Source organism: Drosophila kikkawai, chromosome 3L, assembly GCF_030179895.1.
Source record: "Drosophila kikkawai strain 14028-0561.14 chromosome 3L, DkikHiC1v2, whole genome shotgun sequence".
NCBI lineage: Eukaryota > Metazoa > Arthropoda > Insecta > Diptera > Drosophilidae > Drosophila > Drosophila kikkawai.
In genome coordinates this window covers 2,682,032-3,220,049 of record NC_091730.1, presented here as the reverse complement: position 1 = coordinate 3,220,049, position 538,018 = coordinate 2,682,032, and the positions used below count along the sequence as shown (strand labels likewise).

The window sequence follows — 538,018 nt, the reverse complement described above, 5'->3', positions numbered from 1 at the left end:
AATGTAGAAAAACAGGGAAAACTGTTTGAAGGCAAACTTGGGCCAAAGTCGAGCCGGAAACTTTCTGTCGCACTTGGCGAAAAGTAAGCGAAAACTTAATAAAGATCGCAGGAGCAAGGCGAGAAAGGAATGGAGGACTCCCAGAGGCAGGACGCTCGACTGGGCGACGTTGACAGCTTTTTTGGTCAATGGAGAAGGCAGCGCGCGACCGCAGCCTGTCGAAATTAAACCAAACTGAATTTGCACTTACACTTTGGCCAGACGGGCGTCCTTTTCCTCCGAGGACGAGGACGAGGACTGACTGCCGCCTCCTCCCGGCTGAATCCTGTCGAAATTGTCACTCTCTGGCAATTCCCTCAATGGCTGACGCGGCCAGGACAATGGCGGGCAGCCTGGCGTCAAGAAGCGCGTAAGTGACATTTATGCATCTTAGAACTCCTGCAACTCCGCGCTAGAAACTTTCGCCTCCAAGGCCAATAAGGATTCGGCCCAAGTTTGTTTTAATAAATACCTTCATTGTCTTTGCCACCTGCCAGGGAAATGGGGCAGCAGTCGTGGCGGCTTCCCTGAACTTTTCAACAAATTTTCTCGCTCTCCTCAATCGACAGAAGAACTTCTGGTTCTTCAGGACAATGGAGGCAGTCACCAGGAAGCAATCAGCAGCAGCCACAGAATGCAAAACGAGACTCGCCAAGAATTACTCATTTTTTTTGTGAACCACGATTGTTGCAATTAACCAAAGTTTACTTTGGGCCATGAGCTTGGGCCAGGCTTGGTTCTAGGAGATACTGGGAATTGTGAAAGGATTGGCCAAGGAAAAGGCTTGCCTTTTGGGATTTCTTTCACTTTCTTTGATGACTTTTCATGGTTTTATGTTTTAGTAGAATTTATAAATAATATTTCTAATTAAAACAGATTATTTTAAGTCGTTAGAAAGGTATAAATTGAAATTAGAGTAGAAATTATCATCAGATCCTGGGAATTGCCAAAGGCTTAACCAAGGAAATGGCTTTCAATTTTTTATTTTCTTATTTTCTGTGATACATTTTTATGGTTTTATGTTTTATTATATTGTATAAACATATATTTAATTAACAAAGTACCATTTTAGGTTATGGGAATTCAGAATATAAAAGAAATTAATAGACAAAAGGTAATTTTGGCCCTGGGATTCTGAGTTTTGCTTAGAAGAAGCCTTTCTAATTGGAAATTCTCAGCTTCCTTGAGAAAATATTTCAGTTTTATATTTTAAAAATATTAAATAAATATATATATCACTTTAAAAATATTATTTTTAACTCCATTTCTACCTAAAATTAAACAGAGAGTATAGGCTTAAGAGCATAGCACACATTAAAAGCCAAAAGATAATCTTGCCCTGCGGGATTTCCCTTAACAGTCTGCTGAACTTTGAGGAAAGTTCTGACTTGTCAGGGAAAGGGGAAGCCCCATCTCATATCTCCTTGAACCCCAGCTCACCTCTGTGGCTGATGGGCCTCATTTAGCGTAGATTTCTTATCACAAAACCGGATGTCAGCAGAACTACCTTGACTATTAATAAAATCTTCTCATTTTTGGGGGACCAACTAACACATCTGGCGGCCACACTGGACGTTGCCAGAGGGCAATAGCACCTCCCCACAAAAAAAACCCCAACTCCCCTGCTCAGCTTTCCCCTCGTAATTTTCGAGCTATGGGCAAAGTTAATTAGTTGTGATTTTTCAAAGAACATTCAAAATCGAAGCCAGGAGCCGAAAACACAAACAAATATTGTCAGCCCGAGGCAGGAAGGGCGAAGGGGGAAGGGAACAAACTGCAGCCAGGCGTGGCACATGTTGAGTGTATAAAATTTTGATGAATGTTTTGTTTACAGCAGCCCAGCAGCGAAGGGGTGGATATTATGTGCTGCATCTGACGCGACGCGGAGCATCTGGGAGCCGCGACACACACAAACACACACAACACACTCGCATATGTGGCCCCAGGGTTCGTGGCCGCAGATTGAAAATGGAAATTGAATGTGAATTATATCGAATATCCCAGCAACAAGACAGGCGAGGCCAGGTCCTGACCCTCACGCCCCTGTGAACTTTACACAGAAGGAAAGTTAGAGCTGCAGAAATTATGAGTGATTGATATTCCATGGAGAGGGGGTTTGTAGTTAAAAAAAAAATTATAACAAATAAATATGGTAATAAAAACATAGTTTAAAAAAAGAAATAAATATAGGGATATTCTTAAAATATTTAAATATTTTTACTAAACTAAGAAAGATTTTCTTTGACTTAAAATACAACTTTATTATGGGTAAACGTATTCTAGTTCGTTGCTAGATCATTGATATTTTCTATAGTGTATAGTGATATTTTCTATAGTATATTTTTCTCTCAGTGTCCTATTGCACGGGCCATTGCCTGGAGAAAGAAAGGCGGAACACATGCCATAAATTACACAGCATAAACAGACTGCAACTAATTAACAAGAAAACGCATCATCTGCAGCTCAAAATTCCCAAAAAATCTTGTTTTTTGTTTTCCCTTTTTTATTATTTTCTTTTTTTGGGGGGATTTACGACTTCCGATTTTCTCACACAGCTCAGGTGTGTGTGCCTGTGTGTGTATGAGGTAAATTGGCTCAAATTGGAATGGCATGTTAAGTCCCCGGGGTAGCATTTATTTTCCTAATCAAATTTGCCTTTCTTCGGCAAAGACGAAAATAATAATTTAAATATTATGCCCAAAGGCAACCGGCAAGCGGCAGGCGGCAGGAAATGCCATTTTGAGAGCAGCAACAACTGGCTAACAAGCTGGGCTATATAGCTATATAGGAACAAGGAAAAACTGGAGTAAAACCCTCTTCGGCAACAATGGGGAAAATGGGAAAAACTTAACTCTGCCGCGAGCCACAAACACACACAAACATAAACGATACAAAAGAAGCCGAAATCCCGGGAAGAAATTAGTTTCGTCTGCTCACCTCCCCTTCTCTAGTCCTGCTCTGGCCTCTAGCCTCGAGGTCCTTGCAGTTCTGTGCTGCTTGTAGCTGCTGCTCCTGCTGCTCCTGCTGGTGTCCTTGTTGTGGGCAGCACACAAAATTGGCAAATACAAGCGAGTGGGGCGCAAAAAACAAAAAGCGGCAAATTCCAGAGGGGAAAGCGACAAAACACACAGAAAAATGTTGGCAATGCAACAACTTGTATCGTCGTCGCAAAAGGGCGCAAAAATGCAGGCCGCAGACAGACGCTGCAAAAACATCCCACAAGAACTGGGTGAAAACCTGGGGCTATCCTCGAGGCTGAGGGGAAAGAAGGAAGGCTGAAGGACCCCACCAACTCCAAAAGGCAGTAGGCACACACTCTCTCCACAGATAATTGGAATCGGCGTGGTCCCGACAGCTATTTAACCGACTGCCAAGACATTCCCTTTATGAAACAAAGGGCTTTGTGCATTTTTGATGGCCTAAAAAAATAAGGAAACCTTAAAAAAAATATGAGGAAAGAATTTGTTAGTAAATACAGGGGGTTTTTAAAATTATAGGAAATGAATTTGGATTCTAAAGAAACAAATAAGTTGCGGGAGAAATTTTAAAAATTATTTCTAATTGACTTAAAATAAAAGGAAACTCTCTCATATTTTCCCTCTTTAAATTAAACTTCATTAAGCTTTCTTAGAAAAAAAAACTATACATTTCAAAACTTCTTTTTGTAGACCTCCCACTGTTCCTCTGCCTCCTGCTCCTCCACCTTTTACCCTAGAAACATAAGCCAAGCTCGAGCTACTTTGTTATTCCTGAGTCTAGCCAATGTTATCATAGCTCCTACAAGCGTAAATATGGAATACAACCGAAACCGAAACTAGACGAAGGGAGCCAAAAAAAAGTCCACGTGGAGCCATCGAAGAGGCAAATAAAAATAAAATACGCCAAGATGATGAAATTCCAGCAATGCCTGCGGCTGTCCCAACCATTTCCGCTGGCCAAGTCGTTAGCCAGAAGTTTTGGCCCACCAAAAAAACCAGGTGGGACTAGGACAGGGGACCAGGTGTCGTCTTGGGTCGCACACGCCAAAATTTTCAATAGCTCAGCGAAAGTTTCATTGACTTGACAGGTGGTGGTGGTGGTGGTGGGTCCTTGCCAGTGCCTCCTGTAATTGTTACCGTTTAAATTCCCATTAAATGCGGCTCGTTCTAGGCAAAATGGTTCTCCTTTGGCCGCCGGGAATAAGAAAAAAAAAAAACTGGCCAGCAGGAGCCGGAGCCCAAGCATCCTGCGAAATATGTCACAGCATTTAAGCCACAACTTGGGAGACAACAACAGACAACAACGCAGAAAGCCCAAGGATCGTGGCTGCTTTTGAAGAGGCCGCCCGCTATTAACAAACCATAAAGTAATTTCTTGCTTTCCTGCTCGGAAATTAGACATTTTGTCAAGGGAACACTCACCCTCACCGCGCCAAAGCCCACCATCGTCGATGTTGCGCCTCCGGGCCCAAAGTCGGCACAACAATACCAAGAACAATAACCAGAGAAGAGCCAGGGAAAATTGTGGCACTCTAAGAAAAGTGGGGTTTATAAATAAATAAAATATTTAGAAAGCTGATATATATTTTTTTAATTTTGAGAGACTTTAAGAATCTTTAGACATTTATAAATATTTTTAAAATGCCTAAAAATAAACCTTTCTTAAGACCTTCTCTAAGTTATTTCTCCCCGTGTAGCTGTAACAGCTCAGAGGCTTATCAAGGTCCTGGACGGCCACTCTCTCCGGCAAGTTGAAAGTGAAAATATTATAATGAAGTATGTTGTTAGCTGCTTCGAGATTTCCAAATGTATCCATCAGATACAAGGGGAGGGGCAAGTGGGGGGTAAAGCGTAGCCCAGGAACACATTTTGTAAGTAAACAAGCAGCAGCAGCAGCAGTAGCAGCAGCAGCAGCAGCAGCGGCGGCGGCAACAAAAGTTTGTCTATTTAAAAAGTTTTCGTGCTGCACAAAAGTTATAAAACATGAAAATATTTCTTAATTATTTTTATAAACAAGCTGAGCAGCGGCAGCAGCAGCCCCCTGGGGGCGTGGCACAGCCTTGCCCTTGCCCTTGGAAGGCGGCAACCCTACCCACACACACACACACAGAGAGAGAGAAAGAGTCTGGGTCCCGGATTTGTTTGTCTTGCTGATTTCAAGGCGTATTCCGCCCGAGGTCAGGATTCTGTTTGATTAGCATAAATATGAGTACAGGCCAGGATCTAAAAAAAAAAGGCTGCTTCTGTCTGCAAAATTAATTACGTGGCCCCGAAACAAATCGGTTAAAGAATCCCTAACGTTATAAGCCCTTTTGCCTTAACCGCTCTCCAGGAAATTCCTGTTCGACTGGCCACCAGCAGGAATAGTGGTCAGCAGGAGGAGGAGAAGGTCCTTACCGTAGAGATATAAATATTTTGTTAATTAATTGCCTCGTTGTTTGCCTTGGAGAATTATTGAAATATTTTTATTCGATATTTTCCTTCCATTTGAATGAAAGTGGGAGGGGAACCCCATCATCGCTCCTCCCCTCTCGCTGTTCTCAGTAAATTTGATTGCCGTTATCTGCATTTTATTATGCTTTTGCCACCGCAAAAGCAACGCACAGCCATTTTGAAATGGTTTTTGATATACGAGCTTGAATATGAAAATGGTTGCCATAAAATCATCCCAAATGGATGAGTGTGGCGGCTGAATATATCTGAATATCGTTCCTATTTTTCGGTGGCTTCTACTGTCCACAACTTGAAATATAAACTAAGCCAATGATTTATAGTGTTCTGCTGCTACTGCTGCTGCGAGCTAGCAAACACAAATTTTCTATTCCAAAATGAAATTGTCAATACTTTTTAAGATGGGTTGGTGGAGAGAGGCGCAAATATTTGCCTGAAATTTTGATTACTCAATTAGCTGAAATTTTAAATTTAAGATGACTAAAACAGATGGGAAAATTATATATATTTGAAGTAGGTTTATTATTTAATTATAGATGATAATTTCAATATTTAAATAAGTTAAATAACATACATTTAATTATATTAAAACTGTTTCACTATTTCTGGCATTTAGTTTGTTGAAAATATAAAAAAGAAAATTATAATAAAATTTTAACAGCAGTTACTAGCTTGATTTTGAATAAATAAACTTAAAGAAAAACAATTAAGCAACCAAGAATTATTTAGTTTACTGAATTACATACTTATAGACTCTGAAAAGTTGTTATATAATTTTTTAAAATATTTATAAAAATCTAAGACTATTTCTATAATAATCTTTATAATTTTTAAGTAAAGAATAAATTTCTATCCAAGCTAAAAACCATCTAAACTAATTTATGTAAATATTTCCAAGTGTATTTCAAGTGAAAATTAAAGTTCTTCTCAAACTTTAATAGATCTATAATTTTTTTCTTACTTCTAACCATATTTAAACTACCAATTAACTAAGATTATATTCTTTTAATTTCCTCAGACTTTAAATAAAATTATTTTCACCTGTAAAAACCCATTTGATCCCCCCAAATTTAACCCTCTTTCTCCTTTTATTAAAACTTTCCCTTTGCAACTATCTCCCCTATCAAATTATACCAATCCCCAGCATTACTCGCTTTCATTTTGGACCTGTTAAATATTTATTTGTTGACCAAATTGAATGTGACGCATTTTAAAGTACACACCATTTTCGGCCATCCATCGCAAATGGCGGTGGTATCAACACGCAGCCAGCGTAACATTTCAATTTGCTGCAACAAATGCTCATAATTTATAAATTTTAAATCTATTTCAACCCGCACAGGGTGGGCGAGGCGACCTGAGAGCGTGCTTTGGAGCAGAATGGAGCAATATACCATAGTGGAGGTCGGGAGTTGGGGAATGTATTGTTGCTGATTTATCGCGAACCGCAGTCAACGTAGCCATTGTCTGCGTTTTTGGCACTGTTAACCCGATTTTCCACTTTTCATGCGACAACGATGTGCACTGGGAGAAGAGGGGGGTGTTTACTGGAATTTATATAATTTAAAATAAAATTTTTGTTTAGTTTATAGCAGAATTTATTAGGTTATTTTTTAAGCAAAGTAAGGATAAAGTAAATAGATAATGTTTTTAGTAAAAATGCATTTCAAAATAGGTTAAAAAGCATATAAATTATAAGAATTACATTATATTTTATAGAAAAATTATATATTTAATTTAAAAATATATTTATTCAAATTTTTAATATTTTAACAATGGATTTTCGAATTTAAAAAATGGGTTTACACTTTGTTTTTTGTAAGAAACTTTTACTTAAGTCGTAAAGATATTTAATACTGATGAACTATATGTTTACATTTGTGTACTTTTTAATTAAATAAATTAGGAAAACATCATAATAAATATTTTATAATATTTTTATATTTTTAAACAACAAATTCCTTCACCTTCCAGTCTCCTTTTCCATTCCCAGTGCAAGTTAGAATGTCGCAGGATGGGAGACTCGCTCGGTTTGGATGCTTCAGAGTCTGGTGGTTGGTGCGGTGCAAGGCGATGATTATGTTTACGTTGCGCCACCGCGCTAGGAGATGCCGCTAATGTGGAGCACGTCCCGGCCAAGTCACGTCACCTAGGCGACGCGGGCAAATCCGGGGATTCTATGGAGGCCAAGACAATGACAGCAGAACGCATCGGGAAACGAGATCACGTCTGGGGACCGTGCGAGATTTCTTGCAATTTCATATGGCTTGCTATCGAGGAACTATCTTTCAATTAAATTCCAATGCAGAAGGACTGCTCCTCTTTTACCTACTCTTTGTGCTCCACCTCCTCCTGCTCCTCCTCCCGCTCCCCTTTTTCCAATCAAACCCGGAAAACTAATTTCCCCCTGGGGAAAACACTCGCTTTGTTTAAACTTTGGCAATAATAACTGCTGAAATATTGCAGAGCAGAAGAGCTGGGCACCTTAATTTGATTACAAAATTGCCAAGCATCATGAGCTGGGAAATATTTTCATTGCATTTTTGCGCTTGTCGCGTATCATTTTAAGCTCTTTTACATAAATTTTCCCCGCCATAAACAAATATTTTGCCGGTTTTTGGGGATGATGATGCTGCTGCCAGCTTTGTCGCAGTTTTCAACTTCATTTAATTTAATTTATTTTTCAGCAGTTCGGCGCTGGGGGGAAATTTATGTAGCAACTTTTTGGCTGCCGTTGTTATTTGAAACTAATTTGCATAAAACGAACGTCAAGTGTTTTCGCTTACCTGACACACATATGTATGTATTGTCCTGCTGCGAGGGGGGTCCTTTTGAGCAACAGGATCGGTCAACTTGCCATAAATTGCCCCTTGATGACTCTCTTTTCTAAAAGGGCACAAAGCCCAGAGACTGCGAATCGCAATTCGATTTCATTTTTATGGCGCATAAATTATTCAGAGTTTGTCTATAGTCTATAAAATGTTGAGCTTCGTTGAGCCAGCACTAAACAGGACATCATTCTGACCTAGCAAGGACCAACGACTGACCTTGTATCCTAACCCATCCTATCCTATCCCTTTTCTCTCTGTTTTTTTTTCTAAATAGACAATTTGCCCATCTTTACGCACTATTGTTTTGTATTCTCGGGGCGATGCTTTCCCTCGTTTCTTTTCTTTTGGCTGGCATAAAAATCAGTTTAGTCCTGCGACAGCGCCTCGATTTATGCCCGAGTCCTTTGTGTATCCCTATTTCTTCTTGTTGCTTTCTTGTGCTTGTGTTTTTTGTGTGCTGCCAACATTTTTACGACTAAATCGAGAGAGAGCCACAAAACGTTACGGCAAATCACTTTTCAGCTTCAACTTTTTCCTCCAAGCTCCAAGAACATGTATGGGCATCGTTTAAAAACAATTGGAGCTTAAAGCGACCATCGACTACAATGTTGTTGATTGTCTTTAAGGAGTCGCACAATGAATAGTAAAATCCTAAGCATGTGGTGTGAGAGAAAAGAATCCTTCTTCTTGGATAAATTCAATTTCATTTCCATTGGTTTTTAATCCATTTAAGATGCTCTCTCTCACTGACGACTTATTGAAACTGCAGCCTCATTGTTTGCCCTCCGAGCATTGCACAAAAACAAATAGCAATGATATTGCACTTTTCGGTATTATTTGCCAAAAAGCAAAAAAGGATAAACAAGTCGGAGAAAGAAAAGTGATTGAGTGGCTCCAATTAGTAGTTGCTTTCTAAACTGAAGAATTTTTATCATAAGCAGTGAGATTTTGAGGGAGAAAAATACATAATAGCATAAAATAATAATACAAACTCGAGTTAATTGGAGATTTAGAAACGTTGAACTAGATTTTGGCACAATATTTAGTTTAGTAAACAAAGGATTTATTATTAAAATAAATATTTTGGCCACAAAAACTGCACTTTAATACAACAAAATGTATTGAAACTCAAGAAGTTAACACATAAAATTCCAAATTCTTCTTTTCAATTTAAAAAACAACCAATTTAATATCAAAAATTTCAGCAAACGATGGACAGGCAGCATTAGTACCATAATGTATGAATAAATAAAATTTAATTTTACATAAAAACTGACAACAGTCCCCAGTTAGTTGTATGCCAGACAAAATGGAGGACCAAAAGCAAGGATAAATTCCCGGGGAAAGTAAGTAGAAGGACACTTGGCAGGCTGGCAGGGAAAGAAAACAGTTTTGTTTGTTTGCCTGCTCGTCGTGTGGCATATTTGAGCGTATTTGCACAAAATACGTGAAATTACGCGAAAAGTTTAGTCTGCCAACTGTCCTTCGTCCTTGGGCCTTCGTCTCCCAAACACCTCTCCCCCAAATAAAAGTGAGAAAGAAAAGTTGACTGGAACTAAGTGCCTGCGAAAAAAGATGACTGGGGTTGCTTTGCATTTAATTTCGATGTCAAACGATGGCTTAATCTCCAGGGGACCACCGGGCGTATGCGCAATATTTTCATGCAAACTTGTCCTTTGTTTAATCTTCGGCCTCGCAAGCATTGAGTGTTTCCCTTTGTCATTTTACTTTATAAGCGAATTATTAATGAGCTCCTTGCCATATAAGTTAATAATCCGCTGAGCGTTAAAAACACAAAAAACAGGCACGAACACTTTATGCCCGAGTCGAAGCGGAAATCTCATTTGTCATGCTGCTGCCTGGCCATTTATCAGTTGGCATTTAAAAAGCCATTAAAACCGAATCCGGCACAAGAGAAATTGAAAAAAATAAAAGTAAAAAAAAGAACTGTATGCAAAAAAGGAATCCTGCCATCAACGAACCTTGAAGTCGAGTTCTGCGAGCCGGCGAACCTGTTCCAGTTCCAATTCGATTCATAATTTAAAACCCGGCCAGCCGACCGAGTCAGACCAATAAATTAATATAAAAATTCCTCACGCCCAGCCAATAAGTGAACATTGAAGCGTTTTATCGCCCCGGCCAGACTCTCGCAGGATAACTGCCAGGAGACATGGACAGGACGAGCCCACGCAGCAACGGCGGTGGTGGAGGTGGAGGCGACTTCTTGAGATCGTGAGATGTCTAAGATGCCGACACACTCGAGCCGTTTGCTTTGGACTTGGAAATTGGAACTTGGAACTACGGGAAAGAGGAACCTGGGAACGCAGTAGCAGGACCTGACTCCTTCGGGGCCATTGTCGGCCACTTGGCCAGACATTTGTGGTATGCGCAAATAGAACATGGCATAAAACGGTCGAGGAAGGACGCCCATACAAAACCATTAAACATTTATGGCCACGCGGAGGTGGTCGAGGCTCGAGGAAAGCCTAGGATCCTTTGGTTATTTCATTGTCTGGAAATAAATGTAACAAGTCAAATAGCTACGCATACCAATTGCCAGAGCTATGGCTATGGCTATGGCTTTGGCTTTGGTAAATTGTTAACCGACTTCATTTGAATTTAACCATGGTCCTTCGAAGTTTGTTTTGCTTTTTAGAGTTTGATTCAAGGAAGAGATTCTTGACTTGGCAAGCAAGAATAGTCAAGGATGCTAGGGTTTCGTTTGGTTTTATTTATTTCTTTAGCTTCTTCTTTTATTCAATATTTAAAATATCCGTTCAATATCCTCAACCTTTTTGTAATTAAAAACAAAACTTAAATCGTTTAGCCGCAGACACTTAAATCTGTGGACCCTTCCCCCTTTCTACGTTAAAAAGTCAAGGAAGTTTTTAGCATATGACCGGGAAAAAGTGCACAAAGTCCGGAGAGGTAACCTGCTGCGGTAACCGGCAACTTTGTTAATGGTTTTGTCATAAATTTTAATTCGATTGCATCAGAGCAGACGCCGGGGCTGCCATTCAAACTGGGCATGAAAAATGCATTAGTCGGTGCAGTTTCCAGGACTTCAGGACGACGAGGAGCCAGAGGCAAAAGTTTTTGATGGTGCGGTTGCCCACGGAGACTGGCTCCACACACACACACATACAAGGCAAACCGCAGACACAGTCTGTTGTTTGAAGACTCAATTAATTTATGCAGTGTGAAGTAAAGTTTTCGGCCTTAAAATTGCATTTAAGAGAAACGAAAGGAAAGGAACGAAATAAAGGAGCTGAGCTGCCCTCAATTACAGTGCAGGAAATGCGCTCAATTAATGAATTTTAAATGCATTCTCATTGTCACTTCCGCACAGGCAGGCCTCAGCCTGGTCTTGGTTCTGGTCCTGGCACACGCTGCGTATGCGTAACGCGTTATTTGCCAGTCAACCGCCAAGTCAGTCGTCAAGGCGGGGGCCCAGGACGTGGTAATCCGCGGCTGATGAAGGATAAAGGACACTGCGGCACCATTATCTCCGCCGTTGAGGCCTTCAGCCACACGAACAGTGGAACTGGAACTCGAGGTGTACTTTATTTCAGTGGAAAAAAATGTTGAAACATAAATTTATGGTTAATTTTCTGAACTACTACTTCTTTTTATCCTTTTCAGCTTTGGACTTGGCTTTCTTGTCATCTTTGGCCTTCTTAGTCTTGTCTTCCTTCTTGCCTTTATCTTTCTTTTCTTTAACTTCCTTCTTGTCTTTAACTCCACTCTTGGACTTGGCCTCCTTTTCTGGCTCCTCTACCTTCTCATCGTCTTTTATTTCCTTGTCTTTGTACTCGGGTCTTTAGTTAATGATTTAATTAATCAATTAAAAAGTCTTAACAAACTTGAAAACTTACAAATCGTATATGGAAATGGGATCAATATCCAGATCAGGCAATTTGAATTTGGGAAATGCTAGAAGATCGACTCCTTCGCCACCACCATAGCGCAGGGCCAGCTTCTCGATGGACTCCTTTAGTTCCTCCTCGTATTCCGGGGTAGGATCTACGGGCTTGCCCGTGGGACTCTTCAGGCGGTATTCACGCACCTTATCCAGAAAGGTCTGGTAAACGGGATCCTTGGAAATTCCCGGTGCCTTGTCACAGAAACCACGACGCCAGATGCGACTGGATTTAAGGATTCGAGGTAACATTTTCTATTGGGGTGTTGGGGGAACTCTCGATTTGTTTGATTTTCAAAGAGTGTTTTATCTATGGGTACTAGCTACTTATTTATTATGAATTTATTTCATATTTATAAACCTAAGAAATGTATGGTTAATTCTAGGATTTTTAAAGACATAAATTATTAATTTTAACAGGTAAATTCCCTTCTATTCTTTTAAAAAATATCCCTATTTCCTTTTAACCAAATTATAATCAAAGTTAAACCACTGTGGCCCATGGAAAGGTAAATGCGTGCAGTCCCTGTAAAAGCCAGGAGGCGCCCACATTAACTACAAGGATAATGTCGCCCCGGCTTCAGTCCACCCGCTGGCTGCGGCATGAAAAAATAACAAGAAAATGCCTGGCATCGTTCATTACGATGCCTGATGCCTGGGCTTCAGCCCTTTAGCCAGGTGCGTGGCCAGGACGGGAAAGGACGAGAAGCAGCAGCAGCAGCAGCAGGATGACGAAGAGCAGGCGCAGGACCAGCGGAGACGAGCGACAAGACAAGACATCCGAAATGTTTTATTGTTGTAACTGTCGCCCGGCGGCATAATATATAGTCTGGGACATATCCTGGAGCGCGATATCCTTCGCCGCTGACACAAATCACATGCAACCTTTGGCGCCCCTTTTGGCTCCAGGACTCCAGGACTCCAGAGCTCCATGAATGAAATGGGACGAGTGCTGGGGATTTTTCGGTGGTGGTCGTACGTGTCCTGCCTGTGGACTTGCGGCATGCTCCTCCAAATTATGTAAGCTTAAAGGGCGGTGAGTGTCCTGAGTGTCCTTTGTCTGCGTTTGTCGTCTTCCGTTTTAGCAAATGTTTTGTTAGTCACTCCTCTCTTCCTCTTGAGGAGCTTGCAAAAATCATGCGGAAACGGAAGCGACAGAAGGAAAACCACAATTTGAGGGTGTCCTGTATCCTGGGCGAGTGTGTATGTGTGTGTGGCACGTGTCTCATATGGCTATATATCCACCTGACCACTTTGTCATCGGCTTGAATTAGGACTATTCAATTTTCATTATTAAATAATGCCTCGGCATTGATGCGGACGTGCCCGGGTGCCTGCCGAAAATTAAATGCACATCGGAATTTATGAGCCTCCGAGACCGAATGACAAATAGTGCGTGTCCTTTGCCAGGGCTACCCATTACCCACCTCCTTCAAGATGAAACTGTAATTAAATTTGTCCAAATTCAGTTGCACATCCTGGCCCATAAATCTAAGCCTAATCTATGCCAGCGCCAACATGAAATCCAGAATACGCCGCCTCCCAAAAACTGAACTCCTTGCGTTGCAGCGATAAATCAAAACCAAATTCACATAATTTTTATCGTTTTGCACAATTTTGCATATAAACATTCGAGTTCGAGTGTGTGTGTGTGAGTGTGTGGAGTTGGCTCGATTCGGTTTTTCCAGTTAAACGTTTCAATAAAGTCGAGCACCTGTCAATAAATCGAAATTGCCTCTCGTATTATTTTTATCGGCTACGTTTCGTTTACATTGCACAAGATGCTTCACTTTCAGCATTGCCAGCGGCCACGCCTTACACATGGAGACGTTATATATCCAAGAAAGCACTGAGAAAAATATCTTTTAAAATTTGAAAATGTAATAAGAATTTAAAGTCCCACAAAACCAGCTTTAAAAATATTTTTAAAGGTTAAAAACTCAGGTAAGATTATTATTTTACCCAATAATCAATTCTTACTCTTTGAATTTCTATTTCTCCCAGTGTAACTCTTAGCTCTAGCCCACAGACATATGTCTGTATATACATATGTACATATATCCAAGTGAAGAAAAAGCGGAAAGGCGACCTTAGCTATCTCTCACCGCCTCGCCATCGTCCTCGTCATCGCCATCATCTTCTTCCAGTTGAGCGGGTCCTGCGGGTCTCCTCCCCCTCCTCCTCCATACCTCCTGCAATCTCTCCTGTGGTTTCCAGTTCTCTGCTTTGCCAGGTCTTGTGCCCTTCTCAGCTTTGTCTCAGCACACTTGTCGTCTTATTTCTTTGTGGATGGATGGATGGTCGAGTTCCGTTTTAATTCAGTTTTCGGCAATCGAATTGTGGACAGTTTTCATGGCTTTAATTACAGTCAGAGGGATCTTTCTGGTCTTTGAAGTTCCGCCTTTAATTTTAATCCACTTGCGCTTAAAAGCGACCGACTTTTACCAAGTACCAAGTATTTTTACGAGCTTCGCCTGCCTTATGAAAATTTAATAAGCCCGGGAATGAGGCAGGCGCTCCTGCTCTGGGCTCCTCTGAAGAAAACGCATAATGAGAGTGGCAGCCAAAAAAAAAAATACAGAAAATCGGGACATGCCAGGGCATTCGTTCTCTGCCTTTCATCCAAGATTCCCAGCTCAGAATCCGACTCCTTGGACACCCACTACCCCTGTCCCCCTGAAACCCATCCACATATGTCATGTAAAAAGATTGTTTAACAAGCAGAGAGTACAAGAGGGGGGTGGCAAGGGGGTTGACAAAGGTGGGTGGAGAGGGGGACGAAAGCTTAAAAATGAAATGCGTTTCTCGTTTTCACATGGCTGCCATCGGATAGGTCACAGTGGGGTCAAAAAGTCATAATTATAATTAATGAGCCTTCGGTGTAAAAGGAATTTCAAAGTGATTAAGGCTCTGTGTAAACTACTTAATTTTCTTTAATATTAATTGTAATTTCTACTTTAATTTATTAATAAAAAATATTCAGTTCCTTGCTAAATTAGTGAAAAATATTTTCTATAATTTCCTTTGTCTTTTGGAGTATTTAAAAATATTAAAAATGACAAAAATCCTTCTCAAACTATATTTTAGGAGTTTTTTTTTAATCCACGTTATTAAAAATATATTTAAAAATATTTACTATAATATTAATGAGGTTTTTGAGTATTTAAAAATATTTAAAATGGTTTCAAGGCAAAAATCCTTTTTCAAACTATATTTCAGGATTTTTTTTTTAATCCACGTTATTAAAAATATATTAACAAATATTTTCTATAATATTTATTAGTTTTGTAAGTATTTAAAAATATTAAAAATGGTTTCAAAGCAAAGATCCTTCTTCAAACCATATTTCAGGTGATCCTTTTTCAATCCCCTTCAATAATAATAAATCCCAAGCTTTCAGAAAACTTTTAAAAATAATTCTAAAAAAGCTTTATCCACCAATAAAAAATCCTTAAAAAATAATCCATCAATTTTTCAGCCCACTGTCTCCTCCTGTATCGTCCTTGTGCGAGACGTTGCTCTCTCTCTGGTTGGTGCCGAGCCAACAAACAAGCGAAATATTATTTACGAGCTGTCAAATCCCAGTTAACATGCCTTATACAAGGACCAAGGACGCGTCTTCAATGCGTACGTACGTATCTGTGTGCGTGCCTGTACACACGTATTTGTTTGCTGCGGTCGCATAGTTCGCTAAGAGACAGCTGAAGATGCGCCGCCACAGTTACAGATACAGATACAGATTAACAGGCACAGATACAGGAAACACTGAGAGAAAATATAAAATATATATAAATGGGTTATTACCCACTGGCTTAACAAAGGAAATTATTACAGAAAAAATATAAATTTTTAAGGCCAAATATTGGTCCAAAAACTTTATAGTAAAATCTTCTCATTTTTTAAAAATTTCTACATTCTTTCAGTGTACAGATACCGCCGCACTTTGAAGATACTCTTGGCGGCTCGACGCTGCACAAATAAAAAAAAGAAAAAAGTGTGCCAGTCCGTCTCGCCGTAGTCAAATGCCGGATCCTTGGATCCTTGAATCCTGGCATCCTTGTTTCCTTGCAACGGACTCGAGCATAATAAAATAAAAAGCATAAATGAAAGCGAGGCCGGGGCCACGAAAATAATTTAAATTTATGTACTTGTGCGCGTATTTATTTGTGCGTTTGGCTTTTATTTCCTTCTCGTCTCTTGATTTGTTTTTGCCTCGCTCGCACTCCCGCTCTCTGGTCTGTCTGCTGTTCCCCGCCCGCTTTCCCGCTTTCCCGCAGCAGAAAGCATTAAATTCAATTTGCTTATGTGAGTATCTGTGTGTGCCTGCCACTCAGCGTCAGTTACAGCCAGGAGGAGCAGGGGGGAGGAGGCTAAGGCGGAGGAGGTTGGGGGCAAGGCCATGCCAATGCCGGCGACCTGTTGTGTTGTTTAAGGAATTACTTAACATGGTAAAAGCCTGACTGTGTGTGTGTGTGTGTCCTGATTATGCATGTATGTGCTTAATAAATATTTCGGTGAGTCCTTTTTTTGATTATTCCCTGGAAAAGTCACACAAATGGGTAGCAAAGAGAAAAAGGAAGCCAGAAAATTAATATAGAATCCATAAATTCCCCGAAAGTTGTTTATTTGTTAACAAAAATTAAGAATTAAATTGAAATAAATTAACTAAGTAACCTGACGTAAAATATACTATTTATTTATTATTTTTTACAACTTTTAAATTTTTTTTTTTTGATAAGATAAATAAATTATATCAATTAAAAAATATGTTGAAAGTGTTTTCATATATTTCCCATTTCAAAAAAATTGTTAAATATCTTTTAAAATAAAAATAGTAATAAAAAAATTCAAACCTAAACAAAAAACAATTATGTAAGTTGAAAGAAGTGTCTTTAAAATAATTCAAGATCAAAAAGCTCTTGAAAATACTCCAGAAAAATATATATAATTCAGGTACTCCAAAGGTTTATCATTCGCTAAATTTCAGCTATCACTTCACCAGCTTTTCTTTCTCTCATCACAAATTTTTCACGCACTGTTGCTGCCCCATTGTTGAACCGAAAAAGCGTGTAAGATGTGATTGTGTGCCACTGACAATTCATGTCTGTGTGTCATGACAAGTTTTTCTCAAAAAGCGAGACAAGTGGAAATCCGTTAAAGAAATATATAAAGAAGATGCTGCTGCTGCTGCTGCACATATAAATATTCCCGTGTGTGTTTGGTGTGGACAAAGAAATGTCGTCGGCAGCAAATAAAAATTAATTGAAAAATGTTTATCAAGGACTTTGGCTGGTGAAAAATTTTAAATGCAAAGAGACAGACAAGGAGAGAGGGAGTTGGCGGGCAAAAGTCTAAAAATTGATGAGAAGACATAGCGGTGAGAATTATAATTTAAATAAAAATTTATTAAGTTAGAGATGAAGGGTTGGGAATGTATTAAAAAAAAAAGGAATAAACTATTTAAAATCTTTCTAAAAAACCTGAGATTATTAAATAAGAAAAGGTATCTATAAGATACGCTGTTATAAAACCTTTAACAACTTAATTACATCAATTAAACTTAGCTATAAAAACCTTTAATAATTAATAATAATTACCTTCTTAAATACTTTCACTTTTCATCTAATAACTTTCCCCAAAAACAAAGATAAAACTATCTGGGGAAAAGTACAAATAGTCAGCACTGCTACTAAGCCGCCACAGTTAGCATAGCATGCCGCATGCCACATGCAGCTCATTTCAAATGCAGCTCTCTCTCTCTCTCCCTTCACCCTTTCCCCTTACCCCCTTTCGAATTAAAATATATATTTTGTGCAAAATATTCTCGCCAAACTAAAAATTATGCAACGCATTAAAAATTTAACAAGCGCTTATCCGCTTAGTGCAACGCCTGCTGCAACGCGCTATCCCTATCCCCCGTGACGATGATGGGGGAGGTGTTTTTCCTGCTGCGCAAACGTCACTTTCAATATTTAAATTTTGACATTTTCAGCAAGTGGCGGCGGGTGAGAGGGGATTGGGGATACTAGGGGACAATATTGCATCAATGCAAATTGGGCAGAAATAATATGCAAACATTGGCACAAACAGAATGGCAACCTAATTGGCAGCAATAACAAAGTTGTCAGGCATTAGCGACCGAGACAGAGAATTCTCAAATTACGTGTTTTGAATTTCTGCCTAAAATATGAGTTAAATGTGGGGATATAATTTAAGGAAAAAAATATAATTTAAAAGAAGGAAAAACATAAAATTAAATCTATAGAAGTGACTCTTAACTTGGTATAAAAATATATTTCCATAACTCTTACTATAATTTATCTATTAATAAAAATTACCCTTAATTTCTAAAATACTGAACCTTTTATAACATATTTCACCAAACAATTTCAACTTTTCCACAATGAAAATGGAAATTGAAATTTAAAATTTACTCTCACCAAAAGACATGCTTGCTTGCAGCAGCACATGTATCTCAATCTTAATTCCAGCTGCCGTTTTATCCGGGGGATTAAGCAGTTGTGGCCACGCCCCCGCCATTAAAGTAGTTCCCCTAACTTGGTTTGAATTAATATTTAGCTGTGCGCAACTTTATTTGCAGTTGCCGTTGCCTTGCCTTAACCTCCCCCCAGGAAGCCCAACAAAGTGAGCAAAGTATCTGCGGTTGCAGCCGCTCCTTGTATCTATATCTGTAGCTGTATTCGTGGGTGTATGTGTGTGTGTATGTGTTGGTGTGCGTGTTTTAAAATGCAACAGATGCGCCAAATTAATGCGACCATTAAATTGTATTAGCGTGTGCAAAATGTAAAGCGCATTTGCTGGCAGATTGCTTCAGCCAAGTGGTAGAGAGAATCCTGTATCTGCGTCTGCCTTTTGTATTGAAAACACTGAGAGAAAATATTTATAAATATTTTAAGACTATATAAGATTTAATGTAATACTAATACAAATTATTTTTAAAATTTTAAAAAGTTTTTACTAGTTTTAATTTTATTTTTCAACAAATTTTACCAATATCCCTCTTTATCTTGTATCTAAAAAATCTTTAAAACCCAATTTTAAGATTTTCTAAGTAAATTTCCTTAAATTGTTTATATTTAAATATTTAGCTATCTTACAAAATATATTTTTCAACTCTAAAACATGTTATTTAACCTTTGAAATTAGAAATTATATTTTCCTAAAAGCTTAAAGAAATTCCCAGAAACCTTTTTTGTTTACAAAAATTCCCTAAAAATAACAGAAGACTTTTGCTTTAATATCATAATTTTTTTCAGTGCATTTCTCAGTGTGTATGTGTGCTGCTAGAGTGCAAATGCATCCGCCAGCACCACCGCAGTTGTGCTGTGCGTTGGTTGTGCGTTGCTGTATTTGCTGCAAATTTGTGTGTGAATAAACATGAGAGAGTCGTTGCATTAATGCGCATACAAAAGCCAACAGCGCCGAGTCCTTGCCAACGGATCCTACTCGATTCCCTTTTTCCCGGGCAACAAGGATTTAAATATCCCTGCGGGATGCGGAGAGCGAGAGAGAGCTGCTCAATGCTAAAATATCACACAGCAGCAGCGGCGTCAAGTTTATGTGGCATGCCACAAAGTACACAGATACATAGAGGCTGCCAGGAGGCTGGCAAAAGGAAAGAGTGAAGAGGGGGAAGTGAAGAGGGGGACTGAAGAGGGGGAAGTGGTTCGGGAAGATACAAAACTGCATTTGCCGCCTTTTTGCGTGTGTTTGCACTTTTCGCTGCCTTCTTATTAGTGCAGCTCCAACGCCAACAATGCGGCAACAAATGCGAATGAAACTACATTTTTTTCAACATTTACTTTTTTGTATAATGGGTAAAATGTGTACATTGGTCTCAAATATCACAAAAAAATAAACATTAAAAAAATTGTAAAGTAATTATTTTGAAAGCATGAAACGGAATGCCGAAAAGTTGGGATTACATGCGTATAATTCTACGGTTTTGTGATATATTAACAGATTGAGTTTCCTTTTTTATTTATTCAATTATTTTTAATAACAATATAAAAGAAATAAACTAAAAGGCATATTATTTGTTATATTTATAATGTGTTTTACGAGTTGTTGATTTAGGCAGTTTGGGAAAAATGTAAACAGTAGGGAAATTTTTGTAAACTTTTTCAGAATTTTAACCACGAATTTCTGCTTTTATTCAAATTTTTTCAATTATTATAATTAATTTTCTTACATTTTTTTATGATAAGTATTTTAAATTAACCAATAAATGTAGACTTGACATTTTATTCCATTTTTATTTTAATTTATATTAATCCCAAAATTTCTTTAGAAATATTTTTGTTCTAAAAAAAAATTATATTAAAATAGGAAAACTATCAAAATTAATATATAAATTTTTTTTAAGACTCCAAAAATACTTTTCATTAACTGAAACTCAAAGGCTGCCAACTGCCAGAGAAGAAGGCAATGTAATTCCTACTCCACCACTCACAAATACATATTTATTCATTAGCCATTTGGCTTAATTTGTTGCTTCGCTTTCGGCGCTACCCGGAATCGTGTTGCAATAATTGCAGCAACAATGCAACAAGCAACTCCCAAGGGGAGGCAAAGGAAGGCTTTTGCCCAGCACTAATAGGCTTCTAATTGGGCCGAGTTTTTTGTTTACAGTTATCTATCTGTACTTGTTTCTGTGTGTGTTTTCTGGTCCGCCATTATTCGCCATTTCGGTATTCCAATTAAAATGCATCTGCTGGTGATGTATCCGCACTTAGGCCGCCGGCGGTTTGCTAGTAATTTTAGCCACATATTGGCAAAGTGCCGCAAATACAAGCAGCACTAGAGTTGCCCTTAAGCCGCACGCAGAGCTCATTAGAGTGAACCAAATCTGTGCTTAGTAGGGGGTGAGCAATAGAGTGGGCCATGCCCGAAGGGTGGCATGGCACGGCAGGCATGGGTATTAGATCCATTAACAGTCTGTACCTGCTTGATTATACATTTTGGGGGACCTACCCCCCCGGGAGGAAGTGATGATGCTGCTGCAGATGCCAGGCACAGGACGAAAATACTTGAATGATTTTGAGGGGGAAATACACGAACTAGTATTAAAAATATTAATATAATATAGTATTAAAAAGTATCAATTAAGATAAAGTAAATTGCTTCAAAATCTTTCTAACACTTTACTATATTTCCTTTTTTTATTATTTAACTTCTACTTTTACCCCAAAATTCTAGATTTTCTAACTAAATAAACTTCAAAATTCCCAATTCTTTAAACATATTTCCTCTCTGTGTTCTCCTGTTGATCTGCATTATCGGCTTACAATATACTTTGACGATTTCTGTGCAAAAAGAACTCAGCCGGAACGGAGTATCTAATGCATACAGTTTTTGGCTTTGGGTTTGGGGTCGTGTTTATGCCCCACGCCTGTTGCGGTCATAATTATATTAATGAACACACTGCTGCATCACGTGCCCTCTAACCCCACACACACAGAGATGTGATGCACACTCCCACATACATATGTATAGACAGGCAGCCAGTCAGTCAGGCGGATTGTATCTCACAGATACAGAACAAAGCACTGTGCATATATTTGCATAGGAATATTAATGCCATAATTATTTGCCACATGGACACAATGCACAAGATGTATGCAATATTTAGCATGTCAGTTGGCTGGGTTATTGCACTGGGAAAAATTGGGTATTAAATACAACTAGATATTGTGTTTAAATCAATTATTTATAGATTTTAGAGGAATTATTACAACTTACTTAGGAAATAGAAAATTGCTTTTGAATTAGACCTCTTTTGATTGTAATTTATTCTTACCTGTAAAGAAAAATATTAAAAGTGTTAAGTTAAATATAATATTTAATTAATTTCTTGTAAAATTATATAAGAATAGATCAAGAATTAGTGTAATATTTTTTATATTTTAAACACATATAAAATATCTTACTTTCGGCTTTAAAAAGTTTCTTGATAAACTAAGGTTCATATCTTTTTTTACTATAATTTCTCTCCTTCTTTATACTTCTCTCAGTGTACTTGTCTCAGTGTTTATCTGTGTGATGGCCTCACTACTGCCTGTCCTCTCTGCGGCTGCCGTTGTAATTCCAATTGCATTTCGCTCATTGGAGCAGCTCGGGCGGCTGCGAAATATTTCGGCTTCACTTGCCAACTGATGCATTGTTGCAAGTTGTTGCAGTAGTTCTTGTTGTTGTTGCTACTGTCATTACTGGTGGCCAGCTATTTTGGGGTTTTGTGTCGACACACACACTACACACACATTCAGAGATACAAACGCACTAATGCATAATGTAACTCAATTAATTTGGCCCAACAATTATTTCAAGTAAATATTCGGAAGAAGAATTTCAGCCGCATTCATGCAGCAGTCAACCTGTCAATTTTCCCTTTACCCTTCGAAAACAAATTTCCTTATACCAGCAGCCACAATTATGGTCAGTGACTGCTGAACTATACGTTTTATATATATATTTATTAATCTGTAATTTCTGCTAATTATAAGCTAGATGAAATATTTACACTCGGTTGAAGCTGTGTGAGTTTTTGGGGGAATTGTTGGAGTACAAACTACTACTATGAATAGAAATATCTTTACATTCCAATGAATTTTTATAAATATTTATTAAATATTATAATACCAGCAGAAACTTTATTAATCTATATTTATTTGCAGCATTCTTTATCATAAATTCCTGGCACAAGGATATTCAATTAATATGCTATGGATACTCGTGGGGGTTGGCCTTAAAGTGGTGACTCCCTAACCCATTTAGCTGTTTGGCCATTAGGCCTATTGGAATGACCCTCTAACTCTGGAAACTCCCCCTCGATTGGTCGATGATGGCCACTTCTACCGACTGAATTCCATTGTTCCCGGATATAGATTATATAGAGAACCTTTTTGCCACCCCTGCAAAAACACAAAAAGACGAACCAGAGTGGGAGAGGCATCATGCCGTGAAATAAACAAGACCAGAAATAAACAAGCAGCCAGGAACAGAGGCTTATGGAAAAGGGGGTCTAAAAACTCTTAACGAAATTTATTACAACGATTTTTGTATTCAAACCTTAATCAGTAACCATTATTGAATGATTTTTTAGAACTCTAGCTTCAAAATTCGACCTTAAAAAATAATTATTTATATTCCAAATAATTTAAACAATTATTTTTCTTAAAATTCCTTTCAAAAATAGAAAATCCTTTTTATTCAAATCTCTTCAAAGCTTTAAATTTGGCCTCAAATCTATTATTTTTATATTTTCTTTCTGAAATATTTTTAAAAAATAGAAAAACCCCCCTTATTCAAATCCCCTCCTACGCCCCTGTCCACTTGGCAATGTGGTGCATAATGAATGGAGTGCATTTGTGCAGCGGTGGTTGAATGTTGCGGGGGCGATGGCGGTACTTGGGCTGCCATCTGTGAGATACTCACTAAGTGCGGATTAAAGGTGAAATAACGCAGTTCTCGAATCCAAAAAGGAGCAACCACCAAAGGCAAACACAATCCTTGGGTAGACGAGGTAGGAGAAGAGGGTAAAATGCGACTGCGGATTGCGAACGATCCAAAAGCATAATGCCTTGCATTAGCGTGCAATTTGCTCATTTCCAGTCGTAGTTTACGATGGCTGCTGGCCGGGGGAAGCCCCCGCCGCGGAGTACTTAACGCTAATCCAAAGCAGGTTTCCACTTTCCCTCTCCTACAGTATTCCCCTGGCTGTCATTTGTTTATCAAACAATTCCAATATGCTTGTGGAACTTAATATTCAATCTATCTTTTGGAGTGCAGAGAAGAAAAGTTAGGCTTTAGTTTTGATTTAAAATGGGAATTAGGTACAAGGGAACTAATTTAAGTATTAAGATGAGTTTGTTAATTGTTAAAGCAAAAGTAAATACCTTTAAGTATCTAATATACACATCTTCTTTAGGTTTATACCATCCATAATTCAATAATTTTGTTTTAAAATCTGTATAACTATTAACTTTTCGTTTAAGTTTATTTTAGATCCTTTTTTATCTTTATTTACAAATAAATTCATTATAAAAATGTATTTATTTATTTTACATATATATTTACATTTATTTTATATTTATTTCTTTTATTAAATCATTTTTAATCTTGATTTAATATATTTTTTCCCTGTGCACCACAAACACCCCTTCTCCCTTGGCTTTGTTTTATTGCATAATGGGTGAAGTGTCTGTTCTGCCGAGTTCCGTTTTCCCCCCTGTTTGTTTAGGATTAGAGAGTGAACCCAGGGCCAGGCCTGGATGGATTTAACAACTTGCATCTTTTGTGCGTGTGTGAGGGCGACCCTTGACCCTGAGCTCTAATTTGAGTTTGACATTTATGTCAATATTTGGTCAGTCATTGTTCGCCGGCTCACACACAGCACACACAGTACACACAACACACAGGGGTTGGCCTTTATTATATTGTTACGCTCGGTGTCCTCATTGTCTCTCTCTTTTTCAGAGTCTCTTTTTGCGGTTGGCCACATGCGGGTGGTGGCCTGTCCCCGTCTCATCCACTAATATAAATTTATTGCACACACTAAAATACAATTAAATAAATTATGAGATTTACTCATTTTCTTTCAAAAGACCTAAGCCTAGTGGCTTCTGTCCCCGGGTAATTACCATGAGACCGAACAGGGGATAATCAGCAGGGAGGCAGGCTGGGCAGGCCATGCAGGCCAGGTGAGCCAGGGAATATCCTCCAGCAAGGATTTCTATTAAAAGCCACAACAAAGTAGCACAAAGTAAGACAAAGTAGACACTTCCCCTTCTGCGCCAGTAAAAGCGCAACATGTTGCCTCAAGTAGATACAGAGATACCAGGAAGAAGCCCAGGTTGGCTACGGATACGGATGGAGGATACGTCCGACGCCGCGGAAGGTACGTACAAATGGCCGGAGCACACCGACTTCTTTGCCTACTTTGTCTGCCGGGGCGATGCCACCTCATCTACATGGTAACGAAACACACACACCCGCCCCGAAAAACCCCCCTGTAAATTATGGAGCTGTGCACGTCTGGTCATTAAGCCAAATAAAACCGGCACAAGATTTATACACGCGCCAAGGAATGGATCCTTCTTTGCAGGGGGTAAGGAGTACACTAAACAAAAATGGGGAAAAATTTAGCAGCGGTATAATTTTTTAAGAGAAAAGTGTAGATTTTGAATCTAGCATTTAATAATTAAATTTAGGCTTTCAAATATTTAAAGAGAAATAGTTAAAAGTATAGAATTAATCATTGTATGTTGCTCAACATGTTCCTAGCAACATTAGCCTTTGAGTGTTTAGCAACATGCTCCCAGCAACATTTATGTTCCTAGAAACATTTTACTTTCATTTGGCAACATTTACTTATATTTACTTTTATTTATTTATTCATCTATTTAACTTAATTATATATTTAATTTTGAATATCTCTTTCCTTCATTATTTTTCTCTGCATGCATTAAGGAAATAACTGGCAACAGAAGGCTTCCTGGCAACAGGCAACTTTCAAATGAACTCGGACTAGTCTCGATTTTTTGGGTGCGGTTGCGAGTTGCGTTAACTTTTTGATATAAATTTGCAGCTGCTTGTGCTCACGGCTGCGGCACTTAATTTTGCAGGTGCCCCACACCATTCTTTGGACTCCATTCCAGGTTGGACTCTACCTGGGGTCCCATTTTCCTCTATCTCCATTGAGTGTCTGACTTCGCGACACGTGCAGCCTGCTACCCAGGTGCTACTGCTTCTCCTCTTACTCCACCTCCTACTCCTGCTCACTCTCCTCTACCTGCAGCAACAGTTAATCTTAGTTACGTTTAGTCGGCTGGAAATAAAGCCACATTTGGACCCTGTCTCGCGAATGGGGACATCTATTTGGAATGGCCTAGTCAGAGTCAGAGAGACACAGACGCTTTTAATAAGATCACGTAATTTATTTAATTTGACTCGGTTCGCGTGTGCATGGCATTGGGTATTCCTTGGGCAGGAATAAAGGGATCAATACATGCGATATTAATGGGGTTACTGGGAATAGGATTATTTGGAAAACCTCTATTACTGAGAGAGAGAAAGGGGAAAATATAAGGTATTCTATAGTATTTTAGCGGCATTAATGGGAATATGATTACTAGTGAAACCTCCAAGTTATAGTTTTTAAACAACTAATTTATATACCCTTTAAATCTGGTTGGGTATTTCTTCCCCAAAATAAATTCTAATAAATCCCTTTTCCCCTTCAAACCCTTTATTCCCTTAGACAGCACTTTAAAGTTTCATAAACTTTATCAACTGCTTTCAAAATCAAGTTCCACTCGGCGGCGATACAGCTGCGAGCTGTACCGATCTTCATTTCGATAACTTTTGTGTGGGCACAGGACGAGGCAAGGATTCAGAGGAATTGCCTGGGAGTTAAGCACACATTTTGGTCTGGCAAGTCAACAAAGTGGCGCCGAAACTTTATCTAACACTTTGCAGCTTGGCCAGATACAGAGGGCCGCCTGGAGGGGATTCCCATTGCCGAATCTCGGGTTTCAAGTGCAGCCGGAATGCGTCACGCACTGGTTGGTGATGGTGATGGTGGTGGTGGTGTTCGTCCTCAGCCCATCCCGAAAAACGAAACCAAATCCCAGCCAGCACTTGGCCCCATTGTTTTCAGAGTGGAGGATCTGGTTGGATGAAAACTTTCTTTCTCGCACACTTGGTGCAGTCATAAAAGGAGAACACAACTTACTAGTAACCGGCAACAAAATCCGTATCAAAGGCCCGGAAAATGGCCAAAAGCCCAAAACTAACTGCTAAATGGTTTGCTGCGGACTTTTTACCCAAATGCGCTCTAAAAATTGCCGCACACACACTTTTCCAGGGGCCACGCAACTTGGCTCGTAAAGTCCTGCCTGCGAATTGCCATTTTATTTAGCAGCAGGACCTTTAAGACTTCGACAAGATGCTTAAAAGTTGGCCAAAAGAGAAAAGCTCGCAAAATCTTATACAAAATGTGGCACCTTTTTCTGGTTGACACTTGGAGAAAATAATTTGGCAATTTATCAAGTAATTAGTTAGAGTGGAAAAAGTATTTTGAAGGCTTTAGGTCAAGGAGGGTTTTAGTGAATGAAAAAAATCTTAAAAAAAGATTTTATAATTATAATAAGACAAGGATATTTTCCCCCCATTTCCCTCACTGCACCCCATAACTGTGCCAGCTAAGACATCCTTAAACTTCCACAATTCGCATTCAAACTTAAAAGTTGAACTGCAGGGTATCCGCATTGTCCTCACCCCACCAGTTTCGCAGGCTCTTTCTGACTATTGTTTGTTGCCATTGTTTTTGTCCTTTGTTCAATTTGCTTTTAATTTTCAGCGAGTGTTTCGGCGAGTGCAGCTGGAGTTGCCGCTGCTAAGCATTGCTTTTTTGGCGCCGCCGTCAAGTTGCAATTTCCAATTTGCAATTTACCCCCGAGGGCGCCATAATTATTTTGTTGCAATTAAAAGTCTTGACACTGCCAGGCCAGGCAAGGAAGAAAATGAATTTTGCCAATTTATTTCAAGAGAAAAACAATTGAAAACTTTAGCCTTTTTTTTTGGTAATTATTTGTGAAAAGTTGAACTCAAAACCAGACTCTCAATGAGTGATTAGCTTACTCCAGGAATCACACAAATCAAATATCAAATGTTGAATGGCCATAAAATTTCAATTTGCCCTATTAATTCAGCACAATGCATAATGCCAAAATATAATATTTCACAGAGTCATTCTGGTCCTGGTCCTGGTCCTGGTCCTTGTCCTGCTCCTTTTCCTACTCCTCCTTCTCCCCCTCTGCTGTTCTAAGCCATGGCGAAAAATTTTACATAGAACGAAATTAATTTTAAATTATGCATGACCTGCTAGCGATGCGAAACGAAGCGGAGCGCCAAACCGCCGGAGATTTCGAAAATTTCCACCTGCCAACATTAACCCAGAAAGGAGTGGAGGGGCATGGGTGTCCGTATCCGTGTCCGTGTCTTCGCAGCGGAAAGGAGCTCGCTTCTCCCCCATCCCAGTGTAATTTAAACCCTGCTCCCAGTTCGCAGGAACTTAAAGACGAGCTGGGGGAAGTGCAGCAGCGCAGCAGCATCCGAGATCGTGGAGAGAGAAATGGTTTTTCCTTTACGAGTGGCGAGTTTTTGCATTTATTGAGTAATAAAATCGTAAATTTTCCACGCCATGTTGCAAGTGAACGAGTTCTCTCCCTCCCTTCCCATCAAAAAAACCCGCAGGCCCTGCAATTGCTGGACATTCAACAAGCTCTCATTCAACGCTGACTGACTCCCAGAAATGGTTAAACTGTGAAAAAAGAGGGGTTTTTGTTGGGTTTAAAAATTTTTAAAAATATTTATAACATTTTTAGAAGCCTGAAATATTTTTTAATAATTTTTTTAAATGTAAACCCCCAGAAAAATGCCTTTACTTTTAGTGCCTAAAAGTAACCAGGCCATAGGTATTCTTTCTTGTTGATTTTTAAAACTATAAGAAGGTTTTTTTAATGTTAAAAAATATTTAAAAAATTGTTAAAAGCTAATAATTTTATTTTAATAATTATATTTCAAGTAAACTTATTTACTTTCAGTGCATAAAAGTAACCAGGCCACAGGTACCCCGGCGGACGCTCGCTTGCCTCCTAACGAGCCGTGGCCTGGCCAGGCCAACCACCGATAGCCACCCACTCCGCACAACCCACTTTCTGAACCACCCACCGAAACACACCCATCCCCCTCACGCCCAGGAAACCCCCCAGGAAGGCTGTCTTTTGCCGCTGCTGCTGCTGCTGCTGATGCGGCGCGATTCCTTTGTGTGCCATTGTCGAAAATTGAATTTCAAATTATTTTCACAGCTCTCTGGCCTAGTGGTGCTCCAGCTTCAGCTTCAGCTCCCGCTCCCGCTCCACCTGCTGTTCCTGCTCCTCCTCCCCATTCCCTTTCCTTTTCCCACTGACTGACATTGAGTCGCGGCTGTCTCGGCGGTCTCAGCGGTCTCTCTGGTCTCCGTATAATCGCAGCTTTATTAATTTTTTATCGCCTACTTGTGCGGCGATTTTTTGAATTTTTATTGGAAATTAAAAATGCTAATGTCTTGGAGTGGCAGGGCCAGAGCAGGCACCACTGCTGGGCATTGCGGCTTTGGGGCTTTGTCTTGGCTCTGGCTCTGGCTGCCTTAATGCCTTTCTAATTCGCTTTGGCCAAGATATTGTATCTTGAATGACCTGTCAGAGCATATTAGGCACTTTGATCTTGTGGTGTCTCTCTTCCTGACCCCGCCGAAAAACGCTAATGATGTGGCAAATTATTATGGCAGCTGACAATTGACTACGAGAAGAGTCCCGCCTCTCGTCCTGCTTCTGCCTTCAACAATACGAAAAAGAAAGTTTGCTAAAATGCATTCAACTTGAATGGCCATTGATTTGAGTCCTGGGCTTCACTCTTGATTGGCTTTGGCTTTGACTTTGTTTGGGGGGGGCGGTTCTTCCTCTCCTGCATTTATTGAAAACTTTTCACTTTGGGAAAAGGGAAGAAAATGGGAAAGGGGAGCCGCCGGGCTGGCATCCTGTGGGCGTCACAATTGTCGAGCACATAAATTTTTAGGCCACATGTCTGGGTCGTAACATTTAGCTTAGATGCCAAACAATTTGCCAAATTGGCCCTGGCATTATTTTTTCTGGCTAAAGGCTTTTAAATTAATAAGGCGGTGTGGGCCTGTCCTGGGTCCAGACAAAGTTTTGACAGAACAAAGCCCTGAATACTCTCGCCGGGATTGGGTTTCAGGGTAAATGCTCAGGGGGCTTACTTGGCGGTTTTTCTTAAATTTTTTACACAGAGAAATGTAAATAATTTGAAGGTTAATAGATTGAAAAAGGAAGTAATTGAATATTTTGAGTAAAATTAAAATATTTAAAATAATAAATAACAAAAAAATATCAATTTTAGTTAATTATCTAGCTTTCTACCTTGATTTTCTAGCTTCTTTAAGGAAATAAAATATTTAAAATAAAATTTAGAGCTTTTCTTCTTTATTTTTGTATTGTTTAAAATAATTATTTCAATGGCAAACAGATTAAATTTAATTTGTCATTTATTTTCCTGTGTAATATTAAGCGATTCATGTTTTGGCTTCGCGTGCCACCTGGGGGTTTATAATTCCTTAACAAAGGTGCATATGATTTGCTCAGCCGCTAAGCGCGGCCAGTCACGTGCCAAAAGGAACCGAAAACGCCAAAAAGAAAAACCCCTCCGCCATATAGTATATATATATATTTATAGGAGGGGACTACATGGGAGAAAGAAAGTCAAATGTCATGTTTATGTCATGTTACCATTTCGCTGGGCTCCTTTCCACCATTTTCTCCACTCTTCTCTCAGGGTTTTGTACGCTTTATTTCACTCGGTATTGTTTGTCTGCTCAGTGCGCGTTTTTGCGGCACATTTCATTTAATTTGTTTGGAAATATTTCACTTACTCTGACATCCCGCCAGCGACTACGACGAAGCTGATAAACTTGGAGAAAACGAAATGAAATGGGACGAAAGTCTGTGCCACACAGACGAGCCGACGCCAGGTCACGCACACCCACTTGTGCACTGAGCGGAAAATGCCTTAACTTTGATAACTAAATTTTTAAGAAATATTTTTAGCAGTTTTGGTAATTAAATGAAGAAGGTAAATCGAGTGATATTATAATCTAGACCCAGAAATTTCTTTAAAATTTAAAATCCACTTTAAAAAAATTTATTAATTATTTTTATGGCACCCCTGAATGAATTTTAATAAATATAAATAGCAAAATATTTGAAATCCAATTACTAAAAATGCCAAAAATAAATTCTATAAAATATTTAAGGTAACCAAAAAATATAATTATGCTTTTAAATAAAATTTTATAGCATACTTTTGTGCTTATTTTAAAGTAAATTTTAAATATACAGCGATTTCTGAGGTATTCCTTTACTTTAAAATATATTTTTATGTGTCGGAAAGGTAGAAAAATATTTATAAAATAAAAAGAAATACTACATTTTCCCTGTGCACCCCGCCAGCCCACTTCAGCGCCTGGAACGGGATCAGCATTCCATCTGGCATCTTGGAGGCGAACGCACAACCCACATCGCTTTATGACATTTACCTTTATGACAGCTGCTTGGTGCGTGTGCTCGCCCAACTAAAATATTAATTTCCCCCTTTCGCGACTCTTTGGTTTTATGGCTTAAACACACACACACACACACATTTACGCTGAGAAAGCGGCTCATGATTTATGGCCAGCATCGCGAATGTGCAACAGGAGGCCAAAAAGGGTTTCGAGGATTATTTCCCCCGAGAATTCTATTTAGCATATGGCCAAAAAGTTGCCTTGTCTTTAATCAACCATCGAAGCCGAATCTAAAGCTGAGGCTGCTGGGGAAAATTTTCCAAAAAAGAAAACCGAGAGAGGAAAATAAAGCAAAAAAAATAAAGAAAAAATTTAAAGATTAAACTAAACGCCTGGCTGCGCATTTCGAGCCATAGATAAGTAGCAGGAACAGGAGCTGGCAGCGCGAGCAGCGCAGTAAAAGGAATTAATTCAGTTAAAAGTTTCACATTAAAAGCAAAAAAAAAAAGGAAGAGAAAAAAAAAATACAAGGAAAAGAAGCGTTTTAAAGGAAGAGCAGCCATCGGATGCGGAAGGCAGAGGGAAAAAGTCGAGACTCGAGTCGAGTCGGGCAACAATAAAAATGAGAAATAAAAAATAAAATAAAAATAAGTAAAAAGGAAGAGTAGCAAAGTTGAAAAACAAAAGTTTTTAAATATGCTCGTCTGCTGGTTGGCTTTGCCTTTAACTCCTTTGGCCGTTTTGTTTTTCCAGCTCCTCCGCTAACTCTCCCTTTTCTTTTCTCTTTTATATTATACTCCTTTTTTTATTTTGGAAAGAACTGTGGGTGAAGGGAGAGGGGAGGTGACTGCAGCAAAACAAATTGCAAATTAAGAACTAATTGGCTTACACAACCTAAAGCAGCCATTAAAAGGGCTGAGACTAAGGCTGAGACCAGGGCCAAAGGTAGCGCCAAGCATTCACTTTAAACTTCTTAGCCAAAAGTTTCTGCTGCTCACAGATCACAAGTTAACCTAAGGAAAGAAAAACTCGGGGAAAGCGTAAAAGAAAATCAAATAAGCAAGTAACACCAGCGAAAGGAGAGTGTCCAGCTGCCAGGACCTGTTGTTCTACATAATTAAAAGTGAAACAGCACCTTGACGTTTCTTTTTTATACCTTTTCCATTATTTAGATAATTATTTTTCGAAGATAGGGTGAAAGAAAGGCTTACCTTTCACCTGCCCGAATCAATTATCACCTGTAGATTACATTACGCAGTCGCTGCGGCACTTCACGCACTCCAAGTTTTTCCACCGAGTACATGCATTTTCACTTAATTTATGCAATTAATTTACACTCTGCCATGTCAGGCACACAGTCACGCCCCTTCCCTTTCCCCACTCTTATCCTTGTCATATTATGACCAGCAAACAAACAACATGATAAAAAAAAAGGGGTGGGAAAAAGCAAACCAAGCAACTTGCAGTGACAAGCTCTGTCACCGGATTGTGTCCCTGCTGCAATCAATGCAAACAGCAGCGTAATCGCATTGACCAGGCCAACGCCTGACATTAACTGAACAATATTGCTGCTGACAGTAACAGCAGCAGCAGCAACAGCAGCAGCACCAGCAACTACTGCTGCTGCTGCAACATCAACAATAATAAGAATAATGCATCGGCATAAATAAACATCATGAAGCACGCTTCAAGATGAATTGCCTTCGAAACAAAAGCTTAAAATGCATTTAAATTTTCTGCCATTGCCAGAGAGTTTCAGAGAAAGTTCCAAAAGGTCCTCACAAATGTCAGTTCTCAAGATAATGGCTTAAACATATAGATTTCAAACTGAAATGAGTAAATACTTGAAGCTTTCCTAGAGAATCTTAATTGTTTTGCTTGGGTAATTTAATTAGGAGAGTTTTCATTTATTTTAAAATTATTTTCTTTGGTATTTTCTCTAGTTTAAAGTTTATTTAAGAATATTTATTCACTTAAATTGTTTGGAAATAAAGAAGAAAGTTTTATTTTTTATATTAAAGTTGGAAAATTAACAGTTTGGGGTTTGGGTTTGTTTTCGTTAATCAATTTGTTGCTAATTTGAATTTAAAAATATTTTATATTTAGTCGTCTTTTTTTTTAAATGTAAATAAATAGTATGACGTTACTCATCTTGTTTTTTAAGTGTTCAAAATTAGAATAAAGTTGCTCATGTTTCCTAATAATAAATTATTTTTTTTAGAAACCTTTGCCACTTAAAATTCCAACTCTTAAATAAAAATAAAACAAAAAATCCTCCCTGTGATGAGTTGTTGAGTTAAAAAACAACTTAAAAAAAGGGCATTTAAATTTTTTAGAAATTTCCGGAGAGACTCTCCCAGCTGAAAGTTGGCCAGCAGCCGGGTTCATTGAGCCAACCAAAAAAGCCCGGCCAGAACCTAAGCAGCCGAAACGAAACGCATTAAAAGTGCAACAGTTTTTGAGCAAAGTTATTCCCGTTTGACCGCTGGCCATACGCCGTAACGCAAAATAACTAAAAAATAGAGCAAAAAAATATACAAAAAATAAAAAAAGGCGTTGGGAAATGGTAGCTTTTTTCGCTTCTCCCGGCAGCTGGAAAGTAATCACAGCAATGGGTTTTGTGTTATTTCCATTTGCTCTGAGTTTTTGAGCCGGACTCCTTCTCTGCTTGTTTTGTTTTCTTGTTTTTTTTTTCTCCAGGCGGTTTTTAAAAATTAACACATAACAACACAGAGGCGAGAGCAATCACTGCACTCACTAGCTGCCAGCACTTCCGCTCCGAGAGAGAGCTGCAGCCAAACATTTGAAAACTTTTCACATTTACATCAAGCGTTTGCTGTTAGAGCGTTTTATTAAATTATTACGCGAACACACACACTCTCGGTGGAGAGTGGAGAGTGTGGAAAATTCATAGACCGAAAGTTGGAGCTTTATGAGCTGCTGCTCCCAGTTTGGCCTGTTGGGTCGCATAAATTTCCGTTTCCGGAGACTGCAAATGAGCCACAAGCGGCCGCAGTCACCCAGTTTGGGGTCAGTCGGTGCTCCGGTGGCGGGAGCAGCAGGAGCAGAAGGAGCACAGGGTCTAGTAGCTCTACTAAAATTTGTGGTCCTTTCGCGGCACGCATTACACAGAGGAAAATATGTATTTAAAAGTGGTTTAAAAAATTATACACAAATTAGATAACATTTATCCTCAATGAAAGATTAGTTTAGGATTAAGGAATACATTTTTCAAGCGTAAATTAAATTTGTAATTATTAAAAAAACTCTAATGAAGCCCAAATATATGTTTTATAAATACACGTACAGAAAAATATGTTTCTAAATATTATTATATTTTTTTTCATTTACCATTCAAGCGAAAAAAAGTGTTAAATTAAGAAAAAACGTTTTCTCAAGGTTAAAAATAATTCTAAAAATAATTTGATATATATTTTTAAAAATCTATAACAAGTCTACCTTTGAAAATATTTTTTATAATTTAAATAACTTACAAATTTATTTTTCAACCTTAATTTACTGGCTTCACGACACCCTTCCTGGAAATTCCTATAATAACCCCTGCTATTTCATATTTAATTTTCTAATAAATTAAAAAAAACAACTTGTCATAATTTTAAACCCTAAAATAAACCTTATTCTGTTTCAGGAATGTAGGCTTTGCCGCTAAATTTGTGGCCCTTTCGCGGCACGCATTACAATGTGGAGCCAAAAGGGAGAAGGTCTGGCCAGCAGGAGGCCAGCCAAGGGACCCAAGCAGGACATCAGTCAAGCCGCCGAGCTTAATTAATTATGTCGTCTTTCAGTTTAAAGGCGTTTAAGATGCCCATGGCAAGAGAGAGGAAAAGCGGAAAGGCGGCGGCGGTGGCGGCAAAGGGATTGAAAAATGCGGCTGCCGCATGCCGACAATGAAAAACGCGACCGCAGCAGCAAACAGCAACAATGCAGCTGACTAACTGCCGCCAAGTGACCCAAATTATTCACGACGACGAGAGCGATGACGATGACGAGGACGATGGTGATGGTGATGAGAGGGAGCTGGCTGAGTGGGGTTTTTGGGCAAGGACGTGGCAGAGTCCACTCTACAGCCGGCATGAATTATTTTATTCTTTCCCCCTTTTTGCTACTTTCACTGCGGCGCTCATTTTCCTGACAGCAGCAGAGAAAAGCAGTCAAAAGGGCGTGCCCCATTGTGACGAAAAGTGTTAAGAATCCGCGTTCCGGTTATCTTTTTCGCCAGGGGAGTTTCAGAAGAAGTGTCACCAAGAGGAAATTTCAAAGGAGGTCAAAGAATGTATTTTAATATATTAATTCATAATCAATTTAATCATTTAATATTAAATTTTTATATTAAAAGTTCACAATTTTGTCTCAAAATAAGAGCATTATATTTTAATTATATATAAGCGAAGTCTATTTTATTTGGTAATATTTTAAAACATTTTTTAATCAACCAAATCAAAGACAAATTAACAAATCAACAAGTTATAATCAGATAAAATGCCACAATTTATGAACTATTAAACATAAAAAATGGTTTTCTCCCACCAATAAATATATAAACATTTTTTTTAACAGCTAATAACAATAATATAATTTAAATTCCACCACAAAAAATAAAACCAAATGCTTTTCCCACAAGCAATATGGTTAAATTGATCCTTTAAGTTGGCTAAAAGGTGAGGAATATGAAAATGATGCCTTTGTCAATCAGCAATCTTTGGGAAATCAGTTTCGGCGATTCACGCCGCCATGGAAATCGTTTAGCATTAATAAAACGCAAATAAAAACTCTGTCAAAAGCGCGCGCCAGGATCTGTGAATGGGGCACAAAGCGGCGTATACTTGATACGGGCTTAGCTGTGTGTTTGAGAGTGTGAGTGAGCCAGTACGACTTGGTGTGTGTGTGTGTGTACGGCACGCAAAGCATTTTTGATTAGGCGACGCTCTGAAGCGCGCTACGTTTTTTGACTTTGCCACACGGCGTATACGCAATGTGAACTTTTGCCCCCCAGCCCCGGCTTGGCTTGGCTTATTTAAGCGCTGCCATCAATCCTTTGACTAACCTCTCTCTTTCCCTCCCTTTTCCTTTTCCCTCTGCCTGCTGCCGGCTTTTCTTTTACGCGCTTTGACATTTTAAAAGCATTTTTATGTAGGAGCCTTGTATGTATATGTATGTAAGTATGAGTGACTTTTTGCGGTTTGCATTTGTGCCGGTATGAAAATGTATGTTTGCTTTTGAATAGCCTGCATTTTCCTTTCCCTCTTCTCCCTCTCTCTTTAACCCTGCTTTACCTTGCCATAAATTTTACTATTTATTTTTGCAGCTGGCTTGCTAAGAGTACACAATTATTTTTCCCCTTATTTATTTGGTCTTTTTAATCATTTGCAGTTATTTAAACCATTTAATAGCTATTATTTGTATGTTAATTATGGGAGGAGGAGGGGTAACCACCAACAATGAGGCGTTTATTAACAACTAATTGCCGCTGGCAATGCGTAGAAAAAGTCTGTCATAGCACGTTTCAATTTTTTTCATTTGTTCTGCAGTTACTGTTATTTAATTTAATGAAAATTGATGATAATTGTTTGCTAAATTAATTGAATATTGTTCATTTTGTGTGGTTTTGCGCATAGAAATTGCCGCAGGGCAAAGAATTTTGAATGCAGCAGCAAAAACATTGATATCATCGGCAGCAACAATTACGATTAATATTAACAACTCGGCGGTAAATGGGGGCACGATTGGCATCGAGGGTTATTAGTTGGCCAATTGTGTGTGGCTTGGGTTAACTCCTTCTGATTTCTCATCTTTAATAAAATATAAAGAAAAATAAAGTGGAATATGTGTAAAAGGAACTCCAATTTCTCAACTGGCAAACGTAGATTTCATGCATCCAATTAGGAACTCAAAAAAATTTAATTGGTGAAAGTTACCGCGGTAGACACTTGATAGCCTGTGTATCTACACAGAAAATATTATTTAAGCACTTTCAATTAAGCAAAAATATAATTTTTATACTTTTCATTTAGTAAAATTACTATTTTTACGCTTAAAATTTAGTTATATTACTTTAAATGTATTAAATATACTTTTTTTCTTTTCCAATATAAGTTTAAATATTATTTTTGCACCCTAAAAATATTTTACAACTTAAAAATTTAATCATAACATTATTTAAACGATTTAAATTAACTAAAAATATTATTTTTGCATTTTAAATATATTAAAACTTCAGTTAATTCACTTTAAATTTATTTAAACTACTATTTGTACACTTAAAATTTAGTAAAATTTTGTATTTGTACACTTACAAACTAAAAAATTATATTATTTGCTCAATTTGAATTAAATTGAATATTATTTAACCACTTAAAATTAAATTAAAATATATTTTTACTATTTTCCCCTTTCTAAAAGTGAAATTTGCTCGCTGAAAACTCTTTTAAAAGTCCGAAAATTAACTTTCAACTTAAAGTTAGCTAACTAGAAAAGCTAGTGATAAGATTTTCCTCCATGTGCAGCATCTCGATTCGAAACGATCTGCCATCTGTTCATTCATCGGAGTGTAAACATCTTCCTCCTCCATTTTAGCCAAGTTTTTCTTGTGGCCACCTTTGCCTCTGCCATTCTCTATCTCTCTCACCTCATCAGCTTCGCACAGATTCCATTTCGTTTGCATTTTCCTAAGGGTGAGCCACGCCACGCCCCCCCTCTAGCCCTGGGAACCACCTACACAACGCCCACGTGGCAGCTGGGAAAGCGCATGCCATTTATTAAGAGGCAACTATCAGTTTCGCCCTGGCAAACGGCGACCGTGTAAAATACTTTTTCGAAAGTTTTCCTAAGCTAACGGGACAGGAGAAGGATCCGAGGGGGAGGAGGGGGGAAAGGAAAACCCTAGTACCGGAAAAGTGGACGGGGTCAGTTGCGTCTTGCGCTCAACTTTCGCTTGCATGCACTTTGCTCACTTTCCACTTTTCGCTCGCTCCGCCGTTTGACGGTCAAAAGTCAACTCGAAGTCGAGTTCACTTCAAGTTGAATTTGTTTGCCGGGCCAAGTGGGGCCAACTATGGGGATCGGAATGGGGATGCCCTACCTCTAAATATATATATATAGTGCTTTTTATATAGAGACTATGGCCAGAGTGATTCATTACTTTGATTCTTTGACTTCCATTCACTTAGTTGTCCTAGTTGCGTGCCATTTTCGCTTTTTAGCCCACACAGCTATGCTCCTCCCTCTCTGTTTAAGTTTTTAAACTGTCCCCGAGACAAATAATGACTCAATTTTTTAGGTATTTTTATTGCACGTTCTGTTGCTGAGCAAAATATGTTTTAATAAAAGTTTACCAAAACCACTGGAACCACTGGAAAACTCTCTTGCTGGCGGCCAGGAATGTCACATAACCACGCGTCCGGAGGTTGCTTGGCTAAAAGTTTTACCAGTTTTGCCAGTCTAATAATATTAAGCGTATAGCATAAATATTTAAATTTCATTGTCACTCGCTTTCAACGATGGGGTAGGGATAATGGCGCCCCGCATTTTTATGCAAATACTTGGTAGCCAAAATTTATACGCCTTTGTCACGCCAAAAAAAAAACAGAAAAAACTAAAGCTAAAGCCAAAGATACACATGATTCGGTTGAGGAGTTTTGGCAACATGCGGTGGCCCACGGCAAGACATAATGGCCATCAACTCTGGCCAGTCGGAAATATTACCAGTTGTAATAATATTTGATACACTGGGGAGGAGGTTTTTTGGGGGGTATTTTGAACAGGGAATCAGGATTAGAAAGGAATATTAAGAACTATTAAATGAAAGCTAGATCTTATGTTACTTTTTCGGTTATTTATATGTTTATATTATATTTATATATTATATTTTCTTTTTAGAAATAATAATTATAGTATTTTTTATATATTATTAATAATTTCGCTTACTTATTTCTTATAAATTATTTCTTACAAAATAATTCTCATATATTTTATAGTATTTAAAATAAACTTAATTCCCTAAAGAGTTAAGAAAAACATTTTTAAATTCCCCAACTTCTTTAAGCTTTAACTAAACCCCTAGCCACAAATGACCTTGTCTCATTTTATTTAAAAATAACCAAAAAACCTTAAGGTAATTTCAGATAAAACCCTTTTTTTAAGGCTCTTCTTAAGCCCCAAAAAAACACAGGACTGACATCGCCTTTAGTTTAACTTTTTTTTTTATGGGGGAGGCATAAGACAAAGGCAGTTGACTCAACTTGAATTGAGTTGAGAGCGTTGGTCGATGGGTGGCGGCCAAATGAAAACATCAAATGGCTTGTTTGCCTTCTGCCAGGTCGGCCAGGTGGGTCGTGTCGTCGAAAACGCTGTCGTTGTCGTAGTCTGGTTGATAACTTGGCAACTTCCAGGGCTGAAATTATGCCGCCAGACGCTGTGGACGGAGGACGACGACCGCCAAATGACGGTCGGGACAAACAAATTCCAAACACACGAAGAAAAGTCAAGTAATAAATGAAGAAATATGGCTATTTTAAATTTAAGAAATTTGTATCTTATATTTTTTAATGTTTTGTAAAAAACACGTTCAAGTCTAAGAACGTGTTTTTTACAAAATTTCTTACGTTGGTTTGTTGAATAAAATGTTCAAATTTATAAAAATGATAAGAAAACTATATAATTATTATTTTAAAAATTTGATTTACACATTATTTAAATATTTTGAGTTATTAAAATATATATTTAGATTTTCCTAAAGATGTTAAATCCAATTTATATTTGATTTTCATGTTTTTAGGAGTTTTAAAAGCCCAAATAATTATTTTAAAAATATTGAATCTGTGCCTAAGTGATAATAAATTTTTATTTTTAATTACAAAAATATATTTTTAATGTAAAATAAAACAAATATAACAAAAAGATAAGCTATACAAGCTTAAACCTTTGAAAATAATATTAATAAAATAATAATAATATATATTTTCTTTAAGTGTAACAAATTCTGGCACAGACAGGACGCAAACAAGGACAATTGCCGAACGTGAGCGTCGCGACATGCCAAAATCGAAAGTAGGCAACATCAACATCAATAGTGGGCGGCGGGGGCCACGCCCACTCTCACCCACACTAATACACCCACACGGCACCCGCAGTGGAAATGGCGGCAAAAAGAAATGAACTGAAATAAATTGTACGTTTCCTGAGCAATTTCCATGGCCTGGCCGCCGTCCTGCAGAATCGAGGACCCGGACGGACCTCCCCCCGAACCCAGGCCTGGGTCCTTTTCCACGTTTTTCGCCACTGCTGCTGCTGCTGCTGGCAGGGCATTAAATAAAACGTCAGCCAGCTCCAACAATGCTAAAAGTGCCGGCAATCAAATAAATTCAAACGTGACCAAAAATATCCACATATTCGTATTATCCTCATGGACGTGGACGAGAACGAGAACGAGGACGAGAACGTGGTGTGGATGCGGACTGTGTGTACTCTGTGACTACCGACTATGGTTGCATTGTGCAGATTTGCGTCGCGCCATAAATTTCCGAGAATGTCCACCATTGACCAGCTTAGGCCACATCATCAACAACAATCGAGGCAGCGTCTAGACCGTCCAACAATAATTCCACAGACTAGGTAATCATAATGGAAATATTGCTGCCAAAAACTGTTACACTGAATCACAGTTGGAATCGCTGGCTAAATGTGGCCACAAAAATGTCTGAGGGTTTGCTAGGAACTAAAGCAAACTTTGGCGTAATCGATGAGTTACAATGTTGTTTATCAGACACGGAAAGAAAATGGGTGTAGTGAAATTATACAAAAAAAAAATAGAAAAAGGGTTGCTAAGGATACCCAAAAATATGGATATATCGATACTGTATAGATAAAATATAGATTTATCGATTTTAAAAGATAAAATATCAATTAATCGATACATTATAAATACATTTATATTTTAATGTTTCAATAAATCGATGAACTGTATGATACAATAAAATTTTCAAACATTTTACAACCAAATTTAATATTTAATATTAATCCTTTTAAGCCTCCACTTAAAATAATTTAAAAAAATATATTAAAAAAAAAGAATACAACATTTTCCTTTGTGCAAAATAATTCACAAAAGTTCAACAAGTACACATTCTAACTTTTTGTGATAAAAACCCAAACGCATGCAACTTTTTTCCATACCAAATTACCATTAAGATTACTTCACTTTTGCAGATAATCTCCCAGAAAAAAAAAAACTTGCATCAATTTGAGCACCTCTACAAATGGAATTCATTCTACATTTTGCGGCCCTTCAAGTGCTTAATTATTTAAATCTGAAAATGTAATTAACCATCAATATGCGATTGACAAAATATATTTACATTTTTTCCACTTGATAAAGGGATTTTTTTGTGTCAGAGGGTAGAATATATACGATTTTATCCCCGGCAAGCAGAACAAAGCGATTGACATTAAATAAAGAACAAAATACAAAAAATACAAGTGAAAACAAGGCAACAAAAAGAATATTAAAAAAAACTGGACCATGACACAATTAATACGAGTACATGTGTGTGTGTGTGTATATGCATAGGCAAATGGCTTTATTAACACGGCCAACAGATATTGATATTGTACCCCGAAAAATATGCAACCCAAGTTGGGGGTGCAAAAAGGTAAAAGGCAAACACACACAACGGTGGTGGCTACGTGACGTGCAGCTGAATCCGTGCATTTTAATTGAATAAAATAATATTTGCAGTGCTAATGGCTCCATTGCACCCCCCCGTCTAAGGCAGCCCCGACAATTACCGCGCTTTTTAGTGAAGAGAATACTTCAAATCTGATTCCGTCGTGCCGGCATTCACTCTGCGCGGCTTTATCCCTTACAATAACAACAACATAGCTTTAGGGATCCGGCCAGGACACGGCCAGGACAGGGACATTGTCCGGACAGGAGCTGCAACCGCAGGGTCCGCAGGTTGAGTAAAACGAACCGAACGGAAAACCGAAAACCGTCGACCAAAAACCAAAACCGGACCCCCCGTGCTGCGGTCCTGCTCCCGCTTTTCCTCTTCCCCCCACTCCCTCCCCCCCCCCCTTGGTCCTTTTGCCCTGATAAAACGGATTAAGCGCTAAAAGCAAGGATTTAATCTCTATAAATGTCATTCCACTTGGCACACGACGAAGACACGCCCAGAGTTGCAAGCCGAGGCCTTTAATTTTGTACAGGGAAAGAATTAGTTTTAAGGAGATTAATTATTTGTTTAATTTATAATATAATTTTATTTAAATATTTAATTAAATATTAGGGAATAAAAATATAGAAAATTTACAATTACATTTACAATTTAACATTATTTGGTTTTTTTTAGAGACCTTTAGAAACCCAAAGAAATGTCTACAATCTCTAAAAATACCTTAAACTTTACAGAATGTTTTTTGAATATTATATAAACTCAAATATATCTCCCTGTGTATTCATTAGTAGCCAAGAGTATGGAAATTAGGGTAGAATGGCTTCCAAGCTGGTGTAGTGGGTGGCAGGTGCCTTGACTCTCAGCAAATTATATTTTGTATCTATGATAAAAATCATTTAATGACAAGACGCGCGCCCGTCTACACAATTAAGCCATTTAATTTAAATGAGATTAATCATAATTACTAGACACGAACCGAAGGCCACGCAAAGTGTGGGCCCTTGGGCTTGCCTTGGCTGTTTTGAATCTCTCTCCCCGGTGGGAGGGAGGTCTTCTCCTGCTATTAAGTGGCTTTGGCTACGGCAGAGTCTTGGTTTTTTTATGACTGTTTAGCCTTGGCTGCGGTCAGAGGGCTCCCTGGCTGGGCTGACGATGTTGATGACACTGATTGACAGCAGCTGCTGCTGTGGTTTTCACGTGTGTAAAGCCTGCTCGACACCTTGAGAGTGCAGCAAGAGTTAATTTAAACACAAGCCGCAGCAAATTAAGCTAATGCCAGTCGCGGCTCTTGGCGTTTTGCATTAAAATAAAGTGGTTGCCGGTTGCCAAGTGGCAAGTTTAACCCTTCGGCCGAGTGTGTATAAAAGAAACTACCAATTGAAAAAATCCCAGCCACACTCTGTGCTCCTGCTGCTGCTGCTGCTACTCCTTGGTGCAATGCAATTTATGAAAAATAATTTAAATATCAAAAGGCTTTCGTTTTAATTACGCGCAAGACAAAAGCCAAAAGGAGAAGTCAGAACCAAAAAGGAAACGTCAGTTGTCGGTGGTAGTGCGGGCTCGCGAACCCAGTTCCTACTTCCAATATTTTGCTGCTTAAACACTGAGAGAAATAGATTTAAAAGCTATTTTTTTAAGAATTTTTAAAGGGAAATCTAAGTCTTCAATCAAGTTTGTTGGTTAAAATTAAGCACTAATATGTTTGATGCCTTTCTAATGTCAAAGTTTTTCTAAAATTGCCTGTAAAAATGCATTTTTTTTTTCGAATTTTAATTTAAATTAATTTTATTTAATTTTTTCCAGTGTATTTGCCAGCTTGGCTCTCCATTGCTGCTGCTTTAATTCCAGGCGACGACGCCATTTCCATGCCCGCTGCGTTTAAATAATTAATTAAGATTGATGCAGACTCATTTGTCTTGCTGCGCCAAGGACGATCCTGCCAGGATACCGCCTCCTCCAGGCTCCTCCCCCCCTCCCTCATTGCTATTTCCCTGGTTTCCCTGCTCTCCCTGTTTTCCCACGCTTTCCTCTCGTTTCCCCCCTGCTTCCCGTTCACTTTGCATTTTGCTTTTCAATTTATTTTGTTGATGTTGCTGCCAGCCGTCGTTCCTGTTGCTGCGTTGCCGTGTTTTATATCGAAAGATTTTGCATTAGTTTGCATTAAAATTTCACTTTGTTGTTTCGCCGCCTTTAAAATGGGCCAAAAAACCGTGGCACAGAGTGCTCGGCAGGCAGCAACTCTGGCTTTTACATAAATTTTCCCAGACCCAGACAAAGTTGCATTCGCTGTAATTACATTGTAATGCTCGATCCGGCCCATTGCGCCGCCATATACTCCTCCTCCTCCACCTTCTCCTCCTGCTCCTCATTGTACTCGTTCCTGTTCGTCCTGGCATTTCGCTTAGTAAGCACGCATCGGAGTCGCTTGCCAAATAGGCGGATTACAATGCAGAAATGAGTTTATAAACAAGCCCCCAGACCACACAGATAAAAAATAATTGCAATTGCCGGGGCGGACGGCGAAGCTCAATCGGATTGGAGGATTTACCCACTAGGCCATAAATCTTGGTGTCCATTTGAGTGGTTCTCAGTGTTGGTCGGTTTCTTAAATATCTTAAATACAAATCAAATTTAAGCGGAAGATGTGGCTAATTCTGGTTCTTTAAAATTTATAAAAATAGGATAGAGTTTTTCCAAGAAAAGTATTTATTTAAAAATATTTATGGGGGTGTTAGAGAAATCATTTAGGGTCCTTACAACTTTTAAAAACGGTGGTTAAAAGTATGTTAAATAAGAATAACAAATAATAATAATAATTTATAATAATAATTAATAATAATAAATAATAGTTAATAGTAAACAACAAATGTACACTGAATTTCTTGCATAAAAAATAGTTTTGCTTGGCTTTAGGAGTTTTAAAAGCAATTTTATTTTAAACATGTGTAGAACCCTGCTTAAATAATTTTAAAAATATTTAACTCAAACTATTTTGAATTTAATTAAAATATATATAATATATAATTTAAAAAAATTTATTTATCTTAAACCAAAATAAACATTTGGAAAATAATACTATAACAATGTTTCTCCACTTCTTTTAACCAACTTTCTCCCTTTCATTGTCAAGCTTCCCCTGTATTTGTTTTGACATATTTAGTATTTATTCTTTACACATTAATTTCTCTGAGTGTACTCGGTTAAATGTCCCTTTTGTTTTATTTGCCAGATGCAATTATATTATCCCTATTTGGAAATGCAAATTTTTGTTTGCTGCTGCTCATGTGTGGCTATTTTATTTTATATATATTTCTTTTTTAATGACGCAATACGGGCTAACTTCTTGATTTTTACCATGCATTTATTTATTTAAATAATTCCATTTGGTTGGCACCGGCTGGCGGCGTATCAAAATTTAAATTTAAATAATAATTAGTGGCGCGAAAATCGCTTTCAATGAATCGAAGCCCCAGCGCAAATTGGCAAATAAAAACATAAAAATTAAAAAACAAAAAGCCTCTTTTGCTGCTACTGTTGCTAATGAAAACGAAATTAATTAATTTAAAACAACAATTGGAAGGTCTGCTGGCCGGGCCATTACGTGTTGGAGGCGAATGGCAGAAAGGGCAGCCAGCCGGGGCGTATACGTAATTTCACTAGCACCCACTGCGAACCTGACTTTCATGCAGATATATATACATATATATATAGATGTAGCTATATATATAGTACTGTGTGTGTGCTTGGGTATATTGCTAGCGATTGAAAACGCCCACACTTTGACTGGGCTGTCATGCATATGTAATTATTTCATAGCAAGCAAAACGATTCGCACGGCAAATGTTTGGGCCGTGCAAACAAGCTTTGAGAGGACGCCACTCGCTGGGGGGGGTGAGAGTCGCCCTTCGCCCTCTTTTTTCAGGACCAGCCACGCCCCCCAGTTTCGGTTGCTGGCATATTAAAAAAATAGTAAAAAAAAAAGGCAGAAGAGGAAGTAAATCTGTACAGTTAAAGGCGGCCGCTTTGGTTTGTATTTTGTAAATTAAATTCAATTTTTAAAAAATATATAAAATTTGAGTTACATTTATATTTTATATTTTAATAATAATTTATGTTTTACTTTTTGTAAATAGAATTTTTTTTAAATAAATTTTTCTATAAATGTTGAATTTGTTATAAAATTAAATTGACCAAATATCCTAATTAATTTTAATCTATTTTATTTTCTATTTATATTCTTATTAAAAAGTCCAGAAATCTGCAAAATATATTCTAAAATCTATTTAAAATATTTTATTAACCCTTCAAAATTTCCTTAAATTTCTCCAAGTGCCTCAAAAGTTGCGCCAACAGCGTTGAGCAGGCAAAAATTGTTGCATATTTTTTCGGGTAAAAGCAACGCCAGAACCTGAACCAAAAGCAAAAGCAGAGACAGAGCCATTGCCATCGCTGGCATCGCTGGCAGGTAAAAGACCAAAAGCACCAAAAGACCACGTACTTAGCCTGATTTACACGTTGCCATGCCGTTCCCGTGGAGGAGCAGCCGGCGAATTTGCATCACAAATGTGTCTTTTTCAGGTTGCTTGACTTTGCATAACCCCTTTTTGCCAGGCTCACACCAATTGGGACATGGGTGGCGTTTTTCGGGGGGAGGGGGATGACTCAAAGTAATAGAGCAGCGGGGGCGGCAGCACGACTTCATTTCATATTTTTCTCGGGCATCATTTGCGTGCGATTTGCATTACAAAGAGATAGAGACCTGTGTTCCTTTTCAACCTTTTTCAGCCTGCATAAAATATCTAATGTCGCCTCCTTCATAACCACTCATCTCTCTCGAGTCGACTAATTAACAAACATTTCTAATCTTTGCCGAGGGCCTAAGTTAGTTAAGTGCTTTTTGAGTAACTCTGACAGCCTCATTTCGATAGAATCTCTCATTTTCCGGCCTTGTAATATTTTTCAATTCGGAAAATTGGCATTTTTGGTACTGCGTTTCTCTGATTCGGTTATGTTTGGTTCAGTTTGCATGGGTTTGTTGTTTACTAAATTTGTTTGCAATTTGTAAAATCAATTGAAAACTACAAACCCAACTGGACGGCAGAAACATTCATCAACGCACCCAGGACCCACATGAAAAGCATACACAAAAGGATATCCAGGGGGGGCTGGGAGGCTTGAGGGAAAAATGCGGGAGAAACAAAAAGGCTCTCGACTTGAAAGTGATTTATGGGAATGCATATTGATATTGCCATATTGCAATCAAACTCGAATGAATATTCCAAATTACAAAACCCTTAAAATGTGTCAAACAGAACTTACCTCAAAATATTGTATGTACGTGTGTGTTTGTTTGTCTTGTGGGACTTGTCGAAATCTGCAATGAAAATTAAGGTAATGAAAACTGTAGTAAACATTTTTTGATTTTGCAGTTAAAGTATGTATATGAAGTGTTATTGATAGATCTCTTGTGGGATTTTTGTGGGTATTTTAAACAGAGATATTGTGAATGAGAGAATACATATTGTTAATCGATATCTTGAATAGATTATACGATTATTTTTTTAAAACATATTTTTAAGAGTCATTATAAATAAGTGCTTAAAAATTTATAGTCTATAATATTTTGTATAATGATTTAATAGCTGTACACCCTTAAAAAAAATAGCAAGAACAATCTATCCTTTAAATTTTAATCGAAATAATCGATTGTATTATTTGTTTTATCATAAACCAATTCACCAATTTAAAAATTAAATTAAATTATGAAAAATGTTTCCGAATTATAAACTAAATTTAATTTGACAAAATTTTAAAACCAAATTTCTGTAGATAAGAATCAATATCAATTAATATCTTGATTGATTATCGAACTCATCGATAAATCCATAGATTATTATTCTAGAATGTAACTAAAAGTTAGCGCCTATCAAAGCTTTGCATATTTTAGTTAATAATACAACTTATAATATAAATCTTTAAAAAAAACATTTCCTATACTCCAAAAACAAGACCTATCGATACTTCAACTTATTATCGAAAACCAAACAATTTAATTATTCAACAAACTATGCCAAGTCGATGTTTGGATGCTTTCTAACATTTGCTTTGTCAGCTTGTCCAGAATGTCCTTTCTTTGTATTTGCATTTTCCGTGTTTTCCTATTTGTTTAACGCTCAGACACCGCCACACATACTCACCTCCACATACACACAAATACTTAACACACAACACAACACACTCGCACACATTTCATTTGTTTAGACGGTGTCCAATGGTCTATGAAAATTTTCCAACATGGCGTCGCGCGAGCTGAAAGTTGGCCAAAATGCCGGAATCGGGGGCCATCGAATATATAATGGTGTCATCGGCAATGGGAAATTGGTGAAAAAGGGGGAGTGGGAAAGGGGGTAAAGGGGAACTACAAAAACAGCGACCACTACACACTTGCAAGTGGATCAATAAGTGAGCTTATCGTCTGTTTTACACAAATACTTTTGTCCACTGGACATTGCAAATTTGACGGCATTTAACGAACAAGCCCCAGCCTCCCCGGTTCAGCCTCTCAACCGCTTTTATTTTTTGCTCTCGTATTTGTACGACTCCGTTTGACATTTAATTCCAATTGCTTTTACCTGCAAATTGATGTTTAATGCTAGGTATATACATATGTATGTACATATATACCTATCCTATATATTTGTTTGTGTAGCATTCCCAAAATCAATTTCCTCTGATAAGTGACATTATAAATGAGCCGAAAAGAAGCAGTTTCGAGTGAAATTGGTGGACGGTTTCGATTTATGGAACACATAAAGCAATTGCCTTCATGTCATTTCAATTTCTTTGGCTCTGGTTGTTATAAAAAATAGAGCACACAGGCTACATGCTTGGCCAATGTATATTTTGCATTTGATGTATTACCTTTTTAATTGCCATAAAGCATTTTCATGTTGCTAAAAGCCTGTCCAGCTCTCTGTCTCTCTCTCCCTCTCTTTATCTCTCTACCATCTATCTCTTTCTTTGTACCTGCAAGTGTGTAGTACTACACCTGTCCATGGGCTTATGCATTGTGAACATGCGAGCTAATAGCTGCAGAGCAACTTGTAACTTGGATTGCTGATTTGCCGTAATTAAAACCTTCTCCGGAGGATTGTAACTCCAATATAGTATATATAAGTTTTTTTATTGTTATTTTTTCTGCTTTCCAGAGACTTGATTAAGTTCATTAACATTAGTGGCCAGGCCATAATCATATTAACTAATATTGATTGACTGTTGTGACATGGTCTATTTACTCATCAGTGTGTCCAGGGGGGAATTTTACACAGAAATAAAATTTTAAAAAAATTACAAATAAATAAAATAAAACTAAAAAGGATTATCCTATTGAAAATAGTCAAAAAAAATGTAACTAAATTCTTATCAACGAATTTTTAAGTATTAACAGTAGGAACACATTTCCAATTAAGCAAATTATTAAACATTCTTTTATTTCCTAACCAAAATAAATATAAATAGTATCTAAAATTATTTTATAAAATTCGTTTTCAGTGCATTTCGAAGCGTATAATTTGCTCTAACAATAAGTACGAATGTTTACAAGCTATAAAACTACCCATACAATTCCCCAAACCCACCGACTCATAATGATATATAGACCGCAAACGCAGCACACATTTACAGGACGACAAGAGCGTGCCACTGACACACACACACACTCACACACAAAAGCTTTAATTGTTATTTTAATGATAAAAATGGAGACAAATTACAATTTCCCCTCAACCGAAAAATGGGAATAATTGTGGGCGGAGTGGAGCGGTGCCAGTGGCCATAACAATGCCAGGAACAGGCAGCAACAACAGCAGCAGCAGCAGCAACAGCGAAAGCGACAGCACCAGCCATAAAAACTAATAACAAACAATAGCAACAGTTCATTACCGCCGTCTGACTGCGTCCCACATTAGGCCCCATTTGGAGAGGCTCCCAGGATACGCCACTCCACTCCACACACAGACGTCCTGGCACATATCCTGCGCCCATGTTGTATATACCTACAAATCGACTCATTCGGCAGATTTATCTGTTTGCATTAGCGGCAAAGGAAATCGATAAAGCACCGCTGGGGATTAATGAGCACACAGTATAAAGGATAAGTAAGACAGGCAGTTAAAGGATTCTAGGGGATTTTATATTAAAGTAAGGTTTACAAAAGTCAAGAAAATAAGTAAAAATCATATCCTTGAAATATATAAAATATATATTTAAGTTTACAAAAGTCAAAGCTGCTTTTAAAGAACCCAGAAATATATATAAAATATTCCTTCCTTTCCAACAACTTCATAAATTCTTAAATTTATGTCTGTTATGTCTTGGCTGGGCGTGGCCTTCGCTTGCATGTCAAATGTTCATTTGACAAAATCAAAATAGAATAATTTAACTTTTAATTGGCAAGTAGCTGAAAGTTCACGTTCTTGTTATATGTAAATATATGGCAAAATGCCTTCTCCTTCTGCCCAAAATAGAACTCAAGAGTTGCTTTTTAAGATCCCCATTGATCCCACCACTTTAAAACTAGTTCCTCGGCCTTTTCTAGTTCTCTAGCAACGAATCGCTGGCCATAAATTCCTTGGCCCAAATGGGAACCAGCGAACATTCGCTTGCCCCCTGCCACTTACGAATTCATTTCACTGCCGCACTTTATCACCAAAAACCGGGAATGTGGGTCGGGTTGGGTTTGTTCTCCCCTCAAAAGCAACAAAAAAAAAAGAAGAAATTGAATAAAAATGCAGTCTACTAGCTACTACGTGTATTTCAAGTGCATATTTTGTTTGATAAATTGTTTGCCACGTTCCGAGTCGAAACAAAAAGGCGGCGAAGGACGAACTGAGGGTTACCGAAGAGGGTATATCCCCCGGAATGGCCGCCCGGGGAGACACAAATATGGCAGCGATGGCCTGGCAAAAGTGTATAAACGTGCGGGCTTTCAGGGGATTCCAGGGTTCCAAAGGGGATCCCCAAGATCCCATTCCTAGCTCGACCATTCGCTGAGCTACTAAGGCTATATGCAATGTAAAAGTCGGGCCCCGAGGCGGTAAACAACCTGGCGACGACGACGACGACGAAATATGAAAGTGTTAAATGGCCCAGAGAGTGGGGCAGCATCAGGAACAGGAGCAGCAGGAGCAGGATTTGGAGCAGTTGGAGTCATGTGGGGCTGACTAGCACTTTGGCCCTTAGCCTGCCGACTATTGCCACCGCTTTTTTAGCCAATGCCACTGCCAGGGATTCCTGGGAAAGAGTCACTGAGAAAAATCCTCTAAGAAGTAACCAGATCTTTAAGGGTTTTCTAATAGGATATCCTTATAGGAAAATATATAGAGAGAGGCTTAAAATAATCTAGAATCTAATAAATATTATTTTAAGAGTTTGTTTTTAAAGATAATTCATAAATTTATGTACAGAAAACAGCTCTTATTTCTCTTCTCATTTTTAAGTTTAAAAAATCCCTCTTTATGCATTTTTTCTCAGTGCCCTTACCCTCGGAGCAGTGAGCTCATATCTTTGACTCGTGTCTATGATATTTTGTTGACAGAATTAGGTCATTGCCTGCGAGCAGCGCCCACAAGCGTTGGCCAAAGATTAACATGCAAAGCAGTCTTAAGAGCGGCCAAGTGTGGCAAGTAAAAAGCCAAAAAAAAAAAATGTGAACTTTAACTCAGTGAACATGGCAACAACGGAGGAAAATTCAACACCTACATATATATATAACATAAACTACCCAATGTCCGAACAAAATCTCTGTGAATCCATGAATTTTAATTGCAAACTTTTAGAGCCACACTTGTAGCCACAAGAGAAACCCTCGAAATTAGCCAACAAAAACCGCATGGCCACAATTATATGGGCCAGCCAAATATTTGGAGTGTCACACGTTTGGCTCACATCTGTGCAGAGGGGGGAATAGCGCGGGGCAGTTGTAAAAATATTGTGGCAATAGTGTGTGTTGTCAATTTGAGCTTGGTGCTTTTTTTTTTGCTTTGCTAACAACCAACCAACCAGGCAACACACACATCTAGTGTACTGCATATCAAAATATTTGCGGAATTCGGTGACAGCTGTCCATATGGTTGGTCTGGAACACCGAAAACTTCCTGGGCGGCGTCTGCTGGTGACACCCGCATTGCAGAAATGGGTTAGAATGGAAGAGGATGAGGGTGTTACTCCTCTCTGGCATCTGAGCTGAGGTCTCTCCTTTTAATGAGACGCATTTCATAATCAGCGCCTGTGCATGGCCCCTGCAATTGACGCCGTCATCCGGCTCGCATTTCCGTGTTTGCCATAAATTCGCATCCCAAGCGTTGCCACTTGAAGGCAACTAGAGCTGTCCCGCAGCCTGCACTGGCAGAAAAAATTAGGGAAAAATTCGAGTGGGTTAGGAAAATATCATGTGAAATTTCCAAGTCATATCTGTGTGACATTTCAGACAATATCTCTGCATTTTAATAATATTTTTGATTTATTCAATTGATAAAAAATATCAAAAACCTTTTTTAAAGCCAAGAAAACATATAAAATATATTTTAAGATGATATATTCAACAGAAAATATTTTATTTAAGCCAAGAAATTTGTTATTTAAAGTTCAAAATTACTTTTAAAATATATTTCAAGCCTTTTAGACATTTAAATATATTTTTTAAATGCAACACTTTTAAAGTTTCACTTATTAACTTTAAAGAAAAATTAAAAATTAGCTTTCTTTTGATTTTCACATCACTTTTCATACAACTTTTCTCTCTCTGCAGTGTCATTGTCGTTGTTACCACCAGAGCTCATGTGAACAGTGTGCCGGCGCGTTGACAGCAAGGCGTAGCCAGCTCATATTAGTAATGTGTTGGCCTGGATCCCCAGGATAACCATGATTTCCCCCGGTTCCGGGTATCCCTTTGGCTTCCCCTTGGTTTCCCTGGGAGTTGCATTTCAACTATGTATGTTATGTTTATGCTATATATATCTATGTATGTATGTGCTGGAAAAATGAATTTAAAAAATCAGCAAAATGCGGGACGACTGTTGACTTCATTTGTTACGATTGCTTTGACAATGTTGCTGCGTCATTTGATGCCCATTTGCTGTGCTCGCTTGAACACAGCAACATCACGCATACGCAACGTTAGCCGATAGGTCTGGCTCTGGATTCTGTGTGTGTGTGTGTGTGTGTGTGCTTTTGGTTCAAGTGGATTGCGGATTTTGCATTTTCCAAGCTGAGATTTGATTTTTCAACTGGGATAACAAACAAAGGGCTTGTGGGTAAGCAAATGAGCATTGCAACAGGGAAAGGTAGGAAACAGAGCCTGTTGCAGTAAAGGAATTAAAATGTTCCCTAACTACAGGTAGTTTAAATAATTTTCAGTCAAAGTTAATTTAAAATAAAACATTTTAAGCCTTTGCATGTAGTTGTATCCCCTTTAATTATAATCTTTATTATCGAAATGAACTAGTTTTCATTCCATCTCATTAAACCTGCTTAATTTTTACGGCCAACGCCCACAAATCGATGATGGCAATCAACTGGCGCAAATACCAACACAAAAGAAGACACAAAGGAAGGGAAAACAGCAACAACAACAAACAAAAAATCAGGGATTTCAGGGCCTGTAATTTGGCCAAATTGAATATTACGCATACGCCCCGTTAACCAATCAAACGACACTTAAAACCCAACAAGATGGCCCAAACAAAGAGCAACAACAACAGCAAGGGGGCGGAGCGCCTAATCAGACACACTCGCACACAAACACACACTCAGACACACACACACAAGACAAACACACCCACATACAGCCAGAACGAGGGGTGGGTGGTGTAGCCTAAGGGGGACTTGGGCTGGGGGTTCCCTGGGACTGAAAGCGGCACAAAAGCAATGCCGCCGACGCCGCCGCTTACCGTTTACCAAAGGCATTCGAAGGCGCTGCGTATGTCCAAGATACCTGGGGCACATTATCCACTCTATTAACGCGATTAGTTACACAAATACAAGGGCACAAAAGCCGCACTCACACTCATACTCGCACTCCCAGACTTTGGGGAGAGAGACACGCATGGCCGGAAGTAGGAAGCAGGAAGTAGGAAGCGGGAAATGGCGAAAGGAAACAAAACATTGCCATCACCAGCACCCATCTACCCCCGGCCTGGGATAACCGGTTGTCCGCCTCGAGGGCGAACTTACTTAGCAAATAAACATTGATTAATTTGTTGACAATCCGCACTCAGACACACACGTATTTGCCCGGGTGTTTGTTGCACTGAGAGAAAAATATTAAAGAAGTTGAGAAAAGAAAAATTTCAACAAGTTTCAGAAGCTATTCAATAGTTTTCCTAAAGCCAACAGTGTTGAAAAAATATCTAAAAAATTGTATGACTAAACTTCTCCTTTAAAAAACTTCGGCTTTAAAATATGAATTTCCCTTTCTTCAAACTTAAATTCTTTCCCCCAGTGTATGTATTTGTGTGAAGGAATTGAACGCTTGTCTCCTCGACCATTGAGTAATGGGTGTGCGCCGTCCAACGCATACCAAATGAAAGCCCCAGGAATTGGATCAGACCTCAATAAACTTCAATAAATGTTAAAAGGTTATGTACACCCCCATAACCAATACCCAGATCCAAAGGGATCTGGACTTAATGGATGTGCGCCGCATCGAGGCACATAAATCTTGGGACAACGAGACGGCCAACTTTCGGTTCTTTTGCTGACAGGTGTCACCCGGTGGGGGATTATGCTGATCAACAGTTTGCCTCCTTGACAATTATGGCTCGATTGGTCAACTGGTTGCGGCGCCGTCTGATTTGTGGCAAGGATTAATCCAACAAGGACCGCTCTGACATTTATCATCGGTCGTTGGCCGTTGGCCGTTGCGTGCCGGTTGTCCCTCATTTGTTGGCACGCAGAGCTAAAGCATAAGCATGTCCTTTTTAACATTTGAGTTTATTCCTAATAACTTATTTTGAGTCACATAAAAAGGACATTAAATCAAAAGCATAAGAGTATTCAATTTTAGTCAGTAGAGATTTGAAAACTCTTATTTAAAGCAGGCAAAGATTTATGGAAAGGAAAGTATTTACTATATAAGAAAGGAGTACAAGTTATTTAATTGGTGAAACTTATCTAAGATCTTAATGGATTTGAAATCAATTGAAACGATGCCCAAAAGCAGGCTACAAAATATAACAATGTATTTAATAGCTTTAATGCAACATTGCCTACTTTTAGACATCTTTAAAAGCGAATTTAAATTCTTAAATAATTTTTCATGAAATTATCGAAATTAGTTAACCAACTTGAAAGACTATTAAGACAACTTGATGGTGGTATTGATCTACTGGCCATCTCTTGAGCGGAACAGAGTTAATTTGTTAATGGCATTGCTTAGTGCACTTCATGTTTAAGCCCAAGAGAGCGAAGCAGAGCAGCCATGGTGGCATTTTCGATGCCTTTATGGACAATTGCTGGCACCGCAAACCTCATTCAAAAGCAATTTAAATGCTCATTACGGCTTTAAGCAGCAGCGGAAATTAATTGAATTGCCGTTTTTCAACCGCACACAGCACACACATACATATACAGGGCCATTTCCTTTACACTTACACTTACACACACTCACAAATACGAAGGCATTCAAGCCAAGCCGCAGCCGCAACCGATACGACACTTGAACAAATACACACACAGTCACAGATATAGCCCCAGGGGTGTGCAGAAGGGGTCTGTAAAAGGGGTTAACTTACAGCAACGACGACGACGAACAACAATCACATCGATTACTCTGCTTATTTCATTAAGCAAAACTTTTCTGTGCAATGCAAATTAAGGGAAAAGAACAATACTAAACAAAGATAAAGCCGTGGCGCAGACAAAGGCTAAAGACAAAAGCAAATAGAGAGCCTTGGCAAAAAGCGCAGCGAAGCGCAGACACACCAAAGGCAACAACTAAAACAAAAACAATCAACTTTTACTCACACTCGAACTATTCACGAATTGATCCGCTTAGCGTTGATTGCTTGAATTTCATTTAAAGAAAAAAATATATAGCGGGAAAACTGTGAAAAAAGAAAGCTAAGCTATGAACTTGAAATACTTTTTGAGGTGTCTAAAAGTATGCAATGATAGTTTGTGAGGAAATTTTTAAAAGAAACTAAACTATAGTATAGAAGTTTCTATAAAAATATAGTTTACTTAATTAAGTAAACCTTTTAAATAAAATTTCAGCTTAAGAAAATTCTAAATGAATATTTTTATTTTTTAATAATATCCCTAATTAAATTTCTCTTTAAATGCTTTATTTCCCCAAGTGCATAAGGGATTTACACGCTTGTTTCGTCGGTTTCGTTTGATGTGTCCATCGGCATTAACCCATTGAAGCCCGACACCAAAATCGTAGCCATCACCTTGGGTTTCATTGAATGCTCTTCAGCCAAGTAAATGTTTGTCGGCGGTTTAATGTTAACTGCAATTGGAGTTAAGTTTGCCTGCTCAGAGCTCTGCTCTGACCCTCTTTCCAACCACAAAGCCACTCAATTATTGGGTTCGATTTTGCCATTTGCTTTGAATCAGCACATCCCTCGACCCACCTTATCCTTGAGGCAGACGGCAGGTGCCTGCCTTAATTTATGTACACAAACTGGCACAAACGTCGAACGACATCTGCGATAAATTTAAATACTCATATCCTGTCAGTGCGAAAGGGAGCAGACGATAAGAGAGCTCCATCCAAGCCAGGAGTCCTCCTCCATCACATGGCACAATCATGGAGGAGCCTGCTGCTTCTGCTTGGGGCTGCCAATGCACGCAGAATATTTATTAGGAAATTATTAAGGGTAGTGATTTAATTTTTAAGTCATTAAGGAAGAGAATTTTAGTCAATCTGTATTTTATATAAAATTAATTTTACTTTAAATGTTTTAGTATTTAATATATTCGTTAAAGTTTAAAGGAAAATATGAAGAAAAATGTTTTATAAATTTGGAATACTTAAAAACTCTTCTAAATAAAAAAAGAAAATAATTTTAAATTCTAAAAATAGCTTAAAATAAACAGGGTAATTGGAGGTTGTGTTAAAGTTAAGCTTACAAATTTTGAATCAAGAAGAATTTAGTAATTTGTAATTTCTAATAATTTTTAGAGCATCCTAAAACATTTCTCATATTTTTGTATTTAATTCTTTTATATTTCCAAATCATAAAATAGAACATTTTTTTCTAAATTCTTTACTTTTTCAAAGTGTTTTCCCAGTGACTAAAGATGCAAACGCCTCCATCGTCTGGCTCAAAGTGGAAATTACTTTGGGAAAACCACTCGAAACGCTGCGCTGCGCTGCGTTTATTTAATGGCCTTGCACAGCCACCCCTCCTCATCCGCCCTCTAGATTTTGGCCTGGTCAACTGGCTGGCAGTTCCCCCTCCCTTCTCCCTTTTCTGGCGTTGCCAAAAATCTTTCTGGGCGTTGGGTAAATATTTGAGCGCCCAGGTTTATTTGGCCGCCTTTGATAACCAATTAAAAGCAGCATCACAGTCGGCTGCCCCTGCTGCACCCTTTGACACTTTCCCAAAGAGTGCAGCAGGGGGGGGAGGGGGAGGTGAGGTCTGAGATTTATGGCGCAAGCCGTGACACTAAACAGCTTCCGCCATTAAACACGAACACGAGCCCCATATATGGGATATCTCGTTGGATATGGCCACAGCAGAGGTTAAGTAATTATAGTTTTGGGTTTTAATTATTTTTTAATTTTTTAAAATATGAGAAATAAATATGGGAACTTTTTTTATAAAATATAGAATATTTAAATATTTTTATTTTCATTTAAAATACAAATATTTTGAAAACTTAAAATGGAAAACAAATATCTAAGCTTTTTCTTTGAAAGATAACCCTCTTGTATTATTTATTTTTATTATTAATTAATAAATTATTTATTAGTAAAAACTTATTATAATATTACGTATTTTTAAAAGGTTTTTAAAATAAAAAGGAATTGTAAAACCTTTAAAAATTTATATTAAAATGAAAAAATATTTCAACCGAAACTTTGCATTCTAAGGAAATTAAAATAATATTTTTTTAATAAAATAAAAACTCCTATATATGCTCTTAATCTGCCTTTGACTGTAATATTTATCTGCCTGGATATATGCTACGTTCTTGGCCATAAAACAGCGCGTTGTTGTTATTGCCTTTTGGTTGCTCCGCTTGGCGACATACTAAACTCAACTTAAATATAAATTATGAGCATCTTAAAAAGCCACAGCGAAAGGATAATTTTCATAAATATTCCAGCCGTGATGCAGCAGTCATGGTGTGAGTGTGTGAGTGAGTATCCCCCTCACTCCTCATATATATATATCTCTTGGTGTTTATGCCATAATTCTGAGGCAGCTGAGCGCTTTTTGGCTAGCAACCAACGAGACAACGATCCAAACCTCTGACTCCTGTTTGGCTTCCGCTCCTTAAATGCTTCTCCTTATTTCTCCCGGGCTCACTGTGCATAAACACACAATTAAAAATAATATTTTCAACGCGGTGGCAATTAATTAGGCGCCACACACACACACAGATGCAAAAATGGAGACTGTGCACATGTGGCGCTTTAGAGGAAAAACCAGAGAAAAAGCCAAAAGGGGGAGGCGTGGCCCAAACCCCCCACCGATTATCGCGGCCACTTTTTTACTCCAATTTAGTCGGGGCTGAGGAGATAGATATATATATATAAGTTTATATGTATACGCGAAATAAATGGATGCTATTAGCTGCGGTTATGGCGGCCTCCCTGATAATGGAAATGGCTGCCAGCGGGTATAAAAAATTAAGGGGAGCAGAAGAAGTCACAGAAAAGTTATGAGACAACCATGCCTAAAAGAGATCATAATTTATTTTCATTTGGGAAAATCAAACATGGTTTTGGGGTATTAATTTAAATTGTCTTAAAGCACTTTCCTTTCTTAAATTTAATTAAATTATTTAAAACACTTTCCTATCATATAAAATTATATTTTATCTTCAGCTTTTCTTGTACCTTACACAATTCCTAAACAAAACCAAATCCAAAGCTCAACCAATTGATCACCGAGAGAAAAAAAAGGGAAGAACATAACCGCCAGAAGAAAAGGAAACCGCAAACAAAGCTCGTAAGTCGTGTGAAGCAGTCATGTCTGGGCGAAGCTTTTCTGGTTTTCTGTTTGGTTTTCCTAGCTCTTTTTTGTTATTTATGTCGCCATGTGCAGCATGGAACTAGCCCAAGTCTCTGCACCTTCAACGTCTGCTATTTATTTCTATTTTGTACTGGAAACACTGAGAGAAATATATGCAGTTTAGTTGTTTAAATTTAAAGAATATATAAAAATATATTTAGTGAAATTTTGTAAGTAATATTTGATTAGAAAAGATAAACAAGACACTTTTTAAAATTATTATTTCAAGATTACTTTAAATTATACAAAATTCAATCATTTTTTTTTTTATAAAAACTTAAAAATTTGTTTTAAGAATAAAATTTAAAATTTTTATAAATAAAAAACTGTACTGTGAAATCTTTAACAAAAAAAATTTAGTTTAAATTCCTGTTATTTTACAGTAAAGGCTTGCATTAAATAGCAACTTACAACACTGCTTTAGTAAAAGTTTTCCAATACTGTTTAAAATTTTTCCAAAATTATATTATTTTTGTATGTAGACAATACCGGCCTAAATTTTATTTTTAAGCCATTTTAGGTGTACATAAAATCTTCGCAATACTATTCTGTGTAATACCCAATCTTAAAACACTGTTTTTGGCAATTTTCCTGATCAAGTTCGGTTTCTTGTTTGGATTAAATAGAAACTTGGATCACTGATATTTCAGTACTACTTTTTTTTTTTTTTATAATCTACTATTTTCAGTTTATATAAAATATTTGTCACATTTTTTCGAGTTCAAAACTCAACTTTTCAACACTGTTTTCCCCTTAGTAATTTCTCTTGATGCATCTCAAAAATTTGAAAGCGCGAAAGTCGGGCAAGGAAGCTTGCGAGTAAATCTCGTATGGTTCCTGCCCGACTTTCCTGTATTCCTGCCTGCCTTGGCCACCGTGTGTGGGCGGGAGTGCTTAGCTCTGATATATCACTTACTGCTGTTACTTCCTGCTCGCAATGTCCTTGTTGTTTCCACGGCGGCAGCGGCGGCCTTGTTGCTTTTGGCAATGCTCACATTAAAAGTTCATTGCTTGCGCATAAAGTACATCAAAAGCTTTGCGTACTAAATAACCGCAGTTTGAGTTTTGTCGCTTGTCGTTGCAGCCATTAAATTCATACACCCTGAGAGACACACACACAACCATTTTAGGGGGGTACTGGGTATATTTGTATATTATGCAAATCCAAGTTTTGTTTTGGTCGAGCGCTCGCTCGTAAAAACTTTTTGGTGTCCGCACGTTTGTCCGCTCGGTTTGATAGTGATTCTCTACCCTCTCCCATTCCATTACGTTGCCATTATTGTTGCTATTTTTCGTCCTGCCGGAGCCAGATCGAATTTAGCATTTTCCGGGGGGTAACGAAAAACATTAGCGCATAAATAATGACATCTACGGGCATTTAAATTGTCTGTCATTGGTGAAAACTGAAACGGGCCATTAAAATGGAACTAAGGGTATGAAAATGGCTTACTTTGCCTTTTCTATTCAATGCAAAACTTTGGAAAACTGTATAATCAGGAATGTTTTTGGGGGAAATTTTATATTTATAGCAGCAAATAGGAAGGCAGTTTTTGTTTATTTAAAAGAATTTTAGAAACAATTTTTAAAAAGATATTTACGATTGTATATTTTAGGCTAACAAAAATTGAGTTAAAAAAATCTAAATATATTTTAACGGGAAATTTTTAAATTGAAAATCAATACCCCTTAAATTCCTTAATATTCTATACAGTTTTTAAAAATTTACCCCAAAAACTCCTTGAAAAATCCTTTAAAAATTCTAGTCCATAAACTAAGCCAAACTATATATTTCCACTTTAATAGTCACCTCAATTTCCACCTTAATTACCACCTCTATAACTTATATAGCCTGGCCCAAACACGATTTACGAATTTACCCATATATTGCCCTACTTGCACATTAGTTTTGTTGGTTTTTTTTTGAAAAGCAGAGCTCTTTCCCTAATTGCTTTATGGCTAACCGTAAATTGTTTTAGGGCCCTTCGCTCAAATCGCTTGCCAGCCGTACAATTAGCCAACTTCATTATGCCGGCTGCTACTAATTGCAATAACAAAACACAAGTCTACGCAAATGTGTAAGCCATAAATGATAACCAGAGCAGGGCAGCCGCAACAACAGTAACCGAAAATTGCCGCCAAAAAGGTTGGTTGGGTTGGCTGCCAGGGGCGATGGGCGATGGAGATCCTCTCCAGCCACATCCTTTCCAAAAACCTCGTACCCCGTGCAAATTGGGCAAAGCCGCTTATAAAGGTAAACGCAGGGCAACACACTTTCTGGCCCAGAAAGTAGCACACAAAGTGGCATAAAAAAAAAGAGTGTAAAATCCACCAAAAAAAAAAAAGCAGCACTCTTAAACCAACAAAAAAAAGCGAAATACAAGGCACCCAACAAGTTGTGAAAAAGTGGCACACACACACAAAATATACATATATTTATAAACGAGAAACCGAAAAAGAGTTGAGTCAGGTGTTCTATGCCTAGAGGAGCTACTATGTTGGTTGCCTTATTTCAATTATGACGATGATGACAAAATTAAAATTTCCCAAAAACTTTCCAACCAGACAGCTAGGAAGAGGAGGAGTAGGAGGAAGAGGAGGCTTGCTAATTAAAAGGCCTGAAAGCTGGGCTATATCTAGGAGCGTATAAGCCAAAAGTCCAAAGTCACCATGGAGCAGGGAGCAGGAGCAACTGCCTGCCGTGTTGTTGATAACCCAAACAGGTCCTTGAGCACACAAATCACATAAATTCCAATTGAGTGCATATTCAACGAGTAAATGTGGAAAATACAAAATTTACTGTGCAGTCAGTAGGAGTCGTTGAATGGGCGAAGGCCTCTTAACCATCCTTTTCATCCCGCACACAGTGCGTATGATTAATTTGCTTAATTTTCTATATGTGTTTGCTCGAAGACGAATAACCATTTAAACGCCTCAGACACACACACACACCAAAAAAAAGGGAAGGAAGGATAAAATCAGGGAACAAGTTTCAGCAAATTCATGAATTAAACAAATTAAGCTAATGGCTGCGGCTTGACGGCAGCCAAGCAAAAAGTGTTGCCGTTGCCACGGAAAAACTCTTCAAGGAAGAGCAGCAGCAGCAGCAGCAACCATAATGATTCAACAGAAAAGGAAAATCTCTTTGGAAAACTGCAAAATTTAAATGAAAAAAAAAATATATATACTCAAAGAAAGTCATGGGGAAATATTTATTTGCTTTGGCTGCAGGGCAAAACCCGAAAGATCCATTAAAAATATGAATAAATTGGTAAGAAAATAAATTGAACATGGCTGCTGTTTATTGACAGGCAACACCAGGCCTAATTTCACTTTGGAGTTTTAAAAATAGAAGCCAGTTTATTAAGACAAACTGAGGATTTTATTTTATATAAAATGTGGAACTCCCTGGGGACTAGAGACTTTCATATTTGGCCAAAGGCCAACTTAAAGAATACACACAGGCTAAGATTATATTGAAGAGAAATTAAAAATGGTACTAATTTGTATTTTTAGAGTTTTAAAACATATTTTAGACTTCAAAAAACATTCATTTACTCTGCCAAAAAAATGTCCTTGTAATTCTACACTTTTATTTGCTAAATAAAACACCAGAATATACACAATTTTTACAAGCCTTATCGCACTCTTTTGAAGTACTCTCCATTAACAGGAAGGATCCTTTTGAAAAGTTTAAGCGTCACTGGCAGCAAATCACCCCGTATTAAATGTTGACTATTGAGCCTTCTGTTCCGGATACCCCGGAGCTTCTCGCTCAAGAGTGTATCCTTTTGTCTTTAAATGGCATTTAACTTCAAGTGCCTGATGCCGGCTCAAACTTTTGCCAGTCAAATTTGTGAAATTAATGCGATTTTACCCACTCCCCAAGCACTCACTCTGTTCCCCCTTCTTCCCAACATTGTGTCCCAGTGGCAGTTGTCGTCTATTGAGTGCGGTGTTGCGGTTGCCCCCAAAGTTGCTTAAAGTTTTTGCACCCAGCTTCGCAGGGGGGAAAGGCAGCTTTTACCAGCCTTCCCAGCTCATCCAGCTCCCCGGACAAACTTATGTCATGCATGCATAAATATATTTATAGTTACGAGCAGAAAAATGTGCCAAGCGCGCTCGCTGGCTTGCCGGAAGGAGGCGAAGCGCTTTTCCAACTGCGTGCCAAAGATTTATTGTGGTGATTTATTTGCCGGCCTCCCCTCTCAGCACCAAGTGCTCCTTGAGCTCCTCCTGTTAGGCTCCTTCCACTCATCTCTCAGCTCGAAGCTTATTTATTTATTCATTTTCTAATTTATTGATGTTTGTCTGACCCAAAGCGCTCTGACCCCTCAAATAGCTCCTGCTCCTCTTGGCCAGCAGCTGTTGTGCTGATTAGCCCAGGACCTCATTGAGTTCCGGGGCACTTAAGCTAACAGAAATTCCACAACTTCTAATTCCTGACCAATTTAAATCTGAACATCTTCTAATTTTCTCAAAATTCCTGAACTCATTCATGGAAAAGTTCACTCAAAACTTGTTGCTTATTAAGTTGTTTCCCTTTGACGCTTTTTTGACTTCTTTTCTCAGACTTGGGCTAGTTGCTTTTTTTATAGGAATTATCTGGGTTGCTTAATATGTTTGTTCATCAAATGCATATAGTATTACTCACTCTGATTTCCATTCTCCTTTTGATGAAATTCTTTTATTTGACGAACGTTATATTTCGATTATGAATTTTACTTCACAAATTTACCTATCTAATGGCCTTTAAAGCATTTGTTTTGTTTGGTAACCCAAAATTTAGACTTTTTCAAATAAATATAATTTTTTTTTAATTAAACAAACAATTTTATACTTTTATTAATTGATTTTTAAATTAAACAAACAATTTTATACTTTTATTAATTGATTTAAAAGCCTCTTAGTTACTTAGGAAACATTTTCTTAAGAAAAAACCAAAATTAATTATGAAGTCTTTTGAATTTCTCTAATAAAAACATATATCATTATTTTCTCTTTCCTTCGATTGACAAGCGTAATATTTATTGGGTTTATAAATTGTACATTAAGCCACTTAAGGGTTGTTTTTACATATTAAATTCCATCACGGCAATTTAAAATATTTTATTACTTAACTTGTTAGTTTCAAAGCATTTTATAGAATTTTTAAATAAATACAAATAATTTAATACGATTTTCATTGATTTTAAACACTATTAATTGTTTCAGTGTATTTATCACAAGGAATACTATAATTTTATATATTTATTGAATACATTTAATAATATTTAAGTTCCAACTTTTACTAGGATGACCTTAACTTTTCCACACACACTTTAAATAATAAGTTCCTTACATTTTATTGTTTTTACGCGACGCGTGTCCGATGTATTAATTTTGATCGCCGGCCATAGACTATTTTTATAGTACAGAGACAGTTTTCTTATCGAGCCTTTCCTCTGCCGACAATGACGTAGGATGGATGCAGCCGTGAGAGGCTGAAAAAATTAGGCCTCTTTATAGATGCTCTCATTCAGTCTGTAAGTTAAGCCTAAGTTTAAGAGAGAGAAGTGGAAGGAGGGGGAGAGCAAAAGAGTTAGACAGTGAGAGCGCGTATAACGGAACCATTCATGTTGTTCTCTCAGTTGCTTCAGCACAGTCTCCACAATAAAACTATTATTTAAGGTAAGTATTCAACGAAAAATTAAGAATATTCCACAGTTCCCACTAATTCCACGTTATATTTTCCTATTATTTTTAACTTGTTCTTGTATTTTTGCAGCAGCAGATCCAGAAATTTCCATTTCGCACAGACACAGAGCGCAGAACGGGGGAAAACCGGGAGAATAACATGGATTTTTGATAAACTCCCGCCATTGCTCCATTGCTCCATTTGGCGGGGGCTTTGTTTTTTAGCAGCCACTGTGTGTGCCGCATTTCGTTTATTTGCCTCCACTTGCCTCTACTGTGTGGTATTTTTTTATGCATTTGCATAAATGCGAAATGTATTTCTATGGCTCCTCTCCCGGGACAGGGGATAGACTGCTTTTATTGCACGTTTCCCTTTTTGGCCATTACCGCACACAGTTGCATTTTAATGAGCGCCAGCCAGCCATCTAGCGATGGGCACCTGTGCGCACGTGTGCAGACTTCTTTCAATCACTGTCTGCCTCGGCCCTCAGTGGGTGTTTGGCTGTTTGTTTGTTTGTTTGTCTTGCCAGCGATTTGTTTGTAGACTAGCGTCTAGCCCCCACCAACGCCTGGCATCATTATAATGCGGCTGCAACTTGAGCTGCCCTGACGCCTTGCCCTCGTCCTGTCACTTAATTAAAAGGTTGGAAAATCAACACAAGCAGCTGAAAAAAAAAAAATTAGAAAAAATATACGACTCACAAGAGGCGAGTTCAGACTAAAGCGGACTCCTTCGAGTGGTTCGGGCAGTGGCGCAGGTTGTTTTTTTTCCAAGGGGGTTTTTAAGAGAAGAGTTTTTTATGGAGTTTTTGTGAAGGGTTATTTTAAGGTCTATTTGTAACAGTTTGAAGAGATTTTAGAGAGTCTTAAATGAAAGTATTTTAAGAAGATGCGTTTTATGAGTTTCCCTGTCTAATTCTCGGTTTTTAATGAAAAATATATATATTTTTAATAATTTAATTTAAAATATATTTTAAAAATTCTATGGGACTATCGCACAGTTATGTTCAACGTAATTAATTTTGTACTAAACCTTCTGATTTAAAATCTCTTAAAATATTTGAAAACCTATTTTCTCTATTAGAATCTCTATCTGTGCAACCCCCTATTCCGTGAGCCCCTGCTTTTTCCCAGAGGTCTGAGTTCGAGGGGTCGCTGATTTTATCGCGCTCGCCTTTGGGCTGATTGTGCCAATTATGCAGCGAAATGCGCCGCTGCGCTCCGAATCCAAATCCAAAGCCGAATCGCCCTCAAGTGGTTTATGCACTTTCAAATCATAATAATAAATCCGGAGGGGCGGGGCACCAACAATGGAAAGGCTGGGCCGAGGCTAAGAGCTTCAAGCCAAGAGCCTGAGCAAGTGCCATTTGGGTTTCTGCCTGGATGGGAATCATTTAAATTTATTGTGAGCTGCATTTCACGCCCCTGCACTCTCTCTTAATCAGCCGGCGTCGTTTTGGGGCATTATCCGTGGCCCATTTTCCAACGCCACTTGGCCAGAAAACTTTCCGAAACGGGAATATTGAATTTTCTTCCTCTCTCTCTCTATTTTTCATTATTATTATTATTATTATTACTTTTAAGCTTACCCGTAGGAGTGAACTTTCCCAAGTAGAGAACCTGCAAAGAGGTAGAAATGCGGAATTTTAGTTTGCACCAGTTTAAAGTTTAATAAAGTAATAGAACAAACAATTTATATTGAGTGCATATCATCCACCCCACTTAATCCCAGCCACTCGGAGGTAATTTTCACATTTGGTATTTACTTTATTTATACATAATTATTTAACCATAACTCATTTGACCAGCGTGCAGTCAACAATAATTCATTGCCCTAATCAGAGCTCAGCGAAATGTTATTTTAATTCCCCTGCAATTTGCAATGCAGATTGCGATTTTTTACGAAAATTTCAAGCTTATATAAGCCATACATATTATATATACAGTTATGCATGTATGTACTATATAGATTCATATGGCTGTCATAAGTGATGTGATTGATTGATGATGTCATTTAAAGCGGCTCACGAAATGAAACAGCAGGAACAACAGCTAACGTGCAAACGTGTAAATAAATAAATAAATCAAATAAAAAAATTATTGAATCAACAACGTAAAATAATTAAATCAACATGAATGATTTAACGCTCCAAATGTGTTGAAACAAAACTCATCTGACACAACATCTCTCTCTCTCTTTCTCTTTCCACACTTTAACCCGCCACAAAGCATCCAATCACCCACGAAACACACACACCTGTGCGGATTGGTGTGAGCCGTGCACCTTTTTGCGTTGACAACTGCTGACAGGACGAACAGAAACAACATGTATAAAAAGGATTCGGCACAGCGACAGCTACAAAACGTGTCTATGAAATGCCGTACTATATATTTGTATATGTATAGATAAAGCAAATATAAAAAATTCACAGGAAACCCAACTAAAGTTAGGGTAAAACCAGCTCTGAGAGGGGTTTATTGGTTTAACCGAATTAGGGTTTTGCTTTAGTTTTTATTATAGAAACATTTCCCTAACAATTTAAACTAATTTGTTTTCAATTAGAATAGGTTATAGAATTTACTAAATATTCAACAAATTAGCAATTAATTAACACTTAATTATAACTCAATTATACATTTTTTAAAAAATTTTAAATAAATTCCCTGAAATACTTGAATAAAAAAAATATTTATAAATAGATTCTCTGAAATACTTAAATTATAAAAAAATATTTATAAATAAATTCACTGAAATACTTAAATTGTAAAAAAGGTCTTAATACCTTTAACAATCATCTCTTAATTATTCGGCTTAAATCAGCTCTAATAAAAGATTTAAAAGCTTAACCTTAAATATATTTATAAAAATTCCTTAATTTTATATTAATTCAACCATAAAATTTCCAATAAAAAATATCCCATTATCCAAGATTAACAAAAAACCTTAAAAAAAACCTAAGCCAGCCAGAAATAATCTGCAAATTGTTCTATATTTTTTTTAACTTAACAATGGCTGCCTTAATTAACCGATTTAAGCTTGGTTAAATAATCCTTTTATTAAAAGAAATGCTTTCAATTCATCACACACACACACTGCATACAAAAGATATATTTTATACAACATTTTTTCCCCACAATTTCTTTTTCTATTCAACAAAAATATGCATTTCCCTAACCCACAAAATTCAGCTTTTGGTTTAAAAATATAAAACCTAAAAAAAGATATTTAAAAAAAGCAAACACAGTGCAGCAATTGTTTGAAATCGTTTTATTTTCGAGCAGAAGCTGCTCATATTTGGTAGCTTCCCAAAAATGCATTTAAAACGCGCAAGCGAGTCTGGGGACGAGGGTGGTAATAAAATGCCATGACAAACGTTACGCATACGCCGCGTGGTCTGCGTTTCGGAAATGGCCGCAAAACGGGATACAAGGAAGACAAAAAAAAAGTAGAAAAAAAAGAAAAGCGAAGCGAAGCGACACGAGCAACTTTAATCAATATTGAAGCAGTTTTTGAGGCCAATAAATCATTTCATAATCAATTTTGCCGCTGACATGTTTATGTGTGTGTGTGAAAGAGAGGGAAATGCAAAAAGGGAGCCAGGAAAAGAATACAAAAGAAGCAAGGACAAACACAAAAACTTTTGAGCCACGTGTGTATGTGTGTGTGTGATAAACAAGCCACTCTCCTACACTGCACATAAAAAACAAACGAGAGAAACGCCAAAATAATCAACAGATGTTGCCGCCAAACAAAAACAACAACGAGAAGATGGTGGCCCAGGTCAGGGGTCAAATGCGTACCCCCCACTCGGTGTGTGTGTGTGTGTCTGCGTGTAAATGAAAAGCGGATGTTGAAAGTTCAGCGCAACTGACATTGCCAAGCACAGGGCTGCATCAACAATGACAGGAGCAGCAGTAGCAGCAGGAGCGGCAGCAGCAGTGGCAAGCCCCAAAAAGTATGCTACGACTGCGAGCGGAAATTAAGTGTGACCTCTTCGCAGGGAGAGAGAAAGAGAAGTGTAGAAAGAGACGGGTAGTGGCAAGAAGAGAAAAGGAGAAACAGATGTGAAGACCAGAGTCAAGTCGAAATATGTTTTTGGGGTAGTTTACCGACTTTATGATACCTAGTACTCAAATGAAAGATCTAAAAAATATCTTAAATATTACTACAAAATATTTAAATAAATCTTAAAGAAATCTAAAAAACATTTTAATATTTTGTAGTAATATTTAAGATATTTTTTAGATTTTATAAAGATTTGTAGTAATATTTAAGATATTTTTTAGTAATATTCCTAATTTTATTAAGATTTGCAAGGCCTTAAAAATCAATAAAAACTATATAAAGTTCTACAAACTAATTTGTTTGATTTCTAAATATTTGTAAAAAGGTTTAAACACCTTTTAAAACGAAGCAAATATTTAAGAAAAATACAAAAAATAACCTCACAATTTTGTATAATTTTGCCTTGCCTTAAAATTATAAGAACTTATTCTTAATTGTAGAAAAACGTTCATAGTCTTACGTTGATTTCTCTTAAATCCATAGAAATATTTTTATGAATTTACACATCCAGCATACCCAACTCATACCTCGTGAAAAAAAACCGCGACGCATATCAATGGCCAGTTGTAAGGACAGCCAACAGACGCGGATGGACGGACGATGGCCAAGTGCTGCTCCGACACTCCATTTTCTGTTGTATCCTAGCCAGCGCCAGGATGCGTACATTCCAGGCCAGCCCCCCGAGAACCCCTTTCAACTCCCAGAAGCATACCCATTCACCCTCGAGGAGGACCCTCTGCCCTGCCCCGCCCATTTGTGATTGTGTTTGCGTGTTGTGATGCGTTCAAAATTGTATTTGCCTAGAATTGTTCAATGGGACGAGGACGAGGACGAGGGGAGCTTGGAGCGGGTAAAACCCATTCGCGGATGCAACTCCAATTGGGTTCTCCCGGATTTTTTCATTGCATTTGATGAGTGCCTCCTGCGTACTCCCGAGTTCATGGCCCCCGAAATGGTTCTGTTATCAAACGATTTTGTTTGGCAAACAACCAACAACCGGCTATTGAAGTGTGTGCTACCCCGCCGATATAGTATATCCTACGGAGTATCTATATAGGAATTCACGTGTAATAAAGCCGCTCCATTGAAGCCAATAGCCACGCCTTCAAATACAATAAACTGGCCAGCCGCAGGGGCCAAAGGCGGAGCCAATTGAATTTCGCAGGCAATCAAAAAATATTCCGAATTTAGCTACTTCCTGTAAGCCAGGGCTAAGCTCGACCTTTAAACTTGATGGATTGGCCACCTCCGTATCGAAATTATCTCATAGTCCCTGGCAAACAGGCAAAGGACACGCACACGTGTCCTACGACTCCAGACTAGACTCAACAACAACAACAAAGGTAAAATAAACTACGATAAAGTGCTATTACAAAGCGCAAAGTGCAATGATTAATCAGATTTATTTGTCAGTTTTATTTCGTGCTAAAAGTGTCAAAGAGAATATTTATAAAAGTTTATTAACACTAAGTACTTTGGCACACTGGCAGCTCCAGGAGTAAGCGAAGCACATTAGAACTGACCATAAAACACAAGCAAAACAGTTGCCAAGACCAACAAACAACAAGGACATTGAGCGAGGCCAAGACGGGCGGGCAAGTTGAATGCCCGCCAGCGATTCCCCAGAAGCTTCATCTTTGCTTCTCAGCCTCAAGTGCTACCAGAAACAATACCAACAACAGCAGCAGCAACAACAAAAAAACCAAGAACACCAACACAACCCCAACAGCAACAAGGAGCAGCTGCTGTGCGTGGGCGTAAGAGGGGTTATTTGGGTGATTTGATGCAGAGAGGGAATTATATGGTGAAATAAGTTAGGAAAAATTAAAAAAATATATATATTTAAAAATTTTTAAAATATATTTTTGAAGATTTAAAAGTTTGGAGAATCAAAGAAACATATGTTGAGTGGTTCTAATGTCTTTTTTCTTCTTAAAAAGTCACTATTTCACTAATAGATCATGTTTGCCTCAAGGTAAATAGGGTTAAATAAAGACTTGAGAATATATAAGATCCTAGAGTCCTGTTTCACCTTAACTAATTACTATTTTTCCAAGAAATAAAGTTTCTATCAACCAAAATGCAGTTTACTACAAGACTAAACTTTTCACAATCTATTAACCATAAACTAAATACTCTTTCAACAATTTCTATTCAAATTATAATTATTTATGAATTTATTTTTATTAAAACTTTTAGCTTAATCCCCAATTTTAAATTAAAATATAATTAAAACCCCAAACATTTTCCTCTCTGCATTCAAAGAATAAGAACTGGCACAGTGCGAAGTGCACAGAAAGTACTTAGGATGTCTTTAAGTTCAACATAAAAAACATTGGCGCTTACAACTTGGCCCCCAACCATAAATCCGGCCAGCACACAGCATACACATATACACACACAGCACACATAGTCACTCGCACAGTCACACAATCGCACTCGACATCTCCCGGCACCGACAACACATCGCACATATTAAGACGGATTTTGGCCAGAGGCGGCCATCTCAGCCAACTCAGCTGGCCTGACCAGCATATTTAGGCGGATATTTATGGCCCGGAGTGGCTGCTCATGGCAACACATGTATACATTATCTGTGGGATGTGTGTTTCCTAGCTGCAAAAGTTTCAATAGCCAAATGCCTATTGACGGCAAAAGAGGCAAGAGCAAGCGACCCCAAAGCGAACTTGACGGGAAATGAGATGCTGCTTGCTGCTGCTGGCTTGGCAGTGGAAAAATACAAATAAAAGCAGAAAAAAACAGGGAAGAAAAAAATATATCCCTACTGACAAGTGGCAAATGCTCAACGAAGGACACACAATCTTACATAAATCTGGGGACAGTGGGGAGGAGTAAGTAAGGGAAAATCTCAATTGCTAAGGGAATGCATAGTTAAGAAATGGTTAAATCATTAATAAAAACATAAAAAACTAAGTATATTACATATTCTTATATTTATTATTTAATTTTTATATATTTTCTTATTTCTTTAATTTTAATAGGTTTTTTATTTTCCATTTATATATATATATTGTTATTTTCAGAATTTGCCAAGTTCTTTAGATATCCAAAAAAATATCCTAATTTTCTTATTTCCTTTATTTAAGTATATATTTTATTTCCCAGAAAACCCAAGCTTCCCATTCCATGTTGGCCTCTTAAGCTCTTGACAACCCAAAGGAAATTTTTGTGTTTCGATGGCTACCGCCGAATGGCAAACATTTATATGATGCCCGAACCCGGGGGAAGCTGCTACTCCTGTCGGAATGCTGAGGCTCAGTGGCCATTGAGGAGCACGAACAGAAGCAGGAGGAGCCAGAGCAGGAGCAGCAGTTGTCACATGCTGTTGCGGTTGGGCTCGCCGTATGAGTAACTTAATAAATTTGACAACAATGCCGCACAAAGGCAAACACAAATGCAGCTAACGTCCAATCCCGACCAGAGAGCTGTCACCAATTTGTGCAGCTCAGTGCTATTGTTGTAGAGTGACCTCTCACCCCTCCCCCCCAACTGGTTGTTATTGTTCGTGTTTCGGGGGGGGGGCGTAGTCGTAGTCGGTGCATTTTCAATTTGTTTTCGTGCTCTGCGGCGTGGCTTGTAAACAAAATCCGGCGGAAAATGCGAACAAGCGGCGCTTACGAAAAGTCAAGCGGCCCAAAAAGTGCAGAAGGAAATGCCATTTTGTCCCCCCTTCACACCCTGGGAAAATCCAGTCCAAAGTCCAGAGCCCCGCCACCTCCCGGCGGTATCGTTTGGTCAACGTTGACAAGCGTGTGTTAAAGTCAACACTCGTTGTAGCAGTGGAACCCCAAATATGTACAAATTGCCCACTGTTGTTTGTTTGCTTGTCGGTTTTACTACTGTCGGAACTGAAACTGTAGCTGGAGATGGGGCGTTAAAAACTGTGCTCGACTTATTCTCGAAATGAATTCCATTTGAAATGGCCACCCAGGGCATGTTTTTAATAAATATTCCAGAGCAGAGACCACAAAACGCACTTTGGCTTATTGAAATTGCAATTGCAAATTGCAGTTGCACAAATTGCTTCCATAAATGTTTTTCGTTTGCCAAAAGAAAACCCAAAAAAGTGTATAGAAAACGCATTTACTGACTCTGCATGACAGCAAATTGATATGCCAGTGGTCAGAATGCATTAGCCAGGATGTAGCTTAGCTCAGTAGCCCCAATTAGCACGGAACCGGGGCAGTATCCTTATGCTCAAAACACATCCTCCACATCCACCCAGGCAGAACTACTCGACAGCGTCGCCTCATTAGCGGATCTCGTCAAACAATCCGCGAGTGTGAGCCCCAAGGCGCTCAGTCATCTGTCATTTCCACATTTCCACATTTATGGGTGGGGGTTGCCAGGGGTTTTCTAGTTGGAAAATGGTACTAAGATTTTAAAATTTCAGCTTTTAATATCATTATGGCTTTAAAATATATTAAATTTAAACTTCAGCAACCTTTAAACCTTATCAGAAAATCCGTTAATACCCTTCTATAAACATGTTCTTTTTAAAAAAATCTCTTAATTATAAACTTTTCATTCTATATCCTTTGAATCAAATTTAATTTATATTAAATCCTAAAGAAAAAACTTCCTTATGCCAACTTTGCTGTCCATTGAAAATATATCTCTAATGGAAAATTCAGCACTACTGTTGGCCAGTGGAAAACACACGCTCCTTTTTTACCTGTATTCTTTTAGTATTTGCCCAGTGCCTCCTCAGGTCTCAGTCTCACAAAAGCCACCTTACACATGCTATTAATGACAGAGCCCCACCTCGCTCTGCACAGCCACTCTGTGTGTATAACTAAACATTTACATTTCATTAAAACTAAAAACAACACACAAAGCAGTAAGCACGACACGAAAAGCGAAAAACGAAAAGCGAAAAATAAAAAAACGTAAAACGAATACGCAAACTAAGCAAATACATATGCAGTATGAGAAACTGAGACTGAGACTACAAGCCATGTTAGTGAATGCACTGGGAGAAAAATTATAATAAAAAGGTCAACGCGCTTAAGTTAAAATTAAAGAATTGCCAAAGATCTAACCTAGAACTTACATGGCTTAAAAGTTACAAAAACACTTTTTTTTAATTATTAAAATCTTCAATTTCACTAAATTATGTTGTAATATAGATTATAGAGATAATAGATAATAGATATATAGAGATAATAGAGAGAAAAATCGGTGGTGAAAGAATAGTTGGAATACGAATAAGTTTTTAAAAAATCTTTGCATACTTTTAGACACCTATTAAAATGATTTCAAACAAAAGATTCTAAATTTAAAGTGTTCTAAAATATAAAAATATTTAAAATATCGAAAATATAAAGGACACTAAAATTTGTGGTAAAGGAAAAGTTGGAATACTAATATTTTAACAATTTTTCAACAATCATAAATTCAACAATTAAAGCATAGTTTCTTAACTATTCCAAATAACACTTTTTCTTATTAAATGCAAGCTAAGCTTTACTTACAAAATTTTTACCGTGGATTTATATATGTTATAGCCATAGTTTTGGGCAAGGTAATGCGGCACAAGTTGAGTGGGTGGCCAGGCGGCTGGGTAGTTGGTGCTTCTTCACCTGTCCGCCGCTCGCGATGAGTGCCACTCGAGGAGCTGCCGAGCTGAGCCAGCGAGCAGCTCAGGGATATATGGCCAGGAATGAGGATGTGCCTTAGCACCGGCTTCTACTTTTGCATCTGCATCTATGTATCTCTGTATCTGTGGCACTGTTGCATCGAATCGCTTTTTAAATACACACACACACACATACAGAGAGAGTCCTGGGCTAGGACATACACATACTTAACTCGACGTTTTTCACTCAACGAGCTTTTTTACATAACAGCCAACAAAAGTGTAGAAGTGCAACACCAACAACAATGGCCTGCATTCCACCTGCTTCCTTCACGCAAAAGTTGGCCCAACATCAGAATGGAATGTGGTTCATTTGGGGCAAAAGCCCAGCAGCAGCAGTTCCTCCTCGGTGTGGCAGCGGCAGAGGCAGCAGCAACGTTCAGTAGCGAAATAAATAGTATATTTTACCCGAGTGCCACTCATGAAAATTGCAAAAAAACAACAAGTACAGGCCGGGTCGAGTCCCGTGTGTGGGTCTCGGAGTCTCCGAGTGTATAGGATACACTGAGAAGAAATTATGGGGTTTCCTTATGGATAATATATCGCATTATAAAAATATTGATTTATATATCTACTTTTGACTCAAAAATTGAATAGTATCAAGAGTTATATCTCTGTTTTCTGCAATTCCTCCAACTTTCTCATAAAAACCAGAAGTTAGACTCTATAAAATATTTCCCAAAAATACACCCACTATTTCTCCAAGTGCACTTCCTGTGCCTACTGCTTGCCGAGTGCCAGTCAAATATGAATTGGTAGTTGGCTGGCCCCGGTCCCGGGTTGACTTGGCCTGGCTTGCTTCTGACTCTTGCAGCATAATAACAAGAAGTTATTGTGCCACTGTCTACATGCAACTGCAGCAGCAATGCAACACAAAGCCGGCCACTCCGTCGCTCCGTCGCCCCGCCCTTTTGACCCTTAACCCCACCTGGGCCAAAAAGGGGACTGCGGCGCGCCCCTCTTAGCCCATTGTTTTCGGCGGTGCTGCAGCAATTTCAGGGAATTCAGGTGGCCTCCAGTGAGCGGGAAAACGGAGAAAAATGAAGCCTAATTACGGCTCATGTTTAGTCGCTCCTCCATTCAATTAAATGGAATGCACGTGCCCCAAACCCCAGAGAACCAGGGAATCCAGAAAACCCATGGCTAACCCAGTGCAGCCCGAAAAGCCAACAGAAACGGAAAATACAACAAGAGCAAAAAAAAAAATGCAATAATCATGGCGCACAATGTATGTATGCTCAGGGAGCATTTCATAAATTGCCCGGACTGTAAACTGTGTGTGTGTGTGTGTGTGTGTGTGATGCATTTGGGAGCCGCAGATTCTGCTGCTCTCGCAAATGTTTAATTAAAAATTAAAGCAGCTACTACAACTACTAGTAGTGTTTGCCCGCGCTCTGTTTGCCTTTGAGCTGCAGCGCCGGAAAACAAAATGCAATTCGTTTTAGTTTTTGGGCAACAGACCCCTTTAGTTACCCTCACCCTTACCCTTATCCTCCCCCTGGCACTTTTGTTACTGCAGCAGTAAGTTTGGTATATATATTACATTTTCTATTTATTATTTTTATCTGTGTAAGCATTTGACATTGGATTTGTTTCGGTTGGTAAAACTGGAAAGGGTTCTTGTGATGCTCTTGGCGAATATTTTGGGGGTATTTGTTTTGATAAGTAAATGGGGGTTACATCAATAAAAATGTGAATTTTGGTTAATTAACATAAAAATAAATAATTAAAAATATTTTTGTAACAATTTGTAATAGTTTACCTATGCAGGAAATGCTTATTTCAGGGAGTTAACATGAACTTCAAATTATTTATATTATTTATAGCCTAAGTAACCTATAAATAATCTTAAAAAGACAAGAATAATTGTGTTCAAAAATTTAAATTTGTTTAATTTATAAAAGGTTTAGTGTTATTTAGTAAAATGTTAAAGAAAAATATTTTATTTATAAAAAGTAAATAAAAATACATTTTAAAAAACCACTACAACCTTTAATTTGGCTTCTAAATTACGGAAACAATTTTACAATTTACAAAGAAAATATTTTAAATTATAAAACAATATATTTACTTATTTTATTAAATGTATAAACCAAAAAAAATGTCTTATAAAAATTATTTTCTTCTTTAAAATCTGAATAAAATTCCGTAAATTTTTAAGCTTTATTTAAGATAAGCAGAAATGGCACAAAAAATTAAATATATATTTTATTAATTAAATATAACAAAAATAAAATGCAGACAATTTTTAAGCTTGACTTACGATAACCCAAAATAGCTATAAAAAAACGTTACATATTATTAAAATGAAATAAAACCAGAATATATTTTAAAATTAAAAATAAACCTAATTTATACCCTTCAAATTCATTATTTTCTTCTCTAAACTCTTAAAAAAAATTCAAATTAATTTTTAAGCTTGACTTAAGATAACCTAAAATGGCTAAAAAAATTCCTTTTATATTTTAAAAATTAATTATCAAGAAAATAATGTTCTATTATAAAAAAGATAAAAATTCCTAATTTATACCCTTAAAAAATATCATTAGCTACTGTTCTTTCAAAGGGTATCAAAAGAAAAGTGTCAAGCCTTGCACTGGCAGCCACTTAGCAGCCAATAAATTGTAATTCGACGCCCCAGACGACGACGACACATGCAGTGTCGCTCACTCCTTTTCGCTGTGCAAATGGAAAATTAATTTTCCAACGATTTCGTTTGTCGACGGCTTCGCTGCGCTTTTCCTTTTCCTTGTTCCCGCATTTTCTTGAAGCTGCCAGGCAAGAGTGTCGCCTTCCACTCTTTTATATACATATATTCTTATATATATTATATAGCTGGCAGTTTCATTTATTTTGTTTTATTCGCTGAGCAGAGCTGAGCGGAGCGGATCGCATGCCACGCCCCCGCTGCCAGCATACAAGTGGCAAATAAATTCATTAGTGGCGCAAATTAGTCGCATGCAACGGAGCGGAGCGGAGCGGGTCGGGTCGGGTCGGGTTCCCAGGCTCTCCAGGCTACACAGCTCCCCTGTTCCGAGACCAGGGGCCGAGAGAGTCAGGGCAAAAGGACACAAAAGTGCTTTCAATTTCAATTAAATTCGCCACTCGCTTGGTCCTTGGCCCTGCCTGCCACCCTCCTCCAGCCATCCCGGAAAATGCAGCTGCAGCGTGCAACTTGCAGCTCGTGTGATTCCCCACTCCCTCTCGCTCTCGCCCATTGTGTGCGCCTGCTGACTCAGGGGCACATTTAAAGCTCGTTTAAGCGCCCGTTCCGCTTCATCTCCTGGCCTTATCCGTATCCTGGCAGTCCTGATTAAGTAATCAAAGCATTTGTCAGCCACTTAATCTATCGTCAGCCACTTGGCCACCGCTGCGTATGCGTAACTTGGCTTCAAACAATACGAGAAAGGAGCCTTTTCAAAGGACGAACGAGCTGTGATTGCCCAATGAAAATACGAAAAAGGACTCAAGAAAGGTAACTAATTGGCTTAAGCGTTGACTTTTAGGTTTTAACTTGGTTTAAACAAAAAGATTAAATAGAAAAATAGTTAAGTTCCTTGAAAGTTATGAATATGTTTTAAAAATAAACTTTTAAACAGCATGGAAAAATATTCTTATAACAATTAAGTAAGCTTTTTTGTTTTTCTCTATCTGTTTTTTCTATATTAAATAATTTAAATATTTTGTAACTTACTTTTAAGCTCTGAGAAAATACTAAAATTAACTTTTTCTTACTTAGACTTTCCACATTAAATTTAACAACTTTTTGTTGAATAAAAAATAGCCACTGTCCCCGTCAGAGTTGTACATCAATTGTTGAAAACAACTGCTCAGCAAATTGGCTCGAATTCGTGTGTGTTGGCCAACTCTAGAGGCTCGAAAAGGTTTTGTTGGCAATCAGCGGCACCTAGCGACATGCGAGGGCGGCCAACAATCAACAGGGATGTTATAAACATGTGTACGCAGCCTCATAACCTACCCTGGCACCCTTCTACCCTCCCACCCTTATACCCTCAGGAGCAAGGACACACTCTGCCTGCCCCCTAAGAACCACTCCCTCGCACACAGCCACTTCCGGCTCCGTGTTTCCGTGTGACCCCGAGCAAAACAAGCGAAAAACATAGCAAAATGTTTTATATACACACATTCACATGCATATATATTTGCGAAAAACCCGAAAATATGTTGCAAAAATATGTCGGAGGGCGAGTCATGCGTGCCTTCTGCTGTTAAATGTACTTTAAAAATCACTTAACGCGTTTAGCATTGATTTTCTAGGCCTGACTGGGCCGTTTTATCTCCTTACGCCATATTTATTTTGCATATTTTCATCAGGGATTATGATGGCTGCACCCTAAGCATTTCCTCATTTCCTCATTTTCCCAGTTGCCCCATTTGCCATTTCATTTCCCTCATACGACATACGGCGGGAGCGTCGGTCTTTTGAGCCAAAAAGTGAAACCATTAGAAAACTGATATTAAATTCAATTCAATTTGGCGAAATTTCTGCCGCTCTTTTTGTTTTTATATGTATGGCTAAATGAAATTTCAAATTTTAATGAGCAATCAACAGAAAAGAAAAACCGGAAAATAATAAACGTAAATGGAACCCACGCAGGAAACACCGGCGATGGCGGAGAGCACTGAAAAACAAAGCAAACAAAGCCCCAAAATGCTTAAAGTAAATTCAAATTTAATTAGGATTTTTTTTTTCTGTTTCATATCATTTTGGGACGAGAACGTGGTCGGGGGGGCGGCACCACGCCCCAGTGGACTAAATGTAAATGAAAATTGACGCACGGCAAGTTTATTAAAATGCGATTTGCATAAGCATGTGGAAGGAGCGAAGGTGAGAGAGCAATGAATGTATTTTCAGGGGACGCAGGACACTCACTGGAGTTCCGGAATGAAAAGTGGCAATGAAAATGTCACAAAAGTCAAACTGGCCGCATTAATTTTCTCCCATTTTTCAGCTTTCCCACCACCCACAATGCCTCCCCAGCAGAGGGCACATTGGAAAACCCAATTAAAAGTGGCAGGTGACACTAATGGGAGTCCATTCGCTGGGGTAACCAGGTGGGCAGGTTTATTTATATATTAATTTGAATTAGTTAATTAAAAAGTAAACTTGAAGTATAAAAGGTTATTTATGGAGTTTAAGCTGGGATTTTATTTAAAACAAATAAATACAAATAAAGAATATAAGAAATTCTAAGAATATATAAATAAAATATTTTATGCACAAGAAACAACTTTTATAAATTAATTATTATACTTTAAATATTACAAATTTTTATTAATATTCACCAAAAAGTATTTTTAAAATATTTTGTACACATAAAAATAAATCTAATTAAATAAAACCCATTCTAAAATTATAAATATACTCTAAATATATTTTAGGAAATGTTTTCTATTCTTTTTTCTAATTATTAAAAAACTATTAGCAATACTTATTAATTTTCTTATATGTTTTTTAACAATTTTATACAAATAATCATTGAAAAACTAAGAAAAAGTTTTGGGAATATTACGGAAATATCAATTAAAAATATTTTAAATATTTTAAACACTATATTAAAGTCTTAATAGTTAAACTTTAAATATTTATTTTTTATTTACAACTAATTTAATTATTTATAACATTTTCTTGCTATCTTTTATACCAAATCCTTATAGAGCATCCTAGAAAACACTCCCACCTAAGTTTTGCAGCTTATTTTGGTTTCTTTTTAAATTCTTTGTTGCTTTTTTTGTTTTGTTTTGAGAATAAATTACTCAAGTTTCGCATCTTATTTTGCTGCAAAAGTCCCAATGCCTTGACTTAAGCTCTCAAGGCAGCTGCCAGACAACGGAAAAATTATTATTGCAGGAGAGCTCTATGAATTCCTAGGAAATTAAGCTTGCCACAAAGCGAATCAGCTCAATTAATTTCAATTTTCCCCACACACACACATACACACAGGTATTGTGGCCTTTGTTCCTTTGGAAAACTGCGGAAAAGGGTGAGAGAAAAGCTTGGAATAAAAGTTCAATAAAAAAAAAAGCGAGCCACACACACATGCCATGATGATGGCATGCAATCAATGCACTTTTTTAATTGCTTAGCGACGGGGAAGTGCATCCTTTCACTGCTGGCTGCTTCCGGTATCAGTTTTGAGTTGAAAATCGATGCTGCAATGTGGCCAAAAAGACGGCGTAATTGACGTTGATCCACCTAACAAAGAACCACTCCCTGTCTCTCTCTCTCAGCCCAGGAGCCAAGTAAGTCACACAAATTGAAAATTGTTGTCAACGTAAATTGAGAATAATTATTTTTAATTGTATGCAGTTTGTGTGTGCGGTGAGCGAATTGCATGTGAAATATACAAGTGCCTCACGGCAGTAGCTATCATTTGTGGGGTTTCCTTTTTTTATTTGGGCCTGGTCATTAAGTATACGCCATGTGGAAGGCACTTGGAAAAATAATATAAAATTTGGGGGATTCTAGGGTTTAGTTTCGCATTTTTATAGTTAATATTTAGAGTATAAAATAAAGAATAAAATTATAATTTAATCATTTTCTAGGGTTCTTAAATGTTTTATTTACAATTTATTGACCTGTATCCCTTTTTAATATATTTTAAAAATTATTTAAGAAATATTTATTAACTAATAATTATAAGAAAATGTTAGTTTGTATAGATTTTCTTTAAAAATATATCTTTTTTACCCAATACAGCCATTCCTTATTTAATTTAAGCCATAAACTAAGATCCCCTACATCCAAAATATTTTTAACCTATTTTTCCAAGTGCACCTATGAGAAATGCAAGTGCATAAAAATTGCATTAAGCAAACAACATTAAAATTAACTTAAATGGAAATATATATACATATATAGAGGAAAGCCAAATGCATTTGACACATTTACTTAATCGCATTTCACCGAAATGACTCTGCGAAATGACAAACGAAAACCCAACGTAAATGCAATAAAAGAAATGCATATATTCGTGTGTTTGATGTTCGCATTACAAATTAATTACATTGGGCAGAAAGAGAACGATTTTAATTAATATTTGTCATAGCATTTTTGTAATTTTTCAACGTAGTAGAATACTACTTAATGCTGAAATGTATATTGCGTTTTGCTTAGATAAATATTTGTTTGCAAACAGAATGCGGAATTAATTGGAATTGTTTCTAGTTACAACGGATTTTAGCAGGTTATTTGATAGGCCAAAGCCCAAAGCAAACAAAGCCAAATATAATTCCCCTTTTCCCCCTTGAAGCATCAAACGGAATTAATTTCCGCAAAAGCAACAAAAAATAATAATCATTTGAATCATTTCTCCACCCTCTATAATGGGCATTCGATATGCAAGAGAGATCAAATTTAAATTTAAATTTAAATTAATGTATACGAGTGCAGCGGGTGCATGTCGAGGGGGGTTTTGATGATAAGTTGCAGCTGCAAAATTGCCTGATTTGCATATTGCCAAAGAAAGGCAAATGTGTATACATATATATCTATCTCAAAATCTATCTAGAAATGTCTTAACTAATAACTAATATTAACAATTCAAGGGGCTGCCTGTCACTGCTCATTAGGTTTAAGTCCAAGCCTGTCCCAATGTTCGACATGTTCCAGAATGTCGATTTTTGTGCTTGGTAAAAAGGACATTTGTTCGCCCAACTTCCGTTTTTGGAAATTCCGCAAATATTTGACAATGCAATGCACAAATTGCCTTGGTTTGCAAATGCCACAGCACAATATACACCCTCTTGAATTTGTATTTTCGGCGAGAGGGAAATTTATATTGAACGCAATTTGTTTGTTTTGACGGAAAGGGAGATGGAATCGATTTTGTTCCTTAAACAAGGAGCTTGACAACTGAAAGGGAACATTGTTGCAGTTTTAGGATACAGGTTTTTAAATTGAAAATGCATCAAAGTATGAATTTCTGTGACAGTTTCTTTTAAGGATTTAACTAAGTAGTTTTTTGCTTGTTATGCTAAAGTTTGTAAAATGCATTTTATAGTAAAAAAAAAATTTAGAATATTATTTATAAAATATACAAATATTGAAAGAAATTGTTAAAATTAAATCTTTATTAAACAAAGTTATTTTTACACTTTTATAGAAAGGTTTTATGTATGGCAAAATGCTAAACATTATTTGAAACCTATATATTCCCTTAAATACCTAGACTAAATATCCTTATATACTTATAAAATTACTTTAATAAATTTGTTTTTGAGCTTAAAACTTTCTTCAGCGTTTTATCTTAACTTTAATAGCCCCTAAATTAACTCTTTTATAAACCCAACTAAATTGAAAACCACTTTAACCTAATGAAACCTACTTAAGCTCAACCTAATCAACCCCTTAAATAAATGAAATGAACTCCTTAAACAACAAACCGAAATGCCCCATTTTACTGGCTTCGTGATTTATAAAATTCCCATGTGAAACTTGAAACTTTTCAAGTTCCCACTTGGAGATGAACTTCGAACTTCGATCAGTGTCACTTACCCCACAAAAAAACAGAAACTTGCCACGTTTCCAGCTCGCTTTCGGTGCAAATTAGTTTTTCTTTGGCGGCTAATTTAGCTGAGTTTTCTTTTATTTTCTTAAAATTTTTTTTTTGTTTTACACAGTCAATAAATTAACCGAAAATACTCTAGGTTTTCTGCTTGCTTTTCTTTTGTTTATATAGTTCTATGTCCTATGTCCTTTTTCTATCTTTGGCACACACACACAAACACAATCAGGAAGCGCGGCAGAGTATTAAAAACTCATTAAGCGACCGACGAGCAGGAGCCTGTGTGTTCTCTATGCTTCCTTATTTCCCCTTTTCTTTAATTTATGCAAATATCGACCGCACACACATATGCAAAAAGCAGGACGAAGATGAGGCTAAGGCTAAGGCTGAGCCTGAGCCTGAGGATGATGCCTTTCGGTAGCTGCCAAAAAAAGTCTGCGGGAAGTGTTCTTCCGTGTTTTTTTTTTTGTCCGGTAACTCGGCGAAAGTAAATCGAATGTCAACCGCACACATGCAAGGCGAACACTTAATCAAAAGCACACACCACACACTCGAAAAGTCGACAGAGAGAAAGGAGGAGACAGGAGGTCCTGCAGAGGACTCTGCCTTCTGTCAGAAACACGTGCGATACGTGACCTAGGCCAAGCGTTAAATTCACGCGCCAATGTTCCCGATTTTTACTCTGCTTTCTTGCTTCTCTTTTTTTTTTTTTTTTGGGTTTTTTCTTGTGTTAAATTTTCGATGTCGAAGAAGGATCCTCCTGCTGTGCCTGAATCTCAACCAATATATATATAACCATACACATATATCGACCAAATCCGCTTAGGACAAACTGACGACTGATTCTGCAAGTTGGGCAAAAACTTTGGCATTGGCAACGACGCTCCGCTGCCTCATCCTTATCATCCTTCGGCTGTTGCCGTCGTCGTCGTCGTCGTGGTCCTGCTCGGCAGCTCCCCGGGTTCGATGTGTCCACGACCTGCCGCACGTGCAAAGAGAGTGCCTAAGAGAAAACTCTCTGTTCCATTTCCCAGTTTGTTTCGCCAAGGAAAGCGCAACTAGTTTTGCCAGCCAGCCACTGGAAGAGGAAAAAGCGTACGGAAAATGTGTGGCATTGGAAGTGCCTCGATTTTCCACCTTCCACCCATCCTAACTCCTAACTCCCTGTAAATATACCGGCACGACGGCCCGTTTTGTTTGCCCAATTAAATGCCACATATGTCATAAGCATAATAATCTCTGCTCTGGAGCTGGAGCTCCCCTCTATTTCATCGCTGAAAGCACTTTTTTTTAATTAATCATTAATAAGAGCCACGCTTGGTTGGCGACTAAAGCAGATAAAGGCTGCCCCACAATCCGCTGAGTCCTCTGTCCCGCAGAATCCCAAATTGCAGTTGCACTCCGGCACCGGGCAATGCCGGCATTGGGGGGCCTTTGATATGTCCGCTTTAGCAGTCGGTGGAGTTGGTGAGGGGAGAGGGGACAGGGGACAGGGGAAGCGGCCTCCACGGCTCCAGCCGCAATTAGCAAGCGGCGGAAAAGTGACTCGGGCGGTGGCACCCTAACCCCGGCTCAATTGGAGCACGGAAAAAAAAGAAAATAATAACAAATGGACATAGCTAAAAATAATATATTATGCTAAGTCAGCTTTATAAAAATAAATAAATATTTAATAAAAATTGCCTTTCCAAAAACCAATAATAAACTAATAATAATAATATTTAATAGAGATTTTTAAGGATAAATCTGTATTACTGATATGATTTTAAAACTTTTAAATTAGTAATTAGTTTAATGATTTAATAATTAAATCTTTTTTAAGGCTTCATATTCATATCTTTATTCTTAATTAATGAATTTTTAATTATTTAATTGTATTAAAAATATATTCTCCTGGAAAGTTTTAATATTCTTTGTTATAAATATAAATTTATAAATATTAAAATAGATAATAATTTTTTTACATTTTTTTTTTTTAAATTTATTTATTATTAGTTTTATTTTTTATTTTCTAAAAAACAAAAATAAATATTACTTCTTAGGCAATTTGTATAAAATATCTAGGTTTTTATTATGTTAAAACAACTTAGAAAGATGTAAATATTCTTTTTAAAGATAATTTTAATATATTTTCTTATTATAAATTTCGTAAATTTTTTATTGTTATTGTTTTATAATTAATACCTTGTTTTTCAGTGCTGTTCCTAGATCCCCCAGTCCGATTTCCAGATGCGGCAGAGAAACAGAACCAGATCACGTACTCTGTTTCCCAGGGGGTCGCGGGAAAGACTTTGACTCTCCGCTGGTGAAATTGCAAAGAAATCTAAAAATAAATAGGGAAAGAGAAAACTTGTTCTCAGACTTTAAAATGCTCTCAATTAAAATATTTTTAAAAATCAAAAAAATATATAAAATAATAATAAAATAATAAATGAATAATAATAAATAATTAAGACGTTAAAAATCAGATATATACCATTTAAAAAATAATATAATATATATATTTTTATATATATTTCTATTACTAAAATCTATTAAACGATTTTATTTTTAATTGGCATAAATATAAAATAAAATTATTATTTATAAATCATATTATTCATATTAAAACAAATATTCATATTTTTCAATAATTATTTTGTTTTTCTGAAGAATTTATAAATTTTACCAACTAAAAAACCATATTTTCATGAACAAAAAAACTTTTACCTTCTTATTTCTTATTTTACTATTTATAACCAGAGTTAGATACAGAATAAATTATTTAAAAAACATTTTAAGAAGCGGATTTAACCATGCACTTTTTAAAAATAAAAATAAAAAAATTTATATTTATAAATTTTTAAAATAAACTTATTTTCTCCTATTTTAAATGTGTTTTTTATATTTTATTGACCCTTTCTCTGACCTTATACTAAATTTACAAAAAGTATTTAATATAAATTTCATCCAAATATAATCTCAAAATATTTTAATTAAGAATGGATAACAGCTCCTCTCTTGGCATACTCCACCTAGTGCAGGGCAATCCCAAACCAGACACCACACACCCAACAACCACAACATTCGGCCACTTGGATGTCGTCTCCTCCTCCTGCTGTGGAATCGATTGTGTAGGCATGAGGAGCTACTAGTATATTCCCCAAGTCCCCAGTTGCTCCGGGTTCCCTGATCTCCCTCCCCTTTCGCTCCGGGCAATTGACCCGCGGGTCGAGTCCTCCTCCTGCTGGGCCTCAACTGCTTCCATATGCTCGCCGGGTGATGTGCGGTAGTAAATACAATTTACTCCACTCGGTCGCACACACATTCCGATGGCGCATAATTTTATTGGCTTGCCGGCGACCGGGATGCACTGGGATGCGTTCCATTGCGTTCTGCGTTGACTTCGATGACAGCCAACAGAATGAACAGAGTCCCTAGGTGGCACCCTCGCTAACATAACCCATCCTAAATGACCCTCCTCCTCCTTCTCATCCACCTCCTCCTGTTGCAGTATCTCCGCATTCTAATGAGATATGGCCCCGGAGTCACTATGCATTTTTCTAGGCCCAACATTTGCAAACAGCACGCGGATGGGACAGGACAGGAGGGGGGGCAGGACAACCATCTGCCAACGGCAACGCCATGGGTCATATCCATGAGATGGCCCCTCTTGTTCTGGCACTGGAAAAATATATGTATCTTAGAATAAATAAGAAATTGAAGGAAGATTTAATGTTTTTAAATATAATAAATGTAAATAAATAATGAATATAAATATTAAATATATAAAATATTTTTTAGCCCTAAATTAAAGCATATAATGTGCAAAATAGAATGCTAATCCTTTAAAAATAATCTAAAGAAATTACATTTTTGGTATTTAAACACTTATTTTTCAGCTTATCCTTAAAATAATTATTCTTCTTAAAAGAATTATTCCAAAATAAACAGAAATACAAATTTTCACAAGTCCCTGAATATGATTTTCTTTAATTATATATTTTATACATATTTTATATATTTTTTCCATCTCCTAAAATACATTTTCTTTGAGTAATTTACATGCCTATCTTTGAATATATTTTCCAACTCCTTTACGTGTATCTTTTTATACTTTAATGTAATATACTTATATGATATAATATTCAAAATTTTTGTTCTTACAAATATCCATAAAATTCTAGAGTATGTATAAGGCCCCACTTTTGTTCACAGTGCACCGGCACTTATGGTCTGCATATGAAATCGCGCCCATAATCAGCTAGGGACACGGCGAACTCTGGGCTCGCATTGTGACTCTCTGGGATCCCCCTTTGGCCGCTGGCAGAAATGCTAATTAGGCGTAATTCACATAAAATTCGCAAACATTTGCTGTCACCGGGAGTAGCGAGACGTTGCAGTCATGGCTGTGCTTTGGTGTAGCTTTTGATTTACGAGTTCCAGGACGCGGACAAGGACCCAAGGCTGCCAATCTGACCAATCCGACCTATCAACGGCTCATCAATGGCCGCTAGGAGAACCACCTTCCAATCAGCGGTCCATTCGTCATCATCTGTCCCTCATCCTCTGATTAATTACTAAGTGTGTGGGTGTGTGTAAGCCGATATGATTCAGTTTATTATGGGTTTTGGTTTTTGGTTTTGGAATTAGGAAGTTAGGAAAGTTCAAATTTTCACGGATTTAAAGGTATTAAACTGTTATAAAACGGGGTAGTTAAAGCAAGAAAGTTTGGGAAATTTATATATTTACTATATTTAATTTAATAACTCATTTATGTATTTATTTATATACTATATACTTTTAAAATATTATTTTTATTTTTAATGCAGTATTAGGGAATTTATTTAAAAGAAAAATTACTTAATAGTATTTAGGGAGACACCAATATTAAATTAAATCAAAATCCTCCCCAACTTGCAGTTTCGCCCATCTAAATTGAGTAAATCTCCCCAGACAGATTGAAAATTGATAAAAGCCATTGGCAGTTGTTTGTGTTAATTAAACGGCCAAGTTGTTGGATCAGGACTCACGATTCCCATCGAGTTTGGCATAGTTTCCTTGGACGGATATTATACACTTAGCTCTTAGGACTTGGCATACCCAACACCGCGGGGACAGGGGGGTGGCCAACTATTGTCGTGCCGCCTCCATTGTAGCATCCTCTTGAAAGGATTTCAATGTCACACCGCAACTGTTCCCAGTCCCCTCGGTACATTACATTAACCCACGGGGAAGCATCAAGTTTACCGCGACCACAAAAGCGACGAAAATGAAAATTCATGAAAGTTTATCGCATCCAGGCGGAGAGATCCGGCTGTAGCCGTAGCCATCCATTCGCTCCACTTTTGTGGTCAATTAACGGCCCTCGGCCAGCCTCGAGAGTTTGTTTTTGTGTAATGAATTTAAATGACCCACTGCGCCGGCTCATCAAGTGCTGCAAAGTGTTTTCCAACAGGACGCGGAAGGACAGCAGTCTGAAGGCCTGCCTCAGCAGTCTAAGCCCGCCCAGATACCGCCCGCACTCCCCCCTGTGACAGCACCTGTCGCCGAAAAATTTCCCAACAATTTGGCTAATGACTTCTATGGTGGTTAGGAGGCGGACGGACAGAGTTGTCAAGTAAATACTAATTATGAGTTGGCTATTTTATATTCTAAATATAAATATGGGTTATATTTTTATTTTTTAGTTTTATTACGATTAGAAAAAGAATCCTTTTTCTCTCTAAATTACTACTTAGTGATGCCAAAGAAAACGCTTAAGATTGAAAATCTTTTTTGAAATGCATTCAAAAGTTTGCCAAAAAAATTTACCACCCTCAAAAGAATGTCATTTTGGGTCTTTAAATATTTTTTTAATAAACTTTTGACAATTTTACATCTAGTACAAATTTTATATACTTATTTTTAACGAATAAAATAAGCTGGACACTTTAAGACATTTTTATGGGTTTTAAATAACTAAAGGTTTTTTATTGTAAAATATTTACTTAAGATATAGCAAACCCTTTTTTTTTAATTCATTCACAAATATATATATTATTTTTTTAACCTAAACTTGGCTTGAAAAAAGCCAAGGTAACACTCTACTTGGATGCGGCCTGGAGTTGAGTGTAAATACCAAATTAATTATATTCCATGCAGAGAAATTAATCAAGCGTAGCGTTGGCCAAACCAAAACCAACTACACGCTCCCAATGAACTCTATTTAACCCCAAAAACAAGCCACGCCCCCACAGCCGCCCCCCACGGCACAGGTGTGAGCCGGAGTTGTGCCCAGCTTGCGGCCATTTCATTAATCACACTCAACACTTTGGAGGAGTCTGGGGCCAGGACTTGGACTCTGGCCTCGGGTTTGGGTCTGGCTCTGGGTCTGGCTCTGTTGCTGCAGCTTTGGTTTTTGTGGGTGGGGGCAGAAGGTAAGCCTGCCCGTGGCCAATGTCAAATGGTTTCTTGGGGGCCCTGTCTGGGCCAACTTCCGATTATTTATTATTGTGCATATTCAAAGCGTTTGGAGTATACTTAAAATTAAATGAAAATAGTCTTTTTTACATTTTTTTTTTTATGAAAATCAGAAATAAACGCTGCATATATGAACTAAATAAATAAATGCATAAAATAAAATATATATTAACAATATTCTTAAGAGCTTTATTTAATTTTTAATTTTATTATATTTTTTATTCAACAAATTAACTAAATTTTTGATCATAAATCGGGGTTTTGACTTTAAATTTTTATTAAAAATCGGGAAAAAATTATAATATAAAAATTAGCACACAAACACACAGCTGCCATCTATTGAAATATATTTTTCAGTTTCTTAATTTCACCGGAATGGTGAAAAAAGCGTTTAATTTATAGCATGGACAGAAAAATGTTTATAGCAATTTAAACTTGGTTTCTAAAACTTGGTTTTTAAAAGCTCGGAGCTTGTTTTTTATAGCTAGAAGCTTTCACTCAATTTTTATGAGAACAAATTTAATTTATAACTACTATTAAATTATTTTTTAATTGTAAAAAAAAAATTTAAGCGTTTTGGAAAAGATTATGTACTAAAAATACTTTTTAAAAAAGCTTTCGAGTATACAAATATAAGCAAAGCACGTATTTGTTGTTTTTTCAGCCTGAGAAATCGGGGAATCCCGAAAAAGGGAAGCGTTTATGTCGTTATATTTTAATCAAATAAAATAAAAATAAATATTAAAATATTTCGAGTATACAATTAACAGCAAAGCACGAATCCCTTTTCTTTGAATTTGTTTTTGTTTCAGCCTGAGAAAACGGGGAATCCCGAAAAATAAAAGCATTTATGGTATATGCAAGTGAAAAATATAATTTTAATATAATTTTTAAAGCCCGGTATTATTTAGCTCTAAGCCCGCGGTCACACTGAAGTCCTCAGCTTCTTTTGAAGTTTCTGGTGAATATTGCAGTTCTAGCAATTTCTTAAGGGGGTCTTCTCATTCAAAAGCCGTTTTTTGGACCCTTTTTAAAAAAATTCTTATTTGAAAACGCAAAGAATAATTGAAAGCTTTTTTTATTTATTGTATTCAAAAATGTTCAAAGTAACTAAAAAAGTTGTTCTTGCCTCGATACGAGGGTTGTTCAAAGAGTAATGAAACTTCAAACTTGATGGTCGAAAAAAAAGGTGTCGTCCTGGCGGCCACGATTCAGGGTCTCCAGAGCGTCCGAAATGAAAAATAAAAACGGGGTTATAATCAGAATTGATGTCATTTTCGGGTGACGGAACAGATTTTTTTTTTAATTTTTTTAAACAAAATGGCGGCCATTCAAAAAAAAAAATTTCGATTTCGGGCTTTTTTTTTGTAGTTTAGTGTAAAAAAAAATAGAAAAAAAAATTTTAAAAAAAATCTGTTCCGTCACCCGAGAATGGTGACAATTCTGCGTCGACTCCACTTTGTTTCATGAAAATCGGTTCTGTTGAACTGGAGATATCATGGCCGCCAGTTCGAAAAACGTGTTTTCGAGATAAACGCGTTTGAAGTTTGAAAAAAGCTCATTTTGCGAAGAACTTGCTTCACAAAAAAGGCTGTATCTTCTAAAGTATTTTGAATTTCTAAAAATCCTTTTGGGGACATATACACACCATCCCAAGCTATAAATAAATGCAAAAAAAAAAAAATCGAAAAAAAAAAGTTGCCCAATGAGAAGACCCCCTTAAAACGCACAAAATGAATTCTGAGCAGTGTTTAAATGATATTTACAAAATATTAACGGACTCCAAGCAAAATACTGGGTGCTGGGAAAATGCGCTGGCCGAGTTAAAATATTCGATTACAGGCAATGGCTGTAAGTTTTTAAAAAAAAAGTACCAACAATATATATATATAAATCTATGATAAATAAACAAATTCTTTTTAGCCTACGTTGTACTCTTCGACTTTGTACATTTTTCCGAAATAATACCCATACAGAGAGAAGGCGGACTTTTAAATTTAAAAGTACCATCTGAGGAGAGTGAGGCATATCGGGCGATCGTATCCCCCGAAGGCTATATGCTCTCTAAAAATGTTGACAAATATCTAAGCAATTTGTTTACTATTAACGGGTGTCGGTATTCAAACTCTGATACTTATCAGTTTAAATATAAAAGTGGAGTATTAAGCGTTGAAAGAAATTATTCTCTAAATGAACTTCCTAAAATATCAAAAGCAACATATTTGGTAGAACCAGCCTTTAAGTTGCCATTGTCAAAATGGCCTTTCTCTGATCCGCTAGTTCCAGCCCGTGTGCGCAACAAATTTCCTTGGTATTTTGCCATTCCATGGAGGAATCCAAAAAAAAATGACGATCGCAGTTTTTCGGTATTTGCCCCAGAATGGGAAAGCGAATTACTCAAGCAGCAGCCGAAGTCTTGGAAGATTATTTATTTAATGAATCACCTACGCTGGCTCCATTTGAAAAGTTTGCCAAAATTAACAAGCTACATGCTGGTGACGGTGGTGCTCCATCAACTTTCCGTTATAAACTGGCAAAGGGACTGGGTCAGTCTCCTCAGCGAATTCTGGACCCGACTCTCGGACAATTTACGTGCTGGAAGAATCGACTCGATTCTGGTTGATGGATGCAATCTTCTTGATTGTATGACATCAGAAGAACTGGAGCAGTGTGTGGATGCCACTCGGAAGATTCTGTTTCAAATTCTCGAGGCTCGTTACAATAATACCCGCGAGGATGCGGAGAAACTTTTTGAAGTTGATCTCAAGTGAGGAGTTCTTAAACATTAAAAATTACTTATTGGCTTATTAATATAAGAAAATGTTAAGGAAAAATAATGATGAAATGATTTTCTATTAATTTGTGTTTAAAACAAACTATTTAGTACAAGAAAACATAAAATTAAATAATGAAGAAAGAATTTTGTATTAATTTTTGTTTAAAGCAATATAAACTTTTGTTAAAGAAAGGGAATTCATGTGAAAAAAGTAAACATTTTGTATTAATTTTTTAATTTTTTAAATAAAATGTTTTGTTAAAGCAAAGAAACATAAGAAAAATTAGTGAAGATCGCATTTTTTAAGGAACTGTAATCCCAAAAATAAATAATTAATTCACCAAATTTATATTCCAAGAGTTTTATATATATTTTTTTACATCTAAACATAAATATCAATGAATGGCATCACATAATTGAAGAGTTGTTCATCTCTCACAAAAAAACAAATAATATCATTTAGGGGGGATTCCCCTTGCAAATATCCCTTACCAAACATCCGCAGGGATCTATTAGGTGCGCCTCTTGATGATTGCCATGTTGGCCAGTTGAAGGATTCGATTGAAATCGACCTTGACATGGGCGCGCCAATATTTACAGCGTCCCCAGATGACGGCCGGATAGTTGGGACTGCTAATCCCATGAAAAATGCGAGCAATATTCCTGCCACTGAACGTATTGTCCGGATACATGTTGATCAGCGAGTGCACATCATCCGTGATGCTCTCATCCGGCACATTGCTTGGCTAATAAATAAAATTCAATACAAAAAATATTTGAAATAAATAAAATAATCATACAAATTAACATTAATCACCTCCACTTCCAGCTCTAGATCCTGCGGATAATCATTAAGGAAATAATTACGCACTATAGCCTTTAGCTGCTCGCCGCGATCCTGCGGAAAATCAGCACTGCAGCACTGGCTGCAGGAGCTATAGGCCACCGCCGCCAAGCCATGGGCCACATACTGCAACTGGATGAGCTGTGTGCGTTCCTGCTTCACGGAACGCGTGTACAGCGTATCCAAAGCCCCATCAATCTCCGTTTCCGTGAAGTCACCCGGCACCTTGATGCGGAAGCCCAGATCGTAGAAGCTAACCGTGATGGGCGATCGCTTGGGAAAGCCATTAACTTGATTAAAATTCAAAAGGTTTTGTGAAATTAAAAACCGATTCAGAAAGAGGCAAAAGCAAACTTACTTTTCACCCATTCCAGATCCTTTAGTTGGTACTTGACCACGCCGCTGTTCCAGCCAATGCCGGCGGCTATATCAGTCACCGAAAACTCTATTATGTTGGCGTCCTCCTTGAAGGTCTTGTTGCGGATCTGCAAGGCAATGGCCATGGCCAGAGGGGGGCATTCCTTGGCTGCGTGCCTGGGGATAGGGAATTTTATAGGTTGAGCTTTTCTTAGGTTAATTTTTCTGTGCAAAAGAAGGTACTTTTCAACTAATTTTTGTGGTGAAACGGCTAAAGTTGGCTTATTGAAATAAATACCTTAAAATAACACAACATTTAAATCATTTTATGTGAATTTTTGTATCAAAAAATATTTAGAGGTATAGAAGTTATAGAGCATCTCCCGAGTCCCCTCAAAATCACCCTTTAACCTTACCCCCCCCTTAACCCACTTTATTTAACAACTCACTTGAGGTACTTGGGTCCACCGTAGGATATCACCTTGGCCATCACATACGCCGAGCTGAGCACGCTAATGCACCAGCGAGGATCCAGCTCCATGTAGCAGAGCAGCGTGGATATATTCTCCGCCGGAATGTCTAGCATCTCCACGGTTTTCTCCACAGAGAAACCAATCTCATGACCAGGACACACATGTTCCCTGGGACCCTCGCCCTCGGGCACCACCACAGAAACTGTTTCCTTGTTGCAACTGCAGGGCACAAAGACCTTTTGCAGCAGCTTGCGAATCACATGACGATCAATGGAATTGGAGTAGACATGACGACGCAGCTCACTCTGGTCACCGCCCTTGGAGTCCAAAAAGAGATGGCAATGTGAGGTGAGGCCATCGCGTCCTGCACGTCCTATCTCCTGGACATAGCTCTCGAAATTACGCGGCATATTGTAGTGGATAACGGCACGTATATCAGGCTTATTAATGCCCATGCCAAAGGCAATGGTGGCCACCACAATGCGCAGCTCATTGCCCATAAAGGCTTTTTGTACGGTGCGTCGTCTGGAGGCGGGCATGCCCGCATGGTAAGGTTCTGCCTGCCAATTGACACGCTTGCGCTTTTTGCCCTGCTCCTGGGCGGGCTGCCGGCGATCCTGCACGCAGGTCCTGATAAAGCCAGCTATCCTTTCGCACTCATCACGTCGCGTGCAGTAGATAATGATGGATTGGCAGGGCTCAAAGCTGAAAGGGATTAGGAAGGTGAAGGATTAAAGAGACAAGCATAAGCCTCCTCTTACCGTTCACTGTTCAACAGCATCAGCAGGGCCGCATCTCGATTCTCATCCTTGGACACAGACAACACCAGGTTATCCGGCAGTGGGGTATCACTGATCACTCCCCGCTCCCCGTCAGCAATGCCCAAATGGCTGATGATGCTCACCCGCGTGGGCAGCGTAGCGGTGGCCGTGAGTCCCAGCACCGTGTGCACGCCCAGATTCTTGCGCAGCACCTTGCAGATCATCAGATAGCTGGGCCGAAAATTGTGACTCCACTGGGACACGCAATGCGCCTCATCAATGCAGGCAAAGGCAATGGGCGGCAGTTGCCTCAAAATGGCACCAAAACCCGTGGCCCGCTCGCCGGAAACCACAGCCTCCGGCGAGACCAACAGGATGTCAATCTCTCCATCTGCTATCATTTGCTGAATCTTCATTCGCTGTTGCGGCGTCTGGTTCGTGTGTAGGCAGTGGGCGCGCAGGAAGTGTGGCACACCGGTGACCTGGTCCTCCATCAGGGACACCAACGGTGATATGACCAGCGTGATGGCTCCCAATTTGCGGCTGTAGAGGTAGGCAGGCAGCTGATAACACAAAGACTTGCCGCTGCCCGTGCTGAGGGTCACCAGCGAGGAGAAACCGGAGAGAGTGCGCATGATGGCCCGATCCTGACCCTTCCTAAAGTTGCTGTGCCCGAACATGTGCAGGGTCTCCAGCACCTCGGGTGTGGTGTCCTGGACAGTGCCATCTGGCAGGAGATCGTATAGAGGCCTAACACCGCCATGCTGGCTGCGATTGGATGAGGCAGCGGTGGTGTCTAGGCCAGCCTGCTTGAGGAACTCCTCGGGAATCTTGTGGCCCACATAGGTTTTAATGGGAGACACTGGCTGGGCTGGCTTTTCCTGAAGCGAGGCTTCCACGGCAGCATCCAGAGCCTCGAAATCAATGTCAGAACCATCGCTGGACCAGTCAGGATCCGGATGCTGCTGCTGATCCTCCTCATCATCCTCATCCTCCACCTCCTCCTCATCCGTTTCCTTTTCTTTTTCCAAAATGGCTTTATTAGCCGCCTCGGGCAGCCTAGAAATGTTCCGACTGTGTGCAATTATGGCACCCTGGCTGGCCATCTCCTGGACCTCAGCCAACGTGGGAAAGGGCGAGGGATCCTCCTCCAGTTGAGCGGATAGCGGCAGTAAACTGTCGCCCTTAACCTTACACTGCTGGGCAAAGTGTCCCACGCCGCCGCATTGGAAGCAGGTGAGAACGCCGCCATCACAGCCGCCCATGTCCATGTCGGGGCCACTCAGGGCAGCCACTCGCTTCTTGTGCCGCCACTGCTGTTTCTTGTACTTGCTGAAGTTCACCGTCTTCTTGCCGCGGGAAAATTTCTTCTTTTGAATGTTTATTGTCACGAAATTCTCATTCAATTTCCCAGCAGCTATGCGCTCCTCCATTTTCTTACGGGCAGCCAATCGCTTTTCGTCCACTTGCATGGAGGAACCTCCTCCACTTGTTCCTGCCAAAGGAGCCGTCGTAAAGGTGTTTATATAACGCTGAGCGGTGGCATCGGCTTTCTCTAGTTCCTGCGAATTAATGCGTGGCACGGAGGTGATGTCGCCCGCCTCAAGAGCTAGAACATACTTGAGATCTTCGGGATTTAAGGGTTGTGCTTGGTCCTCTTCATCTTCGGGGGGTTCTGAAGCGGTTTGAGCAGAAGCAGAGGTCTTCTTGGTGTTCCTGGGCTTCTTCTCCGCTTTGATTTTGGGTTTCTTTTCCGCTTTCTCTTTGGGTTTCTTCTGAGGATTGACTTCCGCCTTGGGCTTGGCTGTTTGCCTCTTTCCTGCCGCCTGTTTGCGCTTGGCCTTTTCCTTTTTCACCTTTGGTGGCGCGTAGGTGGCATCATCAGCCTCCTCATCGGCGGAGAAATCTAAATCTTCGGGGGGCACTGTCTCAGGTTTGGGTTCAGCTACTACTTCTGTGGCTTCTCCTGGGACTGTGGGTAGAATCCTGCGTCGCTTGGCCAGCTGACGGTACTCCTGTGGCTCCGGTTCCTCTTCGCTTTCAGCCACTACAGAATCGGAGTCGGAATCGGTGGGCTGCTCAACAGGAGGAGTATTTCGGCTAATGGGAGTGGGTGTAGGAACAGATGCCATCATTGGCTCCACCTTCTTCTCCTCCACCTTCCTCTCCTCCTCCTTGACAGTGGGTTGCAGTTTGCTCAAATCCAGATTGGCCAGCCCAAAGTTGGTCTTCTTGGGAGCAGCAGCAGCATTGTTGTTAGGTTCCGCTGATGTGGTGGTGGTCACCGCCTCTAAAGCGTTTTCCTTGGTGTTGCGCTGCAGCCAGCCTTCGTCCACCTGCGTTTTGATGGCCTCCTTGGGCAAAGGATTGCTGGCCATTAATAGCTCCTTCTCCTTGTATTCCTGGGCTTTTCTCAGCAATATGGTTTCGAAATCGGGCAGCTCCTCGGCCATATCTTTGTCCTTCACCTGGTTGAGGGAGGAGTTGGAAGTGCTAGAGGCATTGAGGGAGCTATGCGAGAGCGGCTTGCGGGGATTACGCTTGGCAAATCCTCGCGTGGACTGGAAGAGCTTGGCACTCAAACTGGGCTTGAGACTGGCGGCGGCGGTGGCGGCACCAGCCTTCAGCAGCGGAGCGGAGAGGGAAGCCTCCAGTGGTTGTGCTGGCTTCAAGCTCACATTGGCTCCCCAGGCCTTACGGTTGATGGGCAGCTCCTCCACCGCCTCAAACTGGCGGATAACATGGTTCTCGTCCCGATTGGCCAGATTGGTAAGTGCCTGAGCATTGGGTAGATCCTGGAGATTGGAGAAGACACCGCCCGCCTGTGGCTCCACCAGCGCAGCTATGTCCAGCGGCAGTTGGGGGCCACCATTCACACTGAGGTCCTGGTTCTGGTCCTGATCCAGCAGGCTTACGCCCAGCTCGCTGGCCTGCGACATCTCCAGAACGTCGTAGCCATCCTCGTCACAGAGCACATCGTTGAGCGTCTCCTCCAGAAAGGAGGTTTTCAGCTTGTAGTACATCTTGTACGAGTCCCGAATCTCCTGGCTGGCCTCCCGTATATCATACTGCGCTCCCCCCGCAAAAGGATCAGGTTTTATTATGCATTCTTTATGGGTTTCCTCTGAAGGTCTCACCTTTGAGGGCACTCGTCCGTTTTTCTTCTTGAAATCCTTTTCCCACAACTTGACGCGGAGCTTGTACTTTTGGTATTTCTGCTTGAACACATCCTCCATGGTGGCGGCGATCGCTTCCTGGGAAAGTTATTGACATTTAAAAGACGAAAAACATTTGCAAAACAAAGTTCCCGAGAAAAACTAATACAAACGCAGCTGTTTTCGCTGAGCGCGCGTTTTTTGGTCAGCGTTGCCAGACCACTATGGGTGTCGGGAGTTGCCAGACCACGGACTAAACTACAGTAAATATCGGTTAGAAATGACAGTTAATCATATATTAAAAAAATATTTAAAATATATAAATATTTATATATAAGATATACAATTTAAAGAATTTCAATAATTCATAAATCGAAAATAAACTCTTAATTGTAAATAGTTGAGATATAGTATAAGCTAGATAAGGTAACACTAAGAACTATCATATGTAAATATCGATAAGAACATAAGGACTCGATATATTGTTATCGACCATGTACGATCGAAAGGAGAACGATCACTGAAAAAAACGAGTGCAACTAAGAGAGGTCATGAAAATAAGAAAATTAAGTTTTATAAAATAATAAACAGGAAATTAAATTATCAGCTCCAGAAGAGGGCATAATTTTTTCCAAGTTCTTAAATATAACACAGGCCGAAAAAAATTGATAAAATTGAAGAGCCGGAAATAAGTTTTGATGGCCCGAACTCAAGACCACAAAATCAGAAAATGTAATTGAATTGAACAAATCTTAATGGAAACCGAGATACCGTCTTTTGAATATGTTAAAATTCGACACATTCAGAAAAATCTTTGAACTCCGATAGTTTTTAGTTGTAATCGGTTTTAAGTTTTTTTCAAAGCCTTGGTTAACTTTCTTATGCTGTTAAGAGTTGGCCACACTGAGCAATAAGTTTTCATTCTGAAGTTCAGAATCTGAACTGCGCCATTTAGAAAAGGGGGAATCCCAAGAGTCTACCAGAACATTGTGCAAAGTTGTACTTTAATAAAAGAGAATCATGAGTTTCGCTGGAAATTTAAAGCATATTTTAAGCAAATTGGATTTCTCCGATAAGGATCGCGTTGAATATACTAAGGATGCTGTAGAAATTCAGAATTTTGTGGTCCAGCAGCTACAAGAGAACGACGAAACTTTTCGCCGTGTCTTTGCTGGATTTAGCCTGGGAGGTGAGTCATCTTGAGACAACGCCTCCGAGTTATGAAAATTTCCTGTCAAAATCGTAATTAATTTAATTTTTTCTTTTTTATCAGGAAGCTACTTGGATCGCGTGAAGCTGGTGACTCCGGATGAGTTTGACCTTCATATGAAGCTCAAGTTTCCATACGAAATCACTCCGAAAAGAGACGAAAAAGGATTTGTCTTCCTTTATGCACCGAACGGATATGCACCGGGCGTGGCTACCGATAACTATATCCATCGGGATTTTCTCCAAAACTGGTTGCGAGGTGCCTTTGAGAGGGTATTTAGTTCGTCGGTGCGTGTTCGTGCCACTTACGGTGTCTACACCTTGAAGTACACTTTGGCAGGGTATGCCTGTGCCCACACCATTGAGGCAGTGAGCGGAAACCGTGAAATATCTTTCGATCTGGTACCGGCTTTCGAATTCGACTCATCGCTTTTTCCGTTTTATATTCCTCCGTTCATAAAAAATGGATCTAGCCAATATCCATGGTTCGCCGTTCCACAAAAAAAATCGGGCAGCAATGATGAGCGCACCTTTATCGTTTGTGCCCCGCATTGGGAGCGCGAAATGATGAAGAATTCTTACAACTTCAAGAACGTGCTGCGCCTCATGAAGGGACTAAAGGATAAGGCTGGGAGGGACTCTTTGCCCCACTTGACCAGTTACATGCTGAAGACCGTTATGCTACATAAACACAACTCTGTGAACTGGCACCAAGATGAGGGAACGCTTTTAGTGGAGATGTGGAGAAGCCTGGTGGAGCATCTTCGTTCGGGGCGGCTGGACTTTATCCTTGCCGAGAATCACAACATATTTGACCGCATGACTTATAATGAGCGCAGCACCTGTTTTGCTAATGCTAAGGAAATTTTGAACAAACTATGCAATAGTTATTATCGGAACAACTTGCAAGCATTGTCCCAGCTTTTTCCTTAAACAATGAGAAATGTATCGCTTAATATCAGCAAGAATAAATAAATTGCTTTGAATATGCTAAATGTATCGCTTAATATCAGCAAGAATAAATAAATTTCTTTGAATATGCTAACCCCATCAGAATTTTGTTTTTAATTACAATTTGAATGCCTTGGCTAACATTCCGTTTCGGTCGCTGCGATCATTTCGTTTAAGACTACCCAGCAGACAAAAACTTCGTAAAAAATATTAAGAACGGAAGTTTTACGGATCTCAGGCAGACAAAACGTCAGATTTAAGGCTCAAGAATTACCTGTCCTGGGTTTTGTGGCAGCAAAAGCTATCATTTTCGGAATCCAAATAAGATTTCGATTGCGGACCTTTTACGATATCATTATCGGGTATAATCCTGAGAATTCGCGTTACTCGTCCGCTATTCATCCGTTTGCCCGTCCGTTTTTGAGCATTTAGCGAAACTAATGCGGAAAATCAGAATCTTTGTCCGTCTTTAATATTTTTAGCGGACATTTTCGGATCCATCCTCACAGAGTCCGCTGTTTGTCTGCTGGGTAATTATTTGTATACCCTTGCTGGGTATTATAATTTCAGTCGGAAGTTTGCAACGCAGTGAAGGAGACCTTTCCGACGCCATAAACCATATATATTCTTGATCAGCATCAACAGGGGAATCTTTCTAGATATGTCCGTAAGAAATCGATTTTTTGGTCATTTTTGCAAAATTTTATAAGGGGTTACAACATTAAAATTTTTGATTTTGATAAAAAATTGAATTTTTAAATGAAGTATGCAGATTTATTAACTGTAGAAAATCTTGCACAGAGCAGTTTTCCGATTTAAAATTAATGCTCTTTTGGCCGAGTTATGTTTAGCTTTCTTTCTTGTTTTATATGATAACTTTTGACAAAATTAAATCTTTAAAATTAAATAATTAAGTCAAAAATTATTTTAATAATATATAAACTAATATATTTTATATATTACTTAAGAAAAAAAAATAAAATAGTATATTTTTAACACAAGTGAAATAAATCCCATTAAAATTGACAAATTTTGTGTTTGTTTTGTTTTTTATTTGTAGTAAAAAATATCCAAGCTTGGCCGTTGCAAAATGCAGTTCTCACAATGATGCTACATAGGTAAATGTGACTCGCAAGGGGCTTCCCTCGCCAGAAAAACAACTCAAGAATACAAAAAAATACGAGGCGAAAGGTCGAAGAGAACAAAGCGATGAAGTCGGAGCAGGGATCGGGAAAGGCAGGACGAAAGGAAGGGCGAGAATGTCAACAGTGGTGCTGCGGGGGGGAGGAGAAAGGACAAAGAACGCCTACATGAGTATCAGGGCAATCTCCTCCGGCTGCATCGATGGGCAGCGCCAGTTGTATAGATAGTACTGCAGGTTACCGTCACCGGCGCCAAACTTGAGAGGCGCAAAGTACTTCTTGTTCTCCATGAGGTCGAGGGCATTGTACACGTCCATCTGGACATTTCGAGCCGAGATCAGGGCATCGTTCATCAGGTCCAGCCACGGGGTCTTCGTGGACACATTGTAGAAGGAGTAGGCGGCGCGTACCGTCTTGTGCACCGGATGGTGCATCACCGAAGATGGCAGACAATAGTAGCTGGTCAGGTCCGTAATGTTACCCTTCTCGTCCGCCACCACAAAGCAATCGATGATGCCCTCCTTGGGCGTGAACCAGTGGCGGAACTCCTCCTTGCTAAACACCGGACAGAGCTGAAACCGCTTCAGATAGTCCTCCAGCAGCTTGTGCGCTTTGTCCATGTCCTTGGCCGTGATCCGGCGATAGCCCTTGGTCTTGGGCTGATCGGGCAGTTTGTATAGCTTCATCGTGCGCTGCATGGTCATGTTGCGGGCCAGGTGCGAGAAGCGCACATCCACCAGCTTTTTGGGGTTCAGCGAACGGTGCCAATAGCGACAGGTGGCCACGGGCGTTGGCAGCACCACACCGGCTGTGTAAGCGGCCTGGAATATACCCGTCAGATTGACCCGGCGTGTGATCTCACGGATGAGTACCGGCGCCACACGCTTGCTACGCAGTTTCTTATGCACGCACAGGAAATTGATGTCCACCACCTTGAGCACCTTGTCGTAGGCCTTCAGCTTGCTGGGTATGGCCGAAATGAAGCCGACCAGCTTGCTGGACTTCTCCACGCGAACGCCGACATGCCAGTCGCGTTTCCAGCCCGGCGGCTGCAGCGACCACTTGAGAAACTCCGGCTGATAGTCGAAACGGAACATGGCATCGTCATCCTCCACATAATTCTCGTTCAGCAGCGTATACAGCTCCTTGAGGTCGTTGGCATCGTTTAGGTCGAGGGTCACCCACTTGAAGCCGCCGGGCAGGGTATATGGCTCCGCACGGATTTCACTAACCTCCTTGTTCGGCTCGATGCACTCGTTGGTGGTCACCTGCTCGTCCAGCTTGGGCACCGGCTGTGTGGACCAAAAGGCAAACTTTTTGGCCATCTGGCGGGTGCTGGCCATCGCCTCGGAGACGGCCTGTAGCAAGGCCTGCTTGCCTAGGAAACGAACAGCAGGAAAAGTATTGATTTTAATTCAAACCATAATGGCTACTCCTCCTCCACCTCCTAAATAATTGTTTCAACTCGAACTACTCCATGAAAATCGGCAAGCAACCACCCTGGTTATGTATATGGACATTCCCATTTTCCATTACATTAAACTAGTTTTCTTTAATTAACAAAAACAACTAGAAACAACAGTCTACATAGAGTGTGATGCCTAAATGGGGTGCTTGAACATGATATCCAAGGTTGACTGTAAGTTCAGCATAAGTGGGAAAATCATTGTAAGATTTTGGATATTTTTAAAAGGATTTTATTTTAAAAAAAGTTAACTTTAAGGAGTTTAAGGCTATTTTAATAGGTAAAAATTACAAAATCTTTTTTAAAAATATTATTTTAAGTAAAAAGAAGTAAACTTTAAGGATCTTAAAGCTGTGTAATAAGGCAAAACTTACTTAAAACGTTATAAAAATATTATTTTATTTAAAATAAAATGAACTTAAAGGACTTTAAGGCTATTTAATTGGGTAAAAATTACTAAAAGTGGTTTAAAAATATTCTTTTAATTAAATATAAGTTAACTTTAAGGAGTTTAAGGTTATATTATAAAGTAAATATCCTAAAAATGGTTTAAAAATATTCTTTTATTTAAAAATAAGTTAACTTTTTTCAAGGCTTTGTAATCAGTTAAAAATTAATACAAATGATAAAAAAAAAAGATTTTCTTTGAAGTAAACAAAAAAATCAATAGTATAACCTGCAATAAAAGTTTAATATTTCCTAAAAAAATAAACTAATTCATTTAAAACTAAAAATCCCTAAAAATCACAGCCAATCCCCTCCCAAAAATTCTCAATTAACAAAGTTCTCTAAAGTCAAGTTTTACTGTAGTTCCCTAGCCGAACCTAACCTCATTTTTGGACCGCCCCAAAGAGACGACACGGCTGCCCATAAAGAAAAGGGTTGTGTCCAGCCTACGGCTCACTGAACTTACTTGCATCTGCTGAGATTGAGGCCTCGTTCTTGGCCTGCTCGTCCCCAGGCTCTGAGTCCTCGTTTTCGGCCAAATCCAATGCCGATCCCGGTTCGGAGACCTTTAAGCCGGCAACAGCCTTTTCCAGCATCTCCTCTGTGGCGGCGGCCATCTCCTTGGCCTTCTGCTTCAACTCCTGGCCAGGCTGGTCCTCCGCATTGTCGTTAGGCATGTTCCGGCACCGGGATAAGCTGTCTTTAAATAGTTTTGGTAAATTAAAAAAACTTCAATGAAATTGCAAAACGACAAGGGCAGCAGCTGACTCAAAAAGCAGTGTGACCAAAGGCGGGGCAAGGACAAGAGCTCAAAAAAAATTAGACAAAATGGATTGGTTGTTAATTTAAATAATTTTAAAATCCTTTACTATTGAAACTAAGCTACACTTAATCTATCTTAAATTATTTATTTTACAAACCTAAATTTTTCTTTCTATTAATTTTTTGTAGATACAAAATTATTTACTTTATTTTATTTATTTTTTATCTTTTTGGAGTTTCTGAATACCCGCCATCTGGCCACACTGATTTTGATAACATTGTTCGGCGTATTGTTTGGATTAGTTTCGTATTAGTTTATATAGAGCCCGACGTAGCATGCAATGTGGCGATTTCAGTCGCTGATAAGCACTGGGACCCCGCATCACTCAACCTCCGGCAGCTGCGACACCGACTCCCTCCCTCTGCGATGACTGCCACCAAGAAGCGCCTGAAGATCGTGGCCGCCGCCGTTTTGGCTCTGCTCCTTCTGGTCTATTTGTACAGGGCTGTTAGCGTTTCGGCTGGCGGAATGCCTTCCTTTTCGGCTGGCGAGGAAGTGCAGGCCCGCTGGCCGCCCACCGAGAGTCCACTGCATCGTAGCCTGCAGATGGCCTACGAAGAGCAGAGCTCCCTGATCCGTGAGCAAAAGGAGGAGCTGCAGCGCACCCGGGAACACTTGGCCCAGTTGGAGGAACAAATCCGTAGTCTACAGACCAGCACGCCGCGCAAATACCAGAAGGTCAAGTACCTTAACTACAAGAACAGAAAGCGAATCCTCATCACCGGCGGAGCTGGTTTCGTGGGCTCTCACCTAGTCGATGATCTGATGGTTCAGGGTCACGAGGTCATTGTGGTGGATAACTTCTTTACGGGACGTAAGCGGAATGTGGAGCACTGGCTGGGACATGAGAACTTTGAGCTGATCCATCACGACATTGTGAATCCGTTGTTCATCGAGATCGATGAGATTTACCATTTGGCATCGCCAGCCTCGCCGCCCCACTACATGTACAATCCGGTCAAGACCATCAAGACCAACACCATGGGCACCATCAATGTGCTGGGCCTGGCCAAGCGGGTGATGGCCAAGGTATTGATTGCCAGCACCTCAGAGGTGTATGGAGATCCCACAGTGCATCCACAGCCGGAGACCTATTGGGGTCACGTGAATCCCATCGGTCCGAGGGCCTGCTATGACGAGGGCAAGCGCGTCTCCGAAACTCTGAGCTATGCCTATGCCAAGCAGGTGAGATGTAATGTTCTTTATATGTATGTACATAACTGTGTCATAATGACTTTTACAAAGCCATTAAGTCTGTGATTCCCTGGCCATATTATCAGTGGGTGACTGTTGCTTGTTGGAATTTCATCACCTTCATGTTTTGTGGCCCAGAAATGGGTTTCTAATCTTGAAAAATCCCAAAGTTGGCACCTAAAATGAAATACTAATAATTTCCGAAGAATTTTTCTTTTAAACGAAAAATAGTTATTAAATTTCCTGTAAAAAACGAGGTTACATTCCATACAATAATGCAAATCACACCATCAAATAAAGAAAACCAACTGATATCCAGAACCATAGCAGTTCTTTCCTGATTCCATCTGCAGTCAGGCATTAAATGATCTCAATTGGAATGCCATTAATTGATGGGCTCTCCGCTTGAACGAACACTTTTGCTTGTCACGAGATAAGATTTCCAATCTCCCAGCCGCTGACCACAAACCAATCGAACTAATAGCTTTTTCTGTTCTGCTTTCTTTGCTCTCCTCTCCTAGGAAAAGGTTCAAGTGCGTGTGGCGCGCATCTTCAACACGTATGGACCCAGGATGCATATGAACGATGGCCGTGTGGTGTCCAACTTTATACTCCAGGCCCTGAGAAACGAGACCATCACGGTTTATGGGAATGGCAAGCAAACCCGCTCCTTCCAGTACGTCTCGGATTTGGTGGACGGACTTATAGCCTTGATGAGTTCCAACTACACGCAGCCGGTGAATTTGGGGAATCCCGTGGAGCAAACCATTGGCGAGTTTGCGCAGATAATCAAAAAACAGGTCGGCGGACCAAGTGTAATAAGGCAAACGAAGGCCATGGAGGATGATCCGCAGCGTAGGAAGCCGGACATAACGCGTGCCCGCCAGTATTTGCAGTGGGAACCCAAGGTACCGCTGGAGACGGGCCTCCAAAGGACCATAGCCTATTTCCGCAACGAGCTGGCGCGCAGCGATCGCTTCCAAGAGAGCTCCAACAAGTACTTTGATACGCCTTAAGTGGGTTTATATAGCTTTGATGCAATGTCTCTAGTCTGCAAAATGTAAATATGACCAACGATAGCACTAATTGTAAGCCTAGTAAGGACCACGTGAAATCTGAAATCTTTAAAAGTTTTAGGTTTAAGTTTAGGGTTCAATGTTAACGCACTGCAAACTGTATATTACTTTATTTTAGTTTTTTTACGCAAGCTAAATTGTAATTTAAATAGTCACAGAAACTTTATTTCACAAACCAAGACCACAAATTAAGAAATACTTGCCCACAAACAAAGAAAAACAAATTATTAGTACAGAAATTTATTTTTTTATACAACTGCAGTGCTATTGCTTTGACCAGGAGGTAAATAACACTGGGAGTGGGACTGGAATTAAGTTAATGTGTAACTAACAATCCTTTCTATAGAAAAGTTACTACTACTAAGACCTTAAGGGTAGTTATCCAGTTACCCCCCAGATTCTAGGTATAAGTAGGGTTCGGTTTTTCAGTTTCTGTGTAGCTTTGTAGACCCATTAAAAAAACCAGAGGTTCTTCTCTGCCAACTAATCTTAGGCCCCACCAGTATTTTTACTATCTATGTACATGGCTTATCCCTACGCTTAATCTAAGCTATGACTATATTTGCACCTATTTGCTTATCAGCTAGATCTGTTTTCTGTTTTTTCACCTGGCCAGCGGCTCGAGCATCTCCAGAAACAGTTTCTTCATGGTGATGACCTCGTCACGAGCAATTCCTCGCCAGAAACGTCGGAGTATATCGTCTGCCTGCCTAAGCGACGGCAGCAGCAGTAGCAACTGTTGCTGATGCGACACAGCCGAAGAATGACGCAGCAGGTAGACCACATCGTTCAGAGAATTGAGAATCGTGTCACGGAAGGCGCGCAGCGAGCTCTGATCATCCAGCAGAATGTCACAATTGGCCAGCAACAGAGCCTTTAGCAGAAAGTATTCCTCCCTGCGCGGCGATATCCTCTCCATGCGTTGAGCTATCTGCACGCAGTGGTAGTAAAACTCCGTGTAGCCACACTCTTTGGCCAGCAGCTCGTCCATCCAGACGTCCGTGGCAAAGCAGAGTTTGCCGTTGAACGGCAGCGAACGAAATGTCAGTTGCAGCGTCAATATCTCCGCCCACGACACCTGCAGAAGCTTCATCTGATCGTTGAGGGGTAAATCAATGAAGCCGGGTATCTGCTTGGCCCAGCCAATCACGCTGACTAGCTCCTTGTCGTAGATGTCGCTCAGCACGCTCAAGATCTCATTGGGATCGTTGTGGTTATTGTTTTGGAAAATGCAAGTCCCATTGGTTGGTGTGACAGCCGAGACACTGCTAGACTCTAGCTTGATGCTGCCCGACGAGGAGGAGGCCTCATCATTCCCACTGGTCGTCGTTGTCGACGTTGTTGTCGTGTGCACCTGCTGTTGCTGCGGCGTCTGAACGCTCAAAGCATCCGGCTCGTACGAGTTGAGCACTTCCAGTATTTTCACATCGCACAGCGAGGTGGTGTTGGACTGGTAGAGCAACTGCATCGTCTGGTACGAATTGGATACGGGATTCCGCCGGTACTTTTGCCTACCTCCTCGTACTCTATCCAAGCGCACACCCTCCTGTAAAAGTAAGTAAGTAAAGTCAGTAAATTGAAGCAAAGGTGGGTCTCTCGGTGTCACCTTGAGCATGCCCATGAGCAGACACTTTTGGAAGCGACACGCCTGGCAGGCCTTGCGCCTTCGCTTGTTTATCTCGCACTCGTTGTTCGCCGGGCAGGTGTACTCAATGTTGCCCTGGATGGTGCGCTTAAAGAAGGCCTTGCAGGCCTCACAGCTGGCCACGCCATAGTGGAAACCGCTGGCCACATCGCCACACACCAGGCACAGGCGGCGCAGCTCATCCCGCACAGAGCCGGATCCAGTTCCGGCGCTGGTATTAGTGGCATTACCTCCATTGGCACTATTTACAACTCCTCCGCCGCCGCTGGTGCCACTGCCCGTTCCGCCACCCTTAAGACTATCACCATCATTGCTCAGCGAGACATTGTGCAGATCACAGGATAGGGAAGTGGTGGAGCTGCAGAGCTGCCGCTCCGGTGAAACAGAAGGCGAGGACTTCATGCCATTGCTGCTGCTTTGCGTGGTTGTTGTGGGCTTGGAACTGGGACTAAAGCAGGAGGCTCCGCCGCCAGCGGAGGAAGTGTCCACCTCCTGCTTGATGTGCAAGATGCTGACGCCGTCAGACATATTCGAGCGTTGGCTGTGGGGAGAAAGAGGAGATTGTTATTTTAAAAAACACTTGAAAATATGGAAAAGTAATTGGAAAATTTTAAAATTTAAATTTTTATCATATTATTACGCCAAGAATTGTTAATAATTCAAAAAACCAAGCAATTAAAGGGTTGCTTCTGTGGGAAACACTTAAAAAAATTGTCAAATCACTGAGCAATAGATAGCATTTAGCTAAAAGTCAAATAGTACGCGCTGCCTAACAGTGGTTCAAGTTGCTCCAAACCGGGGGACACTGCGAATTCTAACTGTGCTTATCGGTGATAGCTGGAGATTTGCCTACTGTGCGGACTTGGCGCACGGAAAGCTGGTCACCGGAATGCCTAATGAATGCAAAATGTAATTGTAATTGTAATTAAGCTGGGCAAACGGCGCACATAGTGCAATGGGTTCTCCAAATCCCTCTCTTCTCGTACCCTTCTCCTTCGTAAAACTTCATCGTTGGGGCGATGGAAAAGTACGGAACAGAACTGGAAGTGAACAGCGCACACGGAGTGCGATAACGGTACTGTGCGTGGAGTACCTACCGGGCTAACGGTACTACAAATCACGACGCATGGAGCTGACGCTGATAGCAAAACGGTCACAACAACAAACTTAAAAGGGAAAAATAAGTGTGGATATCGAAAAGCAAATACCCTTCCAAGGTGTTTATCATATAATGAAATATCTTTTCAGAAATTAAAAGAAATGATTTTAAAAAGAAAGGGTATTTTTAAAAGAAATTTAAAAAGGTTTATAAATAAATTTATATAAATAATATAATTTATACATTATAAATTTATTTAATACCCAGTAAATAATTTAATACTTTCCAGCTACATATTTAAAAAAATTAAATACAAAAAAATGTAAATTAAATCCCATTTAAAAGGCAACCCATTACAGAGCTCCCCAAAAAATCACAGCACCCCCCGAGTAAGGGTATAAAACGCGCGCTGGCAAAGACAATGGGGGGCAGTAGTTGTGTGTAGAGTAGCAGACAGCGGACTACTACGTCGGCCAGGTTGCAGATGAAAGATAAGCGCACTGTCTGCTTATCAGCCGCCAGGCGATTAAGGCCCAAGGTGGGCCTGTCCGTATCTGTTTACATACTTACATAAAGTATTTTTGAGGATCTTTGTGTAATCAGCAGCGATTGGCAACATCAATACATATTGGTGTGTGTGTGTGTGTTGGCCTCCGCGGTTGTCTGTGTGTGTGTGGTATTTTGGTTCTATTCGAGCACTTTGTTATTGCTTTTGTTGTCTGTCTGCATCTTTCGAAACTAGAGTTTTGGAACTAATCTTCCACGCGCTGGAGTTTATTTTTAATAAACTGATTATTCTTTTTAGCTTTTATTGCTTTCGGTTGGCGATTTATTTAATGCATTTTCCATAAGATTGGGCGATGCAGACAGCATCTGCATCGATTTTGTGCGTCCAGACTGGGAGTTAGCACTCGGAAAGGCACGAAATGTACTTCGATTGCGTTCACGTCACATGCCTTGCGGTTGTTTTTATTGTCTCCAGCCTGTTTTCGCCGGAATTTGGGGGTATATTTGCATATTAGAAAGATTAAAATGTAATTTTATTTTTTTATTGTGAACCAGGGCTGGCACGCACGGACTTGGGTATGTGACAGGTCTATCGATATATCGATATCTTCAGAAACAGTCTGGCAGCCTGAAAGTCGAACGATTTCAGTATGACCAGCTGCCGCTTAAGGAAATTCGATTTTCTGGCTTATTTTAGGAATTCAGAAAGGACCACACTGCACATTGTAAAAGACAAAAATTGCAATTTTAACAAATTGTGGGCTTTACTCGGGAAATGTGCAACTAAGAGGCGTTAGGTGGACGGGCAATCGACGCAGGTCACCACACACAGCAGCGGCAGGCAACCCCACACAGGCGGGTGGGTGGAAACAAAGGGGCGAATCAAAACAAAAACAATTGCGCGACAGAAAAAAAAACACCAAAATATTATTAAATATTACGTAGCTGCAGTAAGTAAATCAACAAGAACTCGTGTGCGGTGTCCTGCAAATAGTTAAACGGTCGAACTAGAGGCGACAGCGCAACAAAGAGGTAAAAATAAACGATTCCCAGTCACGTAGAATTCGCCAGTATGCGTGTACCTCTGTGTGATTGTGTGTGTGTTTGTTTGTTGTTGTTGCTTTTATCAGCAGCCCAAATAGTGTACACACATTCGCACACCCACACAGACACGCACACTCGTGCAAAGTTTGTTATTGTATTTATTAACATATTTATTTGCTCGTCGCTCGCCCCACGCTTTGTTTGCGCCATTCGCCATTCCGTAATGCGCAATCCGCGTTCCCGTGCGGATCGGTGTTGCAATATCACAGAAACACAATCGAAAGTTTAATATTTGTATCCTCCAATCTGTTGCAGGATATTCAGCTTCAGCCCCTCCCCATCCGACACCCACACTCACGCACGCACGCACACACACACGGCCACCATGATGAGCCTGCTCGGGCGCACCGACGTGGATGCGGGGGAAGTGTTTGTCAACTTTAACCAGAACATAACGTAAGCAAAGGGGACATATTGTGGATATAGGACTAAAAGGGAGCTCAAATAAAGGATGTTTAAAGGAAATGGAAGTGTTAAGGCAGCAGTTAAAGCGCTCCTGGAGACTGGAGAGTTCTGTATAAATTTTGTGGAGACTTTGAAGCCTCTATTAGAGGAGAAACTACGAAATAATTTCGAAAACCACGTAATTTATTTCATTTTAATTTATTTCTTAAAAAATATTACTAAGTATGAAATCAAAAGGATATAGTTTACCGATTTTAAAAGATTTAAAAGTAATTCAAATTAAAAACACACTTTAGGCTACTTCTTTATGGAGAGTTTTTAAAAATAAAATGATCTTTTTAAAAATCTCTACCTTTTCCCTTTAAAAACTTGATGGCTTAACCTTGGTTTCCCTTGAGATTTATCCATTATTGTTGAATTCTTCCTAATTATTTTATTATTTTAACCCTCCTTCAGATCTTTGGCCGTAGCTACGAGCGGCGGCTACAGCCTGTACAGCCTGGGCTCTGTGGACTCCACGCTGGACAAGATCTACCACACAAAGAGCGATGAGCTGCTACTCATTGAGCGACTCTTCGAGAGCTCCCTGGTGGCCATCGTTTCGCAGCGTGCTCCCCGCAAGCTGAAGGTGTGCCACTTCAAGAAGCAGAGCGAGATTTGCAACTATTCGTATGCCAACTCTATACTGGCGGTGAAACTGAATCGTGAGCGTTTGATTGTCTGCCTGGAGGAGTCACTGTACATCCACAATATCCAGGACATGAAGGTGGTGCACACCATCCGGGATACTCCATGCAATCCGCAGGGTCTGTGCGCCCTCTCCTCATCCTCGGAACACTGCTATCTGGCCTATCCGGGCAGCGTGACTGCCGGCGAGGTCCAGATCTTCGATGCCATCAACTTGCATGCCAAGACCATGATTCCCGCCCACGATACACCACTGGCGGCATTGGCCTTCAGTCCCTCGGGCACGGAAATAGCCACGGCCAGCGAGCGCGGCACTGTGATTCGGGTGTTTAGCTCCCAGGATGGCAGTCGACTCTTTGAGCTGCGGCGTGGCCTCAAGCGGTGTGTGTCCATTGTTTCGCTGTCGTTCAGCACGTGCGCCGAGTATCTGGTATCCAGCTCCAATACGGAGACGGTGCACATCTTCCGGCTGGATCGAAGCGCCACAGAGACGGCCGAGGGCCATGGCGGCAAGCAAACGAGCGATGATTGGATGGGGTAAGCGGTGTTGGATTCTAGTCTCTACTTTTGTTTCTGCTTCTGTTTTTTTTTTGTAGTTAGTTTTTGTATATTTACTGTGCGGTTAAGGCCAAAGGTCAATGTTAAAGGTGTGGGGTGTACACAATCGCTGTTTACTTTTAAATCATTCATTCAATCAAAGAGTTATCATTTATGTGGGGGGGCCTTATTCCAAGGTTACATCTATTCACAGTTTGATGTATTTATAAACCGAATTATACATTTATTTTTAATTATTTGTTTCATTTGTCGTAACTTTCTTGTTAAATTAAACTCATCCAAAATAAAAGCATTTACATTCAAAATACTTTAAAAATTCAACATAAAAATATAAACAAAATTTATATAGAATTTATATTATAACTATTGTTTTTTCATTTTAACATTTAAATTCATAAAGAAAACTTGAATTTAAAAAAAAAATCTGAAGGCAACATAAAGAAATATAGGATAAAATTATATTAGACAAGCAAAAAATTAAGAAAAAATCTGGAAAATCTCACTTCTGAGGCCGGATTCGTGTTAAGCGTATCAAAAACCTTTGGAAAAATATATAAATATATTAAAAAATAATGTTTTATACTTAGTAAATTGCATGGAATTGTTAAGCAAACTAGGGGGATTCCTTTTTTTAATCTTTAATTGAAAATTTTGTAGGAATTTAAATTTTCTTTTCTTTTGTTTCCCGTCGTGTTTTGGCATTTTGACATTTATCTATTTTTCTTTTCTTTCATTTTGCGAAACACCACCCGAAAAACACGAAACAACCACCTCAACAACAACAACCACAACTCGAACCACTCACCAAAATCTACTCTCTCATGCAAGTTACTCGTTTTTTAGATTCTTGAGCAAAACGGTCACCAGCTACCTGCCCACGCAGGTGACCGACGTGTTTAGCCAGGGACGGGCGTTCGCATCGGTTACCCTTGCGGAGGCGGGAGTACGCAGGATGTGCGCCATCACCACGATACAGAAGCAGTTAAGGTAAGTCCTTGGAATACCTTTTATACCAGACTAATTCCTTGAAATTTCCTTGACCTTTGCAGACTGCTAATTGCCTCGCAGGATGGATACCTGTATGTGTATTCCATACCCGCTGTGGAGGGCGCAGAGTGCCAGCTAATTAAGAGGCACGACCTGCGGATGGAGGATCACTATGCCATGGATATCAAAGGTGCTTAAACAGACTCGCTCTTCCCGCAAAAACACACCTCCACCACACACTCACCCACACACACACACACACAAAATCCCGAAACCAAAAACCCCACACCAACCGAAAACAAATTCTCTAGTTGATTCACCTCAAACTCTAGGCCTTAACAGTGGCGTAAGCATTGGCGGAGCAGCAGGCGTTCCGCCGGGCGGAGGAGCAGGCAATGCCGGAGGTAGCAACGATGGCAAGTCAGTAGCAGCGGCGGCGCCGTCTTCCGGCGGTGACAAGCCCGGTGGCTCCTATGCGTCGGCCGTGAAGGGGGACGAGCCAGCCGGCGGCGCCTCCTCCAACTCCGCCTAGAAGGAGCAAGAGAGGCAGAGAAGATGTTGATGAACGAAACTCACTCCTCAAAGTACTAAGGACGATGATGCTAAAGTGATTGCGATGATGCTTGGCGACGATATAGTGATGATTTAGCGACGACAACGGTGGTTCTGTGTGGCGTCAAGCGTATTTAAGTAAATAAAAATAGGTCATAGACTTAATTTAGATCTTAACGTTGTCAGCGACGATTCTTCCTCGTTTTTTGTAACAGCAACAATTCCTTTGTATCCATCTACCCCCCAAAGCAATTTTTTATAGTTTTAAGCCTCCTCCTCCCTCCTCCGTTTGGATTAGGAAAATGCTTTTTGTCATTACACTCCTAAGTTAGTTGTTAATTAATTTAAAACGATTTATATTTCTTTGATATTTTCAGTTGCCTGCCTTTTTATATCAAAATAAACAAATGGCCTTTGCAAATTAATTGAAAATTTACAGCTTTCATGTATTTATTTATTTTATTTTTTAAATTTATTATTTTTATTCATCCCTTGACAATCCACCACCGAATCCATTGATCTCGCCTGGCTATTTGTTTTCAAATCAAAACATATTTAATCTTCAATTAGAAATCAAACATTCAGCAAAACGACAGACAAGAGTGAAAAAAACACACACACCCAAAATTCGAAAATATCGGCGAGTGCGCGCAATGGAGGAACAATTTTCGGCATATATGATATAGGATATATTTTGTACAAAGTCAAATATTTTAGAACATAATATATTATATATAAATAAATACAAAACAGAAAAGAAAACACGTTTACAAACGAAACTCATACGCTACTTTATTGTATTCAATAAATTATTTGAATTAAAACAAAATTGAAATCTTTTTCAAGTGGGTTCAAGGGGAATTTTATATATTTTTGAAATATTTTTAATAGTTTAATAGTTATAAAAATAAGGGTTAGCTAAGGAACAAGTTGGGGATCTTATTTAAACATTTAATGTTTTTTATATTAATTCAAGAATTTTATTAGAAAATTCAAAAAATTAATAATTAAATGTTCCCTGCCTTAACAAAAACTGTAAGAAAAATTAAAACAATTTGTTATTTAGTCTAGAATAATCAAAATACAGCACACAGTCCTGAGAAACATGCAGATGCCTGCAGCTTTTGGGTTGCTTTGTTTGCTATTTCCGGTTGGGTTTTCCTGCCGGTCTCCAAGACAAGTCACAGCAGTCGTTGTCCCAACGCTCAACACCTCACATCACACAAATTCACTGCAAAATTTTCCAGTCAAGCTGAAAGTTACAAAGATTGTGCCGCCTAACAAAAAGTTGTAAAAACACAGTGCAAAATATCTGAACAAAAAATTATAGTTTTCGGCACTCAAAATCGAATTTAAGCTGATTTCGTTTAACTTTATCGGTAAGCAAATATCAAACATGGCCAAGCATTTAGTTTCAAAGTCAAATGTTGATTTCTAGAATCTAGACAAAGCATTCGAATCAGTCGGTCAAACCAGAACGTATATCGAATTGATCTTTTTGAATATATTTTAAATATTGATGAGCTTCAAGTCGCTAAGAATCTAAAAATTTAAATAACATTGAAATATTCTTTAGATACACCTAGTAATATTAAGCTATATTTTTGTATACGCGCTGCCAAAGACTGGTTTTAGTTATCAAAGTATTCTTTACCCAGGGTAAGTGGAAAACTCAAGCTTCTTCTTCAAGAAAAACAAATTGAGCTTTGCTTAAAGACCATCTAGGAAAGGTTGATAGGTTTTTGGAAAGTTGCCCTCAAGCCTTGATCCTTGTGTGAGTCCTAGAGCACTGATAAAGCTGAGAAGGTGATCTTAAAGATGATGTGTTTCTGCAAAAACATCACCCAATGAAATTGAATGTCTGGTATCGAAGATGCCACTGAAGATTAAAGATCTTTGGAAGTTTTCTGACAAGTAAAATACTTGTGCAAACCTTCCGGTGTGAACTTGAGAGTATATCTTCCAAAATTATAGGATTTTGAGAAATCCCTGAAAAAATTCTCCCTCAGAAATTCTTGGACGACCGATACAGGTCGCACTTGGGCAATTTGAAGACTTGTGAGGGCTGTAAACCATATCAATATCAAATATTTTGCCCATTTCCGGTTTACTTAACACCCTATACTTTCAACAAAAGGACTTAGGACTCATGACTTACAGAACAATATTTTCGGTTTTACATGAGAACTGATTAAGTGGTCTCTGCTCCGAATATTCCTCTAATTAAATTCTTTTATATAAATTAGTTAAATATTCGAATTAAGCGCCAATTTTTGTTTTAATCGATACATCGATGTATCGATACATCGCCGATGTTTTTTTTTCTAGCTCTATAGGGTAGTTTTCTTTCTGAAAGGCGGCCACACTGTCTATTGTCAAAGAAATATCTACCCCGAAAAAATATTTAAAAGCAAATCGACGACAGCAGAAGCAAGTACAAGCAGGAAAAAATCCAGCGACTTAAGCCAGAAAATATTACATATTTCATCAGTTTGTGTTTAAAATAAAATAAGGAAGTTACAAATACGAACGTTGCACCAAAAGTAAGTAGATAATTTTTGTGTTAAAACGCAGTGAAAAAATAGTGCAAAACGTTAGTTCAAGGTCTTTGTTCGGGTTTTTTCTCTTATTCAACCTTCAGCGTAATACGAAAATTAGAAATTGGCACGCAATAGCATTTCCCATTGATTTTTCCTCAAAACAAAAACAAATTTATAAATAAAACTTGCGTGTTTTTTGTTTTTTCGCCAAGATTTATTGGCAATTGTGAAATACGCATTGACGCCATTTGAAAATTCGAGAAGTTTTACACGCACACACTTGCATATCGACTTCGGAGTATTTTGCATTGGTGAGTCAGTGCAGTTTAACTAAAAGCAAATAGTTATTAACTAAAATCATATAGTTATTAACTAAATCATGCAGTTAAAGAAAAAAAAACGCAATTAGGGCCACGTAGGAAAATTTTCAAATTGCATTTGCTGTGACGTCAGCAGTGGATACATACTAAAAATGGGTATGTACAGCTGCGGCAAAAAAAATAGCACTATGACATATATTTTTCTTCATTGATTATTTGTTTTATAACTATTCATATATTTAACTTGTTTAAGGCTTTTATTTTTACTTTAGGCTCTAATTTATCGAAATACACTGCAAGTGTCGTCGATAATAACATGAAATTGAAATATTTACATTAAGAATGTGAACGTTGAACATTTTAGGCGGCAACAAAAATAGCACTATTTCAAAAATAACTTAAGAAAACGAAAAAAAACGAAAAAAAATACTGGAAGTTCTGGAATATTTGTATTCATTTGTATTCCTTATCGATATAGTGTATTAATATTTCGTTGTAAAAGCTTTGGCAGCAATGACAGCAGCACAACGTCTCGGCATAGAATTGACCAAGTTTTGACACCTTTCCCGTGGAATACTGCTCCATGATTCTTGAATGGTGGCCCAGAGCTCCTGATTAATCCTTGGTTTTGCATTGGAAACATATTTTTTTACATCAGACCAAAGATTCTCTATCGGGTTTAAGTCTGGAGACTGAGCAGGCCAATCCATTAGGTGAAGGGATCTGTCTTGAAACCACTTAGGAGCTTTCTTGCTGGTATGTTTAGGGTCGTTATCCTGTTGGAAGACCCACAACAACGGTATTTCGTATTCTGCATAAGACAGCATCACTGTTAGCAAAATATCGCAATAGACATGTTGATCCATAATACCTTTTATCCAATGTATTGGACCCACTCCGTAATAAGAAAAGCATGCCCAAACCATGATACTCGTTCCACCGTGTTTTATGGTCTTGCAGGTGAAACTTGGGCGGTATTCCGAATTGGGGGGTCGCCGTACATAGGATCGAGATCCTCTTCCTCCAAATAGCACGATTTTGCTTTCATCCGACCATAGGATGTTTGGGCATGCTTTTCTTATTACGGAGTGGGTCCAATACATTGGATAAAAGGTATTATGGATCAACATGTCTATTGCGATATTTTGCTAACAGTGATGCTGTCTTATGCAGAATACGAAATACCGTTGTTGTGGGTCTTCCAACAGGATAACGACCCTAAACATACCAGCAAGAAAGCTCCTAAGTGGTTTCAAGACAGATCCCTTCACCTAATGGATTGGCCTGCTCAGTCTCCAGACTTAAACCCGATAGAGAATCTTTGGTCTGATGTAAAAAAATATGTTTCCAATGCAAAACCAAGGATTAATCAGGAGCTCTGGGCCACCATTCAAGAATCATGGAGCAGTATTCCACGGGAAAGGTGTCAAAACTTGGTCAATTCTATGCCGAGACGTTGTGCTGCTGTCATTGCTGCCAAAGCTTTTACAACGAAATATTAATACACTATATCGATAAGGAATACAAATGAATACAAATATTCCAGAACTTCCCGTATTTTTTTTCGTTTTTTTTCGTTTTCTTAAGTTATTTTTGAAATAGTGCTATTTTTGTTGCCGCCTAAAATGTTCAACGTTCACATTCTTAATGTAAATATTTCAATTTCATGTTATTATCGACGACACTTGCAGTGTATTTCGATAAATTAGAGCCTAAAGTAAAAATAAAAGCCTTAAACAAGTTAAATATATGAATAGTTATAAAACAATTAATCAATAATGAAAAATATATGTCATGGTGCTATTTTTTTTGCCGCAACTGTATGTATGCGATGTATGCATACACACACATAGACACAAAGAAGTGACAAAGCAACGGAACAAAGGTTTCTCAGTTTCCCTTGTTTCTTCGTTTCTCCATTTCTCTTTGTTCGTTGAATCGAAAATGGGAGAGAACCTGAAACGAAAGCACTTTGACCCCTTGCAGGCAGCAGGCTTTGACAACTACGTTTCCACCCCTGGGTCTCCCGTCGAATAGAGTCGGCCTGAAAATTCAGTAATTGTGTAATTTTCTCCCAGGCTGAGCTCTGTGATCTGATCTGCTTTCTTACTAATTTTCCAACTTTAACTTTTTACTCGCAGAATAATTCGAAATGCAGATCTTTGTGAAAACCTTGACTGGAAAGACCATCACCTTGGAGGTTGAACCTTCGGACACCATTGAGAATGTGAAGGCCAAGATCCAGGACAAGGAGGGAATCCCTCCAGATCAGCAGCGTTTGATCTTCGCCGGCAAGCAGCTGGAGGACGGACGCACCCTCTCCGACTACAACATCCAGAAGGAGTCCACCCTCCACTTGGTGCTCCGTCTCCGAGGTGGAATGCAGATCTTCGTGAAGACTCTTACCGGAAAGACCATCACTCTGGAAGTGGAGCCATCCGACACCATTGAGAATGTAAAGGCCAAGATCCAGGACAAGGAGGGAATCCCTCCAGATCAGCAGCGTCTCATTTTCGCCGGCAAGCAGCTGGAGGATGGCCGCACTCTCTCCGACTACAACATCCAGAAGGAGTCCACCCTCCACTTGGTGCTCCGTCTGCGCGGAGGAATGCAGATCTTTGTGAAGACTCTTACCGGAAAGACCATCACCTTGGAGGTGGAGCCATCAGACACCATTGAGAATGTGAAGGCCAAGATCCAGGACAAGGAGGGAATCCCTCCAGATCAGCAGCGTTTGATCTTCGCCGGCAAGCAGCTGGAGGACGGACGCACCCTCTCCGACTACAACATCCAGAAGGAGTCCACCCTCCACTTGGTGCTCCGTCTGCGCGGAGGAATGCAGATCTTTGTGAAGACTCTTACCGGAAAGACCATCACCTTGGAGGTGGAGCCATCAGACACCATTGAGAATGTGAAGGCCAAGATCCAGGACAAGGAGGGAATCCCTCCAGATCAGCAGCGTTTGATCTTCGCCGGCAAGCAGCTGGAGGATGGCCGCACCCTCTCTGACTACAACATTCAGAAGGAGTCGACTTTGCATTTGGTGCTTCGTCTCCGTGGAGGAATGCAGATCTTCGTGAAGACCCTGACTGGAAAGACCATCACCTTGGAGGTGGAGCCATCCGACACCATTGAGAATGTGAAGGCCAAGATCCAGGACAAGGAGGGAATCCCTCCAGATCAGCAGCGTCTCATTTTCGCCGGCAAGCAGCTGGAGGATGGCCGCACCCTCTCCGACTACAACATCCAGAAGGAGTCCACCCTCCACTTGGTGCTCCGTCTGCGCGGAGGAATGCAGATCTTTGTGAAGACTCTTACTGGAAAGACCATCACTCTGGAAGTGGAGCCATCCGACACCATTGAGAATGTGAAGGCCAAGATCCAGGACAAGGAGGGAATCCCTCCAGATCAGCAGCGTCTCATTTTCGCCGGCAAGCAGCTGGAGGATGGCCGCACCCTCTCAGACTACAACATCCAGAAGGAGTCAACTCTCCACTTGGTGCTCCGTCTGCGCGGAGGAATGCAGATCTTTGTGAAGACTCTTACCGGAAAGACCATCACCTTGGAGGTGGAGCCATCCGACACCATTGAGAATGTGAAGGCCAAGATCCAGGACAAGGAGGGAATCCCTCCAGATCAGCAGCGTTTGATCTTCGCTGGCAAGCAGCTGGAAGACGGACGCACCCTCTCCGACTACAACATCCAGAAGGAGTCCACCCTCCACTTGGTGCTCCGTCTGCGCGGAGGAATGCAGATCTTTGTCAAGACGCTGACCGGAAAGACCATCACTCTGGAAGTGGAGCCATCCGACACCATTGAGAATGTGAAGGCCAAGATCCAGGACAAGGAGGGAATCCCTCCAGATCAGCAGCGTTTGATCTTCGCCGGCAAGCAGCTGGAGGACGGACGCACCCTCTCCGACTACAACATCCAGAAGGAGTCAACTCTCCACTTGGTGCTCCGTCTCCGAGGTGGAATGCAGATCTTCGTGAAGACTCTTACCGGAAAGACCATCACCCTCGAAGTGGAGCCATCCGACACCATTGAGAATGTGAAGGCCAAGATCCAGGACAAGGAGGGAATCCCTCCAGATCAGCAGCGTCTCATTTTTGCCGGCAAACAGCTTGAGGACGGACGCACCCTGTCCGACTACAACATTCAGAAGGAGTCCACTCTCCACTTGGTGCTCCGTCTGCGCGGAGGAATGCAGATCTTCGTGAAGACCCTGACTGGAAAGACCATCACCTTGGAGGTGGAGCCATCCGACACCATTGAGAATGTGAAGGCCAAGATCCAGGACAAGGAGGGCATCCCCCCAGATCAGCAGCGTCTCATCTTCGCCGGCAAGCAGCTGGAGGATGGCCGCACCCTCTCCGACTACAACATACAGAAGGAGTCCACCCTCCACTTGGTGCTCCGTCTCCGCGGAGGAATGCAGATCTTCGTGAAGACCCTGACTGGAAAGACCATCACCTTGGAGGTGGAGCCATCCGACACCATTGAGAATGTGAAGGCCAAGATCCAGGACAAGGAGGGCATCCCCCCAGATCAGCAGCGTCTCATCTTCGCCGGCAAGCAGCTGGAGGACGGACGCACCCTGTCCGACTACAACATCCAGAAGGAGTCCACCCTGCATTTGGTGCTCCGTCTGCGCGGAGGAATGCAGATCTTTGTGAAGACCCTGACTGGAAAGACCATCACTCTGGAAGTGGAGCCATCCGACACCATTGAGAATGTGAAGGCCAAAATCCAAGACAAGGAGGGAATACCCCCAGATCAGCAGCGTTTGATCTTCGCCGGCAAGCAGCTGGAGGACGGACGCACCCTCTCCGACTACAACATCCAGAAGGAGTCAACTCTCCACTTGGTGCTCCGTCTCCGCGGAGGAATCCAGGCTTAAGCTGAACACATTTCCAAATAAACACGAGATTCTATGCACTAACTTTTCACGACTCACTATCAAGGCAAGCAATTGACGACGGATTCGGAGGGAGGCCATTATAAATTCGAAATTCCAGTACAGGCCACGATTACTTTAGTTAATGCTTTTCCTTATATATATATCTAAATTCACCTTTCAAATCACAAATACACACAATTAAAATAAAAAGCATTTGTTGATTAATTAATTTATTGTTTTTTAATGGCAGTATTTTTTTCGCGATTTAAATGTTGCGGGAAAAAATAAGCATAAAAATACCAAAATAGACCATTTTTATTTTGATGCGACAACCCTGGCTTGGGAACAGCGAGGCGTTAGTGCTTTTTCTCTATTTACGTTTTGCCCGAAATAAATGTTTTTGTTTGCACATTAAATTTTTAATTATGGCGAAATTACTGCAGCGCGTGGAAGTCACATTGCGTAGCCTTTACGTATTCAACTCCAGCTTCGGGGAGCGTGAAGGCGAGGTGGGTGTAGTGGTTTCCTTTGGCCAGAAACGCCCCTAAATGAGTAATATTTTGCAGGAACATAAGAAAATTTTGTTCTATCATCCGAATGACATTGAACTGAACACAAAAATCAAGGATGTGGGTCTTAGCGAGGCCATCATACGCTTTACAGGGTATTTAATGGACTTTAAACTGCCCCGGGAAGTGAGTTATTATGAAGATTACGTCTGCTTGCAGGACTTTCACCTCGGAGGACGATTGCCAGGCGTTGCACACCCAGAAAACCACTCAACTCTTTTACCAGCCAGAACCAGGATATTGGATGGTCATGATGCTCAATGTGCCCAAGGAAGTGCGCCTGAAGGAGGGCGTGGAGGTGAATGACTACCGGGGAGCAGAGATCTCGGACAGGATCTACAGAGCAATCCTAAGGCAATGCTATCGAATGTTTTGCCTGCAGCACGGTACCTTCACAGCCCACGGAGTCCTAGAAACGGATGCCGAGCGGCGAAGGGAACTGCTGGGACAGGAACTGCTCGGTTTCTACGAGAAGTACCTCGCCAGGGACCTAAAGGATCTGGCCCACTGTGATATCATCGACATGCTGCATTCCATACAGTATATGCCACTGGACAAGTCCCTCTTTCTGCGGGCCCAGAATTTTGGAATGCTTGCCGAAACCTTTCCGGTTATTAAGGAGACGGTGATGCTCTACCAGGAGCAGATCCTTTGCGGGGGAAAGCTACAGCCGGAGGATCTCTATAGCCTGCATTCGTATCTAGTGCAAAATGTACTGAAAGTGGAGGCGAGCAGCTCTAACCTGGCGGTGAGTCCCTCGCTCAAGCGGAGCATCAGCGAGAGTCAGTTGCCAGGATTTGTGAGGCAACTAGAAGAGGAAGGGGAGGATAAGCCCCTGAAGGTCTATGTGAATGTGGAGAAGCAAACCAAGACGTATTACCTGCTCATCTATCGTGCTCTCCACATAACGCTTTGTTTGTTCCTGGAAGGTGAGTTTGATGCCATTTTCTTTTTACTTTTAATAACCTTTCCTTACTTCCCTTTCCAGCTGATCAGCCTGCACCCAAACAGGAGCTCTACGATGAACTAAACCTTTATTTAAGTGGCCAATTGACCTCGCTGGCCCGCGACATAGCCAGCGAGCTGAACAAGGAGGCGGTGGGCTCAGCAGACAGCAACACAAATGACAGCGAAACGGCAGCCAAGTACTTGTTCATCAACGAACAGAGCCTGCAGCATCACACCAACATGCAGCGACACCTGCCCCAGGGGGGAATCCCTCGCAATGTACTAAGCATCATTGCGGATCTGGCTAATTCCAGTGGGAAATCCGAAAACCTGGAAGACAGTGCCCCCGCCGAGGAGCTGCAGGTGAAGACCACCAACGATTACTGGATTGTGAAGAGGCGCTGCAACTTCCGGCAGTATTATGTGATCCTTTGCAACAGCAAGTTCACCCTGCTGGACGTTACCCAGGAAGCAAGACGCATTTTCGAACAGGAGCTTACAGATGATGTATTCTTTGACAAATAAAAAGGAGAATCAAGTACAGAATGGGTGTGCGCCAATTGTGGGTTCTGGGTGGTAGATTGCCACCCCGTTGCCAGCAGAAACGGCAAGTGGGGGGCGGTCGAACATCCGAGTTTGGGTTTCAAGCCAGCACCGCTCCAGCACTGTCGGAGGCATCGTTATACACGCTGTTCGAGGAGGAGGAGCTGGCCGTGGCGGTGGTGGTATTGCCACCATTCTGGCTGCCGCTGATCTTAACGATGTATATCCTGCGGTTGGACATGCAGATGCTGTAGTAGTACTCCTCGTAGTCGATGGTGATCCTTTCGCAGCTGCTATTCGGCATAAAGGACTCGTCGATGCTGAAATGTTTTGTTTAAACAAATGAATCATTCTGATAATCAGACTTAAGGCCCCCACCTCTCGGTGAGATTGAGCAGGCCCATTATCACATTGGCGCTGTGCTCATCATTCTTGAGCTCCCCGCCGGATTCCAGGACTGCGCCATCGTCCTTTAGCACCAGGTAGCCAATTTGATTGGGCACAATTGATTTTTCCTTGTCCATTGGCACGGAAATATTCTATTTATTTATTTATTTATCTTTTTCTCACGCCCTGGCTAAGTGTGGCCAGTTGGAGTTGGACGAAAAATACTGAGCGGAAAAAACGAGCCTGGCCACACCGATATTTTAAGGCGGATAATTTGAAATTGTATTTTTACTGGGCTGAAAAGATGTTCAAAAAGGGGCAATATTACAACTTTTTCTATTAATTTTTCGAAAATGACACACCGTTTTTACTTCTAATAATTTTCCAAATTTACCTATGGCAAAAATAATACAACTTCCCCCAAAATTCAATAAAAACCCTTTTTTATACCCTTGCAGGGTATTATAATTTCAGTCAGAAGTTTGCAACGCAGTGAAGGAGACGTTTCCGACCCTATAAAGTATATATATTCTTGATCAGCATCAACAAGCGAATCTTTCTAGACATGTCCGGAAGAAATCGATTTTTTGGCCATTTTTGCGAAATTTGATAAGGGGTTACATCATTAAAATTAGCAAAAATACCCAAAAATTTTGATATCTTAAAATTTTAAATTTGGTATGCAGTTTTTTTAAATTAATAAAAACTAACACAAAACTGCTTTCCGAATCGAAATTAATGCATTTTTGGCTTAGTTATGATATATTTTAATTGTTACCTGCAAGGGTATACAAACTTTGGCTGGCCAAAGTTAGCTTTCTTTCTTGTTTTTGTTTAAAAACTGTTATATTCCCTCAAAACTTAATTAAAAACTCGTTTTTTTGTTTGTTTAAAAACTGTTATATTCCTCCAAAATTCAATAAAAAACCTCGTTTTTTGTTTAAAAACTGTTATATTCCCTCAAAATGCAATAAAATACCCATTTAAAAACTGTTATACATATTCCCCCAAAAATTCAATAAAAAACCCCTTTTTTTTTGGTTTAAAAACTGTTATATTCTTATACTGTTTTACATTTAGCATAGAATTTCAAACACACATACACACTGAAACTGATGCCGACTGAATTACAATGCATTTTAATTTATTTCATTTATTTTTTTCTTGTTTATTTAGCTTAAATAATTAAGAATTTCTCGCCTGCTTGTTTCCTACTAATTGTTCTCCCTCTTGTTTTTATTTTTAAGTTTATTTTGCTTGTATTTTTTTATTTTTTTGTAATTTCATATTTTGATCACATTTTGATTTCGCATGCCCAAAGTGAATTTGGTTTGTGTTCCGAATGATTCGCCTGAATGTGTAAACCTACAACTCTCTCTCACTGTCCGTCCGATAAATCAAAAATATATATGTGTATATATATATATGCTTTACTTGTATGTTTAGGGATTTATGCAAGCCTCTCTGCTCCTCCTGGTGTATATATGCTAATATTCAGTCAATATTATATTATATGTTGGCCGCTTTGCTCGGGAAGAGAGCTCGGGGGCCTTCAGTGGAGGATCGATCGAAAACCTGAAGATCTGTGTCTGTGTTTCTGCTCTCTAATGGGAAGAGTATATGTTAGTTTATGAATTATCCTTCAAATGTCGTATATAAAGTATGTACAAGTTATTATTTTGGGAGTTTTCGATGTATGTTGCATTAGTTTTTTAGTTTTGTTTGAAAATCAAAAACAAGAGACTTGATCTTGGTATTATATGCGAGCGATCTCAACTAAATAACAGTACTAACTTCGTATCGGAGCTGTAACATGGTTAAGGCATATGGAGGATTTAATGTAAAATGTTGGAATAATGCTTGGTTTATGTGTAGATATAGCCTAACTCTCATCTTTCACATGTTTTCACACTTTAAGTATTGCTTAAAAATGTTTAAACATATGCCAAAATGTTTGTTAATTAGGCTATAAAAAAACTATTGTTTGCAAGAATTGTTGTAATTTGTTTTCTGTAATTTATTTGATATACCCTAAAAATTTGTTTACAACTAAATACTAATGCGTATGCTTAAAATTGTTTAAAAAATATAGTATTATTTATATATATAATATATTTATATGGGTTTTTTAGTCACTAAAAAGAAATTGTACGACAAAAATTTCAAACGGAGAGGATCAATCAACCCATAAAGTGTGTGTTGTGTTTTAACAATTACAAAATGTGGCTGTGTGTGTGTGAATGTGACCCCTAGAAAAACGGGGCAAATCTTGGCTTACTTACTAGGGATTTCTCAATATATTACGACATATTTCATATTTCAATTACTAGGAGAGCTTAAAAACGTTGCTATTTATATGCTTCTGGTTTGCTGGCAAAAATAAACAGAAAAAGGAATAAACTACCAACAATTACTGTTTCTTTTTGCATTCTTGTATAATTAATTGTATAATTATTGTTTACAAATAGCATAATTATATTAATTACGTTTATATTTGATGTTTTTCTTCTTCCTTCTTTTGTTTTCTATTGTTTGTTTTAAATTATAAAATTAACTAATCAAGAAAACCATAAAATTATTTGTTTTTGTTTGTTGTTTTGTTTGCTGCTGCTGCTGCTTATTTTTAATGTTTTTGTGTTTTTATTGTTTAGTTTTTGACCTTTTAGGCCTTCCAGTTGTTCTGGCGACTGCCACTGGCACCGCTTTGCTGCTGTGGCGGAATCATCTCCAGCAGATACTGTCGCTGCAGCTCTGCCGCCCGTTGAACATCTGCCATGCTGCTGGCGCTGCTCGAGTTCTTGGCCGAACCCGACGAAGAGCTACTCTTTTTATTGTTGTTGTTGAAGGCTATTTAAAAAATTAAAGTTTATTAAGTAAATTTCTTGGTAGAAATGCAAATTTAAAAGAGTTTCTCACCTGCCACTTGGGCCGCCTGCGCCATGGCCACCTGGTAAGAGTACAAGAGTGGTGCAAACTGCATCATATGCTGCGGATTGGCCCCAAGACCTTGTCCCAAAGCTAATTAAAAATATTAAATATTTCAAAATAAATTTCAAATAATTTAAAACTACAATAAAACTCACCTCTAAATAGTTGCTGCTGGAAAGCCTGCATAGCTGCCGCCGTGGCTGCTGGCGAGGAGGCCGCTGCTGCCGCTGCATTGTTGGAGGCCGAACTGGCCCCACCACCAAAGTTACCCAAACCGCCCAAGGCTGCCAGATTGCCCAGCTGGCTGAGATTGCCCAGATTGCCGAGATTGCCCAGACTGGCCAGGCTGTTGAGGTTGAGGCCACCCATGCCGCCGAGGGCACTGAGATGAGCAGCCGCCGCCAGCGTGGCTGCCGAGTACTTGTCATAGCTCTGCGCCTGCTGCTGCTGTTGCGTCTGCTGATCCCGTTCCCGCTGATCACGTTGCTGCTGCTGCTGGTGATGATCATGGCGATCGTTGCGGGAGGAACGCGACGACGAGGCCGTCTCATGGTGATGCGCTGCCGTTGGCCCGGGACTAAGGATACCCGCCTGCTGAGCAGCAATGGCAGCAGCCGCAGCAGTGGCTGCCGCTCGCGAAGATCGCGATGAACCCGACGACGATGGCGGCGGTGTGGGTTGACTTTGCGGTGGCGGCGGCGTTGGACGCGGTGTGGCTGGCGTTGGTGTCTGGCATTTGGTGGGTATCACCGTCACCGACGGCGGCAGATTGACCAAGGCAGCAGCCGCCGAAGCATGCGTCGCCTGCAATTGTTCCCGTTCCCTTTGCATATGCGACGAGGAGGAATTGGAGCTGGTTACTGCGGATACAGACAGCGAGTTGCTGTTGTTGTTGTTGCTGCTATTGGAACCATGGTTGTCCACCGGCGAAGGACTGCTCTGGCTGGCCAAACGCTGCTCAATCTCCTGCTCCTGCTGCAGAGCCTTCACAAACGCCTGTTTCAGTCGATTGGTGTGCTCCGCCTTCAGGGCCTTCTTTACATTGGAGGTGACACACTGCTCGCAAATCACCTTGGGATCCTTGTTGGCTGTGAAAGGGGAAAGGGAAAGCGGTTTTTAATTATTTATAATCAAGAATTTTGTAGAAATTCGTAGAGAAATGACCTGCAATTTCTTAGGTTTAAGGAGGTATGAAAAATAGACTTACTCTGCTTTTCCCATTTCCAAACAGGCGTAAAATCAATCTTGCACTGGGCACAGCGGAAGGGAGCAGCCACAGCATTGGCCTTCTTGTTGACGGTCAGATAATCGACAACGGTTTCCAGGCCCAAAAGATATACAAAGTCCGTGTTGCTGGGATTGGGAATGAAGTGCATCTCTGGCGGTGGTGGCTTTGGTGGGGGAATCTTTTTGGGCATAAAAAAAAAAGATGAATAATTATTCGTATTTTAAATTATATTTTTTACTCACCTGCAGCAGCGTCTTTTCCAGCTGCTTTCGCAGTGCCATTTTAGCTGCCGCCTGTCTTTGAGCGGGTGTCTGCGCATCTTCTCTTGGCGTAGAGCGATCATTCTATAAAATATTTCAATAAACAATCTAGCTAACTTTAATTATAATTAAGACTAACCTTCATTTCGTTGAGCTGATTCTGATGCTGCTGGGACAGTGGTGGCGCCGGTGTGATGGAAACAGAATTGCTTATGGTCCCAGGTACCTTCGAATTATCCGAAATATTAGGCTGCATGTTTCAACGAATTGTTTTTTTTGGGGTTTTTTGTTTAGTAGGAATATCAAGTACAAATACAGAATAGCAGAGAGAGAGGCAAAGTTGCGTTTAGTCGTTGGCTGATTTTATTAAATGTGTTGAATGAATGCGAGAAATGATGGAATATTAAGTAGTGCCACTTGCTCGAAGCCTCCTCGGTTTTTGGTTTATGTGAAAACAAAAAAGATTTCCAGACAGAGGTCGACTTCGACGGATTTGACAGGTGTGTTAGTAAGTGTTTTTAGGGTTATTGGTGGAGTGTTTTGTAAGTGTAGTGTTGCAAATGTTTATCTTCTCTATGTTTTAAACCAGCAAGAACTAAACAAGTTTAAAACAAATTAAATAACTCAGAAATGTTGGTTAAATATAAGTAAATTAAGTGAATTTTAGAATACAGAATCTGTATTGATTTAAAAAAGTATAAGAAAATATTATATAATATTCTGCAAAGCTGTAATGAATCGATATTTTTCTCTAAACAAAAACTATATTTAATTAATTTTCCTATAGTTCTTGCTGTCTAAACCCATAATAAAGTTAGTAGGTTCGTTTAATATACAAACTAATGTGTTGCTAAGCGTGAGTTTTTGTTTCTTGTGTGGTTTTTGTTATATTTTGTAAATTGGTGATTTGTGATTGGTGAATTGGTGTACTGGTTGGTGTCTTTAGGTGCTCTTTGACAATAAAAAGGTGAGAGAGAAAAACTCGGCGCTTACGGCAACGATTACATTACAATAACTCACATTGCGTGCTTTCAGACTGGAGGGCGGCGCCGAGGTGGGCGTTATGGTCACCGAGGGCGTGATGGTGAGATTCGGCAGGTTAGTGCGCGGCGGCAATGCGCTGGAGCGATGCGAGGCGGATGTGGCGGGCGTAATGGTTGTGCCGGCAGCCAAAGTGGCGCCCGGCGGCAGCGATGCCCTTGGCGGTGGCAGAATCGAGTTGCTCCCAAGACCAGAGGAGCCGCCCGAGTTGCTGCCACGCTGCTGATGGCCGCTCAATGCAGCAGCTGCCGCTGCAATGGCAGAGGCGGCCGCCGCCGCTGAGCTTGAGCTGCCCGTTCGACTGTTGGTGGCACTGGAATTATGTTATATAATTAAAAAAAATTGATTAAATAATTTAGAAAATATAATATCCTTACCTGATGCTCACGGCGGCTCCTCCACTTCCACCCAGACTGCTCCTGCTGCCCTTGCTGTGGGCAGGCAGTGGCACTGCTGACGTGGGCGTAACACTAAGCGATCCCTTCGAGGTTAACGCAGCGGGAATCGCAGCCAGCGGATTGTTGGGCGAAACGCTGGTGGGTGTCACCACAAGGTTCTCCTTCATCACCTGCTGCGACTGCTTAAGCTTCTTGAGGAGCATCAGCTTGGTTTCCTCGTTGCGCAGATCCTGTCGCAGCTTCCTTAGGCTCTTCTCCCGCTCCTTGAGCTCAGCGTGACTCAGCTCCTTAATGGGCACATAGGGCGGCATCTCCTCGTCATCCGTCTCGGAATCAATGTTACCATTCTGTTGACGACCATTTGTCCGGGCGGGTAAAAGCACAATATCCGGAGCCTCGGCATAGGATTTGGGTTCGGTTCTTGGTCGCAGGACTCTTCTTTGCACCTTGTTCTCATCCTGGCCTCCAACACTGCCGCTGCCGCCTCCTCCCCCAGAGGCACCTCCTGTTCCTGTGCCGCCTTCACTGGTATTATTGCTATTTGTGTTGCTGGTGGTGTTGTTGTTACTGCTGCCGCCACTGCTGCTGCTGTTGTTTGCTGTGTTGCTGGTGGAGTTGCTGCTGCTGCTGGTGCTATTGGTGGTAGCGTTGTTGGTGCCATTATTGGACGCCGGCGCTGGGGCTGGCGTTATGGTAAGACCCGCATTATTGGCCGTCAGTGCTCGCAGATCACGATTGCTTAGCGCCGCCGGTGACGGAGCCGGCGTTATGGTTAACGCCGGATCACGGCCGGAGCCTAAACTCAAGTCGACCACATCGTCGACCTCCATTTTGGCCATTTTCGCTCGTCGCGTCGTCGTGATTCCGTATGTTGGTCAACTGCAAGGATAACAAGAGGGATAAACTGATTAGAACAGTTGGTAAAAAGGTGCAGAAAATATTTTATTTGATTATTTCTAAACTGGTTTTATTAGTTAATAAATAAACAATAATGTCACAAAACTAAGTACGAATTTATTTAAAGTAATTCTGGATTTATATTTCGTATACCCTTCCAGGGTTTTATAATTTTAGGCACCGAAAAACTCATTTCCGACCCTATAAATTATCTATATTCTTGATCAGCATCGACAAGCGAATCGTTCTAGACATATCCGGAAGAAAACTAATTTTTTTAATTTTTTTATAAATTTTATAAATTTTCATCATTAAAATTCGAAAAAAATCGATAAAAATGTAAATAAAAAAAAAAAAATGTATTTTAAGTATGCCGATTTATTATTCATATAAAATCTAGCACAGCACAGTTTACCAAATTGAAATTAAGGCATTTTTGCATTAGTTGTGATAAATTTAAATTCCATTAAGAAAAGCTTTATTTTTTAAATATCTTTACCATCAAGTTTAGAGATTAGTTTATTAAGAAGGTTATTTTTATAAAAAATATATATTTAAAAATATATCTTCAATACATCTTTGCAATTAGTAGAAGAAAAAATGTTCATCTTGAAGCAAACATTTTTGTAATTTTTTCGCTGTCATTTTTTCAGTAATCAGACCCCCGGCTAGGGGTTAAGGAGGCGTGGGGCAGTGTGTGGCATTCGTGTTTCACCAAGGGTTGAAAATGGGTTTCCTCTTCGCAATATATATGTATTTATTTTTTTCTTTTTGTCGTTTTTGTTTTCTTTTTGAAAACGGAAGTCCGTCCAACTCTAACCCCTAAAAGCGTACGGATACGGGTAGTATCTGTATCTGCAGCACCTTTTTCCCGCTCCCCTTTTTCGTTCGTGCTGCGACATAATAAATATATCCTGATTTCAATTTATTAAGGCGACACCACGACGACCTTGTTGAGGAGGAAACCGATAGCCTCTTGAGAGGAGAAAGCGGCACTAAATCAACGAAAATCAACATTGATTTGATCGCTAGATATGCAAGTGTAAGTTGAAGGGAAGGGGGCGAGGGCAGAGCAAGAAATTTCTTTCGATTTGGCTGCGGATTTGAATTTCGGACTCGGACATCTTCCAACAGCCAATCCACGAAGCAAGTCACGTTTTCGATTTAACAAATTTTTCGCATGCAAAGCCGCTGGTTTTGTGGCTGCGCAAAAAAATTTACATGAAAAGCAAGCTCTAGGTGGAATGGGGCGAAACGTGTAATACAGAGTGGTTTGGATATATTAAATATACATATAAGATGTAAATAAATTGAAGAAATGTCATTTAAATTGTGAAAAAATAACTTATAAATGTTCCGAAAAATTAAATAAATCTTTAAATATCTAAACATTTAACAAAAAAATCTTCTTAGGCTTGCTCCACTGTATTTAGTAGTAGAATAACTAGCTGAGACATGAACCGGCCAAAGCGCACACAAGCGCATACACAGACGGACACACAGACAAGCAAACAACAGCTACCTGACACGTGAGAGCGAGAGGTGAATAAACTTTTCAAGCAACTTAAACGCTGCAGTAGTATATAAAACACAAACAACAAACGGCCGCAAACAACACACAGCAAAGGCAACAAACATTCACCTGCTGCTGGAGGCACAACACAAGGAGAAGCTACTACAACAGTCAATAAAAATAAATTTTAACAAGACCACAAACAATAAAGCAGCAGCCATAACCGTCACAATTAAGAGATGATAAATAAATGCAGCCCCCTAGCGCACAAACAGGTGACAACACTGGCCAGACTAAACCTCGCAACGGAATCCACTTGAAGAGTCTAGTTTTTACAGAAGAAGAGCGAATCAAATGGCATAATTACACAAAAGCTGGGGCAACAAAAAAATAAACGTAGTAATAATAAAACAACAACTCCGTATTGTTGCTGTTATAAATTAATTCGCTTTGAAAGTAGCAGAAACACACACACGAACACGCACTCACACATAAGCGCGTGAGCACGCTTACTCGTTCGTTTTGCTTTATTTTTTCTTCTCCTCCATCTGCTCCTCTTTCTCCGCCCGCGTCTGCCCCCCCACTTCAACCAGCTCCACCACCACTCTCTTTTAGCGGCTGTCGACGGGATTCTCGTTACTTTCGACACTTGTGTCGTCATCAGATTGCGCTGTCCGCCGCTATCAGAGCACAGTGGGTTGCATCGGCGGTTAATTTCGCCTTCGCGGGGTGTGCAAGCGATATGTGTGTGACACACAGCAGGAATATGGGAATGTGAGCGGCGATAGTGGGCGATGATAAGATCAAGTGGAGTTACAGTGGTCCAAATTTAATGGTAATTTGACGAATTTTTAAAAATTATAATGCCCAAGTACACTTGGGAATATAAACACAAATATCAAAGATGTTTTTAACATGTTTAAAATTATTTTTTATTTATGTTTAAGCTATATCTCAATTCCAAAGTATCATAAATGTCAGGACTCTATTATTTTGTATATGGAATTATTTTTTTTAACTGAAAGCGTTTTCACTGGATGGATGAATTCATCAATCCTTTTTTTTATATTCTGCCCCACTGTGTCTTTAATTTGTTGGCCTGTGTGTAAGCGCGTTTGTATGCGAGTTAATGCCCGCAGTCTGTGTGTGTGTGTGCTTTGATGATTTTCAGCTTTTTCTTATTAAATTAATGCAAACATTTTTAAACTTTTATAGATGCTTTTTAATGCTGGCGAGCATTATGCGTGATGATGCCGCTTAACATCCACCCACCATCCCCCCCGCCCATTAACCCTTATTCGCACGTGTGGAATCTCTTTGAGAAAAAAGGCAGAGACTTTTATCGATTTGTTGCGACGTTTGGCATTTTGTGTGTGACTATAATTGTGCTTAATAGCGCGCTAAATGAGTTTCAATTAGCGTTGTTGCATTGTGCGATTTATATACATTTGTATGTCTACTGTATAGCAATGTGTGATAGCTTGTGGGCCACTTTATGTCCAAGTTCAAGTTTAAGGGCCATTGGTCACCCGAAACAGGTACGAAAACTGCATTACCTTGAGTAACGTAAGATGCCATTGGGACCATTGGGGAGACTTGTCATGCGGTTGGTCACAAGTAACGAAAACAGATGCATGAGAGTGGGGGTAACGAAAAGCTTAGAAGCTATGACGACGACGCAGAAAATTAAAAAAAAAAAGCAAAAGAAATAAGGTTAAATCAAAAGTACAGTTGTGTACATAGCGGCGACGAGCAGCAGCAGCAGCAACAACAACAACAACAACAACACAAACAAAAGCGAAGAGCAACAGCAAAGCAAGCAAAATGTGTTTGAGTGTGGCTGCGGTGAGAGAGAACCAGAGAGCGGGCACGGGAAAGTAAGACAGAGAGAGGCGGCAGCGGCGGCGGCAGCAGCAATAGCGGCTACGACGGCGGGAGAGAGCGAGAGCCGGAGCAGCAAGACGGCCAAAGAGAGAGCATGTCGCACACACGCGAGACGACATCAAAGAATGGAGAGCGGAGGAACACGGAGGAGAGCAGCCGCTTTTTTGGGGTCTGGCCACCCACAGCTCCACCTACTTCCCCCTACCCCCTCAATCCCATCACCACCCATCCGCAAATCGATTTGCATATTAGTTTGGTTATCAACCTTTTAGAACCGTATGCACCCATAATCTCCATCGAATTCGATGATTGCAAAACTTTACCTAACTACTTTACTAAACAACATTAAAACAAAACATAAGTATCCAATATCTTTATACTGGATTCTAAAAAGATACGTATCTAACAACTCTTAGATGCAAAAACTTTGAGTTACCTACCCTCTAATGTGTCATATTATTTATTTAAGTGAAATTCAAGGAAATTCTTTATTATACAATAAACTTTGATTACCAATTTATAATGTACTAAAGTTATAAAGCTATGAAATCTCTCAAAAACATCTTTAAGATTATAAAACCTCTGGTTACTTATTTTAAAAACTGTATATAAGAACCTTTAAACGTTAAAGTCCCATTCCCAGCCCGAGACCCCTTTAATTTAAATACACCTTGCAGTATAAAACCCATCAAGATATTAAAGAAAAACAAAATAAAGGAAAGAATTATGATAAAAACCAAGTGGCAGCTTAGCAAACAAACAAACACGGGGGGTTCGACAAACATATTTCTCGTTACGTTTCAGTTCGGCATTTATAAGAAATGCGCATATCTTATATCTTATGCCATTGTACATAAGCGTAGTGAAGAGGGGTGGAGTGTAGTGGGCATTTGAGAGAGAGGCAGAGCCAGAGCAAGTGAGAGAGCACGACTTGTTGTACATGGGTGGAGGTGGCGTGGCATGGCTGGCATGGGGTGGGGGGGCTTGGCGACCGACCTTCGTACACATTTACTCATCCATGCTGGGATTTGGAATCACAATTGGGTGGCGAGGAGAAGGGTGCAGTGGGGGTGCTCGAAACACAAAACACAATCCCCATCCATCCAATTCCAATTGCAGTCCCAACAAAACACGCTGGCCAATTCTAAAACTGCAGCCCAAAAGTGATGTCATCGTAAAACTAATGGCGAAACTATCGAATTGCATTCAATGTGTGAAAAATTCATGAAAGTTTGGAAAGTATTCCTATATTCCTCCTTTCATACCAATAAGTAAACTCGAAACACAAATTCATATCATTTCAATTGTAATCCCAACAGCCCTGACAACTGTGGGCTTTAATGGATCAATTTCATATAATTAAAAAAGATCAGTGTCTTTTTTTATCCCAAGGAATACAAGAAAGAATGCTAACTTTGGGAATTGTATTCCCTTGCAGTTTGTAATTGGATCGGGGCCCGGAAATTAGTTATCGATATTACCTATATCATGATGATGATGCCAATTCGCTTAGCTTTTCTGGTTTGGTTTTTCATGAGGCTTACAAAGCAGAATAAGTTTTTAAAGTACACATAATGTAATTGACTTAAGTTGTACCACCAATGGACACCACTTCAATTACACGACCCACTGTACCTCGTTGCTTTTCTCGCTGCGTTTATTTATTTATAACCCGCCGATAAGCAGCATTGAGCAATTCGCCAGCACACAAAACGGCTAACAAACAAACAAACAAAAACGAAAAAAAAAAACTGAAATGTTCTAAATGGGTTAACTAGAACATTAAGCACAAATTAATTGCGTGCACTGCATAACAATCGCGACAAACGAGTGTCAAGCTTTGGGAACTGAACAGAGAGATTCCTGACATATTCTGATTTGTATTTTGCTTATCTCTAAGGTATACACATATTATATATTCCGAAACTGTTTTTTATGGCCCTGCTGAAATCGCGGGTGGGGGTGCCTGGCCTGCTGCACAGCTGTTTTTCGTGCTCTTGACCAGTGTTGCCAACTAAATAAACAGTAAAAATACAAAATACATAAGGAGCAATAGCAACAATGCAAAGACAAGCTAAAAATTAATGACTTTCAAACTGGTTTTGTTTACTGTGGAGGCCGCAAAAAAAAAAAAAAAAGCAACAGAAAATGAGAAGAAATAAGAAGACGAAGCGATGAAGCCGATGCCAAAGCATCATTTAATGCTTTTTGTTTCCCTCTCTCTCGTTCGGTTACTTTAAAAAGAAATAAAACCTTTTTATTGTTTTAACGAGATAAGCTTTTTAAGCGGGTGTATAAGTAAGAGAGATTTTGAGTTACAATTGCAGATAAACACATTTTATTTTAGATTCCCTACAAATTTATTTAAATTATGAATTGATAACCTTTACCTTTTATTTCCTAGAAAAAGTTTCAGTAAAGGGATTTAGATTGTAAAATTTTTCCAAGAAAAAATGAAATCTTATCTTGATGAAAAGCTAAATATATTGTTTGTCTCAAACGAAGACAAATTGCAAATATTATAGAATTTCTGGAAATTTTAAAGAAATGTCTTTATTTACTATTTTATTTAATAAAGCCATTAGGTGTTTATTGCCCATTAAAAACAATCAAAATTAAGGGTAAGGAGCAACTAAATTTTACAAGTACGAAATTCAGCGACAAACTACGAAATGTTTTTGAAGTTACACCAGTTGAAAAACTTAGTACTGATAAGGTTTCGTATCTGAAACTACAAAATTCATATGTAAAGTGTTATATATATAAAGGTAATACCAACCAAAACTTGATTAATGAAAATAAAGCCATGTCAAGTGTTTCGAGGTTAATAAACTGGCAGAGGCCGAAAACTTAAACAATTTCCATATTGTCAATTTGCAAAATTTGCACATTTGTGCAAGTTGTTATATATATATGTATACACACACATACATATATAACGAAAGAGGGGGGGATTACATACATATCATTTGATTCGATACATGGCGAAATTGCAATTGTGCCCACCTTTCCCCTTCCTCTTTTGCCTCTTCTGCTTCTTCTTCTTGTTGCTGCTGCTGCTGCGTCTTTGCTGTTTATTGTTGTTATTGTACATAAGTCCCAGCCATGCCTCTGTTTGTGTGTGTGTGTGAGTGTGGAATACAAACACACACCCGCAGCACATAGGCAATGGGTTCAAGTTGTACATAAAGCCAAACGACCGACCGAATCTGCTAGCGTCGCTGTTTCGGTCAACGTCGGCGTCACCGTCTCTGCTTTTGCCTATCCAACCATGCGGCCCCCCTGCCTTCCTTCTCCCATCTTACCTTCGCTTTTGATGGGAGCGTGTGTGTGTGGCTACAATTGAGGTCAATAGATTAGGGATAAATACAAATTAGGGGGATTATAGACTTAATTAATAGAGAGGGGGCTAATATGGGACAAATAAATTTGTTATATTATTATGAATCTTCTTTCTATGGAAATTGGCTATATACTTTTTATTCGTTTTTAATAATTTTAAAAAAATTCTAATTACCAAAACCTGTTGGTAATAATTTCATAAAATTTTGTAGAGGCCAAGCCTTTATGTGTGATTTCATCCTTACACAGCAGGTGCTATAATTTCACCCCCGACTGTGAACATTATATATTTTATGGGCACTCGGTGGCCGTTGACTGTTTGGCTGGGAAATAAACGGCCAACGAAAAGGCAACCGATCTATTTATTACAATTCTGCCGCCTATGTAGCGTAGCAGCGTGCATCATTACGCATTTTGCATTTGCCTTTGCATTTGGCACATTTTTAAATTTTCAGCATGCTTAACTCTTTCTGGTTTCCTGGTTTCATTTTTTTTTCAGCTGCTTTTGTTTTGCTTTTCGTGTTCCTTCCCCCACCAAAAAACAATTGACGTCTGCATTTCGATGCTTTGGAAAAATTCCACTTAATCAAGCAAATTACCAACGCGTCGCAGTTGACGTCGCCGTCCAAGTTGGCAGCGTCGCTATGCTTTTTATTTTGGCTATTTTTAGGCTGCGTGCTTTACCTTTTTTCGGTTGGCAAAACAAAGATTGAATGCTGCATGGAAATGGAAATGAGAGAAGTAGAAAAAGCTGGCAAAAAAAAACAGAAAAAAAAAAAAATAATAAGAAGAAGCTCGCACGCGTTAAGAATAACCCCAAAAAGTAACGCGTAAAAACAGCGCCCAAAAAAGAAATAACAAAAACCAGTTAGCCGATACCTTTTCTCTCACTCACTCACTCAAACACACACTAAAGCAGTTAACCTTTTTATCAGCGGCGGGGTTAATGGTAATTTTTAGAGGGGTGGAAAAAGACACATTTAATTTCTTTTTAATTTTCTTGGTAAATCAATCTTTATTTTATTGTTAAATATATTATAAAAACAACTTCATTTAATCTTAAAATCTTACTATAAAACAAGTTTCTTAATTAAACTGCACCCCTTCCAGAACGCCACTGACTTTTAACTATGATAAGTACAAAAGAAAAAAAAGAAACATACAAAGAAAAGAGAAATACTCGTGAATTTCATTCAATTTCTCGGTGAGATTTCAGTTTCGTTTGCCATTAGTATAATTAAGTAAATATCAATCTATAAATAGGCTTATCAAAGCTGCCAACGCGCGCACAAGTTCGGTCAGTGCAATAATAAACTTTAGCCTTGAACTAACCACCACGAGTTTATACAAAAAATGTATACATTATATAGTGTGTATATAGGAGCTCATGTAAATATGCAAATGGTTGTTTTTCTATGTACACCTATTAGCGTGTAATTGTATCTTAGCACGCGCTTTTCACCTGCAAACTGCATGTTCGGTGACATGGCTTTTCGAAGGGTATATATAAAAGGTATGTAATCTATCTGTAAATCTATATAATGGGGTATATAGGTACATAACTAAGCTCCGTACCTATAAATCTATACAGTGCTTTTAGGAATAGATGCTTGAATCTACACTGAAGCCTTATGTATTTTTATTGAAAATTATTATCTTTGATTAATAAAAACGATAAATATATAATAAAATGTTTAAAATCACCTTACTGTTATTGAAGTTTGAATTTAAATAGGGGTAGCCTGTCAAAAACCGTTGCTTTAATATAAAAGATACATTTTAAACTTCCTAATTATAAATGTAAATAACTTTGCAGCTCTAAAGATTTGCTATATCAGCTTTCATATTTCTTAGGTATATTTCCTGATTAGAAACCGCCGTAACAATCAACCCCTTTGAGTTTAGCGAACCAACACTGTTTGATTATTTACTCAAATAAGGCATACATAATTACATCTGGGCCACGTCACTTCCTGCATATGTATAAAGGGGAGACTTCTCCCTTCCTCTTTCTGGGAATCTCTTGATAAAGAGTTTTCGGGTTTATATTTTGGCAAATTGAAACCTTTTGGATTCGCAATCTGCATAGCCTGAATATGGCTAAAGTATATAGTGAAGACTTGTAGTCAAAGTATTGTACATTTCTCTGTGCATATGCACGATGTATAAAAATAAATGTCGGCAAAAACAACTACAACAAAAATAATGGAAAAAGAGAAAACATTTTTTTCTAGCTCTCTAGCGCTGATAAGCAGGCGACACTTACACAATACACACTCTCGCACAACCCACACACACATACAAGCTGGTCGAGTATATAAGGCATACATATGTATATATATATTTAGGGTCTGGGGGTATCTGAGAGAGTACGTAATACTTTCAATTTGTCTGCTGTTATGGCTGATTCACAGGTTTTCCTTTTAAGAAGCTGTACGATAAGTACCTTTATAGTCAGACAAAATTATAAAAATAAATATTATTTATAAGGTTTTAAGAGTTAGTATTTCAGTCTTATCATTGTTATTCTATGTGGAAATAAGGCTAAGCTGTGTACCTAAAATTGTGAAATAGTCACTGGTTTAGATTTAAAAATTACTTGAGCAGAAATAATAAGAGATAGCAGACTCGTTTTACGGATAAACTAATTACTTAAGATTTCTTGGAAATTGAATGTAGATTAAATAGTTCAAAATATAAATGATTTCTTTAGGTAAATTCCTGTAAACAATTGTATTATTTATTTGCGTTCTCTTGCAGAGAAAAGCAAACGCTTCAAGGTCTGTGAACTCGTCGAGAAAAACAAAAAAGAGAAATCGCGCTGGATGCACAGAGCGAGCGGCTAACGGTAACGAGAGTTAAGTGATGCTGCAACTGCAACTATATCCACTAATACATCTTCTAGTGTCTAGCACTAAAACTAGTATCAGACCAATGTCTATGTACGGCACAATTCCTTCTTTTTTTCTGCTGTTGTTTGGTTTTTTGTTTTTTTTTATGCGCTTGTTCTTATTTTTGCACTTAATGACGTGTAACGAGCTCGCGCGCGTGTTTTCTGCAGTTGTCTTTGTGTGAGCGCTCTCTCTATGTATGTATATGTACATATATATACATACATAATAAGTATGTATACATACAAGCATATGTACTAGCCGGGGTGTGCGTGCGAGCGAGAAAATAAACAGGTAAAAAAGGTAAACCAAAAGAAGAAAACAGCAAACAACAAAAAAGCAGCTTTGCCACTTTTTTTCTGCCTTTTTTTTTTTTTTTTATTATTATTTTTTCTTGAGAAACACCAACAAAAACAACAACAAGATTGTCTTGACACTTTTCTTCCAACAATTAAATATTCGCTCATTAAATAATTAGTCAGCAAGAGCTGACCATGAAAATCAGCAGAAAAGCAAAGGAAATCAAAGTTCTTAGGGTAATTGATTATGGAAGCGAATTAATTCGAGTTTTATTTATATATTAATTATTGCGCAATTAAATTTATGTATATGTACTTAGAATTAGCATTTTAAGGTATAGTTTATCAATGTTTGGTTAGGGGCTAGCTCTAACTAGCTCTAGTTAAGCACCAACACAAATTTATTTACTTTGTAAAGTTTCCTTACATAAAACTTGAGTATATAAGTACCAATCTGAAAGACCACAATTTGGAAAACAAATATTTACGTACAGGCATTATTTTTAATTATGACATTTAATTGCATTTTATGAAGGCCTTTAAGATGTGGTTAAATTTGAATAATTGTAAGCATACAAATTAAATTGCACAAAAAGCTATAAGAGTTAATGCTTTAAGGCAAAGAAAAGATTAGTGTCGAAAATATGCAGATACTAAAAAAAAATAAAAAACTAATAGCCACCACCACCAATTTTCTATGCATCACGATTTGGTTTTAGCTTTGTGAGAGTCAAACGATTTCGGAAAAAACACAATCGAAAAAAGGCAGCGCTGCATAAAAGTAATTTAAACGGTCAATTGCCTCAGGCGGCCAAAAGCAAATGTTCAAATGAGAGAGTAATACCAACAACAACAAAAAAATAAGCAAAAACCAAACACAAACTAAATGAAATTGAGAGGACAAGAGGAGGGGAGCGGAAAAGGCAGCTGACACACAGCTGCCCATTTAAATAGCAGGGAAAAAAACTGCAGGCGAACAAATTAAAGAACTTATTTTTTGTATGGCTAACTATAAATACACAAAACAGCAGTAATTGAAGAATATAAAAAAATACATATTGGTAATAAAAAATACATGTTGTATGCGTTTTAATCCTAGCTAAATGATCACTATTTTAAAATGTATTTAATTGAGATTTTATAAAGAAATATCTTCATTTTATTTGAATAAAAGACATTAATAAATAATAAAAGAAATTAAAAATATTTATTTAGTTTAATCTTTTCTTGTATTTTTATTTATATTCAACAATTTCTATACTTTATTTACTGTAATTATATCAACATGTTATTCTAGTAAATCTTCACAGATATTTTAAAAATGTTTGTTTTATGAAATATTGCTTAAAATTTGACCATTAAAAAATATGTTCAACACATCGATTGTGCATAAATTATAATTTCTGAAGCGCAGCAGCGGCGGCGACCCCGAAGATTTCGAAAAAAAAAAACGGAAGGAGAAGATGAGGAGAATGTGAGCAGAAGAATCGGAGATATAGAGGTGGAATCGAAGAGAGAAGGCGACAGACAGACAGGCCCCGATACTGAGAGTAAAAGAGGGAGAGAGCCCTGGCCTTATATACATACAAACAAACTTATATATAAGAGACACAGAGGTGGTCATGGAATGTTTGTTTGTATATGCACACGAAACTCTCGTGTATTCCGCCGTTTTGGGTTCTGGTCTTGTGCTGTACATGGCATATAAAGCATATATAGTATCTGTATCTATATAGGTATGTGTAGTCCGTCGGTGGACAGCTAATCAGGCAATTAAAGAACCACAAAATAGCCCAAAAGCCGAAAAAAACCATAAGAAAGAGAAGCATTATAAAACAGTGAAGAAGGTCGGAAGAATCGGAAATCGAAATGTGCCAAACAAAGGAAAAGTTTGGCAATACACATACATACTATATAATGTTTGCCATAACAAAGTATATAACAAAAAACATGAAATCCATTGCAAAATCATATTTGTTTATTTAATTTTTGAAAATTAGAGTAAATCCGGAAGTGAGTTTCCCTGAATTGCCTGGCTTCTTGTCATAAGCAGATGTGCTAGCCTTGCTGGGTGTTGTTTTCCACAGACCCGCCCTGTTTTTTAATCACCACCCGCCCACCCCCTTCCACCTGCAACTGCCTCGTACTTTTCAGCAAAATTTCCACCACCGAAAAAGGAATGTGAGAGACACACAGAAAACCGAAGAAGAAAAATAAGAGTATTTTTGTTTTTTAGTTAAGCTTAACGACTAAGAGATATCGGTTATTATTTAGGTTTAGGAACTAATACTTTTTATAAACCATTATTTTTTATGCTATTCACCAAAGAGATAAATTTAGAGCATAATTAAAGCATTTTTACCCTACTAAAAGAACATAATTCCATGCAAACTGTAATTCCAATAAGTTTCTGTAAACTCTTGTATTACCAATTAAATACTTTTTGGTAAAAAGCTGCTTATTAAGGCCAGAGTTTTGCATAATTTCATACCAAGGGGATTTAAAAGGGGTTACACAGACATATTATGGAAAATATGATGATGCAAGGGTGAAAAGGATTATACAAACAAACAAAAAATACATGTTTACATTAATGCGAAAGGAACTCTAGAAGTTGTTTCTACAGTTTCTATGCACATAATACAACCCCCTCCGGCTAACAACAAGACGCAAGTACGAACGAACGAACAGATTCGACAAGTTACTTCACTTAATGTGGTTTTCCCGGGGAAAATCCAGAAGAAAGGTGGGGAAACAGCGACTGCTGTCGCTGTAAAAACTTTTGATGCGAACCTTTAAAGTTGGTTTTAAACTTAAGGAGAGAAGGAATGGAAACGAAAGGCCTCCCTAGCCTTTGCGTCTGGGGGTGATGATGCCCCTTGCTCTGGGGGTTACACCCACATAGCAACACAGCCCCGGCAGCACCCTACCCCACCCCACCCCACTCTTGGCCTGTCTGTGTGTGTTGGGTAACTTTTTTTTCCTGCTTCTTCTTTTGCTTTTCTGCCCTAACACAAAAATGTGTATCTAGAAATATTTTATGCAGGCAACTCTTCAGTGGCGTGGGGCTAGGGGTACTGGGGTTGGCGACTGGGTGGGGTTGGGGATGGTTCACCCCCTCGCAGACTGTTGTTGTTGCTGTTGTTTTTTTTTTTTGTTGGGGTTTTGGGCGTGTTTCCTGGTGGCACAAAACTATGGTCGAAAAACCAAGGTAGGGCGGGGTGGGGTTTTTGCTATGTGGAGGAGCGGAGATGTCGTCGCTACCTCTGCAAGTACACACACCCACACACAGAAAATATAAATCTACCCACACCAAAAAAATATACAGTCCAACTTCCAAAGCTCAAAACTAAATGGAAACTTCAAATCCTGTCACGTTTCCAGATTTTCATACGAATTTGCATCAATAAGTTTCATAACTTCGTAAAATAACAAATGGAAAAGTATTAAATTGTTTCAGAACTTGAAGAGACTGTTGAATTATTAAGCAATTAAATGTTTAGGAATATAAAGTTATATTAAATTATCAAAATAATGTAAGATGCCGGGTGTTTCAAATTAAAATAAATGGGGTAATAATATCTTTATAAGGAATATATACTTATTTATATCTTATGTAAAGGAATTTGTGGTCTTAAATAGTAGAAATCTATTTCTTTCTTTTAATATTTACTTAAAATGTTTATATTTTTGCTCTTCTTAAATATTAAACCAACTAACCACACCTTTCTTATTAAATTCCCTTTTAAAACTTAGCTTTAGGACTTGAGAGAACTTCAACTGTATATAAATATATATATAATATATATATTTGGGATATACATAGGCGGCATCACAAGACACATGTCCACATAATTGCCAAACGCGCAAAATCGAAGTGGCGACCTGCTGCCCCACCCCCCTATCCAAACTCGCCCACTCGCAGCCCACTAAAACCCCCACCGAAAATTCACCCAAAACAACCCCTACCACTGCTGGCAACCTCAACCGCTCACTCCCAACCCCTCAATCCCTCGGCCTCGGCTTAGGATTACTCACCAGTTTGCATTTGCAGGTGTGGGCGGGTGGTATGTATGTATGTACAGTTGCGCTTGCAATTTATAGTTCGATTTTGGGTAGGAAATCTAAGCCGGTTCCCATAAATAATAGGCCGAAAACACACAGTCCCATATTGAATATTGAATTTTGAGGTGCCCAAAGCCTGGACCTGGTACCTCTTCCCCCAAATAGTTCGTTCTCTTTCTCTCTATGCTACGGATTATATTTGCGCTAATTGCCATTGCCGTCGCTTGGAATTTTCATTAAAATTGCGTAATATTAATGGTAGAGGTGGACAGAGGGTCAACTACGATGTGGCTAAAACTAATTTCCCGTTCGAGGTTTAGCAGCCATCATATGTTGCAAATATACACACACATACGGGAGAAGTTGCATCAACAAATTCGGATTTTCGGCATTACAATTTTGAGGGAAAATTTGCATACACACAAATGTATATATATATGATAGAGTGAAAGGAAGATGGGGGGGATATAAACCAAATTTTCGGTTCGACCTGCAGGAAGTTCAGTGATATACAATGGCATAGGCATATCATCGCCTAGATTACGCAACTATTCCCAGGACTCATCCTAGACACAAGTTGGAAAGCCTGGGCGAAAGCGAAACATTTGTGCCACTCGACTCCACACAGCACCACCCACGGAAAGGCAGAAGGAAATCCACTCAAGCACATCGAACAGACCACATCTCGGGGTCTGACATACACAGACACCCCCACCACCCACTTCCAGTACCACCCACTTCTTTCTGCTGCACTGACAACACCCCTGTGGTACAGTTTCTATCATAATAATAACCTGAAATGGAAGGTAATTTAACAAGTTTTATTATTAAAATAACAGCAGTGTTTGGCCATAAATAAATATTTACTAATGGAAACTCGTTCTAATTCCATTTGCAAAATCTCTAGATTTACCTTAACATATTGCATACTTTAATTCAATTTTCCCTTTAATATTTTTATTGTGTTTAATCTGCTTTTTCCCTCAGATAATAAATTAATTTTCAAGTAAAGTCAAGTGTGTGTATGTCGAAGTCACAAATCCAGCTGCAAATCAAAATGATGACATTTGCTATTATTTCGACCGCAGCTGTGTTGCGTAGGCCTTTGATGGGGATTGGGAGGAGATGGATGCCACCTACCAAGTAGGGTTGCGGCTGCTGCTGGTGCTCCTGATTCTGCTCCAACTCCAGCTTTAGCTGCTGATGCTGTTGTTGTTCGTTTTCGGGGACCGACGAGCCCGGATATTATATGCATACTTGAACTATGCGAGGAAGGAAGCTACCGACCAGACCAGGCCAGAGACCCGACCCAACTCACTCCCTGCCCTGCCCTGCCCTGCCTTGTCAGGACCTAGGACCACCCAACCCCATACCAATTGCGCCCCTGTTTTGTATATGTATCTGTTTTTGCATGCTCCTCGCTCGCTCTCTCTCACTCTCTCTGACACGCCGCCCAGCTCTCTTTTATGTACATGTGCATGCACAGCTGTACAGTTTCGGGGCATTTTACAGCCACAGAGCCGCCGCCACCGCCACCGCCGTCGTCGTCATCGTCGTTGCCACAGCCCACAACCCACAGCCACCCGGAGCCACCCAAAAACCATCCCCTGAGCCACCCCCTTGGGCCACCACCCTCGAAAAAGGACCACCCACAACAACAATGCAAAACGTCTGCATTTCAACTAACGCCACCCGATACACAAACAACGCTGGCAGGCTGTGGATCCTCTCTTTTCGCCTGCCCCACCTACCAGCCCTACCACCCCCTACTACCACCACCCCCAACCCCCATTGCATCAGCAGCAGCAGCAGCAGAATTCTCATATTGCCATAGTTGGCTTTCTTCTTCTTTTACTGCCGAAAAAGTTTTATACATAAGCGGAAGCTTACGGGGAAAAAGCCCCCAGTACCATCCCAAGCCCTTCCATGGGAAATCCTATTGCTCCCCTCGAAAAATGACAGAAGCAGAAGCAGCCCAGTGCTCATTACAAAATCAATAAGTTCATTTTCCAACTACTTTTCGTGACACTTTTATTTAATTCTGGACGTCATCTATATATATAGATGTTTATAATCAATAGGCACGACATGCAAACTAATGATAATGCTAAAGTCCAAGCGCTGCTTTAAATTAAAGTTGCGTGGCCTTCTTGCTTTGCTTAATCGATTTTTTCAGAGCTCAGCAAAGCACCCACACTCCCACCACCCTCAATCCAAAAGGGAGTCATAAAAAATATATAACCGTAAATATATATATATGTATATAAAACAACAGAAAAGACAGGAGAACTTCCTGATAAAAAAGAGGAGGCAAGTGGGAAGTAAAACGCGCAAAGAGGTGGAAAGTTTGGATAAAAAAAAGGAGGAACCAAACAATAAACGAATTCCTTTGGCTGAACAGGTTTTTGCCTCTGACCCTTTTTCCTTTAGTTTTTGTTTCTCTTTTTTTTTGAAGTCGCCAGGGTAAGTTCAATAGAATCCTTTGACTTGTGAAAAAATGTGGAAAATAAATTGTTTATCTGATAAAGGAAAGCGTTGTTCATTTTAAAGTGACTTAAAGATGGATTGTTTTTTATATTGCTTGGTTAGGGAATGGATAAGGTTAGTTCTTGAACTTATTTATTTAGGTAAGTTAATCTGATAAAGGAAAGCGTTGTTCATTTTAAAGTGACTTAAAGATGGATTGTTTTTTATATTGCTTGGTTAGGGAATGGATAAGGTTAGTTCTTGAACTTATTTATTTAGGTAAGTTTACATTGATTTCCTTACTCTTGAACTTGGAAAGAAGAAGTAACAGTTTTGCATACTTTAAGAGTCTTGATCATTGCCCTTCAAGAAAGTGGAAAAGCAAAAGATAGCGTACTATTTTATACCATTTTCTTGAGGCCCTAAGGGGGGTTATTATTGTTAAACTTTAAAATTCTTAAAATATTTTGCAACCAAGCTCTTTAAGATCAATCAACTTACTAAAACTAATGACAACTAACTCAAGTCATAAAATATTCCGCCTTTTGTTTCATCGATAACTTAGATATTTACAAAATCTTATGTTATTGTTATCGCCATCAGTATATCGCACTTGAATATGCTGCCATCGACTTTGATTCATTGTTTATCGTCTGTGCTTGCTGTTGCTATCGGGCTTTTGTTTTATTGTGCCTAGTTGTCAACAGAGAGTTTAGTTTTGGTGCATTGGCTTGGGCTTATGTAGGTACTGCAGAGCTACAACCCATCTCTGCCCCAACCCCCTCGCCCTGTGCAAAAACAACAATGCTGCGGACTCTGCTGCTGCTGCTGCATGCAACTATTGAAGCATGAACATGCAATTTATGTACCTATGTGCATATATACTACACCTACCAACTATGAAATACAGCTGCAGCAGCAACAGCAACAAAAGCAATAAGCGACTGTACTTTTGATATAAAATCCACTTCACTCTCCTTCACCCCACTCGACACCGCCCCGCTCCTCCTCCTCACCACCCATACATGGCAAAACGAAAACAGTGTGTACATATACAGCACAGCACAGCACCTCCCCCTTTTCAGAGACACCCACTTGGAGTGGAATGCTCTGTTTAGTTTTAGTTGCGCTTTAAACTGCATTTCGGCTTGTAAGCTGTACATAGGATTGCATGGGTGGAACAAAAGGGGGGGTTAAGGGGAAGGGAGTGTAGTACTATATGTAAGTGTGATTTCAACAATTCGCATTTGTGCAGCAAACGAAATAGAAAACAACTGCAATATGTGAGGAAAGCCCATGGAATTGGCAAAAACAGCCCACCAGATGCTTCCCCCTCCACTGAAAGGCAGGAGGGATTACCGCCCAGATTCACAGACCATTCCAATTCCAATTGTCATCTAGAAATCGGATATCCTACACTGTGTAGATTATTTTGTTTTGGGTACAAATGTTTATAAATGTTTGCCAAATTAGCTAAACTTAATTTTAAAACTCTAAATTCTTTTTGATCCATTAATTTATAACCTTTGATTGAAGTTTAAATTTAAGTATCTTAATGTATTTTTATATTCAAAAAGTTTGCGGATAAACCATAAGATCCTTGTGAACTTTTGACCCCTTGACTTAAGCTGAAATTTGGGATATAAACGGATATCGATAACAAAGTACAGTGGAAAGAGACACAATTATGAAGGGTAAGGGATACATAAGAGGGGAAGTAGAAAAGAGGTATGGCTATAGGAGAGAGAGAGAGAGAGACCCAACCATATGCGCTGCTTTTACGCATGCAACACGCCAATATCGCTGCTGTCGACTTTTTGTTGCTCCACTTGCACAAACAAAAACGCACGAAAAGACGAAAAGAGAATTTCGGCTATCGAAAACACAGATACACACACCTACAAACTCACCTGCAAAAGCAGGTAAAACTTATGTCTGTATAAGTGCCTATGTGGAGCTGACACAGCAACAAAGGTAGCGATAAATTTAGAACCGGGCATTCTAGTTCCAGCTGAATTGTATTATATATTTTATTTACTAAAATCATTTCAAAAAAAAAAATAAATATATATTTTATATATTTAATGCAAACAAAAATTTGTGAAGGAGTATTTTAACTATTTTCATAATCATGCAATAAATTCTATTATTGATTAAAATAATTTTTGTTTTAGATAATCATTGAACAAAGAGGAAGTCCGAAGATATAAGTTATAATTCTTATTAATTTGACTTCAATACCAAAATGGATAATGATTAAAAATCTTAGTAATTTGACTTGTAATATTGGGATTATAATAACCAAAATTATAAAAAAAAATAATCTCATTTTCCTAGTAGTTCGTCCAACTCTAAAAAATACGCCAACTAACGTTCAACAATTCAACAACAACACCAAAGCTCAATAACTCTGAGGCACAATTACAACAACACTAACAATAACTACAACTACAACTATAAGCTTTGGCAGCTAGAAATGCGGGTCTGGGTCGTGAAATCGAGACCAAAAAAAGAGAGCGAACAGAAGAGTAGAGAGGAGACGAGCTGAGAGGAGGCGAAACGAAACGAAACGAGACGTCGAGAATGCAGCGCACATAAAGAATGCCAAAATAAGTTTTAAACTAACGACGAGCCGGGTTTAGTGCGTGCAGGCGAGAAAGAGAGAGACCGAGAGGCAAAGAGCGAGATAGTCGTCAGCAAGGTGGCTTATGCATGTGAGTGTACTTGTATTTTGGAACATGCAACTTTGCCAAAATGCGTAAAATGGGAAGAGAAAGATAGTGAGGGAGACGAAGTGGGAGTGGGGGCCCTCCCCCCACCGAAAAAAGAGAGCCGCCCCGGTGAGAGTAAGAGAGAGAACGAGCATTGCGGGTCTTAAACAAGTGCAGTACACATACAGTAGAAACCTTAAAAAGGGGACTCGCGAATGTTAACGGAAACTTAAAGTTAATTTGTAAAGAAAGACACGGTAAGCTTAAAGCGATGATATGGAAATGGCTTGAAGAACTTTACTTATTGAACACCTTAATTCTTTACAGATTCGCTATAACAAGTGTTTACTTTATATGCAGCTGTACCTGGAGCGAGTATGTTTGTGTGGGGTCATTCTCGAAAAATTAACAAGTGTTGCAAAGCGCGAAAAGTGCGTAAAGGTAATTAGTGAAATAACGTACTTTTTTTTGGGCAGGGAAAGTTCATTAACACACTTAGCATATTAAAACCCGCCACAACTCATTCATAACCACAGCAAAGTGTGTGTGTATAGATAACGGAACAAACGCGACAACCCCTCCGAAAAAAAGAAGAAAAACAAAAACCGTGGCAACCCAGTCAACCGACAAACCAACAAGGAGAACTCGAAGAAGAAAAAAAAGTAGCAGCTGAAACAAGCGCCTAAGCATGGCGTCACAACAAAAGCAACAACAACAAATAAAGGCTGTAAAAATTGTCAATATAGAAGAAAGAAAAGCAACAACAACAAAAACCAAGCAGCAGCAGCAGGCTTTTGAGCTTTGCGAAATAATGCGCGAGAGTTAAAGAAGAAGCCGCCAACGCTGGCTGCGACGGCGACAGCGACGCTGGCAGAGCATTTTTAACGAGCCGAATGACAAGCGCGCACAAACACACAAATATATGCATACAAAACAGTCGTGGCCGGTGCACTAGGACTAAGAATTGTTAAGCAAACAACAAAATCTTTTTAGTGACTCAGCCATTTTTGTATTTCAATCCATTTAATTTAAATAAATAAATTAAATTCATTCTTTTAAAATACAGATCCCAGATATTAAATCTACAAATTTCTCCTAATTATTTGTTTAATCGATCGAATTTTTGACAAACTTCTTTAAATAACTTTGATGTTGTGCAAGATCAGTTATTATTATTTATGAAGGGGTTTGAATTTAAACTTTAAATTTTACAGATACTTTTTTTATTCTGTAATAATAACTTTTGGTCTAGTAGGTAATTCATAATTTCCTATTTCACAGAATAAAACAAATTCAAGTTCAACTTGCAGATACATTCCTAGGTAATGTTTGCTTCTATTCAACTGTTCCCCGCTGTGCATACAGACGCACACGCGGACACACATACACAGATGGACGACATGCATACGAGACGCCGCAGCAGCAGACCGGTTGAGGTTAAATTGGATAGTGAGTGAGACTGGGTGAGGGAGGGCGAGGGAATGAGATGGAGAGGGCGACGAGACGGGAGGAAAGAGATGGAGATAGAGATGGAGCTGCTCTCGCATACATATTGAGTTTTGCTTTTTTTTTCATTTGGCGTAATGAAAATTTTAGCACTGTTTTGGGGCAACAACATCAACAGTAACGCGAATATGAAGAAGATGAGCGAAACGAGATGGAGATAAAAAACTTACCCGCGTGGAGAGCAAAAAAGTATGGAAATCCGTTAATCGGCGCCTCTGCCACTGCGGTGCTGCTTCTGCTGCTGCAAACTCCTTGTCGATTTTCCGAATATCGCATGCACAAGAAATAAACTATTTCGATTTCACTTTTCCGATTTGCGCTTAATTATACTTTGCTTATTTATATACAACACATGCACTTATGCTTTCGTATATATATTTATTATATATATGTGTACGCTTATTTATCGCCTGTATGTGCGTCACACCAATACACTTGCACCGCGCGCTCTGCTGACGTCGACGCCGCTGCTATCGGCGGCTTTCCAAACGATTTTGTTTTCCACGCACCAAAAACTTGATTGTAAATATACTCCTTTATTTTTGTATATTGCACGGCTTGTGAACTTCTTTATTTTTGCTTTTTTCTCAACTTTAAACGGAATTTGTTTACAATTTTAAAGCGAGAGTGTGTCCAACGGATAGAGAGAGGGACACACACATACACGCACAGACATACACACACACACGCAGCTTATTGTAATTCACTCGTGTGCGGCTGCGGCATTACTTCTTATTCCAGGATTTGTTTTGTAAATAGATAACGAACTGTATCGCGCGATTGGACTCTCGAATCTTCGTATCAAGATACAATCACTCGAAGTCTCGAAAATTAATTGTAATTTTCACCGCTCGGCACTTAGACGCACACTTATACAGGCGCGAAGCACGTCCGTACGATCCGAGAGAGAGAAAACGAATGAGAGAGAATGCCGGAGGAGAGCATTCGATTGTTTTTGTTTGTCTTGCATTTGCAGTGTGACCGTTGTGGACAGTGCTGACACTTTTGAAAGACTTGGCTAATTTTAATTATATTACTTAAAACATTTATTGTTGGCAAATTTTATTGACTTGATAATATAACAAAAATTTCTTTAATAGCCAGGAATAAGCATTGTGTACTTTCCATACAACAAAATGTTAGAATTTCCAAATATATCGCCGATATGTTTAGCTATATCACACAAAGTGACCATAACAAACAAACTCATAACTGCGCTGGGAGAATATTTGCAGATTTTTGTTTATATTTTTTATTGCGGTTTACATGTATATGTATTATTTATGGAGCTTTTTGTTTACTAGTTGTATATATTTATACCATATTAATAAAAAGAAATTTATTTAATATAATATACAAAATATATTAAAATAGGTATTAAACCTTATTAAATTGCACAAAATGTTCGGCCTGATGTTTGATATAGGATTTCCGACAATCCATATCATCGGCAGGACGGTTGTGTGGCGTCCAGACAGGTTCCCCAACAAAATAGCGCCGGGCTTTGATAAAGTTCTAAATAGTAAGAAAAATATTAAATTAAAAGTAGTTACAACTATATAAACAAAAGGGCCAGCTTACGTTTGAATCCAAAGTAAAACGATGATAGATACCAGCGGGAATGATAATCAGATCTCCTTTAACCACCTGTATGCGAAGCCAGTTCTCCTCGTTACTATAAAATTAAATTAATTTCTTTTAACTTAAAGATTTTAATAAACTTAAATAATTATTTGGAGGGCCAGAACTTACTCTCTAACATCAAAGTAACCGGATCCATCCAAGACCAAACGTATTTCCTCATCCGTGTGCAGGTGTTCGGTGAAAAAAGCCTTCAGCTTGTTTGCATAGTCGGGCAGACACTTTTCCGAGCAGGTAATCTATAAGGCATCGTGTTTAGAAGTTAGAATAGGGGTCATAAGTTCTCTATCATAACCGATCTTGCCTCATCATCATAGGTATAGCCCCGTTTCGCCCTCAGTTGTGTTAGAACCTCGTCGCTCTGGTACGCGTCCGCATTGATCTGCAAAAAAGCAAAAGTGAGTGATCAAGATAAGCTCGCTTGATAAGCCAAGGTCAAAAGTTTAACGACGTAGTTTCGAATTATTCCACTTGCTTTGAAGTACTCCACGCCGGTTTTCTTGTAGAGATCAGCCAATTCCAGGTACTCTGGAGGTGAGCGGTGATGCTCCAAACGCTGATCCGTTTGCTCGTTGTCCATAAACCAGATTTTCACCATCTTTAAACGATCTTTAACAAAGTTTAGCGAGAAACTAAATATAATAAGTTTGCTCTCACAGTTGTCGTCAGCTGTTCGAATTTCGAGTTCGAAAACCGATAACACAATTTCGAATACTAACGATACTTATCGCGTTTTAAATTTAAATAAATAAATACTAACACATTTCAATAAAGACATAAATGATAAATATTAGTATTTTTAGAACATTTGAAAAATATTATAAAAAAAATGGTTTATATGAATATTAAATTTAAATTTTTTCTAAATAGTAAAAAAAAACAAATTAAATTTGTTTATAAGAGCTAAATAAAAATAGGCTTTTATTATGTTTTTACCATTATCTTTTTATTTTTAAGGATAAACACCCATTTTAAACTCGTATAATTTTTGGGCAGTTTTGTTTAGAAGTTGGTAGCAGTTACTAAGTATAGTTTAGTAGTACATGAAAATGCATCGCTGTTGCTGCTGATTTATTTTACATTTATTTGTGGCGGTACAAAAGAAGCACTGGTTTATTACGCCGTCAGCTTGGCCAGCTCCTCGCGCAGCTCGGCAGTGTCGATGGCTCCCTTGGCCTGGGGCTGGCTCTGGAACTGTGACTGGGCCAGCAGGCGGGCGCAGCTCTTCTTGTGCATAAACCAGTGAAGACGTTGGCACTCGCGGTCACAATACTGCACCGCCTTGCACTTGGAGCACTTTTTGTCCGGCTTTTCAGCGCCGCAGGTGCTGCAGTAGCTGGCCTCGTCCTGGAAGAGAAGCAATTAGTTTGTCTACCCAATAATTAGATGGAAAAACCCACCACAAATCCCCTCATTCCATTGATGGCATTGCGTAGGATAGTCAGTGCTGGCGGTGCATCCTTGGAGCCCAGCTGCAAGGCTATCTGCCGGAAGATAGTGCATTCGCGCACCGGGAACTCACGGGCGCACTCCCTCAGCGTATACTCCACATAGTCCAGCTGGCCCAGCTTGTTCTCCTTGAGCACCCGCTTCACGAACATCTCCAGGAAGTCGCTCTTATTGGCCTCCCCCGTCTCCTTGTGCTGGGCCTTGAACTGCTCCTCGCAGCGTATCAGCTCGGCCAGAATCCAGCCCTGATAGTGAAACTTGAAGGCGAGCAGTTCGTTGATATCGTGCGACTTTTGCATTTCCTTTTCGCACATCAAAGCCAAAGTCTTGCGGAGGTTGCCAAGGATCCTGAGAAGTCCCAGAGACTGGACATTCAGGGCAATGCGCACGGGATGGAGGTTGATATCGGTGACAAAGGCGTGAAAGGATTGCAGCAAACTGGGTGGTATCTGGGGCTCCGTCTGCTGGCCATGCAGCTGTGTGTAGTACTCCAAACTCGACCTGGTCACGTAATTATTGATGGTCTCCACGCAGGCAAAGTTTCCCACAAAGGCGGCCATTTGGGCGGCCGTCCGCTGGACACTGTTTATGGCACCCGGCCGGATGCCGGCGTCCAAGAGCTGCCGGCACACGTGTGCGTTGCCCGACAAGGCGGCAAAGTGCAAAGGCGTGTAGTCGGCGCCGTGCTGGTTCAGGTTAATGTCGGCGCCCTGTGGGAGGAAAACTAAGATATTAAGAATCTCTGGGTTAATGGGTAAGGAGTACATACCATGTCCAGGAGCAGCTGCACTGCCTCGCGGTTTCCCTTGAAACTGGCGTGCGCAAGGCATGACATCCCGTTGTCGTCCACGAAGTTGACATTGCGGCAGCCCACAAGAAGCTGCTTGAATCCGCTGGTGTCGGATTTGGCCAGGCGATCCAGCAGCTGCCGCTGCACCTCGTCCAGCTGCGAGTTCTTGTTCTCCTCGGTCATTTTGGTCTGGATTGCTTTCACGGGGCTGCGTTAAAAGGCTTTTCTGGCCGGAAAATGGAAAATAAAGAACAAGTCCAACTGTTTTTCGGCGTGCACGGTAGAGATGGGAGGACTGCCCACGATAGTATCGATAGCACAACTTCTGAGTGCACGCAATGCGATATTAAAGAATTCTAACGAATTATTGCTTAATTTATGTATTATATTTTAAATAAAAGTATTATTTTTAATAAACTTGTCATATAAGAGATATATATTAAAATTATGCAATTGAAGCATGTACTATTGAATTTATAATTTAAAATTAAAGGGCTATGAGCTGATTACCATATAACTTGAAAAGATAAGCATAAGTCTTTAAAGAAAACGGTATTTTAATTAAATATTTTTAACTTTTAATAAAACATCGCATATGGCTGCCAACTATCGATATGGGCCCGGAATACCTAGGTATCGATAGCCCCTATCGGTCTTTTCCCGCCTCTAGCAGCACTCTGTTGTCATTTTTACATTTTTGTTGTGTTTTGTTATCGTCGCGTCGAGTCGGTTCGCGTCCGTGTGATTTGTGATTTTACAACAACACATAAGCATTTAACCCCCGCGAGGTGCCAACAATGTTTACAACCCCTTAAAATTATTAAAAAATCCTTAAAAGCGCACCAACAAAAAAGGAAGAAAGGGAAAAGGTGATAAGCGTGGTGCGAGAAGTGAAGAAAGAAATTCCAATGCAGACGAACCCTTCGGCTCGTCGTTGGGAAATGTATAAATTATAAAAAAGTGCAGATAAGCGCGCAAACTGACGAAGGAGGAGGTGCAGAGAGCGAGAAACGGAGTGACAGATAACGAAAAAAACCAGATAAACAAAAGCCATACACACACAAAGCAACAATTCTTAATGCCGTTTTTTTCATTTTTTGCAATGTGTTTTCCGCGGGCGGCAGGGGTGCGGTGGCCTCCAAAAATGTTTACATGTGCTCGCTCGGTCAGCAGGAAAATGGAGAATTGCCTTTTCCTACTTAGCACGATGTGTGAAAATTGGCTAGGTTGTTTTCCGTTTTCCATCTTTTTTTTTTTGCTGTTTTTGTTTACCAATTTCGATAAGTTTCGGTTTCGATTTCCTGCGAAACGCACACACACACACACACGTTCTCAAAAAATGGCAGGGGGATTGCGCGAGCGAGTGAGACAGGCTCTGTTCTGCTCTTTTCTTCGCCACTGTTCTCCTGCTCCTTTTCCATGCCGCTCTTCACCCCCCGCAGTGCAATTTCTGATTCCCTGCGGAGGAGAGCCGAAAATAATACAGTAAATATTGGATAATAGGAGAACAAGCGTGGAAAATCGCACAATGAGCTGTTTTTAGATATTTCCTGGAATATCCTCTTTGATTTGTGTGTTTTCTTTAGTTTCTTATCTTAGGAGTTACAACAAACACATTAACAGTTCATTTTTTCGCTAAAAGATAAATAAAAGAAAAAAAAGACAAATAAATTATTAAATTTGTATGAAAAGATTTTTAAATAAAAATAATTTATTTTTTCCATGAACTAAGTTTTAATTCATGAATTATTCAAAGATAATGTTGCCTAAATATTCAATTTCGGAAAATACTTGATTTTCCTTTATCCAAAACCATCTGTTGTATTATTTCCACAAGGGCGGAAATATTTGTCAGGCCTTTGTTATTGTTTTCACCGCTTTTCCCACCCCTAAGATCTTCGCTTTTCTCCATTGTCCTTTGAAGATAAAACAAGTTCCTGTGAATGCAGCTTCCCCACCTTAATACAGACCCTAGCAACTTTTGCAGCTGCTTTTTGGGAACCAAACTAAAAATTGATTAAGCCCCCTTATGTGACAACAGGTGCAACAGCTGCTAATGCGTTACCACGCCTCATATTTTTCTTTATCCAACCCCTCGCAGTGCTACAAGAAAGAAAAATATCGAAAAAGTGCTAATTAATAACCGAGAAGGAGAATATATAATACCACACAATAAACCATAAGTTAATCAAGGAAAATGGGAAAGCTGCTGAGCCTGCTGTCACGCGACGACTCCAATTGTTGCGCGGCCAAATCCTACGATGTCTTCCTGGACTTTGAGAACGCCGCGCCCACGGATACGGAGCGCGAGATCTACGAAGAGGTGGAGCGCGTTCTCCGCGAATCGGAGGTGGTTTTGGAGGAGATACAGATCTATCGGGTGAGTGTCTCTCGTTTCTACCCTGTGCGTCATTACGTTGGGATTAACCGCAGTCTAACTAACCGGTTATTAGGCATTTAATAATTAATTCTATAGTTTAAAACAACTATCTTATATGTGACAAATTGAATTTATAGAGGTGTTTAAGTTACACAAAGCGTTTTTATATTATTTCTTATATTTTATTTAATAAAAAAAAGATTAAAGTAAATTCTAGCAATTTTATTGCTTATTTTATAATAATAACTTTATGATTAGTCTGAAAAAAAGTAGATTGTGCTCTTAAAGAAGGCTTACTTTAATCGTTATATAAATTTTATTAACATATCATTATAATTTTCATATAAAGTCCTATAATATCCTGTATTCAACTCTATTCTATCTATTAAGCCCAACTATAAATATTTTATTTATTTCTTAAAAGCGTTGGAAACTGATAATTTCAACAGCTTGCTAAAAATAACAACAATTGCCGGGAAATCGAGAGCAACAAAAACAAAAGCAGAAACAATAAACGAGCAACAAATTGAGTATTTAACCTTTGGCAGTTTGAGAGCAGAGAGCTGGTTGTTATCTTGTTGCAAACATTTACGATGCTCTCAAGTAGAGTTTACAGGGTTCCCTGAGAAACTCAAAACATGAAAATTAATTAATATATTTAAAATTTTATATGTAGACATGCATAAATTATTACTCATAAAAGCCATTGATAAACGGTGAATGATTTTTTAAACGCCTTTAAAGTTCATATTTTACACAGTAATACAAATTCTAAGAATCCAAGTCTTAGGGTTACCACAATAAACTAAATAGGCTTTAAATAGCTGGCGCTGAAGATAAGATTAACTGCTGTGAATATGAGTGTCACTGGCAAACATAAACCTTAAACCCATTTTCTAGTTTCTCCAATGTACATTTTCGGGCTCTATCAATATCTTCCTCTCTCTCTCTCTCTCTGTTATTTCTCTGTGGGGCTCTTTTGCGGTCTGAGTCACGCACGTGCCCGCATACATATGATCCGATCCGATCCGATGTGGCGGACCTCTTTCATTATCATCGCTCCACTGACGTCATTAACCAAGTTTTGCCGCTGCTACTCTTCACACGCGGTTTTTCTTTCTTTGCCTCTCTTTGGTGAAGAATTACTCACCCAGTCTACGGTTTTTTTTTACACAGAAATAAATGAAGGTATGCTTAGTACAAAGGGTAAATATAATGCATAATCGGTTATTAAAATAGCTCTTAATTAATATTGAAGTTTTTTTTATTTAAAATGTTAAAACTGTAATATATTTGCATTTAAAGAATGGTAGTTATGATAGTAAATAGGTCTACATTTTTATAATAATATTTTGTGAGCAATATTTATTGAGTACCTTCAAAACTAGCCTGTTTTTAGTGACAAAACACAAAGAGGTTTTGGGGGGTATTCTTCTTATTCGCAGCCGTGTGTGTGTGTGCAAATTATTAATTGGATTTCAGACGGAAAGAGACAGCCCAAGAGTTGTGGGAAAATATGTAGAAAGGGGCGTCAGACAAACACACAAAATGTCAGGCCGAAAAAAAAAGCTTTAATCAACGCAAATGAACTGGAAAATGTATACCAATGAGCTCATTTCCTTTGTTGTGACCCACTTAAATGGGACCAGAGACCGAATAAAACAAACCCCAACCAACCAACAAAAGCGACCTCGAGGGGCATTTAACCCTTTGGTGACTGCAGCAGCAGCAGCAAGCAACCTTCCCTTCCATTAAAAACCAACTTAACCAGAGGTATTTAAAATGCGCTCAATTTGCGGGCTGCATTTCATTTTCATTGCAGTTTTTATTCGACTGCCATGAGTGGGTGGGTGGCTTTGGGGCTGGAAAACTGGTTGCCAAGGCGAAAAAAGAAACAACCAAAAAACTGGTTGTGGAGTAGGTGATTCCCAAATAATATATACTTATATATACAGTTGGCCGGGCGCCAAAAGCTGGCAAAAATGGCTAAAAACTTCATGTTCTTTTTCACCTCTTCCTCCTCAAAGTCGGGTTGCTATAAATAGAGTGAAAACGGCCAGAGAGGAAAAATCAACTATTTTTCTTTTATTTTTGCTGCCTTTATGTCTTGTTCTCTTTAAGTTAAACCCTGGGGTATCGAACTGAGCTTAAAAAAGCAGAGAGGATTGATTATTTAAAGTTCTTTATTGCTGTTTTTATTTTTGCCTCTACTTCCTACTTTATATTTATATATTTTTGTGCCTCAAATAAGTAATTTTAAGATCAAATTATTTCTTTCTGTTTAAAACCGAGACGAAAGAAATCTTTAGCCCAATTTTTCCCCATCTGTAATAGGCTTTTCAATCCGATTTATGGCCACTTGCTAGTGACGCTTTTGTCAAATATTGGCCCAGACTTAGATAAGAATGAAAGGCGCCCCATTGTGTCTATATGTGTGTAATAAACTAACAAACAAACTATAGCAACAAGGTCAACAAAGGGCCGCAAATAATAATAATAGAAAAAGCCACCATTCAGTGCAGCAGCAATAGCAACAATGATAATAATGATAATCACAATCACAATAATGATGCCTCACCTGAACACAAAGGAAACAACAATGCGAACAGAAAAAGTATATATCAACAACATCGTGTGGGTGCTGGCAGCCAGAGATAAAAGTTATCGGGTTTGTGGGCCACCAAAAAGCCCATCGGAAATTTCATGAACACGGGCTTTTGGAAATCATATTAAATTAGAGGAGTTGTGGTTTTCCACAAGAGATAACAATTATTACATGCAGCAGATAGAGGGGCAAAACATATGTCGAACACATGGCAGTAATCCAATACGCAACCTTGAACCAAAACCCGCTGAAAAAATATATATAGAGTGCGAATTTCTGTGGTTTTTGAGTCTCTCTTACATAATATTTAGAAATATAAATATAAATAAGTCAGCGGACTTCAAATTGAGTCATTAAGATATCTTTGTTGATTACAAAATGGTATTTAAATCATTACGTAAATGTTACACACACAACTTGAGTCATCAAATGTTGAAGAATTCAATTTCTAAGTAAACTTTGGTTTGCTTAAAATCAACTTGATTTGGCATTTAATGTGAAGAAATGAATTTCTGTCAATTTTTTTTTGCCAACTCAGAATGAAAGTCATTTTATGTGAAAAGTTTGGTTCATTTTGATAAGAAATTTGCAAAGTTTTGAAACTTTGGCATTGTAAAAAGAAAAGTTTTTGGGTTTTTTATTGAAAACGATAAGTGTAAATGAGTTATTTGTTAGCCCAACTTTTTGATTAAATATTATTAAGGAAAAGTTTAAATTAAAGGAGTATTTGTAATTTAATAATTTATCCTATTTATTTGCTGTTTTTTTTTTTATTTAAAGCCTTTTAAGCCACCGCTAATTTCTCAAATTCCCAAATAACTTCCCCCTTCTTTAAAAACAAGAATAAACCTAGTTTTCCCACCTAATAATATGACAATGATTTGTCATATTTCCCCCATTTAGGAGCCATTTTTCCCCTCTAAATCAGAGCAGCAGCTGTTTTCACTCAAAAGGGGAGAAATCCTACTCCATAATGGACATAAAGGCGACCCATTTAAAAAGCCTGCTCTACATATTAAAAAGCGTCATGCATAAATATATAAACATTTAGGCTTATTGTGAGGGGGAGCCTGACACAGACAATCGGAATAATCACAGAATCGGAAAGAGCAGTCATTAGATATATGCCCCTCCATACTCCCACCTCTTCCAGTTTATTTTTTTTTTTTTTAATTCCACGAATAACTTAAACGATGTGCGCGAGTGCAAAATCACAAAGAGAGAATAGAGAGAGAGAAATAAAAGTCAACTTCCGGTTGGTCATTCGGTTGGTCAGCCGATATAATTGCTATAATGTGCGTGCCGGCGATCAGCGTTTGAGTATTATAAAATTATATTTTGTATACCTTGTTATACAACCCTTTTAAGCTGTTCTGTTTGCACTTAAAAAAATGATTTTAAAATTAAGAAATAAAATCCATTAAAGTCATTAAAAGAGCATGAACTTTTTTGGTTTGATGAAAATAAAACCAAACTACTTTTATTACTAACTAAAAATGGTTGGTTCAATGGGTTATTTAATATGCAACTAATTTTATAATTTACGACGTTTTACTTTCCTTACCTGGGTTTTATGGCTTTATTTGCTAAATGTTTAAAGCTTTTCAATGAAGACATATTTGTTTCTATGTCATCGAAATCAAATTCATAGTTCCAAAGGTGTAAATAAACTATAAAAAAATTAATGTAAGGGTAAATACTAGCAGCACTAGCATTTTAATTTGGTTTATTTGATATATTAAAACGTAATCATTATACTACATAAAGATATTCATTAAAGTTACTAGAAACCCAAATTTAAAATCAACTTCCTCATTGTTAACACTTTCCAAACACTAGGTAACTCCTTTAAAGGTTCAACCAAGGTTTATTTTATTTATTTATCAAAAACAACAGTTATAAAATCGTATTTCGTAACCTTAATATTCCAAATTTAGTCTATGGATAAAATTGAAATTCATCATTCAATTGCATTTCACTTTTCCAAGTCCGTATTTGTGATTGTTTATCGCTTTAGCGTAAACGTATTTATTTTCGTATTTCCGACGTCATCAACAACAAATCAAATGCGTCGAAAATAGAGAAAGAGGGAAACGAAAAACATAAACAAATTGAAGTAAATAAAAGTGTACACATTTTAAGTGTAAAGCTCAATGTGGAAAAGTGTTTCAACAAAAAACAAAAAACGAGTAATTCATTTTGTTCAAGTATCATTTTGTCGCCTTTTTGAGTGCACTTTAAAATGAGACTTCGGTGTGGTGATGATGCCTCATTTAAGTTTATTTTTTTTTTTATTTTAAATTTTTTTTGTTGAGTTTTTTAAGGTGGGTGGAAATTGTGGCATGATGCTGTGGCATTTCTTGGTATTTTATGTGGATGACGCCTCCACAGGTTTGACATACATACATGTTGATATATTTTAATATTTAAGTTCAGTATAAAAATGTTTAATATTTGTGTAGGTATCCTTTTTAATATTTATATAAATTATAAATTGCATTTTTTTAATCCTTTTTATTTGTGAATATATTTAGTAAACCTATTTGTTATAGATATAAATTATAAATTCCTTAGAACCGTGGCAAACTTTTAAATTAAAATAATTAAAAAATATAATATAATTAAAAAATATTTTATAGCTCTGAAACGCACTGTTCTGGCATGACACATTTTTTGTTTGCTTATTTATTGAAATGACACTGAGCTGATTTGCTTTAACCAAATTTAATTCAATTAAATAAGGCGGTGAAGAACATTTTTTGCATTATTTGCATTGCTTTCAAGTTTAAACAAGAGATAAACTACAGCAAAACAAAAAGATTTAAGCATAATAAATAAATAATACATATAAATTGTGTCCAGTTTTGAAAAAAAAAAGATAAATTAAACCTCTTAAAGTATTTCTAAAAACCATCAGTGACTTCTGCTTTCCCTAAGACTCCTCTGCCACCTTAACTGAACTCTTAAAGAGACTTTAAAATAGTCAAATGACCAATTTACGACTTCTGTAGAATGAAAGGAAGGTATGCTCCTAAGTACGTCTGTTTTCTATTGTCTGGGGGCCTGCTCAGTCCCTGTAAGCTGCTTAGAAGCCGGGTGTAAAGTGCAACGACGTTTTCAGCTGCTTTTTACTGCCAACGTTGTCGTCTGTGCAGAAATGTATTTTATTTATTTATTTATTTAGTTGTTTTTCCTTTACTTATTTTACGAGCCACAACTGTTAACATCTCCGTTTATGCGTGTAATTTGTACACAAGCAAACGGGGGCTCTGATGAAAAATGTGCAATTTTTCAGGAATGTTTTCTGATTTATTTTGTATTTTTCTTTCTGCAATTTTCGTTGCAATTAAAATTTGCCGGCAGACGCACAGCAGTTTTACAATTTTTTATGCCACTGTTAACCCAATTGTAAGCAGCTGTTTTTGCTGAGTTTTACAGCGCACAGGGAAGTGGTAGGGGTTTTGTAGGGGCGTTTTAATCGATATTGCCACCCATTTCCATATCCATTTCCCCCCGACAATTGTGATTTATTTGCCTTAATTGAGAACAAGAGAGTGACATGTGTTTTATGGGAATGCGACAGCTGTCCTGCTCGTTCGCTCTCTATATTTCTCTTTCTTTCTCGCTCTATGTCGGCTGATTTCCCAGAATTTTTCCCTAGGGACATTGACATTTGATTGGCGCCCGGCCTGGCTGGTCGGAGTGCGTCAAACGCCCAGTTTTGATAAGAGGAACCACCTCCTTTGTCGATAATTAAATGCAATCATTTGGCATATCAAACACAAGGATTGTTTTTGGGGTTTTCAGGGGCGTAGAGGTGGATAAATGGGGGATTTTGATAAGAGGAAAATATGTAGAAAATGAGTAGGTTAATTTAGAAACGAGTTAATAGTTACTTTAAATACAATTTTTAATAATATTGAAACTATTTTTATATATTTATTTGTTTATATTTTATTCAAATTTTTAACTTGATAATTTTCCAATCAACTTTTATTTAGTGGTCTAAAAATTTGTGATTTAATTATTTGTATTAGTTTTCTTATTTTATTTAGTTATTCAACATTTTAGCTTCCATTTAATGCAAAAACCAGTTCGGAATTATAATGCAAAAACTGAAATTTCAAGACTACTCTTTAACCCTAGCATTATACCAAATTTTTCAAAGAAAATCTTTAGTTTTGTGATAATCAAAAACCTAGTAAATATTTAGTAAACATTTCCCCGAATTTTATGTACTTCCCTTGGTTCTTTAACTAGCACATTCTCTCTTGACATTGATAATTTCGCAGGTTTATCTTATCTTTATGGCAATCGCAAGCGTTGTTGCTGCTGGTTTTTGTTGCTTTTTCGATTATCTTGATAAATTACGGCAGTGCTCGTGACATGTACGAAGAAAAAACCGCTCTATAAAAGCCTGGCCCTGGCCCTTGGACAGTTAAGTAAACCGATTCGCACATTGTTAAGGCCTATTTAAATGTAAATGGTAATTAAATTTACAGCACACGCACCACAAAATGAACTTGGTTTCTATTTTGCTTTATGTTTGCTTGAATTTAATGTTAATTTGACTTTTATTTTGTTTCACAAAATGTGTAATGACCAAATATGTCACAGAAATGAGTTCTACTCATCCGGGGGATTACACAATATCAAGAAGAGTCGACCTAATCTCTATTTTTTACTGGCTGCCTCAACTGAAAGTGATCTTTTAATTGCTTAATGCTTGCTATTGTTTACTAAATGACTTCCAATGATGCACATTCTTGTGAAAATCAAAAGTCGCACCTCACTCTTTGAATTCTCCGATGTTTTCCGCTTAACAAAAGCCACAGTCAATGATCGTTCTGATAGTGACTCACAAAAGCCATAGTTGCGAGACTTCTTGTCCGACTCAGCAGTTTTCCAAATGTAATACGACATCAGCAGCAGCAGCTACATACACAATAACACAGAGTTTTGCAAGTTTTACATGGCAAGAAAAGGTTGTAAAAACATTAAAGTGATTAGCAAATAATTACAAGGGAAATTCTTGGGGAGGGTTGTTTTTTTAATAAGGAATTAATGGGTTTCAGGTAGGTTTTAGTACGGGTTTTGTACTAATACGCTTGAAAATTAAGTCTGACAATTAAAAGCTAGGTTGTTAAAATATTGATTTAATTAAAAAATGATTTTGTGATTTTACCAGAATATTTTTTTGAAATAAAAGAAAAAGGCTAGGTCTGGATTTTGTTAAGGGGGGGGTAAGGTTAATTCGGTGCAAAAATGCCCACTTTTCAAAAAAATGTTGTGGCGAAACGGCTAAAGCTAGCTTAACGAATTAAATACCATATAATAACACAACATTTGAACAGTTTGTGATAAATTTTGTATTGAAAAATATTTAGAGGTAGAGGAGTTATAGGGAATCTCCCGAGTCGCCTCCAAAAAAAGTTGGTTTGCGGTGTACATCCTAACTGTCCACAGAATCATCCGATCTACAAAAATTATACCTCATTCGTTAAAGGATAAGTGTCCCGAGGTATTCTCGAAGCGTTTTTATTTTTAAAATTTTTTCCCTATTTTTTATCAAAATTTGAAGTCAAAACCCCGATTTTTGACTAAAAAAAAAACGTTATTTCTTAATTAAAAAATATATAACAATTAAAAATTAAAAAAAGGCCGACGTGAATACCTGGGGAATTAGTTAAAGAATGTGTGTGCCAAATTTCAAATCGATCGGTCCAGTAGTTTTTCTGTAATCGTGTACACCGATTTGAAAAATTGAATTTTTCAGGAGAGCGCTTTAAACTTTGTGATTCTCATGCATTTAACACCAACCGACCTTCGTTCAGCTCCGCATAACTTCGTCAATTTTACTATGATTGATGTAAAACTTGGACACAATATTCTTAAGATATTGAACTTTTAAAATAAAAAATAAAAAAAAATTTACGAAAAAAAAAATTAAATACCTTACCCCCCCTTAAAAAAAGAGCCTGAAAGCCACAAAAACCTGGCTAAAAACCACCTGGGCCACATAAAATTTGCTCAATAAAAGAAAATTTTTATTAATATTTTTTATTAATATTTTAAAATCATAATTACTTGTTAGCTAAACAAAAAATTAAAGAATTTCCTTTAAAGAAATTATAATTCTCATTTAAATCTTTTCGAAACTAAAACCATTTAAATTGTAATACCTTACAAACTTTTTAAAATAAAAATTAATTAAACTAAAAGCTATTAAGAAAACCTTTATTTCGAGTGTACATTATGTATGTCTCCCAGCATATATATATTTACTTATGATGATATCTGAGCTGAAAACGGGAGTAAAACAGAGAAGCAACTTTTGTGAGTGGGTCTCCTCCACCGCTTTTCTGTCCATTGAATAATTAAGCGATTCTCGCCAGCGGAAGGCGCAAAAACATGAAAACAACAACTAGTATATGTTGGGAATTATGAAATATTTATGATTATATGTATTAGTCAAGAGAAGTGAAGTGGCGTCGGCGCTATGAGAAAATTGTAGACTGCAGTGTCAACTTGTCATCGTTGTCGTCATCGTCATCATGCTGCTGGTTGCACTTTGTTTTTCTTCATTTATTTACATTTATTTTTATTATATTTTTAGTGTGGTCACGAAAAGGCGACTGAATGTCTGTCGTCGTTCCTTTGTTCTTGTTTTGCTTTCGGTTTCTGTGTGTTTTTTCCTTTGACTCTTTCCTATTAAAAATAAATGGTGAGAAATTAAGAGTCATCAAAGGCAGAATCCCCATTTCTCTCTCTCTGGGAAATGGTTTTGGCCTTTTGAATTTATTTAATGTTTTTGTGCCGTTCTCGGAATAAATTTGCATTGATTTTGTGACTGTCCCTGTTACACTGTCTTTTTGCTTTATTTTACCTTTACAAATATATATTTTGTATATATTTTCTGCATTTTGTTCATTCATTGATTCATTTCAACGTGTTTGGCATCCAAAACAGCTTTTGATGACTAGGAAATCTAGAGGGAAATTAGGTAAATGTGCATGCAGTTTTGTCAATGAAATGAAATTGTCAGCGAAAATATGTGAAAAATCTATGGCATGTTTGTTGTTAAACACATCACCAGAGAGCCGTAAACAACTTCAGTGGCATTCATGAAAACATTTTCCACCCACACTTTTCCGTGCGCCTGGAAAAACACTGTTGTGTTGTGCCACATGACAACATCAACTATTTTATAGCGTCATGCGTTTCCATTGTCGGCGAAAGTCCAATTCTTCGAGTCTGTGCCAGTGCATTTTAGCGCCGCCTGAGATAAATAGTTGCACTGGGGGAAAAATAAAGATAAAGGTAGGAAATTTAATTAATTAAAACAGGAGAAAATTATATTTTAAAAGGATTTTGTATAATATAATTTGAGTATATTTTGCAATTAAATAAAAGTATATCTTTGATTTTGTTGCGTAGTTTTCTGTTGATATTTATCAGTTAAGGGATTTTCTATTATGCCTTTTCAAAACCCCAATAAATGTTATATTTTTTGTAAAAATTGTATAAAATATTTCTTTAAATAAGAAATTTTATTACTCATCTTTAGGAAATACCTATTACTAAAGTCCGATTTTTGCACCATCATGCCAGGATTTTTTTTATTGTTTCTAAGATTTTTAGCATTTTTTCCTTGAAAAGATATTTATAAATTATTTATTATTTATTGATATATTATTTTTATTTATTTATATATTATTTTATTATTTATTATTATTTTGTTATTCATTTATATATTATTTTAAATTTATTTATATATTTTTTTGTTTTCTCGAGTAAATTTGTGAATATTCAATATAGTTCCTATAGTTTTTCCCTCAGTGAAAGGCGATAAAGCCCGGCGCTCCGGGATCAGGTTCCGATTTAAGCTAGTGTGTGGGGTTGCGATTAAAACCCGATCGTGTGTTTGCTAATGCTAAACAACATAGTGTCATTGGCAATTATCTGGGGCAGAAAGAAAAAAAAACAGAAGAAAAGACTATGCTATTTGCTCATCATTTTTCTTGCATTTCCGCATTGCAAGCCTCTAATTTCATTTTCAATTAAAAACGCTGCCATTTCAGCGCGGCAGATGCAACACTCGCTAAAGTTAATTAACTATTCAACTATGTGTGGTTTTCTTTTCTTTTCTGTTTTTTATTTTTATTTTTTTTGCTGCTCCATGGAGCAAATGAAACGCTGACTGATTGCGCTTTTTGATGATGAGCAATCAAAGCGAGCAGAAGGGGGGAAAGGGGGAGTGTTAATTAAAAGCCAAACTAGAAACAGTTACAAAACGAAAAGCGGTTCTTGCTTTATTAATATTACTAACACTTCTTAGCAAGCCAAGTCATGCAAGTTCAAGTTTGTTGCTTGCTTGCTTGTTTTTGTGGGTGATTTTTCATTCATTTTTCCCCCCACTCGGTTTTTCATGGTGCCGGAGAACAGACGGAGCCAGCAGAGCACGTGCTTCCAAATGGAGCACATCGCGGGTTTTTATGGCCAGATAAATGCCTGCAATGATGATGATGATGAATCAACCACAACACAATTGCTCACTGAGCTACCGATCCCGTTTCCTGTGGCAAAAATGCATCAGATGTGGAGTTCAAGTTGCCTGTACAACACCAACGCTTGTCTGATGTCTTTTGTCTGCTTTTTTGGTATGTGACAGGCTGTGAATGAAGATAAAATGCAAGTGACATGAAATGGAGATATGTATAAAAAAAGAAACATAAGAAAAAAAAGTTCTTTGACATTGAAAAATATTTTTAAAAACCCCCAAAGATTTAGGGTACTTCGATTTTATACGATTATTGCTTTAAATGTCTTAAAAAACGTAGTACAAGAGAATTCCCTTAAATTTAAAATCTCTAAAAATAACACAGATTATTTATATAGAACTAAAATAATCCTAGTTTGAATTAACTTCTTTTTAATTAAAAATATTGCCATATTGTTAAGTTTTAGTCCCTTAAAACCCCCCGTCAGGTTGGAAAACAAATATGAGCTTCTCATAAACGACTCTTAACCATATGTGAGGAACAAAAATCACACACAGGAGTATTTATTCCTCTCCTTGAAAATCTCTGCCTTGTGCAATGTCTCTGGAATGTCATGCCAGGCTCTAGTAAACAAGAGTGCGCCCACACAGGCCACGTTTATTTCAAAACCATATAGTACTCCAAGGCAAAAGGAGAAAAGAACAGACCAGACCATAGCAGACCCAACCAGAACAGACCGTTTCCGTTGCATGACCGTGGTGGCTTCAAGAGTCCTTAGAGAGTCACTGGCGTAAACGAGACAATGCCGTTGAATGAAATGCCAAGACACAGAGAGAAATAAGTAGTAAATAAGAATTAAATCACACTTAAAAAGACTTGGGTAGTATACTATGTATATTTATTAGCTCGTAAAAATATTTATGATACTCTTTGTATAGAAATTACTCTTCCAGAATATAGTTTAACCAGAATTTAAATCTTATTTATTTTTATTATTTTTCCTCTGAGTGCATCCTTGCAGAAGGCGAGGCCACAGTCAACGACAGCTAACCTCATCCCCTTAAATTTTAGTTTTATAAAACTCCCCCTCATTGCATTTTGTTTACTTGTTTGTTTGCGCGCGTTAAACATTCTCGGATGCTCCAAGTGCAGCAGCAGCAGCAGCAGCAGCAGCAGCAGCAGCAGCCAAGGACATGATATCTTGACTTACAGACAGGTGTAAATTATGTAGAGTGAAAAGAGATGCCTGTGCATGGAAAAAACAAAAGCAAAACATCACAGATGCTGGATGCAGGCTGCAGACAGTTTCATTCATATTATTATTATTTTTTTTTTTTTATGTGCCAAAGCATTCATGGTAAAAGTTAGGAATACAGAAAGGGGAAGGTTCCTGCACACTAAGAGAAAAACTTGAAGAAATTTAAGGTTAATTATAGGGGAAATACTTCATATTGAGTTCTTAAAAATTTATAAGAAATAAGCACAATTAATCATTATAACAAAGACATATTTGTTAAACTTTTCTTTTGGTTTTACTGATATACAAATTAAGCTTATAGAATGATGAATTTATATTGATTAGAATTTGATTTTAAAGTCAAAAGATATAGTTATTGCTCTAGGAAAAATAAATAGTCAGTTTGCAGAATATATTTTATTAAGGGGGTCTTCTCATTGGGCAACTTTTTTTTTCGATTTTTTTTTTTTTGCATTTATTTATAGCTTGGGATGGTGTGTATATGTGCCCAAAAGGATTTTTAGAAATTCGAAATACTTTAGAAGATACAGCCTTTTTTGTGAAGCAAGATCTATGCAAAATGAGCTTTTTTCAAACTTCAAACGCGTTTATCTCGAAACCACGTTTTTCGAACTGGCGGCCATGATATCTCCAGTTCAACTGAACCGATTTTCATGAAACAAAGCGGAATCGACGCAGAATTGTCACCATTTTCGGCTGACGGAACAGATTTTTTTTTTTTAATTTTTTTTCTATTTTTTTTTTTTCTATTTTTTTTTTTACACTAAACTACAAAAAAAACGCCCGAAATCGAATTTTTTTTTTGAATGGCCGCCATTTTGTTTTAAAAATGTAAAAAAAAAATCTGTTCCGTCAGTCGAAAATGACATCTATTCTGATTATAACCCCGTTTTTATTTTTCATTTCGGACGCTCTGGAGACCCTGAATCGTGGCCGCCAGGACGACACCTTTTTTTTCGACCACCAAGTTTGAAGTCTCATTACTCTTTGAACAACCCTCGTATCAAGGCAAGAACAACTTTTTTAGTTACTTTGAACATTTTTGAATACAATAAATAAAAAAAGTTTTCAATTATTCTTTGCGTTTTCAAATAAGAATTTTTTTAAAAAGGGTCCAAAAAACGGCTTTTGAATGAGAAGACCCCCTTAAATTCATAGTATTAGCGAAAATATTTTAGTTAGTTTTAACGAATTTACCACCTTTAATATATATTTTAAATGGATTTTCTATGAATCAAAATGTGTTTTTTCAGTTTATAAAGTTTTCCTTATTTTCGAGTTGCTTTGTATACCCTATAATTATTTTTTTGAAGTGTAAAAAGTCACTGCATATTATGCCTTCCCGTCTGAAGTGTGTTTGTTGATATGCGCAGCGATTTAATTATAAACACACAACACGTGCTTAGTCCATTACATTATGGGAAAGGTGTGCAAACTGAAAATAACCACACTGAACACTCAACACTCTTAGAACTCGCACAACAACACACACATACACACACTGAGCTTGAACTTCGCAGTCCACTGAGCTGTGCGTAACTCGTGTGAGTTTTTTTTTATAATAGCAGAGTTTCAGGTCGAATCAGAGGCAGGCCCTGTGGCTATATTTAATTCTTTCTAATGTATGCCAATATGGCATTAATCGCTTAGACACGCAACAAACATTGAGTGGTGGCTATATAATTATCCTGCGCGTTGTTTGGCCAGAAAGATGATGAGAAGCTATAATTAAATCGGTTAAATCTTAGAAGTTGGCTTCAGAGGAAAGTTGAGGAAATTATGCAATATAAACTAGGGAAGAAAATAATAATAGGAAGCTTTGCTTGGATGGGTTTCTTTTAGTTTTTACATTTATTTCTCTACTTTTTGTAAATTCTAAGAAATACAAGCAAATATTTGGTGTTATTTTCAAGATTAATTTTCAGGGTAAAATCGGTTGATTTAATCCACATGAATCCAGTAAACTATTATGCCAAAATATACTCTTAAAATTTCCTGTGTTGGTGTATCCCTAAATTCGTACTTGAGAATTTTAGGTGCCTTTTTTTTCTTTGTTTTTCAAAGTCTTACAATAATTTTTTAATCTTAAATAAAAGTCTATCTTTTTTCCGCTTTCTTTAACAAACTCTAAACAGTTTTGCTGCCAATTATCCCAGGTTGCAATTACCAATCAGCAAAAAAACATAAATATTTTCTGGTATTATTAGCCACTTAAAATGTATTAGAAAAAATGCCAAAAGACCTCAATTGAAATAATCAACGCCATTTGCTGATTGCACTGGCAGACCACATGGTCATGATGGGGCCTCTGGCTCTCTGAAACGGAATGAACTCTACTCTTCACATCGTCACATGCAATGACCGTATGTTAGCTCCAGTTTCCCGATTGCCAGCCAGCTGCTGCCGTGTGCGTTGTGCATGTTTTCCTTTCCTTTATTTTAGTTTTATTTCTCCTTATTTTGTTTTTTTTTTTTAGATCATAAAGCATCGATAAAAATCGCTGCGCCGGTCCACAGCCGGTCAATGCACGCGGTCGTTATTGTTGCATGTGCCGCTGAAATAACGGTGGCGAGGAAAATGCTGAAAAGCTAGCTGCCCCTCACGGTTTGGTGATTGTAATAATAAAACAAATGCTTGAAATGTGGTCAGCAGGCATAGTTTTCCACAAAAAACCCGTAAAAAACTAAAAAGCGCCAGAAAAAATGAGTTCACTGAGGAAAAAGGAGTTGAAACTGAGCTAGGATTATAGGTTATCGATTCTGGATTTCAATAGAATTTTATTTTTATAAATATAGTTTGAATAATACTTTTGTAATGCAGAGCTATCTTATAATTTATACAAATATATTGTATTTATTTAAAAAAGTTTATTTTTAGTTAAGTACTTGATAGATTTATCGATATATGATTTAATCGAAATCGTTGTAGCGATATATTGAATATTATGTTAACTCATCCCAAAACTCCTTTGATTTTTCAGTGTAAAAATCATTAAAAGTTTGCATGCCAAACTCGCATTTATTTCTGGTTTTCCAGTTACCAAGTCAAACAGTATATATTGACTAACGATTTTTCTATTCCAATTCCTGTTAATTTTTTTTTAGGGTGCCGGCAAGGAAATCCGAGAAGCAATCGCCGATCCCTCGCCTGAGGTGACAGGGAAGGCCTGGGCGGCGGTCCTGCCGCTGGTCAATAAACTGAAGCGCTGCTACGAGCACTCCATGGAGCTGGACAAGATCGTGCCCAAGCTGCTGGGCCAGCTGGTGGGCGGCAAGCTGAATCCGACACAACACCTGGAGACGCAGCAGGCCCTGGTCAAGCAGCTGGCCGAGATCTTGGAGTTTGTGCTGAAGTTCGATGAGTACAAGGTGAGTGAGTTTTTTTTTCTTTTATGTTACGTGTTGGTGTGTTGTGTTGAGTTGTTGTGCGTGTGTTACAAGCTCTGGTCCATATTTGGCAGTAGCAACGCCTACAAGGGTTGGGGTTTAACCCATTAGTTGTTGGAGGTGGAAAATGAGGTCGGGGAAGGAATTTACAGGGTCAGAAAATTAATGGAATTACAACTATTGAAAAAAAAATGTTTAAAAAAATATAAACTAAATTTATTATTGACTTAAAAGTGATATATTTGCGGTTCTTTCAGTTATTAAATAAATATATTAATTCCAAGTCGTTAAATATATAAAAAATATTACAAGTAAATTGATTTTACCTTTATTATTTCTTATTTTTTTTTTTTTTTTAATATAAATCTTAATCAAAAGCGGAGTAAACTTTAGCCAACTTTTATTTTAATAATTTATTTATAAAATTTACAATGCTTTTCATTTACAATCTGGTATTTCATGGGTTAAATTATGCCGTCTTCTTCACCGCCTGCCTGTCTGTTTTGTTTACCTTATGTGGGCGCTGTCGACAGTCCATCCGATCCAAAGCAATAACCAAAAGGCAAAGTCAAACGAAGCCAAACCAAGTCCCACTTGCTGCTTGCTGCCAACTCATTGTGCGCGTGGTTGCATTTTTAATTGACTGACTTCAATATATATTTCTGTCTGGGCTAACTGAAGACTAACTTGGCCAAGACGACGAGCGCGTGCTGCGGCTCATTGATGAAAAATCTTTGGGCCAGCAAACAGCTAACACAGCTTGCATGCGTGCCACACAGTGGAGCATCGGACATCGGACATGGGACATGGCCCAGGCACTTACGCACACGCAAACCCAACGAACGATGGCCGGATGAAGTTGTAAAAAGCATAGATATATAGTTGGTGGGAATACAGCAGAGGTTATATGAGTAGAAGAGGTATTTATTAGGGGGAAATTATGATAATAAGTGGTTTATATGAATTTTACATTGAATTTTTATGGGTAAATTGATGAGGTGTATTTTTAGTTTAGTTCTTAAAAGTGGTATTGTCATACCTACCTTTTAACCCTAATTGTTTCTTAAATTTTCCAACATTTTCAACCACAAATTGTTTACAATCGGAACAGTAACACTGGCTGTGACAGTTGGCTTTGCAATTTCGATTTAGCAAACACAAATCGATTCGTTTTAATGGCAAATCTCTGTGGGTAAAACATTTCCCATGGCTCGCTTCCGGTTGGTTTGAAACTTTCATCAAATCAGGCGGACATAGACAGGGAGTTTGGGGATCTAGGACACTGACTGGAGGGGTTAAGGTAGGGATATGGCACAGTCATCGCCATCGTCGTCGGCTTCCAATCTCTGATGTCTGTAACTTGCTGGCTCCCCAAGATGATGATGATGATGATGTTGATGTTAAATGCTGTAAACTGCACGTTCATTGTGTGCTCAAAGTGTCAGCTGCCTGGCTTAGATACATATACTCTTGCATAGATATAGATATAGATGTATATATATATAAATGTTCTCCTGTAATAGTTGTGTGTGTATATAGCTTAGACGTGCTTCCCTCTAACAGCCACTTCCGTTTCGTTCCCCTCAAACGGTGGGCATTGTCTCAGCGCTTTTGTTGTCCGCCGGAAAGTATGCTGCATACAATTTTTTGACTTTGCTTGTAACTGGCTTCGTTTTAACGACAAGTTTTTATTGGTCTAAAAAAAGAAGAAAGAAAAATCTTGACATGGCTGAGAGGCACTTATGTTGTGTGATTGAGGAAGTATAAAAGTGAAAGATGAGTGTAAAATTAAACAAAATAAAGTAAACTATGGAAAACAATTAAAAATATTAATATTCTTTATTAATCATTAATAAGATTTATTTTCTTTTAATTACCAATTACAAATACATTTTTAAAATGTTTTTAAGTCCAATAAATTCTTATATTACTCTCATAAAACAGAGTACTTATTACCTCTCGTAATTTTTGTGTTGATATTTTTAACTTTTGCCCTCTTATCTTATCCCTAGCAGATCAATCAGCCCAAGAAAATACCAAAAAGAAAATTATTTTCTTGGCAAACAACCAAAATGGCTCTTTAGGGGAATGTATTCAATTTTTTGGCTTCTTTACAGGGCAACATTTTGTATAGGGGGAATATAATCCCCTACTCTCCTCTACTTCTCATCGAAATCTTCACCGACATCGTAGACTGGCTGCAGGCGTCTGGGATATTTACGCAGATAATTGGCAAAATGCTGTGCATATTTGGCCTGAAAATCACGTTGCCTCCAAGGTTGGGCGGGTTGATAGTAGTTACCATCGTTGGTGTACACATTTTGATAGTTATTTGTGGCTAGCGAGCGACTGCCACCAATTTGGACTACTTGCTCCTCCTCGCGGCGTGAATCGCTGGATTCCAGCTCTCTAGAGGAATGTTGGGGATATGGTTGTTGAAATTGTTTGGTATTTGGTGTTGTTGGTGTAGTTTCCTGTTGTTGGTAGTAAAAGTAGCCTGGGACATTGTTGTAATTGTGATTTGGGTAACGTGGAGGAGGTTGGAGGTCTTCCCTTCTTGGTTCACTTCTCCAACTTGGCTGATATAGAGGCAAGGTGTCGTCCTCTCTTTTCCAATTTGGATAAGTTTGTCTGGGAGCCTCCGCTGCATAATAACCATTTATATTTGGATACTGCCGCTGCTGTTGCTGCTGTTCTTGGGCACTAAACTGATTATCATTGACCACAATCGGTGAACCCGACCATATAGATTGCACTCCTGGGATTGCATAAGTTCCACCACTGAAAGGTGATGCATATTGAGCTTTTCCACAAACTGCATCGATCATCAGCAGCATCATCAACACTGCATATAGCTAAAAATAATAACGAATAATCATTACTATAGATTAATCATCTCGGGTGTCGTATGCTTTATAATATATATGGAGAGATGAGGGTGGAGGAGCACTTACCAAGCTGACGATCCGTCCTGTTTGCGGCTTCATTTCAGACTGTTGAGAACGATTTATGCTAATAACGTATTTATATGGGGTTTCGCAACAGACTCTCCACTCAAGTCTCGACACTACTACTATATAGTACACCTGGCCCAGGCCAGTGCATGATTTTTTCTGTCAAGGTGATTGGATGAGCAACATATACTCTACCTCTACCTCTACCTCTACCTGACTCAAAAATTCGAGGCGGCGGAATCTTAGAAGTTGTTTTCTCACGCACGTTCCCGATGCAGCCCTGACAGTTTAATTTTGTTTGGTTTTGGGCCTGGCCCGGGTACTAGACTTGCAACAGTTAACTACCAAGAGGCAAAAGGCATCAGAGGCGACAGCAGGCAGCAGGCAAATTGCGGTGTCACGTACTGCGTAATTAGTAATTAGATTTTAAAGCCAACCGTAATTAGAGGCTAACAAGAGCGAGTGTTGAAAAGCCGCTGAATGTGTATAGCGTTAACTGACAATACTTGGCTGAAGTGTTGGTTTGTAACATAGCCAAGCTACTTGCTGTGATGGTAATTTAATAATTTAAAATATTTATTAAAAAGGAAAGAGAGGAAATTTAATATAGACTAAAACTAGATTCCTACAGTAAATGAAATACTCTAAAAATTGATTAAAAATCTTTATTTATAAAAGTGACATGATATTTTTTAGATATTTATTCTCCTGCTTTATCAAACATGAAAGAACAATATATTATTTTTGTAAATTAAGTAATGTAAGCAAACTAATTTCAACGAATTTTTCCTTTTTGATTTCTTAATCATGTAATAATAATATTAAACTTTTGTAGATTTTCCTAAATTTCCTAAAAGTTTATGCGCGTTACGCATCTTACATCTTTACCTTATAAAGCCTTTGGTTTTAAGTTTTTTTACTTTGAATTGAAAATAAAACACATATTTTTATATCCAAATAGTCTCTTTTCTTGTAGAATAAGTTGTAGAAATAATGAATAATTTTTTAGAATTTACAAAATGTCAAAATGTTAAGAATTACCGATTTTCAACTCTATGAAAATACAATTTTTAGCAGTAAACTTTTGAATTTTGTCTTGTCAAATTTATAAATTTGGACGCAAATGCAGGATAAAGAAGGCTCCATCTCGTGGCACAGGAAGTTGGCTCAGAAATTTCCCACCATCATAAGAATCATGAAATAATTTGTTTAAATGGGACTTGGTTTCTGTTCTTTTTCCCAGGGCCAGGTCTTGGCAAGGAGTTTCGCGAGTAAGCAACTGCAAGAACAAGAAGTTATTAATATATTACAAAATATAATTTAAAATATTTACAAAAATTTATGTTAAAACAGAATTAAAGTTAGTATAACTCACAATTTTCTTCGTTATATTGGCCAAAGTATCTGAAGAAGGTGGCTGATTGAATGGCTCTTTTTGGAACATATTCTCCTTGTGGCACTTGAGCAGATGAGCTGCTATGATATTTCTTGCCCTGATCTCCTCTTCATTTTGGGTCGGTGTCCGCAGTCGACTTATCCACATGGTGGCCATCATTTTGGAGCGCAAGTCCAGGTTATCAGTCTGAAGCTCCAGATTATCAATGTCCCGCTTGAAGTCATCGACGGATTCCATGACCATGACGGTAGTTTCGCTGGGCTTTTCCGGGTAGGTCAGAGTTATTGCCGAGTCCAGCTCCGATTGCCCCTGGGAATTCCTCGACTCTTCAAGCTTTTTTCGTTGTTGCTTTCGACGCTCGCGTTCCTTTAGGCGTGCCGCTTGTCTTTCCAGCCGTTCTTGGCTTGGGTCTTTCTTCTGCTGGAGCTTGGCTCTTTCTTCGCTCTTCTCCTTCTTCAGCTCCTTCTTCTCCTTCTCCTTCTCCATCTCCTTGACCTCTCGCTCTAGTTCCCTACGACGTTCGGCTTGGTCTTGCTGCATAAACCGAAAGGAATCCATTTCAACGGAAGTTCGGCTTCTTCTTACGTGTCTGTTGCTGTGATTAGTGTGTATGTTAAAGGGTGCTAAAGAGTTTATAATAATTATTAATAAATTATGTAGTTTACCCCTCATTTGAGTCTCTACTTGGGGATTGTTTGAAGAGGTTTAAAAATCCTTTACTGGTGTTACTCATTCTGTTTAAAACATATTTGAAACTAAACTGATGACTTATTGAAATTATTCTCAGGGGTTGTGTTAACTTTTTTTGAAGGGTCTTTTGGGAGGGAATAATTTTCAATTTTTTACCCAAGGTTTTTATTTTTAATTAATCTAAAATTGCAGAAATTTATTAAAATACTAAATCAGAGTTTCGTTAATAATTTCTGCTTGGAAAAACCAAGAAATCTCGGCTAGATTCTTTTTAAATCTGAAAAATCAGAGCTCCTAAGGTTATTTCTTGCTTTTATCATAAGATTTGAGCTCTAATTCTATTATTATTTTAATTTATTTATTTTATAAAATATTAAATTATTTATTTATAAAATAAACTAACAAATTTTCAAATTTTTCGTATCCTTTTAGATGAAAACCCCCGCCATACAGAATGACTTTAGCTACTACAGACGCATTGTCAGTCGGCAGCGCGTGGACTCCACGGAGAACATGCTGGTCAGCACGGAGCTGGCCAATCGGATGTCCCTTTTCTATGCCCATGCCACGCCCATGCTCAAGGTGCTAAGCGAGGCCACCTCAAAGTTTGTCAATGATAATGCGGACGATGTCCAGAATACGACAGAAACGTTAGGAACCATGGCCAAAGTCTGCCTCAGAATGCTGGAGAATCCGTGAGTTTTTATTTTAGAACTTATAGAAGATAAAATCCCTAAATATATTTCCTGATTCCAGAAAACTTCTGCAACAAATCGAGCGAGAGGACACGAAAATGCTGGTGCTGCGTGTAATGGTGGGCCTGGTGATCCTCTACGATCATGTCCATCCCGAAGGAGCCTTCGTGCGGGGGGCCCATGTGGATGTCAAGGGTTGTGTGCGCCTGCTGCAGGCGCAACCGGCCATCAAGGCGGAGCCGCTGCTCAATGCCCTGCGATATACGACGAAGCACCTGAATGGAGAGAACACGCCGAAGAATATACAGCGCATGTTGGCCGCATAGGAGCGGAGCAGGTGGTGGAGTGGCCAGAAGGAAGTCCTTAAGGTTAATTTCTATGTGTATTGCGTAACGATCTAAAATGGTTTTACTTTATTTATGTAATTAGTAGGCTTCTTGTATTATTTGTAAAAAAAAGAAAAGAAATTGTAAGCGAGCGAGCGAGGTGGAGGCAGGCAGCCTGTAGTTTTACGTTTTAAATTCCTCAAGCATTTGTTTTTTATGCCGCCAGCCAGCCTCCGTCGTAAGTGGAACGCATATATCAGCAGCAACAATATTTAGTTGATAATCTAGCCCTAATGTTAAGTAATGAAGCAAGGAACCTAAATTAACCTTTAAAAAAGAAAACAAAAATAAAAACAATTAGCGCAAAGTTTAAACTGTGTGAGAGATAAATCCTAAATTTTCACTACAACAGAGAGATTATAAATATAAAACTAAAAAGAACATTTTTAAAATCAAATCTAGAGTATTTTTTTGTACAGAAGGGTGTTAAGGTCTAAACTAACGCCTAAAATTAAACGAATTGTACGAACTAAAATGCCTAAACACACACTACAACCACACAAGCAGAAAGCGGATGCATTTATATATATATATTTCCACGCCGTCAACTTTGATAAACGTATTTAAATATAAAACAAATCTACAACAACATAAACTTGAGCTGCGCAATAATAATATTTTTAAGATTTACAAATAGTAATAAAGGATTGAAATAAAAAAAGGCAACACTTAACGCATACAATTTGTACCAAAAAAAAATTAAGGAAAATAATGAGAAAATCACACAAACTAAATAAAGATTTATATATGCGATAAGAGGAGCGAGAAGAAACGGATGAAGATGATGATAAAAAAAAACTATATAGAGAATGCTGAATCAAAATAAATATCACGCAAAATCAATTAATGTTTTGTCTTTACTTTGGGAGCTTTCTTTTTTAAAGATATTGTTTTAGTTTATATATTTAATATTTACTTTATTATTTATTATTAAAAAAGAGGATTAAAAAAACACTATGATAGTTTAAATTAAATATTTAATTTTTTTGTAAATTCGAAATTAATATTTATGGGTCTTTTTCTACCCTTTCCTTAAACAAGGGACCTAAAAATTATTTAAAACAAGAAAGAAAGCTAACTTTGGCCAGCCAAGGTTTGAATACCCTTGCAGGTAACAATTAAAATATATCATAACTAAGCCAAAAATGCATTAATTTCGATTCGGAAAGCAGTTTTGTGTTAGTTTTCATTAATTTAAAAAAACTGCATACCAAATTTAAAATTTTAAGAAATCAAAATTTTTGGCCATTTTTGCTAATTTTAATGATGTTACCCCTTATCAAATTTCGCAAAAATGGCCAAAAAATCGATTTCTTCCGGACATGTCTAGAAAGATTCCCTTGTTGATGCTGATCAAGAATATATTTGGTTTATGGGGTCGAAATGTTATATTTTTAAATATTCCAAACTATATTTTTGTAGCTATATAATTTATATATAGTACATTTCCTATCTCCTAAAAAAAATCTCTAAAAATTATTCTGAAAAAAAAAACGATAATTTCAAATATAAAAACCATCACAAGTACATTTTTCAATATTGCTTCTTTATTTAAATTTCAAGGCGTTTTTCAAGTTGGAACAAGTTTGTTGGAGTCACGCCTACTCCTTCGATGAACCTCGCTCTAACCGCAGCAGCCAGCCTCACCCTTGGGTGGGGAATCCGGCTCATTGGCGGCATATCGAACGCTGCGCACCACATGGTGATGGGGGTGGTTTGGTGTGTTGTCACCTGCGACCATGGCCTCCTGTTGAGCTTGAGCCGTAAAAGCGCAGAGAACCAGGATGAGAGCGAACAGGGCTAGGAACTTCATGGTTAAAGCTGGTTTGTTGTACAGATTGCTGGAAACTGATGCCTTTGAGCTGACCAGAGGCTCTTTTTATACAGAAATCGGTTCACAAAACTTGATTTAACAAAAACATCTGTGAGGTTGCACAATCGGGATTGTGCTTATTAGAAATAAGTAATTCATTATTGAAATGTGTAGCTTGTTGTATTTGGCAGCGATGGGTAACGCCATAACGAAACACTATAAAGCTTAACAATAGGTTTTTCACTTTTTTTTTTGTACAAATGGAGCTTCTATAATTAAACAAGGTTGGGAAATAGGAAAACAAAATGGTAGGGTTTTTTTTTCTCAATAAAAATTCCGTTTTTAAAAACTAGGGTGTCCAAGGGTCAACATAAGGGCAAGGTGCGGTTAGAAATTAGGAGACTAATTAAGCATTAACTAAATTGATTGTCCTGGAAGTGCCTGGGCGGCTCATGTGCTGTTATTGTTGCTGGGTCGCGGCTTTAATATCAGCTTCCCCGTGTCATCACAGCTCATATTAAAGTCTCCTAGCACTGTACGCGTTCTCGAGGTGATTATCTGCGGGGCTATCACCAGCTTCTGGATGCCCAGGGTGAAGAGGACAACTGAAAGGGAGAGGAGAAATTAGTTTTTAGAACTTTTGGGAAGCATTTCTATATATTAAACTACAAAATAGATTGTTAAATAATTTTAAAATGGTTTGTTTTAGATTACAAGTAATTTATATAAATTTATTTGTTAATTCTCTTCATTTTTCTAGAAATCTAGTTTACTTTTGACTTCAATAATAAAACAATAAACTAAAACAAAAATAAACAAACACAGTAATCTTTGCTTTTCTAATCAGTACTTGGCTAGTAAACCATTTCCTAGATACGCTTTAAAAAAAAAAAAATAAAGAAAAGAACTGAAAAATAGATTTTGGACCCGTTTCTCAAGGATAACTCTTACTACCTGGCAAGGTCCTTGAGAGTTTCTCTTTTTGATAAATTATATCTCTATAATTTGAATACTGACAACCCAACCCCATTCCCATTTCGATTTTTCAAATGTCCAGCAATATCTCAAGCCAAAACAAGTTTAACCCTTAGTGAATAACATTAAAAAAAAATATTTGTTGTAAACTTACTCAGCGCGAGAGTGGCAATTGTGAAAATAGGATGAATAAACAGGGACTCGGTCAGCGGGACGGTGGTGGTGCGCGGATCCCTTAGCCAGTACCACGCACTTATGGCCGTGCACATGGACATGGCAGAGAGGACAACTGCAAGAAATTCTACGGTTATCAAAGCCCGGAGAGTGCACCCGCGGGTGAAGGTACACTTACTGCGCCAGCGGAAGGTTGATGGCCGGTACGAGGAAACCACTTCGGTGAGGCGCCGCTCGAAGGCCTTGAGATCTGCAAAATGAAATCAAGGATAAACAAAAACAAACGTAGTTATTAGTTGGTAAACATAGTCAGCCCCCCGGGTGACAGTCGGTTTAGTGCCAAGCGGGGTTTTTCAATTTAAACCGACTGACACTTGCCTTCGCAAGCGGATGGTTCCATTGCAGCAATTTCCTCGATGCTCGTGGCCGCCTTGATGCTTTTAAATTTGTCCAGCTTATAGATTTTTGCGAAATTTCCGAGATTTGGATTGGATTTTCATAGTTTTACTTTTTTTCTATGTTTTTAATGATATTCGCCGTTAGCCAGCACTGCGGCAGGTGGCGTTGACCAACACTAGAGGGGCAAGGCGGAGGTAAAGGGGGTTAGAAAACTAAAAAAAACTACGTGATTATAAATAAAACATTATTAATAGCTAAATTAAAATGTAGTTTCACATTAAAACAATATATGTCTCTAATTTTTAACTGCATAAATGTTAATTTTTAAACCTTGTTATGCAGAAATGAATCTTGTATCCCCTTTGTCCCCAAAAAACTATGCTCTACCTACGCCCATGCCTTTAGGTATTTTTCTGCCAGCCCAAACGGTCACACTAACACAGCTGGTTGCGAAAAAAGGCGGAAAAGTCGTGTAAAATAATAAAAACTGTTTATTTTGCAAACAAACAGCAAAGTTACAGTGCTTAAAAACCGCAATGAATACCACAAAAGTGCCGCCGGAGTGGAAGCGGCGTGTCAAGTCGGAGTACATTAAGATCAGGCAGCAGAAGCGCTACAAGCGGGCGGATGAGATCAAGGAGGCGTGGATAAAGAACTGGTAGGTGGCGGGAAAGGGAAGCTGCCTGTCTGGAAGCCCAGAAAGTGTAAAAAACATAAAGAACCTAATAAATAACCCACTTTTCTCTATGCCCAAAGGGATGAGCACAATCACAATGTGCAGGATCTTTACTGCGAGTCGAAGGTTTGGCAAGCGAAGCCCTACGATCCGCCGCATGTGGATTGCGTTAAACGGGCCGAGGTGACCAGCTACAATGGCATACCCAGTGGCCCCCAACGTATTCCCATCTGTGTGATCAATGCCGTAACGCCCATTCCGACCATGTACACATGGGCACCCACCCAGCAGAACTTTATGGTCGAGGATGAGACGGTCCTGCATAATATACCCTACATGGGCGACGAGGTTCTCGATAAAGATGGCAAATTCATTGAGGAGCTCATTAAGAACTATGATGGCAAAGTCCATGGCGACAAGGATCCCTCGTTTATGGACGATGCAATTTTTGTAGAGCTGGTACAGGCTTTGATGCGTTCTTACAGCAAGGAGCTGGAGGAAGCCACCAGTCCTGGAGGCTCTGTCAAGTCGGAGACACTGGTTAAGCTGAAGAAGGGCGATGATGAAGACGAGGAAGTGGATTTTGAGGCGGAGGAGCAGAAAGAAGAGCCTAAAATTGAGGAGAAAAAGGAGCTGGCAGGGGATGAATCTGAAAAGAAGGAAGCGCTGTCAGGCGAGGCAGATGTTAAGCCACCAGTGGAGGTTGCCAAGGACAAGCTGCCCTTTCCGGCTCCCATTATATTCCAGGCCATCAGTGCCAACTTTCCCGACAAGGGCACAGCACAGGAGCTGAAGGAGAAGTGAGTTGAGGAAGGCAAAGTCGAGCTATAACTATATTCTTTATTCGCTTTCCCAGATACATTGAGCTCACTGAACACCAGGATCCTGAACGCCCTCAGGAGTGTACACCCAATATAGATGGCACCAAGGCCGAGAGTGTCTCCCGGGAGAGGACCATGCACTCTTTTCACACTTTGTTTTGCCGGCGTTGCTTCAAATACGATTGCTTTTTGCACCGTAAGTAGAATTTCCCCCTTGAGGATGGGCTTACCTAATGACTTTACGTTTTGTTTTTGCTTTTCTTTTCTTTGTTTTTGGAAAACCCACATAAAAAAACAAAAAAATCTTTACATTTTTAAACCCCAATACGAAATTCCAAAAATTTTTGTATTGAATTAATTGCAATTTAGGTAACCATGTGCAGGGTGAGTCGTTGTTGTAGTTGTTGTTTCTCGATAACCACAAGCACACACTCTCATGCCGTTAGCCATATATGTCCACCTGCTCCTCCGCCTGCGCATACTCATCTAAAATTTATATTTCTGTGGATAAATAATTGGCCTTGTTTGTTGTCACGTGTCTTAAATTGAACTCTTTTGGTGTTGCTCACCTCACCCACTCATTCCGTGTGGCTTTGCCTGGACCTCATTTCCAAGAACTCACTCTCTGTATTTCTGGAAAAAGCAGTAACCTTTGATAACCCCTCATTTTAACCCACCAAAAAAAAGCGTTTCATGGACATCCAAGTCAAGGATTTTTACATCTTTTTAAAGTTTTATAATCCAAATCTCTCTCTACAGGTTTGCAAGGCCATGCGGGTCCCAATCTTCAGAAGCGTCGCTATCCAGAGCTCAAGACCTTTGCCGATCCCTGCGGCAACTCCTGCTACATGCTGATTGTAAGTTGAAAAAGGATAACTTACAAGGATAACCTGGGTAAACAGCTCTCTCTTTTTCTTAAAAGGATGGCATGAAGGAAAAGCTGGCTGCTGATAGCAAGACTCCACCCATAGACTCTTGCAATGAGGCCAGCTCTGAGGATAGTAATGACAGCAATAGTCAGTTTAGCAACAAGGATTTTAACCAAGAAAACAGCAAGGATAATGGTCTGACAGTCAACAGTGCAGCTGTGGCTGAAATCAATTCCATAATGGGTGAGTTTTACTACTTCTGCAAGACCTACTTTTTCCTAATTCCCAACTAATAACCTTCAGCTGGCATGATGAACATCACCAGCACGCAGTGCGTGTGGACAGGCGCCGATCAGGCCTTGTTTCGTGTTTTGCACAAGGTTTACCTGAAGAACTATTGCGCCATAGCTCACAACATGCTCACCAAGACCTGTCGTCAGGTTTATGAGTTTGCCCAAAAGGAAGATGCCGAGTTTAGCTTTGAGGATCTACGCCAGGACTTTACACCCCCACGTAAGAAGAAGAAGAAGCAACGTTTGTGGTCTTTGCATTGCCGCAAAATTCAACTGAAAAAGGACTCTTCCTCGAATCATGTTTACAATTATACGCCCTGCGATCATGCTGGTCCCTGTGACATGAACTGCTCTTGTATACAAACTCAGAATTTCTGTGAAAAGTTTTGCAATTGCAGCAGCGATTGCCAGAATCGTTTTCCAGGATGTCGCTGCAAGGCTCAGTGTAATACCAAGCAGTGTCCTTGCTACCTGGCAGTGCGGGAGTGTGACCCAGATTTGTGCCAGGCCTGCGGAGCGGATCAGTTTAAGCTGACCAAGATCACGTGCAAGAATGTGTGCGTGCAGCGGGGACTGCGTAAGGATCTACTTAAAATACCTTTACATTTTAAATATTTCATTGAATTTCTTGTAATTTCTCAATGCAGACAAACACCTCTTGATGGCCCCCTCGGACATTGCCGGCTGGGGCATCTTCCTCAAGGAGGGCGCCCAGAAAAACGAATTCATTTCCGAGTATTGTGGTGAAATCATCTCCCAGGACGAGGCCGATCGGCGTGGCAAGGTCTATGACAAGTACATGTGCTCGTTTTTGTTTAATTTAAACAACGATTTCGTGGTGGATGCCACGCGCAAGGGCAACAAGATACGTTTTGCCAATCATTCCATTAATCCCAATTGCTATGCCAAGGTAATGATGGTCACTGGGGATCATCGCATTGGTATCTTTGCCAAGCGAGCCATTCAGCCCGGCGAAGAGCTCTTCTTTGACTATAGATACGGGCCCACGGAGCAGCTCAAGTTTGTGGGGATTGAGCGAGAAATGGAAATTGTTTAAATTTGGAATCTTTTATAACAGAAAATAAATATATATTTTGATTAACTTCAAACGGATTTGGCCACATTAGCTATGATGGGTTTGGGCCGTGACTTAAAAATCAGCTTTTTGGTGCAAATGGCACGTACAGTGTACTCGGTTCTCTGGCTACTTTTGTGCTCCTGGGCTATGGTGTGATCCAAGACGGTTCTCTCGGCGCCAGTGGTGGCATTCAGCAGGCTCATGTCCTGCGAGGGAGCCAAGCTGGTGTCCAGGAGTCGCTCGCCATCGTTGGTCTTTGATTTTTCTAGAACGGCAAAGGGTTTCTCCAGCTTTTGTTCACGTCCTTGGAGTATGTGATGGCCAATGATGAGGATCTGAGGGAGGAAAATGTGTTTTAAATTTATGTTTTATGGTTTTTTTTTTGAGTATTTTTACAGGCTGTCCATATTTGTTGTAGTAAAGATCGCCTATAAACTGATCGTGCATGTCCTGGTTGGCCCTCACTTCCAGGTCTCCCTGCAGCTCTATGATGGCCCAATCGCCTTTGCCAGCGTTTTGTCTGGAAAATAAACGAAATTATAAATGTATTTAAGAATTTTAACTAAAGGAAAATTCCTTAATAAATAAAAAACTATCAAAAAATAACTTTTCTTCAGAATTTTATTCAAAATTCACAGCAAATTACAAAAGAGTAAACTCCAATTCCTAGCCCCTGAACTTCTTAAACAAAGGATGCACGCTTCCAATATTCTTCCTGCGATGCTCATAGTAAATGGCATCATCGCCGCCCGACATTGAGCTCAAACCGCCAGCACGCTTGGTAGTGCCGCCACCAGTGGGCCGGTACCCCGGCTCTCCCGGCAGCTTCTCATCCTCGCAATCCAAATCAGAGGCGGAGAGTACGAGCTGTAGCAGCTGGCCCTGCTCTTCCTGGGTGCCATACATTAGATTCGTGTCGGTGTCCATGCCCTTGAGATGGGTGATGACCTTGTAGCTATAGCCCTGGTTAACCAAAAAACGTTGACGCTTGCGGGAGTAGCTCATCTCCATGGTGTCCTGCGAGACGAGGGTGTAGAAGAAGGCATTGTACTCTTCGGCAATGGCTCCTTTTTTGGCACGCAGAATACGACCCAGACGCTGGGCCTCCTGACGTCGCGAGCCGCCATGCGAGGAGATCTGGATAAGGACATTGGCCTCAGGGAGATCGAAACTAGTGTCGGCCACTTTGGAGACAAAGATGGTGTTGACCTAAAAGAAGAAAAGGTTTAAAAAATCTAATTTTAATCAAATTTTTGGTTTCCCTTCTCACCTTTGAGTTAAATTTGAAATTCTGCAGAATCTGGATACGTTCGTTTTGCGAGGTGGGTCCATAAATAAAGGGTTTATTCATCTTGATGGCATAGTGCTTCAAAGCAAACACATTATCCGAAAACACAATGGTCTTGTCGCCGCGTTGCTCATGATATTTAATCAAAAACTGGCAACTGCGAAACTTGGAGGGATTCATCACATACAGCAGCATCTTTTTGGAGGTCTTGGTGGTCAGATATTCGCGATAAAACTCCGGCGACATGGGACACCACACCTCGGCACACTGCACCCTGGCAATATAGCCCTTCTTCTGCAACTCCAACCAGTTGGCCTCATAAAGCTTGGGACCAATCAAGAAATTCAAATCCGCAATCTTGTCATCCTCACGCAGCAGCGTGGCCGTCAAGCCCAGCTTGCAATGCGACTGAACGATGGTCAAAACGCGACGGAACATTTTCGCTGGAATCGTGTGCACTTCATCCAGCACCATGATGCCCCATTCTTGTTCTTGTAACCATCGCATGGTCTGCTCTGCCTCCCAAGAACGCTTTTGGGTGTGTGTGATCATGGAGTAGGTGGTCACCAGTATACCACAGCCCATGGGCTTGTCCTTGGCCTCGGAGGTGAATCGACAGATCATGCTATCATCCGCTGTGGACCACATTTTAAACTGTTGCTTCCACTGCTCCACGGAAACGCCGCTGTTGCACAAAACCAAGGCACGCTTGCGCACTGTACAGCAGGCGGTGACGCCCACCAGGGATTTGCCGGCACCACAAGGCAGCACAATGACACCCGAACGGGCTCTGCCATTGCCAAACATCTTGCGGAGACTCTTCTCCTGGTAAGGACGCAGAACAGCGGCGGGTTTAAGGTCAATATTGATGTCTGGATTGTTGGTATCATTGCGGAAATCGTACTCCGCCAACAGCGGATGCTCAATCTCAATGCAACGCTTCTGTATGACCTCGATTTTCTCCTGGGCCACCTCAAATGACACAGTTTTCAGATTCGCCTCGTCTTCATCCTCTTCCTCCTTGTCGATCTTTTCGTAAAAATCAGTGATATCTTCGGGCACAGCAGCACCATCAGCACCAGGAGCACCTCCAGCTGCTGCTGCTGCTGTGGGATCATCGGCTGGCTTTTCAGCACCCGCTCCTGGCGGCAGCTTGGTGCCAAACTGTGTGATGGCCTTGCCATCCATGGTTCCCTGGATGAAGCCCTCGCCCTCGCTGCGTATCAGACGGCATTTCTGGATCACAGGATCTTTGAGAAGCTTCTGCAGAACCTCCGGGTGAGGTGACTCTATAAAGTACTTGTTGTGCTTGAGGACCAGCTTCACCTTGCCATACGAGAGCGTGCAGAGTCTAATAAACTCCAGGATGCCTTCGGGTATGCTGGTCTTGCTCAGCCTCTTGAGATACTCCACAATATCATGGGTTTGCAATCCCACAGAGACGGCAGCATACAGGCTGTAGGCGGTGAGTTTATACTCATGGATATGCTCTGGCCGGCAAACAGGTTCCGAGATGGCTATGAGAAAGTCATGGGCATGCTTGTACACTGGCGAAAAGGACTCAAGGAAGACGTGACCATTGGGAGCCACCCAAAGTGGACGATTTCCATGATCCTGGCGCAGTTGCATCTGTGAGCGGTAATCTTTGGCCCCGTACTCATCTGTGTTGATGTGTTCGTCATTGGTCTCGGCATTCTTGGAGGCTGCACCGGGCACACCATCTGATTCTGTGGCATCCTGGCTGTCGTTTTCCTCCACCAGCTGAGTGAAGGCCTCGTCCTCGGCACGCCGCTTTTTTGCTGTGGGTTATCTTAGTAATTATAGCCAAATTCTTGGGTTTTCCATAGACCAGAGACTCACCGAACTTGTCGGCGCCACTGCGGTCCTTTTTTGACTTTTTTGGCGGCCCCATTTCAAATGGAGAGCATAAAATTCAATAGAAAAGAAACCGACGGACACGAAATTGGCGAAATAGCAAAGCAGTGTGACCAGGTGGCAGTTTAACAACTTTGCTCGAAAATGGTTGCGCAGAGACAAAAAAACAAAGCAATTTCCAGGTGGAAATTTAACAAAAACCTTAAAAACTATAAATTAAAACCATGATAATGCAGGTTATCAATAAGATATAGTCAACCGATTCCACTGCGAGGCACAAAATCGGTACGGCGAAACCCGACCTCTCAAGAGGCGTCAAGAGGGCATATCTTTGCCGCCTTTTTTGTTTACACTTATTCACACCTTATTTTTACGTTTAATTGCATTCTAAAACCATTTTTACTTACGTTTTTACCACAATAGGCATTTTGTTGTTGTTAAAAATGAGAAATAAGAAATAATAATAAATAAACAAAACTAATAAAAGCACCAGGTTATCAGTGTGACCGCGTTTTGCTGGCTGAAAAAACCAAAAGGTGTTGGGTAATGCTGGTACTTTGGCCCCACTTAGCGGTTTACAGTTTAAAAGCCACTGGAAATTCAAAATTGAATTGAAATAAAATTTTAAAAATTGTAAACTTAATAAATAAATTTATTGCTGAATCCCAAGTGCTTTGTTTTAATTTTCAGTCTAGGTAGGTATTTTTTTTTTTAATTTAAAAAATGCCCGACAAGAAGAAATCAAAGTCAAAAAAGAAGTCACCTTCGAAAAAGGATAAAAAATCGAAAAGTAAGCAAGCACAGCAGTTGGAAAAACTAGCACAAATATGCCGTGGAATTGCGGTGTTCGACCTGCTCCATGCTCTATACTTTACCGTGCAGACCATCATCGATCTGGTCCAGCAGGTAAAATTCTTAAAATTACTTAAATAATTTAATTATATAAAATTATAAATTATATAAAATTGATTTATTTTACGTATTTATTACAGTTCAGCGCTGTTGGTTTGCTGGCTTTGGTGGGTGTGGGGTTCTGGGTGGTGGTTGTCCTTTTGTTGATTGTGGGCCTGTGGAAGGTTGGTTTATATTTAGTATTTCTTTTAAAATATAATATAAAATAATATATTATTTAAATTTTAAAGAGGCGGCCAAACCTGGTTCGATATTGGCTATTATTTTCTATGTCTGGCTTTATAGTGGATATATTGTTTCTGCTTTGGGGCCTGGCTACTTCCATAACTGTGGATTGGGATCGTCTAGAGGAGTTTGTGATCATCTTTATAGGCATTTGTGAGTATAATATTGATAATACTAGAACATTTAGTACTTTGTACTTTCTATAATTTAAATGTATCTAATTTTTATTCAATTTCAAGTCATTGAAAGTGCCAGCATTTATGTGATATATCGCTATTATAAAATAATCAACACCAAAGGCAAAAAATTATGCTGTAAGTTTAACTAAAATTTAATGAAATAAATTATAATTAATTATATTTGTTTTAGGCAACAAAAGCAGCGATAAAAAATCCCCTAAAAAGGGTAAAAAGGATGGCAAAAAGAAGTCCAGGAAAAAGTAGAAAAACCTTTTCAAAATATGAATTATTTTTAAACCAGCTTGGTTGGCTTTGCTTTAACAGTTATATACTTTCTACTATTGTTTCATATTGTTCCAAAACTTCAGCTAAATAAATTTGTATTTTATAAAAAAAAAAAAACATAAGAAATGCCTTTAAAAGAGGAAAAGGAGAATAATACTCCTAGGGATTATCTACGTATCTTTTGCTTTGTGATTGCAGCCTTGGAATTAGTTCATTCACTAACTTATGCCTTTAATGCCATTTATGAGTTGTCGTTGCATGTAAGTATTACAGATAATATTAAATAATATATAATTAAGCTTTATTTATAATAAATATTATTATTTAGCAAAATACCTACAACATAATAGCTTATCTAGGCGCTGTGGTTTATGTTCTAACTGTTAAGGCTCTCGTTGTGGGCCTTTGGAAGGTAAGAAGTTGGCTCTCAAATACTTTATAAATATATTATATTATATTTATATTTTATATATATATATATTTTTTATATTTAGTGCATTCCTAAACTTTTGATATTTTGGTTAATATTCGCTAGCCTTGCCACTGGCACCAGCATTGTCTTACTTATTTGGAATTTGCTGACTTTACCCGTTTTTGACCCGGAACATTTTATACAATGGGGTGTTGTATACCTATTGATTTGTAAGTATATTATATATATAAAATGTAATTTATAAAATATTTAAATATTTTATTATAACAACAGGTTATCAGTGTGCTTGCATCTACTTGGTATTTCGTTATTTTAGAAAGTTGTGTCCTTATAGTCTTCTGGAAGGTGGAAACTTTGGTTGCCGAGAAAAGGGTAGGGATTATTAAAAACTTATATAAAACTTAAATTAAATTAAATTAAAACCTATAATTTTTAAAGATATAGAAAAAAACCAATCAGAAAGTGAAGATGATTTCGAATATATAGACGAATACCCAGAAGAATACAAAGACGAATACAAAAACGAAAACAAAAACGAAAACAAAAACGAATACAAAAATGAATACAAAAATGAATACAAGGACAAAGACAAAAATGAATACAAAAACGAATACAAGGACAAAGCCAAGGATGAAGAATTTAAAAAGTACGAAGAGCGTGAAAAAGAATCCATTCGAAAGTCCTCAGAAGGAGGTAAAAAGGAAGAAAAGCGTGTACGCCTTTCCGTGAGGAAATAAAATCTAATCGAGATTATCTAACCTTTCATTATATTGAAATTTCATAAATATCCTTGTCCCTTATAAAAATAATACAAAAAAAACAATAAAACACTAAATTAAGTGTGAGAATTTCAATTTACAGATACACATCCTACGTCACACACAAACAAAATAATAATAATAATTGACTTACATAGTTTTCCATCCATTTGGAGATGGCTTCGTGTCGAGACGGGCGGTATCTGGTCACGTTGCCAAGGGGGAGTCGTCCCTTGGATTGCTGGAGGACAATCCAATCTCCAGGGCCTGCTGACAAAACAAATGCCATAAATGAATGGCCGACAGATGGTAGCAGAAACTTGTGAGGACAAGGAGTTCCATTTCACATTGGTTTAGATGGTTTTCAGGGGGAATACTAAGGCTATAAACATAAGTTTTGAGAGGAGAAAAGGTTAAATAATATTTTTTAAAATAAAAAAATAAATAAAATAAAAAAAAAATAAATTTAGAAATATTTAAAAATGGTATAGAATAAAATAGCTACCTTTTTTTTATTGAAATATTATTTTTATTGAAAATAATAAATGCGGGAAAATAAAGACTCTTTTTGGTTTGTTTTTTAGCTTAAATTATAGCCATCCTTTAAATTATTAAACAATATTTAAGCATGTTTAATAAACTTAATGGTATATTTATAATACTTTTATAATGGTATCTCCTTTATTTTATTTAAATAAAAATTAATTTCCATCTCAAAGCTAAGATATAATCCTTTTAAGACCACTGTGCCCCACTGCCTGGGACTTTTGGCAATCAAACGGCATTGATTAACAGGCAGCGAAGGCTTCTCCTGTATCTCCTGGCTCCATCATCTCCCCACCCCCCCGCCTGACCTGGAACAAGTACGTGCTTATCATCATTAAGGCTTTGATTTAGTAGACAACATCGCCAGTACCAAGACGAGTCCCATTGCCAGTATTAGTGCCTGTGATGTGATGAACTTTGACCTGGGGAAATGGGGATATACTCGGATAAATACTTAGTGCCCTGCGCCTATTGCATTGTCCTGCTGGACTTTATATCCGCCCTGCTCTTTACCATTATCTCAGGATTGGTATTCCACAAGCATGTAAGATGAAGAAGCTTTCCTTTTTAATTATTTTAAGGCTGAACTCTGGTTTCTTAAGGGCAATGCCTCTGCCTTGGCAGCTTTGTTATTCACAATTTTCTGGATGGTAATAATCGTAATACTGGCAGCGGGAATCTATAAGCGAAAGGTAAAACTAGTACGGTTTTGGTTGGTCTTCACCTGTCTGGGCATTATCCTGGATGGCGTGATCCTGCTGTATGGCCTGACTTTGGCCATAGCTGTGAATTGGGATGGTGTAAAGGTCACAGTGCTGCCTTTTGTGGGATTAGGTGAGGTTTTATTTGATATTTAATATAATTTTCAAAAGATTTACAGCATTTTTCTCCTTTTTTTAAGCTGTGGAAATGACCTTTGTGTACATTATTTACCTCTTTTATCCCTATGTGGAGTCGGAGTCACAGGACTGTGAAAGGTATCCCAGGTCAAATGCTGGATTTACAATGGAATTTGAAGATGAAATCCAGGAGAAAGTTGAAGAAAAGGCTCGCGATCGCAAGAAACTAAAGCGTTTGGAGAAAAATGCCAAAGAGCGTATAAAAAAGGAAAAGGCGGCCCTCAAGGAGCTGAAAAAACAAATGCGAAAGTCTTAGATTATCATTTTTATATAGTTTTCTTTTTCTTTTCGTTTTTGTTTACTAAATTATATTACATTGATCAGTTTTCTCTCTTGGAAAAGTGCAGCATCTTGAACAAAGCTTTTAAAGCCTTATTATATTATGGCTGCAAGGACCTTGCACACTCACACGTCCGCCCACACAAAATCCTTTTAAAATAATTTACGCTGAGCAGCAAGGAAAAGAAAAAATCAAGATCTAGATACTCGTTTTTAGATAAGACGCCTTGGAGATGCCCTTAAAAATATATTTTTAAAAATATCAAATTTAATAAAATACAAAATATAAAATATTTCTTCCTTAAAATAAGTAGAAACCAAATGGTGACTTGGGACAAAATCCCTTTTGATGACGTTGATTTATTAGCTCATGGGATCTGTTCTTATGACAGGCCTGGCAATAGGCCACTGTCACATAGAATCGATGGACAATGTACAGGAAAATGAACTCCACAACTACAAAATTAAGGGTTATTACTAATCAGTTACATTTTCTATATATTACCCACTCAGTGCCGCCAATAGCAGTAAGCCATTTTTGACCAGACCTTTGTGAAAGGAGCTCTCACACAAAATGCCATACAAAAAGACAAAAATCTCAGTCAGGATGCCGGCACAGGAGAAGATGATCCAGGCACGTACTAACCTGGGACGGCGCTGTAATTAAACGTAAAATATATTTATATAAATATATATATTTATATATTTTTTATACATTTTTTTTCTATATATATTTACCCCTTGAATGCCAAGCAGCAGCATCACTATCATCGATATCCAGAAAATGCCAAAGAGTATGCCAAAAATTGTCAGCCAGCTTAGCTTTTGGTGATTTATAGATTTCTTACATTTATGTATAAATAATTATAGTTTCTTAGGAATATCTTACACGTTGGCTTATTGACCTGAGACCCACCACAAAGAAGAGCAAGGCTGCTATAAGATCGAAGCATCCTATAGCGTAGGCCCAAATCCTCAGGGATTTTGGTCCTGGACTTATATCAAATGAAACCATCTTTTTGAAAACAAAACAAGACAAGATTTGGTTATGAAATAGTCTTAAAATTATATATAAAACACAAATTAAATTCTGACAAATAACAGAAGAGTCAAATATCTAGGATTTTAGAGAGTACAACTTTTAAGAACTATATTTTTCTAGATTTTCCAAGATATCTATAAACTCTCTTCCCCCGGTGAGTGTATCAAAGCGGAAACGGAAACAGCAGCCAAGTCTCGCTGCTGCGGCTGTCGCATCTATTTATGCAGGAAAAAAATGACACACACAACCGTACAAGTACACACATAATGCCTGATGCTGATGAAATACGTGCGGCGGCAGCGTACACACACGCACACACACCAGCCATTACTCGTCTTCGCCCCTTGAGGGCCACAGAGTGCGAGAAAGAGGGGAAGGGGAAGAGGGGATTCCCCGTTGACAAATATAATTTACTTTTTTCGCGCTCATTTGCAACTCGGTGGGGCCAAAGAAGTTGGAGCCCAAGCCGATGCCCCCGGGGCGCCAGAAAAAAACCTTTTTAAACATCTCACTTCCAGTTTAAGTTTTTCGCACAGCAGGGGAATGCAACAGGGAGCTTGAGAAATATGTAAATATATTCTATATATACAACAATGTATTATAAATTATTATTATATATTATTATATATTTATTAAGATTTTAATTTTGAATTATGCAAAATATAAATTAGTACAATAATTTTTTAAGACTTATGAAAGTTAAAAATATCATAATTTAAACAAAATGTCTTAATTTCAATTCGGAAAACATTTCTATGTTAGTTTTTACTAGCTTAAAAAATTTGCATACTAAATTATAAATTTTAAGAAATCAAATTTATTTCAAATTTTTTATAATTTCAACGATGTAACCCCTTATTAAATTTTTGGAAAAATTGTTCAAATTTTTTTTCCCTCGGAAACGTCTAGATCGATCCGACTGTTGATGCTGATCAAGAATATATATGGTTTATAGGGTCGGAAATAACTCCTTCATTGAGTTTTAAACTCTTTACGATATTTTTGGGGAAAATCAAATCTTAAAAATTCTATAACTAAACCAAAAATGCATTAAATTTAATTCGGAAAGCAGTTCTGAGTTAGTTTTTATAAGGTTAATAAGTCTGCATACTTAACTAAATTTTTTAATTTTAGTCGATTTTTGAGAATTTTAATGATGTAACCCCTTACATTTTTTTCGAAAAATTGCGAAAATTTTTTTTTTCCAAACATGGCTTATATGACTCAGCTGTTGATGCTGATCAAGAATATATATGGTTTATAGGGTCGGAAATGACTCCTTCACTGAGTTTTTAGCTTCTTAATGAAATGATAATATCCTGAAAGGATTTAAACAAAAGGAGAGGCAGGTTTACTGATGAATTTAGCACACATTTTTTAATAATGTTTCAGGTTTTTATAAGTTTAAAAATAATAGAAATATGTAGTTAAATGATTTAATAAAAAATACACATATTTATATTTAGATGTACTAACTTAAAAAAATATTTTTAAAAATTATTCAAGAATTTACAAACAAATACAATTCATTTCTTATTGATTTCCTTCTTTACTTAGCTAAATTTGTCACAGAAAAATTATTTCTATACTTCTTTACCTCTATAATTCTTTACTTCTCTACTTTCTCACTTCTAGACTTCTAAAGGAAAGCTAAAAATAAATCCAAAAATGGTAAATGCTTTGACTGCCTTTGGCCTGGCCATTGGCTGGATGGACATTGTGGGCGTCCTGTGCTTTGAGCTGGTTATGTACTATATAATGCGGCAACGTCGCTCGGCTGTAAAGGCAGACTTGCCAGCATTGGAGATTCAGCCTGTAGAAGACCAGAAGCCAAGGAACCCTTTGCCTAGTAAGTATTTAATATTTTTAATAATTAAATATTATATTAAATTAACTTAAACTAACCCCAAAGACCTGTTGAGTCGTCAGCGCATGATGGAGACTGAGAATGCTTGGATTTTTTGGGGCTACTTGTTGATGCTGAATATGTGGATTGTGGTTTCCTTGCTCATGATAGCTGGCATTATAATGGTGGGTTTTTATTCTGCCTTCTAATTTTCATAAATTTACTTATTATATCCTTCAGCATAAACCGGAATTAATGACTATTTATTTGAGTTGGTGCTTCTGCGGTTTGGTCATTGATGTTCTCATGATTTTCTGGTGGATCTTTGAAATGTTTGTGGGTGATACCATCGTGGCCATGACCAATATCCTCATCTCCCTGCTGACCTTTGGTAAGACTTGTCTTATATATCCCATTCTGGCTTTATCTTTCCTCTTTTAGCTGTTGAATTGGCCTTTGTTTTGGTAATTTATGCCATCTATCTTAACCTGTCTTGGTCGCCAGATGCCGTCAACACCAAAGTGACTGCTTATTTTCACTGGTTATTGCTTGAATAATATGTTTTCCTATATTATGAATGTCTTGTAATTTTGATATTGCATTTTCCTGTAGGAAAAAAATTCATTAAACTGCCAATAGCCAGAGGTCATAGGTCATCGTTCAAGCAAAAGGCTACCAGCTTCCTAGTTTCTCCTGTTGTTGCTTTGTAGTTTCTTTTTTTTTAATGGTTTGCCAAACGGAAATTGATTCATTTCCGTTTTTTGTTCTGCGCTTCCGCTTGTCTGTGTGCCGCCGCGGCGCCATTAAAGTCCTGCTAAGGACTTGAAATCAAGTCAAAGCTGTTTTTAGTCCTAATTCGGCATCTAATTCTATTTGTTTGGACGGCGGGATTGTCAGCGACAGTGACGGCAACTGTCACTTGCAACACGATGCCAAAGTGAAAAGCAAAATATTTCTTCTTTATTAAACATTGCTTGGAGTCCGTTTATTTTTTTTATTTTGATTTTCAGTTTTATGTCCTGGAAGAGGGAGATTTTAGAGGGTATATGAGACTTGTGGAAAGGGGAAAAATGGGTTTCTAATAAGAAATGAATTAAAAAATATTTTTAGATAAAATTTTTGTAAAAAATAAAACAGAAATTTGCTTAGGAAAAATATAACAAAGTAGTTTTAAATATATACACTTAAAACAACCAGTTAAGGTTTAAAATGCTTTTTAAATGTGTCTTAAAATATAAAAAAAAAATATTTCATGTGATTAATTTTATGTTTTCAAAGAATAAAATAAATTTTTTTAAGAATTTGAAAAAGTTTTCATATGAAAACAGTTTCAAAAAATACTTTAAAGCTCTATTTTAAATTGTTTTAAAATCTTAAAAATTTCCTGTTATAAAAAAAAATTCCAAATAATTCTTTAAGCTCTATTTTAAATTGTTTTAAAATTGTAAAAATTTTCTAATAACCCTATAAGCTCATAAATCGTATTTAGAAACCAAATTCCATCTCGTTTGGACATTTATGAAGCCCCCTGGAGACATTTAGCTTATTGCTCCTTGCCAATAAATTGTTGTACCGCCCTGGAAAATATGCTATGGTTTTTATGAGGACATAAGGGCCCCGGGTGTTTGCTGGTCGGGACACTTTCTGCTATAATATATATATATATTTTTTTTGCCAGTTCTTTCTGCCATGCGGCAGTGGACGTCCTCTAAGGAGCGACTGGCTGCTCAAATTTATTGTTTGCAAATTGAAATTCTTGTCGACACGCACGAGCAAATCCATTGGGAATGCACAGCACAGCAGCAGCAGGACCAGCAAGAGGAGCAGCTCGTCAGCGTCATAGTCAGCGGCAGCCCAAGGAGCATGAATAGGAACAGGACCCCCTCCCACTCAGCCCGAAAACGACATCGACGACGACGACGGATTTGATGGCGCTGGGGCAGCAGCTCATCATGGCTTTTTAGTATTTATTAAGACTCTGATGGCCCCCATAAAACATATTTTCAAAGAATATATATAAACAAATATGTTCGAGGGCACCGAAAATCGAAAGGCAACAAGGCAGCAATGAGCTCTCCAAGCTGGAGAGCTCTCTCGAAACACGTGTCTGGATGACTCACTCAAGTCGATACTCCATCGAGGACCCTCATTTGGTAATCAGGTTAGCCTAAGAATTCCCAAGAGCCAAAAGCCAAGCACCTATACATTTAGAAACTTTTTTAGGGCTTCATTAAGCTTTTAACTTTCTTTTTAACGGCTAAACTCAGTTGCTTCTTTTTTAGCTTTGGGCTTAGAAAACGTGCTAACTTGTATTATTTATGACTGAAAATAAAAATGTATGTTTAGGTAGTATTTAAATTTATGTACTATTAACTATTGTTTAAATAAATAGTTGCTTTCTTTTTAAGTTTAAGCTAGACATATAATCATAAGATATATAGAAATATTACTTGAGTTTACAAGTCAAATAACTTAATCAAAATTACCTCAAAATAAAATTTAGAAACCATACTAAAATATTTAAAAATATTATAGAGTTTACAAGTCATATAAAATAATCACAAATTACCTTAAAAATAATAGCCATCTCCCACTGAGAGAGAGAGGCAACGACTTCTCTGAGCCAGGTGACTTTCAAGTTTCCCTATTTAAGCCCAATTTCACCTGGCTAAATGCATTAGTTAACCGGAGACATGCAGCCTGTATACAACTTGGTTTTACTTGGCATTATTTGCCTGATGGTTTTAGGTAATATAATTATTATTTATTATTATTTTTGTTTATTTTTTAAGTAATAATGTAATGTTTTTCTTTTAAGGTCTGGCCCTTGCAGTGCCGGCTCAGCACGGCCCGAAAACTAAAGAGACTCAATTTTCGCGAAGTTGGGGTTGGCCTCCCTTTGCATTTGATCCCGATGACTATTATTATTATTATTATTATTAGTCTTTGGTTTTTTTCCAAATTTATTTTGAAGCCTTCAAAGGAGGTGAAATCCTTTGCAATTGGAAAACTTTAAACCATATTGGAAATATTATATATTGTTTAAATAAATATGCAATTATAAGGGGCCTATAAAAGTTACCCTTTTTGAATTTTGAATTGTTATATGTGCAAGTAAATAAAATTTAACTACAAAATATTTTGTTTTTAGTTAATTTATTTATTTATATTGCAAAAACTCACTAAATAACTCTTTAAAATATTTATTTAAATGCTATAAATCCCACAAAATCCCTCTCATAACAAATTCTGTTATTTAATTGCCAAGAAAATATATGTAAAAAATATTATTTGGTTTATATTTAAAATATATTTATTTATATTTCAAAATACCACAAAATCTCTCTTAAAAATATTTATTTATATTACAAAAATCCCTCATAAAAACAACAAAATTCCTTTGCTTAATTGCCCAGTGAAAAAAAGTTGAGGTAATAAAGCATTTCTCAGAAATTGAACTTCCTACAAATTGCCATAAATATAATATTTTTATGATATTTTCCCCTCAACGCAACTAATTGATTTTCTTTGCTTGCTGCTGAGAAATGCCTTGCATTCCATTTGGCCTGGCGAGGCCGCAAGCAATTTTAATTAAATTATATAAGAACTCTACCCAACTTCCCCCCAACTCCAACTCACCTGGGCCTCTCTCTACCTCTCTCTCTCACCTGTGCTTTGGCATAATCTAGGTGTGTGTGTGTGCGTCAACTATTCAATACTCAATGCACTTAATTTTCCGCGTAGAGAGTGTGAAAAAAATAGGAAACCATGGGGAGAATGGCAAAGTCTACGCAGGAAATTGATTGATTTCCGCCAACAGAGGAAAATGGCAAGGAAAATCGAGGAAAAATATGGGCTTTTGTGGGAAAATTTTGATGCAAGGAGGGGGAGGAGTAGATTAAGTTGGAGTTTGTGGCAATTAGTTGGGGCTGAGGGGTCCTACTGGCTGTACTACTGTGTATCATTGGAAAGCCCAATGTTATGCCACAACAAACACCAACACTAAAACGCACGTGTCCTGCAGGACTTTGAACACAAGTCCTTGTGGCGGCAAACATAAACATAGACACAACCTACCGACTAGCATAACGCGGCACTCTCCTATACTATACCTACATATAAGTATGTGTGTGTAGAATTTCAAGGGGGTTTTTGGCATAGTTTTCGGGTGTCCTGTTTGCATATCCTTGCCACTGTGTATGTGTGTGTGTGCTGGTAAGTTAAAAGCAAAAGCTGTGCTTGTTACACGCTCAATTAAACCCAAAATGACGCCGCTGGAAGCTTAAGTCACGCTTTATATAGTTTTGCATTCAAGTTGCATTTGTCGCCCCAAAATGCCGGATCACTATCTGTATGCATATCTGGGTTAAAATACAACAGGCGACTAAAAAAAACGTGGCTTAAGCTGGTTTTTTATGTATACAATATAAAACAAGGGTACTTTATATTAATATATAAATATTTATGTATAAAACGTTATTGAAAATATTTAAGAACAATTATGTTTGACAGCAATTGAAGCCCTTAAATGTCTATTTTTTGGGATTTTTTGTGTCCCTTTGAAATTTGAAGCCTTATTTGCATAAGAAATCTCATCATAGATCTAAAGATCTATTATATAATTTATTCATTTTCTTAGGTTTGTAATAAGTTCCCCATTTTGTCGCCTGTACCCTACATCTCATTGTGTTCTGGCAAATGGAATTGCTGGAAGTGCTCTTCGAAGGAGTCAATTTGTTAAGCAAACTCGGTGGTTAGGGAGCACTCTCCGTAGGACGTGCATGTTTATTAAACAATTTAAAAAGGAGCTGCACTCAAGGTGAGTACACTTGTAGGTGCGCCAGGTATGGAAATAGGACACGGAAACCCACTCCGTTGCCACTTCACACAGTGCAACGCATCGCATCGCCTTAAGCAAATTATCTAGCACGCAAAATGGCTTTAGGAGAGAGAGAGAGTTGGCACAAAAGCGGCTGCCAATTAGCGCTCTGGTTGGTTCCTTCTGTACTCAATAATGTGCTTAGTCAGCGAAAGGACCTTTGGGCGGCGTTTTGGGTGCACACACAGGTGCGACAGGACACGTGCCGCACTCACACGTTGACAGTCACACGGTCCGCCAACATTTGTCGCTGAATTAACACTCGGCTACAATGGGAAAAATATTTTGTTTTAATTTTTTGGAAAAAATTTGATTGATTTTGATTTTTTTTTAATTTTATTTTAAGGGTTTTTCTTAACTTAATTTGAAGTAAAAAATTGTTGGTTAATTCCTCTTTAAATGATTTAAATATATATCTATTTTCTTAATGTTTTTTTTAGAATTTCCATTGTTTTTCCTAAAAATTTAGTTTTCGATAGTATACCAATTTAATTTCTGAAAAATCGATAATTCTTAAAATCTTCTTTCCTTTTTTGTTTAATTTTTTTTGTTATACAATACAATATTTATGTTTTAATATATTTGCTAAATTTTATAGACTTGCTGAAAATGTTTTCGATAACTTGACCAACCAATTTCTTACATCGATATGTTTGTATTTTTTTAATCAATATTTTTCGATTTCTGTTATTAAAATATTCTTTAATATTTTTCCAACCAAATATTTCGTATATTTCCATTTTCTCATATCAACCAAGTCAACAATTATTACCCTAGTTTCTTGCCAGTGCATTGTAGGGCCTGCAACATTGTTTTCTCGTCTATATAGTGGAAAAGTTGCCCCAAAACAGGACATGACACACTCACTCACCCACTCACACCCAAACAAACACACACATGGGCGCACTTGGAATTGCAAATCAGTCGACTAATGTGTACATAATCAGTCATGTCCCAACATGTGAATTCCATTAGTGATACACGGCCATGCAAACAAACAAGCATTAATCAGGGGCCGTGGACGTGGGTGCGAACAAGAGGCACCTCAGTTAAGGAGGGACTAGGATCGGGATCAGAATCGCTAGCAGGACCAACAGGACTAGTCCTGTCAGCCCATCCACACTCTCTCTAGCTGTCTATTACAGCTGGCATGGCATGGCAGGCCCATCATCCCAGGGCATTCTGTATGCCAGACATGCCATATTCCATACATTCCATATTCCATATTCCATGCTTATGTTATTTATGCTTATTGTCTCGGGTCACCCACCAGGACGGATGGAAAAATATTGTTTCCCACTCGACTTACAAATTACGGCGGGAGCAGCGAGAAGAAGGCGCGCGTTCAGCAGCCGCAGCCCACCTTGATTTATACTTACATTTCAGTGTGGGCACTGCAAAAATTATTATGTGATTGTAATTAAAACGAGTGGGAAATAAAAAAAAAATTAAATAAATATTGTATTTATTTATATTTAGAGAAAACATAAGTAGACCCATATGTTTCCAGAAAGTATGAACTAGAGATAGGCCATATCGACATCTTATAAGAGTTTATAATAATGTTCGATAAAATTATCGATGTTTTCGATATATTATGAGTGTATACAAAATTATTGAAATTATTGTTAAGTTCAATGAACTTATCTATATTGAAAAAATATTCAAAAACAAGGTCAAAGCGTTTATTTCTTGTCTACTATAAGTTGAACTTTACATCAAGGAAACATAAAAAGTCACTTTTTCGATAGCAAAAACAATTGATAAAACCAATCGATAAGGTACATATTTTTCCCCTAATTATTTTTGTTCGATTTCCTTATCGAAAACTACTTCAACTCCCCCCTCTCTACCAGAAATCTATTAAATAAATTGTAATTAATTTTCCAGTTAATTGATTTGTAATTAAATTTAGTTTTTAGTGTATGGCAAGGCGACGTTCGCTTAATACGCCATTCATTTGGTCGCGTTATACTTCATTAAAGCAGGAACCGAGGGTTGGAGTATCGGAAGGATTCGATGGAGTAGCCGGAGAGAGAGAGAGAGAGAGAGGAGGTTCGTATCCGTATCCGGCGCCTTGGCCGCAAAGTGCAGTCGGCAAAAATTATGCGGCTCGTTTGCTTCGCCTGGAAATGCGAATGCGAGTGGCGATGGCGATGGCGATGACGATGAGGATGGCAATGGAAAAGGACGATGGCAAATAGCAAATGCAGTGCCAACTTCAACTGGCCTGGCCATTCGTTTATCCCTTTGTTCTCATTTATTTGCATGTCATTTGCTTCGCCCGGCATCTGTGCTGGCTGGCGTCCCTTTCGCTCACTCTGTCTGTGCTGTGTCTCATTTTCTTGTGCTTGTTCTTTTCCCTGGATTTACCCGGTGCTTTTTACCAGTCTCTGCCCTGTACACCCGTACGGGTCTACGGGTCACGTTTGTCTGCCAGGATGCCAGTTACTTATGGCTGTTATGTGCATTATCAATATGCATTGTACGGCGCCTCATGCCGCTTTATATTTTGCCAGCGTTTTTCTCCTACTTTCGAGTGGGTATCACAAATTGGTTGTCCTGGTTGCAGGATGCAGACAGGAGACCAGTATCCTGGCATGCACAATTATTTATGGATTTAGTTGTGCTTTTAATGCCACTTGACGGTACTTTAGGCTGGCATAAAAAATGAGTTGCAAATTATGGTGAATAAATAGTGAAGATTAATGCCAAGTCAAGTTTTTAGGGAGTTTGTTGCTTATTAAAAATATAGTTTTAAAGTTTTTTTTTTTTTTTTTTTTTTTTTTTGCATAACATTAAACAAAATTTTATTAACGTTGATCAACCAACCTAATGGCTATAAAACGTTGGTTATAAATATGAACAAAACAATAACATGGCACTTAACAGAAACGGAAACAAATTAACAAATTTTTAATGACAAGTGGAAAATGCTAGTTACTGCTTTAATACTCGCGAGGTATGTCTTCCTCTTGTCCAGAGATCGGCGGGATGTCTACGTTTGAGCCTTCTTCTGACTGACGTGTTGGCCAATGAAGCCGCTAGGCGATTGGTGTGAGCAGTGAGACGTTCGTTATACCGACTTGAATGCCGGTTGATCTGCTCCCTGATAGAGGGAATGTGGAGGTCACTTGCCAAGGCTTTATTTCTAACGTACCAGGGGGCATTAGCAATCAAGCGCAGCGCCCGGTTTTGGACTCTTTGCACCTTCATGACGTTCGAGTCAGAAGCCATGCCCCACAATTGGATGCAGTAAGTCATCGAAGGCACAACAATTGACTTAAATAGCAACATTTTGTTGCCAAGGCTGATCTTGCTCGTTGGTCTAAGCATCCAGTTGAGCTTTTTAAGTTTAGCACGACAGGAAGCTGCTACCTTCGTTGTGTGTTGCTTCCAGGTGAGCCGCTTGTCCAGGATCAGACCCAAGTACTGTGCCTGAGGTGCTTGTGGGATGGCGATGTGATAGTTTTAAAGTAAAAGCGATAAATGAGATTGTATATTTAATATTTATATAGTTTTATCTTTCGAGAATATTGAAGAAACACTGAATTTCATCTTAAAAAACATTCAAATAGAAATATTGCTCATACGCAGTGCTTCTTAATAAAATATATATATATATGAGGTTAGGTTAGGTTTTATGAGGTTTTTTACTTAAATATTTGTATAAGATTTTTTTAATTTTATTAAAGAATTTTTTGAATATTTTTAACTGATTTAGTTTGGTGTTTTCGTTTATATATTGATCATACGCCACGTTGCCTTCTTATATAATAATAAATACCATTTTTTTTAGTTAGTTTCTATATTTATTTTGGTAGTTTTATAAATTTATTTTACTTTATTGTATTTATTAATTTTTTATTATATTTTTATTACGTAATTTTAGAACTATATTCATGTGTACATTTAAATTATTCATACGCCACGTGGGTTTTTTTTTAAGGGTATGGTTTAATAAGTAGAAATACAAATGTTTATATAATTATTATAAAAAAAGCTTTTTTAACTTACTTTATTATGATATAGTTTTAATGTAATTAACTAAATTTTGTATATATTTTTTAACCTTTTTTATAACCATTTTCCATGATCAGTTTTCAAATAAAAGAGTATACCCCCTTCGCTTTGGTCTCAAACTTTTCCTTTTCTTTACTCGCATTGGATATTTTGCCTCTCTGTTATGCAGTTTTAATAACGAATTGCTTTTTTATGGTTTCCGGCTTATAGAGCAGCACAGAAATTGGCAAAAGAACGACGAAGTTGCCATAGAGCGCAGCATCAGCATCGCAGGAAGATTCTTAAATCATGTCTTGTTTTTTTTACCAACTTTTTTCTTGCATTTATTTTTAAAGTTGAACCAGCAGCAGTAGCCTTAGTTAGTTTCTTTGTTAATATTGGATTGTTGTTGTTTGTATAGCGGAGCTGCTATTATTTTTGCTTGCGCTTTGTTAACCAAGTCAAGACTGCGCCAGCTGCAGCTTCCGTTGTCGCCACAGTTGCCATTTTGCCGTTGCCGTTGCCATTGCCGCCGCCTGCCATTTGTTCGCCGGTCGTAATTAGTGCCCAATGGCATAGGGTGTACATCCCCTAATGCTCTGCTTCATCCCCTTTGGCACTGGCTTGAAACCATTCTCTCAACTCCCAAAGCTGCTACTTTTGTTGTTTTATGTACTGGAAAAATTCAAATAGAAATCTGTAGAGTTTAGTAAAAGATTAAAGGTGGTTTTAAAGGTTTCTGAATAATAAAATTGGTTCAAAATACTTTAAGAAATATCCCTAAATATATTTTAAAATAAACTAATATTCTTCCAGTGCACTCCCTTACTCTCTGTAATCACTTTCTGTGTCTGTGTGAGGTAAGAATGAACCCCAAAGAAGATTTTCACAATTACTTTGGCTGGCAGCTATGTATATCCTGGCCTTGGTCCGTTGTCCTTTTAACACACTCGTTACCCGGGACAGGCATTGAATTTCCCTTAATTAGAGAACCTCTGAGCTGGCCAAGATTAGTGATGAATTAGCTGGTGATCATTAACTAATCCAGCAAATTGGAGAGCGAGATGCGTGACTTCCTCTCCTGAGATTCCATAAATATTAAATAGCGGGGGAAAAATCTCGCTCCACGTACCGGAAGACATATCAACTTTCACGCCGGCTAATTGCCATTTACAACTTTTTCCTCTCCGTCTTAGCTGTTGGAAAACTTTTCAACTGCTCTGCTCCGATTCCCATTGTGGCTGCCAATTCAGCGACTCGATTGCTGTTGGCTTTTGTGGCCATTGTTTGAGTTCTCACAGTCCGATCATTAATTTCGCAATTAGCAGGCCAACCACCTGCCACGGCTCCTGCACCAACTCCAACCTCAATAGCCAGGCTCTCTTCCAGATTCCTTGGCCCAATCCTGGACACAAAAAAGTCTGGGCATAGCTTTAATTAATTTTGTGCAGCAGCTACAAGTGCACAAGGGGAAAAGATTGGCTTGGAATAATGGTAATCATAATATATTTAGGAATAAAATTAATGTTTGAGGTATAATCTAAATAAAATATAAAAATAATACCAAGATCTGATCGGTTTCGAATTGGTTTTCTAGATTTGACTCTTTAGTTTATTGTTAAATATCTTGATTTTTACTACATTTTCTTCCAATGTTCTTGAGCTAGCCTTTCCTTTTTTCTTATTCTTCTTCTCCAACATTTTCTAATGCCCAAAAATTGTCTGAAGAAACCTGTCAAAAGAATCGACAGCTGTTGCCCCCAACCAAGTGCATTCCATTCTCACTCTCATTTACTTTCCCTGATGATTTTTGCTGACTAACTTTTGGCACCGACAGCAGCAGGAAAATCTATCTATCTATCTATGAAATGTGCAGAATTTAAATTCATGTAGACCCAATATTTTATTTATACTCACATACAAGCTGCGGATGGGGGACGATCCAGCTGTGTGCACTGCTAGCTTTGCATTTTCCCTGGCATTTGCTTTTAGTGGCAACAGCAAGGAGCTACATATATGGCAGCTACTATATAGACATATATCTAGATATATCCAGGCATTATGGGCGCGTCGCGTGTTAGTTACGTGAGGCCAAAGCAAAATTTTCTGCTGACGCCACGTTGTCAACTTTCACTTCACCTGCAGCTGCGGCAACAGATTTCTTTCCCACTCCTTTTCGCTCCACTTGCCACTTTACATGGAAAATAATTTTTGGAAAATTTTATTTTAATATATTAAACATATTAGAGGTGGAGAAATTAGTAAAGAAATGGATGAAAGACTTATTAAAATCTTATAAAGAGCTTTAAGAACTATTTTTGTTTTATTTTAAAATGAACTCAAAGAATTATGATAATTAATAACTGCTTATTTTTTTACAGTTTTTACATAAAAAAATACTTTAAGTGTTTTTATAATCTTAGAAAGTTTTGTAAGTATTTTTAAATTTAATATTAACATAATTTTTAAAACAGAAAATCAGTTTTAATAAAGACAGTTTCGATTAAAAGCATAAAAAAAAATGTTTTAAATAATAAGAACTTAATATTTAACATACATTTAGGTCTTTTGGATTAACATATTATTTTTAATCAGAAAATCTTAAGAATAGGAAATAATCAATGTAAACCTAACAAGAAAAAACATTTTATATACTTAATACAATCAAAAACCATTTTTACTATTAAAATAACCCTAAATATATATAATAAATTTTTCCAAAAATAAACTTTGATTCTTCAGGTGCATCTGGCCATATATACAACCGATTTGCTATCCTTGTCGGCATCGTGCATTAGCAGCAAATAGTCAAATAACGTTGATAACACTCATACGCCATGCGGTCCCTCGTTTTCAACTTTAACGTGAATTATGTGCCTTGGTGAAAAGTTTCAGTTCGTCTTTCTATATATACATATATTTTTTTTACCATTTTCCCGCTCGTTTTGTGTGTGTGTGCTGGGGGAAAAAGTTTTTCCTTATTTCGCTGCTTTTTGCCGTTGATGTAATGAAATTTGTTGAATTGTTAGGATCCCCCCCAGAAAAAACCATTAAAGCGTATTCGTTGCGTCGATAAAGTTTCGGCTGAAAGAGCATTTCACAGATTGATTGGCATCAGAGTTGGGCAGTCTCTACTCCAAGGATACTCACCCTCCAACAAGAAAAACCCCAGCTAATGTTGGCCAAATTTGCGGAGCGTGTGTAAGACAATAAAAGTAATTGAGTGCGTGGCGCGTTGTTACCGAGTTTTTGCCACTGGGTACTTTCTTTTTTTTTTTCCGCCCATTTTCTGCCTCTGCCTGTTGTTATTGTCAATGTAGTGTAAATTGTGTGTGTGTTTTTCGGGGCGACACTTTTGTAAGGCGGTAAAATTGCCAGCGATGGGCGTTTGCAGATTGGCCCTCAGATTGGCCCAAGCCATTACCGTGAGCGACTTCTTGATTCACCAGGAACCCAAGGAGTCAGTCTTACCTTCCTGATGTGTGTGTGTTCTGTCCGGACAATGGCGATGGCGATGACGATGACGATGACGATTACACTGGCTATTTGTTCAGGAAGGACGAAGGAAAGGGACTGTAATTCTGATTATCTTTTCGGCGAGGGTCAAGTGCGGAATAAAACTTTAATTCCAGGAATTTCAGGTGTAGTTTTATGCAGAAATAGAAAAAGGAAAAACAGGAATGCTTTGCTAGAAATCTTGTTTTTCTTGTATTTTCCTATATATATATTTTTTTGTATTTTTCTTAATTTTTTTTGTATTTTTTTGTTTGTTTTCAGCTTTATTTTCCTTTATATTTTCTGTATTTTATTTCTGTATTTTCTGTATCTTGCTTTATTTTGTCTTATTTTATACGCACGCAAATCCTTTGTAAGTGCTTCCCAGGATCATTAAACTGCTCACAATTGCGTGCCAAGGCACACTTAAAAAACCAGTGCTAATTCTGGTCATTAAGAGGGGTTTAAAAAAAACAGCTTATGAAAGTTATTATGGCAAATAATTCTAAGAATCTGGTCAACAGTAAATAAAAAAAATATGGCTTAAAAGGAAGATAAAGAGGTAAATTACATAAAATTTTAACTTTTTATTAAGGTAATTAGAACTTAAAGAAATATAAAAATATTTAAATTGTTTTTTAAATATAAAAAATACTTAAAAGTATAAAAAGAAGGCAATACAAATATGTAAATATATTTTAATATTTTTTAAATATTTTACACCAATATTTGTCAAGGTAAATATTATTTAAAATATATTATAAATAATAACTAAAAGAAAGAAAACAATTTAATTAGGGCAACAAGAATATAAATCTCTACTTAACTGTCTTTCAAAAATTCTACACCAAAATCTGCCTATACAAATATTATTTTCAAAATTTTTAAATATTATTTACAACATATATAATGTATAAAAATCATTTACAATATATTTAACAAAGTCCCTTTCTTTAATTTCTTAAACTTTAAGGCAGTATACAATTTTCCCCAAGTGCTCTCCAACTTCTTTACCAAAACCATCATCATCATCATCATCATCTCCTCCATTTTCAGTTGTCATTTCCTCTCCTTTTGCGCTATTTATTTTTGCCGCTTCAACAAACAAAACCCACTGCGTACTCCGCGCCTCTTCACAATTCCATTCATAATTTGCATAACCAAGTAGCGTCCAGAGCCGGCAAAGCGGATTGCCATCTATAAAACCGAAAGCATTCCGGAAACCCCATCCCAAAAAATGTGCAGCCGTTTCATAACTTAATTTTAATTGAATTATGTAAATCACATGCTAAAAATTAGCAGGCGCAAACTATTTTTTAACGATGCTTTGTTCGCTTTTTAATTAAAAGGCGACTGCAAATTAAATTTAATGATCGGCGGACCTCCGTCCTGCGGCACAAAGTTCTGCATGTCCTCTTCCCCTGGGAGTATTTACATGGCCGGATGGCTGGCTGGCTGGCTGACTGGGCTAACTGGGCTGGTTGGTACGACGATTTATCATCGTTATTTGGGTCCAAGATTAGCTCGAGCTGAACCTGGAAACTGACTGGAATCTGACCCCCGGTCCAATCTGCACTTGCAAATGATGTTCCGTGTCCGTGTCCCTGGGCCCTTTGAAAATTATGCAATAATCTATGGCAATGCATTGGAAACTGTTGCCAATGGCAGCGTTGACCGTAGGAAGTTGGTCAAAAGGAGCCGAGTCGACAACAACAAGGCAACATCATGGATAACTACAATGCCAGAGACTACAGGGGAGTATACTTTGAGGTGATCTAATCGGGAATTTAATTAAATTTAAATAAATCTGGGAAAAGCTTGACTTTTTGTAGGTTGAAATTAATTTTAATATTTTTAGCTGAAATTTCTATATTTTTTTTAGAGGTTAAAATGTATTTAAATATCAAGAAACGTATTTTTTTAAATTATTAACTAACTAGTTCAATACCTTACTGGCTATAAAAATATAGATTTTATTTATACAATTAATATTTATATATTATTTTTTTAATGAGCAAATTTATTTAATATTTTTTCATTATTATTTCATTTATATCTTATTAGCTATTTATTTTTTTCTTGGCTGTTTTTAGAGGTCTCCCTGTACCACGATAAATGCAGCGACATCCTGCTAAAATCTGCTGCATACGTTACGGCGCTCAGCGGTGTGTGTATGTGTGTGCGTTAAGTTGGCCAAGTGTGCAAAGTGTGTTCATGTGTGTGTGTGTGTGTGCTGGTGCGGGCAAGTGTGTCTCCTTTGCCGTGACAATCCGTTTAAGCGCTTCAGTCACTCGACCGTGAAGTGGACTGTGCAGCTTATCCCCCCCCGAGAAAAGCGCTTTCACAGGGCGGACAATGACCCGGAGCTTTTAATTATAAATACGTAGCCGGCATTTAGCACAAGTAAGTAAATGCGAAAAGGCATGAAATTATTTGCCAGGATTTACAAGTGCAATTTACAATTTACAATATACAATTTACCTTTTAAAGTGAATAAATTAATGTCGCAAAAAAGGTGTTTATGTAACTAGATTAAGCTCTTTCAAAGCCCAAATTAATAGTCCATAAAATGGTTAGTTTTTGTAAAGCTGCGGCTTTAAAAATCTCTTTTTTTTTAGTCAAACGGCAAACGTTCTGTTTTTAATAATTAACTTTGTCTAGCTATTTTTTTGTTGTCCTAAACACAAGGCATCAGCTCACAGGCCCAGGTATAAATCAATTAAATCTTTTGTATTCAAATAAATTGAATTTTAACCACAAGCATGGCCAGTGTTAATCGCCTTAATGTGGCAAATAAAAAACAAAAAAGAGAAATAACAAAAAAACGAAAAGTAAAAACACATTTTTACGACTTGTTAAACCAATTTAATTTGCATATCCGTATTTATTACAATTGCAGCAGGCAAATGTCTGGGCGTACATTATCCTTTAATCATTTGCAATGTAGCAATTACATATTGAGGTATTAAATTATCCCAATTGAACCCGAACAACCAGAAAGGGAGACTTCATTTAGGGATGGGAGAAGGAATAGCAAAAATTCGATATATAAAACGATGTTTTCGAGTTGCGATATATGTTTCAGAAACAGATATTTTGTTTTATATAAGTAAAAATATAATAAGTAAATGGAAAACTATACGAACATTTTCAATATTTAAAATTTAGATAATTAAAGTTTTTTAATATTTTTTGATATTTAAAATCGATGCTTTAACATTGCGATAAATTCCAGAAATTGATATTATATTTAATATATTATAAAAATATAATAAAAACATGATAAATAAATTCTATAATATTTTTAGCATGTCGATATTTTTTAATAAAAAAATATATAATTAATAATATTTATTTATATAATAAATGATATTTATTAATATTAAAAATGTATATATTCAAAGTTAATTAATATTTTTGGATATTGAAAAAATTTAAAAATATTTAATATTTATTTTAAATTTAAAATTAAAATTAAAAAAACGAAATTGAAATTTTAATAAATGAAATTTTATTTTATTTTAAATATGCAACATTAAAATTTTTTTCTATATAAATTTATAGCATTTATATATACATTTTTTAATTTTCTATATTTATTTTTTAATATTTAAAATTTAGATAAAACAAATCTTACCATTATTTCGCATATGATATTGAGAGCAATATATTTTTTGATATATTATATCGATTCCCCAACTCAATTGCTCTTTTTATGCTAATGCCAGCCAGTCAAAACCTCATTTGCATAAGGATATATACACATACCATATATATAGAGAGTAGAGAGAGCCTCTCCTCACTCAAGTGGAACAGGACGAACATATTTCATTCGATTGGCATGGCATAATTTAAATTACCTCTTGTGTGTGTGGCATTTATATTGATTTGTGTTTTGCTGAAAGTTCACAATTTACTCCTGAAGTTTACTCTCTTTGACCCCTCAAGTATGCCAGAGAAATTCTAATCCAGCATAAATGCTATCGAATGTCCCACAAAATTTGCATATGGCAAAGGACCTTTGATTAGGCAGCCATCAAAATGCAGTAAATTTGACTAATTACGCATACGCCATGTGGTGCCCGAACAAAAATCCAATATAAACTCTCAACCATAAAAAAAAACACACATATCAATATATAAATTCTTCACAATCAAAAGGGGGAAACGATGGTTGGGTTATGGCTATGCCAGGCTTCATGGATTTAAGGGCCACGCATACGGATTTGTCGATAAAAAAAAACAGAGAGAGAGAAGTTACAACAATGCACATAATACCGCATAAAATGGAGCAGAACAAGAAGGGGTCAAAAATGGAAATCATGCTTTATTTATGATACCCAACGCGTGGCTCTGGGATGCCGGAAAGATTGACATGACATGGAATGCCAATCGTGCGGCGAAATGTCCTTTTTTTTATTTATTGCCAACACAAAAAGTTAAGCAAAGAGTAACAAGAATTTTACAAAAAAATGTACAACAAATTTTACAAAAATTGTACAAAATTTGTTTTATTTTTTTTAAGCCCAAAAAAGTAATTTCCAGCCAGCTTTGTTAACTTTCCACTCACAAATAATTGCTAGCACTCAAGTAGCGCCTATTGTGATTGAGGGAGGAAAGGGCGGAGTGCAGCGGCGGGGATAGTGAACGTTTTAAAATAATTTAACAGCATTTGTGAAGCGCATTCAAGGCGACTTCCGCTGCTGACTGGCAGGGAATGGCTTTTGGCTTCCTGCTTCTAGTGCTGTTGCTTCTCGTGCTCCTGCTCCTGCTCCTTCGATTCAGACTGCGACAACGTTTGTGCAATTTGTCATTTGGGCAAATACACAAGGAGACGAATGGCCATGTCCTTTGGCGGAGCGGAAGGCGGCAAAGATGTCCTGAGTGGAGAGCTTCTCCTCAGCCGAAAGAGTGTGAACATTGCACATGTGCGAAGAAGGTTACGAGGACAAGCCCCCGGCAGCTGATGTGGTGCATTTGTACAGATTTTCATAGGATTCAAAGGACGTGGGCAGTGCCTGTCGTCGCCTTCAATTATTTATTTTGAGGTTTGAAAAGAGGTCTAAGTTTTGCAGAAATTATTTAGATAATGGAAAATAAATTATAAATTGTAAAAAAGAAATAAATAATAGTAAATACCTATTTAAAGAATAAGGCGTGATTCTAGACCCCAAAATATGGTAACTAAAAAATATTAATATGTTAGATACCACAGAAATTTCTAGGATTTTTAAGGGTTTTCTAAACCCCGTTAATTATTAAATGTTACCTTGTATTTAGCCCAAAAGTAAACTCTTTCTAAATACTAATTTTCTTCCTAATTCCCTTGATTGTACTCCCCCTAATCCTAAACCGAAAAACCTGTAAGAAAATTTGTTTAAAACCTCTCTGCAATTTTGCACTCAATCTTACTCATTCTTCCGCAGGGAAAACTTTTGCCCCGAAACAATCAACACTGTCTGACGAGATGCCTGCGCTCAGAAGAACCCGAAGCAGAAGGTAATTAAGTACAGAAATTTCTCATCTATGGCCTGGATGAAAATTTTGCACAATTTAGCGTTCAATTAAAAGTCACTTCCCCTCGAAAAGAGGGGGGAGAAAGAGAGCTGGAAGTCTGAGCCAATGCAGCTTCAAGTGGTCGATGGCAAATTGCACTTGAGTTTATTTTTTACGAAAAACTAATTGCATTCATTATCGCATCCATTGCAGTCCAGATCCTGATCATCCCTTATACCCAGCTGGGAACTCCTAGTCCTGACTGGGGTCCTGTTTAAATATTCATCGAGTGCCCGTCCTGGTTGAGTCTTTTCCCGAATCCCCGCCTCCGCATGCAAACAAGTTTCGGGCCATACAAATTGGCCAGGAACAGGGTCTGTTTGAATCCTGCGAAATGCCATCGCCCCATCTCTTCCATCTAGGATTGCCAACGCTCTACGTGACCTTGCCAATTGAACGGGTTTAAGTTCTGCCATTGATTTTCGTTTGCTTTGTTTCCCGTTGTATTTTGCACTGTGTTCCCTTGGCAAACAGCTCAATTTCATTTTGCCCTCGTTTAGTTTGCCATGAATAAACTAAAGTTACATTTACACAGAAAAAAATAAGAGTTTACTATGAAATTTGCATAAGCTTGAAAAATGATGTAAAATTTGTTTATAAATTCCCATTTTTGGGTAATATAAAGATATTATTATATTTAATTCTATATAAAATTTAGCAACATTTAATTTCTTTTAGTGCATAATTTTGGAAAAGCAAAGGGCTGACTCAGCACAACTGTACCTGTACCTTTAACCATTTTGTAGCTCACCTAAGTGCTTCATAATATTTTAACACGCTTGTCTCTGAAGCTGGCGGTGGCCCTGGCCCTCGTCCTGGTCCTGGTCCTAGTCCTGGCTCGTTATTCCTCCAGCAACCCTCCCTCCACTGGCGTCCTTCCCAGGTGCTTAAGTTTTTCGAAACTTCTTGGCAACTTTTACGCTGTCTCATAGCTTCAGCTCGGGCTCAAGCTCTCGGTTCTATTGTTTCGTTTCATTTTTTCGTTTTTTACGCTTTGTCTTCGGTATTTTAATTAAAAAACTGTCGTTAGTTGCGTTGCAAGTTTAAATTAAACAGGCCAACAACTCTCCGCGGAGCTGCCAATGGCCGCGAATGCCTCTCTCTAAGTTGCGGCCGCTTTGGAAAAGCCTGGGAAACTGAGCGGTGAACTTTTGAATATGAGTCCTGAAAACTCACCAAGGGGGAGATGGTATTTTTCGGTTAACCTAAAGTCTTTGAACGTTTGAATTTTTAAGGAAATTGATAAAGATTTGAAATCACTTTATTTTAGTCGTGTTATTGAATATTTAAGCAGGGTTTTTTAGGGGGTTTTAAAGCTGTGAATTTAATTTTAAATATTTTTTTAATTTTTATAAAAATATAGAAGCCTTTAAACTAATTTATTTTCTTGTTTTTAATATTTTAAAGATTTCTTTTAAAGATTTTTAGAGCTGTGAAATTTTTTTAAAATAAATAAATCTCTTATTACTTATTTTAAAAAATATTTGTTATATTTATAGCCTCTCCTTATCAAGGTTTAAGGTACTTACAAACTCATTGAGCTAGGAAAATCATTTAAAACAAGGATGGAAAATATCTGACTTGGAAATCCTTGGCCAAAAAGTTCAAATCAAAACTTTATCGACCTGCCTGGGGCACTGGGTAGACCTTGTTGCCACTCAGGGACTCCTCCGACTCCTCCAACTCCTTGATTAACTTCTCCCCGTCTCAATGTCTGACTTAATGCCCACTAATTATGGAAAGTATTGCTAATCACTGAGCCCCAATCGCTTTATTAATCGGATTATGCTCTGAACACACACACAACACACACAAACACACATACAGGATAAATCGAAATACAGCCGCGTGCTTGATTAGCCATCAGAGGACTAATTTGCACATTGATGGCGTCTTTTATTGAGGTCTCGTCTGGCTAAGGCGAGCATGTTGATTGGCATAATTAGAGCCAAGTTAGTGCGCTCGTACGTGGTGTGTGTGTGTGTGAGCCGTGTGTGTGTGTATCCTCTATAACTCTATTTCATTAGTTGTGCAGCCGGTGCCATCCCAGGCCCTATCTGAATCTGAAGTCTGCCAGCCAGGGATCTGCATTATTTCAGTTGGAACTTCACTAAAGCCAGGAGGAGACCACAAGCAGAGCTTAACTAAGGACCACAGGGATAATATCTAGAAGGGAAAAGGGTACTGAATAATTAAATACCCTTTTAAAATATATTTAAAATTTTTAAAAATTAGTTTTCTATATATTTTATCATTTTTCTTATACTAAAAGAGTCCTAACAATTTATTTAAAAATATATTTAAATAAGATAACTATTTTATATTTACTTACAAGGTATTTACATACTTGTCTGTATTTTTTTTCTCCTAAAAAGATTATCTTAATTACCAAAACTAAAAGTATTTTAGACATCAAGGTTCTAGGACCTTTCTCTAGGGTATATAAACCAGAAAAGGAACCTAATGAAAACATGGTAATAAAAGATAAGCTTCTCCATGTGCCTGCTGCATGCGTGTTCTCTCTCTTAAACCAGAGCCCAGACTTAACTCCATTGTCCTGGCTTTCTATATCCTTTAGCCCAGAGATAAGAAGCTACGGACTCGACGCATTTAAGTAAAGTGCCAACGCAAATTGTATCGAGTTCTATCTCCATCTCTTGAACAGCTTCACCAGCCCACCTCTAGGTCTTCCCAAGCTCACCTGCAGGCTTTCACCAGCTCATCTCCAGCTCACCTCCAGCTCTTCACCAGCTCCTCTCCAGCTCTTCTCCAGCTCTTCTCCAGCTCACCTCCACCTCACCTCCAGCTCACCTCCATCTCCTCCAACTTCCTCATCTCTTCTCCATTTCCCTGCATAAATGAGACACGCATATTAACTGAATTTCAGTTCGAAACTAAACTCATTAAAGGATGCTACTACTGCTGCTGCTGTTGCCACTGCTGGGAGGGAAATCCCCTTTGGGATTGGGTTCGGATGAATTGCGATGCCATGGCAGAGACCTCGTTGTGTGTTGTACTACGCGATTGTAATCACACCTGCCGCTATAAACTTGCTGCCGGGGATTTGCATGGCCAACAATTAAATGAATGGAAAACTTCGCTTCAGTCAGAAGAGAGAAAGAGAGAGAGAGAGTGGAAAAGCTCTTGTTTTCTACTCTATTTTCTATTTCTGTTGCTATAGCATTTTAGTGGCAGATGAGAAGATATAAAGTTACATACGTAAAGGGGTTTATGCGAAGGTTAAAATAAATATATAAGAGATAGAGCTTGAAAAATAGTTCTAAAAAATATTTAATTTAGTAAACTATTTATATATTCTTAGTTATGTAAAAAATCTTTTCTTAAAATTGACTTTTTATGAAATTTAAACAATTTATACAGCAGTTTGAGCTTGAAAAATAATTCTAAAAAATATTTAAAATTGTAAATTATTTATATTTTCAGAGTTATGTTTAAAACAATTCCCTAAAGTTCATTTTTTAATGATATTTTCAAAAATTGAGCTTAAAAAACAATTCTAAAAAATATTTAAAGTGGTAGATTATTTCTATTTTCATAGTTAAGTAAAAAAAAATTCCTTAAAATTGATTTTTCCATAAATTTTAAAAAATTAGATAGTAAATTGAGCTTGAAAAATAATTTAAAAAATATTTTAGGCAGTAAACTATTGTTATTTTCATTCAACAAAATTATACAGCAGCTTCAGCTTAAACAAAAAATTCTTAAAAATATTTAAAGTGCTAAACTATTTCTATATTTAAAGCCAAAGTAGACGTTTTATAAAATTTAACCCCAATCTACTCTCAATTTTTAAATTCCTTTAAAAAACCAAACAAAGGCTTCCCTTTTTTATATTTATTTTCCCTAAAATTCATTTGATTTTTACCATAAAAGCAGCAGCGTGTAAACAGCATGTTTAGCAAATGGGGAAAATGGGAAACTTGCCTGCAGGAATTTGACTGATTAGCCAGTTTTTGGAATGGCGTTGCTGCAAATGGAGCACGTGACTGCCAAAGAGAGACAGAAGCAGGAGCACAACCAAAAGAGCAGGAATAAAGGGGAGGGATGGAGGATGGAGGAGCAAGGAGTCCCGAGCATAGCTTGGGGGAATCCCCGATGCTGATGCCGCCGCTGTGCATGGCAAGTGCACGTTTTGTAACGAATTGAAAACATTGTCGTCCCTGGTAATGCCACTGCCACCATCCATCCTCCACTCCAAAGTCCCAGTCCTCCTCTTCGCTCTCCCCCTTACACTTTACTCCACTCATTCAGTCAGTCATTCATTCATTCATTCATTCATTTGCTGCAACATTGTTGTGAAGCAGCCAACAATGATGTCGTCTAATGAATGCGGCAACAGTTCCTCGACAGCAGCCGAAATTCGAAATGACTTTTTATCGCTTTTAAGGGACATACAACCAGAAAAAGGATCAGAGGGAGCTCCCTTGACAGGCGGCCATCAAAAGCCTTAAACAAACATTGAGTGCATCAAATGGCATTTTCGATGACAATTTCTTTCAATTAAATTGACATTTCGCCATTTGCGCTTGAACGGAGAGAAGGGACTTGCCAATGCACTTGAAGAAGGGTTTATAAAATAATTTTAAAGTATTTTTAAAAAAGGGAAGAGTCTTATTTTTTATTGGAATAATACATTAATTTAGGAAATAAACTGCAATTTAATAAAATTCAAGACAACAAAAGCTTGAAAATTTATTATTAAAAGCTTATGAGTGAGAACACTAAGAATATTATATTTTAAACATTAAGGGATTAAAAAATTAGTCTAGTATATATTGGAGTAATAAATAAATTATAAAAATGTAAGCCTATTTTAATAAATATTTATAAGAAAATGACTTTAAATAATTTATGATAAGAATACGAATGATTTTTAAATGAACTTAAATTCGTTTTGTTTTTAAATCTTTGGTAAAAATTTTAATAAAATATATACTTTTCTAAAAAATATTCTTTTCTTTGAAAATTCTTTTATTAAGATAATTATAATATCGTTATCTGTTCTTAAGAGCTAAAATCAAACTTAAATTTCTAAAAATATTTAAGATATACTATATTTCCTTTTTAAAATATGTTTTTTGGTTATAAATCCTTCTCAAAACCCACACCTTCCTTTTCCCATGTGTAACTGCACTTGGATAATAAACCATCTTGGGGTATTAAATACAAAAATGAATATCTAGCATGGCCCAGAGGGACGCTCCCTCTGTTGATTGCACTGCCATCGCAGTGAAGCCAATCCAATTCAAATTTCAGACTTGGCTAAGTAGCAGCGGAAAAACTGAAGCGAAAAGTTCAAACAAATGTGCGGTGGTAGGGGGAGGGAGATGGTAAACCCCCAAGCCAGGCATCAAGTTTTGTTGATTTTTGGACCACCCAAAGCCTCCTCCTCTGACTACTCCATCTACTCCACCTCCTCCTGTACCTCCTCTGCCTTCTATACCTCCTCCTGCACCTCCTCTTCCTCCTTGGCGCAATCCTTTTAGCCCTCCGCCACTGCATTCCGCTTTTTGTTAATTTAGCATAAGTGACGAGTGAGTGACTCTTGGCAAATGCCTTTTTGGCCAAGAGCGTGAAGATTGATTAGAGCGTGAAAATTGTTGGCATTTCGCGGGCGGTGCTCTCCGTTTTTATCATTTGGAGAAGCTGTAACACAGCTGAACCAACAATTGATGACTGTCAATGGTACATAATTAATTAACATTTAATTCGGGAAAGTGCACTGCATAATTTATAGACTTGTGAGCGTAAAAAAAAAGTTTAAATAAATATATGTACATTAAATATAAATATTTAATAATTATGCTTTATGCATGCGACAGTTGCAAATGAGTGTGTGATTCTCTTTTTGCATTTTTATTTCACATTTTGTGTGTTGAGTGTGATTGGAAAATTTTATGACTGTCTGATACAAAATATTCAGGCATTATTACAAATAAAATTAAAGTGTAAGGGAGAGGTGGATTTGGCAAGAGCTGGTAGTTTGTTAATATTTAATTGGTAGTAAATAGCAATGATATATTGATGGAGAGCATTTTATATAAATTTATTTAAGCGATACATTTTTTTTTTTTTTTGAATAACATTAAAAGTGGATTTTATATGCATTTATTTTAAATATTTATTGTGCTATTTAATAACAATTAAAGTGTATTTTGTATACATTTATTTAAGTGCCACAGAGTTAATTTATTTTAAATATTAATGGAAAATATTTTATTTAAATTTATTTAAGCGATTTAGAGGTTTTCCTACAAAAACAAAAAACCAAATTGGTCTAAATTAATTTAGAAAAATGGTAAAAATATATTATAAATAATTTTAAATGCAGAGTTTATTTTAAATACATTAAAATTAATTTTCAGTATAAAATATGTTAAGTTTAGAGCTTACTGTGTATTTTTTTTATTAAATAATGGAACTTGAAACGTTTACCTCCTTAGAAAATATAGAAAAAATAGCTTAAAATAAAATAAAATAAATTAAAAAATCGTATTTAAGATTAGGGGAATAATTTTTATTAGTTGCTTCAAAGAATCAATAAGTTTTAAGCTTAAACCTCATTTCAAATTGAATTGCTTGACTTTAAGAAAGCACTTTCTAATTAATAACTCCATAAACTAACCCACACTCACCATAATAATAAATAATTGATTCCACCTGTATTTCACCCACTGAACCACCGTTAAGAATTTATTAGTTTTCCATTGAAAAGTCGCTGTCTATCCTGGTGAGAGGCATCTATTTCGCTTTGCACTTAATGCTGGCTAATGGCCCAACAACCTGACAACCAAGAGACATCACCAGCAGAGCCAGCAATAACAACAACAACAGCAACAACTGCAACAGAAACAGGAAGGATGCAGGGAGCATTGGCAAAGAGGCATCAATCATACGCCACGTAAACCGCAAGCCGAAAGCCGCCAGTCGAAAGCCATTTTAAGCTGCATATTTATGGCTAAGCAGGGAGCTGGTGGCTGCAGCTGGCAAGGATTCACAGGAATGGGAAAGCGAGAAACATGGAAAAACGTTGCAGCTGCATGGAGAACGATAAGCGAGAGCAAAGAGTTGGGAGCTGGCCGGGATTCCGTTTCCCTGGGGATTCACAACGAGATATGCATGTTAAGTTTAGACCAGGAAAGTTATGCCCCGATCCGAGCCGGGCCCGGGTTCCCTGTAACTGTAACTGCGGTTAAGTCAACAAATTAAAACTTTTTCCTAGTGCCATGGCTGGGGAAATGAGGATGAGACAGAGTCGACGGCCGGGAACTTATGCACGAGTTATGCGCCAAGGAATAAAATACTATTTAATTAAACTTTTGCACGTGGCCACGTTTTGTGTTTGCCTCGAAAATATAATAATTTTAATTCAATTTACACGCAGTAAATGTAGAGATAGAGAGAGAGATAGAGAAAGAGAGAGATCCCCTAGAGTATTTCATTTAAAACTAATTTGGACATGGCACATTTCCGGTGTTCTGGCCACGTGATTTTCGGGGCATAAATAACCTGGCATGTTGCTCATTTGTACAAGAGAGAAAAAAAAGGGGTTTTTTGGGGTTTTTCGTTTATATAAATTGCTTGTGAAATTGAATCTTTATGGTTCAGCTGGAATATTTTGGCAGATAGTCTATAAATTATGGCCACAAAGGGCAGACGCACAGGCAAAAAGTTGTTTTGGGATTTTTCTCCCATATATGTATATATATATTATTTTTCTGCTGTTGTGGGAAATGGCTCACATATGTTGGCACTGCTTTTGTCTGGTTTTCTTTGCTGCTTTTTGTTGTTGTAAATGATTATCTTGGGGTTGTCTGTTAAAGTGGCACATTTTGTGGCCTGGCAAATGGCTAGAACATTTTCAAATAGTTTCTAAATTAGTTTGCAAATGTTTTTTTGGGGTGGCATGGGGCGTATGCGTAATATTTTCTTTTTAAGGGTCTCTTCACTGTTAGCCTCTTCAATTTATTTGCTCTTATTGAAGCCTGTGTAGTGTAGCCTATCCACTTTAAGCATTTACAATTTTTCACAATTTTTCACGCTGCTCACCCTGGCGTATACGCAATATGCTAATCAAGCTTTCATAGCATACTTTGCAGCTCATTTGCATAGTACTCACCACACACACGTACACATACGTAGCAGAAGAGTTGCTTTTTATATAAAACCATGAATTGCCACCCGCTATATATTAAATGTATGTATATATAACAGCATATATGTATGATTGATCGGTCCTGCCATCATCCATTTGCCAGGGTTAATTCCCAGAGAGAGAGAGGAGAGACGAGACCCAGACCGACTTTCCATTTAGTTACTTGCTTCCTGTAATATTCATGACGCTCTCAAGTCCAAGACTCAGGACTCCTCCTGAGCAAAGTCAAATCGAGCCTTGGGCCTTTCGTTCGTTCCTTCGCTCGTTTACAGCTGTAAGTGTTGTAATAAGTGAAGTGTATTTATCCAACAACAAGCTGCAGAGAAGGAACCCCCTGTAACCGGTAGACATCGTCCTTAAAAGCCTTCCCTGCTCCAATTTCCCCCTTAACTTCTCTCTTGCTCCCCCTTGAAAACTTTACGAAAACGTTGCGAAAATTGTTTGCGGCCATAAAATTGTGTGCAACCGAAGCTACCAGCTACCAGAGTCCGAAAAAAGCCCCCAGGCTGAAGTTGTAATTGGGAATGAGCTCGCACAGACATTGGACTTGCCGTTGGGCATTTTTGGTTAGCAGGTCCTGCTGCTACACTGTAAATATTGATAATAAAATTGATTTGGTCTTTGGTCTCTTGGCAATCTTTAAGCCACAATGAATGTTTATATGATTGGGCAATGACTGTTTATTTGCTTATTTACATTTTCGATTGGGGGGAGTTTATGGAAATGGTAGATTTTTGATGGGAAAATATGGGGTTTTTTAGTATGGAGTGAAGTAGGGAAACAGAGAGCTTGGGAAAATATAAAATCTTGATTTTAAGTTGCCTAAAATGGCAGAATTTTGTGGTCATTTAAATGAGATTTAAGTGATATTAATATGAGAGGTAATTCCTATTTAATAGTTGGTTTTAGTTCTAATTAAGGAATGTTTCTTAACAAACTAAACTTCATGTAATTTGTCAGAAATGTTATATTTATTTTAGTTTAGTTTTCCAATTTTTCTGTTTGATTATCCTTTCAACGTAATATAATTAATTTTATTCAAAATTTGGGTATGTATTTCCCTTTTTCCGCAGTGAACTCAGCTCATCTCTTTGGGTTATCAAGTTATTAAGTTTATGTAATTGTTGTTCCTCTGCCAGCATTTGATTTGGAATGGCTTATGGCAGCTTATGGAGGCGTTATCTTCCTAAAACTTGTCCCCTGGCTGTCTCTCGCCTGCCAAGTTTTCAGTATTTTTTGTTGTTTTGTTACAGTTTGCCTGCTTCCGCTTCCGGTGTCAGTCTCAAGTTCAAAGTGAGTGGCAAGAATGTGGGCTCTAATCAGACTCAGCTGTGCATTGCAGTGCAAAATCAAGTGTCAATGCGTTGACTCCATGTTATTTGTAATTCAGTCGAGCACAAAAATAGAGAGATGAGCCGCCAGGAAGCGAGTGATGAACGGTAGTCATTTCTGTATTCTTGTATTCCTGTTTCGTATTCTCTCTCTCTCTATTTTTAAAAAGGGAAAATCCTCTAAGCAATTTGCAGGCATTCCTTTGGCTTTGTCGATGCGCCTTGTCGGCAGTTGATTAATGATGACAAAAGTGGGTAGGATAGCGGAACGAAGCCTGGGCAGAAAGCTTAATCAACAGATGCGACAGATGAGGAGCGTAGTACCATGTCAACCCCAATACCTTCTGCCGCCTCACCTCATCAGCGTTTTGTCCTTGTTTCGTGGCGGTGGGCGTGCCTTTGCTCGGTTACTTTGATGTTTGCCTCACGTAACCACGCCCCATGTTCATGTGCCCTCACCTCACCCCTCTGAAGCTAGCATAAACATAAAAATTCCCCAGGAACAGGCTTTAAATTTGGACACAGCGAAATATAACCTATTTCCCAGGAGGCAATGGCTAATAAAAATTGGACCAGTTAACTTGAAATGGTCATTGTTTTCGTTTTGAATCGATTACCCCAAAAAAGGGCTGGGTCATAAATCCTTCTACCAGGAAACATGAATCATTTTGGAGGACTTGCCTTGCTCTCTCCTGGCATAAATGTCACCAAATTTGATCGAAATGCCAATCAATTTGAGGATCTTTCTCTGAAGCTGCTGCTTTTCCTGCTGGGCATTTCAAATATCTCTTTCACATTTCGCGTATTTAATTTCGTTTTATGGTATTTTATGGCAGCAGTGCAGGCGGAGAGGCGGCGGGGGCATAAGTCAAAAGCGGCCATAAAAAGCGTCTTGCCGAGGCATGCGCTTATATTACGCATACGCCGTGTTGAACACGCAATAAAAATACCAATTGCAGTGTGTATGTGTGTGTGTAAGCGAGAGGTGGTTTGTGGGGGCGTGGCCATTGCCATTGTTTCGTAATGTGGCTGCATGCAAAATTTATTGTTGATTTTATTTTCACCGTCGTCCTTTTTACACAACACATTTCCCGCTTCCTTTTTGTGCATTTTTATGGGCATAAATTTACAAGCAGCCACCGGGTTGGGTTCGGTGAGGGTCCTTTTGGTGGCAACTCGGTGAGGGAAAGGCAAAGGCAACGACGCTCAGGTGCGTTATTGTGTCAGCCTTGACCGACAGTCGAGAGAGAGAGAGAGAGAGAGGGAAAACGAGAGCTGGAAAATCTTTAGCAGGCATAAATTCAACTGAAAAGCCACCAGCTGGTAACCCAGGACAGTTGCAAGTTGAAAAGTTAAATATACACAAGGCGTTTATAAGAAAACACTGAGCAAAATAATAAAGAAGAGTCAGAAAAAGCTTCAATAAATTTAATAGGATTTTTTTTATATTTAATAAATACGATTTTTTGTATAAAAAATATATTTAAAACTTAAAAACCCTTTTATTTATATCTGAATACCTTGATTTAACTATTTATTTTCCACTTAAAGGTTCTTCATTATTCACTTAACTGTTTATTTAACTTTAAAATTGATTTTCCCTACCCAAACTCCAAGGTCTAATCAATTCTGTATAACCTTTTTCTTATTTTTCTTTATTTTTTTTCTTTATTTTTCTATTTTCTAACAGTGCCCTTGTTTGATTACATGTATTTGCGCCTGGCTAATCCGACGAGTAAGGACCTCAAGATGCTTGTCTTTTGGCAGCAACTTCGACTCCGCAGCGACTTGGTTCTGGGATTGGGTTTGCGTGCAGGACATCCATTAGACGAGGAGGACAACGGCAAACGAGGACAGCCTGGCAGAGCTAGGAGCAAGGAGCAGCAGCAGGGAGCAGGGAGCAGTACCGCGATTCTCCGGGCACGTGGCAGCTTATATGTACTCACACATCCTTGTTGTGCCTGCCCCTTGGAAACGAGCGTGAAAGTATTTTCAGCATTTTTTGGCGTAGCGCTGAAACGGCCAATTAATATTCCCCTGCCCCAGTCTCGTCTTTTTTGCACCCCTACCCATGCTTTTCCCCTCTTACCTGGCTTTCCCTCTTACCTTTTTTTTGGGGGTGCCTCCTTTGCTGCCTGTTTGGAGGCCTATTGATTTTTTGTTACCTTTGCAAACTTGTTGAGGCCTGAGCGGCGGGCACACGCCCAACAATTAAGCCATTTTGTTCCCCAACTCCACTTGGCGAGGGGTTTTCCCTTTTCAGGAGGGGTGGATATCAGGATGGGTGTATGACTGTGGAAATTGTGGCTTTGTGTGTTGTCCAACTGCAATTGATATCGCCCCACTGCATTCGCTTTCGTGTAATTGCAATGCATAATTCCGATGGGTTTGGTGGTTCAACGGTTGTTCGGCGTCAGGTGAAGCGTTATAATGCGCTTATGTCCTGCGTCCTGTGTCCTGCGTCATGTCGGGGAAATCTCACGGAGGCAGCCAACTAATATAATTAGGCAGATAACGCGTCCAGCCAAATCAAATGCAGTTAGTCGACGTCACGGGGCTTTGTCCCTTGACTAATCGAAAAGATAAATGGCTGAGTGATGACTTGGGTTTGCATTTCGTGGGAGGGTTTCGATAAATGGAGGTTCTAATTGAACTAAGATTAAAATTTGAATGTGTCTTGGGAATTCTTCAGTATTTATATAAAAATTTAGCATTAAAAACATTAAAAATTGACATTTTTTATTTTGTTTTTTTGTTATTCAATTCAGAGTTCATAGAAAAGTTTCTAAGAAGAGCTGAGATATGTTTATTTTTCAACTGTTATAAACTGTTATAAAAACTTTAAATCCTCTTAATTTTTAGCAGCATACTGTTGAGCTGCAAATGTTAAGTGCTTTGTGTAAAAAATATATTTGAATGCTTAATTTCTTCATTTATATTTGTATATTTATATTTAATAACTATTTTGCACACTCAATAATTTGATATATTTACCCTACTATTAAATTTCCCCTTAATCAAGCCAATGCAAACACTCTCAACAAAGAACTATTTACATTTTTCATATACTTTTATTTGCTATGCAAATTTAATTAGAATTAATTAAACTAATTGCTGTGATAAATGCCAAGATTCCCCCTGCTGGTTATTTAGTATTCTCGGCCACTTGTTGAATGGCTCTTTTTGGTCCTTTTGGCATTTGCCAGACTGGGAAAAAGCCAGGAAAGGCACACATACACACACACTTTGCGAGTGCTGTCACAAAGTGTTCGCACAATTATTTTAAATGACTCGAAACAAAAATTAAAAATGCAATAATTGCATAATGAAGGCGTGTGCCAAGAGGGTCGAAAGGAGTTTGGGCAAGTGGCCAAAACGGATGAGGCATGCTTTGTCGAAGCTCTGCAAAGCTTTGTGTGCATAATTCTGGCCAGGTCCTGTGGCTCTCTACCAAGGAACTCTCCCAAATAACTACACAAAAAAAAAGGAGAGGTTTGTAGATGGTGTGAACAAAGAGAGCAAATCCAAAGCGGCTTAAATGTGTGCTAAGTGCCGTTGAGCTTATAATGAAACACGACGCACACACCCTAACCCACACACTCAATGGCCATTTACACCTGTGACCAGGTATACATACAGTTAAGCACTGCAAAAAATAGGTATTTAAGCTAAGAAATATATTTTAAAGAAAGCTAACCAAGTTCTGCTAAGAAAGGTCTCTAAGAAAGGTTTAAAAAAGGTTCATAATTCTGATTTCATAGCTCTGAATTTTATAGAATTCTCTCCTTTCAGTTTTCATATTAAAATACTCCTTTAAATACTCTTTTCTCTCAGTGTTTTATCCATACAAAGAGAAAGTTAAAGACACGTATAGTGGGGACACGCAGTGAAGCAAAGTTCCCCCACAGCAGCCAAACTCCCTCTTCACCGCACTTCCTCTGTTTGTCCAGGTAAAGCTGGGGGCCAAAACGCAAAAACCACAAATACCGCCAACACATACAGGCCTCGGTCACAGGCACAACACCCACAAACCCCAACACACACTAGAGGCACACAAAGCCCTGAACTAGGCACTGGCTCAACCGCAGAGAAACAGTGAGAGAGACTCGTTTGTTATTCTGTTTTTTATGATTTATTTGCCAAACAAAATTTCCGTTGTCATCTCCTTGATTGATGGCCCCAAGGTCCCAGGTCCCAGGATGCTGTCAGTCCTCCTATTCATTTGAGTGTGTTATTAAACTCATGCTTAATTAACGCAATTATCCTGGCCATTTGTTTTGCCAGCAAAAGTCCGCCAAATGTGTGTTCGATGAGGCAAAACGATGGCCGCCTGGGAGTCCTTCGAGGCACCATCCCTCAATTACATATCACATCAAAGTGATTTTCAACGCGGAAAGAAGGAGAGTTTTCCTGGAGTGCACTGAAATAATGGGGAAATTGATAATATTTTTTGGGACAAAATATATAAAGTGGTTGTTTTGTTATTTTACGCACTGAAATCGTAGTATATGAAATAAGGAATTAATTATAATTAATTAAAAAACCTTGCTCAAGTATAAATAATGGAATTTGGAAAAGTTTTTAGCTGAATAGAGCAAACTGATTTATAAATAAATAATTTATTAAGTGAGCTTGATGATTTTTTTTAAGTTTTCACAATTTTAATGAAGTAATAGTATTAAAGAATTTTACTTTTATTTTATCATGATCTTAAAGTTAAAAAAAAATCAATAATAAGCCAAAAATGCTTGTATTTCAAATCGGAAAGATTTAAGTCTTTTTTTGCAAGTAAAGTCTTTTTTTAACTAATTTTTTTTAATTTTTGGGTAAAAATCTAAATTTAAAAAGTCTGTAACTCAGGCAAAAATGCATTAAATTCAATTCGGAAAGCTGTTTTGTCTTAGTTTTTACAATGTTTATTAATCTGCATACTTAACTAAAAACTTTAAAAAATTCAAATTTTTAACAATTTTAATGATGTAACCCCTTACATATTTTTCGAAAAATTGCGAAATTTTTTTTTTCTCTCAGACATGTCTAAATCGACTCAGCTGTTGATGCTGATCAAGAATATATATGGTTTATAGGGTCGGAAATGACTTCTTCACTGAATTTAAAACTCGATACGATAGTATAGCTAGATGAGCATCACTGGCAGTTAGTGAAATGCCATTTTCTCCCAATAATGCAAAATAGCTAGATGCGCATCACTGCCGTTAAGCCTGATTTTATAGCCTCCCAATAGGCAAAATAGCTAGATGAGCATCACTGCCATATAGCCCGATTTTATTGCCCCCCAATATTGCAAAATATAGCCAGATGAGCATCACTGATGCACATGAGCATCACTGATGCAAGTGAGCAAAATTTCTAAAATTTGGCCGCTTTCCAAACTGGGGTAACAGGCGAACAGAAACCAGCAGCAAGCAACTGAAAACTGGTATAAACTGTTATAAAAAGTCCAAGTTTCAAACCATTTAGGAGCCGGCGCAAGTAAGCGGAGACTCAAACCTTTTGAATCCAAATTTAGGTGTTATTTTACAACTGCACCTGGGCAGTTAAATTCAAATTCAAATTTGGCAGTTAAATTCAAATTCAAATTTGGCAGTTAAATTCAAATTCAAATTTGGCAGTTAAAATATTTAAAAAAATGTAAAAAATTCTACATTTGAATTTGAATTTAACTGCCAAATTTGAATTTGAATTTAACGACGATCAGTTTCAGTGTGACCAGGTGCAGTTGTAAAATAACACCTAAATTTGGATTCAAAAGGTTCGAGTCTTTGCTTAGTTGCGCAGGCTCCTAAATGGTTTGAAACTTGGACTTTTTATAACAGTTTATACCAGTTTTCAGTTGCTTGCTGCTGATTTCTGTTCGCCTGTTACCCCAATTTGGGAAACGGGCAATTTGCATGGAAATGTTCGGAAATTTGGATGGGCTGCTGTAGGGATGTTGTTGTTAAAAGTTTGTTGTTGCCATAAGCTGTTGTTGTCGACAACAAATAGGTATAAATGCATAAAATAAAATATAACAGTTTATACCAATTATTATTTTTGCCCAAATGTTTTTATAACAGTTTATACCAGTTTTCAGTTGCTTGCTGCTGGTTTCTGTTCGCCTGTTACCTCAGTTTGGAAAGCGGCCAATTTGAATGAAAAGTTTTGCTCACTTCCATCAGTGATGCTCACTTCCATCAGTGATGCTCACTTTCATCAGTGATGCTCACTTCCATCAGTGATGCTCACTTCCATCAGTGATGCTCACTTCCATCAGTGATGCTCACTTCCATCAGTGATGCTCACTTCCATCAGTGATGCTCACTTCCATCAGTGATGCTCACTTCCATCAGTGATGCTCACTTCCATCAGTGATGCTCATCTGCATCAGTGATGCTCATTTGCATCAGTGATGCTCATTTGCATCAGTGATGCTCATTTGCATGCTCATTTGCATCAGTGATGCTCATTTGCATCAGTGATGCTCATTTGCATGCTCATTTGCATCAGTGATGCTCATTTGCATCAGTGATGCTCATCTGCATCAGTAATGCTCTATTGGGACAAAATGCATCTCTCTAACTGCCAGTGATGCTCAACTAGCTATTTTGCATTATTGGGACAAAATGGCATCTCACTAACTACCAGTGATGCTCATCTAGCTATTTTGCCATATTGGAACAAAATGGCATCTCATTAACTGCCAGTGATACTCATCTAGCTATTTTGCCATATTGGAACAAAATGGCATCTCACTAACTGCCAGTGATACTCATCTAGCTATTTTGCATTATTGGGACAAAAGGGCATCTCACTAACTGCCAGTGATACTCAACTAGCTATTTTGCTTTAGTAGGACAAAATGGCAACTCTCTAACTGCCAGTGATGCTCATCTAGCTATTTTGCATTATTTAGGCAAAATGGCATCTCACTAACTGCCAGTGATGCAGCAATCTAGCAATCTAGCAATTTTGCAATATTTGATGTTTTTTCCATTGTCCACCGCAAGAATGCCCTTCTATTCAACCTGTTTAAATTATCCCACCCAAAAAAAAAAAACCGCATACTCCTCATAAGTCAAAAATAACAAATTTTTAAAGGTTTTTTATTTACTTCAGCTTTAAATAAATAAAAGAAGAAAAGGTGAGGTATGTGGAAATGTCGGAGGTCGTTTCCAGTGGTTTCGGCTCGGTCTTGATGGCACCCTCGTCGTGCTGCCCCAGCACCTGGCCCGCTTCTGCTCCTCCTCGTCCTGATCCTCCTTGCCAACGCTCTCTGTCTCGCCATCGGCATCCGCTTTGAGTTCCTGGAAGCTTCCTGCATTTAAATTTAAAAAAAGGATAGTTTTTGGGAAAAAAAAACTAATATTAAAAAAATCATAACTAATTCAAAAGTGCATGAAACTCAATTCGAAAAGCTGTTCTGAGTTAGTTTTTCTAAGCTAAAACTGCATACTACGTTTATTTTTCTCAATTTTAATGATGGTACCCCTTACATATTTTTGAAAAATTGGTGCGATTTATTTTGATCGTTTTTGGGAAAAAAAACCTCATTTTCATTTCATTTCATTTTCAATGATCATAACTCAGCCAAAAACGCATGAAATTCAATTCGGAAAGCGGTTTTATCTTAGTTTTTACAATGTTTATTAAAATGCATACTTAACTAAAAACTTTAAAAAATTCAAATTTTTGACAATTTTAATGATGTAACCCCTTACATTTTTTTTCGAAAAATTGCGAATTTTTTTTTTCTTCCAAACATGGCTTATATGACTCGGCTGTTGATGCTGATCAAGAATATATAAGGTTTATAGGGTCGGAAATGACTCTTTCGCTTAGTTTTTAGCTTCTTAATGAAATTATAATACCCTTACAGGGGTTCTTAAACTTGAATATTTTTCCATTAATTGAAGCTTAAAAATATCAGACAAAACCCTGATTAAAGTAAATTCATTAGACTAAACAATTATTTAACAAATAATAAATAAATAATAAAGCTTTTTTCAACTTATAATTTTATCTTTGTCTAAAATTTCTCATAAATTTCTTTAGTAATCCCAATTTCTTCTACAATTTTCCCCTCAGTGTACTATCAGTCACCCCCATTTCCCCCGAAGGCTGTCAATGTCCCTCGATGTTGATCACAAAAATTGAATTGTATATACAATTGAATTCTGTTTTGAAAAATGGCTGCACAGGCAGCCAGGCAGCAGCCGGGAGCAGCCATTGCATAATTCCAACACAGACAGACACAGCTTCCGCTGGGAGCGGGGTGCTGGAAAATACTCTGAGGGGAGCTTGGACTTTTCCAGCCACAAAAAAAAAAAAAAGCGAGGAAATTCCTTCCTGCAAGTTGCAGCTTGAGTTATGACACTACCGTAAGGTCACGCCGGCAGTGGCAGCAGCTGTCGCTGATGGCTGGCAAAGTGAACTTGGACAGTTCCCATGCATGGCAAATGACAGTCGTCGTCGAGGTGTTTGAGGATTTGCCTCGCCAAGGAGACTCGAGTGCAATGATGCGGCAATAACAGTTGGCCAAGAATGTGCCAGGCATTCGTCGTCGTTCCAGCATCCTTGAGGGCAGCCAAGAGAGGGTGGCAATTGATTGTAAATACGAAAATGATTACACATGAAATTGGGTTACGGTATGGGTAAAGGCCTGAGTTGGTCCTGGGATTCGATGGATATTTCCACACCTGAGGCAATTGACATTCTGGCCGTGTGGCTGAAATTAAACTAACGAACATTCTGCGGTTTGATTTGGGATTTAAGTCATTGATTAGCAGTGGGACTAAGTAGTGGAAATTGCCTCACAAACTTCTCTTTAGCATTTTCAAGGTTTCAAAGTCTTTCAAGCACTTGAAAATTTGCCAAGTCCTCTTGGACCGTCTAAATATTTAGACAATCAAACAAGATTTGCGGCAAAGTGAAGCTATTTATTTTGTGGCTAAGATGTCGGCCAGTTAGCCTCCCCAATCGATTCGACATGGACACACACACTCTGAACTCGGGGCTCCTTTTGCGGTGTTTGGGAAATGTTGCAACCCATTTGGGAGTTTCGTTTACGTTTCGGTTGCATTCCGATTTTGTGGTTCTTCTGCAGGAAGCCTGAGCGCCCGAAGTGGCCTCCAAAAGCAAAGTCAAAGGTTGCAAAGGGGATTTTTCATTAAGCGCGCCAAATGAGGTCAAAGGTTGATGTTCGGGATGTTCGATTAATTAGAAAATTTGGCTGACAGGCTTTGTGGGACTTACTGAATAATTAAAGGCTTTAAAAAGGGAGTTTAAGTTTAAGGGGATTTATTATTATGATGAAAAGGTGATTTTAAACTATAATTACGATTAAAGTTTGATATTAAGGGGGAATAAGGCAACCCCTTATATCATTTCAACACCTTTTTACATCAGCTCCTTTAGCACTTTGCAAATGCCTGCCATGTTTGCCTGGGGGATCCTTTAAAAAACATTTAATTAAAATGCGTTACAAGACCCGAACAAGGCGACAACGCTACATTGTTAATTATAAATTTTTCCCTGCATGTTTGCCCTGAGTGTGTCTCTGTGTGAGTTTTTTATGGCGCAGCATCGGCAATTAACAGACAAATATAGCAACAAATAACTGCCAGCAGCCAGGTTTTGCAGATGCTGCGATTTTTATGCCGCTGAATTATTGGCGGTTGTTGTTCCTGCCACAGCTGCCGGCATTAATCCAACACGCGCTCTCCGATTCGATATGGACTATGGCCGCCGCTGCATCTAACCGATGCGCCTCGTAAACCAGACCCACGAACAATAACCCCATCCCGGTGGATGCTCTGTTGCAGGCGCCCCCATTCCTTGGTTCGACATCAGCCCGGGCCAATGTACATTTTTGCAGTGATTTGCGTCCATCGGCATGTCCTGCGAGGATATTCCAACTCAGTCCGCGAGGCTTTTCGTGTTGTTTCGCTGTTATACTCAGTGATATCCTGGAGTTTTTTTGGGATATATGGAATAAGGGATTGGTGAAAAGATATACATATGAGATATAATAATTATAAAACCTTGTTTAAATATAAATAATTTATTTTTAAAATAGTTTTAAGCTGTATTGTACTAGTTGGTTTATAAATAAATATATTAAAAAGCGAGCTTGTATTTGTTTTATTTTAATGTTAACCATTTTTAAAAAATTTTAAACATTAACTGACTTTTTTAGAATTTTAAACAGAAGCAGCAGAAGATAATCGATATTTTTGGGTAAAAATCCAAATTTAAAAAATCTGTAACTCAGCCAAAAATGCATTAAATTCAATTCGGAAAGCTGTTTTGTCTTAGTTTTTATAATGTTTATTAATCTGCATACTTAACTAAAAACTTTTAAAAATTCAAATATTTGGCAATTTTAATGATGTAACCCCTTACATTTTTTTGGAAAAATTGCGAAATTTTTTTTTCTTCAAAACATGGCTTATATTACTCGGCTGTCGATGCTGATCAAGAATATATATGGTTTATAGGGTCGGAAATGACTCCTTCACTGAGTTTTAGATTACGATATTTTTGGGGAAAATCAAATCTTAAAAAATCTATAACTCAGCCAAAAATGCATTAAATTCAATTCGGAAAGCAGTTCTGAGTTAGTTTTTTTAAGGTTAATAAGTCTGCATACTTAACTAAATTTTTTAATTTTAGTCGATTTTTGAAAATTTTAATGATGTAACCCCTTACATTTTTTTCGAAAATTTGAAAAAAAATTTTTTTTGTTATAATAGCCAAATCGACTCAGCTTTTAATGCTGATCAAGAATATATATGGTTTATAGGGTTGGAAATGACTCCTTCACTGCATAAAATGATAATCCATGGGAGGAATATAAGATACCTTCATATTTCCATAACTTTTATTTGCTCTCCTTGAACCCATTTCTACTGGATACGTCCTAGTCCAAACTAGCATAGAAACTCTCCTTTGTGATATATTTTTTCTGTGCAGCATCGCATCCCTGTCTGGCATTCAATTGAACCGAAACGCGAATGGTCATTGGGTAAGCCCCAGCGAGAGGCTAGGGGGCCATATGCATACGCACTCTCTGATTGCATCAAGTTGAAATAATGTAATTAGTTTTTGTGCCGCGGTCGTGGTCGCGGGTCCGGGTCGGGAATGCAATTCGGCGGAGTGGCGGGGATTGCTGATGTGGCTTGGGGGTTTTCGGGGTGGGATAAGTTTGCCCCGTCCGATGTTTTGGGGCCTCGTTAGCAGTTTGTTTTGTGGAAGAGGAGAGAGTTTTTGCTGGCTAACAACGACAGAAAAAAAATATAGATAGGTGGCTTCAGCGCTGTTCGTTTCAATTGGAATTCCCCGGTAATGGCAAGCGTTTTGATTAGATGGCCAGGCTTTTTGACACTTTTTTTTTCCAAAATCATAGAGTTCTCGGTGTCATTAGATAATTAAAGTAGGAAACAGGGGAAGGGAATACCACCAGGATACCTTAGAAGAGCTGAAAAGTATGCTAAAAAATATATTTAAAATATGATCGATTATTTCTAGGATTAATCATTTAAGTTATACATTTATTTGTTAATTTCGGGGTTTATTTTATGTTTTTATATTATAAAATAATATACAATAAATCATAAACAACTTGAATAATGAATATTTATCTCTTTGCTTTATTCCATAAAGAAAACTTTTTAATAATTTATAAATTAAAGAATTTTCCCATATTTTCTTTTCATTAATATCCTAATTTTCATTTATTTTTAAACTTAATTTTGCTGTAAAAATCTATAAACTCCATAAATAAAATCTTTACTTAATTAAAAGCAGCCCAATTTTGGCACAACCATCCCCTCTAGGCTCTCCAAAATCAGAAAACAAATTTGATTCCAATTTAATTCCAGTCATAATTCATACTGTAACATCTGCTGCTAGACTTGGGCTTGGTTAACTTACCCGGAAATCACAGGACCTCTTCTCTCTATTATTTTCTACCAACTCCAATGCCCAGCCTACATATTTAAGTATCTCCTTATATCAAGTTGGCAAGGCAAAAGTGCTTTTTGGCCACATTCCATGGCGGCGGCCAGAAGGAGACCAAAACGGACCGCACCAATTTAATGGCGCCCCATTACGCGCCATATCGAATGGCCCCAACAAAAAAAAAGAGAACAAAAATTATCGCACAACGGCATGCCATTCGCTGGGGCTGTCAAATAATTAATTAGAAAATAATTGCACGTAATAATTCATGGGGGCCCCTCTTTCGGGGGAGCCATTCAAATGGAGATAGATAGGGAGAAGAAAGCCAATGGCCCCTGGGCAGCCTGCCATAGCACAGATTTTCCGGCTGCAAGATGGGCGATGGGAAATGGAAAATTGGAGCTGGGAGCTGGGAGCTTTGGGCCAAGCTAATTCGGAATGTTAGTGCTATTAATTCCGTATGCATTCGATTTGTGGGCACGGGACACACTCAACCCACTCAACCCACCGAAGCTGTCATGTTGCGCACATCCAGAATTAATCATCGCCATGCAGCATAATTTATTATGTCACACAGTGGCCGCTGCCGTTTGCCGCAAAACCCAAAACTGTCGGGCATACCGACTGAAAACCAGGGGCCTGGCCAGCAGCGGCGATTACTTCCTGCGGTCGTCGGTTTGACGTGGCCCATTTAAAAACAGTGGCCAGGACTTTATTGCTCTATTTACGCAAACAGGCACAAATGGGTTCGAAATAATAGGGGTTTTTTGGGAATAGTTCAGGGTTTGTGTTCACAAAATAATTATAATAAAATAATAATAATTACTTTACCTGAAATATTTTGTAAGCCCACACAATATGTTGACTTAAAAAGAAACATATTTTAGATAAAATCTCATTTTAAGACATAGAAAAAATTCCTTCCCTTAAATCTGCCTACTGAAATTATTTTAAAACTTTATTCATAAAATTACGATATTTTTGGGTAAAAATCCAAATTTAAAAAGTCTGTAACTCAGCCAAAAATGCATTAAATTCAATTCGGAAAGCTGTTTTGCCTTTGTTTTTATAATGTTTATTAATCGGCATACTTAACTAAAAACTTTTAAAAATTCAAATTTTTGGGAATTTTAATGATGTAACCCCTTACATTTTTTTCGAAAAATTGCGAATTTTTTTTTTCTTCCAAACATGGCTTATATGACTCAGCTTTTAATGCTGATCAAGAATATATATGGTTTATAGGGTCGGAAATGACTTCTTCACTGAGTTTAAAAATCGATACGATATTTTTTGGGAAAATAAAAACTTAAAAAATCTGTAACTCAGCCAAAAATCCATTAAATTCAATTCGGAAAGCAGTTCTGAGTTAGTTTTTTTAAGGTTAATAAGTCTGCATACCTAACAAATTTTTTTAATTTTAGTCGATTTTTTGAAAATTTTAATGATGTAACCCCTTACATTTTTTTGAAAAAATTAAAAATTTTTTTTGTTTGCTTAAATAGCCAAATCGACTCAGCTTTTGATGCTGATCAAGAATATATATGGTTTATAGGGTCGGATATGACTCCTTCACTTAGTTTTACGAGTGATTACGATATTTTTGGGGAAAATCAAATCTTAAAAAATCTATAACTATTTTTGAAGCTAGAAAAATTCTGATTACGATTTCTTATGACAATTATTTTAAAAATTTAAGTTAAAATAATATTTAAAAAAATTTTCCAATTAAAATAAAGCCTTTTATGATTTTCCTTACCTTGTAAATAACATTACCTTTACATATAACCTCTAAACACTATTTATTTAAACACATTTGTCATCTTTGTGGGCGTTTTACCCCAGAAATGTCGTTGCCGAGTGTCCCATGTTGACGGGCTCTTCAATCAAATGCGAAAATTTGTATAATTACAGGCTGGTTTTGGATGGCCAGACCCCATACGCAGGCCTCTCAAGTGGTGTACAGCCATTTGATTTAATCACGTTAATAGCCTTTGCATGTCGCGGCACTCACGGGGCTTAGAGAGGTGTTAAATGTTTGCGGTTGCATTGTAATAAACTTGCATGCAAATGGCTGCCCCATCAACTTTAATTACTACTTAGGCTCCTTTTTTTTTGTTTGGAGTAATGAAGAAATACTGCCTAGGATGGTAAATTGATGATTGATGGGAGATTGTTACCTAGAAGAAAGAAAACCTTTGTTTCACAGAGGTGTGAGCCATTTCCTGTGAAAGTTTTCGCCAAAAACCCTGATTGATGGTGTCCTGCTAAAGGCTAAATGCTCTATGAAAGGCCTTTTAGGATAGCAAAATATGTAATATAAATTTTATAAATTTCCATAAATAAAAACACTTTGTTTTGCGTTTATTTTGCATTTTTTAAAGTTATGTTTTTATTGCATTTCTCTCGTTCATTCTCTCTCTTTTTGTGTGGCGTTTCATTTCAAAATGTATTCTGTATGAATCTCAAATGTTGTCCTCACTTGCTCTTTGCTTTATTTATTTGTATTTTTTTATACTTTTTATTTGCACATTCACAAAACAATATTACATTTTCTCTGCAAGTGATTGCCCATTGGTTTTGTGTATTTCTCTCTTGTTTTTTCTCTTTTTGTTTCTATGTTTGTTTACAATTTGTCACAACCTTACAAATTGAAAATTGATATATAAACCAAATACAATTTCGGAATTTCTCTGTGTGTGTATTTGAAAATTCTCATTGAAAATGAAATTTGAGCGGGGATTTACCTTTTGGTTGCTAATATAATAGTTAATAATACTTTGGTTATCGTCTCTCCTCCGGGTATCAATTTTTGGTTTTGTAAGGTGACGGCTCTTGGCTTGGCCATTAGTTAAGCAGCCTCGCTAAATTTAAAAAATATTTTTACTTTACCTTCTAAAAATTTTGTTCAAAGAAAGTAGATATTTCCTTTTTTTGGGGGAGGGGAGGAAGTAGAAGGAGGAATGCTATTTTCAATGTTTTATGCATTTTTTTTGTTTGTTTTTTAATTCATATTTTTATTTCAATTTTTTGTGTGTTTGCATTTGCTCATTAAAAACAAATGTTACAACTTACAATTTGGCACATCATTAAAGATTAGAGTTTCCATATAATATAATATATATATTATATATTATATACTTTATATTTATACTTTATGCGACGCCTAAGCGCCTGAATCTATGTGTGTGAAAGTTAAAACAAAAAAGCTGACTACACAGATTACGTAAAAAAAACAGTTTCAAATCGTTTTAAATGAGGAGTTTTTTGGAGCTTTACTATAATCATATACATCATATATTGTAGCTGCAGTGTTTGATTGAGTTGCATTTGCATTTATTTTTGTTTAATTTACTCGTGAGCTAACTTTCTTCTTAAGACAAAAATTGTGTTTTTCTTAGAGTTTTGGTTTTTTTCTTTTGTTTTTCTTTGTTTTTTAAAAGTTTGCGGTGGAAGTTGAGTTTATAATTTAAATGTATATACCATACCGTATTTATTATATTTAAGTTTTGCTTTATAACTAGATCTTTTGCCTGGCTCTCAAACCCAAAATGTTCTGTCTGTGTGTGTTTGTTGTGGGGGCGCCAAAAAGTATGCTATGCTTTTTGGCAAACTATTTTTTGTTTTGCGCTATTTGAAAAATTCATTAAATTTAATTACGTCTTTTATTATTATTTTAATTCACTTGAAAGCTACATTTAATTTGGCAATTGTTGGGTTCGATTTGTTTAGTTTTTCTCATTTTTTCTTTATTGTTTTTTCATCTCCTTGCCTGTCCCTGGTCAGCATCTAAACTAATGTTTAATACCTAACTAAAATCATTTAAAATATAAACTTTGGCTTTAAAAATGTCAACGTAAAATTAGATATATATATATATATCATATATCAATGCAGTGTAATTATGAGAAACAAAAAAGTACAAAGAGTAATGATGCCTTTAATTAATTCTTCGATTTCACTCAAGGACCTTAGCCTGTCTATGCCATTGTGTGTGTGTGTTTCTGAGAGGAATTAAATAAAATATTATATATCATATATCATATTTCATATATCATTGTGTCATTGTAAATATGTACAATCTGAGACAGAAAAGTTTAAAGAAAACACCATCAAAGTTGAAGCTCTTTCTCTCTTTTTCAAGTTTAGGTTTTTTTAGTAGGTTTTTTTTGTCGAAGAAGAACACTTAAAGAATTGCACGTTTACACACACACAATTAATTAGTAGCTTTGTTTTTGTTTTTGTTTTTTCATAGCATAGTTATGGTTGATAAACAACTAGTATAAATTTGTTTTTGAAGACAGTAGCTGCCTAAGAATCAAATATATAGAGCGAGTCAACTCCCATTTTTGAGCATTTTAATCATTTTAACATTTTGAAAAATACACAACGTTAAAAGTATTTCTTTTTGTGCATTAGATTCGAGTGTGTGTGTGTGTGTGTATAAAATAAATTCTTAGTTTGCTTAGGGAAGTTGCTGGCTTCGAAACAACATCGAAACGAATTGCTTCTTATTTGTTATTAATTTTTACACAACACACAAGGAAAGTGCTACGGAGTAAGAGCTAAAAATTGTAGTTTTTTAATGCTTATTATTCGATTTTTCCACATTATTCAATCAATGGCTTTTTTGTGTGTCACTGGAAGCTTGACCTTTTTCTTTGTTTTAAAACTAATATATATAATATATATTTCTTTTTTTTTGGGGGGGTTTTCCCTAGTTTTTCTTAATTTGTTTTTCTTGCTTTTTGCTGCATTTTAAAGTAAATATTATTGTATATTCCAAGGATATGTCTACGTGTTGATCTTTTGCATTTACCTATGCGCTACAATTTATGGGTTTTCTTCTTCTTTTGAGCAATTCGAATTGAGTCGAGTTTTGTGGTTAATTAGCTGCCGAAAATTAAAATATTTAAGGTATTAGGAACAACCAAGCAACGCATTAAAAAATAAATTCGTTGACAAAAATACAAATACAATACAGAAATGAGTATTCTTTGGGGTAATCAAAATTAGAAATATCAATCTAAAATAAATATCTATATCTTGCAAATTAAAATGTACAATTTGTTTTGATTTTGTAAATGTTTTGTCGCTTTCCCGTCTTACTACAACCTACAGTGCTAATTGTTTTTTCTTTTTTAGAATATAAATCATAAATCATAAGGACCTAACTTAGTACAACAAAGTTATGAAATCAACAACCAAAAGCTTTAAAAATATATATAGAGTTTAGTTTTCTCTTTTTAGTTTTGATGATGATGAAAAAGTACCTAAAAACATTGCTCTCTTTTTTAGCTGGTTTTGCTTTTTGATATACAAATACAATGCCCTATATATAATAACTATATATCATGTCGGTAAGTGTATATATATAAATTCTGATCAGCTTTTTTGTTCTGGTAAAAATCTACGCATGAAGCACATTCTTCTTTTCTGCAAAACTAATTTGCAATTTGAATTTTAGTTTTTTTTTAATATTTTTTGTTTGGTTTACTTATATAAACTCCATAGAACTGCCTTTAGCTGCGTATATTTTTTTTGTTTTGTTTTTGGTTTAGCTTTTTACTGGACGACATTGATTTGTTTATGTTTTTTTTTTGTTTTTTTTTTCTTTGTTGCTTAGCTTTGATTTTCAACTCTCCAAGGTCCAAGGATGTTGTTCTTGTGGCTGTTGTCCTCTGATGTTGTTGTTGTTGTTGTTGTGTGTGTGTTGAGTATCTTTCATCTATCGGTTTAGTTTTTGGTTGCAACTTCTACTTACTGCTTCGTAGGGAGAGGAGTATTTTACGTCTAAGTTACTAACTTATTCGCTTTGCTTGCTGCTTGTTGTTCATATTATTAATATTATTGAGCATTTTATTCGTCGAGAGTAGTTCGAGTGCATTATTTGGATGACTGGCGTAGATTGTTCTTAATATGGCGTGAAACGATTGAAGCCGCCGCGATACATGGTTGCCTGATGGAGGAAAAGATTGAAGAGAAAATGTATAATTAGTAAAATTATTAAACATTAGTAATTAGCTAGAAAAATACTTAAACATTAGGTAAAAAATAATACAAAGCTGTTTAAGCTTAAGCTTTGATAACTAAACTTAAAATGAATTAATTTTAAATCGGAAAATTGTTCTGAAATTGTTTTTAAAACTGTTTTTTTTTTAATTTAAAGTTTTTTAAAATTTACATTTTCTCAATTTATGAGAAAATTTTTTCAAAAATTTTCAATTTTAACGATGTAACCCCTTATTAAATTTTGAATAATTGAAAAAAATTTGTTTTGAATATTTTTTTTTATAAAAATCTAAATTTAAAAAGTCTGTAACTCAGCTAAAAATGCATTAAATTCAATTCGGAAAGCTGTTTTATCTTAGTTTTTATAATGTTAATTGATCTGCATACATAACTAAAAACTTTAAAAAATTCAACATTTTGACAATTTTAATGATGTAACCCCTTACATTTTTTTCGAAAAATTGCAAAATTTTTTTTTTTTCAAAAACATGGCTTGTTTGATTCAGCTTTTGATGCTGATCAAGAATATATATGATTAATAGGGTCGAAAACGCCTTCTTTACTGAGTTTTAGCTTCTAAAAGTAATTATAATACCCTCAAAGGGGTCTTAAAATGTAAATATTTATCCATAATTTTATATGATTATTTTTTGAATTTCTAAAATTTAATAAGCATTAAAATGCCTGAATTTCTGTTTGGCAAACTGTTCTTAGTTTATTATTATGTAAATAAACATATTTTATATTTTTAAGCAAGCTTAAAATAATATTTAAAAATTAATAAGTAAACAATTCTTACCCCATAGCCAGGCACTGGTCCAATGCCATGTCCTAGATAAGGATCTGCATACTCGCGCGCATATCTATAAATATTTGGTTCGTTCAGCTTATTAGTAAGTTTTCAGGTGCTATTTTTTGTTTTTGTTATTTGGTTTTAGTCTTTGGGATGAGTTGATTAGTTGATGAATCCAGTTGGTTTTTTATTTTTAATTATTTAAGATTTTCTTGAATTAACCATAGTTGTTAAGTTTAGTTAGGGTCTTGCAAAATTGCTCTATCAACAATTGTACTTCTTGAGTCCCCAGTTTTAGACTTCTACACTTTACACAATTACACACAGAATAAGGAAAGTGTTATAAAAAAGAAAAGAAATCAAAAATAGTTAGACAAATTTTAAAAAAGAATGGTAAATAAAGAAATTTGCTGTAAAGGAAGGAATTTGTTATAATAAAAGAGGAAATAATAACAAATAATAATAAAATAAAATAAAAAAATAATAATAAAATAAAATAAAATAATAAGAAAATAAAATAATAATAAATCAAAATAATAATAATATAATAAATACATAGATTTGTTAGAAAAAGAAAATTGTATAAATTGAAATTGAATTGAAGAAAATAATAAGAACTTAAAGAATACTTAAAATATAATTAGATATATAATAATAAAAATTACAGAGAAAGTATAAAATATTAACCAAATAAAATATATAAGATATTAGAATTTAAATTATTTAAAATAATAATAAATACTTAGCGTGAAAGTTAAATTTAATATTTTATTAAACTATAAATAAATAAATTATAAATTCCAACAAAATAAATAAAAACAATGGAAAATAATTGCGGGATAATTACTGTAGTAAAAAGACCTTTAAAAATATATTTAAAAATAGATTAATAATATATTTTACACTCCCAAGACCTGTCTAAAAATACTTCAACTGAAGACATCGTCAAAACTTTTGTTTTGTTAATACTTTTAATGGGTTAAAATTGTTAGTGAGTGATGAAAGATTAGAGTTAAGTCACCTCTATTTATATAAATTTTTGTGAGGTATTACGAGGTCTGTCAAGACATTTACTTTAGGCATAAATTTTCAGGAAGAATGTGAACCTAATTTTATTATACCCTTGCAGGGTATTATAATTTCAGTCAGAAGTTTGCAACGCAGTGAAGGAGACGTTTCCGACCCTATAAAGTATATATATTCTTGATCAGCATCAACAGCCGAGTCGATCTAGCCATGTCCGTCTGTCCGTCTGTCCGTCTGTCCGTCTGTCCGTCTGTCTGTCTGTCTGTTTCTACGCAAACTAGTCCCTCAGTTTTAAAGCTATCTGAATGAAACTTTGCATATAGTCTTCTATATGCTCTCACTGCTATATATGTCGGAACGGGCCGGATCGGACGACTATATCATATAGCTGCCATACAAATGTTCGATAAAATTTTAGAAAAAAAATTAAAACTTAGCTGTTTTTCAACATATGGGCACTATTTTTTACATATGACCATTTTATATTATTTCTGAATTTTGGTAAAAATTTTATGAAAATCGGACGACTATATCATATAGCTGCCATAGGAACGATCAGGAAATTAATAGAAAAAAAATTATAACTTCGTTGTTTTTCAAACTATTTTTATCTACTCTGAGATATAAGCTTATTTTATTAATTCAGAATTTTGGTATAAATTTTATGAAAATCGGACAACTATATCATATAGCTGCCATATAAACCGATCGGTAGGTGTAGGGAAAATGTAAAACTGGGAATGTAAAACTGTAACTGTCAAACTCTCAACATAATAAGTATAGATAAAATGCAATGAAATAATATCTGCAAGGGTATACAAACTTCGGCGTGCCGAAGTTAGCTTCCTTTCTTGTTTTTAAAGAGATTTTAACTATATAAAATCCAAATAAAAAACCAAAATAAATTCAACTTTCTTTCCCAAAATTCCTTTTTCAAAAAGTAAACATTAAAACAGACTCTCTTGTTAGTTAATTTCCCTTATCTTTCCTTGATAGATAAACTTACCCAGCTACGGTGGCATAGCCGGCGAGTGCCGGCTGGGCGGCTGCTGCGGCAGCGGCTCCATAGGCGGCCCGGGCAGCTACCGCCGTATAGGTGGTGGCCGCCGTGGCATATGCCTGCTGCTGGGCCTGAGACAGCGGTGTCTTTAGCAGCGGAGCAGTGGCCTGGAAGAGCGTTAAGCAAAGGACATTAAAAACTAGGTTAAATCCTCGAGGAGAACAGACTCAGTCACAGATCGGGTAGGGTGTATGGATCTGCAAACTGAATCTGGGTTTCTCTTTGGGGGGGAGGGGTGACAACGGCAAACGACACAAGACTAGCGGAGGAGGAGGAGGAGGTGGAGCAAGTGTGGTGAGCAAAAATTAAGGAACCCAAACCGGTGGAGAATACACACACAACCACAGATAATCAAAATAACAGGGGGTGCAAAAAAACAAAGTGGCAGGTTGGTTGGTGGGTGGTCAGTGTGTGAGATGTAATATTCTATGTACACTTAGGTATAACCTTTAAAACCGAGCTACGAAGAGAAGAGAGAGAACCCAAGATGCCAGGCTACCAAAAACCGAAAAGCGAGGCTCGTAAACAGTAAATAACTTAGCATATTCGATTATAAACTATGGGTTAACTTAGAACTTATGGCATTATAGACATACATGATTATTAGTTAAGGTGCAAACATTTAAAAATAAAAACAAAATGAGAAGAGACAACAATCAAACGGAAAATCAAGGGGAAAATACAGATAGATAAATCTATAGTATAGGTGCAAGTTGGAATTGGACTAGAAGCTAGATATGATTATTTTTACCAAAACATTCTGTGGAACCGGAATGCGGTTGATCGTATGTGGGTTACTGTTTAGCGTAGTCACAGTGCGGCGCTGTAATTTATGGTTTTTTTATATAATTTTTCAATAGTGTTGTTGAATTGTTGTTGAATTGTTGTGGTAATTGTTGAGTATGTTGTTGTATAACAGTCGTGAAAGATAAACCAAAGAAAGAGTTTTGTAGTAGTTACAAAAATGTTTACAGCATCGAATATCATATATATATATAGAATAAGTTAAGTTTATTTCAGCGAAAGCAAGAATTTGTTGTAACAAATTAAAGAAAACTAGCAGAAAGTATAGAAAAAAACCAGAGCGTTTAGCCTCCTAATTGATTGTTGTAGGAAAATATAATTGGCAAGTTGGTAATGCTCAAAACCAAAACAAAGGATGCAGTTATATAATAGCAGAGAGAGAGAGCTTATACACAAGTGTTCAGAGTCCACGTTCCAGTTAACAGACATTGAGTTAATTAAGCTTAGCTAAGCCTCCAGCGAGTGGCTTATCACAAAGTAAGGAAAATAAAGTGTTGTTACGGGATAATGGATAAATGTGGGATAAATGCATAAGTATAAAACTCAAATAAAAATGAGAGTAGTGGGTAAGAAAACGTTTTGTTCCAAAAACCAAGTCAAAACTCAATCGGTGTCTTAATTTTTTTGTTGTTGTTGTTTTGCACAAGCTACCATCATCAAAAATATACAAAATCATAAAAGTTGAAAAATCGTTCTTAAAAATTCTCTGGTTTTGTTTTGTGAGGTTAGGCAAATATTAGTTTTGACAAAAGTTTTATTACATTTAATATGGCGGCTGGCTGAGCGGCTGGAACTTCAGTGACCGGTTTGGCTGCCTGTAAAATTTATATAATATTTTCATGTATATTTGTCGTGGCAAACAGAGAGAGTAGTTGGGGGTTTTTTAATGTAGTTTTTTTTAAATATAAATATATAACTTAAAGGCTAACCTAACGAGATAATACCATAGACTAGTTGTGATAGGTTTGGGGTTTGTTTAGATTTCTATATTTTCTATACAAGACTCACCTGGAAGCGTAGATTCGGATCAGCGGAAGCAGCGGCTGCTAAGAAGGGATCATAGTATACACTGCAATTTGTTTTTGTGGGGGGAAAGAATAGAATATAGAAAATAAATATATTAATAAATTAAATATTTATGGGTTTATAAAATCTGGGCAAGTAGAGGTGAAAGAGAGAGAGAAAGAGAAGTGAGAGGCAAACAAAAGACTTTTTTAGGGTTTTTTGGTTAACCTCTCACTCAATTTTTGTCACTTAAAAGCAAAATTCAAATTTTTTTTTTCTTTTTGGTTCATATATATATTTTTTTTAACGCACTTGTGTGGTTTTTTTTCATATATTTTTTTGAGTTGGTTAAAGTTTGTTTTGTTTATTATTACAAATAAACTTTAACCACTTCCTCTTTGGATTTTTTTAGGGTTTCTTTTTGTTTAGTTTTCAATATTAAATGTGGTTTCTTGTTTTTTGTGGCAAACTTAACAAAAAATATTATAAAAAATCCTAAAAACCTATACCCTACCTAACCTATCGTAAGCCTGTGCTAAGAAAAACTGACCTGATCTGACCTGATTCCCCACTGGATGACGAACTGATTGGTGGTGGTGGTGGAGGAGGAGGAGATGTTGAGACAGAGTAAACGAAATAAAGGGAAATTATAAGGATTATACTATATATTGTCGTTCATTTTATAGAGATTAACTAGCAGCAATGTTAGGCCAACCAACCGAATATTAACCAATCACATTCCATACTCCATTCCCCAAAAAAGAACACTACGGAAAATTGTCTTGCTGTTTTGCTTGCTTTCCACAAAAACCAATGCTTTGTTTTGCATTTAATCTTTAGACAGAACAGACACTCATGCACCTAGCTAAATTAGTTAAGGTTTTTTTCTTGCTGTGTGTGTAGTTTTTATAAGTATACAATATTTAATGGAGCATTCATTCATACGCTATATGGTGTGTGTGGTGGGGTGGGGTGTTCATGTGTGTGTGTAGAGAGAGCAGCCACAAAAGTATATTGTTAATCAAAGGTCTATATATATTTTTTAAAAGAGAGATATATAGGTTGTAGTGTAATGTCAAGGGGGCAGAACATGCACGCAGGGGCGCCACACTTTCAAGTCAAATATTCAAATTCAAATTCAAATTTTTAAATCGAAATTTATCATACGCCTAGTGGTACACAATATACAATCGACGGTTGGTAGGTGGTAGGTGGTAAGGTCCCTTAACCAAAATAATCATAAATATATAAGTAGGTCAATCGAACGATGCCAAAAAACACACTGCTGTCAGTCAAAAAGATGATTCAAATATATAGTGTGTATATATAGAGTTATATATATAGTTTTTTTTACGTGGATGTGAGATGTGTGTTTAGCGTGCGTTAATCGGTTGCTGCGTTTTATATACTATTTTTCTGCATTTAGCAATTTTGTATTCAAGTTTTTCTTTCTTCTATTTGCTTGATTTATACAAAATAGGTCAAAGACTATAGGTTTCATTATATGCGATATTAAAACTTTACACACACAAGATAGCTAAAAAAAACAATGTTCACCAACAAGAATAGAGAGACAGATAGAGTAACACAGAGAGAGATAGAGAGATGAGGCAGGAAAACAGTCTATAAGCTATATATATGTATATATAAACAAAGGAAGCTGCGGGTTAAAATCAAGACAAATGGTAGAGGTTTCTTTCTGTGTAAGCCAGCACAAAAGGGAAACCGTAAAAGTTAAAGGAAGTAATTTTACAAATTATGAAGTTTTAAACTACGTTTATACGCCGGCTACTTGCAGAGCAAAATAAATGTTTGATTTATAGGGAAATTAATTTTAAAATATTTATTTAATTTATGGGAAAAATAGTTCCAAAAATTAAAATGAAATAATTCTTTTAATATTTTATTACATTTTAAATCAAGAATTTTTGTATAGTATCTTGTTTTTAATTTTCAAAATATTAATTTAAGAATACTTTAGGATTATTATTAACTTTAAGAAAACCACAAAATCAATTTTAAAATGTTTAAAAATATTCAATAAAATAATCAACAAAAGATTTAGCTTTCTTTTTTAAGGTTTAACATTTTAAAAAATGTTTTAAGTTGCATTTCTTGAGATTTTAAATTTTTAGAATTTTTTATTAGCCTTTTTAACTAAAATATTTTTGAGAAAAATATACAAAAATCTGTTTAATTTCAATAATTTTAAATATTTTTTCAGCAACCCAAACATAAATTTTTAAAAATATTTTTAACTTGTATTTCACTAGATTTTAAATTTCTAAAAAATTGTTTAGCATTTTTAACTAAGAATTTGTATCAACCTTGTATCAATCAAGAAAAAATATATAAAAATCTAAATAAATTCCCAAAATTTTAAAATATTTGCTCAGCAAACAAACCATAAATTCAGCTTCACAAACCAAAAAAAGCTCTGCCCAAGTGCAGCATCCTTAAAAAATATACAAAATATATACATAATTCGTAACTAGGGCGTGCGCATAAACGTAGTTCGATGGGCTAATGGGTATAGGTGCTCTACGAACTAAGAACTAAGAACTACATTCAAAATCAAAACAAAAAAATGGCGCAGCGGAAACCAACTAAAGTACAAAAACTAAAAAAGAGGTGACAATTTTTCTACGGCAAACACAAACTACGGCGGAAACGCGCGTTGTGCGACGACAACAACGGATGGGTGACGACGAGTGTCACTCCCGGCGCTTCCGCTTCCGGTTCCGGCGCTCTCTCAACTCTTTACTTACGGCGCGAATCCATGCAGGGCGGCAGCATTATTGGCCGCATTCGCCGAGGCAGCCATGGAAGCAGCAGCCGCAGCAGCAGCGGCCGTTTGCGGTGACTGTGTGGCGCCCGCCGCCGACAGGCGTGCGGCATAGGCGGCCGCGGCGGCGGCAGCAGCGTTGGGATTACCACCAACTCCTCCTTGATTCTGAGCAGCGGCTGCAGCGGCAGCGGCGGCGGCGGCCAAGGATTGCTGCAAGGCCGAATGTTGCTGCTGGGCGGCAGCGGTGGGCACGGCCACGGCCTGAAGTTGCGCCAACTGTGGGCCTAGGGCGTGGGCATGGACATGGGCAGCATGCGGATGCGAGGCGGCTGCAGCAGCGGCGGCGGCGGCGGCTGCATGTTGCTGCTGGGCGGCGGCCACTTGCTGCTGTTGTTGCTGTTGCTGCTGCTGGTGTTGCTGTTGCTGCTGTTGATGTTGCTGCTGGGCAGCGGCGGCGGCCACCTGATGTTGCTGCTGCTGGGAGACCGAGACTTGATGCTGCTGTTGCTGTTGGGCGGCAGCAACGGCGGAGATGGCCTGCTGCTGCTGCTGCGCCTGCTGCTGTTGCGCCTGCTGCTGCTGCTGATGATGGGCGGCGACCTGCTGTTGGGCGGCTGCTGCGGCCACAGCGGCGGCGGCCACCTGACGTTGCTGCTGCTGCTGTGCAGCGGCGGCGGAGGCTGCCAGCAGATGATGATGCGGATGATGGGGATGATGGTAGGGACTGGCGCCGACCACGCCCACATGTCCGCGCTGGATGGCCACTCCACGCATGGCGGCGGCAACGGCGGCTGCAGGAGGATATATCGCATATCGCAATTTTAAACCCACGCAAGAAACAACCAAAAATCGTTTTTGTTTGGTTTTTTTGGCGATAGTTTTTCGGTTATGATAGGGTTTTTGTTTTTTGCAACGATTTCACACAACATTTTTGTATTTGTTTATATATTTCGTGTTTGTTTATATATTTATGTATGTTCATGTGTTTATTCGTGTGCAAAAAGTAGAAAAAAGGAAAAGAAAAGAACATAAAATGCATGCGGTTAGTTTTCTCTCTTTTTTGATATATAAGTAAATATTTATATAGAGTATATATAGTATATATATATGGCAAATTCTAGGCTTCATATATCGTTTTTATATAGCGCTGAGATGATGTTGGTTTGGTATATACATATAACAATACATAAGACATACGTGTGTAGGTGTGTGTGTGTGTGGCTCATACATATGTAAATGGGCGTTTTTCTCATATCGAAACATACTTAACATTATAGAACACTCAATTACCAAGAAATAATGCTACGCAGTAGTTGCATTTTATATTTGCATAATGTATATAGAGATATTATATCATTTTCAACAATACAAAAAAACATTAGACCGATCTTTAGTACAGTGGCAGATATATATATATAGGCATAAGTACATACATCCAAATGTGTACCGTATGCGACGTTTTACAACAACTCATTGCATTTTGCTGTGTGTTTTTATTTGGGGTTTTAGTTCAAGTGTTAAAAAGCTTTAAGTTAAATATATATATAAAAAATACATTTAATTCTTTGTTTAACCCTTGCACCTTTCGAATTACATTTAAAACTAGCAAGAACATTTACCAAAGTGCTAAAAAGTGAAAGGGGATAGCGGAGAGATGATAATTTTGGGGTTTTTGTAGAGGATGGAAGGGGTTTTTAAGGGGTGAAAATATGATTTTACATGCGGTGTAAATTGTGTTTAAAACTTAAAAGAAAATAAGGGTTTTTGTTTTTAAGGAATATTAAACGAAAAAAAGTTTTAATCAAAGATTTCTCTTGAAACCTAAGCTTGTAAATTAGAAACTAACAAGCTGTTGTTGCTGCCTTGCTGGTGCATTGCAGGCAAAGCGTGGAAGAGATAGCGAGAGAGAGAGCTAGAAATCACATGCGAAATGGGTTTTATGAGAGCGGAAGCTGCTCTTGCAATCAAAGAAAGAGAGTAAATATGGTAAAAGGTTATTTAAAAAATCCATTTTCAAACGATTTCACGTGTAAAAAGTCGTTTGGAACTTTTTAACTTAAAGAAAAACTTGCCTTAGAATTTTTTAAATGGAAAAAAATTTAATTAACAAAAGGAAAAGCTTAGCTTAGAATTTTTTAAATGTAGAAAAATTCTATTTAAATTTTTTTTAAGGAAAATAATTCATTTAACATGGATAAAAGCTCAGCTTAGATTTTTTTAAATGGAACAAAATTCATTTAAAATAGAGAAAAGCTCAGCTTAGAATTTTTAGTTCGAAAATTTTACTTTTTAAGCCTATAATTTTGCTTTGTTAAAGCAATTAAATAAATATCCCTTTCGGCAACTAAAATAAATCGCCTTTAATTTCAAAAAGCGCCACAAAAGCCGCAGTTGTATTGTGAATTTTACTTTTAATAATTCCACGCGCGGTTTTATCACTCAATTTATAATAATGGCAGGCCTCAAAATTAACAATTTTGCGAGAAAGAGCCACAAAATGCCCAAAGGCTAGGATAGTTTGCCAATAAGCTTTAGCCCTACATTGTGACATTTCGTTTTCATTGGAAATCAAAGCACAAATCATAATTGAAATGTATAAAATTAGCAGCATTGCGGCATTGTGGCAACATTTTGCCACAAATTGAAAATTTGTTTGGCCAAAATGTGCAATTAAAAATTCGATTTGCCGATATTTGTATGGAAATTTTTGTTAAGTCGGGGTGAGTGACTTGTGTGTGTGTGTGTGCACAAGAATTTATTGGAGAAAATTTCCATTTGTATTTTTGAAGCTACATTTTTGCTAAACAATCCTGTGTTAATTTCTGGAAAAATGCTCAAGAGAAACAAATAAATACTGGGGTGTGTTTTGTGTGGTAAAAAGGTGGCATGCAAAATCAATTTATAAAATTCCATTCGATTTCTGCTTTGCGTATTTTTAATTGGCAAATTGAATTTGCAAACGTGGCAAAGGCAAACACAAAATAATCCAAAAAATCATGCAAACTTAAAAACAGAGATATTTTTACGGGGGGAGAAGGAGGATATAGGAGTAGAAATAGAGAGAGTACGAGAGATATAGAGAGAGAGTATATGGTTGCTAGAAAAGTGATGCTCTAAGAGAAAGGCGCCTTACAGAAAAATGCTTGTTCGCTCTACCGATAAACGTTACGATATATATATACGATATAATCGATATATTACGATATACATTTTAGTCTAAAGGTTAAAGCTAAGATTCCTTGCCATACTTAACAGCTAAAAAAAACAGTTACGGTTACAGTTTCAGGTGGTTGCCACTAGAGATTATCACTGCGTTCGAGTGTGTATGTGTGGGAGTGTGTGTGTGCCTAGACTTTTAAAACAAATGCAATCTGAAGGACGGCAAAAATATATGTATATGCAATATTTATATGTAGTAATATCAATAGTCAAATATAGTCATACCCAAAAAAATGCGTAAACCAAAGTAACAAGACAACAAAACATTTATACTTGTATTATTATGGTACAAAGATTGATTTCTCATAGCTAAGGAGTTTTTTTTCCGGTTCTAATTGTAATTATTTGTTGCTGTTGTTGTTGTTGTTGTTGCAGTGTTTTGATTTATTTTTTATTTTATGGGTTTATGATTTACTCAAGATTATAAGCAAGTTTTATATGGAGTTTTGGAGTTTGTAGAATTTTAAAGAATTTTCTGGAGAATTTATAAGGGAAATTTGTATTTAATTTGTTTATTTAATATTTAATATTTTATATATTAATAAGAATTTGTCTATGCTATTAATTTATATATTAATCTTAATCAATTTTACCAATATTTTATTCTAAAGATTTAAAGAAAATTATTTTTAAGACCTTTTATTTGAATATTATCATAAAAATCGGTCTTGGATATTTTATAATATTAAATAATATTTTTAAAAGAGAAAGTACCGTATTTAAATAATTTTTATTATTAAATTTAATTGATTTAATTTAATTTACTAATTAAAAAAACTATCATTTTTAAGTGAAAACTGTTTAAAATTTGTATTCTTGATTTTAAGCACTAAATTTAAACATTTCTAAATATTAAATATAAGAAAAACTCCTCCAAAACAGCTCGCTTATAACCCTAGTAAATATATATATATTTTTTTATATTTCTCAATCTTTTTGAATTCTGCTTTTAGGCGCTCGCTTTCACCAAATAAACCCCAGACTGGGGAAAAGAATCTCTCCTTTCTCCCCAATCGATGTCGTACCTCCGCCGTGGCGCTGCTGCTGCTGCTGCTGTTGTCGCTGCTTGGACAGCGTTGTGCGGTGGGCGTGGTGCCAGCATAATGGGCGTGGCTGCGGCTGCGGCCGCTGCAGCAGCATGTGCCGCCGATGCCGATTGTGCCGCTGCACCGCCACCAACGGAAACCGATGGCGGCGCCTGGGCCACCGGCATGGAGACGGGCAGCTGCAGCGGTGCAAGGGTGGGTGCTCCGCCAAGGGGGGCGCCCAGGAAGGGCCAGGCGGCGGCCACCGGTAGGCGATAACCTTGGATTTGGCATACAGTTTTTTTCGATTAACTAATTGTGGTTATGTTTTTTCTATTGTTTTTCGTTTTCTTTTTTTTTTTTGTTTACAACTTTTTTGAAATATATGAACTTATAATGAGCGTAGTGTGTGTGTTAGGTGTGTGCGTAGGGGGTTTTCTGTTTTTTCAAAATATATATAGGTTGGTTGGTTTATATATATATACATATTCGAGGGATGCATGATGAGGTTGCTGTTGCAGTTGCTTTTGTTGTTTGTTGTTGTTGCTTTTGAACAAAGGTTATATAAGAAATAAGATGCGTAACGAGCAGATATTTTTGTGGCTAGCTTTCTCGCTCGCACAAATTTCTCTCTCTTTCAAAAATTCTTTGCCGTTACTCATCTTATTTCTTATATTGCCATCGTTAAGGCTTAGTTCTAGTGCTAAGAAGTTAGACTTTTTTTGTTGGATCTTGGCGCGCGACGGCGAGAGTTACCAGTTACAGTTACGAGTACGAGTACGAGTATAAATAGTTTACGCTAAGGAGCATTTCAGACATGTTCAGACCAAAGGAATACCAGACCAAACGGAAAACGTGTAATAACAAAAAACTAAGGACAACAAATAAATACACAATAATCAAAGTCAAAGTTAAATTCAAATTGAAATTCATAATCATAATTCATAAATATAATTCATAATTCATAAGGGAACGCACATACAACAAAACTTTGGTTAAGAAAAAGGATATTTAGATAAAATAGTTGGCATATAAATTGATATATAAAGTTATATAGTAGGTAGTATATGCATAAGACAACACAGCCGCAATATGCTAAACTCATAACCATCGTTATAATGATTGCCAGATTATCTCTCAGTCATCATCATCATCATTATAATTATTAATTATTAATTAATATCAAATCAGGACTAGAAAGAAAACGAGCAGACGATCCTGCTTTATTGTTTTTTTGGGATTTTTCGAGCGGGTGTTAATGTGGCATTTTTTATATGATTCAAAACTCTGTTGTTTTTGCTTGGTATTTTTCACTTTGAATTGAACTTTGGTTAAATGCAGACGAAAAACGAAATATAAATTATAATGTAATAAAAAAAAAAAACAAGGGGAAAATAGTTGAACAGTTACAAACAGTTATCAAATAGTTGCAGCATTATATTCATATATAGATTGTATGCATAGTTTATATAGATTAACGCAATTTCCGTCGGGACCTACCAAACAAATAAATTAAATACATGAGATAATCTCTATGAAACGAAAGGAAATGCTCATATTTCATATTCTTTTTTTGTTTATTTGCAGATTGCAAACGCAAAAATAAAATAAAAGTAAGAATAACGAACAAATGCAATTGCAAAAATGGTTTCATTTGGGGTGAACTTTTTGGACGACTTTTTTTTGGATCCTCCCGGCGATGAGCCTACCCAAGGGGGCTTATATAGTATGTTTCCAAAGCCATAATATAAATATCAATATTTAAACCCTACCTAAATATTTGTTTTGCTTTTGGTCTTTGTTTTACTGTTGTTTTGTGTATTATTTTTTCAGCTTACAAGCTAGAAGGTTCGGTTGATAAAACTCTTATAAAATACATGTATATTTTATATAAAACAAAAACTGGTCAATTATTTGTACATTTATGATACCTTATTTCTTGTTTTTTTTTTTGTGTGTGAGTGTGGCGTGTTTTTTACAACAAAAGTACGTACGTCAGGCAATAAATACTTAATAATAGCAATAAAAACGCTGAAGACAACAAAAATATATGTGAACAAAACGCTTACCTTCGGGCCATTGTACGCAGACTGTGTCCAGCAAAACGATTTATATTTTAAATATATAAATATTCGTGTTTTTCAATTGTCGTGGCATGGAAAAGGCAAGAGAAAATATTTTCATTAGTTTTGCATTTAAATTGTGTTTCTTTTTCTTGTTGCATTTCTTTTATTCTTGCTGGATTTAGCTAGCCTATTATATATATTGTTGGATACATTGTCTTGGGCACATATATAGAAAACAGGCAGAGCTCTATTACGGTTACTAGATTGATTTTCTTCTTTTTGTTTGGTTTTGGGTTTTGTTTTTTGTTTGGTTTTTAGTGCTTATGGTAATTGGTTAAATACTGCAGAATACTAATTGATTTGTGGCAATTTGTGTTTTCATTGTTTTTGGCTGGTGCATGCGGCATCCCATGTGTTTTCTCTCATTTTTGTGGCAGTGTATTGACATACATGAAGTTCAAAACAAGACTTGCTTATATAGAAAATGGGGTTCCAATTTGGTTGAAAAGTTAAAGAGAAAGTGATTTGGTTAAGGGGAGAAATGTGTTTGCCAGATGAAAATTTAATTTTTATTTTAATTCCCATTTAAATTTTACTTTTTAAAAGCTTCTTAATTGATTAATATATGAACAAATTCCTGTTTAAGTATTAATTTATTTATATAAAATTTGTTAAAGGCTTTTTAAATAATTCCCTTAATTAATTATTTAACTTTTAATTAAATTCTCATTTAAATTATAATTTATTTATAGAATAATTTAATTATTTCACTTTAATTAAATTCCTATTTAAATTATAATTTATTTATATAATAATTTTTAAGGCCTTTTTAAAATGATAAATAAATTAAATAATTGTATACCCTTTTAGGGTATTCTAATTTTAAACAGAAGCTTGCAGCACTGTAAAGAAGTCATTTCCGACCCTATAAACCATATATATTCTTGATCAGCATCAACAGCCGAGTTTATATAGACATGTTTTGACATAAAAAATTTTTCATACATTTTTTGAAAATTTTATAAGGGGTTACATCGTTAAAATTGTCAAAAATAGTGAAAATTTTTAATTTTTTAAAATGTTAAATCCAGTATGTAGATTTTTTATCTAAATAAAAACTAAAACAGAAAATCTTTCCGATTTGAAATCAATGGATTTTTGTCTGAGTTATGAATAATTTCGAATCAAATTCCTGATACAAAGTGCAAGTTTCCGAAACTAGCTTACTTTCTTGTTTCTTATTAATTTAATATTTAAAATTAAAGACTACCTATTAAGTAGTTTGCTTTATCATTGGTTTACCAACCCAAACTCTAAAATATTATGGACAAATTCTATTCCAGTCCACATTATTATCAATACCTTCCCAGCTTTCAAACGACTTTGGCTTTTTACTTTTAAAACCCCTTTTTCTCTTTGTGCTAAAATAGAGCTCTTGATAAGCTTTGCATTCATTGGAAATGCAAAAGAAATGCTTAACAAAATGACAAATAAGCAAGCAATGATTGCTTGCTTTTCCACCAATCGAATGGTTACACAATGAGCTCTCTCTCTGCTCGTCTTTGTGTGCCATGGAAATTCGCAGGAGTCTGCAATTGCCCTGGAAAATGGTAAAATAAATACCCCAGGCAAAAAAAGGTGGATGGGTGGTGGAAATACCACCGAAAAATGCAGCAAGAGAGACATGTCAGACAGAAGCAGACACTTGCTTGATGAGCATGAGGAGCAAGGACGAAAAGTCGACGGGGCATGGGCATGGCGCATTAAGTTTAACATGTCAAAGGATCAACGCAAAAGGAAAAACGTAAGGAAAGAGGGGGGAAAAACAGCGCCGTCGAAGAAAGTTAAAATGGCAAGGAGATGAACCAGAAGTCGGGTGGTGGTGGGGTGAAAAATCAACCTATACTGAGTAAATTTTCCTGCAAATGCACAAAGTAAGTGTTCTGGGGGCATCGCATTTGCATAAGACATAACAAAACACAGGACAGGCAGAATAAAACGGAGGAATCCCCCCAAGGATAACCAGAAAACTTTACTTTATTTTCTTGATTTATGTGAGGGTTTGGGGTGGAGTGTATGTATGTGAACCACATGTTTGCAACTTTGTGGTTTATTTGCAATTATCCCGACTGCCGCCGCTTGACTGACTGACTGACTGGCTGCGGAACTCGGTGACTGACTGCTCCACGACTGGCGCCTAACGAGCAGGACAACGACGTGAGTGAGTCCTCTCTTCCTCCTCTCTTGGCTGCCTGGTAATAATGCAGCAGGCGATTTGCCATGCAAAAGAAGCCAGTTCGAAACGTGATAAAGTGACTGCCTGAGAAGCGAGGGAAAGGCAAGCGCTCTGAGCTGCTCAGCTGTCCTTACAATTCTTCGTCTTGGCTGTGGGCACTTAAAAAAAATATTTTTCTTCCAAGAGTTTTTGATTATTTAAGGAATTATACATATAGTGTATTTAGGTATGTAATACTGAGAGGAAAAGTTCGATATATCGACAGAAATCTTGAAAATATCGTAAACTTTTATGTATCGATTTTGAATTTAATTAAATCGACATTAAAAAACAATAGAAATCAATGTTGATATATCGATAGTTTTAAACAATATCTAAAATATATTAAATATTTCCAATATATCGATTTTTATCGAATAATAACATATCGCCAAGTTAAAATATCGTACGGAAAAACTAAAATATATACGTTAAATTACGAAAAATTTGATATCTCCGTAAAATATCGAAAAAGTTTTACTATATCGATATTTTAAATATCTCTATATAATAATTTACCAATAAAATAAATTTACAAAAATACTTCATGGAATATAAATCACATTTAAATGGTTTCTAGGAAAAACTCAAAGGTTTGTTTTATCTTTACTTAAGAAACTAATCAGTTTTCCTACATATATCTTGTTTTATTAAGAAAAACTTGATATAAGAACTATTCCCCTTATTTTTTATCAGTGCCTAATATCACTTGGAAGACCTGCCACTAAAAAACCCGGTATATTTCTTGGGCTCCAGCAGCATTTAGTGCAACTCAAATGAAGCGCATTAGGTGAACGTGCACATGGCCAAGGACAGGGCCAAGGAAGTGGCCAGGACAAGGCAAAAAGGGGAAGCTGGCTGGGAAAATGGCAAAACAGGAGGACTCCTGCTCCCCTGCTCTCCATCCCTCTGCCATCAGATTGGCCCTTTTTCTGTGTCCAACTCTAAGTTTCGTTGGCAATACAAAAGCATTTTGCATCAGCAGAAGGATAACCAACCAACGGGGGAACTGCTGCTTGAAGATGGGAATGGAGATGGAGCTGGAGCTTTGCTCTCCTTGCTAGCAACGTCCTGAGCCGCTTTACCATTTTTTTTTTTTCAATCTCACGGCTCCTCGGGTTCAGCTCAGTTCAGTTTTGGTTCTGGTTTGGTCGGTTGGTAAGCGGCTTATCGTATTGAGCGCTCGCAAAGTATAGATTTTGCTGCTGTGAATACTTTTTAATGGCAAACACAGAGTGAAGACGATTTAATCAGCAGTATTATTTATTATACATTGCAAGGATAAAACTTTTTCTTGGTTTTCAACTTCTTTAACTATCTTTGCATTCCTTTTTTTTTTGTATAGTTAAGAATTTTGCTACAAGGAAACAACTTCAACTGGAATTGATCTAAACTGCAAATGGTACTGGGGGGAAATGTATATATATCTAAGAACTTCTAGCTGAACAAACTTTAAAGGGGATAAAATATATATTTCCAGGAAGAAATCAAATCAAATCAAATCAGAAAAGAGCATAGAGAGAGGTGTGTGGGAGGAGTAGCTCAGCAATGATTGGGGTATTAATTTCAATAAATAGATTTTGTAGGCTTTAAAAAATTTATAAGAAGATTTAGGCCAGGTTATGAAAATACATTTTTAAAGACTTTTTGCCAATTCAATAAATTTGTAAAGGTAGAAAAAAATGAAGAAAAGATATACAAAGAAAATAATTGCCAGCAGATATGTGAAATGCAATCCTAAGCCTGTTTATGTCTTTGATTTATTTTTTGTAACATGCTGGGTTTGAAGTTTTTAGCTTACTTAAGAGATGGGGAATCAAATTTTGATTTCATTCAGCCAATAAATTTTTGGGGGTAGGACAATACACAGTTAGCAACACAGTTAACGTGCAACATGCCAAGGCATATATGAAGGAGATGTCCTCAAAGTTAGGAGCGAAAGGGATATAGTTTTGGAAGCTGCAAGCAGCAAGCATTCGTGTCTTAGTTTAGGGTTTTGGCAGGCACACAAACAAAAAGTTTTTTATGCAACCATTTTTTTTCATTTTTGTTTTATTTTTTTTGGATTTTGGCTCACCTAGAGCTGGGGCCGGTATGGCACCATCTTTGGTCAGTACAACTGTGTGGGGTGTTTGAGAGAAAACAAAATGAAAATCATTTAAATAACGCTGGTCAATCATCATCATCATCAATATCATTATCATAAATCGTTATCAATAATCAAATAGCAAACGCATTAAACATAACTTAACCACAAAATACGCATTAATTTGATGTATATTAAAATATTATTTGGATGTGTTTTTTGGTTTAAATTGTTAGGCAGCCGCAAACCCCAAGAAAATAAATCGTTTAAATACTATATATATGTATTATATATATTGATTATGGTTTTCCCCTAAGTTAGTTTTTCTTTTATATTTTGTTGATTGCTTTCAAGCATTAACACAAACACAAAAACGGTGGAAATTACTAGCATGTGTGTGTAGGTTCTGCCACAAGGGAAAATGGTAGGAAAAACGTAACATTTTCATTAGGAAAACGTAGCACACACACACATACATGGCATTCTTGCTGGCAACTCAATTTCTCAGTTTTCACTGAGTTTCAGTTTTTGGCCACCAAAGAAGTTGATGTGAAAAGTTTCAAAAAACAAACAAACAACAAAAAATACAAAAAGGAAACAATACAAAAATCGAAAAAATAAGAAACAAGTCTAAAACGAAAACTTAAGGAATGTTAAGAAACTAACAATAGCAGCAAAAACAATGCACACTTAAATAGAGCTGACTTTTATTGTTTTTGTTGTTGCTGTTGCTGCTGCTGCATTTCATCGTAATTGCATTTCTTCGGCGAACATTTGAACTTGTTTCATTATGTGGCTTAAACTTAGCGCGCTGCCATGTGGTTACACGGAGAAAAACTACTACTTAAGGTTATAGAAAACTCTGAATTTAAGAATTCGTTTCTTTTTTGAAATAATATCAAACAGGAGTGACTTGAAATTATATATTTTGTAGCTTTAAAATATATTTACTTGAGGATAAAAGGCTTTAATTTCGAATTTAATTTAAAACTTTATTTTGACCGACTTTCCACTTGGGAATTCTAAGTCAATGTTGGAAATAAATAAGTTTGACTTACATTTTACAAGATTTTAGATTTTTTAAGTCTTAAATTAAATATATAAATATTTTTTTGGATTTTTTGCTGCGTTGAGAATAACAGACTTTAACTTTAAGAAATAATTCTAGACTCGACGAACTTGACTGACTTCTCAGTTGGGAATTCTAAGGGTTCATTTTCAATGTTAAATTTACTTTACAATTATTTAAGAAAATGCTAAACTTATTAAGATAAAAAATCCTTTCTCCCAAGTATTTATTAATGTATATAAATATAATTTCATATATATATATTTATATACAAATTATTTAAAATATTCTTAAATCCAGAGTTCTTCTTACTTAATTCTTTATTCTCTGTGTTTATATAGCATGTGCTTTGAATATTAAATATGTGTTGGTATGTATTTTAAAAGGTGTAATTTTTGATAGTGTAGGTGTGTGAGTGTGTTAGGGTCACTTACCGTTGGGTACTGTTGTCACTTTTTTGGTTTGTACACGTGCAGTGGCGTTATTCACCTTCACAATTGGTTATTGTATTTATTTTGATATATAGAGATTTATTTTTTTGATAGATCAGCGAGCGTGGTTGTTGTAGTTGTTGTTGTTGGTGATGAGTTTTTTTTTAAAGATTTTTATTTTTATTTTTTTGTTTATATAATATACACACACATAGCAGAGTATATATATATATAAAGATCGCATGTATATAGAGAATGTAGAAATAAATTATGTGTTAGTTAACAATTACGAAAGTCTTTGCAAATTTTGTGTTTTTAAGGTGTGTTTTTGTTGGTGGGAAATATGTGTGTGTGTGGGAAAGGGATTTTCTTATTTTTATTATGATTTTTTTCTAAAAAAAAATTGAAGGGGTATTTAATTGGAAAATAAATATGGTTTCAGTGGCATTTTTATTAACAGAATAAAAGCTTTTTCGAGCTTGATTTCAAAGAAACAATTTTATGAAACCTATAAAAAATAGGATATGCATTCCGTTTCCATTTTCAGGACCTTTTTCAATGAAAAACGTTTTCATTTCATATCTCTGTCAAAATTGTTTTTAAATTCCATTAGTTTCGATTACAAAAAAAATTGTGAAAAATTAATTTCTGAAGGCTTTTCAGCGCTCAAAACGTCAGACGATTGCGTGAATGTACATTTCCGCTTCCGGTTGCAGCCAAAAAAGAGAGAGAGAGAGACTTAATTAGACTCGCGCGATTTCCGCTGCCATGAAAATGGAAATATAACATGGCAATGCCTTTTATGCGGCTCAGTTAATTTGTTTAACCAACCAACGGCGGACAGGCGAAACTTTTCCGCGTACTTTGCACATTTTCAGCATATTTTAAATGCCAATTATTTGCGGCTGGCCAGTGAGCATTAATCAGAACAAAAAAAGGGGAAAAATGCGTATAAAGGAGAAATGCGTAATTCATTTTTAATGAAAGGCAAATAAGAATCAATCACTGTGGCGATGCGTGGGCTAGCCCTTGGATTAAATGAGTAAAGAAAAAAAATATATAAAAAGAAATGAAAGGGGGTAAACAAAAATATTATTGAGCATTTTCTCTTGACACACGCAAGGATTAAAAGTTGAAAAGCAATTTTCAGAACGCTCCTGAGATGGCTAAGAATTAGTTGGGAAAGTGTGTAGGGGGTTGGGTTGTGTTTAAGTGTGGGTTTGAGGTGTGTTTAAGTGTGGGTTGGGGGTGTATTTGGGTTGTTTTTGGTGTGTGTTTGGTGTATGTTTGTTTGGTGTATATTCTGGATAAGTTTGGTATATATGATTTTGGCATGCACCCACCTCGATTTTGCGTCCCTCAACCACGGTGCCGTGTAGACGTTCGCGTGCTCGTTCTGCATCGTTGCTGTTAGCGAATGTTACAAAACCGAATCCCTGCCATTCGCAATCAAACATGCAATTAAAGAAACATATAGAGTATATAGATTACGATTTTCAAAAAGGAACTAAATGAAAATGGCAAAAAAAAAAAAGGTCAAGTAACGATAACAACAAAAGTCTTCTTCGGGTTTTTGTTGAAGTCGTAGAAATATTTATATGTATGGGGGGTTTATATATTTATTTGTAAAGCTAAAGCTACAAAATACATCAACAAGGCGGCCAAGGACATGCTTTTTTTTTGTCGGACAAGGGGCCATTGGCACACATCTCCTTCTCACAATTCCGGGGGGATTTTTGTTGGGTTTTGGCGACTGCGACATGCACGTGCCCTACTCTGCACTCCACCTTGAACTCCCCACCGCCCACCTGGCTTTCCTCTCTCTCTCTCTCTCGCTCTCTGTATATCCTGCTGCATCTCAAGGTGCTGCTCCTGAATTATGCACAATTCCTGGTGCTATGGTAACTATGCAATTATTTTCACCCGGGTTTCTGGAGGAGTCTCTCCCATAATAATGCTGTAAAAAAAAAACAGCTCCGACAAGGTTGCCACGGCTACGCGGACAAAAACATCTCCTTGGAATACTTGAAGTGCATAATTTAAATGAATTGTGCGACAATTAGATGCAAAATGTCCTGCACAATTGGGTGGCAACAGAGCAACAGAGAGCAGGAGGTGGAGGTGCAGAATACCAAAAGCTAAGCAGGCGGGGGAGCTTCTTCAGAGCGCGTTCGCTTTTCGAGGATAAAAGTTTTTTGGCACAAACTTACCTTGCTGCCGCGCTCGTTGAATATAATTTCCACATCCAGAATGGTGCCAAATTGCTGCGGGAATAGACAAAATAATAAATATTAATTTTATAGCCGGGAGCTGTCGTCGTCAAGTAGGGGCGAAAAGTTCTCAAGGAGTCAATACTTAAAAATTAAATAAATAAGAGTAGGAAAGAAGGAATCAAGAAGGATTCTCAAGGTGACAATATTTAAAGTTAAATAAATAAGATTTCAAGAGATGAATTTTACTCTTAAATGCCTTTAATTTTATTTTCTTGTTAAGCTAGAGTTAATATTTTTAAGGCTCTTAATTGGAGATTACAGGACATATTGATATATCGACACTATATCGATTTTTGGGCAATGATGGCGATATACACATGTGAGATATATCGATATTCTGTTTTAAATATCGATATATGGAATTAATTAAAAAATACAAATACATTAAAATAACTTTATTAAATTTATTTTTCAATAATTTTCGATATTTTATATTTAATCCAAAAATGTTCTATTTTTAAAAATCGATAATTCATTTTACGATTTTTTCGATATTAAATGGATTGCGGCACTTTCTTAGAAACATTAATATTTAATTTAAATAAATATTAATTTTCATAATAATATTAACTATGAAATAAAATTTAAAATATATTTAGAATAATTTATGGATAATTTCGATAATTTTAAAATTCGATATACCAAAGTAGACAATATATTTGATATGATATTAAGTCGAGTAAATTGTTAAATAAATAAAAAAAAATATATTTTAAACTGTATAAAATTATTTTTAATAATTTAATATTTTTTTTAATATATAAAATTATTTTTAATAATTTGATATTTTTTTTTAATATATAAAATTATTTTTAATAATTTAATATTTTTTTTTATTATATAAAAGTAGTTTTATTAAAAATTTACACAGAATATATTCCATACATTTAAAAAAAATTCCTTTACTCACCCCAAACATGGCCCTTAGATCGGGATCCCGGAAACGAAACGGTATATTGGAGACATGTAGCCGCTTGGGCTGGCTCTTGGCATCAAGGGAGGCTGCTGCGGCCACGGCGGCGGCCACCGAGGGCACCGACTGGGTCGGGACTAGGGCGCTGCTGAGACTAGTGGCCGCTGCTCCTGCTGCGGTGGGCGACTGCATCGAGGTTGTCATAATGCCGCTGGCCGCGGCAGCAGCTGCATTCAGATGTGCAATCACCTGTGATGTGCTGGCCGGTACCACTCCCCCATTGTTTCCACCATTGGCCATGCTGTCCAGTCCGGTGGTGGGCAGCAGCCCAACGCCGCTGCTGCTGGTGGCTGCCAGGGTACCGCTTGATATCGAGCTGCCTGTGACCGAGGTGGCTGCCGATTGTACGGATGTGGGACTGCTGCACAGGAGTGGCTGTTGCTGTTGAAGGGCGGGCGGCGTCTGTAGAAGCGGTTCACCGCTGGCCACCGGCGATGTATTTCCCGACATGCTGCCCTCGTTGGCACTGCCATTAAGGGTCAATCCTGCTGCTGCTGCAGCTGCTGCGGCGGCGGCTGCTGCTGCTGCCTGCTGTGATGCGCTGGACGGGGAGCTGCTGAGCGGTGATCCTGGCGTGCCGCCGCCTCCTCCACCGCCGCCGCCTATACCGGCGGAGCCAGTGCCGCCGGCGGCGTTGGCCATCGCGGAGCTCTGTTGGGAATCTGCTGCCTCATTGGCGATCAATACTGTGGACTGTAAAGAAAAGAGATGGGAAATTAAAAAATTAGTTTCTATATGAATTTTTGCACAAATTAATTTATATAAAATATTTTCAATATTTTTAAGTATATTTTCCTTGAATTTTTGTAAATTTAAAAGCTTAAAAAGCAACTTGTAGAACTTGAATGTGTACAAATGCCAGCTAATTGCTCGTTTAAAATTTGTTTGTCAAAGTAAAAACTAGAATTTTCCAATTTCAATTATTCGCGAGTTTTTGGAAAAGTTGTTTGAGTTGTGCAAAGTACTCAGACTTGTTTGCAGTTTGCCGTATTTTTTCGTTGTTGAATTTTCAGTGGTGCCTGGCAAATCGAATGCGAACAAGTGCCGCAATAAATAAACAATTGAAATGAAAATACAATTTTCAAGTGGTTTACATTCCCAGAGCAGATGGAAATCCTGTGGGAAGGGCGCAAAACCGGGCCACGCATCTGTGGTAGTTTGTGCGTGTGTGTGTGTGTGGAGGTATGACCCAATAAAAAAGTTACACACACACAATTGGGACAACCAGACAGACAGGACGGTAGGGAAAGCTGGAAAACCCCATACGGAAACTCCCTGCAGTATGCACTGAACAATAATTTTAAGGGGAAATTTAAAAAAGAGAGCCTGGGTTGCCAAAGTTTTATAGAGTTATCGATAATTATGCTTAGCTAAGGTCACACTAGGCAGGGATATTTTGTGGGAAATTTAGGAACGGTAACTCATTTGTCTTTATGAACTCCTAGATATCCGAAAAAAATAGAAGCTTGACCTAATTTAGTTAGATATAAATTGTTCTGAAAAGTTTTAATAAAATTAAAATAATTGTATTATATAATTTAAATATATAAACTTAAAGTTAATAAATGTTTATTAAATTGAAAAGAAATATAATTAAAATAAAGAAACATTTATTAATATTTAATTTATATAATCTTTAATTTAATAAATGTTTCTTTAATTTTATTATATTAATTATTTCTTATAAAAATCAAAGTTAAGAGTAGCATTTCTTTCTTAAAAATAATATTTTATTTAAAAAGTTCTTCCTAAAGTCCTTAACTTATACCTCTTTCCTGTGAATTTAAGTACTTCCCTCCTCGATTTTTTTCCAGTTTATTCCTACATATTTTGTGGCACAAACTTGTGTTGACTTATGCAATAAAACTGTCGCGCAAACTGTTGCAATATACCCAATCCACCGCAGCAGCAGCAGCATCGACGGTGGCGACAATGCAATGCAATCCCCATCGAGAGCCCGCGGAAATGTTTGCATTTTGTATTTCTGCATTATTAAAACTGAAAATGCACTGCCATGGCAGGATATTATTGTTGGTTCACATTCGCAACTTCCCACTCCCCATTTTTCTCTGCAGGAATAATATGAAAAATTCTCAATTCACGCAGACAAAAACAGATCGCAGCTAAATTCGATGACAATGCAATAAAGGCCCAGCGAAAGGCATTGCGTTGGCCCCCATAATGTAGGCAATAGAAATAACGCTTAACTTAATTTGCTGCGCATTGTTGACACATAAATCTAAACAAATTTCTGTGGTATACATTTTTTTGCTATCCCTCCTGCTAGCTGTGCATTTTTTTCGTTTCCCAGGTTTGCATGTTTACCGAACATTTTGGTCCCAAAGTGAAATGGCGTGAAAAACTTTGGCCCCATAAATGCCCAACTGGGCGAGGGGCGAGGGGGCGAGGGGAGGAGAGACGGAGGCGGTTTGGTTTATTGTTTCGGGTATCGGGTTACACGTAAATGACATTTAACGCTTTTTAGTTTATCGAAATGCCTTTTGTGCGGCACGCGACATAGCTGGAGAGAACAACAACAAAAAAAAAAGGGTCTTTGATTCGCCATCAAGAATTTCTGCATAAATTTGAAAAGTTTTTTTTCCACCAAAAGGCAAATAGAATTTTGTCCGGGAATTATTTTCATTTGAATACTTTTTTTCCCTGGGTTATTTTTATGTGAATACTTTTAGGTGGCTTTACGTGCAAAGTTTTCCCTGGAAAATCAGATTACAATTCGTTAACTTGATGGGCTTTATCTTAATTATATTTTGAGTTGAATAATGGATTTTGTGAATGAAATTAGATGTGAGAAGTATTATCAAACGGGACAGGAAATAGCTTTTTCGTGGATAAAAATGACGATAATAAAAAATATAAATATAATTAAGAGAATATAATAAATAAAATCGGTTTTTTTAGGAGACAAATTGCTTGATTTTATGAAATTAAAATGCTGTTTTATAATTTCTTGGACTGATATATTTTCCTTGAATTTAATTTCCTCAAATGAATATTTCTTCTTTCCCAAAAAAATATTTAAAATAAAACAAAAAACTAAAAAACAAAATTTCCCTTAATAAGGACAATGAATACTAAGCAAAATTTAGCCACAAAATAGAAATAGAAAATATTGAAATATTTAGGAAATATCCCAGGAGTTATCTTTTCTTATGGTAAAAATTTAAGACAAAAAAATATAAATATAAAACAGAAAACTTCATAAAAAACCTCGTTTATAAATGACAAAACTTGCGTATTTTTATGAAATTCAAAACCCTTTACACAATTTCTTTTTCCTCGACACCCTCAGCTTGAATTTAATTCCCTCAACTCAATTAATTAGGAAAAACTTGGCCTGCAAAAAAATATATAAATAAAAAAAATAACAAAGCTTAGCTGTAAGGAACAAAGTTTCCCCTGATGATGACAATGCTTACGAAGGGAAAATGCAGCTACAAAAGAGTTCAAGTTGAGAGGCAAAAAGCAGCTTGGCCAGTCTGTTGTTGGTCGCCTCTAATGAAGATGAGCATGGCAAACAAATAGGATAACACAAAATGGGAAATGGAAAATGGGGGCGGGGGGGAAATGAAAACATGGTCGAAAGACCAAGAAACCGGCACGTAAATTTCAATTGTGTATGCTGTGTGCCCTGAGAGCCAGTTCGTCTCTGAATATTTTCCGTTTTTTTATTTTCCGGTTTTATTTTATTATAATTTCTTTTTTCTTGTGCTTGGTGCTTGGTAGACATATACGCCGCCGCGCCACGCCGCCGCCGCCGCCGATTTTTGCCTTATTTGACGCGCCGCCGCCAAATTATGAAAATAACGGCGCGCCGCGGCGCGCCGCTGGTGCGGCATCGGCGCAGCTTCAGCGCGGCCTTCAGTGTCATTGTTCTTTATAAAACTTTAAAAAAAATAAATAACTCATTAAAATGGCCTTTTTGCCTTATTTGACGCGCCGCCGCCGCCGGTTCTTTCTGACTACTACGCCGCCGCCGCCGAGTCATTTTGACCTCTACGCCGCCGCCGATGCCTTTAACCATCGGCGTAAACCTCTAGTGCTTGGTAGCTGGAACAACACTCACTATGCTGAGCACATTTCGTGGGGGCAGCAGCGATGATTGCAGATGCTGGTGTTCTGGCTGCTGCTGCTGCTGCTGCTGCTGCTGCACTTGGTCCATGGCATGTCCATTTGTCAGAGATGGCTGCAAAATGGGACTGCTGCTGCTGCTGGGAGGGACTCTTGGTTCTGCAAGGCTGATTCCATTGTACAACTGCGGGGTCTGTGTTTGTGTTGACAGATTTGTCTGTGATAAATTTTCAGATAACAACAAGGATTTGCGTTTTAGTTGCATTTGTAGTGGCATTCGTAGTTCGTAGTCGTGTGGAGGATGTGGATTAAGAGATAAAGTGTGGAGAGACAGGCAGGCAGGCAGTAGACCAGGCGGCGACCAACACCAACAATTTGCTTAAATGGCTAGCTTAATTTTTTACTCTCCCAACTGGATTTTTTTTTGTACAAATGCTTAATTGCTTGGAACATGCCTTGAATATATATTGTTACAGCTGTAACAAGTTTAAAAACTAAGTTTTAATGAATCGAAATGTGGGAACTAAGACTTAAAAATACTTTTAATATTTTTAAATATATATTTATAAATATATATTCATTCATTAATTGTTAAATATATATTTATACTAATTAAACCACCAAAATATAGATACATTTCTATATTTATATACCAATTTTGTTTCTAATTTCGTATCTTATTATTTTTTCACTACCCATAAATCTTTAAAATATTTCTTAATCATTAAATATCTCCATATTTCACACTTCTAATTGTTACAAATTTATTAAAATATTTTCCAAGCCATTTCTTCAACTCACCAACCTCTTTCTAAATAATTAATTCCTTGTGGTTGCTCAATTTTGACAGTTTTCCTTATTATTATTTCTTTTGGCCAATTAATATTGATAAAGTTCCGTTTGAATTAAATTTCCTCAACAATTGAGAGACAAACAAGTGAAGGAAAATGTGCATGTGTGTTGACAAAACAAACTGATTGCCCATTCAAGTGGCATAATCCTTGTGGATAAACCCCTTAAGATGGCTTTAGTTTAAATTTACCATATTTTTGCAATCCATTTGGTTTCAATTTATATATAAATTCTCCTCCATTCATGTTCAAGTATAAAATTAATTGGCATTTTCGTTAGATTTTCGCCGTGGGCCAAGCAAACATAATAATAATCCACAGGTAACTTTTCCAAATGGCACAACACTGCGTATGCGTATTGTTTGTAAGAGGTCAAAATATGTTATTTAATTAAATACGGCAGGCAAGTGAAATGTGAGAAAAACTAATAGCAAGCCATATTTATTGCAATTAATTCAATATTCGTTTATTTATTACAATTGCAAGGCATCTTTGTGGTTCTAAGTCTATTTTTAAAAACCCAACATCTCTCTTTCCCCTTTTTCTAATATCCCTGTTAAATTATTCAAATGCACGAATCAATTTTCATAAGCAAATATCTCTTGGTCAGTAAACCAAACAAGAGTTGGTATTTATTCAAATGGTTAGACCGAAAAGTACAACGAAAGCAGCTGCTTGCAAATTGCTGCTAAGCTGGTCAACAATACGTATATATATATATTTTAATTAGATTTGTGGCCAAGCTGGAAAATACAACTGATTTCGGGGGATACTTGGAACTTTTCCACAACAACAACTGCAGCAAGTGCAGCTTGTGTGTGCTATGGTCAATTTTTAATTAAAGCAGAAGAAATAAAACAATAAACAACAGGAGGCAGGATAAACGGCAGCAACTAAAAGTATGCTACAAATACATCACACCAACAACTACAACAACAGCACACCAACAAACAACTGCAGGTGAGTGCGTGAGTGTTGTTGTTCCCGCAGGCACTTTTCACTTTGCTTTGCTTCAGCGCTGCAATTAAAAATGTAAAAGCAAAGCGCCCACAACACCAAAAACAAATGCAGACTAAACACTAGCAGGTGCAGCAGCGATAACAAATACCGGCCTTGTATGTTAACATTGCCTGGTTTGCACTTAAAAAAAATATATAAATAAGCTTTAAGTAAAATATTTCATAACAAAAGGCTTATATTTGAGAGCTTATAAAATTTTTTCAAATATTTTTAACACCAAAATTTGAACTATTTCTTTGGGAAATTAAACAAAAATATATTTTTTGCTTAAATATTCAGATTAAAAAAATCTAAAAATTAAATATATATTCTAGATTGGTTTCTAAGATGTTATAAATTATTTACAGATTAAAATATAATTAAAAAACATTATTAAATAAATAATAAAGGTCTCTCACAAGAATCCTTTTTAAATCCTTTCAAAAAGTGTCTAAAAGTATGCAATAAAATGTTTTCTCTTGTTTTTCTATTTTTTTTGATGATGTAACAGTTGTGATATATTTTTAAACACCCTTTTTTCAGATTTTAAAACGTAGATATATATTTTTGTGAAGAGCGAAAATTAAAAAAAACAAGAAAGGAAGCTAAATTCGGCACGCCGAAGTTTGTATACCCTTGCAGATATTATTTCATTAAATTTTACCTATACTTATTATGTTGAGAGTTTGACAGTTACAGCTTTACATTCCCAGTTTTACATTTTCTCTACTTCTGCCGATCGGTTTATATGGCAGCTATATGATATAGTTGTCCGATTTTCATGAAATTTATACCAAAATTTTGAACTAATAAAATTAGCTTACATCTCATAGAAGATAAAAATAGGTTGAAAAACAACGAAGTTATAATTATTTTCTATTAATTTCTCGACTGTTCCTATGGCAGCTATATCATATATTCGTCCGATTTTCATAAAATTTTTACCAAAATTCTGGAATAATATAGAATGGCAATATCTAAAAAATGGTGCAAAAATGTTGAAAAACAGCAAAGTTATAATTTTTTTTCTAAAAATTTATCGAACATTTGTATGGCAGCTATATGATATAGTCGTCCGATCCGGCCCGTTCCGACATATATAGCAGTGAGAGTATATAGTAGACTATATGCAAAGTTTCATTCAGATAGCTTTAAAACTGAGGGACTAGTTTGCGTAGAAACGGACAGACGGACGGACGGACAGACGGACGGACAGACGGACAGACGGACAGACGGACATGGTTAGATCGACTCGGCTGTTGATGCTGATCAATAATATATATACTTTATAGGGTCGGAAAGGTCTCCTTCACTGCGTTGCAAACTTCTGACTGAAATTATAATACCCTGCAAGGGTATAAATATATATATATATATATATATATATATATAAAATTGGTGTTCATTTTTTATTTTGCGTGTAGCTATGGTACATATGTATGCGTAAACCAAATCAAAGCAGAGAGCATAAACCAAAGAGCAGCAAAACCAAACCAAACTAAACCAATGCAAACCGAAGCGAACCCATAAGCCAAAACCAAACATTGCTACAAATACCAATACCAAACTCGGACACAAAACCAACACAAAAACAAACACAGAGTTCGAGTTAGAGCGAGTGGTGAATGAGAGCGGGATAAATATGTGGAGCCTTCAATCGCTCAAACTAATTATTTCTTTGCTGTTGCTAAAACTCACCTTCTTCTGTTGCATGTACAGTGAACAGACAACGTCTGCTGTTGATGCTGCACCGCCGCCAGGTGAATATTCTGTGCTCAATCCTCCACCGCCGGTTCCTGGCGCTCCTGATGTGTTGCTGCTGCAGTTACTGTTGCCGCCAGCAGCTGCTCCGCCTGCTCCAGATCCTGCTCCGGCACCATCACCGGCATTCTGGTTAACTGGCTCAGCCTGCTGTTTGGCAGCCGCTGCAGCCACTGCCAGTGAGAGACTGTCGGCAGCACTGGTGGCTCCACCGCCTACACTGGCACCGCCCACCTGTTGCTGCTGCTGCTGCTGCTGTTGTTGTTGCTGCTGCTGCTGCTGTTGGGCATGCTGCTGCTGGGCGGCGGCCGCCGCTGCTGCAGCTGCTGCCGCTGGACCTGGTGCGGCGGCATAGCCGGCCGGAGCGCCTGGGAAAGGCGCCACGCCCGCCTGCACCATGTGCTGGATTTCCGGAAAAAAAATCACGGAAATAAAAAGAGAGAACGGGGAAAGAGAAGCAGAGAGAAAGAGAGAGAGAGAGAGAGATGGGTTTATGGATTAGTAATGGTCGTAAAAGTGTAAGTATTCCCCACAATGAGCACTCAAAGAGATCAAGAAATGGGAAATTTTTAAGCCACAGCAAAATGCTATCTAAAATATTTGAGGTAAAAAAATTTGCTAAAAATTTACAATTAATAAAAATTATGCATAATGCATAACATCTTCCAGTAACTTAATTTTAAGCCTCTTAATATTTTACTGATAATTTTCGAAACCTTGTTAATTGATCTAAAATATTAAACAAGCTAGGTGATAAACCTGATGTATGAAAAATAATTTTTTAATAAATCCAATATTATTATTTAAATAATAGTATATTTTTAATATTTTTTAAATATTTTTTTTATAATATATTATTTTATAAACATTTTTTACACATTTTTCTTTCAGTTAATAAGTTAAATTTAAACAATTGTCATAAATAATTTTTAAGCAAAGTTTTTAAGCAAAATAACTTTTTTCCTAGTAAAAAAATATTCAATATTCTTAGTTAAATTTTATATAAAATTGTTTCAGTATATTTTATTTAATTAAACTGTAAAGAACTCCTTTTAAAAGTCATTTCTTCCTGTAAAACCATCTTTTCGAGTGCACATTTAAAATGAACATTATGAGAATTAGTTTTTCCTGGTGACACTTTTCATACTTCCACTTCCGCTTCCCCTTTTTTTTCTCCCCACACAGAGAGACGCTTAGCATTTTCGTATTTGTGTATGTGTCTGTTCTAGCTGAGCCATAAAAGTGCAAAATTAAATCCAGGTAGTTTATTTTGCAGGTGGTGGTAACCCCCTCGGGTCGGTTGTCCTGGTCCAGAGCTTTTCGTATTAAGCTCTAGGGTTAGACAAAAAGGACACATACATATACAGACGCACACAAAATGAGACTGCCAGACAGGAAGAGGGCCACGCCAGGCCAGGACTTTTTTTGGAGGGTTTTTCGCCTTTTTTGGTTTTTTGGGGTTATAACAAAATGCGCTTTAAATTGTCAGTTTTATTTGTATAAATTTTTGCCATTATTTGGCTTGTCTCGCCCGGATTTCCAGGGCCCCACACAACCTCTGTCAGCATCTATGAAATATGCAAAATTTGCAGCTTATTGTTGGTTGTAGCTAAATACACACACATATACACACTCTCAGGAGCAGCAACAATGGTGCAAAAACCTTTCCAGGATATTTTTATATATTTTCTTTTTTTCGGGTGGAACGGGATTATCGTTTGAGTGGCATTTTAATATGTTTTTAGCTATGGAAAAATGTTGTTGCCTTGCTCCCTCTTGGTCAAAATGGTTATTAATTTTACGATTTAATGCAAATGTCAACGAAATGCGGGTGAAAGTGGAAGAGTTCTGAAATACTGCATTTGACACGACAGCAAAAAAATATATATTTCTGTGTGCCAAAGCTTTTCAATTGCGAAAAACCGATTGCGAAAAACCCACTTTAATATTAGGCACCGTTTGTGTTACAAATAAATTCGTTTAATTAGCATGGTTTATATAAATACCTGCTGTGATTATAAATACCCAGACGTTAAACTATTTTATCCGATGGACACAGTTCATCTATCTTGGCAAGCAGGCCATAAACCAGGTCTTTCAACGCGCCACAAATGCTTATCGATGCTTTTTTGCAGAAACACTGAGAGGAAAGGGCTATATTTTTTTTTTATATTTTAAAATATATATTTCATAATTTCTTAAAAAATGTTTTTTAGTATTAAAACTATATAAAATAGGGCACTGAACAATCACCTATGCTACCCAGTTTTTAGCTTTTTTTATACCCTTGCAGGGTATTATAATTTCAGTCAGAAGTTTGCAACGCAGTGAAGGAGACGTTTCCGACCCTATAAAGTATATATATTCTTGATCAGCATCAACAGCCGAGTCGACCTAGCCATGTCCGTCTGTCCGTCTGTCCGTCTGTCCGTCCGTCTGTCCGTTTCTACGCAAACTAGTCCCTCAGTTTTAAAGCTATCTGAATGAAACTTTCCATATAGTCTTCTATATGCTCTCACTGCTATATATGTCGGAAAGGGCCGGATCGGACGACTATATCATATAGCTGCCATACAAATGTTAGATAAATTTTTAGAAAACAAATTATAACTTGGCTGTTTTTCAATATTTTTGCATCATTTTTAAGATATAGCCATTTTATATTATTCTAGAATTTTGGTACAAATTTTATGAAAATCGGACGACTATATGATATAGCTGCCATAGGAACGATCGGGAAATTAATAGAAATAAAATTATAGCTTCGTTGTTTTTCAACACATTTTTATTTACTCTGAGATATACGTTTTTTTTATTATTCTAGAATTTTGGTATAAATTTCATAAAAATCGGACAACTATATCTTATAGCTGCCATAGAAGCGATCGGTAAATGTATAAAATATGTAAAGCTGGGAATGTAAAACTGTAACTGTCAAACTGTAAACATAATAAGTATAGGTAAAATGTAATGAAACTCTGTTTTGTGAGTGTCTTCAGCATTTAAATCTATAAAATAAACATCAAAACCAATCTGCAAGGGTATACAAACTTCGGCGTGCCGAAGTTAGCTTCCTTTCTTGTTTTCTAATGGATTTTAATATTTTTTAAATATTAAAAGGGTCCTGAAAATACCATCATTTTCTTACAAAATTCTACAACTAATTCTCTTTTCTAGTGTAGCATTATTATTTATTTTATTTCTATATATTTTTAGCACAACCCAACCAATTGCAGTCGCTAGGAAAATGCTATAGCTATATGGTATCCTCCCTTGGCCCCCCCTGCTTCGTTATGGCTGGTTTTTCCTAGCTTCTCAGCGATTTGCGCTTTGAAAAATTAGCTTGTTAATTAAATGCAAGCCAAAGGTGCAAGTAGTAGCCACCCATTCACCCATTCCACCCTACTCCTGTGTGTGTGTGTGTGTGTGCACACTCATCTTGTGACATAATCCGCAGTGCAAATTGGTGCTCATGTTGCTCATCCGCCACGTTGGCCAACGCCAACCCATGATATATGCGCTTTTGCTCTCCTATATACACATGTACAGCTAAACAGCGCAGAATAAAAAAAAACTTGTCATGTTAAATTTACATAAAATTTTCGTATGAGAATTCATTTTGATGTGCCAATGAAAATGTTTTACCGCTTCTTTGCCCCGCCAGGGGCTTTTCCGACAGCTGCTGACGCGCAGGGAATGAGAAGAATGGAAAATGGGGAATGTGAATGTGCTGACTTGCACTTGAGAACCACCACCGCCATGTTTCTCTTAATGAGTCTCTGTGTCTGGCAAAAAGTTTTCCTTGTGAAAAACTTCTGTTTTCCCTTTAAAGACACAACTCCCAATAAGTTTCATAATTTTTGCTGTCAACCGTAGGCGGGTCCTTCAAATACTTGGCTGCATTCACAAATATTTTTCATTTAATTGCTCTTGAAGAGAGAGAGAAGCAAAAAACTGGAAGCAGTTAAGTATTTTTTAATATTTTCTTTTCCCTGTTGTTTTTTTTCGGGGCCATATTTACATGGCAAATATTTCGTTGCAGCAGCAATGGAAAGTGGGTCCTGGCCTGGCAATTTGCATTTGTAGGAGCACAAAAAAAAAAGGCAGGCACCATCAGCAGGAGAAAAGTTCGGGCAGCTGGCACTGTTTTATTGACTGGGGCCAAAAGCGCCGCCAACTGCCATCGCTTTTTGTTTACATTTGCTGTGCGAGCTACTGTGTTGTTTTTGGAGAATATATATTTTTTTTTGAACAAAACACTTTACGTTTTTATTTTTGCAACAATTTCGACTCGCGCTGCGCTTTCAAGTGTTGGCCTTTTGTCTCGAGTCTCTCCGCCTCTGGCCGTTTGCCATTCGATTCTGTTCAAATATTAGAGCAATTTTCCATTCTCATTAAATATATTGCATTTTGGCAAAGAGCACCAGCACACGCTGCGTATGCGTTACGCGTTAAGTGTGTCACACATTCCACGGGGCGATGATTGATGGGCGCCGAAAAAAAACACACAGGTGTGTATATATAACATAAATAATGAACAGAAAAATGCGTTGAAATATTTGTGGGGGAGAGAATATGAAAAAAATATATTCGCTGGGAAATGCATTTTAAATGAAATAAGTGAAAAACTGGAAAATTGGTACTAATGGTAAGCAAATAAAACAAAAGAGAGAGTTCTTTATGGAGATTTTTTGCTAAGCAATGAATGGCTTAAATTGTGATATTTTAAAGGATGTTCTATACATTTTTGAGCATTTTTGGGAGTATATAAATTGAGGAACGTATTTTAAAATAATAAAAATTAGAGATAAGCTTTTCTGTTTTTTTGCTAAAAAAAAAACTTTTCCTACCTATAAGCTCTTTTCTTGCTGAATTCGCACTTCAGAATTTTAAAAGCTAAGCCTGAATATAAGTTTTATTCTTACATTTTCCTACATGAAATTCTTCTACAATTAAAATCTCAACAAAAACGTACCAATTACTTACAGCTTCCATTCCTTTTCTTTAAAATTCCTGGCCAAAATATTTAGACACAAACTAAACAAAAACCCCAAAGGCTGTGCCACACTTGTCAGAAGTCAAACTAAATTATATGTATGGTGGTTTCAGCCGCATTACATCAACGGAATATTAATAAACCGTGACGTGAATGGCGAGTGAAAATATTTCGTTTGTACTTTCCAAACTAAAAGTCTTGGACGCCACGTGCGTCAGTGCCGCCAGTCGTTTGTTGTCCGCTCCGATTAGCATTAACCAGTAGCCTCAGTACCCATTACCCATTACCAAATACCATATTCCTAGGCCGTCGTCCAATGATTCCCCAGTTGAACCTGACACAGTCAGAAGGCAAGTTGACCAATTGCTCAATCGCTGACGCAATTCAGCGATCGAAGCGCCAATTTTGGTCGTTGCTGTGGAGTCGTTGTCGTTGTCGTTGACGGTGCAATGGCAAATTTGGGGCGACGCTCGTTAAAAAAGCCGGGCCAACTTGGTTGCTTGGCTCATGCCGTGAATGCCAATTAAAAAAAAAGAGAAAAAAATCCAAGTGAACCAAAAAAACGATTCCAATTGAAATTGAAATGGAAAAATTTGCCTAACACGCGCCCAACCGGCGATTGTTTGAATTAAAGTTTTAGTCTCTTTTATTTTTTTGCGCCTTTTTTCCTCCGCTGATTGCTCAATGGACGGTTAACTTGAATGTGGGTCGTCGATGCAGGTCACGTCTGCCCGCCCAGATTACATTCGAAAAGTATTGTATATATAACGACGGATGGATGTCATTGCATATTTGGAATGATCTCTGGACTGCGTATCCGGTCAGGTCAAGTTTTCTATTGGCAAGACCAGAACGAAGGTCGCATCACCATAATTGCCAGAGAAAAGGCAATGCAGAGAACGTGCCAAATCAATTTATAAGGCAATTGCAATTGACAGAAGCAGCGAGGGATATTAAATTGGAGCCAGCATATGGCAATATCGGGTCAGTAGTCCTTGTGCAAATTAGGACGCAACAAATGCACTGAGGCAAGGGGATTTAGGATCAGAATTTTCACCATAGAAGTGAGGTAAATCGAAGGAAAAAGTCGAATATGATTTATCGATATAAATATTATTTTTAATATAATAGGAAAATATCGTAAACTTTCATGAATCCAATTTTTAAGTTTAACAAAAAATTTCATATATTGTAAAGTTTAATATATCGAATTTTTAAATATAGAAAAATATCGAAAATATTTTAAACTTTTATATATCGAATTTTAAAAATCGAAAAATTTCGAAAATAAGATTAAAACAAAAGAATATTATAAAAAATATCAGACAAATTTATTATAATTTGTTTAATTTTTTTTGGGTATATTAATCCGATAATTAAACAGAAAATCGATTTATCAGCACAAAAATCGAAACGTTTAAAGATAGATTGATCGATTTTTGCGTAATTATACGTAGTATCTATATATCCCTATTTTCTTCTATCCCTATTTCAATCATTATCGATCAAGAATAAATATTTAAATTTATAAAAAATAAATATTCCTTAAAATATATTTTAAATATTTATATCCACAATTATAAAGCACGAGCTAACTGCAAATTTTCCTCAACTTTCTCTAGTTTTCACCGTGTAGCAGCTTGTGTTGCCCCTGTCAGTTTTCCGTTTTTGCCAACAGGAAATTATAGCGAAAGCGTGTTGAACGGCAAAAGGATGTTCCTAAATAGGAATCCAGGTGTGTCAGGGTTGTGTGTGCGCGAGAGAGTGTGAGGTGTGACATGTAATATGACTGCAGAAATTGCACTGCCACTGAAATTGCAGCATGCGGGTGTCAGATACGAGTTACAAGATACAAATACCCCTAAAAACCACCCTCTCTCCTCCTCTACTACTTCGCAAATCAACAGAACGGAAATTTATTTCAAAATACACAAAATGCAATGTTTGCCTCAACAGCTCTTCGCCATTTTGCATCCTTTTAATAAGACAAACACACGACAGCGACATCATCAGAAGAGGAGTATCTGTATGTGTGTGTGTGTGGAAATTAATGAAAAGCGCGTCACATGTCGTATACGTAATGAGTGCCGTAATGCAATAAGCCGGCTGCTTGTCTATAATTAAGGCCTTAGCTCAGGGACACGTCGGTCTAGTCAAGGATAAAATTACCATTTTTGGGTTTTGTGTGCCTGGCAAATTCAGCAAATTCGGTAAATTCATTATTCCAACATGTGTTTGTATGATAATTGTCAGACAGAAACAGTAGCTATTCAATCGTGCTCAAATTTCCAAACGATTTCATAAACTGTCTGATTTTCCTAGGATTTTATGGTAATGAGAAGAACAATTGAAACTAAGTGATTTTCTGGTATAAACTTGGCAGTTTACAGGATTTATTATGGGTTATTTGGGGAATTAATTATCTTATTATTGACTATGATGCAGATAGATGATCAGCAAAAAGAATACTTCAATAAAGAACTAATTTAAAGGTATTTCAGATATTGGCTTTTCAAACCACAATCTTCACCCGAAAAATACTCTGTTTTTCCCTAGTTCACCAACCTCTTTCCCCTTATCAACTTTAAGCTTACTAAACGCACTGTAACCCCAAAGTTTTTGAATGAAATTACGACCTCGACATGGCGACCTGGAGCGCTGGGCAATAACTGACCAGGTTAGCAGTGGAAAACTGCCACTGCAAAGCGGTAAACTCGAAACGAAACGTCAAATGCAGGTGCCTACAGCACCCAGCAACCAGCAATATCCACAACAAAAACTCTCTGGCAAAACGTTTGCCAGCTGAAAACCCAACCAAAAAAAAAGAAGAAATGTAGAGAGAATAGATGGCCCTAGGCTGGCTTGGCCAAAGCCATAAAACCGGCTAAAATCGGGATATAGGAGGAGGGTATGGGGCAGGGGGAGAACTCAGTCGGTCGTTGCATCTGCTGCAGAAGAGGAAACCAAAAAGCGAAACTTGTACTGAGGCCCAGCATTTAAATGCGGTTTCTGTTACCTAGTGCAGCCTATACTTTTTTCTTATATATATAAAAAGAAATAGGAAAAACAAAAACAACTGCAGATTGTTTAGTGCTTTCTTAGGTGCCACTTTAGTGTGTCACTGGGCTGCCCACATTTGCCGTTTTCCCTAGTTGTTAATGGCTCAAGACGAAGAAGAAGTTGGTAGATGCATCATCATGATGCAGCTGAGGAGGACTGGTTTGCCATTTAAATGGAATTTATGCTGCCTAACCCACAGTCGAAACTCCAACAACTCCGAGGCTGTCATCAATTGCCTTGCAGCTTTTGCCAAATCAAGCATGAAGCGAGTGAATGGGGAGGATGGGTACAAGTAGCACACACACCCACACAAGGCACTGAGAAAAATATATATAGAAAATAAGGGATGGAATTTAAAAAATATAAAAAATATATATACAAAAACTATATAAAAAATATATATATAAAATATATAAAAAATATATACAAAATATATAAAAAATATATAAAAACTATATAAAAAATATATAAAAAATATATAAAAAAATATATAAAAAATATATAAAATCTACATAATTCATTTCTTCTAATTTTAATTTCCTAATTGAATTATTTTTACTCTCAGTATACCCCCCTGAAGCTATGTCTACCTGCACCCCCTTTAAATGGCGAAGGCGATCAACTAAAACCTTAATGCCAATGGAAACGTGAGAATGTCGCCGCCTCCAAGTTGAAGATGCACTTTGGGCTTTGCTTTGGCTCCTCTCCTCTCTTTTCTCCTAACTTCTTTTCAAAAGACGATTTTTATCGCCAAATTTCGTTTGGATTTTCCTTTTGTCGCATTTAGCCTGAAGGGCCAATGAAAAACTACGTGAAAAACTAACAAAAACGTGAGCGGAAAATTAAATAATTGAAAAGCTACTGTTGGAGATGGGGAAAGTGTGTGCGAAAAGGTCGATAGATAAATGCATTGTGATTATTCACTGGCTTGGCTTAAATGAAAACGAAATTGGCCATTGACCACTCACTAGATATATACGTATATATATAGGTACTAAATCAGCAGTACCAGAAAAATCAATAAAAATAAATGAAGACAAATATCCCAAGCGCAAAGAAAAACAAAACAAAAAAACGCCAAGATCTTCACGTTTCTTTCAACTTGTCAATAAACGAGGCAAAAAACGAGCACTCGCAAATACATTTTTATTTAAAAGCAAATGTTTGGCTATGCAAACGGCGTGCCACCAACAGACAGAAGAGACTTGAATTATGGCAGCCAGAAGATGCGTTGACAAGACCAAAGGAAATAAAAAAAAAAATATACAAAAAAATTTACAAAAAAAATATAAAAAGAAAAGAGCGGCAACCAGAAATTAAAGGCCCTGTCAATTGGCGCAACATCAAATAATGTGAAGGCAAACTTTACTTTTATATATTTTTTAAACAAGCATATATACTACATAAATACATATATATATTATTTTGATGTGGCTTCTTTCATGGGCTAACAAGCATCACGAAAGCGTGTCCAAAGGGCTGCAGCAATGGCTGGCTTTTGAAATGATGCGAGACTCTGGCAAAAATAAAAAATATATGTATTTGTAGACTTTCATGTTTTGATCTGCAAATGCATAAATTTTCCCAAGTTTTCTCTCTCTCTCTTTTAATTGGACAGCGATTATCGAGTGGCTCAACATCGATTACATCGAATGATGAAGTAGAAAACTCTAAAAGCCAATTCAACCAAGTAGCACAGCAATCAAGGGAGAAATATTACATTACAGTGCAAACACACAAGAGCTAGGAGCTTTCTATATATCTTAAGAAGATGGTGGCACTGAGAGAAATTTGTTATTACATTTTTTAAATATTATTTAAGATTTTTCACATTTTTCTTTTGGTTGTTTTGAGCTAAAACTAAAGAAAATCTCGACTTTAAAATGTATTTTATTTGATTTACTGTCTTCTGACTTAAAATTTGACTTTCTTAGAATTCCTTAATTATAAAATCAAGCTTTAAAACAAGAAAGGACGCTAACTTCGGCACGCCGAAGTTTGTATACCCTTGCAGATTGGTTTTGATATTTATATTATAAATTCTAATGCTGAAGACACACACAAAACAGAGTTTCATTATATTTTACCTATACTTATTATGTTTACAGTTTGACAGTTACAGTTTCACATTCCTAGCTTTATATTTTCTCTACATTTACCGATCGCTTCTATGGCAGCTATATGATATAGTTGTCCGATTTTCGTAAAATTTATACCAAAATTTTATAATAATAAAAAAAGCTTATATCTTAGAGTAGATAAAAATACGTTAAAAAACAACGAAGCAATAATTTTTTTCCTATTTATTTCCCGATCGTTTCTATGGCAGCTATATCTTATAGTCGTCCGATTTTTATAAAATTTTTATCAAAATTCAGAAATAATATAAAATGGCCATATCTAAAAAATGGAGCAAAAATGTTGAAAAACAGCAAAGTTATAATTATTTTTCTAAAAATTTATCGAACATTTGTATGGCAGCTATATGATATAGTCGTCCGATCCGGCCCGTTCCGACATATATAGCAGTGAGAGTATATAGAAGACTATATGCAAAGTTTCATTCAGATAGTTTTAAAACTGAGGGACTAGTTTGCGTAGAAACGGACAGACGGACAGATGGACAGACGGACAGACGGACAGACGGACATGGCTAGATCGACTCGGATGTTGATGCTGATCAAGAATATATATAGTTTATAGGGTCGGAAACGTCTCCTTCACTGCGGTGCAAACTTCTGACTGAAATTATAATACCCTGCAAGGGTATAAAAATATTTAAATGACTACAATTTCGTTCAAAAACTAAGAAACTCATTAACAAGAACCTTAAAAAAATTACCTTTTTAGTATACAAGAATCTTGCACACCCAATTTACGCTTTAAAGCTTATAAAATCAAGTAATTTTTTCTCCCTGTGTCTCTTATAAAAGTCGAGTTCACTTGTCTGTATTGAATTACCCCCAAAAAGTCAGACAGCAATTGAACAGCGATTTTCGGAGCTGTGATTTTGCAACAAATAAACGACTCTCATGATTGCAGCGATTGCAGGCGAAATTGAGACTCTATTCGTGTGACTGTCGCTGTTGTTGTTGTCATTGTTGTTGTTGCCTTTGATTGATTTGCGCTTAGACATTAAATGCAATCAAAGCCAACTATATTTGTCCTGGCCACGCCCAAGCAGACACACCCAACGAAGGTGAACAATAAATCAAGCCAGAAAGCAAAAGACAACCCTCTAAGCCAATCAATGTGTACAACACCTTTCGGGAAACCTTTAAGGCGGCACACTATATAGGCCGATTTAGTCGGGAAAAAATATAGCACGCAAGGCCCAAGACGCTTATTAAATTGCCTTGCAGAGAAAAGGCCCAAACAAACACAAGTCAAACAAAAAGAAAACAAAACCTAAACAAAGCACAACAAAAATGTTAGAACGTAGAGCCTAGAACGTAGGCAAATAAACAGGCAGTCCAAGCGGAAGGAACTAACGGCTGAAAAACAAAAGCTCACTTCCGGCCACCTACTGGAAGGTGGCCACCTTCTCCTCCTTCGTTTTTCTATTGCCTCCCTTTCGGGTTTATGAAATATAAATGAGCTTCGGCGAGCATTCAAACGGCAAGAAATCCAAAATTACACGCAATTTATGGATGTAGCAGGTGCAGGAAGTGGGCGTGGCCGAAGGGCCCCATTAACTAAGCTTTAAAGAGCACGCGACAAAATAGGAAAAGGCACTGAGGGAAATTTTCATAAGATTTTTAGTGGATTTATAAATCATAAATAATATATAAATAAATATAAAAAAAATTAATATAAAAAAAATTAATATAAAAAAAATTAATATAAAAATAAATTAATATTTAAAAATAATAAATATTTTTTTTATAATATTAAATAAATTTAAAATAATACTGCAATATTATTATATTTTTATTATTATTAAAAAAATATTTATAATTTTATATATTAATATATTTTTATATACTTTTATATTTATTTATTTAATAATTAATATTAATATCATTATTTATTAAGTCAAAGTTGAATTGAGATTATTAAATTAAGCTGTATATTCATATTTTATTTATTAATCGATAATTTTCGATATTTTTCGATACTTAAAAATCCTATATATCAAAGTTAACGATATTTTCGATAATATACGTGGATTTTATCGTATTTTTCTCTCGATATACATTTTTAGTAAACAAAATATTTATAAATATTTAGGATTTTTTCCCTCCCTGTAGATTAAAGGGTTTTTTCTTTTCAGGATGTGGGCGTTGTAGAGCAATTACCGTTAAGCGGATTGTAGTTTACACCCCTGTTATGCCATACAAAAAAGAGCTAAGCTAAAACTAAATGCTCATTCTTACGCTACGTTTTCATTTCATTCATTTCCATTCCGTGAGAGCGTTATTGTTATGGCCTAGTACTACTACTGGCCACTAGTTTTGCGCATTTTCACACTTGTAAATCAATTAATTCTACAGCTTATTGTTGTTACTGCTGCCAAACGGTCACTGGGCACTGGCTACTGGTTACTGGGACTAGTGCCGCCACCACCACCTGCTGGTTGGTCATTTAGCCTAAGCGCCGGCTAAGCTCAAAATGCTCGACTGGCCAAGGATTGCGAAGCCTCTGCAATGCCCAAGTCCATGCCCATGCCCGATGCCTCATGTGGGAACCATTGTTTCCCCCCTTTTGTTGTTTTGAAAGCAAATTGTTGGCTGTAAATGTTGATTGTAGTCTGGGCTTTTCTGATTTGCTTGAGCGGCGACCGTTGAAATGTAATTAATACGTGGTCCCACACACACACAGACACAGACATTTATTCGGGGTCAATTGTGTGTAAAGGAGCCTCCGCAATGCGGCTGCCTAAGGGTAATTATTATGGCTAAATATGAAAGGAATCGGGAACTTGAGGGTACTTTTGGGTTGGGTTTTTAAGGCAACAGGTTAGATTTAATACTTCCTTAAGAGATTTCTGGAAAGAAAGAGTTCTTAAAGGAGTTTTCTTTAATAAAAATTCAAATTTATTAAGTTTTCTTTAAGATTTAAAAAAAATATTTCCTTAGACAGCAGGCTTTTCACTAGAAATCACCTTTTTATATTAACAAAATCCTAAATTAGTAGGTTTCTTACTGTCTGGGTCTAACCATATTTTTAATAATTTTTCTATTTTGGTCTTTTTCGAAAAAAAGAAGTTTTAAGGGGGGGGTAAGGTATTTAATTTTTTTTTTTGTAAATTTTTTTTTATTTTTTATTTTAAAAGTTCAATATCTTAAGAATATTGTGTCCAAGTTTTACATCAATCATAGTAAAATTGACGAAGTTATGCGGAGCTGAACGAAGGTCGGTTGGTGTTCAATGCATGAGAATCACAAAGTTTAAAGCGCTCTCCTGAAAAATGCCATTTTGAAAATCGGTGTACACGATAACTAAAAATATACTGAACCAATCGGTTTGAAATTTGGAACATAACTTCTTTAGATAATTCTACAGGTATTCTCGTCGAGCTTTTTTTAATTTTTAATTTTCTTATATTTTTTATTTAACAAATTAACTTAATTTTTTAGTCAAATATCGGGGTTTTGACTTCAAATTTTGATAAAAAAATAGGGAAAAAATTTTAAAAATAAAAACGCTTCGAGAATACCTCGGGACACTTATCCTTTAACGAATGAGGTATAATTTTTGTAGATCGGATGATTCTGTGGACAGTTAGGATGTACACCGCAAACCAACTTTTTTTGGAGGCGACTCGGGAGATTCCCTATAACTCCTCTACCTCTAAATATTTTTCAATACAAAATTTATCACAAACTGTTCAAATGTTGTGTTATTATATGGTATTTAATTCGTTAAGCTAGCTTTAGCCGTTTCGCCACAACATTTTTTTGAAAAGTGGGCATTTTTGCACCGAATTAACCTTACCCCCCCCTTAATGCAAATTTTAGGTTCTTTTCTGGTAGAATTTGTAAAAATTTTGTTGGGTCTAAAAGATTAATAATTTCAAATTACAAAAATGGACAAAAAATTACTTGAAGTATCATCACCTGGAACCTTGAAATTTTCCAAAACGAAAAAAACTCAAGAAATTACGCTAACCAATGTTTCAAAAGTAGATGTGACTTTTAAGGTGAGATTTTCTTTTAGGAAAATTTAAAAAAAAACGACACTAAAACCTAATAAATTCACAGCTACAAAGCACAGTTTATGGCCGCTTTAGTATGCGTCCCCGCTGGGGTGTCCTAAAGCCAAATGACTACACGGATGTCCTCATCACTATGAGCAAGGATGCTGAGCTCTCGAAAAAGGGACGCGACAAGATTCTGGTCATCTGCATGCCGGCGCCCATCAATGAGGTGGACTTTGATTTAACCGCCTCCTTTTGGCGCCACAATATCTGCTATGATCCCAAAATGGAAAAGCATCAGCTTACCTGCCTGGAGGAGAACGGTGACGACGAGAAAGAGTCCACGCCAGGCGATTGTGTTGGCTGCATCAAGGATCCCAAGGAGGCGAATCTGTTAAGAGCGCGCACCACTGTGGCCAAGCACTGGCGGTAGAAGGGTCAATTATCCACTACAAAACTGTTTGGGGGTCCCCTAATGGCTGCAATGACTAAGTAATTGGCAGACCCACTCACTACCTCTGCCTCTCTTCAATGTTGATGATGAGCCTTCATTAAAAACGAACAGAGTGGCCCAAAGGATGCTCAAGCACACATCCTGGTCGCATCGAGTGACTGATAAAAAGGCGTAAACTGTTCACTCCTGGGGGCATCCTTCTCACTGGCAATTAGTAAGACGTTAACGAAGGCTTTTTGAACCCCCGGATATATTCTCACATCGATTGAGATTCTGTTTGGCGGGTCAAAAAGGACAACCAGGTTGTCTGGCAATTAACCAAGCAACAAATTTTGTAACCCAAAACCTTGAGCAATTAAAGGACCAAGTATTGTAGAGTGGCAAGTGTTGTTAAGGAAGCCATATTCAAACTTGTGGTTTGGGTTCGTTATAAGCTGGTCAAGAAAAATGCTTGGATTTTGGTTATAAAGTTTAGACGATTTGATGAAGTAAGGTTTTGGGTTCAAATTCTTTCAAATTCTTTAACTAAACTTAACATTTATTTAAAGAAAACCTCCCCTTAAATCCTTATCGTCTTCTTATATCTTCCTTGGTCTTATAGAAAAGCTTTTCCAATGGAAACGAAACGTTAACTAAATAAAGACATTTGGAAATTCCTGGCTCTTTGCAAAAAAGGCCAAAAGCATGAAAGGCACTCAGCCAGTAAATTAGGTTCATGTCTCAACTATAGTTTTGACCCGACCTGAGTTAGACTCCCAAAAACGGGCCAAAACAAACATTCCGTTTCGATGATGATGATGATGATGATGATGTGGCAGAGTCAGCTTGGGGGGAGGGTTAGGGGGCTTAAGGGGGAGGGCGTTGCCGAAAAACTGGGCACTTGTTCTGCTTGAGCTGTGTGTGCGGTTGATGGTGGCCAACGGCCCTGAACAATGGAGTAAATCATAGCCATGAAATATGTGCCAAGACGGAAAAGCCAACTCAAAGCCAACACACACACCTGGCCCAGGGGTCATAATAATGAAAATACCAAATACAAAATAGCCCAAAGTGGGTGGCAAATGAATATTCCAACGGGGAGGCTTCACCTTGTGCAATTGCAGTTTGTTTGCCCGAATTTACGAGCCAGAGAGCATTATCACAAAAACCAGACGTGACCACCAGAGGAAACATACAAATATTCTTATTGTCCCCTTTTATATGCATTCTTTTTTCTTTTTTTCTTTTTTGTTTGCAAAATAAAACACAAAAAAGATATATATAAAAATGTAATAAAAATGCAGTACTCATGCGAGCGATAAAATTCATCCCCTGGAAAAACCAGGGGCAAAATCTCAGTCGTAAACTATACAATGACTTGGCAGTGCTTAACCCTTTGGGGGTTCACCCCCCTTCCCCCACCCAGCTCCCTTAGATTTTTCAGTTTTTCCTCGCATACCGCATGATTTAATGCGTAATTTTCAGGAGTTTGCGAAAAATTTTCCTTATAATTTATCATATTTCCAGGGAGTTTGCTCTCTGAGCTGGGATTTCCCTCGTACACACACCTGCCTCTGGCACTTCCACCTTGCCTAAAATAATGGCTTTCAAAATGAGGGGAAATTCGGTGACCACAGCTCATTGACATTTGAGATTTAGTGGTGAGTGGAGCACAAGAGCCCAGCCATCGACCATCGCAGGCCTTAATTAAAATTTCCGCATTTTGCCCATGAAAACGTTGCCCAGAGAATAATAAGCTACCTCCTGGTCGGTCTCGGTTGATAAATGTCCTGGGGATTGTCCAGGATTTTCACACACACACATATACACACAGGCAGGGAACATTTTATGGAAATTGTTTTTTAGTTAAAGCGTAGTAGCTGCAATTTATTTGCATGGAACAAGAACTCTGCGGTGGCAAAAGGAAATTTGGTGAAAATTACACAAAACTTTTTTGGATTAGATGTGGGTTGGTGGTAGCTGCACTAGGATAAAGTTTTTACTTGAGAGAGAGGGGTAAAAAAAAGTACTATTGAACTTTTATTATGGCAAAAAGTGTCTTAAGGCAGAGATTTGGTTTACGGTCAAAACTAACTAAACTTTACTAAATAAATAAAGCGAAAAGTTTTGGGGGTTCAGATTTAGGGGAAAACAGGGGGATGTTTTCTAAAATATTTCGTTCTAATTTAAGAAGTTTGTAGAGTTTGTAGAAAATGTTTTTAAATTTAATTCTTAATTTAGGGAATATTTGTAAAAGAAAAAATGTGTTAAAAACCTTTTTAACATTTTTAAAATTTAAATTTATATTCTTGAGTACAATGAACAAGATAATCTTTTCCAATATTTTAACCTTTAAAATTTTAATTTATTTATTATTATTTTTTTATTTATTTTTTTATTTATTTTTATTATTTATTTTTATTATTTATTTTTGTTATTTATTTTTATTATTTATTTTTATTATTTATTTTTATTATTTATTTTTATTATTTATTTTTATAATTTATTATTATTTTCCCTTATTAAAAAAAATTTAATATATTAAAAAATTAATAAACAAAAAATAAGTATAGCCACAGACAAGACTTTAGATTCTTTATTCCTTATTTCGGGCTAAAAAAAAAATCAGACGTCTTAAAAGAGTCTTAAATTTCGTTTTCAGCTGAATTTTTAAAAATTTTTAACACTTTGTAATCTGTAGAAAATCTTTTTAAGTATAAAAAACCTCGAATTAGTTATCCGTATCATTCCCTTAACAAACTAAAACTTAATTCTCAGTTTTAAAATGTTGCTAAACTTGTTACTTGCAGTTTGATTTTTAAAGCCATATGAAAATGAATTTTCTTAATTAAAAATGATCAAACTTTTTCCATGCTTCTCCTCCGGCAGAACCAATATGATTGGAATGCAATATGCTTACCCAGATACCAGCTCATATATCCCTTCTTTCCACCATCAAACTATCAAATCCCACACCCCCTACCTCCTCTGAAAGCAATTAAAAATGTAATGCATATTCTGGCCTTTGATTTAAGTTTTCCCCTCCACATATACACTCTCTCTCTCTCTCCTAGAAAATTCTTACTCTTCAACTTGTGCCCGCTGGCATTTCCTGGACGACCCTCATTCCAAAAGCCAGCAATGTCAAATATTTTGGATATTTATGAAATGAGAAATATTTGCAATTTATGCTAGTGAAGCGTTGGTTGTGAGCCAAAATTGAGTCGATATTAATTACCCAAGGCAAGGAGCACTAGACTGGCAGGTAATAAGCTCAACTTCAGTGTGGATTTATCAAGATGAACACACACACATAGTTTACGGGAGGAAAATAAAATAAATCAAGAATGTGTGACCAATAAATCAAGAACGAAATCAGCTTAGAAGATTGTAGAGCCTTTGCTCAAATCTAGATTAATTGCTCTCAATTGCTTTTGCTTTTTTCAAAATAACAACACGGAAGTAAATTCTATTGAGATTGTCACAAATGCCAAGAAATGTAAGCCACATTTTATGATTTTTAAATGAAGAAAAAGACATTTTCCAGCTTAGATTGTAACATTTTCTTATCAAACAAGTGTTTATGACATTTATTTTCTATTCAACACCCATAAATCAAATCTTTCAATTAATATTTATGGCAGGATATCAAGTTTTCAAGTTCCAATTAGTGGAAGCTTGGAGTTTGATTGATTTGCAGGTGCACAGCCTCACTGTACAGTTGCCTTTCTTGTAATTTGTCGTCTCATCTGGCAGGCCCTGTGTGTTCTCGAGGTTTTCCATTTCCATTTTTCCCCCTCAGCCTCAGCCATAACTCAGAACAACACTTTGAAATGCAACACATGGCTACTGCAGCAGCACCAACAGCAGCAGAGATTTTTCCCCCGGTTTTTCCCGTGTTTTCGCTCTTCATTTTCCCCGCTTGTGCTTCGTTTTATCTTTGAGTTTCTTTTGGACTTGGGAGTGATGCCTCCTTCCATTTGCTACAATATCCTTTCTGCAGTTTCAGCCTTCTATTTTTATCCCCTGCACCGGGTGTTCTCTCCCTCTGTCTGGGGTTCGTTCGCATTATCACCCGGCGGAAGGATGGGGTATTTCGAGTACCGAGTACTGGGAAGCTGGGCAAGAGAGAGCTGTGGATTTGTCGTAATTGTGTATGGAGTGTGTTCTCGTCCATCCCGGCAGCTCTGGCTACCTCTTTAATAAAGTTTCCTCCGTCTCCTATCCTACTTCTCTTTGCTTTCTGTGTGTTTATTTTCCCTTTTGCTTTTTCCCTGAAATGCCGTTGAAGCGGGACACCCCATGCTGTGCATTTGACGACTGGTTCTGTTTTTTACAGAGAGAAAAAAATATTCTATCTTAAAACTAATTTTGCAACTCGGAAATGGGCCTTGTTTAAGGGGGAAATTGAGTTACATGTTGATTATAAGATATTTAAAAGTCCCACTAGGGTTGTATATCGAAAATAAAAGACCTATTGATATATCGATAAATAATAAATATCGGTTTCAATAGAATATTTAAAATAATATTGTAAACTTTTATATGAGGACATTTTATATATCAAAAAATATCAAAGTAAACTATTAAATATGTCGATAAATAAATCGATAAAAATCATATTTAAACTATTTGTTCCTTTTTCAGATGATCTTGATCTGATAAATTATATATCACTTCCATTTATCGATTGCATACAGCATCAATCAATAAACTATATCGATAATTTGGAACAAAAAATCGTATTGCATTTATTGTAATTTTTTCCGATTATTTTAAACCGATATATCAAACAGAATATAGATTTATTGTATATAATATAAAGTTTATATCGTTACTTCATCGATATTATTAAATATACCCCTTGTATAGCATCACTTTTTTTATAAAATTTATATAAAATTGAATAATAAATTCTTTAAAATATTTGTCCGTGTATTTTAACCCCACAAAAACCAAAAACACAAGTAGAGACAGTAGCAGGCACACAGCCTATCCAAGGGATCTTGAATTCAAGGGGTCTGAGGCCAAAGACAGGCTAAAATTAGACTCCAGACGATGTTGACGCTGGCAAATGGCATCGGTACAGCATTTTAATTTCTGGCATTAAGGCGTAGTAAATAACACAGACATATCCGCAAGCAAAATATACAAAATGCTATTGCAAAATATATATATGCGATATAGAAAAATTTCTATTTACATTATCATTAACCGTTTTTGGTTGCCAATAAACTAGTATTATTGTTTTAGATAAAATCGTAAACGTAATCGTAATCGTGATCCCATAATTTGTCTAACCCCAATATTAGCCGTAAATTACCATTATTATAAAGCACTTAAAGCAGGCATAGTAAAAATGTAATAAAAGATTCAACCGATAGCATTTAAATGGTGTTTATGACTCAAGTCCTAAATTAGTAGCATTTTATTTAGCTTTAGTTTACGTTGGTTTTTATGTGTGATTTTCCCATTAAATGTTTGTGGTTGGACATACCTGAAAGAAATAGAGAAAACAAGGAATTAGTATATATTTTTATTTAAATATGAAAATAAATATATATGAATATATATACGAAATTTATTTAGATTAACCCCTTCAGGCTGTTTGTTGCCTAGCTTTTTGATAACCCAAATTAGTTTCCATTTCAAATATTCAAATATATAATAAATATTTTGATGGCCTAGGCTTAGGCTTAGGCTTAGATTTATTCACAAAATTACTTTCGATTAATTTATTTCCAACGAAAAATAAAAATTTTAAATAAAATACAAGCGTAAGCCCCAAAGCATATAAAATAAAATAAAATAAAATATATATTTTGCTATCCCCTGAAAAACAATTCACATAAATCCGCTTATTTTCGCATGAATTGAGTTCGAAAAGTCAGTCAGCAAAAATATAAAATTCCGCTCGAAAACATCTGCACTTTGGCGGCGCAGATTTGTTGCGTGACAAAAATGCAAAAGTGGAAACAAAACCAATATATAAATTATATATATATATATAATACAGGGTAATGTATGTGAGTATGTGTTTTGTATACATTTCGATTTAAACTGTGCGTAAATTGGAGTCCATAAAGCCGAAATACGTAGACGTATTTGAATTTGTGTAAATAAATTGAGCGATTAAAATTGGTTATAGAGCAAATGTTTCAATTACAAACATTTTAAAAATAAAAAGCTATGAAATGGGAACAAAAAACTATACATTTTTCTCACCCACCAAGAGAGAGAGAGGCTGAGGCTGAAGCTGAAGCTGAGCCTGAGTGCTCTCCAGGGTCTGGCCATTTAATCAGTTTAAATTGACACTGGGGGTCAAATTCATTAAGATAGAATTCCTTTTTGTTTTTGTTTTGCTGCTGGGCGTTGGCTTCATGCGACAAAAAAACAAAAACTATATACATACAACGTCAACGAAGACCACAACAAGCAGACGACGGCGACAGCGTTGGAATTTTAGAATCATAAATTTCAAAAATAGATAACCGCTGCTTCGGACTCCAAGGCATTTTCCATTAGCATTCCCAAGACCCCAGCGGCATCTAAGCCACACCAAGTACCATAATTATTGCCTATTCCCGGAAATCACTTAAAGCTAGTACTTGAACCTGGGTAAAATCACATAGATAACTTTAAAAATAGCTTTGCTAAATAACAACCTAGAGCAGGGCCTTGGAGGGGGTAGCTTGGGGGTACTAGGTGCCTTTAGCAGGATATGCGTGACTGGCATTGAAATTAAACAAAATATATTTTAGCGCTTAGTGTCAAACGAGGCGAGAGACAGGCTGTCATGACAGGGGGGAGTCGTCTCCCTGGGTCTGGGCAGATTCGCGTCGACGTGGCAACCGATATGGAGAGGCTTCCTCAGCTCAAGGAGAGAACACAAAAAAATACATACAAATACATAAATAAATGTAATGGCTTTTCACAACAATAACAAGGGCAATGAAAGCGAAATGAAATGAGAGTTAGTCGGGGGTAAATACCCTGTAAAAGGTAGGATTATATTTTAAGACAGTTGGGAAATTACTTTAATTATTTTAATTAGGTTAAGGTATGAAAATAAAACTATAAAATTAAGAAAGCTAACCTTCTCTGTGAATTAATTGTTTATAAATAAATATTTATTTTGTTTTTAATTATGTTAATTCATAAAAATAAACCTATCAAAACCTAAGCCATGAGAAATTAAGAAAGCTAAGCTTCTCTATAAATTTATTGTTTATAAATAACATTTTTTTTTTTTAAGGAAATATATTTTTTTCTTTAGCTTTCATCAATAATTTAAAGTATTTTAACCTTAAAAAACTTTTAAAAAATGTTTAAAATATTAATAATAAATATTTGTATATATTAATATTTAATTTAATATTTTCTAGCTCACTTAAAGTCTACTTAGTCCTTTATCCTTATAATTACAGGGTATTTACCATCACTAGTAGCTACCAATTTATTTAGCAGCCTCAAAAGCATCAGCCTAAGAGGGGGCGTGGTCTAAGCTATGCATTACTTTGATTTCCAGAAAGCATAAACCTAACAAGGATCTATGGCTGGGCATGTTCCTTATATATAAATTTGTAAGAGGCTGCGTGAGCGTGGGCGTTGATTAAGTACACACACACATGTGTGTACACATGCGAACACATGTCCTTTGAGAGGTGTGAGAAACAAGGATAAACAAAAGAAACGACTGAGGACTCATTCGAGTCTTATATATATTTCAATAAACAATAAACAATGTCATAATTGCATTAAAAATTCTCCATGCTGCCTGCAGAAAATATTTACCCCAAAAACGATCAAAATGTGAATTGCCCAAATTGCCCTTTATTAGTTTTTTCACACACACTAAACAAGGAGCGTAGCGAAAACAAAAGGAATGAAAATGGAAATGGATGTTTTCCACGGTTGTAAATAAGCAGTAGCAGTAACAAAAACAATAGCAACAATACAACAGTAACGACAATAACAACAAATTGGCTTGCGTGTTTCGCTTGCATTAAAAGGAGGCTAAAAAGGAGCCCTCTCTTGGCCAGCAGAAGGAGCACGACCAGGAGAGACGTAGTGGCCACTTTTAGTTTTTTCTTATATTTTTTTATACGCTACTTTTCTTTGTTGCGGCCACAGAAGAAAATACAAAAGAACTAAAAAAGAGCACAGGAATCCTGCTAAGAAAGGAGAAACTTGGAATACTCTGCTTGGAATATACTCAAATATATTGAAATTCTTGTGACTTTATGGTTGAAAATTCTAAAGCAACGTTGGTTTAAGAGGAATAACTTGAATTTTCTTAAAAAATTTAAGAGCAAACAATAATAATTTATAATATATTCACAATGTATGTAAGACGTTCTGCCTTTTCGGCCGAAGTTCTCCCAGAGTCCCAGCTAAGAGCAGCCCTGTTTTGGATTTAGATATCAAAAAGTATCAAAGAAAAAGGTAATACTTTTACACCTGAACCTTCTTTATAAGGATTTACTTAGTAAAATGTAATATAACTTATTATCTAAATATTAAAATTCGTTTCCCAAACTTCTCTTAAAACCATATCACCCTTTTTATAACCTTACAAAACCCAAAACAAAGCTAAAAAACCCAACAAAAAGAAACGAATTTGTTATACTCCAATTCTTAGCTGGTTCAATTTCTTATTTTGTTTTACTTTGTTACCTTTTCCCTTTTCCATTCCTTCCACCTAATATTACCCTCATTATTATTTCGCTTTCGTTTCACACACACACACACACACACATTTGCAATTAAGTGGCCATGGCCTAGGTGGTTTTGGATACTCGCATCCTGCCAAGGGGGAGCCCTCATCAAATCGTTATTGATTGTGTCGAGGAGCTGCTGCTGCTGCTACTCCTGACGCTGATGGTGGCTTTCGGCATGCCACTATACTACCTATACGGGATGGCTAGTGTACAATGTATGGGAACTGGGAAATTAAGTGCCCTGTTTTGGGCTATCATTAAAGCCCGTATCCTGCGGGCGCGCCTCATAAATATCGCCAAAGCATATTGATGGCTATCTGGCACGCAACGATGAGACTTAAACCCCAAACCAAACTCAAATCGCACCAAACGACCCCGGGCGAACCTCGGACTTTGTGTACAATCTCATATTTACTTTTTTGCTCGTCTCAAGATAATTTGATAAGTGTTTGGTCTGCCCTGAAGGATATAGCAGAAGGGCTACTGTTTTTACTGTCAGATGAGATGAGAAACGAACAATCGCTCATCTTTTTAAGGTTTTGAGAAAAGGAAAAAAAGAAAAGGTTATCTTGGGTTTTATAAACTTTTTGGCAATGATCCTAAGGTTGGATATTGCTTTCCTTGAAGGTTTGCAAAAGAGCCGTTTGAAAACGGAATCTAACAAATATCTTAATTGAGCTCTTTTCTGTAACCTCTTATTTTCAAGAATAAGAACAGTTTTCGATCTCGTAAGACCTCTTGCTTTTCATCCAAATCTCTCTCTTCCTCTCCCTTTTACAATTTTAGTAGCGAACGAGAGAGTGCTTGGAATAGAATTGAGAAGGAGAGAGCTGCATTAAGAGAGAGACAGAGCCTGGAATAGAGTTAAGAGAGAAAGAGAATTGTGAAGAATTGGGCACAATCACAACAGAAACATGGGAAAGTGCTCTCTCAAGCGACTTGCTTTCGATCTTAAAAGACGATTCGAATGATCATAAAGGTTGAGTCAATCTCTCACTCTCTTCCTTTTAGAATATGTAGCGAACGTGAAAGAGATTGGAATATAATTGAGAGGAAGAAAACTGAGAAGAAACAGCTGGAAACAGAAAGCAAACTTGCTTTCTAACTTGAAAGACTATTCGAATGATCATAATACACCTTACGAACTCTTTATATATAAAACATTATTTTCTTCCAGTGCACAAACACCAGGTGTATTCCAAACTGCCCATCTAAAACGCACATAACTCTCCACGCGTTTGACAATCAGTTATGTAGTGTCAAAAGCTTCGTTGTCATTTGCATGCAGAGCAGCTCCAAAACAAATGTCAAAATCATAGATTCCACTGAGTGGTATAAGTGTGTGTGTGTGAGTGTGTGCGGGGAGGTGTTGGGTGTTTATGTGAAGAACAAGGAGGGTTTTTAGAGTGAGGTCGATCGAACACACACACACCCTCGTGTGTGTTGTATGTGCGCTTATTGAATACGCAAAACATGAACAGCACAATAAAGCACTAAGGCAGCAAGAACAACAGCTGCTGATGCAGCAACAGCAGTAGTAGTGGCAGCAGCAGCAGCAAAAACATAGCAGACAAAAGGCTGTACTCCTACCCAAAAACCGAATCACAATCGATGAGGGGAACATAGACAAAAGCGAGCATAATTAACATGCAAAACATACAACGATTATTGGAATTTATGTACGAGAGATAAATGGGGGGAAACGGCTGGCCAGGCCATATACATGGGCATCATGGCAAGGATTTGTAAATGGCCAAGCTGGTGAATGACTTGCTCAAGTCGATTTAACTTCGAATTTTTGCCAAAAATAGAAAAAGGTTCAATTGAAATTTAGGTATTTTTTCAGATAACGAAGTTCGGAATACACTTTGTATATTTTCAAATAAAATTAATTATTATATTTTGCCTAAATAGTTTACTTTCTAAATAATAAACTAAAAACTAGAGTCACAAAAGTAGCAGCCATTAATTTTTAATATTCACAAGTGCCTTTAATTTAAGCACACTTAAAAGTATACATTTTTTAAAAGCAACATAAAAGTTTTATATTTCTCTTGGAAAATTACTTGACTTGGGGGGGAGGGGCTTCTGATATGTATATCTATAGAAAAAGCGCCGAAAAAGGCAGAAAATAAAACCGAAACAGAAACCTGCTAGCATCTGAAAGGCGAAAGTGCAAGCGTCGAATGAGGTGCATTGTGGCATAGAATTGTGAGGGGGTTAAGAGTGGGCTGCGAGGGGGTTAAGAGTGGGCTGCCAGGGGGGTTAAGAGTGAGGAGTTTAAGAGGTGAAAAGGGGAAACAGCTGCCGCTGGTGTATGCGCTCTGTGAGAGAGTAACGCAGAAAAAGCCAATTTAACGCTTGAATACAGTTTTCAATTTAAAGTTTTTCGCTTCTTTTTACTCGCTTCCTTTTTTTTTTTGTATTTTTTTTTTACGTACACAGCTTTCTTATTTCTGACTTGCTGCTCTGCTGTGGTGTACCCCATTCAATTTTGCACCATCTCCGCCACCAGCAACTCCATCACTTCTGTTACCCCCAAAAATATCCCTTTTATATGGCCCAGGCAACTTGTTACTCTCCTGAAAAACGCACAATGTGTTGATGGTCTTAAAGCCCAGTGGAGGGCGTAAGGTGTGCGGGGAAGTATCAAAATCCATCAAGCAGGAATCAGAAAAAGTGAAAAAAAAAATATATATGTATTGAAGAAAGCACGCATTAGCGACTATGTGATACCTGGTAAAGGTTAAAGCAGTGGAATTGTTAATTTCCTGTGAAGATTTCATGATAAGATTTCAATATCCTGGTTTATTGATTAAAAGTTCTTTAAAATGCTACAATTTTTTATGAGATTATAATGCTTTTGAATATCTGGTCACATTACTTTTTTTACAAACATTCTTTTCTGTTATTTAAAAAAAAATTTAACGCGAAAGCAAGATTTTATTTAGGAAAATACAAGATAGTAATATAGTTATATATACAAATGTCAGAATAAACTCAGGGATTCATAAAAAATAGGAATATTTTTTTTTTTTATTTTATTTTATAGATAATTATAATTATATATTAAAAATTGCATCATATATTTTACGGTACATTAAAAATATGAATATTTAATTTATTTAATTTATTTTATATTTTTAATAATCCCTTAAATTTATTCTGCAATTTTCTAGAGCTTTATTAAAACTTTCTATGAAGCCAGAAAAGGTATAAAATCTCCTAATAATATACCACCTTATAGAAAATAACCCAAAAATCCTACATTTTCACCTCAAAATCATACAAAATCCATTATACCCCACAAATTCATACCAAGTATATAAACCACAACAAAAAAAAAAAAGGAGAAGAGAGCGCCTTAAAAATTGTGTATGGCCAAAGCGCATAAAAGTTTACTTTGATTAAAGTTCGATCTAGAGTCACAATATACACAAAGTACGCACAGATACACAAATACTTTTACCCAGCCAGGAAGCTATCAAGTGGGAAATGTGGGAAATGTGGGCGGTCTTGAACTGGTGGAAACTGGGGAACTTGGGAGGCGACAGACACAGAAGCCAAAAGGCAAGTCAATGTAAGTGAAGCTATAAGTGAGCCAAAGCTGATTGAAATGATTGAGGCGAAATGGCGCGATATCGAGTGAGGAAACTCGGGAGCTAGAGGAAAAATGCTGAAGGGGAAAAGCCATGGGGAAAGAGCGGCGAAAGCCCTCTTATAGATGGCAGCTAAAGTACGCAGTGCTGTTATGTGTCAACAACGCAGACGACGGGATGCTGTTTATATTGCCAGCCAAGTCGGGAATGAACAAGAAAACTAGGAAATTTCGTTTCTACAAAATGAGATAAAAAACACTTGGCCATAATCGAAGGAGCTGGCAAGAAAACGAAACGATAGATATACTACTGTTGACCAAGATTAACTTGGATAAAACACAGGCCAACAAGTCAAACAAAAAAAAACAAGCTAAGAATATTCAAGAAAATCGAAATTCCGGAAGACAAAGAAAACTTTCAGCGGAAATTCCCTTTGTTGGAACATGTTTTTTAATTATAAACTCATGTTTACTAAATGCCTACATAAACAAGGCTGATTTTTTAATGAAGAAAAAGGTTTATTTACTTGGGAAAATTATTAAAAACTAAACAAAATTAATAAACATATATTTTTAAGCTTGTTATAAGTTAAACAAGGTCTTACTTATTATTTTTGGAAATTTTTAGGTTGAAAAATATCTTAATATAAATTATTTCAATGTCTACAAAGATTTTCACTCTGTATAAATATTAAAAGCTTACTTTCAACTTGTATTTAAATATTTTGCTCATCTTCAAAGAATTCCAACCTTGACAATAATTATAGGCACAATTTTAATGATTAATTTCGACTTAATTTTCAATTTTTCTTTGCCTCATCTAAAGCTCAAAAAATGGTTTTTAATAATTAATAAAAAAAAAACTTGTACTTAGCACTACATCAATCTTTTTTTCAGTTAAAACCTAGAGGAGAGTGAGACCCAGCATAGACGTACCTGTAAATAGAAGAAGACAAATTATGATTAATGCTTGAAACTTGAACTCCTCGACTTAATCATCTATCAAAATACATAACAACATAACTATAATGTTTAATCAATTGTTAAGAGAGCTAGAGCTCAAAATATTTTGGCATTACGGGGCAGTTTCCTATGACAAAACGTGGCTCGCGCAAACAAATTAAATTTGTGTTTGTGTTCAAATTCGTATTCACTCGAAACTCGTTAGGCGCCTAAGCTTTGCCCGATGACTGGGCTGTTGGTTTTTTAAGCAACCTTTTTTAATGAGCCACCTGGGGCAGCCGTACATTATGATCTCTTTGGCCACGCACAAGTTAACAAACTCTACAAAAAAAAATAAGACCTTAGACAGAGGCATAATTAAATCCAAAGTAACGCAAAAAGATTTTACCTTGCCTGGCCTAAAAAACTAGTTGGATGGATAATGTTTTTCCTTCCACACCAAAAAGTGCGGAAAAGTAATAATTTTACAAAAGATGTTTTCAAATGAAGCAACCTAGGTCGGTCTATATAATGACCACTGAATGAGCTTAAGTTTTTCAGAGAGCTCTCTGCTGCAACTTAGCTATAATTTCCAGTACCAGACTGGGTCACAACAACAGAAAGTCCTAACCTTGATTGGCTCTATGGAAATTCTGTTTTAATTTCGCTCTGACGAAATGAGTTTTCAATATTGTTTGTTAGGCCTGGGGATTTGCCATGCACAAAAAAGGGGATGATATATCCCAAGGAACAATTCCATTTTTAGCCTATTCCTGTGAAAGAGTTTCAGATTGTCTTGTTGTCTGGTTTTTGTATTTTTTTCCTCAGCTCTTCCTTCTGAGTGGCAATCAATATGTGGAAAAGCGAGGGGGAAGAGAGAAAGCAGCAGCAGCAAAGGCTTAAATTGATTTTTCTTTGAAATTCTAGCTGAAATGATAGGCAACAAACGCAGCAGCAGCAGCAGCAGCAACAGCACCATCTGCCAGTTGACTTCACTTCACTTTCTTTGTTTTCAAGCACTCAATCTTGTTGTTCCCCAGTTCTATTTCCCCTTTCGCACCACTTGTAACCTCTCTCGAGTCTAATTTTAATTAAAGATTTTTTTTCATTTTCATTTTGGGTATATTCTCCTCAGTTTGTTGCTTAAAATTTGAATTAAACTTGTTCAGGTTTGTTCTGCTCCCAAGCACGCACACAAGTTTTTTGACAAAAGAACATTACGCTGAGAGAAAATCACGAGATATTAAAGAAATATTCATTATTTAGCTCGAATTTGGGTTTTATTAGTGGGCTCTTTGTAAAAACTAGTTGGGAATTATAAGGTTAAATTCGAAAAATAACCTTATGGTGAAAGAAAGTCAAGGGATATCAGTTTAATATTTATTATTTCTACTAAAACCATTGGGAATTATAAGGTAAAAAGAGAGAAACTTAAGATTTTTCGAAAAATATTTATTATTTCGCTGAAAACTAGATCATTTTTATTTGTTTTCTGCTTAAACCAAAAGGGAATAATAAGTTTATGGAGAAAAAAGTCAAACATTAAATTCCCTTTTATAAACTTGGGATTTTATAAATTTATTAATATTTGTATTCCTTCAAAAATTATTAAATTCTTTGATAAAACAAATTCGACCTTTTTTTCCCTTAGTGCCAAAATCTACCACCTTTATTCTTGGCTTTACCCCTTTCATTTCGGGTCCCTTTGCATTGTTGCATCCTGCGTACAGTTCGCGACATTTTCATTTCAAATTTTATGCCCAAGAGGAGGGACAACGAAAAAGTAACGAAAGCCACCACAGCAGCCCCAAAGTTTCATTCTGCAGCTGGATGTGAATTTTCCCCACCATGTTTTTCCCCACCCACACATCTTGTTTTCATTTCCGTCAGCTACAATTGACGCTGCTCAACTTAACCTCATTCATTCGTCCTGCTGCTGCTGCTGTTGCTCCTGTCGCTTCTGTTTCAGTTGCTGTTTCTGCTTTTGCTTTTGCTTCAGCCTCTGTTTCAGTTGCTGCATTTTCATTTGCATATTCCGACGGACGACTTCTCTTGGTTTTTCTTTTTTACCTCCAACACTTGCATGGGCCATGACACACCTTTATATGGTCATAAGGGAGATGACGCCGAAGGGATTAACCCAACATTGTTGGGTTCAGGATGTCAAAGTTTTGGCTGATTGAAGATCTTATATATTTTTGGGGGTCATTAAAAGGTTACTGAATTTTTTAGGGGAATTTAGAAAGATTTAAGAGGAGAATATTATATATTTAATAGTTTTTATAGAGCCAATAATTATATATTTATTTATTTTAAATTTATGGGCAAGTTTTACTAAAACTCATAAATTTATAGATATTTTTTTACATTCAAACTATTTCTTTAAAATTTTTAGACCCCATCAAAGCGCATTTCTAGCTCATGCATATTTATGCTTCTTCAGTTAATCCTTGTTTTTTCCTTGTTTTATTTATCTTTACCACCTTTGGATGGCTGCAAGTCACGTGAAATTAAAACAAAGCTACAAAAAAAAACAAGCACCCCAACTTTTTGGGGGCTTTTCCACAACCCTGTCCCTTTACCTCTCCCTTGGTTTTATTCCATTTCCACTTTGCTAACTGACATGATAAAGTGTTGCCTTGACTGCCTTGCGATGTTGCACAGTGTCTTCTCTTTGGGCCCTGTATCTGCATCTCCTCCCAAATGCCTCAGTCCTCGAGGATGTCGCTGCATTGTCACGTTTCAGCGACTTCTCCTCCTCCCCCTTAGCTTTTCACCCTCTCCAGCCCAGTTGCATTTCCCGCATTTCGTAATGCACTTACCCAGCCGAACAACCCACCAACAACCAGGCCACTTGTTTCCTATCAAATGAATGTACATAAACTTTGAGAAAAGAACTTGACTTGAAATCGTTGGCATTAAAATGGGATTTTGAAAATTCAAATAAAGATAAGGATGAGCTTTGCAGGGATAATAAAATGATGGCATTAAAAAAGATAATTTTAAAAGGTTTTCTCTCTCAAATAATTATTTTTTTTATATTTCTCTGCATTTTAGATGAGAAAATGGGAAAAATTCCCTCAGTGCCTTGCCTTGTCTATATTTCAACTTGTGAAAATGGAAAATTCACAAACAATTTAGCCTGGCCCTCGGCAGTTGCTAATTGCAAAAAAAGGAACGAAGGGAAAGATTCGAAATTTGAAAAGTGTTGCCAACAAACGAGTCTGAGAAGGAGAGTGTGCGTAGAGGACAGGATACGGAGGCGACATCGAGAAAAACATGGGCCAAGTCAGCAGCTTGGCTTAGAGAAATGCAACAGCCATCTGTTGTTGGCTCTCTGCTGCCCTCCCACCTGGTGTCTTTGTGTCTGTTTAACCCCTTTTTTGGGATTTTTCACGTGCAAAAATTTGTTGGAATTTTGTGTGCGCATAATTACGTGGCAAGCCAAAGGCAGATACCAGGAGGAGCAGGAGCAGCAGTAGCACAAAAGTGTTGCCAACAGGCAGTCAACTCATCAGAGTTGGAGCCACCGCATCCTTGTCTGGCTTTGTGTCCTCTTACCCTGGGTTTGACTAGCACTGGGAGAAAAATTAGACACTAGTGAAAAGTTATTGAAAACTTTAAAATGTTAAATAATATATAATTTTAATATTTTTTATTTTTTTGTATTTAATGTTTTGTCTTTTTTTTTTTGTAGTTTTTCTTTTTTTATAGCATGCTATTTCATTTTGTATAACAAATTTGAGTAAGTTAAGTATTTTCTACCTCATTTAGCTTATTCTCAGAGACAAAACCACTGCATGAATCCCTAATTACGCTCCCCGCACTCTATTTTCTCCCTGTGTATCTATCCCTTTCATCTGCAATACGCATACGTCATGTTGTACGGATGGAAATCGTGGCGCGACTCTTTGGCTGACTCCGCAGAGTTGCTCCGGTTGCATATATTTCTTGTAATTAAAATCGCATTGAAGCATGCAACGATGGCAGAAACCGGGTGCGCAGACCGGGAAAAGGAAAAGCCAAGCCAGACTTTGCCTTTGAGGCAGCAGCAACAACAAAAACTTGTTAACGTGTGTGTCTGTGTCCCTGTCTCACTCTGTTACCCAGCCTTTATCCCTACACTCTAACGTCCCTCCTCTGTCACTATGTGTTTGGTGTAATTAAACTAAATTAAGAACTCTCTTGGCATTAAAATGAGATTTACGCTTCAGCGGGATTGAACGGGAGAGTGGCAAGAGCTTAGCGAAATGACATTTTCAAAGCAGATTTAGCAAACACACCCCCACTGCTTAATTACTGCAGACGGTAAAAAAAGAGAAAAAAAAAGATTTAAAAAAAAGAGAGGAAAAAAAGCTGATTCAAAAAAAAAGAAAATCAAGGCGAATACAAAATTCGTAATTTTTTTTTCTCCCTGGAAACTGGAGAAACTTTTTCCCTTCCCAAAAACAAAATTAAATCATTTACTTTGATTGCTTTCAGTGATTTGTCAAGACCCCTGGAAACTTTTCCATCATATCCTGACGATGCCTTGTCCTGATTTCAATTAAATAAACTCACACATCTCTCTCTCTCTCTAGAGTCTAGAGAGCTTTCCCACATTCTGTTTACTCAATTAAAATGCAACAAAACAAATTGTTTCTCGGGGTTTTATTTTTTTTGTAAAAACTTTTTTGTTACTCGGCCTTAAGGAAAAGTTTTTTGTGCTGCGCCTGCGTGTATGCCATAAGAAATTTGCATGCTATTTGCATATGCATGGAAAACGAGTTGAAAAAGTAAAGAAAATGCGGGAAAAGGTTAAGGAAAAGCAGGGGAGAAGTGAGGAAAAAGCAAGGAAAAACCGAGGAAAAGCGGGGGAAAAGCAGAGAAGACAAAGTTTAAAGATTTATAAAGTGCAGAGTAGAGGGGGAACCGCTGAATGGCAGTGGAATTGAGCGATGAAACCAAATTGAACGAAAGACGGGCAATTATGCAAACGCGTGTAATTAGTTGAGAGGGAGTTGGGGGGTGAAAAGTGGCAGAGGAAAATAAAGAAAATGCCTGGAAATCGGTGGAGAAGATTGTCTTTCTCTCCAGCAACATTTGCTCTTCATTCTTTATGTTTTATTGCGTTTTTATGCCTGTATTTTCTTCGTTTTTTCTTTCTTTTTTTGGAGAAAGAGGAAACAATGCCAGAAGTTGGCAAAAAGCTGCGGCAGGCTGTCAGCACAAATGCGTATTTTATGCTTGCCGCAAAAGGTGGCAACGGAAAGAAAACTCTGCCACAGAATATGAATGAAAATACTTTTGCCATTTTCTGCAGCCTGGAATTATAACAAATGATGCCACAAACCCCTGGCACAAAGAACTTCCCTAATAATAATAAAAAAAAAAAAAGAGGAAATAATTGTTTAGCACAAAATGCGCATTTAATTTGTTGACGCAAATCGAGCAAGCAATAAAAAATATTAAAAAAAAAAGTGGAAAGCAGGGGGGGAAAAAAGGGCAGAGACAAGTGAAATCCGGAATACGAAATGGAAATGCGGCGGGCAAACAGAAAAATATTATTTTAATATGGTAAATAATACCAACCGCTGACGGAGAAGCCAACAAATAAAATTTATGCATTTCAATTATAATAAAAAAAAAACCGCAAAGGGAAATCCAATAATTTGGCAGAGCTGAAAGGAAGTCAACACGGCAGGAAATGCAATTCTGTGGAGCAAACTTTTTAACAAAAGGCCAAAAAAATTAATTAAGCGCGCTGCAGGGCAAAGGGAAAATGCATCAAAACGCTCACTTTGATTGCACCAACAACGAAAAAAAGGAAACCTAAAAAACAAATGGAAAAACGAAACCCAAAGCGAAAGCAAAACCAAAAAGGTTAAAGAGGCAGAGTCACAGCTGCCGCCAGGATATTGCCGATGCCAAACAAAAGTTTTGACTAGACTTTCAGGCCAAATAACAAACGTGGAAAAAAGTTCCAGAAAAAAACAAAAAAAAACAAGAAAGGAAGCTAACTTCGGCACGCCGAAGTGTGTATACCCTTGCAGATTGGTTTTAATATTTATGTCATAAATTATAATGCCGAAAACAGACACTAAACTGAGTTACATACCATTTTACCTATACTTATTATGTTTACAGTTTGACAGTTACAGTTATACATTCCCAGCTTTACATTTTCTCTACATCTGCGGATCGCTTCTATGGCTGCTATATGATATAGTTGTCCGACTTTCATAAAATGTATACCAAAATTCTATAATAATAAGTAAAGCTCATATCTCAGAGTAGATGAAAATACGTTGAAAAACAACGAAGTTATAATTTTTTCTATTACTTTCCCTATCGTTCCTATGGCAGCTATAAGATATAGTCGTCCGATTTTCATAAAATTTTTACCAAAATTTTGAAATAATACCAGAAGCTCATGTTTCAAATTAGATTAAAATACGTTGAAAAACAACGAAGTTATAATTTTTTTGATTAATTTCCCGATCGTTCCTATGGCAGCTATAAGATATAGTGGTCCGATTTTCATAAAATTTTTACCAAAATTCTGGAATAATATAAAAAGGCTATATCTCAAAAATTATGGAATAATATTGAAAAACAGCCAAGTTAAAATTTTTTTTCTAAAAATTTATCGAACATTTGTATGGCAGCTATATGATATAGTCGTCCGATCCGGCCCGTTCCGACATATATAGCAGTGAGAGTATATAGAAGACTACATGCAAAGTTTCATTCAGATAGCTTTAAAACTGAGGGACTAGTTTGCGTAGAAACGGACAGACGGACGGACAGACGGACGGACAGACGGACAGACGGACAGACGGACAGACGGACATGGCTAGATCGACTCGGCTGTTGATGCTGATCAAGAATATATATACTTTATAGGGTCGGAAACGTCTCCTTCACTGCGTTGCAAACTTCTGACTGAAATTATAATACCCTGCAAGGGTATAAAAAAGAGGCAGAGAAGGTGAAAACTTTGGCTCGAGAGTTTTCATTTCATTTGTGTTCGTTGGCTGATTGAATGGCGACCACAAAAAAAGCAGAGAAATGTGGCGCAAAATAAATATAAAAAAAAACTGATTTTAAAATCAAAATGGCAGAGGACACCATATAAATAGCACTCTTGCCACTCCGTTTGCTGCCCCGTCATGTGGCGCCGAGAAATATGCAATAAAATTTATTTGCTCACACTTGTGCAAACACCAGGATATACATATATATAAACTATATATATATATATATGTTTGTGCATGTGTGGGAGATCAGAGTCAAAACTCTGCACGGTCGCATATGTTGTGCAACATTTCCGCTTCCGTTGACTATTTTTCATACGCCATGCATAAACTTTTCTCGCTCTCTCTCTCTCTCTCTCAACCAAACCAACAAAGAAAATTGCGCGAAATAACAAAAACAAGGACGCAGAGGAGATGGAAAATCGGGCAAGGAATATGACAAAGTTTGCACTTTAACAAGAAAATAATCAAATAAATTATCATAAAATGTCTGGCAACCGAAAAAGAAAAATAATAATAGCAACAAAAACCGTTTTGTTTTGGCCGGAAGTCACGTACTGTCTGCATAGGGCTTATACTTTCATATATGCACATGTGGGTGTGTGTGTGCGAGGACAAAGGACAGAGAAAACACTTTATTAACTTGCTAAAAAGTCGTAAAAACGAAATGTCAGAGAATGCCGCCACCGCCAGCTTTAAATTATGGCCAAAGTGGCTAAATTATGGCAATGTCGCGTAACCGTCGTCGTTGTCGTCGTTGTCTCCAAAGAACCGAAAAGCCGGCAAAGACAAATGGCTGGAATGTGTAAATTATAATTGGAAATGAAAGAGCCAAGAGCAAAGGGGTTTAACTGCAATAGGAAAACTTTGTTCAGTCATCGTCACTTCCAGGGGGAAAGTGTGAAAATGCCATTAAAAAATGGAAGACAAAGGAAGGAAATATAGTTATACAAGGAATATATTCTATTATGGTTTATTTATGTAAAATAGTTGATAGGGTTTACTTATTTAAAAAAAAATATGTGAAAATATTTAAATAGAAAAATAATGTCAATTAATAATATAAAACATGTTTGATGTTTAAAATTAAAGTTCTCTCACAACTGTTGCTAAAACGTACTAATTATTACTACATTTCACAGAGCAAGGTCACACTTCGCCTTGTATTTTCTGTAGTAACTATTTTATGTTAAATTTTAATAAATTTAAAGAGGAGGACCATCTACAAATTACTTTTATATCAATAGGAGCTCAGTTAAATATATTTTATTCATTTTTCCTTTCCTGAACAAAACCCTCAAATACCACAAATAAACTCAATATCACACATTTTCCGCTTTCCTTCCTTAACAAAATACCACAAATTTAATAGTCAGCAAGTTAAAGTTTAAAGACAGATCCCGAAAAGCTTGAAACTTGGACAACTCATTCACATGACAATCATAACAGGCCTCCGGGCTGTCAGTGCTGCTGCTGCTTCTATCTCTCCTTTTTTTTATATTTTTCCCCCGGAAAAGTAGGAACCATTCCTGCACTCATCATGGAATCCACATCCACTTTACACCGAGCCTGAAAGTCAGACAATGTTATCGGGTTGGTGTGCGGAGGCATAAGGCGGCACATGACGTCGTCCATGGGCCAGATAAGGGTGACAAAAATATGTATTAAGTGCATGGCGAAAGAGACGGAACCAGGGCCGAGATAGAGATAGCTAGCAGTCGACATTTGGCCAGCAAAGAGGTATAAAAGCGAACAAATAACGCTCCGACAACAAGGAATGGGCAAAAAAAAAAAAACAAGCAGGCTGGCCTGAAAGAAATGAAATGAAATCCTTTCACACACACATAGGCTGACTGACCACCCATACATATATACATATATATATATAGTAGTAAGGGAATCGGACAAAGGACATGGACACGGTGAATGAAATGGGGGAAAAGGAGGGGTTTCGCTACAACAAGTTGACACTTTTATGAGGCACTTAAATGACACAACATACAAGCCAGAGCCGCCCTCTCTATAAGCATGAGATTGACATGCAAACAAAAGAGACCCCATAGCAGATCGGATCAGGATCAGGGTGGCAGCGAGGTCAGCGCAACAATTGTCCAGCACTTTGCCAAGGGGGTAGACCAAAGGAAACATATATATATATACATATTATCCTGCCAAAAATAGCAATAAAATAACAATGGGGACAGAGAGAAAAACAACATTTTGGCTAGGAGAGGAGTGCATAACAAAAGGCAACTAATTTCAGGCAACAAAAACTGCTAAATAAATAATTGAAACTGCCAACTTCCGCTTACGTAGTCAGCGTTCCATCAGCCATCCATCAGATCCAAAAAAGTCCCCATTGAGTCACACAACCATATCCCATACCCATCCATCTAACCATCCGTTCACCCGCACTGCTTTCTCATTCCCTTGGCTGCCGTAAATCAGATGGTTGGCACTTGGCCAAAAAATGAATATATATATTTTCTCTTATTGTATGGAAAAAAAGAAAAAAATCCGAAAAGAATTTATGAAAATTGAAAATTGTTAGCGGGGTGGCCGGCAGGGAAATTGGAATATTTTTCGACACATTTTTATCGTTGGAATTGTCAAAGAGTTTAAGCATTTGGCGCTCTCGGTAGACAAGATTGAACTCACATGCCTACATTATTGACAGCTCATATGGATGGGAAATACACGAGGAAAGTCTGTACGGAAGGTTGCACCTTCTTCGCCTGTGGCCCCCCCGAAATTCGAGACGAACCAGAAAGGATGAGGAAATTGCTTTGTCAATAATATATATATATTTTCAACATAATTTGTGACTGTCAGGGGTTTTAAAATGTGGAAAAGTATTGAAAGCATCAAAAGGGCAGAAGAATAACAAATGAAGAACCTATTTAAAAACTAAATATGTCAAGGAAAGGAAAGACGATATCATCGAAAAGAAAAGAATATTAAGTAGGAAAGAGTATTATGAACTACTGTGAGATACTCTTTACTCAAGGGGGTTTAATTAAAATAAAAACTTTGTTTTATAAAAAGTACTCATTTTTACCACATTTCACAGAGCATGGTCACACTGTGGACTTTAATTTAGTGTCTTAAATTATAATATATCCCTTAATTTTATATCCATTTATATTTCCCAAAAATGTAAAATGTTAGTCAAAATAAACATAACCCAAAAAGCGCCCTAAGCTAAACTCAGTTTTGTCAAATAATAAATTACCTTCCAATAGATGCATAATAATTTATCTCTCTCGCTGACAAACGCAATTTACTAAATCATTGCGATAGAATGCAATTTTATAATTAAATGATGGAAAAAATGTATATGCCAATAAATTTGTGTTAACATCAAATGCAATTTGACAACAAATTTAATTTTGTTCGTTGTAAAATTTTTATATATTTTGAAATAATATTGATTGCCTCGACGCACACACACACACACACGAATAAATTAAATTTTATGCAAAACTCAATTTCAATTTCTAGCTCTACGACCAACGGATGGCAATTAAGCCAGATAATTAGATCATAATTTGTTAGGTGAGTGCCAAAGAGTTTTTCCGGCCAACGTTTTTGACAGCTTTCCCACCGGGGCTAACCAGTAAATACGAAAAATGTATATGCATACAGCTAAAATTATTATTTGCAATTACTCAGATGCAGGCATAAAATAATATTGAAATAAAATAGGTATAAATAAAATAAATCAGAGCTGTAATTCCCATTTCGTTTGAAGTTTAAAACTCATGGGAAACCCATTTTGTTCTACAATAAATTTAATTCATCGCCAGACGCAGTGGCGCACCATTTTTTTATATATACATATACTTTTTTTGGCTCTTCATAGAGCTTTTTGTTGATGCCAAAAGGAAAAAGACTTTTTTGTATGAGTTTGCGAAAAATTAATTAAAATATTGCATATTAAAGCTTCCCCCTTCGAATGCAGACGCAGATAGGATTACTGCGACTGCTTGAATATAGACTTTAGGCTATAATTAAGGCTAACCATATTTCACAATATAAAGTTACCATATTGCAAATATTTCTTTTTTGAGGTATCATTATTTTTAATGAATTGTTCATTGGGTAATAAGTGGGTTAGTACTTGGAAGAAGTACTCCGATTCAAAATTGCACATAATAAAAATATATCGTTACAGAATCGATATTTTTAATCGATATTCTGTTTGATTTATTGAAAAAATATAATCGAAAGGAGATAGAAATGTATAAGGTAACCTTATAAAATATATCTTATTGTTAGATTCGCTATTTTTCTATATTAAAAATTTATATCGATAAATTCAATATTTTTCTATATTAAAAAATTCGATATACCAAAATTCAAAATTTTAAAAATTGATATATAATAATAATAATTAATAAAATCGATATTTTTCGGTTAAAAGCGATAGTCTTCGATATTTAACAATTTAAAATATTATCGATATGATATTTTAAGCTCCATATTTTTATAAATATTTCTTTATCAATTTTTAATACATTCCTAAGATTTCTTTTTATTTTATTATTTATTTATTTATTATATGAGAATATCCACAAGGTCATAATCCCTCATTCAATAGAAATCCCTTCAAATAGTGTTTCATCAATCAAAATGTTGTTTGAATCAAGACTAATTACTTTATTATAACAAAGCATAGATTTTCTACCCCACACACCGTCCATTCTAATAGAGACGTATAAAAATTCAGCGTTAAATTTGTAAATTGTTTGTATTGGGCCATTAGCCAGCACAAATTTTGTGTTTGTTGTGTAGTCAAAGCAACAACAACAACAACAACAATTGACTGGCTTATTAGCGTTGGTTATATTACCCCCTTTAGCCCCCTTTGTCGCCGGCCCACCAAGGCAGCTGCTGCCTTGGGCTGGTGTTAAAACTAAACTGGAAAATTGCCGGCTCGCGTGTCGGTTCGGTATTTTGTCCCAACTCTCCTCCCTCGCCCCATCATTGTAATTTTCCCTTGCCTTGGCTGAGTTTTAGTTTCTGCCTTTCGCGTTTAATCAATAAGTTTTTTATTTGGGAGGGAAGGCAAGGGAGCTTGGAGCTGGTGGAGCTGGTGTCCCTAGATGGTTTCTTGGCCTGCGGATAAGCTAAGCGAGCGATAAGCATTTAATAGAGCTCAAGCTCAACGGAGCTCCCTTTCATTTTGGCCCCAAAAGGGCTTCAGGGAAAATTATGCTAAAGTGGATTTCGAAACATGGGCCCTTCCGTTTCGGGGGCGAAACAAGTGCAAAAGTTTTTAACCATTTTCCCTTGGCAAGCAAAAAAAAAATGTAAGCCAATCTGTCAATTAATTAACGTTAAAAGGAAAGGCGTTGAGGCGATGAAAAATGCTGCGGTAATTTGTCGCCTTTCTCTTTATGTTTTAAGGACTTAAAGGATACAATTTCTTCACGGGAAAATGCAATTAATATTTATTTAAGGTACTCAATACTTACAGAGACGTAGATTTTCCTTAAAAAATATAAGTATATTTTAATTTTCTAAAAACAATTAAGAAAAATCCTTCTTATGCCAAATTTCCTTTGATATTTATTTACTTTGTTATTTCGTTTACGTTAATTAACAAAAAATCCTTCCTATTTTTCAAGACAAAAGCAGACACCGATATATATAATATATAAGTTTGTTTATATATAATATATATCAAGTGTGTCTGGGTCTCTGTGGGGAAATTGCAACTGAAACGCATTTATCAGTCTAACGAGGCTCTGCCAAAAATCATCGTCAAGGTCATGGCGTCTTAGCCGAAAAGCCATTTTACATTGATCGATTGCCATTTGGGCTTTTGGCAGTATAAGTATCTATCAAGGCATTGGATTATAAATAAATTGCATACTGTTTTATTTATAGAGACTTGAATTTGAATTAAATTGTGCGCGAAATTAATGGGTGGGAGTGAGAGTTGGTTGCTAAATTAAAAAATAAATATTAAAAATGCCAAACAACTCAAGCGTTAAAAACAATACACAATGGAAATATTTTCCATAGGAAAATAAGCTATTAAAATTCAATATGTGATATTTAAATATATAATATATACAAATATCTAAACTTGAATTTAACCCAAACATACTATTAACAATTAATCAGTTTTGTATCGATAATAACTTGTACTAAATAAAATCCCTATCTTAATAAACAATCCTCAAATTAAACTCCCTCTGTCTTATCTTTTTTCCAAATTCTATACTCCATAAACTTCATCTACCATAAATGGAATATGCCAAGTTGGTATTGATTTGTTTTCCAACTTATTGCAACACGAAAAAAAAACAAAAAAAAAAACAAGAGGGAAAACCTCAATAACAACTAACGAGAATAATAACAAAAGTATTTGTGCAATAAACATAAAAAACCATTTAATCTTCGACTATACAAACGCCAACACACAAAAAGGGAAAACCAAGCACGGGGTAAATATTTTGGTTAAGTATACGCCGTGTGTGCCGGTCTGCATTTGCTTTCCCCTTTTGCTGTTTCCCTTCTCCATTTCCCATATTTTCCACCCTCCATAAAAATATTCCTTAATATCTGGAACTGTCTGAATTTCTGTGTGTGCTGGCAAGCTCGTCTCTCTATATGTGTCGATTGCGATTGCACGTTTTGTTTGACATTCAATAGTTTTCATTTCTGTGGCAAAATAAAAATCGAGCGAAAAAAATATATAGCAGAGGCAGCCGGAAAAAGCATCAGTAGCAGCAGCAGCAGCAGAAACAGCAGGAAAAACAACAAGAGCAGTCGAACCATTTTCATTTATATTTGGGGTGCACTGAGAACTGTAACTATAAGAATTTGTAGCAAAAATTACAGCAGTTTGCTTTCATAAATAATGTTTTTTTAATATTAAACTTAAATTGTTGAAAATATTAAGGAAAATGGAAAATAAGCTAATAAAACGAAACATAAAGGTTTTATTACTATACAAAAGAGACAAAAATATTCACACAAAAGAGATATCACTTCTTGCTCTTAAAATTCTCAAGTATGAATTCAGCGTGCAATTTTTAAATTTTTTCGATTTATTTAATCGATATAATAAACAAAATAATTGATTTATCGCACATTTTCATATAAACTTTTAAGTTAAATATCGATATAGATATATATCGATCCATATTTTCGGTCATTTCTATTCCAGAGCATATTTTTCTTCGATTTTTCCCTCCTAGAACAACTTGCATTCTTGCATTTAAGCAAAAATACCTTATTCTGCGTGTTTCCCATCGGTTTTTCGCACAGTGCCGCACTTCCCGATGCCCCAAATCCTCTTGCTTCTCCCCTCTATCTCTCTTGTTCTCCACCAGACTCACTGCTCTGCTCATTTGAAATTATTTTTATGTGTTGCCTTCTGGTTTTGTTGTTTCAATTGTTATTGCTGTTGCTGTTTTTCGGTTGGTTTTTCGAGTTTAGTGCGGGTATTTTTATTGCATTTCATTTTTATGTAGTTACAATGACAATTTTTCTTTCTGCTTCGAGGGTTTTCAAAAGAGCCAAAAGATAAGCAGCGGTGGCGGTAGAAGAGTGAGACGAATTTTTCATGCAGCAATTTATGCAACATGGGTTGCAATCATCATCATCATCACCATCATTATTATGCAGTCTTCATTTTTTTTTCCTACTCGTATATGTCATTTGCATTATTTTTTATTACTTTCCAACTCTATCGAGAACAGAGATTCCTCTACGTGTCAAATGATTTTGCATATATAGAGAGAGAGAGATGCCCGAGGGCATTAAATATTCATTCTTTGAAATGTTTTTGCAGCACTTGAAATCGGAACAAGTTGAGGAGGGAGGGGTCGTCGGGGAATGAATATAAAACTTTTCTGTGGCACTGGAAATGTTTTCGTGCTTAAAAACTTACAACTTCTTGTACGAGATGTTCCTTCTAATCTCTGTTTAAAAAACTGCCAAAACATGTCACATGGTGCAACTCCTCCTGGCCTTCGGGAATCCCCTAACTCCCCCCGTTTGGCATTTGAGTTGTTTGCTTTGCGAATAATTTACACAGAGCAAACTTTTGACTTAAGACGGCAAAGGAAAATGAATAAAGAAAGAGGAAATAAAATAAAGAAAACAAAAAAGGAGGAAAATATATATATAAAATATATATACAAAATTCGTGTCTTGACCGCAAAGGGGCCTTGAGCTCCCCAAGAGAGGCGTGGCGTGGAACGACCCAAACAAAAAAAAAAAAAGGTAAGAAAAGTTTGTTGTATAATCCGCAGAGATTTTGATCTTATTAAGCTTAAAAAATGTCCATCTCTGTCTTTACCTTTCTCTATCTGACTCTCTCTCTCTATCTGGCTATCTCTTTCTCGCCATCTCTGGCTCTTCCTTTCTGTCTGTTTTGTTTATCTTTTGAGGAAATCTTGTAGCATCTGTTCCTTGGGTCTTGACTTTTACTTTGGTTGCAGGTAACGAAAATATTAAGCATAAAATTGCCAAAGCATTAAAAAGTTGTTGATGCTCCCCATCTCACTCTAGCACTCTCTCTCTGTTTATCTTTATCTCCCTCTAATGCTGGCTAGGCCTTTCTTTCTTTCATCTTAATTCAATTTACTCGAAGATTTGGCCAGTGGACCACCTGTTTTTTTTTTTTTTGCTGTTTGCTGGTTGCCTTCGTGTTTTGCAAGATGTATAACCGAAAATCCTCCAGGTCCGAAGTTTTCTTCGAAGGCGTGAATATTTTTGTTGGCAACCTTTTTTTTCTCTTTTTTTTTTGGTACTAATTAAAGTTACCCTTGGGTTCCTGCCTCCACTCATGAGGTTACTCTGGTCTCTTGGAATGAGTTTTATGAGTTCTTCAACTTACCTGTAATGAAAAAGTTGCAAAAAAGAGAAGAGGGAATAAGTAATTAGCACAAATTAGCCGAAAAAAATAAAATATTAAAATCTTAGCCTATGGTTATGAGAAGTACAATTTTGTAAAGAGGTTTTTCTCATTTAAGATTATGTAAGATTTTAGGAGTTTTTATTACGGGTGGGTTCTATAGCATAAATAGGGTTAAAAGCTTAAATTTGCATAAGAAAATCAAGAGTTTCTTTAAAAACTCTTGAATATGAAGTTTATTTTTAAGAAAACAACATTTTTATATGGTTTAATATTATAAAAATGTTATTTTACATTTACAAATACCCTTAGCTTTAGGATACTAATATTTTAGTATATAATTATATTTAAAAAATAATATTTAATTATAATATTTACCAAATATTTAATAAATTTTTAGTTTCTAAGGTTTTTTAAGCCTCTAAATAATACTATTTCAAAGTTAAATTATTCCCTGTAACAAATTGCTTTATTAAATTTTCTTAATATTCCCAAAAATATCCTAGAAAACCCCCTTTATGCTAGATTCCTTCAACAGTCTCTATGCTTTTCACCACCCACCTCCTCTTTTCCTAATTTTCATTCACTTTGCATGCAGCTTTTTGTCTTTTTGGTTACCTGTATATGGCTTAGAAGCAGCCACAGCAGCAGCAGCAGCCCATCAATATAATCAACGCCCAGAACACGACCAAGACTTGCCCTAGATGGGCATCAATCTCGCTTTGTCAGCGCCCAGTCAAGTTGCCTCCTTATTGTTGTCGCTGCACAAAGCCAGCATAAAACAGAAAAAAAAGAAGAAAGAAAAATCCTACAAGAAAAAAAGCTGTCGCCTTGATGACGTAGCCGACTGGGATTGCACTCCAGTTCCACACCACACCACACCCACAACCCGAAAACCAGTTCGCCTTCATTCCAGGGCGAAAAACAGGATTTTATCCCAATCCCAGCCTGGGTCCGCTTTTGCTTTGTTTTGCTTTTCAGCCTTAAGGCTAAATTCATTGTCAAAGTCGCAGCAGCAGCAGCGGCAGTAAACGCGCCTACAACAAACTTTTGTCATCAGACAAAAGAGTTGCAAACTTTTGGCATTGCTGCGAATTTTGTCATACCCATTAATTGTGGAGAGAAAAGGGGTATGATGGGGGAAGGGGAGAGTTTGTAAAATTAAAATAAATATTTTATATCACGAAAGAGGTGTACTCTTTACGCTCGAATGTCTTTTCTTTGATTAAAATTTAACAAAATTTACAAATCTCCTTATAAGTTAAGGTATTTTATAGTCGAGCTATTCATTTAGAGTGTTTTCCTGTTTTATTTATATTTGTATATAATTTTTATAAAGGTTTTTTACAGCGAAAGAGGAGGATTCTCTTTTTAGCTGCCTCGAATTTCTTTTCTTCGTTTTAAATTTACCAAAATTTACAAAGCTCTTTTAAAGTTAAGGTATTCCATAGTCGAGCTATTCATCTACAGTGTTTTCTTGTTTTATTTTCCCGCCACGCCCTCTAAAAAAGACACGCCCTGGAGACACCAGTCAGGAGATTGCATTTGTCTTCCCGTTTTTCAGTTTTTTTTCTCTGCCTTCCCCAGGGTCCCTTGGCTGGAGTGACTGAATGACTCTTTGGTGGGTTGCCTCAGTTCGCCTTTTTGCCAACTTGATGGATGATTTCGAATTAGCGATGCGGCGAGCATAAAAACAGCACTGGAGATTCATCGATTTTGGTGCTGTTCCCGCTAGTTTTGGGGGGAACAGAACAAAAATAATAATGCCAGCACATAAGTTCTCTGACAGCGGGTAGTGGTGGATCCAAACCCATCTTGCTAATGATGTGAGCTTGTCAGTTCATTGAAGCCTGGACATGAGTGGGTTACATGATAAAGGGAATCCCTTCAACAGATTAAATGAGGTACGAAAAGGAATTTGTCGGTGGCTTTTGGGAGATTATACAAGAGACACATAACAAGGGGGAAGAGATAAATATAAATGTGAGGGGAAACTGTTGTTCTAAATTAAGAATTTTAGAAACAAACGAAATCCCTGTCTGGATTTATTAAGGTCGTTGTTTGTTTTAAATTATGTTATAGCTTTGTTACTAATGCCAGAGATATTTTTCAAAATATATTTATAAATATATTTCCCTGTTCTTTTACCTACAGCTGCGGCAAAAAAAATAGCACTATGACATATATTTTTCTTTATTGATTATTTGTTTTATAACTATTCATATATTTAACTTGTTTAAGGCTTTTATTTTTACTTTAGGCTCTAATTTATCGAAATACACTGCAAGTGTCGTCGATAATAACATGAAATTGAAATATTTACATTAAGAATGTGAACGTTGAACATTTTAGGCGGCAACAAAAATAGCACTATTTCAAAAATAACTTAAGAAAACGAAAAAAAACGAAAAAAAAATACGGGAAGTTCTGGAATATTTGTATTTATTTGTATTCCTAATCGATATAGTGTATTAATATTTCGTTGTAAAAGCTTTGGCAGCAATGACAGCAGCACAACGTCTCGGCATAGAATTGACCAAGTTTTGACACCTTTCCCGTGGAATACTGCTCCATGATTCTTGAATGGTGGCCCAGAGCTCCTGATTAATCCTTGGTTTTGCATTGGAAACATATTTTTTTACATCAGACCAAAGATTCTCTATCGGGTTTAAGTCTGGAGACTGAGCAGGCCAATCCATTAGGTGAAGGGATCTGTCTTGAAACCACTTAGGAGCTTTCTTGCTGGTATGTTTAGGGTCGTTATCCTGTTGGAAGACCCACAACAACGGCATTTCGTATTCTGCATAAGACAGCATCACTGTTAGCAAAATATCGCAATAGATATGTTGATCCATAATACCTTTTATCCAATGTATTCGACCCACTCTGTAATAAGAAAAGCATGCCCAAACATCCTATGGTCGGATGAAAGCAAAATCGTGCTATTTGGAGGAAGAGGATCTCGATCCTATGTACGGCGACCCCCCAATTCGGAATACCGCCCAAGTTTCACCTGCAAGACCATAAAACACGGTGGAACGAGTATCATGGTTTGGGCATGCTTTTCTTATTACGGAGTGGGTCCAAAACATTGGATAAAAGGTATTATGGATCAACATATCTATTGCGATATTTTGCTAACAGTGATGCTGTCTTATGCAGAATACGAAATGCCGTTGTTGTGGGTCTTCCAACAGGATAACGACCCTAAACATACCAGCAAGAAAGCTCCTAAGTGGTTTCAAGACAGATCCCTTCACCTAATGGATTGGCCTGCTCAGTCTCCAGACTTAAACCCGATAGAGAATCTTTGGTCTGATGTAAAAAAATATGTTTCCAATGCAAAACCAAGGATTAATCAGGAGCTCTGGGCCACCATTCAAGAATCATGGAGCAGTATTCCACGGGAAAGGTGTCAAAACTTGGTCAATTCTATGCCGAGACGTTGTGCTGCTGTCATTGCTGCCAAAGCTTTTACAACGAAATATTAATACACTATATCGATTAGGAATACAAATAAATACAAATATTCCAGAACTTCCCGTATTTTTTTTCGTTTTTTTTCGTTTTCTTAAGTTATTTTTGAAATAGTGCTATTTTTGTTGCCGCCTAAAATGTTCAACGTTCACATTCTTAATGTAAATATTTCAATTTCATGTTATTATCGACGACACTTGCAGTGTATTTCGATAAATTAGAGCCTAAAGTAAAAATAAAAGCCTTAAACAAGTTAAATATATGAATAGTTATAAAACAATTAATCAATAAAGAAAAATATATGTCATGGTGCTATTTTTTTTGCCGCAACTGTATATTTTCTGATTGAAACTTATAATAATATTTTGACATAGAATGCCATATGCCTTGGTCTCTTTGTGTCTATCTGTCATTACAAATATGCTTCAATTTCACATAAATATGTATGTAGGTTTTTCCTGTCCCACCTTGGCTGTAATATTTTGAAATGTTTTTCTTTTTGGGGGTTTTTAATATGGCCCATCAGGTCCCAAAAGCGAGGCGCAACAAATTTGCAATTAGCCATGTGCACAATTTTCTTGATGGCAGTGTGTAAAAATCTGTTTTTGTCAATTGGGTTGGCGACAAACCAAAATAAAAATCAAGAAAAATTAAGAGGCCTTTCAAAAAAGGAGTTCAGCGTGAAAGGCACTGAGAGAAATAGGAGGGAGATTAATATTTGTAATTATATTTAATGAAATTTATCGATATTATTTTTAAAAATCTTTCTATTTTAATGAGGGATATCAGTTTTTAAACTTATAATTACTGAAAGACTATTTATAATAAATTTAATTTTAATTAAACATATTTTATTGATTAGGAAATGATATTTTTAAATTATATTTACTAAAAGACTTTTAAATTCTTCAATATTCTTTATAAAAAATTTCAATTCAACCTTTTTTAATCTTTCTTTATTGAATTACTCCACTTAATGCGTCATTTCGTTTATCTTATGTTATTTGATATATTCAAATTCCTAAAATATTCCCATTTACACACACATTATGCTTATCTACACCCAATCCATATCCATTCTCCTCAGGCATTGTTTCCCCCTACTTTTTCGAATAGAAAATACCCAGGCGGTGTGGTATCTCCTCGCCACTTAGGGCCTGGGCCCAGGTAGCCATAGATATTTCCATTGTTGCCACACGACCATCAATCCCACTCTCTGACTCTCGTTCTCTCTTGTATCCAATACATATGGTGTATCTCTTCGGCTGGCTCTTTGTATATTTCATAACTGCGCATCAAGTGTTGCTTCCTGTTTCCTGCCGCCTCGCTGCCCGCCGAGCAACAATGCGTAAATTTTTATTAGCCCCAAGTAGCAGCCCCTCTTCTTGGGAACACTCTCCGAGTCCCCCAATCCGTGGCCATCGTAAAACGCTGTCTGCTGTGTGTCCGCCTCAAATGATGGCATCATTAGACAATTTAGGCTCTCCGCGTGCCAAGTGCCGAATGTGACTGTGTATTCTGCACTGAGAAATAAATAATCAATCTAGATTTGAGATTTGACCTAAGATTTAACGCCTAGCTTTAAGAGAAGATTGCAATAAGTTTTTCTGAGCAGGCAGCTTTGAATGCGTTTCAGGAGTTCAAGAATAAAAACCTACACATCTTCTGCTATAAATTCAGAATGCCTAAGATTATTAATAGCTGAATCTACCAACATTTACCGCCTGCTTGACTCTTGAGAGAAGTTTCAATTATGTTTTTATGAATGGCGTCCGAGCAGGTGGTAAAATTCGGGGAGTTCAAAAACAAAATTCACAATGTTAAAATTCTAAATGTGAAATTGTATCTTATGAAAAATGTTCTACAATTTATAAAATATTTATAATATTTATAAAGTATATAATATTTATAATATTTATAAAATATATAATATTTATATAACAATCAGCAATTTTAAAATATTTAAAAAAATATATATATATTTTAATAATCCTTCTTCTATCGAAAAAAAATACACACTTTTCTCCCTGTGCATATCTTTGAGTGCGCGTATCTCTGAGTGCCCCGTGTGAGTGCTCGTTTGGTGTTGGCTTTTGCGTTGATTGAATAAATTATTGCCACTCGCGCGTGCATTCGAAAAAAAAGAACAAAAAAAATAATAATACAAAAAAAAGGGAATAAATAAATAAGAAAAAATCGTTGTCACTTCAGCTTTTATGTCCTGTCTTTCTCTATCTCTTTTGCTCTATCTATCTCTCTCTCTTTCTCTTTCTGTGGTTGCCTCTCTATTTGGAGGTGTGCTTTGCCACCGGAAATAGCGAATTATGCGCGCATCGTCGCCATATTTGTGATGCAATATTGTGTTGGCAGATGTGAGAGGGGAGAAGGTGGGTGCAAGGGGGGTGCAACCGCAGGTTTTGCAACATAATTAAATAACAAATATATCTATTTCAATTCAATTTAAAGAAAAATATAAGGGCTTTCAAGCTTGAATAATACAAATAAATATTAAGAAACCTAAGCACAAACGGGAAATGTTTTAAAAAATATTTTAAAAAAATTTTTAATTTTTCTTAGCCATTTTTTTTTCAGACAAACTATTTTTTTGTGAATAAAAATAAAAACTAGTTTTACTTTACCCACCAAAAATATGTGAAATTCCCATAAATAATTACATAGAAAACCATGTTCTCATTTTAAAATAAATATAAATGTACATTATTTTTAAATTACAATTAATATATAACAAAATAAATCTATATCAATTCAATTTAGAGACAAATATTAGTGTTTTTTAATGTCAAATAATACAAATAAATATTTAGAAACCTAAGCACAAACTGGAAATAATTTCAAACCTTATTTTTACGTTTTTAAAGCATATTTTTATTTAGACAAACTATTTTTTATTCAATACAAATAAAATCTAGTTTTCCTCCACCCAACCGAAAAATAAATGTAATGCCAATAAATAACTACGTAAAAACCCATGTTCTCATTTTACAATCTCATGCGAAATCTACACATTTATTTCCCCCTTTCAACCGCACTGCGAAATGTATACTTTTAACAACTCCCGTTTGGGGGCTTATTCGCCCTAGGATTGGGTAGTAGTAGTTTGCCTCGTCGTCGTCACAATCCTTTCCATAAATTAAAATTGGTCATGTAACCGGCAGACCAGTCCGAGAGACATAGAGACAGGCCCAGTTAGCAACTGCGCCAACCACTTTCACTGTCACTAAAGCCGAGTTTAATGCACTCGCAGCAGGCAGGCAGCCGGCAAAAGCCGCAAATTCGCTTTTCTGCCTACTGGCAGAGTTGGCGCAGTTTTCCACTGGTTATTCCGGTTCTTCTAATGGCCAAAGAGGCTCGAGAGAGAGGCATTGGCAGTGTCATAATCAGACCAGACAGACCGCGAGAGCTCGAGACATCGAGGGCTTTGAGCTCAACTTCAACAGCCTCGACTCAAGGACAAATGGCTTCAAGCGTGCAAAAAAGTATATATACATTTGTATCTCAAAGAAGAACATGTTCTGTGAGCGTTCTCTTTTAAATTAACAACAGAAAAAGAAACTTTGATTAATTATTTTTATGTCTAAGCCTTAAGTTTCCTTTTTCTTGCTGCTGATTGAATTGTTAAAAAATTGCCTGGGCTGGGCCAGAAAATAAAAGTTGATAAATCAAAAGCTGTAACGCAATCTGTTTAAGAACAAATCTTTTTAGGCTCTAATTGCTATTTTTCATGGTTTCGCTACGCCCTAATGATGGCTTCTCGATGACAGCAGGAAACCCTGAGATAGATTTTTCGTTGTACTTTTAATTAACCTAATGAACTGACAACGTATATTACGTCTTGGCTTATGGGTTGCCATGGCAAATGGCTTAAATGGCTAAGCCAAAAGGTATAAATAGATGGAAAAATATGAGGGTCCAGTGGCTCTTTGGCTCTGAAAATGATTATTGATTTATTATGATGTTCATGAGCCTGGCTGTGAAGTTAATTAATTTTCGCAGAAGCAAGATCAAAGCCCCCTTTTCAAAAGTTTTGCAGTCAATGAATCTGACACCTTCAGCATCAACAGCTTGGCAAGGCATCTTCTCTATATATATATTTATATATATAAACTGGAGGGATTTGCATTTGGCATGACATGGCAACTTTCAAGTGTACAAACAGCAAAAGTTTATTTGCCAGCCAAGTTCTTAGTTGTGTCTTTAGTCAGAAATTTATTACGACACTTCCCAAAAGGAACCCCGGCAAATTCCACAGACTGACATCCACACGCTAATATATGAGTGTATGTATGTATAAATTATTCCCCAAAATGTTGCAGTCAGTGCCTAATTTCCACCGCCAGATGCTGCTGCATGCAAGTTGCATCTTATGGATTACAGGGAGTATCTGTATCTGTGCATCTCTGGGATGTGTCTGTTTTTGGATGAGAACAGGATAAGCATCCTCATAGATTAGATTAGCTGTCAGCAGAAAACAGATGCCTGCTTGCATTACAGTGCATTTTGAAATTATGTGGCCTGCCTCCATGACGTCGACGTGGCAAACTTCATTAGGATGTGCCTTCCACTATGGAATATATTTGCGTTTTGTATCTTGTTCAAAAGCTAACTTAAATTGCATTTTAATTATAGCAGAAACCTACTTTATAACTTATTTAAGAATTACTTAATTAACAAGTAATAAGATTGATTTAGAATTATATTTATAAATATTTATTTAATAATTTAATAAATTATTATAGGGTTTAAAAAGTAGTAAGTTTGATTTATAATAATTTTTAATAATATTTATTAAATAACCTAGGAGGTTAATATATTTTTTAATATTTTCTTTTAAGAAGTAAGTAACTTTTACTTATATTTCTTTGATTTATTTCCAGAATATTAAATATCTATCAATGTAAACCATTTCCCTACTTCAATAAACGCCCATTTCGTGCTCTTAAAAATTATAAAACACATCAAGGTGTTCTTCTGTTTCATCATTAGCTTATAAATAATTTTATTAAACTTTAACTAAAACCAAAAAACCGCTCTATAACGATAAATGGCCATCTATGATAGCTACGTTTAAAAATATACTATCACCGCCAGATAAAAACCAGAAAGTAATCAATGGAACAGTGAGTCAGCTGCTGTTCCCTCTTTTTTCTGAGGACCCCAAGCTGTCAACGAACTTTTTTTTTAGATTTTAAATTAATTTACTTTCCGATGGGAACCGCAAAAACAAGGAAAATTGACACATACCATTTTTTTTTCCTTCATTATCAGGGTTGCCTCTGTGTGACATTTAATAAATTTTCATGAAAAGTTGTCACAACCCGAAACCTCTTTCAGTTTTTTCCTCCCAAAAAAAAATCTGGTCAACTTTTTTGCTGTGGGGGTGTAGTGTGTGTGTGTGGGTGCGGCTGTCCAAGCAAAGTCTTTAATTAATATTTTATTCATGGTAGGAAAACCCATTTTGCCTGGCCATACATTGCAACAACGTAATTAACAACAATTTTTGGGGGTATTTAAAAAATGAAGAGAGCGGGGAAAGAGGGGGAAAGAGCCACATGGGATGAGCTGGCACATATGACGAGCTGGCACATATGACGCATTAAAAAGGGGCATAAAAGTGACGCCCCAAAGCAATCAACGTTGAACTGATGCTGCCTGCTGCCTGATGCTGGGGGATAATGTAAATTTATTCCGGAAATTCTCTCTGACAGCAATGAAAATTGAATTCTTATGCGATGGAATTTAAGATTAAGATTCAGCTATTAATTGAAAAGTAAGTACATACTTTATAAGGAGGATTCCTAAGTGTTAAGATTGCACAAAACCCAAAAAAAAATTAAGCTGTCATAAAAGAGACTTTTAATTATTTTTTGCCCTGTCATGCCGCCGCACCTCAAACACATTCCTTTCACATTCGAAACTCTGATTGGCAGGCAGCTAATAGATATATAAAACTTTGGCCCCGATTTGACAGTTACACGCATCTAGATAGCAAACAAAACAGCTGAGCAACAAAAAAGACTAATTTTGGCAGCAAACTTTTTTGATTGAAGCCACAAAACGCACACTCAAAGTCAAAGTTCGAACTTTTTCGGGTGTGTGTATGTGACAGCTGCCGCCATTTAATTTTGAGATAAAAAGGGGTTTTCCAACAAAACAACCAACCAACGAACCAAAATTGGTTTAGGCAGCAGCTTTCTGGCGGCTTATCTTATCACCAGCCTAATTGTCATTGGCCCGCAAGAAAGCCACAACACATTTCAGGCCTGACAGTTAGCGTTAATGTTGCCCAATATATATACATATATGTATATACATCTGAATAGTACATATATAGTGTGCTGATGCTGGGATTTATCTAAACCCACACCGTGGTGAAGATATGTGACGAGCATTTAATGAACCATTGAAATCCCCCACCTGATGCCAAACATTTTTCGGTTTTACCATTATGCGGGCTTTGCCAGATGTTGTTGTTGTTGGAAAAACTGCGTTAATTAATGTGGCCCCAGGAAAAACGTCAACCAAAAGATAGGAAATTTAATGTGTAACAGTTGGCTAAAAGTTTTGTGCTATTTTGTTTTATTAAAAGGCAGAGGGTTGGGCCTATAATTGAAGAAAAAAACTATAACTTCCATAAAATGAATAGCACTTTTAAAAAATATAATTCCCTATTAAAAACCAAACTTTTTGTATAGTTTCAACCTTTGTTATATTTTTTTTATTGATTTTATATATGGTTTCATTCAAACTCAACTTATTCCTATACTTTTATAAGTCAGAGGTTTATTCTATAATTAAAAAAATATATATATAACTTTCATACAATTTTATAATTTTATTAATTTCCCATAAATAACCATACTTTTTTTATACTTTCAGTTTTAAATTGAAGCCTTTGTTATATTTTTTTCAAATATTTATATATATGGTTTCATTCAAACTCAACTTAAACCCATATTTCAAGCATATAAAACCGCAGCCATAAGTTTGCTCCACTTTATAAATCAATTGAACTTGTCATCAGCATTATTCGCCTTTTGTTAGGTGAATTATAAGTATTTAATTTGATATATATTTCATTGATTTATACAGTTTTGCAACCACCCACGGCGAGAAACCAGCTCTAACTTAATTTATAACCCACATCTTTGCATAAAATTTAAGCTCAAGTCTTTGACATTTGATTTTCAGGCTCAAATTTCCAAAATGTTTTTTAATTAAAATAAACAGAGTCATTTTTTTCGACTTTATTGATTCGATTACTTTGAATTTTAAGCTGTGCCAAACCGCAAAAAAAGTAAAATTATTATTTTTTCTAGGGGGCGAGGGAAGGCCTAGGCAAATAGAGTTTCCCGCCAACATTTTATGACCATGGCTGGAGGCGGGTTTTTACCATAAAATGGGCGTTTGCTGGAAAATGTATGCAAATTGCAAGAAATTATGTAATACGGAGATGGCATAATTAAATTCTTCTTTCATTTTTGTTGTGCGAGAGTATCACAAATTATGCAAATTTCTTGTAGAACATTTTTTGGAGCAGGTTGGTCCTGGTCCTGGTAAATTTTAGGCGTAAATAATAAATTAGAGCGATATGCTAGGGGAATAATATTAAGGCTTATAGAAGGAAAGGTGGGGTCTAGGCTTTTTAAAAATGTCTTTTTTTTTGGTATGAAATATTACTTCTGTTGTACATGTTTGTACATTATTGTTTATTCAATTCATTGAATAATTATACAAACAAAAAACTCTAAATAAATTATCTAAGGTTTCATATTTTAATTTAAAAACATTTCCAAAAGTCGCTAATATTTTTATATTTTCTAGGAAATATTACTCATTTTATACATTATTCTCAAGAATTTTTTTAAAAAAAATTATAAAAAATAAAATAACGCTCTAGAATTACCTTAGTTTTCATATTTAAATATAAAAACATTCCCAAAAGTCACCTATATTTTATACATCCCCTTCTTTAATATTTCCTCAACAAGTACCTCGTTTAAGATTATCTCTTTTTAATCATATATTCCCTGCCCTCTGCCAATCTTTATACAATCTTTATATATTTATATATTCCTGAAGGCTTTAATGCCATCATCTCCTTCACTTATCCGTTGGTACTATCTTTCGCTCGTTCTTTGCATTTGCTGATAGGCTGGGCTTCGTTGGTTGCATAGTTTAAATATTGATTTTTAATTATTTTAAGCAGAGGCACCAATACCACAAAGTATATGCAATGGCTGGCTCCTCCACCGGAGGTGGCACACGTTAACGAGTATATATAACCACTATATATATATATATTTATATAGATTTATACAGCATCACCCATGGAGCTCCTGAGGGGCCACACACTGAGCAAAGGACTCGACTCGACGACTCCCCGTCTCCTCACACCTTTACCGTTGGCCTTCCCCCGAGGGTTGCTCTGGGAATTGCTCTGTGAATGTGAGTGGGTGGTGGTCGTTTACCAAGGGGGTTGGGTGTTGAGTTGGGTGTGAGAGCTGGGCGTATGTTGTGTGCTGCTGCGTGGGTTTTGTTTTTAGCTAGCTGCCTCTCTCTTGAGCCTCTTAAATGTCACAACGGTGATGCCAAGTCGCTTTGGGGTTGGCACTCTTGGGTCGCCCGCCTCCCCCTTTTATTTTGACCCACCCTGGGTTCATTCATTCAATTTTTTTCAACAGCAGCTCTCGGCCAGAGGTACAAAATATAATATGTATGAGTTTCTTGGCTGCTGTTGTTCTTTCTTGGCCATTATTTTGCACTTGCCGGGTATGCGAACGCAAAGGACGATGGCGACCCTGACCCCAGGTCCGCTGTTAACCCATGGTTTTGGTTCTATGTTCTCGTTACGATTCGCTACGTTTTATTTTCCTCACTTTGAGAAAAATTATAATTAAAATTGGTTTAAATTTGAAAAATTGTTTAAGTAATGTTAAACATATAAAATATTTTTTTAAATGGAATTTCAAAGTGTACACAGCCAATTTTTAGTTTTTATAAATGAAGAACTCTTCCCTTTTGTCTTATAAGGTTTTTAATATAAAATAAACAAATATATAAAATATAAAAATGTCTTAGAAATATTTTAGATTTTCAAAATGATATAAAATATGTTAAACCATTTATTAAAAATTTTTCATAGCATTTAAAGAATATAGTCTATAATTTTGTAGATAATAAACACCTCCCTCTTGGCTTGACATGCTTGAAAAATATAAAAAATTTGTTTACAAATATTTAGGACATGGAAAATAGCAGAAAAAAATAGTAAAATCATTTAAGCCTCTACCTTTTTGATTTAAATATTTTTAAAATATTATTAAGATAGATAAAAAATGGTTTAAGATAGTTTACAGTTGAAAAATAGTTTTAAAATATATAAAAATAGTTCAAAAACATTTTTCCGATAAAACAAAGATCAAAGATCTTAAAAATAATTATTTTTACAGGCAAAAAACCTCTTTTCTTGAAATAAATAATTTTTATAAATTAAAATACCCCATTTTATTGCAGTGTTTATGGCAGTCTCATATGTTTGAAGGCGAAACGGACTCGCAATTTGATTTGTTTCAAGCGGCGTGTGCTAAGGGCAACACACACTGCGAGGAGAAGGTGAAGGATGGATTGTTTCGCCGGGGTCTGCAGGCTACACAATTACTAAAAATGTTTTTTTTTCGGTTCTTTTGGGGGGCCATTTCAGCCATGTCAGCGAAGCGGCGTTGCCAAACTTCAGACCGAGAGTGGAGAATCCAGAAAACTGAACCGATTTTAGTGCCTCTGTCGGTTGCCATTGCCGTTTCCAGCGAGACGGCATCAATCGATGCCCGGAATGAGATGAGATGAGGATGAGATGAGAGAGCAGCAGCAGCCAGCGAGTGGCCCACAAAAACTGGTAACAGATGCTGCACACGTGTCCCGGGTGCGGTTCGCTGTGTAATTGGATGATGTTCAAAGGACAGAGGGATTCGGGCAGCGAGGAGAGCTAAAAACAAATAAATAGTCAAGCGGCGGCGGTAGCGGCCATTTCATCGTCTCTGTGAGTGAAATACAAATAACATTTAATAAGAAAAGGAAATTGTCTATTTTGGCAGGCCAGGCCAGTCGAGGATGGGACTTCATCTATCCACAATCAAAGGGAATTAGCAGAAGGACGACCAGGGAATGGATTTTTCTCTCCATTTACAAGTGTTCGAAATGAGATTTAGTCGAGTGTGTGTGTGTGTGTGCCGGAAATAGATAGAGACGTTTATCCGTGAAATGAAAATAAAACTAGGAGAGGTGTTGAATTTCCTGTGCAGAGTCCTGGAAAATAAATGAAAACATATAGCTGTCCATGTTGATGGCCTTTTGCACCCTAATTGCCACTGTCCATTAACCCCGTTTTCATCACTGAACCAGACACGTTTTCCATTTTTCATTATAATACTGTTGTTAATTGGTATTAAATGGTCACAGAAAAGGGTATACATTACTTTAGCCATTTTTGTATAATTTGTTTTTATTTTTAAAGTGTTGAAATAAAATTTGAAATATTTATTTTAACTTTAAAAGTATATAGAATGTATAGAAAATTCTATATCTAATACGTTTCCTAAACGTACATTGCTCTTTGAACTCTAACAACAGCTGCTCCTTGAGCCCTTATACACCCCTATGTTCCATTTATTATAATAACCATGTTAATTACTATTTAATATGCGTGCAAATGAAAATTCATTAAGCATATATTTTTTTCTAAATTGAAATTGATGTCAGAATCGTGCTGAAGTTGAAGGCCGCCTTCATTCGCATCATGTGCATCATGTGCTGGCAAAAAACAACTTCAACTTTAATAAACATACAACAACAAAAAAATTTAAAAAAAAAACTGTGTAAATAAAATTTACTAAAATGGCAGAGGCTCATTAAAAACCTAGCATTAAACATTATTAAGAAAAGAGGTTAAGAGTTAATAGAAATATTGCAGACCTTAAAACTAATTTTATAAGGAATTCTTAGAAGATTTTTAAAGATTTAAAATATTATAAAACCTTTATGATCTTTTTTATTTATAGTAATGCAGTTACATTTTTTATATAAAACCAAAATAAACATGTTATCTTTTCAATAAATATTTTATAAACACAGACTTTAACTGTGTCATATAATTGGTTAATAAAATTTAACTTCATTGAATTTTTGTTTCTTTGTTTTGATTATAAAAACCACTTCATAAATTTGTATTGAACAACCCATAGCTTTCAGGTTCTAGGTCATTGCAATCACAGCTTCGATTTGCAATGGCGAATAATTAAAAGGCCATAAAGGGAGGAGGAGGAGGAGGTGGAGATGGATATGGAGGCACAGGCAAGGTCACCAACTGGGGGACAACAGCTGTAAAGGTCAGAAGTTGGCCAGGTTACTACTATTGCTACTAGCCACCCGATGATGTCAGCCAGCCAACTCGTTTATGGTCAAGACAATCGAAACAATGGCGCCTGCTGCTGCCTGACCCATCTCCACCTCCACCTTTATAACCTCTCCACCCTTCCGTTCAGATATTATAAACCCAGAGCGCATCTTCCATTTATCTTTTGCATTGCAACCTGACTTGTTCACCTTGCTGGTTTTACAGTAAAAAAAATTAAGGGTTATAAGCTTGAATAAAAATTACATTTATGAATTACAATTCAACTTTTTATAATCAAGGTGTTAAAGAAATAAATAATACTAATTTTATATTAAATTCTTTAATGATATAATTAATAAAATGCTATATTTTCTCAGTGTTTTATTCTGCCTGCTCTATCGTTTTATGCTAATTGGCAACAGTTAAGGTAAAGTGAGCACAGTTTTTCAGAAAACGAGTAGCAAATTTGCACTTTTCAGCTAGCTAATAAATTAAATTCATCGAAAAGGCGAAAGCCTCGAGACGCCATTAATGTAAACTTAAAAAATATATATACAGCAATAAACGAAAAAAAAAATATATATATAACAAGTTGCATTCCCAAATCGTTAAGACGAATTTTAAAGGCACACTTCTGACGCGAGAATTTATGGCGAAAAATCGTGTAAATATGCCTGAGTTACATTGTTGTTTTTTAGCTTGGTTGTTAAGAAAATGTGTAAAGCAGCAGCGGCGAGCTTCATCAATGGTTGATTAATTGTATTTGCATAAATTATGCATAGTTTTTTATATTCAATTACAAAAGCTATTTACAAAGCCATTTATCTGAATTAATGCATAATTCTATAAATAGTTGTAGACTGCAAGTCTATGGGATGTTTCCGGATGTGGTGTAATTCAGGCGGAGGCTAAGCTATTTAATAGGTGTCATGGATAGGAATTTATAAGAGGCAATGAATCACAGGAATTAAATGAGCATTTAACAAATTAATTGTTAATTGTTAATGGTTATTTTTTAGGTATTTCAACGATTATGCAAAAATTATCAATTTAATGAGAATAATAAAGTTTTAGTTGCATTTAAAAATGAATGTTTGAAGCCAAACCAATCCCATTTTTAACATCAAGTAAGTCTGAAGTCTATCCTTAAACAACTTGAACAGTCTCTGGGGTAAAACAATTATTTATTTGAGCCAAAAAGTTGCTTACCCACTTTTTTATTTGGTGACCAACCCAAAAAAAATAAAGGTGATAAAACCTAGCTCAATGCTAAATCAAGTGAGTTGTTACTGAATAAATACAGTGTCTCACAAAAATTATGACAAATATTAAATGTTTATATAAAATTTAAATATTGAATTATTTTTAGGAATAATTAGCAGATTTAACGTTATAAAAGACTATTAAATATATAAAAAATACTAAGAAAGCAGCGTTTGCATAGAATTTAACTAGAATTCTCAAGTGGTTCTAGCACTAAATTATTACCAAAAAAATATTTTTATTTAAACTTTTTAAATATTTATACAAATGTAAAATATTGAAATATATATCAATATATATATAATAATAAAGCAAGTAAAATACATTTCCAAACCCCACTGTACTTGAATTTGACTTTGCCAACAAATTTTTACCCGATTACTCAATATGAAAATATTCCTTCTACATAAAAATATAAAAAATAAAGTCAACAAAAAATACAAAAATACAAAAAAAAAATAAAATAATGTATGTACAACCGACAACCGACATGCCTACAATAAAATCTCGTTTATGACATGCAAATAAAATGTAAATTTAGTAGCCCAACAGTGTCGACCACCGCGAAATAGAAACAACAACGAACAAAAATCGGTGAATAAAAATATATAACAACAAAATAAATAATAGCAAGAAAACTGAGAGCTGTGCGAAGAGCACAAACACAAGAAGATAAATACAAATAAAAACAAAAGCCGGCAGCGATAAATAAAAAAAGCAAAACAAAGCCAGAGATCGACTCGAGGCGACAATAAAAATTTGTCGACTTTGTCAAAAGCGTTCAAAAAGCACGTGGGGGCGTTACAAATAGCCACATAAAGAGCCCAGATGGTTGAACAGAAACAGAAGCAAAATCAGAGAGAAAGAGAGAGAGGGAACAAGTGTAACGAAAAGAGATCGCAATAAAAAACAGCAGCAGAACAAATGCAGCAGCAAGTGCGCCTTGTGCTTCACTTGCCGCTAATGAATGAAATCGAATGGGGGAAAGAGTTTTTGTTGAATGGAGCCCAGCCGGAGCCGAGAAATGGAGTGAAAACAATGGAACAACCGACTGCTAAATAGCGAATAAATTATGAACCATTATGTGATTATTGCAGCTACTAACAATTTTTTACCGGCACGATAATAGCAATTCGATTTATTTAGTAGATTATTTTAGGAATTTCTGTTTAAAAATCAATTAAGGGATTTATATAGAGAGTATAAATATGGTATGGATATATCGAGTTCATCATCATATCGAAAATATTGTAAACTTTTGATATATCGAATTTTTAAATATCGAAAAAATCGAAATTTAAGTTATAAACTATCGAAAATATTTTTTAAAATATTGAACCATTTCAATTATTTTATATAAACAAAAATATCACATTACATTTCATATCGAAAATATTGTAATCTTCGACATATTGAATCGTAATTATATCGATAACAAAAATATTAAATGTATTATCGTAATAAAATCGATAACATTAACAAATATTACATTTTGTTGTCCCTCTTTTTCCTATGAGTTTTGGTTAATATATCGAAAAGAATATCAATGTATCGCACAGATATACAAGGTTAAAATAACGATTTATAAATAGAATTTTTCAAAAAATATCGATAAATCATATGTGTATCACTGATATTTTCAACTTTCTCTATGCTATGTAATTTTAAAAAAGGAATTTAAGAAAAATCTATATTTTAAAATTACAGAAACCCTCAAATAAAATATTTTAATAATTTTATATACATAAAGTATACTTCCCAAGTCCTCAAATTTCCCTTTTTAATTCCCCCCCATAACCTGCAATATTTTTTTTTTGCGAAATCATTAAACTGCCGTTAAATTTTCTAGACCTGAACTTGAGCTGCTTTTGCTGCCCACTCAGCCGAAGCGAATACTATTATGAAATCGCTACGAAAGCTAGACCTGACTGGGTGCTACAGATACCGTTACTTTTCGCGACTGCACTATACACAAAACCTGTTACAGTTTTGACCAAGTTTTGTCCGCAGCTGAGTCATTTAAAAACACAAAAAATAATACGAAGGCGGGCGGCGTGCGACGATCTTGCTAATTGCCCGGAGCAGCAGAAAAGCGCGGCGAGATACCTGGGATATACCTCTCGTGTGACTGACACCTGCGATTAGCTTTTTAGCCCCTCATTTTACTCCCCACCCCCTGCAAGCCATCATCGGTGAACCGAATAATTTGCATGAAGCTTGGCTTAAACGTTTCACTCAGCGGCAGCCGCAGGGAGAGAGAAGTACAGTCAAAGCTGGGTTTAATGAATTTTTAGCAGAGTTAAAATATTTTAAAATATAATTTTGGGAAAAGTATGAAATATTTCAATGAAACTCTAACTTGCCTCTGATTTTTATGAATTGATTTTATGAGGCTTTACTGTAAAACACAAAAAAGTCGCTTTCGGTCATTCACATTTGCCGTAACTCTGTAGGCGTTTTGTGTTTGTTTATCTTTGGCTCTTTCATCTCGAGCTGTGAACTTGTCAGTTACAGCAAATTTGCATTTGTTCAGTCGTTGTGTTAATTTCTAACAATATATATTCAATTTACCCGTTTTGCTAACTTCAATTTTAAGTGCAAAAAAACTGGTACATGCATTTTTAAGATAATTATAAAGATGATTATCAGCCGAGATCTAATTGATTTTCAACAGCACCTAAGCGAATTAAGCTAAAGATTAAAATGCCTTAATTTAAAATAACAAAAACCCACAAATTAATTTGCATTCCAAACGAATTACGTAAAAAAGATATATTTAAAACAGTTTTTATTATCTTGTATACATTAATTTGGCTTTTAATGTGCTTAATTGTGTATAATTTATCAATAAAATGTATTTTAAGACTGCAAAAAACTTTCAAAGTAAAAGCATAGCAACTAGCAACACTTTAGATAATTGTTTGCCATAGGTAAATCCTAAAAATATATACAAAAATACCTTCAACTAATTGAAAATTTGCTAGTTTTTATTAAGATAAATTGCAAATAAATTTACAAATATCAGGCAGCTAAAATCTGCTTTTGAAAGTAACTGGAAACCTACATTTTATATAAGGCAAAAAGAGAGTGCCCCGATTTGGATTGGTCTAGCAATTTGAATAGAGGGGCTTTTCTAAAGCCAAAGTGCTTAAGTGGGGGATGAGAAACAGAAAGAGAGAGAGAGAGAGAACCAGAACAGCAGGCAATTTTTTAAATCAACTTTAATTGAAATAAATTGTCATATCATTTGCCCTGGAAATGGGTATGGAAATGGAAATGGACTCAATTAGATGCGGGCCTTATGTGCGCTCTACTACTCTACTCTTCAGCAGCCTGCTTCTCTTCGTTCCTTCCAAAAATATTCTCAAATTTTCTCTCCTGAAACAAATTATAAAGTCCACCATCAATCAAGCGGTGAGGCGGGGGTAGAAATATGAAATTGAAATATGACAAGAACCTATCCAGGGATTGATAACCACTCCGGGTAATGGAAAAATGGAAAATCTACTTAAGAAATTGTCGGACACATGCCTACATCATACATATATACTCGGTACAAGACCATAAACAAGACCCAATTGAGTGAAAGTAATTTTTGTACATAAAAAAATCATTCGAGATTCGACAAACAACACAACCTTCAAAGCTCTGACTTACTGTGTGTGTGTGCCTCAAAAATAAAATAAACATAATTAATAGCAGACATTAAGTCCGAAAGCCATAAAGATGAGAGGAGATATACAGTACGTTGCGTGATTGTAAAGGAAATTAAAAGAAAACATTTATTGTATTTAAATATATATTGTATTGGTGTTAAAATGAAATTGCTTGGTTTATATTTTCTTCAATAAAAAAGATTTATAAACATAACTTTCGAGATTTATAATCCCAAGAAATTGGGAAACATCTCCATAATTAAATTTATATAAAAATATCTTTAAAATGTAGTTAAAAACCTATCATCTCCCTGCTTTTCTTATTATTTCTTTGATTAGTTTTAATAGCTGCTTTCGTAGTTTTTATAATCCTGCAACTCAGTCTATAAATGCCTAAATCTGTTTGGTTTTAACACACAAAAATCTTAACCAAAACTTTGCGGTTAACTGCGCACGCACAATGGACTTCCTCTGATCTCCTCAAGAAATCACAAAAAAAAACTAGCCCCTTCTGTTGATGAAACCTCAAAAAACAACAACATTGGAGCAACAATTTATGCCAGCCGCTCTGAGACCGACAACGTAAAACAGTTTTATGCAATTTATGTGCAATTTTTCAATTGAATCGCCGCCGGACTCGAAGCAGGAAGGTTTCACTTAATGCGACGCAATTTTGGTTTATTTTTATTTTTTATTCCACAAAATATATTTCTAACGATGACAGGCTAGGCAAACTTTTAATTGCAATTAATTCAAGTGACATTTGCAAAAATAAAACTAGAAATCGATAGAAACTATGGTGACGACATTGAGCGATTATAAAATTACGGGAAACTTAAAGAAAGTAGGGAAAAAAGTAGACAAGTTGATAGATTAGTTGGAATTTTCTTGGAAAAAAGTGTGTGAAAAAAGATATAAAATATATTTTATTTTATTTTAACTCTAGCAAGCTTACTAGGTGTTTTTTAAGCTCAAAATCCTGTTTTAAATATTTTATAAAACATGAAAAAATTAAAATAATATAGATAAGAAACCCTTGAAATATTTTAAAATATTTCCTAAACTTGAGATTTCCTTTTAATTTCGTTGAGAAACCCATTTACTAGGCCATTCTCCATTCATTTTATTTCTCTAAAAATACAAACCCCACCAAAAAGACTCGTTCTGCGATGAACAACCAAGTCAATGTCATTTTGCGGCGGATCTGACATCATAACAAAAAATCAGCATCGTTAACCCAAACAACAGCTTCTAGGGCCATTCATCAAAATGTGATCTAAGTTTAGTTTAGGCCAACTTCCTTATCAATCATATGACAGTTAAGTAGTTATTTAACTATACAATTTGCATATCAAACGTACCTGCAAAGAGAAGAGAAAAAGACAAATGAAACGAAATTAATAAAAAATTGAAATTTATTCGTAGACGTGGGAAAATACATATAAAAATATATACATATAAAGACGTTCTTGTTAACACATTGCGGGTATCAGATGAACAGGCAATAAATTGGGTCTCATTATACGCGAGTCGCAGATAATTATATAATGTCGGGGGAAGGCATTAAGAATATATTGTTGGTATGGCTATTATGTAGCTGATTTTAATGAGAAAAATATCCATGAAAGTCAAGTGGAATCAGAAATCTGAAATCCCAAAAAGCCGCAAATTCGACCCGCATTTTTGGTTTGGCTATCAAATTACCCCCCGGTTCCTACAAATTTCCCCCTTCTCTTTGCTGATCAAAAGACAAACAATTGTCCCGCATAAAAAAAAAAGAAGAAAAAAAGAAAACGAAGACAAAGTCAACAAATGGCCAAGAGAGGTTTCTTTTTTTTCGGGGGGAGGTTAGAGCTCAAGCTCACAACACACGTGTGAGTACAACATTTGACATTATTTGTTGTTGTCTGAGCAAATAGGTGAGCAAACAGAGACGGAAATAGCAGGGACTAGTAGGGGCGAGAGAGGTGTGGACACTCACACACACACACTTACAGAGGGTTTGACTAATAAGGATTTTAGCACGAGCCACGATTTCGCCTTAAATCGAGAGTAAAACACACACAAAGGATGTGCATTTGGAGAAGATGAGACCAAAAATGCAAATACTTTCAAGAGAGGAATGGCAACATTTCTATTTTTAATAATAAAAGGAAATTTAAACTCTTACAAAGTGGCTTTTTATTATTAACAATCATTCTTTGTAATTTTTTATTTAAAAATAAGATTCATTGATGATCGAGTTTTAAGAGATTCTGATTAAAATATAAGAAGTTAGAAGAGTTTAGAAATAGATAGGTGTTCAAGATACTTTTTAGTGAAATCTTCGAAATAATGAGGTATCTCTTAGATACAACAGGAATTTTTTAGAATAAATGAGATATATTCCAGATACAACAGGATTTTTTTAGAATAAATGAGGTATCTTCTAGATACAACAGGAATTTTTTTAAATAAATTAGGTATCTTCTAGATACAACAGGAATTTTTAGAATAAATTAGGTATCTTTCAGATACAATAGATAACTCTGCAATGACTTCTGCTAAAAGATCTATAGAATTACCTCTATAAGGCCTTTTTGATAATATTTACAGCATTATAACAAATGTTGAATAATCAGTAAAAACAGAGTATTTTCTGTATTTAAGTATCTAAAATCTTATAAAAAGTGCTCAAACTGTTTAGATAAATAATTATCAAGATTTTGTTACCCAAGATTTAATACTTAACTTTTACTTTACCCATTAAAAATCAAAGAAAATAATGCATTTCCTATAGCTCACCCCAAATTAATCCTAAATCTCTGTAAACAAGTAACTTTTCTTCAAATAAATTTACCTATACTAACCCAAATTCCCACTTAAACCATCTTAAAACCACTCTTCAAACCTCCGCTTGGAGTGATCACTGTTTCAACAGTCGCTACTGAAAAACTGCAGTAGGAAAAACTCCAGACAAACAAACAATACAGCGCGGAATAGAGCTGAGTTTGCTTTTTATTGTTATTTGCCGTTTTACCAGCGTTATTTACGACTTGCAATGTTTGGAAATGTTTGGACTCTGTTTACTTTTCTGTATTTTGTGTGTTTTTAGTATCGTTCTTGCTTACCGGATAATACATTCCTTGCGGAGGAAGAAAAAATGCCCCTGAGCCCCACAGTTTGACGGCTTTTTATATTCACAGTGGGCGCGTCGCAAATATGATGTGTAACTCTCCTTGCTAATTTCTCTGCGTGTATATGCAGGGGAGGGGGTGTCTACTCTCTTTTTCAAGGGTAGAAAGTTCACTTTACTTTCGATTTTTGAAATATTTCATTTGTTTTCAATTTGTATTTGATTCTGGTTTGATTCTTTATATTTTTTACTTGGTTTTTGGTTTTGGCACAATTTTTGTTTCTCCTTTTCTTGGGATATACACTTAACTGCGGTGGAAATAATTTAAAAGTAAAAAAATTGGGAAAATAAGAGAATATAGAACACGTTTTTGCACTTTAAATTTTATATATCCGAGCACGCAAAACTATTATTTTCTTGCCACAAAATATATTCAAAGTCGCACGTGCGAGCAAGCGAGACGGAGCGCGGCGGCACATTGAGAGGCAAAGACAAGGCAGCGAGGGGGCGAAGGACAGTTAACAATCGATAAAAGTGAAGGTGGGGAATATTTCGAGTGGTTACTGTATCATATAAATTTGGTATTTTGATTGGGGAACATTTTAAACATTTAGTTATGCAGTTTAAATCCCTTTATCTGAGTTAAGTAAGGCATTTTAAAGACGTATTGTTATTATTATTTCAAATTCAAGGATTTTAATATTAAAAAAGACATTATAATTTGTATTTTATTCAACTAAGATACAACAAAAATTTTGTTGACCAGAAATTTATGTAAACTTTTCACAAAATCTTTAGAAATTTCGAGATATAAATATTTTAAAACAATAGTGAAAAGATTTTTCCATAAAAAAATGAATCTACGGCAAATCATGAGCCGGTAATATCTGATTTATACAAGGAATCATCTTTATCATTTTTTAAAAGCATAAAACTAAAGTTTTATAAGTTAACTTTATAGTTTAAGCGTTAGTTTAATTATTTATATTTATTTTAGCTTAATATTCCACTAAAAATTCCCTTTTAAAGGCTTCACTGTAAGTTGAAGTACAAATTCTTGTTTGTTGTTTTTAGGGGTGGCTTTCATTCCTGTTTTTTTTTTTTTTGCACTTTGGGCTCCTGGGAAACTGGACTGAAACTACACGGAACGGAACGCAACGGTCCTCCCTTTTGGATGTTTTAATTTTTCGAAAACGAAAACAGAACCGAAACAGCTTGCCAAAAGGGAAATGCGCAAAAAAGACGGCGCAAACGCGAGACAAAAGAGATGGGGCGTTGATGATGATGATGATGCGAAGCGCAGGAGGAGGTGGAAGAGGGGACACGGGTAGCAGACAGTTTACAATTTTTAATAATAAATTCCTAGTATCTTTTTTGAGTATTTATTCCAAAGCAAAACTAATGGATATTTTGAAATTTTCTAGATTTTCTAGATTTTTCTGTTATTTTCTGTGATTTTTGTTTATTTGTTTTTTTTTTATCACACACACTCTCGCACACACAAAGGCTTTTGATTGTCTGCAACGCATCCCTTGGATATTCTCTTCTTTTTGCGCGCTTTTGCAGTTTTCCCCTGATATTTTACTCCGAGTTTTTCTTATTTAACGCACCGAACTTTTTACATCTGATTTTGTTCCCAATTTTCTTATTTTATTTCCATTTTATATTCGAAACAAAGCAGCTGAGAGAGAGAGACCTACGAGACAGAGAGAGAGGGAGAGAGATGCTGCCGCATAAAGACAACCCGAGAGAGGGCGAGTAAGAGAGCGCCAGATGAGTGGGAAAAATCGAATCAGAATTGTGAGCCCATAAAGGATGGCAGGATAAACGAGCGGACAAAGGCAAAGGCGGTCCGAAGGCAACAACACAGCAATGGCCACAAAAACATGTGCGTGAATGAATTCCGTTTTATTTCGCTTTCCTGCGTCTCTTCTTCATGGCAGCAGCATCTCGCGGGCGGAAGCGGGACGGAACGCGGACGGGGACGGGGACGAGAGTGAGTGCGAAGGAGACACAAGAGAAATCACGTCCCTCGCTGCTGCTTCTTTTTCTCGCCGCATGGCATATATATTTATTTTTAACTTTTCATTTCATTTATCTCGCCGCTCGCCAAATTTTATATTTTCTTTTAGTTTTCCGCACTGCACTTTTCACGTTTTGAAGGGTTTTTTCGGTCTCGCTGTTTTATTTTTACCGCTCTTTTGGTTGGGCAAAATTAAATATTTCGCCGCTGGTTGGGTTTTATTTTTATTTATTTTTTTTGTTGTGTTGTTTTCACTTTCAAGCGTGCCGAATTTCCACTGAGAGCGAACCGCTAATCCACCCACGACTTGTTGCGAAGAAAGTCAAAAAGCAACTGAGATAACCGTATTTTGCGTTCCCTCTTTGGGGTATCGTTTCGCTGCCAGCTAGTGGTGGGTCATTGATGTTTTCAAAACATCTCTCTGCTCTTCAGTGTTGTCAAGTTAGCTATTTTATGGCCAGATCTGGCTGTATTGCAAGACCCATAACTGAAAACCTCTGAATTTTACAGAAGCCTGTTATTTTGGCTATTTCTCAAAACAAATAAAATGAGCGGAGCGCTTTGTTCAATAAGCTAAGTTGCCCACTTAAATAAATTGTGCTTACATTTATAAAAGAAACTGGTTTACTTAGCTAGTTTATTAAAATGTTTGCCATTTTTAGCTATTTAATTTGGCCTGTCTAGCTATAAAAGACGAACGATAGTTGGCAACACTGCTGCTGGCAGCTGCAGGCTTTAGTGTTTGCTCACCATTGCGTCCATGTTAGAGCCCAATGTGAGTTAGCAGAGTGCTGTTAACTTCAGTGGTGGCTGTTAGTTAACGCTGGCTAACAGTAGCTTATCGATAGGACTTGCTATCGAACTGTTGAAGTTTAAAATTTTTAAATTATTTGTATTTTTTATATATTTATTGAAAGTTTTGTTCATTTAAAATACTTTTAGGTTTAAAAAAAGGTGTTAAAATGTTTTTTCTGAAAAATAGGCATTTTTACCTAGCTCTTGTTTCTTTTTTTTAATATTGTATTAATTTTTAAGATCAGTTTAAGTCTATTTCCTTTTGAATTTATTTTTTCAAGTAATTTTCTTTGTTTTTCTTATTTTTAAAGTAAACTTTAATGATAAAATTTTTCATTTCTAAACATTTTTCCGAGTTTAAAGACTCTCTTGGGTTCATTTTATTGCTGCGCCCATAACTCTGCATAAAATGGCTGGCTCTTTAAACTTTCCGGCCGGTTTTTTGGCCATCAAAAAGTCGCCTTCTGGCATTTGTCTCGGTTCCGTCAGCTTTTCGCAGGCTTTTCCCCTAGTTTCCCCCCATTTTCTCCCCACTTTTTCCCCCATCATATATGGGCTCAACAAACAACGTCCGAGATCCGACAAATCAAAAATTCGCCATGAGTCTGGTAGATGCAGTGAAGCTTTAGTTTTTTTCAGGATTCAGGATATTCCAGGATTCTAAGAGAGGTTTGGTCCTGGTAAAACCGAATCAAAAGTGTCAAGCCTCATTTTCGGTTGTCCAAGACAACGCTTGTCAAGATTGCATTAGCCAGCGTCCTGCTGGAAAAAGGAGGAACAAAGGAGGGGCAGAGGAGCTAGTCTGGCAGAAAATTACACTGGAAACAAGTTTTTCTATTGGATTTTAATTCTAGAGGAGTTTATTTGAAATATTTATTAATTTTTGATTTATAAAAAAGAGGGTTTATGATTTTCTTTATTAATTTTAATATAATTTCCATTAAAAAAATATATTAAAATCATAAAAAAATATATGTTAGTAGAAAAAAAATATATTAAATTATAATTATAAAATATTTCAAGCTTACAAAAAGATTAAGTAACATTACAAAAAAAATTTAATTTTAAAAAGAAAAATTCCCCTTAAAACTATAAAAATATTTTCCAGTGCCACTATGCCAGCAATAGGCGTGGTTCTTTGAGGGAGGCTTATTAACACGACGGACAACAGCAGGCGTCGTCGTCAGTTGCCAGAAAGAGGAAAAACCAGAGGAAAAGCGGGCTGGCAAAAATACGAGGGGGATCCCCTAGGTTGGCAAATGCAAATGGATTCACCGCAAGAGCAAAAGAGAAAGCCTGGGTATGAAAGTGAGAAATTTTTGCACTGCAACCGGATGCAAGAGCTGCACATGATACTGGCCTAGGTCCCTTTCCCCTGCCAGGGTTTTTCATCCCGCATAAATGCAGAATCCCCAGCGCTGGCAACTTTTTAATCCCTTTTGGCCGGCAAATTGTCGCCAACACTCTCTCCGCCGTCACCTCTCTCCCACCCGGCAAAATGAGCAACGTGCTGAGGTTTTACGCCGTTTTCCACGCTTTTCCATTGCGCTGCTGCAGCAACAATATTTTGCCTTTTTAGGGGCTAAGCTTCAAAATTGAAAAAGGGAAAATAAGTAAAGTGTATGAACATCAGCCGATAAGTTGGGAAAGTCCTCCTCTTAATATTGGCCAAGGTAAGAGCGGCGGAAAAGAGGCGAGGATTTTGGTTGAGGATAAATCACTTTTAATATCCAAAATGGAAATGCGATGAAAAATGATTCAACTGAAGGAGAAAAGGTGTGCGAAAAAGCTGAAGCGATACACAAGAGTAAATCAAGTAGGCGATAATTTCAAGACATAAATAATATTGAAATATATTAAATCAATAAGAGAATAATTTAAAAAAAAAAAACGGGTAGAGAAAAATAATTTAATTTATTTTAATAATGAATAATAATTATGAAAAGCTTAAATTATTTAACAGAAATCAAAATATTTAAGAATAAAATTTAAAAAGTGGAAGTTTAAAAATTCTGGAAAAATCCAAACTAACCGTTTTTAAACTTACTTTAAAAGATAAAGTGTGACCTTATTTTTAAGCTTTTTGATTTCATAGCAGCAAGTGTCATAATGCATAAAATCTTATTTTGTTAATAAAAATTAACTTAACTTCAACTTTTTATACTTTAAAAATTTTATGAATTTAATTTTTAAATATTTTTTATTAGCTCCATAATTCCCATAGAAATTCCATTTTAAAAATTACTCTCCCATTTAATGCCTAAAGTTTTCAGCGAAGCCCACCTAAATCTTTAGCCAACCGCGACTAAGGGAAAACTAAAGGAGGAATTTTCCCAGGCTCCCACACCACCCCCTCTTTCCACTCCTCCCCCGGGAGCTGACCTGCCTCTGAGTTTGATATATGTAAAGAGGGGAGGAAAGCCAAAAGGGAGGAGTAGTGTGGCCAACTAACCGCAAACAATAACAAACGATGGCCAAAAGCGAAACAGAAGCTGTTTCTGTTTCAGGCGCCTAAACAGGCGTCGCTCTCTCCTCCTTTTCCTCCACAACACCCCCTCTCCTGCGGCATAGACGAAGGGTGGGATCCGTCGGGGTGCCATTTACAAGGAGCCAAGGATTTATGATGCCTGTTATCGCGCCCAGGACGCGAAGAACGCAGCCCAGCAGGCGAAAACGATGACAAAAGGTGTCCACCAAGGGGGGGAAAAACACCAGAGGAGAAGGCGAGGAAAACTCCAAGGGACAGGGACAGGGACGAGCAAGAAAAAATCAGCAATGGTGTGGAAGGCAGATAAAATCTCGCACGCAGAAAATAAAATATGTACGAAAAAAGCAAACAAAACGTAGCATACTTTTTTGGAGCTACAAACGGAAACGGAAAAATTCGAATGTTTAGTGATGAAAATTTAGAAGGATTTTAGCTTATTTTATGACTTTATTCAATGTAAATAAAAGTAGGAGGGCTTAAATATTCCGTTAAAAAGCCTTAAAAAAATTTTGAAATATTAAAAAGTACAGAAAAGCCTCAGTTTTATTTTAAAATATTTTCAATTATTTTTCAAGGATATAAAAGTGTTTGAAAACGAGTTTCCTAAATATAACATTAAAAATTTTTGCTGAAAATTTAAAAATGTGGAAAAACAGAAGTTTTTTAAGATTTTTCAAAATTGATTTTTTAATATAGTTTTAGTAATTTTCCAAAAGCGGGTAACTAAAAAAATATAAAGAAGTACCATAAAATATTATTTAAAGAAAAGAATTCTTTGATTAAAAAATTTAAAATGTGATTAACAAATTATTATTAAATTAAATAATTTAATCAATGTATTATTTCTGAATTTTATAAGCTAACAATTTTTGATTTTTAGCTATTTTTAATTTCCATTTAACCTCCTTTCAGCCATAAACTTGGGCCAGTTCTGTCTAACAGGCTTCTGAGAAAGGGTAAAAATGTGAAATTTAATGGGTTAAACGGGTTTGCAAAAGGAGTTGCTCTTTGTTGTATTTTTGGGCGAGGCCATAAACACATGTGTTTTGTTCCATTCACTTGTAGCGCAAATTGGTTAGCTTGGGTAAATGCGAGAGATGCTCTTCCCCCTACTCCCCAATTAATCGGAACTTTATGGTGTTATTTATCCAACATTCTCAGCCAAGAGTGTTGCCATCAAATCGACATTAATTAAATTAAATTCTGTTGCAGAAGAAAAAAAACAAACATAGCGTCTAATTAAAAAGGCAAAAACCGTTTGCCAAGAGCCTAAAAGTGTCTATTACTAGCGTTTGCTCTTGGCTAAATTAGTCAATAAATTAAAGCAGCCCCGGGGCCCGTAACGAGCCCAAAAAACATTGCATTAAAAAAACCATTCATTAAAATGGCAAAATGTGGCGCAGAAATTTATGGCCCAAACCGGGGGGAAAGGGAAAGAGGGGCGTCTCAAGTGGCAAACAGAAACAGAAAATCTGAAAAAGAAACAGAAACAGGAGCAGCTGAAGGCAGCATCCTAGTTGGGAGCGGTTCAAATCTTTAAGCGGAGGTCGCCTGGAGTATCCTTTGGATCCTTCCAGCTTTTACCACAAGGAAATCATGAAAACATGGTGGAGGAAAACTAACAGGTGGGCGCGGTCGCAAAGGGAGGTCGTTTGATACTGTATTTTGTGAGGGGTTTGTTTGAGGGTTTGATAGTTTAGTTTTTGACTTGAAAAATATATAATATTGTTTTTTAAATGTTAAAAAATGTTTCTATAAATTTTATACATTTTTAAAACATTTTATTTTCTTAATTTTATAGTCACAAAGCTCTTTTTCGTTTTCAAAGGCAAATACTTCACGATTAAAATAATATAATATAAATTGTTTTGAAATTTGGAGCCCATCTATGCTTATTTTATAACATTTCGATTTTAGCACCACAATTTAGTACAATTTAAAGATTAAATTAAGCAAATTAGTACCTTTATAGTCCCTTTTTAATAAACTTTATGTTTTAAATCATTATATATCCTTATATCTTTATTAATTTTAGAGCAAGTTTGTGATGTTAAATTCAATTTCTAATTTAAATAATGGGTATTTGTCCTCAACTATGCTGTCCAGATTTTGGCCTGTATTTAGGATATGGAGGTGAGCTGTTCCCCATACAGTTCAATGCGCTCGCCATGCACTCAATTATAATTTGCGAGCTTGGCTTCAGACAGAGGCCGCCCATGGGACGACGATGACGCGTCATCAGGCCATTAGCAAAGAGCAAACTCTCACATACGTTTTGGAGAGGGGGGTCAAGGGGGGAAATTCTGGATAAATAATGGGAGAAACTACACAGCAAAAATATATGTTTAAAAAAAGAATATAGAGTATTATAAATATCTTCAAAATCTTGGCTATTAGTTTAATTAATTTTGAATAATTAAAAACTACTTCAGAAATATTTTATTTTAAAAGAAATTACTAAATAATATTGCTAATATCCTTCTAAAAATATTTTAAAATTTAAATTTAAAGAATTGGCATATTATTTTAGATTTTTTGGCATTAAATACCCTTTGGTACATAAAAAAAAGCTTATAGCATATATAATAATTTTTTAACATATTTTTTAACATAAAAAATAGCTTATAGCATGTATAATAATTTTTTAATATATTTTTTTAACATAAAAAATAGCTTATAGCATGTAAAAACTTTTTAAATATTTTTTTAATATTTCTTTCTGTGTAAAATGAAGCCCAAATGTATGAGCAGCATTTGCAGAATGTTAAAAGCATTTTGTAGGTTCAGGTTGGGATACATTTTTCTCTCTTTGCCACTCCACACTTTTCCCCTGGACTCGCACATCCTTTCACTCATTTCCTTTCATTCGGTTTCAGCTTTTGTGTGTATTTAGCTGCGGTATCCTTTGGTTTTGCTTCGTTGCTGATTTGCGTAATATTTCTTGATTTTGAGATCAAGAAAAGCAAGATGAAAATGTATCTTAAAGAGCATTAAAATGCGGCTTAGTGGCCACTATAAGTCGCTGCCCCTCAGGTAATAGCTATAAAAGTAAACTAACCGCCATTAAACCTAATTCGATGGATAAATAGGAGGTAAAATTGGGGAAACATCTATAAAAACCAATAGAAGCAGCAGCACTTTTCCAAAATGCAGCCACTAAAAGGCCGACCCATAATGGATATTTGTACTCTGTTTTCTGTTTTCCTTTTTTTCTTGGCACTCTTCCCGTAAAAATCTATTTGAAAAAAAATGAGGCGTATTATTTTTGACTAAATTCCAAGGAGATACAATAAAATTCAATTGCAAACTTAGCTTTCGGCGGCGGCAAATGAAAACAAAATAATGAATATATATTCTTCTTCTTTTTTTTGGCCAGCAGAAGCTTACAGCGACGCCGAGAAACTTGGCAAGTTCTTAGCCACAAGGAAAAGCGGGCATCCTGCAGCAAACACATGTCAAATGGGGCAGGACCCTATCCTTACTCCTGCTCCCTTTGCCACATTTTCTTTTGGGGCAAAAAACAAGTTTTTACTTCTAGGAAAAGCTTTTTGGAAAAAGTTGCACGGACAAATGGCAAAACTGCTTATCTCAACAAAAAGCCAAAGACGCTTGGGCAAAAATAAGAGAAAAATAGTATATATATCGGTAGAGTTTTTGGGTTTGGGGCATAAGAGGTTTAAGGCGTTGCCGATGGGGGCGTGGCTGGTTGCACTAATGGTGCCAAGCAACCGGAAATGCCGCCATGCATGTCTGCCTCCATTTCAGAGGCTGTGTATCGTCCTTCTACCAACCAGTTTCTTCAACCCCTTTTCACCTCCTTAGCCCCCCTCCAGACTAAATCTTGATTGCCCTTTGCTGCTAGCCAAAAAAAATAAGAACTTCTCTCACAATTTACTCTAGGAAGTGTCTCTGTTTTTTCCCTTTTCCTCCTTGAATCGTAGACGTATATATATCATAGCATCTGATATATATCCACTCCTTTTTTTTGCTATGATAATTTCCGCAGTATTTTATATAGAAACAAATCAGTTTGATTTTAAGAAACACAGCAGCGAAAAGCAGCAGACACGACCAGGGGGAGAAAAAACGTGATGAGCGAATTGGAATTGACATGTTGGCCACTGGCCAAGAGATGGCCAAAATGAAGTCGGTTGGAGAGGTCTGGCCTTATGCAAGGAGCCAATAATAAGCAGGTCGCTTGACAGGAAAAAAAGTGGGGTTCCCCTCTTTTGCCACTCAGAAAAGAGAGCTTAATTTTAAAGATTTTAAAAATATTTTCTAGAAGAAATTTTTTGAAGATTTTAAGACGATTTTAAAGAGATTTTAGGGGTTATTTTATAGATATTCTAATAATTTCTTACAATATTTTGAATAAATATTAACAAAACTTATAAAACCCAATGTGTATGAAGGTATTCTCCCTAAAGTTATTTAACAAAAATTTTAAGAAGATTTTATGGAGATTTTAAAAACATTTTTTTTTTACATTTTAAAATATTTAAGAGGTTTTGGAGATTAAAATTAACTAGGATGTTTTCAAGTATTTTCAAACAGACTTTGAGAAAATTTTAAATATTTTCTAAGATTTTAAATAATTTCATATTTACTGCTAAAAATCCATAAAAAGCTTTCAAATTTTAGTTTTAATGCATTTTAGTTTTCAATTCAATTTTCATAGCATACTTTGCGGCACCAAATTGAATTGATTTCAAAATCCACAACTATTTTTATAGCTCCCCCCTGATGAGCTAATTAACGCCAATTGCCCGAAGGATCAAAAGGATACCGATTTGTCATAATTAAACAACTAAAGACCACATGAAAAAAAAACTTTATCTGCAAAGCGCATAGGATAATCAACGTCCTGCCACAGAAACCAACTGCACACATGAAGCGAAAAAAAAAACCGTGTGAAATTGTGCTAAAGTTAATTGAATTTTGAACAGAGCCCACAGTTTCCCCCTTTTGGCATTTTAAAGCATTGTTGTTGTTGATGGGTTTGCCTGCTTATCCAATTAGACACAACATTTTTGGTTCTTTTTTGTTTTTGTTGGCCGTTTCAGTTGGCGGCATTAGCTCAAAAGTTGGCCCATTAATGGCAAAACAAAATTCACTTTTGCATTGCCGAAAATTCACATTTAGTGAGTGGTGGGCAAAGTGCACACGAAAAAAAAGATTACCTATGATATTAAAAAAAAAAATAAACATAAAAAAATCTATAAAATGAATTAAATAAAATACAATTTGTTCTTTCAAATAACCAATATTTGCTTGGCTTACAAAAATAATAACAAAAATAAACAGACTAAATAATAATAATTTTTATAATTCAAATAAAATCTTCACATTTCATTTTTCCCAGTGTAGATGTGTGATTTTAGTGGCTGTCATTGTTGTTGTTGCCGCCGCTGTTTTTCGGTGGTTTCGGCGACTCCACCTAGCGGATAGCTCCCAAAGCAGCAGCAGCAGCAACAACAACAAAGGCTGCTGTTGATTTTAAGCGCCGCTTGAATGTTTGCTTTTGGCCAGCCGCTGTCTCTCCCGACTCCCCCGCCTCCCCCTTTTTTACCTATTCTCTTCAGTCTTCTGTTTGTGATTGCGTTAGGCCAAAAGGGGGATGGGGAAGGTGGGAAGGGAGGCAAGGAGAAAGAGGTCCTGGAAGCCAGGACAGAAGTTTGCACTCTGCGTTTCGGCTGCGAAACTGCGGCGGAAGTCAATAAAAGTTGGCCTAGTCCGTGGCAACGGTTAGAGCGACGACTGTCTGGCTGAATTTTGCCCAAAAACAGACAGGCTCTAACCAAATTAGCATCGGGCAGCGCGGGAATCGAGTTTAAGGACCTGCGGGGGGATATGTGGGGATTTTTGTTTAAGGTATATGGGGAAGTTTTTGGACAATATTTTATTAAAGAATTTATAGTTTTCATGCTTTTAAGCATTTTTGTATAATAAAATTATTATTTAAGGATGCTTTAGGACTTTTACTTGATTAATTAATTTTGATATTTATTACTTTTTTTCTATTTTCTAATGTTGTTTCAGCTGCACAAAAACAAGTCTTATTTATTTATTTTTCAAATAGTTTAATTCCCAATTCGCCGCATTTTACGCGGTCGGTAAGGAGGTGTAAGTCGGTAATACTGTGCATATTTTGACAAAGCAGTTTTTCGACTGCTTTGTCAAAATAGGTGCAAAAAGCGCCACCTGGAATTTTAAATCGAATTCGCCGCGAACAGGACCTCTGGCGGACAAAGTATCATTTATCCTTACAGCTTGAAAGCTCCCGAAAAAGGCAACAAGTTCAAAAGCTCAAGCTTACACACACACACACAATAATAAAAGGAGATTTTTTTGTAAAAACTAATGATTTTTAAAAACAAATAATATATAATAAAAACACGAACCCAAATATCCTCATTTAGCAGGCTCCACTCATCGTTTAACTCGACGTTTAACTGACAGCAGCGATAGAAAATGCTCCAGTTTCCCGTTATGGAAACGTCGCAGGTGTCAAAAGGCCAATTTTCTCCTGTTTCTATATTCCATATCCACTCCATTTTATAATATTATATTTTTACGGATTTTTCACCACACAATTAATAATTTACACAAAATAATCACTAAAAAAACCAAATTAAAATAAATTTCAAGCGCAGTCCGTGCGCGAAAAAAAAGCAAACCGATCGCGTCGACACTTTTTTTTCGTTTGACAAATGCCAAAAGAAGATGGCGAACAAAGAAAACCCAAAAATGAAGTTTCAAAGAGCAGCAGAAAGACGCGCAGGAGCACAGTGGTTGGGCTTGTATGGAGACGCGGCCAAAAATACTTCTAGTTAATATATATATATCATTACGAAATTAGTACCAAAAATCAAAAAAAATTTTATAACTACATATATCTACAAATTAAAAAAAGCTCCACGTGAGTACTTTTAGAATTAAATTAAGAAGTTAAAAACCGATTGGTTAAGTAGTTTTCGCGTTATCGTGTACACCTGGTATGCCACGAAGAAGTTTTGACATTTAAGATTTGTTTACTTTTCGTACATTTTTGTTGTAATGATTTTTTTATTTTTGGCCTATGGGAGCAACCAATGTGCAGAGGCTGCAGCAGAGGATCAAAGGCAGAAAACTCACCAATGAACGGCCAAAGCGAAGACAAAAAAGAGCGAAGTGGCAGACTGCATGTCTGCTCGCAACGCATGTGTGTGAGAGCGCTTTACTGGACACTCTGAAAGTGTGAGGGAGATAGCAATATTCTAACGGGGCTTTGGCGATGAAAAGAAGAAAAGAATCGCCAATAGACAACGCGGCTCGCTGCGCCGGGTTAGTTCTCGCGGATTTTTCGAAGTCAAAGCATCGGTTGCTTGTCGTCGTCGGTTTTAATATTAAATAATTCGGTAATTCAATAACAAATAAAACAAATTATACATAATCAGTTGGCTGAAGGCTTTAGGAATAGGTTTTTGTTGTGATTAAACATAATAAGACCCAATTTTAGCGAAAAATAATCCGTTTTTTTTAGCCGGGACTGTACTTTTTTTTATGCGAATCCTATGCATATTGAAGCGTTTTAATTGAAACTAATTACAGCTGATAAAATGTGTGCGTTTACTTATTAGCTAATATTGTTTGCCTGGCTTTTAAAATGATTTTTAATTCGCAACTAAGGTTTTGGCCATTCTTTTTTTTATTTGTGGCCAAAGAACCGTTAGAATATCGGTATTTCGTATCCCACGCTCTTCCAACTTTTGTCTGCCCTCCATCTTTTTTTCCTTTCACACGTACACACAAATACATGTACAGCTCTCTCAAAGAGAGCGAGAAGAATTTAAATGCCAATGGGAACACGGCTCAGTAACCACTGTGCAGAGGCAGCAGCAGAGGATCGAAGGCACAAAACTTACCAATAAACGGCCAAAGCGAAGAAAAAAATGAAAACGGAGATGCAGACTGTATGTCTGCTCGAAACGCAAGTGTGTGAGAGCGCTTTACTGGACACTCTGAGAGTGTGAGGGAGATAGCGATATTCTAACGGGGCTTTGGCCATAAAAGGAAGAAAATAACCGCCAATGGTGAACACGGCTCGCTGCGCCGGGTTAGTTCTCGCGGATTTTTCGAAGTCAAAGCATCGGTTGCTTGTCGTCGTCGGTTTTAATATAAAATAATTCGGTAATTCAATAACAAATAAAACAAATTATGCATAATCAGTTGGCTGAAGGCTTTAGGAATAGGTTTTCGTTGTGATTAAACATAATAAGACCCAACTTTAGTGAAAAATAAAAAATTTTCTTTTGCTGGGACTGTACGTGTGTTTTTTTATGCGAATCCTATGCAGATTAAAGCGTTTTAATTGAATCTAATTACAGCTAATAAAATGTGTGCATTTACTTATTAGCTAATATTTTTTGCCTGGCTTTTAAAATTATTTTTAATTCGCAACTAAGGTTTTGGCCATTATTTTTTTTATTTGTGGCCAAAGAACCGTTAGAATATCGGTATTTCGTATCCCACGCTCTTCCAACTTTTGTCTGCCCTCCATCTTTTTTTCCTTTCACACGTACACACAAATACATGTACAGCTCTCTCAAAGAGAGCGAGAAGAAAATAAAAGCCAATGGGGAACACGGCTCAGTTCTCGCGTTTTTTTCTGAGTGAAAGGATCGAATTCTAGTCGTCGTCGGTTTTTATAACAAATAATTCGTATTTTCAATAATAAACAAAATTAATTTTGCATTATCAGTTGGCTGAAGGCTTTAGGAATTGTTTTTTGTTGAAATTAAACATAATAAGACCCAATTTTAGTGAAAAATAAACCATTTTCTTTCGCTGGGACTGTACGTGTTTTTTTTAATCCGAATCTATACATATTAAAGCGATTTAATTGAAGCTTATTAAAGCTAATCAAATGTGTGCATTTACTTATTAGCTAATAATGTTTGTCTGTCTCAGATGTTTAATTGTATGGATTTTAAACTGATTTTTAATTCGCGAATATGAATATACATAAATATGTGTTTGTGTACGTGAGGCTGTAAAGAAAGAAGAGAGAACGAAAGAGAGCAGTTGAGTGCGTGGGCACCCTGTACTTGATATTCTCTTAGCAAGAAAGAGAAGAGAATAATGGCCAAAGGAAAGAGAAAGCTTACAAATCTGATCGTCGTCCGTTTTAGCACAATTCGTTGGTTTAATAATAATTAACAATAATAATGTTGGCTGAAGGCTTTAAAAAGATTTTGTTTTTCATTTAACACGATTCAGTCCCAATTTTTGCGAAAAATTAGACACTTTTTTTTCGCCTACATGTGAACATGTGGATTATAAGTTGATATAGGTGGATGTCATTTGGATTTTCTTGTGGGTGTTAAATTGGATGGGAAGAGTAAAAGAGATGGTTTTTGATGCGAATGTATAAATAGAGAGAGAGAGTCAGATAGAGAGGTAACTGAAATAGAGAAATACTTAAATAATGCCATAAATTAAATAATTAATAAACTAATAAAAACAAAAAATATGTGAAATGCAAAATGTAAATACAAATTAAAAGTAAAAAATAATAGTGTGAAAAAGTATAAAAAGTGATACAAAAATTAGGAACTACTCAAAACGAGTAATAAATTTTGGACTTTATATTGAGCAGTGAAATAGTGAAATAATGAATATCAACAAGTTGGCACAAAACTGCAGTGCTATAGTTATCAGGGTGAGTTCTTTATTTATTATTATTATACATCTTTTAAAACTATATTGTATAAAAACAAATTTCCCTTTTTATATTATTTTATATTATTTTCCCTTATATATTATTTATTTATTATTTATAATAAAATTCTGCAAAACAATCATATTTAAATAATTTTTAAAATCTCACCTGTTGCCTTTGATGGAACTCCACTGGCGAAACATTTCCATTAACCTCAACTGCCGACGCAGACATTTGTTCTTCTGTTATTTCTTCAATTTTTACAGTGTATTTTTTTAACTAGATATATGAGTTAGTTGTTTTGCTTTATATCTATATCACGTTGCTAGCAATACACAATTGACACTTTATTGTATTATTTGGCGACTTGACATTTGTCCGATTCTTTTTAGAGGCTTTTCGCCTATTTTGGCGCCTAATTGAATTCGCGTCGGGATTTTCCAGATTTCTCTTGAGGAAGCCCACTTATTTTCTGTTTTTTTTTTTTGTGGATTTTCTTTTGGTTCTTGTTGTTGTTGTTTAGGTCAGTGGAACGTGACGTGATTTTCTAACAGTAAAATCCCAAGTGAGCGGGGGAGATAAGAGGCTGTGGTTGACCTCTAGACTCTAGCAGTTTATTAGAGGATTTTCATTCGACTTCATTTCTTCTTTATGTTTGTTGTTTACCTGCAATTGAAAAGGAGGAAAAATAAGGTTAGTATTTTATGTCTGGGCTTATGTTTAGAGCTCTAGTTAGGAGCTTCTCTATTATTTAAGTTTATTGTGAGCAGGTTTTTGGAGTGTTCTTTGTCGGAAAAATATAAGGTGGCTTGATGGCTGAAAATCAATATAGCTGCAAGAAATTATAGATTTTTATGTACAAAAAAAACAAGCAAAAATTATTTTAATATTTAAACTATGTAGAATTTACATTTCTCTATCAGAAAATACCTATAAAAATTTAACTGTGTATTTTTAGAGGACACCATGTTGATATATTTTCGACAAAATTGGCAGGAATTGGCATGTGAGTGAATTTCGATTGATTGCGAGACATTTTTAGATTTTTCACGTTGACAGATGAGATGAAAAAGAGAGGGGGTAGAAGTGTGGGAGGCAGTGGGGTTACATGATACACTATACACAGCTAACAAGGTCCTTGAGGGGGTAGAAAATGTACAGGCCAGATTGGTTTATTCAATAGAACATTTTTAAATTGAAATTCCTACTATTTCTCTCTTTTTCCCCCCCTCTGTAATAGTAGTTGCATGTAAAGTTATGTAAGACTAATTTATTTCATGTTTCTCCCGTGCCACAAGCCTCAAAAAGTAAGCCATTTATTTTTCCCTTTCTGGCTAATTTTAGTATAATTTTTTCAATTTATGTTTCCGCTGTTCCCACTTCATTTTTAAATACTGGGTTTTCGGGTTCTTTATTCCGGCGCTTTCCCATTTAAATAAATAACACCAACATAAAAATTCATTTGCTGTGGAGAGCAAAAAAAATTACTAATTTGTTAAATGAGGGGGAGACGGTGGTGGTGCTGTAAAAAAGATAGGGAATGGAATTCCAGAGAGCTAAAAAAAGCGATTCATGTGACGCAGAGTCCTTTTGGCTACGTTCTCTGTTTTATATGATTTATTTTGAAGTATATATGTAACAGAAACTTAGGAAAATATTTTTAATAATTAATACTATATAAGTTGAAAAACTTTTTTTGAATTTTAGAAAACTAGAAACCTCTCTTTGAAATCTATTTCAAGAATTCCTAAATTACAATTTTTAGGTTCCAAATTTTTCCAAGTTTTCTGAGGACCATTTTACCTTTAATTAAAGACGCAACCCTGCCTATTTCATATTTGCAATGCTCTTGAAAAGAGTGTATTTTGGGTCTTCCACTAATGAAGGAGATAGGCGACTTCTAACTAAACGCCTCCAAACTGCTGCTGACACATTTGGCACATGCCACCAACCGAATAGTCCTGTAAAAAGAGGGTGGTCCTACGTCCTTTCACCTCTCCATCCTTTTACCTCCATTGGTCCCATCTCTTACCCCCGGCGAACATGCTACATTGCTAATGTGTCCCATTTGCAATGGCGAACCACTGAAGCTTAACACGTTGTCTACGCAGACAAGCCGCCCGCCAGCCACGCCCACAAACACAGAACCAGAGAAAGGAAGAAGAAGAAGTAGCGGGCAAACTTTGCCGCCTGCAATGTGTGCTATAGTTTTTGCTTATCAATGTGTGCACAGTACAGTAAATATTCGAAATGAATGAACTATCGAGAAGACAATTATAAAATTACTTTGAAAATTTAAAAGAAAATCTTATTAAATGGTAGAATGAGTCTAATAGGGATAATTTCTAAATAACTAATCTTTGGTTTTAAATCAGGGCTTTTACTAGAAGTCTTTTCACATTTCACCAAGAGATCAGAATCAGAATCAGATTAAAATTGAAATTTAATTAAAAAATGAATTAGGAAAACTTTCTGTATAAAACGAAAGTAATTTTAGCATAACACCAACTCTGTTATAATAAAAAAAAAAAACATCAAACATTTCTCTCAGATTCTTTTTATCGAGAAACCACTGCCTGCATCTGTTGGCACACATTCTGTGCTGCACAAATCGTTGTGAGGGGAGTGTGTAAAGCCATTCAAAAGTTGCATCTGACTCGGAACCCTGGGGAAAAATGAATGGAGCTGGAAGGAGTAGGAGTGTGTAGAGAAGTGGTGGTGTGCGTGCGCGGGTGTGGATGTGTGGCAATGCAATCCCTGCGGTAATTGTCTCGTTACTCGCTGCTTGTTGGTAAACATTCCGCATACACGAACACACACACACAATCACGAACCCACCGGGCTTCACTGTACCCGGACGAAAAGCGGAAATAGGCGCCAGGCACACAAGCCCCCTCTTTTATCTTTCCACTTTTGAGCGCCACCACCACCATTTGGCTAATAATTTATTTACAGTTAACATTTTATAAGCCCAGGACATCCGTAAACACACACACACACACCCCGCCCAGAGGGTTCCCTGCAGTACCATTCATCAACATTTCATCAACGTTTCATCAATAGCCGAAGCGTTTTGTTGATGATTAAGCGATGAATTGCCATACAAATTACTGATGAATTTAACATGGGCGTGTCATAGGCTGTCATCAACAGCAATTCATCAACATTTAAGCATCATTTCATCGATGAATTATTGATGAAATACTGATGAAAGGCTGATGAAATGTTGATGAAATACTGATGAATTACTGATGAAATGTTGATGAAATACTGATGAAATGTTGATGAAATACTGATGAAATGTTGATGAAATACTGATGAAATGTTGATGAAATACTGATGAATCATCAACATTTCATCAACATTTCATCAGTATTTCATCAACATTTCATCAGTATTTCATCAGTATTTCATCAACATTTCATCAGTATTTCATCAACATTTCATCAATATTTGATCGATGAAATGATGATGATTCTTCGATGAATTATTGATGATTTTTTTTTTTCATATATAATATTAAATTCTTGAAATTTTATTAATATTATTTATTCTTACTAATTCTAAACCAACACTAAGACACAAATATAAACAATTAACATTAAATCCATATATTGAAAGGCCTCAGGGTCTGTTTGCTACTCGGTTTTCCACTTTTTATTGACGTAGACCAAATTTTTTGCGCAGTAACTTCTCTGGAGGCTCAGTTCTATCCACTTGGGCAATTGCATCTACAAAAAAATAATAATTAATCAAGGGAATAATAATAATACAATTAAATAGAATTTACCCAAAAAATCCTCGTTTCAATATGTTGGCCATTACTGCGATCAGAAAAGAAAAAAATAATATAATATATAATAAATAAAATAATACACATAGGCTTTTATTTAATTAAAAACACTTCACTTTACTCACCTTTTTATATATTCCAATAAGGCCCGGAACGAATTTATTTAATAATTTATTTATTAATTAATGAAACACACGACACTTCTGCAGTGCAGAGCACTTCAACTTCGAATGCAAAGGGAATAAGAAGAAGCAAGACAAAACCGAAAACCGTTGCTCCGAAAATATGGAGTCGAACCTTCGAGAATCTATTTTAATTGCGTCTTCTAGTTTGTTTCGGACTTCAAAAAACGAAGCCCATGCAAATTGTTTTTGTTTTTTTTTGCATGCACCGACAAATCGGACTCGAAGGGAGTTCGGGTCTCCGAAGGGAGTTCGGGTTCAAGTAGCAGTCGGCAGAGCGTCGATTCTGTCGGCGTCGCAGTCGGCGCGTTGATGATTTGTTGATGAAAAAGCCTACTGATGAAATGTGGTACTGCAGGGTTGCCATTTGATTTCGCAAATATTTGCAGCCAGCTTTTGCACTTTCAGTTTTTTTTTCTTAAGGCTTCTCTTAAAGGTTAGAAGGTTTTCTGAAGGAGTTTGTTAGGGGAAAAATGTGTTTAAAAAAGTCTAAATCTCTTGTTTGAAATTTTAAAAAAATTTTGAAGGTAAAGAAAGTTTACTAGGTAAAATTTAAAAAAAATGCTTAGATTAATAATGTTTTTTTTTTTATAAATAAGACTTGTTCCTTACCTTGCTCTCTTATTTAATTGAAAATATTTAAAGAGCATTCCTACTTCTATTGAGTGATCTTCCCATGCCTATCTCACTTCCTTGGAACCTCTTCCTTGCACCCAAATATCCCTTCGATGGCCAACTCTGACGACTCTGTAGCGCCATTTGCCATTTCAGCGCGCGCTGATGGTAAGTGAAATATGCACAATTTCCGTTTGCCATTTCAACGCGCGGGAATGGGTGGGTGGAAGGACACACCGGCAGAGTTCGAGGAGGATATGAGGTAGCAATGTTGTTAGCAAATGTAAAATACAGTTAACACAGTGTGTCTGTACCGTTTGTACGTGTGTGCCACACATAAATGAATGAAAAGGCCATTCGGTTAACAGGATGTAAAGGAGAAGCGACAGGGGAGAAAGCAAAGGGAAGGAGCGTCATCCAAGGAGTCAAGTAAGGACTAAGGGAGGCAATGCAACAGTAAAAGTTGCCATCAGTCGCTTTCAATAGCCATTAAGGTGGCTTTTCCCACCCACCCCCGCTTTTCCCTCCAGTATTTTTCAAACCTCTGAATGGAAATGCACTTCTAATGGCCATTCGAAGCGGACAAAGTTATGTTCACTGCATTTGTTATATATACCAAGAGACTTACTAGCTGGCTTTTCTTTTATTTCCCTGTTCAACAAGCTCACTAGCACGAGTTTTCCACACATGCACCTCTGAGTGTGCAGCATGTGTTTGGGAAAGTGAATGTGATTTGCATGGGTTTAACAAATTGAAGTTGTTGCGGATTGGTGTACTACCAGTCATGGCTTTCAACGAGTTCAAACAGAAATTGTTGGTCAGGGAATACGGAAGTGGCTTTTACCATGCATTTATTGCCGGTTTGACGCGGAATTATTGGCTTAAATGCAAGCTTAAATTTTAAAGCATTTTATTATTTGGGTATGGTTTCAAGTTAAATAAATAAAATAAGCTTGCTTGTTTAACAATTGACACAGTTTTTATATTTCAAATAAATCAAAAGCCACAGAAAGGGGGTTTGTTTAATAAAATGATATGGTTTTCATAATAAACAGGAATATTTATAGATAAATATATCAAAAATATTTGCCTTACAGAAAAAATATAATTTTAATTTATTAAAAATATACAAAACCCTCACTATTTTTTTAAATTTAAAATTCAGAAAAACCTAAAACTTTAACCCAAACATCTCCTAAATAATTATTTTGATTAAAATCTCAAAAAGTGTGTTAGGGAAAAACCTCAAAAGTTTTCTTCTTGTTGTGGCTTTCTCAACCACTTTTTGGTTAGTTTTGTAAGCCCTGTCAGTCTTATTGTCTTATTTCTTCTGGCCTCTAACCCCGTGAACTTTATTGGTCGAATCGAATCCTTAAATGGGCCAGCATTTCATTGGATTGCTGGAAAATGTAATGTGGAAACTTTGAAGGATTTCATTCGCCTTCGACGGTGGCAAAGTTGCAAGTAAATTTTTCACTTTTATGATGAACTTTTGACTGGCTGCCTCGTCTGGGTTACTGCTGGTTGTTGGTTTGTTTCGCGCTGCGTTTTTCTTTTGGTTGAAGAAAAACTTTTGTGCTGCTGCTGCTGCTCGCCGTTTGTTTGCATTGTGTGCTGCTGTTTTTGTTTTGTTTGTTTTCAGCACAGTGAGTGTTCCCAGTTTTGCTTTTCGCTGTTTGCTCTGCCGGGAAACTCTCGAGCGAATAACCCAAGGCAAATGCATTGAGCAGCAACAAAACGTTTCGCTGTCACGCGTAAAATATATTCGCCATAAATTTTACCCGCTCATTGCATGCAACGTGACTTTAAGGAGAAGAGAGTACTGCAAAGCTTACGTTTCTTGTGCGTTTTTTGCCTAGGATTCGTTTGGGAAATTACAAGGATTCTCTTGCACGTGGGTGGGGTTTGTAGTTGAAATTGATTTTAATATGATTTAGACATTAATTAAATTTCAGATAAAAGATAAGGTTAAGTACTAGAAAGGGAGGACATTATTTTAGGTATTTTTGAAGAAGTGTACATATCTTTAAGAGATCCCATAAATCATAAATTCATATACAATTAGATGAATTATTCTAGTTATTTTATATAAAATATCCTTGGGATACGTGAGTTAAATTATGGCTTGAAAGGTAATTTATTTTAAATCATATTAAACTATTTTAAATATTATTTTCATATTAAAGAAATACCATGATGTTAGCAAACAAAGAATAATTAAAATAATTGATAGATATTTACATATAATAATATAATTGTTATAGTACCCATTAATAACATTAGTAAATAAGAAGTCATATAAAAACTTTTCATTCAAATAAGATTGCAAACATTAAAAACACCTATGATTTTGGTACATAATATACATTGTTTCTCAACAAGTCCCTTCATTTTCAAAAATATTTTATAAACCTTAAAAAAAAATCCTTATAAAACATTCCAACTTTTATAAGAGACCTTAAAATCCTAACTCAGGAATTTTCCCAGCTAGCCAGGCCCAACTGTATGCCGGTACATTCTCTGGAAAAGCATTTTTGGCAACAAGTTTACGTTTTGTTTTTCTTTTCTTCTCCCGGGGCTTGCTGTTTGTTTTATGCTTTTTAATATGGCAACTGCGGTGCTCGTAAATTTACGCAGCAAAATTGTTTGAAAACGAAGGGAAAACGGTAGAAGCCGTCGCAGACTTGTCCTAGCACTCGAGCTTAGGGTGAACCCGCTGTGCTATGTGACAAGTAACCGGGAGTCGTCACCCCAATGGAGCAACTCAGCTGGCAACCCAACTCCCAGCCAGTTTTATTCACTTTATGACAATTTTTGTATGGTGACCGACGGTGGCTGCGAAATTGTTGCTCTTCTCTCTTACATTGTTTGGCGTTGTTTCTTATATTTAATGTTTGCCCAACCTTTGACATTGAAGTAAAGGAATTGCAGTCACGGTTTTTTTTTTGTTGTTTTGGTTTTGGGAAAACCCACACACTTGAAATTTTATGAGTGATTTAATGCGGAAAATTGTGTGAATATATTTGGGAGGGATATGTGTGAAATTGAATGGGGGAAGGTGAAGGAAATTTAAAATGGAAATTGGAGAAATTGTTTGAAATTTTATAGCCATACATAAATAATACAAGGAAGTTTTAATTTGTATTTCTACGTGTTTGATAAATTCTTATATGGAATAGGAAAAATAAATTGAAGATCGAATCTTCAAATTTCTTAGGTAAGAAGATAATTAAGCCAATAAAGATTTAATATTTTACTTATGCCTTTCATTGCTGTCAGTCTGTCCTTCTAGTTGTCCGTCCGTTAGCCTAAATTAAGCCCCAGATCTCACAGACTTTAAGAGCTAAAACTACCGAAAATTCAAAATAAACTAATTTTAAATTATCGATTGACTTCTTAGTCTTCGAAGTCTGCTTTCAATTCATTATTTTCTTGATCAAGCTTTAAACTTTTGTGGATGTGCCATGAATTTCCTGGAAAATGTTCCCAAAACAGACCACTTGTGACAGTTTTTGGTGATTTTCTTTCTTCTGCCAAACACACACACACACATTTTCCTATAGACGAAATGAATCTTTTATTTTAACGCAGCTGATGCTGCAGGATTGTACATTGTTCTTGGCTTGATTTTCCGCTCTTTGATTAAGGAGAGAAGGAGATTTCCTCGCCCATGGGAATTGCAGCTGATTGGTTCTGTGCGAGGTTTGTTTTTCAGATTCTTTTCCGGCTGTTTATCTCTGTGGCACAAAACGAGGAAATCGAAAAGCAAACGACCAAGAAAAAGCAATAAAATAAAGAAAATTATCTTCTGGAGGGGGGCGGGGTTTATACATTTTAATTCGGAAATGTGAAATAGAAATAGGAGGAAAACGGTGAACTAAAGTAATTTCCTTGAAAAATTTTCTTGGCACCTGGCTCGAGGGAATTCTTTCCCCTAATTCAGTCGTAAATATTTACGCGCGAATTTTTCGTGATTCATTTTGGTTATGTTTTCTTTTTTATTTTGGTTTTGTTTGTTTTCCTTTCTGTTTTGTTTCCAAACTTTGGCCATTAAAAACATTTGTTTGCGCATCAAATTAAACGCGTTGGTAAGCCGACAAGCGATTCCTCTACTATATAATTGAGAGAGTGGCGGTATTTTTTTGCGAGAGTGTCTTGTTTGTGTGGGTGTGTGTGTTGTGGGATTGTCCTCTCGTTTGCCGCTGGCACTTACTCACACCGACGAGGTCTACGGGCGAACTGAAAATCGCGGAAAGCTGATTTCGTCCTTCCACAGGAGCTGAGAGAGAGTCTGAGTGAGTGAGTGAGAGCGTATAACAGTTTTTCGGCAGCCCGGAAAAATCGGTCTCTTCGGCTCTCTGCTTTGCTTTATCGTTAGCTTTGTTTACATTTACAAATTGCTGCGCAGGATTGAAACATAAACGTGGAGAAACTCGTTTTTCACAAAATCGAAATACTCTTGTAAGAATATTTAAATAAATAAATATGTAAATAAATTAAATTTTTAAATAAATAATATAAATTAAATAAAATAAAAATTTGGTAAACCAAGAAAAATTATAAAAATGTATTGTAAAATAAGAGAGAACTTATTATTATTATAAATTTCATTATTTTACATTTAATTTAATTTAATTTCTTTATTTTATTTATCAAAAAACATCGAACATCCCCATGAAAGAGTATGGAAAACCTTTGCTGACTTTTCCTTCCGTTTTCTCAGCTGCTGCAGTTTGTGTTACTGTTGTTGGTAGTGTTGTGGGTTTCGGAGGTTTATCGCTTGGCGCATAAATCGTTTGTTGCCTGCAGCAACAGTCGTTACTGCTGCTTGTTGTTGGTTTTTAAAAGTCGATGGCTTGACCTTCAATTAATTGCTGTACTCTGCTGCCTGACATTGAAACAATTAACGGTCTTTCCCTCGCCCCCTTTTCATCCTTTTGAGAGTTTTTCTCGCGTTGATTGAGATGGAAAACTGCATTGAAAAGGTCCTGTCTCTGTGGTGGTGCAAGCAATTAGTCTTTGTTGGGTGGATTGTTGTACTGACACCATTCGGATCGTGATTTATATTGTGCAGAATGTCAAAGGATTGACAAAGGTTGCATAGGATTGCTATAGCATACTTTTTAGCGTCCGTTTGGGATTGGAAAATGTGTTAGAAAAGGAATAAAATGGAAAGTAATTTCGAAATGTTCTCAGCATTTGTTTTTTACGTTTTAATTTATTATTTTAATGCTTATAAAGAAAAGTAAAATATTGTAAAATATGTCCAAAGTTTTAATCAGCTCCCCAAGTTTTATTTTTGACACCTCTAAAATGTAAATTCATATTTTGTGGCAACTTTAATACCTTGCATACATTTTTCACCAAAAAATAAGCCTCTTTAGCAAACTATATGCGTTGGGTTTGGTCAAACATGTCAAAAAAAGGTAGCAACAGCAAAAAAATATGGCCAAAAAACAAGTTTAGTCGGCATTCAAGGCTAAAATGCGGGTGGGAAAGTTAGATGACAAGGACAAGGACCAAACACATGTCACAATTTTGTGTAAAAAACTTCTTAAAAATGTCCAAACTGTGTTCTCTCACAAATTTTTCGGGAAAACATTCAAGGATTTTCCAACAAATACATACACATACTTGTGCGTGTGTTTGAGTGTGTAGAGGATCCTTAAAAATATGCAAATATCCATTTACATGGGTAGCAGCAACAACAAATAAAACAACAAAATGAAAAAAAAATATAGAGGAACATAAGTGACGACAATTTGGCAAACATGAGAGTTGAGGGAATAACAAGAAACTTTAAATTTACATATACCAACGTCATCTGCAATATATCCAATGCATAAAGTTTGAATATATTTAAGCTAAAAAAATGTGAAATTTAAATTCAAAAGTCAACAAACTCTAGAGCTGAAATCGATCGATAAAGAAATATATATGAAACCGCAAGGAATAACGAATAATTATAGGAAAATCCACTTGAAATTCCTTTTTAATTGAGTTGGCTGCAGCTGTCCATCATTAGGAGCCACCAGGAAAAAAAAGTAAAATAAAAGTAAGAGAGCGAAAAAACACTGATGAGGAAATTTTCTAGCTGGATTAAGTGGATGTGCCATGAATAATTCGGGTTTTTCTTTTGCTTTTGCTCCTAGCTCAAGGAGAGCCTGCAAGGAGGGGCTTAAAAATCCGCGAAAAAAAGCAGAAAATATGTCTTTAAATTATTCAAACATTTGGCATTCGTCTTTTGAATTTAATTGAGTTAATTAAATGCCGTAATGATGAATGCTTGAAATTTAAGGGACTAATGGAGGAATTAGATAGACAAACGTATAGGTATTTTAAAGGGACAAATCTAAGGGATTGAAAAAGGTATTTTAAGGGTCTTGTTTTATCTTTTTGTTTTAAATTTAAGGGAAACGTGGTAACTGTAACTGTAATTTATTTATTTTATTTCAATTTATTTTTGTATGTTTTTTAATTAAACAATTTTATAATGTTTTTTGGAACACACAAAATTTTAATAAATATTAATGATAACATTTTGTACTAATATTTTATATAAAATCCCCAAAAATATTGAGAAAACACCAAAAAAGCTAACAGCATTTAAATGTCTTTCGCTTGCAGGCCTGAATAAATAAATAAAATAAATAAATTGTCTTGCTTAAATGGCTTTCTTTAACAGCCATTCAAGTATAAAACAATTCAAAGGAAAGCCAGGCATTTTCGGCCAGACCCTATTTAATTTTTGTTGTATAAATATTTGCATATCTATGCAAAAGTCCTTCCCCTCTCCACCACAATGGTAGTTGGTAACATAAAACAAGCAAGATAGAAAATCAAATTATTGTTTTTGTGCGGCTGAGATTTTTGGTTTCATATTTCTGCCAGAGACAAATATTTGGTAAACAAATTTTTTTGGACAATGTCAGACTGTGGCTGCAGGCGAAAAATTTTAATTGGATCATCTTTTGGGGACAAGGGAGTGGGAGATAGAACACAGGGTGTCCTATGCCATCTATTCTCTCTACCCATAATGAGCCACATCAGGCTAACGACTGGCCGACAATAGATAACCCGGATAACCAAGGGGGTTGCAGCGCGACTTTGAAGTGTCATAAATGCCACAGTGGCAACAGCAACAACCTCACCACAAAAATATCCCTCGGGCCAATTCACGTTTCTGTTTACACAGAAATGCGGCTAATTTTCACAACGGCAACAACAGCAGCAATGCGACGCGGGGAAAATGTTATGGAAAAGATGAACAAAAGTTCTGTTATGTGCGTCATAGCGCCAAGGCAAAATGAAGCCAATGGAAAACTGAGGAGATATGGGAGATGTTACTCCAAGGAGAATGCTCTAGAATGTCCTTAAAAGTAATGGCTTTGGGAATTAAACAAGACATGAAGCATAAGTATAGTTGTTATACTTTAAAATAGCTCTTTAAAATAATTAAAATGATTAAATTTAATGATTAAAGAAGTGTTAAGTAAGATAAAATAAAATACTTAATGAATTAAAAATTGTTTTTATAAATAATTTGAGGCTTTTGGGAATATATTTTTGTATAAATCCGTAATTTTTATATAAATTTTGATAGGTTTCACATGGTTTGAGTTTCATTCTAAGGTCTTAAGTTAGAGCTTAGGTGCCACTTTTAATTTAATCTTAATTCTTGAAAATCCATCTTGATTAGCTACTTCATTGCTAAATGCATCACAAAAACAAAACCAAATGAAAAACTGTGGAAATATATATTTGAAAATTATGCAGACCCACAGAGCTCTGGCAGATTAAGTTTCCTCTGCAACTTCAGACCCCCAACTAGTCGAATTTATGGTCCATTGTTGGTCCTCGGAAGAATGAGAGGGCGAGAGTGGACATTTTCAATTTCAAGGAAGGGCGGGACGGGGCAAGTTTTCCTGTCAAATTTAGCATGCCGTGCTGACTGGAAACTTTTCTATCTTTTTTTTTTTTTTTTTTTTTTTTTTGTGATGGCAGGCTTCCTGTCTGGTCCCTGGTCTTTCTCTAGGAAAAGTCCTGTGGCCGCCGCCGCCTCGCTGCATCCGGCGGAAACGAATGCGACATTTTTGCCAACTGCCTTAAAATGGAACATCCTCGAGAGATGGAGACTTCAATTATGCAAAAGGAGATTTGCCAGGCTCAGCAGGAAGAATGAAGAAAATGGCCACCATCTTCTTGGCACAAAATTTACATTTAATTTTCATTATTAATTATGCAATTATTCATGGCCAAGGCAAATGTTGATTCTCCCCATGGGCCGGCCGTCTATTCTGTTTGCCTCATTATGTATAGTTTATCTTTTTCCAGGGGCTATTATGCCAATAAGCCAAATTGTTTATGAACAGACCACACATTTTGGGGGGTAGAGAGACAAACTCTAAACAAAAACTGAATTTTCCTAGGAATCATTAATCACTTGCAGGGTCTCTGGTCTGCTTGCCCTGAATATTTACCAAGAAAGTATGCAAGCAATGGCGCCTAGCCGACTGACTCGAACGACCGACCATATTGAGTTGAAGCAAAATTCCCGCAGAGATTTCACTCAGCTTATCTCCGGGGCGAAACAGGAAATATTCCTTCCGCATCGATGGTGAATTCAAAAGGCATAAACCTTCAAATTGATAAACCGAATGGAATCCCCGCAAACAATAGAGCCAAAGAGCACCACGTGCCCAACTATTTTCCATCTATATATACTCTATATATAATATATCCCAGCTCCGCCTCGGGCATATGGCGCTGAAATCAGTTAGAGAACACAGGCCTGTTATTAATACGCCAATCAGCATAAGCAGCTGATGCGTTGATAATGCCCGGGGGCAGCAAACAAGGCGGGAAAACTCTGAGGGGGCGAAACTAATTCACAGACATTCCGAACCGTCAGTAGTCATAAATTTGGCCAGGGGGCAGAAAAAATAGGAAGAAAGTGTGAGGAAAAAGTACACACAAAAGTTAAAGTGAAAATTGTTCGGAATGCACCGAGAAATATTAAGAATACGCAGAAATTTACTTTAAGGAAATAATTTTAATTTTTTAAATTAAGTTTATCTTGTTTTTTAGTCTGATAGCAATAACATAGAAAGTTCCTTTGCTCAGTAAATATTTCGTTGCATACTTTTGAGCACAATTTAAATATGTTTTAAATCCACTCTTTTCCCCTTTTTAAGAAAAAGATTTTATTAAAGTAATTTTATTAAAAGAGATTTATATATTTTTAATTGATTATACAAGTACTTGCTTATAAATTTTTTTACTGTGCCAAAACAATAGAGTTGAAATGAAGGAATATGGGAGAAAAAATTGCTATAAGGCCCGCCCTGCTTATCTCTAAAAGAAAATCAGCAAGCAAAACTACTGCTAGCCCTAGTCGAAGGACTCCAAGGGGAGAAATTGAAGCGGAAGTGCTCGAAAAAAAAAAGAAAATTCTATATGTAAAGCCAAAAGAATGCTCTATACTCTCTAACACTCACAAAAGGCCTTGGCAGGAAGTGTAAGGAGCTAGGAAAGCTCGCGCTGTGGTCCTTCGTGGAGTATGAAAGAAAGAAAAAAAAAAGGAGAGTGCAAGGATACGGCGCAGTATGATAAATAACAGATGAGCAAAGGGTGTCAGCTTTGGGCCAAGACGTGGCTGCTGTCGAGGAGCGGGAAAATTGGGTTCGTTGCTTATTGAATGTACGACATCGGAGCAAACACTTGCCAAGGGGATCTAAAAACATGAGGGCTTTGCACAGGCGACAAGAAAGTAAATAAAAACAGAATTATAATTGATAAAGCAAAGATTTTAAATTAAAATATTTAAAGATAAAATAAAAATACTTGAATTAATATAATTAAAATATATAATAATTATCCCTGACTTTAGTCAAGGTCAAAATCTAAAGATTTAAAATTCGATTTAAAAAATCCTTTAAATTGTTTATACTATCATAAAAAGTTACATATTAAATAGCTTTCCTCAACTCCAAGAACTTTTCCATAAATGTCTTTTACTTTTTGTGCCCCTCTGGGGACTTCCCGCCAACTTTAGTCGCCTGGCACAAAAAAAAAACACATAAAAAAAGTAAAGTGAATAAAAAAGTACTCATGTCTGCTGGCATTTCTTTAGCCCCCGTTGACAGTTGCAATTCTTGGGTGAAATTTCCCCCAAATACATTGACTGTGAGAACGTCATGAATATTAAATTGCGATTATTGCCTTTGGCAATGTGTCGTCGACTGACTTGCCAACGTTTGATGGCTTCGCCTGCTTCCCCTCGAGCTGCTTGCCCCCAAGTTTGTCCATGTTTACCCAGATGTTTCCCTCGAAGTCGTATCTCGATTTAGTTGGTCTCTCGTTCAGCTTAATTAAATGCACTTTAATTAAGTCAAAGATATTAGCTGGAGAGCTTTAAACTCGGTCAATGTGCACATGGTTGGACTTGAGATCCATCATCTTTGCGTTTGTCCTCTTTTCGGTGTCAGTTTTGGCATCTCTCTCATGCTGTCGCTCTCTTGATTTGATTGATTAATGGCCTTGAAAGGGGGTGGGAGGAGCAGGAAAGTAAAAATTGGCTTGATGCGATGCTCGCTCTTTCGGCCTGATGTGATTGAGAATTTGATTTATTGGCAGCAAACTAAGTTTGGCCAATGTCAGAGCCAGTCAACCAAATAGAAGTTGACACTTTGCTTTCTTCTAATACATGCAGAAATGCAGTGAGAAAAATTGGTTGTTTAAATAAGAAAATAAAAAAAATATAGAGATAAAGTAATTATAGAAATGATCTCTCAGATTAACCAAAAAGAAAGTTAAAAGAGTCTTTAAAACTCTTAAAATTAATTTTCAATAATTCATTTCATAAATATGAAATCCAAGTTGGCGGCTACCGAAATGCTACTTTTCCCTTTGAAGTCTGAACCCCAAAAAGTTCTCATTTCAGTTTTAATAGATCTCCTGTCAGGTTTAGACCTCTAAAATTCATTTCGTTATTGTAATCTCCTTGTGGAGAAAATCTGTTTTGTTTGGCACTATTTCTACATATATCATCTATAATGATTCGAAATTTCTTGTATGTCATGCCGACTGTGGTGAAGCGGGTACGCAACTCGACCTTCGTAAAATCATCGGAAGCCCAGGAGTTGAATACATCCATCCAAAATCGTTCTCATTATCAAGATAGCGTCCACCAGTCATTGCCAACTATTATGAAGAACCGTCTTAGTGTTCGGAACAATCAATTCATTAAGGTGTTTGGTGTGCCAATTTATGAAGTCCAATGAGAACCTGTAAACGACTGGACACTGGCGGAACTATGTTTCATTTCTACATATTTTGACTACGATTTTGTATGAAAAATGAGACGTTTTTAGCTGGGAAATATATATATATATATCTTTGGGCCGTGATTTTAAGTTTTCTTATTTCTTGTTTTTAAAGCAATCTGCTGAAAAGAATTTGTGCAAGATATGAATTTTTCCTAGAACGGCAGCAGATGTGTAAAACTTTTCACTCACCCTTAGAGAGGCGTCATAATTAAAAGGAGAAAACCTAGAAGAAATTAAAAGGCTGTGAAAAAGAAATAGCACGAACAAATCAAATTAAAAAGTTACAAGTTTCACACACACACAACCAACACCCCACCCCCACTTTTTTGTAGCATTATAACCTTGGCTAGACTTTCATTCTTCTTCCTCAAGTTTTTACCATTTTTCCGGGCCAACTTCCACACACATACACTCACTTATATAGCTCCTACGCTTATTGTGTTGAGTTGGCTTTTGTGGCTCAAACTCGAAAGGGCCCTGTAATTGAATTTGGCCTTTTGTGTTGACAAAACAAATTATTTCAGACTTAACCAGCAAGTGTAGTAGCAGGTCGTAAAAGGAGTCAAGTGAATTATGTTAATTTTTGCGTTGTTCACTTTGGCACTTTAACGCAGATATGCGAATTTAATTCGGTTTACGTACAATCCAATATATATTTAATAACGGCCAACATTCCCTAGCAGGGAACATGAAATAAATTGAAAATATTGTGGCCAGGACGTGCGTGGACGAGGCTCTACCAAAAAGCGAGTATATCGTTGGATAAAATGTGTGACGACGACGTTGGTCACGTGTGGAGGCGTACACAGTGGAGCTGTTCACTGGATAATGATAAAAATGGTTAATATCCTTCTTACATAAAAAGCAAAAGAGAAAAGTGTCGCTTGCAAAAAGTATTTTAATTAAATTTTAAATGCCAATCACGGGAGAATCGAAATAAGCTGGGGAAGGAAACCTGAGCCTGAGCCTGAATTTTCTCGGAGTACAAATACTCTTAATTGGCAATCTGAGACGCACATTAACCGATTGCCGCAATCCATTTGGCTGCCACAAAAAGAAAAAAAAAAAAAAAATAATTCAGAAAGTTAAAAGCTTTTGGAGTAAAGTTTTCCTGGTGAAAACTGGGAAAACTTATTCGTGGCTTGCGGTTTTCAAATTGGAAGGCAAAACATTTTAAGGGGCTAGCGCGGGCAAGCGGCAAGCCGATTACCTGATAAATATGTTGGGTCTACTTTATTGAATATCATAAATCTACACTGGAAAAAAATGTGGCAAGAAAGCTTTAAAAATTAGTATATGTTTGAAGAATTTGAGAACAAATAACATTATCTGAGGATTTCTTTTTAGGATTAATATGGGTCCCATATTATGGGAAGCATTAATATTGGAATATTTGAAACTTTCTGGTCAAATATTTTATATAATAAAAATTGTTAAAAATATTATATAAAAATTTTCTGGCACAAAGTTATATATTCTTCCAAAATGTACGCATTTTACACTATTTAAAAAATTCTATATACCCTTAAACATTAAATAAAATGTGTTTTCTTTATTCTTAAAAATTTTATTCGTAAAAAAAAACCCTTTTTTTCACTGTAATACAGCACAGAAAGGTTCCTGGACTTAATATCCAACCCTTGAACGTTTTTGGTAAAGACCACCTGATCCTTTTACCCACCGCAGGATACACATGAAGCTCACACACACACACACGTATATCGGCATTGCCATTGCCTTGCTCGGTTATTTATGATAATTCAAAGTAATATCCTGCAGCAATTTCATCAACAAAGACACGGCCAGCAAGCGAGTGAGCGAGCGAGCGAGCCAGCTCTCATATGGGGTAAATGCAAATATCCCTCCTTTGTCAGCCAAGGACGACGGCAGCCACAAGGATACCCTCTCATGTGCAACCCATTTGCGGTGCGCTGAAAGGAGGCCTGCCTCCGCGCCTTCGAAATGGCTGAAACGTGTCAAATGTGTGAAAATTGGGAAAATTTGTTTGTCTAATTGGAAGGGAAACGTGAAACGTGAGCGGCTAGGAAAAGCGTTACCCGCTTTTTGGGGGGATCTCTTAATTTATCTAAAAGAGACCAGGTGTGCGGCGTTTTTGTGGACTTTAATCAATGTTGAGTTTAATTCAATTACCATATCAAGTGGTTTTTAAATGAAATTTAAAGATTTTGGGTATAAGCTAGCACTTTAGAAGCTGTATTGTATCGTTGAAACCTACGTAGGTCGAAAAAACTAGCAAATTAACCATAAAACAAACAAATTTATGCATAAAATTTTTAAATACTACAACAAACAATTTTGGATACACTGGACGCTCAACAGGGAATCACAGAAAACTGGCTTTTGCTGCACAAAACGGGCATTAAAAAAGGTTCTGCAGAGTTTCAGACACTCTTATACGCATACGTCTACAGTTGTTGATCTCGACAATGCCTAAGATCCCTGGGGATCGGCGGGACAGGCCATTTGGTACAGGAACTGGACCAAGGTACGCGTTGGCCGGCCAGTCATCGTATTGCTGGGGAGGTATGGTATCAGTCCGTACTTCGTCTGCAAGCCGGTGCCCCGGGTATCCAGATGGGCCCAGTCCACGCACGGTACCAATTCATGGAGAACGGCAGCGGCCAGACACGAGTTGGCCAAGCCCCGGCCATTGTTGCTAACGTCGTAGCTTATGTTATCGGTGACCTGCTTCTTGTAGTAACGCCACAGCGGTAAACGCCACACCCGGTCTCCGGTGAGGGCGCCGGCGGATTGGAACTGCTTCCAGATGTAGTGAGAATTTGAGAAAATACCGGTGGCACCGCCACCGAAGGCCTTCTTGACGCCAGTTCCCACTGTGGCCACATCGACCACCAACCGGGGCTTGTACGTAAATTGACCGTAGATCATGGGATCCGCCAAGACAACCACACTGGCCTTGTCTAGATCACGGATGGCCATAGTTTTGCCATTAAGTAGAGTGACCACATCGCCCGGCTTGCAGGACATGCCCGAGGGCATATTCTCGCACAGGGGTATGATGCAGCTGATATTGATGGGCAGCGACAGGGCGGCAGCGCAACGCATCATGGCCACGCAAGCCGCCGCTCCCGACATGCTGGCTCTGTATTCATTCATGCCCTTGCAGCTCCTTAAATTAATGCCGCCCGAGTTGAAGGTAATGCCCTTGCCCAGGAATAGAATGGGCTTATCTTCTGGATTGGTGCCGCAATAGGTCATTTCCAGAAGGACGGGTGGCTCACAGCTGCCCTTGGCGATCATCAGGAATGAGGTCAGCCTTTGACTTTCTATCCAATCCATGGTTCGGACCTCCACGGTGATGCCACAAGGGCACAGAGCATCCACCGTGGCCTGGGCGAATAGAGTGGGTGTCATACAATTGGCCGGGGTATCGCTTAGTCGCCTAGCCAAATTCTGGGCCTCCGCCTTGAAGAGACCACGCGTCCAGCTTTCCATGTCGGGCGAGTCGTATAAATTCATCGTGGGCACCTTCGGTTGCTTTTTCTTGGAGCCTTTGTCAACGTAACGCCACAAGGCAAGGCCAGTGCCCTCCGCCGCCTGCTCGGCATAGTCCATGCCATCGACAAAGATATCCGTGCAGCCGATCTTTTGCAGCGAACGAGCTCCAACGCCGGCAGCCACACGGACAAACTCCATGCCCTCGTCGAGCATTTCCAGTTCATTGAAGCCGATGCCCTCGAGGCCGACGCCCACCACGGCCACGCTGTGAATTAGGGTTAGCGTTTAATTATATTTAAAATAATAAGCCTATTTTGGTGTACGTAGCAGCGCATATTGTGAGTAAATCAGCTCTTATTATGCTACAAAAAGTTCGTATTTATAAGAACTGCTCATATTGGCTGAAAACATTTCACATTGTGGTAAGCAGCGCTTATTGGCATAAAAGAAATCAGGTTGAATGCGAGAATTTCGAAATTTCCGCATTATAACTTCTTTTCCAGCCGTAACAATTACCTTCTAAACTCTGGATCGATGTTGTTGAAAATCTTGCCGCGTCCCAAGTGGCCTGAGAGCTTCGTTTCACATATCAAATTTGCCAGCTTGCCTTTCAGTTTATCGTCAATCTTCTGGCCGGTGGGCGTCAGTTTGGGATCATTGTCGCCCTCCTTTTGATAAAGGCCGAGCACGAGACCCTTCACTGAACTGGTATCCCCTTCGCAGGCATGCCGAATAGACTTAACAGTCGGCAGGCGACTCTGGACCACAGACTTCAGGAGGCTTGTATTGCGCAGCTTGTTCATATTGCTAATTCTTTAGGATGTATATACCTGTTATCCCTGTTACGGACCGATTTAGTTGCAACAAGGCTGCAATTTCGTGTGCCTTCAAAAAGTTGAATACAGATCCGCGAATTGATTTTGTAACTTGGTGTCAAAACGTAGACGAATGTACACACAATACAAAATACGCAAAAAAAATTATGAATCACGAATCACAACATAGAATTTGGACAAAAAAACAAATTTGTGTTTTTCCTTTATTTTTTTCCTAATCGGATAAGGCACACGACTCTTACAATGCGAGAACTAAACTGATTATAGTTACGAAACTCCTACGAATGCCATTTTTGACAGTCGTAAGTTGGCTTCAAGGCATGCTTTTGGTCATCTATTTTGGATATTCAGTTCTGAGAACTTATCGAAATTCAATGTAAGCTCCAAACAGGATTCAAACTTTTGCAAAGAACAAGAAGCAGGACGTCTACCTTCCCATCTTTGCCTTCACTTTCATTCACTTTATTTACTGAATATTCATTTTGTAGCATTATGGTAATAATCACCTTATTATTCAAGTGCGGACAATAAATTTACCCGCCAGCTGCTTTTTAAATTATACTGCTTAATTCAAGGCAAAACTGATAGAGCCCAAATGGTTTAAGTGGCTAATTAAACGCAAAACTTGCCACTGAATTCAATTCATTTGAGCGCATTAAATTATGCAAATACTGGGCGGTAATTATCTGGCTGATTAATGTAATGAAATGTATCCGACATTGATTAAAGTTTGGTTCAAATGGAAACGGATGTTAATTAGTATCAACACAGCAGTGGATAAAATTTATAGAAGCTCAAAACATAGTGTTTATTTACTAAAATAAAGTATTTTAATTTAAATTGTTTAGTAAGTAGACGAAACCCTCTCAGATCCTTTTAAAAGCCCATAACTTAACCGACTTAGTCAAGACTCCAGAAAATCCCATTCAAAAAGTTTTTCTATAATCGAATAGGAGATGATTTTCAAAGTACTTTTGGAATCTTAAGCGATTCACATAACTGTGAACCCCAAACAAGTATACTGTCTCTGTCTCTGTATCTGTAAATGTATCCCTAAGCCTAAACAGCAACAACTAAACACAGTTTTCTCACTTAAAGTTGAGGGAACATTTGCCATTGAGTTGGCATTTTGAAGAACTTTTCGGCTTTTGGGGAGAATCTGCAGGATACGGCTCTGTGCCGGAACCATGCCATAAAATCGTGTTGATGATGTCTGTCCTATATGGCAGAGTGTGTGTGTGTGTGTACGGAAATGTGTGTGCGATATGCTGCTGTATTAGTGTTGACAACACTTGCTGCCAACAATTTCATTACCGCCACATTTAAAGTTTTGCCAAGCACACATCGAAAATGAGACAGCAGAAGATACATAACATAGCTCTGCAGATGCTGACACTGAGAAAAAAAAGTATATTCTTAGTAAAGATATTAAAGGGTATAAATAATTAAAAACTAGTATGAAAAGGAGTTAAAATATAGGCTGCAATATAGGTTTAATGAAGCTAAACGAACTATAAATTAGTTGTCCTAAAGTTGTTCTCAAAAAGCAAAGATTTGCTTGAGAGTTAACTATTAAATACAATTTAAAATGCGTTATTTTCTTAAATAATTAATTTTTCCTTCTAGATACTTTTTCTTTATATGAGTTTATATATTTTTTTCCCCAGTGACCCTGTACTATATGTGCGCGAAAAGTCGCGTTCAACTATCGCTTATGACTTAGCCTGGCCGGCAGTCTGTGCTGTTTCTATTTTTACAGCAGTCAGGACAGGCCAAGCCATCCATCCTGCGACCCCTGAACTCGCTGCTATCCACTGGAGAGACCCGGAGCTCGTTATAAATGGAAAACTTTTGCTGCTTTCTCAAGTGGTTTTTTCTCTAGTAGTTTCCTCTTTTTTTTTCATCCATTTTTGCCGCACTGTTTTTGGCTGTTGCTTTCCCAGCTAGCTTTTCAGTTCACATTTGATTCGCAAAAAGTTTTTGGCGCTTGTTTATTTTACTTTTTAATGAGAGAGACATGTCGGGATATCGAGATCTCGCATGTCTCTCGTATTTGACGATTAGCCATGTGAAATGGTTTTTGGTCAAGTTCTGTGAAAGGAACAACTTTTGCTGCCCTCATTTTTTTGGAGAAAAGTTTTGTGAAAAGTTTTGGGGAATTTGTCAAGTGGCCATTTCTGTCGCTGCGAAGTGTCTGCGCAACAGTTGAACTCACATTCTCCACGAGAGGTGGGATGTTATCTGTACACTAAAAATAATTATGCATAGGGAAGTAAATTAATAATATTGTGAGATATCATTTTTAACCTAGATTTTGTATCTGCTTAAAGAGAAGGGTGGTTCTTAAACATTTTTTTTTTTATAAATTGTTTTTTTGAAAATCGGAAAATAAATATTATGGACACATTTTAGAGTAGCAAATTGATAAAAATATAATAAGAAATTTGTTCTACAATTAAGAAGTAAAGTAAAGTAAAATTCACTCGTGTGCACATATAATTCCCAACTAGTTCTAACATCTCTAGGTGAGCACATGTGTGTGTTTGTGTTATTATTATTTTGTTATATTAAGCGTGTTACTTACCCTAAAAGTAACTCATTTTTAGCTTAAATCAAGAAAAAATTACACTTAGAAAAAAGCGTCTGTTTTTAAAAGTCAAAGAACCCTCCAACTAAATACATTTTTCTTATTTTCCCTGTGTATCTATCCCGTCTGCATAATATTGATTTCCCTAGCTGGGCAATTTTTTTCAACTTTTTTGCATGACTCCTGGCCTGGACTTATCCTCTTATCCTTGGATCCATTCTAGTCCTTTGGCCATCTTCAATCTCGTTCTCTAGTGGCTGACTGGATAACACACAGCTTGAGTGTTTTTAATTTCAACTTTCCTTTGCCATGCATCCGGGGATCTGGATTTCAATGGGGCAAGCGGATGGATATCAAAAGTCACTGAAGTACCCATCATCTGGCATTTGAACACCAGTCCTAGTCGTCGTCCCTTGTTTCTGCTGATGCTTTCATTTATTTACCGTTTGAATGTGGAGCATTTTTTTGTTGTTGCTTTTTTTGTTTGCCATTTCATTGAAAGTTGCAATGAAATGATTGCAGTATATGTCAGTCAGGGCAATCGACCCGCATTTTATTCATTTTCTAAAACTTTTTTCTTTTTTTTTTTTTGTTTTTGTCCCCAATTTTGTGGTTCTTTTGCATTGGAATTTATTGGTATTGTACGTTTTTTTTGTAAATTTCTTGTGGTTTTTGTCGCTTTCATTTAGACAACTGACAAAAACAGGTCTAAGATTTTATTTTATTTTTAATTATGGTTTTTGAATTTGTAATGTTGGTTATAGATTATTTACTGTGAAAATGTCTTAAAATTAAAAATATTTCTCTTCGGGTGATAGTTTTTGCTTTAAAAACTTCTTTCGCTTCATTTCCTAATTTGCATCCAAGTATTTCATTTTCAATTTCTAAAATAGTTAAACAAACTTACTTTCCGGCTTACTAGCTTAACCCAAAATTCGGTGAATCGTTCCTTACTCCCTACAGTTTTTTTGGCAAATTGCTAGCAAATAATAAATAATTGAGTTATTTGAGGAATGACAAGGGGGAAATTGGCAGAAAGGAAACGTTCTCATCATTTAAATTGAAGGCAAATATGTAGTTGGACCTGCATCCTCCCATCTCTGATTTTCCATCAGCATCAAATTGAAAACTTTCCTGCTCTCCAACGAGTTGGTCCATAGGAAAAAAAAATGAGAAAAAAAGAGACCAGCAAAAGCCAAGGCAAAATCCTGTCTTACACAGGATGTGTGAGAGTGTCTGTGTGCTAGTCACAGTAAGCCGAAGCTTAGTGGGCCAAAAACGGATGAATTTTCCCTCCTTCTTTTTTTTCAAAGAGACAGACGACTAAAAGTCATTCAGGCTGTGGAGGATGCATGTTCCTGATTTTTTAATTGACGATTAAAGTTAATTGAAATTCATCATTAGGCTGATTGATTGAGAAAAAGGGAGCTCTGGCTCTCATTTTGTTTAAGCTCAATATTTTCCTTTCATTTGCCTAGCATTTATCAATTTGCACTGTTCTGGCATAAGCCGATTATGGCCAGGGCCCAAAATGAAAGCCAGAGATATGCCTGAGGCATTTCGTGCGGTCACGTATAGCCTAAAGAAAAATGGTCCATGACGAAAATCTACTTGTCAGCAACTTATCAAACGGGCGAGAGAGTCTGAGGAGGCCAACCAAAGATTGAGTGGGACAAAAAATTACACTAATTAATTTAAAAAGCTCTGACAATCAGCATCTGTTTGTCTCTGGCACTGGCACTTGGGGAGGAATATTATATGTGCCATCTCGCACTGAGATTTTGATAAAAAATGTATGAACTTTATGAAAGATAAGTGATTTTTAAAAATTTATAAAGTACGATTTTTACGTTTTCTTTTTAAGATAATTGAATTTCTTTAAAAAAGATTGCTGTGAAAATGTTTAAAGAAAAAGTGTATTCCATTTTGTCTTTGGAATTTCTAGATTCTCTTTTCTAATTAGATTATTTTTAAAAAGCTTATTTATCGATAATGTTAATATTTTACGCAGATATATTAATCGATATTTTAACGCTGCGATATATGCGTAGAAACGATATATGTATTTATGATATTATCGATATTTAAATGTTCTAATAAAAGTTTTATTGAAATTAGAAAACATTTTCAGCCTTCCGCTGGGGCTTGTACAATTTTTGTTTTTGTAAACTATCGATATTTTTCGATATACAAACATTTGACCCTTTTTTTTGCCAGTGCATTTCCTATCTGACTGCCTAATGGACGCTGCAAAGTATGCAATATGTAAAACTTAGCGTCAGCGTGAAAGGCAGTCTGTCTTTTGACAGTGCACTGAAAATAAGCGCTGACATTTATTAATGTTAACGCATCAACAACAATCGCTCCGCCCTGGCCTTCGCCTTGGGCCAATGCCATGGGCGTGGCAGAAGCTACACAAGTGGAATTAAATACGCATTTGCCCTGTCAGTTTCCCTCCAGCGTCATAAAAGTTTCAGCCAAAGTCGCTGAGGTGACGGGTAAAAGGGACTTACCGAAGATAATAAAAATGTTAAGGTGCCGGGGCTTATTATAAAAATGACATTAAAGCGACAAAGGATCATCAGCGCTGGGATAATGCACAAAGAGCCAGGCAGTCTTGAGTTATTAAAGTGGATATTCAAGAGGCAATTGGCAACGCCCCGAGCGGGGATTGTGGCAGCTGCTGCCATCATCCTCGCACTCTACCTCTCTAGCCAAGCATCTCCTTTAAAGTGCCTAAATATGGCGGAAAATGGCAATTATTTCCCTTTGCCTTTGGACCCTAGTAAAGCTTTATAAAGTCTTCAAGTGGTTGGAACTTAAACGATTTGCTGGTTAAGCACTACTCTCAGCCAGAACTGAATGCTCATAATTGGGTAGATATTTTACAATGCAAACTGAAGAGGGTTGAAAAAGATGTCAAGGGTGGCACAAGTCTGACAGAATTATGTACCAGAGTGGCATGAAAATCTGTGGAGAATTAAAGTTTATATCAGTTGCTTGGAAAATTAAATAAAAAGCAGATTGAGAATTAAATGTGAGTGAATTAAGCGGAAAATGTATTTAATTTTCACTCAAAAACTTAGTAAAACTTTAGTTAAAATTAAATATTTTTTTTTTATAAAATACAGAAACCTTTTTAGTTTTTAATAATTCATTTTTTTTACAATATAATTAACTTTTGTATACACTTTAAAGTTGTATTACATTTCTAAGGCAAACTAAATCCTTTACAAGCATTTATTTTTCCTTAAATTCCTTTCTTAGCCCTAAAAAATTCCACATTTTTTATTGCTTTACCTCGCAAGGCAATGCCATATTTCAACCTGTTCGTTGTGGCCTTTGGTTACTCGTTTTTTCTCACACAAAATTACAAAAAAGTTGGACGACCCGTGGGGCCCTGGTCCTAATCCCAATGCATGTTGATCCTGCTAACATAACTCATACGTATAATTTTATTTGTGGCCTTTTTGGGTTTTTTGCGCCACTGGCAATTTGACGCGCAAATAACTAAATACAACAAAAAAAATTGTAACAAAGGTTGCCACAAAAGTTATGAAAGTAAACCCAAAACGAATGCAGGACCTTTAGCAGCGCCCAAAAGTCTGCAATTGTTAAACTGTTATACGGTCCAAGACCAGCAGCATCACAAAAAGAGTGCTAACCTTTGCAAAGGTTAAAGCGCATGATCACAGAGCAAAAATACAGAGAGAGAAAATATAGAGAGAGTTGTGAGATGAAGGGCGGATGCAATGGCAGCAGCACCCAAAAAAAAAGGGAACAACAAAAACAATAACTAAAAGGAAAACAACAACAAAAAGGCCAGGGGGTTAGGCCAAAAAACGTAACAACGACGGCCTGACCTTCACCATTACCGCAGTTCTTTTATTTTTTTTTTTTTAAGAATACAAAATTTTAAGTGTGTGCGTGTGTGCCACTTAGTGGGGGTGCCATTGTGTGTGTGTGCCTTCGTATCTGCTTTTGTTTGGCTTAAATTTTTTTTTTGCAAAATGGAGCAACGGCGGCGTCAGTGGAAAAAAGACGTCATTGTGACGGCATTGATACGCGGAAGTAGAGCCACACGGCGCATACTTAATGATTACGTATGATGGCACTGGGAAAAAAATGTGTAAAATCATTTTTTTCTAAAAGAAATGAACAGAAACTGAGTTTTAGAATTCAAGGATATAATATAATAAAAGGCACAAACTTTCTCTTTGGTGTGAATTTAGCTTTTAATTTTTATTAATTTTTTTTTTCAAGTGCCTCTGATAGACCTGCAAAATGAAGGCAAAAATCTAATGAGTTTGTTAACCCAAAAACGTTCGATTTGCAAGGCAATTCATCTGGCACACACACACAAATCATACTGGAATTTCAGTGAAATCATACTGAAAATGCACCGAAATCGTACTGGAATTTCTGCAGAACTTTTCACATCGATTTGCGTGATTTTCTTTTTGCGATTTGAATGCGACATTTACGATGTGTTGGTTCAACAATTTTCGTTGTCATTCGTTTTGGCATCGCTGGAAATATGCTGGGCATGATTGATGATGGGTCTGATTGAATGGGTTTCCTCGTCCTCGTAGTTGTCGTCAAAGTGCCTGATAGATTGTATTTCATGGCATCCAAGCGAAGGACTTGCAGCAGGTGGCAGCAGCAGCAGTAGCGGCGGCGGTTGCCAGGACGCAAGTATCCTTCACTAAGCGGATTTCCTGCCAGGACCCAGCAGAGCAGCAGCAACAAAAGGAGTTTTTGCGTTTTTGCATGTGGTCTGCGTGTGCGGAAACTTTACTGTGTTTTTTTCGGAGAGAAACGAACTTAAGTAGGATTTTTCCATTCCATCCAATTTTTTTTTTCTTTTTGTTTTTAATGCTAAGTGGAAAAGAGAACCATTTAATCAAGTTTATGTGGAATAAATTATATATATATGTGCTTTCGTTGAAATAATGGCTGCGGCGATGCCATTAGGCTTATTAGAAAAGAGAGGGAGAGATAAAAGAGGGAAAAGGTACCAAAGAAGTCAATGCGATTAAGATGGATGGATGTGCCCCGAAAAGTGGAGAGCATAAGTACGAAAATTATGAATGAGAAAATAAATGGGGGAAAAAGGGTTGAAACCATTTGTAAATCAATGAATTTTAAGTGAGGCGAAAAGGCAAATACAAATATATTTTCTTAAAGCATTAAACAAGTTTCCATTTAAATTAATATTTGTTTTACAAACCTCAAATCAAAAATATTTAAATCTCAATTATAGACATAAATTTTTACTGAAATACCCACACAAATGCAATCACAGAAATATTTCTTGTCTACAAATACAAATTTCTTATCTATTTTTATTGAAATTCTTTGGAAAAACTCAAGCGAAAAGTTGTAGAAGATGGAATATACATATATAATTTTGCATATTGTCCGACGTAAAATATAAAAATTGCTGCTACCAAGTATGCAGAATATATCAAGGCATATGCCAACCCATAACCCACCCACACAATGTGGGTATTCTCATGTAAATAACTGCAAATGGAGCTGTTGAGAAATAGTTGACAATAAAGTTTTCCTGTTTTGTTGTTGGCTAAGCAAGTCAAGGTTTTGGATTTTCTTTTTTTTTTTTAAGTAATTGCTGTTTATGCCAAATTATTGTGCAAGTTTTCCTTTGTCGGTCGATAACGTATATGTAGTAGGTGTGTGGGTGTCCACGCCCCTTGATTTATGGCCCGAGAAAATTTGCAAAAGCTCGTTGTCAAAAAATAAAAAATAAACTTGGGTCAAAGTGAAAAAAAAAAAAAAAAAAAAAAGATGAGGGAACAAAAGTTTTATTTTGTGTGCCATTTGGTCATTGTTCACATTTCTGTTGATGTTCATTTTCGTGTGGATTTCGGGTACTCTTTAAATTTTCCGCTGTTCTTTGTATTTCTTTTGACAGTTTTATTTTTAATATATATATATATTTTTTTTTTGGGAATGGCGGAGCTCAGGTGGGTCTCTGTTTAATTGTTGTTCGTGTTTTTGTTAGACATTTTCATTATTTGATAATGACTTTTTGACTTGTATTATGTTTAGCTTGAAGAAATATACGCAATTTTAACTTGAATAGAAAAAGTAAGGGACTTCGAGGAGGTGCCTATTTTAATTTTAAATTTTATTATTAAAAGGTCTTAGCTAAAAGAAAGTCCTGTAATTTTTTAAAGAAGAATATATCCTTATGGTACTTTAAGCTAAGAGCATCCTTTATAAAAATGGAGTACTTCTACTGCCAGTGCCTCAAGAGTGAAAAGTCTCATATTTTCATCTCGTTTTTCATCCTTTTATCCTTCTGATGATGACGGAAGTCCCCAAGTGACAGACAATTTTAGCGTTAACAAGAATAACATGCGGCAGACGATGGATGGAAACTTTAGCCACATGTGCACAAATATTTTTTTTGTTTTTTGTTTTCTTATTCCAGCCAGTCGAGCGCTTCTTAGCCCGGCATAATAATGAATTACGTACACCGTGAAACTGGAGGAATCCCGGAATCCTGCAATCCCTGCCATCGTCATTATCATCAGTAGCAGCAGAAGCATCAGACTGCTGCTACCTATGGAAACGCTCTGAGCACTCGCTTAGCTTTCTTGCCACGCTTTGTTGGCTGCAACAATTTTACAATTGACTGTTCCCACTGTATTTTTCTAAAAGGGAATGAGGAGAGGGGGTGGTAGGTGAGGGTGGAGTTGCAAGAGAAAAATGGTAGGGTAAATGGAAGGAAAAATGGGTGGGTTCGTAAAACGCTCGACTTGTTTTACGCATTATTTACTTAGTTGGGATGCTGTGTGCCTCATGCTCCCCCCCCCCTCCCCCCCCGAAGTACTACGTGTGCACGTGTTTGTATAGGTGCACTGAAAAAAAGACTAGGTAGATTTAATATTAGGTAAAACAGTGTTTCAAATTGGGTTTTCACTTTTGGTTCAAAATTAGTTTTATCTTTCGGTTTTCCAAGGCATGATTAAACCCCTTATAAGATGCGTAACGACTAGATGTAATTTGAAGAAATTCAAAACTATTCGCTCTGAGAAAAAGTCTATAAAATGTTCACAGAGCAAAAGCAAGTGCGTACATGTGCTGATAGATCTAGAACGAATTTTAACGAAGTGATAATACACAAAGTCGTGGGCTTAAGAAAGGCTTGTCATAGAGCTTTGGCCTATACTGTCATATTTTATAAAACAATAAAGTAGAATTATAATTAGAGTTTTGAATTTATAAAATAATTCTAAATTTATTCTCTGTGTATTTGTGCGTGTATACACCATGTAAATGTCCGTCTGTCTGTCTGTGTATGTGTACGTTCATTCCGTGGGGGATAGGGGCGTGGCAAATGAACTAGCATTAAAGTAACTTTGCGGCAAGCAGCAAAACGTTTGGATACAATTAATTTCGTACTCTGCCATGAAGGGGGGAGATGTCTGTGTGTAAGTCTGTAAGGCTGCCAGAGATGCGGGCGGTCGAAAAGGGAGCTGGGGAGGGGCAGGGGCAGGGGCAGGTCTAATAGCCAGCTAGGGGGTGTTGTTGGGCTCTCTTTAATGGCAGCAATTTTAAATGAAAACCGGCCCTGGAGTGCCGTAGCTGTAAAAGTATTTTGCTGGTATTTTTCCCCCTGCGTAACCTGAAAGCAAATGAAGGGTAAAAGCAGATCGGAATTCCGCCGTCAAACAAAAGAATTCCGCCAAAAACATAACCAAGCTAACGACAACGAAATTACACGAATATCAAATCAAAATTATCTACCTGCCAGGAGATTTTTAAATGCCGGAGACATAAAGCCAAAAATGGGGCAATAAAAATGTATCTTAAATGCGTTTGGGAAACGTGTAATGTGCCAGGGAAATTTCCCAGATAAAGGTATATAAGAGGAAATGGCAGCAACTTGATACTCAAGTCGCTTTTACCCCAAACTCATCTTTATGTATTTTACTCTGATATTTAATACCCAGAACTTACTTGATCGGATTGTTGGCAAAGACAAAATCCCCTGATGTTGCTTGTGCTAAAAGCAGAAGAAAACTCACACAATACTACACATGAAACACACTCTACTCCTTTTTTTTTTGGCACAAGATGATGCTAAATGACAGGCGGCTTATGCAACATTTATTTGATATTGTGTTAAATATTTAACGCAGGACACGATAAAACACTTTGCCTCATTAATCCAAACGAACATACACACACACACAAGACGAGGAGAAGACCAACTGCTAATTGAAGCCGGCACAAAAGGACACACACTTTGTCCCCGAAGGACGTAAGCCCAAAGCCTTTAGGCGATGATTGATACGGATGGCCCACGGAATTTCAAAGGGATCTCTTAGTTTTTTTTTGTGCCTAGTTTTAATTTTTCTATTTATTTTTATACGAAAATTACGCGATCCGAAAAGTGGGCGTTGAGCAAAAGTTTTGTCCGTCCACACGTTAGCACTTTCGAAGGGAGACTGAATGCCCAAACGCCTGTAAGTATGCAGCAGCCGCTGTGTATAACAGTATAACGCTTTTTTCGTATGCGTAAGAGAGCAAAATGTGGGAGAAAAATTGAGAGAAAAGGCAGAAGCAGGAGCAGAAGCTGCTACCAGCAGCTCTTTAGGATAATATTACCTGATGGAAGTCGAAATAAAATTTGGTTTAATGGACGATGGCCCAGTACGACGACCTTGATGTGTTCAGGGCATCATCATCAGCATAAACTTGGCCAACAACTATTTAACCACCAAAACCATATGTGTGTGTGTGTGGGTGTGTGTTAAACCAAATCGCACAAAAATAGTGCCTAGCAAAAACACTTTTACCAAATTGCCCAAACGAGCTCGCACAATTTATTTTTATTGGCAAAACCAAAGAACTTTATGGCTGGCAACGATTATGATTATTTACTCAGTGTATTTGGGCGTTTGGTTACATAATTAGGCCATTAAATATAAGTGCCTGTATCTGTGATTTCTCCCACAGCAATAGCAACATCACAAATCGATCAAGATGGCAAACAAATTCAGACTGTGACAACGGAAGCATTTCCAATTTTAAATGGAAGGCAGAGAGAAACGTATTTCAGCGGCAAACTTGGCCGGAAAACGTAATTGAATTTTTATTGACATTCTAGCGGAAGCTGGGAGGTGAGGACAGGGTGTTTCACTTGAACGACAGCCAGAGAGACAGAGTTTTCAGGCGAAATAAAGCGCAACTATTTTGCACAAAATGACCGGAGAGCCATGGTCTTCGAAGGAGGTAAAGTGGAAGCTGGAAAAAGACTAAGGAAAAGCAAGGAAACATAAAGATACTTAAAATTAATTTCGTTTTTTTTAGGGCGTCTTTAAGGGGGGGATTTAGTCCAGGGATTGCCAAGAATAACCTAATTAGGGTTGACTTAAAGCAGCCTTAAGGGGAGTTTCAAGTAGATTAGTCTGGCAGGAGGCCAAAAGGGTATTCTGTTTAAAAATAGCCATCATAAAGAGAATAAATAAATAAAGACGGCAAAAAATGGAGTCTATAAATAAGACTTTGGAATTTGTTTAAAGTTTAAACATTAATTTACCTTCTATTGATCTTTTACTTCCTCCTTTATAAACTTAATTTATGTGCGTAATTGATTTGTTTCTGTTTTTATTACCCAAATATCTTAATAAATGCTTTAGAGAATCTCACTTCCCCACATATTTATGACCATAATTGTATTTCTATATTTCTAATTACCCGCCAATCTGAAGCTGAAAATCTGTTTGCCAATTAAACAGCGTCCCGAGTGATACTTTGTCATGGCTATCTGGCCATCCCACAATATGCAACTATTATCATTTAGTGCCCCCAAAGCGATTTGCTCATTACCAGGAGTAGAGCACTGCTCTGGTCCCTTTTTGGTCATTAAATTATTTTATATGGCACATTAAAAGCAAACGTTCTCTGAGCTTTATACATATATAGTATAGTATATAGTATGTAGTGTGTGCACTGCATTTGCAAAAGCCAAAAGGGGGGTTTGTCCAGAGTGTCCGAGTGGTAGCTTCATCTCTGTGGCAGGTTCTATTTGCTATTATTATCATGGCCGGAGTGCTTGAGCTGTTATTATTGCCACGAGTGTAAGTGTGTGTGTTTGTTTGTAATTCTAAGCAATTATTTAAAGCACACCATCATGGGGACAGGAGAGAAATGCCACTCTCTCTTTCTCTACGGGAGAACGGAGCTGCTGAGATTTCAATTTAAAAACCAGGCCAAACCTGGTGGACAAAACGTTAGAAATGGGCCTTTCGCTCGCGACACAGGTGACCGCAAATTTTTTATGCTGGCACAGCAGGTTTTCTAAGGCACAGCGGGAAAATTTAGGAAATGTCTGTCTTTGATCTTTATTTAGACTAAAGAGATTTAAAAATTTAAAGTACTATTTTCAGTACATGCAATAAGATTTCAAAGTCAAAAGCTCGATTCTCTTAAAATTTGAACATTAACCGATAATAAACAGGAAAGTTATTAGAACAACAAATTATTAACTGTTTTCTGTCTCGCTCTAACTCCATTAGAATGGATAGAAACTTAGCTTAAGCCTTGAGAGGTGGGTTTAAATCCCGGCTATTAGAAGAAAAACTATTTTTGTTATATAAATTTATGATATATCCAATTATCTTTTATTTATTATTGATAATTATTTTTTTTTTTTTAATTAATATTATTATTTACTTATTATAAAGATAGATTTTTCAATAAACAATATTATAATTATTTTTAATATCCTCTATAAGCCTCCATTTTTGACTCCTTACACTTCAATTTATATATTTCATTCCCCCTGAAATTTTTCCAGTAAAAATTCAGATTACTGTTTCACATCTGCAACGAAATAAAAATACAAATATATATTACTCATTTTCCTCACTGCACCGACATGCACCTCTGCGAGATAAAGTTTTCGCTTCAGTTTGTTGATTGCGTTGCCATTGTGTGTGCGAAGGGAGAATGCTCACATATTTATTTACAATTTAAATGCAGAAGCCTCGGCTGCCTTTCGTTTCACACCTGTCACCATCGCTTTTATGTCGCTTTAATTGCCGCAATCAATTGGCACAATCAAAGGTTAAATGTTTGATTCATTACCAGAGCTTCGCAGGCTATTTATCACGAAACACTGAACGCCGTCCAAAACGGCAGAGTCCTTGGGGTCCTTCCTAAAGAGCTCTAGCTCTGGATCCTTATCATTGATTGGGGTTTTTCGCTTGGATGTCTTGATGCGGCGTGGCCATTCAAAATGAGAGGTATCTATGCCTTCCACTAGGCTATGCCACTCCAATTTTCGACGAATAGCCTGAACCAACTGCTGCTGGCTTTGGCAATTCTGATTTTCCTCATTTATTTCCAGTACATTGTCGATTTTTGTATAGGGTGTATTAAAGTCTTGATGCTTTTTAAGAGCTTCCTTTAATTTAAGCTCAATTTGATCCATTTTCTTGTGCAGCTGTACAAGGAGTGTGTTTAGGTTATAGTGTGTCATTAGACACTCTAAAACTTTTGTGACTTGTGGCTCTGAGTGTCTCATATAATTATCACAATCCTGTTTGGTCATCTTGGACTGGCAGTCAACCAAAGCCACCAACTGAAGCAGCCCCACAACTAACCACATCTTCTAGTCAAAGTAAAGAACCAACTAACAGTTTCTTATCAAAGAAACGTCGAACATTGGCTTCAGCTTCTTGTTAATTGATTTTGCACAGAGAAAGAGACGGGGTGAAAATTAAATCTATACGAGGCGATGGATGCTGTGCCAAGTTTGAAAACAGGGCCATAAATTTTCAGTTGGCACTTGTGGGGCGGCACTGGCTGGAAACTTTCGTGGAAAAACTTGCAGCTCATCCGGCATCCGCTTCCTTTGTGGCCTCATTTGCTGCCAACAGCGGGGCCGCCATAAATAATCCATACAAATTAACGCAGCCAACGTGCACGGAGGAGAAGCCCCAGCCCCAAAGCCTCGAAATTCTAAAACCGAAAAAAAGGCAGAAAAAAATGTATAACAGTTTAATCGACACCAGTTTCCCAAAGAGTATATATATATATATATTTCCCCATAAAAAATGGAGCTTAAACTTCCAAACCCACAACCATTTTCGTAGCTACTTCGCTGGGTAAGCAAAATTTATTGTTTGCGGAAGTTGTCTTTAATGGCGCTGAAGCAGCCACACCCACCGCGGCAGCTGCACCCTCTCTGTCTCTGTTTTTCTCCCTCCACCCCTCGACAGTTGTGGCGTCCGCATTTAGTTGACCTTCAGCTGCAAATAATTTCAACTCATTGAGCTTAATGTCCTGTGCCTTGGGGGCGTGCCTGGGCCATTTGTAGGGCCTCTGGTTTTTATCTGGCACGTGGTTACAGTGCGTCTCATAGGAAAAAGTTTTTAAAAGGGTGATCATACCTTATATAATCTTTACTCCGCCACGTGTTTTCGCTCAATAATCGCATGATTTATGGCAGACATTGGTCAGAAAAGTCCTTTCCTTTTCTTTTCTCGGCTCATAAATATATTTTGTCTGTATAAATTTGTTATTCCCCTTCGATTTTTTTCATTCCCTTGTTTTTCGTTTCTCTCCAGCTTGAAAATGTTATTTTGATATGACAGGAAAGCCCAGAAATATACGATATTTGCCCCTTTTCCCAAACACTAATGCGTTTATAAAGTGTTAACACTGCGTATACGCAATATTTAATGGCAGCCTGTGCAAGATGGCTGCCTTCGTTCCCTGCTAACGCTCTAAGTTTATGTGTATATATATATGATTTGATTTATGCTTATAAAAAAGTGTGCCACGCCCTATTTTATGGCTTGTCTTCTTGGTCGTTGAAGGGGGTTTGGGGTATAGGGAAACGATGGGGTAATAAAAATTTCAAGCTCTCTCGAGCGTTTTGCGTTAAGTTCCTTCGAATCCGGTCGTATAATTTAATTGCTGTGATGATTGCCGGAGAATTAGCGCAGATCGGAGATAAAGGCGACATTAAAGTGCAAAGAAGGCAACAGAGCAGATGCTTTATGGCTTGAGAAGAACTATGACAAATGAATTTTACACTTTTTGGATGTTCAATTGGAGTTAATTTAAATGTATGGTTTTTATATTCGGAAAAGTCTTGAAACTTAAATTGCTCTAAAAGAAATGTATTTGCTTTGTTTAAAATTCCAATTTTATGACTTAAAGTTAATTAAAATTGGCTTTTGCCAAATAAACAATTCATAAACCATTTCATTATGTAAATACATTTTGCTTAAACATTTTTTCCACTAAATAAGTCAATTTATGTAACCTAGCATTCAATTTAAAGACTTTAAAGCCTTTACTTTATTCCCTTTGCCAGCAAAACAATATTAAATTTCCATTTAGGCCAAACCATTTCCCTCCATATTGCAAGGCCAATAATTTATGCTAATTCACTTGACTGTGGCCTAGCCAGACGGCAGCAGGCAATAGGCCACAAAAAAAAAAAAAAGTCAAATGACAATGGCAATGACTTCCTGTAAGCGAGACTTACGTACAAAATAGGAAAATCCAGTCCCTTGTAATTTAGCCAATTGCACAAAAGTGGCCAACTAATTGCCTGGGGACCGAGACACAGAGCAGCAGGAAATGAATGAATTTGCATATTGGTTAACGCACTTTGGATGTATGTGCAATTCGAATGTGTGTCACGAGCAGCCTCGTAGCATTATCAAATAAAATGAAGCTGGTAGTGGAAAACATAATTTATTTAAAGCAAACAACGTGCTGACGAAAAGTAAAAGTTGGACAAGGATAAACTGTTCAAACAGAAACAAAGAATCACAGCGGGTATTCGTTTATATATGTGGTTACAGTGGATGACATCTGTATAGGAACAATTTTATAAAAGTTAAGAGGAATAAAAGGAAAGTTTCTTGTCATTAAAACTATATGTTTTAATGTAAAAAGTATTTAATTTAATTTTCCAAATTTTAAAAATACAAAATCAGATGATTAAATGGGAAATGATGATATTAATTTTGCGTTTAATCTCTTAATTTTATATTTCACTTCACCTTCAAATATATATTTTCTACCTCAGCTGTTTGTTGCGTGCCATTTCCATTTGCTTTTCTCATTATTATGCTCAACACTTAGTTGGCAATATTTTTTTCCAGACCGACGTCACCACGCCCACGACCTTCACACTGGGGCGAAGGCAAACAAGAAATGGGTGGCATAGCATCCACCGCCTTTAACGCCCTTTCTAGCCCCTCAATCTTCTCTAACAGAATGAGTAGACTAAGCGTTTTGTCTACTTCTGCTCTACATCCGTTTCTGTTACCCGTTTTATCTTGTTGTTCATTTTTATTTTACTTTCTTATTTTTGTATACCTTATAATTTTGGGAGTTACAGGGTATGCACGACTATAATATACATATGCACCAAAGGTTGGGAATTAAGAGGCAGTTTTTCTTATAAAAATGTTTTTTTTTAATGCAAAATATTATAAATCAAAAAACACATTTTAAATCAATATATATTTTTACTTCATTTTATTTTTACTTTTTGTTAATTAATATTTTTCTTCGAATATTTTGGATACTTTTTCAGTATAAATAAAATCCTTATAACCCCAAAAAGTAGGCAACCATTTTCTGCTAATAAAACCGGATATTATATGGTCGTTTCCTTTTTTGTTTATTATTATTTTTTTTTTCTTCAGTCACTTAAGGATTCATGGAGCTGCTGAAGCCGCCGGCAATCAGGCAGCACCTTGTCCATGTAGTCAGTCAGTCAGTGGGTGAGGGAACTACAACGGTGGCTTGGATAGAGTCAGGGGGGATACCAGGGTGTTCCCTCCGCTGAGTGGGTCTGTCAGACGCCTCTGGGCATGCCCTGAATTTTAAAACAGTCAGTAGCAGCAGCAGCATTAGCCTTGAGACAAAGCGATTCCTGCGGTTCTCAGTCAGGCCACAAAAAAAAAGAAACAAACCAAAACAAAAACTTTCTGTTTATCCATCCATCATGCGCGTATTTATTCGCAGTGATTTCATTTTAATTTCATTAAAATGATGTGACAGAACTTAATTGGTTTCCATTGTGAGCGGAAGAAGCGGTAGGAGGTGGCGGCGGGAGATTATATCGATTTAAATGATGAGGACAATAAACTGCCTGCAAAGATAGCGACAATCGGGGCCGGGCTTTTGTGGGCGATAAAGTAAAATGTCGTTAAAAGTATGTGTGCCTCCCTTTTTGCAACCCATAAAGAACAAAAGAAGATAAATTCCATTTAACAAAAGTTTATGAATTCATTTATAAATATAACTGAGCGGAGTTGTATTTTCGATTACGCTCTGTCAACAGCAACAAACGAGCTCCAGTTCGAGTAAACAAAATGCATTTTCCATTAGCATATTTAATTTTTCAATTATGTACACTCTCTTTCTGTGCTATTTTTTGCTTGTGTAATTAGCATAGAGTCTCGTTGCCAGTGCATTATAAACAGTTAACCGTAATCTAGGATATACACGTCCTTTTGGCCAAGGTCTCTCGCCCCTCGACGTGCTGCTACTACATTCAAATTGAGTTGCATAACTTGCACTGAGGTGAGCCACTCTCCCTAGTGAAGTGAAGTCATTCAAATGCAAATTCCATTTACACACACACACACACGTAGACGCCACCGCATTGAAATCCTTGCTAAGGACAAGCTGAAATGTCAGGCACACACAGAGACAGTCGTCATCTGATTCGTTGGTGGGCGTGAGACCCTATTCGAATGATGTCCTGCAACTGGCTCCTTTGTAGGAATTGAAATAATTAACAATAATGCGGTCAATTCGAGGGCGACACCTGGATTGTAATGTTGAAGCACGAAATCAGGCAGAAAATCGGTCTTAAGGATTAAGGATGCATGACAATGTTGGGTGTTGTGGGTTCAGAAACAAAGGGAAATGATGTCAAGATTAATTATATGAACTAAACTGTATAAAAATCAAGAAGAATATGCTATACAACTAATTTAATTTCAATTTGGTACTTCGAGCATTTTTAAAATCAGATTTTTATATTATTTAAATACTATTATTATAGTTGCTCATCTTACTTATATTATAAACATATTTCTCATCTTTAAATAATAAAATTTTCAGCTTAAAGAAAACAGAAATTAAAACCTGAATAAACCTCATTTTAACATATTTAGTTAATGGTCAAACTATTAAAAACAGAATAGTCTGTTTCCACCGGTTTTCCTCCATTTTCCTTTTCGAATAAATTGTGAAAACAGATAGCCCAAAGAGGAAGCTGAACATTAGAGCCACCATCATGGTCTAACCATCTCTGCTCACCGCAATACCAACAGTCATGTGTGTTTAAAGAGCCGCCGCTCCAACGCCCATCATTCCATTTAGATGTAAATTACCGAGTTGGAAACGCGGACTGGAAATGGGAAATAAAAGGAAATAAGCAACAAGCAAACACAGAGAGATAGAGTGAGACCGAAGTGTTGGTTCTTCCGTTTTTATTTTCCTTTTTGCTCTCCATTGTTTGACTTGGGTCCTTTGGCCGTTTGTTTAGGACACAGGACACTTTAACCCATATTAGCTCAGCACAGAAACCAAAATACTTGGCATACATTTAGGCCAACTGTTTTGGGCAGAGGAGCTTTAAGGCAGCTGGAAGAGATAGAATGGTAATAGCACAATGCAATTTCGTTCATTGCAATGTCAGGCCAAAGATGCGGCTGTCGATGCAGATGCAGATACGGATACAACTCCTGTGGGTATGAGCGAGGATACCAAGATAATGAGCCTGCAATCAGCATTTGCCACAAATGCTGAATGTCGAGACACTTGGCAAAAGGGATAGTTTAGCTAAGGGAAATTGTGTTTACAAATGAAATGAAATGAAATGAAATGAAATTGAGGCATTTTTTAAAGGAAATTTAAATTTAATTTAAATTAAGTTTTTGCAAGATTTTTTATAATAAAAAAGTTAATTTAATTTAATTTAACATGTTAAGAGTGTTTTTATACCCTTGCAGGGTATTATAATTTCAGTCAGAAGTTTGCAACGCAGTGAAGGAGACGTTTCCGACCCTATAAAGTATATATATTCTTGATCAGCATCAACAGCCGAGTCGATCTAGCCATGTCCGTCTGTCCGTCTGTCCATCTGTCCGTCTGTCCGTCTGTCCGTCTGTCTGTTTCTACGCAAACTAGTCCCTCAGTTTTAAAGCTATCTGAATGAAACTTTGCATATAGTCTTCTATATACTCTCACTGCTATATATGTCGGAACGGGCCGGATCGGACGACTATATCATATAGCTGTCATACAAATGTTCGATAAATTTTTAGAAAAAAAATTATAACTTGGCTGTTTTTCAATATTTTTGCATCATTTTTGAGATATAGCCATTTTATATTATTACAGATTTTTGGTAAAAATTTTATGAAAATCGGACGACTATATCTTATAGCTGCCATAGGAACGATCGGAAAAAGAATAGGAAAAAAATTATAACTTTGTTGTTTTTCAACATATTCTTATCTACTTTTAGATATAAGCTTCTTTTATTATTTCAGAATTTTGGTAAAATTTTTATGAAAATCGGACAACTATATCATATAGCTGTCATATAAACGATCTGTAAATGTGGAGAAAATGTAAAGCTGGGAATGTAAAACCTTAACTGTCAAACTGTAAACATAATAAGTAAAAGTAAAATGTAATGAAACTCTGTTTTGTGAGTGTTTTCAGCATTTAAATTTATAATATAACAATCAAAACCAATCTGCAAGGGTATACAAACTTCGGTGTGCCGAAGTTAGCTTCCCTTCTTGTTAAAATTCTGATAAAAATCTAAATAATATTTGTTAGAAACGATCTTTGCTTTATTAATTAAAAATAATGTAATTTAATTTAACATTTTAAGAGTGTTTTTAAAATTTTGATAAAAATCTATAACATATTTTTTAAAGACTTTATTCTAATTACATAAATATCATTAAATTCCACAGTGAATTTGTGTTTAGCAATATCATTTTAAAAAAAAATTTAAAATTATATAATAAATATTATTATTTTTGGGCAGCAAAGTAATTGTTTTTAAAATGATAGAGGGTCCGAAATATCACGAAATCCATGGAAATTGTTACTAAATATATATCATAAAATGTTATAGATTATAACTAACTTAATTTACTAGAAATAAAGTTTAAACCAAATATTATTAGATACTTTTAAGCAGCAAATATAATATTTTCAATCAAAAATACCTTTCTTAAAATGTTTTCCAGTGCACAGACACTAGCTACAGTGTCCTTGCACCATTGTCGTCAGCTGCATTTGCGCTTCCTGTTCCGCTTCCGACTAGTTTTGCATCTTGCAGTGTGCCGGCGCTTTCTGGCTGTCTGACTTTTGGCCGCAGCTTTCATCTCCCAACTCCACAGAGATCGCTCCATTCGGTACGTGCTGTGCATGGCAGGATTTTATGCCATTGCCATGCCATTTCGTACATAAATTAATGCAGTCGTAATACAATACTCACAGGCACACACACACTCGCTTTTCGGGGCCAACGGAATGCTGCAGTGTAATTTCTCTTTTGGCGTTATTAAATAGAAATTTCTGTTCCATGACTTGTCCCTGCCAAAAAGTTTCCTTTCATTCTTCCTGTATTATTCCCCTTCTTTCTTGTATTTAATTTTTTTATTTTTTGGCAAATGTATGCACTGCAGATTTCTGGCTTATCTTGCGGGACTTTTGTCTGGCTTAAGCTTCGTCCCTCAAAAACTTCGAACCAATGAAAAGTTCAGCAACAAAAGTGGCAAATGATAGGCTATTAGCTTGTACAGATTATGGCTTAAATGCTTCACCGGAACAACAACAAAACTTTAAGCTAACAGTTATCAGGAAAACTTTAAAAGTCAAACTGAAAAAGGAAACAAAACGAACATTTTTGTTCATTCAACCGTGTAAAATCAATTTTAATTTCTTCTTTGGCATTCTTGTAAGCAGAAAAGAAAATAAAAACAAAAAAAATATATATTCTTTTGGCAAGTCACTCTTGGCAGGCCTGTAAAAGGCCAAAAATGGTCGTAAAATGTAATGCAAGTAAGAGGCTGCCTATAATGGCTGTATAACAGTTATATAACAGAAGAAAAGGTGGGGAAAAGTGCCAAGTAAAACAATTTAAAGTTGAAAAATGTATGGGATTGAGGGATTGAAAATTCATTAAGCAGGTCGACTCGGTCTTGGCCTCGGTCTTGGCTAATTAAACAGATTTATTGATAAAGTTTCGACACGAAGAATATACTGAATATTTAATGATAATTGCCAATGGTTTTTTCCTTTTTCGTTTGCTGGCCAGGTGAGAGAGAGTCCTGGCCCGGCTTTAACCTGACTCAATTGGCTGACAGCTTTTTCGGACCAGCTCACAAACTCTTGGCAACATAGTTCAATTGGATTGCCAAAGGACTTTGAGCCAAGGATATTTTGATAGCCCATGTGTGTGCGTGTGTTTTTGCTTAGGTGCTTGTTTTTCTCGTGTTTTTTTTTCTTTTTTTTTTTTGTTGCCCTTTGGGGATATTTTCCTTTCGGATTTTCCCCGGGTAAATGGGATCAAGTTGTCGGTGCATTTGATTTGGGTTTTCCGGGCGGATAAGAAACGAGCTTATCAACGTGTTAAGCCTCGTGTTTCCGTTTTCCTTTTTTACACCCCAAAAATAAAACGCACTCTCAAGCGTGAATATTTTTTGTGAATATTTTTTGTATACTCATCGAGGAAATGGGATTGCCACAGCACAGAGCTGCCTCATTATAGGCTTAATCAAACTCAATTATGTCACATCGCCTGACAAATTTCTATTTTCCTCTCCCATGTCACAGAATATCAATTTGCATGCAGAGAAAAAATAATAATAATAATAATGGAAACTGGACCATAAAAACAAATGGGATTTTGCGTGGAAAATAATTCAAAAATAAAATGAAAATTCCAGTATTAAAATATGAGGCTAAATGCAATCAGTGTTTTTGGCATAGAATTACATAATCCATTGCGCATAATTGAAAATTTAATTTTAGCAAACCATGAGATTTGCTAAGAGGGTTGGGGCGGAGGGGTTCATAATAAATTGAAATGCGGCAGGACACTTATTTATGTGTGGCATTTCATATATACAAATATGTGTGTATGTAATTTCAATTCATAGAGAAAACCAATAAAAGCCAGGGGAATGCATGAATTGGTTTTGTGTGTCAAAAGCTGTTTAGCATTAAATATTTCGCATTGCAAGGCATTTGAGTATGTGTTGGGGATTATTTATAAATTTTTTGGTAGGATAATTAATTAAAATAGCTTAAGATGTAAATACAGATTGGCTGTGGTGGGTAAAGGTATTACATAAAAAAATAAATACGATTAATAATAACAATAATAAACTATTATAATTATATTTAATAATAATAATAAATTATAATATTTATATATAATAATAATAATAAATTATAAAAATAGTAACATTACAAAATATTAAATAAATAATATAAAATATGTTGAAGAGATTCATTTGTTTTAATATTTAACATTTAAAAATAATTTTTTTACAATTTTAAAAAGTTTTTAAACGTATAACAGCTTGTTTTTTTAATATTTATTTTGAAATAATTATACGCAAGAATTAATTTTAGTAGAAACACCTGTAAAAAAATGTCTCAGAAATTAAAATGTGAATTAAATCATTTAAGAATATCCTCTGATGTCGTTTTTAAAGTATTAATAAACATATTTTATTCAATTTTAAGTAATACAAATTAAGGTTTTTAAAATTCAACCCAAGAATAATATTAAATCCTGCTATAAAAAGATGCACAATAGCATAATTATCCCATTGCAAAAGCCTTTGGCACTTCTAAACAAACAAAAAAATAAATTCCAGATCTTCTTTGTCTCCCTTTTGCTTTTTAAAAATATTTACTTGTTATTTCCTTCTTTACCCTTGGCCTCCAAAAAGTGCAACCCGGCAGCTCGGCTTCGTTCTGTGCTTTGATTACCAAGGCACCCGAGCTGCCTTGTTGCCTTGACTTTTGGCCACCACCACCGCCGTCGCCGTCATTCTGTTTTTCATTTACGTCTCTGAATTGAATCAAGTTTGCCTCGTTTCCGGTGAACGCGAATCACTCTTTTTTCGTTTCTTTTCATTCTTATTTTTTTCAGCTTTTTTGTTAAGTTTCTTTGGCTGCAGCCCTGCAGCCAAGTTTTTTCCGCCGGAAAACACAACATCCGCTTTTTATAAATTCTCAATTGTGCGCGAAAGGGCAACACAAAGGGCGGTGGCTACAAAAAATAAAAAAAAAAACCAAAGAGTAGCCACAAAAAAAAAAAAAAAATGAAGTGACAATCTAGCACAGCCATTTTCACGATTGTTGCTCCATTTTCGTTGATTTCCCGGATCGCTGATGTCGCCTTTTTGCCCACGAGGCTCGAACAGGTGACACTCTGACAGTTGGCAGTCATTTTAAGTGGATTTTCCGTGACAAGAAATGCGTGTGTGTCTGTCTGTCTGTGTTTCCTTCGCTTCTAAGTGCGCACTGAAAAGTGTGCTATGCATCGCAATATGCTTGGCCTGAGATTGATGGAATTATGGAGATAGAAGCACTAGAAATATGAGAAAAAATATGAAATATTTTCCATGTTTTCGCCTTTTCTTGATAAAAAAATATTTGATTTTGCCTAGAATAATTTTAGCTCTTCCCAGGGAACTATAGATCTTGTTTCCCTTCTCTTAGGAATTATTTACTGGCATTTCTAAAATTACTTTATTAAAATTAACTGCAATTTGCTTTTACCCATTTTTCTGGCTTGCTATCAGGATTTAATGCAAGTAATTAAATATATACACAACTGGATCAAGAGCAATTAAAGCACCTGTAACTACTACTAAATGTGCACCATATTTTCAAGGACTAATTTGTACAAATTTGCATTTAATGTCCACACACACAGCCAGCTGACATCGAAAATTGAATTGAAAAACAAGTGAGAGAAGGGGAAAATTTAATTTTGGCTCCCCCTTTTTTTCGCAGCAATTTATGCCCTATGAATATGTGTGCTATGGCATTAATTAAAAGCGACTTCATTCTGCGGTGCTTTTTGGGGGCCAGGAAATGCTGTGGTAACGACAGGGCGTGGCACAGGGTGCACTGGCTGGCTGCCTTTGACCACAAACAACATTTATGGGCATTACGCATAGAGTTGCTGTGTTGTCCGCCTGTCTGCCTGCATGCAAGGAAAGCTTCCCCGCAAAACACGCAGTACACTCACACACACACACACAACCGGTGTGCTTAATGTGCTCTTTAAATGGTTTCGTTATGGTTGTTTATTTACCCAACCTTCTTTCACTCTTAGTTATGCAGAAATTGCCACGAAATTTGCTTTAATGTTTTCCGAAATTGGTTGGTGGAAAGCTTAGGAGTTGGTAGTTAGTAGTTTATTAAAGATTGGTTAGCTTAATATATATTTAAAGCTTTAAAAACAGAGGTTTTCAGTGATAACCTCATCTGAAATAATTAAAAAAAAAAAGGTAATACAATGAATAAGATGGAATTTGTACTAATTGCTACAAAAATGACAATCTTTCGTTTTTCATAAATTTCAGAGAGCATAAAATTCTATACACAGAAAAAGCAAGTGCGTATGCATCCATACAGATCTAGACTGCTTGAGAGAACGTACACACTCAGTAGTAGCTTTTGAAACTCTCTCGCTACTCTCTACTCTCTCTCCCTCTGCCTCTCTCTTTGGCTTTCCAAGAGAGCTTATGGTTCTCCTAAGCCGTTACGCATCTTAAGGCTTATATTTCTCTTTTTTTTTAAACCTTTTTTTAAACTTAACCCAACGTTATTTAAACTTCCTTAGAAAAAACAAGCACTTATGTGATAACACTCCTCATTTTTATGTCCACTTGCAAACCTTGGGTGCTATTGACAGCATCTGCTGTACGCCAACAGCTGACCTTTCCGACAGTTAACCATCACAACTCTGGCGAACTGCATCCATCAAACTCTGAACTGCACTGGATCGATTGGATGAGGGGAATAATAATGGGTGTGTGTGCGTGTGTGCTGCTTGGACCTGGTCGAAACGATTTGTCTGGCGGCCAACTTTGGCATTGGCCACAGCCAAATGACATTGCATGTGCCAGTGGCAGTGAAAGAGCCACCGGAAGGGGGCCACATCCTCTCTGCTGCTGGCTGTGACACGTTGACGTCCGAGCACGCATATCCGTTTCCTGCCAATGCCCGTCATAAATAACAATACAGAGGAGTGTATTCGTATGGAAAGTGGGGCTGAGACGGGGTAATTGTGATGGCTAGTAGAAGGAGGCGGAAGATGGCCAACAACAGATCATATCGAAGTGACAGACAAATGACAGTGCACCAAACTCTGACTGACCTTTGGCTTTAATTATATCCATTAAAAACAAATTTAAAGTGCAATAACTTTATTATTATCATTTAAAAGTTTCATACCTGAAAGAATGACACAGCATGACCTTTTCTTTTAATTATTTGAGCTCGAAATTAATCCCAGCCAAAGAGTACGCCAACTATTCTCCACCAAGTGACACTTTAATAGTTTCAAGCCCCGGAAAAGTATGCAGTCTAGCTAGCTAGGCTAGGCTGGCATGGTGGAAAACTCTGTTGGCAGGCAACCAACTTGCTGACAACACTGCCAAAAAAGAGACGAGAGCTGTTGCAGAATTAAGCCATAAAAGTTTTTACACCTTCTCTCACACACGCAGAATAGGTTGTCGTCTCTCCTCCTTCGTTGGGTTTTTCCACATTTTCCGGTACCCACTTTGCTGTCAGCAGTTTTGCACGATTTCGGAGGGGGGTTTGCCTCGGCCCATAATGAAACACTTTATCATTACCAAAGTTGACAGGGCTTGGAATGAGCTATACAGCAGACGGGAAAACACTTTGAATAATTATGTAATATTCTATTTTTGGGAAAGGATCGCAGAAAATGAGTTATTGGTTTAATTTTGGAATAAGAAGTCAATGTTAAAATTTGATAGTCTAAGCTTTTTATAACATAGTTGTTGGAAAAAGTTTTAACCAAGAAATAGGTATTTAAAATGGGAAGACAAATGACTTAAGGTTTTGGTATAAAGTTTCAAATATTTTAAGTATTAAATATTAATTACCACAAGTTAATGTATGAACTATAGTTTTTGAATAAAAATATAATAATAAAACATATTATAACATATATGTACGTAATATTTCATTTAATAATTTAATTTTTAATTTTAAAAAATATTTTAAACATGACTATAAGCCTAGTGACCGTTTAAATTAAAACTAACATTTATGTATAATTATTATTTCATTAATATTATTATTAATAATCATTAATTATATTAAATATAATTTATACAATAAATTAAAATTTAATAATTCATTCTATTCATTTTTTTATATTTAAATTTATTTGAAAAATGAGGTTTAGTTTAAAACTCAATTAAAATTAATTTAATTAATTTATTGAATTAATTCTATAATAATATTTAATATATGTAATTTTAAAAATCAGTTTATGATTTTATTAATTTTAAAATATTTAAAAAATATTTTAAACTTCCTTTTTAGTTTAATAAACTCTTTAAATTCAATTCAAGATTAATTCATAATTAATTCTATAAATTTATCTCCCAATATCACTATTAAATTGCATTTTCCGCTGTGCATTCAGGCCACTTTTCGGGCCAGGACCTAGTGAAAAATGCTTGCAAATATTTTTAAAGCCAAATATGGGGGCCACATAAAATATTGACATTGACAGATTAGCTGCTCCTGCCTGGCACACATTCTCATTATTGAGTTCGTTGCAATTAGCACTTCATTGGTGAAAAAAAAAACACAGGCACTGAAATCGAAACCTCAATTGAAACTATGACTAATGATAAATGATGTGTGTGTGGAGTGTCAATTGCAGGCACTACATGGCTGAGAAATGGTTTTAAAATGCAGGCGAGGTTTTTGGCTCGTCACGATGATCTTGGGTATTAATTCAAAGCGTTTTTACATCGACCAATTGAATTAGTCGACAAATAGAGTGCACTGAGGGAAGCCTTTCAATTGTCCTTAGCCTTAACTCCTGCTTCCAGCACGTCTTTGGTGCAAAGTTTAAAGTTTTGGCCAAGCTGTCGCTGAGTCGAGCATCAATAACGTGCTGCTAAAACTTTGCCACAAACTCTGGAATATCCTGTCACTCTAGAGGACATCTAGGCATCCTGTTCCATCTCTGCTTCTCTTTCTCTCTCAGCTTCATTGATATGCCAAAAGTCGAATTGTAAAGGAGACCCTGGTGCGTCCAAGTTCTTTGTGTTTATCTGACTTTGATGGCAAGACCATCGAGAACCTTGGACTGCAGTTTAGTTAGGATATTTTTAAGCTACTGTTGAATTTGGAAATTTGGAAATGGGTTAAAGCTGTGGCTAATAGTTACCCAGCCAAAAGGTAGGATTACGGGAAATTATTTTGGGAAAAATGTAACCACTCTTTACCAAGAAAAGATACAATTTATAACACTCTAAAATTTATTGATTGTGACAGCCGAAAGTCTGATTAATCTGTCAGCAATTTAGATACTTTAGGCCTTGAGACGCCTCTCTGATACTGTCCTCCGGCCCCCGGGATATGGCCAAGACAAACGTGAAACAACACAAACATTCAATATTGCGGTTCTAGTAGATAAAATGGTCATCAACGTCATTTGTATGAACGATTGAAGCCAAAACATTAATACGCCCCGGGGCATCAGAGTCGTCCGTTAGTGAAATGGAACCAAACTTAAATAATTCCCAGAAACTGGCCAGGTCGTCGTCGTCATCATCATCCTATTTGGGCGTTTCTGCAGGACAGGCCATTTGATAAAGGAACTGCACCAGCGTTCTTGTTGGCCGTCCGGTCATCCGTCCGGCGGTTAGGTAAGGGACCAAACCATAGGTGCTCAACAGTCCAGTGCCATAGGTATCAAGATGCGCCCAGTCGCTGCAGGGCACCAGTTCGTGAAGGACGGCAGCGGCCAAACAGGACGAGGCGAAGCCATCGCCATCGTTCAATAGATCGAAGCTTTTGTGCTCGGCAACACGGTCCTTGTAGTAGCGCCACAAAGGGAAGCGCCACAGACGATCGCCGGTGAGGGAGCCGGCCCTTTGGAATTGCTTCCAGATGTAGTGGGAATTTGACCAAATTCCAGTGGCCCCACCACCAACGGCCTTCTTCACGCCTTTGCACATTGAACCCACATCCACGACAAGCCGTGGCTTGTATGTCATCTGTCCATAGAGCATGGGATCGGCAAGAACCACCACACCGGTACGACTGATATTCCTGACGGCCATGGACTTGGCATTGAGCAGTGTCACCACATCGCCGGGCTTGCAGGACATTCCCGATGGCATATTTTCACAGAGCGGAATCACAGCGGTTATGTTAATGGGCAGGGATAAGGCTGCGGCGGCTCGCATGGTGGCCAATATGCTGGCGGCGCCTGTGAGATCGCCACGGAACTCATCCATACCCTTGGCCGGGCGGAGGTTGATCCCGCCAGAATTAAAGGTAATGCCCTGCCCGACCAGCAGGATGGGCTTATCCTCGGGTGCAGTGCCACAGTAGGCGACCTCCAGGAACACCGGTGGCTCACAACTGCCCTTGGCAATCATCAAAAACGAGTTGAGATGCTGCTGCTCGATCCACTCCATTGTACGGACTTCCACGGAGATGCCACACGGACACAGAGCATCCACCGCTGCCTGAGCCACCATGGTGGGTGTCATGCAGTTGGCCGGTGCATCACTGAGCCTCCTCGCCAAGTTTTGGGATTCCGCCTTGAACAGGCCACGCGTCCAGGACTCCATGTCGGGTGAACCGAAGAGCATCAGCTTGGGTATGGTGGTGCGGTACTTCTTGGACAGATTCTCCTCATACCGCCAGATGGCCAAGGCTGCTCCCTCGGCAGCCTGCTCCGGATAGTCCATATTGTCCACATGCACCTCCACGCACCCGATGCTCTGCAGGGATCGGGCACCGATGCCAGCGGCAACTCGGACATTCTCCATGCCCTCGTCGAGCATCTCCAGTTCATTGAAGGCGATCCCCTCCAGACCCACACCGACAATGCAAATGGATCGATAGTCGGGGTCCACATTGTTGAAGACCTTTCCGCGACCCAGTCGACCGGTGAGCTTCGTCTCGCAGATCATCTCGGTTAGCTTGCCCTGGACCCGCTCGTTGACTGTCTCGCCGGCGGGCGTGAGCCTGGGCCCCTTGCCGGCTTCCTCCTCGTAGAGGCCTAGGACCACGCCCTTGCCGCCCTTGGGGGCATCGCCGGCACCACAGCCAGCAGTGACATGGCGCACGGGCACATAGCACATCCGAACGCGTGTCAGTTGCACCCTCTTGGCCAGGGCAACGCCGCGCATCATTCCTCCGCGCATTTTGTCTCGGAAATTATTAGTTAACAAACGGATGGAATTGACCAAAATTTGAAATATGTATTTGTTGAGTGTCTTATGTGCGCGTTGGTGTTTGGATAACAAGTGTCGATAATTTTGTAACGCTTATTTTTCAAGCATTCAGGGTTCAAAAATATTTCCGTTCAAAATGTGTAATAGAAAGTATTAAAAGGTTAACACGGTGACTGCTTTCGTTATACAAAACCGAATAATGACTGAAAACATCATCCGAACGGGATTGTTATTAACTGAAAAGAAATGGAATACTAGATCTGAGAAATTTTCTTAAGGAAATTTTGAGTTAAGGTTATGGGGAATGGAAGGCAGAAGGGTTAAGGGAAAAGGTTATTTATATAAGTAGTGGACAAGATACTATTGCATTTTAAGATATATTTCTCATAAGGAACACTCCATATTCCTTAGGGAACTGCAAGAATCCATCACGAATATTTAAAAATTGTTTCCATATATATTTAAATATTTTTTACTAAGTAAAAAGAGCAGGTTTAAGATTTATTTAATATTATTTTTGTTATTAATTTTCCATATATAAATAAAATAAAATAGAATAGAAATTTAACAAAAATTAAATAAAATAAATAATAAAAAAAAAATCTTGAATAAAAACTAGTTCCAACTTAAAATATATCAATTTAATTTTAAAAAGTGGCAGCACTAATTTAAAATTTAAAAATAAAGTTGTCTTTAAAAATACATTGAAAGTGTTCTAGAACTCTCCAAATTTTTATTCTTTTAACCAAAATACTACCCTATAAGTTGCAAAAAAATGTCAAGGATACTTACCAGTAAATTAAAGCAGTATTGGATTGAATATGGGGAATTGGAGCCTTTCCGTGACTCGGAATAAACACAGGAGCAACTTTCTGAGTGTATGTGTGCTTATTCCCTATCTCGTAACTGGCACAGCTCCCGATGATACTGTCGAGGGCACTGGCCCGAATCAATCAAGATCGAAACGCGACGAACGTTGGTTTTTGGAAAATTGAAAATGAACTGTATATGATTTTGTCGAGGTGTAATTGTGAAATTTTCACGGTGAGTTTTCTCGTATTTAAAGTGAACTGAAATAGTTTGAGTGGCCTGTCAGTGTTGTTAGGATGAGAAAAACTCATTTTAAGAGAATTCAAATCAAAGGTTTACTTGTGTTTTTATTAAGTTTTTTTTGTTTTCGCAAAAGAAAAAGCTATTGCCGCACATATTTCCCACGTGGAGGCAAAGTTTTTCCCGACAATAAACAGCCAAGCGTTGGCAGAAAAGTTCATGGAAAAGTTTACTCTAGCCTTTTGTTGATAGAAAATGTCGTTTATTGTCGCCGAGCGACAATACAGAAAGAGTAAACAATGGCAATACAGTTGATAAATTAAAACAAACCATTTTTATTGCACAAATTAAAGTTGTGCATGCGCAACAAACCTTGTAGAATTTTTCTTTTTAAATACAATTAAACATAAACACCAATATTTTCCTTTTTTAAGTTGCACTTTAATAAATTTGGAACTGAAAAAGTAACAAACAAGCTTTTTTCAGTCCAACAAATTAGTCTCGTAAGTGATGAAATTTTCGCGTATTGTTGACGACTTCTCAAAGGAACCACTGTCGCCAGTGATCTGCATCCAATAGGGGATTACCGACATGGTTAAGAGGCGGCGCCAAAAGAGAACCTGTAGCTCTGCATATAGCTGAATGATCTGCCAGTTTGTAAAGCAAAAATGCTGAATCACCAGATATAGGCGAATGTAGTTGATCAAGCCGTTGCAGAAACAGGTTAATGTCCAAGGAAATGCAAACCACATGAAAGTCCTGATGGGGAAACTAATCGATTCCCCTCCTGCGGAAGCCATTTGATTCCTGCTCAGCCATCTGTTTTTCACTTCCTCGGCACTCTCCTGCTCCTCAGATCCCTGCAGATGCCGACTGTACCAAAGTCCAACTATTGCCAGCATTGAGTACATCATCGACTTGACCAACATCCAGTGATTATAGTTGTAGCTCACTTGGAGCCACAAGCTTCGATCAACTGCTGGATAGGTTGCCTTCATATTGACATTGGCCTCGATCACCGGCTGGAGGACCATGCACACATGCATGGATGTCAGGAGCACAAAGATTCCCACATCATACAATTTAATTTTGAGCATTCTTTAGCGAATTTTGGAACCGAAAGATGGTAGTACTTTTTAAGACGAAAGTTTCACCTTGATGGCTGCCTAGGAAAAATACTCTGAATTTTTTTTTTTTTTAGATTTTCAAGCTAGAGAAATTGTTGATGGCTAACAAAATGGTTACTGGATTAGGAATGGCAATGGATATACTTATAATGTATCGAAAATCGATTTTTAAATCGTTTATGTAACGTTGCGATATATTTAGTACAATTTACATTATAAATCGAATAAATAAAATCAGAAAAAGTGATCAATACATAGCATTTTTTATGATATTTTAGAATATATTTATAAATTTGATACATCTTATTTTTGTTAAATTTTTAACTTTAATGATTTCGATATGATATTGACAGTGATATTTTTATCGGCATTTCATATCGGTTTATATTTCACATTCTAGCCAAATGTTCATTTAAATATATCTGGTGTAAAACTTCCAGAAAATAACTGAAAAAACTTGATAACTTGGTATTTCAATGTCGAGGCACTTGAAAGTTTTTCCTAGAAAAAAACCTATCTGAAATGTGACGGAATATAATTATATTCAACTGATAACATTACCAATTAGGTGTAACTTTAACGATTTCCGGAATAAACGTGAGCTTTATCTTAATTAAAACACATGCCAACGTCTCGGTTTTGACTATAAAGACCTCAGGTTTTTTCTGGAAATTGTCAGTTACTATTTTTAGTTTCTTAAAGTTCAGGACAATGTTTTGGTTATTAAATTTAATTTTGCTGGTCATTGTTAATGCTCAGGACGATAATGCTGAACCTAAACCTCCGGCAACAGAATCTCCAGTCCGTACAACACAAATGACTTCAGCAACAACCTCTGCTGGGACTGCACCAACAACAATAAAGGAAAGTATAGGCCATATATTAAGGGAAATCTAAAAAAAAACTTCAAGTGCTCTTACAGAATGGAGACAAGCCTGACGACATAGACCAATTGCTTAAGGATATTTTAAGTACTTATGAGCCCGATTGTCAGGGAAATGCAGAGTTAACCTCTGAGTTGGACAAAATTCGGTTTGTTCTCAAATTGGGAGATGAGTTCAAAGGACTAAAAATTAAAGTCCTTACGGATTTTAAAGTTTACAATGCACTACGGTTGGCTCTGGAGCAAAGAATTAGAGAACGCATTGATGCGCTCAATGATCTGCTGCCAACTCTCTTACCAAATAGCAAATGTTCTCGGTTCTACTTAAAGCAAAGAAAAGTCCTCAAGGAAATTGGAAAGCTTAGCAATGTTGAAAAACTAGCCAAGTTGTTGGAGAACTCGGCCATATGCCCAACCTCCGTTTTAGATTACAGTGATGAAGATTACTATTATTTTGACGATGACTTGAAAAAGAAGTAATTGTATTTACTTTATTTTTTAATTTCTTTGAAATTTTTAATATTTTCTTACTTCTGATTACTTACACTCAAAAATCAATTTTAAAAATGTGTAAATGAATTTCTAACAATAAAAAATTATGTTATTTGAGTGGACAAAAATTGACTTTCTTTTTAAAAAATAAGTTTATGGGATTTTTTAAGGTAATAAATAAAATAATTAAATATTTTTTTATTTACTACCTAGTATACTAATGGCATTTCAAAAAAATTTTGAAAATTTAATAAACTTTTAATTATAATTAAGGTTTATTATGTATTCTATAAGATTAGGGTTAATAATTTAAATTATTAAAATTATTTAAAAAAAAAATCATTACAATTTCTAGAAATTACTTTTGTTTCCTTGAATTTCTTATTATTTGTTTTAAGCATTTTTGATGAATATAGAAATTTAAATAGCCCGCCAATTTATACAGTTTGGGAGTTACTGGCTGGAGTTTTCTCAACACTGTTATTTGGTATTTTTCTACCAGATGTTAAAATATGAAGGTACTTTCGATTATAAACGATAAAAATAAGTATAGATGAAAAATTAATAGTAATATTTTAATACTAAACAAAAATAGGTCGGTATTTGAAGAAATTGTGGTTTAGATTAAAATATATTTTTAATATTAAATAAATAAAATCCAAGTTACCTTAAATTTATTTTTATAATTTATAAAATTTACGTTTAATATTTTTTATTAAAATTTTTTCACGTTTTTCAATGAAACCCGTTAATAGGTGGGATTAAAAAAAAATTATTTATGGTTACATATTTTAAATATATGTAATTATATTATTTAGTATTTTAGGAGTGCAATCTGTCATTTAAATTTAAGTGATTTCTCTTGGTAAAAGTATTATTTATATTATAATTCAATACTTTTAAAAGAAAAACAAGTTTAAATGTATTTAATCGTGACTAAAATCATCGTAACCGATGGAAGCAAAGTGCCACCTCTAATATCGATAGTTGGAAAGTGTAAAATATCGATAGTGCCAGTGCCACCAGCGTCTCGTGCCTTTTTCCATCTCTATTCCGGCATAAATTGCAGCAAACCAAAACGTTTTGAAATTGTTAACAACAAAAAAGTGTAAAATCCTTTGAAATGCAGCGCGAAATAGCGCACAACCTGGCGACAGGTGAGCGGCGCACCAAGGATGTGGCCCCCGGCAAGGTGAAAACCTTTCCCGAGCTCAACCTTCGCCATGAAATCGTGCTCGGTCTGCAGCGCAGAAATTTCCTGACACCGACCATGATCCAGGCGGCCGCCATACCGATTGCGCTGAGTAAAAAAGGTGAGCGCCTTGAATATGATGTTTATTTTAGAAATTACAACATAAATTTGCAACAGACACGCTTGTCCAGTCCAAGAGCGGCACTGGAAAGACCCTGATCTACGCCATAGCAGCCTTGCAGCGCTTTGACGCATCCATAAGGACACCGCAGGCCCTGGTGGTGGTGCCGACTCGCGAACTAGCTGTTCAGGTGAAGGATACCTTCATCTACGTGGGCGAATTCCTGCCTAAACTGAAGGTAAGCTACGTTATTGGCGGCATCGATGTCCACTCCGATCGCGTACGCATCAAGGACTGCCAAATTGTCATTGGAACACCTGGCCGCCTGTTACATCTCTACAGAAAGAATGTCCTTTGTGTCAAAAATATGCATCTACTCGTCCTGGACGAGGCCGATCAGCTGTATCTACAAGATGGTCTCCGCCGGCACGTTATGGAACTGATTCAAGTGTTGCCGCCGCCGCAGCAGATACAAAAGATTGCCTGCAGTGCCACCTACGAAAAGAATTTGGACGAGCTGGTGGCCAAGTCAATGCACAAGCCAGTGCTCATATCGAACAGTGAGCGGGCCACTGTCCTCCTGGGCATCCGTCAGTTTGTCTACGAGCTGCCCAGGCAGATCAACAACATAGCCCAGATGAACTGCAAGCTGGACGCAGTCATGCAGATCTTTAATCTGGTGCCCTACGAGCAGGTTGTGCTCTTTGCCAGCTCCAAAATGCGTGCCGATTCGTTTCGGAACTATCTGGCCAAGCGGGGAGTCGAGTGTCATTTGATTTCGGGTGCCATGAGCCAGGAGGAGCGTTCAAAGGTCTTTGATTGCTATCGTTACTTCACAATGCGTACTCTGGTGGCCACGGATGTGTTTGCACGCGGCGTAGACTCACCGCACACGAACTTAATAGTAAATCTTGATCCGCCCATGAATCATGTGGACTATCTGCATCGCATTGGTCGAGCAGGAAGATTTGGTTCAAAGGGTATAGCCATAACGCTGGTGTACGAGGGTGCGGAGAGCGAGGCATTCAAGGGTATATTGAGCAAGGCGCACACTGGCAAGTCGGTATTGGAGTTTCCCAAGGAGGCAGAGAAGGGTTTGGATTTTTGGAATTTTTCTTCGTATGAGTTTCCATATTACATCAAGGAAGAGGAGAGTGTGGAGTTGAAGGAGTTTCCCCAGATGGAAGGAACTTCAAAGGGAGCTGGTGGAACTGTGGAGGATATTGGAGAGGCTCCACTGAAGAAGGATGCTTTAACAGAGGAAGCTGAAAGAAAGAAAGATGCCTTAAAAGATGAAGAAGCTTCAGCGGATGTTGATTCTTCAAAGAAAATTGAGGTTCCCCAGGAGGTGGAAGCTTTGCCAGCTAAAGATGATTCAAAGAAGAATCCCATGGAAGAAGCGACTCCCAATATGCTGGAAAACGAGGCTAAAATCATAGATAAATTAGCTCAAATGGAGGAATGCTTCGAAGAAGAAGATCTTTCTAAGAAAGAAGATGCCACAAAAGAGACTTCAAAACAAAAGGATTTTCCTGCAAACGAAACAGATTCGAACCAATCAGCATCTTGTGCTCTCTCCCAAGAAAATCCCTTACCCAAACCAGATAAACCGGAAATATCTGTTATTGCTTGTCCTAAACTAAAGGAAACCCTTCAGGAAGCTTTAAAAGAAGACAAACTAGAGAGTAGCGGTGAAGAAGAACAACCAGATTCAATTTTAAAGGAAAATGTCCTTAAACCAAACAACTCTACAAATAAACCAGACAAAGACACCCACAAAGAGCAGCCTCCACCTATAATCAAGGTTACCAGACAAGAAACTGAAAACGACATAGAAAAGAACAAAGAAAATCAACCAAATAATCAGAATACCCAATACCCAGATAACTCAATTTCCCCAGAATTATCACCATCACCATCGTTGACACCTCTGGACTTGACACAAGAACAGACCTTGACTCCACCAGCGGCGCCAGTTAATTCCATTAACAACAAAACCTACTGCTTGGCAGCGCCAACTGCAACCAGTTCCCTGACCCTGCAGGCCATGGTCATCTCCAACACGGTGGACGATGCCAGCAGCATTAGCTCCGATGGCAGCATGGGCAGCAGGAGCGAGTCCTTTGAAAGTCTATATTCAAACTCTGATGTGAAACAAATGTGGAAAAAGTACTTGATAATCCGCAGGAGTCACAAGAGGAGCGCCAAGGTCCAGACTCCCAAGTTGATGTACAGCTGGGCAACTTGTAAGCCAGTTTTTCGTGTGAAACGCAAACGTAAAGTCAAGCCAAAGGTGAGAAAAGACAACAACAACACTTTATTTAATTATTAATTAATTTTAATTTACTTTTTACAGGAAATTCAAGTGGTACCCACTATATACCTTTTCCCAGAGCCGAAGTTTTTCCGTATTTTTGAGAAACTGGAGCAGAAGCAGACCATTATTAAACGCTTGTTTAAATACACTAAAAAATACAGAATGTGTAACCTGGCTAGCAATCTCTTCCTAAATCATCTCTATGATGCCTACAATGATATTTACGGCTTGAAATTTATGTCAGAGCCAAAGAAATCCAAGGAGAATGAGCCACAAAACAAGCTAACCGTACGTGAGGCTCATCGAATGAACATTCCACCTGTTTTAGCTGTCGATGAAGATCCTGCCACTGGCTCTGAGACTAGTCAACACTCTGAGGAGTTCACCGACCACGAAGATGATTATGAGGAAGAGGAGGAACTGGAGGAGGAATATTCATCAAGTGGCTTTGTGGAGAGCAATGAGAGTGCTTCATCCGGCATAGATACTTCGGTGTATAACAATGATTCCTCCAGCGAAGGTGAACATGAATATATATATTCTGAAGAGACCGATGATAGTGACACTACGGTGTACAGCTCCGAGTCGGAAGAAGCGGAGGAAGAGGAGGAGGAGGTGGAGGCTACCTACACAGGCAGCAACGTTAGCTTGGCTGGATCAAGCTATCAGGGATCTGTCAGCGCTGAGGATGATGAGAATGACCAGAGTGACAGTCACCAGGAAGTCCTAGCTTTATATCAGCAAATGTTCCAAACACAATATCAGTTCATTGCCGCCCATGTGGCCAGTCAACAGACCAGACCATAAAAAATGAACAAAATACTAGTCCCAAGCTCAGGTCACTAACAAAACGGATTAGTTCCAAAAAAAGAGGCTGCATCAGTCTCTCTTTTTTTCTTACATCTCTTTAAATATACATATGTAGCCTGTTAGCCTTGAATACTCATCATAAACAATATCAATTTAATGCCATGTTATGAACTCTAAATCGATGAACGATGAATGTTTTTGTACAAATGCAAACAAAAAAATAAACACAGAAAAATACATTTGTATTTAAGGTTGTAACTTTAACAATTGAAGTGAACTTTATATTTTATAGTAGTTAGTTATAGATTAATAGCTAAATGCTATGTGATACACAGAAAAAAAAAACACACTTTATTGGATATATAACAAGTTATATAAGGAAACAAAAAAATATATATTTTCTCAAAATCGAAACCATTGATGTGAATGCCTTCCCTATATTGGGAATTGAAGGTTTATGTTTAAAACAAATAATTTAAATTATAAAAAATATGAGAGAATGCATAACTCATTATGTTTTTTATGTTTTTTGTTAAAATTCAAAACTTTATCAAATAAAGAACCATTTCAAAGGAATATAATCTGTGTTTAAATGAAGGTTTACGTTAAAAAAAATAATTTAAATTATAAAAAATATGTGAGAATTCATAACTAAATAATTTCTTTATGTTTTTTTGTTATAATTAAGAAAAAATTCAAATAAAGAACAATTTGGAAGGAATATAATCCGTTTTTAAATGTTTTTGAATTTTGAGTGGGAAATTTTCTTATGATATATAGGAAATATATCTTGACAATATACTGAAAACTTTGATATATTCATTTCTCTTTATTTATATATATTTTTTAATATTAAATTTACTTTTTAAATATTTTCCGTATTTTTAGTTTTAATAAAAATATATATAGTTACATATTTATTATTATTTTTTTTATTGAAAATAATATCTCGCTTAAAATATTAGAAACTTTAATATATAATTTTTTTTTATTTTCTTAAATATTAAATTTACTCTTAAAACTTATCCTTCATCTTTAGTTTTAATAATTTTATTTATAGTGACATATTTATTATTATTATTTGTTTATTCATACAATCACATCTTGCAAATTAATCCCAAAATTTGAAAGTTAAAACCCTTTTGATCAACGGCCTCATTATTTATCTAAGAGATGGGAAAACCAACAACATTTTACATCGAATAAAGGCAAGGAAGCGGCGCCAACTCATTGCTGGGACATAAATCATATAGCCAGTGGGATCGGCTTGAACATCGCCTTTGGACATCGGGCCAACGCCATCAGCTGTGTGGCATACAGGCCCAGGCAGGCAGGCAACATTGTTGCACGGTCGCCACTCACTTTGCATTGATTGCAACTGGCTTAAAAGGAAAGGTACAAGGAGAAGGAGGAGGTAGAAGAGGTGTTAACCCATTAATTATATCTGGGAAATTCTATAAGCAAGCGGAAATTGCTTAAATTCGATTTATTAAGTTAACTTGGGGATATAGAGGAAGTGGGTTATAATAGGAAAACAGTTTATAATTTTTGATTGATTTATAAACTCAAAAATTTAGTTGAGAAAACTATGAAATAATATTTTTTTATATGTGAAATTAATGTAAAGGCAAGATACTTATTTTTTAAGGTAACAAAATTTATCTAAAAAGATTAAATGGAAAATCTTTTAACAACCTTTACAGCTTAAATTTTAGTGCTGCTGCATGTTTCCAGGGAGTGCCATCCAGTAACTGCACTTTTTATAGTTTATAGCATAATAAAAAGGATTTTTTTTTGTTAAACTTTAGTATAGTCTTTAATGGGTTAAACAAAAAAAAAACCCATAGACTTGGTCCATTGGCGGCGGCAAGCGGCGTCGGTGGCAAAGTCAAAACATTCGCCCTGCGGTCGAGCACGCAAAATGCCGGCATCTGGATGGGACTCTGTTGCTCAGTGGTCTCCGATCTCCACCGATCTCTGTGAGGCTCCCACTGCACTTGCGTTCCAAATCCAATAAGGAGCGTGAGAAAATGCAAAGCGAGCTGTGCTAGGTGGAAGTGGAAGGCGACAGCATTTTATGGATGCTAGAGCCGCAGAGAGCAGCATTTGCCGCATTTTGTCGCTGCGGCAAAACTCAATTCGATTAGCGATAAATGCGAGATGCGAAAAATGCAGCGGCTGCCGCAGGTTGCAAGCTGCAGGTTGCAGGTGTTAGAGTCTTATAATGATGTTAACATTTTTATGGCCCACAACAAAATAAACTAAAAATTTGTTCAGCGCAATAATATTTTGCGGTCGCCGGGCTTCAGACTCGATGCCATATTTGGGGGCACAGCCAATTGCCGCTAATGTAGCTAAATTTACACAGAAAATAATAAAAAAATTAAAGAAAACCACTGAATAAATAAATAAAGCTTAATAAATTATTATTATCCTTGTTTTTTATTAAATTAAACTAAAATTAAAGCAAAATATTGTATTATACAAATATTTAAAATATTTTTAAATAGTTTTCTATAGAGTTTAATATTTTTTCCTCAATGTACAGCCTAAGTGGAATGCTCCGGTGGCCAGGGCTACCTACATATACTGATCTACAGCTGCACAAAAACTAATTAAAATTTTTGAACGCCATTAAAATCATTATGGACAATTTATTGGTAATTTAGGAAAATAATATAGGCCTAGAGGATTATTTGTGAAGCTTAATTAAATTTTAAAATATTTTTTTAAATAGAATTTATATAATATAATGTAAAAATCATATTATTTAGTCTAAATTTTAAATCTGTATTAATTACTAATATATTTTTATTGTGATTAAGCATTTTAAAGATTTTTAATTTTAATAAAAATTATAATAACAAAAAAAAATTTAAAATATTTAAATAGTGTAGAAAAATATTTAAAAATTGAAACAAAAATATAAAATCATGTTCTTTACCTAAAATAATTTAATACTTAAAAATTACTTATTTTCTTCTATGAACAACCTAAATAACACCTTTAACTTTATAAGAAATTAAGTAAATTAAAAAAAATGACCATATTTAATAACCAAACTCCTAATTAGAATTTATGGCTCTTTCAATTATGATAAATGGAATGGAAATAGATCTATACTTCCATGCGGGTCGATCTAATAAATTTATGGCTTCAACTTAATCCCTATATCTTGGTTATCCGCCGATTTTTAGCACTCGAAGAAGATGGTCCGCCATCCGCACCTTTAGCTTCAGTTTTTTTTTTGTAGGAGTGGCCCGGCAGTGCGGCAATTTATGTGACCGAAGGCCTGACGCCTGGCCACGCATTCATAAATAAAAGTCATCATTAATTAAGTTTAGTATAAACAACATGGCATGCCTGCAATTATTCACTCACTCATTCACTCTCAGCTGTCGACGACATGCCAAAAAATAAAAAAAAAAAAACAAATATAATATAAATAAAAATAAAATATATACAAAGAAACCAAAGAGGCCAAAAAGGGAAAATAAATGAAGTTAAAGGAAACGATAGGAAAACGCACGCAATGTCGACAGCGCGCGCCGAGCAAACAAAACAGAAAAACATAAAAATAAAAAACCGTTGACAAAAATGATCTGTGGGCAATTATAATGAATTATTTTGACACTTAGGGCCTGTGCAAATGCATAACTAAAATGCATAAACGTAATTTATGCTCTGCCCCGCTCTCCCTCTTTTTTTTTTTACTTTTTTGCCTTTTTATGTGATAAATAAGTTTCACCCAAAAAACTTGCAATTCCTACGCAAAGAAAAATTCATTTTCACTGCAGGCGAATGGCATTTTTCACTTAGCTGCCGCCGCGCACATGGCATGGAAAATTGCGCAGAATCCGTTTTTAATTGGTGAAAAATAGCAAAAAATTTCAACGCCAAAAGGGTTGCGCCAGGTAGCTCTTGACCAGGTTTACCTGTGTGCTCACCTGTGCCCTGCCCAGCTCTGCGCCAGGCTTGGCCTGGCTTTCTGACTCCAAGGCGCGATTAACATCGCCCCAAAGATTCGCAATGCCAATAAATTGTGCACATTATGGCCAAGTTGAGCTGGCGGCCAAGAGGTTGGCCTGTGGCCCGCCATTGAAGTTGCAGGGATCATCAAGGGGTAACCTGACTTCCAGGCGAGCGGCAAAAATTGTAGAAAAAAGTGGGGCTGGATAAAAGGTTTTCCTATCTGATTATTACAAAGACAAATCAATTGTAAAATAAGCGAAGAAAATTTTGAAAAAAACTTAAGGGGAATTGTGGTTATTTATTTATAATTTTTAAAGTTTAGGTAATTTCCTTATCTGGAATGTTGGTTTTCTTTTCCCATATATTTCCTTAAAATCTTTTATTTCTTGCTCAATTCTGCGCTTCTAGAATTTATTCTATATATTTCCAATTCTTCGTCTTCAATGACCAATTGCCAAACCACTTTTAGAACGTCTAAAAGACCGTTAAAGTGGCTAAAGTTTTCCTTAACGGTGGTGGTGGTGGTGGTTGTGTGCTTTTGGCTTTTGTGGTTCCCAGGCGACTTGGCAGCCGCAGCAGAAACATGCGAGCTCTGCGGCTTTAATTGTTGCCGCGCTGTCGCCAAGTGGATTTTCTAATGCAATTTTCCAAAAGAGCTTACGCAATGCCCAGGCAACAGTCACAAGCAGCAGCAGCAGCAGCAGCTACTGCAACAGCAACAGCAACAATGGCAACATATTGCAATGGGCTGCTGCTGCTGCCGCCTTGAACGTGTTGCGCGCATAATTACTAAACGCAGTCAGTCGGTGAGTAACTGCGGCTTTTCAATCCCCATCCTCCCTCTCTGTGGTCCCACTTCTGGTTCTCTTTGCTCTGTGCCGATCTGAGCCAAAAAGTCCCAGATCCCCAGTACCAGTACCAGATTCAGTGTCTCAAGCTCTGGCAGTAATCATTCCGCACATACGCGCATATTTAGCATTTTTAAATTGTTGCATTTCGCGCATTTTTTATGACAGAGAGGGAGAGAGAGAGACTTTGATGCTTGCCCACCATCACTTTGGCACAGAGAAATCACCAAATGCACTGTAAAATATATATTAAATTTAATTATAGAAATTATTAAAAGATTTTATAAGGGATTTTGATTTTTTCATACGCTGAAATAACCATATTCTTCTATTATCAGAAAAATAGGCAAATAAATATACATTTAATGGTTGATTATATTAATATATCAAAGATTATTATTTTTGATATGATATTAACCTTATCGATATATTCCTTATCGAATTCCTTTTATTGTTTTTATAATCCTTAGGCTTTCTAAAATTAGTTTTTCCCTGTGCATTAACCGCAAAACTTCAAGATTCTTCGCTTGGCCAGCTGCTGTCTTCTGGTTCATTCTGCCGCACACACACATGTGGCCCATAATTAAAATACATATTGCAAATCACACTAAATAGTTGATGTTGCCTCAGGTATTTCGGCAGTGATTGTAGTGGAAGTGATTCCAGAGGGAATCAGGAATCTTAATGAGTTCTTATGGAGTTTATGAGGAAGGATATACTTCTTAATGGCCTTTGATTTGGAAAAGAGATATACTTTTTTAATATATTTTTAAGCCTTCAACGGTTTAAATAACTGTTAATCTATAAAACCTTTTCTATAAAAAATTAAACTAATTTAAAAAAAATTTACTTTTATGGCTTTAACTCGTTTTATGACCTAAAAAAAAAATGTATACACAAGTTAATGCAATTAAATAAATGATGTGAAGCATAACCCATCATAAGTTAAGCATACATTTTTTTATGGTTCTAAGTTTTTTCTTATTACCTGCAGTTTATATTAAGTGTAGTGCTTACTGCGTTAAACGGCACAAACTACCATGCAAAAAAAAATACATAATTTTACGTTTAATTGCTCAACAATAAAGATAAAGTTTTACGAATTTAACTGTAAAAAATCCAAACTATCAATAAAGTGAATGTTATTTGAATTAAAAATTTTTTAAGGTTACTAATCGCATATATTTTGTTTTTTTTAACAGTATAAGTTAATTAAGAAATGCATGTAAAATGTTATAAAAATTGTTATAACTGCAAAATAACCATAAAACCGGGTTAAGTTTAAGCTAATCTAAAATGCTTAACAAAATCCAATAAAAATAATTAAAAAAACTAAAAGCCTGGGGCTGATATTCATCTAATCGTTACAAGTACAATTATCGTATACAATTTGAAATAAAAAAAAATATATATAAAAAAAGAGTGTTAACTGTTGGATTTTAACCCCGCGGCGTAACGCATCGAAAATTGCTCAACAACAAGTGCCACGGTGGACTTCCTGTAGCAGCAGGAAATGCACAGTAATTGAATTTTGTATCTTAGTTTGAAGCTGATTTTTAGCGGAAATTATAAATGATGTGCCATATATTATGTTGGAGATATAATACACTAGCGTATGTGCAAGTAATATTTTGCAATTTGCTGCTAGCTTTTTTTCCACATTTTTTTTTTTTGTTTTTATTTTTTGTTTTTGCCAATCTCTAGTCTCCCAATCGAAAAGCTCTCATGGCGGAGCAACTTTCAAGGTTGCCTTTCCAATAAGAACGCCGGCTTTGAGCCAAATGACCAATGATTGATTTATATTGTCAGTTGAGCTCGAAGGGGGCTAAAAGGGGAGGGAGGGGGCATTGTGGGGGCTTTGGTCACATGTGTGAGCATAAATGTGCAATTTGCTAATTGTAACACATAACGGTCGGCCTCCCTCTCGGTGCTTTTTAGCGATCACTTCTTTAACTGGTTACAGTGGCGGTCATAATGATTTTGTCACATTTAAACCACTAATTTTATTAGGTATTTAAAATAAATAGAAACAAAATGAAATGAATTAAATTTAAATAAAAGTACGAGTTGAGGTTGTTGTTTTAAAAATATTTTAAAAGGGTTTTATAAGAAGTAAATAATTTTAATTATAGTTACCCTCCTCGGCACACACTCCAACAATTTTTGTTTCTTTTAATTATTTATATATAATTTACTTAATTTATATATTTTTAACTATTACTGTTTCACTTTCTGTCCCTTTCCTGCACTTCTAGCTTGGCCTTTTGATGTCCGCTCCAATCGTTAAGCGTTTTGTCATTGTTGGTGTTGTTGTTGATATTGTTGGTGTTGTCGTTGTTGCCATTGTGGTGTGTATTTGGCCTTCAGCAACATGTTGCTGTTGCTGTTGCCGTTGCCGTTGGTGTTGTTACTATTTGCTGCTAAGCTAGCTGTTCTTTCGCTCGTTTTTCACATTGATGTTTCAAGGTTGCCCAATTAAAAGTGACATTTTGCAACATAATGCGACTGCACTTAACATGTTTTCTTGTTCTTACACAATCCAGTTGTTATTGTCGCCGCTTGTTTTCGTTTCTTCTAACGCTCCGGTCGGTCGTTTGCCAATTCACGCTTAAATTATATAATTGAAGTTGATTTTCCTGCACAAAAATTGCTCATTAAAGTGCAATTTACAATTCCCATCCAAGTACCAGAAATGTTTGACCCTGGATTTTTCAAATATCACGATTTATTTTGCTTTAAAAAAAATATTTTTCACATGAAGTTGACTTCATTAATTTTGAAAATTCATTTTGAAATTAGAAGGAAATTCTTGGGTTTTTTTAAATTAAAAAACTAGTTAATAATAATAAATAATAGTTAATGAAATAAGCCAAGTCCTTATTTCTTTAATTAAAAATATGTAGTTAAAATAGAAATAAGGTTTTAATTGGTTAAATAACCAGTTAGTTATAGAAGTTTCCATGCCCACTAAAACTCCTAATTGAATACACTAAAAATATTAATAAATTAAATTTTTATAGCTTGTAAAAGCTACGGCTATTAATTTGCTTGGGTAAATTTATTTTAAGAAATAACATTGGTAAAACATGTTTAATAGGCTTTTAAATTGCAACCAAAAATGGTAAATCAACTAAAAAATAATTATGCAAAGACTTGCAGCACACCATTTGCCACTGAATTCAAGCCCAGACTCAAAGCTTAAGTCTTGAGAAAATCCCAATTTATTTGTGATACAATTTAGCTGCAAGCCAGAATTTGTCATTGGCAATTTTCCAGTGACCATCTCTGGCAGCGATAAACTGCAACTGCCGCGCGAATGACAACCCGGCATTTTGCAATTGGCCCGCTGCGCTGCGCGTTTCAAAGTGTTGAATTCCAAATTACACGAGCCGAGCCATCGCAGCTCTATAATCTGGTTACATATATCACCAGAGCTACGGCGGCGGCGGCAACGTTGATTAAAAACGAATTAAAAATGCAGGCAAAAAGCAAAAGGCCCCGGAGGGCTTTCAACGCTCCACGCTCAACGCTGACGCTGCTGACCACCCATAAACTAAGCGGAATTACTTGGGGCGCGTTAAATGGAAATCGAAGTGAGCCCCAGCTACCTTAGCTTACCGTACCTTACCTTACCCCCTGTGCAATTACCCCCTCTCGGGCTAGTCGGCATCATCCCCCCCTTCTCGACACATTAAATACGCATTTGTTATGTGTCGCAAGTTGGAATGGATAACTTAACCGAGAGCTACAAAATAAACCCACGGCATCGAGAGCGGGCGTAGCCTTGTCCATTAATTCAATTGAGTAATTTTTTTTTTTTTTTATTTAGTCAGTTTGGGCGGCTTTTTAGTTTTACACCAGGCGAAATTTAGGTATTTATATTAAAATTTATAAAAATAATAATAATTGGTTAGACATTGGAGTTCTTTAGAGAAGATTATACTTCTGAAACCCTTACTTTAAAAAGAAAGACCATACAACAAATTTATTTTAGTTCTTTCCCATCCAAGACTCAAACCCTCATCACAGGTCTTAAGATGATTCGCGTGCGAGCGAGATAGATTCATTTAGAAATCGTTTTTTTCTATTATATATTTTTTCTAAAAATGTAGAAAAATAAATATTTTATTTTAGTTCAATAACTAGTTTATTTAATAGGCAATTGTTCTAAAAATCTAAGAAAATAAATCTTTAATTTTTGATCAATTTAGCCGGGACTTGAACCCACATCTCACTACCTACGAGACTTGCATTAGAATGAGATAGAAAATAATTAAATCTTTATTTTCCAATAACTTCTTTTTTTTTATTCAATTATTCTTAAATTAAAGAAAAATATTTGCACAAAGACACTCTTTTAAATAATTAAATAAATATTTAATAATTATATTAAAATATAAATATTTTCTCTTTTTTTTATAACTCTAAGAATTTTACCTCCATTTCTAATTTTAGAAATAATTCCCCTTTGCAGTGTAGAATTTCTTTTTGGCCCCCAGGCAATTGAGCCAAATAAAATTCGTAATTGTAATTGTTTGGCATTGCAAAATGTGGCTTTTTAAATGGCTAGCTGGCCAGTCCAAGTCGAAATCGGAGTCAAAAGTCGGTCGCCTGGCTCTTGGCTACTGTTGTGGCCCAATCTTGGCACGACCGTCTCTGGAGTGACGCACACGACATGACCAACTGACGGACCGACCACCAACGCCCCCGCAAGCCTCTTCTCCCCACCAAGAAAAAAAAAAAACACCGAAAATTTTCATTCTATTTGGCGCACGTGCCACACGAAGCAAATTGATTTTGACAGTAGGTGGAAAATAAAATTAACTTTGCGGTTAGATATAGTTTCTTTTTTTGTGTCCCACTCGGCGGTGCCAGTTAAATGAGTTTCGGCTTTGGCTTTTTGGAAATTAGCTAGATTTTGAATTTGTATTTGATTTGCTAAGGCCTGGCATGGCGTGGGCCAACATCGATCTGTCTGTCTTTGTGTCTGTCGTCGGTCTTTCTGTCTTTCCGTCCATTTCTGCTGGTCAAGATCTCGGTTCGTACGGCTGTCAGTCACTGTGACTGTGACTGGAATGAGAGTCGGTGACTGGGACTCGCTTACAAGGCGCCTGCGGTCATTTCCACCGCTTGATTTATGGCAAGAGATTGGCCAGGCAACAACAAAAGCAACAGCCACTAGCCTCGGCAATTGTAGATACATTTTTCAAATGCATTTTTCCCTCAATAAATTTGTTTTCGGCAAAAAAATAAAAAATATATATATATACACTTTTGTGAAATGAAAAATGTTTAAGGATTTTTGTTTGATTTTCAATGCTCTTGGCTAATTTAATTTACATTTGTAATTGGTTTTTTTTACCAGAGGAAAGTTTTCAGGCTTAGTCGTTAGTAAATTCCTTATTCTGGATTTATAAACTGTAAAAATAGCATAGGAGATTATGTTTTTTTAAGGATTAAGGATAAAACTTAGGCAAAGAACTGGGTTAAAAATATTATATTATTTAATTAGATTTAAAATTTATAAATAGTTCTTTAGAAGTTTATAATTACTAAACAATGATTTTGTGTAGTTTTAAGTTAATAAAATTAAAATAAATATATTAAATAAAATTGTAAAATATTTTAAAATTTCAGAATAAAGTTTTTAAACTAATATAACTTCAAAAATTCCTAAAAATTACCCAATAAATCATATGCAAATCGCACAAAAATATTATAAACAAAAGACTTAGGCAACAAACTTGGCCTGAGAACCTAAAGAAAAGTCTTCGTAATTGGCCATTCCATAGATCGTTTTCGTGTCTCTGCACAATTATCAATTACTCCAATCACTTTTATGTCACATGCAAATGCCACTGCCTGAAATAATACTAATAATAATAGTTAATAATAAATGCCGTGCATAAAAGTTAACGTTGCGCCCACATTTGGCGTTCGCGGTGGTGTTTGCGGTGTTTTTGTGTTGGCCATCGGCCAATTGGCATTAATTAGCCAGCAATTTTCCGTTGGCGGCTTTTAATTTTGCCAAACGAAACTGCCAACTAACAACCGTACAGCAATCCAACAATGTAACAATTCAACAGGCCAGGTTGCCACCCACCACCAACTACCAACGGACAGAGAGAGGGGGTGTAGAAGGTGTTGAAAAACAGAAAACAAACAAATGCCACAACAGCGATTTATTTTCCATATTGCTGCAGCTTTTGAAATTCTTTGTTTTTTACTCGAGGCTTTTTATATGATTTATGCTTTTGTTTTATTGGTAAGTGAATCAATTATAAAGCCATTAAATACTAGATATTCCATGAATTTCGAGTGAAAGATTGCTTATAAATACCTGGAATAATTTTTTTCATTGAGAATTGTGAGTAAATTTTGTGGAAATAAATACATTTTATAAAAAGTTCTTGTTTTATTGATATTTTTTTGACTTAATGTAATTTAAAAATCGTAAGAAACACTTGTTTTTTATTATTTAGAAAGTAATTAACTAGTAAACTATAAATAATTTACTGTTTATAATTTACTATATATAATTTACTATATATTATTTACTGTATATAATTTACTATATATTATTTACTGTATATAATTTACTGTATATAATTTACTGTATTATAATTTACTGTATATAATTTACTATTAACAATTTACAACGAAACCCTCTTCAAATAATTTTGCTCAACGGAAAAGGTAGAGTTTTCCGCAGGCTCTAGGTTTTCCATCTGCCTAATGGGTCTAATAATTTCTAAATTATGCAGTTTGTTCGGTTTCCTCCATTATTTTTTGGGGGCACTTCTTTGTAGCTATTTCGCTGGACTGACAATACATAAATTTGTCTTTGAAGTGGCACCGACCAGACAAAAAACCAAAAATGATTGCTGTTGCACTTGGTATTGTGGCAATGCAACTGTGTGTCTTTGTTTAGTTTTTCTTTTTTTAGCTGTTTTTTATGTTAAGCTTTGTGTCACTGCTTGATTAGTTTTTAATTGTATGATTTATGGCATTGCACATAGGCGAAACGTTTCGCGTTATGTTAATGTTAATTGAGAAATTAACATTTTATATTACGGCCGTGCCCGCTGCTCCTTGATCGCCGAGACAACTTGTCAGATCGTTAATACTCATCAATCGGTTGGCTTGGCTATTGGCCATTTGATAATTCGCTGATTTATTGGCCAGCCTTTAGCACGAAGCGACATTTGCTTTTAGCCAATATTAGCATAAGACGGAATTTATTTTCTTATCTCCCTCAATGTGCGGCGGCGGCCCCCTTTGGCGATTCGTTGCAGCACTTTTTTGTATGCCATTTTGGCGCAAAAACAGATTTTTCTCACAACGCCCACCGAAAATATACAGAAAACGGCTTTAAACTCATAAGCCCGATCCGTTCGAGTGCCACAAAAAGGCCACAAAATGCTCAGCTCTCGGCCTCTGACTTTCGGTAATTTGAAAATTAATAAAGTCGTTTGTTATGCAAAGTGCCAAGCGGGTGGCAAGCGGATGTGGGCGGTAGTTTTTTTCAGAGGCTGTCCGTGCAAGAGGTGCGGGCTCTGCCAGCTGTTTTTTATTTGTTTTCTTAGGTTTTTTTTTTGTCTTTTTCTTTGTGTGAATTGGCTCGGCAAAATGTGGGCCAGCACCGGCATCTACAAAGTTGCGGCACTCACGCATGCTCCGCTTGATTTCCGATTTGGTAAAATTCAAAGAGCCAAAGGGAAATTCATAAATAATATGTCGAAAGCGTTGGCCATATTTGGAGAGTATAATTTTGTATATATTTTGAAGTAAACATGAGGAAAGAAGGCCCTCTAGGGGCTTCTTACGTTAAGCTTAGAGAGGTTGCAAGGGGTTCATTTAAAATTCCCAAGTAGGAATTAAGCTTTAATATATATATATTTTTTTTTTAATTTTGCCGCAAACGTTGAAGTTCTATTTTGTACAATTATAAAATATTCTGATGATCTTTAGAAATTGTATAAATATATATAAAAAATAATAGAATTTCTAAATTTAGTTCAGAAATTAAACAAAATAATCATTCATCGATTTGATATCTGTATTTAAAACGTTGATAATTAAACATTGCGATAATTATTATCTAAAAATTAAACAAAATAATAATTAATCGATTTTTTATCGGTATTTAAAACGTTGATATATAGGTCGATAATAAAACATTGCGATAATTATTATCTAGAAATTAAACATTAGTAATTTATCGATTTTTTATCGGTATATAAAAAGTTGATAAAAAAATCGATAATTATACATTGCGATAATGTGAAATATATGTTTAATATATAGGAAACAGAGACAAAAGAATTAACAAACAATTGTTTAAATAATATTTAAATATTTAAAATATTTTAAAGTTGATATACCAAAGTTTGCAATACTTTAAAGATGACATTACAATAAGAGTCCATTAAAAATGATCCAAAATATATGTATATTTTTTGTATATTCTTTTACAATAAACCCCATATATATTTAACATTTAATACCCATTCCCCAATTAGTTCCCTCTCAGCCAAATCCTTCTCCACCAACGCTGCCAATCTTAATAAGCCAGCTTCAAAAGGCCAGAGCAAACAAAAGGTGTCTCTGTCTGTATATATATTATTTATTTTTTTTTGTATTTTTTTGGCCCTCAAGCCAAGTGGCTGCTACTCAACTATTGAAACTTGGGCATCAACTACAGCATCTGAAAATGGCAGGCAGCCACAATGGCAGTGGCACTGCCAGTGGTCGTTCGGTCGGCTACACCTTTCCCCATTAGCCCAGCTAGGGAGCCAACTGGGTCAAAGTGGCACAAACCCCACCGTGATCATTAGGCTGGCGAAAAAAATAAGAAATACAACCATGACAATCTTCAGCCCACAGGCCAAGAAAAAATAGAAAAAAAAAGGAAAAAACGTTGACAACCAAGTGCAGGCAAATGTATCATAAATTTTCATATAATTTTCCAGCCGTGTCTCTTGGAGAAACCGCAGCAGCAGCATAGTTGCAGTTGGAGCTCTTTTTCCTTTTTTTCTATTTTTTTGTTTTGTATTTTTTTTTTTTTTTGGGATTTTGCAAGTGCCGCCAAACACTTGCAGCTGCAAAACAAAAGCAACAGCAACAATGATCACTTGTAGTTAATTTTTCACAAGTGACTGCCAAGTTTTGTGCAATATGCGAAGCGGGTTTTCTGCCTGTTTTGAGGGAGCTTTTCATATAGCCTGACCTGTCGCGACCGTTGCCAGGTGCAAGCTGGCAAATACTTTGAGTCTTTGACTTTTCTCGCTTTTCAGTTTTGGAGGTTCAGTTTTTTTTATATTTATTTTTTTGGGGGGCTTTCGGCAGTCACTTAAGTTGGCCGCTGCAGCTGAGACGATAATTAATTCGGAGCACAGATCCGAGAAACTATCCGATCCGATCCGGTCCGGTTCAATTATGTCTCTCGGTCGGCCCAAAGGAATTTCGTCTGAGATTTTTTGGCAAATTGGAGCAGTTCCATTTCCATTTTGTCCATAAAGGCAGCTGTGTTGCTTTATATATATTTTTTACCCCCTTTTTTTGGTTTTGGAGCTTGAGGGGGCTGGAAACCTAGATCCGACACTGACATGCCAATGCCGCAGAAACCAAAAAATTCTCAGGCTTGTTAATTGCCGTTGTCAGCTTGCGGGCTATTTATAAATTTGTACAACAGAATAAAATGCTGCCAATTGGAATTGGAGTTGCATATTTGTGGTTAACATTTAGATTAAGGTAATGGGAAAAATGGTAGAAGGAATTTATCAGTAAAAGATGGAACAGTATCATTAAATTAAAGGGAAAAACCTTATAAATAAAGTATTAATTATTTTATTCGTTATCCATTTCATAATATTTTAATTATTTCTACATTTGTTTTTATTATATCAAGCTTTATTTATTTATTATTTTCCTTAAAAGCATTCCCTTAGCTTGTATTATTTTTTTCCCATGCTTATCTTTGCCTAAAAGCCTCTCCTAAACAAAATGTTATTATGCAAGAAAAACACTTTACAATCGGAAAATGTCACCATTTAATTACGCACACAAAACAGTTTAAAGTTGCAACTTGCAGCAGCAACAGCAGCAACTGAGACAGCAGCAGCAACTTGCAGCAGCCCAGGCATTGCACAAATCTCGTCAGAAATTAACATAAATCCAATCACAAAAGCCCGCGCAAGTTTCTAGAGTTTTTTAAAGCCGTAGGACGGCGATCGTTTAGGCTAAAAAAACACTTTAAATAATTAACAGACAAAAATTTAAAGGATTTTAAATAATTTTAAGAATTACTTTATAAGAAAATAAGAAAATTTTTAATATAAATATATAGGAAATTATTAAATAATTGAAAGAGTAAAAACAAAGAGATTTTTTAAGTTTTAAACTATTAATTTATAAGAAATTAAGGAAAACTTTGTTTAATAAAATATAAGAAATATTTAGGCTTTTAAAAAATATATAAAATGTATAATATTAATATTTATATTATATACATTTAAATATAAAAATTAATATTTCAAATTTTTTTAATATAGAAATTTTATAATTATAAATATAATTTAAATATATATTTAAATTAAATTTTTCTGCCTGTAACCAAGAGGAACTCTTTGCGGATTGGTTAGGTTTTTTGGTTCGCTTCGGATCGGATCGGATCTGTCTGCCTGTCCGCCTTGGTCTTTGCATCTCAAAACAGCATCTGTCGCCGTGTGTTGGCCGTCATGTTGCGCCTGCGCCTGCAACTGCCTCTGAATCTGAATCTGAATCTGAATTTGAATGCCGAGAGTCCACCGCGAGTCTCTGGGATCTCTGAATCTCGGTAGGCCATATAGCCATATAGCCAAAGTCGACTGGCAGTCTGTGGATCAGCGCCCACGCGACTAATCGCGCAACTGTGCAACGCCAACTGCTGTTACGTCTGTTGCGTTGTCTCTTGTTGTCTCTGGTGGCTGCCGCATTTTAAGTTGTTTTTTTCCTTGTGTTTTGATTGGTTTTCTGTGCGAAATGATGGCCAGGGTATTGTTTGGGGGTTAAGGAAATATGTTTAAAAAAATGTTAATATATATTTTCAATATATTATATGGAGTTTTTAGGAATTTTATGAATTTAAAATGAGAGTTTAATTTATAAATATTAAATAAATTTAAGTTTATAGAAATTTATGGGTATTAAATGTATATTTTAACGTTTTTAAATAGTTTTAAGGTATTTTCTGGAAATTTAAAATATTCTTTGTAAATATTTATTTTCAGTTTATTTACCATAAATCTTATGGGAGTCTTAAGGCATTATAAATAATTATTTTATCCTATTTTCACTTAAATTTATTCCTATACATTTTTCCTTTAAAAAAAACTCATGGGATAGGGTATCTTCTAGTCAAAACACAAATAATTGCTTCTGTTTCCTTTTTTATCTCAAACTGCCTCAAGGCGCCCTCACATGCCATGCCAGCTGCTGCCCGGCTTTTTTTTATATTTTTATTTCAACTATTTTGGCATCTCCCTGGGATGTGTTTTGCATGTTGGCTAACTGCTTGCCCCGCATAACCCACCCAAAAAAAACCTCTTACACGGATCCAGGAGACACTTGGCTTTCCTAGTCGTTTTATTGGGGATTTTGGCGCTGTTAGAGGATTGGCCACTCATGCCACATAAATGTTGCATTCAAGCCAACTGAAAAACAATTCAATTATCAGAAAATGCAAATGCCAAATGGTGTCTTGAAGGAATGCCCCCGCATACTGAAAAAAAAGGGCAGGGGAGGTTAGTGCAGAGAGAAGAATATTTGAATTTTAGTTCTATACTGAGGGTTAAATTTAATTTATGATAGTTGGTTTCTTAGTAATAATTAAAATATTTTTCTAATATGAAATACTAGGATATTTAGCTTTACCTGAGTTTTATCTAATTTACTCCTGACATTTTCCCTCTGTGTAGGAGAGAATTGCACTCGTGACATATTCAGCCGTGTATCTTGATTTCATTTTTCAATTTCCACAACGAGCTTGAGAGCAGCAGCTCCAAAGGAGGAGCAGAAGCTGCAAAACGCAAATTATATGGCTTTTTGGAGGTTGCTTCTAGCGCTTGCAACATGTTGACAAGGCGCACCAGCAACCACTCTTTGGCAGTGCCAGCATTTCCTTTTCACAATTAACGTTCTACGTGACAAGTGACACCAATTTTACCACCTTTAGCTTTAGCTTTTGTGGTGCAGAGCAGGGCAAACATTTTTGTTTTTGTTTCTACGTTTCGGTTGAGTTTCTGTTATGTTCCATGTTTAAGTTTTTTTTTTCGTTAGATTTTATGGGGACCACCATCAGGGCCGAGTTTCAGTTTGAGTTAGAGTTAGAGTTAGAGCGTGCTGCAGATGCACGTTCTGCGATTGTGTGTGCAGTTTTGTTTTGGGTTAATGGAGATGATTTGTTGCCCTATTCTAATGCTGCTGCCACTTGGCCAGGTTCCTGCATTCCTCAGGGCTCTCGGAGGTACTCTGCTGGGGTAATAATACTGTTGGAGGGAGCATATGGAAGGGCTAAGGGTTATATCTGTAAAAAATATATGTATTTGCAAAATATAAAGGTTTTTTAATTATTATATTCATATATTTAAACCAAAAACCCAACTATTAATATATAAAATCAAAGACAAACCTACCATTCTCCCAGAGCTCCCCTTTGGGTTATAAAAATTTGACAAATTACCACAGCAGCCGCTTGACCTTCTGCCTGCTGCATGCCGAATGTTGCATGCTGGATTTTGAATGCTGCATGCTGCATGCTGGCTGTTGCATATTGTATGTTGCAAGTTGCATTTGGCCTGACCCTGGTGACGCCTAAGCATGTTGGCTTCACTCCTCATCTTATTTTTTCTTTACGGCGAGGTCAGTGTGTGGGTCGTGGGGCTGACAATGAGCTGAGTTATGGCCGTGCAGATGGAAATTGTTTTCCTCGCTGGTGCTGGTGGAGTTTCAGGTTGCACATGTGGGCCATAATCGTAACCATAACTGCCATGACCACCATATGCGGATAGTGGTTTTCCGCGAAGAAGAAGGAGTTCACAAAGTTCACCTCCACTGAAGAAGAGAGGTATAGTGGCAAGGTGAGAGAATGTTTCAATTAGTTAATGTCCCCTGTGTGCCGCTGATGCTGCTGCTGCTGCTGCTGGGAGGTGAAAGAATGCTACATTTATGGGATTTTTTCTCACACTTTGTCTGCACCTGCTGGCATATTTATCGTTTCACTTGATCACATAGCAAATTTTGCAAGAATCAGTCAACAAAATCGCAGAGCAAACATTTGCCAGGAAATATCTATTGGCGGGAAACTTGAAATTGAGGTGTGAAAAATTAAGGGGAGTTAGTGAGGCGAGGGAAATTAATGGAGAAAATATATAATATTAACTAGAGCAAGAAATTTAGAAAATAAATTAAGACAAGATCATTTTAAATGTTCAAAAAAACAACAAAATGATTTACTAAAACATTGAGGTTTTAAAATTTGTAAAATTCATATTTATATTTCTTCAGTTTCTTTTCAACACCTTTTATATCATTAAGAAGCCATGAAAAAATCAGCCAAAAGATAAACTTCAAAATTAATTGCAACAACATTAACACTGCACCAGATCAGTGTAAAATCAAAACAATTTTCACCGATCCCGATCGCTGTCAAGGTGTTTTTCTTCACTCGAAACACGAATATCGGTCGGGCATATCGACAGCATCAGTGATTTTTTAGATGCTTAATTTATGCTGTGACTACGTCGAGGCATTTGCATAGCGTTGATTACAAAATGCCAATCTCTGGCCACGCCTTTTGATGTTGTATTTTATATATACATACCATATATGTATCTTTGTATATATCTGGGTGGCAACATTGTCGCCGCTTTTCCCCAAGTGTTGAAGAAAAACGCTTTTTGACAGGCGGAAATTGTTGCTATTGCGATGGTGAGGCTGTGCTGTAGATGTGGCTTTGCTGCAACAGTTGCTTTTGCTGTTTGTTATGGCAAATTCAATCAGCCAAGAGTGCAAGGCAGGTCAAATGCCACTAATGAGTTGCCCCACACGCAGCCAGAGAGGCAACATAGACAGCAGATGGGGCAGAAACGATGCGACCAAAGCCAAACCCCAATGAACACAGGGAGAATATTTTGTATATAAAAAATATACAGAAAATATATAAAATAATGTTAATTTTTGGTAAAAAAAAAACTTTAAAAAGTTTAAATAATGAATAAAAAATGTAAATAAATCAAAATTAAATATCGATAAATTAAATTTCGATATGAATTATTTTCCCAGTGCATTTTGCATCAACACTCAAGGCTATTTTATCAATGCGTCGATGTTGTTGCTGTTTTGGCGGTAATTGCAGCATCATCTTGAAACTTATTACATGCCAAGTCAGCGGCAATAGCAACAGCAACAGCAACAACAACAACGAGAGTGATAAAGCCTTCACTGATGACAATCGCACGGACCTGGACATGGACATGGCCTGTGATTCAACTTGGTTTTTTTTTCTTGGCTTGGCTTCATCGCGCCGATGAGTTGAAAAGTGCAGCAGCAACAGCAGCAGGCTAACCTGCAACTAGCTAGCAGCAACAACTTGGCTGCAGCTGCTTAGATTTATTGGTCTTAAGTAGCAGCAAAATGCGTCTTTTGTCGTAGTTAAAGTTTATTGGCCACATTACCCCTCTGATATTTCTGCTGAGTTGTGCCGCAGATAAGCATCGTTCATTTGAGTACGAGCACTGGGTTTATTTATGCCAGCAACAACAACAGCAGCAGCATCATCAGCAGCATCAGCATCTGCAGCATCAGCGATGACGACAACATAAGCGTTTATTACAATGCATTAAAATATCAGATTATCGGCAATTATTGCATAAAGGAGAGGTGATGCAGACACAAGGATCTTTCAAAATATTAAATAATAAAGATGATTATGATTAAGAACAGGTGATAAGATAAGGGAAAAGAAATAATTGAGTTATCAATTAAATGGTTATTTATAAGGAATAAATAAATATATAGATTGTTTGTATTTAGGAGTTTGTTTTTATTATATTTTTAATAATAATATAAGGTAGGGATAAATTTGGTTCTTAATTAAATGAATTATAATCAATTATAATTATTCTAAATTTAAGAGTTTGATTTTAATATATTGAAGAACAAAGCTGAAAGTCTGTTATCAAATGCTGAATTCTTTTTTAAAAAATACCATTAAAATTAAGCTTAGATATCAAGAAAAACATGAAAGATCAGCTAATTAAAATATCTTCTTTGACACAAAGGTCAAACTATACAAAATCACATATGTTATTCAAGCTTTAACCTTATTCACCACGTAAATGTCAATAGAAACATCATCTTTAAAACTTAATCATATGTTGCTTAGAATGAGCTGCATGCCCATACAATTTACTAAAAAACGAAAACCAAACAAGTTAGTTATTCCAATTTGGGTCGCCACTTTTCGTCGTGACGCCAACAACATTGCTCCAAATTTTCCCAAAAAAAAATATATAGAAATAATAATACAATCAGAAAATGTAAGCATTTTGTAGTTGACCTTTAGCGGCAAATGCATTTAAATAAATATGCCATAATTTATGCACAGCACGGGCACAATCTGTAAGGCAAGAAAAAATCCAAATATTTTTCGTATAATCAAATAAGCTAAGCTAAAAAAAAAAAAAACCTATAGAGCTACCCAGTGGCTGGAGGCTGTTGTCATAAGCTATGAAAATAAACTACATTTACCACAGAAGCCGAACGAATGACAAGCCACCTAACCTAAACTTATTCGGCAGCCTCGACTCAATCGTCAACTCATTGAGATATTGATCTCACTCCCTCCCCTCTTGGATATATATATATATATATATTTTGGCCAAGACAGACTTTGGGTCTCTCTCCCCATCTGATCTTCCAGCCGCCGGGGCCGATACTGAACTATTGTTATTTCACGAACTGTGACACGTTGCCTTTTTTTGATGCTTGCCATAAGTTTGTTTTTTGTCTGTTTTTGTTTGATTCGTTTTTGTTATTTTCTTCGTGTTTTTCCTTTGCTTGTTTTTGTGGTTTTTTTTTTCCTATTATTTATTTCTTGATTGTACAATGAGTAAATAAATTCAGTGCTACTGTACCCACCCTCGACCTTTTGTGGCAGTAGCAGCGCAAAACCTGGCTAAATGTTTGTGCTGCGATTTATCATTATCGTGACTTGTGATCTCCTCCGTTTTACGTTTAAACCTTTTTTGGCCTGGCCATTGTTTGTCTTTTTCGGGGGTATTTAAAGTTGTGTTTTTTTCTCTCCCGGTTTTTACTTTTTGCAAGTTAAATTAACATGTTTTTTGGCTTTGAGTGACATTTGTAGGTGTACAATGTGGCACAAATGAAGTGAAGTGTGCAACAAATATGGCTGGGGCGATATTGGCTAGCGATTGGATCAGTTGTCAGTGGGTCAAAAGGTGAGGTGAGCTTGGGAAAGTCATTCTTAAGGGGGAAGCTGGGTTGTCAATCCAACCGTTACCAACGCCCACACACAATTCGTCACCCAATTCGAGACAGACCGTCTGAGGCATGACCATAACATTAAAATAACAATCGTCTACCACTTACTTATCCCTCTACTTCTGGGGGAACGCCTCCTCCAATCTACGGCCAACGATCTGTTTAAAGTCTAAGTATGCCTCCTGGCGACACTTGAGTTATACTTGCCCCTCTCGACACTGAGAAAACACAGGGCTTTAAGATAATATTGAACTTGGTGGGGTTTACTTATATTTAGGTATTTTATTATCATTTAAAAAATTTATAAAATAATACAAAAAAATTGTAAAAATATATAACATAATTTAAGAATTTTATTAAGAAGTTTGGAGACCTTAAGAAAGCTCTCTCTCTCTCTCTGTTACACATTTTGTTATTTATATTGTCTTTGTTTTGAATGACTTTCTACCCATTCAGTTCTCTATCTCTCTCTCCCCAAAAGAACACAAAAAGAACGCCGTTACGCATCTTGTTACTTATGTTGTCTTTGCTTTAAATGACCTTTTACCTATTTAATTAAAATTCAGTTACTCCAACTTAATTTCTCTTGTGCACTCAACTCTCAAATCCGTAAAATCAATTTGCCAAAACATCTACAACTTTATCAGACAAAGAAATAAAAAAAAAAGAGGCAAAGGGGCCACTAGTTGAACCCGCATCTTGGCCCAGACAACTCCATCTGCTATTGCCATCAATCTTGGAGTTCAGTTTGTAGCCTCAAGGAATACCAAAAAAAAAAAAAGCGAAAAAACACTTAAATTTCTGTTATCGCCTGGGCCATATCAATTGACTTTTCGGGCCAAATATAAATTACAATCCTTGCAGCAAACAGAAAAAAAAAAAAAAATAGCAGAAAGCAAGTGCCAAATATAATAATTCAGTTTCGGGCAAAGCGAAGAACTGCAATTTTCGCATCAAAACGCTTTCAACTAATGTCTGAGATTAGGCAAATGGGTGGGCACCGAAAACAAAATAGATACAACAAAATAAAAATAAAAATAAAGCCAGAGAAGTTGGAAAGTAACCGATATTGCTGCGATTTGCTGCACTTGTTATGTGTGGGGGTCAGCGCGGTGGTCACCTCGATAATGGTTTCATTGCCTTGCCGGGGTTAATCAAAAATTGCTGACCCCTGGCCGAGTACCAAAGTTTTTGGCCATATATATGTATATCTATCTATATACATCAGGCACGCATGCCTGCAACATTAATTGGCCATCATAAGAGCGACCGAAAAAGGCAAATGATGGCGGTGGAAAATTGCTTAATCAAGGCGTTGGCTATGCCAATCCAAAGTTAATGGCCCATAAACACAGCCGAAGTCAAGCGATTGCCTGCCTAATTTGTCGCTTGCCAGGCCAATCAGGCGGCAACATGTTGCTGGGAACAAGTGCAACATCGTTAGGGCACTGAGAGAAATTTTATGCGTATTTTTGTAGAATTAATATTTGAAATATTTTGTATAAAATAAGAGTAGTTAGAAAACTTACTACAATCTTATAAATTGCTTTAATTATTTAAAAATTTGAACAATTTTTATTACAAATTATTTAAAAATAGTACTAAATATTTTCTTTTATTGATAAAAAATATATATTTCTTTAATTGTATCTTAAAGTTAGACAAGTTTTAAAAAAGATTTCAAAACTCCAGCGATTTCTTTTGGTGTACTTATATATTTATTTTAGATCACATTTTAAGACTAGAATCTTTGATGCTTAAGTACAGAAATCTTTATCATACTTTACTTCTTTAAATTCCCAATTTCTCCCAAATTTTTTCAAGAGAAGCTTTAATTATTTCTCGCAGTGCCTTCACTGTCTATATGCTTGTTGTTGTTGTTTACCTGTCAAATGCTGACATTTGCAACGGTCGCTCCAATATGTTTGACATTCATTTGGCGATTCCAGCCGCATGTTGCCCAGGTGCCTGACATTTTGCGTTTGCATAACACGGCAGTAACAGTAACAGTGCGATTCGAAAATGCACCAGACAGCTGCGGTGGGCAGCAGCGGGTGCAGCAGCAGAGAGACCCAAATCAAATGCAGTACATCACCTGATTGCACTTGTTGTTGCCAATCGATGGGGGAATATCGATGGAAATGCAAAGCAACGAGTTTTGCAACGGCATGCAAATGCAAATGTCGCCGGTAACATGATGCGGCAACATGTTGCCAACTGTCAAATCGGGGCATAACCAACATGCAACAGGTTTATATTATGCGAAAAAAAGCATAGTTTTAGTTGATGTTTGATTTTTAAAAATATTTCTTTGGCAGTAGCAAGGAAACGCTTAAATTTCTTTGGGAATGTTTTTATTTTTAATTTAAATATTTGATTTTTGCGATAGAAAATATTACAATTTTTTAATATATTTACAGAGTATTTTATGTAAAATTCAGATAAAATTCTAAAATATTTTAATATCCTAAATTTTAATTTTTCTAATTTTAAATTTTTTATTTGAATAATTTTTTTCTAATTCATTTTTCTAATTTCCAAATTTTTCTTTTTTAATAATTCTAAAATATATTAAATAAAGTTTTCCTTTCTCAAAAATAAAAATAAAAAAAATTACTTAAAAAAAGATATAATCATTTAATATGTAAAAATTCTTTTAAAGAAAACCACTTGATATGTTTTATTTTTTAATGCTAATTCATATTTTACAATATCCCTCCGATCTGTATGTTTTTTTAATTTATCTCAAACAAAACTTGCGAGTCCCAAAAACCTAAGAAAATTTCTTTCTAGACAAAACCCCTATGGAAAACATAGAGTAACTCAACTTCGTTTGTGGAAGTTAAATCCTGACTTTGTCCCATTCGCCATGCATGCTTACTTCCCCCTTTTTTTTTTTCTTTTTTCTAGTTTATGATGGTGGGGAAATGCGTTTGCAATAAAAAATCAGCCACATAAACGGGCACTTAACAACAATAGTTGATTGATTGTCGACAATTGGCAGCCTGACTCTGTTTTTGTTGCTTTTTTTGACAGCTCACCGTGTTCGTATGGGCTGCAGGTGTTGCCTGGTTATTGATTTGTTTTTTTTTTTTATTTTTTCCTTCTTTCTGTCACATATATATATTTTTTTTTATGTGTGTCTTGCATACCTTTTGGTATGTGGCCGCCCGCTCGAGTCTCAGGTCACACAGTGGGGCTTAACAGTCTGCGGCCAGGGGCTTAGGGGCAACTTACAAGGGCTTAGGACCACACACAGAGGAAATTTTAGTTATTTGATATTTTTCTCAATTGAAATCACGTCTGTGAAATCATAATCTTGTGTAGTTTTTAATATTTTGTATACGGTTTCAAGGGGTTTAGAAATCTGGGTAATTTTTCTCTCACAATTGGGATTTTTTAAAGAATATTTTTAGAGTTTTAAAAAGGTATTGTATTTTTTTAAGGTTTGTTTTTTTTTTTTAAGTAATTATAATTGTTTTTGTTTATTTTGAAGTTAATTTTTTATATATTTTATTATTTTTAAGCTTTTTATATCAGGAGTAAAGGTTCAGCTTAACATTAAACATAAAAACATTAAACATTTGGCATTTATTATACCGTTATTTCTTTTATTTGATGCTAGAACATAAACTTTGGCATTTTGACTACCGAAAATATTTAATTAATATTGTAAGCTTAGACAACATATTTTTTAAAGTCTTAAAAAATATTTAAGTGCATCGTAAATAAAGATCTTAAAACTTACAACCGTTATTTCGTTATTTTAATTGCGATTTCCGACACACACATTTTTTTTTACAAATCTAATGCATGCCAGGCATTTTTGGAAAAATTTATTGAATTTCATGTCGATGGTTTCATAAATTCTCGACACTAAAAAATGCAGACTTATCTCGAGCGCTTTGTGTTGTCTTGACTTTTAGCACGTAATTATCTTGACGTTTGCGCCCACACCACCAACACCAACAACAACACCAACAACAACACCAACAACAACACCAACACCAACAACAACACCAACAACAACACCAACAACGAGAACAACTAACATAACAGCTAACAGCAAACAGCTAACACATGAGGGCCAAGACGGCTCGCGGCTTTAATAACCATAAAAATGGCAGTCAATGCAGCTAAAAGCCAAAAAATACCAAGCTCACGACGACGAGAAGGAAAAACAGAAATGGTTGTTGGGCGCACAAAGTAAGCCATAAAAAATATTTAACACACCCTCGGACAAAGCTGTTAACAGCATTGAAAATGCGTAGGATAAGGCCATAAAAAATACACCCATATCTGTAATGATATGTGTGTGAGAGGAGAGTGAGTGTGTGTGTGTGTGTGTGCTGCATTTGCTGCGACAACTGGCGACGAGTTGTTGGCAATTTTTCTTTTTCGGGCTGCGGCGACAAACGACAATTAAAATGCAAACAAATTGAATTTGTGTGCGAAAGGTTTGGCTCTTTTGGTTAAGTGTTTTGCGCCATAAACTCATGGCAAACACAGCCAGAAAGGCACTCAGGAGAAAATGTTTCGTTTCAAACAGAAAAATATATACAACAAAAAAAAAATAAATTAAGCAAGAAATCAATAGAAGAAAAGGGATTTCGGCTTGAATTGATTGATTAAAGAATAAATGTATATATTTATTATGCTTAAAAATGATTCTATTATTTTACTAAAATTTCTCCCAGTGTTCCAACTAACAACCAACAAACAAGAAAATAAAATAGAAAAAAGTCTGCTTATTTTTTTGTTGTCGCACGCGCGCTCGCAACATTTTTGCTGCTGCGAACGATTTGCGGCGAAAGTTGGCGTGCCGTTATTTTAATTGCAACATGTTGCCCGGTAATTTGTCTGGCACTCGTAAATGTTGCGACGCTAATTGCCCCGCCAACAACAATAACAACAACAACATTGACAACAACAACACACCAACCAATACACCAACCAACAATACCAACAACAACAGGAACAACAATGTTGCCAACACGTGTGGGTTGCCAGTTTTCCTCATTCTCTACGGTTTTCCACTAAATTACCAAAAAAAAAAGGTATATAAAAAATAGAATTGATTTGGTTAGTTGCAAGTTAACGCCCTAAACCGCAGAATTTTTGTACCAAAAGTATACTTGGCCCATAAAAATCTGTGGCACTCCTTCTGCCGCCCTTCTGGCCATATGGACATTAACCTGTCAACGTGGCCAAGTTTGCAACACATTTAGTGGCCAGGCCCGAAGGCGCAAGTTCAAGCTAAGGTAACTAAGGGCACTGAGAAAAATATTTAGATATTTTAAGGGGATATTTTCATTATTAATTTGGGATTTTATTTAAAGAAAGATATAGTTATTATACAATTTAATTTATTTGTAAGATATTTCTATAAATGTATAACCAGTATATAGTATAGCCTAGGAAATATTACTTTATATTTTCATAAAATATATTTTTTTTATAAAAATTTAAACTTATATCCCTCCTCTAACATTTACCACTATATTTCCTTAACCTTCTCGTAAAATAAATAACAAATTTCAGTGCACCATAACGCCAAGTCATTCCATCGCGACTCTAATCTATAAGCAGTAATCAAATTTCAGCTCGCAGCTACCAACTTGCAGCGCGTACGTGGCTGCCGCAGCCCGTAATTATGCAACACATGTTCAGTGCAACAATTGGCCATAATTTAGTCAAAGGTAATTGAGTAAGCCCCGACGACTAACGCCAGCTCCCGGGTCCGCTCTATCATTATATGCGGTCGCTCGGTCCCCAAACTGAGCGAAAAGAAAAGACCGAGACGGAGACGGAGATGGGAGAGGCCCTCCCTCCCTCCGCATCGCGGTATATTGTACGCACAGTAGTCAGTAGTCAGCGAGGTACAGGCCAACCTTGATTGACGACCACAATTGGGGATTGAGTGATGGAATTATCCGAGGCCCGCGGGGTGGTGCATCCGAGGTGGTGGCTGCCACTGGGCGCCTGACAGCCTGCCAGCCAAGCGGCTGCCTTGTTTATTTATTTCTAGTTAGTCGCATTAACTCGCTGGACTGTTATTTAATTGTATGGAGCGATTGGATGAGCATCAACCATATACCTTGGTTAATGTGCACTGGGAGAAACAACATATAGATATTTTTATACCCTTGCAGGGTATTATAATTTCAGTCAGAAGTTTGCAACGCAGTGAAGGAGACGTTTCCGACCCTATAAAGTATATATATTCTTGATCAGCATCAACAGCCGAGTCGATCTAGCCATGTCCGTCTGTCCGTCTGTCCGTCTGTCCGTCTGTCCGTCCGTCTGTCCGTCCGTCTGTCCGTTTCTACGCAAACTAGTCTCTCAATTTTAAAGCTATCTGAATGAAACTTTGCATGTAGTCTTCTATATACTCTCACTGCTATATATGTCAGAACGGGCCGGATCGGACGACTATATCATATAGCTCCCATACAAATGATCGATAAATTTTTAGAAAAAAAATTATAACTTGGCTGTTTATCAACATTTTTGCACCATTTTTTAGATATGGCCATTTTATATTATTTCAGAATTTCGGTAAAAAATTCATGAAAATCGGACGACTATATCTTATAGCTGCCATAGGAACGATCGGGAAATTAATAGAAAAAACATTATAACTTCGTTGTTTTTCAACCTATTTTTATCTACTCTGAGATATAAGCTTATTTTATTAGTTCAGAATTTTGGTATAAATTTTATAAAAATCGGACAACTATATCATATAGCTGCCATACAAACCGATCGGTAGATGTAGAGAAAATGTAAAACTGGGAATGTAAAACTGTAACTGTCAAACTCTAAACAATAAGTATAGGTAAAATTTAATGAAATAATATCTGCAAGGGTATACAAACTTCGGCGTGCCGAAGTTAGCTTCCTTTCTTGTTAAATATCATAAATATTTATATAAATATATTTATATAATAGAATATATTTAAATTATATATAGGTAGTTTCAGAACACATTAAACAATGTTTTGTATTTATAAAGTAACATATTCTTGATCAGCATCATCAGCATCAACAGCCGAGCCGATCTAGCCATGTCCGGGTGTCCGTCTGTCCGTTTCTACGCAAACTAGTCCCTCAGTTTTAAAGCTATCCGAATGAAACTTTGCATATAGTTTTTTTTTATATTTTTAAACTTTAAAAAATATTTAAAAATTCGAGAAATTTCCACAGTGCACCTCTCAACTTATATGTGTAAAATTCCGAATGCCGCTTCGTATCCTTTCCTCCATAATAGCTCCTCCGGTTAATGATTGCAGTCAATGTGAGCTAAGCGCTTGGCTATCTGGTATCAAGGAAGATAGAAATTGTTGTTTAATTTGCGGAAATTGCTGGCAAAGTGGCCGCACAACAGCCACAACTTTAGTTCAACAACAAAAATCCAACAAAAAGAGAAGGTTAAGGAGAGATGAAACGTACTGAAATATGTGCCATATTCAGGTGCAATTATTTTGCATTTCCGCCTGCCAACCCAGCAAAAAATATAAGAAAAAACAAAACTATACAAAAACCACCCACACAGAAACGCCTTGTAGACCCGCCTTCTAATAATGGCTCGGTATCTGCTATATAGTATCTACTATCTGTATAACCTTGCGCCGATTTCTCAAACAAACACATTTCTGAGCAATTTGGCTTTTGCAATTTTTCCGCCACAAAAATTATAAATTAAGTACTAATTACATGGAAATAACAACAACGAGGCAGCGAGAAATCGTTGGAAAATCAAACGGAGCCGCATTTAATGTTCAACTGCGGACACGCCCCCATACCACAATGTGCCCAATGTGTGGGCGTTGCACTAATGAACATACAGAAATCGAGAAAAAATGGAAATATCGAAACATTTTTGTGTGTTACAAATGGAAAAAAGAGAGAGACACAACAGAGAACAGTGGGTATTAGAAAAAAATAGTATTGTACCTGAAAATAAAAGAATAAAGATATTTTTAGACATTTTAATAAATTTTTTAATTCATAAATAAGGGTTTTAAAAGCTTACAAAATTATAAAGAAACTAGTTTGTAAATAAAACATTTATTTCAAGTATTTCTATTTTTCTAGATTAATTTTCTAAAGAATATTTATTTTTTCTTTTAAACTTCACTCATGTTTTTTTAAATAGTTTTATTTCAATATTTTATATAAGTTATTTATCATTTACCCTTACTGTATCGCTTTGGTTGGATGCAACACTTGATTGGTCGTTGCATTTATTCGCTGTTGCTGTCTTGAATGGGTGATAAATTATTTCCCGCCATTTACATAAATGCTTTGAATGCATTAATTAAAGTCCAAAAGGCCCGGACTCCCTCCTGTTCTATCCAACCCAAGTCCCACCCCTTTGATCTAATCAATTGTTGTTTATTATTGGGCCAGGCCCATAGAGAAGCCATTACCATTACGATTAGCGAATTGGCCTTATACGTTTACAAGTATCAGAGTATCTTTTGTTCTCTCTTTCTGCATCTGAGAACTGAGATATATCGCATATATATAGATATATTTATGCATAAGTATGTTGGCCATTTTAAGTGGCTGCCGCCTAATTGTTCATAAAAGTCAACAGTCAATAGCTCTTTATGTTTGCGCTTGAAATTTATATTTATTTATTGTTATTTTTCAGCAGCTTCATAACTTTTTCGCCAGGCATTTTTGTGTGGCCTGCAGTAGCAGCAATGGAAATGATTTTTTGTCTTTTTTAAATTCCAAGGTCTTGCCATTCTTTACAATTAGCAACTGAATTTATGAGCGATTTCAATTTCAATGCGGTTCGTTTGTTGCCATTTCTGAGTTGGCTCTTGGCTGATCTCTCTCTCCTCCGCTTGTGGGCTAACGAGTTTGTGGCCAAAACCAAACAGAACTGCCAAACGAATGCAGTAAAAATTCAAGAACAACAATAGCACCCAGCAGCCGTAAATAACAAAGTCAAAGTCACTGACAGCATTTGAAGCAAATCAGAGCAAGGGGTTAATCCACAATGCGTTACGGCAATATATGTGACAGGGAAAATGTATAAAAAAAAAACAAGAAAAAATAATTAAAGTATTTTTTGACTATAATAGCCATAATACATTAAAATCGAAGCTATTAAGATTTCTATTTATTTAATTTTAGTTCAGAGCTATTTAGTTTATACAAAAAATCTATTTATGTACTTACCAAATTCCAAATTAAATAGTAACAAAATTTTTTAGTATAGTAAATAACTTATATATGCTAAAAAAAATCCCCTACAATCATCATCTAACATTTTTCTGGCTAACACAAAAAATTCCGCACTTATCAACTGTTAGATTTCAATTGAAATCACTCATTGGCACCTACAACATACCATCTGGCTGACATAATTCTCTTAGATCACCGCCCAGTTTAGCGCCCATTTAGCAGTCATGTAATTTTATTAACAATATCTCTATGACATTTAGCAATTGTTCGGTCACGTTAGAACAAACCGAAGCCAACCGCAAACAATTACGTTTAACTGGTCGTGGTCAAAGGGGCAATTTGGTAGATGCTGCGATAAGCCATACACTTGAAAGAAATTTTCTATAAAAAAAATAATATTTAAAAATTTAATAAAGCTGTTAATTTAAATGAGATTTCAGATCTGAATATGATATTAATTAGAAATCTTATTAATTGGAAAATAGTATTAATTAATTTAAAAAGAGTAGGAAGGCTTAGGTCAAGGCTATGAGAAGCGCAGAGAAAGGCAGCAGTAAGGTGGAGTAAGAAAGAGAGAGAGAGAGAGAGAGAGAGATGGAGATGGAGATGGAGAGAGAGTGCTCTTCTATGCGCTTCTCATAACAGGCACCTAAGCAGAAGGTTCGCATAGCCATTCCCTTGGAAAAGGAAACTAACCTATAGATTTATTTTGCTCTTTTATTTTTTCCCAGTGCACTTACCCCGTACCTATGTTTCCACTTAAACTTTAACTTATTGACAATGCAATGAAATTGTTTCCGATAGAGATCGTGACCAGGCCTTAAAACTGCATAGGTTTTGTTTCCCAAGCCTCAGTGTCCTTTTTTCTAGCTTGGCTTCATCATGTGTCACTTCCTGCTTTTGATAATACTTATCCTTGGATATGGAAGCGCCTCTAAGAGCTGGACATCGAAAGAAATTGTTCAACGTCTCAATAGAGATATGGACCTGCAGCTTAATATTTATATGGATTGCCTAGACACGGATATATGGGTTGATCAGGAAATAGTATCAAACTTGCAACTAAATTCACTGAATGCACAACCCAAATTAATGGGAAGATTCAGCGAAAAGGCTTTAATAATTGCCTGCTTAAAGGAAGCCACAGGAAATCGAACCCTAAACGGATTAAAAGAACTTCTTTGGGGACTTCAAAATTTGCCTATATTGTATATCCTGAACTCTGAAATGGATTTGTACTTTGAGCAAGCCTTACAGAAGGGATTTCTTCATGTGCTGGCCTTGAATTTAATAAATGGATCGCTTTACACCTATGAACCTTATCCGAAAATACAAATTCATCAATTGAAAGAAATAGAAAAATTCTATAATTTAACTAGACTAAAAAATCTACAAGGAATCGCAGTGAATATAACCGGCGAGACAATGACACCGCGTTGTTTTCACTACAACAATCGTCAGGGAAAAAAGGTTTACGCTGGTTACATGTACAAGTTATTGAAGGAATTTATCAATAATTATAATGGCACTGAGAGAATGGCCTATGCCAATGAGGAGACCATTGACTATGAGGAACTGAAAACTGAATTGCTAATGGGACACATTGATATGATGCCCAGGATTATACACATTTTGAATTGGCAATATTTCTACCGCAGTTATATTTTATATAATATCAAAACCCATATAATTGTTCCCTGGGCTGAGCCCTTGTCCAAGAGCCTGTATTTTCTGAAACCCTTTGTCTGGACAGCCTGGATTACTATAATGGCCAGTTTGATTTACGCCGCGATTATGATTTGGAGACTTAAACATCGGCAGAAGGATGCTTCTACTTTATCAGCCTGCGTTTTGGATGTTTTACAATGGTTTTTTTCGCTACCAGTAAGCCATAATTGGCACTATAAACTGGGCCTGCATCGGGTTTTAGCTTTCCTGGTGCTCTTCACAGTGGGTTTTATTTTAACTAATTTGTATTTAGCTCAATTATCAAGTTTCCTGACCACTGGCTTGTTTAAGAAACAACTGAATAGCTTTCAGGATCTATTTCGTGAGAATCGTACACTTATACTCGAAAGTTTTGACAGGGAAGTCCTGCATAATTTGACCAGGGATGGTCTTATTCAACCGGAATTTGAAAATATTGTTTTGACTGTCTCAATAGCTGAGGTTTTTTCTCATCGAAAAAGTTTGAATACCACCTATGTCTATACGGCCTATGAGGATCGCATTGAGTATGAGTTGTACCAGCAGAAATACCTTCGAGTGCCTATATTTAAGAAACTCGATGATATCTACGACCAGAGGCCGGTCTTTGTGGCCCTTCGTCATGGTTTGCCATATGTGGAGTTATTTAATGATTATCTTAAGCGAATCTGGGAGTCGGGCATTCTGTTAAAATTCCAGAGCGATACCTTAAACGAGGGCATATCCAGCGGTGAGATAAGCTTTCGTCACTCCAAGTCTCGTGAGATTCATGTATTCGACATGGAGTTTTATTACTTTGCCTATATTTTATTGAGCATTGGATGGTCCATCAGCATTTTTGTGTTTTTGGTGGAGAAAAGGGGATTTATTTTTGGGAATAAAATTTAAGAAAAGAGTTTTAGAGTATTGGAAAAAATTATATTTAAGAAGAAGTGGTTATAAAATATATTGAATGTTTTTAAAACAATTTTAAAATTATTTAAAATTTAAAATATTTATTTATAATATTTTTAATTATTAAAAAAATATTTTATTGGTGTTTAAAAATCATATTCTTAACTTAGAGATAATAAGACCATTTAATATCACTGAAAACATGTTGAAATAAATGTTTCTGCACCTTTATGAATGTAAATTATAAATTATTTAAACTTAAAAAAAATACACCTTTAAATATACAAAAATAAATAATCAAAGAATTTTACTACGATTTTTTTTTTTTTTTAATTTTGTATATGTTACAATGAAAATGTCTTATTTTATTTTTATTCTATAAAAAATAAATTTCGACAGGATAAATATTTTAAAGGATCTACTTATACAAATTTACATTAAAAATCCTTCGAAAAGGATTACTAATAACCAATCTTCTAATTCCCCTAATAAATACCATTTGAATATTACAGAATTTGCAAATCATCAACGAAATTAAACCTCAATAGATTATTTACTACTCCAAAAAAACCACGTACCATTTAGTTAGGCAACTTACAATATACAAAAACCATTTAAATGCCTTACAATTGGTGTAATCCCCAACAAATGCTCGTTTAACAACCTGCCATGAAGTAATTATATTCCATTAATTATAATTGGTGCGTTGCCATTATGCGGTAAATTAAGAAAGTGTCACAAAATGATTATATATTATGGCTTTAATAGCATAATGATACCATTTAGGGGGCTGTCTCTGGGCAGTGCCTATAAAAGCAGCTCGAAGCAGACGAGTTCAGAGTCGCTTCAATGGATTTGCTACTGCTCAACACGCTTCAGAACCTCACGCTGACCGAGGGAAACCGTTTGGGGCAGACGATTCGGGAGCTAAATACTTTATATCAAACGGAACTCAATGTGTTTGTGGAGTTTGGCCAGGGTTCTGATATACTGGAAGCAGCCAGGCAGCCTTTTAAGCCTAGTTTATGGCTGGGAAATACGGAAATCCAGATGGTTTTGGAAGGAAACTTTAGTAGCTGTACGCTAACTATACTTTATGTGGAGGAAACTGAACTGAAAAGAGGTCTTGACTATCTCATCAAGTGGTTGTGGAAGTATCAACATCTTCATGTTTTAATATATTACAAAGATGGAACTGCTAACAAGTTGCATAAAATATTTAAACATTGTTTTGAAGAAGGTTTTACATAGGTAATGGTTATATTACCAGATTCACAAGGACTCTACAGCTTTATGCCCTATGAGAATCTCAAAATCTTGCATTTAAAAAGTGTACAAGAGTATTATAATCTCTCAAAATTAAAATGGAACTTTAATGGTTACAACATAACCAGTGGCCTGGTGACGGCAGGAGCTCCCCGTTGGTTCTCCTTTCGAGATCGTAACAATAAATTGATACTAACTGGCTATATGCTCAGTATGATAATGGATTTTACCAAATTTTACAATGGATCCTTACGCTTTCGAGATGTGTTAACAGTCCAGGATGGTCTCCAATTTCTAGCCAATCGAACTATTGATTTTTTTCCATTCCTAATCAGACCTCTGGAAAGTTTTGCCATGACCAACATATTATATTTGGAAAACTGTGGCCTTATAGTGCCCTCATCAAGACGAGTGCCCAACTTTCTATACCTCAGCCGACCTTATACTTTTAGCACTTGGATAACCTGGTTAATAATGATTGTATACTGCTCTCTGGCCTTGAGGATTTTAACAGGAGGAAAGCTAAGTCTCAGTGGAGCCTTTCTGCACATCCTACGCCTTGTTTTATATCTCTCAGGTAGCAAGCATATCGGAACTATATCATCGCATCATCGCTTTCTTCTCTTTATAATACTAACAACTTCTGGATTTATATTCACCAATCTGTACTTGGCGCAACTTTCTAGTAACTTGGCCACAGGACTCTACGAAAAGCAGATAAATTCCTGGCAGGATCTCGATGAAACCGATGGCATTTGGCCCTTGATTGATGTTGATGTCACAACGATGCAGAAATTAATTCCTGATCGCAAGAAACTAGTGTCACGCATAGTCACTACATCAGAGCAAAATGTGGATGTATTTCGGAGGAATTTAAATACAAGTTGCATTCACTCGGGCTTCTTTGATCGCCTTGAGTTTGCTCTTTACCAGCAGCAATTCCTGAGGTTTCCTATTTTCCGGAAATTTCCCCATATTCTGTACCAGCAGCCCTTTCAGATTTCCACACCCTTTGGACGTCCTTATCTGCAGCTCTTTAATTGGTTTTCTCGCAGAATTTTCGAAAGTGGAATTTTTTGGAAAATGAAAGAAGATGCCTATTGGCATGGCATACAGAGTGGTCTCTTGAGTTTTGATTTTCAGGATAAATATTTAAAAGTTAAATCTAATAATTTGGAGTATTATTATTTGATTGCGGGATTGTGGTTGGGTGGTTTGATTTTGGGTTTTATATCGTTTTTTATGGAGTTAGTGGTTGCAAGAACTAGAATAAAGATTAAGGTAGATTTTAAGGTGTTAAAAGAATAATAAAATAATTAGGAAAATAAACGAAAAGTACACATGCCACTAATTTTATGTATTCAATGAAATTGTAACTACAAAGTTCCTTAGTAAATAAATAGCCACAACATTTCTTAACTCCCCATCAATGTCCACATTTCTGGTGTCATATTTTTCTCCTCAGCGGGACTCTTAAATAATTTTGTTAGCCACCACAGAAGAGATTTTCTTCCATAACTCTTCCAGCCCAAAACTGTAATTACAGCGAAAATACGCTAAAGTATTTGGCTGGAACGGTGACACGCCTCCTTTGCCAGCCGGCCTCTCATTTGCATTTGCAGTCCCCGTTGGGTGCACTTGTCGTGCCTAGAAAATCCACTGGACAACCTGCAACTCACTAGCTGCAACGTGCAACCTGCAACTGGCACTGGCAACGGGCCAAAGCTGCCACTGCCTCCGAAGGTGTCTTCGATTATTGCCAAACATTAATTATTTGCGCGCGATTTGGCGCCCGCCTCCTTTTTTTTTTTTTTGTGAAAGGCCTGGGCTAGTAGTTCAAATGTTTATTTTTCTGCTCTCGCTGATGTATCTTTGATTGCCGGCTACACAGGGGGAAATAAAGTGTCAAAAATAAATATTTTATTTGGGAAAATTATTTGAATTGTAAGATGATTCAATAAATATTTAAAAAATATTACTTTGCAGAGGAAATATAATATGTTTACATTGAAAAATATTATATTTAAATTAGTCATATATATTTTTTATATTAAGAAATATTTTTCTGATGAAACTTATTAAAATTGGATTTCTCTATAAATTAAAATATATTTAAATTATATTTTATATATTTTTTTAAATAAATAATTGTATTGCTAAATATTTAAGGTGAAATAATTTTATTCTGAACTTGTTTAGTAGTACTTTTATTAATTTTGCTCAATTAAATTTATTAATTTTAATTTCATTTAATTTTTTATATATAACATATATATTATTTATAGAATTTTGTTTCTGTGTAAAATCAAATAAACACAGGCTTCCAATTTTTTTTCTTTGCGCAATGAATGTGAGACGAGGGACGGTCCAGGTCGGGTCTCCGCCATCCTCCAATTCTCCAGTCTGGCTTATTTATTTTTGGCCGAAAATTGCACATTTTCCCATGCTGCTGCCGGTTGTTGTTGTTGTTAATGTTAGTGGATGTAGCCAGTTGTTGCTGGCCATTTGCTGTTGTTGTTGTCGCGTCTAATCAAGGAGCGGAGTTAAGAGTCACTGCTGCCTTTGGTCGCCCCATTGCCATTTAGCCCGAAGCGGCTGCCTCAGCCAAAACGATGAATATTGATTTAATTGAAAGTCATTGAGAGCCGCACACGTACTTCATAGACACGAGTTGTGATACCCTGGGATTTAGTATAGGTAGGGTATTATAATTAAATAATTATTTTAATTTATATTGGTTACATTTAAGAAGTAATTGTGGTAGGAAAATCTATGAAATAATAGAATATTTTCCTTAAAAACTCTTTTTTGAATGTATAAAAACTATACTTAATGTTTTAAAAATATTAAAAAAAAAATTATGTCAAACAGACTAGTTTTTTTACATTTTTTTTATCAAATAAAAAAAGTTTGGTACGATATCGATTAAGTTTTTAAATAGTTAAAACTTCCAATGATTAAAATAAATATTTTTAAAATATTGAAAATATTTTTAAAATATTTTTGAAATATTTAAAATATTTTGGAAATATTTAAAATATTTTTTAAACTGTAGCCAAATTGTACTACTTGAGAAAAAGCTTTCTAACATATTTCATTTAAAATATGGCTTTGTTTTTCATAAGAATATTTCACAAAACCTGTATAAATATTTAACAAATTTGCACTTTATATTATTATTATTTTTTTAATATTTCAATGACATAGGGTATTTTTATCTTCGATTCCCCTAAATCCTTTAGTTTCTCCAACTCTCCATTTGGCGTGGCATCGAACCGACCGCCGATCGCAGCTTGTGCCCTCCCACATGCCAACATCTTCAGACACACACACTCCAAACACACACACACACACCACTCTCGCACACCCAACTGTTTGGAGTGGAGAACCGCCGACGCCCCGACCAAAGTTTTCCCTGTATTTTTTTTTTCTGTGGCACATTGACACAGTTTTCCATGGCAGATGTGCCCAAGAGCCCTGCTCCCCTTTACCCCGGCTGTATTGGAATTTTGTCGACTTGTTTCTTTTCTTTTTTTTTCTTATTTTTATTTCTTTTATGTATTGGCATCTCTGGCGTTGCCGGCAAATGTCAAAAGGTTAATACGTGAATTAACAGCAAATTTCTTTGACTTGTGTGTGACTGCAGGCTGCTTGTTTGGGGCTGAAGCTGAACAGATAGAGAAATGTTTGTGTATTTAAATAAAATTCTTTTGAAGAAAAAGTAAAATTAAATGATATTTTATAAAAGGAATTAAAGTATTTCTAAAGAATAATTTTCAAAATATATAAATTGATTTATTATTCAATAAAAACATTTTTTAAAACATTAATATCATACCTTAAATTCCAAAAAATACTTGAGCCTTCAATATATTTATTGTTTAGTTTTCTACTAAGAATACTTGTCTTATTAAATGATGTATTTCTTCCTAGCTCTTTTAAAATATTCCTTAATTTTATACATTTTTTCTTCAAGTGCCTTTCCTAGAAAAGGTATTGCTAGTTGCTAGTATTTTTCCTGCAGCTGCTGCCTGGCGCTTTCCTTGGAATGCGGGCGTTGCTTCGTCTTGTTTATTTTCTTTTTTCGGCAGCATCGCCACCGCCGCCGCTTTTCTTCGTGGGTTTCCCCTTAATGCATTTTTTGGGACACACACACAGCATGGGGCCATCCGAGGGATTTACAACATATTACATTAAAATGCTTCTCTTTCGTGTCCATTATTCTTTTAAAGCCTCTCGGTTTCTATGCTAATAAATCAATGGAAGTTTTTAGTCTGGGCAAATTCCGAACATTTTCCCAGGCTTCAAGTTAAGTGCGGGATTAATGAAAAGCAAATCCCCCTCCAAAAAATGTTGTAAAGTTTCCCCACATGAGAGTATTCGGGCATGTTTATAAAGGGGAAATTCCTTGGTGGAATTGGTAGCTTAGGTTTTTAATAACATAAATGAAGGAGGAGACTTTTGAAAACTACAAATTCTATATGATTTGTGGGTGTTTTCTGCGATTTAAATTATTTATTTCTTTTTTGATGTAACTAGAGTGAGTCTTATATTTAAATTTTAACATTTTTAATTAATTTTTGAATTTTAAAAGTATTTTTAAAATGTTTTTAAAATGCCAAATTTATTTTTAGGACTTTTCCATTCCATAAAAATATTTGTATAATATTTTAAATTTATTATACATTTAAATAAATTATAAAACACACTTAAATATTAAGTTAAAATGAATTTTAAATTATTTTTTTAACGTAAAGTATGATCCTTGCAAGTCCTTTTTAAATTTTAAAAGCTTTAAGCTTTAAATATCCTTTCAATATTTATTTCACAACCGCATCTGTATAACTGTTATCCTTGCAGCTAGCTCAGACATGAACCCACAGACCCTTACAGATATCCTTGTCAAGTGCCACATATGCCAGCCAGAAGGCGCCACCAAACCGCACTTAAATTGAACAAATTTTTTCAATTACTTACGAGAAAAAATTCCATTTGGCACGCTCGATTGCCATTTGCCTTTGCCAGATGCCATGAGTAACCCACATAGATGGCGATTAAACGGACACTGGGATAGATATACGAAATAGAGTCGTATGTCTATGCAAATTATTTGCGCAGTGGCAAGTGCATAATTTTTATTATTATTATTTCTCAGGCGCTAGTGCCCCGCCAATCTAGAGTAGATCAAAAAGCGCAAAAAGCCTACGGAGAGCCGACCCACTTGGTGGCTGCCCACTTGGGTTTCTTTTCGTTCGTTTTTTTTTTATAGTTTTTTTTTTCACTCGAAAATATTCATTTCAATTCATTAGCCAAGCTCTGGCAGTGATTAAATCGGCCAGCTTACACTATATCTATATTATATTTGCACAGACATAGACATAGATATTTATATTTATATTTTTAATGGTGCCTGGCCGCATAATCCACTGACAATTTATTGGCATTTTCATGTAAATTATGCTTTTTCAATAAAAAATAAAAACACACACATCATGAAGAGTGCCAGAGCGACTTTATCTATATCTCGTGTGAAAAGTGGTTCAATCGAGATAACTTCATCTCGGCACTAGAGTCTTTCGGTTTTTTTCTTAGCATTTTAATTGATTCTTAATGGAAAAATGTCCCTTATCTCGATGGTAAATTTATGAAATGTTAATTACAAATCGGCATCGGTTATTTGATTCCCATTACTTTGGTTAGTTTATTATTTTATTGTTGCGAAAACTGTCAAAAGATTTAAGAATTTTCATGTACGTAACATATATGATTTGATATTAATGGTTCGATAAATGAAAATAATCACAGCAGGGAACTGAAATCGCAAAGAATTGCAATTAAAATCAGAGATCGTAAACTGAAACCAATCTTATGTGCTGTAAATTGCTTTTGAGTTATTGCTAAATTTGCATAGCCTTGGGCTAACTCTATTGATTTAGATTAATTGTCCAAGTCTGATATCAGATATTGGTTAATTATACCAGGTAATCAAACATTACTAAGGTGTTATAAGTTAATGTCAAGTAATTACGATTGTAACACCAGGTAATATGATTACAGAGACTATTAGAGAGCAGTTTATATTTAAATATGTTTTCTATAAATTTTTGTACAATTTTTATGTACAATTGGTTGATAAACATGGAAGTTCTTTGTGATTTAATCTTTCTATCTCGCTCGCACTTCCCCCAGATGCTTAGTGGTGTTTCAAACCATAGGTGATAGGGTAAACTGGGTTTAAGGGGGGGGTAAGGTTAATTCGGTGCAAAAATGCCCACTTTTCAAAAAAATGTTGTGGCGAAACGGTTAAAGCTAGCTTAACGAATTAAATACCATATAATAACACAACATTTGAACAGTTTGTGATAAATTTTGTATTGAAAAATATTTAGAGGTAGAGGAGTTATAGGGAATCTCCCGAGTCGCCTCCAAAAAAAGTTGGTTTGCGGTGTACATCCTAACTGTCCACAGAATCATCCGATCTACAAAAATTATACCTCATTCGTTAAAGGATAAGTGTCCCGAGGTATTCTCGAAGCGTTTTTATTTTTAAAATTTTTTCCCTATTTTTTATCAAAATTTGAAGTCAAAACCCCGATTTTTGACTAAAAAATTAAGTTAATTTGTTAAATAAAAAATATAAGAAAATTAAAAATTAAAAAAAGCTCGACGAGAATACCTGTAGAATTATCTAAAGAAGTTATGTTCCAAATTTCAAACCGATTGGTTCAGTATATTTTTAGTTATCGTGTACACCGATTTTCAAAATGGCATTTTTCAGGAGAGCGCTTTAAACTTTGTGATTCTCATGCATTGAACACCTACCGACCTTCGTTCAGCTCCGCATAACTTCGTCAATTTTACTATGATTGATGTAAAACTTGGACACAATATTCTTAAAATATTGAACTTTTATAATAAAAAATAAAAAAAAATTTACGAAAAAAAAAATTAAATACCTTACCCCCCCCTTAAGTGAGTTAAAAAATGTTTTAAATCGTTTTTTATAAGCTACAATTTTTTTAAAAATATTGAAAAACAAAAATAAAAAATTACTATATATTTTAAATTAACAAAAACAAATTTTACTACCTCTGTCAGCTCCTTTAAAAGCCTAAAATATACTTTTCAATCCTTTGCTTGTACTTTTTCCTTGAAATAAATTATTTTCCGCTTTTCTCTGACTTTCCTTTTACTGAATTTCCTCTTTCTAAAGATTATTCCTTATATTTAACGATCAATAAAGTTTGAACTCTGCTACAGAAATACTCAAAGAAGTAATTGATCATTTTTATGGCCACTATTTTCTATTCTATTTTAATGATCCTTAATTTGTTTTTATTATTAGTTTCCATTTCGTGAAGGCATCTGGCTTGGATCTTCCACTTGACTAAAAATTTAATATCATAATTTGTGTTTACTACATTTTAATGCACTTTGCATTCATATCATGGCCATAATAGCTTTGGCCAACACAGCTGCTGTCCCATATGGGCGGCAGGCGGTTGAACATTTAAATTCCCAGCTGTGTTCTTGGTTTAAGTTCTTTTTTTGCATATTTGCCACGGCTTTGACGCCATTGTTGTTGCATGCAGCGCGTCGGCGACAGTCCACAAAATGAAATTTCATATTTTCTTATTGCTCAACAAAGAAGAAATAACAGAAAAAAATTAAAATAAGCGCGAAAAATTTTTTTTATAATTTTTATATACACTTAAAAATAATTTTAAATCTAGAATATCTGAAAAATTTGTTTTTCAGAATTTTGATTTTGTTTGAAAAACTTAAAAAAACCCCTCTCAGGATAAAAATGTCTTGAAACTCCTTAAATAATATTATTATAAATAAATTATATTATATATAGACTTAAATTAAATTATATTATAGAATTTCCTGAATTTATTCCTATCGGGGCACATTCAGGGACTTTCTTGAATTTATTTTCAATAAATAATTATATTACCCCTAAAAATACAAAAATAATCTAGAAATACTTTTAAATTGCAAAATAAATTTATTTTGTAAAAAAAAATATATATAATCTCTAAAGCCTCAAGTCTTAATGTATTTTTTCTCTACAAAAATATATATTTTTATTGTAAAATTATGAAGTTATTCCTTAAAAAATTAGGAAAATGTATCTATCATTTATATAAGAGTCCTGCAAAGTATTATCATTATTTTTCCTAGTGTTTTTCCCTTTGCATAGTAGGACTCTGTTGGACTCAGACTTCATTTAATGTACTAACCAGTAAGCACCACACCCCCCGAAGGCCCAGACAGTCGCATTTAGCAATTGCAGACCAAACTGAGCCATGGCCAAAAGCAAATGTCGTCGCCGCATCCTTTTTCGGAGGCGCAACTCAACAAAAAAACAAAAAAAACAGCAAAAAATCCTTTCTGTCTGGGCCGCGTCGGCGTTAATATTAAAATGCATGTAAAAATGCAAGAGCCTTTGGGGAGGAATAGAGAAAAAGTGCTAGTCCTTGGTGGATGCACATACGAATGGCAAAAAAAATACAAAAAATCATCACAGAAATAATAAGTGAGGAGAAATGCAGAGATGCAGATTGTTTGCCATAAGAAATTATGATACGTTTAATTACCAAGTGGAGCACGTGACTGGCAAACAAGTGTTGTGCTGGAGAGGAGCATTCCCCATAGCACTTAGCTCGTTCATTAACAGCTGTCAGCACATTTGGCATTCGACTACACGGATTCCCCGAGAGCCGAACGAGCGAGCGCCTTTCACAATTTGCACCTTTTTAATTAACGTGATTGCAGTCGGCACCTCAACAGCCCCCTCATTCAGCTTCTTCCACCTCCTCTCCCCGTCATGGTTTTTGTATGTTTCCTATATGCAAACGCGTTGATCTATGTTATACGTGCTGAATGCATCTCTCAGCACCTGCCGAGGCCCCACCCAATGGGGCTTTCCTTTCCTCACCCGTCATCATGGCCATCATCGTCGTCATAGCCATCGTCAGCTAGCTGTCTCAAGTGTGCACTTGCAAGTGACGAAAAAAAGCCTAGAATATTCTAAAAAAAAAAAATGAAAAATACATCTAGACTCTTAATACATCAAGAAAAGAATCAATATGTAAAAAAAGTCTATAAATATTTTCTTAAAGATCTGTTGTATTTTATTTTATATTTATTTAAATAATATTATTGGCAATACCTATAATATATACGAACAAATAGTCATTTTGATAAGCTTTAAATAATTATAATTCCTTCTTATGTTTATTTCTAATCCCCAAATAGTTATATACCCTTCCCTAACACCCGATCTCTCTCTCTTCCTAAATTTTTTTTCTGGTGTAACTTTCCCAAAGAATCTGAAAGGCGTTTTTGGGCTTTGTCTTTCTCCATAACTCCATAAAGCGAAAGTTGTCGTTGTCGTTGGGGTTTTCTGCGATTTTTTTTTTCGGAGTTTTCCAGCTCAATGATGTCACACAATGTCACGTGCTTCCCCAGCTAGTAGTCTTCGTTGTCGCGACAGGTCCCTGGTCCATGTGAGCTATGCAAATTCCATGCTCTCTCTCTTCGGGATACTCTCGACATTTATGCACTTCAGCGCGCACTCAGTGGGAAATGGTTAGAGGTGAGGTGGGCTTGCCAAGGGGATGGAATCGGATAATGGGGTTGGGAGTTGGAACAAGAGAAGTTTTGCCAGATTGGTGGGAACTTTAAGGAATTGCTAAATGACAAGGGGTAGGATGATAATGAATCTGAATCAAAGGTTGGCAAAGTCAGGGAATTCTGGTTCCTTGGGGAGAAATCTTTGTTATAGAGATTAACGTGATTGGAAATTATTATTAACGAGTTTATTAATACTTGTAGAACATATCTATTAAAAAATATTATTATTTCACCGAAGAAAGTTCAAGTTCTTTATGATAATAATGAATTGATAGATCTAATATTCCTTATGTGTTTTCAAAATATTTCTAAATAATTTTATGTCAAAACCCTTCCTCCAGCCTTCACAAAACTGTAATAATTTTCATTTGTAATGCCTGAAACTTTCGGTTATATTTCGTGTGAACCCTTTGCTGAACCCTTTCACACTTTCGGCACAACTTAAACGACGATCAGCAGGCAATGTCTGGGTATCCTCTTGTTATTTTTCTTATTTTTTTTTTTGTATATATATTTTCGACTCGCGTGGGGCTAGCGCTCAAAACAATTTATAATTTCAACGCCTTGAGATAACAAATAGCCCCAGTGGTGTGCACGATTCGACAATTAATCAAATGCCGCGGCGCGTCGCGTCGTTGCTCGTGTTACTTTTTCGGCATAATTACGGTAAAATGTGGCACGGAAAATAGTTGCAGGCCAGGCAAAAGCAGGCCCAAAAGTAAAGTCTTACCAATGGCTCACATAGACACCAAGATAGACAGTTAAAAATGACAGCAGGCCAACAAACGAACCGAAGCCAAATGACAAAACCTCCCGTCACAAAAACAAAAAAACAAAAAAAGGTAACCAAAAAAGGAAGCTAACAACGGTTGGTGGAATTTTGAATACCCTAAAAATAGTTTGGAAATAAATATATATTTTTATATCTTAGTAAAATTGTTAGAATCGAAAATTACTTTAGAAAATATTACTATTTTAGTTTGAATATATTAAGATTTGAATTTGAAAAATATTCGTTAAATGAAAGGTTACACTATAAAAAATGTTCAAGGACAAAAAAGAAATAATAAAAAATGATCACACTTCTTCCAAACAATTAAAGGAAGACCACATTTCAGAAACATTTCTATCATTTTTTATTAGAATACCAGCTAATCTTCAAATAAAAGCAAAACAAAAAGACAAGCAAGGTCACACTATTTATGAATTAAAAATATATTCAAAATAGTTAAAAAAAAAACTATAACAAACTTGTACAGAAAATTAAGTTACTCTTTAAAAATAAAAACAGACTCACACAACACCAAAGCTCGTTCAAAGCCAAAATGCAGCCAAAAAAAAAAGAAAATAAGAAAACATGGACCGATGATCGATTAGCCAATGCAGTCGCTCAGTCTCTCAGTTTTTGAGTGTTTTTTTTTTTTGTTTTTACCATTTTTAAGCCGCCGTCGAGTCATGCAAAACAATTGCGGCCACAAATATTGAAACAGGCTCTGAATATTGGCCATGGTTATTTCTGTTTCTGTTTCCATTTAGATTTCCTCCTAGGTTTGGCATAATTTGGCAATTGAATTGATTCGGCTGGCGAGCTGTGGAGTTCGTTTGTTGTCTGGCCAAGCCCTGTGGCGAAAATTTGGTTACGCTCACGTTCAGGAAACCCAACTGAAGCTGGGAAGGGAAAATCTAGAAAAATGGAAAATCGAACGTTTTCGGGGCTCATGAAAAGGGTTTGGCTCTCTGTGCGATATTTCATGTTCGCCGCCAACGCCAAAGTTCGGCGGCTGCTGTGCATTGATTGATCGGATTTTGTGGCCAAGGATTGTGGGCTGTGAGGATTGGTAACGTTACTTTAAAGATATATATGATTTTTTCATAAAAAAGGCGGTTAATAGGCTTCAAATAAGAGCAATAATGTAAATGAATCATATGGTGATTAGTTTGTTAAATTATAAAACATATTAGGGGGTATATAGGGTAGAAAAAGTACGATTTGATAATCGAAAAATATCGTATGGAATATATCGAAAATATCAAACGTTAAATAAATTCATTACTAATTGGATTTCTTTTTTATTTTTCTCTATTTTACAATTGGATTGGTCGATATACCAATTTAAATATCGATTTATCGTATATATCAAAGTTAAAATGTGGATTAATATATCAAAATTGGTGTCTAATATCGATATTCTCTTTTATTAACAATTTCAATTGAAATATCTTAAAAAAAATAATATTATTATCCCAGAAAACGGAAAACTTACTAAAGAATCTCTTTGAAAACCTCCGTTTATTTCACATTAGCTTTTGTATTAGCCCTCACCTTCTAAGTTTTTTCTTTTACAAAATGAAAAATCGAAATCGAAAAATCCATTTAAAAAAATCCATCGCTTAAAGCAGCGAAAACATTGAATTGTTCCGCTTTATTGTTGAGCTTGGGCTTCCTCCTTTTTTGTTGTATATTTTTTTTTGTAACGTCCTGTGCTCCGTGTTCCATGTGCAATTTTTGCATACTTCAGCAAACGCGTCATATTTTCGAGTGGTTTCGCTAACATGCAAAGGACACTTGAGAGCCCAGGCACACAAGTGGATCCTTAAAGAGCATTTCTTCAGCTCTCCTGCCACTGCTATGTGCCGTTGCTGTTGCCTTTATCCTGGCAGGAGCTTGAGAGTATAGCTACATTTCTGAATGGGCCTGATGAGGAACAGGAGCAGGACCAGTGGCAGGGGCTCTGCTCTGATGATGATGATGGATCTCTCTGACTGCTGAAACAGAAAATATGGCCAGTAAAATATATATGAACACGACTGCAATTGCAGAAATCAAGCCTAGAGAGAGAGGGTACATAAAATCTATACATTTTAAAGCATTTATCGACTTTAAATCTGGCAAAAACAATGCAACTGAAACAGAAAATAACAATGAAATTTATGGCAATCTCAGTGGCTGAATAAACAGCAAATATGTGTATGCAATATGCAGATGCAGATGGCTCCCAATGGAGCGGCGCACAATGCTTGTTGCCATTTCCGTTTCCTGTTTAACCAAACGGGACAGCAGCATATCCTGTGCATAATGCGAATATCATTTACCGTGTCAATCACTGTGCACACACACATCCAGGCCATTCCAGCCAGTCAAACAGTCATTCAATCCATTCCACCACAACAGCAAAAATAACAACAAAAAAATATATGTATATACAACCTGACCGCAGGACACTGGGGACTACCAAACGTGGATAAATCTCATATCCCGAGTGGATATCCCCGGTTCGCCTCACTCGAGTGTAAAATGTTTTGCGGTCATTTTAATATAAAATAATTAATTTCTGCGTAAATATTTATAACAGCACAAATATGCCGCATAATTGATTCGTTTTGCCCCAAAGGCACATTGAGAAATAATAGAAATAATACATTTTGGTGGGTAAGATAAATGTTATAAATTAAAAATATAGTTTTTATTGCATATAAAAACCATAAATATTATTTTTTAGAGGTTAATAAACTACTTAAAATTCATATAAAACGGTTATTTAGTTAAAGTACTTTGAATTAATTTTATTTTGAGAGCTGTCTGTATTGGATTATGAACAAAAAACCAATAAAAAATTATGTATTATAATTAATAACTACAAAAAATATAACAAATAAAAAATAGTAAAATAAAATATATATTTATATAAATATATAATATATTTTAAATAATTTTTTCACATAAAACTAACAAAAAAATGATTTATTATGATTAATAACTAAAGAAAATATTGCAAATAAAATCAAGTAAAATAAAATATATATTAATATAAATATATAATATTTTTTTTAAATATTATTTCAACATAATTTCTACAAATTTACATTCTTTTAACTTCCAAAAACTTCATTCTATAATTTTCCGTCCTGTGTAAAACCGTCAATTCCATAACCAAAAGCCTCTCACATATCTCCGTTTGATTTGTCCAATTGTCCATCGTTATTGGCAGTCATCATTCGAGCCGTTGCAATTCAATCATTACGAAATGAAATAAGCATAATGAAATGCAATATAAATGCATTAAATGCATCTGCTGTCCAGCCAAATCAATTTCATTGGCCCAGCCATGGCTTCTCCAATGTGAAATTATTGAAATTATTGATGCCCCCCAAATGCATATACATATATTGACGAAGGGAAGAAGAATTGTTCGTAATTCTGTTTGGGGGAATTGTGGTCATTTTTCGCAATTAAAAGCTTTACACATTTGGCAATCAATATATAAATATATATGTGTGTATATGAAATAATTAAATAAAATGTCGCTTAATTAAATTGGCACGACCTTTTTCGCGTTAAACCAACAGAGAAATATTCAATGTTGTTGCTGGCGTGGAATGATGATGATGATGATGATGCAAGTGATAAGCAAAAAGCAGAAGCCAGAGCAGCTGAAAACAAGAGGAATGCGTTTAATTTGTACGATGAGTTAAGTTAAGAAATACTCTATATTAAAGGGTATAATAGATTTTTGGAGAAATATTTAATGTTGGGTAAAGGTATATGGTGTTTAATTGTGTTGAACTTCAAGGGAAATATTATAAAATAAATTTAAACTAATTTAAAACTTATTTAAATTAAGATGTTATTAGAAAAATATATTTTCTTCCACAGATAAATTTATTTATAAAGAAAACTAAACTAAACTAAATTTTGAAATAAAATAAAACTAGTTAAGAGTAATACATAATTTATTATTATTTTTTCTAATATTATTTAATAATTTCTAATATTATTTTCTATTTATTTTCATTCTAGAATATTAAAATTGTACACAAAAAGGCTGTCACTGGGTGAGTCCTTTAATTTCAATATTTTTAATAAATCTTAATAAATTTATTTTATTATATATAGTTTTTTAAAGACCATTTCTTATTCGTTTTATCCTGAAATTAATTTTGTTTGCCGCTCATTTACGCATCTGAGTTCCAATTCACGCGCATCACAAAAATGTGACAGCTAGTTAGTGTCCAGAAGAGCGCCGTATGTGCCCCCTCTTCTCAGTTGGCCAATTAAATTCAATTGAATTCTTCTTTCTTTTTTGTTTTATTTGTTTTACTTGTTGTATTTTTTTTTTTATATTTTGTTCCTTATTTGTGTGGCTTCTGTGTTTATTTGTTTACTCTTTAACGCCTGCGCGCGTGCCTCAATTTAGTGGCAGTGAAGTCGGCGCTTTTTCAATGCACTTTGCCAGGCGATAGGCAAATGAGTCTGCGCATTAGAAGGTGGCCAAGGGGGAGTTGGGAGGGTTCGGGGCTTTTCTCACTGTGTACCCGCTGTGCGCCGCCTGTCAGCATATCAACGCAATTTGTGCACTCGCCAATAGACGAGCGTGGAGGAACTGCGTCCAAGTTGCGGCGCAGAGTCTCAGTCGGCAAATTATGGCCAACGATGCTCGGCGACTGCGCAAAGTGCCTCATAAATTCACGTCGCTGATGAAGTGATAGTGCCAAGGAGTAGTACGACGAATAGCAGGCCAAGGAGTTGAGGTAGCCACCGATTTAGATGCAGGCAAAGCAATAGATGCAGGGAGAAAAAAGAGGGTTCTTTAAAAAAAATAGAAAAAATATAAATAAATATATATAAATATAAACAAATGCAAATAATAATAAATAAATAATAATAAATAATAAATAATAAATAAATAATAATTTTAAATAATTCAAATATACATATATCAAAAATATATATATTTATACTTAGATTTTTTCATTAAATATATATAAATTCTTAAGTTTGATTTCCAAAATTAATAATTTAAAAAATTCTAATTAAACAAATTCTAATTATTGAAAAGTCGACAAATTTTTCTCTGCGTGTTTGCCGTAGATTGTTTATGGCTGCCACAGCCTGGCCAGAAAACTCGGCGAAAAAAAAGATCCAACACAACAACATTGTTGCTCAGTGGCTCAACTAATGTGCCGCAGATAGGAAATAAAAAGGAAGCCATTAGAAAGTGCAAAAACAAATTGGCTAGATCAGCGAATTACATAACCTGTCTTTCACCACGCAAGACATCTTTCTAATGCCTTCTCTTAATAATGAAATAAAGCCAGGAAAAAGGTAATAAGATAGGGATAGTCATTTTGAGAAATATATTTTAAGGTGGAATATAATTTTATTAAAACCTTAAAAACCACAAGGAAAATATTAAGTATTAAGATTATTTGTTTAAAATAAATTTCAAAAAAATTCTCCATGACCAAACTTAGATGGGAATCCCCTCCAAAACTCTTCCATTGTCTCAACTTCCTCTACCAGTTGATTGATTTATCCCTGCCATTGACACAGTTTCCGCTAATCTCGCGCTTGGCCTCATCCAGGGCTTACAACACTTTCTGACCATTTCATTGTCTCGGCCAAGCCACTGTCTATTAACCGACCTTCGGCGGAGGCCAAGGACAATAACAGGACGAGGGCGAGTAATTGAAAGTACGCGACCAAGTTGTAAAGCAGATGTAAGGACATCAAGTGTCTGCCCAAGCCAAAAGAAGCGAAGGAAAAAATTGTGAAGAGGAGAATTTACCATAATAAAAATAGCTAACGCCCCGGCCCATGATTCAAGATTCAGTAGTGAGATGCCATAAGCACAAAGGCAAACTCTAGATAAAAATTCAATAAGCCACGGCAGGACACGAACGGAGACCCAGAACGAGGAAGACCGAAGGGAGGATGCGGCGGGGTCTGCGGTTGGGATTTTGTGGCCAATAAATAAAATTAATACGAACGCACTTGAGCGCAACTTGACCAAGGAGCAGAGCAGGTCTCCAGCGGAAGGTAGTCCTTCCTGTTCGGCCAGGGCCATCATGATATTTTTTCTTTCCTTCTCCATTTTCTCCTGTTTTGTGTGTTTTGTTTGTTGACTTGTTGAATGAGCCGAGGCCCGAGTCGAGTCCCCCAACTGTTGACTGGCACTTGGCTGGCCTTATGGCCAAGCCGATATTGTAGGTAAACAGAGATGCTACGAGGAGCAGCTTAAAGTTGGCCAAAGAAAGATGTTTAGATAAATTTAAGGAAATTAATAGAGACTATTTTAAAAAGTCAAAGAATTTTTTTTAATTTTTATAAAGTTTTTAAGGAGAAGATAATTATTTAAGAGGTTTCTTTTAGGGCTAAAAGATCTTGAAGTATTAATAAATTTAAGAAAAACCCAACCAATTACTTTAACTGGCCCAAACTTTCACTCTATTCACAATTGCCAATTGCTTGCCATAAAATTTCCCAGATTTTTTTTTCTATAAAATACCGAAATTCTTAAGGCGTTCCCACAATGCCTTCATAAATTAGTCAACTTCAGGTTGCAACGCCAAGGCATCTGCCAATGGTGCAATTCGAATACTGACACGTTGATGACCCCGCAATTGAACTGCCATAAGAAATCACTCTGCGAGGGAGACGATTATTCGTTTGGGTGGGGGAGGGGGTGTCTTGGGAGGTTAGCAAAGACTGCACCGCCCACTTTCAACACTTGCCACAACAATGGTGTGCGCAAATATTTGCCAGTCCAGGCCCAGCCGGCGAAAAAGGCATCTTGGATCAGCCGAGTCGCAAGTCTTGAGCCTCAGCCTCAATTTGAAATCCAATAAAATTTAATTGGAAACTTCATCACGGGTGCGAAAATTCACACTCTAAGCCAAGGCGGCAGGCACGACTCGGCTGCCGTTTGTCGTAAATCTATTGGCCAAGGCTTTTCCAGTTTTTCCGAAATGCACAACGAGAAATTATAAAATTCCATGTTTTTGTAACATAAATTATACATTTTAATTATTTATATTTATTTATTATTATTATTTTATTATATTTATTTTCTATATATATATATATTATATTTAAATATTTTTTATATATTTTATATTTATAGATTTTATATTTATATATTTTTATTTTACATATATACCTTCCCTTACCTTTTTAAAATAATTTCTCTTGGTGTAATCCAACTAAATCCACTATCCACAATCCATACGTTTCGTTTTGCACCTGGCGGCGTTTCTCTTGGGAAGCATCGCGATAAGGAAATATATATATTTTTTTCCATACAGTCCAGAGTGTGGCGGTGGGGTCGGGTGCTCATTCCGTTCCATTCCGTTATTGGCCATGGCAATATATGGCTTATTTATGATTTTCCTTTTGCCATGCCATATCTCTGGTCCATTGTCGACATTAATCGCTTTGCTGCGCTGAAAAGTATAACATGAAATTGGGATTGATTTATGTTATAATTACAAAAAAAAGGAACACTACAAGCTAGGTTTTAATTTGGTTTAAGGGGGGATATACATGTAAACGGTCAACATTTGGCAATTTTTCGTGAATTTTATTTTATATGAAATAGTCAAGCAATCGTCATGAAACTTTGGAGATAGTTAAAAGTAGAATCAAAGATGATACAAAAAATAAGTTATAAACAATATTTTACAAAATGGCGGATTTATGGAACATACGCCGTAGCGCCTCGAGCTTTGAGTTGCCGTGCTATGGACACGATAGAGCTCGTAATTCCTGTCCGAAATCCGTAAACTAAATTTTTTTGTATTCATTACACCTTTATCTTCTATTTGAACCTAAAAAACCAAAAAGAAATCAAGACAAAAAAATTAAATTTTGATTTGAAGAAAAAAATGCCATTTTCAGGTGATCAGTTTTCACTTCCCACCCTCTTAAAAAATAGTAATACTCAGTTTTATAACAACCATGTAGGTTCAAATAGAAGATAATTTCATGCTGATCATAATAAAATTTGATTCACCCCGATATGTTACGTAGTTTTTTGTGAATCGTGTCCATAGCATAGGTAGAAATGCAAGAATTTAAAGCTGAGAAAACGACGTTTAAAGTTTTTGATGCGCCCACGTTTACACTTGTATACCTTGCGTTCATACTTGATTTGAGGCACTTAAAGTTGGAATTCGATAATGAAACTTTCAAAGTATGTTCTTTAAGTAATAAACTATTTTTTAAACCAAAAAAAAAAATTGCAAAAAAAATTTTGGTTTACATGTATATCCCCCCTTAAATAAAATATTAAATACCCTCAAAAAAGTAGATTTTTCAATATTGAATATTTTTTATTGCCGTGTTGAACTGTGTAATTTGGGATTCTGTGAGAAGTCCGAAAGATAGTTGCAAGTCTTCAGTGAAATGTTTGGAATAGATGTTCGATGGGATCAATGGCCCTGGGTGGCTGCATCCTCGATGTACTCCCACCAGTCCTTCTCGTTGCCCTCTCGCACATGGCTAAGCAGGACATGCCGACGCTTCTGGCAGTAATGTGAGAGATCTAGGACCTTCTGCTTAATATCATACACATTCTTTGCCGTGATCTCCCGCTCCAAGCACTCGGAGATCTTCTCGGTGGCCATCTCCAAGTCCCTTTGGTTATATTCAAAAATCAACTTCTGATTGTTGTTCTTCAAATAGAAGGCAAACACGTAGCTGTACATCAGGGTAGAGCGGCACTGGCACAGAGCATCGACAGCATCGCGCAGAAACTGGACTTCGATCCAGCTAATCTCCGCCTGCATGTCATCCATTTTGGCCTGAACATTGGCATACAGCTTGTGCTCCATTCGCATGCTCTGCATGTGGTTCGCATAGCGATTGTAATAGTGAAGATAGCGGGCCATTGTTGAGCGGTACCTCTGCTGGGCCAGACGCGCCTGCTTGGACTCCTCCTCGTCGTAGCGGTTGCAGCTGTACCAGGACGAACCGTGCGGCTCCCAGGAGCCCAGACAGACCCAGCAGAAGTCGTAGCGACAGGAGGGATTCTTGCAGACCATGTGATTGCAACCGCCATCCTTCTCGATAGTCACCTGGCACTTGGGGCACTCCTTGGTGTTCTGGGCAATCCAATTGGAGGTCTCCGAGTCCTCGAGGCACTTCTTCAGCCACTCCTTGAGGCAGCCGCAGCTGGCGGGCTCGTGCCAGTTCTCGCCACAGCCAAAGCAGAACTGATGGCCGCACTTGCACTGCACAGCCTTGGGCTCCAAATAGTTGGCCTCGATGGCATGGGTGCAGTTGGGGGCGGGACACCATCGCATCAGCGTGTTGCACTCCACAAAGGTGTTGGTTATCAGCTGCTTGTAACGCTCCACAACATCGGGGTCATCGGCGAGCGCCAGAAAGGAGGCATAGTCCACGAGGATATCGCAATTGGCAGCCGGACAGGTGATCGTGTGTGTCAAGCCCTCGCTGCAGGTCTTGTTGGCCAAGTATTGCTTCCAGCAGGCGACGCAGTAGCTGTGGCCACAGCCCAAGCCCTTGAGCTCATCGCAGGCACAGAAGCATATACCGCAGTGCTTCTTCTTTGTAGAAGCGGGTGAGCCCACAGCTTCCGCAGGACTAGCATTCTCCTGCTCAAAGGGATTCAGGACGTGCGCACGTTGGAAGAACTCCTGCGGGCTGCTCTCAAAGTAATTCTCAAACAGCCGCTCCTTGTCCCACTTAAAGTGATTCAATATAGTCCGCGTGACCTGCGGCGACAGATTCAGGACATTGTTCACCTCATCGATGATGTTCCGCTGATGCTGAACTATCTGATCCACGGAGAGAACCTTGTAGACAAAGTCATCCGGGGCCACATTGTGGTTGGGTCCCTCCGGCAAAGCGATTTCCGTGCAGGTGTCCTCATCGCTGTCCCAGTTGCTGCAGCTCAGGCAGGAAGGACTGTGGCTGGGCACAGAGCGATGCGAGTCGCCGTGGTCCTCATCGGAGAATCCGTCTTCAGAATTCATTCTACAGCATGTGGGTTTCTTCTTTTTTTTTTTTTTTTTGGAATTTATAACGGGACTAAGCCCCTTTTTTTTTGGCAATGGTCACTGCGCTCGCTGCCACTTCCACATTTGATGAAGCAGTTCGATTTGAGGTTATTCCGGGGAAATGGCAACAAAACGATGACAACAACAGGGAAAAGGGAATATTAAACACGTTCTATGGGATGAAATAATGTGTGTTTTTAGTATTTCTACTGAAGACTGACACTTGAGGCTTGATAAAATAATTACCAGTTGCTGTGACAGTATTTGCTAGACTCACTGAAAATAAATTAAAAGAGAAATATTGAAAAGAAAAAATTGAGAAAAATCGTTTATAAGGCTATAAGAATAAATAGAATTATAAGGAAAACTTTACAAAGCTTGTTTATAAGGCTTGTACACTTTTTTTTTTAAATATTTTTTTTACTGGGCATTAAATAAATGTCAAATATTTAAAAGGAAAAGATTGACAAAGCTTGCTCAGGTATTCTTTTTTTTTTACTTGGTCGACTTCTTTAAATCTTCAATCAAATCAAAATTATTCTATGGGAAACCTTAAAGGCTTTAAATTTTATTTAAAAATAAAAATTTACAAAGCTCGTTTATCAGGAATTTTCTTTTGATTTTGTTATCGATTTTTACTTTTTGAAAATCTTCATTTTTTTTACAGGGTTTCAAAATGAAAATTATAAAATTATTATATAATTAGAAATAATAATAAAGGTTTTAAATGATTTTCTGTAAATCTTTGTAAATTTGTTCCTTCGCTTGGTGTTATCGATAAAAATAGATTTTGATCGAAAATCCTTTGTAAAACACTTTAAAATGGAGATGGTAGGGTCGCCTCCTTGCAATCCCACCACCCCTTTTCGTTGCCCTCTCGCACGTAGCTCAGCAGGACATGCCGTCGTTGCTGGCAATATTGTGATAGTTCGATAACTTTTTTCTTGATATCGTATAGATTCTCCACTGTGATCTCCTGCTGCAAGCACTCGGAGATCCTGTCTGTGGCCGTCTCCAAGTCCTTTTGGTTGTATTCAAAAATCTCCTTCTGGTTGTTGTTCTTCAGGTAAAAGGCAAACACGTAGCTGTACATCAGGATAGAGCGACACTGGCACATGGCATCGATGGCATCGCGCAAAAACTGGACCTCAATCCAGCGAATCCCCAACTCCTTGTCATTTATTTTGGCCTGAATTTCGGCATACAACTTGCGCTCCTTCTTCATGCTTTGCATGTGACTTATGTAACAATCCTTATAGTACTGGACTCGGACTCTGGTGTCGCTAGAGTTCTCCTGTTCCAGACGCGCCCGCCTTTCCGCCGCCTCCGCGAAGAGACGGCAACGGAACCAGTCCAAACTATGCCACCTCCAAGGCTGCAAGCAGAGCCAACAGAATTGGTACAAGCAGGAGAGATTCCTGCAGACCATGTGCTCACATCCTCCGAACTTCTGGATCGACACCTGACACTGGGGGCACTTCTTTGTATTATGGTAGATCCAGTTGGTAGTCTCCGGATCCTCGATTATGCTTAGCCAGTTTTTCAGCAAATTGCAGGCAACGGGCTCGTGCCAATTCTCGCCACAGCTAAAGCAAAACTGATGGCCGCACTTGCACTCCACGGCCTTGGGTCCCATGTAGTTGGCCTCGATGACATAGGAACAGTTGGGAGCGGGACACCAGCGCATCAGCGTGTTGCACTTCACGAAAGTGTTGGCCGTCAGCTGTTTGTAACGCTCCACCACTTTCAAGTCATCGACGAGCGCCAGGTAGGTGGCATAGTCCACGAGGATATTGCAATTGGCAGCCGGACAGGTGATCGTGTGGGTCAGGCCCTCACTGCAGGTCTTATTGACCAAGTACTGCTTCCAACATTCGACGCAGTAGTTGTGGCCGCAGCCCAAACCAAAGTGTTCCAGGTCGGAACAGAAGCATATTTCGCAAGCTAAATCATCGAGGGATGGGTTATAGGCTTCGGGAGGACTTGGAATATCTATCTCGAAGGGATTTAGAACTTGGGCCCGCTGGAAAAACTCATGCGGAGTGCTCTCGAAGTAATTCTCCAACAGCCGCTCCTTGTCCCAATTGAAGTGATTCAAAATGGTCCGAGCGACCGGTGGCGATAGATTCAAGACATTGTTCACCTCATCGATGATGTCCCGCTGATGCTGCACTATCTGATACACGGAGAGAACCTTGTAGACAAAGTCATCTGGCTCTACATGCTGGCAAGGTGTCTCCGGGGAAACAATGTCGGTTTCCTCTTCGCTGTCCCAGTTTCCGGCAATCGGCTGCGAGGGGCTTTCGTTGCCAATAAAGCTAGGAGAAGCTTCGGTCTTGTCATTGGAACTCATTCTGCTGCAGGTAGATTTTTTTTTAGAATTCTGTTTTAAATACATTTAATAATTGCTGACCTTGATGGTGAAAAATTCTTTTTATTAATGGGAAATTAAAGTGTTCAATGTGTTTAGACTTTAATTTACTTCAGATTTACATTGTTTGAAAGACTCCACGTGATTTCATAAACAATTATGACGAACTTTAATAATCTTAGGTTTATCGAATAGGAATGGGAGTGTTCAACCGAAGAAATATATCGATATTTCGATTATTCTGTATTGTTTAGGTGACTTGCGGCATTTTGCAACACTATTATCCCACACAATGTATTCGTGTGAAACAGGTGGCATTTTTTGGCAAATCTGAAACTCCGGTTTCCACAGAGTTCCATCTACTATCTACCATTTGATAGATGTTAGATCGACAGCTGTGGATTTTCCAGATAAAAATATGCTTCAAGTTTATCAACTAGTTTGGCTGTTTAACAACAGGAATACATTAAAATGTGTGCAAAAACCTGTTATGAATTTCTATATATCAATAATTTCTTCTTATGTTATCCATCTCAACTGTTTTCATTAGCCAAGTTTTTTTTTGCTAATAATGAAATCAAAAAAAGTAGTAGTATTTTAAAATAATTTACCAAGCTTTTAGCATTTTAGTTGCTATGCAGAATGCTGATTCGTGCATTTTTTAGTGGAGAGTCCATCGAAATGCATTTGTACATGCCCACTAAAAGCTTTTTGGGATATGCGCATTCATACATAGTATGCACATATGTACATAAATATACATATCTACATACATACATATGTGTATTCCATAACCCTTTCGTGGCATAAAACAGAACAAAGCAATGTCTCAAGTGGCAAGGGTAAGGCACGTTAAATAAAAATCCAGGAATAAAGCATACACAACACAGGCGATATATCCATGCGAAATGAAAGTGAACGAGCGCACAAGGATAATGGCGATGGAAATGGAGTAAGGGTAATGAGTGTGCATAATGCAGAGATGCAGATGCAAGGATCCCGGTCCAGGATCCGAGAAGCAGCCCAATCCAAGCCCATCTCTGCAGCGTGTGCACACTCATTGAACAAACGGACTCAATCTGCCATGGCCCGCCATGGGATGCACTTGGGCATGTTTTACACTGGGAATAAATTCGTTTTCAATTAGATAAAAGTTAACAAATAATAAATAAATAAATTAATTACAAAATTATATTAAATATTAGTATTTTTAAAATCTAAATAGTATATATAAAAAAAATCATAAAGAAAGGTTTCAATAATAAATCAATAAGGATATGATTTTTCATTTTTCATGAATAAATACATTAATAAAAATTGTATTTAATATTAAAAATGATTTTTTCTAACCAAAAATTAAACAGAAAATCCTTTTTTCCCTACTATTGTATGTGCAATTTTAGAGAAGGAACTCACATCATGCCCCTGAAGCTGCCTCTGGATTGCTTTCATTTTTGTTCCTTCTCTCCGATTTTTTTTTCCTTCATTTTTTTTATATTTAAAACAAAAGCCTCACAACAACCCGCCAAAAGCAGAAGCGAAAAAAAGCTTGGAACAAATCACAAATAAAAATGCAAAGTCGCCAAAACAGGAGCAGCAGCAGCAGCCACAAAATCCCTTTCATCCACTTTGCCCAAGGTGGGAGTGGGGAGAATTTTCTGGTGAAATTTTCCCACTTCTCTCAGCCCAGCCTCCTTTCAAGTCAGCCAAATTACAAGAAATCCTTTCGTGCGCGTGAATGCTTTGGTGGAAAATGCGGAAAAGGAAATAATTTGACCAGCTGCAAATGGTAGAAAAGGAGGGTCGAGCCAGCGGCTTTCTAGGCGGGGCCTGTGTGTCATATGTGGAAAATTGCAAGAATTTCTCCTGGCCATGCAAATTGGGCACAGCCAAAGCGAAATGCCAAATGCAATGGCCCAAAGATGCGCCACTTGTTGGCCACGACGACTGCTGGCGAGTCTTTATCATTGCCAATCGCCCAGACCCCTGGCCGAGGACGAGGCTTAGAGAGAGGGAGGGTATAGAGAGAAATGGTCAGCTCGGCTCCGTTGATGGTCAGCAGAGATGGCCCTGTGACGTGACCACGATGACGATGATGATGATGCCAAATGGCTGATAGGCCAAGCCAAAGACCCGTCCAGGCTAAATTCGCATTTTTTCTGCGCCTACTTTAAGCGGTTGCACTGGAAAAAGTCGGTGTTTGGAAAATAAATAACAAAATATCTTTAAAAAATCCTAAATATAATCCAATAATTTCATAATAATAATAAATAATTGAATAATAATTTAAAAATTAAAATAGAAACAATTTTTCGCTTAAATAATATTTAGTTTAAATATTATTTTATTTACATTTAACTTATTATATTTGATTATTTTATTAGCAAACAAGCAGCTTGCTTAAAAATTGTATTTAAAATTTTATAGATAGAAAATATATTCTATTTAATAATTTATGTTTAATTTGAAACTATTTATTTCTAATTTACATTAAAAATATTTGTAAAATTATTTCTTTAACTACTTTGAATAGTTTAAAGTATTTAAAGGCGTTATTTAAAGTTTAAAATTGTTCTCCACCGATGCTTTTGATTTTATTTGCCATTAAAAAATGTATATATTTTACAAATGCCTAAATTATGTGACTAAAATATTTAGAATTAAAAAAACGAAGTAACTTCTACACGAAATGAACTTAAGACATTTTAATTAACATATTTATATATTTTTAACATTTTTTTAATGCTATAAAATATGTTTCAATTTTCTAATTTATTTTAATTAATTTATCTAATTTTCAACATTTTCTAAACTTCTTTGAATAATTTAAAATAATTTTTTTATAATTATAAATATTATTTTAGGTGCTTTAAATAATTTTAAACAATTTTCTTGCTGTGCCATTTGATATTCCTACAACTATTTGCGTTGAAAAATTTTTCTTGGGAAAAAAATTCGCACATCTAGGGTAAAGGGGATCTTGCCGCACTTTCCCCCTTGGCATTGACCAAAAAGGATGTTCGGTTGGAAATTCATGTAAATTAGCTAGGTAATTACAAGCTTTATATCAGCGGCCAACGGATGTATGCTGATCGCGGCGATAAATGCGTTTGCCCGCTTCTCGCATTATAATTACGCTCTTGTGTTTTCATTGTTTTTTGTTGTATTTTTTTTTATCTTTTTGTATTGTGTAGAGTCGATTTGAAAAGCAAAAATTAGCTGGAAACCAACGAGCATGAAGTAGTAGCTCTACTCGGTGTGTTTGGAAGAAAATCAACGCTCGGAACTAATTTGATTTTGATGTGACTCCGGGGCTTGGAGGAGAAATATAGAAATGATATAGAAGAATGCTGCGCGTATAGTATATTTATTTTTGTTCCGAATAAAGCTGGGCTTCTCCTCGCCTCATAATCAAGTCGCCGGCCAGGCATGAGTTATTACATTAACGGTCGGCATGGACAGCTGGATTTATGTATGTTTTCTCTGCGCCATTGATCGACCTTGACTAGCAGCAGTCAGCAGCCACCTAACAGTAGCTCTCTTCGTATATAATTAAAACGAAAATTAATTTCAAGTTTCGAGTATGTCAGAGATTTATGTGGATTTCGTTTTGGTCTCGAGACTTTAGATTCTTTTTGAATGTGAACCCCGGTGATCATTCATCAAGTGGCTTGGCGATAAATGGGTTAGGGGAACGATCATTCGTCATAGTATCATGGCGTAGATGGATTGAGGGAAGTTAGCGGGGTTTAAAGATATATAATTTTGATTTTTTATAGAAAAATATTACTAATAATTTTATTTTTAAGTTATGAGAGCATTTTTTTATAGAAAAATATTACATATAATTTTATTTTTAAGTTATGAGAGCAATATAACTTATGAAAAAGTCTGATGAGTACGTTTCCTTGTAAAAAACAGTGCAGTTAAAATTCCCAAGTACGAATTCAGGCGCACACTGGTATGGTAAAAGCGAATTAATACCGATAAAGCTGTTTTGTTTTTAATTTAATCTTTTTGTAATATTGTTTTAATCTTAAAATGTTTCAAATAATATTTCCCTGTGTACCCCGAATTTTTTTTTAATATCTCTCTAACCCTTTTTTTCTTGCAATTCGCCTTTAGGAGCTGTCATTGCACTTCTCTTTCATCTCGTCGTCAAAGAAAAATCATTGCCAAAAAATTCGCTTTGAAACGATTGTATTCCGTTGCAACCCCAGGGCACATATCCTTATCAACCCGCAATTCTGTATTTTTTTTTTTCTTTGCCAAATACTTCCAATCAAAACTGTTCTGTGGGGGTGAGAAAAAAAGAATGGAAAAAAATGGGCGAAAAGAAAAATAACCATGTGACAGGCGAACAAAAACTTGAGTGCGAAGAAAAGTGAAAGTGCTCCCCCTTCAAAAAGACATTCAACCCCCGAAAAAAAAAGAAAAACAGAACTGGGTAAACGAAAAACTTTTCCACCACATGTGTGTGAAAGTGTGTGGAGCAGCTATCTCTTTCCATCGTTTGGCGGCTTTTTGCCTTTGAAATTGAAGCATTTCCGCCATTTTTGCAGAGGTGGGAATGGTTGCCTTTTGGAAAAAGGCTAAGAAAGTGCGTTAAGAGTAGGAAAACTGTGAAAACTACTCCACTTCAAAGTGGCAGTTTAGTAACTCGCAAGAAGGCAAATCACTGAAGGCTCAGACTTCAAAGCGGGTTTTGCATTTCGTCCGCCAATATTCTCGCGCTTTTGTGGCTTCCTTTGGGTTTTTTTTAACCCTCCTCTTCTTATTTTGTTAACCCTCAAACCCACCTCGATATGTAGCCGAGAGAGCATTGACTTTGGGTCGAAAAACTTTTTGAGGGGTCTGGGAATATGATTCACACACACATGGGCCAGTGAAAGTCGTCCTTTGGAATTTCGCGTGTTTAGTTGACATTTAGTGGACTTGACGGGTTCACACTCGTCTAAGCGAGGGGCGTTGCTGGCTTTTTATGATTTTTTAAGGGGTACTAACGGGTTGATTTGGTGTCATTTTGTGGTAATTATAATTATATAGGGTTAAAATTTAGATGTAAAAAATTATAGAATAGGTAAAAGTATTTTTATTAATTTTTAAAAATAAATTAAAGATAAATAAGGTATCTTTATAAGAGTTTTTAATTAGTAAATGATTTTTTCTAGTTTTTAAAATTATTTAAAATTAAATTTCTTTACTAAAACCCTCTTCGCTTCATTACTTTTCGCAGACTTTCCCACTATTTCCCATAATTTTGTTTATATATTTTCTTGTCGGCCTTTAATTGTTTGCCTCGTTTCCTTTTTGCTTTCTTCTCTCAGTAGGTTTTATTTTTTCTCATTTTTTGTTTGTTTGGACCGCGGACTGTCTGGCACGTCTTGGTAATATTTTGGTGTGTGTTTTCTAATGCATGTCACGTGACAAAATTGTATAATTTCGAAAACGGGCAGCGGGCCGCACGTCGCGTCGCCCATTGCCATTGTGACATTTCCGGTTAATTTGGCGCCAGCTCAGCGGGTTCCAAGTCCCATTTACCCCCAGCCTGCCTGGTTTTTCGGGGCCCGGCCACATCTACCGCATTTCTGACACTTGGCCAAGCTAAAAATCACAGCACAGCACAGGAAACATTTCCTTTCCCTTTTTACTGGCCAAAATCGCAATTACCTTTCCCTCTCTGGTTAAAGTTAACGTTAACGTAATCGTAACTTACTTTTCCTTTCATTTTGCGGCAACCGCGACGCGCCGCTCGGACGGTCGGACGGACAGCGCAAAGATCAATGCCAGTTGGAGTCAGAAATTAGTAAGTGCAACTATAAGGCGAACTAAAACCAGGGCGCCCACTCACTATCACCACAGTCTCACACCCCCTCTCTCTCTCTCTTACTCAGCCAGAGCCTCTGACTCCGCTTTGGAGCAGCAGTGGCAGCAGGCAGCAGCAGCAGCTATGCCATGAGTAACTGACATTAATTCAAATTGTTAATTCATGCCTGTCACGCTTTGGTACAGCGGTGTCCCCACAATATTTCCTAGCCCAGCTCTAAGGCACTAAAAGAAATTAGGATAGGATCTTCCTGGATTTCTAAAATATTTTTTGGGATAATTAGAATGATTTAAATATGATTCTTTTATGATTATTTTATATATTATATATGATTATTTTTTATAAAAAGTTAACAGGATCGTTTTATTTTTATGAAAATTAAATTAAAGATAAGACAAACTCAGGATATCGATAGGAAAAGATCGGTATCGATTTTTTCTAAATCGATTGAAATCGAAAGTTAAAATAATGTAAATTATAAATGTTTATGAATCATATATTTGTATATATTTTTTGTTCTTTACGTTTTATCTATCTATACTTTTACCTGTAAGATATCGATATTGTCGATAAATATCATAAACATAATATTAAACTTATTTGTTTTCCTTTTTGAAAACTGACATTCGATACATTGAATATTGATATATGGAATATTGATTTATCGCACAACATATCCATCTTAAAATACAGATTTGTATATAAACTTCGTAGTATATCGATACGGTATCGATAGATTAATCGTTTTAGCTATTCCTCGCATGTAAGTGTGTCTTATCCAGGGAGACTTTCTTATTTTATTAGAATGCAAATAGTATTTATTTAAATGTAATCAATTTTAGCTTTTCTATTTCTATATCAAATCGATAACTATTCTAATCCCCTCTTTTTTCTCTATCTGCACCATTCGAGTCTTTGTGTGGTGATTGTGTTGACGTCTACTTGGCTGGTTGTTGTTATTGCTGCTAATCCAGATCAGTGACCAGTTCCACTTAGTAAATACAATGCAATACAGTGGGTGCTCCACCACCGGCAATACAAAATACCACCTAAGCTCCCAGGCCAGCCCAGTCAGCCCAGTCAGCCCCTTTCGCCCTTTCGTCTGCTAAGACGTTAATTGAATTATGCGACTTCAACTTAATTACAAACGTGGTCCTCTCAATCACATCCTTTCCCTTTCCCTTACCAATTTCATTCTCGTTGGGAAATTAAACCCAATCATTGAAAGTTTCTGTCTGGTTTCTTTATTTATTTATCTGTTTTTTTTTTTTATTTGTTCAATTTGTGTGTGTGTTTTGTTTTTATTATTTTATGCAGTACGTTCTCGAGTACAAAATGAAAGTTGTTTTTTGAAGTTGTTTCTGGTTTATGGTTCTGATTTAGCTGTGATCTCTGTGCCTGGGCTCTTGGCTTGGTATTTTGGCCAACTGACGTCATAGCCAAGTCGAAGCACTTATTGGTAAACCATTTTTTGTACGTATTCACTTATTTATTTGCTGTATATGCAGGCCATGCAATTTATATTTATATGCAAGGCCCGACTTGTCTCTCTCTCCGTGTCGTACTGTATATATGTTTTTTCTTTAGCATTTTTTATTAAAATTTTTTTTTTTTTATAACATTTTCAAATGCCATGGCATTTATTACCATACTTTGCCATTTTTTTTTTTGCCTCTCTTTTATAACTTTATAAAGCGCAATCAGAAATATTTATATAGCAGGCGGTGGTAAGGCAGCAAAAAAAACACGTTAACTATGCCATTGCTTAGATACTTAGATACAGGCACTTATTAAGTCGTAACAATGGCAACAACTCAATTGTGAATGAAACTGATACAGTTGTAATGGCGGCGACAAAAGGTGTGGAATTCAGTCGCTGAATGTGTGACTTGAGTCCCGAATTTTTAACAATATACTTAAGGATTTGAGAAGGAAATAAAAATATATATTTAAAGTTGAAAGGCTGATATTTTTATATAAATATTTATTTATGTTCTTTAAATATTTTTAAAGTTAAATAAAATAAGCATTATATTTTTTTAAATTTTTTTCTTAGTTTAAATATTTGATATTAAGTTTTAAACACTTTTCCCTTGAGGCTTACATCCTTTTATTTGCCTGCAATTAAATTCACATGCATATCCTTTAATTTTTATTGCATTTTATTCACGGATTTCCTTGCACCACTTGAGCGTAATTATTATGCAATATCCCCACACAAGTCCTTTGTTTCAACCCCTTTGGCTAATTAGCAACGAACATCATTTGCACGAACACAACGGCGAAAAAAAATGCAATCAATGAAGAAAATGCATGAACACTTGAGAGTCCAGGGAAGAAAAAACCCTTGAACAAATAAATGCAACTGGGGGGCTAAATGAAGTGTAGGCTCAAGTAAAATGAAAATAAAAATTGCAAAAAAAAAAAAAAATTTGAAGTTAAAAAAAACCCGCAGAGATGAGAGAAGGAAACCAACAAAAAGGATAACTCGTGATGCAGGAATCTGAGGTGCACTTGAAAATGGAATTTATGCTTCATGCATGATACATCATCATCATCGTCAACACTCCACACCACTGGCATTTTGGTAATGGAATCGTACGCACAGATTCCAACTTGAGGACATTACACTGGGGGAAAAAATTAGGAAAAAGGATCTTATAAAATATAGAAAACTACAGAAAAGTTATGAAAGGTGTGCTGGAAAATATGGAAAGTTTTTTATATTGTTTTCTTTACTTGCTTAATTTCGAAATTAAAAAGTTCGACGAATTACCTTAGACCCACAATTTTTTATTATTATTTTTCTGTATTCATTCTTTCTTCTTCTTTTAAAAATAATTAATAAAATACGATAAATTCAAATTTCATTGATTTTTAAATGACTTCTTTTCAATATTTTTCACCTATTAACCCCTAAGAGTCTTAAAATAACAATAAAAATTATAAAAATATTCATTTTAAATTTTAGATGTTATCCACAGAAAATATTAGATACTTTAAATACAAATTAAATAATTTTAGTGACTTCTTTTCAATATTCTTCACCCTTAAAAGTCTTTAAAAAATACCAATAAAAATTCTAAAAATAATTATAATTCCAAGTGCAAAGCACCAGAATAGCAGAGAAACTCCATCCTTATTGTGCTCGTCATTGTCGTTTGCCGTTGTCCTCTCTGCCGGCTGATGATTGTCGTGATATATCCTATACCATATATGCTATATATATGCTCCAGCTATCCCATGGCCAGGATGATGGCGGCAACGATGCCTGATGATGGCTGACTGAGGGGCCATAAGTGTTGCTACGTGCTCAAAAGCGTTTCATATTAATACTACGTCAGACAGGAGACCAGCAGGAGCAGGGATATCCATATGTACATGTATATGTGTGTGTATATTCCATGTTCTATGGCGGCTGTGTAAGCAATCAAGTCATGTGATCCCTCTATTTGAGCGAGAGGGTAGAAAGTGACTTCACTGCACATCCTCGGCTCTCATACCACACAGAGAGATCCAGCAGCCACCACCACCCGCAATCCTGTCAACGCCAGGACATCATCATCTTGGCCATGCATTCATTGCATATTCATATGCTCGGCAAGTTTGTTGACTTTTCATTTTGTTTGGCTGCTGGAATTGTTTACTTTTAGCGCTTGGCGTGCTCAAAACAAAACGCCTTTCCTCGTTCGTCCGCAGTCGTCGTCGTCGTAGTCGTCGGCATCCACGGCGTATGAATAATTTAGTGAGTCATTAAAAGTCAGCTGCAAACGTCATCGCATCTCAGTCGCAGTCACAGTCGCCTTGTTATGACACTTTTCACTTTTCGCCAGCTTTACAGCATCTGACTTGGCTTTTCCCCTTTATGTGTTTTTTTTGCTTTTAAATACTCTTAAATATTTTTACTAATTGCTATTGGGTTTTTATAGTGTTGGCCAAGCCGTATATTTAATTATTCGCAGATTAAGCGAACGCCTACGTAAAATAATTAATCGGCTTTTTGAGAGATTCGTAAATCACAATTAAATAAATATTAACAGTGCAATTTGTAATAAAAAGCTTGTTAGAAAATTATTTTTACGAAAGTAAATAATAAAAATTTAAAAAAAAACCTTATAAAATTTATAAGAAATTTATAAGCTAGGAAACTATTTAAAAAGGTCTTGTTTTTCTTACAATTTATATAAAAATTAGCGTATAAAATATCCTATTAATTATTATAATTATTATCTACATTATTAAATTTTGGTTATGCTAAATATTATAAAAATAATTTTTAAAAATGCAAATATTAAATAAAAATATATGTTTTATAACGCTTAAAAAATGTATATTTAATAAATTATTGTTGAACAAAAAGGCAGTCTCCTTATTGGTTTAAATTTATTGAGAAATACAATTGCTTAATAAAAAGAAAAGTTATAACTCTTTAAACAATTTATTGCCTAATAAATACAGGGATTTGGCAAGCATATTTAAGCAGAAGATTAATTTGAGAATTATTCTTTAATAATACATTTATGCAGAGATGCAAACGGGATCCATTAATCTATCACAAACACTTTCCTTATTAAAATTTATATGATATCATTGGTGAAGTCACTCAACTTTGAATTATACGTATAAAATATAAATATTTTTTATAGAAGCTCTAATTATTTTTAATATAATTATATATATTTATTTTAGAAGCTCAAGCAACTATATATTTTATCACCATCAAGATCTGTTTATATATTTATTGTAGAATGTCTTATGATCTATATAAATATATTTAAAATAGGAAGTATTTAAATATATATTTTTTTTAGGGAATCTCAATTAAAATTTATAAAATAATATTTATAAATTAATATATATTTATATATTAAGTTTAAATTTTAAGAATATGTTTTCTTTTTCTATTAAGTTCCTTATATTATGTACCATAAATTTGTTAAGAATATTTTAAATACTATAACTTTATTAATTATAGTTATACAATAATTTTACCAATTTTATTGACACATTTCTCTAATCTTTTCGATTTAAATAAAACCATAAATCGGTTCCTTTTAAGTTCCAAAACCTAAGCAAATCTTCGTGTGAGTTTTGCCCAAAAGCCGCAAGGCAGAAGGGCCTGCCAGTTTACATTTTCGGAGGCTATCAAAGTCCCTCACCTGTCCGCCCTTTTGAACCCACTCCCTCTTAGGGTTACCTAAGTCGGCACAAATTGCTGTTTTAGCCAGACGATGACTATGACTATGACTACGTGTTGAGGATGATGATGATGATGATGATGAGTACAAGGCAAGGTGTTGCTTTTGTTAGAAAATTTCATTATTTTGGCTTAAGCCTGAGACACACACACACCACACACTTGGGGGCTGGCATATTTATGTGCCAGGTACACACACACATGCCATTTATAGCCAGGGATTAAAAGTCAAATCCTTTTGTTTAAGTGCCAAAATTAATTTTCATTTGACATGCAATGGGCCAGAGAAAAACATGTTTTCCGTCTGGGCTTGGCCAAGTCAAGTCATGTGGCTGTAGGCCCCATCTTGGGTGGAGTACTTACTTATTTCTTTATTTTTATTTTTTCGGCAGACGATGGCATATCTCGTCGCTTTAAAAATGCATTTACCAAAAGGCCCCTCTATAAAAAAATTAAATGCAAAAATGCCAACGCCGCCAATCTATTGATTGCACTTAATTGAGTTGGCCATAAACGGTCGTCCAAATATAATCAAATACCAATTTAAATTAACTCAACAGCAATTTAAGCTGGCAACAAAAATTTCAAACTAACCGACAGCATCAACAACAACGGCTAAACGCAAAAAAAATTAAATTAGTGCAAAAATGTAAACATGTTGTTGAATAGAGGAGGGGTGTCCGGCTGTAGAGGATTCGGATTTGGCTTTGGAGGAGGACGAGGCGACGGCGGCGGCGGCCCGCGGACATGTAAATGACGCCCGGCACCAGCCTCAAACATGTTAACCGCATGTAAACTGGGTCCAAATCAGAGGGGAGAGCAGCAGCAGCAGAGGAGAAGGAGGAGTAGTCCCAAAGACTGGGAGTGACCATGGTGCGGAATTGAGCGTAGGCATTTTAACGATCAACCGAATCCGAATCTAGCCAATTTGCCAATGCCTCCAAACGGATTATTTGCCAAGAAGCTCAATTGCAGTCGGCGCACAGTAGCGCCTTTTCTCATTTAGCGTTGCAAAAATCATATCTTTTGAACCAAATAAGGTAATCGAATAATTTAAACGGCATTGGACAGGTAATTGTTGTAAAATATATATATGTACTGCATGAAGTACCACGCCCACAAATACGCCTTTTTAAAGGGTATCAAAGTGAAAAAATAATTTTTTTTCAATGAAAACAATTTTTAAACAAAAATTTTTATTTAATTTTTTATGTTTATTTTTATGTATTTGCTCAAATAAAAATAATTTGAAAACTGAAAAAAAAATTTTTTTTTTAATTCGAAGTGTAACCGCCACGCGCTACAGTTAGTATATTTCTTGAAATGTATGAAATTGTGTCGGTATTTTGGTATATTTTACCCTGAGTTGTTTTGGTTTTTTGCGTTGCATTTCCGCAGACGCAGCTCGACGCAGCCGATGAAAGTTAATTCTGATCCAGGAAAGATCCACGGAACTTGTAGTCATAGTGTAGTCAGTGGCCGGCATTGGCGTCAAAAGATATAGACTACTTTAGGCAGAAAAAGGTGAAAAAAATTGACACCTGGCAGGTAGCGATTTACCTGTAGAAGCCCAAACCAAAGTGTCGTTTTTTTTAAGTTCTTTAATAGTTTATGAATGTATCTATCATTTAAAGTAAAAACCATGACCATTGGTTTTATGGTTTTTTTGTAATATTACCTGAAAGTCGACCAATTTACACATTTTTTTTTGTATGATGCAAAAAACGAAACAAAGTTCAACTTTAAATGCTCATAACTTCTACAAAAAAAATCTTAAAATTGATTTTATTGCAAATTCTGAATCCTTGTTAAATTTCCTGTCGAATAAGTATGGTTAAAATCGTTTTTGCGAACATGACTTTTTTGATTTTTGCAACGCTAATTGTTCGAGAGGCGCTACTGTGCGGCGGCAGGAAAAAAACGATTTGGAAAATTTTTAAATTGCCTCCAGGAAAATACAGCAGAGAGTTGCTTATAATTTAGTGATTAATAAAGATCAGTGTCTATAAAGATGAGTAATTTATGAAGGGAAAGTTAGACAAATAAGGATATTAAAAAGCTTGTGTGTCTGTCTGACTTCCTTTCTGTCAATCTTTAAACCCTAAAACCTTAGAAATTCAACTCTTCTTTTAACATTTTATAACAGTATTTAAAATTTTTATTTTTTCAAATATTAGTCCCTAAAAAAATCCCCCATCAAATTCCATACCATTTTAAGACCAACTCGAACCCGTTTTTAATTTTTTGTTTATACCCAAAGCTTACACACTCGATCGATTCTCCCCCCACATGCGAGATGAGCTGTGTGTGTGCGGAGTGGAGTGGAGTGGAGTGGCGGTGGCGGAGCCGAGGAAATTGAGGTTGAGGCCATGTCAGAATTTTTGCGGTCAGGCTCCAAAGTGCGCTTCACTCCTCTCCTCTCCTCTGGAAAAGTATCGCATTTCAATTGAAACATTGTTGCTGCTGTTAGTTCCATGGAATTATGATATTTTCTGTGAAATTTAAAACGATTTTAATTGGCGCCTACTCTCCAGCCGCCGCTTGACCTCCGCCCACTCTACCAAAGTCCAGAACATGCCCCGTAATTCGATGCTAAAATGAAATTTGAAATTTTATACAAATATGTTGTTGTGCCCTTTGAATTAAAAACCAGTTAAATTTGGTTTTATTTTTATATATTTTTTTAAAGAAATTTTGTTTTGAGTTTTAAATTTACAGTGGGGAAATCAAAAGGATAACTTAAAAATAACAAAGTGAAATTTATAAATATTTTAAAAATATTTAGAATACATTTAGAAATTCATAATAATTAAAGGAATATTTTTTAATTGTTTAAGTAAAGTAAATTTATTATTTAACACATTTAGCAGTATTTTTTTTTTAGATATTTTCTGTTTGGAATTTTATAAAAACAAAATAAGCCTAAGATACCGAAGTCTCTGCTTTAAATAAATAAAGAAAAATATATATTTACTATTAAATATTATTATAATATTTATAAATATTATTTTTAAATAGGAATTTAAAGACAGAACTTTTAAAAATTAAATTACTTAAATACTTTGTAAAATTCAGAAGCAAGTATTAAAATTGTATTTTTTATTTGCTAAATACTTCCCAAAAATTTTAAAAATATTCTCCCAACCGATACCCCACTGTATTTTTTATTTATAATATTTTTTCTTGTTACCGCTAGACGCTGCCGCCATAAAAAAAAAAAGAATTGGTAGAACGAGACAAGCCGCAAGTAGCGCCTAAAAACTTGGCAGACAGGAAGCCAAAGTTTTTTGTTACCTGTTTTGTTGTTGTTGACTGACTTCTTCTGATATGCGCCAGGGAGACTAACGGCAAAGCATATTTCTGTTTACCCTTCGAACTGCCTGGATTAGCCCCGTGCCCACTCGTGGGGGGGATCCACCGCTGCACTCTTATCGCCTCAAATTAATCAGCTTAATCCGTCGAAAACTTGGCTAGTTGGGAGTTGAGAGTTGGGGGCACCCCCAAGACCGCCAAGATTTCGGCTAACCAGAGATAAGCACAGTTCTTGTATGTGCAACATGCAACGTTAACATGTTACCTACCTGTTCAGGTAATCACTGTTCTTTCGGGAGTGGGAGTTGGGAGTTGGCCAGGTGGTGGGGTTCTCTCCTCTGTGTTCTGTGAACTGCTCCCGGCTGGCGTGTTTCAGTCTCTGGATTAATGCTCACTGCCGGAGGGTGTAATGCATATAATCTAATAAGCAGCAGGTGAACTCTGTGGCCTGGAAGGGGGGGAAAGGGTAGGCCAGGTGGTTGGATGGATGGATAGATGGCTGTAATGGCAGTTGGACTAACATTAAGGTTGCATTAGAAGGCTGCATAAATAACCAGGTAAACAGGGGAGACTAATGCCATAAGTTTTTGGGGGAGTGAGTTACTAATTTAGCCAGGCTAAAATCAACAAAAGTTTTACGTATCTTGATGGTTCTTCTGGGGTTAATCAAATGAGAGGGAGTATGTGGAAAGTTAATTTTAAAATTAGTTTGAGATAAGTTGCAGTACTTCATTTATTACGAAATTGAGTAAAGTTGAGGTTTTTAGCTAGAAAGAACATAATATATTATATTTAAATAATGTAAAGTTATTTTCTAAAATTATTATAACTAAAAGAAAATATCTTCTGTCCTGACTAGACACTTTTCAAGCTTTCTAGAATTTGTATTACATTTTTCCCTTCAATATTTCTCACTCTCCTTTAAAAAAGCTTTGCAAAAACCCATTATTATTTTTTTTTACAAACCAAAACACTCAATGATATGCTCTTGATTCCCTTCCATTGTTCGCAGTTTTTTCTTGTTTTTTGGGGTAACATTTTTGAGGCCAAAATCAATTTTCAGGCCAGCAGTGAGAGAGTGAGAGGTTTCCGCTCAAACATAAAATGCATTTTGCGTTTTTCGTCAAAAACCAATTGAACGAAATGGAAGTTAGCAGTCAGTTCAGTCCGTCTGTCGTCTGGCCGCTTCTCCCTGTCACTCCAAAACCCAGAAAAGCCACCCAGCTGACCATTAGGCTAACCAATCGTGCGGACAAACTCATCGGACTCATCCACATACATCCGAGAGAATCGGCGCGCTGTGAAACTACTCAGCATAATGGGCATTCAGACGACGCACCCCGGGCGAGCTGACAATAAACAAAACAATAAACTAATAGCGGAAGAGGGACAGTTTGCTATTATTATGTTCTATGCTTCTTTTTTTTTTTTGGTTTGTAATATTTTAAACAAGAGTAACGGGGTGGCGGCAATGATGATGATTCCCTTTGGAGTGTGTGGTCAGCAGAGAGGAGGCTGTGTCCCATACCGGGGGCTCTAGCCCGTCAACAGCCGACAGCCGCCTCATCAATAGAGACAAAATAAATAATGCAAACGGCAATTTGAGCCTGCTCTCGGGTTCCATGGCAAAAGCCTGAGATAGAGGCAGGGACACAGGCAAAGCAAAAGCCACTGGACAACCAACGGGGCCCATGATGATGAGGAAGATCACAATCCCAATCCTGCTGGTGGCTGCGGACACAGAAGCAGGCAGCATGTGGTGCACAGGAAGAAAATTTAGGCTATAATTTAGGGGAAAATTAATTTTTCTTGATAAGCAATCAATTTTATAATCTTTGATTCAATCTAGGATGTGTAACGGAAGAAAAAGTCATTTTATACTATCATCAAACATATCATCATATCGAAAATACACCAAAGATTGATATATCGAATTTTTAAATATCGAAAAATATCGAATTTAAAAATAAAATCTTGAAATTATTGAAAAATATTATTATGTCTTTTGTACTTTAACGATTATATAGGTTTGATGTATCAAAAAAATATCGATTTATGACTTCTATGTCGTTACATTATGATATCGATAAATATCGATACAGTAAATCGTTATTTTCTATCATTTCAATTCATGTATCTTCTACTATTCAATTTTTATTACCATAATTGATTATTAATTTATTTTATATTTCTTTATTTATTTAAATCTCTAAAATTTAACTAATTTTAAAATTTTACAATTTATAATCCCCAAACATTTCTTCAAGTGCACTCTGCTGCCACATTTGCCTGCATCTTTGGAGTCAAAAGGAATGTGTTTCATGAATTTTAAATTGCATACGAAATTGCAAAAAGATTGATATCCAATCTCACGCAAGCTGCATGCAGCAGGTGGGCGGGGATCTATCTTTGTGTATGCATGTGTGTGTGCCCCGAAAGGGGCGTGGCCAGAGGCAGGGAATGTGTATGGTGGTGGTCAGGTGGTGGGACGTTGGGTAGATGGACACAAAACGAACGGAGGATGCGACATCGCGTCTGGACCAGACGACATTGCATTGATTGGTGCCGTTGGTTTGGCCGGCAATCGCCGCGGGCTATTTACTAGCCGGATCGGGTCTGGAATCAACTTGACCAGGAAAATCAAGGAAAAAAAAGGAGATTATGGTTTAAAAGAAGCGACTAAGAGATACCTGGTAGTCTTAGAATTTCTTTTTCTGTTTTGTAAATGGGTTGCTTACCAAAAAAAAGGAGTTATTTGTATTTAAAAGTCTTAAAATCAATAAGGAATAAATTAAATTAAATTATTTCTAAATTATTTTAATTGTAATTGAACAAAAATATATTTAAAAAATATATTTTAATATAAAATAAGTCTTTTAAAAATTATTTCAATATTAAATAAATGTTATCGTGACTTATTATTTCTCAAAAATCTATTATATATAAATTATATTCCCCCAAAATACCTCTTATTAAAAAAAGAGCCTGCAACACGGAGAATTTAAAATGTATGCCTTCCGTTTGCTCATTTCAAGCATCGGAAAATTGTGATTTGTGACTTAATGTATTTATATAAGTCAATGGCAGTTGGACAGGCGGGACAGGCCTAGGACAGAGTAGAAGAATCAAGTGGAGTCTGGCAGAGACTGGACACTTGTACAAACTAATTTCATATGTAAGTGGTGTAAATATCATTTTCTGCATCAGGTGATGCCTGAATGCCGTTTGATGCTGCTGCCATTGGCATTAATTTGTACAGATTTCTTGCCATTTTTCTTAGCCTGGCTCCTCTTCTCTTCTCGTTTTGAAAATTATTTTTCTTCTTTTTCTTTTTTTGTTTGAACATTTCAAATGGACAAATGCCAATATGTTGGCGTTGATGGCTTGGCGTGTTTGAATGTGATGATTGTGGGAAAATTACCAGGGTCTGGGGATGGGTTTAAAGATGGGTGCATCATTGGATGAGGTTAGCTAGCTGCTGATGCTTGGGTGTGGATTCGAGTTGATTGAAGGTTTAGTCTTGGGGTGGGAGTGTAGAATATATGGAAGAATGGTAAATGGCAGGGGAATTTCAATTGTGGGTGGGTAATCGGAAAGGTTAATTGAATTTAAAAGAGCTAAGAATGAAGGTAAAGTGAAGGTTGGTTTTCCAGACTCTCCTGAAAGTTAAAATATATTAAATCCTACGGAAACCCCCTTCAATATTTAAATAAAGATATTAATAATTGTTACTATATCATATTTCAAACTTGTAATTTATACAGCAAGCCAAAATGATGCTTTCTCAGAACAAGTCACACTCTCATATCATAAACTTTACTATGATAGAGCTATATATTACCCGATATTTAATACTTTGTCTTCATCAATCGGTTAATGAACATTTGCCAACTCACTGCAATCAATTTGCGGACGGACCGTTATATATAGACATTTTTTAGTGATTTATCTGGCAAAAGGCAAAAGCCAATCGCCAGCTCATCCAGACTCTAGACTCAGACTCCTTTGGAGTACAGACTCCAGTCTCTACTCGGCTCATCTGCATAATTGTGGCCTGGCAGGCATTTCTAATTGATGTCCATAGTTGACCATGTCCAGAGTGCAAACAAAACGCAAATCAATCAGCTAACAACAAGCCAAGCTGGCCAACCGAGGCTACCTTCCAGCCAAAAGCAAACACTATCGCTAAAATTAATCGCGCCCCCCTTGAGCGCATGTGTGTAAGCCTACCATATTAATTATGTTTATAATTTGCACAACGGTTAACACGCTCTATTAATTCGCCGTTTTCAGTTATGAGTCAACACAGGAAAGAAAAAAATTTAGTTTTGTTAGGCTTTCGAGAGCGCTGGCTTTCTTTTTAATTGAAGATTAAATAGCTTAGAATTGGGAAATTGGTAGTAATATTTTTCTGTTTGAATTTCCATTTATTTTATATTTTTTCTTTATTTTTTCAAATCTTTTAAATAATTTTTAAAGGAATTTACAATCTAAAATCTCTATTTTCTTCAATAAATTGTAGAACTATAAGAACTAAATTCTTTTATAAGTTCTCTTATAAACCTCTATATTTTCCCAGTGTATTACTTTATTTTGCTGTTGTTTTTTATAGTTTTTAGATGTCTTTTTTTTGTTATTGGCATCAGTTCTGGTCCCGTGTCCCGGCGATAAGCCTCAGCCACAATTTACACACTTTATTAACGTATTAACGCATCGATTGCGATATGGCGAGCGGCTCTTCGGAACGGATGTTTGAGGGAAAGTTTTTCCTCCTCCTGTAAGCGCCGCGGCGCACGCTCAACTGCACTTCGACTTCCTTTTGGCCAATTGCAAATAATTGCCTTGTAATTGCCAAGCTAACGGTGCTGCGATCGATGCAGATGGATCTTTTTTAAACATAAACATGCATATGAACCTACATTTATATATGTAGATATACATATTTATTTCTTTTTGGTTGGGGCGCCTTGTAATATACACATTTGTTTTATAATATATTGTAATCGTGATTAGGTATGCATTGCCTGCTAGATCTGCCGCGCCATAAATCGCACCCAAATCGGAATATCCACCTCCCACAGCCGTTTCTTCTTTGTATCTCAACATGCATAATTCATGGCAGATCAAGCTGTATCTATTTTTTTCGGATACTCTTTTAGGGGGGGTATTGTAATTATACTAGGGATCTACATATATCGAGATAAAAATCCAATCGATAAAAATATTGAAAATATCGTTAACTTTTAGATAGTGAATCGAAATTTTAAATACTGAATAAATAAATAAATATCGATCTTATCAAAAATAATTAGATTTATTTTATAAAATGTAAGAGTAAATTTTCTGTCGATATTATTGCTTCGATTTATTCAACAGGATATCGATATATCGAACATCTGTATATCGCAATGTTAGGATATTGTTTTATATATCGATTTACTCTTTACAAATCGATAAATAATCGATTTAATGATATTTTCTGATATACCTTTTGTACGTTTTTTGTCATTACCATGTATTATAACTTCTCCCAAAAATATCTCACAAAATTTCTATTAAATCAAAGAGTATTCCCCCATCACCCAACCCTCACAAACATTTTTCCTTTTTGCAATCTGCAAAGCTTTGGCCACACAAAATGCTTGGCAAATATGTGGCGGCCTTCAGGCCATGGCAACAGCAGCAGCAACAGCAGCAGCAACAACTGGTGGCTACAAACACTCTTTTGTGGCAAGATCAAACCGCACAAAAACCGAACGGCAGCGGAATGGAAAACGTGGCAAGAACTATGCAAAAATTATGGCTCATAGTGCACTTTGAATATTGGCCAGAGGATGAACACCGTCCATCCGTCCGTCCGTCCGTCCGTGCATTCCCCGCCTGAGCTCTCTTGGCCCTGCCATTTAGCCACACTAAAGAGGTTTCAATTACGAACACGGCTACTGCAAACGCCCCAAACGGAACGAAAAAAGGTGGCTGGAAGGGGGGTTTGTACTATGTATGGGGTATATGCCAGAAAAAAAAAAAACAGATACCAAGGCCCCCAAAGCCAAAGCCAAAGCTGAGCCGAGCTGAGTTGGCCTAGCCAGCCGCACTGAAATTACAGTAATTCCCATCACTTAGAGCGCATATTAATGGCCATCGAACGGCGGATGGCGGACCGAGGCATTCAATCAGTTTTTCCCCCCGCAGCTCCCTTTACCGCCTTCTTTTTTGCATATGGGGCCCCCTGTGGCTGTTAAAGACTTAAAGTTCATCAACACTGGGCAGCTGGTGATCACTGGTAGAAAAAGGATGGAATTCTATGACTATATTTCTGAAAATTATATATTCTGTGGAGTAATCTGATGATAAATCTTATCAATGAAATTATTTCTTCAAAAAGTTGTACCTTTTCTAAGCTTAACTTACATATCCTTATTTCTCTCAGTGCCCTGCTTAACTCCTTTAGCCTGGCTGACAAATGAGGAAGGGAATCTGTATACGGAATATCTATTGATCTCTAATTATGCCAGGCAGAAAAAAACGCAATCGAATAAGAAACTGAGGCTGAAAAAAAGAAGCAATTTTAATCAATGCCTCTAGAGCCGCTGCATGGCCAGCATTTTAGCATTTTAGCATGTTGACATGCCACGGCTGTCAACAGCTGACAGTTTCAGCCCGGCCACGATGCCGCACTCATTATGGCCCGATGACCAACTTGGGCAAACGGAATGAGAGCCCCAATCCGCGAATGCGACTCCGGACTGCAGTAAGTTGGCTTAGCTTTTGCCACAGCATCCAACCAACCAGCAGCCGTAGTTTGCCAATTGCGATTCGACGGCGCTGTAAATTCCTAGAAAATGTGCGCATTTCATCATCATTTTGAGACATGTGCTCCATTTTGCGTTTGCCTTAACTGACTGACATAACTAAGTGAAGATGAATGCGCAAAGGCAGCAAACCAGCAGCCAGGAAAATCTGTCATAGTGATGAGAATATTACTATTTTATATATTTTATGTAATTATGAGGGAATAAGGAATTAAAATTAAATTTTGAGAGCTTTATTAAATTACAAATTCATTTTAAAAATATTTATATGTAAATTTGAAGTTATTATTAAATTGCAATAGATTTGATTAAGTTTGTGGACTATTTTTAAACCAAAATTAACCCAGAAAGGAGTATCCTATAATTCTAAAATATAATATTCTTAAATTAAAAAATTTTTCAAGAACTTACCTGATTCTGTGACCCTTTTAAACTTAATTTACATGATTTTAAAAACATCTTAGAACATTAAAATAAACCCCTTAAAAATCTCTACAAAATCCCAGAACTCTCCAGAAAAGAGCCCCCTTTGAAAATCCTAGAACTCTCTCCAGAAAAAGGATAAACCATCAGCACTATCCACTGGCAACCTGCAACATGCAACTGGCAGCAGCAACGCATCAACAGATATCAATCATATTTGAGATGCAACAAGCGAACTAAGAGCTAAAAGCTCGGGAGCTCAGACTCCGACTCTGACTTTGTGCCAGGATGGGATCGGAACTGGTGGCCATGGCCGTGCCTCACTGTCTGGCCCGGTCCGCTCCATAATTATATTATGTGGCATGAATTATTAGACCATATTGGAGCCGGGGCTCTAATGCGTTTCTCGGAAACGTCGCCGACAACGACGACGATGTCCGAGAGCAGCAGCCTGAAAATGATATTGCCTTAATGATGGTAATGACTGGCACTCTCTCCGCCCTCCCTCGCTCACTTGGCTTGGCCAACTCTTCCATCTGGGCAACCGTTTTGGTCCACATCCAAACCGTGTTGAGCCCAAAATTGGTCAATGTAACGTTAATTAAATCAAAGTCTGCTGCTGCTGCTGCTGCTTGCAGTTTGGCCCGAATGAAAGAGCCAAAGCCAAAACGCTGGCTGACAAATAGATACAAATGGTTATTGGCACGTACGTGTCGTTTGCCATTAGACACTCACTATGTCGATTCCAAAAATGTTTTAAAAGCCATACCAAATCTTTGGCATTAGTTGGACACTGTGGGCGTGGCAAAGCCTTATTTAGGGTAGTATTATGTTTAGGTTTTATAGAGAATTTTTAAGGAGACAGCAAAGAGGGGGTTCTTTTGGGGTTGGAAAGGTGGGACTTATAGGAAAGTTTTTAAATAAGCAACTAATTAAATTTTGTTGTGAAATATTTTTTTTAACAAGCAGTATTTTCTTAATGCTAATCTAACTTTTTATTTTTTAAAATTTATTTATGCTTAGATAAGCATTATCTTTGACTTTCTTTATCAGAATAATATCTTAGAAAATTCCTATATTTTTCTTTTCATTTTTGTGTTAACAAGTATTTCGGATTTCGGTGTAAAACCTTGACTTCTCTGCTGTCTTTAACTTTACCTTTATAGCTAATAAAAGTGGGTAGTGCCCTACCCATGCCCCTGCCCCATAACCATGCCCCTGCCCCTGCCCCTTCCCCTAGCCCCTACCACTTCCACTTCCCCAACTATTTCCACTTCCATCGCCTTGCATAATTAGACGCGTGGTGTAATTATGCATTTACATACTACTCACAAAGCTGAGAGTGCGTGTGTGTGTGTAGGGGTTTATATGGGGGTTTTTTTGTGGGCGTGGTCATTGAGGATGGTGTTGCGTATTTAGCTGTCGACGACTTCTAACTACGGCAAATAGCCCAGCCGATGCAATCAAAGACGCGTTGAGCGGTGAATGTTGCAAACTGTTGCAAACTCTGGCCAACTTGCAGCTCTAGAGTTCGCAACGCCAAATGGCCTTATAATTATAGTGCGGGGGGTGTTGCGAGTCCTATAATTATGGCCAGCGGTGTGAAGATATCAGAGAGAGAGAGAGAGAGGTAGTGGTGCAAGGTGCAGCAGGAGTCGTGTGGCAAATGGGAAAATAAGAGCTCAGGTTGCATCCTCGTTAGATGGAGGAGGTTGGATGGATGGAGGATGAGCCTGCAGCCGAATATAAGTGGTAAATACAGTTAGTTTTGGTGAGGATAATGCACTGTGGAATTAAAGTGGTTAAGTTTGGGGGTACTAAAAGAAGGTAAACTTTGTTTAGGCTTCAGGGGAAAATTAGTTATATTTAAATTTTATTTTTATCTGAGTTTGGCGTGTTTTAGGTTCATAGAAAATAGGTTAAGAAAAAAAAAATAAATTTATGAATGCAGAGAAAAATCTAGAAATTTAATGAGGTAACAAAAAATATCAGTTTATTATTTATAAATTAATTAAAAATTGTCCTGAAATGTATAAGAAGTTTTAAATAAATGTAATACAAATGTCCCTTTAAATTTTTATTTTATTTATTTATATATTATTTATTTAGTTATATTTTATTTATTTAATTGTGTTTTATTTATTTATATTTCATTTATTTATTTATATTTTATTTATTTTTATTCCATTTATTTATTATTTTTTATTTTATTTATTTATAATTTTATTTATTTCTATTTTATTTGTATATATTTTATTTATTTATATTTACTTTTATTTCTTTTTTATATTTATCTTTTATTTATATATTATTCCTACAGGAAATCCCGTTACTATTTTATTCAATTAGGAAGTATTTTAATTGCGCTTCTCCAAGCCCAAGCTCAGCTCTGCCCCGTAAAGTTTTCAATAAATCTAGTGAAAAATATTTTTCAGGCTGCCAACATAAATCAAGCTCAGCCTGCATTTCCACCTGTCTATCTGTCCGGCCTTCCACCAGCCACCACCATCCATCCGCCTGAATGTAGTATCTCTTTGGGTTCCCCTCTCTAAATCTCGGTGGCAAGGCAAATATTTATAAAATCCAACAATGCATTATCAGGCGGAAGTGCAATTATTCAACGTGCAACATTTTGCGGCAACTGATGTTGCAGCTACTAGTGCTGCTGCTGCTGCTGCTGAAGCATTGCAGTTGCTGCGTATAAAACCAGCAATTTCTAGCAGTAGCAACAGCAGTAAGCAGCAAACTTGGGCCAAAGGCTCTAATTAGTTTTTGCAATTTCCACGCGTTCCACCGCCTGTCGCTACTTAGTGTCAGAGCAACAGTTGACCCCCTTGGACAAGCCCCTTTCTGGCCATCGACTCTAGACAAATATGCAATTAGCAAATGGCAGTAGCAGTAGCTACTAGCTTCAGATTCAGCTCCAGCTCAAGCTGCCTTTGTTTTTAGCCCGGCTTTCCTTCCTCACTTAAAGTTTTGTTGTTGTTTTTTTTTTATGTATCGATGGAAATGAAAATGATAGAAAGGCAAAAAGCAGCAGAGAATCCAGCATACTTGGGCCGCAATCAGGCCGCCACTTTGCCACTTTACTGATTTGGTATTTGGCATTCGAGCGAGCCATAGCCACTCTTTGATTGCCGGTTTACCAAAAGTGCCGGGCAAATATTTAGCCATATAATTTGTGGGGCGGAACTTCCACTGCCCTGCCACAATCCAGGGAGTCAATGAACGGACAAGAAGCCCTGATATGCACTTGAAATTAATATTAAATTAAGTATAAATAAATAAATAAATTATAAATAAATAAGAAAATGAATAAGTAAATGAAATTAAATACAAGAAAACATAACAATAATAATAATATAAAATTTTAATGTTGAAATCTACCCATCAATAATGTATAAATATTTATAGAAAATCCTATACAAAATTATTATTTAGGACTAGTTTTTCAGGCCATTCGAAATTTATATAAATATTTATGCCAGGTTTAAATATTTTTGAAAAAATTCTTAAAACTTTCAAGATCAAAAGATCTTTACAGATACCTTAAATAATAAATTCCCCAACATCAGAAATTATTCTTTTATTAAAGATATTTTCTTTCCTTAAAGAACAAAAGTTCTCCTACGCATTCTCTTGAAAGAAATCTTTGTGGCATTCCCACTTATACATATTTATTTGTTACGATAATTCTAACACTGATAACGGTTTTAATTCTCAGAGAATTTATTCGAAATATTCCGAATAATTATTCGTATATATATATTTTTTGAAGTGAAATCTCCCAAGTAAACTGCTCGAATGTTACTAACTGACAACAATGGCAGCTGAGGAGGAGGAGGAGGCAGCGAAGGTGCGTTTGCATTTCTAATGAACATGCTACGCACTTCCGCTCGCCACAATGAATGATGGGAAGCCCAGCCCAGCCCAGTCGCACTCGCGCAGTCCCATTTCCATACCCTGGTTATATTCCCGAACGGAGCCTCGCCCTTACTACATCATATTTTGCAATGCCATAATTTCTGGGCCGCCCCCTCCGACTGCATTATGCGTTATGCGTGGCTAGGCACTAGCTCGTATATTTCAACTATATATTCGTGTGTGCTGGTAGCCTCCCATTAAACACCCCTACACACACTCACTCTCTCTCTCTCGAGGAATAAATCTTGTAGAAATTTATGTAATATTTCACAATCTTTATCTTATACTTTTTTTTGGGCTGCCAATACAATAAATTATCAAAGTAATTGAAGCAACAAGCTGGCCCTGTTGAGGGTTTTTCGGCGTCCACCCTCATCCAACACAAATTAATAAGTCCTAATGGCTTCGAAGTCGAGCATGTTTGCGATTACAGTGGCAATTTACAAATTAGTGCCACATGGGGCAATAGTTTTTAGCCTCCCGAGGGGGCGGGGGCCGACAATTAGGCTCCCAGCCAAATGGCTGTCGTTGACCTTCCCTCCCCCAAAAAGATCTGACCCCTTTTAGTGCCCTATCGTAGGGTATCTCAAGGGATCGGATCTGTTAAGACACTTAAACCAGACCGTTGACAAACGGGGGAGAGTCTTTATTTATTAAATGTCGCAGAGAGTGCACTGAGAAAATTTTAAATTATACATATTAGGGATTTATATTGAGAGGAAAAAATCAATACTAAATATATCGCTTCAATATCTAAATATATCGCTTCAATATCTAAATATATCGCTTCAATATATAATCGAAATATGAAATATTTGAATATCGAAAATTATCGTTTTTAAAATAAAATATTACCGAATTGAAAAATAACAAAAAATATGTTATTCAGTTTATTTATCTATTTTCAATGATATATGGGTTTGATATGTATAGATAGACATTTCCTGTAAATATCGATTCTGTTTCGATAAATCGATATTTTTTGTAATTTTTCTTTTTATATTATATCAAAATTATAAAAATAAATAAAAATATTTAAATTATATAAAATTTTCCTTAACTTTTAAAAACTTTAAATCCTCTAAAAATACCAAATAAAATGCACAGTGTATGTAAGTTTTAATACTGGCTTCTGAATCACTCCCCCATAAACTGATATCACACTGTACATATCCATATATATATTGTACAAATAAAAATCTCCCGATTAAGAGTATTTCCCTGTTTGCCTTGGACAAACTTTTGATATTTTCTCAGTCGTAAAGAGCGTTTTAACGATGACACACTCGAAAAATACACACGCTCCTCGCCCGGCAATCAACATTCAAATTGCCAACAACAGAGAAACATACTGCCGATAACAGGGGAAGTTCAAACGAGAGACGAGAGACTGTAAAATGCTTTCAACACTTTCATAAAATACTTTTACACATTGTCATTGGCAGTGGATGAGGATGAGGATGCCCCCGATGGTCATTACAATAATTTTTTAATAGCTCATAAAATGCTACACTTTAAAATAGACAACGTCACAGAGAAAAACAATTTGTACTTTTGTAATTCATTTGCTGACCCGCATTTTCGGGATTTTTATTTGTATTTTTTTTCGGGGGTTCAGAGATCGTCTCGGGGGGGCTTCCTAAACATTTTCTTGAGCTTGTCGTGGGCGTTTGGTTTTCCGTACTCGAGGCTGCCGCTGTTTTAATTGCAGGTTCAGTAACCTTTTAGCGACCTAGGGTCGCCGTTCGGTCAGTTAATGCCGAAAGCCAACCCTCATCATTCCAAGCGAAACATGCGAAATCCCAAAACAAAAGTCATGCCATGTGTAGGGAGCCATGTAGTGCTGGTGCCGGTGCTGGTGCGGTGCTACTTACTTGCTGACCAACGGGCCGCGTCTAATGCGGAATGTCAAATGTCAAAATATATGGTGAAAATGTGTCAACTTTCTTATCTGATTTGGTCACGCTGCTACTTTATAACGCCAAATGTATAATATGTATATAAATATATGTATATATGTGTGTGTATTGTGTGTATGTTGTGTGTTGTTGTTGCTGTGCGTGCTTCAGCGCACAAAAGGGGAATGGGGATGCCTGGCAGCGGCGGGGTGTGGCGGTGAGGCGTTGGCGGTCGAGACCTGTTTAGAATTCAATTTTCATACAAATGAACCCCTCTGTCCCAGTGTCCAAGTGCCATTTGTACACTAGAGAAAAATAATAAAAACAAGAAAGGAAGCTAACTTCGGCTAGCCGAAGTTGAAATACCCTTGCAGTAAGTAAAAAAATAAAAAATAGTTTAAGAGTTTAAGTTTAAGTAAGGATTGCGGTTAGTTTCAGTAAATTTTATTTTTTTCGAAATTCACGTACTAAGCCCCCACACCACGACAAGGTCTCAATCCACGAGGGGGAAATTATAGCTAAATATGAAATATATTGGAAAATTTGTTAATATTTTCAATTTTTTTTATATATTTACAATACTATATTTACAATAAATTCTACTTATAGCCATAATTTGTTAAATAACTTAAGTATACACTCTTACAAGCTATATTTAAAAAAAATACCATCATGATGGCTATAAGGTGTTTTATATGTAAGGGCAACAGCTTCTGTAACTCGAGAGTCAGAAAATATCCAATCAATTTGGGTTTGGTGTTTTGTCGTTGCAGAATTATTCAATGACAAAAGATTATGTCCATTCAAAAATTCCTCCAAAACATCGCTCGCTGAGGATCTGCAGATATTAAAATCTCCTAATATTACCACTTTATTATTATCCATTCTGCGTACTTTTTCAACTTCAGATTTAATTTCATTTCGAAATCTTGCAATAGGAAATCCGGGACTCCTATACACAATTATAAATGACGTGTCAAGATATTTAAAAACAATCGATTGATAGGTTGCTCTGGGACTTGGCGATTTCTTTGTCTCAAAAAGAAATTGCACATTTGACGAAATACTTTGTTTAGCATATATGAGTATTCCGTTTTTCCCAATACCATTTAACCGATTGTTATCAATTCTTCTGATAATGTCGAAATCCCTTAAGTTGTACTCTTCCTGGGGAAGAGTCCAGGTTTCAACAAAACATAAAAAGTTTGCAGAACAAATAATGTTGTCATTGGCAATGTCTTCGCGATGAGCGCGAAGAGACTCAATGTTGTGATAATACATGGAGATGGCATTATCCCCATTGATCAATAATTCATACTGCGTAGTCAAGGCCTTTTCACCTCTTAAGCTTTCTAGCTCTGCTTGGACATTTGTAGCTCCAAATCTAGTTGGAGGAACAAAGTCTCCTAAAAGGAAAAGACCCGATGCGCTTGTTGCTCTGCTGCAACCTACGTAAAGCGAAGCTCGCTTAATGCCCCTTTTAAGGTGCACTGCGACTTTGCTGTAGGTTGCTCCTTGGCTTTTATGTATAGTTATAGCCTCAGCAGGAACAACAGGGAATTGTTTTCGATCAACCGAAGAATGTCCTGAGCTTCCGCATTGGAATACTCGAGCTGTTTTTTCAATTGGAGTCCAATCTGGATGATCATTTCTCCGAACTTTTGACCTGGCCATGGCACCAACTGTAGGATCTGAAAACTTAATCCAAAGTTTTGTTACTAACCTAACGTTGTTTACCATGCAGTTGTCAATCTGCATTAATTGGCCTGTTGCCCCATTTACCAGTCCATCATTTGTATCTATATTGACGGTAACCATATACTTTGCTGTTGTTTTTAGATGCAGAATATATGGCAGTCCCTGGGTTTCGGACGTTTTCATATTTTGGGCATTTCTGAGAGTTGTTTCTTTATTTCTTACTGACATATTAGCTGATTTCACAGTATCTATGGCAGTTGAAACAAACTCTTCTGTGGCGATTTGAGCGAGCTTTAAGGCGTTGTACTGATTAACCTCGTCATTGGAAGCAAATAAGTGGATTGCGTCATCCGGAACGTCGTTTGGCGTGACAACTCTTTGCCTAAAAAGCACCACATCTGCATCTGTCATGTTAGCTTCTGACATGTTATTCAAAGCCAAAGCAAATGCATGATCGTCCCGTTGCCTCATTATTTCTGTTAGCTCGAAATACCTAAAATTACTCCACAGGTTTGTGCCAGCCAGAATGTTATACGGATTTGAGATATTCTCTAGGAATATCCACCGATCTCCTACTGGGCACAGCTGCTTCAGATCTCCAAACACTATAATAGACTTACCGCCAAAAACTACGTCTTGGCTTCTAAAAATTTGTCGAAGTCTTTGATCTAAATATCCTAGCGTTTTAGATCCGACCATCGAGATTTCATCGATGATAATTAATTGGAGGTCTATTAGCTTGCAATGCATTGTGTTTATGGAGTCATTGCTTAAAGGTCTTAAAGGACCTGATGTTTGATTCACTGGAAGTGAGAAAACGGAATGAAGTGTAAGTCCTCCAATTCCAAAAGCTGCTTTTCCAGTAGGAGCACAAAGTAAGACCTTTGCAGAATCCGTTGCTCCCGGTAGCTTATTAGCTCGCCAAGTTATAGACTGATATATAGTTGAAATCAGTCTGCTTTTGCCAACTCCAGCACCTCCCCCAACATATTCATAAAATGTTTTTTTGGCTGCTATATTATGCATTACGTGGGCATAATACTGACGTTGCTTTGCGTTAAGCGACCTGGACAGCGAGCAAAGGTTATCATCAGAAACTAACGGGGGAAGTCTAATTAGTTGAAGTTCGCCATCTTCTGTGTTATTTACAGCATTGTCATCTTGGAGTATATTAACGTTTTGTCCGACGTTTGGTACCGCCAAGGCCCTAAATTCTTCATCTAGATATTGAGAGGCAGGTTCCTGAGGTAGAAGCCCATTATCTTCTCTTTCAAAATTTTGCAAATCTTGAAGAACTCTCTCTAGTTCCATATCATCAAACACATCATATTGCTCTTTGTTGCGCTTAATGATTTCATGATTATTTCTGAATGTCATTTCATTGTCATTCGAAAGAAGTTCAGTCTCTTCATTTCTCCATGGGAAGAAAAGCATTACGTGCTCTCTGAAATAATCAGAAGGGGAAGAGTTTATGCTAAAGCGAACCCATCTAAGAATTAAGGCATGCTTGCGTCTTTTGACACTCCCAGTTCCATCTAGCAGTTGGTAGCTTTGGTTAGAAATGGGATTTTGTTCATTTAGTTCCAAGTCGATCGCTTCATCATAATCTTCGTTGGACGGTTCTGATGGTGCGTTTACCTTGGAAAATTTGTACCAAGCTGCAAATTCTGCAAGGCATATCGATTCTAAGTCTCCATGCCTCTGTACGTACCGATCAAGCAAGTTTTGCTCGAAAATGTCAGTTGAGTTCCCAGGAAGCTGCTCTAATTCTCTATTAGATCGCACTATCCGAACTCTTTTATCTGGATGGCAAGTGTTTACAAAAATATTTCCTTCACTTGCCTCAGACATGTGTAAGCCTAAAATGTTGTAGGCTGCTTCTTGGGCTGATATTTCCGTAGCATTAATAAATTTGCTCCCGAGATGCTGCAACTTTCTTTTTACTGAAATATTTCCATGGCTTATTTCAGTCATGGCTTCTCGAAGCAGTTGCGACACCCCACGGTTCGATTTGTTTATGTAGTTAATTATATAACTACAACAGGCAAATGCATCTAAGATAAACTGTATATCCATGTTTGCCCTATGTAGGCCCAGGATATCCCTGTTATAAGCATTTACCAACCTATCGGAAAATTTGCGGCGAAGAAATACCTGAGGCTTTTTCAAGCTTGATCGGATGGCGAACTTGTACTCTTCAAAACTTATCTGTAGATGGGTAAGAAAGTTTTCAAAATTATTAAAGACGGCTGCTTCTTCATCGGAAGTTGACTTTAAAAGCTCTTTAATTTTTTTAAACATTTCTTTAAAATGTTCAACATTGGGTTCGTTGTCTTCTAACGGAAACAAAACCATTGTTTCAGGCATTGGAGGGTATGGCATTTGAAACCTGCAGAATTCCTGGCCACGCAGTTCTCTTAAACACGAAGAACTATGTTTATGCCGCTGATATTGAATTACTTCTTGCAATTCAGGATCGTCCCCTGTGGTTGTAATAAAACGATCAATGAAACTCACCACTTGATCGGAATTTTCTGGTCCTTCTAGCTTTGGAGCGCCAGAAAACCAATACATTCCATGAGAGTGGGGCGATCCTCTGTGCTGGAATTCTATCCTCCAATAATAATGGACCAGAGTAAACTCGCCAAAAATTTCGGAGCTTTTGAACAATTTAATTAATTGTCGAAACCTAAAGTCAAAGTATCGGGAGCATGTTACTGGGTCAGATCTTATTAATCTAGCTTTTTCGGCTGTAGAAAGAGATGCCGCTTCGTCTTCTGTAATATTTCTATTATCCAATAGACGAGAAAGAGTCACCAAAAGTTCATTCCATTTGGATTCCGCTGCGGAAAAAGTTATAAAAAAAGTAGGCAGCCCAAATTGCCTTATCATAGCTATGACTTTTTTTTTCTCAGCTTCCCAGTGAGCTGGAGCGGATCGAAGACCTTTTAGAATGTGATATCCGTCGTCATGCTGTACAAGGTTGTCAACAAACGAACTATCCATCACATTGGCAGCAGTTACGGAACCTGATTTTTTACGAAGGGCAATGGAGATTGAATTTTGAATTCGCTGCATTTCGTAAAATTTGTACATATAAAGTACCTTAGGTACTACTGCACAACGACGATCGTAAAAACGAATTTGCGATCTTGCTTTTTTTGCGTAGGTGGTTTTTGCTTTGAAAACAGCACCGCAAGAGATTGTTGGGAACGAAAGTTCTTCTGCATCTTCATCGAGGGTTAAATTAGTTGGCAGGCGCCCTTCTCCGGGGGCCAAAGCTATACGTTGAAGAGCAGTGTCATTATTTTCTAAAAGGGTTTCATGACCGCCTGGATTTAAATCTTCTTCTGGTCGATTTAATTGAGAATTGGGTAGTTGGCGTAATAGCTGTTCCACCTCCTCTCGGTCGGCTTCATCTGCGATAAAAGGGATTTCTTCTCGATCTCCCATTTGAGTAAGCCAACTCCCATTAAAAGCAATATTGTGCTTTCTGTAAAGCTCAGTGTTAACTAAATAACGAACAGCTTCAAGGACCCGAGCGGGTCGAATTGTTTCTGTCATGAAATTATGAGAATATTCTAGCTTCCTCTTAAGGTGAACCTGTATGACATGAGTCGAATCAAAGGAACGAGGAAGCGCGTTTACAGTATCAGGTACCGAAATCGGAACATTTACTACTGCACCTCTAATTCCACATTGCCTTTCATATCCTAGGGAGATAATGCGCATAAAAGGAATTCGTGGAGAAATAAGGCGCTCCTCAAGACATGTTAAATTTTTAAGGCACTCGGGGATATCTGGGAAGTCAAAGCCTTTAGAGAGGCAAAGGGAAGGTAATTTACCCTTTGAAACACTCTGACGACATGTGCTGCAAAACTGATATTTGCCGGACGGACTTGGAAATTTCCTACTTAAATAAAATGCGTTGTCAACATCTAAAGCAGGATACTTAGCAGATATAGAAATTTTGTTTAAACCACTTACCTGCGATGGAAACCATGTTCCTCCACAGCATACACAGCATTCAGTTGGTCCATCCTTGATATTCCGTCGATATTGTTCCCTCGCAGTGGCTCGGTTCCTTTGGCGTTGGCGTTCCCGTTGATCCTGTCTTTCATCCATGGAAAGTTCGGCTCTAGAAGCAATATTCCGCTGAGACTGCCTTGCAGATTCAGCCTGGCGATTTTGGGAAATAGACCTGTATGTGAGGAGCCGCTCCTCAGCCATTTCCTGAATTTGCTGCTCCCGAAGTCTCCTCTGAAGTCTGGTGTTCCGATGATGCATTGTGTTCCTTTGTTGTTCCCGTGCCCGAGTTATTGGGTTGTTCCTCGTGATTCTGTGGACCTCGGCGTCTCGTGCTCTCTCGGCCCTCCTATTTTCCTCTTGTGCCCTCCGGTTAGAGCGAGAGAGGGTGTTTTGAACCTGTTGTCGTCGTCGCTCCTCCGAGTCCTGTCTGGCGAGTGCATGCGCTGCAGCATCCCGTGCACGTTCTGGCCCGCGGTTTTCCTCGAGCGATCTCCAGGTAGCCCGAGCCGCAGTATCCTGCGACTGCTGTCGTCGTCGCTCCTCAGAGTTCTGTCTGGCGAGTGCATGCGCTGCAGCATCCCGTGCACGTTCTGGCCCGCGGTTTTCCTCTAGCGATCTCCAGGTAGCGTGATCCGCAGTATTTTGCGACTGCTGTCGTCGTCGCTCCTCAGAGTTCTGCCTGGCGAGTGCATGCGCTGCAGCATCCCGTGAACGTTCTGGCCCGCGGTTTTCCTCGAGCGATCTCCAGGTAGCGTGATCCGCAGTATTTTGCGACTGCTGTCGTCGTCGCTCCTCCGAGTCCTGTCTGGCGAGTGCATGCGCTGCAGCATCCCGTGCACGTTCTGGCCCGCGGTTTTCCTCGAGCGATCTCCAGGTAGCCCGAGCCGCTGTATCCTGCGACTGCTGTCGTCGTCGCTCCTCAGAGTTCTGCCTGGCGAGTGCATGCGCTGCAGCATCCCGTGCACGTTCTGGCCCGCGGTTTTCCTCGAGCGATCTCCAGGTAGCGTGATCCGCAGTATTTTGCGACTGCTGTCGTCGTCGCTCCTCAGAGTTCTGCCTGGCGAGTGCATGCGCTGCAGCATCCCGTGCACGTTCTGGCCCGCGGTTTTCCTCGAGCGATCTCCAGGTAGCGTGATCCGCAGTATTTTGCGACTGCTGTCGTCGTCGCTCCTCAGAGTTCTGCCTGGCGAGTGCATGCGCTGCAGCATCCCGTGCACGTTCTGGACCGCGGTTTTCCTCGAGCGATCTCCAGGTAGCCCGAGCCGCAGTATCCTGCGACTGCTGTCGTCGTCGCTCCTCAGAGTTCTGCCTGGCGAGTGCATGAGATGCTGCATCATTTAATCGTTCCCGCGCTCGGACTCGTTCACTACGCCTTCTCTGAGAGCGTACTGCGGTATCTCGAGCGCGAGCCTCCTGTGCAACCTCCGGATTCACTGAGCGGACAAAGGCATTGTGCTCGGCATTTCGGGCTCTAATTTGCGTAGCATTTCGAGCGTATTGAGCGCGACTTCTCCTAAGTGCGGCTTGGCGACGCTGCTCCTGAGATAAAGAAGATGTGCGTGGCATTTTCTTTTCGTTCCTGTTAAAAAATGGTTAGATAATATGGTTAAATGTATGTTTCTAAAATCTGAAATGTATTAAGATCGATTTTGTGCTCCGGGCCTCCATGTCCTTACTTAATATTGTTCTCATTATATTTCGATTTCCACCGTAGATTCTTTTAGGGGGTTCAGCTTGTGAGATTTAAAACGCCGCTATAAACTTAACGGCGTTTTAAAACTCAAACAAACTATACGCTGAAAAAGCTAATCCCTCTAACGATGGTATCCACAGGAAATCGAAATATATTGAGGCAAATTTTTCAAAACATGCCCAAACCAAAACTTGCTAAAATTGTGGCCAAATTTAACAATTTAAAAACAAAATGTATAACTTACCAAAAATAGTTGTACACTTTTATATATATAGAGATATATATATACACACACACACACACACTATTTGTCTTTACACTGATTAAAAGTATACATTCACACAATATAAAAATACTCGATGCACTGGTATATGTTGTCACTGTCACTGTCGTGATAATACTAATCCGCGGATTATAAATGTGCGCAAATAAATAGGCACCTTATATTACCTGTTAACAACCTTTAGGGTTAACCCTTTTGACTCTACTTCAGGTATATATCAGGTAATACGATTGGTTATGCAATTGTGCAACATTGAACACGTGTTATGTTGCTAACAGGTATCAAATTATGATTTAAGGGTTATGCGAGGGCTGCATTTATACCTGATACCTGTTTGCTTATGCAATTGTGCAACATTGATCACGTGTTATGTTGCTAACAGGTATCAGGTTATGATTTAAGGGTTATGCGAGCGCTGCATTTATACCTGACACCAACTTCAGCATGTATCCCTCGAATGTTACCGTTTCTTAACTTAATAACAGGTGACAGATATATGTATATCGGGTCTGAAATATTAACCTTTGCGATAACCTTTTAATTTTATTGGAGAGTCTGCAATTCAGCAGAGGCTAAGAGAAGTCAATTGCCAATTGCAGAATTGGTCAGATATATCTTACATCAGCTATATATGTAAATTCAAAACATATTAGTAATATAAAAAATGTGAAGCCCATATATGAAATACTAAAAAAGTATTAATTTATATTCAAAATATTAATACGCCCTTTATAAAATATAGTTGTCGGATTTTCATAATATCAATATTAAAATTTTAGAATCCTAAAAATGCCATACTCGAAGAATGTGAAATATGTTGATAATTGTCGAAGTTCGACTTTTTTCTTGTAATTCTTCGATCGTTCCTATGGCAGCTATAATATATAGTCGTCCGATTTTCATAAAACTAAATATTACATTTTAAAATAATACAAAATGGCCATATCTCAAAAAAGATAAATATTCGTTGAAAAACAAAGAAGTTATAATTTTTTTCTATATATAGTTGTTGATATAGTTGTCCGATTTTCATAAAATTAAATATGAAATTATAAAATAATACAAGATGACACTATCTCAAAAAAGATAAAAATTCGTTGAAAAACAAAGATGTTGTAATTTTTTTTCTATTAATTTCCGGATCGTTCCTATGGCAGCTATATGATATAGTCGTCCGATATTCATAAAATTTTTACCAAAATTCAGGAATAATATAAAATGGTCATATTTAAAAAATAGTGCAAATATGTTGAAAAACAGCAAAGTTATAATTTTTTTTCTAAAAATTTATCAAACATTTGTATGGCAGCTATATGATATAGTCGTCCGATCCGGCCCGTTCCGACATATATAGCAGTGAGAGCATATAGAAGACTATATGCAAAGTTTCATTCAGATAGCTTTAAAACTGAGGGACTAGTTTGCGTAGAAACAGACAGACAGACAGACGGACAGACGGACAGACAGACAGACGGACAGACGGACAGACAGACAGACGGACAGACGGACATGGCTAGATCGACTCGGCTGTTGATGCTGATCAAGAATATATATACTTTATAGGGTCGGAAACGTCTCCTTCACTGCGTTGCAAACTTCTGACTGAAATTATAATACCCTGCAAGGGTATAAATATAATGATAAATTAATAAGTAAATAATAATCAGTGGGATATTTTTGAGCATATCAAACACTTTTTACTGTATTAATTGTATATCTCTATCGTTAAAATATTTATAAAAAAGTACTTAGTGAATCTCACTATTTTATCCCCCTTATTTTTGTCAGTGCCCTGCATTCCCAATCCCTTTTTTACTGCACTTTGTAGGTAGCCCAGTCTTTGGACACAAACGCGCATTGGGTTAATAACGCCAAAGATAAAAAGGCACCCACAGCTGAAAAATAAAATAACAAAAAACTAAATGGGAAAATTGAAAAGGTAAATAGAAAGAAAAAAAAAAAAAAAACAGAGACCGAAATGCATTTAAGGTCCGAAATAATCGGTTGTCTGCAAATTAGAATGTTTTCTACTTAATTTATGCTGGAAGGGGAAAACCCCGTAGTGGGAAAACTGCAATTAAAACGAGTCGGCGACAAGAGCTTTGATGTTGAGTGGTGGGAGGGAACACCGTTAGCCAAGTCCATTAAAGACTTAAAAGCCGAATAATTAATTTATGATCGGTCCAAGGTTTTTCCTCCACCGAATATTCGCCAAATTATGTGTTACAGAGTGCTGCAGCAATCTCCTAGATAAAGTATCTTTTGTGGGGGGCAATGGTTCAACACGCGTTAGGGCCAAAAACGAGAGGCACGTCACCTAAATGAACTTTGCTTTGACCCCAAAAAAAATAAGAGAAAAAAAAAACGCTTGACAAACTCCGAGGCAGCAGCAACATCTAGCGGAGATCGCCTGCATCTGCAGCTGACAAGAGAGCTACTTTGGCTGAAATGATGTGAACCAGTTACAGAGGCTCTGCTAAAAGATGTAGAAATGGGGAAAAAAGGCCTAAACAAAAACAGAAACACAAACTAAACCGCTAGATGCACTTGAAGTAAAGGGGGTTTAAATATGAAATAAATATGGGAATAAACAAAAATAAATACTTAATCTTTGAATAGGTTTTTCTTGACTTAAAAATATATTTTACAATTTTGTATAGATTTATATCTTTTGTTTTTAATATTTATTTTATATTTCTAATAAACTTAGCTTTTTAAATTCATTTTTATTGACTTTAAAATATATTTTAAAATTTTCTATTGTTTTTTATCTTTTGTTTTTTGATATTTATGTTGTATTTTTAATAAACTAGGCTCCTAAAATTTATTTTTCTTCAATTAAAAATATATTTTTAACCCTTTTATTAGCCTTTACCTTTAGCTTTGGAAGTGTATTTTATATATTTTATATTTCCTTTTTTCTAGTGCACTTTAGCTAGACAGACAAGAGTCGAAACGACCATTTAAAGTATATTTTATCATTCATTCAGCTGCATCTGACTTGGACCAGCTCATTATCATACAATGACATTTTCCTCGGGCAAACTGTAAACTTCGGACTGCCATTTGTTGTTGTTGCTGTGTGATGTTGCGCCAGCAACTAAATTCCTTTTCAACTTTGTTTCCTAGTTGGTTTCATTTTGACTGCTCTTAAGTATAGTATATATGTAGTATTAGTAGAAGAAAATTTGGTATGCATCTGATGGACAGCAAACACACACAGCACATAGCAAGAGGGGGCCAAGCGAAAGATCAGCGGTGTTTCTACTTATAAAAGGGGAAATCCATATGTGTGTCTTTTGGGGAGACCCTTTTGAACCCTTTGCATTGGCACGTAAGTAGCCCGCAACCATCGATTGTCATGTAACTAGAGTCCTTGCATTGGAACGTGTGGCAAGTTAGGGTTAAAGGTGATTTAGTTAAGTCAAAAAAGCAAAGAATAAAATGCGGAAAACATATTATAGATTTATTTTAAATATTTTACTAAATAAATATATCATTTTTTAATCTTCTTTATTTTTTAAAGATTACTTAGTAGAAAACATATTTTTCAAATTTATTTTAAATATTTTAATAAATAAATATATTAATTTTAAGTCAAGAAAGCTAAGCTTTTAATACAGAAAAAATGTTACAAATTTATTTTAAATATTTTAAAATATAAATTTATTATTTTCTTAGGCCTCTTTATTTATCGAAGATTATTTGGTAGAAAATATATTTTTAAAATTTATTTTAAATATTTTTATAAATAAATTTATTATTACCCTAAACTTATTTATTTCTTAAAGAGTATTTAGTGTTCAATAAGCTCCACAAATCTGTTTTTTTTACAAATGATCAACACAGATACCGAACTGAGCCCGCGGGCTGCCTTAACCTTACAAGCAGCAAACTGCTGCTACTGCCACTGCAACAGCAACAGTTGCTGCTGCCGTGCAACAGCAGCAATCGCAGTATGTGTGCAATATGCCCGTTACTGCAGTAGTTTGTAGTTGCTGCCGTTGCAGTTGCAGTTGCAATCGCTTTCCCAGCGTCGCATTGTCGCTTCTTTTTCTTCTTTTTTTTTTTTTTTGTATTTTTCTTGGCTCTCGAGTTTTAAGTAGTTCGTGAGTTGAATAACTTTCAATTGAATTGTAAAGTAAACATTGTGTGTCTTGGATCTTGGACACACCCCATCATCGCGCAGAGCCGTGGCCTTTGTTTTCATAGACAGAGAGAGAGAGAGCGACAGGGAAGAAAGAGATCCTGGGGAACACATCGTGCTGGGGCAAACATTTTAAGGATTGTCCCCGCCGAACGTTTAATTGTCATGCATTTGGTGCATTTCTGCTGCTTTTTTCGGAATTTCAGATTCAAGTATTTGAATTTGGATTCAAATTTGTACCGCTTGGCCCGCATGCAAGTTGTGTGTTTGTGCGTGAAACTTAATACGGACTCGAACAATTTTGATAAGCATAAAATGCAAAACCTGCTGCATAAATATCGAATTTCACAGCCGCCGGCACAGAGTGTACCGACAGCAGAAAAAAATTCCCCTCAAAACCGAAATCCAAACTCCATCCCGAGATTGTCAATTGAACGCAGCCAGTTGCATAAACATGGCAAAGAAATTGTCATGATCAAAATGTGATATTAAACGTGGCGGCTTGCGGCATAGCCAAAGCCAAAGTGCCGGTTTTTACACTTAAATAAATGTTAATTTTAAGATTTTTAGTATAAACTTTAATTTGGGAATCTCAAAAGGGAAGGGATATACTTATTTAGATTTTTATTTAGGTTTTATTTATCAAATATTTATTTAGAAAATGTTTGTAAGCTTAAAAACCCTTATCATTAATTTTTAATCACAAAACTCTACGAAATATGACCTCTTAAATAAGAACTTTATAGTCTTCACTTCTTTTTTAATACCTTTTTAATTAAGAACCCCTGTTTTTGCATTTTTCCCTCTGCATTTTTTTTTTTCGCTTTGATTTTCTATTTGATTTTATTTCCCTAGAAACGACTACGATCGGACTTGAAACTGGGAATTGTTGCTGCCACTGCCAGTCAGTGTTGCTGTTGTGATTGTCCACTGAGTTGGGGTTCGTCGCATAAATAGCAATTTTCTGGCATTTCATTTGACATTTAATTGAGATCGTAAAATTTTGTAAAGCTTTTTTCCGGACATTTACTGGCCTCGGCTAATGTGAGATCTTTTGCTGCTTATCAGCCCGAGCGACAATAACAAATTTGACTGGTCCCCGGTCCGAACCGGTACTGAACTTTACGTCTTTTTCTCTTTTTTTATTTTTTTTTTAATTCTTTTTGCTGGCATGCCAATCCAATCTTTTCGCCCCATTAGGGCGCCTCCCGATCAACGTTTTCAATATTAAACGGCTGTCAGGCGATCGGCTGGATGCAGCAAACTAAGTGGCCCACAGTAGCGACCACGCAGCAATCGATGTTGCTGCGGTGCTTATTCTTCATTGCACAGGGAAAAATTAAGTATTCTAAATTATAATAAAGTGGGAGCTAATTAGCTTTAATAACTATTATATTGGGTTGTTTTAATAGCTTTGGATTAACATTAATTTATAAGTCGCTTAGGGTGATTTTAAGTGGTTATTATAATTAAATGTAAATGGATATTCTTGGGTTGGGGGTCTTAAGCTAGTTAATTATATTTTTTTTCTAACTAGTTCTGCTTGAAATGTATAAAGCGGTGAACGGACAACTTTACTAACAGACAAACAGACAAATGGTCACACTGTAACAGGTACAAATGGTCACACGGACAGACGAAGAAACGAAAAAAGGGGCCACAAGGTCATAGATGTTTAAAGACAAAAGGACTAACAGAGAAACGGAAAACGAGCGGACATACGGACAAACGAAAGACAGTATAATCTGTAAGATGCGTAACGGCATATAATTTTTGTAAACTTCTTGCCTTTAACCTACACTTTTATTTACTTCTAATTGGTAAAGCATTTACACCTTTTTCCACATAAAGGTAACAGTTTTTACACCTCTAAAAATCCTTTAAAAATATAAAAGTTTAAATTAAAAATTCTAGTGTAGCTCCTGACTTTGCCCACACATCCGTGCGATCCATTGAGAGCGCCACAAGGCAAGGGGCATAAACGTTTTGTTGTTTTTAATAGAGCCAAGCGATTACAGGCGGCAGCAGCAGCAGCAGGGGCAACAGCAGCAGCAGTAGCAACAACAATTGCTGTTGGCTTCGACGAGCGACGAACGCGTAATCAATAAATCTAAAAATAATTCCACCAATACATGTCAAAGCCGTAATAGGGAAACCATAAATTTTTTTTGTTGTTCTGTCCAGCAGAAATGTCTAAGGCACGGTAGCAACTCTTGTTGCCCCGTTTGCCTGTTGCATGTTTGCTGCGGACGACGGCTGCAAGCCATTAGCAATTGTTGTTGGCTGGCAACATACTACGTATTGGCAATAAGTAACGCTGATTTGGCAGTTAAATGCCGCGCGATTGTTGTGGGCAGCAGCCAGCCGGATATGCAATAGCGGCAGCAGCAGCAACATGTTGCTCGCAGCCAAATCTGTTGGATGTGACACTAATATCCGGGCTCTATCTTGGCAGTCATAATGAGCAGCCGCAGCAGCAGTAGCAGCAGCAGTTGGTCGTATCTATCTATAATAAGTTCCCAACTAGAGATCCAATCATTATTTCCTTTACCATTATTGCTATTACAACAGCAGCAGCAGCAGCAGCAGCATGTGCAACATGTGCTCAGGGATTGCTCTTTATCGTGGTCAAGAAGCAGTAGGAATCTAGTTGCAAGTTGCAGCAACCCTTTACTGGAATAAACATAGCAATGATTCACTTATCAGTGGCTCTTTCAGGGCAACAGACAACAGCAACATGTGTCCCCCCAGCAGCATGGGCTTTAACTAGCTTAGTTTTTAACTACTTCAGGGATCGCTATGCACTGTCAAATAAATATTAAACAAGAAAATTAGCATCGAATAAATTTAGAAATATATTTATATTAATTTGAATAGTTTTCAGTTCATTAAAAAGATTCCTATTAACAATATTTACTATTTATAATGATTATTTATTCTCAAAATCTCCCTAAAATCTATCTCTTTCACTCCTATTTTTCCCAGTGCATCCTCCTTCTTCCTCTACACAGCAGCAACAATCATTTGTCCCTTTGTTTGTCCTTTAACAACTGCTCCACATAGTCCACCCAGGGCACTCTTCCGCCTGTCTCCTTGGCATGGCAGTTGCAGCACAATGACATTATTGGCAACTCCTGCCCACCAGCCACATTCTCCGTTCACCATTCTTCGTTCTCCATTCTTCGTTCTCTGCTCCACAATCTCCTTAAAGTGGTCAGCATTGGTGATCGCATGCAAAAGCGCCGCACGGCGCTTGGTCAGCATCAGCATCAGCAGCAGCAACATGCAGCACACACAACGAGCAACATGCAACATCCAAGACCGGGTCTCTTCGTCGTCGTCGTCGTCGTCGTTGCTCGATCTTGATACTGGGCCATGATTTATTTTTAATAGTTTGCGCTTAATATGCGCCAGCATCCGCCAGGGTCCAACTTGGAGTCTAGCTTTAGACGCTGTCTAGTTGTAAACAACAACTGGCGCAGGGGCAATATGTTGCTAAAGTTACACAGAGGGAAAAATGGGAGTAAAAATATATTTTAATAAATTTTAGAAAAAGATATTGACAAGATTTACTTGAATTATAATATTAAATCACAAAAATCTTAAGAATATCTTTGATAAAAATGCTTTATGTTTTCTATATTTAAAATCTTATAATTTCTCCCAGTGTATAGTGGAGTTACTGCTTGCTTGGAGTATTGCTCTTTTTGTTTTGTCTTCATCTGCGAGGGAGCAGCTAGCCGTGTGCAAAGTAATTGTTGGTAACACCTGCTTCTTCGCGTCGGCGTTGGTGGCAAAGTATCTCTGAGGTTGCCAGAGTCACAGCAGCAGCAGCAGCAGCAGCTCAGCTCAGCTCCAGCAGCAACCTTGGCACAGACAGGATGCATGTTTAATGTGCCGTCTGTTTTTTCTGTGCCGTCGTCGTCGTCTCTCTCCTTCCTTTTCGGTCTTTTGGCCAAGTCGAGTGGATCGTGGATTGGATTGGATTGGAGTAGTAGAGTTGGAGTACTGTGGAGTGGAGTGTGGAGCAGAGTCTTAACTTAGCCTGGTAGTTACATTGATTCGTTGTCAGCATTGGCATTGTTTTTATGAAAGGTTTTGCTCCGCTGTTTGGCTCTTTCTGTGGATGTTGCTGTTGTGTGTTGCCGTTGTGTGTTGCCGTTGTGTGTTGCCGTTGTGTGTTGCCGTTGTGTGTAATTCGTTGCAATCATTTTGAAAACGTCAAAGACCAGCAACGTGTCGGCCAAGTCAGCAATCAGCGTCATCAATACGAGTACACTGAGACAAAGACCTGCAAATTTTAAGAACTATATTGATTTAAAAACATAAAAACCCTTTGCTTGCCTCAGAAAGTTTTTTGTAAATTTTTGTAAGTTATTTTTTAACTCCAAATAAATTTTTAGAAAAAGCACTGATGCTAAGCGCCTAGGAGAACACACTTTCTTCTTTTTAGTATTTATAAATTCACCAAAAACCTCTCAGAAAACGACCATAAAAAAATCTATTTTAAATTTGAATTCTTTCCAATAAAATTCCCTTTAAAATCATCTTTTTCTTCCAAAACTTCCCATAATTTCATCTTGATATAAATATTTCCCCTTTGTGTATTCTTTGCACACCAATCACAATCACAGGTCCAGCATAGTCGGAAAAGATATAGTGAAGCTATGCCATTATTTTGCCATTATATTGACATCAATTTCAGTTGCTGTTGTTGCTGTTGCTGGTTCTGGTGCTGCAGCATTTCGTTAATTGTTTCATAGACATTAAGTTATGTTTAGTGGCTAAAGAACTGACGCTGCTTTTGCTGCCGCTGCTGCTGGTAATTTTAATAATAAAACTACAAAACGAAAAAGCAGCAGCAACAACTACAATCGCAACGACAATTGCCTTGCATGGAGTGAAAGGCTTCAATCAAAGCGAGCAACACAATCAGAAAGAGACGTAGACGGAGCGATTGTTGTTGCTCTTGCCCCGTGTTGCTGCTGGACGAAGCTGTGCCAGCTCTTTTTTTTTCTACACATTTATTTTCCTTATTTTAGTGTACTCGGTATTAGGGGAAGTTGTAGGGGTATATTGGGTTTTAGGGGGAAATTTTTTGAATAAATATTAAAAAGAAAGAGTGTGCAAGATGGGCAGAATATTTTTTGTTCTTATTTCTTATTGATTTCTTAAGAAGATATCTATTACTTATTTTATTTTTTCTATCTATCTATTTATCTATCTATCTTTCTATCAATCAATCAATCTATCTATCTATCTTTCTTTCTTCCTATCTATCTTTCTGTCTGTCTATCTATCTATATATTTATCTATCGATCTATAAAAAAATATGATTATTGTAAACTGCTGAAATATCTTCAGGTGCGAGGTACCTTTTTGTCTTTACACCTTACCAACTTCCTTGTTGTTTCTCCTTTTTTTTTTTTGTTGTTGTTTATTATTCCCCTGCCAGAGAGCTGTGTTTGCCTGCTTTTTCGGCAGACAATGGCAATCAGCAATAGCAACTAGAACGGGCAAAGCCAGCAAACGGCAATTGCAAATAATAATGCCCAAGCGGGCAACAACTACAACCAGCATCGCGTCATGTCATAGTCACGTCAATTTTGTTTGTTGTTGGCCAAAGCTGAGGCTGACTCCGCGTCTAAAGCTGCGGCAAAGATTTTCGTTTTTCGTACACTCTTTTTTTTTTTGTTTTATTTTTTATTTTGCAGGAAATCACAGCATGAATCATGCGCTCAGGCTCAGTTGAGGAAAAATAAAAAAACACTGAATAAATATACAAAGGCACAGAAAGAAAAAATAGTATTAAAAGCTACATATATGCTTAGAAAGCAAATTTAAATTTAATTTTTAAGTTTGCTAAGGAAGTTTGTATATTTACAGAAATAATTTAAATTATTATTAGGAAAGAAGGGCATTAAGAAAAACCTATAAAATATGTTAAGCTAGAAAATATTTTTAAATATTTTGTTTATCTTTTATATTTTGTAAATTATTTTTAAATATTTTTTGGTAATTTTGTTGGTTTGTTTACATCAAAAATGTTATCCAAAATTATCTCTAATTCAACAATTTAATTTTTTTGTTTGAAAAATCTTTTAAAAAGCTTTTATTCACTCCTCATTTTAAATTTCATCTCCAAATTCCTCCTTATTTTTCCAGTGCAATTGCATGAATATATATATAAAAATAAAAAAATAAAAAAAAAATGAAAATAATCACACGATGCGAGTGAGTTGTGTGTGCCCGAAACCCAAACTGTGCTAAGCTCTGTGCTGACTGAATGTCTGACAATGAGGGAAGAGAGTGGTGTGCCATAGAGGTTTATATGGCGAGGGATCTGTAGGGTAGCGGCATGAAGCTGTGGTTCTTTTTACTTCTATATTGAGATTTGTTTTATTTATTTTATTTTAATATTTTTAGCTTACTTCGCTTTTGGTTTGACGCAAGGCGCGCGCAGAGTGCAAAAGTCAGGCGCATGTCACGCGTATTTAAATCAATTTTTTTACATATTTAATTTTTTGGTTAGTTTTGGGGTGGACATTGTGGAGATTTATTTTTTTAAATTTAAGCAACGTTTTTAGAGACTATTATTATTTAAGCTGACAAGTTATTTTGGTTAAATGACATAAAATAGAGAAAGTACCAGCAACTGACACATCAAAAAATACAAATATAATAAAATTCTAATTTGTAAATATCTAAAATTATAATTCTTGTTTATTAGATTTTATACTTGTTCTTGAACAGAAAAAAAAGAACAATAAAATAACAAAGAAAGGTAAAATGTTGGCAACGCAAAATAAATTGCGTCTTTAACTTATTTATAACTTTTTTTCTTTGTTTAAAGTGATTAAAAATATGCAGAATTTAATATTATTTTAAAGTCAACAACAATCCATATTATTTTTCTTTCCTAATAAATTTCCACATTTAAGCTTTAAAATTACAAAATTCTAATACAAATTCCTTTATTTTTCTTTATTTTAAAAAAGAGTATGTGGGTTTCTTTATAATTTTTTTTTAACACACTTCCTTATATTTCGTATTTAACCTTTTTGGTTTCCTTGTTTTCTTATTTTTTTTTTCTGTTAACTTGCCTTGTGGGCGTTTTTGTTGCATTAATCAACATAATGTGTGTGTTGTAGCTGTTTTTGTTTTTGTTATTTTTGTTGTTGTTGTGTCTCCGATTTGATCGATAGCAAAAACAACAACGCACCAAAAACTCTTTGTCCCAAAAGCGATTTCTTACCTTCTTTTTTCTTATATTTCTTTTTATTTTGCGTTGGCCAAAACGGGTGCTGGTGTTGTTTTGCAAAATTAAAACAGCAATTAAATGGCCAAAAGCCAAACCAACAAGGGGCAATCAAAGGCCCCTGGTACCTCCCTCCCTTCCTCCCCTCTTTGGACTGTGCATGGCAAATGAGTTGCAACTGAAATTCAATTAGCTAACAAAATTCCATTTCGGACCACAGCCGCCAACAACAACAACAACTAGGAAAACAACGAAAACAACAACAAGAGACAGTCAAATAGCCAAAAAACTTATAAACACTTTGTAAGGGGGCTTTTTTGTGGAAGGAGGGATTCAGGGGGGAGTGGAGGAGACTGATCAACCCTTCAACGCAGTTTGGTCAACAGAATTTTGGGGTTTTGAAAATTGAATTAGATGCAGCAGACCGTGTTTCTGGTAGGAAAACATAGAGAGTAACCTGAACAGTGCGTTCTATTCTGTATTTCAGTGCACTGAGGAAAAAAGTTTGTGATTTAAAGAATTATTAAGAAATATATTTCTGAGGGGTTCTAATTTAAAAGATTACCAATATATTTTTATAATTAGATTATAGTAAGTAAATGTTGCCAGCTTTCACACAGAATAATGTAACCAACGTTTAACATATTAATGTGACCAGGTTAAACTAAAAATATGAACAAAATAGAAGATTTATAATATCTAATGTGGAATATCTAGGGAAGCTTTTGAATGTAATTGAATAAAATAAACATAATAAATAATATTTTAAATATTAAAAATGAATTTACGATCTATTCTAATTTAATCTGACCAGATTTCAATATGTTTACTGTTTTAACAGTGATCTGATCAAATTAAAAATAAAAAACATGAACAAAAAGAACTAAAAACTAATATGTACCATCCTAATTATATGAAACCTTTCAAATTTAATTAAATTAAATGCTTCTAGAGAACCCTTTCTCTATGTGTCTTATTCACTTGTAAGCCCCATCTCTGCCCCTGCTGGCCGCTGTCAATATTAACTGCATTATTGAGCATTGCGGCATGCCACAAACATGTAATTGAATTTCACCCTTCGCTCTTCATCTTCAACCATCGCTGTCCACTGCAGGCAGACCGCACTGTGTCCTGCCTCTACCTCCGCCTGTCCTGCTGTCCTGTCCGCTCATCATCCGTCATCGGACTGGTCCTGTTTTCCTTGTTTTCCCTGTTTTCCCTGATGCTTCTGGTTTTTCGGAAGGGGGGAGTAGAGAAAGAGGCCTGGCAATGGATCCACCTTCTTTTGCGGTATAAAGCCATGATAGCGGAGGGTTGTGGGTTTGGGGGTTGTGGGTTTTATAAATACCAGGCCTCTGTGCAACACGCAGAATTTAATTGTTCATTGCAAATTTGTGCGGTTATAACGCTAAATTTAGAATATCTGAGAGCAGAAAGGAAAAGCTGGAGAAATTGCAGGGAAAATGGAGGAAAAATTGAGAGAGAGAAAAGAGCTGTACTGCTATGAAAATGAATTTGGGAACAGGAAGCTTTAAGTTTACTACGAAAATTGTTTAAAATCTAGCAATAGTTTAATTTATTTTTTTAATTTATAAATTTTTTTACATTTTTTAATTTAATTTATTAATTTAATTTATTAAATTACCATTTTTAATTTAATTTATTTATTTAATTTATTCATTTAATTTATTAATTCAATTTATTAATGTAATTTAGTAATTTAATAAAGTAATTTTAATTTAGTTATTTAATTTAGTAATTTAAATTTAATAATAAAATGTCTTAATATAATTTAGTAATTTTAATTTTATTTATTTATTTAATTTCAGTAAAAATATATTTTTTAAAAATAATAATTTATGAAAATATTTACTTTTATTGATAATTTTGATTATTTTATTTTTATAAAAATTATTTTTTATATTTACTTACTGTTAAACAGTACAATTAAGTCTCTTAACAAGCCGAAAAAAATAATATTCCATAACGAATAACATTAAATAATCATTATTTATTATTTTAAAAATCAACAAAACAATAAATCAATACTAAATACAAATCTTATTACACCCAAACTCATAAACATAAGTTCTATAAATTCTATAAATCCTATTCCTGTATTGACAGAATCAACGATTAAATAATTAAAATTTTCCATAGTGACCAATAAGCATATATAAAACCACATTTGCCGCACATTTTGCACACAAAATATTCATTGTTGATTTATTGTTTTGCTGGCTAGTTTCACGAGCTGCCTCAATTATGGAAAACGCTTATCAGCCGAGGGGGCTGGGGGCCTCTTTGTTGACTCTATCATAATGATTGCAATTGCAGTTGTGACAACAATAAAAGCGCTTGAGTTTTTCATTTATTTTGTTGTTGTCATTAAGTCATCAATTAAAATAAATAGAAAATTATAATGAATAAATATGGTAACGGCTCTCGTTTGTTTTACTTTTTGTGTTTGTGTTTTGCGAAAATGTGTCACCCAGAGAATTGATAAGCACGTGTTTCGAGTTCAAATTGCGGGGTCAATGAGGAAGCCACTGGGCAAATTCTATTGTTTTAATAATCTAACGATGCTGCAGCTGCCAATGCAAATGCAATAATATATTGATAAGACAAATGGCAATAATTAAAATGTGTTTTAGCTTAATTAAAATTGATTGGAAGTTTAATGTTTCAGGGATTTTTATTGAACAATTGTTTTTGTATGTCAATGGAAGCTGTACTTTTTTGGGGGACAATGTTATTATTTATTATTGATTTGTGTTTTTTTATTTCTTGAGGCATTTTCCCCTCTTCTTCTCATGGCAAAGTGCAGTGCCCAAAGTTAATTAACACATTCCTGGCCCCTCTCAGGCACTCAACTCTGTTCAGTTTTCTTTACTCTGCTTGTCCATTTGACAGACTTAATGACTTAATTTTAATTTGCAGCGGCAAATAATCAATTTGAAACTGTTTGTGCAAAGTCTGACGCTTGATGACATGACATGATGTGTGGACTGGACCTGGACTTGGATGTGGAGATGTCCACATGTGTCCACATATCAACGTAGAGTTCGGACTCCCGACTTTTTTCTACTATTTGCAGACAGCAGAAGGCTGAAAAAAGCAAGAAAATAGGAGATATTACTGGGGGAAGCGATATTTGAGATACCCTAGGAAAAACAAGAAATTAGGATAATATTTTTAGAATATCTAATAATATTAAATAAATATTTAATCTATTAACTAATGTTTTACTCAAAAAAAATATGTGAAAATCTAGAATCAACCATCTATATTTTTTTTAATTTTAAATTTCAAACTTAAAATAAAGATACAATTTTTTATTTAAAAGAAACCCAATAAAAAAAGGCTCTAAAAATCTTCAGAAATTTTTAAACTAAAATAAAACATACATTATTATAGTTTCTTTTGATAAATATATATTTTATATATTTTATATATTAAAAAAGTAACCTCCTTTTTATTATAAATTTCTTATATCCCTTTGTAAGGGCATAAAAGGTAACTGCAGTTGTAATGAAAATATAAAAGAGACTAACAGTGGGAACAAATGTTGCTCAAGTAAAATGTTTGCTTTTGGACCCCCCTTTTCTAAGTGCACTCAGGGGGTGTTGTTCTTTCCAGGGATGGGGGGAGGTAGGGTGTGGTGCATTCGAGGATGGGCGGGTGTCCACGGGTGCAAGTGGCGCAACTGTACCCAGTAAGCTGATAGCAGGCGAGTGTGTAGGCCTCATCGATAACAGCTGAGGCCATTGGACCGGCCACTGACAAAGCCTAGCATGATGATGTTAAGGCACAGAGAAAAATGAGGGGAAATTAAAAGGAATTTTAAAAAATTTAAAAATAAATAGGTTCAAAAGAGAAAGGGTTATGTCATAAAAATCAAATTTTAAAATTGATTAAAAATATGCTAAAATTATGTTTTGTTTTAAAATATTATACACAATTTTGTGACCTAGTTTAAGACTAAATTTAAAAACTTTCTAACCTTTTCTCAAAAAAGAATTACATTTTTAAGCTTTGTAATTAACCCATACATTTCCCTTCGACATCTTCCTTATTTTCCCCCTCTTCTCTCCCATGGTAACTACTACATTTTTCTCTCAGTGCACTGATGATGGCGCTCTGCCTCCACTGATAACATTTGGCAAATGCAAACGCAAAGGCAAAGACAAACGCAGGCGCGTATTAAAAATGCCCAAAGAGCATTGGCGAAGGCAAATGCCAATGGCCCGATGCTCTCGCCTCTTCGTTCCGTTCGCTCCATTCGAATGTTTGTTCACCGTTGGCCGCCAACGGGTGCAATGGCCGATCTCCGCCGAGGAATGATGATGATGATGGCCAATGTGTCCAGTGTCCACTGTACGGGTGGACGGGTGCACTGTCCACTGTCCATTCATTTGGCCGGCAAACATTTGCATTGGCCATTCTCGGTCAATATAGACAGATTTCCATGCAAATTTAATACGCAAACATTTCGGGACCGGGGGCCCTAGCCAAATTGAAAATCTCATCTGTGCAAAGTGGCTGCGATTGGATGTAGGAGAAGGGGTGTTAGAGAGGCGGTAGCGTCGCTTCGGCACAGGTGGCCTGCACAGGTACAACCGTTGCCTTCACCTGACGCTGCGCATTTTGAGCTGTCGCTGAAGCTGCGCCAGCCAATCGGCTGGGCAATCAATTATTGCCTAACTAACCCCCCCACCACCTTTAGCCCCACGATTCAAGCAACCCCCCTCTACCACCCACTATTCCGCCCACTCCATCACACCCCCTCGCTCTATAATCTTGCATCTAACGCTAACGGATGTGCAAAAGCGCGCTGCCAATTTAAAATACAAACAACTTTAGCTGCAGCTTTGGCTTTGACTCCTCGAAAGCATCCGTTTCCGTTGAAAAAGGGTACACTTGGAGAAAATATAAGAAATATTAAAGATAATTACATAAGAAAAGAGAAAAATAAGAAAGAAGAGAGGAAAAATGGGATCCTTAAGGTGGATTTTATAATTTACATTTATCATTAACTAAAAATTCGAAAAGTTAATGCATATTTTACAAGATTTAAATTACAATTTATGTTTTTATAGTTTAATTTTGTACAAGAAGCGATGTTTGTTTTACTCTATAAACTCCTAAAAATTACTAAAAACTTTTATCAATTAAAAACAAGTTAGTTTTAAATCTCTAAAAATTATCTTTAAATTTATATAAATATAAAATAAATATTTCTAAATTTAGTTTAATATTTTCAAAACTTTATCTCTGTGTAAAGTTGAAAAAGGGCTTATCAAAGAGGGAGTGCTGGGCTCGGGGAGGTGGCAAGTGATTGGCAATGCCCTTGGGCCCTAGGAGCATTAAGTAGGCCTTTGGCAATGAAGGCTTACAGCAAATTTGCCAAACGGTGGGAGGTGGATGGTGGGCCGAGGAAATGAATAGAAATCGAGGGACTACTTGGTTAGAGTGATAAGGTGGGGGAAATGCCAGATAAATGCATTGCCTAAATGAGGAGATAACAGGGCCCAAACGACGTGAGAGATTAAAGACAAAAAGACATAAAGAAAAGCGAATTGATAAAGTTACAGTAGAAAATTTAAAAAATATAGAAATAAAAATATAAATCCCAATTAATATTAAAGATCGTACTATATTTCCTAATATATTATTTCTCTTTTCATAGATTTATTCAGGTTTTTATAGACAATGTTAGAAATATCATTTTAATCCTGTTTAAAGTCAAAGATTCACTATTTTTCTCAAGATTTTCTTTCCTATTTCCTAAACTTATTTTATTTATTTATTTATTTTCCATTTCAAAGATTCTTTCTCCATCTTCTAACAATGTCAGCCATATTTTTATCAAAAACCCCACCCTATTTCCCTAACAACTAATCAGCCCTACTCAGTCCGCCGCCATGCCCACACAGTTAGACCAACTGTTGGCCACTTAAATGACTATTAGCCAACTGTTTCCCAAAAAAAAACAGAAAAAGAAACCCCTTTTTCCTACATGGAAGTATCGATGAATTTGTTCGATTCGAGAAAACATAACGACATAAAAATCAATTAACGCATTTCATTTGGCTCGCATCCTTAACGAGAGAGAGAGGTCCTGCGGGTCCTTTGCTGTGTTAACTCAACTGTAGACTCAACTGTAGACTCTAGAGAGCTAGACGGGGGGACGGGGAGACATTTAAATAATGTTTCGTGTGAAAAGCGACAAAAAAAATATTTAACAAAAGGAGAAGAAAGGAGCAAAAGGGAACAGCCCCTACTTGACACCAGACGCCGTCGCCGATCCCCGTTTTGCCCAACTTCCGGAGACCACGCAGAGTCTGGGAGAGGCCGGAGTCGGAGTCGGAGTCCTGCGAGGCGAGGACGTCGTACTCCGCAAATTAAATGCAATGACAAATGCACTCCGTCAAATTGAAAAGGGATTTCTCTTATTAATTATGACGCCGCCGCAGCCGCAGAGCAGCGAAAGGGTTGATGACAACATGTCAGGGGCAGTCAGTGGTAGTGGCGGTGGCAGGGGAATGGGTTATAGGCAGGAGAAGAAGGGAAAGGGGTATGGAGCATGGCAAAGGGAAACGGCAACGACAGCCAACTGTCGATTTTAACTGCAATGCACATTTAAATAATAACTCTGCGGTTGGCCGCAACATGGCCGCCTTTTGTTTCAGACTTCTTGTTGTTGTTTTATTATTTTTTTTTACATCTTTTTATGCATTTTATTAATTTTTTTTACCACTCAGTTGAAAGCGCCTGCGCAAATTGCTTAACCAGAGTTAACTCTTTGAAAGTCCAGCCTCCAGGTCCTTCAGGTCCTCCCCTTATTTTCAAATTTTTTATTCATTTAATTTAAATGAATTTCAAGGGTAGGAAAACGGCACTAAATTCACTTTAGTGTTAAATCTGGCAGCTTGTTAGGTGATTTTTTTAGTATATAAACCCGGGTTTGTGGTTTTGAATAGAGCCTAAAATCAAAATGGTTAAAAATATCTATAATTTTAGATTTAAAATATATTTTTTTAAGTTAAAACATTAAAACAAATTTTATAAATATTTATTTTAATATATATCAAATTCTTATATTGTTTTCTTCCAATAAAAATATTTATTTTAATATATATAAATAAAATTGTTTATGAAATATACTGTATTTTAATAAAATTAACACTACAAAATATAAAAAATAAATGTATAAAAAATAAAAATACAAAAAATAAAAACATACAAAATAAAAATATAAAAATAAAAATATTAAAAAATATATATAACAAAAATATATATTAAAAAAAAAATTAAAAAATAAAATTATACAAAATAAAAATATAAGCTATATAAAAAAGATCATATTTTAAAATTAAATTTAAATTTTCTGCAGTAAGTCTTGTTTAGATTTCCCTAAAAATCCACTTAGAATTAAGGTTTTTTCTTCAAAATATATATTCTTTTCCCTAAAAATGTCCCAATGTTGTTCCTAATTTTTGTTCATCTTAATATTGTTGCTATAATTGTTCAGACATCCTCTGTTTTAATGCCACTTGATCTTGCACGGACACACTCATATACACTCATATACACTTATATACACTCATTTACACTCATATACAAGATCCAACAAACATTTTATTCGCCACTCCGTCAACATGTCATGTCAAATGTAATTAAGCGATTATAAATTCGAATTTATTTTCGTTTTTCCTCTACTTAGCTGGACCTTGGGGCTGGTTGAGACTCTTCTTCTGGGTCTGGTGAAAGATGAAAGTCTTTTTTAAGCCACTTTGACAGCATAATTAAACTGACCATCTCACTCTCACCACTCACTCTCTCACAGTCGCCGAGAGATGTTTATGAGGAAAATGCTTTTTGAATAACTAAGTTTTTAGTTTTTTTTTTTTTTTATACGGAAATTTCTTTCTTACACTCAAATTATGCAGATGAGTAAAAGTTGTTTCATAATGAATAACTTGAGGTATAAATAGAAACTAACAAATGTTTATGGTTCCCAGAAGAAATTGTTGGAAATGGGTTTATATAATAAAGTTGAGATAGCTTAAGAGCTGGTTTACATCATTTTTAAAATATTATTAGCTTATCTTTGATGTTGTTTTATAAGAATTTAATATTATTTTGTAAGAATTTATCAACAGAAAATATAAATAATTATTAGAAAAGTATTAAAAATATTCCCAAAACTATAACTAAAATTAAGAGTAAGTTAAATAAAGTAATTATTATAAAAATATCACCCTTAATCTATAGAAGCCCTAATATCTCTGTCCCCATTCCTTTTCCCTGACTTATTTAATTTGTGGCAACTCCTTTCACTACATTGGTTAATTGCCATTGTAACATATTTTTTCTTCAGTGCCAAAATTGCTATATTAACAAGGTTCTTTGGGACCCCTTCACATCATTTGCTCATGGCGGCACCCAGCTGCAACACACACACTCGCCGGCGCCCCCCCTTCGCGCTTATGGCCAAAAAAGAACATTTTGCTGCCGTGTTTTGGCCACCGTTTCGTGATCGCCCCATTGGCCAGGCCAATTTCAGTGTTTGGGTGTCAAATTGATAATCGCGTGAGTTGTTATCACAACAAACACACACACACTCACCGGGGGGAACATTAGCTACCCGTCGTCGGGTGAAAGTCTTCGGCCGGAGGGATAAAACCGAACTAACTGTCCAGTTGCAGCTCCTTTCGGGGTTGCTGACCAGGCTCATGTTGTTGTTGTTATAACCCAAAAAATAATAATAATTGTAAGCGAGTGAGTGCATTTACCGTTTGTTCGCATAATTTGCTATCGGCCGATGTAAATCGCCATTGAAGCGCACCCTGGAAATGCATTTTGCTGTTTGCAGTTTTCAAGTTGAATGTGCAAACAAGCCGGGGGTTGTCCGAAAAAGACATACAGTAGACACTCGATAGAACAGAAGGGTTTATATTTAGTATTAGGATAGATATATAGAAATTTCTGTAAGGCTCTAAAATGCTACCCATTTTCTTTGTATTTTTGAACGATTTTTAATCGATAAAATCGATAAAAATTCTGTTAAATTATACTGAAGAGGTTCGAGCTTTGGAAAGGGCTTAAAAACCCCACAAGGTTATCCAAACTTTTATTTTCCAAGTCCTCCCATTTTCTTTTTATTTTAAATAAAACAATTATAAAAAAATCGATCAATAATCGATAATAATCGTTTAAAATTCACCAAATCCTGCGATCACTGTGAAAAGAACATTTTTTGGCTTGTGGGTTGTTTGCTCACATGTCCTCTTGGGTTTTTATTTTTTTAACGGGGATGGAAAGGTGTAGATAAAGCGCAATTACATGCGATTATCGTGAAATATGTAGCGAAAATTATGAAATGTATAATTTACAGTTAGCCATCGAACGAACGAGCACACACACACACTCTGTTTGCCCGCTCAGTTCCCTTTGTTTGCCGTTGTGTCTTGGGGTGTGTGCCAAACCATAAAAATGTTGTTAAACACACGATGGATGCACCGAACTTCTTGGCTCAGGCCAACGGAACTGAACTGAACCAAAGTGAACTGAAACTGCAGCGAAGTGCATCAGCAGCAGGAGGGGGGTTAAAGTGTGGCAAGAGGAAAGTGGTCGTGCGTGTTTGTCGCTTCAGTGTTCGCTGCATAAAAAGTAAACAAAATTGATTTGAAAATTGCACGAGACAGGGCACACACACACACAGCACACTCACAGTGCCCTCTCTCTCTTCTAGGGGACTGAACGCGAGTGCACTTCAAGACTTGTAGGTTTTTTAGTGGATACTAGAAATGGGGAAAGCGAAATTTTTTCTGAAATATTTTTAGACATTTTTAAGCGTTCTGATAGAATTTAAATTATTTATGATCTTAATAATTTTGATATAATTTCTTATACTAATAAAAAAAAAAAAATTAAAAATACAATTTTCTCTCTGTGTATATTGAAGCAAACATAATGACAACGACAGGCGACAACAGCAACAAACAACTTTTGGCAGAGCAACCACCTAAAACTATGAAACATGCGCGAAAATCACTAGTTGCAATTACCCATGCCTTCTCTCCGCCTCTCTGTCTTACCTCTCTGTGCCCCGCCCACTTGCCAACCTCCGCCCCTCATTTTTGTAACCGCCCCAGCTCCCCCTCGCCCCCCCTTATCCATCACCAACCCCTTCCTTTTCTTAGCCTTTTTTGAATTTCTTTTTCGCTTGGCGCTGCGTTTTCTTGGCTGTTTTATGACTCTGTCGTCGCTGGCATGTTGATTTTGGCTTAAATGTTTTGGCCGTTGTAAAAATGTAAAGTAAAGTGCAAATAACGGTGCCCTCAGCCGGCAGCAATCTATCATGTGCTAATAAGTGGGTACGCTTCTCTCTATAACTTATAGTTTTGTTGCCAAGAACTCAGGAACTGTTTTTGGTGGGGGTTTAAGGAACAACTTGGCGACAGTTGGCCATTTGTTGTGGCTCTATTTTCTAGGGTGACTTTTGAGGGGGGGTGGGAAGTGGTATTTTGTGGGGGGAGATTTTTTTTTATTTTTTTAGGGATTTTTAAGAGGTTTTTATGAGGTTTTTATGAGGTTTTTGGAGGGAATACAGATTTTATATATGATTTTTTTGGGAGAGTTTAAAATATTTTAAATATTTTTATATAAATAAATATTCTTCTATATTTTTTATAAAATCAACAAAATATTTCTTGGTTTTAATTTAATATTTAATTTATATTTAAGAAATTAAAAAGTGTTCCTTAATTATTTGTATTTAAAATAAAAGCTATTTTGTTTGATTAATTTATTATTTAATTTCATATTCATTTAAAAATATTTTTAAATATGTGATAGTATTTGAACTTTAACAAAAGACTTAATATAATAATAAAAAATAAATAAAATATAATTACCCTTGCTATGTTATCATAAACCCTCTTAAATTTCTACAAAATTGCAAATATTTAATTTGCTTAATTTAAAAAAAAAATTTATAAATATATATATATAAATGAAGTCAAGCTTAGTTTATTTTCTATACAAAATTTATTCAAAATATTTAAACTCAGCTTATTTTCTATACAAAATTTATACAAAATATGTGAAGGTATCTACAGCTAAGATTATCTAGCTATCTTATCATTAACCCTCTAAAATTTCCACATAATTACTCATCACTTGCAATCTTGTTAATCACAATTAAAAACCCCCATAAAGTTGTCAGCAAGAAAGTGTATCTTCTACAGCTCCTATAGCCTACCTCTCCTGACCTCTTTTGATCCGTTAATCTGAAGGCGATTTGCAACAATGTTGCACTTTATAGAATGTCCAGCTATTTATAGAAAGCGAGTCAGAGGCCCAGTAAGAAAGGAGGGATTGGGATCTCTAGCTGCTCGTATTGCACTCATTTTATTGATATTTGATAACATTGTCAAAAGGGCAGCGGAAAGGGAGGTGGTAGAACTGAAGCCTAGGCCTCTCCGTCATGTCATCCGACTTGACTTGGAATTCGATGCGCTAATCGGCTTAAGAGGCACTGTACCCTACCCTTCCTCGCCCCTCTGGCACTGAGCCTCCGAGAGCTGCTAAATGGATTTGAGTGTTTTAATTAGCAAAGAAAATGTTGCAAATTGCCAGGGCCTGCAGTCACACAGTCACAGTCTCAGTCTCATTTCGACGACAGTTTAATGGTCGCCGCCTCGCTGGATAGTTTCAAGTTTCAAGTTTTAGCTGGAAAAACTCATTTGAGACACATTTATTTTTTGGCAGCCAAATTCCCAGCTTTGGTAATGCCTTCTCCTTTTGGCATTGGCCAGGCCAATAAATCAAGTTTATGCTTTGGTTAAGAAAAAAAAATATAAAAAACTATTTTAAAGTAAGAGAAAATAAATACGAAATACATTTATGAGCGGCAGACAGCAATGACCTCTGCCAAATAAATCATTTTGATTATTATAAATACGTTGAAGCTCTCTCTCTCCTCTATGTTTGCCTTCGTTTCGTTATCAACAGCTGCAAGTGGCACGTTTCATTTTCTCATTTCGTTATTTAGTTTTTTGCTAAATGCTTATTTTTTTTATACAAAATTTGCGCAATATTGTATATGCATCATCAAGAATTTAATATGGGGGTACATATAGACGTGACATTCATTGGAAAAGTAAGGGGTAACAGCTGCAGTCGATGGAAAGAAATACTTTGCAGAAAACTATTAAATCTTGGAAAACATAGAGAATATATATTTTTATAAATTATCTTTAGCTTATGGACAATACAAAAAATATTTTTATATTTATTTTAAGGCTGAAAAGGTTTAAAATAATTATTAAATATATTTTTTAATTTATTTTAAGGCTAAAGAAGGTTTAAAATATTTTTTAATAATAAACTTTTTTTATTTATTTTTAACTTCTCTTAGCTGCTAACTTAAAAATTATATTTTTAAAACGAAAGAACGTTTAAAATATTTTTAAATTAATTTTTTTGTATATATATCTTAACTTCTATCTTAGCAATTTTATAGGAATTCTGTAGTTTATTAATTATAATATTAATTATATTAATTATAATTTTTGGTAATAGAATTTTCTAATGAAGGTTTAGTATTTTTATAGATTTTTCCTTTTACTAGTTTCCTTTTAACAGTTCTCTTAAAATATTCTTAGGTTTCACATAGAACAGAAGAACCCAAAATTAACCCCTTTAAATTGTTTTTAAAACAAAAAATGTATTAAAATTTCCTTCTACACATTACTCATCCCTCTGATGGCCTAAATTTCATAGCCAATAAATATGTTTCCATTATTTTTTTGTGTGTCAAATAATTTGAACCTGACCTTGGTGATGATTTCACCGTCTCATTTGTAGTTGTCTTGTAAAATGGTCTATTAAATACACATTATAAACTCAATGCGGGGGCTGTTTGAATAGTTTGCCAAATGTGTAGCCAAGGCGAATGCCTTGAACTCTCGAAGCCACTCGAAGAGTGACTAATTTTTGGTCTAATGATTGATGGCAGCTCTTTTTTTTCTCACATCTTTTTGTTGATTAATCTTAAGAGAGAGAGAAAAAAAAGGCAGTCAAACTTTTTGTTGAGCTATTTTCAACGTTTTTATTAGTCCGTATATATATTATATATTTCAACGATTCTGTGCGAAGATGTCAAGGTATCGCATCCTCATTATAAACACACACAGCCATAAATCATAATTGTTTGAATCTTAAATAGTTGTCAGTCAGTTGGCAGCGTCATAATTTATAATCAATTTGCCTTTCATAAAAAAAATAAATATTTATTAAATTCGTTTTATTTTATTTCATACAAGTCGCTGCTATACATATATATATATACATATATCTTTATAGACATTCAATGAATAATGTTTTCGTTTGTTGGCGAATTTATTTCGCAGCTTTTTTTTTTTAATTTTTTTGTTGATTTTCTTGGCTATATTTCTTGGCTGTTAAATTTTTGTTGAAGTGTTCATTTTGTTGTCATGTTGTTTCCAAGCGCCTTGGTGAAGTGATTTAGTGCGTTCATATGCCAAATCTTCCGGTTATATATATGCATATATATATATATATATTTCTATATGTATATATTAGGAGGTGAAACGATAAAGAAAAAGGAGGTTGGAAGAAACCCAATAGGAGAACGCTGAGTGCGATAAAGGTTTTGGTTTCTCTGGAAATAAATGTTGTGGTCATATGATTCAATTTTTTATCTTTGGTTTTGCGGTTCGGGGAGAGACCAACTTTTTATAAAGAAAAAGGGGAAACACTTTTTAAAATGATTCTTCTTTATTTAGATTTTTATCTTCTATTTTTTAAGCTTTTAATTTCATAATTTTAAATAAATTAAATAACTTCACTCAAGTATTTCTTTGATTTATTTATTTATTTTCCTTCACCATTTTAATTTATTTATTTAAAAACAAACAAACCTTTCAAATCGAAATCATTAAACTCGCAAGAATTCCTCCAAGTTTCTTTTTCGTTATTTTTTTTTTCTGTTACTAGGGAACTGTCGTCACAGTGCCTGCCAAAATTAGCCAACGCCAGTCATAAATTAAACGTATAAAAACCACAAATTAATGAACAACAACAATCTTAAGCGTTGTATTTGTTATTAATTTCTTTTCTTGAAATGTCTTTATATATCAAAAGTCAAGTGTTATCTGATTGAACAATTAATTAGTATGGATTTTTCGTGTCTGGCTTAGTCACATTTATGGTTTGCGTTTCTTTCTTCTTTTTTGTTTTCCTCACTCTTTTTTTGGCAGACATTTTAGCATAGATAAGGATCTCTAAAATTAAATAAAAGAAACACGAAAATTAATTCAACGTTTAAAATAAAATCGTTAACATTTTTTATGACAATTTGTTATGTCTATGGCACTGAGGGGTGCGATGATGCAGACAGCCGGCACTATGTCATCGCCAAGAACTTTCCCAGACACACATGTGTTTCAAACTAAAAAATAAACGAAAAACAAAATTCGAAAATCTCCAAACTCCAAACTGGAAACATTAAGCTTTGAATTATATATATCTCTGTGTATAACCGTTTCCTCTATTCCGCTAAGTGGTCCAGCAACTTGTCAGTGTGATAACAAATTCAATAAAATCAAATTAAATACTCAACAAAAATGCTAATCACCATTAGAGGTTCCCCAACTCCTAGGCTTAACAGGAGAAATTATATATATATATGAACATATATAGGCGTTATGAGTGTTTATTGCCGGTAAAAAAAAATATGCTAAAGTCTACAGAAAAAATATGGTTAGAAAATAAACGACAAACTTGGTAGTAGGCGCAAAATAAAGCCAACAACAACAAAAAAATATCACAATTTTGTTAGGTGTGGCCATTTCAAATGGTTCGACGCCTCTTAAAGTGAGGGCCCCCAGGTTTCTTTTTATTTTTCTTATTTTTTTTTAGCTGTCGATTTTGTTGCTGCCTGGCTGATTTCCCCTTAAGGTCTCTCCCGTCCACGTCTCGTTCTCCAACTCAAAACTCAGACTTCAACTTAAGGAAAGACTTGGATTATGAACGACTGAAATATGCAAATTTATCTACAAGTCTCCACATATGAACTTCTACACGTACTTATATATATATTTGTATAAATTTATATAACATTTTGTTGTTGCTATATTTTTTCTGAAATTTGCATAAAAAGGGTTGAGTAGCTGAAGATTAAATGGCATTTGACGGTGAGGTGCGGGGCATGAGTTTGGGCGATGACCAAGCCTCTGTCATGGGGGTCACCATCTCAACTTAACTCAATAGATGAGAAATATAATATTTATATATAGAAAAAGCAGTCCCCTTGAATCTATTAATTATTAATGAACAAATTAATTATACAGGAAAAAAAGTGAGATAAGAAATGCATAAGATTTCAGTGTCATTTAGATGTTTTGATCATTATTTAAATTAATGCTTTTAACTAATAAGCAAGAAATGGTTAAGTCAATTAATCATTTGAATGATTCGTTTCCTAGAAAGTTATATTAAAAATAAAGTACTTAATATATGTTTAAATAAAAAATATTCCCTTGCTCTTTATTTTTTTAAAGACTAGATTCAATGTAGTTTTCTTTTTGCTTGCAATATATTTTTCTACATTTACTTAATCCCCCCCAACTTAGCAGCCTCGAGAGTTATCTAATTTATGCAAATGTCATTATGGATTTTATTTTATAGATTGCAGATTATGGCGATCGTTTACTTATCTAAATGCCATTTGACACAGTCAGAGGGAGGAGAGGAAACCATTTGCTGACGTAGTTTTTTACACAAGGAAAAATAGAATAGAATTAGAGAATTTTATATATTAAATCTAATACTATTCGATAGGGAGTAATGTACTATTAAAGGGTAATCCATAGCCTCTTCTTCTTTTCCTACTAATAATATCTATATATCGATATATTATCAATAAATTAATCAGTCAAACACTTACGAAAATATATAATTGAATAAATACTCCAAATATATATTTGAATATTTTTGGAATATATAACAGATTTTATATAATTTTTTTATAATATGTACAAAGCAAACTTGCTCAATTTGTTCGATATTCTTTCGATAACTGCATTTATTTACTATATGTCCTTAAAACAGCCGTCTTACATTTGAAATATTTTCCAATATTATCAAAATATCTTAAATAATGATAATTATTTTTTATTAAAACATTAAAGAACTTTCGTTTAATATACTTAATATAAATTCTTCGATTTTTTTCGATATATTTTCGATAATTTAATTTATTCTAAACATCGCCTTTCGTTTCAAATCTTACCTATATTAAAACATAATTTTCTTACTTACAAAAATCCCTCAATAGTTTCCTACGCGATTTTCCCACTGTGTATATATCTCGATGATGATGTGGAAAATCTCTCGAGGGGGCATTGAGGGGATAGAATCTACACCTGTTGCCAGTGCGTTTGATGTAGGAAGCAGAACTTTACTTCCTGGTTTCTGCTCCTCCTCGACGTCGTCGTTCTTCTGGGTTCATTGGCATTTGGGCATTTGAGTCACATGTGGCTCACGTCCTGTGTGTGTGTATGTGTGTCCTGTCTCCTTTTTCCGCCGGTTCCTTCGGTTCCTTCAGCTCCTCGACTAAGCCTGTCATCTGGGCTCTTTATTTTTATTTTATTTTATTTTTTTTTTAACCGGGCCCAAAGACAAAAGACGTTTGAGGTTGATGACACCCAATGGCGGCTACAAAAAAAAAAACCTACAGAGGAGAACGAAGCCTATAGAGGTTGGCTTTTACAGTTGCTTGAACTAGTTCTGCCTCCCTCTAAGGCACGTGTTCAGTTTTGAAAAAAATAAAATAAAAAAAAGGGGCGCAACTTTTTTGGCCAAAAGCCTGGATTGCATAAGAGCTGATGGACCCGAGACACTTGAAGAAAATAATTGAACAAAAAATATTTGATAGAATAGTTTTTGGTTTTTATTTAATTTAAATAGAATTTACCTGAAATATTCTTATACCTTTACCCCTTTTAAATAATAAAAGTCTTAAAAAATTAATTAAATTTAATTAAAATTCCTTATTTAAGCAAATTTCCTTGCCCCTTTACGCTTAATTTTAGTGTAAGCTCCTTCACTGGCAGCTGGCCAGGGCTTACTCTCCATTTTGACCATCGTTTCGTTGGCAAATCATAAAAATATTTATGTAAATTAATCATTTAAACGCAATGGGATGGACCCATTGGCTGCTGCTGCTTGGGCATGCTCCACACGCGCTCACTTTGCTAAAAAAAACGATTCAAAATCCACTGCTACACTGGTCAACAAAATACAAATTATGGCTGGGGCGGGAAGATTAGCATAAATTTTATATAGCTTTGGTCATGCCAGCAGTGTCAGTGTGTTTTTATTTTCTGGCCCCTGGTTGGCTGCCAATCCGTTGGATCGATGGATATAGCTACCCGATACCACGCCATAGATCGGCTGGGGAGATCGCTTATATGGGCCTAGCAGCCGGCTGATAAGCTCGGCTTTTGGCATGCCAAACATGGCCGTGTGCTCGCACGAAATTCCAACTCATATTTATGTCAAAATCCATCAAAGCTTATGTCGCCGCACAATCCGTTAAGGGGCAGGCAGGCGGCAGCAATGCCAATCCAATCCAGCAGCAGCGTATCTAGTTGGAAATCGGCTTTTGGCTTTTCAGTTTTCAGTTGTATTTTTTTTTTTTTCGGTTCTTGGTTTTTTGGTTTTTGAGTTTTTTCCCCTCTGAACAATGCTACGCAAATCCGACAGTGAAATAATGTGGAGACACCGGCGATAACTCAAATAAATAAGAGTCCAAAAACCGCGCAAAACGAGATAGAAGATACAGGGAGAGAAATAACAGTTGAAATTATAAAGAAACTACACTTTTGTAGAGGAATATTAAAGGAACAGCTGGTTTCTTGTTGAATTTTACTTAGAAATTGTTTAATATAAGAAATTCTTAAAGGAAAAACCTTAAATGTATTATTTTAGGGTATTTTAAGGCTGTGTTTTCCTCCTGGTTTTAGTCAAAAATTAATATATTTTATTTAAAATATTTTACAAATTTTATAAACTAATTAATATGTTTTATTTATTTTTAAATACCATTTTTAAAGAGCTCTATTTCACTTTATCGTACAAATTATATTAGAAACTACATTTTTTAGAGAAATCTAAAAGGAAAAAATAAATTTTTTATTTAATTTGTCTAAAAATTTACTTTTACTGAAGCAAACAGCTTAAATTTATTGTTTTTGGGTATTTTAAGGCTCTCTTTTAATCCTGGTTTTAGTCACAAATTAATATATTTTCTTTAAAATATTTTACAAATTAAATTAAGCAAATTAATATATTTTATAAAATTTTTAATACCATTTTTAAGCAGCTCTCTTTCCCCTTTTAAACCCGCCTCAACTTAGTCTTAATATCTTTATATTTTTCCTCTGTTTAGCTACTATTTAAACACAATGTATCTTTAATCCTCATACAATGTTGAATGGGTACCGAGCTGCTATGAATGTTGAATTCAAAATTAATACATTTTGTTGTTGTTTTATTTTTTCAATGAATAACAAATGATCTAAATGATTTGTTTAGATCGTTCTAGCTATGGCAGATCGGACGTCAGTATAGTACTGGATAGTATGTGGGTTGTCCAGTCAACGAAACAAGTTTCGTACAGAGCTTAAATCGTGGCCCAGCATTTCCTGCTGCTGTCATTAAATGTATAGTGGAATTATATACCACTTTTTTCCAACCTTCTTACACTGAAGAAAATATTACTTAAAAAAGAAAACTAGATTCTTGAAAGGTTGGAGGAAAAAAGGGAAATTTAGATACATTAATTATATGTTTTTAAAAAATATAAAACCTTCTTGGAGTCTTAAAGATTTGTATATAATTTTTCTTGGTACAAAAATGTGTTTTTCTGTTAGTTTTTATGTTCATAAAATAGTCTCTAAAATATTCTGTATAATATTCTGTAAAATATTCTCTAAAATATTCTCTAAAATATTCTTTAAAATATTCTCTAAAATATATTCTAAAATCCATTTCCAAATCCAAGTGCATTTGGCGGCAACGATCTTTAGCTGAGTCAACTTCCGACGTGACAACAGTCAGTCAGCGTTTCGAATCGAGCTGCCCCCGAGCTATCTCGAAGCTGTGGGGCCGCAACTAACTTAATCGATTGAAAATTGATTCTTGTAAATAATTTCAGTTGACGTCAGCGTTAATTACATGAGCAAAAAGTCAATGCAAAAAAAAATACAGAAAAATTAAAATAAAATTATAAAAATAAAACACAAATCTTTGGCACGACTCTCTCAACGCTGAATCATTCGAATGCACGTGGCTGATTTATTACAGATATCTATATAGCACCCTCCATATACATATACCCAATCCAGGCAGAACCTTTTTTGCCCATTAGCCTTGACCGCCGGCTATGTCGAGTGGCTCAACTGGTTGACAGACTGACTAGAGATAGTCGGTCGTGTATATATAACAAACAGTGTTCGCCCCCACCAGATAATTAGCATATTTTGCGCCGATATGGGTCAGCCATAGCTGTGCCTTACTGTGCCTGAAAAAAAACTGGGTTGGGCCCAGCGAACAAAGCTCTTTTTTTGCGAATAGAAAAAACTAAAAGAGTCCGAAAAATCACTCTGGGAGGAGTACATTAAATGGTTTGGTGTTTATGTGAAATGAATAAGGTTTTAGGATTAAGTGATGTCATCTTTTGAGGTTTTGATTAAGGTTGTTATAGTGAAAATAATTTACTAGACCAAACAAAAGACCCTTCTTTACAAGAAAGATATGGTTTGTTTATTACAAATTCATTTGGTAGTTTCCTTAAAAGACTTTTACTTACTTTTCAAAGAATTTGTAACCTTTTGATTAACAAGATTTATCCACATTTTCATTTTGTTTATAACAAAGGGTTTTCCATTTTCCATTTATTTATCAAAGATTTAAGAATTAAATATCCGTTATGGTCTTTAGTATTGTAAGTCTCTTTGTTGTTTATCAAAAGAAAATTATACAAGGTCTCTGAATATTAACCGAATTTCATTATGGGTTTTTCCTTTGTTGAAATTTCTTTTAAATAATTAAATATTTTAAAGAAAAGACTATGCCTATGCATACCAAATCATTTAAACAAAGTTTTCTTGGGACGTGATTAGTGTATATTATCATGGAAAATTCTTTTTAATTTGTAAACAATTTTCAAAGGGGAAAATATTCACTTAATAACTGGTAATTATTGGAAGAAAATAAATTAAATATTGTATAAATTATTTAAGTGCTTTTGTGGAAAAATTTGGTAACATTTTAATCCGATTTGAATATATTTTTACGAGGAATTTATTGGAAATTTCTTAAGCTTTCAATTTTAACAATAATATTCACAAAATACCTGGTTATAATTAGCAGAAAATTATTTATATAAATAAATTAAAATAATTAAAAAAATTATTTATGTGTTTTTATAACATTTTAATTCGATTTGAAATATATTTACTAGAAATTTATTATAAAAGCTCTTAAGGTTATCATTAGAAAATTATTTAAAAAGTGTATAAAAATAATAAAATAAATTATTTAGGTGTTTTAATAACATTTTAATTCGATTTTAAATATATTTAATGGGAATTTAATAGATTATTTTAAAGGATCTTTATTTTATTTTTAATATTTAGTGAGTAAGCTTATAATAATTTTATTTATTTTCGGCCTCTCTAAACCTTTCAAAAAATTCGAAATTATTATCTGTCTCTCCCTGAATCTCTTCTCCTATTGGTAGAGTATCTTAGTGCCCACTTTTCAGATACTTCCCTCTGGGGCCTCATTCGAATTTCCAATAGATGTTCGCCGCTGTC

The 538,018-nt window shown here is 36.7% G+C and overlaps 36 protein-coding genes and 3 long non-coding RNA genes across 79 annotated transcripts; 18 read left to right on the top strand and 21 right to left on the bottom strand.

Annotated features, from left to right (window-relative positions):
- Positions 1-11,844: 11,844 nt before the first annotated feature.
- ATPsynCF6L (ATP synthase, coupling factor 6-like) lies at positions 11,845-12,542 on the bottom strand. Its single transcript, XM_017162893.3, has 2 exons — positions 12,175-12,542; positions 11,845-12,117 (listed from the first exon to the last, which is right to left on the bottom strand). The coding sequence occupies exons 1-2, from the start codon at positions 12,468-12,470 to the stop codon at positions 11,919-11,921; spliced, it is 495 nt and encodes a 164-aa protein (XP_017018382.1). The 5' UTR covers positions 12,471-12,542; the 3' UTR covers positions 11,845-11,918.
- A 72,861-nt stretch (positions 12,543-85,403) lies between these two features.
- Positions 85,404-98,224, bottom strand: RecQ4 (RecQ4 helicase). 2 transcript variants are annotated; one of them, XM_017162890.3, is made up of 7 exons: positions 98,009-98,224; positions 94,872-97,939; positions 94,087-94,815; positions 93,639-93,814; positions 93,254-93,570; positions 92,929-93,182; positions 85,404-85,542 (listed from the first exon to the last, which is right to left on the bottom strand). In XM_017162890.3, the coding sequence occupies exons 1-6, from the start codon at positions 98,105-98,107 to the stop codon at positions 92,949-92,951; spliced, it is 4,623 nt and encodes a 1,540-aa protein (XP_017018379.1). In that variant the 5' UTR covers positions 98,108-98,224; the 3' UTR covers positions 85,404-85,542; positions 92,929-92,948. The 2 variants fall into 2 exon arrangements, with proteins under 2 accessions (XP_017018379.1, XP_017018378.1); XM_017162889.1 differs by lacking the exon at positions 85,404-85,542 and having other exon boundaries at positions 92,782-93,182.
- A 700-nt stretch (positions 98,225-98,924) lies between these two features.
- On the top strand, positions 98,925-100,285 carry LOC108071888 (cyclic GMP-AMP synthase-like protein). Its single transcript, XM_041777293.2, has 2 exons — positions 98,925-99,215; positions 99,300-100,285. The coding sequence occupies exons 1-2, from the start codon at positions 99,047-99,049 to the stop codon at positions 100,166-100,168; spliced, it is 1,038 nt and encodes a 345-aa protein (XP_041633227.1). The 5' UTR covers positions 98,925-99,046; the 3' UTR covers positions 100,169-100,285.
- Positions 100,286-101,226: 941 nt separating this feature from the next.
- Nmt (N-myristoyl transferase) lies at positions 101,227-104,021 on the bottom strand. The gene is made up of 2 exons (XM_017162950.2): positions 103,707-104,021; positions 101,227-102,706 (listed from the first exon to the last, which is right to left on the bottom strand). Exons 1-2 carry the CDS (start codon positions 103,915-103,917, stop codon positions 101,493-101,495), a joined length of 1,425 nt encoding a protein of 474 aa, XP_017018439.1. The 5' UTR covers positions 103,918-104,021; the 3' UTR covers positions 101,227-101,492.
- Positions 104,022-104,265: 244 nt separating this feature from the next.
- Positions 104,266-106,825, top strand: Uxs (UDP-xylose synthase). Its single transcript, XM_017162925.3, has 2 exons — positions 104,266-105,248; positions 105,779-106,825. Exons 1-2 carry the CDS (start codon positions 104,430-104,432, stop codon positions 106,271-106,273), a joined length of 1,314 nt encoding a protein of 437 aa, XP_017018414.1. The 5' UTR covers positions 104,266-104,429; the 3' UTR covers positions 106,274-106,825.
- ERR (estrogen-related receptor) lies at positions 106,803-110,172 on the bottom strand. 4 transcript variants are annotated; one of them, XM_070286095.1, is made up of 3 exons: positions 110,034-110,172; positions 107,940-108,519; positions 106,803-107,879 (listed from the first exon to the last, which is right to left on the bottom strand). In XM_070286095.1, exons 2-3 carry the CDS (start codon positions 108,504-108,506, stop codon positions 106,938-106,940), a joined length of 1,509 nt encoding a protein of 502 aa, XP_070142196.1. In that variant the 5' UTR covers positions 108,507-108,519; positions 110,034-110,172; the 3' UTR covers positions 106,803-106,937. The 4 variants fall into 4 exon arrangements, with proteins under 4 accessions (XP_070142196.1, XP_017018411.1, XP_017018410.1 ...); XM_017162922.3 differs by having other exon boundaries at positions 109,648-110,168; XM_017162921.3 differs by lacking the exon at positions 110,034-110,172 and adding an exon at positions 108,965-109,087.
- A 99-nt stretch (positions 110,173-110,271) lies between these two features.
- On the top strand, positions 110,272-114,313 carry Atg18a (Autophagy-related 18a). 5 transcript variants are annotated; one of them, XM_017162931.3, is made up of 6 exons: positions 110,272-110,534; positions 110,944-111,084; positions 111,550-112,317; positions 113,167-113,325; positions 113,388-113,515; positions 113,637-114,313. In XM_017162931.3, the coding sequence occupies exons 2-6, from the start codon at positions 111,014-111,016 to the stop codon at positions 113,855-113,857; spliced, it is 1,347 nt and encodes a 448-aa protein (XP_017018420.1). In that variant the 5' UTR covers positions 110,272-110,534; positions 110,944-111,013; the 3' UTR covers positions 113,858-114,313. The 5 variants fall into 5 exon arrangements, with proteins under 5 accessions (XP_017018420.1, XP_017018419.1, XP_017018421.1 ...); XM_017162930.3 differs by having other exon boundaries at positions 110,272-110,616; XM_017162932.3 differs by having other exon boundaries at positions 110,273-110,616; positions 113,182-113,325.
- A 752-nt stretch (positions 114,314-115,065) lies between these two features.
- On the top strand, positions 115,066-121,866 carry Ubi-p63E (Polyubiquitin-63E). Of its 5 annotated transcripts, none has more exons than XM_041777342.2 (2): positions 115,066-115,256; positions 118,879-121,866. In XM_041777342.2, exon 2 carries the CDS (start codon positions 118,890-118,892, stop codon positions 121,635-121,637), a length of 2,748 nt encoding a protein of 915 aa, XP_041633276.1. In that variant the 5' UTR covers positions 115,066-115,256; positions 118,879-118,889; the 3' UTR covers positions 121,638-121,866. The 5 variants fall into 5 exon arrangements, with proteins under 5 accessions (XP_041633276.1, XP_070142194.1, XP_017018384.2 ...); XM_070286093.1 differs by lacking the exon at positions 115,066-115,256 and adding an exon at positions 115,448-115,536; XM_017162895.3 differs by lacking the exon at positions 115,066-115,256 and adding an exon at positions 116,232-116,420.
- Positions 121,867-121,991: 125 nt separating this feature from the next.
- Positions 121,992-123,679, top strand: Ccz1 (vacuolar fusion protein CCZ1). Its single transcript, XM_017162894.3, has 4 exons — positions 121,992-122,146; positions 122,204-122,301; positions 122,366-123,135; positions 123,195-123,679. The coding sequence occupies exons 1-4, from the start codon at positions 122,063-122,065 to the stop codon at positions 123,677-123,679; spliced, it is 1,437 nt and encodes a 478-aa protein (XP_017018383.1). The 5' UTR covers positions 121,992-122,062.
- Lamtor4 (Late endosomal/lysosomal adaptor, MAPK and MTOR activator 4) lies at positions 123,636-124,290 on the bottom strand. Its single transcript, XM_017162896.2, has 2 exons — positions 124,076-124,290; positions 123,636-124,017 (listed from the first exon to the last, which is right to left on the bottom strand). Exons 1-2 carry the CDS (start codon positions 124,219-124,221, stop codon positions 123,798-123,800), a joined length of 366 nt encoding a protein of 121 aa, XP_017018385.1. The 5' UTR covers positions 124,222-124,290; the 3' UTR covers positions 123,636-123,797.
- Positions 124,291-126,494: 2,204 nt separating this feature from the next.
- Positions 126,495-152,415, bottom strand: simj (simjang). Its single transcript, XM_017162880.3, has 9 exons — positions 151,684-152,415; positions 129,919-130,818; positions 129,521-129,854; positions 128,640-128,726; positions 128,483-128,584; positions 128,220-128,418; positions 127,168-128,100; positions 127,001-127,102; positions 126,495-126,931 (listed from the first exon to the last, which is right to left on the bottom strand). The coding sequence occupies exons 2-9, from the start codon at positions 130,776-130,778 to the stop codon at positions 126,747-126,749; spliced, it is 2,802 nt and encodes a 933-aa protein (XP_017018369.1). The 5' UTR covers positions 130,779-130,818; positions 151,684-152,415; the 3' UTR covers positions 126,495-126,746.
- Positions 151,227-151,817, top strand: LOC138928314 (uncharacterized). Its single transcript, XR_011444825.1, has 2 exons — positions 151,227-151,262; positions 151,330-151,817. It is a non-coding gene; the product is annotated as an uncharacterized lncRNA (long non-coding RNA).
- A 321-nt stretch (positions 152,416-152,736) lies between the features above and the next one.
- Adi1 (acireductone dioxygenase 1) lies at positions 152,737-153,831 on the bottom strand. 2 transcript variants are annotated; one of them, XM_017162885.3, is made up of 5 exons: positions 153,630-153,829; positions 153,459-153,536; positions 153,266-153,393; positions 153,095-153,188; positions 152,737-153,028 (listed from the first exon to the last, which is right to left on the bottom strand). In XM_017162885.3, the coding sequence occupies exons 1-5, from the start codon at positions 153,750-153,752 to the stop codon at positions 152,891-152,893; spliced, it is 561 nt and encodes a 186-aa protein (XP_017018374.1). In that variant the 5' UTR covers positions 153,753-153,829; the 3' UTR covers positions 152,737-152,890. The 2 variants fall into 2 exon arrangements, with proteins under 2 accessions (XP_017018374.1, XP_017018377.1); XM_017162888.3 differs by lacking the exons at positions 152,737-153,028; positions 153,095-153,188 and adding an exon at positions 153,197-153,215 and having other exon boundaries at positions 153,630-153,831.
- Positions 153,832-154,073: 242 nt separating this feature from the next.
- Positions 154,074-155,690, bottom strand: LOC108071921 (ankyrin repeat and MYND domain-containing protein 2). The gene is made up of 3 exons (XM_017162881.3): positions 155,373-155,690; positions 154,555-155,313; positions 154,074-154,501 (listed from the first exon to the last, which is right to left on the bottom strand). The coding sequence occupies exons 1-3, from the start codon at positions 155,574-155,576 to the stop codon at positions 154,271-154,273; spliced, it is 1,194 nt and encodes a 397-aa protein (XP_017018370.1). The 5' UTR covers positions 155,577-155,690; the 3' UTR covers positions 154,074-154,270.
- A 403-nt stretch (positions 155,691-156,093) lies between these two features.
- LOC108071922 (CYFIP-related Rac1 interactor B) lies at positions 156,094-180,487 on the top strand. Of its 2 annotated transcripts, none has more exons than XM_017162882.3 (5): positions 156,094-156,262; positions 157,495-157,773; positions 173,242-173,505; positions 178,996-179,258; positions 179,320-180,487. In XM_017162882.3, exons 2-5 carry the CDS (start codon positions 157,591-157,593, stop codon positions 179,582-179,584), a joined length of 975 nt encoding a protein of 324 aa, XP_017018371.1. In that variant the 5' UTR covers positions 156,094-156,262; positions 157,495-157,590; the 3' UTR covers positions 179,585-180,487. The 2 variants fall into 2 exon arrangements, with proteins under 2 accessions (XP_017018371.1, XP_070141771.1); XM_070285670.1 differs by having other exon boundaries at positions 156,094-156,274.
- On the bottom strand, positions 175,344-176,752 carry LOC108071865 (uncharacterized). Its single transcript, XM_017162793.2, has 2 exons — positions 176,478-176,752; positions 175,344-176,378 (listed from the first exon to the last, which is right to left on the bottom strand). The coding sequence occupies exons 1-2, from the start codon at positions 176,508-176,510 to the stop codon at positions 175,683-175,685; spliced, it is 729 nt and encodes a 242-aa protein (XP_017018282.1). The 5' UTR covers positions 176,511-176,752; the 3' UTR covers positions 175,344-175,682.
- LOC108071924 (A-kinase anchor protein 17A) lies at positions 177,438-178,696 on the bottom strand. The gene is made up of 3 exons (XM_017162884.3): positions 178,539-178,696; positions 177,853-178,468; positions 177,438-177,756 (listed from the first exon to the last, which is right to left on the bottom strand). The coding sequence occupies exons 1-3, from the start codon at positions 178,604-178,606 to the stop codon at positions 177,583-177,585; spliced, it is 858 nt and encodes a 285-aa protein (XP_017018373.1). The 5' UTR covers positions 178,607-178,696; the 3' UTR covers positions 177,438-177,582.
- A 682-nt stretch (positions 180,488-181,169) lies between the features above and the next one.
- Positions 181,170-183,156, bottom strand: Cnep1r2 (CTD nuclear envelope phosphatase 1 regulatory subunit 2). Its single transcript, XM_017162814.3, has 4 exons — positions 182,985-183,156; positions 182,785-182,856; positions 182,587-182,721; positions 181,170-182,062 (listed from the first exon to the last, which is right to left on the bottom strand). Exons 1-4 carry the CDS (start codon positions 183,004-183,006, stop codon positions 181,908-181,910), a joined length of 384 nt encoding a protein of 127 aa, XP_017018303.1. The 5' UTR covers positions 183,007-183,156; the 3' UTR covers positions 181,170-181,907.
- Positions 183,157-183,392: 236 nt separating this feature from the next.
- Positions 183,393-186,721, top strand: E(z) (histone-lysine N-methyltransferase E(z)). 2 transcript variants are annotated; one of them, XM_070286141.1, is made up of 8 exons: positions 183,393-183,663; positions 183,762-184,481; positions 184,538-184,698; positions 184,872-184,886; positions 185,262-185,359; positions 185,425-185,614; positions 185,675-186,241; positions 186,312-186,721. In XM_070286141.1, exons 1-8 carry the CDS (start codon positions 183,542-183,544, stop codon positions 186,719-186,721), a joined length of 2,283 nt encoding a protein of 760 aa, XP_070142242.1. In that variant the 5' UTR covers positions 183,393-183,541. The 2 variants fall into 2 exon arrangements, with proteins under 2 accessions (XP_070142242.1, XP_017018402.1); XM_017162913.3 differs by lacking the exon at positions 184,872-184,886 and having other exon boundaries at positions 183,404-183,663.
- A 1-nt stretch (position 186,722) lies between these two features.
- On the bottom strand, positions 186,723-190,423 carry LOC108071949 (chromosome transmission fidelity protein 8 homolog). The gene is made up of 3 exons (XM_017162915.2): positions 190,313-190,423; positions 187,139-187,262; positions 186,723-187,077 (listed from the first exon to the last, which is right to left on the bottom strand). The coding sequence occupies exons 1-3, from the start codon at positions 190,330-190,332 to the stop codon at positions 186,769-186,771; spliced, it is 453 nt and encodes a 150-aa protein (XP_017018404.1). The 5' UTR covers positions 190,333-190,423; the 3' UTR covers positions 186,723-186,768.
- Positions 187,346-190,041, bottom strand: hay (ATP-dependent DNA helicase hay). The gene is made up of 3 exons (XM_017162912.2): positions 189,891-190,041; positions 188,013-189,829; positions 187,346-187,951 (listed from the first exon to the last, which is right to left on the bottom strand). The coding sequence occupies exons 1-3, from the start codon at positions 189,940-189,942 to the stop codon at positions 187,409-187,411; spliced, it is 2,412 nt and encodes an 803-aa protein (XP_017018401.1). The 5' UTR covers positions 189,943-190,041; the 3' UTR covers positions 187,346-187,408.
- A 180-nt stretch (positions 190,424-190,603) lies between the features above and the next one.
- Positions 190,604-191,623, top strand: LOC108071871 (uncharacterized). The gene is made up of 5 exons (XM_017162798.3): positions 190,604-190,811; positions 190,898-190,981; positions 191,048-191,195; positions 191,282-191,356; positions 191,412-191,623. The coding sequence occupies exons 1-5, from the start codon at positions 190,629-190,631 to the stop codon at positions 191,483-191,485; spliced, it is 564 nt and encodes a 187-aa protein (XP_017018287.1). The 5' UTR covers positions 190,604-190,628; the 3' UTR covers positions 191,486-191,623.
- LOC108071898 (uncharacterized) lies at positions 191,553-192,793 on the top strand. Of its 2 annotated transcripts, XM_017162829.3 has the most exons (5): positions 191,560-191,766; positions 191,835-191,918; positions 192,001-192,148; positions 192,213-192,311; positions 192,378-192,793. In XM_017162829.3, the coding sequence occupies exons 1-5, from the start codon at positions 191,632-191,634 to the stop codon at positions 192,674-192,676; spliced, it is 765 nt and encodes a 254-aa protein (XP_017018318.1). In that variant the 5' UTR covers positions 191,560-191,631; the 3' UTR covers positions 192,677-192,793. The 2 variants fall into 2 exon arrangements, with proteins under 2 accessions (XP_070142243.1, XP_017018318.1); XM_070286142.1 differs by lacking the exon at positions 192,378-192,793 and having other exon boundaries at positions 191,553-191,766; positions 192,042-192,148; positions 192,213-192,314.
- Positions 192,794-193,585: 792 nt separating this feature from the next.
- On the top strand, positions 193,586-194,462 carry LOC108071905 (uncharacterized). The gene is made up of 3 exons (XM_017162837.3): positions 193,586-193,787; positions 193,846-194,077; positions 194,145-194,462. The coding sequence occupies exons 1-3, from the start codon at positions 193,674-193,676 to the stop codon at positions 194,396-194,398; spliced, it is 600 nt and encodes a 199-aa protein (XP_017018326.1). The 5' UTR covers positions 193,586-193,673; the 3' UTR covers positions 194,399-194,462.
- Positions 194,463-194,627: 165 nt separating this feature from the next.
- LOC108071904 (uncharacterized) lies at positions 194,628-195,445 on the bottom strand. 2 transcript variants are annotated; one of them, XM_017162836.3, is made up of 4 exons: positions 195,311-195,445; positions 195,160-195,243; positions 194,931-195,078; positions 194,628-194,877 (listed from the first exon to the last, which is right to left on the bottom strand). In XM_017162836.3, exons 1-4 carry the CDS (start codon positions 195,434-195,436, stop codon positions 194,723-194,725), a joined length of 513 nt encoding a protein of 170 aa, XP_017018325.1. In that variant the 5' UTR covers positions 195,437-195,445; the 3' UTR covers positions 194,628-194,722. The 2 variants fall into 2 exon arrangements, with proteins under 2 accessions (XP_017018325.1, XP_041633264.1); XM_041777330.2 differs by having other exon boundaries at positions 194,656-194,877; positions 194,927-195,078.
- A 1,583-nt stretch (positions 195,446-197,028) lies between these two features.
- On the top strand, positions 197,029-197,958 carry LOC108071903 (uncharacterized). The gene is made up of 4 exons (XM_017162835.3): positions 197,029-197,312; positions 197,376-197,494; positions 197,550-197,700; positions 197,751-197,958. The coding sequence occupies exons 1-4, from the start codon at positions 197,132-197,134 to the stop codon at positions 197,864-197,866; spliced, it is 567 nt and encodes a 188-aa protein (XP_017018324.1). The 5' UTR covers positions 197,029-197,131; the 3' UTR covers positions 197,867-197,958.
- Positions 197,959-199,455: 1,497 nt separating this feature from the next.
- Positions 199,456-200,448, top strand: LOC108071911 (uncharacterized). The gene is made up of 3 exons (XR_001770598.3): positions 199,456-199,470; positions 199,893-200,057; positions 200,128-200,448. It is a non-coding gene; the product is annotated as an uncharacterized lncRNA (long non-coding RNA).
- A 38,621-nt stretch (positions 200,449-239,069) lies between these two features.
- Positions 239,070-386,054, bottom strand: Rbfox1 (RNA-binding Fox protein 1). 21 transcript variants are annotated; one of them, XM_041777351.2, is made up of 17 exons: positions 385,827-386,054; positions 355,186-355,683; positions 273,249-273,713; positions 269,696-269,917; positions 265,549-266,304; positions 264,576-264,629; positions 263,709-263,801; positions 262,369-262,423; positions 260,857-260,898; positions 256,508-256,528; positions 250,175-250,985; positions 247,410-247,470; positions 247,163-247,216; positions 246,349-246,420; positions 245,544-245,704; positions 243,518-243,581; positions 239,070-242,665 (listed from the first exon to the last, which is right to left on the bottom strand). In XM_041777351.2, the coding sequence occupies exons 2-17, from the start codon at positions 355,249-355,251 to the stop codon at positions 242,621-242,623; spliced, it is 3,042 nt and encodes a 1,013-aa protein (XP_041633285.1). In that variant the 5' UTR covers positions 355,252-355,683; positions 385,827-386,054; the 3' UTR covers positions 239,070-242,620. The 21 variants fall into 21 exon arrangements, 17 of the variants coding, with proteins under 17 accessions (XP_041633285.1, XP_041633293.1, XP_070141160.1 ...); XM_041777359.2 differs by lacking the exon at positions 250,175-250,985 and adding an exon at positions 254,439-254,718 and having other exon boundaries at positions 385,827-386,052; XM_070285059.1 differs by lacking the exons at positions 355,186-355,683; positions 385,827-386,054 and adding exons at positions 340,007-340,319; positions 342,290-342,446.
- Positions 286,450-288,337, top strand: LOC108071909 (uncharacterized). Of its 2 annotated transcripts, none has more exons than XM_070285762.1 (3): positions 286,450-286,580; positions 287,316-287,509; positions 287,571-288,337. In XM_070285762.1, exons 2-3 carry the CDS (start codon positions 287,396-287,398, stop codon positions 287,937-287,939), a joined length of 483 nt encoding a protein of 160 aa, XP_070141863.1. In that variant the 5' UTR covers positions 286,450-286,580; positions 287,316-287,395; the 3' UTR covers positions 287,940-288,337. The 2 variants fall into 2 exon arrangements, with proteins under 2 accessions (XP_070141863.1, XP_017018346.1); XM_017162857.3 differs by having other exon boundaries at positions 286,489-286,587; positions 287,328-287,509.
- Positions 373,193-375,515, bottom strand: S-Lap4 (Sperm-Leucylaminopeptidase 4). Its single transcript, XM_017162856.3, has 2 exons — positions 374,931-375,515; positions 373,193-374,679 (listed from the first exon to the last, which is right to left on the bottom strand). Exons 1-2 carry the CDS (start codon positions 375,215-375,217, stop codon positions 373,386-373,388), a joined length of 1,581 nt encoding a protein of 526 aa, XP_017018345.1. The 5' UTR covers positions 375,218-375,515; the 3' UTR covers positions 373,193-373,385.
- Positions 386,055-388,499: 2,445 nt separating the features above from the next.
- LOC108071912 (uncharacterized) lies at positions 388,500-390,500 on the bottom strand. Of its 2 annotated transcripts, XM_017162859.3 has the most exons (3): positions 390,269-390,472; positions 388,962-389,837; positions 388,500-388,697 (listed from the first exon to the last, which is right to left on the bottom strand). In XM_017162859.3, exons 2-3 carry the CDS (start codon positions 389,482-389,484, stop codon positions 388,684-388,686), a joined length of 537 nt encoding a protein of 178 aa, XP_017018348.2. In that variant the 5' UTR covers positions 389,485-389,837; positions 390,269-390,472; the 3' UTR covers positions 388,500-388,683. The 2 variants fall into 2 exon arrangements, 1 of the variants encoding a protein (XP_017018348.2); XR_011445003.1 differs by lacking the exons at positions 388,500-388,697; positions 388,962-389,837 and adding an exon at positions 389,856-390,211 and having other exon boundaries at positions 390,269-390,500.
- A 12,920-nt stretch (positions 390,501-403,420) lies between these two features.
- Positions 403,421-406,453, bottom strand: S-Lap3 (Sperm-Leucylaminopeptidase 3). Its single transcript, XM_041777339.2, has 2 exons — positions 406,163-406,453; positions 403,421-405,606 (listed from the first exon to the last, which is right to left on the bottom strand). Exon 2 carries the CDS (start codon positions 405,338-405,340, stop codon positions 403,739-403,741), a length of 1,602 nt encoding a protein of 533 aa, XP_041633273.1. The 5' UTR covers positions 405,341-405,606; positions 406,163-406,453; the 3' UTR covers positions 403,421-403,738.
- A 386-nt stretch (positions 406,454-406,839) lies between these two features.
- LOC108071896 (uncharacterized) lies at positions 406,840-407,656 on the bottom strand. Its single transcript, XM_017162826.3, has one exon. It carries the CDS (start codon positions 407,515-407,517, stop codon positions 406,903-406,905), a length of 615 nt encoding a protein of 204 aa, XP_017018315.1. The 5' UTR covers positions 407,518-407,656; the 3' UTR covers positions 406,840-406,902.
- A 2,300-nt stretch (positions 407,657-409,956) lies between these two features.
- On the top strand, positions 409,957-413,629 carry Gem3 (Gemin 3). Its single transcript, XM_017162946.3, has 3 exons — positions 409,957-410,235; positions 410,292-412,528; positions 412,592-413,629. The coding sequence occupies exons 1-3, from the start codon at positions 410,046-410,048 to the stop codon at positions 413,357-413,359; spliced, it is 3,195 nt and encodes a 1,064-aa protein (XP_017018435.1). The 5' UTR covers positions 409,957-410,045; the 3' UTR covers positions 413,360-413,629.
- A 31,178-nt stretch (positions 413,630-444,807) lies between these two features.
- Ir67c (Ionotropic receptor 67c) lies at positions 444,808-446,520 on the top strand. The gene has a single exon (XM_017162799.1). The coding sequence runs from the start codon at positions 444,808-444,810 to the stop codon at positions 446,518-446,520; it is 1,713 nt and encodes a 570-aa protein (XP_017018288.1).
- An 855-nt stretch (positions 446,521-447,375) lies between these two features.
- Ir67b (Ionotropic receptor 67b) lies at positions 447,376-449,100 on the top strand. Its single transcript, XM_017162800.1, is given in 1 exon segment — positions 447,376-449,100. A coding segment is annotated over 1 exon segment (1,725 nt).
- A 17,417-nt stretch (positions 449,101-466,517) lies between these two features.
- Positions 466,518-468,461, bottom strand: LOC108071884 (E3 ubiquitin-protein ligase ariadne-1). The gene has a single exon (XM_017162813.3). It carries the CDS (start codon positions 468,205-468,207, stop codon positions 466,642-466,644), a length of 1,566 nt encoding a protein of 521 aa, XP_017018302.1. The 5' UTR covers positions 468,208-468,461; the 3' UTR covers positions 466,518-466,641.
- A 402-nt stretch (positions 468,462-468,863) lies between these two features.
- On the bottom strand, positions 468,864-470,802 carry LOC108071897 (E3 ubiquitin-protein ligase ariadne-1-like). Of its 2 annotated transcripts, none has more exons than XM_017162827.3 (2): positions 470,645-470,802; positions 468,864-470,588 (listed from the first exon to the last, which is right to left on the bottom strand). In XM_017162827.3, exon 2 carries the CDS (start codon positions 470,582-470,584, stop codon positions 469,049-469,051), a length of 1,536 nt encoding a protein of 511 aa, XP_017018316.1. In that variant the 5' UTR covers positions 470,585-470,588; positions 470,645-470,802; the 3' UTR covers positions 468,864-469,048. The 2 variants fall into 2 exon arrangements, with proteins under 2 accessions (XP_017018316.1, XP_017018317.1); XM_017162828.3 differs by having other exon boundaries at positions 468,864-470,585; positions 470,645-470,800.
- A 5,333-nt stretch (positions 470,803-476,135) lies between these two features.
- Positions 476,136-476,782, top strand: LOC138928533 (uncharacterized). The gene is made up of 2 exons (XR_011444950.1): positions 476,136-476,408; positions 476,497-476,782. It is a non-coding gene; the product is annotated as an uncharacterized lncRNA (long non-coding RNA).
- Positions 476,783-538,018: the final 61,236 nt, after the last annotated feature.

Bases quoted from the DNA above. Each gene is read 5' to 3' on its own strand.
- ATPsynCF6L (XM_017162893.3), bottom strand. From the start codon at position 12,470: ATGTTACCTCGAATCCTTAAATCCAGTCGCATCTGGCGTCGTGGTTTC. The intron at 12,118-12,174 runs GTAAGTTTTCAA...CATTAACTAAAG, and splicing joins CCCATTTCCATATACGATTT to ACCCGAGTACAAAGACAAGG.
- RecQ4 (XM_017162890.3), bottom strand. From the start codon at position 98,107: ATGGAGGATGTGTTCAAGCAGAAATACCAAAAGTACAAGCTCCGCGTC. The intron at 94,816-94,871 runs GTAAGAGGAGGC...AATCCCTTTCAG, and splicing joins ATGCTGTTGAACAGTGAACG to CTTTGAGCCCTGCCAATCCA. The intron at 93,183-93,253 runs GTGATTAATGTT...TTTATTTATTAG, and splicing joins ATCTAGAGCTGGAAGTGGAG to CCAAGCAATGTGCCGGATGA.
- LOC108071888 (XM_041777293.2), top strand. From the start codon at position 99,047: ATGAGTTTCGCTGGAAATTTAAAGCATATTTTAAGCAAATTGGATTTC. The intron at 99,216-99,299 runs GTGAGTCATCTT...CTTTTTTATCAG, and splicing joins TGCTGGATTTAGCCTGGGAG to GAAGCTACTTGGATCGCGTG.
- Nmt (XM_017162950.2), bottom strand. From the start codon at position 103,917: ATGCCTAACGACAATGCGGAGGACCAGCCTGGCCAGGAGTTGAAGCAG. The intron at 102,707-103,706 runs GTAAGTTCAGTG...TTCGTTTCCTAG, and splicing joins CTCAATCTCAGCAGATGCAA to GCAAGCAGGCCTTGCTACAG.
- Uxs (XM_017162925.3), top strand. From the start codon at position 104,430: ATGACTGCCACCAAGAAGCGCCTGAAGATCGTGGCCGCCGCCGTTTTG. The intron at 105,249-105,778 runs GTGAGATGTAAT...CTCCTCTCCTAG, and splicing joins GCTATGCCTATGCCAAGCAG to GAAAAGGTTCAAGTGCGTGT.
- ERR (XM_017162921.3), bottom strand. From the start codon at position 108,987: ATGAAGTTTTACGAAGGAGAAGG. The intron at 108,520-108,964 runs GTACGAGAAGAG...TTCTCCCCACAG, and splicing joins AAGTTTTACGAAGGAGAAGG to CCAACGCTCGAATATGTCTG. The intron at 107,880-107,939 runs GTGACACCGAGA...TTACTTTTACAG, and splicing joins TGCTCATGGGCATGCTCAAG to GAGGGTGTGCGCTTGGATAG.
- Atg18a (XM_017162931.3), top strand. From the start codon at position 111,014: ATGATGAGCCTGCTCGGGCGCACCGACGTGGATGCGGGGGAAGTGTTT. The intron at 111,085-111,549 runs GTAAGCAAAGGG...ACCCTCCTTCAG, and splicing joins AACTTTAACCAGAACATAAC to ATCTTTGGCCGTAGCTACGA. The intron at 112,318-113,166 runs GTAAGCGGTGTT...CTCTCATGCAAG, and splicing joins ACGAGCGATGATTGGATGGG to TTACTCGTTTTTTAGATTCT.
- Ubi-p63E (XM_041777342.2), top strand. From the start codon at position 118,890: ATGCAGATCTTTGTGAAAACCTTGACTGGAAAGACCATCACCTTGGAG.
- Ccz1 (XM_017162894.3), top strand. From the start codon at position 122,063: ATGGCGAAATTACTGCAGCGCGTGGAAGTCACATTGCGTAGCCTTTAC. The intron at 122,147-122,203 runs GTGGGTGTAGTG...AATATTTTGCAG, and splicing joins TCGGGGAGCGTGAAGGCGAG to GAACATAAGAAAATTTTGTT. The intron at 123,136-123,194 runs GTGAGTTTGATG...TTCCCTTTCCAG, and splicing joins GCTTTGTTTGTTCCTGGAAG to CTGATCAGCCTGCACCCAAA.
- Lamtor4 (XM_017162896.2), bottom strand. From the start codon at position 124,221: ATGGACAAGGAAAAATCAATTGTGCCCAATCAAATTGGCTACCTGGTG. The intron at 124,018-124,075 runs GTGGGGGCCTTA...AAAACATTTCAG, and splicing joins CTGCTCAATCTCACCGAGAG to CATCGACGAGTCCTTTATGC.
- simj (XM_017162880.3), bottom strand. From the start codon at position 130,778: ATGGCCAAAATGGAGGTCGACGATGTGGTCGACTTGAGTTTAGGCTCC. The intron at 127,103-127,167 runs GTGAGTTTTATT...ATTTTTAATTAG, and splicing joins CCAGCAGCAACTATTTAGAG to CTTTGGGACAAGGTCTTGGG. The intron at 126,932-127,000 runs GTGAGAAACTCT...TTTTTTAAATAG, and splicing joins GCAGGCGGCCCAAGTGGCAG to CCTTCAACAACAACAATAAA.
- Adi1 (XM_017162885.3), bottom strand. From the start codon at position 153,752: ATGGTGAAAATCTGGTTTATGGACAACGAGCAAACGGATCAGCGTTTG. The intron at 153,537-153,629 runs GCAAGTGGAATA...GCTTTTTTGCAG, and splicing joins CCGGCGTGGAGTACTTCAAA to ATCAATGCGGACGCGTACCA. The intron at 153,189-153,265 runs GTAAGTTCTGGC...TTAATTTTATAG, and splicing joins GGTTACTTTGATGTTAGAGA to TAACGAGGAGAACTGGCTTC.
- LOC108071921 (XM_017162881.3), bottom strand. From the start codon at position 155,576: ATGACCGAGGAGAACAAGAACTCGCAGCTGGACGAGGTGCAGCGGCAG. The intron at 155,314-155,372 runs GTATGTACTCCT...TTCCTCCCACAG, and splicing joins TGCAGCTGCTCCTGGACATG to GGCGCCGACATTAACCTGAA. The intron at 154,502-154,554 runs GTGGGTTTTTCC...CTTCTCTTCCAG, and splicing joins ATGGAATGAGGGGATTTGTG to GACGAGGCCAGCTACTGCAG.
- LOC108071922 (XM_017162882.3), top strand. From the start codon at position 157,591: ATGGGAAAGCTGCTGAGCCTGCTGTCACGCGACGACTCCAATTGTTGC. The intron at 173,506-178,995 runs GTGAGTGAGTTT...GTATCCTTTTAG, and splicing joins TGAAGTTCGATGAGTACAAG to ATGAAAACCCCCGCCATACA. The intron at 179,259-179,319 runs GTGAGTTTTTAT...TCCTGATTCCAG, and splicing joins CTCAGAATGCTGGAGAATCC to AAAACTTCTGCAACAAATCG.
- LOC108071865 (XM_017162793.2), bottom strand. From the start codon at position 176,510: ATGAAGCCGCAAACAGGACGGATCGTCAGCTTG. The intron at 176,379-176,477 runs GTAAGTGCTCCT...TATTATTTTTAG, and splicing joins CAGGACGGATCGTCAGCTTG to CTATATGCAGTGTTGATGAT.
- LOC108071924 (XM_017162884.3), bottom strand. From the start codon at position 178,606: ATGAGTAACACCAGTAAAGGATTTTTAAACCTCTTCAAACAATCCCCA. The intron at 178,469-178,538 runs GTAAACTACATA...CACTAATCACAG, and splicing joins AGTAGAGACTCAAATGAGGG to CAACAGACACGTAAGAAGAA. The intron at 177,757-177,852 runs GTGAGTTATACT...TTGTTCTTGCAG, and splicing joins CCAATATAACGAAGAAAATT to TTGCTTACTCGCGAAACTCC.
- Cnep1r2 (XM_017162814.3), bottom strand. From the start codon at position 183,006: ATGGAACCATCCGCTTGCGAAG. The intron at 182,857-182,984 runs GCAAGTGTCAGT...TTCATTTTGCAG, and splicing joins GGAACCATCCGCTTGCGAAG to ATCTCAAGGCCTTCGAGCGG. The intron at 182,063-182,586 runs GTAAGTTTACAA...TCTCCCTTTCAG, and splicing joins AATTGCCACTCTCGCGCTGA to TTGTCCTCTTCACCCTGGGC.
- hay (XM_017162912.2), bottom strand. From the start codon at position 189,942: ATGGGGCCGCCAAAAAAGTCAAAAAAGGACCGCAGTGGCGCCGACAAG. The intron at 189,830-189,890 runs GTGAGTCTCTGG...GATAACCCACAG, and splicing joins CAGTGGCGCCGACAAGTTCG to CAAAAAAGCGGCGTGCCGAG. The intron at 187,952-188,012 runs GTGAGAAGGGAA...TTCTTCTTTTAG, and splicing joins ATTTCAAATTTAACTCAAAG to GTCAACACCATCTTTGTCTC.
- LOC108071949 (XM_017162915.2), bottom strand. From the start codon at position 190,332: ATGCCTATTGTGGTAAAAAC. The intron at 187,263-190,312 runs GTAAGTAAAAAT...TTTATTTTCCAG, and splicing joins ATGCCTATTGTGGTAAAAAC to ACAAAACGCTGGCAAAGGCG. The intron at 187,078-187,138 runs GTAAAAATACTC...TTCCTCCCTCAG, and splicing joins ACAACAAATATGGACAGCCT to ATCCTCATCATTGGCCATCA.
- LOC108071871 (XM_017162798.3), top strand. From the start codon at position 190,629: ATGCCCGACAAGAAGAAATCAAAGTCAAAAAAGAAGTCACCTTCGAAA. The intron at 190,812-190,897 runs GTAAAATTCTTA...TATTTATTACAG, and splicing joins TCATCGATCTGGTCCAGCAG to TTCAGCGCTGTTGGTTTGCT. The intron at 191,357-191,411 runs GTAAGTTTAACT...TATTTGTTTTAG, and splicing joins CAAAGGCAAAAAATTATGCT to GCAACAAAAGCAGCGATAAA.
- LOC108071898 (XM_017162829.3), top strand. From the start codon at position 191,632: ATGCCTTTAAAAGAGGAAAAGGAGAATAATACTCCTAGGGATTATCTA. The intron at 191,767-191,834 runs GTAAGTATTACA...ATTATTATTTAG, and splicing joins TTTATGAGTTGTCGTTGCAT to CAAAATACCTACAACATAAT. The intron at 191,919-192,000 runs GTAAGAAGTTGG...TTTTATATTTAG, and splicing joins TCGTTGTGGGCCTTTGGAAG to TGCATTCCTAAACTTTTGAT.
- LOC108071905 (XM_017162837.3), top strand. From the start codon at position 193,674: ATGGGGATATACTCGGATAAATACTTAGTGCCCTGCGCCTATTGCATT. The intron at 193,788-193,845 runs GTAAGATGAAGA...TGGTTTCTTAAG, and splicing joins GATTGGTATTCCACAAGCAT to GGCAATGCCTCTGCCTTGGC. The intron at 194,078-194,144 runs GTGAGGTTTTAT...CCTTTTTTTAAG, and splicing joins GCTGCCTTTTGTGGGATTAG to CTGTGGAAATGACCTTTGTG.
- LOC108071904 (XM_017162836.3), bottom strand. From the start codon at position 195,436: ATGGTTTCATTTGATATAAGTCCAGGACCAAAATCCCTGAGGATTTGG. The intron at 195,244-195,310 runs GTAAGATATTCC...AATCACCAAAAG, and splicing joins TCAGGTCAATAAGCCAACGT to CTAAGCTGGCTGACAATTTT. The intron at 194,878-194,930 runs GTGGGTAATATA...TTAATTTTGTAG, and splicing joins ACTGCTATTGGCGGCACTGA to TTGTGGAGTTCATTTTCCTG.
- LOC108071903 (XM_017162835.3), top strand. From the start codon at position 197,132: ATGGTAAATGCTTTGACTGCCTTTGGCCTGGCCATTGGCTGGATGGAC. The intron at 197,313-197,375 runs GTAAGTATTTAA...CTAACCCCAAAG, and splicing joins GCCAAGGAACCCTTTGCCTA to ACCTGTTGAGTCGTCAGCGC. The intron at 197,495-197,549 runs GTGGGTTTTTAT...TATATCCTTCAG, and splicing joins TGATAGCTGGCATTATAATG to CATAAACCGGAATTAATGAC.
- LOC108071909 (XM_070285762.1), top strand. From the start codon at position 287,396: ATGGACAAAAAATTACTTGAAGTATCATCACCTGGAACCTTGAAATTT. The intron at 287,510-287,570 runs GTGAGATTTTCT...ATAAATTCACAG, and splicing joins AAGTAGATGTGACTTTTAAG to CTACAAAGCACAGTTTATGG.
- Rbfox1 (XM_041777351.2), bottom strand. From the start codon at position 355,251: ATGTCTGCGTCGGCAGTTGAGGTTAATGGAAATGTTTCGCCAGTGGAG. The intron at 269,918-273,248 runs GTGAGTTTTAGC...AATTTATCACAG, and splicing joins TGTACATGCAACAGAAGAAG to ACAAATCTGTCAACACAAAC. The intron at 266,305-269,695 runs GTGAGTGTTGTT...TTTTCTTTACAG, and splicing joins CACGAAATGTGCTCAGCATA to TCCACAGTATTGATCGCCAA.
- S-Lap4 (XM_017162856.3), bottom strand. From the start codon at position 375,217: ATGAACAAGCTGCGCAATACAAGCCTCCTGAAGTCTGTGGTCCAGAGT. The intron at 374,680-374,930 runs GTAATTGTTACG...CCTAATTCACAG, and splicing joins ATCGATCCAGAGTTTAGAAG to CGTGGCCGTGGTGGGCGTCG.
- LOC108071912 (XM_017162859.3), bottom strand. From the start codon at position 389,484: ATGTGGTTAGTTGTGGGGCTGCTTCAGTTGGTGGCTTTGGTTGACTGC.
- S-Lap3 (XM_041777339.2), bottom strand. From the start codon at position 405,340: ATGCGCGGAGGAATGATGCGCGGCGTTGCCCTGGCCAAGAGGGTGCAA.
- LOC108071896 (XM_017162826.3), bottom strand. From the start codon at position 407,517: ATGCTCAAAATTAAATTGTATGATGTGGGAATCTTTGTGCTCCTGACA.
- Gem3 (XM_017162946.3), top strand. From the start codon at position 410,046: ATGCAGCGCGAAATAGCGCACAACCTGGCGACAGGTGAGCGGCGCACC. The intron at 410,236-410,291 runs GTGAGCGCCTTG...AATTTGCAACAG, and splicing joins GATTGCGCTGAGTAAAAAAG to ACACGCTTGTCCAGTCCAAG. The intron at 412,529-412,591 runs GTGAGAAAAGAC...TACTTTTTACAG, and splicing joins AACGTAAAGTCAAGCCAAAG to GAAATTCAAGTGGTACCCAC.
- Ir67c (XM_017162799.1), top strand. From the start codon at position 444,808: ATGTGTCACTTCCTGCTTTTGATAATACTTATCCTTGGATATGGAAGC.
- LOC108071884 (XM_017162813.3), bottom strand. From the start codon at position 468,207: ATGAATTCTGAAGACGGATTCTCCGATGAGGACCACGGCGACTCGCAT.
- LOC108071897 (XM_017162827.3), bottom strand. From the start codon at position 470,584: ATGAGTTCCAATGACAAGACCGAAGCTTCTCCTAGCTTTATTGGCAAC.